We start from the raw sequence: 555,865 nt of genomic DNA on the forward strand, positions 1-555,865 counted from the left end.
AAGTGGCTCAGTTAGTGGACGTAGCTACACAATGGTGTGTCCAAGGATCCGTAAATGCACCTCCTAGGAAGATATTAGCGGGCATTAGGCTAAAAACTTTGGGTAAATGACCTCGTTTCGAGTCGAATATAAATGTCGGGGCTTGCGGACACTTGAATGACACCACACGAGCAGTATGGAGGCATGTTATGTTTTTTCTGTTTTATTACATCTAAAGTCTCAGTCACTAGTTACTTCAATTGTGTCGGATTCTGCTGCAACGCTGTTTACCCTTGAAACCCCAGAAGTATTTTGTGGACTCAAACACTTCACTCACCCCTCCATCTGCATAGTGGTGAGAAGATAATGGGTGAATTAAAATTTTTCGGTGAACTATCCCTTTAAAAACTAATTGTATAGTGGTTTAAAAAATGTTTAGTTGCATTCATTTGAACAACTTCTGAAACTTGAACTAAATTTTGAAATCAATTTCTTGGATGTAATAAAAAGTGACATTTGGTAACTGCTTTGGTTTCTGACTCTGTTGATTCCCAATTCATTTTATTATCTAAATTTCTTTTCATCATATAAATCTGATACGAGTAAAAAAAATGTACATACAAAAAAGTAGTGGCTTCTGCTGTTTAAATGTACTTATAGTGGAAGAAAATATGAAGTAACGAGTAACGTTGAGGAAGTTGTAGAAATAAAATGTTTAAACTGTTTATTAAGCCAAATCCTCCTACCTCAGTTAACCCACCTTAAAAGACAATAGAAAACATTCAAAGCTGTGCATATGAGGATGGTGCATTTGTTTTCCACTGTCTTTGGAGCTGCTACAGAGGTGGATGAACATGACGGCAAGGAGAGAAGATTCAAATGTATAGACATATTTCTAGATTTGTCCTCATTTCAAATAAAATAATGAAGTAAAAAAACATAAATATGGTCGTACTAAATCCCTTAACCGTGGGTGTCATATATATATTGTATTTTCGTATATACACACCGCAATAATGTTTTAAATGGTGATCTGCATCTGCAAGGTAGTTGACATTAAATCATTAGAATAGTGTGTGGGCTTTAATAAATTGTCTTTTTTTTCTCCCCTTTTCACTCTTTAATTACTGAATGAATCATTTTTTTCTCATGATTTCACTACTGTACCTGAAGGTAACCAATACTTTCTACAGATAATATTCATCTAAGCATATATTTCTCCTTCCCTATCATTTATGAACCATCAGGAAACCAGTGCGTATTTTTTATTGGTATCTGATTCATAAAACAAAATGGCACTCTAAACCATGGTCTGTATTTCAAAAAGTTACTCCAGCAGCTGTCATACATACATACACAGAACAAATGATAAGAAAATGGAGGCTTGATGAACACAGCACTCTCCCTTGAAAAAGCGTTGCAATGCTTATAAAACCATATCCCAAAATTCCATGTTCAAGAGAACAGAAGGATTTTAGATTTTAGCGCTCTTACCTCAGTGATTTAGAAATCTAGAAAGAATATTGCTCTGATATCTTGTGAGTATATAACAAAAGATTTGATATATAGCCTACCATTTTTCCTAAAATAGGATTGTGGCACAGAAGATGCTGTTGCCATATTATATGTAAACATTTAGATAAACCTAAAACCTATGCAATAGCTCTCTTTCTAGACTTTACATTCGCTTTCATCTCTGTCAAGTAACTTAGGCGACCCAACAGTGCATGAACAAGGTGGTATTGGAGTGATAAAAATGCCCTTGAATTAATACAAACAGAAGAGGTTTTGGTGGTATTTGCTTAAACCATTGACTTTCCTAAGGTTCCTGTTGATATACACACTGAAAAAGAAAAAAAAAAAAATTCATACAAATATTTTTGTGTAATACCAGATTGTGTGTTATCCTGGAAATCTCACTTAATAAAAGTCAAAGCTTTTCCACCAAAATAAGAATCTGTTCTAAGATTGTCCATTAATCAGATTTCATTATTACAACATGCTGAGACTTAACCAACAGCTTTTGTGGCTGAGGGGGTAGAGTGGTTGTCCATTAACCAGAAGGTCGGCAGTTTGATCCCAGTCTTTCCCAAGAAGACAAAGGCAAGATACTGAACTCTGAATGGCCCCTCATAGAAAAAGTGCTGCCCATAGATGCACTGTATGAATGTGTGCGTGAATGGCAATAACCTCTACTGTACACACACTGTACACTCTCTAACCGGAGATACAGGGTTCCTCTGTACACGGTGAGACTGAAGCACTCTTTAGTGACTTAAAATAGAAAATGGGATTTAAGTCAGATGTACAGTGCATCCGGAAAGTATTCACAGCGCTTCACTTTTTCCACATTTTGTTATGTTACAGCCTTATTCCAAAATGGATTCAATTCATTTTTTCCTCAAAATTCTACACACTATACCCCATAATGATAACGTGAAAAACGTTTTTTTGAAATTTTTGCAAATTTATTAAAAATAAAGAACGAAAATATAACATGTACATAAGTATTCACAGCCTTTGCTCAATACTTTGTTGAAGCACCTTTGGCAGCAATTACAGCCTCAAGTCTTTTTGAGTATGATGCTACAAGCTTGGCACACCTATTTTTGGGCAGTTTCTCCCATTCTTCTATGCAGGACCTCTCAAGCTCCATCAGGTTGGATGGGGAGCGTCGGTGCACAGCCATTTTTAGATCTCTCCAGAGATGTTCAATCGGGTTCAAGTCTGGGCTCTGGCTGGGCCACTCAAGAGTTGTCCCGGAGCCACTCCTTTTTTAAGATGAACCTTCGCCCCAGTCTGAGATCCAGAGCCCTCTGGAGCAGGTTTTCATCAAGGATGTCTCTGTACATTGCTGCACTCATCTTTCCCTCAATCCTGACTAGTCTCCCAGTTCCTGCTGCTGAAAAACATCCCAACAGCATGATTCTGCCACCACCATGCTTCACTGTAGGGATGGTATTGGCCAGGTGTTGAGCGGTGCCTGGTTTCCTCCAGACATGACGCTTGGCATTCAGGCCAAAGAGTTCAATCTTTGTTTCATCAGACCAGAGAATTTTGTTTCTGATGGTCTGAGAGTCTGAGGTGCCTTTTGGTGGACTCCAATCAAGTTGTAGAAACATCTCAAGGATGATCGGTGGATACAGGATGCACCTGAGCTAAATTTTGAGCGTCATGGCAAAGGCTGTGAATACATATGTACATGTGATTTTTTCGTTTTTTATTTTTACGTTATCATTATGGGGTATTGTGTGTAGAATTTTGGGGGAAAAATGAATTTAATCCATTTTGGAATAAGGCTGTAACATAACAAAATGTGGAAAAAGTGAAGCGCTGTGAATACTTTCCGGATGCACTGTATGTTGGAGGGAATTAATGTGATGTTGCAAATAGAGCTGGTGTGATGTGAAGACATTTTTTTACGATAGAAGATATAACCTCATGAAAAATACAAATAATGATACTAACACATCAAGACTCAAAACTGTCCCACAACATCAACACCCAGCAGAGTAAGCTTTGATCAGAATTCATAAAGGTGTAACTAGAGAGGGTTTAAAAAAGGCCACGTGTTTGGTATAATGAGGATCATTGTCATCTTATTTTTGATGATGTTCTGACGGAATCATTTAAAACTTGGATGTTTGTTGCTTGCATTTTCCAAGCAATGTCAGAGAAAAAATCGGAGAACAAATATAGTTCAATCAGGAGAGACTTGATTCACGATTTAACAATGTTTATTTGACAAGTGCACACAGTAATGTGAATGTTTTAGTCTTTGGCATTTTAGACCCCTCTGTGATGTCATCAGATTTAGAAAGGGGGTGAAGCAGAGCGCAGAACAGGAATACCCCCCCGGGATCTAGACACTGGTGGTGGTTCAATTAGTCATGCGAGATCCTCTGCCCTTAATCCTCAACAAGAGTAAGGAAAAACTACAAAAAAACATATTAACAGGGGAAAAACGTAGAAACCTCAGGAAGAGCCACATGTGAGGGATCCCTCTTCCAGGACGGACAGAAGTGCAATAGTTGCCGCGTATAATAGGTATATTGTGTCAGGCAGTCATTTAGTCAACGATCAGCCGCCACCATGATCAGATGCCGCCATAATCTACAATCCATCGTCATGATCCATGATCGGCTAACAACACGATACAGGATTATACATATGAACACGATCAGTTGATGTCGGGGATCCAGATGAGGTGATGATGATTCTGCTGAAGACTGGAGGAGATTGGGGTGGAGGTGGGTTATGCACGTCAATGAATGACGGCTGACTGCGGAAGAGAGGAGAGGGGATTTTAAAGTTTGACAGGTGCTGAATGATTGACTGAAAGAGACCGTGGCAGATCTGATTGGCCATTTAGGAACGCCCACAATCAGCTGATCAATAAGCAGGTTAAGTCTTCCTGACTGAATTTACGCTAAGCTTCATCACTAGGGTGTAGAATAAAAATCTGTATTTTTTTTTTATTGGTCAGATCATGTCAGGGTTAATATTAATGTATGTATATATTTTTACCTTAAGAGTTTCTAGATGTTAGTGCCAGGTATAATGCCAAAAGACAGGTATTAAAAAATAAAAAGGCAAATGTTTGTGTACATGAACATGTATGAGGAATCAAACGGATTCTCCCCTATGTCCTTAAAAAAAGGGTAAGGTACAAATGTATACCACGTTCAAATTCACGAAACAAAATAAGTTTGATTTCTGCTATTAGAATATTTTAGATGTAAAAACTGGGTTCACAAACCTGTAAACGTTGTAAAACCCTGCATTTGATAGATACATTGTACCATACCATTGTGAGACATTTTATGTTATAATCTGAGTTTTCTGTGTTGCATTAAACATGGGAAACACATTTAAAGCTCCTGCTAATTAACTGGGGATTCTAAATACCTGACACAAATGCTGCACACAAGTGTTCTGCAACTGCAAAATAACACTTGTACAGTGTTCATGGCTAATATGGATTAATGTGCCCTGTCTTGTTTCAGCTCCCACAGACACAGGCTCTTATAGACAAAGTAAGAGGAATTATCAGGATTTAAAGAGCCTTTGTTTGCATTGTTGCTAAATTCCAGGATAAGGATACAGTTTCTCTGCACTTTACATAAGTGTATGAGGCAATTTGCTATGTGAATGTTATTGTTCAAGGCTAACTAGCTGGTAAAACAATAGGCGTGATGTGTCATAGCAGTAAGTGCTGCTCCCAGAGCTAAATTCCCCACTACTAATGAATTCATTAATCTCTCTATTTATTCCTGACATGCAATTATCTTTTCTCACAGAGTGAGGGTCAGGCGGCAAGGTTGAGAGCTCGCGCATATTTGCAGAAGACAAGACATAAAACAGGATCCAATCACTGCTGTCCTCATAGACCTGGTACTACTTACGCTATTTTTAGTTTTCTATCAACACTTTGATACAAATCTTTAATGATCTTGGGCTGGACAAAGCATCTGCAAAGCACCCACACAAATGTTTATGGCTTGTATCAGCATTCATCTAACACAGTCTAAGATCAACTGTTATCAAGAGGGGACCTGAAAAGGCTGGTGAGAGAAAGAAGGAAACCATGTACCCCTTTACCTCCACTTCCTAGAGCGCTTTGCTTAACCTACTGAATGACACCATAACTAAGACATAAGAAAATATGTCTTAGTGCTGCTGTGCTGCTGTAACTCACAGTAATATTATGAATAAAAATATGGAAACTGGATCTGGCTCAACAATGGGAACACTTGGACATTTACAGAGGTTTGTATACCGAGTTGCATGTGTAGAGATGGAAATTGTCACTTCTGAACCTCTTTATGTGTTGATGTGGGTGAGGTCAGTCCCTACAAGATGAAAATCCTAATGGTTCTAATCATTAAATTTTCAATGGTGCAGACCGAGTTTTAATCAAGCACAAAACACAATTCAGTTGTGTTAAGGTGAACAATACAGCAACCTGCTCCACAACACCATTAGTTTACAATGCTCATTAATCATGTACCTCCAAAAAAACCTTATCCTACAAATGGGTTTTCAGGTGCTAAATTTCTATACCTGCATGAAGCTTCATGTGAAAATAATCAAACCAGATTTATCATGTCACACAGATTTATATTTGAACAAGTTAATATTTAGCTGGACCAGAACAGTAGCTCCAGTCCTATCCTTTTAAATGTCTGTTGCTGACTGACAGAGTGATGAAGTTATACAATTGGTTGGCTGTCTGAGTGCTGGACTTTCCCATTTGGCTGTTGCTCTTTAAAAATTGATTGGCACAAGTTTCTATTACACAATTAGGCCAGTGTTTCCAGACAGTGTTGCCACTTTGACACCTTTGTTGTTAAATAGACCAAATTAGACGCCTTTCTTTCAGATTGCCAATACTGCCTCTTTATTCTGTGTGTCTCATTCAATTGACTGCACGGCTGCTGACAATTATTGTTAGAGGATCATTTCAAATAAATTTAATTGAACCAATCACACCATCAGATGTCATCTTTAACTTGTGCCAATTCTGTCAGATAACGACAGGGTTCTACTATATAACGAGAAGACCTACGCACTTATTTAATATTTAATATCTTTTCACGCAGTTATTTGACCTTGCACCCGTGTGACTTGCACACAAAGCGGGGCACAATGACTGTAAAATGCTCACCGTAACAGCTGAGGACAGACCAAATATAATGAAATAGGTTTTCGCGAAGAACTAAAGTACTGCATTTCCAGCTCATGTCTGAGAAATGACCATCTAAACTAAAATAAAACCCTGTTAAATGGTGTCGCAACATGAATCACTGTGCCTTCAGACATCCATCACTGCTTAAAAGGTGACCACAAATGATCTGTGAACCACTAGATATTGATTACTCTTGTGCTGCGGGTGTCAGGTTTAATGTTGCAGTGGCTTGATAGTGTCGCCTCTGACAGCCATTGCCCTAACTCTCCTCTGATAGAATTTAATGGTGAAATATTGATTTCTTTCTGGCCAAGGTCTGCAAGCAAGGGCCAGATCATTTGTTGGGGTAAGGCAGGATCCTCTGTGCCCTGGTCCCAATCAATCATTTTGACAGGGTGCACCAAAAAGAAGATGAAGAAGGAAAGAAAATCAAACCTGGTGAAGCTACAACGGATACATCCACAATCAGGCTTTACAGGCCTGCAAAGCAGACAGAGCGAGAGAGAGGGGGAGAGAGCAGTTATCTCCAACAATGGCTCCAGTTAATATGAATACTAATGATATGTTTATTGAGTGGGAATGCTCAGCAAATCACAGCTGATGGAATAACAGTGCCTTGAGCAGGGAATCAGGATCTTGGTGAGAGGGTCTATATTTTATTTAAGCAGCTCTCAGCTTGGGCTGGAAAAAAAAATCAGGTAATGTGTTGTGTTACAACTCAGTGGTTGTTCCCGCCAGCCAGAGCGATAACAGACTTGCTAATGGGAAGCCATCAATCACAATCAGCCTCCTATTCCACCAGTGTCTCCACTCTCTGCAGCTCTGTAGAGGGAGTTGGAATAGAGGTAATAATGGAGTTCTGTGGCAAAGCAGCTGCAGCGGCAGCAGCAGCATGTCCCAGAGTCATATTTCCAGCCAGAGCAATAGATGCTTTGCCGTGTCAGCATGTCTTTTGAGGGGCCACAAAATGGCCAATGCGAAGCAGTTAAATCCTGGATGAGGCCTTGGGCCGCTAGGGGAGAGGAGAATGAATGCGAAGCCGGTCTCAGGTGGCACAATTGTGTTGGGTGTTTTGTGCCAAAATCTGCTAATTGGTTTTTCATTACACTCTGCTAAGTCCATTGTTATACTGATAGAGCAGAGACTGCCTACACAGGACAAATATGGTTAAATTATCGGGAAGGTGTGTAGTTGTCTACAAGGGCATACATATGCAAAGACGTACTGAAATTTGTTGGTAATTTACAGTGTATCCTATCAGTGGACGGCTTTAGGTTGCATCACAGAATAACAGCACAAGCAGGACCAAGGAGATGGAATATTGGCTGTAGAATTTTAACTGTACATCAAGCAGGCCAGAAAAAGACAGGTTTGTCACTGTGTGACATCTGTCTTGTCCGTAGCTGACTATCTCTTGTCCAACATGTTTTTAAATTGAGAATACAACACTAACAGCTGATTGGCCAATTAGCCAGCACCTTTAAATGCATTACAGCTTTTTTAATACAATGGCTAACTACATTTTTCTTCTGTGTTTGTCTCCTAACAAGATTTTTTTTTTCAAGATTACAAATTGAAAGTAGCATAGAACAAAATTATACAATGGTCCAAATCAATCCTGCAAATCACCATAGGTTCTTTCCATTTCAAATCATATATTTTTAGCACCTTCTGCATATGTTCCGAAAGAACTGCTACTATGCAGATTGATTTTTGAAAAAGTAAACTCAGTATTATTCAGAGAAATGTAAGTGGAAGTAAGTGGAAGTGGGTAATTGAAAAAAGAAACAACCCAAAAACATGTTTATATGTTTATTTCCTACCCTCTATTCCAAGCTTCTTCTCATGGGAGGCACAGAGAAATGATAGACTATCTCCAAATTTATCATTTATGTATGTCAAAGCATTTTCTGTCACAATTCTGTAGTCTGTTTAATTTGTTGAATTAAAGTTATATAATGAGAAATGCAATTATTAATTTACAATTTTGTCTAAAAGTTATATAGCTCCAATATGGCTACATATACCATTTAAATACAGGATGCCAGGGTTTATGATACAATCTACAACAGTAAAGTTGTTTTATTCTCATTGCCATAGCAGCTTCGATGACATTATATAGTCTGTCCTAAAATCACATGCATTCTCTAAATATTAAAAGTTAATAATAGGAACAGTGTGGTTTAACTGAATGTGTTATTATTATAATAATAATGTTTTAGCTGTAGTTTGTGGGGAAATGCTCCATTCCATGGAATGCATGAATACACAAGCACAGAGTGCTAGTGTCCAGTAGGGGGCACAACACTACATGTCTCCTCAGACTCACTGATGTGTCAACTCCCTCTAGCATTATCAACAACCTGACTGCAACGGTTGGCCCAGAGGGTAGAGTGGGCCATCCTCTAACCAGAGGGTCTTTGGTACAATCCCAGTCTTCCTCTTCCACATGCCGAGTGAAGTAAAGTGCTGAAGACACCAAACCCCAAATTGTATATATACACACATATATATATATATATATATATATATTAGCTGTATAGCAACAAATTTAGTATATTTTGCTATACAAAAATAGTTGACTATTACTATATTATTATGATTATTAACCTATTGAGGGGGTATAGAAACAAAACACTTTTCTTTTTACACACCATGTCATTTGTATTCTTTCATTGGTCATTGATTTCCAAAGAGTGCAAATCAAACAGGGGAGCACTGCTGCACAGATAGGTCAAGACCGATGTCAACAGAGTGGGATAAAGCTTCACACAGAAATATAATGTCTTGGCAGTAATGTTTGGGGGTTAAAAGATCAGTGTTGTGTTTTTTGATATTAATAAAACTGCAACATCTACTAAAGACAACAACTACCACCTGAATCTCAACAATTTCCAACATGTAAGGGAACCAGTGAAGGTCTTTCATTAGGATGCTCATCCTCACAGCAATGAAAACCCTCCTTGTTGTTGGCCTCAAGAGCACAAAAGCGGAAACTCCTGCTCAGGCAGAGAGCGACTTTTGTCTATATAATCACATATGGCATCGTCGTCATGCAGTGATTTCCTGCCCTGACACAAAGTCCACAGCCACTTGGTCATGGAGGTCAAGCTAAATTTTCTCAGAGAGGGTACAAAGATTCAAAACCACTGTCATGGTCTGTGGAGTCCCCCCAGCCCAACACCACCAGCACCACCATCCTATCCACCAACCCAACCCACCCCTGATTGGAAGGTTTATTCAAATTAATATTAAGGTCGTCACTGTTAGGGTATCTGTGTGACAGCAGTTCGAGAAGTGGTTTGCAGGTCAAAGGGTCAACGTTTTTGGAGATTGTGTGGTTGTCTTTGGATCTCTGCCTGAGATGTTTACTTCTCAACTTTCTTCACTGTCTTTTCTTTTTGATGTTCTCTTAGAAGCATTTCCAGAAGTATATTTTAAGCCCCCATTTCACTGAGAGTTCCTGAATTTTGAATTGCTTAAACCAGCATTTAGTTTCCCTCATTGTGGCTGCGAACCACTATTTTGAGCATGTTGGGATAAAATACAAAAACTGATTTTTTTAATAAAAGACAATCAATAAGATTTTTAGGAATTTGGTTTCTGGTCACATTGTTGGGGGGATAGAAGGTGATCTTGGGTCTATCTAAAATCATTTGTTTAACACTGGCAGTTTTAGCCCAGAAGTCTTGATATCATTTGACCCAAAATTCACCACATCAGCGACTGGAGAGTTGCTCGTAGACTAAGTGGCTTGACTATAGCCAATATATTTTTATAGTTTAAATGTTATTATGGTTTAATTTACCAAAATATTAGAGGTTTACATATCCACTGTTTTATTGTCAGAGTTGAAACAGCAAAGACTCAGGAAAGCAGCCTACTGAAACTCTTTCACAGCATCAGACAGGATTGTCCATCACACCATGGAATGGATTAATATGGAAAATCCTTGTCATCAGGCTGCTTTTAAGTAGGAACCTGTATGATAACAATGGTGAACACCATGTCCGACAACAATAAAAGGCCCAATACTAGTGTGTCTTTGCATCTTGTGTCAATGTGAACTAGAGATCCAGAGCCTATTTTAGGGAGACAACTCTGTCCTTCTATTTATCCAGTTGCTTTCCTCCTATACAGTCTGCCCAGGACCTCCATCCCATCCTGTTAGCTTTTATGCTGACAAACACATGTGACATGCTAAATCACTGACGCCATTAGACATGCTCGCTAACCAATTGGATGACATGCTAGTGTCCTAATCCTTGGTTGGAATTGCTGTGTGCTCCATGACTAAATGCTTTTGGTCAAACACAAATCATCAGTGTGTAATCCACTTAGTTTTGTGTGTGTGTGTGTGTGTGTGTGTGTGTGTGTGTGTGTGTGTGTGTGTGTGTGTGTGTGTGTGTGTGTGTGTGTGTGTGTGTGTGTGTGTGTGTGTGTGTGTGTGTGTGTGTGTGTGTGTGTGTGTGTGTGTGTGAGAAACAGACAGTTAGAGACAGAGACAAAGATGGTGTATGTGTGTGGTCTGAAATAGTTAACTGTAACATAAAGCCTTTTAAGGTGTAAGTGGCCTGCAGGTCATGAAGGAGCAAGGGGAGTCAAGCTAGCAGGGAACATATACTAGAATGGCTTGAGGTTGTAGGTACTGTTTGTCTTTTCTAACAGTTTTCATCTGATCACATTCACCCCATGGTTAAACTGCCAAAAAAGACAAAATATTTGGTAGCCTTAGAAAGCATGGAATGGCTAAACCAGAAGAATTTATATATATATATATATATATATTATATAACATATATAAAACCGTTTCACGATATACCAAGTATACAAAGATACTTCTGCAGCACTTATATACTCATTCATAGAGCAATAAATACATACTTAATAAACTAGAAATTAAGTAATAATTACATTTACAAGATAAAACTGTGGAAGGCAAAAAAACAACAATACACCATAAAATGTATAATTTAGCAACAACATCCAAATCACATTTTTCTCTATAGTTTTTCCCCCAGTAAAACACAAGATAAAACAAAACATTGCACCCATATAATGTGATATTTTGTTTGCATATTCCCGACCTCAGTGCTATGTGATCAACTTTCCTGAATATCAAGGTATTCAGGGTCACTTCAAGGGTTTAAGAATCTGTGTAAACCCTGGTCCCAAAAAAAAACAATTTAGATGCCATAAAAGGGTCGCTTCTTCCCAGGTTTCCGCGCCTCATCCTGTATCCCAAAGATGGAGATTAGGCTTATTAAGAGGGTTTATTGTCTGTGGTGTCATGGATACCCAGTGATTACACACTCTGTGGCTGCTCCTCCTTCGTTCCACCTCAAACCTCGCAGGGATTTGCTAATGCCAAAGTCAAATCAATTATCCCCCCTTCCACACTCCACCTCCTCTCATTCACCTCTGATATCATTTCAGACAGGCTGCGCACATCATTGTCAACAAGCTTTGATGGTAAAGGCCGGGAATATTTATAAAGAGGATTTGATTGTGATTGCGAAGTGTGAATTTCACAAGGTGGCTCATCTCTTCATTCAGGATTTAAAAAATCCTCCTTGTTTTGCTGCTACTGGTTTATTCCTACCAAAGTACTTACACATTCGCAACTGTGAAGAGGAAGAAATGTGAAATGTTCATAAATGTAATATTTCATTTAATATGTAAATATTTAAATATAAACTTTTATCAAATACACAAAGATTAACCCTTCTTTATAAAAATTTTGTATTATTGTTGCTGTTATTTCTTTTCACATTTTGCATGACTGCATATGAATAAAGAAGATACTTCCTGAATTGGAAGTGATTTCACCTCTGACCTTTTAGTAAACCCCAATGGTTATGAGTCAGTGATTTATGTTATTCAGGAACCCCCTGCTGCTGCTGTGTGCCCACTGTCTGGATGTTAAACCATGGGAGGAGATGTGTTCCTATATGGATCTCCAGCAGCTCTGGCCTAAAGAGGGGTGAGAGGGCTGATGGGTTTAAATGCTCCCCTGCTACCACAGCACTTGACCCAAGCTACACCGTTGAAAGTCTTATTCTTGGTTGATGTCATCCACACTTTTAGTGGCAAGAGGATTTCAAGTTTTTTTTGGGAAGCAGCAATATGCTGAGCCTGGGTTTACTCCACCTGTACACATTCTATACTTGTACATCATAAATAATAAGAAAATGATTGCACAGGGCCAAAATAGCCACCTATTCACTCTCCCCCGGGAATGTTTTTGAACGTACCTGTTTGCTGGGTCTCAACCACTGTGGCTTTGGATTTAAGAGGTGTTCTGAGGTCTAACACTAATTGTATCCAAGTCAGACCTTTAATCCCTTACAGAGCCATGTCTAGATCCCCAGTGCACCAAGAAGTCACCATTAGATTGGCTGTAAAACTGTTGAAATGTCTCATGATAGCTTGTTGACCAAGAGTGTGAACAGCTGGGATAAGCAATAGGGCAGGGGTTGGAAACCCGCGGCTCTTCAGCCCCCCTGCAGTGGCTCCCCATATAGTGTTGTTGATGTTCATTGAACACGTTCATATTTTTCGTGAACGGTGAACTGAACGAATCAGTTTTTAAATCATCATCGTATCAGGCCATCATGTGAAATACCAGGAGTGAGAGAAAATGTGTGTGTGTGCTCCAGGACAGCGCACACACACACACACACACACACACACACACACACACACACACACACACACACACAGAGTTTCTTTGGTCACAGCTGCTCAGTGATCAGCACCGCTGCGTCATGATCTGAGCAGAAGCTGCAGTTGGTTTGTACCGAGCTGGAGTTTCTGTGTCCTCCTCCACTCTGACCTGCTCTCACTTGAACTAATAAACACTCGTCACTAGTTATCAGGACCTGATCAGTACATGAAGTAACTTAGTGTTGGTTTGATTCCCTCCAGAGTTTATGAGGCTGCATTTAAACATCATGAAAAATGACTCGTCAACATTTTGTGCTCAGTACAACACGAGACATGATGCTCACAGTCAGGACTGTTAAAATGACCGGAGTGACTCGCATCCATGATCTGACAACATCGATTAATGACTAAACACATAATCGTAAGTTTGTCATCTTAATCATCCCAATAAAAAAATGGAACAAATGAACGTGAAGTAGTTCATTTTTGGAACTGTGAAGTTAGTTAAAATTTTTTTTTAAAAGAACTATAAACGTGACCTAGTTCATTTTAATCTGCATGAACTGAACTTTGAACTAGACAACACGCAGTATAACGATATATAAAAGTTTATAAGCTGTGTTATCAAATATGTTTTGCGGCTCCAGAAGAATTTTATTTGGTGGAAGAGGGGGCAAAATGGCTCTTTGATAGTAAAGGACGCCGACCCCTGCAATAGGGGAAGGAGGTGTGGAAGGCAGAGACAAGGAAAAGGATAGATAAAAAAAAAAGAAAAGACAGAAAAAGAGACACAATATGTATAATTTATCTTGTGTTTATCTCTCGTCAAAAGACACTGACCACAAATGTTCACCTTTGTATATGAGGAAACCGAGGGAGGTTTGGCCCATATGGGACCAAGAGCAGTGTGTATGTATGTTTGCATATGTCCAGAGAGCAGAAAGGTCTGGATCTCAGGAGACCTAGGCCACTGTTTAGGCACTCATGAAGCCTCTTTGACAGGTTAGCGGTGACATAATTAAAAAGATAAACCTTATGAGGAGGGCACAGAGATAAGGGGTATAATGAGAGCGAGGAGGGAGAACATCCAATGAGAGGAGAAAGGGGGGGTTAGTAGGAGGTATCAAGGGAAATAAACCCCAACCCGTCAATCATCTCACAGAGATAAGTGTGGATATGGATGCCTGAGCTGATCTAGAGGAGCATGATCTGTAGCTTAATGCAGTCAGGGCTCTCAGTAGTCAGGGTTTTTAAAGTGAGCCGTATCACATGAGCCCTATGAGACAAATTGAGATTTGTGAATATGGGCTATACAAATAAATTATATTGATTGACATTACAACATACTGTCAGTAAGGATTGGTTATCTATACATTGTATTAGAGCCTAGTTAATGATTAGGATATGATGCATCTTTACTACATGTCACCCAGATCTGACTGAACTGGCGCAGCTTCCAGACGTGTGCGTGTGCGCTGTTGCCTATTGCTCATGAGTGAACAGGAAACTGATGAGTTGTATCCAACAATCAATCCATCCAATGATCAACATTTCACATTACACACAGTCATCTGATCCAATGTTATCACATATATATATATATATATATATATATATATATATTGATTATAGCTACTTTAAAGATAAGGAAACATTGTGGTTATGATTAATAAAAAAGCAACTGGTCTGTAACTGAACAGAAACTTTGGTCTCTTGTAAAAACCTTTTTATCCAATTTGGTCAGCACACATTGCCACTGACACTGCATTTCACTTAATATGAAGTGTGGAACCATCCAATCTTGACACAATCCCAGAGATCTGGACTGTTTAATAAAAAAGTGTTCAACAGCAAGATCTCTTCATCCCTAAACTATTGACTTGCTCCATTATTAAAACTTTGCATAAATATTACAATCATCCCTAAGCTTCATGTATAAAAGCAAGTCTTTGATGGCATTGCTCACTTCTGGTTTTTCTTGCAACACAACTGTACCCAGTTTTGAAGGGTCATTATCATTATCAAGCACAGCTGCAGTGGTCCAATGCTCTTTGCAGAAGCCCATACTTGTGTGTTATGGCCCAGAAAGATTCAATGCCTTCATAGTGTTAAGCTCTGCTGCTCCACAACAACAGCAGCACAGCCATTACATATCTAACAGATATGTATTCATATAGTGAATATTTCCCACCTTTCAAAACACATAACAATTTGTTCCAGCTGCAGATGTATGATTCTCCCACTCGGGTGTGTAAATGATCTAGGAGCACATTGTTATTTCCTGCATCAGCCCACATTGTGAGCTCTGCACAGACGGGTGCCTCTTGATTGACAGTTAACTTGTCTCTGTGACACAAGGCTTCTCGTATGTAGAGTTTAGAGCCGTGAACGCAGGCTTCCCCTGTGAAATGCTCCTGCTTTTTCCCTCCTCTCTCTCTCCCTCTTTCGTCTTTGACACCCCCGATTAGAAGGGAAACCTGTATGGAGCGAATGCATCTCTAACAGGAGTGTGTGGTGCTGTGAGGTGGAAAGTGAGCTCTTGTTATGGGGGCCTGCAGTAGAGGCTGTTAACATGAGAACCTTAGGAGAAATAGTGTGTAGCCTGATATCCAGTGTTGCTTCAGCTCCAAGATCTCCTATGAAAAAATGCCACAGAAGGCAGCCATTGTGCCTCCAAGTAGCCCTGTGGCCTGCCTTCAAGCACCAGAGGGGAGCAGGAGGAAGAGGAATAATTTCCCTTTACATGTTTGACAAGGGAACCCACCTTCTACTTTAGAGTTTGCATGTGAGAGAAATTTGAATACTAATTATTCCATTGATAATATAACTGACTGTAAAAAACAATGGCTGCGTTTTAGGGTGAATAGCTTTGGGAGAAGGTACTTGTCTTACCACATCTTCTCTGTCTAGAGTTTCAGCCTGCAGACTTCAGCACCTATATCAGTCAATGAACTCATGTAAATAAGCCAATGTGATGTTTATTTGCCTGACACAGCTAATAGGTGGGAAGAGTATAATTTGATCAAACAAATATTAAATCATTCAGTTGTGACTGCTTTTCACCCACAATCCAACACACACCTCCCACTATCTTTACAACCTGGGGGATCTCCTCCAAGACCTGGATCAGGGCATCAGTGAGCTTCTAGACAGTCTTTGGTGGCACTTGGAAAGCGACAGATACACCAATACATAATGTTCCAGACGTTCACAATTGGATTCATGTCTGGGGATTGTGAGGCTCAGTCAATGGCATCAATTCCTTCATCATCCAGGAACTGCCTACACACTCTGGCCACATAAGGCCAGGCATTATCCTGCAGCAGGAGGAACCCAGGGCCCACTACACCAGTATAAGGTGTCTCTAGACTATTTCACATCTATCACAGTGCTCAGTGAGAACCTGCTCTCATCTCTGAGGAGAGAGAGGCGCAAGTGGCGGACCTGCGAATTCCAGTGTTCTCTGGCGAATGATGCAGAGTGCAGATGCTAGAATAAATATGGAAAGGTTGTCACAGGATACTTTATGTACATGAAGTAGGTGGAATATATATATATGTAAAATTTAGAATATATATGTAGCATGAGGGAAAGCGGGGAAAATTGCAACAACGCCACCTGGGGAATTTCACCTCTGGGAACAGTGTTAAATCAATGCTGATGAAAACAAACCAAACATACAAAACAAAACAACTAAATAAACCAAATCCAAACCAATATAAACAACAATTTAAATGGGATTAGAATGTTAATAAAAATCAGGCGTCCCTCTGAGGTTGTTACTCCACGCTTCAACTCAAATGAGCGTGGAGAGCCACAGTGAAAAAGAAAGAGAGAGAGAGAGAGAGAGAGAGAGAGAGCACTTCCTTAAAAACAGAGCACTCCCTTAAAAGCGGAGCACTCCCTTAAAAGCCCGGACCGTTCTTTACAGCCAGAACAGTTTCTTTACAGCCAGAACCATGCCTTCAAAGCCAGAACAGTGCCTTATAAGCCAGAACAGCCGGGCCGTCCGAAACGTGGTGGCCAATGACGGCCGACGAAGGACCAGGGCCTCTAGAAAGGCGAATAAACAAATTTAGTAAATAAAATGACAAATACAGAATTTCAAGAGTAATGAGACCATACGTACCACCCTGTCAAGCTAAAGTACAGCCACACAGCAACCCAGAGGGTGAGAGTCTCCACGGCCATAGCTGAAGCAAGCTGTAGCACAACATGCACAACAATCAGCTGGGATAAAATAGGCGAGAGATAGGCAGATAACGTTACCTACCAAGCAGACCCACAACTCCGCCCCGAAGGTCCCTGGCGGAGCAATCCCACGCCAGCAGTCAGCCGCACTGTGTATAGGGGATGTCTGAGTTTTGCAATCGCTGTTGCGCCAAACGCCAACTCCGCCACAGCAATGAGACGACTTCGTCCACGCCAAACCAAAGACTCCGCCACAGGAGACGAGCGGAAACGGAAGGAGGGCGAGCTATGCACGGCCGCGTCCTTAAATATGGGGGTGCATGACGTCGCCTAGCAACCAGCACGCCATGAAAGAAGGTAAAGCGCCCTGCAGCGGCAGGGAGGGAGCGCGCCTCCGGCTACATATAGATACCGGATTATTGCTCACGGTTGTTCCTGACACTGTATGGTTGAATTAAGTGTTCATCAGAGTAATGGCCAGGGAGGGAGCGTGCCCCTGGCTACATCTATCCCCCCCTTTTGCATCGTCGGCCAGACGATGTACAGAAAGGTCTGATTAACACCAAGGCCTGAAAATGGCCAACTGGGAATTAGACACCGGGACTGGAGGTCTATTGGCCGCATGGTCCTTGTGATCAGCAGGCCGAGGAAGACGATGGACATTTGAATGGTGGCCCGCCGTGGAACGAGCAGATCTACGCAGAGCCAGCTGACTGGGACTTGGCTGTTCGGTTGGGGTCCATGAAGGAGCTGGCAGTGAGGAACCTCCAGAAGCAGGAGGTGTTGCCAGAATGGGCCTGGTCTGCAATGGGATCATGACAGGAGGACTTTCAAGATGCAAGGTACTTGGAACCACTGCAGGCACACCAATTGGCCTACTGGGAAAGGTACATCTCGGACCCACTGATCATGCCGCTCTTTCCTTTTGCTAGCAGCAGCCAACAACCGCTCACGAGCACCCTCAAAAGCAACTCTGAGTTGAGCTTGGTGTTCAACCACCCAGTCCTGCACCTTGCCAGGTACTGGATCCTGAACTCGACCCAGGAGGAAGTCCACAGGAACCCGAGGTTCCTGTCCAAACATTAAAAAAAAAGGGCGACTCACCAGTGCCCTGATGAGGTGTGGTGTTGTAACAAAACAGCACCTGGGACAGACAGGAGGCCCAATCCCATTTCCGTGATTCTGGCAGGGTATGAAGGAGGTTACGAAGAGTTCTATTAAACCGCTCGCATTGACCGTTACCCGCAGGGTGGTATGGGGTAGTACGGGATTTTGTGACACCGTACAAAGAGCAGGGCTCGTGAATCAAAGAACTCTCGAAGTTCCTTACTTAGGCCGAGTGAAGGAGGCCTGGAACACCAAATTTATAAAACCACTCATGAACCAAGACCTGAGCCACAGTGGAGGCTCGTTGATCCTGTGTAGGGACAGCTACGGTAAATTTACTAAACACGCCTGTCATTACCAGGACATTTTCGAACCCGTTCCGGGAAGGTTCCAACAGCGTGAAATCGATGGCCACGATCTCATTGGGTTGGGAGGCAAGCAGGTGGCCCATAAAGCTATGTGGCACGTGCCCCGAGTCCTTAGCGACCTGGCAGTGCTCACACTCTTTGACCCAATTCTTTATGTCTAAAGACATTCCGGGCCAACAGCAGCGCTGTCGGACCAATTCTGTAGTCCGCTCGATGCCCTGGTGGCCATGCTCTTGGTGAAGCTGGTTCAAGGTCTCCTGCTTGAGGACTGCAGGCAAAATCAACTGGAGAGACTCCTCTCCCCCGTCTGAATTGAATACTCGGCGGAGAAGAACCCTGTCTTTCTCCACTAGGCGGTCCCATTGGCGCAAAATCACCATGACTGGCTTGGACAATTGTTGCCTTTCAGCCGAGGTGGGCGAAGCTTTCTGTCGCCAAAACACAAAGACATCTTTTAGAAAGGGATCATCCTCCTGCAAGGAACGGAGATCAGATGCAGAGTGGGATGGAAGAGCTGAGACTAGGGACTGAGTTGAAGACACCACCGGATCTGGGTGTGGCCCTTGCTGAAAACCTAGGGGGACTGAAGTGCCAGGCAAGGAATGAGCAACTAAATGGGAGCCAGAAACATACTGCTGTGAGAGCGCATCAGCGTTCCTGTTGCTGCGACCTGAATGATACTTGATGGCAAAGTCACAGTCGGCCAACTGAGCAACCCATCGTTGCTCCGTGGCCCCCAATTTAGCAGACTGGAGATAGCTCAAAGGGTTGTTGTCGGTATAGACTAGGCACTTATGCCCCAACAAATACTCCCGGAACTTCTCCGTCATGGCCCACTTGAGTGCAAGGAATTCCAGCTTCATGGAACTATAGTAACTGGACACAAAGATGTTGGTTTCATATAACATACTCAGTTTTATTAGTATATTTTGACAACAGGTTAGCTGTTTGGAGTGCACACATTTAGTCAGCAAAAAACACCTTAGTCAATCCCCCTCTGTGTTTGAATGGCCTGAGCTGTTACCCCTGTTATCCAGCTGTCACTTTCTTGTAGTCTGATATTCTGGCACCACTATATGTTTCTGCCCTGTCTCAATTTGTGCTGTTAAGTTCTTTTCAGTTGCTGCTTAAGTTAAGTTCTGTCAGGTTGACCTCTTTTATTGGCCCAGAATAATTGCCAAGATTGTTATTGCCTTTTTTGAAAATTAAAAAAACTATCTCCAGTCCCTGACACTGGAATTCACCTTAATAAGTCTTACAATAACTATAACAAAACATTTATTGTCTCCACTGTCCCCTTTTGCAATTTGCTCTCAGTTTTAAAATAAGAAATTATACATTCACATTTCACAATACATCTAAGCTGTCATACAATGTAAGTATACACAAATCATTTTGTGAGTTTTACTTGAGTTATAGCAGCAGCTATGAATGTAGCGCATAGCTTAGTCTAGTCAAGCAGCTAACTCACCAGGATAATCCTCCAAGAAAACTCAATGGAGGTTCACCTGACGATAACTTGTCTTTTACAGCTAGTAGACAGTGTAACAGTTTCCTCGATCTGGCAACACTGCCAGTGCCAAGTTCATTATCTGATGCCATGAAAAGTTCATTAGTAATCTTTAAAAGTGCTGTTTCTGTGCTGTGATGGATTCTATCACAGCACAAGCAAAGCACGTCAAGCAGTTGATAACTGCTGTATGTCGATATCGCAAAATGCTGTGAAAACCTACCAGACGACGTTTTAATGCGATCAATTTCTATACATGTCTAAATAAGGTCGGAATACTCCACATGTCTTAGTTTGAATATTTTTTACTCTTGGGTAATTAGCAAATACTGTTTAAATGGCAGTGTCTCATTCAGATTATTGGCTGAAATCAGGTTAATATAATGGTGCATTAACCATTCTGAGTGCCCGGGGCAGACACCCATTTTTGGTCTTTTCATACATGTTTGGACCGTAAAAAATATATTTTTTACAGTTTTTATCGACTCTGTCAGTGATTTACTTCTGCCAACCAAATGGAGCCAAACCGAGCACGCCCCGCCATCTCCTCTGGCTCTCCATACTCTGCCTAAGTTTACAAATTCCATTGTTTTTACCCAGTCTGAGTTTAAATGTGTGTCATGAGAGAGAGAGAGAGAGAGAGAGAGAGGAAGAAAAAGTGCATGCAACTATGAAGAAAGATTTTTCTGCAGGAAAAACCCTGCATGTGTCTTGCTCAAATCCCTTGACAAACCCCTTTGTCAGCACAAATATGAACCCACAAGTCAAAAAAACTGCAGACTCCAATTGAATCAACTGAAAAACAAAAAATTATGACTAGAACAACAATAATGTTGACTGTGGCTTAGGGGATACAACGGGTCACCCTCCAACCAAAAGGTCAGCGGTCCAATTCTCCATTCTGCAGGCTGAAGTGTCCTTGGTTGTTCAGTTATATTTGGTTACATTTTAGCGTAAGCCTAAGTTATGTTCAGTTGAACTCTTTTATGGGCCCAGAACTTTGTATTTTATTCATTTTTGGGTAAATAAACCCTTTTATTTTTTACAAACACCTGTGACTCCTCTTTTCTGCCTGCTCGGTCCCTCACACACACCTAAATCACTTGTGTCTTCTTCACACTGCTCACCCATTTTTGTGACTAATTCAAGTATCTATTGTTGCTTTGCAGCCCTACATCAGCACCTGTGACAGTGGAGGACAAGACCCAGGATCAGTTGGAGCCTCACCTTCTATTTGGACTTGGATATTGTCGAATCAGTCTTTTTCTTCAAATAATCCTTTTAAACTTTCATATGACTCTATCCTCTGTGTTTGCAAAGTGGGTCCAGTCAGAACTACAAAGAGAAATCTTCCGTCTTATTTGTAGACATGTTTGGACAACACTAGATTTTAGATGATTTCTGGTTCTTGGTCAGAGGTATTCATTAAAAGGCATTTCACTCTGTATGCTCCCTCAATGAGCCATGCTACATCAGCTTATTGTCAGGTTGTTTTGCAGGAATGGATTTCTTCTGTACCCACCTTGAGATTAACCAAAACTGGACATTCATGTTGCATGGACATCAATAAAACACTGATGACACAATAACCTTTGACCCTGGACTTCTTCTCCACTACCTAGCTCATTAAGGCTGCGATGGTAAGGCTACGAGTGCAATGGTCTAATTGAGTGAATTGTCTAACAGCGGACAGTTTGTGTATGTGTTTGAGAGAGAGATGTGTGTGTGTGCATGCTATGCTGCTTCAGTACGTTCCTCTGCATCGTTGCTATGGCCCTGCCAGGGCCCTCAGTGCCTAGATAACGAGCTGTATGCCTGACAGGTGTGTCGAGATTAGGGGTGGGCTCTTCCCTAACATCCCGTCACCCACACACACACATACACCCATCATCCACCACCCCACCATCATCTCTTACAGTAAACATCCCCATCAGCCTGCCTGCCCACTCTGGGGAGCAAAAGGAGAGAGCATGTTTGACATAATTAATTGGCTCTTTCCATAAAGTGAGTCAAAAAAGATCAAAAGGGTTACCAGGCTGAAATAATTAATTTGGAACTAAATTTGCTGACAGTTGGGTTCTCTCAACAGTTCACCTTTTTTTTCTCATCAGTGCCTCTTGAATGATGAAGGGCCTGATACTGCCTGAGACCATTTTAATGAAATATGGCTAAATTGGATTTAATTAATTAGAACCTGCATGGAAGGTCTTGCTCTTATCCTTTTTTGTAGATTATTGCCTTTCATTATGTGGTTAATGTAGCAGGCATTTTATTCCAATTAATTTTAAATGAAAGAGGAAGTTATGTGGATTAATAATGGCAGGGGTGGTTACACACATCTCTTCAATTATGATAGTTTCCTATCCATATCTTATCATCACAGTAATTAATGGATTTCAGAATAACTATTATGCCAGTCAATGAAAAGAGTTTGCTATCGCTGCTCAGACAGAAAGACATTGCAAAGATTGGTTGCAGAATGAAAGGCCATGACTGGGATCTGTTAGGTGGCTGAATCTAATGAAAGAGGTTAATTTAGGAAACCTCTTTCACTGAGAGGACAACACTTGCAAATTGAATTGATGCAAGCTAACTCAAATATTCACATGCTAATTGTTGAAATCAGCCATCCTTCTGACTGCTGTATGTTGAACTGCGTAACAGCTGTTTAACATTTGCAGATAATTTAGTGTATGTTTTTGAGTGTTGAAAAAAAGAAAACATTAAAATCCATCCAGATGGATTTTGCATAGTGACGTATGCATTAAGAGTGTTTTTGAGTGTTTGTTAGTGGCTAGGTATGGGCCTTGCAATGTGTCCGATGTTGTGTGTGTCTGTGTGAGTTTGAGAACCTCTTCCCCCTTTATTATGTAAAAAATTGCAGTGTAGTCCTCACCACTACTTAGTTTGAAGTGGATTGGTTTTGATAATGGGGATCTAACCTTAACCATAACTGGCTAAACTCATCCTCAGCAGATTTTACCGATGGGTGATCTGATTCTTCATTTTTCTGTTCAGCTCTTTCGTGGCTGTAAAGGCTATTTGATAACCTGCCACACAGATAAGTGCTGAATAGCATTTTCTATTTTCCTCAAGCTTTAGAATATGAACTTCATAATTGTTGCTGAATCTCCCCTACTAAATCCACAAACGTCTGTCTGGAACAGATATCTGGGCTGCTGCGGCTCAGGGGGTAGAACCTCTAACCAGAAGGTTGGCGGTTTGATCCCAGTCTTCCCCACTTTTGCATGTGTGCTTGGGCAAGATACTAAACCCCAAATTGTCTATGTTCTCATAAAGATGCACAAAGATGCACTGTATGAATGTGTGTGTGAATGGGCAAATGGCAAAAAACTGTACTGTTAAGTAATTTGATTTGTAATCAAGACTAGAAAAGCGCTATATAAATACAGACCACTTTGGTTTGATTTGGACATGCAATACGTTCAATATTCATACAATTATGAATAAACAGACGACCAGTGCTCTTTAGCAGTCAGTTCAGTTGGAGCATGACCAGTGACGTTACAGCCACTTCCTCTTTGTTGGCGTTCCATCGAAATGCACACTGTTGCGGTTCGATGTAAAGGCTTACATGTCACAACAGGAGAGGGGGAGAAAGAGAAGAGACAGATCAGGAACACTTGTGCACCATCAGGTTTCAGCTCTGACTAGTTAATGGAAACAATAAGAGTGTAAAGATGTTATTTATGTTAGCAGCAACAATTCATAATAATAATAATAATACATTTATAATAATAATAATAATAATAATAATAATAATAATAATAATAATAATAATAATAATAATAATAATAATAAATAGACTTGCAAACAACTTACAATGCAGCCCCCGAGCCTCGCCACCTCAGGGAAATGACGCGACCGCGACCGCCATGCCAAGGATACTCCCCCTGATGAAAACTCACAAGTTTAATTCTATGGCATCAGCAACTCCTTTAAGCTCTCTTGTCCAAATTTCACATTAACATCCAAAATGGGCCACTTCCTGTTGGGTGTGGCGAAGAGTGTCAAGGGGATTTATTAAATTAATAGGAAGACCCTCATTGAAAATTTGTAGGGGGCTCTATGGAGCCATTTTTGGACGCACGTTCCCGAACACATTAAAATACGTAAATTTTCACCAGTCCTGACCCACTTTCACAGTTTGGTGAGTTTTCGAGTATGTTAAGGCACCCCAAATGGCATTTCTTTTGTCAGAAGAAACATTTAAATAAAAACTTTAGCGAAAAACTGGTCCTTGCACTGTCGTGCTCGGTACCTAATAACTGTTGTTATCCTGCAGCTCTGGAGTCAGAGATACCTGCAAAGAGAGAGAAAAAGAGAGAGAGACTATGGGAGGAAAAAGACACATAGTTAGTGACATGTAGTAAAATAAGTAAATAAATGAATTTGGGGGCAGAGAGACAGACATAAGGGGAGAAGTGCTCAGTGCATGATGGGAGCTCCCCTAGCAGTGTATACCTATAGCTGCATAACTAAGGAATGTTTCAAAACACTGCTTAATCTGCTTAACTGTTTTGTCTTACTATTTGGAAAATGTGTAATGTTGGGACCTAGTATTTGTGAACAATAGTTGGGCCTACATGTGTAGCCAAAGCCTGCAACCACGTTTCCTTTGTTCTGAAGACGAAGGAGAGCTTCCAGAACTCCCAGGGTGCTTCAACTTCATACCTAGGTGTTAAATCTGCCCCTGGACACAACTTTCAACCACTATTGGTCACTGTGGGCCCCATGACCCATGAGGTCACCAGGTCAATATAAGACCGTACCCTCTCTCTTCTTTCTCTTTTTACTCACTTCTCCTGGAGGAGAGTTGTAGCTCTCCTGCTCACCCAGCCAGGGAGAAACACTCCCTAACCAAACTCTTCCAACCTCGAAGCAGGCCTGACTGGAGCAGACTGCTAAAACCTTCCAAAAGGCACCGACGCGAGAGCCTGCATAAGAACTTCAGCACGAGAGCTGTATAGACAAAACGTCTTGCAAGCAGAACCACAACAACGGGAGCCACAAACCATCAAGACCACTTCACTGGACTTCAAATAGCACAACCCTTTTCCCCTTTTCATGGACTGGTAACACAAACGGGTTTAATAGTTACACTAGGCTAAGCAAAGACTGTTCAATTCTATTCATGTGATGTTTATAAGTTTGATTTCTTTCTTTGCATGCAACTAACTACTTTCTCTAACCTGGCACAAACACCTCAGACACATCTCCCCAAACTTAACACATACATGTGATCTCAGCCACATGGTGTAAACACTCCAGGGGGTCTTTTGTCTTCATTTTGAAAGCAATTTTTCTCACACACACACACACACACACACACACACACACACACACACACACACACACACACACACACACACACACACACGTATACTCACATATACATGTAGAGTATATAGTAAGTACACTTTTAGTAAGTTTGTGTTTTTACTTCTATTTTTATATAATAAATGATTTTCTTTAACACACATGTTGTCCTTATTAATGTTGCATAAGTGTGAATTTTGCCAACTTAGGGTGAATAAAATTGTATTTGTATAGTCCATATTCACAATCATCCCAATTTGCCTTATTGGGCTTTACAAGATGTGACATCTTTTGCCCTTAATCACCAACAAGAGTGAGGTAAAAACAACCCCAAAAAACTTTTGGCAGAGATTTTTAAATCAAAGTAACCTCAGCGAGAGCCATAAGTGTGGGATTCCTCTCCCTGGATGGACAGATGTGCAATAAGTGTTGCATTTAACAGTGCTTAATAACAAAATAACAATATTTACAACATTCATGACAGTGTCTAACAAAAATGGAAAGCTGTATCAAGGTTTAAAGTGTTCATACATAAGAAAATGTCTGACAGAGATGACGGGAGCAGCGCAGTCAATTGTAATGATGATGGAATTGCCAGTAATAGTACTATATGTGAGTAGGCATATTGTATATCTAAGCAATCTAGTTGTAATCATAATCCGTGATCAGATGCTACCACAATCCATGATGTGACCACAGCCCAAATCCTGGTTCTGCAATGATAAATCACAAGGGTTCAAGGAAGTCTAGTCGGTCAACATGTATGTGTGGTAAGCAACGTTGCAATCGGGGTCTCCCAACAACAGCTAGCGATGAACCATTCAGGTTTTAATCTTTATTTAGCTGCTAAATCAACCAACACAAATTTGAATATAGCAACTAATATCACCGGCAGCTCCATGGCTCTGTCTGTGACAGTCTTTCCATATGTCTGTCCCATGTCTTGTCGTGGCAGCTCTCATGCTGCCTTTATAATCCAGGGAGAGGAATTGGCCTAGACTCAGCTGTGCCACTTAACTCTCCCTGGTTCAGCTGGAGGTGCTCTCCAAACCCACAATGGGCAACGGTTTCACTGGAAGCAACGGAAAAGCCATCTAGAGTAGCTACGTCATTATATTATGCATTCTTGAACTGTTTAGGGCAGACTATTAGAACCTCTGTTTTATTTGAGTTTAACAGGAGAAAATTGCGAGCCATCCAGGTTTTTATGTCCTTTGACATTTCTGAAGTTTAGTTAATTGATTACATTGATCACAAAGTACTATTGTGTGTCGTCCACATAGCAGTGAAAATTTGTGTCCTGAGGGTTGTTTCTATTTCCCTTAAATAATGTGGAGTAGTAGTAGGATTGTGTACTGAACTTTATTACGTCACGTTAAATCAAATTTCAGTACCTGTGAGCGCATCTGGGTGAGACAGTATGTATACATGTGTGAGAGTGAAAGAGAGAGTAAACGTTAAATTAAGAGAGAGAGAGAGCAAGACCATGTGACTCATTCCTGGAAGGTGATCAAGCCATGGTCATTTCTGATCAGTGCACACAGTCAGAACAATAGTGATTCAATGGCGCAGACACCCAGGGAGCCACGCACGGCTCCAGGGCACGGACCAAAAGAGCAAGTAATTATTATTATAATTATAATAATAATTACTTCTGCACACGTCATCTACAAAACTATTCAAATATCAGAATGTTCAGCTCTTTACTGACACAGGTCTCTGAGAAAGGAGGTGCTGGGCACACTCAAGGTGACAGAGGATGGGTGAAGTGTGCAGTGTTAGATTACATTTTAAGCTATTGCATTTATCTTATGTATTTATGCATACAGATAGAATTGTGAGGTCAGCAGTAACCCAGAATCCTGACTTTATCTTGTGTTCATAATGTTGATTACGGTTTCTTCACTTGTCTTTCTGCTTAGCTCACCTTATATTTACCAGGCCAGATGTTAGGTTTCAGGCAGGTGAGGCTGAGGTGGTATATAACAGTTAGGGGAAAGAGAGGATTGGGCAGCTTGCTGTGAGGCTGCAGATTTGACTAGTTTTGTTATTTTCATTTTGTTGGATTTCAACCTTTTTCAACTGGGTTTATGTTACCTATTTTGGAGTACATTTTTGTAAATAAAGAGCACTGTTTTTCACCTACTCCTGCCTAAGCATATGCTACTACAGTAACCCTTTTTTCAGTGCCAAACAACATCCTCCATCCCTATATGGGGTTGTAATGCAACAAGTTTTCAAGTTTTTACTACTAGTTTTTTTAAGATTCAGCTTCTTCTCAAACATATTTCAACTACTGGAATGAATGGACAGAATTTTCAAAACTAACTTTCCTTTGAACATCTTCTGAATACTTTTAGCTAACATTAGACACAATTGAAACTTCAATTAGTCACAATACTTTGTTAAACTATTACGTTTTTATTCAGTGTTTTGGATATCATTTTTTAAGTTGTTGTTTTGATGCTCTCTTTTGTCCTATTCTGATTTCATAATTGTGGTCTAAGGAAGCAGATTTGAGTGTGTAACCTGTGATGTCAGCCTTGCTTTAAACAAATGTTTTCTTTACTTCAGCTGTTGTAGTTGCCACATCATTCACACACAGTTTATACATCAAATTGTAGATATATTTGTGTTGTTTACCAAATAGATATGACCCAACACTGAGACCATAGCAAAAAAGGAAAGGGTTTAACGAAAGGAAGGGAATTTTATTTAACAAAAATTTAGTTTTCAAATAAATGAGGGCTGAATACCTGAAGGCATGCCTATTCAGTCCTTTGTACCGAAGATGTGTGAAAGGCAGGTAAGTGCTGGCCTCTCAGCATGGTGCTGAGTGACTGACAGTGACTGACACCAAAATGAGAACAAGACAAGTTGGCTGCATCCACGGGCCTTTAGAAGGGCGTGTCCAACCTGAGCTCACGGCTGCAGTTGTGACATCTGGAGTTTGACGGGGCCTGAAGAATTCACATCCCTAAGTAATCTGTTAAGAGGAGAGAGGAAGCCTGCAGCGTCGCTGAAGAGCAGAATCTAAAAGCCCCTGGTTTAAACACTTGTGCAATTCCTGTCTTGCAAAAAAAAAAGGCGTGAATTCAAACACTCTGTCATCGTTGAGACCTTTCTTGCATAGTTGGTATTGCTGACTACACTTTGTCAAGTCTCTAAGAAAGGAGAACAGATTCACTACTGTGGGGACACAGCGGTTGTTTCACTAAGTGCAGGGTCATATACAGGTGTAACAGGCCAAATTAACCCCCGCCCAGATTAAACCTGGGTATACTTTGGCCCAGGCCAGAGTATACCCCGGGGATAAACTGTCCTAGGCCAAACTATACCCAGGGGTGTAAAATAGCCTAGGCCAGACTATACCCCTCCAGGCAGGGCCAGTCCTTCCTATAGGCAACAAAGGCAGTTTGTGGGGGCGCCAAAAACTGCGCCTAGCAAAAAAACTTTGAAGTTTCAGGACGTTATGACTTTTATTATATTATGTTACAATTGCATTATGTTTTGGGTATGTGCTTTTATTCTAATGTGTAACACTACTGAGAAGTGTTGTAGTAATCTTTGATCTTTGTGGATGTTTTGATGTTGTTATCAGTGTTTAACTTTGAACATTTATATTGTAGCGAGGATTTGCTAGTCTTAGAAGTTGAAGTTTCAGGACCTGGTAATCTTTGATCTTTGTGGAAGTCTAACATTTTTTCTGTTTTTCTGGTTGAAGTAATAAAATTCTATGTTTTAGAGTTTTAAGATTTAAGTCAGTTAGCTTTCTCACTTAACTTACCTGACAAAGCTGAACCCCCAATAAAATGTTGAAAAATTAAGTAATTCTTGTGTATATCACTCAACACTACTGATATCATGGGGGTATAATCTGGCCTGAGGGGTATGAATTGGCCTAGGCCATAATATACCCAGGGTATAATCTAGCCTAGGCCCCTTTAACCCCAGGTATAGTCCGGACTGGGGGTATACTATGGCCTGTTACACCTGATCTACTTTTTTCCACAATTTCCCTTCTTCTTATTAGGGTTTGAGCCTGAAGGGCCAGGATCCTATTGTTTTTGCGTTGGTTTGTTAGGGTTCGAGCCCAAAGTGCCAGAACCCTGTTGTTTTTGCTTCGGTTTGTTATTATTATTATTAGGTGTCTGCATCAACTTTCTCTGAAACATCGCAGACATCGCAAACATCATTATCGCTGTAATCAAGCTTTGAAAAAAAACTGTTCACAGGCCACGCCTTTCACACCACTAGTCCGATTGACTTGAAAATTGTCACACAAGTCCAAGACATTGGCCACAACTCTTGAACATTTGGTCCAATTACAATCAAACTTGGTAGATATGTTTGTATCGTGTCCGGAAACAGGCTATTACGTTTGACAGACCACGCCCCTTACATAATTGACTTGAAATCTCACACACAACTCCACCTCAATTAGTTCTACAAACACATCTACTTTTTCTTTTTCGTTTTTCAACCAATCATCACCAAATCAGTATAAAGCATTGTGAGCCTAAGCTGTACATTTCTCTAAAAAATTATCAGGATTGGACCAGAATTATGGCCGTTATTAACCCAAAACCTTTACCATGGGCATTTGTAAATTGGCCATAACTCTTTAAATATTCGTCCAATCATCGTGAAACTAATTAAATATGTTAATATCGTATTGTAGAATATGTGTTTTTAAGCATTTTGAGTTTTGCCCATAGGGATTGCCAAAAATACCAAAAATGTGTACTGCAGTAACCACTGGACAGATTTATACCAAATTTGGTCCTACTACTCTGGGTGCAAGTATTAACCAAAATCCCCAAAAAGTGCCTCCTTGATCTGATAAAGGGTGAACTAATGACATAACTCAATTATCGCACTGCTACTTCCATTGAAATGATGACACAAGTGACCTTTTTCTCTTATACTGAAGTAAACCGGCTGAAGTGACTTTGTGAAGCCTAAAACCTGCTTACTGCTTCTTTTCACTTGAACTTTGGCCTATTGAGCTGCTTCCTCTTATTTAGCTGCTTCCTCCTATGAGCGAATTAAGGCTCGAACCCGCTCATTGTCGCTTGCAGCTATATTTTTATTTTAGTTTTATTAACAGTTTTTTGCAAAGCACACAGAAAAACAAATTACTAACAACAACAAAAAACTGAAGCCAGACTCAACAAAAAAAACACAACAAAGAATATGCCAATCCTTTAGCCTTCATCAAGCTGCTGAGCAATGCTACTCCTACCCCAGAAATGTAGCCTCATTGTGGCTAAATGTCTGTGGCAACTTTCATGCCGTTAAAATTTTGAGAGATGTTTTTTGTCTCGCACCCCAGTCGTTGTCCACAGTTCCTCCGTTCAGACACTTTGAAACAGCAAACAGGGTAAGCAATAAAAGACATTACTTACACCACATCCAGTTATCGAACTCTGTTTCGCATAACAGGAGCGGGAGAAGCCCCAGGTGTAAGCTCATTCGGGTTCACTTGCCGGCTGATGAAACTGTAAATCGGGTCCTTTATCCTCTTTTTTTCTTGTGAAAGGGTGTTTTTTCTAAAGAAATTACCAGATTTGCCGCAGTTCCACTCGAAGTTGCCAGATCTTGCCAGTCAGCTCGCAACGGAAGTAAGTCAGTGACGGCGGATCTACTTGAGATGGCATCGAGGGTTTCTCCAATCACATTAGATTACAAAATATCAAAATAAATACCTATTCGCTGTAAATAATAGTGCAAGTGTCTGATGTGCAGAGAGCTGAGTCCCGTGGTAAATCTGCTCTTCCACGTCCTCTTCGGGTTCAGAGGATTGTTGCTGGGAGAACAGCTGTTGGAGAACCTGTTCTCTGGTGAAACGCGCTTGACGTGACATTGTGACCTGGTCAGGGAGAACGGCACACGGGGAAACACACCGGCCTCTCTGTGGGGTCAATTAGACCCACAGAGAAGCCGGTGTGCTTCTCCCGAGATTACAATTGGAATCAGTTGTGGGTCTAAATGACCCCCAGGAGAATTGGATAATGACAATCCGTGGGTCACCCTAACCCTAACCCTGACCGGCCAGGGCTTGCGGATGATCACACGCACGCACACACGAATGCATGCATGCACATACACTCTGGGTCAATCCGACCCAGGAACAACACGAGGGTTAAAAGGTTTTTTTAGTAGTTTTTCCTTACTCTTGTTGAGGGTTAAGGGCAGAGGATGTCACACCTTGTTAAAGCCCTATGAGACAAATTGTGATTTGTGAATATGGGCTATACAAATAAAATGTAACTGCTTGATTGATAGTCCTCCAACCAGAAGGTCGGCAGTTCTATCCACAGTCTTCCCCATCTGCATGGAGAAGTGTCCTTGTGCAAGATGCTGAACCCCAAATTCCTCATAGAACAAAAAAGTGCTGCTAATAGATGCACTGTATGAATGTGTGTGTGAATGGCTGAATGGCAAACTTTACTGTATAGCGCTTTGAGTGGTCATCAAGACTAGAAAAGAGCTATATAAATACAAACCATTTACCATCTTGCCTGCTACGCCTGCTGTTTTTTTTTTGCATGTGTTCCCTGTTTCATTTTAGCATGCTGTGTGGCTAATCCAGGGAACAACCAAAGAATGGAGCAATCCACGCCAAGCATATTTGTATTCCCATTTGTGCAACCTTTATTTGTATAGCCCATATTCACAAATCCCTATTTGTCTCATAGGGCTTTAACAAAGTGTGACATACTCTGCCCTTAACCCTCAACAAGAGTAAGGAAAAACTACTAAAAAAACCTTTTAACAGGGTAAAAAGAAGGTAGAAACCTCAGAGAGAGCTACATGTGAGGGATCCCTCTCCCAGGACGGACAGAAGTGCAATAGATGTCACATGTAAAGGAGAACATCAGAAAGATAATGGTATTTGCAGCATTGATTAGAATAAACACTTTGTAGCATAATGGAAGGTAAATGAATTGATAGATTATTGTCAGTAATGGTATAGAGTAAAAACTCAGGGAATTCCGTTAAATGTCATCACCTGTCGTGTTAGGAAGAGGTCCAGAGAAAACTACAGTGTCCGACATTGTTTTTGAAAAAAATCATGACAAAGTGTTCCTGACTGATCTATTATTATCGAAACAAATTATGTTTAACTTCTTTGTACAGGCTTTTTTGTCTCAGGATACCAGTCAGATCATCAGAAATGACAGAAGGGAAGACTTTTTTCTAACTGTAATGCCAGGACCTTTGGTAGGAGTTTCATGTCCAGATTCAAAACTGAAATCTGTCTGTATGAGGAACATTCCTTTTGGCAGTTAATTCTTTTTAAGTACCAGGGAGATGTTTGCCTCCCATTAACAATGGAGGCAAACTATGGCCTCAAATTAAGATTGAAACATTTCAAATAACGGGTTAATTAAAATGGTATATCATTTTTGGGGAAATTCTGCACTAAGACCACCTGGGCCTGGTGCCATATTTAAAAAGTGTCATTGATTTCTTTATAATTATAATTTAGGTGCTCTTCGGGCCTTTAATACACAAGATATTCTGGGTATAAGCCTTATTTCGCAGGAGATTGGCCAGATTGTGATTAGGTACATTATCATATTTATACATCCTTTGCCTCATAAAGAACAAAAATTCTTCAGGTTTTTTGTTAGTAAGGTCTCTAAGGCGGTTTTAACCATTGTGTTGTCCCTGCTTCCCCCGGCTGTTGGCCCCCTCACATAGCCCACCCCATATTAGGACGCACACGTAGCGCAATAGACAAGTGAGCAGCCCTTGCAGATGTATTTGTTACACCCGCGGCACATGGTGTGAGTTTTACAGTCCTTTTTCCTGGGGCATATCTGACACCTCTTCCTCTTACTCGCCCCGAGCGGGGCTGCTGCTAGGGCTATGGAGGAGGCCGGACACTCGGGTCGAGCGTCGTAGGCAACAGCTCTCTGTGCGGCGGCAGCGGCTTTTACAGCCTCCACAACCGCGGCGGACGCGTCCGTGCGGGGGATGCGCTCCCTTCGTGCGATGAACGGAGTCACGAGAGTCTTTTCCAGCTGCTCTAGGAACACCCTCCACTTGTTCCGCTTGCCCGGCATCCAGTCTGGGTTGATCTCTCTCCATATCACGAAGGCGTTGTAGGAAGAGACGTCGAGAATGTTGTGAAAGACGACCAGGGGCCAGCGCGCGGTCATCCTCCTGCAGCTGTATGTTCCGATCACCTTGTCAAGGTTGTCCACGCCACCTTTGTTGCGGTTGTAGTCCAGGACGATGACCGGTTTCCCGTCCTCGCGGTCGCTGATGTCGCCCTCAGGGTGCCGTGTGCTCAAGAGCACCACATTCCTGTTTTTCTTTGGGATGTAGGACACAAGAGTGGCAGTGGGCGTGAATGTGAACTTGGATGAGAACACCTCTCTTCCCTTGACCGCGAGCAGCCCGGTCGGGAGCTCGGGCTTGTTCTTCCGAACCGTGCCGACCACGGTGAGCTTCCTCTCCAGGAGCTGCCGCGCGAGTTCGTAGGAGGTGAAGTAATTGTCGCACGTGACGTTACGACCGTGCAGTCCCTCCGTTACATCGAGCACTACCCGCAACCCCTGGTTCCGTTCTGGGCGTCCGCCGCTCGGCTTTCCAGTGTACACTTGCATCTTCCAAGTGTAGCTTGATTTCGCATCGCAGGCCACCTACGACTTGATCCCGTATTTTGCCGGCTTGCTGGGCATGTACTGACGGAACGGACACCGGCCTAGGGAGAAAAACAGGAGGAGAAGAGATGAGAGGAGATGAGATGAGGACGAGGACTAGCAGCCGCTATCTACATAACATAACATAACATAACATAACTAACATAACATAACATAACATAATATATATATAAAAAAAAAAAGACTAACCTCTGAACGGAACCAGTTGCTCGTCCACGGTCACTTCGGGCCCCGGGTTGTAGAGGTGTGGTAGCTGCGACACCCACGCGTCCCAGACCTCTCGCACGGCCGCCAATTTGTCCGTGGCTCGTCTCGTGCGTCTCGTCTCGCGGTCGTCGAAGTGCAGCAGTCTGGAGTACATGTGGAAGAGTTTTAGGGGCATCGTGGCACGAAATATCGCCCGGCCGCTCTCGGCGTCCCACAGGCTGGCGCCGACCTCGCCCCGGGACCTGTACACGCCCGCTAAGATCAGCAGCCCTACGTAGGCGCGCAGGTCGGTCTCGTCCATCCCTTTCCATTCGTCACCGTATTTTCGACGACCCTCCCGATTCGTCATCTCCAGGATGATGTTCTCTACCGTCGGTGTGATGAACAGGTGGAACGTCGAGGCTAGGTCACCAGTGCGGGACGTCGCGTGGATCGTGGGGCCCAGGGGGACCCCGCTTTGAGCCGCAGCAGAGGAGGAGGAGGAGGAGGAGGAGGAGCAGTGGCCCTCCTCTCGGCCATACGCCCTCGAGGACCATGTTATTTCCCCGTTTCTTGAGGGGAAGGTCTCTCTTTCCACGAGTCCGGTGGTGGTGGTGGTGGTGTCGCCGTGGTCTTGTCCTCCTTCTTCTTCTTCTTCCAAGGATGAAGAATCTGCAGAAGCATCACCCACTGGGTCGTAGTCTTCGTCACCGTCATCGTCTTCGTAGTCACCGTCGTCGTCTTCGTCTTCGTCGCTATCACCATCGTCTCCGTCTCCGTCTCCGTCCTCTCTGTCTTCTTCTCAGTCTGCTTTTCTGTCCGCTTCTCGGTCTGGCTCTTTCGCGTCCTCTTCGGGTTCAGAGGATGGTTGCTGGGAGAATAGCTGTTGGAGAACCTGTTCTCTGGTGAAACGCTCCTGACCGACATCGTGCCATGGTCCGTGAGAGAGTGGCACACTGAGACTTATATGTGGGTCTAATGAACCCCCCTTGATTTCAATTGGAATCAGGTGTGGGTCTAAATGACCCCACAGAGCACCACAGCGCCCTCTCTGGGGGTCTAAATGACCCCTCCCATGACAATCGAGAATGACAATCCATTGGTCTCAATTACCCCAGGAGAATTGGATAATGACAATCCTTGGGTCACCCTAACCCTAACCCTGACCGGCCAGGGCTTGCGTATGATCACACGCACGCACTCACGCACACACACACACACTCTGGGTCAATTCGACCCAGGAACAACACGAGGGTTAATTGACTGAAAATCGGTTCTGAGTTTGTTGGAGGGGATGGAATTATATCTGATCTGGAGTTTGTGGAGTTCAAACTCCAGTTTTCTTTAATCCTTTTTACTGTTCTTATAAAGCCCAGCTGTATATGATATAATAAGATCCCAGGTGTAAGCCTTTGCACCGTCTCATAACAAACTGGGATGTACCCCAGGCATTCTATTTTCTACAAGGAAAGGATCCAGTATTTCTTTTATAAATCTTTCAAAATTGCTAAGGCGAAAAAAGATTGGGGCATGATCCAATATGATAATATCCTCAATATTACAGCACTTTATAATGAAAAAAGAGATTTTAGTGGTCAAAATGAAGTTGATTGTGATGCTTGTTTTATGCAGTGTTGACTACATTAGGATGTAAAACACGCCAGGCATCGACTAAGCTGAGTTAACCACAAGTGTCTGAAAGAGCTTTAGACTATGCGCTGGTGGGGATTTATCCATTAATGGAGCGATGCCGGCGAGCTAGTTCAGGCACCCAACTCGAGCTGCGCTGCGCCAATCATGTGACATACATCATGTGACATACCTCACTCTCCACAACCATCTCTAATACACACCCACCTTATCAGGTGGTCTATTTAAACAGAGAAATATTTCCCAACATCCCCTTTGCTCGCACTGCTGCTGCAGTATTGCTACCAGTTGCTTCAGCGTCGCAGCTGTTGACCACGTGATCGTTGTGCCTCCGTGGGTTGTTTGTCTTTCTCAATCCGAATGAGTCCTCCGATGAAGAAGTTCGCTTTATTCCCGAAATTTGGGCTCGGTCCTTCGAGATTCACTCAGTGTGAATCGGAAGTCCAGCGTCTGCACCGTGGCTCCCGCGGGCCTCTCGGCCGTGCACCCCATCCTGGAGGAGCTGTGCGCCCGCAGCGTTTAATTCATCGGTTCTGAGCCACGAGGACATTTTCAACTACTTCTTGACTGAGGGGAGGCTCTGTGAGGCCAAACACTGGCGGCAGCCTTGCAGACGGCCTCCTCCCGGGGCCTCGCTGCTCCACCAATTTCTCCCTCACCTCGGGATGTTGTCCCCCGGAGGCAGAGGAAGCATGCCTGGATCCGTGGGGCTTCCATCCTGTCTCCTCTGCTGAATGAAATCTGCACTGAACGTTATGAATGAAACAATTCAGTCTTGAATAATACGTCATCTTCCCTGCACGTGACGTAAACAACACTGGCGAGCCGGCTCATGTTTTAGTACTTCCTGGTACGTCACTCCCACAGGATTATGGGAGCTGTAGTCCCAGCTCCAGACATGGATTCAAGGCTCCTTTTCCCTGCGGCAACAATTCCTGATTCCCATGGGAATCAAATTCTAGCAGGTAATCTGTTTTGTTATTCTGGAAACATTCAATTATATGAATATAATATCTATATGTGGGTAGAGTGATCATCCTCCAACCAGAGGTTGGTGGTTCAATCCTCAGTCTTCCCATCTGCATGCCAAAGTGTCCTTGGGCAAGATACTGAACCCCTCAAATGGCCCCTCATAGATGTTAAATGCACTAATTGTAAATCGCTTTGGATAAAAGAGTTGCCAAATGACATGTAATGTAATGTAATATGTATACGTAGATATACATATAAGCAAATATGCATATATCAAAAGAATAAATCTATGACAGGCTATGAAGTCCGCTTAGAAAACCATAGTTGATTTCAGGTATTTTTCGTAGTTCCTAAAATCAATGATCCTATTTTGAAAGCTAGCCGCGGCCTAGTTCAGCGTCACCTCGGAACTTTAGACCAAGTTTATGTACCTGCACACAGGGAGAGCCTCAACACTTACTGGGCTATCATTTCTGAACTTGCCCTTTTATAAATCAATCAAATAAATAAATATATTAGGTAGTCAGGTTGGTAAAAGTTTTGTTGTTCATGTAGAGTCATTCTCTCTGCACAGAAGTAAGGAAATTCTGGGAAGGAGTCAAGAATTACTGAGTTCTATAATAAATGAAGATGTAGCGGTATCCCCAGAAGTAAGCTGGCTGGGAAATAAAATGGATGGTTTACAATCTGCAGTAACGCAGTTTGATAATGTTGGCATTCCTATCTGCAAAAAACACTGCACTGCAGGAGTATTACTGAGACAATGATTTACAAGAGCCATGGACACTTTTAAAAGAATATATACAATAGACATTTAGGTTAAGGCTCTGTTTTATTTAGATTATGAATATAATACATATAAACTCTGTTGGTAGAGCAATAAACACCGTTATGAAGGACTGATTGATGCAGTGTACCCCAAGCAAGGAACTGTACTTTATTTTATTGTATATAATTTGTCTTTAACCTCTCGCGTACTGTCTGGTGTTGTAGTCGTGATGTTGGTACATATAAATAAATGAAATGAATCAAAATTTAAATAAATAAATAAAATCTCTGCCCATTGAGAAGAAGTTTAGACCACAGCTGTTTTTGGGGATTGTTCATTAATGTCTGGCCAACCAAACCCGATGTTCTTCATCCGATTCCTACAGAGCAGTAAATCGATCAAGAACAAATTACTTTCTCATGCGTCAATGCTACTACAATAGAAATAATCTATAAAGCCTTAATGATTACAGTCTTACCCAACATATATAACTTGGCTTTCTATTTCCGTATTACTAAGTTATTGTTGTCAAGGTGAGTCAGAGCAGATACGATGATGGAAGCAGTCTTGCCAGAAATCTGCCAAGGACATTCTTATTTAATCCTCTACATGACCTTACCCTCTCTAATCTTAGAAGAACACATGTACACGACAAGTCTGATAGATCTTGTCGAGACTTCTGAATTATCATTGCTAATAATAATACTGCTTTCTGTTCTTTCTCCCCTATGATGAAACACTTGCATCGCTCTCCAACCCATCTGGCGACACCCTTGCTCACCAACAATGGTTGAAAACGCATGACGAGATCTCGTCAAAGCTTCGCAATCCCTGCCAGAGGCGAGGCCTAAGACCTGAATGCTATTCCCCGCACTCCCTAAGATGCGGCACAGCTACGACTGCAGCACCCTATCATCCATGCTACTCATGCTATGTCAGTCACCACAAGAAGGAATATTGACTCTCAAAACTCATCAGTTGCTGCACCCTTGATATTTTAATATGTACTCTCCGCTGCCTAATTCCATTGTTGCATGCCAGATCTCGGAGACCATCGCGTCTCCGCACTGGGGAAGTGCAGACGCTTTTGTGAAACCCATCTTCTGGTGCGGGTCCTTCTTCCCACCTCCTCACACCTCCACTCCTTCCACCCGGAAGGGGCGCCTCCTGTCAGGCCCTGCATGAGTCGGGCGCGGCTGCCGGTGGACAAACCTCTCTCTCCGCGCTACCCACGTGTCAGGCTCCGGCGCGGGGGATGAGCGTCGTGTAAGGGCTGCACGGGTCGAGGGGGCTCCGTTGCCAGGGGTGACGACACAAGGTGAATGAAGCCAAGAGATTCGCTGCACCCTTGTCGTGGCATATATCGCGCTCCTGTCCACCCTGGGAGAGGGATCCCTCACATGCGGCTCTCTCTGAGGTTTCTACGTTTTTTTCCCCTGTTAATGGGGTTTTGGTAGTTTTTCCTTACTCTTGATGAGGTTTAAGGACAGGATGTCGCACTCGTTAAGCCCTATGAAACGAATCGTGTTTTGTGAATATGGGCTATACAAGCAAAACATTTAAGTGAATAATATGTATGTGCTTTGTAGCCTGATTATATTGTTGCATTTCAGGTGGTTTGCTGGGCTTAAAGTGTTCCATTTTGATTTTGGTTTATATGTTGCCATGTGCCAAGTTCACTAGATATATATCATTAGGTAGTATTTGCTCATTACTCCCATCATTCCTGTGATTAGGTTAGGTTGGAGCCTAGAAACCAAACACTAAACCTGTTCTACTGCTGCAATAAATGTTTGAACCTGAGTTGTCTGACTGAACTGTGGACTGGACTGGCGGGAAATGTATATTCATGAATGACATTATCTGGCCGTGGAGACAGTCCAACATATTTATCAGAAAGGGTTTGGACAACAGACAAAGGCAGGTGTGTGGTGAAAATTCTTGGTGAGAAATACAATAAGAATTCTCACCTCAGGTCTTTTGTGAATTTATTCAAGTAGGAAATACAACAGAGAATATAAAAGAAAATACCAAACAATATATCTAAGAATATAACCGAGAATATATCAGTCTATATTCAGCTGAATAGGAAAGAGTTTTCAACACAACAATGTGATGCAGACGTCTGACAAAGAAGAGTTCACTCCTTTAGATATTTATAGTATTCTAGTCATACAACTATTGTCAGATACATAACACTTTGAACAATGGTTTTCCATTAGCGCAATCAGTACTTGATCAATAGCATTTCTTATGGTCCCATCTGCATTTGTTGCAAGGGTTAATGCACAAAGGTGAAGGAAAGTGTAATGATGGGCTCGCCGTTACTAAATACTTTAATTGTTTACCTTCATTAAAACATTTCTCTTGATATGCATACGTGGGACACCCCCCATTGTCATAGATAAATTGGTGAACAGTAAATTAAAACACACAGTATATTGGTAGAAGAGTGTTTATTTATTGTTTGTTTTGATGGTTTGGTTTGCGGGTCGAGGAGTCTGAGGACACAGCGGGAGACGATGACTGTGGCAACTCGTCGCTCGCCTGTAAAATACACAGAGCGCATTGATTATGTATTCAATGTGGCGAAATGTTGGTTAATTACTAAGTATAGGAGACTCTTTATAAAGTGACAAGTACTGGAAAACTGAGATGTATTGTCAGCTGTTAACTGACCTCTGTCTGCTCTCCTATCTCCCAGGGTGTTCGGTCAAAAGACCAGGGTGCATGAATACCTTTTTAATTGCTCCGGGAGGGTTAAACAAATAAGGAAGTGGGCAGGGGGAAGTTCATTGAAACTAGTAGGTTTTTTGTATGATATATAATAGTATTTATTCGCAATCGTCTGGTGGATAAATATTTATTAATTGTATATGTATATTTTGGTAATGGTTTTATGTAAATATTAATTGTATAATTATACTTGGGATTATGTGTGGGGGTTCTTGGAGATGGTATGTGCCAGCTGAATTAATTGACAGCCATCTGTATATAAAGGCAGCCAGTCTGAGGATGTGGGTGGATACGTGGATGCTGTATCACCTGTGCACCAGGGTGACTAAAATAGCTTCAAGCCTGAACTGAACCTGTATCGTGTGTTTTTCCTCTCTCGGCGGCTCGACCGCTCGGGCCTTCTAAGAGAGAGTTAATGGAGTAGAAAGACATTACATACATGGTTTCACAGACAGTTTAAATTTCCATTACAAGTTGCTTAATAATTAAAATGGCAACCCCTCTACTTTTGCTGGTAAATGATAAACTAAAAACCAGTCCTACCCACTCCCACGGTAGCTTAAGATGTTCATTAACAGACAGGTGAGTTTCTTGAAGTAGGGCTATGTGAACGTGCTCCTTTGTAAAAAACGTACAGTTTTTGTTGTGCAGCTGCAGATTTTTAGTGTAGGTTTACAACTAGCCATTGTGTACTGAGAAAAATGTCAAGACTACGTTTAAAAGTAGAGGACATCCAGAGCTCCCAAAAACAACAAACAAAACAAAAACATATAAAAAAGACATTAAGAGATACTGCTTGCCAACTTTAACAACATAACTATTTACAAGAAACAATAGTCAAAAACAACATGTAGCTATATGGGTCGGACTTTGGCCTTTAGCACCCAACAGGGGCATACGCTGACTTCCCTGCTTAGATTGGGGAAGGAGCTGGACCATTTTGAACACCGTAAAATTAGTGGGTAACACACCTCAACTGCCGGTCCGCAGCTCTATATGTACAAATACAAACATTTTTTAATAACCCAACCATTATGTCAACAGTAAGAGGACATTGTTGGGGTTGGCAGAAGAACCCAGACCTGTCTGATACCCGCAAACAGCTCAAACTATGAGTCCCAGAGCATAACATCTGTCTCTCCCCAGAAAGTATAAGAAGGATGAGGAGGATAGGGAGTCGGGACTATCAAAAAACAAAGTCAAAGTATAATTCTAAATGCTCACGGACTCTTGCATTCACCAAACCTTAACTGGTAGGATCGGCAGATGATCACATTTGTATCAATTTGTATGTAGAGATGAGGTGTTGTGAGGATTCCTCAGTCTGGGGAGGGCAACGCTTCAGGCTGGTAGACTTTTTCTAGGAAAGTAACCACATCCTTAGGTTGTTTGAAGAATCTCTCCTGCCCATTATGTCTAACTCTGAAGATGGCCAGATACATCATTGCATAAATGATTCCCCTCTCCCCTCTGCAGTTCAGTCAGGTTGAATTCTTGTCGCTTCTTGGCAACAGCTGCTGAGAAATACTAAAATATCATGATCTGGGCCCCTTTGTATGCAAGGCCCTGCGCTTTCCTTGCTGCCTGCATGATCTGGACTTTATCCTGGAAGTTGTGTAGCTTCATAATGACGGCGTGGGGTCGCTGCCCAGTGGCAGCTGTATAGCTTGAGTCCCTCCTTTAAAGCTACCTGCACTAGCTCAGGTAGCCAGGTTTTGAAAAAAGATAAAGGGTTACTGCCCTTGCTGCCTTCAGGTTACCCGATGATCCCAATACTACATCGCCTTCCCCTAATCTCCAGGTTATTAACTGCTTCGAGCTTGCCCTAGACTTCAGCAAGTTTAGCAATGTGGCCGAGACGCATCTCTGCTTCTTTAATGTGCGTATCCAATGAAGCGGTTTTGGATGAGCAAGCCTCTAGTTTCTCAAGACGCCTTTAAGCACCTCTGCAGTTATTCTCTTAACCAAACTGTCGGCCCCAACTTGGCTCAGTGGCGGCGACTTTTCCGCCATTTTAGCTTGATTGGGTTACTTAGTTTCTCCAGTTTTTGCAGACTTCACGGTGAGGGTAAGATTTCTCTGCGTGCTTGACATTCTCCAGCATCTGGTTAGGGATTACCGCTCCCTTTTATTGCTCAGTATTGGAGATAAAGACAAAAATCAGTAGTGAGCTGCTGCCACTTTCCCATCACCAAATGTTTGTTTGCCTGTCTCAGAGTTTGCGCACAAGTGCACACATTCTCCCATCTATTTTTCTTTTTATAGATTTGTCATCTTTGTGCCTTATAAGTTAGACCCCTGGTCTGTTTCTCTGCGACCTAATTTCAGTTCTTAAATACTATTTATTATGAGTATTTTAAGTTTTTTAAAGGTTTAGTGTGTAAGATTTAGGTGAAAAGGATCTATTGGCAGAAATAATATATTAAATAATCGTAGTGATGTTTTCACTAGTGTGTTTCATCTAAATTGTATGAATTGTTGTTTTCTTTACCCTAGAATGGGCCTTTTATATTTAGATACTTTATATTTACATCTGGAGGGGGTCCTCTCTATGGAGGCTGCCATGTTTTTTACAGTAGTTCAGACTGGACCAACTAAACAACTTTTTAGTTTTTATGACAACTGAAGGCTAATACAGGTTCTATTTCATGTTTGGAAGGGGAGGGTAAGGTGAGGGGTATTCAGCTGCAACATGCAACTTCCCCACTAGATGTCACTTAATTCTACACACGGAACCTTTAAACCCGTGGCAGTAAAATGCTTTGCATTTGTTCTAATCATTATTTTGTCTAATTTGGAGTTGGAGCTTGCAAGTTTTCCTGATTTTATTGTTTCAATCAATCAATCAAATTTTATTCGTATAGCCCATATTCACAAATCACAATTTGTCTCATAGGGCTTTAACAAGGTGTGACATCCTCTGCCCTTAACCCTCAACAAGAGTAAGGAAAAACTAAAACAACCTTTTAACAGAAAAAAAGAACGTAGAAACCTCAGAGAGAGCCACATGTGAGGGATCCCTCTCCCAGGACAGACAGAAGTGCAATAGATGCCAAGTGTAAAGGAGAACATCATCAAGATAAGGGTATTTGCAGCATTGATTAGAATAAACAGTTTGTAGCATGTTTATTTTCATCCCATAAATAGGCCAGGGGATAATTACATGTTTCAGCATCACTTCTTTTTTGAAGGTTTTGGATGCATTTATGTATCATAAAAATGTTGTAAATTAGAAATAATAATCTATTAAATCTTTAGTTATAAATGTCAGTAGGGACTTTATATATGAATTTGGTCTAGATGTCCTGCAGCCCTTTTCCAGAAGATAAGTGTTCATTGGAGGGTCTCCCTGATGAAGCAGTGGACAAAATGTTGATATTACATCTAACCATCCCACAAGAGCAAATTATTTTTGATAGCCATGGCCAAGATTAAGGCTAGTGAATTCCCCAGGTTTCTGTTACATTATCTGAAAAAATGTTGGAACTGTCCACAAGCTGATGAGCCAATAAAGATTTTAAAATAAAACAAGACTGGAAAAGGACTTCTGGTATGGCGTCGGGGTGAGTGACAGTGAAGTAGGCGAGCTCCCAGATCGGGTATCTTTATTCCCCTAACTTTACATGATTTTGGACGTTCTGAAGTGAACCACAAACATGGAAGGGAGAAACAGCGAAAGGCTAAATGCAAAGTGCCCCAAAGATCAGAGAAAGGTGAAAGACAGTCTCTGGAAAGATACAATGAGTACAACGCTGCTGAACACAAGGCCACAGATTGCCTGCAAGCTAGTATAAGCGCCATACATACTGAGATAAAGGCTATCCATTCAGATGTGAAAATGGAGCGTAACAATTTTCACAACACCGTTTCCAGGGACATGAAAAAACCTGGCGAATTTCAGAGAAGACATCAATGTCAAGCTAAATGAAATTGCCATTGATTTGAATAGACACAGTGGTCAGGTTGGAGGAAGTTGAACAAAGAGTGGCGGACATGGAAGAATGGAGCATCAAAGCTACTCCCATAACAGAGATGAGTCGGAGATAAGAGCACAGAGAATGCTTCACAAATCCCACTGTAACATTGGAAACAACGCCTGACTCTGTCTCAGAGTAAAATATAACTGAATGTTAACCGGAGACTCCCGTCGTAAGTCTACTCTTATTCACAAACTACTAATTATAAACTGAATCAAACTAGATATGCACAAAAAATCCAATTTTGATTGGAAAACCAATGCTATCAAATAACTAGGTGTTTTTATACCTAATAATCTATCTAACATTTATAATATGAATTATAATCTTATAGAATGTAAAAGTTTAAAATTTGAGAGACTAGCAAGATTTTTAAGATGGGTGGTGTATGATAAATATTTTAAACCGGCACAGCTGGATTAGTTGTTTAAACAATGGACCTGGAATCAAATTACATCATATTGCTGAATCTCATCCAATACAGGCATGTAAATCTGATTTCTACAGATACCTACGGTTTAGGCACCACTTTGACGAAACACCAAGGTGAGCAAAGACACTGAAATTAATCTCCTAAAAATATTCTGCAACATCTGAAAAAAAAAGGTATAGAGAAGATACTTATGTATACAATCTTCCAAGATCCACTCTACTCTATATGTTAAAGCCAAATGGGAGAAGGCAGCAAATATTACTCTTATTAATGAGTGGATAAACACATTATAGCGATCAGTGAGCTGATCGCTCAGATTGGACAGCATATTGCAAAGGCTCCTGACCTGTAAAGTGTTTTGGTGAAATAAAGCGGTTCTGGCTGCTATTTAGTTCATGTTCTGATTTAGTTCATGTGGTTTTTATGTCTGTGTATTTGTTAGTTAGTTAGTTAGTTAGTTTTAGGTTCATTTAAGTTCAATTGTGCAACCTGCGTGACAATGAGGTGTGATGTCTGTGATTGGGTCCAGTCAAGTCTTTACATGAATGTTTAATAAAGCATTTAGCTTGCTGTCAAGTGATGAATGGGACGCAAATTGCATATCTAAAGGACGTGCTTTTTATTCCCACATGAGTTCTCCACAATATGTAAAATACATGCTACCACATCCAATTCAGGCTATTGGGGAGAGTATTCTTGAAAGAATAATACTGGATTTTTCACAACTCCAAGGAATAAATAGTTGCAGAATGGTAAATTCCGACATACTGGCTACAGATAGTAACAGACATTAAATGAATGCCGAATTAAGATTTGGCCCTGAGATGGATTATGATTTTGGCACTATATACTTGGATAATATTTGAATTGAACTCAATATTCAAGACAAATATCTTCTCAAAATAATACTGATGGATAGCAAAAAAGCAACAACTAATAAATAGCTAAATAAAGATCCACCAACAAAAGGAGAGTGGATAGGGATTGTTAAGGACCTGTAAGGTGTGGAAAAATGTATCTTCATATAAAGACTTTGTATCAATAAATTTCACAAGTATTGGTCAAAGGTTATCATATATTTTCATGAATACTATATAGAAAGAAAGGAAATGTGTGGTATTAATTGAACAGTATTATCACCATTTTCACCTTCCTTCCTGGGAGTTATTTGCTTTGTACTGATAAGAATACAATTGTTACATAATCTGGATACCGCTGGATTTTTTTTTTTTGTGATGGATATATGATTGTATTGGTTGGATAAACAACAACTATTTCAGGATTCTTTCTCAGGTTTCTTTAAGGACTAGCTGGACTACTGGCATGAATTGGAGGATTTACTCACCTCGTGTCCTGTTGACGTTCTCTTTATAATCCTCTCTTTCCCCATGGGACTGGAAAGTAACCCTTTACAGAATTCTACCTCAAAATTATTGCCAAACCCAGACTGTAATGTGGAACCCAGATGTGACACAGTGCAGTCATGTTTCTGGCCATGTGCATGTATGTGGGTCTCCATGTGAATGCAAGATAGTTATTCAACTGAGTAGAAATAATTCTCCTTGATTCGTTCCCAGTCACACATCCAAATGAGTTTGGATGAGAAACACAGCAGGGGAGTCTGATAGCCTCCTGAAATCCAAGGCCCTATTTCTCTCCATGGAATTACCACCCACTCAATTGAATGTGAAATGAATGTATTCATTGTAGATGTGGAAGTTTAGATAAAAAAATCACATGACTGTTAATTAGAGTCAAAACAAAGGGAAAGGCGCGCAGGCTAATTTTAAGATTTGTCATGCTGCAGTGTATTTAGTTTGGCGTCTCATCAAATCTGAATGAGTCTAAATGTGGGTTTACAATATTTCCACACCTGACAATATTTTTTTACTGTGAACCTTTTCTGTACACAGTTGTGCCACTGCAACACAGCTACATAATGTCTGTATAGACAGTCTAGCATCTCTAATAATTGCGAAACTATCCATTTACCAGCACTTTAACAAATACAAACTTAAACCTGCTGTAATATATATTATCATGTTAACAAGTATATATACATTAACATGAAGAGGAGACAACAGCTGGCTGCTAAAATCCACAAACAACAACCCCACATAAAAGTTAACCTCTAATAAATTGCTTCTAAATAGCTCCTCATTTACTTTCACATTACATTGTGTATTCAGGGTAAAAACAACATAACTTGGTCTTCGTGAACAGAAATGATATCTGTTTGCTTGATCTGATCCAACCAAACCAATAAACTGTTGTGCATATGATACCTTATGCGTGACACCATTAAATGGTGTGCCTTTGGGCATTCAATAAATTTGGTTATCAGAGAAAACATTGAATATTAATAGTAAAAATATGAATATTAAATAATAACTTTAATTGATTAAAGTTACCTCAGGGCACCACCCTTCAAAGGAAGGGAATAGATAGCCAATTTATCGATTAAGTCTCATGAAAGTACTAACTACAAATTTGGAACTCTGATTAATAATTAAATTACTAACTATAACCAAAATTACCATATAGGTAGTCAGCCAGGTTGAAGGATATGGAGTTCTTGACAGTGTAGAGGTTGGCAAAATTCACACTTATGCAACATTAATAAGGACATGTGTGTATCACTCGCAGATCCAGGGCCGCGGCTGCGGCCACATCATGGATTAGGATCTGTGGATCGCGTATCAGAGATCGTAATGGTGGATCCAGTATGGTGGATTCTGCATCTTGCTGGCTGATCGTGATAATAATGGCGGATCCTTTATCGTGTTGGCATCTGATAATGGTGGTGGACCACGACTGAGGTGGCAGCTGATGATGGATCCTGATGGCGGCAGTGGACAATGACTGTGGACTATAGTGGCATCCGATCTTGATGGTGGATCATGATCTTGCTGGCTGCTGACCATGGACTATGATTGCAGCAGGACTGCTCGATACATAGTATTTCTCCTCAGATACTCGACCATTAATGACATTAATCCACCAATTCACTGACCTTCAGTTATACTTCAAAATGTTTACCCTAATCAATGCTGCTAAAACCTTTATCTTGATGTTCTCCTTTACACTTGACATCTATTGCACTTGTGTCCGTCCTGGGAGAGGGATCCCTCACATGTGGCTCTCTCTGAGGTTTCTACCTTCTTTTTACCCTGTTAAAAGGGTTTTTAGTAGTTTTTCCTTACTCTTGTTGAGGGTTAAGGGCAGAGGATGTCACACCATGTTAAAGCCCTATGAGACAAATTGTGATTTGTGAATATGGGCTATACAAATAAAATTTGATTGATTGATTGATTGATTGTTAAAGAAAATCATTTATTATATATATATGAGGTAACTTGGCCTGACCCGGTCCTGAGGGGCTTCCAGTTTGGCCATGGGTTCCGCTGGCACAGGTGGACACCCGGCTGTAGAGCCCAAGTCCTTGTCAGTCCCTGGGACTGTGATGGGGGTCAGTGTCACCTTTCGAAGCCGGCTTGCGTGCCACTGTGATCCATCGGCCGGGCGGAAGGTGGCTGGCCCCAGCTGATGGGTGATCTGTATTGGCGTGGACCAAAAGGAGAGCAGCTTGTGGTTCCGACTGGGTCTGCGAACCTGGACCCAGTCCAGCACTGCGAAGGGAGGTGGTGTCACCCTCCTGCTCTTGTCAAACTGGTGTTTCATGTGACGCTGACGTTCCGTGACCTTGCTGCTCTGTTGGGGCGCTGCTGCTGGTGCTGTAGCTGCAGGTGGCCGCAGCTGATCCAAGGGACGCTGCAGTTCGCGCGCCATTGTCAAAAGGGCCGGGGAGCTGCCCGTAGTGGAGAGTGGTGTTGCCCGGTAGTGCAGCAGGGTATGGAGCAGGGCGGCTGAGAAGGGAAGACCATCCACCAGGTGCACTCTGACCCCATTCTTTTCTGTCTGGTTGAACCTTTCTACCCCCCGTTGATGGTAGAAGGCTTTGTGGATGTGGTTAATGCCCTGGTCCATCACAAATGCTGCAAACTCGGCTGAGACAAACTGCGGGCCGTTATCTGTATTGATGGTGTCAGGGATGCCCCACCGAGCAAAAACAGAGGCGAGGAAGTCTGTGACCACCCCAGTTGTAACGGACCCCGTGGCGACCACCTCAAGCCACATGGAATGCAGGTTGTAGGCTACAATGAGGAAGCGCTGATGCTGTGGGACACCATGGAGCTCGCCGCAGATGTCCACCTGGATGTGTTCCCAAGGTGTGGGTGGCCACCGCAGAGGCTACAGAGGTGGCGGTGGCGGTGGGCCAGTCTTCCCACTGACGAGGCAGGCTGTGCGGTCTTTTACCATAATCTCTACATCTCTTTCGAGACCTGGCCATATAATATGGCTCCTTAGCCTGAGCTAACCAGGTAACGTTGAGCTCTGCGGGCGAGGCTCAGCTGTCAGTCTTCTCTCCTGGTTAGCCAGGAACTAGGAGGAGTCGGCACCGGGTGAACGCCCACTGCGAGCCTCATTTTCGCTCTTCAGAAACCAACAGGTGACGTCACGGACACTACGTCCATCTATATATACAGTCTATGGGATAGATACAATACACAAGGAGTCCATAATCAAAATGAGAGAGGCAAAGTCCAAAGAAATAAAGAGTCCTGCATAATGAGTAATGACAGTTGCAGTGGCTGTAATCTCCACAGTTGACTCTTGAGATCCTTGAGAAAAACACTGGTCGTGGGCAGCAGAGGAGCCCCAATAAGAATAACTGCACTGCAGTTGTATGCCTCCGCCAATCAGTGCAGTTTCAGTCTACATATTTTTTTCCAGATTCACATAAGGTCACTGTAACCTTTACCTTTGACCACTGAAATGTAATCACGTCATCTTTAAGTCCAACAAATATAAAAAATAACAAATTATAAAAAGTTGAAGAAATTCCCTTTAAGGCAGTTTTGAGATATTGCATTCAACAACATATTTTTTGAGGCAACCGTGACCTTGACCTTTGATCATAAAAATCGAATCACTTAATCAGTCCAAGTGAATTCTGCATCCCATTGACAACAGAGTGAAGTCACTGTTACCTTGACCTTTGGCTACCAAAATCGAATATAAATGAATGTTTGTGCTAAATGTGACCGTAGTACAATGGTTCTCAAACTTTTTCTTTCATGCCCCACTTTGGAGCTAGAATATTTTTCATGCCCCACCCGCTCCTCCCCTTCCCCAACAAAATTATGACAAAATGGGCCAAGTTTAACTTGTGTATTTACATAACATACACATGAACATTAAATTCACATTACTTTCAGGAATTTCTGATGTGCAAATAAAAACCCTTTTTCAAACAACTTTTTGTGACATTTGCCACTTTTTTCAAAGAATAGTGCAATAACTTTGCTTAAATTCAACTTAATTGAAGTACTTTTGGTGACAGTTATCACTACATTCCTCCATCAGTCTGTACTTTTTCAAAAATAGAGAAAATATTAATTAAATTATAATCACTTTGTTACAACGATGATAAAGCTCAACCAAAAAGAACACATGCATGTGACTGGGGTGTAATGTTTCTAAGTGTCTTCTTAATTTGTTGGGTCTCATACTGTCAGCTGCCAGAGTTTTCAGACCTAAAAGACACACTGGTCTCTCCTCATGTCCTCCTTCATTCACTGTGAACCCAAGAGCAAGATAGGCTTCATCGTATTTTCTTTTCAACTTGGTTTTTGAACACTGTGTCTTGTTTGTCAATGACCGGCTGCTTCACGTGAACGAGCTCTGATCTCACTGTGTGTCTCTCTGAGCGAATGAGTGGGGGCGGGGGGGGGGGGAGCCCCAGGGCCTGTGTGTGTGTGTGTGTGCGCTGTCTGGGGGCACACACACACACACACATTTCCCGCTCCTGGTATTTCATGCTGGCCTGATACGATGATGATTTAACAAATTAATGTGAACGTGAGTTCAATGTTCGCGAAAAATATGCGCGACATGCACAACACTGTACAGGGAGCCGCTGCAGAGCCGCGGGTCGCGACCCCTGGCTAGGGCGCGCCACACAGTTTGAGAATCACTGCCATAGTACATCCATCCGTCAGTTAGCCATATGTGTTTTTAAATCATGAACTTAATGACAGTTTTATGTTGTTTTAGCAAATAATTTAGTTTGTGCTATTTACAGATGGATTAATATCACAGTTGTAAATTTTGTTTTAAAAAATAGCTTTAAATATATTACAATAAAAAATCTCAAAATATTCTTTTTGTAATTTGGTTCTTTACATATGTATTTAAGCCAACTATTGTACAATAAATAATGAATTAATTTAAATTGCATTCCTCTGGCACTCTATAGACTTCAATCACTGTGCTATAAATAAGATAACTAATTTGCACATTACATTACATTTCATGTAGCTGACACTTTTATCCAAAGCGACTTACAATAAGTGCATTCAACCATGAGGGTACAAACCCAGAACAATAAGAATCAAGAAAGTACAATTTCTTCAAAAAAGCAAATCTACAAAGTGATTTAAGTGCTACTAAATTGTTAGTTTAAAATTCTATTCAAGGTATAGTCGGAAGAGTTGTGTTTTTAGTTTGCGGCGGAAGATGTATAGACTTTCTGCTGTCCTGATGAGCAAACAGTCGTGATTTGAGTGTTTAGCTCGCAGTGAGGGAGCAACAAGCCGATTGGCAGAAGCAGAGCGGAGTGAACGGGCTGGGGTGTAAGGTTTGACCATGGCCTGGATGTAGACTGGACCCGATCCGTTCGCAGCACGGTACGCAAGTACTAATGTTTTGAAACGGATGAGGGCGGCCACTGGTAACCAGTGAAGGGAGCAGAGGAGCACGTTTCTCATAAAACTATTACTACTTTTTTGCTTTAAGGCAAATTTCTTCAATACCCTAATATTTAAGGGTGTCTCTCGGATATTCATAAGATAGGGTAAATGCGCAATTTGTGCTTGACTAATTACTAGAGCATTCTCTCTAATTACACAAATTGAAATGGGATTAGCCAGTTTTCAATCCGTAAAGGCCATGGACTGACATAACCAACAGCATCAGGCCTTCAGCATTGACAGGAACGGAAGCCATCATTACATGCTGCACTAATAAAAGAATGTTGTTTAATTAAGGCTAATGTTTCCTCTCATAATAAAGCAGCACATTTGAAGACCGTGGCCGATGTATCAAGAGATTTGTTCTGAAACCCCCACATGTAATTAATTAGACAACAATATCACACATTGACTGTGGTTCCGAATTTGAATGGAAATGCTATCAAGCCAACAAAGCTGCTAATAAACAGTATGGAAATGCGATTCTCTGATGACTTCTGGAGGGTTTGAGAATTCACATGCAGTTAAAACCCTAGTTGATTAGTTAAACATTTATTTCAGTCCCCCAGCAGTGGGATATGGCCCCCCTCCATCATATACCCCATACAACAGAGACAGAAGGTTATTGCTGATATGGTATGGTCAGTTTTGAGAGCCATTATTAGACAGTACAAACAATTAAGGGTGCCAATAATCAGAGAAGAAGAGGGGTCTATTCTGGATAGCCTTTTGTGGCAGAGGCCCCTTTGGCTTAAAAAGACCAAGACACACTTTTGAACCTCCTCCTCACTGGTGTGGTGACATAGTCATTAGCAAGTGGTAATCTCAGGGAGAAAGAACTAAGAGAGTAACATTATGTGTGTTGTCCATTAAAAATATTCAGCCTACTCTCATCAGCTTTTTTCTTTACCACCGTCCTCCTCGCCTCTCTCCCATGATTGACACTTGCATCCGCCAGGCGTTGGAGAGCAGCCAGCCATTCTCTTGTGTTGTGGCTCTGCATGGTTGATCATTGGGATCCCGCCCTTGGACCCTGGCTGCTGGGGCCCAACAGGGAATCGTTTGGCCCCTGATGACACGTTTAGGAAGTAGTGCTGGCTGGTAATTGTCCTGTGTCAGCAGGGAAGGTGGTGGGACTCGGGAACAAAACAAAGAGAGTAGAGGATGAGTGTGAGGGACGAGGCCTCTGAGCCTTTCATGGCAGAGGAGCTGTCTAGACATCAATACTTCACAGGACAGCCTGAGCCTCTTTTAATTTGACTTTGAGAAGTTCTTGTTTCCTATTTTAGGATGGGAAAGGAATGCTGCTCTGTGTTTCAGGGGCAGGCAGGGAGGTCAGATCCATTGATCCAAAAACTAGAGCTTGATCTGACTGATACAACTTGATGTTATTAATCTAATGACAGTACCACGTACCAGGGTTTACATGTTGTCACAGCACCAGTCACATCCATTTAGATTCAGAACTACTGCAAAAATATTCAACTGCATTCTGTTCCACTGATACCTACAATATGAAATGACAAAGTTCTCAGGCATCATCCAAAATAATCAAAATTTCACCTTGTGTAGCATTTTAACAGCACCAAGCTCTATCTGATATTTGTACATTACAAAAGGCAAATTTAAAGAATCCTGTAAAAGAAATAGATTTGATTCATCTATTTAGAGGGTTTTCCCTTTTCCACATTTTTGTCATTTTGCAGAGGCACTGATTTTAAATTATTGAATTGAAAAGGATTTAAAACAATGCAGAGTTGGGTGCAAAGTTTTGTAGGCAAACCATTCTAAGTAATCAAGTAACATTTACACTAGAGATACATGGTCAATGAGAAGCTAATTTTTGTAACATAATTAATTTTTACTTATTTTACAAAACTGTTGAGATAGTTATCTAAAAAGTTGTTTGATTGGAAAAATGTGTGTAAACACATCAACTCAATATATCCACCATACTATATAAGGACATAATAAAAAAAAATATAGGCCTATATATTTCTTGAAATTCATTTGGCTTTAGCCAAATCTGAAGCTAGTTTACTGGTAAATCTGTATACGGAGAAGTGGCAGTGTCAGCTTCAATGCAGCATGAAAATATAACTAAAGTTTGTGCAGATATATATATTGTATTGCCATATTTAAGTCAATAATCTCACTGGTCAAAGTCAGTACAGCTCATGTTTATGTGGTCAACTTTTTGTCACCCTTTAAAACAGTTGAGTCGACTACATCGACACAATTAAACTTTTTAAGGGCTCTGGTGTTGGCAAGTGTGAATACATGTCATGGTTTTTTCTGTGGTACATGCTAAACATTTATAAGGTTGTATCCAGTCTCATTTTGTGCCACCAGCTGTTCACCCACTGCCCCCACCTCCCCCTACTCCTTGTTTCACCCACCCATAAAAAGCCAATTACATTCAGGACTACGAAGCTCATTGATACCTAATTAGATCATTGTTAAGTGTGCTGTTTCCTTCTGGGCAGAGGGGGTAATGTCACAGCATCTGAGAGACACTAGAAGTGAAAGTGGGTGTTTTTCCTGGTTGAACCCCTGACCCCAGCCTGCATTGGAAGGGTCATAGAGCCAAGCAAGACAGATTGAAAACACGCTGCGCCAGGGGAGATATGGTATCTTAACACCTAAAGAATACTTTCACATTCAAATGAGGAGGAGCACCCCGTCTGCTTCTGGTGCAAGTGCAGCACACCCTTCCTCCCACCCTAACCTAACAATACAAACGACAAAGATACATACATGTGCATATGAAATCTTGCAATTGTGCTGTCACATATTAACGGAGAATTAGCAAAAGGGCAACAACCGATACTCTTAACTGGCTATTATAAAAATGGATCACATCTGTAAATTAATTAAGACATTTTCAACTTAAATGTGTTATAAACAATTAGGTCCAGATTTCAGTGGTGGAACAAAACTAAGTGAATATACTTTACTGCTGTACTATTATACTATTTCATGCTACTCCACAAATATTGTACGTTTTAGTCACCATGCACTTTTTGTTGTAATAATGAGTTAAGATTTAAAAGTGCATAGCAATGGCAATGTGTTTTAAGGTACTGCAGTCACTAAACCCAATCCCAAAATAAAAATATGATATTAGATTAATAAATTGAAAATCATGAATGTTTTGCTGTTTGGTTGAAAACAATGACCTTTAATATATTGTTAAACCTCAGCTTAAAAACTCTATTTTTATATTTACTTTTCTAATAGGATCTTCTTAAATAAGCCTGCAGTGGAAAATGTGTAGACATTCTGCTGTCCTGGCTCCCAAATGGCGGAATGGGCCCCCCACGCAAATCGTTTTTCGAGGTCTTTTTGAGTGGCTAGCTGTCCCTTACAGTGAGGGAGCACCAAGCCAATTGGCTGATGCATCCTGAATGTAGACTGGGCCCGATCTGTTCGCAGCATGGTTCGCAAGTACTAATGTCTTGAAGCGGATGCGGGCAGCCCCTGGTAACCAGTGAAGGGAGCGGAGGAGCGGTGTAGTGTGAGAGAACTTAGGTAGGTTGAAAACCAGTCGAGCTGCTGTGTTCTGGATGAGCTGCAGAGGTCGGATGGCTCTAGCAGGCAGACCAGCCAGGAGGGAGTTGCCAAGAGCCTGGACTAGAACCTGTGCCGCCTTCGAGTGTCACACCCAGGTTCCTTGAGGTCTGGGTTGATGAGAGTTGTTGATGGTGATAGTAAGGTCATTGGTGGGAGAGCCTTTCCCTGGAAGGAAATGTAGCTCGGTCTTGTCAAGATTGATTTTCAGGTGGTGTGTGGATATCCACTGAGAGATGTCAAAGACAGGCAGAGATTTGCGCTGCTACCTGTGTTTCAGACTGGGAAAAAGAGAGAATAAGTTGCTGTGGTAGAAAAAAGCCATGTGAGTGAATGACAGAGCTGAGAGAGTTGGTGTACAGAGAGAAGAGGAGGGGACCCAAAAGGGACCCCAGTAGTAACTTGACAAGGTTCTGACACAGATCCTCTCCAACTTACCCGGTAGGTACAGTCTTTGAGGTAGTGCAGAGTGCAAAGTCTGAGACTCCCAGATCCTCAAGGGAGGAAATAAGGATCTGGTGGTTCACCGTGTCAAACGCAGCAGAAAGGTAAAAAAGGATGGCGACAGAGTAGAGAGAGGCTGCTCTAGTAGTCCAAAGTTGGTCAGGGACAGCAAGGAGGGCAGTCTCAGTTGAGTGGCCTGCCTTGAAACCAGACTGGTGAGTATCAAGAAGGTTGTTTTGGTGAAGATAGGAAGAGAGTTGATTAAAGATAGTGTTGAGGAATTTCTGACCATCCTCAAACATTACTGTATATGCCACTATATATTATGTATAAAGTGTATATTATATCTGTACAGGAGAAGAGTGCATGTCTAATTCCACACACTCCCTTCTCTCCAAGCAGTACCCAAGGTCAGGTTATAGATAAAGGGCCAAACAACAGTACATTGTAGTGTCTATGCTTAGGGACTTTCATATCTAACTCAGATGCACCAGACAGAGAGGCACCAACTCTCACTCTTTTGCGTATTTCCCCAGTGGCAAGATGTAAGGACTAGGGCTGTGCCATATCATACCGTTCATGATAATACCAGTATAAATTTGTATGTGATAAAAAACTGTCATATCGCTGATATTAATGATATAGCGACGCAATGACGTATGACACATTTATATTCCTTGGCGCCCACAACAACGTCTGAAAGCGAGAGCAGCGTATCAGCCTACGATAACAATTTCCCTAAAAAGGAGCTACTTCAATAGTGTGGGAAAAATATACACTATTGTGTAATAGTAATAAACTTTTACTGCTAAAGGTGGAAACACAACAAACGTGTTTCACCACTTCAACACACCATTGAGTACAACCAGTACGAGCAGGAGACACAAGCAGCTGTTAATGTGCGGCCCAAAAGTAAACAAACAACTCAACAGAGCATCGCTGGGGCATCGCTAGTATCTCTCGCTAGTGGCTCTCACAAGTTGCTCTCGCTAGTGGCTTTCCATATGACAAGAGCAAACAGTGGATGTAAAGTACTGATGCGGTTACATATCCTTGCCTGTGATGTATTAGGCAAGGCCACGACAAACTAGCAGCTACACTAACGTCGGTGGAGTTTTTTGCCTCAACCTCGGACCTGTGGTCGAGCAAACCACAAAACCATACATCAGCCTGACCGTGCACTACATCAACAACGACTGGAAGCTGCACAACTCCTGCCTCGTGACTAGTTTCTTTCCCGAGGATTACACGGGCAAAAATATTGCGAGTGGTGGAAAGAAGTTTATTAACTCGTGGAAGAGGACAAACAGTGTGTGACAACAGACAGCGGAGCCAATGTGGTTGAAGCTATTGCTCTCAATAACTGGACCAGACTGTCATTCTTTCTACATCGTCTGTACATTGCTAATGGTAAGTTTTATTTACCATTAAAAAATCTAAACTTGTAATTTATTTTTATGAGAAATGTCTCCAAAAATCAAGTAAGAACAAATCCAAAGATCTTATCCCTCTCTATTATAATCTCCATGTCTTTTCATAATAGCAGGCAGTCCCAAAACAATTATTGTCATGGCTCATATTTCCATGGGAAATAATTCCTGCCTTTAGTTAATAAAAATGTCCCTTTCATTTTTGTAAAATATGTGTGATTGATTGTATTGATGTGCTTTCATTTGTCTATTGCACAGATTAGGTTACCATAAATAATAGATTGTTGATTCAACCTGTTTTAAACCTGATAGTGCCGCCACCACTGTGGGAGGAATCTGTGATAAGAATATGTTTAAAATGTGTGCACCTATAGCTTTATGACAATCTGATCTGCTAAAAGATCTAAAAAGATCATCTGGTCACACTAGTTTGTGTGTGTGTGTGTGTGTGCGTGAAAGAGGGGGAGGGAGAGAGAGAGAGAGAGATAGTGTGTGTGTGTGTGTGTGTGTGTGTGAGAGAGAGAGGGAGAGGGGGTGTGTGTGTGTGTGTGAGAGAGAGAGACAGAGAGAGAGACTAACTATCTTTCTTTATCTTCAGAGAGGAGTGTGAAGGAAAAAAAGAGTGTGGCTGCCTTTGCTCATTGCTGGAAGCAGCAGCGGGCACCCTGGGATGCTCAGCACAAACTGGAGTAAGTACCCTAGTAAGGACACAATGTGATTTAGGAATGCATGCTTTAGGTTTAACTATCTGATAGGATGTGAATACTGTGGTATCATGAGAGGTTTTACCAATAAGCAGGGTGTAGGGCAGTGCGTCACAACAGGACAGAGCAGGCAAAAGTGCTTTCAAAACGAAGAATCCGGTTTATTCACCAACACAAAGTCTTTCAGGAAGCCAAAACATAAGAGTTCTTCAAAGGCAAAACATATGCTCCATAAAGTTGCTCCTCACTTGTATCCTACCAACTGTAGTTGCCAAATCAAAGTTCTCCAGACGCCGAGCTAAGTTTGTGCCATGTACGATGCCGCCTGCTTGGTGTGTGTGTGTCCACTCCTTTGTTCTCTCTCTCTCCCACACCTGAGCTCCAGCTTTAATCAGAGGGCTGAGGCATTTGCACCTGTCTGAGTAGTGCATTCTGGGCGATGTAGTTTTCCCGGCAGCCATCTTGTGGCATGGTAGCCACTCCCAGAGAGGAACATAACGCCCCTCTACCACACGTCCTCTCGTGATGCCACAATACCTACATGTAACATAGAGAGTGGCATTAATTCTATCCATTAATGGATGTGCTGTTAGAACGGGTGAGACAAGTAGAGGAAGATATACTGGGATGCTGTGGGAGACATCTTCAGACTTGTGTGTGAAAAATACTCATGTAACTCTGTTAGCTTTTGTACATTGTTCCACCTTCTGTTCTCCTTGATGCATCAAGTCTACATTAAAATCTTCTGCATAAGACATCAGCTGCTGCTTAAGTTCTCCTTTCACCAGCTTTCACATGCCCAACGAGTCGAATCCAAATTGATCTATCTGAATCAAAACTGAATTAGCCGAAATGAAAGGAAGTGAACTGAGCTGTAGTGAAAATTGGATTATTTATATTTATTATATCATAATGCACTGTACTAGTGTGCTTAGTCTATACTAAATGTGTTTACCAGTGGTTGGTTGGTTTCTGGGGAGACTTCGGGTCGTGCCCGACACAGGCAATAGCCGCCGCCTGGTTACACCCTGACCCGAGGAGCCTATGTCCGTCGGGAAAGATTAGAAAAAGACTGTGGTGTGTTAGTTAAACTCCACAGCCCCCAAAAGGAGGGGATGTTTTCCAGGGCAGCTTCGGGCTGCACTCAAGACAGAGGGACCCATCTGAGGTCTAAACTATAGAAAAGATGTTTTTGAAGTAGTGCGAAAAGGCCTATTTTGTTTAAATCAATAACGGGGATTATCTACTCTGTGTCCTTTAGGAAAAGTGAAGGCTCTGTGCGGATTTCTGATCCCAGAGTCGAGGTGCCAATAGTTTTAAGAGTGTGTAAACAAAGAAAAAAAAAGTTTTAGTTCAAAATCCTTTAAGTTTGCCACCACTGATGGAGCGACGCCTGCGAGCTAGTTCAGGCAGCCAACTCGAGCTGCGCTGCTCCAATCATGTGACATACATCATGTGACATACCTCACTCTCCACAACCATCTATAATACACACCCACCTTATCAGGTGGTCTATTTAAGCAGAGAGAAATGTCCCATCATCCCCTGCTGCAGTATTGCTACCAGTTGCTTCAGCCCCTCCACCACCCCAGCATCCACCTGTAGGCTCCGACGGGGGGGTTAAAAGTATTTGCTCATCACTCCCATCATTCCTGTGTAATCATATGGGGAAGTGATTAAGTTGGAGTCTAGACGCCAAACACTAAACCTGTTCTTCTGCTGCAATAGACATTTGAACGTGAGTTGTCTGACTGAAATGTAGTCAAGCAAAATATAACTGTGGAAGCTCTGATGCTGCAGCAGGGTTTAATGAATGTATAAGTGAATGTTATTTATTTTTCAAATTGATGTGAATATGCCAACAAGGAAAGTAATCTTTCCACAGCCGAGGTTAAAACTAAACTGTAAACAATTTTATAAAAATTAAGCAAAGCTAAGGTGTTAAGTATCAGTCCGCCAGTGATAAACAGGCAAAACAAGGTACCTGGTCAGAAGCAATGTTTTGCTCCAGAAGGCCAGCTGGAGTCATAGGCCGATACAAAGATAGACTTACAGAATGTTATGTCTTTAACGGTGCTCATGTGTGAGTTGGCTGATGGTGAATGGCCAGTTGCTGGGTCATTTGCCCCTGAAAGTTAAAAAAGTTATGACTGATCAAAATCAGAGGAGATTAAACAAGCTAGAGCAGATGAAGCCTTATGCTCCAATATCCACAAATATCAGTGATAAAATGTTCCTGATAAATGCTAATGAAGTAATGTGAAAAAGTTTCAAAAGAAAACATGATGATAATATTTTATCATCATGCAATGATTTTTTTACGAATACCTACAAGATTAATGTGCTAAATAGGAAGTAAGGTTTGATGTGTATGTGTTTGTGCTGACATCCCTGTATTTTGAGGAATTCACTACTGATAGCTGATGTGATCACTGTTTCCCTGAGACAGAGTTTAGTCTCTTGACCAAATGAATAAAACCATCAAGGTTTACAGATACATTAGATAATGTGTGATATGCTTGAGGGAATTAATGAAATATGCTATTAAGTGTTGAATTAAGTATTTAGAACCTTTAAATTATTAAAAGTACATAAGCATCAACAAAACATAAGTCCAAGTGTAAGTATATTCATTGTGTGAAATCTTTATTTTGATCTTAACAGCACAAGTGCTGTAAAATAAATGTAGTAGAATGAAAATGAAATAATGAAAATGGAAATACTGTAGAGCAACTGAACTCAACTACTTTACCATCCAGATAGTTAAGTTTCATTGTATCAAAACACTAAACTGCAAAAAAGATAGATGACCTTCGAGTTCAGATCCAAAGGAGAGCAGGGAGACACAGACAGTCTCTATACTCTCCTCTTCTGTTTGGGACATATGATGAAAATAGAGAATAATAATCACTACTGTTCGAAATCAGCAAAAGGTAAAACACACATTATGACAGAAATTTAAAAGAAATAAATCAGATTTATTTAAAGTAACAGAGATGAATGAGCACTCTCTGGGGTTGCTGTGCCTCATGTTCTATTGTATGTAAGATTTTAAGCCATAAACTAAGAAGTTATCTCACTGTGTTCTGTATGAAACTGATAAAACAGAAAGAAGGAGACCACTTCCAGTGGATGGTACTAAAGCTGAGTTTACACGTAGATTTATTCTTACTAATGCAGAACAATGGTGACACTATGGTTAAAATAATAATCGTCAGATGTTGACATCATGTCAGAGATAAGAGGAGTAGTTATTGAATGAAAATTTTTAACTGAGCCATGTTGTTGGTTTTTTAAAGCTGACTTTTCAGAATGAAACTAGATGAATGTTGTCAATGAGATGGAACAAAAAGAAAGAAAGAAGGCAATTTTCTTGCCAAAAATTTTATTAACTAAAAGAACAATACAAGTCAGTGGAAGATTTGCATCTGAGAAAAACAATTATATAACTTAAAACTTGTCTTGAGCTTATGGGTGATTTGGTTTACTGAATTTGAGAGTTTCAGACTTTAAGTCTGTGGATGGAACAGTTTGAAATATAATGCAGATAACTTTGCAGAAGAAAAAAAAAAAAAAATTTCAAACCAATCCCAAAATTTAATTTGTATGACTCAATCACTTAAGTTATCAACAACTAATCCTGAAGTTTGTTTTACATTCATCATTTAAAATAAAACAATTAATATATATATATAATCATTTTAAAACTGGTAGTTTCACTGTGCTTTCTACAAAATAGTTACTAATTCTACATTTATCTTACATAATTTACAGAAAATTGAGTATCAATACTATTTTAAATTGGAGATTACAAATTTGACCTTATCTCTCTTTACACTCAATTCAAATCGTTGTTTTCACTTTTAAAGTTTTCTTTAGCGTTTTATCCATCACCCCAACACAAACATTGCCAGCTTGAGTGGCATTGATGTTTGCATGAGACCTGTCTCCTGCACAGAAGTATTTAGTTCTACAGATAAATACAATCAGCTAATGCATTTTTGGATACAAAACACTTGATGGAATATGAAAAAATGTTGTTGGTCCGCAATGGTGAACCTTGCCAAATACAACAGGCAAAGTAATTTGTACAGATTAAGTGACACACATCCACATGTTGCTGTGATTGTGACATGCATTCAAACACATTGAAGAGATGGTGGCTACATGCCAGCCAAAGAGAGAAGCTGTATGCAGCTTCTGCATTCACACCAAACCAATAAGAAGTCTTTTAGCTAGATCTCTACATAATGCATCTTAATGTTGAATTTTCTCCCCTCACAAAGTGAAAGTTAAAGCTATTGCTAAGATAGTATCCCTTGCCTCACAGAGCGATAACAGGCATGATTCAATCTCTGCTGGACTGAGGTGTGTTGGTCTTGAAAGAAGACCAGAAGCTAGACTGAATCTCACAGCTACACACCACAGACGTCTACACACTGGAGCAGATTCAGTCCCACCAAGAACTTATGACCCAGAGGCAGCAAAGAGACATTTCAAGCTTCACCTGATTAGTTTTTCACTGGCTAGGCCAGTTGTGTTTTTACTGTATGTAAATAAAGCTTTGACTCAACATATACCTTGTAAATGTTTTTTTCCCTCTACAATATGTTCAACATATAACATCAAGCATCACATGAATGAATGTAAAGTCTTCAGTAACTGCAGTTCTTTTGGTAAAGGCGTACTAATAATTAATATTAATAAATAAATTATTAGTAATAATAACTATATATTAATTATTATTATTATTAATATCGTGTGGGAGGGGACTACCCACGTGTGTATTATAATGACCCAGGGTGACCAATAGCAACAAATCTACCAGCCAATCACAAGTGACTTTTCGTTTCTAAGGTCTGTCCAATGGTGAAGTGAGATAAGTTCTCACAAGCGATTTCAATCAATCAATCAATCAAATTTTATTTGTATAGCCCATATTCACAAATCACAATTTGTCTCATAGTGCTTTAACAAGGTGTGACATCCTCTGCCCTTAACCCTCAACAAGAGTCAGGAAAAACTACTAAAAAACCTTTTAACAGGGAAAAAAGAAGGTAGAAACCTCAGAGAGAGCCACATGTGAGGGATCCCTCTCCCAGGACGGACACAAGTGCAATAGATGTCAAGTGTAAAGGAGAACATCAGAAAGATAAGGGTATTTGCAGCATTGATTAGAATAAACACTTTGTAGCATAACTGAAGGTCAATGAATTGATGGATTATTGTCAGTAATGGTCGAGTATCTGAGGAGAAATATTATATATCAAGAAGTCTTGTTGTAATCATAGTCCATGGTCAGCAGCCACCACGATCAGGATCCACCATCAAGATCGGATGCCACTATAGTCCACAGTCACCATCAGGATCCACCATCAGCTGCCACCTCGATCGTGGTCCACCACCATTATCAGATGCCAGCACGATGCAGAATCCGCCATTACGATCTCTGATACGCGATCCACCATCATAATCCATGATATGGCCGCAGCCGTGGCCCTGGATCTGCGGATGATAAGACAAAGGGACTCCGGGGAAGAAGTCAAGTCAGTAACATGTATTGATGAGATATTAATTTCTTTGATGTGATAAGGATGGAGAAGAGGATGGAGAAGCTGGGAAGAGAAGCTCCGAGTGTCATGTGTCCCCCGACATTCTAGACCTATAGCAGCATAACTAAGAGCAGGTCTAAGACAAGCCTGGACCAGCTCTAACTATAGGCTTTATCGTAAAAGAAGGTTTTACAGATGGTGTCTGCCTCCCGAACTGAAAGTGGGAGATGATTCCACAGGAGAGGAGACAGAGTCTTTAACGACTTACTGCTGGAGCCTGATAATAAGGAATTACAATAATCCAGTCTGGATGTAACAAAGGCGTGGACTAGTTTTTGCATCTTTTTGAGAAAGGATTTTTGAAATGTTACGCAAGTGAAAGAAGGGGGTCCTAGAAATTTGTTTTAAGTGAGAATTAAAGGACAAATCAGCATCGAAGATCACTCCCAAGTTCCTGACTGTTTCATTGGAAGCAAGGGCAATGTCCTCTAGCGCAGCTATATCATTAGATAATGTATCTCTAAGGTGTTTTGGGCCAAGTATTAGAACCTCTGTTATATCTGAGTTTAACAAGAGAAAATTGCGGGTCATCCAGGTTTTTATGTCCTTGAGACATGCTTGGAGTTTAGTTAATATATAACATTGTTCAGGTTTTATTGACAAGTATAACTGGGTGTCATCCGCATAGCAGTGGAAATTTACAGAGTGTGTCCTGATAATGTTTTCTAGTGGAAGCATATATAATGAGAATAAAATTGGGCCGAGCACAGAGCCCTGTGGAACACCGTTGTTAACTTTGGTGCGCACAGATGACTCATCATTAATTTGCACGAATTGGAATCGATCTGAAAAATATGATTAAACCAGTTTAGGGTGGTTCCTTTAATGCTAATTAACTGTTCTAGTCTCTGTAATAAAATGTTATGGTCAATAGTGTTGAATGCTGCACTAAGATCTAACAGAACGAGGACAGACACAAATCCCTGATCTGGAGCTATTAGAAGGTCATTAGTGACTTTTGCCAAGGCTGTCTCCGTGCTGTGATTAGCTCTAAACCCCAACTGAAAGTCTTCATATATATTATTTTCCTGGAGAAACTCACACAGCTGATTGGCTACAACTTTTTCAATGATTTTAGACAGGAAGATATCGGTCGGTAATTGGCTAAAACCTCCGGGTCCAGGGTGGGTTTTTTGATAAGGGGTTTGATTACAGCTAGTTGAAAGGACTGTGGTACATATCCTGATGATAATGACAGATTGTGTTCAGTAACAAACTATCAATTAGGGGCAGAATTTCTTAAAGTAATTTTGTAGGAATGGGATCTAAGATACAAGTGGTTGGTTTAGAACATGAGATTATTTTGGTCAGCTGATCAAGGGTGATCAGAGAGAAGCTGTCTAAATAATTGATAAGATTCTCAGCAGTTTCTGAGATTTCTGTTCTTGGTAGGGTATTAGTGCCAACTGAGGGCAGGAGATGGTTGGTTTTATTTCTAATAGTTAGAATTTTATCATTAAAGAAGGTCATAAAGATATTGCTATTTAGGGATCGAGGAATACTGGGTCGGTGGAGGTGTGACTCTCTGTCAGCCTGGCTACAGTGCTGAAGAGAAACCTGGGGTTGTTTTTATTTTCTTCTATTAATGTGGTGTAGTAGGCAGCTCTTGCTTTGTGGAGGGCCTTCTTATAAACTTTAACACTACTCTTCCAGTCTAGGAGATTTTCAACACGGTTGCTGGAGTGTGTGAATGGGTGAATGTAAAACTGTACTGTAAAGAGCTTTGAGTGGTCATCAAGACTAGAAAAGCGCTATATAAATACAAAACCATTTACCATTTAAACTACAGCAAATATGATTGGCTGTTGGTGTTTCTTGGATGGGTGTGGAAGACTAAGAACAAGACAATCAAATGAGTTGTAGCTTAGTTTAGGTTTAGGATTAATTGATAGACTGAAGTTAAAAATAGCAGCAACTCCACCTCCTCGGCCGAATTCTCTGGGAATGTGTGAATGTATATGACTGGGGGGAGGAGATTCATTTAGACTGACATATTCATCGGGATGCAGCCAGGTCTCAGTGAGGGACAATAAATCTATTTTTTGATCTGAGACTAGTTCCTTTACTAAAATACCCTTTGATGATAGTGATCTTATGTTTAAAAGTCCACATTTAAAAGTCTTTGTTTGTTGAGTTGCTGCAGAGGTTGTGTTAATTTGTGTTAGATTTGTTTGTGGAATTCTCCCTCTGTTATTGCTTGATTTAAATAATTTAATGGGACGGTGGACAGAGACAGTCTCTATGGGTTTGTGGTTGTGTGACTGATCTAGAGGGAGTGCAGAGACGTGTTTAGCACTGCAGCTCTGCGTCCTGGTCCCAACTCTGGGTTGTCATTTAATAGACTGGGTAATATTCCTAGATAAGAGAGCTGCTCCATCCCAAGTGGGATGAAAGCCGTCTCTCCTAACAAGACCAGGTTTCCTCCAGAAAGTTTGCCAATTATCTACAAAGCCCACACCGTTTACAGGACACCACCTCGACAGCCAGCGGTTAAAAGACAACATGCGGCTAAACATGTCATCACCTGTTGTGTTATGGAGAGGGCCAGAGAAAACTAGTGTCCGACATCGTTTTTGCAAAAGCACACACCGACTCCACATTAACTTTAGTGACCTCCGACATGCGAAGCCGGGAGTCGTTGCTGCCGACGTGAATTACGATCTTACTGTATTTACGTTTAGTTTTAGCCAGCAGCGAACGCTGAATTTGCATCCTGTAAACGGGCACTAACTGCCAGGAATTAGGCGAGTTTGCAGGCGTTTGCAGTGGCGAAAATTCGGCTTTTCGTGCCGTGATCTGAACCCAGATACTCTTCTTCCTATGATGGATGAAAATAATGAACATGACTGTCTTGTGGTCATTTAACCAGAGACCAGATTTGTTGCAGACACCAATACCAGATTCTAATTTGATTCTGTACATGGAGGGGTCAGTTAGCAGACCATCTGACACAAAAAATAAATAAAACATATTGCTACGCTGTAATATCTGAATGAATAGTAGTGGAAGCACAAGCGTTACCTTCTGTTACCTCTACGGTCTTGTGCGCCCTTACAAGGACCTGAATTCTGGAAAAGAACAAAGTTGCAACCATTTACACTGATTCTAGATATGCTTTTGGTGTTGATTTAAATAAATTATGCATTGAAACGTTGTCCAGTCTGTCCGTGACCCCTTTTTGTTCCGTTGTCCACATCCCATCAGAGGTGGGAAAAGGGGGGATCAATGAGATGATAAGGTCACAATAGTTTGCAGGAGGGAAAAATTAATCACTTTTCAGCAAACTAGGAAAAAGTACAGCGCAGTGAAACATGATCATTTGTTACTTTCATCACGTCCTTGTATAAATATGGAAATAGATTTTGTAAATATGTGAAGCTATTAGAGCTACAAATACTTGCTAGTAATTGTAGACCAGTTTTTTAATTAGGTTGAAGCTTTCCAAAGTAGGAAACAGGATTAAAAGAATCATCGTTAAGTGCCCTTAAGTGGATGCCTTTAGCTATAACTAGCTAAGATCGGAGTGTGAGAATTAAATCCACAATAAAAGAAATAAAGACCAAAACAATGATGACCACAGGTTTCAGGTGACCACACACATTGCATATTGTGCTTTATTCCATTCAACACACCTAATGCAAGCCCACCTTTGACACCCCATAAAAAAACTCTGCTTTGGACTAATGGGTATATGTGAGAGTATGTTAATATAACTAACTAACTAACTAACTAAACTAAACCAGACCTTGTTTCATGTACAGGTATCAAGCAGACTGCCGAAACCCTTTCATGTAAGAGTGAGCAGAATGGATCCACGCTTCAAGATACATGCCAGCCCTTCCCCCAGACATCCATGAAGAGGTGACATAGAGGGAAACAAGGAGTGGTTTTATATCCTCCTCCTGAGTGGTCTCAAGAGGAGGAGCTTGTTCTGGTAACTTTGATGTTTTACACAAAATAAACACTATTCAAAGTGCACACAAATAGAATAAAAGACTAAAATGATCTGCTAAGCAGAATAACTGATGACAATCACACTGACATGGTTTAGAGGGGACGAGATGAACAAAGCAGACTTGACTAAAACCATGAATATTAAAATATGCTGAGTTTGATGCATTCTCCAATGTTTAATCCCATTTTTAATAATAAGGCTGATTACAGACCTCCAGATATAAGTGTGGCTGATGAGGTATCCTACCCAAAGCCTGACACTGATTGGACGTTTAATAGGTAAAGGTAAAGGTAATTTAATTGAATCTTTCTGAGAAGTTGATGGAGATATTCCAGCAGGACTTCATCCCTGTGGGTGGGGCCATCCGTGTTTGTTTCTACCTGAGACAAATTCCTAATGCTGTCCATGATTTCTGTTACAAAAGTGATTTCTAGTAATCGGACAGTGGATTTTTTGTCTAATAAGTGGGCCTCTGTCGCTAATTAAGACGTTATAAATTTTGTATATAATAATTTATATTCAATTCCAATATTTAATTCCCAGTTTAACTTTATGTTTGAGCTTGTCTTTTGTTTTAATTAATTTTAGTGTTCCTATTTGATGTAATTATTAGTGTTGTAATTGTACAACATGAATGTTTGGATTTTAACGATTCAATGAGCTGATAACATATCCCCTGTGTCAAATGTTTTACATATACTCAAGCAATTTTTGTTAACGGGGCTAGAGAGTCCATTTTATCTATTGTTTTAGTTCTGAGTGGTTTATTTTATTTATGTTTTTTTAAATCTTTTATTCATCAAGGATATTTTAATATTTCCAATTAAAATTCAACTGTCATAATGAATGTTCTTTACAATTAAGTTAATTTATGTTTGAGAAGGTGAACATTCATGATTATGCCATAATATTATTATTATATCAGTGTTTTTAAATGGTTTAATATTTTCCTCTGTGCACCAAGTTAGAGGTTTTCTTGCACAGTTACACATATCCAAGCAATCCACTGAGAACAAATTTGGAGTGACTAAGTAACAGAAATTCTTTGTAATATATATTTGGGAAACCCTCGAGTTAAGTTTACTTCCTAGTAAGAATTGGAAGATAAAGACTACTTAAGAATTTTACTGGAGATTTCCACCCTTAGGTATAAAATGTGCTAAGATTTTGCAAGTAAATTTTGTATCTTACTTACAAATATTGAAATTACCTTTCATTTACTTTATACCAAGACATTTGTGAGTAATATTTACATAATATTTGATCTACTTTACAGCACTATTTTACTATGGATTTGTTGCATTCTATAAAACATGAAATAACATGTTTTTATAGAACAGCACCTTTTATTCCCCCTCCAACACTGATGTAAGAGGTTGCTTCATACACATACAATCGGGTGGACATTACAAAATATCTAAGTCAGTGCTAGCAACAGTAGTTCAGACTTTTATTTTCAAATAGAACATTTGAACTTTCTGATACATTTTATCTCTTAAACAGGTAGATAACATTATTAAATGTGTAATTCAGCTGACCTGCAATGCTTATTTTGTCAGGAACATGCGATTTACACTTCTGTGTTTGTTTTGGTCTTTGGCTTATTTTGATGATTTCAGGTTTTCATTGTATAAACAGAGAAAAAAGCAAGAACATTGATCAAGTAGAGTGAGCGATTTTATAAATCGGTTAAGGTCTATGAGGATCGTATTCTCATAGGAATGATGTATAACCAGAGAAAATTAGTTTATGTTGATACTTTGTTTGTGTTGATTCCATATCGCCATGCATCGAATGTTCCAGTAACCTCTCTATTGTGGTGACCCTCTACATGCGTAATGCACATGGGTTGAAGACTCTACAAAATGTTAATTATGATGATGGTTAAATTAAGTTTTTGATTTTGATTGAAGTTGTTAAATCTAATATGTATATTCAATTGACACTGCAGCTGCCTGTTGTGTTTTGGGGAGTGCGAGAGCATGACCAAGGTCAAAGGTTTTCACTACCTAGACAACATAGATATGAGAAAAAAGTCCCCTCACTGAATTGGATATTTGGTGCTGTACAAATATAATTCTGACAATGATTTTGTGTAAATTGATTTCCTCCTACACCAGGGGCCTTTACTATCAAAAGAGCCATTTTGCCCCCTCTTCCACCAAATAAAATTCTTCTGGAGCCGCAAAACATATTTGATAACACAGCTTATAAAGTTTTATATATAGTAATACTCAGTGTTCTGTTCACACTTAAAATGAAGTTCAGTTCATGCAGATGAAAATGAACTAGTTCACGTTCATAGTTAATTTTTTTAAAGTTTTGAACTAAGTTCACGATTCCAAAAATGAACTAGTTCACGTTCATTTGTTCAATTTTTGTATTGGGATGATTAAGGTGACAAACTTACGATTATGTGTTTAGTTATTAATTGATGGTGTCGGATCATGTCATTTTAACACTGAGTCCTGACTGTGTGCGTCACGTCTCATGTTGTACTGAGCACATCATGTTGTCATTTTTCATGATGTTTAAATGCAGCCTCATAAACTCTGGAATCAAACCAACACTAAGTTACTTCATGTACTGATCAGGTCCTGATAACTAGCGATGAGTGTTTATTAGTTAAAGTGAGAGCAGGTCAGAGTGGAGGAGGACACAGAAACTCCAGCTCAGTACAAATTAACTGCAGCTTCTGCTCTGATCACTGAGCAGCTGTGACCAGAGAAACTGTGTTTTCACTGTTTGCACAGTTTTTCAACAAAGTCACTTACTGGATGCTTCATGTAAACGAGCTCTTATCTCACTGAATGTGTCACTCTCATAGTTTGTATACTCTGAGCGAGTGAGTTGGGGCTGGGGGGCAGAGCTCCGGTGTGTGTGTGTGTGTGTGTGTGTGTGTGTGTGTGTGTGTGTGTGTGTGTGTGTGTGTGTGTGTGTGTGTGCGCTGTATGAGCACACACACACACACACACACACATTTTCTCTCGCTCCTGGTATTTCACATAATGGCCTGATATGATGATGATTTAAAAATGTTACGTGAACGTGAGTGACGTTTACTCTCGCTTGAGTGAACGTCACTCATATGAACGTGTTCAATGAATGCCAACAACACTGTACAGGGAGCCACTGCAGAGGGGATGAAGAGCTGCATGCGGCTCCAGAGCCGCGGGTAGCCGACCCCTGTCCTACACCCTCCATGCTTGCTCTTTACTCACGAAAATGCCTTTCTTCCACAAAAACAGCAATTCATTTCTTATCACCATGTTAATGATGTCCTGGGAATGTTTCTTTGTCATTTCCTCTGCAGAATGCTCTTTGCATGCTGTATGATTGTCTGACCTTCCTTGCAATGAATAAAGTATACTTAAAAGACTATTATTCTCACACCTCTTTATTTCAGAAGCCTCACCAGGTCAAATTTCCACCACAATATATAACAAAGAGCAGCCCTGGCGGTTTAAAAACCCACTGGCTCGCTCCGATGATGGATCAAAGGGCAACCTCTGCGGTTTAAAAACTCACTAGTTGGCCCTGAAGAAGAAAACAGAGGAAGAAATATGTCTCATCTGTACTTGTTATGATTGTTATATTATAATGTATCCTTTGAATCAGGGGTGGCTCCTGGCATAGGCAGTTGCCTAGGGCGCAAAATTGCGAGAGGGCGGCACAAGAGGCTGATTTATCATGACGTGATACATACAATGTTAACCAACGCAGTAACGTCACACCATCATCCTCTAACGGTGGGTTCACACCGGAGGCAGAAGTGCCGGGAAGCGCCACGGCCAGCTCGCCGCGAGCGAATTGGGCCAGAAAACACACAGAAAATCGATATTAAACGATATATGTGATATATTATATATTATATATTATATATTATATATTATATAAATTATTAAATATGCATCCGATACTTTTGATTTCCCCGCTGTTCTCCTGGAGTTTCAATTTCCCAGATTTTTGTCCCCCCATGATGACATTTTCCCATCGTTAATTATATGCTTATTCCACACATTTGTCAGTTGTGTCTAAACAGACAGACACACACAAGCACACAATCTCTTGTGGGGGGCTGGTGGCTATAAGCTTGCGTAGGTCAGTCACCTGTGAAGACCATCATCAGTTACCCCTGAACTGGCGTGGAGAAATGCGCTTCCTGTGTGAACAGCCAGGCGGCTGCTCGCACCAGAATAGGCGCTTCTGCCTCCGGTGTGTGTCTGCAGGGTTACTGCAGTTACAGTCAAAGATTAATCAAAAAAGGATTATATTATCAGGTGCACAATTCAGAAAGCACCACAAAGTAAGAATCACCACGATTGAGCACATCATTAATGGTTATTTTTGTTGTCATGAATAGCTAGCTCTGACAGCTAGCTAGCTATTCATGAGCAGATTTCAGATTCTTTTTATATATTTTTATTATTTTTCATGGCCTACATTTTTTTCTGCATGTGTGTGCATCTGTACACAGTCCCAAAGTTATTGTGGATGCATAACAATTTGCGTGTGTATGTTGGGGGGAAATCTTGCCTAGGGCTCCAACATTGCCAGGGCCGGACCTGCTTTAAATAACATCTTGAAAATAAGCAGAGGGACTAATTGGTTGACGCAGAGCTTTTATTCAAATTGGCCAAGAGATGTTTGCCTGCAACAGCCCCCTCTTGTGCGTTTTTTTTGCGCGTCTGGTGTGAACAGCCAGGCGGCTGCTGAACCCGTATCGCTGGTCGGTTCGTACCCTCGTGGGGCTGCGCTCATGTGATTGGTTGAAAATGAGGGCGACATCTGATTGGCTACAGATAAGTCCCAAAAAAATGCATTTGTAAATCCAGCGACGTCAGGGAAGTCTCAAAAAACCCACACACAAATGTAGAGCGATCCACACACAAATACATACGAATCCACACCCAAATGCATACGTATCTGTTAAGGCTGAGTACATGAACTGAGGACCCAAAAGCACAACTCTTGATACAATGTCCAGTTTCCAAAAACAGTGGTCGTTTTATTCCAGTCAGGGTTCGGCAAAAGACAAGGCAGAGGTTTCCAAAAGACGTGAGGCTAAGGCTAGGTCGGTAATTACAAAAACGTGGTCAAAAGCACAAGACAAGACTCGACGTGGGTATATCGCTGGAACCCTACAAGACGAGACGAACTGGCACAGGATAGAGGGAGACGCAGACCATATACAGTGGATATAAAAAGTCTACACACCCCTGTTAAAATGCCAGGTTTTTGTGATGTAAAAAAATGAGACCAAGATAAATCATGTCAGAACTTTTTCCACCATTAATGTGACCTATAACGTGAACAATTCAATTGAAAAACAAACTGAAATATTTTAGGGGGAAATCTAAAAAATCTAAAAATAAAATAATGTGGTTGCATAAGTGTGCACACCCTCTTATAACTGGGGATGTGGCTGTGTTCAGAATTAACCAATCACATTCAAACTCATGTTAAATAGTAGTCAGTACACTCCCGCCATCATTTAAAGTGACTCTGATTAATCCCAAATAAAGTTCAGCTGTTCCAGTAGGATTTTCTGGACATTTTCTTAGTTGCATCTTACAGCAAAAGCCATGGTCCGCAGAGAGCTTGTGTAGCGTGGTGGGAAAGCGGGGATAGTGAAAGGTTGCCACAACGCCACCTGGGGAGTTCCACCTCCAGGAAATACTAAAATATGGTGAGTGCAACAGCACAGGTTTCGTTTGAATCACGGGGCAGGAGGAATGGGACGGTACGGTGGTGCGTGGGTTCGACCCAGCTACTGAATTAGCAAGGCGTCGAAACGAAGCCCGCTCACCATCACACTCCCGAGCAAAATGTCCAGGCTGCTGGCACCTTCTACAGATTAAAGGACCACCACGAAAAGTCTGACCTTGGGACCGAGGGGCCTGAGGCGGCGACCCAATTCCTGATGGCGGGGTTTTCTTCACAACCCGTTTTGTTGGTTTGCTGTGTCACGGGTGGCGAGTTTATTAATCCTTCCCCTTTTTCTTTGGTTGTCGTCGCCGTGGTAAGTCCCAGCCCTGTCCCTGGTTGCTCATGTCAAAAGTGTTTTATTTCTTATGTTAAATTGTTATTCTGTTTGTTTGTTTCATTGTGTTTTTGTTTGTATTTATTCCTGTTATATTAAAGGGGACATAGCATGCAAATTCCACTTTGTTAGTACTTCTACAGGTTAATGTGGGTATCTGGCATGTCTACCAACCCAAAAACTCTGGGAAAAAAACACTTGCGCGTTTTGTTATAGTTCCTCTAAGTCAGAAACGTCATGCTTGAGTGACTCGATTGAGCTTCCTGGGTTTTGTGTCGTAACAAGGCACTGGAAGTCTCCCTACATGGCCTTGGTCTGCTTGTGTGCTTGTAGTGGATGGGCAGAGGGGGACATTTAATTATGTGATTGGGAAAATTAAAACTCCAGGACAACAGAAGGGGAATGCAAAGTATGGGATGCATATTTGATAATTTATATCATATAAAATATGTAATTTATATCGTTTAAAATCATGGGGGGAGAGGGGGAGGGGGGAGCTGGCTCATTAGCATTTAAAGGAACAGGCACTCAAAACAGGTCACTCTGTGGAGGGCTGTTTTATACAGGGTAAAAAGGGTGCTGTTTTAAATGATCCTTGTGGTATTTTGACCAAAGTATGTTACAGACATTTCATTAAGACCCCAAGGAACCATATCAACTTGTGGTAAAATGGGCATACAATGTCCCCTTTAAAGTTCTTTCTTGTTAGTACAACACGTCTCCTGCCCCGTGATTCAAACAAAACCTGTGCTGTTGCACTCACCATATTTTAGTATTTCCTGGAGGTGGAACTCCCCAGATGGCGTTGTGGCAACCTTTCACTATCCCCGCTTTCCCACCACGCTACACTTGCAAAGCATCAGAGGGATCTCATTGTTGAAAGGTATCAGTCAGGAGAAGGGTACAAAATAATATACACCATTAGATATATTAGATATACCATGGAACACAGTGAAGACAGTCATCAAGTGGAGAAAATATGGCACAACAGTGACATTACCAAGAACTGGACGTCCCTCCAAAATTGATGAAAAGACGAGAAGAAAACTGGTCAGGGAGGCTTCCGAGAGGCCTACAGCAACATTAAAGGAGCTGCAGGAATTTCTGGCTAGTACTGGCTGTGTACTACATGTGACAACAATCTCCCGTATTCTTCATATGTTTGGGCTATGGGGTAGGGTGGCAAGACGGAAGCCTTTACTTACGAAGAAAAACATCCAATTTTGCAAAAACATACATGAAGTCTCCCAAAAGCATGTGGGGAAATGTGTTATGGTCTGATGAAACCAAGGTTGAACTTTTTGGCCATAATTCCAAAAGGTATGTTTGGCGCAAAAACAACACTGCACATCACCCAAAGAACACCGTACCCACAGTGAAGCATGGTGGTGGCAGCATCATGCTTTGGGGCTGTTTTACTTCAGCTGGAACCGGGGCCTTAGTCAAGGAATTATGAACAGTTACAAATACCAGTCAGTTTTGGCACAAAACCTTCAGGCTTCCGTTAGAAATGAAGAGGAATTTCACCTTTCAGCACGACAACGACCCAAAGCATACATCCAAATCAACAAAAGCATGGCTTCACCAGAAGAAGATTAATGTTTTGGAATGGCCAGGCCAGAGCCCAGACCTGAATCCAATTGAATATCTGTGGGGTGATCTGAAGAGGGCTGTTTACAGGAGATGCCCTCGCAAACTGACAGATTTGGAGCGCTTTTGCAAAGAAGAGTGGGCAAATATTGCCAAGTCAAGATGTGCCATGCTAATAGCCTCCTACCCAAAAAGACTGAGTGCTGTAATAAAATCAAAAGGTGCTTCAACAAAGTATTAGTTTAAGGGTGTGCAAACTTATGCAACCAGGATATTGTAAGATTTTTTTATTTTGTATTTTTCCCCCTAAAAGATTTCAGTTTGTTTTTCACTTGAATTGTTCACGTTATAGGTCACATTAAAGGTGGAAAAAGTTCGGAAATGATTTATCTTTGTTTCATTTTTTTACATCACAAAAACCTGGCATTTTAACAGGGGTGTGTAGACTTTTTATATCCACTGTATACTAAACAGAAATCAAGTTAACTACACACAGGTGAAACATGTTAGGGAGGGGAAGGTAATCCGTGAGGCACACAAGGGCAGCACTGAAGTTACCTAAAGGGAACAGAGACAAACGTATCAAAGTAAAACAGGAAGTGACATAAAACATGAAACAGGAAATGCTGAGTGTGTGTGTGTGGGTAACCATGACAGAATCCACACACAAATGCATAGAAATCCACACAGAAATAGAAAAACCCACACACAAATGCAGAAATATATTTGTGAAACTTTTTTTTATTTGTGAATTTTTTTTAAACATTTATATACATTGATAACTATTTGTGTGTGAATTGGAATATATTTGTGAATCCTTCTGTGCGCATTTGTGAATCCTCCTGTGTGCATATGTGAATATTGAGACCGATCTGACCCCATATATCTTCTTTAAATACAATTCCAATGTTTCCATGTCTTAAGTGTTTGTGATACTGCGGTTTAACTTATTGGCATATATTTATTGAATAGCTGCAACACAATGGATGAGTGGGAATATACTGTATATGTGCATGACATGTAAATGAACTGACAGTGACCACAATAACATTCAGAACAACAGCAAAACATTTTATAGACATCACAATCAAGTAATTGTGCACAGTATAACAATGATCCAAAGGCTGTGCTATGTGGGGCTCCATAAGAGAATTCATGTTCCAAAAATATGAGGAATATTTTGATTAGTCGGTTAAAAAAGGATCCCTTCAAAACCAGGGTATTGGAAACTTCCCTTGAAAAAAACAGTCTGGTATTATACCAAGTGAAAACTTGTCCGTAGATGAGGTTTTGTCCGTATTTTCTATAAAATTTTAAACCGTAATGCTATGAAAAGAACGCCTCGACCATGATTTTCTCTTAAGACGGGCTAAGACAGCCCCTCCAGCTGTGGGACATGACAAACCGAACATACCTCATCTTATATGGTGCATTATCTATTGAGAAAACTCCCCCCTGTGGGTGGCAGGGCGGCAGGCACAGTTGTTTGTGGATAAACAAATTCAAGGAGGGGGTCAATGTGTGTATATATATACACATTAGGGCTAGGCATTATGACTTCAAATCGTATGTCGCTGCTGCAAAATGAACATAGCGAAAACCGGACAGTTCGTGAATGCACGTATTGGGGAAAGTATTAACCTAATTGACTGACATGAGGAAGATTGAGTTGGTGAGAGGTTACAAAAGTTAGTTTCGATACATTTTTGGTTAATTGCCCAGCCCAAATACAAATATACATATATATACACATACACATATTTGTGTGTGTATATATGTGTGTATATGTGTATATATATGTATATATAGAGAGAGAGAGAGAGAGAGAGAGAGAGAGAGAGAGAGAGAGAGAGAGAGAGAGAGAGAGAGAGAGAGAGGAGAGAGTGTTCATTCCTGGTTACGTAGTGCCGATGCGCTACATTAGTTCAACATGAAAGAGCAGGGGAGTGCTAATGAGACATAGGCATGGGCTTTGCAGCTCGTTCATCATCCTGCTCCCTCGATTGGCAACACCCTTTTATTAGGCCCCCAGGGGCCCCATGTCATCTCCTCCTGCATTAATCAGCTGTCCAACAAGGCAGGGGCCCTTATAATGCCCTATTAGCTTTCAAGCCCTTGGATCATTACAGACCAATGAAAAGGCCAAGGTTTGCACTTCCACCGTTGGAACCTCCCACCTCCAACCCACAAGCGCTCACTTGGAGACTGTGAGAGAATCTTCTAGAATCAACAACAATTAACAATGAGGTAGAAATCAGTCTCAGGAAAGGGCTTTATTTACCCTCCCTCCCTTCCCCTTACAGTTATATCTCTGTAGTAGATGAATACATTTCTTCTGCATTCTAAAAGCTTATTGTCTTCACAAGATGGAAGGAGACATTCTGGTAAATAAATATAGGAAGCATAAATACATGTTTGTATGACCCAAGCCAGGCACACAATGGGGTAAAGATGGTCTCATAAAAACTTGACACCTGCTATCAGTCTTTAAGCCCTTTGCCATTACTCATTTGTTATCAGTACCAGGTTCTCCTCAGTGATCAATGATTATGAATGTCGTCAGGGAGTGAGTTGCAGAGAGCCAAATACCATCTCTAGTAATCGTAATTATGAGAAAGCTTTCACTTCTCTTTCGGATTGTCTGCATGAGTAAGCTGACATTAGATGTAGCAAAACATCCATCATGTGCAGACACAGGTAGATTAGTAGGGTTATCTTGGTGATTGACACCGATTAGCTCCTTCAGTATCTATGGAGCCTGGCTTGCTGGTGTCACACATTGCCCTCCACCAGCCAAGCAAAGTGGAGCAGATGACAGTCCATTTGTTTTCATTAGAGCAAGTAGTGAGCTTGGAGAAAGGTACTCCTCTTTCTTTCTTTAATGTCTTCATCTCTCTCTTTCTGTCTCGCGCACAAAATGTGCACAGCCTCGGCAAAAAAGAAATCAATTCTGTATCAAAACATTTGTACAAGGTGACACATAAACCATGTTTAACCACATAAACCATGCCATTAAGGTGCAGGTGCTCTCTTTCTACAGACCTGTCTTGCAAATGCAGCCTGCAAGTCTATACCTGCAGAGGCTGAAACACTGACTCTCTTTGAGTCCAGTGGAGTTGACAAGTTTGCTTGTCCTGCTCATCTCCTGGAAGAGAGACGGTACATCACAGGCACAAAGCAGACTCTGAGACCCACTGATATGGACGTTCCTTTGACCCAAGACAAAAAATTCTCCTGGTTCTGCTGATTGTAGGTCTGACTGTGACAGATGGTCAGTGTGTGTGTGTGAGAGTGAGAGAGAGAGTGGGAGATAAAAAGAAAAATGAGCCACAGTGTGTCGTGAATGATGTGTGCCAGGGAGGGAGTTAGAGAAGGTTAGAGCGAATAATATCCCCTGTGGGAAGGGGTGTGTTAGGAGAAACTGAGTAGTACGGAAAGCAGCAGTATGCGGAACAGAGCTTGGTGAATGTTATGGGGCAGAAGCCTAGCTGAGCTGAGAGAAGGGTGGGTGCTATTTACATACACATAGACCATCTGCCAACAGTGAAGATAGTCAGCGGGTTTTGAAGGCAGGGCTGAGGTAGATATAGCAGGAATTCTCCTGTCCTATCCCATCCTCTTCATCCGAGGACGACAACTCTTCCTCCAAGGTCTAGGGCGGATGGATGGGGAGGTATCTCTGGTCAGGCCCCTCAGTGGGTGCAGGCCTCCTACCAGGCTGGTCAGGATGCGAAGTGTGGAAGTCGGCAATGAGCTGAGGGTCGATGATGTGAAGAGCAGCGACCCAGGATCTCTCTGTTGGACTGTACCCCTCCCAGTCCACCAGGTACTGGAGGCCTCTTCCACGGTGGCAGGAGCAGACGAGAGGAGCAGAAGGCAAACCATGTAGGTGAGTCCTCCATCGAAGGAGGCCTTAGGTACCAATGCGCTTCAGGCTGTAAGGTATGACTACTTTAAGTGTAGCACTATCTAAATAGGTACATTAACTTTACTTATACTGAGTGAGAATTGATACACGTTGGTAAACTGTCAAATGCTAAATGTTGTAGTTAGCTGTGCTTGCTAGCTATTTATCTAGTAAAATAAAACAACTACTATCAATGATACCTATTTAACACATCACTACAACAAAAAATTTGCAATAAAACAAATTATTTACTAAGAAGAAGAATACTGTTATAATACTAATAGTTTGATTAGTCTTCAAATGCTCTGCATGCAGACGGGGAACAGCGTCTTTTGTAATTTTAAATGATAAATGGTCTGTATTTATATAGCGTTTTTTGCCATTGACCCATTCACACACACATTCATACAGGGTATCTATGGGTAGCACTTCTTCTATGAGGGGCCATACAGGGTTAAGTATCTTGCCCAAGGACACACATGCAGATGGGGAAGAATGGAATCAAACCTTTTGGTTTGAGGACGACCGCTCTACCCCTCAGCCACTGTCCAAGTAGGGCTGGGTATTGCCACTGATATCCCAAATTGATTTGACTTAGATTCAAAAGGTTTCGATTCCATTCAATTTCTGATTGGATTCAATATCGATTATGTCAAGGTTATTTTCATTGTACAATACCAATTTTGCTTGGCTATGAAAGAGATTCTCAGAGAATTAAAGCTGTAAACTGTGCAAGGAAACCTTTAACTTGGTGCATTATTGAAAATATTAAGGTAGGCCTTTAACAATAACAAATGGGCTGCAGAGAGGCCTCTTAAATAAATGCTCAGTTCACGGTGCAGATGAAAGAAGCTAGAGGAGTAACATACTGATGCTTCTGTTACATACATTACATTGGCCGTGGCATCATATTACAATGAATTGAAAGTCAGTCACAGCTATTATTTCATCACTCCCTGTCTCAGTGGTGATTGGTGGTGTCTAATTGTGAAATGCTGTCATAAATTGGGATCATCATGCATTCTTAGGCCCAATCCCATTTCACCCCTTGGGCCGTAGTGTCACATCATCACCTGCATAGAAGTCAGCTCACTGATAGAATTAGAATTCTGACAAAGCTGATTTTCACAGGGTGATTTATTTTAAACAGGAGATGTGACCTCAACTGCCTGCAGACAATATCAGGCATCTACTGCTGTCTGGATAGGAGGAGGATGAATACAAAACAGGTTGACCCAGTGGTTTATGCTGACTCTGTACTTCTGTCTTTGTACTTCTAACGTTACAGCAACTATTGAGTAAGAGATAATACAATATGTTGTGTTGAGTGTTTATATATAGGGAGAACTAACAAAACAGAGACGGAATGCTGCAACATGTGGTGTTTCCTCCAATGCATTCAGAATTTTCTACATAAGGGCTGCAGTGTATTATTGTGCTTATTCAATAGCTTATTCCCTGTCAGTGGCAATTGGCACAGTTTCCTTCTGACACAAATATACTAATTTTGAATTAATAAATGTTACTCAAACAGGATGGAATTTGTATCTACTCTGAACCATTATCCAGCAGAGTATTTGGAGGAAGCAGGTTTGTGGGATTTGCCATTCTACATATCTACAATGTATTCATGGTAATGAAGGAACATGTCACTCAGCCCAGCTCACTCAAGTGTTAGGAGAGGTTTTGGATAACAACAGACCTTTATAGCACAAAAGAATAACATGATATATGGTAAATAGTGGTTTTTTTCTTGTCTTGATGACCACTCAAAGTGCTTCACAGTACAGTTTATTGCCATTCACCCATTCACACACACATTCATACAGTGCATCCATGGGCAGCACTTTTTCAATGAGGGGCGATTCAGGATTCAGTATATTGTCCAAGGACACTTCAACATGCAGATGGGGAAGACTGACTCACAGAATACTCATTGTTGGTTTTGGTCCCTCATAGGAGTTTTTCACAATGTATAATTTAAAAAATGTACTGTGTTGATGGGGTGGCTGTAACTCAGAGGGTAGACCGGATCGTCCACTAACTAGAAGGTCGGTGGTTCTATCCCAGTCATCGCCATTCCACTTGCCAAAGTGCCCCTATTGTTCTCATATAGAAAGTGCTGCCCATAGGTGTACTGCATGAATGTGTGCCTGAATGGGTGAATGGTGAAAAAACTGTACTGTAAAGCGCTTTGAGTGGTCATTGAGACAAAAAAAAGCACTATATAAATACATACCATGTTCTACAATTTTAAGAGACACCTGCCAGCCAATCAGAAACCAGTAATGGCCTTGGTCATGCGGAAAAATACAAGACAGTTCTGCAGGGAGATATTTATCAACATATTTTCGTTCACATTCATCTGTCATAGTGATAAATGTTGTACCTGAACATACACCTCAGTGGTACCAAGCTGGTGTAGAGGAACATGACCTTTGGAGAAGAGCACTGTAAGGTCTTTTTAATTTAGTGTGTCATTTCATTGTTCCTGCTTTTTGGTAATAATCCATTTAAAACCAGTGTACTCCCTGCAGCCTGTCCTCATAGAGTTTTAGAGTTGCATACTGCTTCATGGCGTCTTTCTGCCTGCACAGTGTCAAGGTAGCTGATAGAAGGAATTAGTCATGACCTTTAAGGAGGAGGAGTGGGAGGCCTGTCATTAGCAAGGTACTAGGAAGACATTACCATGCTTAGGTGACCTACAGAGATACTGTTCAGATAAGGGATGAAGAATTACTGCTCTGTCCCTGAAAGCCCCTGGATGAAAAAGTGTCTTCTCTGACCTGCTGCTATTTTGTTCTTGTTGTCATTAATAAGAATTATCTTGCATTGACAGTCTGTCAGTAATTTACCCAGCTTTATGGAATAAATTCAGGATTAAATAAGAAGCAGCACCGAAATATCTGTAACAAACAGTGGAAACCCACTGGCAGCTCAAGGTTATCTAATGTAACATTATCAAGTTATTTAGATGGAACCGTTAACATTACTTTCAGTCAGCCATCTTTAGTGTTGCAATCAGAAGTAATAAGTAAGTTCCAGGATCAATGTCAAAGATCCTGGTAAATGCAAACCATTTAAAATGTCTTCTTAATGCTGACTGAAGAAATAGCACTACAATATGTGACATTTTATGTTCTCTTTTCACAGTGAACATAATACTAGTGAACAAGAGGGGGAAAAAATATTACATTATTATTATTATATGATTAAATATTAAGTAATTAGTATTTAATCATTACCTTGACTGATATTTTATTTACAATAAACTAATATAACGTTACTTATTTTCTTTTTGTTTTCTCCTGAACGCAACATCTATTGCACTTCTGTCCGTCCTGAGAGAGGGATCCCTCACATCTGGCTCTGTCTGAGGTTTCTACGTTTTTCTCATGGAAATTAATGAGAGTGCCATGTGGGAAGCAAATTATCAGTATTTTTCATGCAATTATAATTCATATAAAATTAGATATAATTGTATAGTAGTTTTCTCAGCAAAAGCAAACAGAAGACTAAAACTGACTCACAAACAATCCTGGCACATCTGATCTCAGATCATTGCATTGGCTTCCAGAATGCTGCACTGTCAATTATGTAATGCAGTTGCTTGTCTATGAAGCACTCAATATCTGGGGGTTAAATTCAATGTTTAAATTGATTTATATCAGGTTGCACATTATGTAGCCAGTATGTAACTTACAGAGGTAAAACAAAGCAAAATGTTAAAAGCCAAATTGGGACATGCCTTAGTGCTGAATATGAGTGTGCCTTGCCTGTTTGGCTCACTAGCTTATCTGTCAACCATACTTCACAGTTAAATGGGCCTGGAGTTGTTTCTTATGACATTGCATATACACTCACCAACCACATTTTAGGTACATAGCCATAATCCAATTAGTCAATCGTTTGGCAGCAGTGCACTGCATTCAACTCATCTAACCACGTTTAACAACTGTGGTGAGCAGTCAGATTAAACAGAATGTCCAACCTTGAGGGGGATGGTCCACAAAAGAAGAAGACCATGTCAGTTTCCATTCCTGCCAAGAACAGAAATCTGAGGCTGCAGTGACACAGACTCACAAACACTGAACAGTTGAAGACTGACAAATTTAGTTTCTTGTGATGAATCTACATTTCTGCTAAGCCTGCTGATGGTAGGCTCAGAATTTTCAACAGCATGAATCAACAGAGCCAACCTGCCTTATGTAAACAGTCCAGGTTGGTTTTGATGGTCTTATGAAAAGAGGAATTTTTTACTTCTTCACAATCAATCATTCAATACATTCTCTCCAGTTCCTGTTAGACTGGTTGGATGTTAGCAGCCCTTCATCTCTCCACCACCAGCTGTGGCTCGGGGGTTAGGGCGGGTCGTCCACTGAAGGCCGGCGGACGATGATAAAGGGCTGCACATTAATGATGCACTGAATGTGTGTGTGAATAGGTGAATGGCGAATGGTATAATGGTGAACTATACTGCAAAGCATTTTAAGTGGTCATCAAGACCAATAAAGCACTATATAAATACAGACCATTTACCATTTACATTTGTGACACAGAAACAAGGCACACACTGGGTGATTTTGTGGTGGCAAAGCAAATCAAAACTTGCAGGTTCTGTGGGTGGGTTGTGGTGCAGTCTTTGCTTATGGAGATGGAGGGGTTAGAGATCTGTTGATGGTGGGAGTGGAATGGTACAGTCCTTGTGAGGGGAAAGGGTTGACAGCCTGGTAAATGAAGCTGTTTTGCAGTCTGGTGGCTCCCGTTTCCCAGACAGAAGGAGACGGAAGAGGGGTTGTGAGGAGTAGGTGGGGTCGCTCACAATGCTGGTGGATTTGCGGGCAAGGCAGGTGTTGTAGATGGAGGGAGGGGAGTAAGGCACCGGTGATCCTCTGGTTAAATTTGGTTCTGCTGACGCGTTCCACAGTGGTCAAACTTTTATTTGTATAGCACATAATTACAAATCACAATTTGTCTCATAGGGCTTGACAAGCTTTGACATCTTCTGCCCTTAAACCTCAACAAGAGTAAGTAAATACTACCAAAGAAAAACTATTAACATAGGGAAAAAAACATAGAAACCTCAGAGAGAGACACATTTGAGGGATCCCCAGGATGGACAAAAGTGCAATAGATGCCAAGTGAATAGCAAATCAGCAAAATAAGAGTATTTACAAGATTGACTAGAATAAACAGTTTGTAACATAATGGAAAGTAGATGAATTGAGGAGTTGTCAGTAATGGAAGAGTATCTGAGTAGGCATATTGTATATGAAGAAGACTTGTTGAAAATAATAGTCCACCATCAGCTGCCACCTCGATCATGGTCCACCACTACTATCCACATCAGATGCCACCATAATCCACAATCAATCGTCATGATCCAATGCCGCCATCAGGATCCACCATCAGCTGCTACCTCGATCATGGTCCACCACCACTATCCATGATCAGCTGCCAACACAATACAGGATCCGCCAATAGGATCATGATCAGCCAATACAATACAGGATCCGCCAATACGATCATGATCGCTGATTCGCAATCCACTATTATGATCCACGATGTGGCTGTAGCTGCGGCCCTGGATCTGCAAACGATAAAGCACAAGGACTCCTGCGCAGAAGTCAAGTCAGTAACATGTATTGATGAGACATTAATGTCTTCAATGTGATAAAGAGGGAGAAGAAGAGAAGCTACATGTGTCATGTGTCCCTCGACATTCTAGACCTATAGCAGCATAACTAAGAGAAGTTTTATTTTCTTCTATTAATGTGTCGGAGTCGGTAGCTCTTGCTTTGTGGAGGGCCTTCTTATATGCTTTAACACTACATTTCCAGGATAGGTGATTATCAACACAGTTGTTGGAGCACGACCTCCTTTCTAGTTTTCTTGACGCTTGTTTTAATTCAGGTGTGTTGGAATTGTAGATTAATTTAGGCCAGTGGTAAGCAACCTTAGGATGGCACGCAGCGCCATAATCATTGGCACACAGGCGATTTCTTATTAAAGAAATGTTCAAAGGTTTTGCCTTCACACAGACTGTATTATTTAGCTTGATTGATGTTAACACCTCCCAGCCACTAGGTGCCAGTAATGCACCATAGGCTGGATTCCAATCGCCATTAAATAATAATAAGAAGAAGCCTCCCAGCAGGTGCTGCTCGCATTTTCCCACATAAATCTCTGTGAAGTGCAGTCGTTCAGGTTTATTGATGATGGCAACCCCGCTAGCTAAAAAACAGAAGGCACAGGCATTTCAGCCCTTATGGTCAGAAGACTGTGGCTTTGTTTTTCATAAGGACCGTGCTGTGTGCACGTTATGTTTTGAAAATGTTATGTGCCTAACGTCCAGTGTTAAGCCCCACTTTGAGACAAAGCACGAAAGAAATTTCAAAGATCAGGCAGACAGGGAGAATCAATCAAATGTGCAGTGTCCAGGTATGGGAAGCAAGCCAACTCTCTCAAAGTCTTTGCCTATGCCAAAAACCATGCGACTGAAGCAAGCTTTCGCAATTCTGAATATGAGTGTGGTTGGTGGGGTTAATGACAGACTTATTATTGCAATCATATTGAGATAAACATAAACAAGTGTTGTTCTATATAGCCAATATGGATGGAATAAAATGACATGTCTGTTGGAAATATTAATGTGGTTCAATAATAAAACTTAATGTTAAAAATAGGGCTGTCAAACGATTACAATTTTTAATCAGATTAATCACCATTTCTAAATGCCCGAAAAATCCCCATTTTCGATGTATATTGTTGTGGGAACGGAAAGATAAATGACAGAAGGCAGATATATACATTTAACATTAGCTAAAGTCCAAATGATAGATTTATTAAGATTGAAAAATAAAATAAAACATACCACACCATAATTAAATTTGTTTGTCTCTTTGCTATGCCTCTGAGCAAACATAGGATGTTATTTAGAACATGCTTTTTTTAATCAAACTCAAAGATAACCTTTATCCTAAACAATTGGGGCATCTTAGCCTTTGCTCTCTTTTTTTTTAGCAAATATAGGATGATTGAATAAAATATTTTTCTCTTCTTTTTTAAATCAAACAAACAACCAAACCTTTACACAATTAAATGTGAATTTTAAATCTGAATCTGAGCCCATCTGTAGAAGCAGCGTTGAGCCAGTTCACACTTAAAAAGAACGAGTTCCAAGTTCAGTTCATGCAGATGAAAATGAACTACTTCACATTCATAGGTCATTTTTATTGGGATGATTTAGGTGACAAACGTACGGTCATGTGTTTGGTTATGAATTGATGGTGCCGGATCATGTCTGCGTGTCGCTCCGCTCATTTTAACACTGAGTCCTGACTGTGAGCATCATGTCTCGTGTTGTACAGAGCACAAAATGTTGACGAGTCATTTTCATGATGTTTAAATGCAGCCTCATAAAGTCTGGAGCGAATCAAACCAACACTAAGTTACTTCATCAATCAATCAATCAATCAAATTTTATTTGTATAGCCCATATTCACAAATCACAATTTGTCTCATAGGGCTTTAACATGGTGTGACATCCTCTGCCCTTAACCCTCAACAAGAGTAAGGAAAAACTACTTAAAAACCCTTTTAACAGGGAAAAAAGAACGTAGAAACCTCAGAGAGAGCCACATGTGAGGGATCCCTCTCCCAGGACGGACACAAGTGCAATGGATGTCAAGTGTAAAGGAGAACATCAAGATAAAGGTTTTAGCAGCATTGATTAGGGTAAACATTTTGAAGTATAACTGAAGGTCAGTGAATTGGTGGATTAATGTCATTAATGGTCAAGTATCTGAGGAGAAATACTATGTATCGAGCAGTCCTGCTGCAATCATAGTCTATGGTCAGCAGCCAGCAAGATCATGATCCACCATCAAGATCGGATGCCACTATAGTCCACAGTTATTGTCCACTGCCGCCATTAGGATCCATCATCAGCTGCCACCTCGGTCGTGGTCCACTACCAGTATCTGATGCCAACACGATAAAGGATCTGCCTTTGTTATCACGATCAGCCAGCACGATGCAGAATCCGCCATACTGGATCCACCATTACGACCTCTGATACGTGATCCACAGATCCTAATCCATGATGTGGCCACAGCCGCGGCCCTGGGTCTGCGGACAATAAGGCAAAGGGACTCCGGGGAAGAAGTCAAGTCAGTAACATGTATTGATGGGATATGAATTACTTTGATGTGATAAAGATTGAGAAGAGGAAGGAGAAGCTGGAAAGAGAAGCTCCGTGTGTCATGTGTCCCCCGACCTTCTAGACCTATAGCAGCATAACTAAGAGCAGGTCTAGGACAAGCCTGGACCAGCTCTAACTATAAGTTTTATCAAAAAGGAAGGTTTTAAGCCGACTCTTAAACGTACAGATGGTGTCTGCCTCCCGAACTGAAAGTGGGAGATGATTCCACAGGAGAGGAGCTTGATAGCTGAAAGCTCTGGCTCCTACTCTACTTTTAGAGACTTTAGGGACGACAAGTAAGCCTGAATTCTGGGAGCGCAGTGCTCTAGTGGGTTGATAAGGTACTAACAGCTCTTTAAGATATAATGGTGCCATATTGTTAAGGGCCTTGAAGGTGAGGAGGAGAATTTTAAATTCTATTCTAGATTTAACCGGAAGCCAGTGTAGCGAAGCTAATACAGGAGAAATGTGCTCTCTTTTCTTGGTTCTTGTCAGGACACGTGCTGCGGCATTTTGGACAAGCTGCAGAGTCTTTAACGACTTACTGCTGGAGCCTGATAATAAGGAATTACAATAATCCAGTCTGGATGTAACAAAGGCGTGGATTAGTTTTTCTGCATCCTTTTGAGAAAGGACATGTCTGATTTTGGAGATATTACGCAAGTGAAAAAAGGCTGTCCTAGAAATTAGTTTTAAGTGAGAATTAAAGGATAAATCAGGATCGAAGATCACTCCCAAGTTCCTGACTGTTTCATTGGAAGCAAGGGCAATGTCGTCTAGCGCAGCTATATCGTTAGATAATGTATCTCTAAGGTGTTTAGGGCCAAGTATTAGAACCTCTGTTATATCTGAGTTTAATAAGAGAAAATTGCGGGTCATCCAGGTTTTTATGTCCTTGAGACATGCTTGGAGTTTAGTTATTTGATTACTTTGTTCAGGTTTTATTGACAAGTATAACTGGGTGTCATCCGCATAGCAGTGGAAATTTACCGAGTGTGTCCTGATAATGTTTCCAAGTGGAAGCATATATAATGAGAATAAAATTGGGCCGAGCACAGAGCCTTGTGGAACACCATGGTTAACTTTGGTGCGCACAGATGACTCATCATTAATTTGCACAAATTGGGAGCGGTCTGAAAAATAGGATTTAAACCATTTTAGGGCGGTTCCTTTAATGCTAATTAACTGTTCTAGTCTCTGTAATAAAATATTATGGTCAACTGTGTCAAATGCTGCACTAAGATCTAACAGAACGAGGACAGACACAAACCCCTGATCTGAAGCTATTAGAAGATCATTAGTGACTTTTGCCAAGGCTGTCTCTGTGCTGTGATTAGCTCTAAACCCTGACTGAAAGTCTTCATATATATTATTTTCCTGGAGAAACTCACACAGCTGATTGGCTACAACTTTTTCTAGGATTTTAGACAGGAAGGGGAGATTAGATATCGGACGATAATTGGCTAAAACCTCTGGGTCTAAGGTGGGTTTTTTGAGGAGGGGTTTGATTACAGCTATTTTAAAAGACTGTGGTACATATCCTGATGATAATGACAGATGTATTGTGTTCAGTAATGAACTGTCAATTAGGGGCAGAATTTCTTTAAGTAATTTTGTAGGAATGGGGTCTGAGATACAAGTTGTTGGTTTAGAAGATGAGATTATTTTGGTCAGCTGATCGAGGCTGATCAGAGAGAAGCTGTCTAAATAATTGGTAAGATTCTCAGCAGTTTCTGAGTTTTCTATTCTTGATGGGGTATTAGTGCCAATTGAGGGCAGGAGATGGTTGATTTGATTTCTAATGGTTAGAATTTTATCATTAAAGAAATTCATAAAGATATTGCTATTTAGGGATCGAGGAATACTGGGTCGGTGGAGGTGTGACTCTCAGTCAGCCTGGCTACAGTGCTGAAGAGAAACCTGGGGTTGTTTTTATTCTCTTCTATTAGTTTTGAATAGTAGGCAGCTCTTGCTTTGTGGAGGGCCTTCTTATATGCTTTAACACTATTCTTCCAGTCTAGGAGATTTTCAACACGGTTGCTGGAGCGCCACTTCCTTTCTAGTTTTCTTGATACTTGTTTTAACTCATGTGTCTTGGAATTATACCACGGAGCTAATTTACTATGTTTTATATGTTTCTTTTTTAGAGGCGCTATTGAGTCTAATGTTAATCGTAATGACCTTACAGAGCTATCGACGAGATGGTCAATCTCAGTGGAGCGAGGGTTTTTAATGAATTTGTTGTTTATATCGACGGATAGTACGGGTTTAAATGTAATCGGAATTATTTCCTTAAATTTAGCTACAGCACTATCAGGTAAACATCTTGAAAATGAGTTCATTATTAGTGGCATATATTCTGATAGTGAAAAAATCGAAGGTTATTAAATTATGGTCTGATAGAATTGGATTGCGCGGAAGTACTGTTAGATTTTCAATTTTGACACCGTATGATAATATAAGGTCAAGTGTGTGGTTACAACAATAAGTAGGTTGGTGTACACACTGACTGAAACCAATTGAGTCTAATTGCGAAATAAATGCTACGCTAAGGCTATCTTTATTATTGTCAACATGAATATTAAAGTCACCAACAATAATAATTTTATCGGTCTTTAGGACTAGGTTTGATAAAAACTCAGGGAATTCTGTTAAAAATTCAGTATAAGCACCAGGAGCACGGTAAACTACAGCAAATATGATTGGCTGTTGGTGTTTCTTGGATTGGCGTGGAAGACTAAGAACAAGACATTCAAATGAGTTGTAGCTTAGTTTAGGTTTAGGATTAATTAATAGACTGGAGTTAAAAATAGCAGCAACTCCACCTCCTCGACCAAATTCTCTGGGAACGTGTGTATTTACATGACTTGGGGGAGTAGATTCATTTAGACTGACATATTCATCAGGATGCAGCCAGGTCTCAGTGAGGGACAATAAATCTATTTTATGATCTGAGACTAGTTCATTAACTAAAATAGCCTTTGATGACAATGATCTTATGTTTAACAGACCACATTTAAAAGTCTTTATTTCCTGAGTTGTTGCAGAGGTTGTGTTAATTTGTATTAGATTTTTGTGTGGAATTCTCCCTCTGTTATTGTTTGATTTAAATAATGTAACGGGACGGTGGACAGACACAATCTCTATGGGTTTGTGGTTGTGTGACTGATCTAGAGGGAGTGCAGAGACGTGTTTAGCACTGCAGCTCTGCGTCCTGGTCCCAACTCTGGGTTGTCATTTAATAGACTGGGTAATATTCCTAGATAAGAGAGATGCTCCATCCCAAGTGGGATGAAAGCCGTCTCTCCTAACAAGACCAGGTTTCCTCCAAAAAGTTTGCCAATTATCTACAAAGCCCACACCGTTTACAGGACACCACCTCGACAGCCAGCGGTTAAAGACAACATGCGGCTAAACATGTCATCACCTGTTGTGTTATGGAGAGGGCCAGAGAAAATTACTGTGTCCGACATCGTTTTTGCAAAAGCACACACCGACTCCACATTAACTTTAGTGACCTCCGACATACGAAGCCGGGAGTCGTTGCTGCCGACGTGAATTACGATCTTACTGTATTTATTTCATGTACTGATCAGGTCCTGATAACTAGTGATGAGTGTTTATTAGTTCAAGTGAGAGCAGGTCAGAGTGGAGGAGGACACAGAAACTCCAGCTCGGTACAAACCAACTGCAGCTTCTGCTCAGATCATGACGCAGCGGTGCTGATCACTGAGCAGCTGTGACCAGAGAAACTCTGTATTTCACTGTTCTTCTACAAAGTCACTGACCGGCTGCTTAACGTGAACGAGCTCTGATCTCACTGCGAGTGTCTCTCTGAGCGAGTGAGTGGGGGTGGGTATGGGTACATGGAGCGGGTCATTCTGCGCATGCGTTAAAAAATCTACGCGTTAATTCCACAAATTAATCACCCCCCGTTAACACGTTAATTTTGACAGCCCTAGTTAAAAATAATCTTGATATGGCCCACTAATTAACAAGAAAATTTCACATTGGCACTTATTGTCAAAAAGGTTGCCGATCCCTGATTTAAGCTGACATATTCTTCAGGATGCACCCCGGGACAATAAATCAATATTGTGATCTGAAATTAATTCATTTACTAAAACAGCCTTTGATGACAATGATCTTACGTTTAAGAGTCCACATTTAATTATCTTGCTTCGTTGCATTCTCATAGAGGTTGTGCGAATTTATCTTAGGTTTTTATGTGGAATTCTCCCTATGTAAATTTTCTATTTAAATAATTTAATGGGGCAGGGGGCAGACAAAGTCTCTATGGGGATGTGGTTGTGTGACAGATCTAGAGGGAGCGCAGAGAAGTGTGTAGGACCGCAGCTCTGCCTCCTGGTCCCAACTCTGGGTTGTCAATTTGGGTAACACTGGATCGTCAAAATAACTGGTAAAGAAACAGAACATATTTTAGCTAGTCAGCTAGTGTTCACATGGATCAGTACAGTCCCTCCAAATATGGGAGTTTAGACTTAATTGGAGCAGTTCTGATTCTAAACATATAGTATATTTAAGTGTATGTCTAAATGAAATTGTTACTCTTAATCAAGCTGAAATTAAGAGACACAAAGAGAGATATATTTTCAAATGTTATATTTGTAGAGAATTTTACTCATCTGTGCATGGTCATTGCCTCAAGCATCTACTTCTGTAAGATTAGATATTAGTTGGTGTTTTTTTTTAACAGTGGCTGGATTGAGATGGAGCGGAGTTCCTACCTCACAGTGACTGTTCAGGAATGTTCAATCCATTCAGGTGAAGTCAGAGTTGAACCTGGGCAGGATCCTCTTTACCAGCTGTACATCAGTGGCCACAAAACTGTTAGATAGCATGTTGGTGTATGCTGTGTGTGTATTTTACAAGCCACAGTTTTTCTGTGAGGCTTTATATGTATTGTTTTCATGTCCATGTCTTGAGTATATACTGTACATCCTTTGTTTTGTCAACTTTAATATACTGTATATGTGTATGTTTGTGTTTATATGTTGAAATGTCTTTAATAGCTGTGATTTGTTATATGCTGTGAGTTTCCTAAATTACACAATGGGGAATTTTCCTCTTGATGGGAAGAAAAAGCAAGTCCCCATCACATAAATCATTGTAGGATAAGATGAAGACATGTTTTAAAGTTAGGGTAAGGTTCAGGTCAGGTAGTAGTTATGATTAAGTTGAGAGTAAGTCTCCAGGAATTGTAATGTAAATACATTGTAGTAGACACAATTTGTGTGTGTGTGTGTGTTTGTGTTTGTGTAATGTATGGTGTCTGCTGGTGTTTAAGGTGGGGAGGAGAAGGATGGTTTCTCATCCTCTGTGTGCACTGGCAAGCCAGACATGTAAAGGCCATTGCCCCTGGCTGGAACAATATTAGACATGGTCAGACATGCCTTGACTCTAAAGCCAAAAACTCATTCCTTCTCTGCATGACCTTTGCCACTATCGCAACACAGCAGAAGGTTAAGGTTGATTATTAAGGTTGAGGTGGACAGACTTATGAAGCTGTCTTTCTTTCAGTGTTTGCAAAATAAGTCTTACATTCACTGCAAAAGGTTAAACTATAATAAAAATGTAAGAATCCTACTAATTAATGCAGGATTGGTGCTCAAACTATCATAGATTCACCAGTTGAAGCTGAGAACTCTGAGCTGTATGTTTCCATCAGGTTGTTACAGCAGCTCTAACAGCATGGCAGCATATAAGGAGCGTGTGTTTGGCAGGTGACATATGACTAATATACTTTACAGCAACTGACTGGGTGATAACATTTCTTCCTGTGAGAATTAATAGATTATTTATGAAAAGCTTAACTTTTTCTACCTTTTGGATACCGGAGACTAAATTATATCATAGAGATCATTCTTATGTCTTTCCTACTTCTTATTTTTAAGTCAGTTGTTTCCCTATGATTAAATGCTGTTTCATTCAATTTGTACATTGCTTCGAAGAAGCATTTACAGGCATGGTGATTCTGGGGAACAACTGTTAATACACCCCTCCCTCACAACTCCTTTAGAACCTCCAGCCCCACATTTGTCATGGTTACACTCACACACCATTTCCTGTGGCATGTTCTGTGTCACTTCCTGTTTTATTTTGATACTCACGCTTGTCTCTGTTTCCTCTAGGTAGCTTCACTCCTACCGCTGTGCGTCTCACAGATTGGCTTCCCCTCCCTAATGTGTTTCACCTGTGTGTAGTTCAGATGATGTCTGTCTGTATATAAGGTCTGTGTCTTCCCTTTGTCCAGTGCCAGTTCGTCTTGTATTGCACGCAGCGTTCCAGCAATAGCACCAAGTCTTGTCTCGTCTCGTCGCATGTTTTCTCGACCACATTTGCCTGGATTGTTTGACCTCGTTTTTGCCTCACGTTTCGGATACCTTTGCCTGATGATTTTGACTCCCTGTGTACTAGACCACTTCTTTTTGAAAACTGAACTCTGTCTGCGAGTTGTGCTATTGGGTCCCAGTTCTAGTACGAAACCTTGCACCACTGATCTTAAAAAGTTGTACTTAGCCACCACAAACATTATATACAGCTTTAATTGTCGACAGAATACACCCTCTTTATTTACAGAAACTACAACTTCAATGACCATAATCAGCCGTGACAGTAAGTGTCCTTCTGCCCCTGAAGATTTGCCATTATCGCTGCACCACAGGTGTTAGTGACTGGCTGCTGCCCACTCGGAGGACGTTATGTACCATTTTATGGTCACTGCAGCTCAGTCCAGAGGCAACTCCCAGTGGGCTCTCGTTGAAAATCCTCACAGATGTTCAGGCAGGTCTTGGCCCTTTCATTATTTCGATATCTTATTTGGGTTAGCTGTAGTCTGTGGTATTTCAGCACTTGGTGTTTGGAGCTTTACTGTGAACATTTCAAAACATTTTAAACATTCTACAGTGTGATCACTTCCCTTTAAATAATGCTGCATGTGCCAATAAATAATATTCTGCCTCCTCAGCTCTGCTGTCGCCCTCTGGATCTGACACCCACAACACAGAGGAAGGCAGAACTCAATAGTGAACAGAATAGCTCGCGGATACACACAGTATGGACAAAATTATTACATTCCTTAGCTTTGAAGATTGGGAGCGTTGACACAGCAGAGGTCTGGAAGCCAGCTTCACAGAAACACTGAGATCAGGTAAGGTCCGGTCCACAGCAGCGTGATCATCCCTGTTCTCTCTCTCTCTGCCCCCCCCATAAAAAATCTGGCGTCTTCCTTATTAGGAGTGGAGCCACAACTGGTGAATCAGATCGCTGATGTAGTTTGGGGTTCAGCTGGTGCATCAGTCAGTAGCATGTGCTCTTGTTGACGGGTAAGGTACTAGTCTTATTCTTTTTGAAAGTAACAACATTGTTGTACGAGAATGTAAATGTGGTGCATAGGAAAAACAATATTTACAATATGCATGTTGTTTCTTGTACTTGTTTTCAGTGGTAAGTAGGTAAATATAAATTAAGTCAAGCTTAACTCAACTGTCTCCTACCAGTTTAATTGTTAGCAAGCTTGAGTTATTTTTCGTATCATGTAATTTATCAAAATCTACCTCTAATTTCAAAAAGCCTATTTGTAAAGATCCACAAATAAACACTTTTGAATAAAAACAATAATTTAAATTTTTCAAAAAGAGGAAAGGAGAATAAATCTCAGGACAAACAATGGCAGGGATTAATGAACGTTTAAGATAGAGATAGTGTGACATGTACAAAAGCCCCTCTGCACACTCCGAAACGAGTGGTACATGAGCAGTGCACAGACACGTGCATTTCAATCAGCTTCAGGGCAGTGATTGACAGAAAACAAAGGACAGTAAACCTCCTTTAAGTCTTCCTTTGTAATTTGTGTGTGTGAGTTACTAAGGTAAGAATCATGTTTCAAGTTTGTTGTCTCTTATCATCAGTGGCCAGCCATCAGGGGAAGCAAGTTAAGCAATGCTTGACTTATTAATCAATTGAAGCAATATCTCTCCTTGAATCTGATTCCAGAACAGCACTGTCTCATAAAAGATCTGTTCAATCAATCAATTAATCAAATTTTATTTGTATAGCCCATATTCACAAATCACAATTTGTCTCATAGGGCTTTAACATGGTGTGACATCCTTTGCCCTTAACCCTCAACAAGAGTAAGGAAAAACTACTTAAAAACCCTTTTAACAGGGTAAAAAGAAGGTAGAAACCTCAGAGAGCCACATGTGAGGGATCCCTCTCCCAGGACGGACAGAAGTGCAATAGATGTCAAGTGTAAAGGAGAACATCAAGATAAAGGTTTTAGCAGCATTGATTAGGGTAAACATTTTGAAGTATAACTGAAGGTCAGTGAATTGATGGATTATTGTCAGTAATGGTCGAGTATCTGAGGAGAAATACTATATATCAAGCAGTCCTGCTGCAATCATAGTTCATGGTCAGCAGCCACCACGATCATGATCCACCATCAAGATCGGATGCCACTATAGTCCACAGTCATTGTCCACTGCCGCCATGAAGATCCACCATCAGCTGCCACCTTGATCGTGGTCCACCACCATTATCAGATACCAACACGATAAAGGATCCGCCATTATTATCACGATCAGCCAGCACGATACAGGATCCGCCATATTGGATCCACCATTACGATCTCTGATACGCAGTCCACAGATCATAATCCACGATGTGGCCACAGCCGCGGCCCTGGATCTGCGGACGATAAGGCAAAGGGACTCCGGGGAAGAAGTCAAGTCAGTAACATGTATTGACGAGATATGAATTACTTTGATGTGATAACGATTGAGAAGAGGAAGGAGAAGCTGGAAAGAGAAGCTCCGTGTGTCATGTGTCCCCCGACCTTCTAAACCTATAGCAGTAACTAAGAGCAGGTCTAGGACAAGCCTGTACCAGCTCTAACTATAAGCTTTATCAAAAAGGAAGGTTTTAAGCCTACTCTTAAACGTACAGATGTTGTCTGCCTCCCGAACTGAAAGTGGGAGATGATTCCACAGGAGAGGAGCTTGATAGCTGAAAGCTCTGGCTCCTACTCTACTTTTAGAGACTTTAGGGATGACAAGTAAGCCTGAATTCTGGGAGCGCAGTGCTCTAGTGGGTTGATTTGGTACTATCAGCTCTTCAAGGTATAATGGTGCCATATTATTAAGGGCCTTGAAGGTGAGGAGGAGAATTTTAAATTCTATTCTAGATTTAACCGGAAGCTAGTGTAGTGAAGCTAATACAGGAGAAATGTGGTCTCTTTTCTTGGTTCTTGTCAGGACACGTGCTGCAGCATTTTGGACAAGCTGCAGAGTCTTTAACGACTTACTGCTGGAGCCTGATAATAAGGAATTACAATAATCAAGTCTGGATGTAACAACAGCGTGGATTAGTTTTTCTGCATCTTTTTGAGAAAGGACATGTCTGATTTTTGAGATATTACGCAAGTGGAAGAAGGCAGTCCTAGAAATTTGTTTTAAATGAGAATTAAAGGACAAATCAGGATCGAAAATCACACCCAAGTTCCTGACTGTTTTATTGGAAGCAAGGGCAATGTCGTCTAGCACAGCTATATCGTTAGATAATGTATCTCTAAGGCGTTTAGGGCCAAGTATTAGAACCTCTGTTTTATCTGAGTTTAATAAGAGAAAATTGCGGGTCATCCAGCTTTTTATGTCCTTGGGACATGCTTGGAGTTTAGTTAATTGATTACATTGTTCAGGTTTTATTGACAAGTATAACTGGGTGTCATCCGCATAGCAGTGGAAATTTACCGAGTGTGTCCTGATAATGTTTCCTAGTGGAAGCATATATAGTGAGAATAAAATTGGGCCAAGCACAGAGCCCTGTGGAACACCGTGGTTAACTTTGGTGCGCACAGATGACTCATCATTAATTTGCACAAATTGGAATCGATCTGAAAAATATGGTCAATTTTGTCGAATGCTGCACTAAGATCTAACAGGATGAGGACAGACACAAATCCCTGATCTGAAGCTATTAGAAGGTCATTAGTGACTTTTGCTAAGGCTGTCTCCGAGATCAGATGCAGAGTGGGATTGAAGAGCTGAGACTAGGAACTGAGTTGCAGACACCACCGGATCTCGGTGTGGCCCTTGCTGAAAGCCTAGGGGGACTGAAGTGCCAGGCAAGGAATGAGCAACTCAATGGGAGCCAGAAACATACTGCCGTAAGAGCGCATCAGCGTTCCTGATGCTGCGACCTGAACGATACTTGATGGCAAAGTCGGCCAACTGAGCAGCTCATCATTGCTCCGTGGCCCCCAATTTAGCAGACTGGAGATAGCTCAACGGATTGTTGTCGGTATAGACTAGGCACTTATGCCCCAACAAATACTCCCGGAACATCTCCGTCATGGCCCACTTGAGTGCAAGAAATTCCAGCTTCATGGAACTATAGTTCGACATGTTGGGCTCGGTGGGCCGAAGGCCTCTGCTAGCATATGCCACAGTCTCACACCATTGTCAGTCTCCTGTGAGAGGACAGCCCCAAGACCACTATAGCTGGCGTCAATTTCTAAAATGAAAGGCCGCGAAAAGTTGGCATATACTAGCACTGGGGACGAGACCAACTTTGACTTCAAGGCCTCAAAGCTCGCCTCACACTGAGGTGTCCACCCAGCACTCAAAGCCTGGCCCGGCCTCTTCTTGGACTTGGTACCTGCCAGCTCAGCCACCAGCTTATGCAGAGGGCCAGCTAGCTTTGCAAAACCCTCTACAAAGCGACGGTAGTAGCTGGCGAAGCCCAAAAAGGAGCGCAGTTCCGATATGTGACGGGGGCGCTGCCAATTAGCCACATTTCCTTGCGGTCTGTGGAGACTCCCTGGCTTGTGATGACATGCCCCAAGTAACCAACCTCCCGTTGAAAGAACGCACACTTTTCGATCTTCGCTTTTAGGCCTTCCTTTTGGAGCCGACCAAGCACTATTTCCAGCCTCTGCACATGTTGTTCAACAGAGGAGGAGAAGACAATATTATCATCAAGATAAAGTAGCAAGGACTGACCCTGCTCGTTACCAAACATCTTCTGCATCAGACGCTGGAAAGTGCTTGGGCATTACACAAGCCAAAAGGCATGCGATTGAACTCGAAAAGGCCAAATGGTGTACAGAATGCAGTTTTGGGTCAGTCCTGTTCTGCCATAGGAACCTGGTTGTAACCACTGGCCAGATCGATGGTGGAAAACCAGCAAGCCCCAGAGAGTGCATCCAAGCTCTCCTCGATGCGAGGCAGAGGAAATGCATCCTTTCTGGTCTTATTGTTAAGGAGGTGATAGTCCAAGCGCAGGTTCCCATCCTTTTTCCTTACCAATACTATGGGTGATGCATATGGACTACTGCTCTCCCTAATGACCCAGGACTCCAGCAGCTGATTAATGTGAACCTTCACTGCTTCGTACTCTGAGGGAGGGATACGCCGGTACCTCTGCCGGACAGGAACCTCATCGAGCAGAGGTATGTCATGGGAGAGGAGGTTGGTGCAGCCCAAGTCACCTTCATGGGTTGAAAAGACTGATTGATACTTGCGTAGTAGAGAGTTTACACTGGCTTGCTCAGTCAATTCAGACAGATCCAGTGACTCTACCCTATCTGGCACTGAGGGGGCAACTGTATGGGAGGAGACAGTTGCCAAGGTTGACCACTCCTCAGTTACACCTGCAGGCAGGCTGACAACCTGGGCAGCATTCAAGACGCCCAGACTAGTCCGTGGGTAAAGGAGAACCTCGGTCGTCCCATCATTGACCCTCTGGGACGTACACTGTACCCCGGACAACCTGTATAAGGCATGGTGAAACTAGCAACCCAGCTGGTAAACCTGACTCAGAGGGCTCAAACAGAGCACTTTGTCTAGAGAACTGTTCTGGACAGGTACTAGCAACCAGTTTCATCACCCCTCCAGGTATGCACACCGCTTGCTTGCCTCGGACCCTCACAATGCCAGTGTGGCCCCCTGGAGCCTGGGCGGCAGACTGATGGTACTGCTGCAAGGCCGCAATAACGGGACCAGGCGCCTGTGACACCGAGGGTGAATCAAAAAGAGAGGGCCCGAATGCGCCGAAGAGCTCTCGATAGCATTTGCGTATCACAATCATCCCCAAGATGCCAGGGACAGAAAACACAAAACCAGGGGGGTTTTTGACAACAAGAATCCCACAACGGGGCATCACCTTGCCACATAGTTCAACATCAAGCTCCAAGTAGCTGTGGCTCTGCAGCTCAGTGGGCTTCAGTTTCCCGGTTGGTGGGAGGAATGGGACGGTACGGTGGTGTGTGGGTTCGACCCAGCTACTGAATTAGCAAGGCGTTGAAACGGAGCCCGCTCACCATCACACTCCCGAGCAAAATCTCCAGGCTGCTGGCACCTTCTACAGATTAAAGGACCACCACGAAAAGTCTGCCCCTACCGTCTGGGTGAGCTGGTTAAGCTGCTCCTGTTGACACTTCATAAGGTCCATCAACTCACTCAAACCTGGCCCCGGTGGAGTAACATGAGGGGCGAGTTGAAAGCGACCCTGCACTCCATATTAAAGACCATAAGCTGATGGCAAGGAGGAGCTACGCTCCCTAGCACCCCCTGGAAGACCTTCCCTCTCCCCCCTAATTGCCTCTACGCGAAGCTCCAACAAGGTGACAATGGGCTGGCGTCTGACTAGTTGCTTGAGTTCCCGGCGAAGAGAGCTGTCAAGAACATGCTCCATGAACTGATCCCGGAGGAGAACATCTGCATTAGGCATCCCATCAGGTGCACACTGCTTAACCCGTGCCATTACAGCCATGAGCGCTAAGGAAAACTCTTGCAATATCTCTCCTTCGAGTTAGCAAGAAAAGAAAGCCTGCTGTAAGGTCACATATGACTGAGCACAACCATATAGCTCCTTTAAGATGGCAAAAAAATGGCGAGCACGCACACATGCCTGTATCTCCTCTATCCACTCAGCTATTCCTATGCCTGCCCTGCCATTAAACATGGGACACTTACGGTCTCTGGGAACAACAACCAGTCGCTCTGTGACAGCAGCGGCTACACTTGCAGTCGGGGCCTGACTAGCTGCACCAGAGGGAAAGAAAACAGCGCCACCGGGGTCCAACGGAGATGCAGCAAGCGCCTGCCGAAGTTGTTCGTTATCTGCCTTAAGCTGTAACACAAGCTCCCTGAGCTGCTGAATCTCATCCTCCATGCCGACGAGGGAAAACGGCACCAAAGTTCGACAAAATGGTACGTAGAGTTAAACCGGACTAAACACTGCTGTTCTGGCTTTACCACTGTACATTCACAACACTCAAACCACAGAGAAGACGCCCATCAATAAATAGTTCTACGAAATAGCGGAAATAACTAAAACACGTCTCCCTTTAAATGTGAAATCCTGCCAACAACGCCAGAATGTAGCGTGAGGGAAAGCGGGGATAATGAGGGATTGCAACAACGCCGCCTGGGGAATTTCACCTCCAGGAACTAACTAAACTATTTTGTGTGCAACAGCACAGGTTCGTTTATATCACTGGGCAAGAGACGTGTTTTACTCGTAGAAAAGAACTTTAATTTAACTCAAATAAATTCAATCAACAAAAAGCACAATGAAACAAACAATCAACAGAACACAAATTAACATATGAAATTAAACACTTTAGACAAGAGCAAAAAGGACAGGGCTGGGACTTACCACAGCGACGAGAACCAAAGGAAAAAGGGAAGGATTAATAAACTAACCACCCGTGACACTCCAAACTAACAAAACGTGTCGTGAAGAAAACGCCACCACCAGGGATTGGGTCGCCACCTCAGGCCCACAGCACCTGACCAAGAATAAAAAGATAATTAAAACCTGTCACAGTGCTGATGAAAACAAAATAAAAATACAAAACAAAACAACAAAATAAACCAAATCCAAACCAATATACACAACAATTTAAATGGGATTAGAAAGTTAATAAAAGTCAGGCGTCCCTCTGAGGTGGTCACTCCACGCTTCAACTCAAATGAGCGTGGAGAGCCACAGTGAAAGAGAGAGATAGAGAGCACTTCCTTAAAAATGGAGCACTCCCGTAAAAGCGTAGCACTTCCTTAAAAGCCCGGACCGTTCTTTACAGCCAGAACAGTTTCTTTAGAGCCAGAACCGTGCCTTCAAAGCCAGAACAGTGCCTTATAAGCCAGAACAGCAGGGCCGTCTGAAGCATGGTGGCCAATGACGGCCGACGAAGGAGCAGGGCCTCACCTTGTCAAGCCAAGGTACAGCCACACAGCAACCCGGAGGGTGAGAGTCTCCACAGCCATAGCTGAATCAAGCAAGCAGATCCGCAACTGCGCCCTGAAGGTCCCTGGTGGATCAATCCCACGCCAGCGGTCAGCCGCACTGTGTATAGGGGATGTTTGACTTTTGCACTGGCTGTTGCGCCAAACGGCAACGAGACGACTTCGTCCACGCCAAACCAAAGACTCCGCCACAGGAGACGAGCGGAAAAGGAAGGAAGGAGAGCTATGCACGGCAGCTTCCTTAAATATGGGGGCGCATGACGTCGCCTAGCAACCAGCGCGCCATGAAAGCAGGTAAAGCGCCCCGCAGCGGCCGGTAGTTTCTTGTTTGCGGGAGACAGACGCTTCATTCGCGAGGCTGTGATTTGACGAGCCCTCTAACGTGGTGATGTTAACGACTGACGTGGCATCTTCAGGAATGGACATATTCACGAGCTGAGTGTAACGTTTTCAGAGTAAAACCTGACCTTTTCACTTTTGAAGCAGCGGTTATAACAGTTTTTAAATTGTACTTTACATTTATATAGGATGAGTAGGTGACTGAGGACCAGTTTATTCTTTCTGGTGTTAATGTACTTACATGATTATTGCTGTTCTGGGTTTGTACCCTCATAGTTGAATTGCACTTATTGTAAGAGTGTTTTAATGGATTACTGGGAAAGTTTAAGAACAACAAAAGGACAATTGAAGTCCAAATTATTGGAGTCAACAGCTTAGTATGCCATGGACATGTGAATATGAGTTTTTCCTGTAATTTGGGAGGACAAATATTTGGGACTTTGTCACGCGATGATACAGCTGATGTGCTTTATGTGAAGCACAGTGTTTTGGTGTCAGCAGAAAGACTTCTCTTAGAAAACTGTACAGTGGTACCACTCTCTCCATTCCAACAGATTTTCTTGGATGAGCTTGACAGACATGCAATGTTAACAATGTATCATCAGATGTAGCCTGGAAATTGTATCACTGATTACACTCATTATAGCATACTTACTTATATCTATTCAAGCTACAATTTATGATTCTATAATTATACTAAGCCTGATGTATTTATACGAGAGATTTTCTTAAAAGGGAGTTTTTAAAAGGTGTAACCTCTGAAAGCCCCCCCCCCCCCCCCCCCCCCCCCCCCCCCCCCCAATCTTAGCATGGTAAAAGATACAGGCTATATCTAAACATTAGCCTTAACATTTGACTAAATAAATAGGCACATAAATGACAAGTTGTAGCATATGAGCTGGGGTACACACCTGCCCATTCACTCATTACAGGACCTCCTGGGCAACGCTAATAGCCTGCTAATTATCACACGAGCTTCTAAAACAAAATATAATATCGACAACCAGTGTCATTGTACAATGAAACATAACATCAGGTATAGGTGATTATAACTTACAGTACATTGTCACAAACGCACTCAAACAAGGATATTTAACACTATTGCCGAACGGATCAGCCAGGCGAGGGAGTTAACTACTCTCTAGGTAAGTTCGCTACTGAACACAAGCTGTGTGCATGCCCACATGGTCTCTATAGCAGATCACAAGTAATGTGCTGTAACATCGACCATGCTCCAGCAGAGACTTTTATACAGGCATATTGTCTGCAGGTGTGGTAGAGGATAGTGGAGCAGCAGAGTGCTTTACTTTTGGATGTCATGTACAGCATTGGCAGAATTTTCTTCAGTCAGGAGGGAATTGAAAACATCCTTGTGGTTAAGGCCTTATGGAACTGAATGTTCAGTTCTTCCAGGATGCAGTGCATGGGCCACCCAGCCAGGATGGAGCTTCGGCACAGACACTGGACTTCTGATTCATACTTGGCTTGGAGTGAACCTTGATGGACTGGGGCTGCATTTTGGTATTTTGGTGGACTTCTTCCCCTGAGGACTCGGACTCACTCTGATTGCTAGAGACACTGTGATCCGCAGAGCCAGGAGGTAGATAACGATCACATGAGCAACAATGCTGAGATGCTGAATCAAAGGGCAGCAATTCTGGTGCAGCAGCAGCAGGGGGCAAGCAAAGGAAGTAATGGGAAATTTTTGTGTCTTAAATGGACAGTTCAATTAAATTACAGAAGTGGTATTTTGGGAAATATTATTAAATTTGGAATTTCTATGCCATAATTGTGATTGAAACAGTGATGTGACAGTTACCAATTAAGTTTATTAATGAATTAAAGGCTGTCATTAGCAACAACATCAATGTTGAAATCACCTACTATAATGACTATCTGTGCTAAACACTAACTCTGATAAAAAAAAGTCTGAGAAATCCTCTAAAAATTAGGAGTAAATGTTTATTTTTTTGGTTAATAGTTAAATTATTCCATTCATAACTAATTTGGAGGACACCTGTAAACAACATCATATAAATCTTTTTTTCATATGGCACTTACCTTGTTATTATTCATAATTGTTTTCCTCTAAGGACAATGCTAACATGTTTTCACCTTGCAAAGTTGTTGTAGTGGCATATTTGATTGGTTGTTTGTCAGCAGGATTGAAATGCTGAACAGATTTCCACAAAACTTGGTGGAAGAATGGGACATTGGCCAAGAAATAACTCTTTACTCTTTATCCAGAAAAAGTAGGATCCAGGAATTTTGCATTACTTTTCTTTAACATTGCAAGATTTTTCATTAATTCAATTCAAGTCAAGAAATCTTTATTATCCCCAAGCAATAAATACAATGTTAATAAATACAATATCAAATTACACAGACTTATTTAAAAGGCCAATGACAGCAGGGGAAAATTCTGAATTTTAAATTAAATCTGTTCATCCTGCATTTAGGTCGATTGAATCTACGGCCAGAGGGAAGCAACACAAACTGTCAAAACAGTGGATGGCTTGAATTGAACAAGACTGATTGGGTCTTATTCAAAGACCTAATCTTATAAAGATCACCCAAACCAACAGTCAAAGGTAAAAGTGAACACTAACTCATAAAACAAGAATAAAAACATTTTCATAAAACTAAAATCAACATTGGTTGGTTGCTGGGTGGCTTTTTTGCGCACATCTGGTTGGCTTTTTTGCACTCAGCACATCCACATGGAACTCAAAAGTCTGTCTATTATCAATTATTGTGCCAAGATGCTGCACAACCTCAACAGCCTGGTGATTAAGCACCACAGGACAGATGACCGTATGATTCTTTTTAAAATCTATTGTCAGTTCTTTGGTGTTGGACACACACACACTGGGCCATGATCAGGGTCGTCAATGCTGAGAAGGAACAGGGTGACGGAATCCTTGGCAACCTAATTATGTGACGCTGTGCATGTTGGCTTTGACAGTCATTGGTGTATAAAAAAAATAAAATAGGCGAGAGCACACACCCCTGGGTCAATCCAGGGGAGGAGAAGAGAGCATCAGATAAACTCCATTGACCTTTACAAACTGTGACCTTACAGTTAAAAAATCCATCAGCCAACATATAAGACCAGGATTTATGTTGTCAGAATTCTGTAACCTTTCTGCTAAAATGTGGGGGTGAATGCACTTAAAAGCAGAGGAAAAATCAATAAAAAATTGTCTTTGTAGCCTCAAGATTTGCTCAAACCATGTTTAAAAGGGTGTATGTAACATCGTCCACGCCCCTGCCTGACCTGTATGCAAACTGGAGCGGGTCCAAATTTTCTTGGACTGTATTCAGGAGTCATCCTTGACAATCTTGTAAGATTACATGACGAGAGATGTAAGTGTGACAGTCCTGTATTAAGTGAATGCGCACCTTTAATTGTTGGAATGCTTCAAGAGACAAGGAACCCTGCAATGCTTGAGTGACCAATTAAAAATGAAACAGAAAATGTCCACCAACTGTACAGTACAATTCCCCAATAACATCAGGGCCGGGACATTTTCTTTCCTTTATGCTCTGTAAGAGTCCCAAGACCATGATGCTATCAACATGAACAGCATTGTGCTCAGGAACCATATTTTTTAAAATCCTCACTATAATCACTGACATTAAAACAATTATTAAAAAAATTCTGTTCATTGCCATTAAAAGAAATTGGACTGCATCCTGATCATGGAATCCACACCCTTCTCTGCAGGGTTATTGTCACTAAGCATGCTTTCCACTTTGTCCTTGTAGTTACATTCAGCAAGCTTAAGATCCCTTTTGACTTGTTTCTGTAGTTTCTTTGTAAATGTCTCTCCAAATCATTCCCTCTGGGTTAAAACTGATATTATGCTGGTTAGTTGTGTTTTTGACAGATTTGGAGACCCAAGGTTTATTATTGAATAAACAAAAATATATTTCCTGGTAATGACCAAGTCCTCACAAAAGAAATGTATGCTGTCATAGTCTGTGAGTTCATCCAGGTAATCACAGACATATTTGATCAAAGCCCAATATGTGCAGCATGGGCAGTCCAGAAGGGACTGGATAGACCAGACCGGAACTAATACTTGTTCTGGCTTGAGTTGCTTCAGGACCGATTTGTAGGATGGCACCAAATAAATAATGTGTGGTCAGACAAACTGAGTGGAGCTCTACACAGGGATTTACATCCTTACATTATTGTACAATAACAGAGATCGTGACACTTGGTGTGTGTCACATACTAAAGACTTTCCTAGTTTGCAGTGGTTAAGGTCACCCATAACCAAGTTTAGTGCATACAGCGCAATCTCTTGGAGCACTGCACTGTTTTCACCACAGTGTAATAAATAATAGGAATTCCTCTTGTAAAGAAAGAAGAAGTAGGGATATAGACAGGAGTTAAATGTCGTGTACACAGTGTTTGCCTGATGACTGCCGTTTTACACACCACTTTTTGTTAAAGGCCCCATATTTGACACCTTTCTGTGATTTAATTTGAGGTATTGGTACCCCTAGGATGATATATCAGTGGTTTAAAGTCGAAAAAACTGCTGCAATCTGTTTTTCTATGTCCTCTCTTCTGCCGAACAGTAACGTTGTTAGGAGGAATGTGCGCGGACACATTCTTCTCCTTGCATCCCTCCACGCTGCAGTGTTTCTGCAGTGTTGTTTGTTGTGGTTAGCCTGTGGTAGCTAACAAGCTGCTAGCTCAGCAACAAGTCTGCTTGGTGTCGCGTTCGGTGTGGAGGGGTGGTGGTGGTGGTGGGGAGCGGGGGTGGTGGGTTCGGAGGCTGGACTGGTACCGGCTGGGTGGGGGAGGAAGTACGAAACGAGACGTTTAAATAACATATTTCTTAGAATGGACTGAGTGAAAAAGGCCGCGAAGTGACTGTTTTCATACTTTGAGGGTCCCTACTGACCTCTTAAAGTAATTACGGATAGTAAAAGCCCAGAAAATGTATTTTACACAATATGGGCCCTTTAAAACATCGACACAAGCCTTGACTTACCGGTCACTGTGGGGTCTCAGTCAAGGTGAAAGAGTTTACTAAACCCCTCAATTTCCAGATCGGACTGTGAGTCTTGCCTGAAGCTCATCGATATTGTTGAAAAATGACTGAACATTGGCAACAGTGACTGTGGGAAGAGGTATCCGCTGATAACCCTTCCACTTAAATCTCTGTCGCACACCACCATGTCTCTATTTCTTCCTTACACCCGATGACTTGGCTCCCCAGCATCAGTTCCCCATAGAGGGCTCTGGCCAGATGATCTTCATGGGAAGAGCTGCTGAAGGATACCAAAGTGATACAGCAGCAGGAAAAACTTACTGCCACACTGGAAAGGCTCCTGGGGCACACAAAGTGCACCAAAAAAGTGACATAAAAGTGTCAAATCAATTAATAAGCCCATCACACTAAAGTGAGTCACTGCTATTGCTTCTTTCACACGTAGATCAATTAAAAAATAGGTGAGTGATGATGATCAGATAAGTCAGACAGGTTACAAACCACAACACACACTGTACAACTACTGCTGCGTGTCACCACTAACAGCTTCATTCATTCATCCTCGATACCTTTCCAAGGAATAATGTGTGGCAAAATCATTGACATATATAGGGAACAACAATAATGTTTTAGGAAGTAAACTCAAATCAATGAGCTAAAAAATGTTTTAAAAACTCTCCAAAGCAGAGGGGACTGCAGAATGTCTGATGGGTGTGTCACTGTAAGTTTAATTACAGTGACAGTAAAATTACCTTGTTGCTATCTGTGTGTAAGTCAAGTACATTATTATTAAAGTCTGAATTTTTCACACACCTCAATATTCTGGACATATTTTATTCCTCTGCCATTTTCTTGTATGATTTTAAGTAACACTAGTAAGGCCCTGCTAGGATATTGAAATGTGGAGCATATGACGAAACATACAAAAGAACCTGAAACACATTTGCAGACCTAATGCATTATAATCTAAGCTAACTGCTGTATTTTGATATATATATATATATATATTTCTTTTTATATATATACTACATCTCATCTTTCATGGTCACCTAATGAGGTGTGTGCGTGTGCGTGCGTGCGTGCGTGCGTGCGTGTGTGTGTGTGTGTGTGTGTGTGTGTGTGTGTGTGTGTGTGTGTGTGTGTGTGTTTATTCCTGTACTTTGTGAGGACCATTTTAAGCATAGACCCTACAGAGTGAGGGCCTTTTTGGAAAGTGAGGACATTTTGACCGTTCCTCCCTTTTTCAATGGGCTGTTGTTTAAGACTTGGTGTTAGGGTTAGGGTTAGAATTAAGTTAAGGTTAGGGTTAGGGATTTAAAGGTTAGGGTAAGGGGCTATGGAATGTATTATGTCAATAAGTGTCCTAACTAAGATTGAAGTACAAACATGAGTGTGTGTGGGATTGTGTTTGTCCTGATAAGAAGTGATTTTACACTGACACCTTGTGTGTGTGTGTGTGTGTGTGTGTGTGTGTGTGTGTGTGAGAGAGAGAGAAAGAAACATTACAATTTACATGCTGGTGCTGTGTTGTGTCTGTTGTTGCTCAGTAATTATAACAGTATCAGTGCTACTGTCCATCTCACCTTTAGTGTAAACACTATGTAGCCTTATAAACGGCAAGAATATGATAAGATTCAACATCACAACATGGTGCAAGTCTATTATTGCCCAGAGGAGGTGAGCATTTGTTCCTGCAACAGTATTTTCATTTCATGCAGATCAAAGCCCTAGCCTTGATTTGCAGTCTCTGACACTCTATGGAAATCTGCTCTGCTGTGGTGATGTGATGATACAGAAGCACAGGGCTTTCAAACAATTAAAAAATTATGCATGTGATAACAAAAATAATCATATAATATTAAACATATAATTTACATAAAAGGCAAAGGAGATTATATTTTTTATCTCAGATTTCAGATTGTTTTAAGAGCTTATTTACATGCTGCAGCTGGGGTTTAAATGTACCTTTTAAATGGATTCAGTTTCCTTTATTTAGCTGTATAAATTTGGAAATGTGAATATAAATGTGCTTTCTTTTAGAAATAAAAGAAACACAAAAACGTATAACAATTTATTACCCTAACCCACTGTTTCAGGCAAAAAAATTTAAAAATCAAGAACAGATAAATGTAAACCAATAAATATAGAGAGACTGATTGCACATAAAAGGAATTTAACATTTTTAGTAAGGCCTCTGAGGGAATAAAAAGAGACTATGGCTCCTTTCTTAATCATATTATTTTTACCATAACTTTTGCTACAATAATAATATTTTCTACCAGTTTTATCAAAGCACCAAATTCAATTCTAACATAGTGTATTTGACTGGTGCCGAAACAATTTTCATTCAGCCACATGACTACTGATGCTTTTGTTTAACAATCTTGGGGCTTTGCAAACAGATAATTTGGGGAAATGCCAGTAACTTCTTTTATTTCTTTAATCTTTGATGCTCTGAATATTGCTTATACTGCGTTGTGTGGCATGTATCCTTTCTCATCAGCATGATAAATTCAACTTTGTTGATTAATTTGCAGTCAGCATTACCTCAGACTCTTGAGGAAGTGCATTTGTGTAAAAATTTGCATCCAAGTGAGAGCCATCTGTGGACTTTCTCCGCCTGGTCCCAAAATCAGGGGATCCCTCGCTGGATTCAGCGATCAACGGGGTTTGATGACGCTCCTAACACGCGACAGACGCAAAATGAAAAGAAAAAAAAACGCTGCGTTGTGCATGTGTGAAAAGCAAACTGCGGGTAAAGTTCGGACCAAATTTGCCTGACTTTTCAACTATCCACAGTTCATGTTTGAAAACGGCTTTTGTGGGGGATTCCCTGCTCAGCGCTTTAAATGGTGGTTCTGTTGTTGAGCAGCAGAATTGAGCCGCATGATGTGGTGCTTCTTGAAACACTCCTGTTTTAGGATGAGCTATGGTCTGTCCAGGGGGAAAAGGGGGTCTGAGACAAGGTTGGCCTCACAGTGGAGTGAAGTGTCTCTCCACTGGGGTTCAACCAGTGCGTATCTTTGGAGATTTCAACAGTTACAATAGCTGTAGCCCGAAGCTGTTTTTAGCATGAATAATGCATATCTTTAACTTTGGTAATTTTCTGCTAGTGAGCCAGTGAAGACACCATTATTGGGCATTAAAACCCAGATGATATTTAAAACACACACACAAACATTCTACTGGTTAATCCATGTGATTTACACAGTTAAGTGACACACATGCAACCCTCCATGTTTAGCAGCAGCATGGGAGGTTGCTTAGGACAGATGTGCAAGGGCAAGGGTGTGAACATTGGGGTTTTTTGTTTCTTGCTTTGGACTCCCTCGACATGACACCTAACTTCAAAAATGGTTGATGTGAACTGAACACTGGCTTCAGTCAGGTCGGACTTGAGTCCATCTGCAGAAACCAGTGTGATCCACTCATGATGTAAAATATTCTCTGCACTGCTGTTTGATTAATCATATTCATCCTGCTGTGATCAGTGCTACAAAAAATAAAAAATATTTTAGTGGTCTAAATAAAAGTAAATTGTCTGGCTAAAATTGTATTTCACATCTAGATTTCTTGACATCATTTAGATCTAAGTGGATCCTTTAAATTTCTCATGGATATATCAGTGGGTTATCACTTTACATAGCCAGGTCTTCATCAGCAGGGAGAACAGCAGCAATTAATCTGTGTTGCCTCTCTGTTTATTACCTTCATTTGCATGTAAATAAAAGCTGCTTTATAGTCACAGGGCCGGCTGTGTGGCCACTGTCTGTACACACACAACCACAAACACACACACAGACACCCACACACACATACACATTGTCCGGCTTAATTGGTATTTGGATTTATCTAATTGCTTTGAAATTTGCATCACACACTGGTTTGACAGAAATACACGCTATGTTTTTCTCACGCAATTATGTATGAATGGAGTGAAAAAGCAGGGCTGGTTTGAATAAATTATATCATCCTTTCAATTTGTTTCTATTTGAAAATCACAGAGGCTCTCCATATGAAAGTAAACCTCCCGTTCTCCCTACTGATCTAAGGCCAGCAGCAGAATCGAAGAAAACAGGTAGAGGCAAAGACCCAGTCTGTCTGTCAGAACATTTACTTTTGAATTTGACAAATTGATCTCAGCCTACTGTTATCTTCTGTTTTTTTTGTTTTTTTTGGGGGGGGGGGGGGGGGGGGGGGGGGGGGGGGGGGGGGTTCGAAAGAGGGGGGGATACTTTCTTTGAACAGACTCCAGAGCGATTATAGAAGAGACAAAGTATTTCTATAAGGGGAGCATGAAGTTATGGCTGACAGATGACCTGCAGGCTAGAGGAAATAGCTGGGTTTCATCAGGAAGATGCTCACTCGATAAGTAATTTGGCCTGAAATAATTACACAGTGGACTACTGTCAGAAGCAGCAACATGGCTCTCAGTTAACCATCCATCTATATCTTTCTATCTATCTATCTGACTGTTTGACTGTCTGTCCATCTATTACAATTGTAAACAGTTATATTTTTCAAACAATTTTGCTGCAGAATAAATTCTTTGTACAAAACCAGCTTCTCATCACTTAAGTTCCACAGTTCCATGACATAAACGTGATAGGCAAACAGTTGGAGGAAGTTGAAGTGGTGATTAATTTCAGTTCTCAAACTAACTAGAGGGTTTTTCAGTATTCCACATATCTTTTCCTTATTGGCAGTTTAAAATCACATCTTTTCATCTCACTAAATAATGATCGACTACGTAAGGATATGTGCTAAAGCCTCCACCCTGTAGAATTAGAGAACAATAGCTCTACATTTATTTGGATTACAACAGCTGAGAAATGGAGGATTATTTTATTTGAAGACTGCTGCTATAGTTTTTATTAATACAAATCCATGTGCCGTTTTTTTTAAGATATTGACATTGTCAGAACCTCACAGTAAACAAATGTAGTTGTCAAATACAATTTAGTTGGATAATTTATTATTTAGACCACTAAAGTTATTTTTGATTTATATATTGAAAGAAATATGAATAAAACATCATATTTATTCTGAATGTTAAAATGAGAACGATGGCTACAATTCATTTATGTAAAATCTAACCAAATACCAAAAATAGGAGTTAATGTCATGCTGAATCTGTATTGAAGGATTTAAAATCACTGCAGAATCATTTATTTTATATATTACGGTAATAATTTGCTATAGAACGTTTTTAAGATAGAAGCTTATATCTAAGAAGGCAGGTTTACGTAAATGGAAATGTGGAAAGAAATTAATAAAAAATACACAAAGAAAATCGAAATGACAATTTTTGTTTATATTTGTTTGTTTTATAACAACCTTATTTTTTAGAATATAGGCCGACATTTAGGCTGCTTCATCAATTGTATTGTTCATGATCTCCTATGAAATGTTGTTTTTTACGCCTCTATGGGGACGAGGGTGCAGACCGAGGACATGGCCTTAACCCAGCTGGGTATGACTGTGTTAAAAAAAGGGAAATTCCCTCTCCTGTAGATCCAGCACTTTTATCCGTGTGTTTCTATTGCTCAGGAAATGACTGAACACAGAGACGGAGAGGCAATTTCATGCTCTGCAACGCTTTGAACAGCACTGAAAGCAGCGCGTCTCGCGGTGTAAATCCATCTCCTTTCCAAAGACCTATGAATATAGATTCAGTTGTCCCAGTCACTCGAACAAATGCACTGCGCGCGCGCGCACACACACATACACACACACACTCACACACACGACCATTTCTCCATTTATTAATTGAATATTCGGTCTAACCCGCTAGCGAATATGGGTCTGTCTGATTCTTGATGATTTATTTTTCTTTTTCCGTTATAAAAGTATCAATTCGGAAACGTAGTTTAAATGTACATATCCGAATCCATACACACGTTCTCATGGGAGCAGCTCACATATGTCTCACATAGTCTAATGCTGTGTGATGTGTCTGCAGATCTGTACACCTCTGTAGCTCTACCTGCCAAGATAAAGGCAACACAAGAGGATATGCGTTCCAGGGGCCAAATACTCCTCCATTTGCGATTCTGTGGTGTAATTATTTTTTCGCGCTACTAGGAGGAGGATTCCAGGAGAAAATGGACTCGTGAATTCATTTACTTATTTCCTTTAACCTATTTAGATAGGTCTGAAATTGTTCCGACTAAAATATTGTTTGGCATCTTAAACTATAACGGTACAATGTCTGGTTACTAAATTTGAATTGTAAATCCTAAATAATTATAATTATTTTAATTATAATAATGTGAACTAATGTGTTTAACTAAGGCCTTAACTTTGCAGTATTCCTATGATATTCCTGAAGGGATTATGATTCTCCTGCTAAGAAATGATTTTTAACTGACACTGTGTGTGTGTGTGTGTGTGTGTGTGTGTGTGTGTGTGTGTGTGTGTGTGTGTGTGTGTGTGTGTGTGTGTGTGTGTGTGTGTGTGTACTCAGGAGGGAGAAAATATGCGAGGAGGATGAGGTATTTTTCTTTAAAGTTTATGAAAATGTCCAATAAATGTTTAAAATAAAAATCTTTGGTTTTTGCGGAGACAGGTTCCAGGAATAGTGTTTCTGTTCGCTCTTGTCCGCAGAAGAGGAGGAGAAGAAATGGAGCCACAGACAAAGCCTGCAGTGAAGAAAACCCTTTCCGTACCCCCCATCTTCATCATTAAATAAGATACTATGTATTTACAATGTACAGAGTGTGTGAAAGAGAGCGGTGAGGACCGGACATCTCAGTCGCTGTCCTCCTTGTCTTCCTGTACGGTGGTGGTGGAATGGTTGTACAGTCCCTGCGCCATCAGCTGCAGCGCAAGCCCGTTCTTGAAGCCGCTGGCCTTTTTAATCTTGGCCCGCTTGTTCTGAAACCATATTTTGATTTGGGACTCGTTGAGGTTGAGCTCCTGGGCCAAAGACTGCCGACGTTGCTCTGTAATGTAGCGGTTCACCTGGAACTCCGTCTTCAGTCTCTGGAGCTGCTCGGCCGTGAAGGCCGTGCGCGGCCGCTTGTCCTCTTTGCCGCTTTTCGACTTTTTCAGTTTCCGTGTCCTTGGGCCTGCAGTAAGGGCGAAAGGACGGGAGAGCGGAAATAAATATTCAACGCATATTGATAATTAGATATGAAAAATAAAACAACCAAATTTTTCCCCCATCGGCTTGTGTGTATGTCCTTGTAGGCCTTTTATACACTGTAGGCCTATACAGAAAAATATAATATTTTATCCATTGTAACATTGTAATATTATCATTATTATTATTATTATTATTATTATTATTATTATTAGTAGTAGTAGTAGTAGTAGTAGTAGTAGTAGTAGAAGAAGATGAAATGATGAAATGAAACGTTGTACAGTGTGAATCAGTGAGCAGATAGAGACTGTGACCCGGCTGAGGCTGAAGCCCTGCTCTATTTTATTTGTGTGGTACAGTCACGTAAATCATGATGCTAACATTCACACACATTTAACGGGCTTGTTTATAAAGAATACAAATCTCGGACTCTTCATAATAATGAAACCAAGTTAAAGATAATCCAGACCGGACGAGGTTTAATTAAAAAACACGCCATCGCTCAGACCTCTTCAGAGTAGTAAATGAACTACTAAAATAAATGCTTGTGTTCTGTATGTGTGCACGTGAGAGCAAAATTCTGATGACACGTGAGAAATTCAGTAATAAAAAGGGACAATTAGAATGCCACTCAGAGACATCTGGATTCTATGCAGGCTCTTTGTTAAGACATCTGTTCTTAATGAACAAAGCAGGGCGAACAATGTATAACAATTATTATTACTATATGATTTTCATCAGTAGCAATAGGCTGTAACAAAATATGATATTATATATAAATCACAATTGTTTTTATTCCTAAACGTTTTGCTGCTTAGCAAGTGTTTGTCATTATCTGCCTATAAAGGAGAGTTTCAAACCACAGCCTTCACTAAGGGGTCAAAATCTGCTTTAAAACTTGAAAGAAATATGGAGTGATATGAACATTTTTATCATATCACCTAATTATATATATATTTAACAAATTAACTCGATAAGGTTCAGTGCGTGTCTATTTCACAAATCTATGTTTATATTTTGGTGAAATTAAAAGCTGGACCCAAATCAAGAAGAGCTCGATTAATTCTACATATTTCCTGTTGCGAGACATGGATCATTTACCTTTAATTCCATAGTCTTTTGTTCCGCCGTGCATCACTGGCAGCGGCTCTGCTCCACCTCAGCCGCCTCTGGGAGAGGACAACAGAGGTGGAAAAGACAAGAGCCCATCTCCCAGCGATTACAGGGGGAAAGCCTTTATAGCAATAGAAAAGGTTTACTGTCGATTCGCACATCAAGACTGAACCAAAACATGTGTCACACAAAAGCTCCGCTGTCATCTGTACAAACTTAATCCTAAAGGATCAATGCTGCCAGCTGTATGTTTAAAATGACCTACTGTGTTTACGAGATAGGTACGTGTCTCAAATAATTTGTGTCAAGCTGCAGGGTCATGCCATGTCATTCACTCAGAAGTTGTTGTTTACAAGTTCTAACTTAAATTGATATATACGGAAATCTGAGCTGTTTATTTTACTTGGCATCTATTGCACTTCTGTCCGTCCTGGGAGAGGGATCCCTCACATGTGGCTCTCTCTGAGGTTTCTACTTTCTTTTTACCCTGTTAAAAGGGTTTTTAGTAGTTTTTCCTGACTCTTGTTGAGGGTTAAGGGCAGAGGATGTCACACCTTGTTAAAGCCCTATGAGACAAATTGTGATTTGTGAATATGGGCTATACAAATGGATTGATTGACTTGCAACGTAAAACACAAACATCTGCAGCAGCTAGTTTATATTTTTTGTTATTTTGCAAATGCAATTAAAATAATTTGTGAGAAAACCCCAACAGAAAAGCACTAATTATAGGTTTTAAACAGAGTTTTTTTTACATGCTGTTCATTATTTACAATAATGTGTTACAGATGTTTCATTGATTCCCCGTTGAAACGTGTCGTGGCTTGCTTGCGTCCAGGGTAAGCTCAAAACTAACTTAAAGTAAATTGTTATTCACATTTATTTTAGGTTATATTTTTCTCGTTGACGGGAGATTACATGCAGTGTATTATCTAATAGGTTTGATTAAATATTTTCTTTAGGAATCTAAATACTAGAGGATTCAGTAAAAAACTGTAAGGAATCAAAAGGAAGGTTAACTTTGAGCTGGCAACACAAATGAATGTGTTTACACATTTTCATTAAACGACACCAAATCATCACCGTCGTATTTGATCGTAGGATTAAAATGAACGTTTTTTAATTCGCTTCTGTGTGTATTAGAGAAGTTAAATAACAATAACAAAAACATTTTACGAAATGTGTTGGATGCAGTTTATGCTCGTGTTTTTTGACAGAAAACGAAACATTTGAAGCTTGTGTATACCAAACTGAAGTGAGATCAACGTGGTATTATTATCCCTCCGTTTTCACAGGAACTGGACGCTCACGTTTGTTTTCTTCATTAAACTATTGCCTTACCAGATGAGGGCCTATCCGAGTACCGGGTGCAGTAGACCCAGGCAGGCCACAGCAGCGGCTGGGTCTCAGGTGTGGGCGCCCCGGTACCATTCAGCACCACAAGCGAGGAGGAGGTGTTCTCTCCGTCCCCTCCGCCATTCCTCTCCTCGGCTTTCACACTGCTGTTCCCAGTGGAGGCGGCAGCGTCTCCTTCGTCACTGCCAATGTTCTTTTGGGGACTCACCAAAGAAGTCGAGGAGGTGGAAGACGAAGTGCTGTCAGTACTGCAGTTAGAGTCCTGACATGGTATGCTTGGTCTGCTGCGGTCCCGGCCGGAGGTGTGCGCCCTCTCCCGTGAGACAAGGCCGTGCTCCTTCTTACTGCCGAAGTCCGGTCGTAGAATGGTGTCGATGAAAAAGTTGGTTGTTCTGTGGGCCTGCTGGGCGACCTGCAGAGGCAGTATGGGCGGCGAGGGCAGGCTGGGAGAAGGGGAGACGCATTCTCCCTCGCTGCTATCCGTACTGTTCAGATCCCGCTGCTCCTCCATCGCTGCTTCTCTGAGGAACGTGGTTTCTGTTTTCTCAGTCCTCTTCCACTTTGTGGAACTGTGCTTGTATCCAAAATGTTACTGCAAACACCATAACATACTAATTTTCTCTCCGTAATGTTGCTGATAAGTGCAATTATTCGCAAATTGTAGACATCCTCGGTGCTCGGGGTATTGTTTGTATTGTGCATTGCTCTCACACACCCACAGTGCTTCACCGCTTTATGACAGTCGAATCTTCACGAAGTCCTCATATCGCATCACCATGCAGGCATACTGGCACACACGCACTAACTGGAGACGCATGTTTAATATCCAAAGTTGACTGGGCCAATCACCGACCGGGACACTTTTGGTCATGGGGTGACGACGTCCAATAATCTTATGCGTTTCTGAACAGAGGAGATATTTGGAGCAGTGGGCAGGCTTCACGAAAAAAAAGATTATAACTGGCTCGCACCTTCAGCATTGTTGTTGTGTATCTGTTACAACCTTATACAGCTTAAAGAGAGGAGAACACACACACACACACACACACACACACACACACACACTAACGTCCTACAGCTGCGTGAAAGCCTACGTCACAAACCAGCTCCCATTTCTCATGTTCAATACAAACTCAGATGTACACCTGCATTTTCATATGCGATCACTCAAAACGGGCACAACTGCAGTTTGATGCACAATCCACCTCTATCGTTTTATTCTCCACTGTCAGGCTGCGTGGTTTTCCCGGCCGATCTCTGAAAAAGCGCACTCTTATCTCTTCGCTCCGTAATAGAGGACTGCCGGCGGATAATTTATATGTTTTAATTACTCCTTATTCACCACCTGGCTGCGGGAGAAAAGATATTCAAAGCTTGTCACCGCCACTGCGCCAACACTTCATCACAATGAGTGAAAAGTGGACCGATGGAATAATATAATGCACAATAAAGGTGCATAAAGAAAAAAAGCTGATGAGCAGCCCGTCCAGGAGAACAGAGACTGCACGAGGAGACAACTTGATTGGTGTAATCCATATTAAGGCCTTAAGTCATATCTGTTTTTTGGTGTATGTAAGAAGGCCCAAGAGCGGTTCTTACAATTAAGGAAGCGCTTTTTTCTTTTGTGCTAACCATGGCAAATATGTCACTACCACTTTACTGTGTATGTGTACATTGTTGTCTGTAAAAATGCAGTACAGCCTAAATCACACAAACACACACACCGAGAGAGAGGGGGAGAAATATCCTTTCACTTTACCCTTCAATTTATATTTAAGAAGAAGATTCAATGTGAAATCACCTGTGCTTTCAACTACAGGGAAGATGTACATAAATAAGAGGATACCAGCGAAACACAACATATAAGACCATTTTTTACAATGTCTTGTTTAATTTTCAAGTATTGTTACTATTGTAAAATAAACACATCATACAAGCCAAATAAACTCTGGATAAATTAATGTACCATTATTCTCCTAATGGCAATAATAGTAACACACTGCTATTGCACTTTTCAAAACAACAAGCGATTATTTAACTAAATTAACCCTTATTTATGAGATGTGACCCTCGAGAAGCTCTAACATTCTGCAGTTACTAACATGGCGAAACACTTATACACAGATATACTGAAGCTGCTGATATGCTGATTGTCTAACTCAGCAGTATGTTTTAGGGAAAGTGTCCTAAAAACTTTATTTAACTAGAATTTATAATCACGTAGGTACCTCACAGTACATTTCCACAACCTACACAAAGACCAAAGCAGCCCAATACTTGAATGAGCAAACAGTGAGAGAAAATTATATCAGGGTAGCATCTAGTGGTCAACAAGAGTAGCGCAACATGTATAATGGCCACATCGACTCAGATAGAATCTCATCACATTGTCTGTCATACAGCAAAACAAAGATATCAAGCTATCCTCAAGTCTGGCCTGTATATATATGATTGATATACAAGAAAATAAAAAAGGGAAACAGATCCAAATGTAGTTTGAGATACTGTGACAATGAAATAAGAATTTGCAATTTGAAACAAAAATTGATTAAACTTTTAATTACAAAACCCACTCTGCCAAAGCTGTTCATGCAGTTAAAGCAGCTTTTTGAGAATTTTTTGAAAGGTTTTGTTTTTCATGATTATCACTGTCTTCTACATGTATCTGGTAGAAGCTCAACAAGTCCAATTACTAGTCCAATTACCTTCAATGCTAAAATCAATAGTGATCAAAAAGTTATTCCGAGTGTGGAAACACAATGTGGCAAGTTGTAAAAGAAAATAACAACAGAAACAATGTAGAACAGCAATAAGAATAATGTACAATCACTCACAAAAGGAGACTTGCCTGGTGTAACTGATCAGAGTTTTAACACTCTACAGAGTTTTCCTTTATTTCAAATTACTGTTAGTGCACAATTTTATAAGGATAGGTTTATCAGGATTAACATGTTATTCTGCATTTACAAAATATTAAGGATTGAGTTAATATTTGCTAAATCACATGTGCGTAATAGAGCCCCTTGGGATATAAACCCGCAAAGCCTGCAAGTCATTGTTATTTAAATAGTTTTTACATGCAGTGTTGCATCCTGTTTTGTTTTGGTGTTTCATGTTGATCCCTCTAAGTGGGCTGAGTCTATATAGGCAGGCCTTCTTCTTCAGTTCTCTTTCCATCCTGCTGCAGCAACACCTGGTTGATACAATGTATTTGGTTTTGAGTTGAGTTTATTCTATTGTTACAGTTATTATTACAGTAAACTTCTCTGCTGGTGTTATTTACATAACTATGTTCATTGTTTGAGCCAGCCTTAACATAAGTGGGGCTTTTCTGGGATCCAAACTTAGTCCTTAAGTGTAGGAGGTCATCTATGTGTAGCTACATGAGGTAATTGTTGAACTTTGCAGTTGAGTAAGTCGGCGGTGCTGAAGAGAGCAGCATCACTTTATTATTTTGTGTGATAGCCTCGGCCTGCCCCTGGCATACCTTGGTGCATCACATAAAATATACAGGTAAAGTTAAACAGTAAATCTGCAGGTAGAAGGGAACTTGGTTACTTCCAGAGTAGGAGTTTAGACATGTCAAAATACTGTTTTAGAAATAACATGTGACTGCCCATTACACCTTGAGAGCTCGGCCAGGGATGCCATCAGGTCCAGGTGCCTTGCATGTGTTAATCCGGTGGAGATCACTTAACCGAGCTCTCAAGGTGTGTGCAGATCAGCTGGCAGATGTCTTCACAGACACTTTCAACCTGTCACTCCACAGAAACCCTCTGCTTGAACGATTACCGCCCAGTAGCACTCACCTCCACCATCATGAAGTGTTTTGAGCGGTTAGTCAAACCCTTCACACCTTGTTAAAGCCCTATGAGACAAATTGTGATTTGTGAATATGGGCTATACAAATAAAATTCGATTGATTGATTGATTCATCACCTCCTCCCTCCCTGACTCACTGGACCCTCTTCAGTTTGCCTACAGGCCAAATAGGTCGACTGCAGATGCCATCTCCCGACAATGAGACGGCCTACAGAGAGGAGGTCAGAGCCCTGACATCTTGGTGCAGGAAAACAACCTCCAACTCAACGTCAGCAAAACGAAGGAGCTGATCGTGGACTACAGGAAGAGACAAGGAGTAGAACACGCCCCCTCTCCATCAACGGGACTACGGTGGAGCGAGTCAGCAGCTTCAGGTTCCTCGGGGTCCACATCAGTGATGACCTGACCTGGACCCACCACACAGACTCCATCAGGAAGACGGCCAGACAGCGGCTCTTCCTTATTCCGCAGGCTGCGGAGGCTCAACATGGATGCCAGGATTCTTAGCAATTTCTACAGGTGCACCATAGAGAGTATCCTGACTGGCTGCATCACCGCCTGGTATGGCAGCTGCACCGCCCTGAACCGTAAGGCTTTACAGAGGGTGGTGAAGTCTGCTCAGCACATCACCAGGACGGAGCTGCCATCCATGGAGGACCTCTACACCCAGCGGTGTAGGAAGAAGGCCAACCGGATAATTAAAGACCTCTATCACCCCAGCCATAAATTGTTCCGCCTGCTGCCATCTGGCCGACGGTACTGCAGCATCCGGGCCCGCACCACCAGGCTCAGAGACAGTTTCATCCCCCAGGCCATAAGACTTTTAAACTCCTCCAATCTGCCATAATTCCACTAACTCTGCACCTTAGCATATTCACACTATTTTTTTCTTTAGGTGTATATATATATATATATATTTTATATATATATATATATATATATATTATTTTTAATGATTTTTTTTTTATATTCTATTTTATATTTATTTTATTCTATATTTTTTTGCTTGTAATATTCTGAGCATTGCTTGAAGAGAGCCTGTGACCCAAGCATTTCATTGCCAGCGACTGCTAAATGTAATTGTTGTGCATATGACAATAAACTCTTGAATCTTGAATCTTGAATCTTATGGCCTGTGTGAGGCCTGCTTTTTGTGAATTAGCTGTAGTTAAGATATTACAATTCAATTCAATTTCATTTGTATAGCGCCAAATCACAACATACATTATGTCAGGGCACTGAGACTCAGGAGATAGAGCTATATAGGAGATACTGAACCCTAAAAATGCCCCTGACAGCTGTGCCGACAGTAGGTGACTGATGTGTAATGGAGAAAGGGCTGCACATAGATACACTGTATGAATGTGTGTATGAATGGGTGAATGGCAAAAACTATACTGTGAAGCGCTCTGAGTGGTCATCAAGACTAGAATAGTGCTATATAAATACTGAAAAATTACCTTACAAAAAACAACACTGAATATTGATCAGGGCCTCTCTGTCACTGTGATCTAACTCTGACAGTATTTCAACAAATTGAATCTTACTGTAAATTCCAGCAAGGAATGTACAGAGGTAAATATGTCAGAAGGGGGCACTATATACATTTGTAAAATTCATTCACACCTGCCAACATTTTTCAGTCTGAATAATGGCATTAACATATGATTACGCAACATAACAAAGTGTCTCTTGGGATCTGCTGGATTCCTGCTCAACGAATGTGTTGTCGTTTTACCTTTAAGCACACCGGTGGGAAGCCGGTGTAATAATAAATTGGAAAGCTGGAGTGCATGAACCTGTTCAAGTAACCACCTGTATGATCTCCACCTCTCCTCCAGTCTCTCTCTGTGTCCCCAGCCCCCTTGTCTCTCTGTCTGTGTGTGTGTGTGTCCTTCCAGTCTTCACCAGATCGTTCCGTCCACTACAGTGGTAGCTACGTCTGACATTAGCTCTATGTTACCTTGCCTGTGTTCGTACCTACCTTCTTGTTTTCTTGTGTTCAGAACCATCCCAGCCTGCCTCCTGATCAACACCACCTGCTAACCTGTCCGCCGCCAGCCGTCTTCACTATTCCTCTCTCTCGCCTGCTGAAGTCACTGGATCCCTCACTGCCACTCACCGCTGTTCTGCATCCCTTTGACCACCATTATTCTCCATTTCAATAAACTTTTAAACTGCATCCTCGAGTCTGTCCTGCATTCTGGGTCCAAACTCCATTGAACATAACAGAACGATCTGGCCACACAATGGACCCAGCAGAGACAGACTCCCTCCAGCATGAGATATCCAGTCAAGGCAACCTGCTGGGACACCACCACCAGCTTCTGCAGGGTTTTAATGGAGACCCAGAGACCCAGAGATGCCCAGGTAACCCAGATCAATAATCTAGTCGAGTCCCTCACTAATCAGTTTTCCCATTCACAAACTACATCTCCGCCCTCGCCACCTCCGCCACCAGGACACCTACCCAGGGAATCACCCGTTCCGCCGCCAGAGCCGTATGCCTGGGATGTCGAAGGTTGTGGTGGATTCCTCCTCCAGTACTTGCTGGTATTTTGCAGACAACTGTTCATCAACGCCAAGCCAACTTATACTATGTGGTGGGTTTGTTAAGAGGAAGAGCTTTGGAGTGGACTAAGGCTAAGCTGGGTGGTTCAGGAATAAACTCCATAGCCATGGACTGAATTGTTTGAAAGGAACTTTTTTTTTTGACCAGTGAACTTTTGTATATAGACTATTTAGTTTTTTCTTATTTTGCTAGTTAGGTCCTAAGCACAACAGTGCAAGGACCTATTGTTTTTTCTAGAGTTTTTGTTTTTAGGTCCCTAGAACCACCTATTTTATATGTTAGGATTAATATTAGGGTCCCGAGCATGACAGTGCAAGGACCCTATTGAATCTGTGTTGATTATTAGTTGTTGTTGTTTTTCTGCTAAATGAATTGCCTTTTTTGGGGACTTATCATACTCGAAAACTCAACAAATTGTGCAATTGGGTCAGGTCTGGGGAAAATGTATGTATTTAATGTGATTGGGAATGTGCGTCCATAAATGGCTCGATAGCGCCCCCTACAAATATTTCAATGAGGGTCTTCCTATTCATTTACTTTCACTTAGACTTATGAAAATCGGCACACCCTCTTGGAGCGATTTGATAGGCCAAACAGGAAGTCGGTTATTTTGATTTAAGTGGGCATTTTTGACCATTTACATGTGTTATGAACGATCTCCTCCTAGAGCTTTCATCAGATCAACTGTAAATTCAGTGAATGTCATCTCAACTTCATGGAGATTAAAAGTTGTCAAAAGTTTTACTTTACGTCACACGGTGGTCAAATTTTTATGATTCGCCAAAAAAGAGGGATTTACAACCCCAACTCAGAAAAAGTTGGGACGGTATGGAAAATGCAAATAAAAAAAGGCAGCAGTGATTTCTAAATTTAATTTGACTTGGATTTTATTGCAGACAGTATGAACACAAGATATTTTATGTTTTGTCTGGTCAACTTCATTTTATTTGTAAATATACATCCATTCCTGCCATTCAGACCTGCAACACTTTCCAGAAAAAGTTGGGACAGAGGCAATTTAGGGCTAATAATCAGGTAGAATGATTAAAAAATGAAGTGATTTGAAATAGGTGATGTCAACAGATGATTTTAATCATGATTTGGTACAAAAGCAGCATCCAGGAAAAGCTCTATAGGAGCAAAGATGGGCCGAGGATCGCCAGTTTGCCAACAAATGTGTGAGAGAATTATGGAAATGTTTAAAAACAGTGTTCCTCAAAGAAGGATAGGAAGAGATTTGGATATTTCATCCTCTATGGCGCATAACATCATTAAAAGATTCAAGGGATCTGGAGGAACTTCAGTGCATAAAGAGCAAGGGCGCAAGCCTAAGCTGACTAACCGTGCTCTCCGATCCCTCAGACGACACTGCATCAAGAACCGTCATTTATTTATAAGCAATATAACCACATGGGCTCAGGATTACATTGGCAAACCTTTGTCAAACACTACAATACATAGTTACATCCACAAATGCCAGTTAAAACTCTACTTTGCCAAAAGGAAGCCTTATGTTAATCGTGTCCAGAAGCGCCGTCGACTTCTCTGGGCTCGAAGGCATCTGGGATGGACCATAACACAGTGGAAATGTGTATTGTGGTCAGACGAGTCAGTATTTCAGGCCTTTTTTGGAAGAAATGGACGCTGTGTACTCCAGACCAAAGATGAAAATGACCATCCAGACTGTTACCAGCAACAAGTCCAAAAGCCAGGGTCTGTCATGGTATGGGGTTGTATCAGTGCCCTTGTTAAAGGTAACTTACACTTCTGTGATGGCACCATTAATGCCAAAAAGTACATAGAGATTTTGGAGCAGCATCTGCTGCCTTCAAGATGACATCTTTTCCAGAGACATGCATGCATATTGCAACAAGACAATGTAGAACCACATTACAAAGGCATGGCTGCGGAAGAAGAGGGTGGGGGTGCTGGACTGTGTGCAGTCCCAACTTGGCCACCAAAGAGAATATGTGGCACATTTTGAAACGCAAAATGCGACAACGGAGACCCTGTACTGTTGCACACCTTAAGACTTGTTTGCAGGAAGGATGGGAAAAAATGACCCCTGAAATGTTTCATCACTTGGTGTCTTGAGTCCCTAAATGTCTTTAAAGTGTTGTGAAAAGTAATGACAACATTACAAAGTGGTAAATGCTTTACCGTCCAAATTGTTTTGAAATATGTTGCAAGAATCAAAATTGAAAAAAGTGTTTATTTTGAAAAAACAATACAATTCATGAGGTCAAACATCAAATAATGTGCTTCTGTATTGTTTTTATTGTAATACAGGTCTAAGATCATTTATAAATCACTGTTCTCAGTTATAATTTTAAATGTAACCTACTGTCCCAACATTTTCTGATTTGGAGTTGTATTATAAATCCTCTCTGCATTGTCCAATCAGCCTCAAACCCTTTTACACCATCACAGTCACGCCCTGAACAGAGCCATATGCTAATATTGACCCATGATCACAGCGCCACCTGCTGGCGACAGGAAGTGACATGTTTTATACTTTGAAGCACTGCTGCTGGCTGGTTTACAATATACAGCTCAAATGTGCTCAGAATACTCAATAGAGGTTCATCATACTTCATGGTCAGAATTGTGACTTTTCAGCAAACAGATTAGCCACAGTGTCGGGCAAAGTTTGCTGCTTAATGATGTCAAATCAAGATGATTGAGCTGTATTTACAAACGTTCGTCAATAGAGGGCAGTGTAAGACCAAGGTTTTCCAAAGGGACAAAGCTTCCTCCTCAGTTAAAAACTCTATTAAACTTACTGATGTGTGTCAATTAAGGTTGAGAGGCAACTTTAGCTCATGTTTAAGAGTAATATGAACTGAACTGAATTGTCCAACTTTTATTCGATTTACATATATATTTCCCCCATGTTTTTGGTATTTTTGTGGATCGTTCTATCTGTTTGCACCTTGGGAGACCGGTTAATAATCATCCTTTTTTATTGCCGACTTTGCCTGTGCTTTTTCTCTGTTTGAGGAGGAGACATTTTTAATTCTATTCTAAATTTAACAGGAAGCCAGTGTAATGAGGCTAATACAGGAGAAATGTGATCTCTTTTTCTGGTTCTTGTCAAAACATATGCTGCAGCATTTTTGGACTAGCTACAGAGTCTTAAAAGACTTAGTGGTGGAGCCTGATACAAGGAATTACAGTAATTAAGTCTGGACGTAACGAAGGCATGGACTAATTTGTCTGCATCCTTTTGAGACAGGAAGTGCCTGATTTTTGAAATGTTACGTAAGTGAAAAAAGATAGTCCTTGAAATTTGTTTTAAATGAGAATCAAAGGACAAATTTGGATCAAAGATAACTCCCAAATTCCTGACGGTTTCACTGGAAGCAAGGCCAATGCCATCCAGAGAAGCTATTGCATTAGATAATGCATCTCTGAGGTGTTTAGGGCCAAGTATTACAACTTCTGTTTTATCTGACTTCAACAGAAGAAAATTGTGGGTCATTCAGGTTTTTATGTCCTTGAAACATGCTTGAAGTTTAGTTAATTGATTACATTGTTCTGGTTTTATTGTAAAGTATAACTGGGTGTCGTCCGCATAGCAGTGAACATTTAGAGTGTGTTCTCATAATGTTTCCTAATGGAAGCATATATAAGGTTAATAAAATTGGGCCAAGCAAACCTGAGGAACCCTGTACTTAGATAGTAATGGTTTGTTGGAAAACTTTCAGTCAGGATTTAGAATCCATCACAGCACAGAAACAGCACTGTTAAAAGTTACTAATTACCTTTTCATGGCTTCAGATAATGGACTTGTCTCTATACTCTTACTGTTGGATCTTAGTGCAGCATTTGACACCATAGATCATAAGATTCTGTTACAGGGACTGGAACAACATGTAGGGATTAAAGGAATTAGGCACTAGACAGGTTTAAATCATATTCATCAGATAGGTTTCAATTTGTTAATGTTAACAATGACTCCTCCATGCACACACAAGTTTCATGGACAATTCATGGAGTTCCACAAGGTTCTGTCTTCACCTTATATATGCTCCCTTTAGGCAACATAGTAGCACTTAGTAGCACTTAAATGGCACTTACTTAAAGCACTTGGTAGTTTTGCTTTCTTGAAGAAAATTGGACTTTCTTGATTCTTGTTGTTCTGGGTTTGTACCCTCATGGTTGAATGCACTTATTGTAAGTTGATTTGGATGAAAGCGTCAGCTAAATGAAATGTAATCTAATGTAACATCATCAGAAAGCACCACATACACTTCCATTGTTACGCAGACGACACCCAGCTATACATGCCTATGAAGCCTGACAAATCTAATCACTTAGTTCAACTTCAGGAATGTCTCAAGAACATCAAGGCCTGGATGACCCAAAACTTATTACTTCTAAATTCAGACAAAACTGAGGTCATTGTACTTGGCCCTAAAATCTCAGAGAAACACTGTCTGACCAGATAGTCACCTTGGATGGTGTTAGTTTGGCCCCTAGCTCCACTGTGAGGAACCTTGGAGTTATAATTGACCAGGACATGTCATTTGACTCTAGGACAGCTTTTTTCCACCTGCACAATATTGTGAAAATTAGGAACATCCTGTCTCAGACGGATGCTGAGAAACGAGTCCATGCATTTGTTACCTCTAGACTGGATTACTGTAATTCTTTATTATCAGGATGTCACAGTAAGTCTGTGAAAAGCCTCCAGTTGGTCCAAAATGCTGCAGCACGAGTGCTGAAAGGAACTAGAAGGAGAGATCATATTACTCCTGTCTTAGCTTGTCTGCATTAGCTCCCTGTAAAATTCATAATATAATTCAAGATCCTGCTCCTCACATATATAAAGCCCTTAACAATCAAGCCCCTTCATATATCAAAGAGCTCATAACATCATATCATCCAAATAGATCACTTCACTCCTAAAATACAGATTATCTTGTGGTTCCTAGAGTCTGTAAGAGTAGAATGGGAGGTAGAGCCTTCAGCTACCAGGCTCATCTCCTGTGGAACCAGCTCCCACTCTGGGTTCAGGAGGCAGACACCATCTCTACATTTAAGGTTAAACTGAAAACGTTCCTATTTGATAAAGCCTATAGTTAGGGCTGGATCAGGTGAGTCCTTAACCATCCCTGAGTTATGCTGCTAAGGGTCTAGACTGCTGGAGGAACTCCCATCATCCACCGAACACTTCTCTCCTTCACTCTGTCTCTCTGACCCCACATTCATTCATTTATTTCTATTAATACATGTCACTAACTACGTGTCTTTTTCCTCCCATAGTCTCTCTCTCTCTTTTTCTCTCTCTTTGCAGGTATCTCTGACTCCAGAGCTGCAGGATAACAACTATTATTATTACTATTATTATTATTGTTGTTGTTATTAACAATAATACTTATTATTAATTAATTATATAAATTCTTGCTGATATCATTATTTATCAATTACATATTAACACTGTTATTGTTTTAATTATAACTAGTCAGAGCTGATACCTGATGGTGCACAAGTGTTCCTGGTCTCTCTTTTCTCTCTCTCTCTCTCTCTCTCTCTCTCTCTCTCTCTCTCTCTCTCTCCCTCTCTCCTCCCCCTCCCCCATATCTCTCTCTCTCTCTCTTCTCTCCCCTCTTTTCCACCCATCTCTCCTCTCCTCCTCATTTTTCCCTGCTCACCCCAACCGGTCGAGGCAGATGGCTGTCCACACTGAGTCTGGTTCTGCTAGAGGTTTCTTCCAGTTAATGAAGGAGTTTTTTCTCTCCACAGTCACCAAAGTGCTTGCTCATTGTGGGAACTGTTGGGTTTCTCTATAAAAAATTCTTAAGGTTTTGACCTTCTATGTAAAGTGCCTTGAGATTATGTATATTATGATTTGGCACTTTACTAATAAAATTGAATTGAATTGACTTTGTTGCGCACAGATGGCTCATCATTAGTTTGCACAATTCTGTCCCAATATTAAGCTACCCAAAATTTTGGTGTGATACATGAATCTGAACAGTTTTTTTTACCTGCAAATCATCAATATAATACAATGTTTTGTCCAATTAAGGAATATTGCCAAAGTAAAACATTTCTTATTTCAAATTGACCTTGAAACAGTTATCCCTGCCTTCATTACATTGCATCTGGACAACTGCTATGCACTGTATTCAGGTCTCAGCAAAAAGGCTGTCTCTTGTCGCCAGCTTGTGCAAAACTGCCAGACTTCTCACGGCTTGATCAGACAATGGAACTCCCACTCCCATCCTTTCCCGGCTACAGCTAACTGTTGAGTTCAGGATCGATCCTTATCTTTTTCCTATTACCTTTAAGTCCATACATAGACCGCACACGCACTGTATGAGCATAGCAGCTGCCTACGTTTCACAGACAGGACTCTCCTAACTGCTCCCATAGTCCACCTTGTTACAAAGGTATTTACCTGTGTTTATTCCTGATACGTATTTTTAAAATTTGATTCGATAAAATCAGTGAATATTTGGAACAGCAAACAGCCATATTTTTGTAAGGACTACCGGCAATGAGGAAAACATCACGAAGGTATGGCCGTTCCAAATTTCAGATTTTACTACTAGCCAATTTGCAGTGTATGTTATACTAGAAGCATTACCATTTAGACAAAAACTGTCCTACCTGGGTCAAAATGGAGACTCAACTTAGTGGCTGTTTCCCTGCCAGCTTTGTTGGGCACATCAATGCCTTTATCAGAGAACGTGTTCAAAACGTACCCAGTAGTCAGTAGCTCACTTACAATTTATTCGTAATTTAGGAATCATTTAACCATAAAGATATGTGTCTTTCTAGCCCAGTGGCACTCAACCACTATTTCCATCCCTCAATACAGGACACAGCGTTCAATGTGTGGCATTAGAGGGGAGTGAAATGCTGGAATTATCTCTTTATAAACAACAAATTTGCCTGCTTCCAACAGTTTTCAAATAAATGTAATTTACCCAGTTCCCACTTTTGTTTTTAGAGATTTACAGATCAGGCATTATATTATGGGTGTTATTCCGCATTTTCCTAACAAACCAGCTACTAAAGTAACTGATATTTTCATGTCCTCTAATCCAACAGACAAGTTTTATTTATACTTATTTATACCCCCCCCCCCAAGGACTAGAATAAGAACTGAATGGGAACAAGAATTGATGAGGGAATTTGGACAAAGATCTTGGAAAGAGTACATTCGTCTTCCATGTGTGCTCAACATTCTTTTATTAAATTTAAATTGGTACATCGGGCGTATTTCTGCAAATCTAAATTAGCTAAGATATTGTAGCTATCGGTGAGCCGGTCGCTCTGATTGGACAGCATGTTTCAAAGGCTCATGGGACTGTTATGTGTTTTGGCGATGTTTAGCCATTTTGACTGATATTTGGTTGATGTTCAGACTTTGTTCATGTAGTGTTAAATGAATAAGCCAGTTTGCTGTCGTGCGGTGTATGGGAAGCAAGTTATGTGTTAAAAGAAAGTTCTTTGTGCAAACCTCGTTATTGCTCGTCAGTGCTCGCCACAATATATTCACAACTTAGCCCTTGATGTGACAGATGTAAGTCTGCGGACACAACATTGATCCACATGTTTTGGCTCTGTCCCAACCTGGAGGAGTTCTGGAAGGCTCTTTTGGTAGCTCATTTTACACTTCTAACCACAAAATTTGACCCAAACCCTCTTATGGCACTGTTTGGAATTATTCCTGAATGGATGCAGCTGCCCTTAGGGGGCCATAAAGTTGTTGCTTTTGCTACTCTCCTATCTGCCTTATACTCTTGATGTGGAGGGAGGCTGTCCCACCCTCAGTCTCCCACTGGATATGGGATGTGCTGTCTAACCTGCAGCTTGAAAAAATTATATACACATTACGGGGCTCCAAAAACTAATTTGTGTGGAAACCTTTTCCAACATTTTTTGCCCGGATGTTAACATGCTCCGCCCACTTTACCGGGAAGCATCAGAGGGTGACTTGTGTGGACATCGGCAGCTACGTAACCATTTTGGTTCAAGTAGTACAACAGCCATGACAGAGGAGAACAAAACTGTAAGTTATTATTTTTGAAAATATACTGCGATTGTGTCACGAATAGTAGTTTTAAAATGTTTTGAGGTGAAAATATTGTTGTCTACACCTCAAATGTATTGTGTAATTATCAAGAAAAGACCGTCAAGTTTTCGTCAGTTTAACTCTCATTCAACCCACAACAACAGAAAACAAACGCAGCTAGCTTACAGGCTACATGCTACTAGCACTGTGTATCTGCCACGTTAAACCGCATTAATGCCCCATTCATTCACACTGATCCCCTCCAGGTGAAAACTGCCATGGTCTTTATTGGAGACAGGGACAGGGGGGTCTGAACCCCCCCCCCCCCCCCATCCATAGAGTTTTCCCCCTCAATATCATTGCAACCATAAGCAATGATAATGTTAAATAGTGATACAATATGTACTGAAAGCATGTTAGCTAATTATAAACACAAAATATAGCATTCTTAAACTTTGACAGATTGCATCACCCCTCCCCTTGCCTCACAGTGGTTTGGTCCAGTCTGGTTCAGTGTCACATGTGCCCTCTTTCTCTCTCTTCCTCTCTCTCTCTCTCTCTCTCTCTCTCTCTCTCTCAGACCTATGCGATCTCAGAGTTTACTGACTTCCTGTTGCAGCTTTACAACAGTTAACTAAAAACAAAGGATGTGTCAGACACATTGCTTAGTTCTACCACTCAAAAGAATAAAGCACATTTACATTTAATCAGACAGGATATTGTTTGTTTAGCATCACAGTTGAATCTTGAATCTAACCCGGGCTACTTTGGTACATGCAGCTGCATCTTCTAATGAAAATGTGAGACAGGAGGTGTATCCACAATTAAAATGTTCATACCTCTTTGAATTTGCTCTGTTAAAATTGCCAGATGAACATTAATGTTAAAGAACACTTGGTTACATTATAAATGAAACAATTGGGTTCTAAGTGCATTATTTTTTCAGCTTTTTTTTTTTGTCGTGGTCCCATTTTGTGTCCCCTCCAGGAATTGCTCTTGAGAAATGTCTCTGTTTATCATAACCCCCCAACAGTAAGATGAAAGATCTGGTGGGTGGCAAACGACAGGCAAAGCGGAATGGGAGTGAGTATTGATTTGAGGGCTTGTATAATGTCTGTATATTTAGTGAATGGTTGTAACCAGATTTGGACAATCAACATTCCTAGTAATTAACATATCACTTTGTTTTGCACAGGGGCTGTCATCTGGGCCCAGACCTTCCACCTCTTCTTCCAAGAAGTTGCCTGCTGCCACACAGATCGCACAAATCACCTTTGGGGCAAACGGGCCCTCAAGAAGATGGACAGATACACACATACATGGACACACTTGATGTACACATCAAGAAAAGTTCCCTTGGCATTACAGATGCCCTGCACTATTACAGAAGGTTACAAAAGCTTTCTGTTAGTGTAACATCTCTTCTGTGGCTCTGCAGGGGAAAAAATCTTTATGCACCCATCAATGGCACCTGCAGGAAAGCAGAATGCCTGATTTAAAATTAAATTTTTTGGTACAGCGCCAAATCATAATATACATTATCTCAAGGCACTTCACATAGAAGGTCAGGACCTTAAAAATGATTGAGACGACAACCAGTTCCCACAATGAGCAAGCACTTTGGTGACTGTGGAGAGAAAAAAAACTCCCTCATTAACTGAAAGAAAGCAGAACCAGACTCAATGTGGGCCGGCCATGACCAGCGAGCTGGTTTGGGGGAAAGTTATGACCCCGGAGGATGGTGATCATTTCCTCCACAATGTTGCACAAGAATGGTCACATGTTCATTTAGGTTAGCATATGTTTGTGAGGGGCTTTGGTCCTGAAAGTTTATTTATGTTTTGACTTTTTATTATTTACCAAGCTGTCTTTTAATTATCAATTGTCTGTTACAAGCACACATATCTTTCCAGGTTCTGAGTCAAACTGCAGCCTACATGTTTAGTTTCATATTTATGGAATATCCTTTTCTTTTGAAAACTGTCCTGGTAAATAACTAATGATGAGGTACAGGTACTTATACCATTAATGTAAAGTTATGTTTGCGTTTCTAACTCTACAATCCTCTGTAATCCTCTTGATGTTTGACTACCAAGAAGACAAAAAGCAGGTATGTGGAATGTAGCTGATGTCCTAATGTAGGTAAATTCGGTAAACCTAAAGTATAGTATATAATATAGTATAGTAATGTAATAGCGCTAAAGTAACTGCTAACCTTAGAAACGTTACATGGTAAACCTGTTTTTATGTAAATCAATTTTTACTAATCATTTTTGAGAATTGTTTATTAATTCCATATGTATGAGGATAGAGCAAATATTACACACACTGTCGAATTTAAACAGCACTAGACACTGCATGCTGAAAAATAATAAATCAAATTGTTTTAAATATTAAATATAGATTTTATACAATATAGAACAACAGTTATTTGTTATTTAGGTGTAGAAGGTGTAGGGTCGTGTTTAACAGGTATTTTGTTTTATTATAAATAAATATTCCAGTGAAAATAACCAAAGTACTCTCAAGAGGAGCAGAGACGATGACATCATCAAGTCCGCCGCTGCCGTTCCAATTGCAGAATGACTATACTGCTTCCTCCCGTCCCTGGGAGTTAGTACTTCTGAGTCAAACTTGCAGAGTCCAAACTTTCCAAGTAAGCCAGTCTGTACTTAACATACTTGATATTGAGAAACGGCCATTCACAGATTACTTGCACCTTTGTTGAAGAGTGGGTTATGTAAGTAATTCATTTCATTGACTTTGTTTGATTAAGAAAGATTATGATTTGATTACTTAGAAATGTTTGACTCTGAGATATATATTTCACTGATTCTTGAGACGTGACAAAACACATCCAGCAGTTGAAACTGCTATTAAGTGTAAAAATGGAAATATTTTCAAATGTAGATGTAATGTGGGATTAATATTAGAATATATTCAACACAATTATCCCCTTCAATTTTATTTTAATAATAATATATTATCTATGACACTGTCTTCCCACTACATCTAAAACAGCATGTCCACAGAGAAGGGTTCAACCATTCATGTGTAATAAAATGGATGCAAATATTTTTAATGATTAAAAAGAGCTTGTTTCATAAAAAGTAACAACCTCAATACCATCTTTCAAAGGCTCACGGGAAGGTGTAACAGCTGACTTAATTGCTGCTTGTCCAAACATTAATGTCTTGATCGGAGGAGTCACTGCTCTATGCTTGGTGGACACTGTTACTGAAAGCTTCTTTCTGGAGCAGTTTGCACCTTGGGGCCACGATCGCCTTCGGCCTTGTCACTGGCTACAGCTGCGAGCAGCGAATGGTCTAGCAATTCCATATATAGGCTACTTGGAGCTTGATGTGGAACTATGTGGCAAGGTGATGCCCCGTTGTGGGATTCTTGTTGTCAAAAACCCCCCTGGTTTTGTGTCTTCTGTCCCTGGCATCTTGGGGATGAATGTGATACGCAAATGCTATCGAGAGCTCTTCGGTGCATTCGGGCCCTCCCTTTTTGATTCACCCCCGGTGTCACAGGCGCCTGGTCCCGTTATTGCGGCCTTGCAGCAGTACCATCAGTCTGCCGCCCAGGCTCCAGGGGGCCACACTGGCATTGTGAGGGTCCGATGCAAGCAAGTGGTGCGCATACCTGGAGGGGTGATGAAACTGGTTGCTAGTACCTGTCCAGAACAGTTCTCTAGACAAAGTGCTCTGTTTGAGCCCTCTGAGTCAGGTTTACCAGCTGGGTTGCTAGTTTCACCATGCCTTATACAGGTTGTCCGGGGTACAGTGTACGTCCCAGTGGTCAATGTTGGGACGACCGAGGTTCTCCTTTACCCACGGACTAGTCTGGGCATCTTGAATGCTGCCCAGGTTGTCAGCCTGCCTGCAGGTGTAACTGAGGAGAGGTCAACCTTGGCAACTGTCTCCTCCCATACAGTTGCCCCCTCAGTGCCAGATAGGGTAGAGTCACTGGATCTGTCTGAATTGACTGAGCAAGCCAGTGTAAACTCTCTACTATGCAAGTATCAATCCGTCTTTTCAACCCATGAAGGTGACTTGGGCTGCACCAACCTCCTCTCCCATGACATACCTCTGCTCGATGAGGTCCCTGTCCGGCAGAGGTACCGGCGTATCCCTCCCTCAGAATACGAAGCAGTGAAGGTTCACATTAATCAGCTGCTGGAGTCCCGGGCCATTAGGGAGAGCAGTAGTCCATATGCATCACCCATAGTATTGGTAAGGAAAAAGGATGGGAACCTGCGCTTGTGCGTGGACTATCACCTCCTTAACAGTAAGACCAGAAAGGATGCATTTCCTCTGCCTCGCATCGAGGAGAGCTTGGATGCACTCTCTGGGGCTTGCTGGTTTTCCACCATCGATCTGGCCAGTGGTTACAACCAGGTTCCTATGGCAGAACAGGACTGACCCAAAACTGCATTCTGTACACCATTTGGCCTTTTCGAGTTCAATTGCATGCCTTTTGGCTTGTGTAATGCCCCAAGCACTTTCCAGCGTCTGATGCAGAAGATGTTTGGTAACGAGCAGGGTCAGTCCTTGCTACTTTATCTTGATGATAATATTGTCTTCTCCTCCTCTGTTGAACAACATCTGCAGAGGCTGGAAATAGTGCTTGGTCGGCTCCAAAAGGAAGGCCTAAAAGCAAAGCTCGAAAAGTGTGCATTCTTTCAATGGGAGGTTGGTTACTTGGGGCATGTCATCACAAGCCAGGGAGTCTCCACAGACCGCAAGAAAATCGAGGCTGTGGCTAATTGGCAGCGCCCCGTCACATATCGGAACTGCGCTCCTTTTTGGGTTTCGCCAGCTACTATCGTCGCTTTGTAGAGGGTTTTGCAAAGCTGGCTGGCCCTCTGCATAAGCTGGTGGCTGAGCTAGCAGGTACCAAGTCCAAGAAGGGGCCAGGCCAAATTTTGGGTGCTGGGTGGACACCTCAGTGTGAGGCGAGCTTTGAGGCCTTGAAGTCAAAGTTGGTCTCGTCCCCAGTGCTAGTATATGCCAACTTTTCGCGGCCTTTCATTTTAGAAATTGACGCCAGCTATAGTGGTCTTGGGGCTGTCCTCTCACAGGAGACTGACAATGGCGTGAAACCTGTGGCCTTTTGCAAGCAGAGGCCTTCGGCCCACCGAGCGCAATATGTCGAACTATAGTTCCATGAAGCTGAACAGGGACAGGCTGGCCGATCTCAGGTCATGACCGGGATTATAGGGAGTCATAGCTGCGAAATGTATGTGGGGGCCAGCCCATGTTGAGCTTTAAAAGTTAATAAAAGAATCTTAAAATCAATCCTGAGATTGTCAACTCTGTCAGATTTTCTGTCTGACAGTGGTGACAGGCGAATTACGGAGTTGACATTCAATGTGAAGGCATCATTTTTTGTGTTTTTTTTGTCGTTTGAGTCAAATATAGAAATACATTATTGGTTTGTCTAATAATATATAAATGTGCTAAATATGGAGCATCAGCATTTCCCGCTTTTTTATTGCTTTTGTGAATTGATAGTCATCAACTCTATCAGAGTTTAGTTGAGGGAACATAGGGCTTACACACACATAATGGTGAAGGTAGATAGACGCACTCTCTCTCTAGTACAGGAAAATATGGTTAATAATATTGAGTGTTCTTTTTGTGTGTTTTAGTCCAGCAGGGTTAGGCAACATCTGTCACGGGAGGAATGTAGAAGGAGGAACAGAGAGTATCAAAAAAGCGGAGAGAGAAAATCAGTACACAGCCAGAATTAAAAGAAGAATTTCTAAGACCGGAGAGACAGAGATTGAGAAAGCGAGTTCAGGAAGGAAAAATAACGCAAATAAAGGATTTGACTGAAAGAGAAAAGAGGAAGCATTGGAAGCATAGCCAAAGAGAATCATGAAAGCGAGGAAAAGAGAGAGGGTCAAAACAAGGCAGTGTGATGGAAATCGTAAAATTTGTCTTTGTGTATTTTATAGGGGCTTTCTGCAGAAAGGATCAACACAGAAAGAGAGAATGCTGTCTGGTAGAAATATCAGCTCTCCTTCAGTTAAGATAACAGTTCTGTTCCACAATGTTCTAATGAAAGAATTCAGTGAAGGAAAACAAAGAGCAGAGCCACTTCACAGATTTTGTGCAAAATCAAAGAACCTTCTATTGTCAGAGAAGATTCTTAAAACATACCAGCTGCTGAAAACAATGAGGCAATTTGGTCTGTCATACAAAACGCTGAGGCCAAAGGAATCCAAAGTCAAAAGGCCCACCTGAAAACAGTCCAAAACATCTTTTGTAATTCTACACGTATAACCACTGAAATTCTCAGAGAACTAAAGCTGTAAACTGTGCAAGAAAACCTCTAACTTGGTGCATTGTTAAAAATATTAAGATAGAGCTGTCATGATATGTTGTCCCAGAAATTATTGTGATAAATTATATTATTGTCATCATTTTGAAACCATTTCATACCACTGATATAATGATAATATCATAGCATGATAATAATAATAACCCTTACAAAGAGCAATGAACTTTAAATTCTTAAACATACACAGTCTAACATTTGAATTAGAATTAAAAATATTAAATAGGGGTGCAGCCTGCCACGCACAGACTAGTGCCACCAAACATTTTTACACCTGCGCCGAAGCACACATGCAGGTAATGACTTCCAGTAAGGAAGCTTTGAACAGACGATGCTGAAATCATTTATTTAAAATATGTAAAAAACATCAACAGCCAGTTTGCATTACTAAATGGACAAACTGTGAACACATAGAGACTTTGGCTTGGTTGTCCTCTGAGTAGTGTTTTGGTTTTTCGACTCTGAAGGGAGCACCAAAAATAAACATATTTCCTGTGTGTGTGTGTGTGTACTTGGCCTCGCTCCAGGAGAAGAGATGTAACACGACCATAGACTGTATATGGACACGACTCGCTAAAACTCAGCCTATGTCTAATCAGCAATTCAGGAATCAGGAAATTCTGACAGATAATAAACTTGATTGGCAGATTCAAACGGAACAGAATAAAGTTGACCAATTGGGCTCCTGCCCACTTCTAGATCCGGGCCTGCATCAGATATGGGTCAACTCCGTAGGTCTATGTCACCTCCGTCAGATGAATATTTTGACAATATTTCATATTTTCTGAGGAATTGTTGGTCATATGGGAAAATGTAGTCCGTCACCTAACATGAGAATGTGTTTTTAAATCTTAAAAATGTTTTTGATAGCTGTTTAAGGTAAAGCTAAAATTACATTATACAGACCAATAAAAAAATACATGAGAATCTTTATAATATAAAAATATATAAATATTGAATGTAATTTTTCCTGAGCCTTGGTGAACTTTTTTTTATTATAGTTTTTATAGGCCTACCATAATGTTAGTGAAAATGTATTTGTGTTCTTGGTTTCTGATGGAGTTGACACAAAATAAGTGATGGCAAAGCAAAAAGCACATTTTGTTAAAAAACTGAAAAGTTGAGAGGTTGTATCGAAGCATAGCTCAGTAGCTTAGTACATGGCAGATGCATATACAGTATGTAGTTTAATTTGTCTGAGCTTAAGGTTTTATTTTTAATAATAATATTGGATCCTCTTTTGTCCTTCTTCTCAAGAATCAGTGATTGATTTCTATATTTCGGGAAATCTAGATTCAGATCACTAGATTTATTCGCCACTTCACCACCATGACAAAAATAAAGCTTTAAAATAGATCTGAAATCTCCTCCTCCTCTTTGATGCACATATCATCACAGTCTAAACCAGTGAATTACCATCCAACAGGAATATAAGATAATACAAATAATTATCATGGTTCAGATCTGGGCTTTCACTTGGTTACGGCTCTCAACATTCTGGATAGGTTCATACTGATTTTGCCCTACACCCCATGATAAAGTGCATTTTTAAAATTATTTTCTTGATTTGATTTACCTACATCTTTTATTTCATTATTGTTATTGTTATTATACGTTCATTTATTTAAATATTTTCTATTTCACCTCTCATCACTAAGTGCCTGGTATGGACCATGGCCTTAAATGTATACACTTTTATATATGTACACACTATGTCACATGAGACAAGTTAAACTTTCTGAGTAACAGCAGGGGGAAATTCATTGGACTCAAAGATGAAATGATAAGAATATTGGTGGTCAAAGGCCAAGGTCACTGTGGCCTCACAAAGTATGTTTAAGTTTTTCTTGAACATGATATCTTAAAATAAGTTTAAGGGAATATCTGCAAATTTGGTAAAATCATTTACTTGGACAAAAGGTCAAGGTCAGTTGACCTGACGTTGTGAAGGCAATATATCAGGAATGTCCAAAGGGAATTCCATTGCATCAAGGACTCAAGGACTGGGACTCACTTGGACTCAAGGATGACCTGATTACAATTTGGTGGTCAAAGTTCAATGTCACTGTGACCAAAGTTTTGGTCTCTTTAATGCAGCATCACGGGTCAAATGTCTAGGTCGTGGTGTGCCAGTGATACCCAGTGGCCTGAGGCATTTTGGTTTAGATTTGTTAGTCCATCCCTCTGTCCCATTGTTGTTAACATGATATCTCAAGAACGCCTTGAGGTAATGTCTTTAAATGTGGTATAAACCTAACGTTCAACTCAATAATGAACTGGTTAAACTTTGGTGGCTAAAGATCAACGTTTTTGGTCCTGTGAATGCAACATCTTAGGAACAGCTTAATTAAATTTTTATCAAATTTTGGTACAAATGTACAAACACCATCAATGTCCCCATACTCACAAAAACTATTTTTGCTGCGTGAATTCCTTATCGGAGTTTACATTTGTGCCATATTAGAAAGGTTTAACTGATTAGATTTGGGTTGTCAAGGTCATGGTTGCCTCATAAAACATTTTTGGCCTTTTTAATATGATATTTCAAGTCATCCTTAGGTTTTTATTTTTTATTTTGACCAGTGGCTCTTGGACTCAAAGATTAAATGATTAAATGACTTTGAATTTGCTCTGTTAAAATTGCCAGATGAACATTAATGTTAAAGAACACTTGGTTACATTATAAATGAAACAATTGGGTTCTAAGTGCATTATTTTTTCAGCTTTTTTTTTTGTCGTGGTCCCATTTTGTGTCCCCTCCAGGAATTGCTCTTGAGAAATGTCTCTGTTTATCATAACCCCCCAACAGTAAGATGAAAGATCTGGTGGGTGGCAAACGACAGGCAAAGCGGAATGGGAGTGAGTATTTATTTGAGGGCTTGTATAATGTCTGTATATTTAGTGAATGGTTGTAACCAGATTTGGACAATCAACATTCCTAGTAATTAACATATCACTTTGTTTTGCACAGGGGCTGTCATCTGGGCCCAGACCTTCCACCTCTTCTTCCAAGAAGTCGCCTGCTGCCACACAGATCGCACAAATCACCTTTGGGGCAAACGGGCCCTCAAGAAGATGGACAGATACACACATACATGGACACACTTGATGTACACATCAAGAAAAGTTCCCTTCCCTTTAATATGATATTTCAAGTCATCCTTAGGTTTTTATTTTTTATTTTGACCAGTGGCTCTTGGACTCAAAGATTAAATGATTAGATTTCAAGGGGTCAAAGATAAAGGTCATGCGTCATACGTCGTATGTAAAAAAAAATGATGTGGACTGAAACTGGAGTGATTGGCTTAGGCATACAACTGCAGGGTGGTTATTCTAGATACATATTTTTGATCTTGACTGTATGTTCTATTTATTTGCTTTGTTGTTTTTATAATGACTGTGTGCTCTGTTTGATTTTCTTCTGTTAAAAAACTTTCTAAGTCTGTTCAAAAGTCTTCAAAACTAATATACAACTAAAGTTATTATAAGGTTATCATCATTACTAACCACTACACTGTAGGGTGTTTTGCTGCTGAATTTTGGCCACCTCAGCTAAAAATCCTCAACAGTTCCTTCCCCTACAGCAATCTGTGTCCATGTCTGTTCTTTTGTGGGGACTCTCTGTTGCAATCTGGTGAGAATTGTGTTTTCCTGTGTACAGTGTTGTAAGGGCTCCTGAACTGGAAAGTGAAGGTAACTCTTGAGTCAGAGAGAGAGACATCAGCAGACAAGACAATGGATCGAGTTTCATACACTCAGAATAACCCGCTGTTTGACATGACACTCAGCAGAAGTGATCTCTCCAGTTTCCAGCCAGTCGGTGAGTACTGAGGCAGAAAGTAATCAAGGTATATAGATTGAGTTTACTCAGACTTATGGGAGAAACTTGACAACCACAATATTATTACATCCAGTTACTGCTGTTACTATGTGTATATAACAATTCTCATTTTACTTCTGTGAAGTGCAGTTATGATTCATCATATAGGCTGGGAGAGGTTGTAACTTATGAACATTTTCAGTTGAGCTACAGCATTTACAGGAGGAGAATGAATCATTTTATCTTGTTGGGGGGAAAAAATCATGTATTAATTAATAATAACATGTATTTATTATATTATATATTTATAATATATATTAATAACATGGCATTAAATGAAATCTCAAATCCTTGAATACAATCTCAATAGAACAATCTGTGGCTCAAATTATATTAAAAATAGAATATCATTTTTTTTATAAAAGATATAAAATAAATAAAACTAAAGTATTAAAATAAAAATATACATCTAAAAAAGTAGTGCAAATATTGTAAGGTGCAGAGTTTGGAGGAATTATTGCAGATTGGACTCGTTTAAAAGTCTTATGGCCTGGGGGATGAAACTGTCTCTGAGCCTGGTGGTGCGGGCCCAGATGCTGCAGTACAGTCGGCCAGATGGCAGCAGGCTGAACAGTTTATGGCTGGGGTGATAGAGGTCTTTGATGATCCAGTTGGCCTTCTTCCTACACCGCTGGGTGTAGAGGTCCTCCATGGATGGCAGCTCCTTCCTGGTGATGTGTTGGGCAGACTTCACCACCCTCTGTAAAGCCTTACGGTTCAGGGCGGTGCAGCTGCCATACCAGGTATTGGTGACGAGCTTCAGGGGCATGATGGTATTGAATGCTGAACTGTAGTCAATGAACAGCATTCTCACATATGTGTCCCTCAGGTCCAGGTGGGAGAGGGTAGTGTGTAGGGTGAGATCAAAGTGTCCTTGAGCAAGATACTCAGCCCCGAATTGCCCCTGACGACTGTGATGTTCTCATAGAAAAAGTGCCCATAGATGCATTGTATGAATGTGTGTGTGTGTGACTGGGTGAATGGCTAAAACTGTACTGTAATGCGCTTTGAGTGGTCATCGACACTAAGCGCTATTAAAATACAGATGATCAAACAGATTATCTAAACCGTCTAAATCCCTTTTGGGCCATTGGGGTGAGAGGCAGGCTACACCCTGAACAGGTCACCAGTGTATCGCAGGGCCAACATACAGAGACAAACAACCATTCTCTTTCACATTCACACCAATCTGCATGTTTTTGACTGTGGGAAGAGAAAAGACAGAAAGACAGAAAGACCCCGGCCAATGGCAAAACCGGGACCAAATGAAATAATAGACAAATAAAAAATAAGGCTAAAAGCTGAGTTTGAATGCTGCCACCAAGAAATATGATTTCTTACAGTGTTAAATATGAATCTGTGAATAAGATGACCAATTTGAAAAATTATTGAAAAATTTAATTTCAATTTAACCATTCCAAAACTCATAATAAATAAAAAGACAAAAACAGATTTACAGCCAATAAATAATTGTAATGCATTACTGTTTTTCATCATCATATGAATAAATATACTATTCATGATACTATTCACAAGGAATTGCAAAAAGGCTTTTCGATTCAATATTTCTATATTTGTGTAATATAATATTCAATTTCAAAAATAATTTGTTTCCTGTAACTGTAAACTTAAAACTAAAACTTAACTACTAAGTCCAACCCAGAGCAGGACAACTAGACTTTGAGTGGAAACTTGGTTTATGTTGCCATGCAGGGCACTGGCCAATAAGAACTTCTATTATTGCTCTTTGGTATTTTGACAGCGATGAGCTCCATATGATTTTCTATAGATAATATTCTGTCAAGGAAAGAATTTTAACTTTATTTTTCTCAATTATTTGACTAATTATTCATAGAGAGGGAGTTAAAGAAGGCCAAATGTGGTGTAATTATCAATGCTATTTAAGTTAAAGGTTTAATACTACACGTAAATTAAGTTTATTTAAGCTGCTTTTAGACATACACTGGACTTCCTTTGTATTTTCTCCCGATCTTACAGCGTTTACAGTAAGCGCATATCTAGTTATTGTTGTGATCAAATGCAATTGCATGTTTTAAATAGGAATAATTAAAGAAGCAAAAAATATTAAAGTAAGAAGACACTAAGATGCACTCATATGTTGCTGAAGGCATCGTGTAATAAAGTTACTTTGGGACTTAAACTAAGCCTCATCCTTCTAAACAGGAACATAACATGGTAACTGGAGAAAACTAAGAAAAACTACATTGAATTAAAGCCAGCGACAGTTTGAAACTAATGGGGAATATCGACCAGAACTGGCGCACCTTCAAACCGCAAATCTACCATTACATTGCAGCCTTGGGACTGGAGACAAAGCTAGATGCTAGGAAGGTAGCATTGCTGCTAACAATAGCAGGGCCACAGGCTGCAGAAGTTTATAACACGTTCGTGTTCATGGGGCTGGTCAACTTCATAGGTAAATTCATTCCCAACCTGACTACAAAAACAGCATGCATCCCTAGGCTCCTACACAATGACTGTGAGTTTAAATGGACAGCCAAACATGAGTGTGAGTGGCAAAAACTCAAGATCACACTGACCACTGCACCCGTGTTGACATTTTATGACCACACAAGGAGGATAAAATTGTCCACTGACGCCTCAAAAGATCGTATTGGTGCAGTTCACCTACAGGCTGAGGGGGGACACTGAAAACCAGTGGCCTATGCATCCTGGGCCATGACAAACCATCACTGACCACTAGTCTCTATAATCCAAAAGAATCTCAACGAGATGTCTCCACGGATTCAACTTCTGATGATTAAGATGCAGAAGTATGACTTTGAACTGATTTACACTCCAGGAAAGCAGTGGTACTAGCTGACACCCTCTCCAGACACAGAACTGCAACAGGTTATTCAAAACATTCATGAGGAATGGCCAGCAGGTTCATGTCCACAGTTCGGCCATGTCAGAGGTGAATTCAGTGTTGTGGATGGAATTAAGATTAAGAAGTCCTTTATTAGTCCCACAATGGGTTGATTTGCAGTGTTATAGCAGCAAGAGTAAAAAAACATCAGAAATATAGAAACATATCAATGTACTTAAACTAGTATATACAGTGTAAAGACAGGAAGAAATATATGCAGTGTGAGGATATTTACAGTGAATATATTGTACATGAGCCTTTATATTGTACAGACAGATGAAAATTGCACAGTTGAGACTTAAAAATGTATATTGAAGGCCCATATTGGAAATAGATTTTTCTTATTTCCAATGAGTTTTTGCCCAGTTTCTTGAGTTCTCATGCATGTTTAGCCTCCCAAAAATGCAAGCAACTGTAAAAAAAATAAACATCAACATGCGTTGTGTGGCCATGGCAACAGCATTCAACGAAAACAGAAAGCATTCACATTCTTTGTACGAAATTTCAGCTGGATCTGGAAGTTTGGTGCAGATTGGAAAATATATAGTTGCAAGAACTTCCCGTTTTAAGATGAAACATCAAACTTTGTCACGCCACCGACACGCCATTCAAGGAAACCTCACAAATTGAACAACTTTTCATCTTGAAGGTGATTAGATTACACTGACCTAATATGAAGCTGATCCCATTAATCCTCTAGGTCGAGACAACAGACTTTTGGCAACGAAGATGGGATCTTCCTTAGAGTGAATAGAGTTAAAACTGGCAGCAGCATTCGTAAACAGTGAAGATTTGTACTTCGACAAAAATTAAGAAGTATTTGAAACCTATTTGGAAGGTTAGAACAGTTCTTCATGGCAAATGGGCTGACTTAAAGTGATAAAAACTCAAAAGCTGTTTTCTGCAGAGGCAGGAAGTGAAGTATTAACTCGGCTGCGGCAATCACATGACGTTCTTTACAACACACAGATGCATCAGCTTTTATCACCACAAACATCTTTGTCGGTGTCTTCTATCTGTATGACACAGCTTTTTCAGTCCATGTCTGTACAGCTATGTACTTACTTTCACACACAGGGACCTCTGAACCCTTCAGAGTGGACAGTAGTTTACCATTCAGTCAAAGGCAGTTTGGTCTAATGCCAACAGAAAGAAATGTAGGTCCTTATAGACCCAGCTCTTTATTGTAAATGAGAGCTGCCATTTTCCACTGCTTGTCCAAACGTTTCATGCCCAGAGCTTTTCAAATTTATAAAAGCATTTGTATCATCTGGGTGAACCAGGCTATTTTCTGTTTCCTGAATTCACTTTACCAAGATGCAGGTTTTCTGCAGGACACTGATCTAATTCTATTGTTTCAAATGTTCAATGTTTGTGTTTCAGATCTGAAGCCAGCTAGGCCCAGAAGACAGTGGTGTTTTAATGTGGTTGTTGTTTACCTGATCTTGCAGACTGCCCTCAATGCCTTTCTCCTTTATAAAGGTACGACTGTATTCAAATAATATTCATTAGGATATACTTCTATACCAGTTTCTGTAGTACACTTCATATTTATATGCTCTATACAGGTGAACTGAATGTTACTGACAACACCTGCCTATTTGTTCTCTCTCTGTCCCAGTTTTCACATTGGAGTCTTCACTGTCTGGGGCTAGGATGGAGAAGTTGACAGACAATCGCATTGCTCCGGATGGGGATCAGCATGAAGACTTTAAAACTCTCATCCACAACAACAGTCAAGAAACCAAGACCCTAAGAGGCCACCTATGGGCCCTGCAAAACCAGGTCCTGTGAGCATAAAATGCTGATTAAAGAATAATGTTCGGTTTGTGATACATCTGCTTGTTCAAATGATAAGTTAGCCTGTGTACCTTTGTTGAACAGTGGCCAGTGTTGCCTCAATTGACATTCACTGGATAATTACATGCACAAGTAAAAAATAAGGACCATAAAATGGCATTCTTGCAATCACAATAATTGACACAAATTCACCAAACTCGATATTATAAAATGTTTCTGTATTAAACCATTAAACGCTACTCCGACTGACCAGAGGTAATCATACTTCAGGCGTGACTTGACTAGTCATCACATGATGGCTTTACAGTATGGAGAACCGCGCTCATTTGCCTACAAAAATAACTGCAAAACACCATGCTAAACAATTCCCTAACATTATACATGACCTTGCAAAATTGTGGTGGAACTGGACAGCCACTTCTCCACTGCGAGGCATCTCAAAATGGTTTCAATGCCCCAGCATGGACAATGACAAATCACCGTCACCGAAGCGACAACATCAAATACGGTAGCAAGTGCTGAAAGAATTGAGGTAAGTTGCCTATTATATTTAAGTTATTGAGATTATGAAATAATGAATAGTTTAATAAAATGGAGAAAGCCACAGAAGTGTGTGTGCACTGGCGGGGGCGGGGGGTTACTGCCAAAGAAGGTAGGCACAGAACCAAATCATTGTGGGAGCGCAAGACTAATGACATTGCTATCTACATATGCTTCATGCCTGTGTTTGCAGAGCATGGTATGTCGTTCACGTCTACGCTGCAATGCTAAATACAACGGCATATTTTAACCAAGCTTTTTGCTGCCCTGACATTTCTTCGATGCGACACTTCTATCTGATATGGGAATATTTTACGAAAGACAAAGCCATAGTCTTCTGCCCATCAGGCCTGGAATGCCTGAACTTTTACCTTCATTTTTTTTAGCTAGGGGGGTTACCATCCTCACTGCACCTGAACTGCTGCACTGTGGTTTTATGTGGGAAAATGAGAGGAGGGAGGCTTCTTCTTCTTGTTTAATGGTAGTTGTTATCCAGCATTATCAACATTATATCATGCTAATAATAAAGCCTTATCTATGTTTTTCCTTTCTTGTCTTCAGAGACTTAAAAGATTGAGTCTGAAGGAGCACAGGGTGCTGACCGCCGCAGGCATGCCGACCGCCGGCATGCCGACCCACCTTTTGCTGGAGTGCCAGGGGTACAATGATGTACTTCTGGCAACTGGAGGAACATACTTACGGATCGGGAGAGGATATGTTGTGGCCAGGATCCTGAGTTTACCACTGCACTTCTCTCAGTACAGCCTTGAAGTTGTTGTTTTAAAAAAATCCACATGCAGTACTGGGAGGACATTACGGTATTAGGCCATGTTTAAAATGCTAATGCAGCATATTAGATATTTAATAATTGGCAACATGGTTTTTAGGTCAGGGAAACTGTCTTGTCATTTTTAGCTGCTGTGTTTGGAGGATCAGAGACGAGTTCACTGATCCACAGGCTTCATACCTGGCCTCTGAGTTTCCTTTCCAGGCCCTCTGGAATCTTCTTATAATACCACAACTATTCCCACTATGGTGGGGTGTTAGGTCAGGCAATTATTATTATTGTTATTAGAATATTTCTGTTGCATCTTTATTTTGTATTTTTACTACTCTTTTTATAAATCTGCTTTGCAATTATTTATAAATATTAGGGATGTTAAAATTAACGTGTTAGCGCGGGATGATTCATTTGTGGAATTAGAGCGTACATTTTTTTAACGCATGCGCAGAATGACCCGCTCCATGTACCCATACCCTCCTCCACTCACTCGCTCAGAGAGACACTTGCAGTGAGATCAGAGCTCGTTCACGTTAAGCAGCCGATAAATGACTTTGTAGAAAAACAGTGAAATACAGAGTTTCTCCGGTCTCAGCTGCTCAGTGATCAGCGCCGCTGCGTCATGATCAGAGCAGAAGCTGCAGTTGGTTTGTACCGAGCTGGAGTTTCTGTGTCCTCCTCCACTCTGACCTGCTCTCACTTGAACTAATAAACACTCATCACTAGTTATCAGGACCTGATCAGTACATGAAGTAACTTAGTGTTGGTTTGATTCCCTCCAGAGTTTATGAGGCTGCATTTAAACATCATGAAAATGACTCGTCAACATTTTGTGCTCAGTACAACACGAGACGTGATGCTCACAGTCAGGACTCAGTGACGGAGTGACACCATCGATTCATAAACAAACACATGGCCGTACGTTTGTCACATAAATCATCCCAACAAAAAATGAACTATGAACGTGAACTAGTTCATTTTCATCTGCATGAACTGAATTTGGAACTCGTTCTTTTTAAGTGTGAACTGGCTCAACACTGCTTCTACAGATGGGCTCAGATTCAGATTTCACATTCAAATTAATTGTGTAAAGGTTTGGTTGTTTGTTTGATTTAAAAAAGAAAGGAAAAAGTTTTATTCAACCATCCTATATTTGCAACAAAAGAAAAGAGCAAAGGCTAAGATGCCTCAATTGTTTAGGATAAAGGTTATCTTTGAGTTTGATAAAAAAAAAAAATCTAAATAACATCATCCTATGTTTGAGAAAGCCAAATTTAATTATGGTGTGGTATGTTTTAGTTTGATTTTATTTTATATTTCAATTTTAATAACTATCCTTTGGACATGTCATCAATAAAAAAACAAATGTTAATTGTATATATCCGCCTTCTGTCATTTATCTTTCTGTTCCCACAACAATATACATATAATATACAAAATGGGGATTTTTCAGGCATTTAGAAATACCCTGTGATTAATCTGATAAAAAAATGTAATGGTTTGACAGCCACGAATTGGAGGTTACCAAGTTCTTACCTTGGTAACCTCCGCCCGCCCAACCACTTGCCCCCTTGACCCCATCCCATTTCACATTCTTCAGTCTATTGCTCCTGACGACCTTCCTTTTCTCACCCATCTTATCAACACTTCCCTGTCAACTGGCTGTTTTCCTAACCCCCCGAATGAGACAAGAGTTCTCCTGAAGAAACTCACCCTCAATCCGTCTGAAGTAAACAACTACAGACCTGTCTCTCTTCTTCCCTTTCTTTCCAAAACTCTCGAGCGAGCTATCTTTAATCAATTCTCCTCCTATTTTCACCATAACAACCTTCTTGATCCTCACCGGTCTGGTTTCAAGGCAGGCCACTCAACTGAGACTGCCATCCTTGCTGTCTCTGAGCAACTTCACACTGCTAGAGCATCCTCTCTCTCCTCTGTCCTTATCCTTCTAGACCTTTCTGACATTTCCTCCCTTCAGGACCTGGGTGTCTCAGGCTCTGCTCTCTCCCTGCTCTCATCCTACCTCAACGACGGCATTTACCGGGTAACTTGGAGAGGATCTGTGTCTGAACCTTGTCCTCTCACTACTGGGGCCCCTCAAGGTTCCGTCCTGGGTCCCCTCCTCTTCTCTCTGTACACCAACTCTCTCGGCTCTGTCATTCACTCACATGGCGTTTCCTACCACAGCTATGCTGATGACAACTAATCCTCTCTTTTCCGCAATCTGAAACACAGGTAGCAGCACAAATCTCTGCCTGTCTGACTGACATCTCTCAGTGGATGTCCGCACACCACCTGAAAATTAACCTTGATAAGACTAAAATACTTTTTCTTCCAGGGAAGGGCTCTCCCACCCACAACCTGACTATTACCTTTGACAACTCCATGTTAGCCCCCACCCAGACTGCTAGGAACCTGGGTGTGACACTCAACAGTCAACTCTCCCTTACTGCCAACATTACTGCAACAACACGTTCCTGTAGATTCATGCTGCACAACATCAGGAGAATACGTTCCCTTCTCACTCAGAAGGCGGCGCAGGTTCTGGTCCAGGCCCTGGTCATCTCACGCCTAGACTATTGTAACTCCCTCCTCAGCTCATCAAGAATGCAGCCGCTCGACTGGTCTTTAACCTACCTAAATTCACTCACACTACTCTGCTCTTCCGCTCCCTTCACTGGTTACCAGTGGCTGCCTGCATCCGTTTCAAAACATTAGTACTTGCGTACCGTGCTGTGAACGGATCGGGTCCAGTCTACATCCAGGACATGGTCAAACCTTCCACTCCGCTCTGCATCTGCCAATCGGCTTGTTGCTCCCTCACTGCGAGCTAAACACTCAACAAAATCACAACTGTTTGCTGTCCTGGCTCCTAAATGGTGGAACGAGCTCCCCAATCGGGACAGCAGAAAGTCTACACGTCTTCCGCCGCAAACTAAAAACACATCTCTTCCGACTATACCTTGAATTAAAAAATAAAAATAAAAAAGTAGCGATTTAGTAGCACTTATATGGCACTTACCTATAGCCCTTTGTAGTTTGGCCTTCTTGAATAAAATTGTACTTTCTTGATTCTTGTTGTTCTGGGTTTGTACCCTCATGGTTGAATGCACTTATTGTAAGACGCTTTGGATAAAAGCGTCAGCTAAATGTAATGTAATGTAATGTAATGTATGACTATATGAGAGTTTATATGCCACAAGTAAAAACTAATTTGTCTAGATGTCTCCTGACTTGTGTCTGCACTAATTCTGATGTGGATTGTGCATTACATTACATGTCATTTTGCAGACACTTTTATCCAAGCAACTTACAATTAGTGCATCCACATCTATGTGCATGTATTGGGGGTACCAAACTCTCTTCCTTTGAGGCAACCCAACTTCACTTGTGATTCTGGGTTTCAGAACAGAGAAAGCTCTTAGATGTATGTGTAGATTTAGAATGTGTGTACAATGTGTGTTAATGGGGGAGTGGCAATAAACTGTAAATAGAAAGCAATTTGAGTGGTCATCAACACTAGAAAAGCGCTATATAAATACAGACCTTTTATCCGACCATTTACATGCTTTATAATCTGGCATTCTTTTTGTATAGCCTTCTGAAGCGAAAAGTTTTCAACAATTTAATATCTTATATACATATAAGACACAGAACACCTGTTACCAATCAGACTCCCTCCCTGGCACCGTTCTCCAAACCAAATCCTCAATCTCTCACTCATGCAGCCGGCGCTGATCACACCCCACTACCACAGTAACAAAGAAAGTACTTTTTGTTTCAAGAAAACATAAAAAAACAACATTACATATTTTCAAATGCAATAACTTGCCTTTTCGTTCCACAGGAAACTGCAATCCAGATCCAAAGTTAGATCTTAAAAAGGTTGGAGTTGATGTAGCAGGACCTTTCTTATAGCTGGAAAAGAAAAGTAAAAAAGTGTATTGGTTAACATTGCATGTATCACATCATGATAATTCAGCCTCTTGTGGCGCTCTCTCGACCTTTTGCGCCCTAGGCAACCGCCTATGTTGCCAATGCCAGGGGCCACCCCTGTTGGACACTCGGAGCAGGGCAGAGCAGTGGAGCAAGAGGGAGGTAGAGAAGCCATCGCTTATAGACTAGCCTGTTAGCCTGCGAGGGTGGGCTCAAACAGAAATGTCTGGTGAAACGCAGAGGAAAAATCAGTCAGTAGATCACCAGAGAGTATGGAGTGATATACTTAATGGCTGCTCTGCTTATTGACTTAGTTTGTGTTGTTTTGTTAGTGTAGGCTGAATTTAAAGCTGCTGTGGATGAGCGTTAGTTGGTGAAATGAGTTTGTGATTTTTTAGTCCAAGGCAGCTGTTAGATTAAATGGGACTAGATGAGATGAGAACCACCAACAGAAGCCGCTGTCCGTGGTGTCTGTGTGTGAATGTGCACGCGTACAAGCATGCACTTGTTATGGAGGGGAGTGCCCAAATAAACTATTTGCAGGGGCCAATCACGGTTATTTTAAACTGCTGGTAAATTACCTGTCCTACTGAAAACTGGAGACTTCTGAAACCCTTTTTCTCTCATCAGAGATTTCCATTTGGGAAGCAACACAAGTATTTATCCTTGTTACTGTAACATGTCCTGTTCTGTTTCAGTTTACGCTTCCTTGTTTTTTCAAGGTATTACTATGATTCTCCTTTTGACGTAATTTCTGTGAACAAACTTTCAACAAACTTTTAATAAAAACCTCCCAGTCTGAATTCTTCTGATGATGATGATGCTGATGATACTTCTATTGTCAGAACCCATCTGAAATTAGTTTTGCGTCATATAGCAGCTCCATTTCCAACATCACTAGTAACAAAAATTAGGACAGGAGGCAAAAATACATAAATTTAACATAACATTGAAATCACAAAATGTATACAAAAGGCAACAAATTAAGTTCCATATTTCAGATTGACTGTTGCACAAAGGAATTTTTCAGTTTCACATTATTAAATCGTGGAACCCTGTTGTATAGTAACAATGCACTCTATATTCACTGTTCAGGACAAGATTGGGATCAGAATGAATTCCAGGTTATTTTAGGGGCACGGTTGTTCTTTGTCTGTTGAATTCATACAGTGCTGCTGCATCAATATACAAACCCGAAACGCTGTCTCTAACCAGTTTGCCCTTTTTGGGCAACTATAGCAACATGGCAGTCTTTGCCCATTCTAACATAATAAAAACACTACGGTTTTTGATTTAGATATGAGAATTATATCCCAGTTTTTCAGAAAGATCCTGAGAAATTCTACACACTTTTCCTTTCAATCTTCGATGCTTAATGTTGGGTAAATAATTAACTCTCTGTTATTCCCAGGATAAGGGCGTCCGCCCCCTGTACCACCATGATAAGCGCCCCTGTGTATAACTAATTTTCATTCATTCATTGTGATCATGATTTATAGCAATGATTTAGCATTTAGGTCATATTTCTGTTGTTGCTTTGACAACAGTTGAACAGTCTGTGTGGAGAAGATGGTCAGCTGGACATGCTAAGGGCTGACCTGAGTCTGCTCAACATAAGCACCCGCAACTTGGAGGCCAAAATGACAACCATCAGTCTCAAACCAGGTATGCCAGTATATAATTGAAGTCATCACAATGTCATCAACATTAACTATGCTGCTCATAAATAACACCAATAGAACATTTTCTAGTTGGTGCCCTCTGTGGATTTTTGCCGGAAGGATTGGTTTCAAATATGAAATACTTTCATGATTGAATCAACCCTAACAATATATTGTTTGTTATCCTCAGGGCCTCCAGGTTCTCCAGGAACAGATGGACTGCCAGGACATCCAGGGGGACCTGGAGAAATGGGCCTCAAAGGTGAGTCCACCTTATGAAACTCCATAGCAAAGGTAAAGGCTTGAGTTAAAATTATAAAAAAATGAGAAGGTGGTTGTGCCTGGTGCTGTTATCACTGAGTAACTGGGAGAACACTGATTAATTAAAAGGAACACCCTGTGAGAGTAAAGTTATAGATGTGGCTATGTTTCTCTTAAATGCACCCTATTATTGATCAATTTAAGATATCTGTTATGGCTTGTTCCAACCTTTGATCTGAAAACAACACTAGACTAAGTTTCTCTTTGTACAAACTTACAACTGATTTTGTTGTCCAAAACCACCTTTAGTGGTATGTCCCATCAGGACTTGGGTACCTGTAATCCATACCCAGCACAGATATTCCTCTACACTATCCAAGCCACTTGGTAATGCCTCTCAGTGTGTGCTGTCCCAGTCTCTATCTTACACTCTGCTACTATGTGCTGGACTGTTTCAGGGGCATCACCGCATTGCCTGCACTTTGGGGTTTTTTTATGCTGAAAGACACTGACCTCTATGTGCTTAGGGCCTGTTCTTGTGCTGCCATGATTAGTACCTCTATGCTGTCTGTCAGACCAGCCTTTTCCAGCCACTAGTAGGATATCTTGATATCAGCCACTTCCTCTATGTGTTGGTGGTACATGCTGTGCAGGGGCTTGTCCTTCCAGCATGATGATGGTTCCTTGTTCTCATCATAATTATTGGGTGTCTGCTGTCTGAGGGATTCACTTAGCAGCTCGTCACTTGGGGCCATTTTCCTGATGTAATCCTGAATTTTCATTGTTTCATCCTGGATAGTGGCTCTGACGCTCACTAGTCCTCAGCCCCCTTTTTTCACTCAGTGTACAGCCTCAGGGTACTGGACTTGTGGTGAAACCTTACATGCATTGTAAGGAGCTTCCTTGTCTTGGCATCAGTGGCCTCAATCTCTGCCTTTGGCCAGGTTATTACACCCGCTGGGCATCTGATGACTGGCAGGGTGCATGTGTTGATGGCTCTGACCTTGTTCTTTCCGTTCAGCTGACTTTTCAGGACTTGTCTTACTCTGTGTAGGTATTTGTCTGCGGCTGACTTACTTGCAACCTCTTCATGGTTTCCATTTGCCTGTGGGGATCCCAAGGTTTCCTTGACCGGGATTCGAACCCCTGGCCAAAGTCAGTTATCTTAGGCCATCCATATATATGTATACACACATATAGCAGTCAATGAGGTTGGTGCAGTTTTCCTTCAGTCTGCAGGCCAAGATTAATCTTCTTCTACGTCCTCAGATAGACAGCAGCAGTGGTCGCCAACTGCTCGCCAACTGGCAGCCTGCGGCTTGGCCAATACTATCTGACCTGCCAGATAATTTTGATGATTTAATTCTTTTTATTTCATCATATTGGACTAACATAGACATTCAAGGGTACAGGTGCTAATCTCCGTCATGGCAGCAACATTCATCGAATCCCTGTCTCCTTAACAAGTTGTCTTCAAAGTAAAAACACGTTTGTTTGTTACTGTTATGCTTTATATGAAGCTAAATTAAAGAGCTCTTTTGAAAAGTTGAGAACTTGGGTCTGAAGGTTGTTTCAATTGCTTAACAGACCTCTGAAATTGTTGACATTGAATGGATGAAAGCACAACAGCAGTTCAGTAAATCATTCAAACCTATATATAAGCCACAGACACGAAGACTAATGACGCAAACAGTTTCATTTCATTTCATTGACTGAAAAACCAGGTAGGATGAACACAAAGTTTTCTTACTTCACTCGTCTGCACCATAGACTGCACACAATGCCCAGCACCACTTTAAAAGTAACAGTATATTTTAGGCCTATTGAAGGAGGACTAACTAATGGCTTGAGAGCACATCAAAGGAGCAGTGATTCTTAAATTTATAATACACATCTATTATTCACCTATCGTGAAAGGTGAGATAACACAGATATTGCTAATAGCTTTTCATCTGACTATTATTTTAGACATCTCTGTATGTCTGTCTGTCTGTCTGTCTTTCTGGCATGTGTAGAAGGGACACTGCTTTAGTACAGGAATAATTTGCTGAACTCACTTGATTCGATTACTTCTTTTAATATCTACAAGACATCTTTGCTTGTTGACCTTAAATCTACCTTGTTCTTGTTTTTGATTATACTTACATTCTGTTTTAGCTTAGAAGTAGATTTGGTATTTCTGACATTTTTGTTTGTTCACCTGGTTTATATTATATTTTGGCTTTATTTATTTACTTCTGATTGCAATTGAATTGATGCAGTTGATATAGTTTCATATAGGGGGAGCCCTAGTGTGTATGTACTGTTGATGTTATTGTGTTGATTTTCCTGTGCCACTGATTGTTTAAGTCTTTCTAATTATTATTCATGTATTTTTTTAATAAAACTTTGTATGTGTTATTTTGTATGCTTGCTAAATTCCATGTTTTGTGTATGAGGACCCACTATACTTGATTTACAGCGACCTGTGATTGAAATATATGTATTATTCACATGCGTCCTCAAATCAACTTACTAAGTCTGTTGACTTGTATGTAGGCTGACTTCTTACTGGTATAGAGCATACATTACTCCTGTCTGTGTGCATAAGTCTTCATACTTCCCTGATAGTACTGAGTAGCAGAAGCTGGAGTCCATCAATAACTTACATAACTGAATGATTCTGTCCAGGTGATATTGGTGTTGCTGGCCCTCCAGGACCAAAAGGTGTCAGTGGACCTAATGGACAACCTGGAGAGACAGGAGTCGCTGGGCAAACTGGTGGGTTTCATGAGGACCATTTGTGTAATAATGTGTGTTTGTTATTCTTAAAGCTGTACAAAGTATGATTCACAAAAAAAAGGAGGTTAAATCAAACTTTTGCTGCAGCATAAAAAGTGCCCCATTCACACCAGTCAAAATGCTGATGGGGACTTTAGTGCTCACCAGAGCTGACAAAAATAAATGGCAGACCAAGTTTGACATCTGGAAAAAGTTGGACTCACGGATGTAGGAACCCTGTAAATATCTGTCTACTTTGGGAAAAGAATGGCAGCTTTGTTTATTGTATTCAAATCTCGTAGCTCCAACTCAAAACCACTTCACTGTTTCAGGGCCACGTGGACTCACTGGACCTCCTGGACCCACTGGTAAGCTTCCCCTTCTATTAAGCTGTCATGGTATCGGAAGCCATTATTAGCCAGGATTACAGCATAGCTGTAGGGCAGGGTTCGGCAACCTTTGTTACATGAAGTGCAATTTGAAATTTTCTTGTTAATTAGTGTGCCATATCAACATTATTTGGGTGGGGGGGGCTAGCTGTTGCTAAATGCTTCACTTTCTGCCCCATTCCCGCAGAGAAATTAACTAGTTTTGAGGCCACTATGTTCAAAATTTCCCTGTTCCACGTTGCCCCAAAAAACATCAAAACCACTAAAAGCTCACGTATTTTAAATGAACATAGTGCCTCAAAATTCTCATCTAACTTTTCCACAGGTCTTCTTGACCATAACCCTTACGAGTCATCTGATCCAAATGTTTTACTCGATGGCTTGAATCTGGTTCTGCCAGAGGTTTCTCCCAGTTAATAAGGGAGTTTTTTCTCTCCACAGTCGCCAAAGTGCTTGCTCATTGTGGGAACTGTTGGGTTTCTCTATAAACTTAAGGTCTCGACCTTATTATGTTATGATTTGGCTCTTAAATTAGACTGAACGGAATATCTTTTATGACAATCGAATCTTAATTTTGCCATGGACCTTTGTGTGAAGCACTTTGTAACCTCGTTTAGATAAGTACGACAAAAACAAATAATATTATTATGATTATTATTATTATTATTATTATGATTATTATTATATTACAAAGCTGTCACATAATAATTTAGCTATTAGTATCAAATGTCATGAATTCCATTCCTTCCCGTGTGTCAATATACAGCACAGCTGCTGTCATTAATCCATTGTTTTGTTCATGTAAGATTTATTATAAGCATAGTAAGTACAGGTGTGAACGCACCGAAATGCGTCCTCAATGTGGCTTGAGCTCTAATCACTCAGACCGCATTCGGAAGTGGTCTGGAATGCATGTCACCACATTCCTTTCGCTGTGTCAACACAAATGCATCATATACACATTACAAACACACTGCCAACCAACACATCGACATACTCAGAATGGCCTTTGCGATGTATAACATTATCTGCATATAGAGCAGGGAAGACACATTCAGGACACAATTTAATGCCAAGTATGAACAGACAAACTTGAAGCTGTCTACTTGTAATCAGATTTCTCAGTACGAATGTTAATACCAGTCCTGAACTGGTTCAATGACTTGCTTACAGACACACAGTAATACCAAATGATCTTTACTGTGAGAGGACCATGACCTTCCCTGGTTTCACATCATGTTGCAGGTTTGTTGAAAGTGGAACATAAAGCAATATAACGCTTCCTGGATGGAAAAAATGGATCAGCAAATTTAAGTTGTGAAACAGTTCAGTGTCTCTTCCTCATTTTCCTCATGATGCTCATCACTAATATTATATTGCACATACACTGCTATTTCATGTGAAAAACATCATTTGCACAGCTAGTATTGTTCATAATCATCACTGTGTGTGTGTGTGTGTGTGTGTGTGTGTGTGTGTGTGTGTGTGTGTGTGTGTGTGTGTGTGTGTGTGTGTGTGTGTGTGTGTGTGTGTGTGTGTGTAAACCTGGGCTCCAAGGGGCCCCAGGAAATCAAGGTCCAGGTACAAAGGGAGAACCTGGGACCCCAGGTAAGGGATTAGATATAAGTTGTGGTTCATAGCACAACTATTAAGTTTTATTCAACTAGACCTGACAACAAAGAACATCTTAAGAAACAGTTTTTATTTCTCATAGCCTATTAATTTGTTTCCTTGTCAGTGAAAAAAACAGTATAGGGTCTCCATTCATAGAGTACCAAGAGTTGTTGTTATTGAAAGAAAATTTAACCTTTTAGTATTTTGTGACTTTTCTATTTTAGAGACCTTTCTATCTTAGGAAGTAGTAGTAATTTCTAATTATATTAAGATGTGACATATAGTTTAGTAACTGTTGTCCTCTCATACTCTTTCAGGCCATCATGGAGACAAAGGTGACAGAGGGAACACTGGCCAAAAAGGTACACATTTTTTTTTCAATTCAGTTCAATTTAATTCAAATCAATTTAGTTAAAAGAAGATTGGAAATTGGAGTAATTCAACAGCTCCTACAATAAACAAACACTTGGTAATTGTGGAGTGAAAAAACTCTTAACAGGAAGAAACTACAAACAGAATTTTTGGAGGAGGGCTGTTATCTATCGAAAGATGTTACATGCCCAAAGTGTACACCAAAATGTGTGTTTATTTGTGCCCATAGAAGTATGCTTGTGTGTGAGATACCAAAATCATTTATGCTGATTTGTTTTGTACCTACAGGATCTTCGGGTGTTTCTGGTGTTCCTGGGCAAAAAGGAAATCTTGGACTTGTTGGTCCACCAGGACCTCAAGGTCAGGTGCATAGTGTATAACATCTATAATGCTTATACAGACTATTACAGGTCATTATGTCCTCATAAAATATGTAAACTAGTCATGTCATTTTAAATGGCATAAATCATTTTTGAATCCAGGCTTGATTTTTTTATATGTAAATGTTATCAATTATTTGTTCAGTATTAAGTGTTTTTTTCTGTCATACTTCTATTAATAATCTTATTTGAATGCATACATTATAATTAGATTAAGGTACATTTCTTTGTTTTAATAATCTTGTGGGCTTTAAAATCCTGATTGGTACCTATAATTGTAAAGCAGAGTGCATGTTTTTCAAGTCTGACAGAAAAAGGAAAATTTTCCCAGGAAATTTAAATTAACTTTAAATCAACTGAAATCAAATTACAGTTCCAGCAGGAGGAAAGAGAACACATCACATGTTCCACATAGAGATTTATGATAATGATGAGACCAATATAAATAATAATAATACAATTAATAATACTGTGTTTTCAAACTGTAGATTTATTCAATTCATGATTATCTATTGGACATGCAAGGTTTAGCAGCTCACATCAATGATGTCCAGCAATGTTTCATTCATAGCAGAGGAACTAGTGGTCTAAATGGAGCTCAAGGAAAGTTAAAGTTCTGAAAAATGCTACAGTTAGGGTTAAAAGAGATAAAGATAAAAGTAATAATAAAATAAAAAATAGCACAGGGGTATTTTCACGAGTTGTACAAGTATAAATAAGAAACTGGACAAACAAGTCCAACTCCTGTACAACTTCTGAAGATACAATGAACTTGATGACTAAGCATTTTCATAGATAAAGAATACGTGTGGCTTACAAATACAATATTTCTCAATGGTAGCTTGTTGATACAGGGCACTGGGGCGCTGCCCCTCCAACATCCTGAGACAAAAAAGCCTTTATAAAAATGTTTATATTTATAATTTAACTAGATAATAATAGTTTACTCGTACAATGTGCCTGTGAGCATTCAATATAAATTGTTTTCAAATTGTATTTGGTCAAATGAAAGTGAATGTGGGACCTAAAAGTTTTGGCAACCACGGGACCTGAGGCTGCTCTTTAATTGGTTGTTGCGCAGCTCTCTGTGCCCCAGACTATCCCACTTTTATTTACAGTGAATAGGTATTGCTTTATGTTTTTTTTTAACTAATGGGATTTGTCGACCCTTGCACAAGAAAAAAAGAGGAAACTATTGCAGCAAACTGCACACACTTATAGAAATCCGTCCCCTAAATATGCCAGATTTTTTGCATCAGAATCCATGAATTATTCCTTTGGAAATAAGTATAAATGTAAAACAACAACAATAAAAAAAAAGTAAAAAAATCCCTGGATCTTCACAAAAATTCAATGGGTTCTTCCCTGACCCATATCACACCCTTTCACCATGTTTCAAGGTAATCCATCCTGTCTTTGCATAATCTTGCTAATAACAAACGAGCAAGCCAACAAAAGGACAGGGCTAATGAAAAATTTCATTTAAAAATGATGCAATCAGTATGACACACAATCACTATCAAGTGCATTTTCCTTTACAGGTCCTTCCGGACCACCAGGGACCAAAGGAGACAAGGGAGAGCAAGGAAACCCACTAGAGTGTAAGTCTGCACAGTACTGACATGGGAACAGCAGAGACAACAGGAGCAGCAATCAGCATAGATATGAATACAACTAATAACTAAACTCACTGAATATGACTTTGAAGGTATGTTAAATAAGTCTCCAATGTCTCCAAATGTGTGTCTGATGGTGATATATGGAAGGTCTCACGGAAATTTTTTTTACATCACGAGTTAATGTTAAATGTCTGTCCGTGCAAATATCACATGGGCATGGTGGTGGCCCACCTGTACCAGAGGACTAATCAGCACAGCTGAGGGCTGTTAGCTGAATGATCCTCTTGTACAAAAGGCAGCAGCAGAGCTGCCAGAGGGAGAGACACTCAGGAGGGACACATGGGAAGAGACTCACGGAGAGAGACTTAAAGAGTCTGACCTGAGGTGAGCTGTAAAGCCGAGGCCTCAGGATAAATAGCTGGCAACTTTAGGTTGATTTTAATTTATGTTTGGTCAGTTTGAGGAAGAAATAAAATGCCGGAAAGCAACTCCTTTGTCTCTGGCTGTGTGTGGGAAACGCCGGAGGCATCGTCATTTGCCACAATCACCTTTAGAAAACAATACGATCGACAACGTTCATGTTGTTAGGGTTCTTACATTTTTAAGGCAAGTTTTAACCACAGGCGACTTGCATCAACATCTGGAATTTAAAATGTACAAATATTACCAGTTAACATAATCACCAGTTAAACTGAAACACTGGCTTTAACTGAGTTATGGACTAAAACAAGGTTCATTCAAAATCAGAGGGAAGACATAATGCACGATCCTCTGGTACAAAAGGCAGCAGCAGAGCTGCCAGCTGTTGGTTACATTGCAGCCTTAGTTGACTTCGGTTGCGGTACTTCCTTTTGGTTCAAATGCATCTTGCAACACTCACACATCATGTTGACTCACCCACGGCTACACTCCACTTGTTTTTTTGTTACTTTTTATGTATGTCTTTAGTCATGGCTTAATAAATATACTGTTGTTGACATTTAACAGTGGTGTGTCGGCCGTTTTGTCATGGCCTTAAGAGCCGTGTGACACTTTGTTTTGGTAAATGAAAGCTAAGAAATATACTGTTAGAATCTGAGGAGTCTGGGCTTTCATATGATAATCAATCAATCAATCAAATTTTATTTGTATAGCCCATATTCACAAATCACAATTTGTCTTATAGGGATATGCAGCTTGTGTTGTTAGCATGAAGTAGCATGATCGTCAGTGGATATGTACACAGGGTTTAGTTGCTTGTTGTTGGAATTGTGTTTGGTTTAAGTGAAAATGGTCGTCATGGGCATTTAGCCACAGTCTACCCATTCTAACGAGGTATAGCATGTCCATTTTCACAAAAAAAATATTTTGGATATGTGAATGCATTGTTCTTTGTCAGTGTGTGTAATGTCCAAGTTTTAGACAGGTTAAAGGGATAGTTCACCGAAAAATGAAAATTCACAAATTATCTACTCACCACGATGCAGATGGAGGGGTGGTTGAAGTGTTTGAGTCCACAAAAGTTTCAAGGGTAAACAGCATTGCAAAGGAGTTCAATACAATTGATGTCAATGGTGACCTAGACTGCAGACGTAATAAAACAACAGAAATACATAACATGCCTCCATACTGATCATGTTGTGTCCGCAAGCCCCGACCTTCATATATAACTCGAAACGAGGTCAAATACACCATGTTTTTAGCTTAACTATCCCTTTAAGATGTAAGGGAGTTACTCAGTGCCAAGCACAACCCACTTTTAGCGTTACCTCTGCATCCTCCACACACATATATAAAAACAAATGACAGATTTTCACTATTGTTTATAGGGCTGGGTGTCGCCACTGATTCTCCAAATCGATTTGATTCCGATTCACAAGGTCTAGATTTGTTTCGATTCAGTTAGGGATATTTCAGTGTACCATACCATCTTTGCTTGGATATGAAAGGGAAAAAAAACTAATGCTGTAAACTGTGCAAGGAAACCTCTAACAAGGTGCATTATTAAAGTTATAAAGGTAGGCCTGTCATGATACCAAATTTTATTAGATATATCTTCCCAGAAATGATTGTGATAAATTATATTTGATTCATAATTTTGAAACCATACCAGGGCCAGTATGAGTAAGTGTAAGCTCTGTCTCGCTCCATCTCCAGACACAGATATGAGATGAGAGAAGCGACTCGCTAACTCGCTAAAATGTTGCTGCTGTTGTATATGTAAAATTAATCAGAGAATCGATTCTTTTAAACCCAGCCCTTACTGCTTGTATATAGTGTTTGGCTTTCTTGTTTCATTGTAGAGCTGTACCTTGCTCTCTCTCGCTCTCTCTGGTCACATTCAGAAAGACCACCGGCAGCACCAGGAGAAATCCTGCCTGTGTCTGTGATCAGTTAAATCATCCATAAAATGTTATCATCCTCAGCAGGCAGGCGCTTTCACTGTTCACGTTCATGCGACAAGCATACAGCTCATAAAGACCTCAGCCTGACACTGACCCTGCTCTGCCCCCCCCCAAATCAGCACCTAAAGTTAACCTGCTTTCAGACATGCACTGAACTCCATAGATCCTCAAATATTTCTCCGTAGGGCTGTATATGAATGCAAATGTACGAGTAAGAGCCTCAGGAATTTCTGCAGGCTTTCATTGCTTGTCCCCCGCAGAGACTCCGGAGCCTATCTGAGAACACAGCAGGAGATCCTCTGCAGGATTCAACATGAGCAAGTGGTTGTGGTTATGACGCTTCTAATATGCGACAGACACAAAAATTCTAAATATAGAAAGAATACAAATATCTCAGGATATAAAACCAGTGCCATTAAAGTTATATACTGCCTCTAACTGCAGCACTTTCCCTTCATCCTCCATAGGATTTGTTGCTGTTGTGAATGTGTCTGAGTGGAGAATCTCACTTGTTCGTGTGTGAAAAGAAACCTCTGGAGAAAGTCCGGACCCAATTCTCTAGAGTTCATGTTTATACTAATCTAGAGATATTCTTCAAAGTAATATTGTCCCCCGTGTTTTGAAAAATTTTGTACAAATACACAGACAGATGGGGATTTTAAGCCTGCTGCAGGCTTCGCTGGTGCACATATATCAAAAACCACCTTCTACCCTCCAAATGGAAGCGAGGTGATGGGGGAGCAGTGGCTCATTAGCTCTTCACAGGGCTCTTCACACAGGGTCAAGAAGGGGATTGTGGAGCTTCATCTTCTTGGTATTTTGAATATTTTGACCACATGATATTAGAGTTTTTCATACCTTAAAATAAATTGTTGAAAGGGGTGTAATATGTCTCTTAAAATATCATAAAATTGACTTTGATGTCACCATAATATTGGAAATGAAAGAAAAAGCCAAATATGCTCCAAAGAAGAAATTGCAAAAGCAAATTGACCCCATCGCACTATTAAATCCTTCACATCTGGAGCTTTTTGCTGTTGCAGTGAATGTGCGTCTTGTGCCCGGGAGATCCCGAGGGCGAGTGGAGGTGAGGAACAATGGGCTCTGGGGAACCGTGTGTGACGACAGCTTTGACACAGAGGATGGCAGGGTGATCTGTAAGATGCTGGGCTTCCAATCTGCCATTTCCACCTACACTGCCAGCCCAGGTAAGGTCTGCTGCTACAAACGCGTCATGTCCTCTGTTCCATATAAGAGGAACAGAGGACATCCTTATCTAAACCATCAACCCTTAAATTTGTCTGCATACATGTGGTTCTATGTCTATGTGTGTGTCATATTAACTACTATTTCTCCCTTTCATTGTGTTGAATTTGCTGTTGAACATGATGTTGAATGAAACCACTGTGCAAGAAATAAGAAATGGTAATGAAGGGTATTTGCTACTAAAACCTCTATTACTTGGAAAAATACCTACTTGGCTTGTAAAAACACAAATTGCTGAAGTGTCAAAATATCTTCAGTCAAATTTGAAAATTAATCTTTACAGAGAACATGTATTGCGAACAGCGAACAAACACCTATCCATGAAGACTGGTGGCTTGTTTATCCACATACAGAAAATGTAAAGAGCATAAGGAGTTATGGGCCTGAAATATTTCTTGTTGAACAGCGTGTCTGTGTTTCTAGACTAGTCCAGTTTATTGTCTATGTGGACACCAGGTACTCCTCGATGATAACGACGATAACTAGGCTCAGATAGGTCCTTCACTTTCTAAAGTCCACCACCAAATCCTTATTGTTTGTATGTGTGGGGTTTCATCCAAAAACCTGTTCACCAAACTCCTCTGCTCAGCCTCCCGTTCCCTGGGAGAAAGGGCCCCTGAGGCCATTAATGAAGCATCCACCTGCACACCCAGTAGCTTGTGGCTGAGAAAGGCAGTCCGAATAGAGCCAGAAGAGTTTTAAAAAAAAGACTCACAGTGCTCCCAGCACTTTCTGGTTGAGCATAAGCTCAGTGAAGCAGAGATATGATGGCGTCTTTCACTCCAATATGGGGCTGGTAGGTGAACTGCAGAGGGTCCAGTGATGGCTTGACTTCTGAACAGATCCTCTCCTGTGTTGAGGTAAATGGTGTTGAGAGGAAGAGATGTGAGGAGGGTTGGGGTAGGGGTGTGGGGAGCAGGGAATGGATATAGATGTTTGAGGAGAGGTCACTGAGGGGGGTGATTCATAAAAGGGTCTGGAGGGAGGGTGAAGTGATATCGACAAACCTGTTAAAGAAAACATTTCACTCATTGGTGAGGTGCAGGTCTCCTTCTAAGCCCGTCATTCTTTTTTTACTCACCCAGGGTCTATTGTTAGGGAATAGCATACAGAGTATTAAAGGGCCCATATTGTACACCTTTCTGGGATTTAATTTCAGGTGTTGGTACCCCTAAAATGATATATCAGTGGTTTAAAGTCGAAAAAACAGCTTTTTTCAAAGAATGCTTCGTTTCTCTGTTTGATTTATTCAGTGTGATTTCTGTTGTCATTGATGGCCACTCTGTTCTGTTCCCTTTGGGGCTCTTGCTGCTGTTCTCCCTGGCATACGCTTTCCATGTATGCACGTGGAAGGGCAGGGAGAGCCAAGAACAGATTCCATACCGCCAAATGTAACTTATGCAAATGAAGATTTCTTTGAAGAGAGCGGTCCTGACTGAACTGTTGTTCAGGTTCCCTGAAAAAATGAAAATGTTTGTTAACTTCACAGGTAGACCTGAAGAGGTGATTTGTAATCACATGAACAGGGATTACAAACCTGAAACAGTATAAAAAGTCCTGGTTGTAGAAAGTGTCTCAGTGTCCTCTGGTCCCTCGTCCCCATGATCTGAGTGCTCATAGCTTAGTGTTGGTGTAGTGGCTCATATTAGAAACAAAACACCTTGATCTCCAGCAACCAATTGTTGAGACAATGAAAACCATGTAGAACCATATTTCCAAAAATAGTTGTCCTTTATATTCTATTAATGGGATGGGGGGTTGGCAAGCATCCCCTTTTTAAACAAGTTTAATAAAGACATGTAGTAGAGCTTAGTTCCTTTATTATCCAAAACGTTATTATTTCACACAAAAATAATCATTAGAATTGTTTATTGCTCTCATTCTGTAGGGTCTGGTAAGATCTGGTTGGACGAGCTACGATGCCTAGGAACAGAGTCTGATATCTTTGACTGCCCACACAGTGGAATTGGTGTTAACAACTGCCAACACAGCGAAGATGCTGGTGTGCACTGCCTCTAGAATGATACAGTACATATACATGTAGACAGTACAGGATATATATGTGTGTCTATACATCTCATGCTACGTTTCTCTTTATTACACTATTTGATTCAATTACAGTGTACTGTCAAAATAAGATTGAGCAAATAAATAATAATCTCTACTCTGTTGTCTGCCTTTTTTTATTAATTTTTTTATGTTTCCAATCAGTACCTGTCTTCCTTCACTTCACATCTCTTGCCCTAAGCTTCATGCATGCCATCACCTTTTCATCCATCACACAGATGACTTTGCAGAGGTCAGCAAAGATAAAGTTGCATAAGTAATGCTGAGGAATGGTTTCTGCCTCAGGTATACTGTAAAATACACATATTGAGTTCACTTATATTGGCATCACAGTCATTAAACTTAAATTGGTAATCACAACCACAAAAAACAATACAAACAAACAATTGAGTAAAATAAAAAAACATCCCGCTTAAACCCTACCCCCACCCTCAGTCCAGGCCACAGCTCCTCATAAAATGTTCCTACTAAATTACTTCACTAATATCAGACCTAAACCTCCAGGATGGCACATCCATACGTGCAGTCGCAAGAAGGTATGCCAAGTCTCTCTGCAGAGTCTCAGAAGCATGGAGGAGATACTAGCAGACCACAGACTTTTCAGGAGCTAACTGATTCCCTGATCCAGGTCTGGGAGGAAATCCCCCAGGACACCATTCACCGACTCATTAACCACCATCAACAATCCATTCAGTAGTTATAGGGCAGACATACTTCACAAAAATACTGGTACAATACATGTGACTTACATGATGGGAGACTGATGACATCTCATGGGAACACAAGAACACACATGCAAGAACCCACGATGAGGCAGGCCTATTATGTCTCCTTTCTCTTATGTTGGAACCTCAGTTCTGCTAACTTTAAATTCATGGTCTGGCCAGTTGCCTTCTCGTGGCGCTTCATGACAGCATCTGCAAAACAAGACAATTTTTTAAGAGAACATTTGGATTAGTTAGAGGTGACTCAAGGTGGTTCTTGTTAAATTATTTTGTACCTACAGAAAATGTCTTTAAACAAATGTAATTACTGTTAAAATAATGGGGTTTATGTGACAGACTCAGGAAGTTTGGGAAAATTGAACCTTGATATTATAGCAGTAAATATTTTAAAAGTAAAAGTTTAACTCCTTTCCAGCTAAGTACGTTTGACTACATAAGGCATGAAATGAAATGGGAACAACTCACTGTGTGAGAGATGGAGCAAGTGCATATATCTGTGTATAAGTGATTAGAGTGTGTCTGGAGAACATAGATTCCCATTACCTATTGTACATTTTTCCTGAAGAAAAATTTGTGGCCATGTATATGTAACCAACCTTTTTGCATGTATACGTATGTGTATTGCTGTGATATCAGTGCAGAGGTATGAGAAGAAAAGAACTGCATCCTTATTTTAAATAATTTTAATCTGACTAACACTGGATCTAGGGCAGGGAAATATAAATATTGTTAACACTTAAATAGAAATATAATATATTACATTAAAATTCAATAAACCTTGATATACTGTTGACTGACAGCATACTTACATCCTTATAAAACACTTAAACATAGCTACTTCTTGTCATATATTGAAACAGACACCCCACAGTTTAGGAAACTAGGAAGCTTTGACCTTCCCTGGATCCAGCACATCTCCTGCCTCTTCTCCATGTGTTCTTGGATTTTTCGACCTAAATATTGAAATGCCGTCGTCGTGGTCAAGAGCTCTCCGTGCGGCGGCGGCTTTTACAGCCTTCACAACCGCGGCGGACGCTTCCATGCGGAGGATGCGCTCCCTTCGTGCGATGAACGGAGTCACGAGAGCCTTTCCCAGCTGCTCTAGGAACACCCTCCGCTTGTTCCGCTTGCCCCGCATCCAGTCTGGGTTGATCTCTCTGATTATCACGAAGGCGTTGTAGGAAGAGACGTCGAGAATGTTGTGGAAGACGAGCAGGGGCCAGCGCGCGGTCATCCTCCTGCAGCTGTACGTTCCGATCACCTTGTCTAGGTTGTCCACGCCACCTTTGTTGCGGTTGTAGTCCAGGACGATGACCGGTTTCCCGTCCTCGCGGTCGCTGACGTTGGCCCCGGCGTGCCGCGTGCTCAGGAGCACCACGTTCCTGTTTCTCTTTGGGATGTAGGACACCAGAGTGGTGGGGGGCGTGAATGCGAACTTGGATGAGAACACCTCTCTTCCCTTGACCGCGAGCAGCCCGGTCGGGAGCTCGGGCTTGTTCTTCCGAACCGTGCCGACCACGTGATCTTCCTCTCCAGGAGCTGCCGCGCGAGTTCGTAGGAGGTGAAGTAATTGTCGCACGTGACGTTACGACCGTGCAGTCCCTCCGTTACATTGAGCACTACCCGCAACCCCTGGTTCTGTTCTGGGCGTCCGCCGCTCGGCTTTCCGGTGTACACTTGCATCTTCCAAGCGTAGCTGGATTTTGCATCGCAGGCCACCCACGACTTGATCCCGTATTTCGCCGGCTTGCTGAGCATGTACTGTCGGAAAGGACACCGGCCTAGGGAGAAGAAGAGGAGGAGAAGAGATGAGAGGAGATGAGGACGAGGACTAGCAGCCGCTATCTAGCTATAGCTACATAACATAATAACATAACATAATAATAATATTTTAAAAAATGAAAAAAAAGACTAACCTCTGAACGGAACCAGTTGCTCGTCCACGGTCACTTCGGGCCCCCGGGTTGTAGAGGCCTCGTCTTCGCCGTCGTCGTCCTCGTCTCTGTCTTCTTCTCGGTCTGCTTCTCCATCTGCTTGCCCATCCGCTTCTTGGTCTGGCTCTTTCGCGGCCTCTTCGGGTTCAGAGGATGGTTGCTGGGAGAATAGCTGTTGGAGAACCTGTTCTCTGGTGAAACGCGCCTGACGTGACATTGTGACATGGTCAGGGAGGGTGGCACACGGAGAATGGCACACCGGCTTCTCTGTGGGTCTAATGTACCCCCCTAGATTATGGAATCAGGTGTGGGTCTAGATGACCCCACAGAGCACCACAGCGCCCTCTCTGGGGGTCTAAATGACCCCCCAGGAGAATCGAGAATGACAATCCATTGGTCTCAATTACCCCAGGAGAATTGGATAATGACAATCCTTGGGTCACCCTAACCCTAACCCTGACCAGCCAGGGCTTGCGGATGATCGCACGCACGCATGGCCCACACACACACACTCTGGGTCAATCCGACCCAGGAACAACACGAGGGTTAACCCTCAACAAGAGTAAGGAAAAACTACTAAAAAAACCTTTTAACAGGGTAAAAAGAAGGTAGAAACCTCAGATAGAGCTACATGTGAGGGATCCCTCTCCCAGGACGGACAGAAGTGCAATAGATGTCAAGTGTAAAGGAGAACATCAGAAAGATAAGGGTTTTATCAGCATTGATAAGAATAAACATTTTGAAGCATAACTGAAGGTCAATGAATTGATGGATTATTGTCAGTAATGGTCGAGTATCTGAGGAGAAATACTATATATCGAGCAGTCCTGCTGCAATCATAGTCTATGGTCAGCAGCCACCACGATCATGATCCACCATCAAGATCGGATGCCACTATAGTCCACAGTCATTGTCCACTGCCGCCATTAGGATCCACCATCAGCTGCCACCTCGATCGTGGTCCACCACCATTATCAGATGCCAACACGATAAAGGATCCGCCATTATTATCACGATCAGCCAGCACGATACAGAATCCGCCGTACTGGATCCACCATTACGATCTCTGATACGCGATCCACCATCATAATCCACGATGTGGCCGCAGCCGCGGCCCTGGATCTGCGGACGATAAGGCAAAGGGACTCCGGGAAGAAGTCAAGTCAGTAACATGTATTGATGAGATATTAATTTCTTTGATGTGATAAGGATTGAGAAGAGGAAGGAGAAGCTGGAAAGAGAAGCTCTGTGTGTCATGTGTCCCCCGACATTCTAGACCTATAGCAGCACAACTGGGAGCAGGTCTAAGACAAGCCTGGACCGGCTCTAACTATAAGCTTTATCAAAAAGGAAAGTTTTAAGTCTACTCTTAAACGTACAGATGGTGTCTGCCTCCCGAACTGAAAGTGGGAGATGATTCCGTAGGAGAGGAGCTTGATAGCTGAAGCTCTGGATCCTACTCTACTTTTAGAGACTTTAGGGACGACAAGTAAGCCTGAATTCTGGGAGCGCAGTGCTCTAGTCTAATGGGTTGATATGGTACTATCAGCTCTTTGAGGCATAATGGTGCCATATTATGATGAGGAGGAGAATTTTAAATTATATTCTAGATTTAACCGGAAGCCAGTGTAGCGATGCTAATACTGGAGAAATGTGGTCTCTTTTCTTAGTTCTTGTCAGGACACGTGCTGCAGCTATGATGGTATATTACCGTAAGTACTTAAAAATGTACCTCTGAAGTTACTCCGAAGAAGAGTCTCCATGTCAAAGACACCCAGGAGGAGACAATGATTATAACAGTGGCTGTATTAGCGTATGATGCTGCCCTCCATCCATCCCAGATCAAGAATGGATTTCAATCTAACACAGCAGTACAAATTAGTAACTCTACTACTCAGATCTCTAAATTCGAAATATTTTCCATTTAATTTCAGGAATTAACAGCCAAAAACAGAACCTCACCGCAATCATAAGTGTATGGTTTGTTTGTTTGTTTAGTCTAGCCCCTATATTGACACGATGCCATTTATAGAGAACATTGGTTTAAGTTTAGGTCCAAAAGGTAGCATTTATGTGTCTAGGGCAATCCCATTCCTGTGAAAATTCAGCATCGTGTGTCAGAGATTTATTATTGTGCTTTATCTTATCTTTTGGACATGACTAGTTTTAAAAAACATTAAAGCTCTTTTTGTTAGTAAGCTGGGAAGGGCAGGGTATGATAATGCTTTGAATTATGAAAATCAAGTAATTTGGGGGGGAGAATTAGAATGTAAGTTACATGGATAGAAACTTAGAAAGAAACTTATACTAGTATTGTGTGGGTTTTCCTGGGATGGTAGTGGGTGTTGCCCAGGTGTCACCATTTATTTGAGCTCCTCAAGAGAGTGGTATATAGCGTTAACAGTATATAAGATGAATATTGTGCAGATCTTACTCTCAATTATAAAATCTTGTTGCTCCTGTATGTCTTAATTGCTGCTCTTTTTCTGGTCTGGTGCATCTTCTGCATGAGGGCAATGTCTTTACCTTGGTGTATATATAAACAAATAAATGTTTGAACAACAAGTATCTCTCAGAGCAATACATACACCTTCAACAATCTACTGCCATTACACGCTTTTCATTAATGGGAAAAGCCTAATTCCACCACTAAACTGCTACCAAAATTCCTGATTATCAGACTGCAGGTCACGTATATGTAGAGATACACACTATATGCTGCCTTGTTAATTATTGGCCGTTGTTCTCGGTTGAATTGAAAAGTCCCTAACATGACATATAGCAAATGTGAAGTAGATAGGATGAAATCTGTAGGAGTAGGATTTTGTAGCACGTGTGAAAAAGCCCAAAATCACGGCAAATTTGCACGTTCAATCCAAAATGTCCGACTTCCTGTTGGGTGTGGTGAAGAGTGGCAAGAGGATTTTTTGTGTGTTTAGGCATGATACATAAGTGTGCCAAATTTAATTTCTCTAGACAAAAGTAAATGAATAGGAGGACCCTAGTTGAAAATTCATAGGGGGCGCTATTGAGCCATTTTTGGACGCCTGTTCCCGAGCACTTTAAAATACATAAATGTACACAAGACCTGATACTACTGATCACTGAACAGTGTTCAATACAGTTCCACAGATGAAGTGATTAGTTCACTGTTTAATCATGGAAGACCGAACGCAGTTAGCCTTTCTGGCCAGGTGGCTGTTTATCAGGCAAACACAACTTCAACCTCTCAGGAGCCCCCCCAAGACAGCCCCCATCTATAATCTTTGCCCAATCACATGAAAGGATCCAAGACCCAAGAGGTGAGAATGGAAATATAATGCATCTGAATTGCACATGGGAAAAGTTATAAATGTTACGAACTAGCAAAATAGAGAAACAGCAGATGTTGAACATATGTTAGATAGATAGATAGATAGATGTACTTTATTGATCCCAATTTGAATGCATTCTTTTTGCAGACCAGACCAGAGACCAATGCTGTTTAACTATAATTCTAATGTATCTCAACTCATACATGGTCGCATAGTTGAGTAATTTATGCTAAACAACGTTTGCGCTGCCTTTTTGCTACTTTTTATGAAAATAAAGTGGTAACCAGACATCTCCTTCATGAAAATATCGAGCAAGTGTATTTACTACATACAGCCTGGTGTTTATAGTTTTCTGTATGGTTATAGTGGTGTAGCCAAGGGGCCTGTACTACAAAGCAGGATTCACAGTTATCTGGGTAACTTCAGGTTTACCTCAGGGTTTTCAGTTCTACGAGGCTCATTTACTTCATAAATCACTATGGTTACTTATCCTGAACCACTAACCTGCTCCAGAGTAAGTTAAGTTGGAAATAAGAGATCAAGCCGTAGGAAAGCATCGCCCAATGACCAATCAATTCTTTGAAACATGACAGCACCATTCTTAGAGGATCCTGTGGAGAGAAAAAAAGAAGAAAAAAGAAAGGATCCCATTGAACTATTAGAGTGTTAGGTCTCTGAGGAGGACAAGGTTCCTCAGTGACCGAAAAAAATCCTTTTGCCTAATCTGATAAGTGTCTTTATGAAAGACATATCATAACCAACCTGACACGTAGGAGCAATGTGCTCACAGAAACACAGACTGTGTCTGCATCGCTCTACATTTCTTTACTTGTGGGAGTTACTCATATTTGTGTACTTGGTGTATTAACAGCAGGATGACTGTGGATATTTTTATACTTGTAGCCTTGCTTTTAAGTAGGTTTATCCTACGAAATTAAATTGTTATTTGGAATGGGGGATAGTTAGTTTACAGATTTACCTTGTGACAGAAAGAACGTCAGTTTGTTTGCCTCCTGTTTTCAGACACATCACTCACAATGTTTGTGGCAGCTGTTCTTAAATTCAGCTTTGCTAAACGGAAACCTCTTTTCAACATCGGCCGAGCCATCCTCAATAAACTTAAATATATCCCCCAGCCCATAAACATAGTGTACTTGATCCAATAAACCTAGGTAATTCACCCAATGCTTGATTTATATAGTATGCCTCTACAATCATCCTGTGTGTACATATAATTTTTTTCCAATTTAGAAATTATGCCTCGCTGGTCTGAAGTGTGGTTTGACAATTACTTTCCCGTATGCAAATGGTTTATGCTGGTTCTGATAATTTTATTATAATTTCATAGAGATCTCTATGTTATTAATGATCAACTTGGAGAGAAAATGTAGTGTGGCTTGTCCTATGTCAGAGTGGGCATACGTCGGATCTCCTCGTAAACATTTTTACATCGGAGGAGCGGCACAGCTGTAACCCACTAATTGCAGATCCACAATGTCACTATACACAAATATATTGTAGCTTCCTCCTTGGATGTCAGCAGGGTAGGGGGCCGCATACTGTTTCCTAAAATTGGGGGTAGGGGGTACCTAAAAAGGCACCCCTGGTTTGAAACCCAGTATTTCTGCTAGTTTACTATTAAATGGTAATGGTAAATGTGGCAATGGACGATGCCACCGGGGTCTCCCAAACACAGCCAAAGACAATCCAGTTCCTTTTCAGCATACTTTTATTACTTAATACACGTGAGCAAAGAAATTGAGTAATGACCCTTTCATTAGCATGGGCCTTTCAATGCTGACTGTTTTCCAGTAGCTATTTGCAGTGTTGTGCCAGTTCACACTTAAAAATAACTAGTTCAAAGTTCAGTTCATGCAGATGAAAATGAACTAGTTCACATTCAAAGTTAATTTTTGAGTTATTTATTGGGATGATTTAGGTGACAAGTCCTGACTGTGAGCATCACGTCTCGCTGTACGGAGCACAAAATGTTGACGAGTCATTTTTCATGATGTTTAAATGCAGTCTCAAACTCTGGAGCGAATCAAACAAACACTAAATTACTTTATGTGCTGATCAGGTCCCGATAACTAGTGAGCGAGTGTTTATTAGTTAAAGTGAGAGCAGGTCAGAGTGGAGGAGGAAACAGAAACTCCAGCTTGGTACAAACCAACTGCAGCTTCTGCTCTGATCACTGAGACTAGAGAAACTCTGTTTTCATTGTTTCCAAAATCACTGACCTGCTGCTTGACGTGAACAAGGTCTGATCTCACTGTGTGTGTGTCTCTCTGAGCGAGTGAGTGGGGGCGGCGGGCGTAGACTGTGTGTGTGCGCTGTCTGGGAGCACGCACGCACATAAATTTAAGACATTGATTAATTTATTTCTGTATTTATTTATTTTATTCAACACTGCTCACAGCTACTGGTCAAGTCAGCATTGAAAGGCAGAAGTAGTAGAACTGGATCATCACACTCCTGTGACCAATCCTGCATGACACTGAGGTCAGGACCACCTTTCTCATTAGCATACAGACACAGAATTAAATAATGAGGTAATAAATAAATGTGGAAATAAATTTAAGACATTTCATTTATTTACTTATGTATACATTTATTTATACTTAAGTCATGTTTCGTCCTCGATACGGAGCAGACAACAGAACAAAACACTTTCCAATCTCTTACAGACAAACGGATGCTCCACGTCTCACCATCCACAAAACCATTGTGCGCAATAGTACTCACAGAGTGTAACTCTTCCAGAGTAAACATATCCATTGACCCCCTTGTGTTCTAACTTTAATTCAGAAGGTATTGCGGTACTACGATATCATGTCTGCTTTTGCAGACATGATATCTGCTTTTGCGAGGGGCTGCCTTCAAAGGTGTAACACCTGATCCTGCTTCAGTAGACATACAGTACCTGCAAAATCGACGGCATTGTCAAACATCCGAGGTTTGCCATGGCTGGTAGAAGTCTCTATAGTTGCTCTGGAGAAGATGGGAAATTAAAGCACTCCGCTGCTGCTTACATCTGCGTATTACACACCCTCCACCACATCATAGGGGAGGGTCCATGGGCATAGTGGAGGGAAGGTGAGTGTGGCTTAAGTTTTGGTGCAAGCGCATTTGCACATTCATGTGAAAAACAAAAATTCCTATTACTACTCTCGTTGATCCATCTCTGCCTTCGCTTTTACCTCAGCTAAACGAGAGAGATAAAAGCTAAGTTTTGTAAAGTTTTCTGACTGTATCTTGCACACACACACACACACACACACACACACACACACACACACACACACACACACACACACACACACACACACACACACACACACACACACACACACACACACACACACACACACACACACACACACACACACACACACACACACACACACACACACACACCATTATAAAGCAACATTTAAAGTAGCTGTAGCTATCAGAAAACTTTATTCAGCATAAAAGCAAAAAATACTTTTTGTGGTAACAATTACAATAAGAGAATGAATAGAAATAAAAAGGTATGCCAGTGTGGTACATAAGCTTCAATGTTAAAAACAACTCCACAAGGTAAAACTCTCAAAGAATTAACAGGATGGCATTATTTTGTTCTCCTTTTGGTCCTGGCATGCTCGACCTTTTGACTTCTGTCCTTAAATAATGTCCTCACCGAATGAGTAAAATACTGTGTTCACCAAGCAATTCGGGGATTTGTTTTATAGAGACCGTAGTCTTCTTTCTTGAAAAAGGCCACTTCTGTTTCATTTGCTGAAATGACAAATGGAACAAATACAATCCTTAATTTTATAAAATTGAATTAAACTATACAATCTTCTCAATGAAAATAGCAAAATCTTACCAACATCAGCAGCTCTAAGGGTTTGGCCATCTTGCAGAATGAGATTGTCATCGTCATCTAAACTCATCACCAGTTCATTAGTCTGCCAAAAGAAAACAACATTTTATTTCCACTTAAATGGCAACTTTGGAATTCTCTAACTTTAGACATTTGGCTTGCCCAATCACAACAATTGTGACAGCAGCTCCATCAACAGTATGTATGAACTCGGGATACATGCATAATATAGATGGCTGATGTATTATTGGCTGGTAAGTAAGAAATGGAAATAATTTGTGTTCATCTTCGGTTTTAGATATTATAACATTTTCTGCTGAGACACTCACTAAAGGGATTTGCAGAAACTTTTCTTTACGCAGGGCTCCAGACTAACTTTTTCATTTAGGTGAACCAGTGCATAATTTAGGTGCACCCAAAAAATGTCACTGCGCCTTTTGAAATTATAGGAATAAATGATATTATTGTGATCATTTTAAACAACTGATATAATGATATTAGAGCATAATCATGCAAGTTCAACCTGTCAAAGAGCAATGAACTTGAAAAAGAATATTCAGTCTGACATTTGAATAACAAATACAAATTACAAATTAAATAAAACATTAATAAAATAAACCACATACAACCAAAGCAGTAAATGAAATGGACTCTCTGGCTCTGTTAACAAAAATGCTCTAAAATAAATATACAACATTTGGCACAGGATATATGTTCCCAGCTCTGTAAACAGGATGATTATGATTTAGATGAGCATTTAACTTTGTATTGTATTAGGTTAGTATTCCAGCCTTTTACCTAGGATTGTATGTGTGCCTGTCTCTGTCAGGTTGTGTGTGAAGAGCAACAATGACATATATTTTGTTATTAATCGATGGTGTTGCATTATGAATCTGGATCGTTCCAGTCACTTAAACCCTGATGTCCCAGCTGTGCGCTTCTTGTGTTGTATGTAGCAGAGAGTGCGCAACAAAATGTTTGACTATTTTTTCAAATGCGTGTCTCATAAACTCCGGAGTGAATCAAACAATCACAAGTATACGTCAGTACTGTTCAGATCGTGATGAGTGTTGATGTTTATGGTTTAAGTGTAAAGTGAGCACAGGTCAGCAGGAGTGTGGATGGAGAACACTCAGACAGAGATTCTGACACGGTACAAACCAACTGCGGATTCGGCTCTGATCCGTGTGTGTAAACTCCGCAGAGATGAGAAGAGGAAGCGACATGATTCAATGAAATACAGAGACACACTAGCTAAATGTTTGGTGCAAGGTCAGATCAAAGACATTTTTTAGTCATAGATTTTAAACGGTCGTACTCTGGAGCCCTGTTTACGACTGTGTTGGACAAGTTACTGAAAACTAGTAATTATCTTCCAACAGTGTCAAAACCTCACGATAACACCTCACGTCATCCTCCCCTTCCAAACATGGAAGAGAACCTTTGGTAGTCTTCAGTTTTCATAAAAACTCAAAGGGTGTTTAGTTTGTCCAGTCTGGGCTACTACAAGAAACATGGCGGCCTCCATAGAGAGGACCCCCCCTGATGTAAATATAAAGTATATCAATATAAAGGGCCCATTCTAGGGTAAATAAAACCACAATTTGTATAATTTAGATGAAACACACACGTGAAAATTGATCTCAATAGATCCCTTTCACCTAAACCTTACACACTGGTCCTGTAAGTTACTCAACATATAATTTTGTGCAGGTGAAGGGGCTGGCGGGAGTTGCCCGGCGTAAACAAACATGGAAGACAGCTGCGAAAAAGGTAGTCAGTCGAAGGACAGTGAGGTTTAAACTGACCTCCTCCGTGAAAAGGTCTGTACAAGCAAAACTTGAAGGGTTGTATCGTAACCGGTCTGTGTTTGAAAGCAGATCAAGAGAAAAATGTAACCGTAAACGCTCACATCTGTGGCCTCAATGTTTATTACCAACTTCTTCTCCTTGGTTACCTCCCTAAACAGCGTGCTGCGTGTGAGGTCTAGTTGTACTTCTGCGCATGCGAGTCACATCACTGCCATCACCAGTTCACATTTGAGTCTGATCCTGGCCACATTTCAAAGATAATGTGAACAGCTACATAAAAAAATTGGATCTAGAAAAAAAATCTGAATTGAGAAGCAAGGCTTGCAGTGTTAACTTAGTGGGCCTTATTGAGGTCCAATGGAGTGATGGATAGATACCTTTGCTCCATGTGCTTGGTGGATTATCTTCATCGTGTCTGAAAATACAGTAAAAGACAATCAAATGAAAAGCATGACTTTGCACAATGCATAAAGTAAAAATATAATATTACAGCTATATCAGATTTAGAGGATAAAAAACAATTATCTCTGGTACACAACGTGTCCTCATTTATTTGCCTCTCTGATCACTCCAATACCTTTTGGTTGTTAGTTAATGTAAATCAAGGAAACAATTTATTAATTCAAGTTTTATTATTTCTTCTGATATGCAACTGTTTGTTTGTTTGTTTTTTACTTTGATTGCTACAACATCTACCTCTCAGAATAACAAGGACAGCCTGCAACTGACAGGCCCCCCTGATTTTCAGTTCACCTCAGTCACTCTAAGCAGACCTCACAATATGTTGCTTCGACAAACGGTCTTAAAAACTGCATAACAAGTTCAGAGAAAATATGGAATATTATTAGATAAAGTCACATACCATAGGCATAGCTCCGGAAAGGCGGAGGAATTCCTGGTCTTGTCACAATATCTGGAAGAGGTTTGGGATGTAATATTACATAAATATTGTATGTTATGATATGATGCATCCTGCTCCATTTAACTCACCGTCTCTGACCAGCTGTATGAAGTCCTGCACCGTCTGGTCCAAGCTGACCCCGTGAAAAACTACTGGTTTGAAGTTTCTGTGCTCGAATGACCTGACCAGACGAACTGTGACCACGGCTTCATTGGCCATGTCCTGCTGCAGAACACCACGCGACCGTGCTTTTACTGCAATTTCAAACAGTTACGTGCAAGGATGTGTTTAGCATGTGTTTTAAGGCTGATTTCCGGGTATGTCCTAAGGCCAGACTAGTCGAGAATGTTCAGGAATGAAGACTCGAAGAGTCGATAACCGAGCGCTCTTTGGATTGCCTCTGCAGAGCCGGAGAGCCCCTGACCCGTTTTAGAACTACGCATGCGCGAGCCACCGCTTTAGACATACGCATGCGCGAGTTCCAGACCCACTCAAGGAAGGAAATTGAACATCTAGCATTTGTATTAACATAATCTAGGCTGAAAATTACAACACTAGTAGTGTGTGTGTGTGAGAGAGTGTGATGGTACATGTAAGAGAGTATAGTAGTGTGTGTGTGTGTGTGTGTGTGAGAGAGAGAGTATGATGGTACATGTGTAATGGGGTTCATTCTTAATAAAAGCTTTAGTTAAAACAGGATAATTTTAGCAGTGTTACTTTCCCAGTTATGTTTATATGTCATTGTAGATATAAGATCACAGCTCTAATTTACCTGACAGAACGGCGATGCCTATAGGACGCGGGGAGTCGGCGAAGTTTATTTAGGGACACCGTAGGAGCTCTCTCCCTCTTTCTCTCTCTCCACTGCTGGTCCTGTAAGGAAATTTAGCGGGGGCGCAGAAGGTGTGGACGCCAATTGTTTGTTGTGGTAAGTTGTATTAATTGAAGGTATGGCATAATGATGTGTTTTATGTTTGTTAATATTTTGAAACATTTTAATAACCTTTTTTAATGATTGTGTGACCTAATACGACAGGTCTGTTTCATAGGGCTGCCTTCAGGCAGGATATTTACGGTCACTGTTTTTTCCCACATTAAGATTTCATTTAGATTATTTGGCCTTGTTTAGAATTAGTTTTCTTTCTGATTAGTTTGTTTGATTTCTGGTTTCTTTGTTTTATTTTATTTTGTTCTTTGTTCTATGGGCAACGTGCAATATGGTTGACAGGTACTGTGCAATCCTGGTGTAATGGCTTGAATATTGGTGAGTTATTGGCTCCGTAAACTAGAGACCCTCTTCTGTTATTTCATTGTATAATATCGCTTGCAGTGATAATCCACTGGTGCAATCACACCAGTGTTAGGATTCTTAAAGTGTGCTGTGCTTGTTTTACACTTGATAATTTAGCTTTGTTAAATTGGGTCTTGAGCCTTTAACTTCTCTCTTTTTAATCTGTTATTTATATCAAGTATAGGCCAGTACTCCATACTTTGCACATGATCCTGTGCTGTTTGATCAGTCTTTTTAAATCATTTGTCAGACTTGAATAAATTGTCTATTTATGGAATCATCAGCCTCCCGTCTCGTTTATTCTGGATATATGTGGTGAACCCGATTGGCATTCAACTGTCACCCCAAACTTTTGACCACTACACATGTAAGAGTAGTGTGTGTGAGAGTGATAGTGTCCCTTGACCTGTTGATCTGACCCCATATACCTGGCAGAACAACAACCTAACAGAGCAACGTAACAAAATAAACACAGACTTGCTGTAAAATAATACAACATAGAGATAGGCCCAGTGAAAAAGGGGGAGAAAGCACCCTTTTCACAATCACATAGGCCAGAATGAGGATAAATCCATCAAAATCAAAGAGCATCTCAATAAACAAAAGTAGGAGATCAGATCATTGGTTCTATATTAATGGAGAACACATTCCATTGCTGTCTGAGAAACCTAAAATAAGCCTTGTACGATGCTAAAATGCAAGCCTTAAACCTGGCAAATTAAAGCTGTGGTGCCCACACTTTGGCCTGTTATCCTAACTGATGTGTCCACTTACAGTAGTCGATGTTCCCCTCACAAGAGTTGAGAACATGAATAGAATGATCAACTCCTATGTGAGAATGTGGTTAGGAGTACCAAGATGTATGAGCAACATCGGCCTGTATGGACACAGCATACTCGAGCTGCCTATCTCAAGTCTTGTGGAGGAGTTTAAATGCACCAAGACAAAGCTGGAGTGATGACCCTCTCACACATCTATAAGGGCTGTTGGACCAGATTCAAGAGTTTATTGTCATGTGCACAACAATTACATTCAGCAGTCGCCTGGCAATGAAATGCTTGGGTCACAGGCTCTCTTCTAGCAATGCTCAAAATATTACACAAGCAAAAAAATATAGAATTAAAAATAAATATAGAAAAGAATATTGAAAGAAAAAAAATATATATATATATATATATATATATATATATATATACACCTAAAGAAAAAAATTCTGCAAATATGGTAAGGTGCAGAGTTAGAGGAATTATGGCAGATTGGAGGAGTTTAAAAGTCTTATGGCCTGGGGGATGAAACTGTCTCTGAGCCTGGTGGTGCGGGCCCAGATGCTGCGGTACCGTCGGCCAGACGGCAGCAGGCAGAACAGTTTATGGCTGGGGTGATAGGGGTCTTTAATGATCCAGTTGAACTTCTTCCTACACCGCTGGGTGTAGAGGTCCTCCATGGATGGTAGCTCCTTCCTGGTGATGTGCTGAGCAGACTTCACCACCCTCTGTAAAGCCTTACGGTTCAGGGCGGTGCAGCTGCCATACCAGGCGGTGATGCAGCCAGTCAGGATACTCTCTATGGTGCACCTGTAGAAATTGTGGAGAATCCTGGCATCCATGTTGAGCCTGCGGAGGAAGAAGAGCCGCTGTCTGGCCGTCTTCCTGTGTGGTGGGTCCAGGTCAGGTCATCACTGATGTGGACCCCGAGGAACCTGAAGCTGCTGACTCGCTCCACTGTAGTCCCGTTGATGGAGAGGGGGCGTGTTCTACTCCTTGTCTCTTCCTGTAGTCCACGATCAGCTCCTTCGTTTTGCTGACGTTGAGTTGGAGGTTGTTTTCCTGCACCAAGATGTCAGGGCTCTGACCTCCTCTCTGTAGGCCTACTCATTGTCGCCGGTGATCAGGCCTATGACAGTCGTGTCATCAGCAAACTTTATGATGGCGTTGGAGCGCTGGGTGGCCACACAGTCATCCGTGAACAGGGAGTACAGGAGAGGACTGAGCACGCAGCCCTGGGGGGCACCGGTGTTTAGAGTCAGGGTGGAGGATGTGGTGCTGCCTATCCGCACAGCCTGTGGTCTGCCCTCCAGGAAGTTCAGGATCCATCAGAGGGTGATGTTGAGCCCAAGGTCTCTGAGCTTGGTGACGAGCTTCAGGGGCACGATGGTATTGAACGCTGAACTGTGGTCAATGAACAGCATTCTCACATATGTGTCCCTCTGGTCCAGGTGGGAGAGGGCAGTGTGAAGGGTGAGGGAGATGGCATCTGCAGTTGCCTGTAGTCAGGGAGGGAGGAGGTGATGAAGGATTTGACTAACCACTCAAAACACTTCACGATGGTGGAGGTGAGTGCTACTGGGCGGAAGTCATTCAGGCAGAGGGTTTTTGTATTCTTCGGAACAGGGTCAATGATGGTCTCCTTGAAGTATGCGGGGACTACAGACTGGAGCAGTGACGGGTTGAAAACGTCTGTGAACACATCTGCCAGCTGATCTGCATTGACCATTTATGGTTAAATGTGGGCGTGTAGAGGGCGGAATATGAGGCAGATCCACGTTCGAACGTTTCCAGGTGGACTGTGATTTATAAAGGGAACATTGCGTTTAGGTGTGCATGCACAAGGTTTTATAAACCAGATTTTTTCTTTGCATACGCCATTTTCAGCTTTTGTGCGCACGTACACTTTTAGTATGAATCATACGTACCGTTTTATAAATGAGGCCCCAGGAGTGGTCAGATAGAGCAAGCCCGAGATTGGTAGATGTTGGTGGACGTTGGCTAGCGGCTTACAGTCCCATCACATATCGTCGCTTCCACCCTGAGAACAGACCTGATACTCTGGTCCAACACCCGGCGGATATACTTCGTACTTCGAAACAGACTGAAAAATGATTTTAAACGATATAAATGACATATTTTATATGATATCAATTATCAAATATGCATCCCATACTTTGTATTCCCCTTCTGTTGTCCTGGAGTTTTAATTTTCCCAATTTTTCCAATCGCATAATTAAATGTACCCCTCTGCCCATCCACTACAAGCACACAAGCAGATAGACAGAGAGAGAAAGGGTGGGGGGGGGGGCTATGAAGACCATCATTTACCCCCGAACCCCTACATTCAACGGGTACAACAACAAGCGGAGAAAGCAGAATCGCGGGCTGACCGGCGCGGAGAAATGCATGTCCCAGTTAGCTTTGTTAGTGAATGGTTTCCCCCAGATAGGAGGTGACCCTTATTCCATATCGGGGATGATTTACACCATATGCTTTTAACCTTTAGGAACTTTTCTGCTACTTTGAGTTGAAATTTGGTCATAATATAAACCACATGTCCTTTAACCTTATTGGAGCTATTATCTCCTGTTCCACATTTTCCATGATAAAACTATCTCCTTCTGTCCAATAGCTGAGGTTTTTTAAAATCAATGCCCAATGATAGAATTTCTAATTTGGACATGCCCATCTCCCACCTGACGTTTTGAATTGACGAGCTACCCACTTTATACTGGGTTGTTTACCGTTCCAAACATAATATCATAATAAAGAATGCAGCTTTTTCCAATATCCTTCTGAGGAAGCAAGTGGGATCATTGAACTAATAAATTTGGGGTAAAATGTTCATTCTGATGACTGATGGGACTGACGCTGGAAGATGTCTCCATCTTTTGATATATTCTTCTATTTAAAAAATAATAACGCTATTTAGTGAGATGTGGCACCTACTGTAATAGGGGAAATCTGAGGACATTTCCGAATTAATTGTGCAAGTGGTTCAATGGAAATATTAAAGATCAGAGGAGATTGGGCATCTCCCTGCCGTGTGCCCTGCTGAATATCAAATAAATCGGAGAAGCCTCCTCCCACACATATCCGAGCTGAAGGATTAGCATATTGTGTTTGAATCATTTTAATAGATTTATCTCCAAAGTTAAATTATTTTAGCAGTGACGGGCGACAGTGGCTGACAGGTAGAGTGGTCGTCTGCCAACCAGGTCGGCAGTTTAATCCCTGTCTTCCCCATCTGCATGCCGAAGTGTCCTTGGATAATGGCAAACTGTACTGTAAAGCGTTTTGAGTGGTCATCAAGACTAAAAATACAAACCATTTACCATTTTACAACCCTACAAAGATAAAGTATATATAGGAGGCGGCAAATGTTATCAGAGGCAAGACAACGTCCCCTGATGAATCCTGTTTAGTCTGGGCTAATTATTATCCCAACCATTGTCTCAATTCCACCTGGTAGGAACCTGGAAAATATCTTCAGATCTCCTATTAACAGAGAAATTGGACGATGATTAGCACATTCCAAGGGTTCTTTACCGGGTTTGGCTATGACCGTGATCAGGGCTGTATTTACGTAGGTCTCTGTGAAAACTGCCATTTTCAGGACTTCACACAAACGACCGCCAAACCCAAATGGAACAGCAGATGCTGTTGAAGTGCCAGAGGTCAAAGCAAGAAATCAGTGCTGCCTTGTTGCAACAGCAAATAAAGTCTAACCAACTGAAAGAGCAGGAGCTTCAACAGTTACCAAAGTCGAAACCCAAGGCAGCTTATTTCATCCCTGAACTGGGATTTTACATTTTTGCAAGAAATCCCACATTACAACAGTTAAACAAATGTAGGAAAGTGGATTTAATTCTTGTCACTAATGTTTTTGATGTGCAAGTGCCGGTAAATACAAATAAGAGGAGCTGAGACAGCTCTTGATTGAGAAGCTGGTGGAGAAGAGGTTGTTTGCTGGTCCATCCACTGCAGACGGAGAGAGGAAAGCTGACGTGGGTCTCAGGGATGTCGGCAGAGGAGCTCCGGCTGAAATCAGGAATTACAAGTGCAGGCTATGGAACGCCAGTCTGGAGTCGCTCCCCATTCACCTGTCACACAGCAACACGCACCCACCCCCACGAGAAAGCTTTGACATGAGCAGGCACATTGCACTGGTGTCACCTTTCAGAGAGTCTGAGGTGGATTCGTATTTTAATGCATTTGAGAACATTGCAGCCACTTTAAACTGGCCAAAGGCTGTTTGGTCATTATTGCTTCAATGTATCTTAGTAGGGAAAGCTCAGGAGGTGTGTGCCACCCTCACAGTGGAACAGAGTCTGAAGTATGATATTGTAAAGGCTACTGTGTTACGTGCGTATGAATTAGTGCCTGAAGCATATCAACAAAAGTTTAGTTGTGGAAAAAATGTCAACCAGACCTATGTGGAGTTTGCTCGTGAAAAAGGGGTTGTCTTTGATAAATGGTGTCAGGCCAGTAAAGCCAAGGATTTTGCGCAGCTGCGAGAGCTTATGTTGTTAGAAGAAGTGTGTGCCAGAGTGGATCGTAGTTTACCTGAACAGACAAAAGGTTGGTCTCTTGCCAAAGCTGCTGTTCTTGCGGATGAGTTTGGTCTAACTCATAAAAGTGTTTTTTGTCTCCCATGCGTTACCAGACCCCTGTGTCTGCTGAAAATTTAAATCCCCGGTCTCCTTAAGTCTATCGGGACGCTCTGAAGTATAGCGAACGCGCCGGCAACGAGGCAGGGATCATTTCACTCATTTGATTGGTTGACCAGTGGTCAACACTACACCTGGCATTCTATTGGTTGGGTAATTCTGACAGGGTTGTTGCAATCAAAAAAAAAACCAAGAATAGAGGAGAAATCTAAGAGCAGACGATTCACAAGTGCACAGAAAGCAGCTCAAGTGCAAACACAGGAAATCCGTGCGAGCACACAGTTTGAGCAGAAGCAAAGCAAATTTAAGTGCAAACAGGGGCTATTTGAGTGCATTACATTTCATTTAGCTGACGCCTTTATCCAAATCAACTTACAATAAGTGCATTCTACGATGAGGGTACAAACCCAGAACAACAAGAATCAAGAAAGTACTATTTATTCAAGAAAGCCAAACTACAGTGCTATAAGTAAGTGCCATTTAAGTGCTACTAAATTGTTAGTTTAAACTTTTATTCAAGGTATAGTCGGAAGAGGTGTGTTTTTAGTTTGCGGTGGAAGATATGTAGACTTTCTGCTGTCCTGATGTCATCGGAGAGCTCATTCCACCATTACGGAGCCAGGACAGCAAACAGTCGTGAGTTTGTTGAGTGTTTAGCTCGCAGTGAGGGAGCAACAAGCCGATTGGCAGATGCAGAGTGGAGTGAACGGGCTGGGGTGTAACGTTTGACCATGTCCTGGATGTAGACTGGACCTGATCCGTCCGTTCGTACTAATGTTTTAAAATGGATACGGGCAGACACTGGTAACCAGTGAAGGGAGCGGAGTAGTGTGGGTGAATTTAGGTATGTTAAAGACCAGTCGAGCTGGTGCATTCTGGATGAGCTGCAGAGGTCGGATGGCACTAGCAGGTAGACCAACCAGGAGGGAGTTACAATAGTCTAGGCGTGAGATGACCAGAGCCTGGACCAGAACCTGTGCTGCCTTCTGAGTGAGAAGGGGACGTATTCTCCTTATGTTGTGCAGCATGAATCTACAGGAACATGTTGTTGCAGTAATGTTGGCAGTAAGGGAGTTGTCAAAGGTAATAGTCATGTCATGGATGGGAGAGCCTTTCCCTGGAAGGAAAAGTAGTTCAGTCTTGTCAAGGTTAATTTTCAGGTGGTGTGCGGACATCCACTGAGAGATGTCAGTCAGACAGGCAGAGATTTGTGCTGCTACCTGTGTTTCAGATTGGGGAAAAGAGAGGATTAGTTGGGTGTCATCAGCATAGCAATGGTAGGAAAAGCCATGTGAGTGAATGACAGAGCCCAGAGAGTTGGTGTACAGAGAGAAGAGGAGGGGACCCAGGACGGAACCTTGAGGGACCCCAGTAGTGAGAGGACAAGGTTCAGAAACAGATCCTTTCAAAGTTACCCGGTAAGTCCGGTCGTTGAGGTAGGATGAGAGCAGGGAGAGAGCAGAGCCTGTGACACCCAGGTCCTGAAGGGAGGAAATAAGGTTCCTAGCAAGGGCAGGGTTTTGATGAAAAGTAATACACAATCTGAACATAAATTCAACAAGTCATGCTTTCAAACTGAAAGAAGGAAAAAAACTCCATATTGCAGGGGTTGATCTCATTATCAGAAATTATTTGGCTGCAGAAAAAGGGTTTCCTGCGACTCCAGAGGTGACTGAAAATCAGACTGCTGATGTGCGTGTTGCTCCCGCTCTGCTCGACTTGCCTCTCGTTTCACGACGCACACCGAGAGTTCTAAGTTTGGTGATTTAGCGGAACTTTTGGATAATTTTTGGAAGTCATCTGATGAATCGGTCAGCCCCTCCTCTGAAAATAAAAGTGTACCTGACCTGTTACTGTTGATGTGTTACCAGATGAGAAAGAGTTGTGTTTAGCTGTAGAGAAAGATCAGCTCATCAGAGCGCAGAAGTCTGATTGTACGCGTTAACTACCTGTCTGTCTGCTGCCCAGAATCAGAAAAATATTATCCAGCCTTCTGCATTTGCTGCGAGAGAGGTGGCTTGCAGACGGACCCATAGTCTAAAGCAGGGGTCGGCAACCTTTTGTTGTGCCAATGTGAACATTTCTTGTTACTTAGTCTGCCATATCAAAATTATTTTTAATATTATGTTTTATTATTGAACTGCATTAATATTTCCAACAGACATGTCATTTTATTCCATCCATATTGGCTATATATAGAACAACACTCTAAAGAAGCATGTTTATCTCATTATGATTGCAATAATAAGTCATTATCCCCACCAACCACACTCATATTCAGATTTGCGAAAGCTTGCTTCAATCGCATGGTTTTTGGCAGTGGCAAAGACTTTGAGAGAGTTGACCTGCTTCCCATACCTGGACACTGCACGTTTGATTCTCCCTTGTCTGACTCATCTTTGAAACTTCTTTCGTGCTTTGTCTCAAAGTGGGGCTTAAAGGGGACATAGCATGCCAATTTTACCACAAGTTGATATGGTTCCTTGGGGTCTTAATGAAATGTCTGTAACATACTTTGGTCAAAATACCACAAGGATCATTTAAAACAGCACCCTTTTTACCCTGTATAAAACAGCCCTCCACAGAGTGACCTGTTTTGAGTGCCTGTTCCTTTAAATGCTAATGAGCCAGCTCCCCCCTCCCCCCTCATGATTTTAAACGATATAAATTACATATTTTATATGATATAAATTATCAAATATGCATCCCATACTTTGTATTCCCCTTCTGTTGTCCTGGAGTTTTAATTTTCCCAATCACATTGTTAGGGTTGCCATCGTTAAGGGTTGAATAACCGGGCACCGATATCCTTGATTCTCGGAGGAATAACACACGCAGCCGTCATCTGTGTTTTACTTGAACCGGAAGTGATTCACTTTATTGCGCACTCTCCAGTTATATCATAATAAAGCATAGACTTCAGTATAAGGGCACATATTAACAGAAAACTTAACACCCCCACTTGCTCTTATACTGTACAAGTTACATTCAACACAAATTAATAAACAATGGTGTTCTTCACATTCCAAAAATGTAACTCCTAAACTTTTCCCCTTTGACCTTTGTTGCAGGCTTAGTCAAAATGTCAGCAACCATATCAACTGTTGGACAATACTCAATGGTTATCTTATTATCACTCAATGCAGATCTAATGAAATGGTACTTGATGTCAACATGTTTACATCTCTGATGACAAACTGGGTTCTTTGATAGTGCAATTGCACCCTGGTTATCTTCGAAGATTTTTTACCGGTGCATATTTACACTCACCATCCATACCTTGCATTAGCTGTACCAAATACAAACTTTCTTGAGTAGTTGCAGCTAGTGCCATGTATTCTGCTTCACATGTGGACAAAGCTACAGTTTGTTGCTTCTTGGACTTCCATGAAATAACAGGTCCATCATTAGTCAGACTAAAACAATACCCTGTAAAACTACGTCTGTCACTTTGATCTGCTGCCCAATCAGCATCACTGTATGCTACAAGTTATAACTTTTGTTCATGACTTTTGTAACATAACTCCTGGTTAATTGTACCTTTTAAGTACCTTAAGACATGCTTGGTAGTGGTCCAGTGTTGTTCTTTTGGCTCTGATAGATACTGTGACAGTTTGGTGACTACCCAACTCAGATCTGGTCGAGTACATGTCATTAAATATATCAAGCTGCCTACCACTTCACGATATCTTTTTGAATCAACAAGTTCACCTTCACCATCAAAATCTTGTCTCTGCTCACATGGAGTCGATCTTGGTTTACAGTCAGACATGTTAAACTTATCCAGTATCTTTGTTATGTATCTCTTTTGATTCATCCTTACTTCTCCTTTCGTTTGTGTAAAGTCAATCCCTAGAAAATGATTAAGTTTTCCAAGATCCTTCATCTTGAATTTGGTACATAACATTTCTTTCACTCCATTGATCAAGTCATTATCACTCGCAGCAATAATTAGATCGTCGACCCAAATTATTAGTATTATCCTCTCATATCCAGTTTGTTTACTGTAGACGCAATGATCAGCTGGATTCTGTATAAAACCATTCTCACTGAGGTGATCATGTAGCATCTTATTCCAGTTTCTCCCAGATTGTTTCAGACCATACAATGATTTGTTCAACCTGCAAACTAGTCTTTCACCTGTGTCTGATTTGACTTGAAATCCTTCAGGCTGCTCCATGTATATCTCACAATCAATTGGAGCATGTAAATAAGCAGTCTTAACATCCATCTGATGTACGTCAAGGTCATACTGAGCCGCCAGTTGCATCAAGCTCCGTTCTGATGTCATATTTGCAGTTGGCGAAAAAGTCTCCCTGTAGTCTATCCCTACCACTTGACTATACCCCTTTGCAACATATCTGGCTTTATATGTCTCAGTCTTATCTGTGTTTTCTTTGATTGCATAGACCCACCTACCCCCCACTGCATTTTTGTCCTCTGGTAGTGTGGTCAAAGTGAATGTATCATTTTCCTTAAGAGAACTCATTTCCTCCTTCATCGCATCAATCCAAAGTTCAGACTTTGATGAGTTCATGGCTTCTTTAAAGGTTTTTGGTACATTACACAACATTCTGTAACAATAATCAATAGTTAATGGTACATGGTCATCACACTCTACTTTATACTCATAGTCTTTTAAGTACTGAGGGCTTCTCCTCTCTCTGTCGGGATAGCGTGTACTATGACTATCTCCTCCCTTTCCTGTCTGAGTTTGTGTAGTTTCAGTGTGGGCTTCCTGTGTCCCGTTTGAACTTAGGTCTGTCACTGTATCTTTTGGCATGGGGGATACAAATCTCTTCCCAGAAAGATCTTCATCGCTTGTCTCCAGATTTGTCTGAGTCTGTCGATCTACTACACCTTTTAAAACAAATTTCACCAGCCTGTGTTTCAGAACTCTCCCTGTATTTGGATTATAGACTAGGTATGATGGACTGTTCTTGTCATAACCCACAAAAATCCCCTTGTCACACCGTGAGTCTAACTTTTTCTTGTTCTGTTTGTATGTATAACACACAGATCCAAATATCTTCATCTTTGACAAGTTAGGTTTTCTCTTTGTCAGCACGTAATATGGAGTCTGTCCTACACGTCTATTGTAACATCTGTTGCGTATGACAGCAGCAGTCATTACAGCATAAGTCCACAGTGGCTTTGGAAGATTGCTCTCCAGTAACATGCATCTGGCCATTTCAAAAAGTGTTCTCCAGTTCCTCTCAGCTGTCCCATTTTGATGGGGTGAGTAAGGTGCTGAAGTTTCATGTTTGATCACATTCTTACTCAGTAGCGACTGGAAGTCTGTTGCCGTAAACTCTGTGCCATTGTCTGATCTAATACGCTTGATATTTCCATACGGTGCCATATCAGCAATGAATTTCTCTGTGGCTTTAGTAGTATCACTCTTTACCTTTAGGAAATAGACAAATACTGCCCCTGAATAGTCATCAGTGAATGCTAATGTGTATCTAAATCCATCTTTTGCCACTGGTTCAATCGGGCCAGCTAAATCAGTGTGCACAAGCTCAAGTGCTGCTTTAGCTCTTTCATCCGGTTCTCTGTTCCTACTCTGCACAAATTTTCCTTGTATACAGATTTCACAATTCAGGTTCGATTTATCAACCTTGCCCTTGATTGTCATTCCCTCTGTTACCTTCTCAAGTTTTGACACATCATCATAGTTACAGTGAGTATTTCGTGCCATGTTTGAATATCATAACACCCATAACATACATCATCATCATCAGTCACATCATCTTCAGTGTTTAAATAGTAAAGTCTGTTATACTCTTTAATGGCAAATGTTGTACCGTTCTTGTGTATGAGCTGGTTACACCCATGGCGAAAGTTCACTTCAGCTCCGTTGACTGTCGCTGCTTTGACAGAGAAAATGTCCTGTGGATAGGACGGTATGTAGAGCGCACCCTTCAGCGTTGCAGTCACACGATGGCCCTCTGTGTCCGTCAGGTAGATCTCTGCCTCACCTTTCCTCAAAGCGACACCGCTTGTTCTTGTTCCGTCAGCTAACTCTACAAAGTGGTTTTTCGGCTGGAAAGTCTCATCAAACTTCTTAAACTTTACAATATTCGTGATTATGTGTGACATTGCTCCAGTATCCACCATCAGTCCTTTATGAGTTACTCCACGTGCCGGACAGTCATTTATACTGAATGCAAATGAGTGGTCTTCCACGTCAGTTGCTTGTTTTACATCGTCCCTTCTTTTTCGTCTGCAGTTCGTGTCTTTATGAGTGGAGCTCTTGCAAAAACTGCACCACTGTCTCTGGTCTTTACTGCTGCCCACGATGGTACACTTCCTGGCCATATGCCCTTTCTGGCCGCAGTTGTAGCAGGTGATCTTGGAGTTATCTCTCCCCTTCACCCAATTACTTGCCTTCATCACATTGTCTTCACTCAAGTTGGCATTATATTTTTCCGTGCTCTCGTAGCTTCTCAACTTGGTTTTAAACTCACCAAAAGTTAACTTCTCATCCCCTTGTGTAATGTGGATGGAAAATGGCTTAAATGAATCAGGCAACCCCTTTAGAATCATAGCAATCAACAGTCCGTCGCTCAGAGTTTCCTCAGCATTTCTCAGTGCTGTGATGGCCGTTTCTGCGCGGATAATATAGTCCGTGACACTCTCGTTGGACATCTTCACTAGAGACGTTAACTCTGTGTAGAGGCTAATCACGTGAGGTTTCCCTTTTCCTGCGTAATGCTCTCTCAGCATCTGTAGCGCCTTTTTCCCATTGTCCGCTGCCTCTCTCATTATCAATGAAAGACTCTTGTCATCCAGAAACTGAATCAATTCAGCGTAAGCTTCTTAATTTTTCTCACCATCAATGCTGCCGTCGTCTTCCTCACCTGGCTCATCCAAGATGGTCGCTCTCAGTCTGATAAGTCGCATGTGGCCCAAAAACTTTGTTTCCCACAGCTCGTAATTCTTCTCATCTCCGTCAAAACATAAACGGTTCCATCGGTTTCCACCTTCCCTCCTGGACCCATAACCTGTTAGGGTTGCCATCGTTAAGGGTTGAATAACCGGGCACCGATATCCTTGATTCTCGGAGGAATAACACACGCAGCCGTCATCGGTGTTTTACTTGAACCGGAAGTGATTCACTTTATTGCGCACTCTCCAGTTATATCATAATAAAGCATAGACTTCAGTATAAGGGCACATATTAACAGAAAACTTAACACACATAATTAAATGTCCCCCTCTGCCCATCCACTCCAAGCACACAAGCAGACAGAGAGAGAAAGAGAGGGGTGGGGGGGGGGCTATGAAGACCATCATTTACCCCCGAACCCCGACATTCAACGGGTACAACAACAAGCGGAGAAAGCAGAATCGCGGGCTGACCTTATATATACAGTCTATGGGGCTGAGAAATGCACGTCCCGTGTGAACAGCCAGGCGGCTGCGCGCTGGAGAACGGCGCCAAGGCCATGTAGGGAGACTTCCAGTGCCTTGTTACGACACAAAACCCAGGAAGCTCAATCGAGTCGCTCAAGCATGACGTTTCTGACTTAGAGGAACCATAACAAAACGCGCAAGTGTTTTTTTCCCAGAGTTTTTGGGTTGGTAGACATGCCAGATACCCACATTAACGTGTAGAAGCACTAACAAAGTGGAATTTGCATGCTATGTCCCCTTTAACACTGGACGTTCGGCACACAACATTTTCAAAACATAACGTGCACACAGACATAGTCTTCTGCTCATGAGGGCTGAAATGCCTGTACCTTCGTTTTTTTAGCATGCCATCACCAATACACCTAAACGGCTGCACTTCACGGAGATATATGTGGAAAAATGCAAGCAGCGCCGGCTGGGAGGCTTCTTCGTATTATTATTTAATGGCGATTGGCATCCAGCCTGTTACTGGCACCTAGTGGCTGGGAGGTGTTAACATCAATCAAGCTAAATAATACAGGCTGTGTGACGGCAAAACCTTTGAACATTTCTTTAATAAGAAATCGCCTGTGTGCCAATGATTATGGCGCTGCGTGCCAATAGTGGCGATGACGACGGATTGCGTGAGCAGCCTTTTTAAGTTCTGTGTGTGCACTCAGAATTTTCCAAAATCTTGGAAAAACAGGATTGACATTTCTCTTGTTCTTAATTATCAAACATTTCTTGGGGGGAAGAAATGTTTGATCTTAGGAGGGGTGTTATGACTGAGTCATAATGTGTATATGTGTGTGATTTATGGTGTTTATGCTCTCCCTGATGCCTATTTGACCAGATTGATAAAAAAAATCATATTTGTTTGGACTGCAATCTACTGTGGCATTGGTCATCCTTGGGAGTGGGGTGGAGGGGAGCATGGCTCAATGTTTACATAGCTGGACTTTCCAAAATGGGGTAACTGCCCATTCCACAATGCACAAATTGATACGATTGACAAAAAAGTGGCTAGAACCCAACAAGAACAGCTCCGCAGACATTATAAAGACCCTATTTATGGATCGTTATGAAAGATCTCTGCCTTGCTAGTTTCTTACCAGAAATTTACTCCGGCCACAGACTTGGAAGAAGCAGGAGAGCAGTACCAGGTGGACTCAGACATGCTCCGCCAAACCCGTAAAGAGCCTATTGCTTCTGGCCCAGCCCGGCCAAGTGTGTTTTGCCAAAAAGGTCCTTAGCCAGCCAACCGTCACTCTGTCCCACCCAATATAATCTTTTATCTTTTATCAAACCTCTGAATGGTAATTTTCTTTAAAAACAACAGTTGTCACATAAACCTGTTTACGGTCATTTTCTTTAATGGTAAACTACTGTGAACCAAATTACAGTCTCTGTGATAAACACAGTACAACTGTAGGATAATAATAGTATTTTATTTAAATGTTAAATTTTACGGTAAAATACTGGCAGCTGTGGTTGCCAGAAATTCACCGTAAAAAATACAGTACAAATTGCATTACAAATAGAGCGCCACTGTAAACCAAGGGACAGACACTATTAGTGCATTTAAATATTCTCTGTGAAAAATAGATTTAACTGATTCAATAACTTGTTCATTAAACTCTCAAGGCAGTGTTGATGTTTTTGCTGATCTTGAAAAAACGTGTGTGCCCAAGGACAATCTATGGTGGACTGAATAAACATTATGAAAAAATTGTCACTTGCCCTTGGTTAATCAAGAGTAATGATTCACTGAGTCCAGACCTGACTGAAGAGGGGGCTCAACATGGGATAGAGTGTCACACGGACACGATGTCCAAGATATTGGAACTTGAAGTATGTGTTGTCACCAGTTCTGCTTGATGATTGACATGTTGTCCATCAGGTGTTCATTGTAGACTAGGGCTGCAACTAACGACTATTCTGATAGTCGATTAATCTATCGATTATTGAAACGATTAATCGACTAATCTGATTATGAATCACACAAATACTCAATAGCTCTTATTTAGCCATCAGCTTTTAAATTTAGCTTGAGGTTGTTCGCGGCATGTGATGACTGACAATAAAGATCGATACTTCTTTCAAATATGTCTTTTAATAAACTTTGCTGCATATTAGGCTACTATTGGTACAAAAATAAAGAAAACAAGTTTTTGTCCATTTAAAACCAAGGACAGGTAAAGTGCTAATATAAAAAAAATTATTTAAATTCAAGTTTCCCTTTGAACAAAGAACAGGCAAAGTGATATTCATTATTCATTCGGGATAACATTACACTTTTAAACTCGTTAAAAAAAAGTTTTAAAAATCTGCATTCAAACCATATTTTTGTAATGGATTCTAGAATCCTGCACACAGGTATTGAGGGAGTTGCCAAGACAACTCCGTATATATATATATATATATATATAGCAAGCTAGAGGCGAGTCTGCATCGTCTACGTTACGATGTCCAACGTGCCGCCTCTTCAAATGCTCGTGCATAACGGACATGCTCCCATAGAAAGCAAGGTCCGCCTTATAAATATTGCAGGTAGTTTTTTTTCGGGCTATGTTAAGGGTGAAGTTCTCCCATACTTTTGACTTTCTGGTACGAGATGGTGTTGCAACGGACACCGCCATTGGTCTATGTTTTGTCGCTATTGCACATGCGCGACTTTCAGAGATAGGAAGGGAGCGAGATGGCTCGCTCCTCAGCTACTTCCATCAGCACCTCCGGTAAAACAACGTTTAGTTCAGCTGCACGACACGAAAAACAAGCGCTATGACGTAACCAACGAATCATCGACTATTAAATTCGTCGGCGACTATTTTTGTCATTGATTTTTGTCGACTACGCCGATTAATCGTTGCACCCCTACTGTAGACTGGCACTATCCTCTCTGCCGCCACAAAACAAACAAAGCCAAAGTTAGATTGATTCAGTGCTTAAGCATGATGCTTACATATAGACAAACTCACAGCCTTCTGTTGTTAATTGAGTTCCTTAAACGTAATTAGGGCCCGAGCACCTCCGGTGGGAGGCTCTATTGTATTTCGAAGGATTTTTATTTCCCTTTTGGGGCGTTTTCAGGGCCTAGACATGCTCAAATTCTCACCAAAGTTTGCAGGAAATTGAAAACCCTAAAAAGTATTTGAATTCTGGAGTAATTTGAAATGGGCATGGCAAAATGGCTGAACAGCGCCATCTAAGGAAAAGCCCCTCAGTTAGCTTTCACCGATCTTCACAAAAATCAGGACACCTGTGTATCATGACCAGACGCACAAAAAAGTGCACAAAAAACAGGAAGCCCGCCATTTTGGATTTAGTGGCCATTTTCCACATTTTTACTTTGACGAACTTTTCCCAGGGCTTTCTTCAGATCAACTTCATATTGAGGTGAGTGTCATCTAAACAAGATGGAGATATAAACTACCTTGAATTTCCCTTTTGTCACACGCTGTGACCGTGGCGTGGCGTCAAAGTTTGATAACACGCCATCAAAACACAAGGTTGTGTATCTCGGACATATTTGGTCCAATCGACTCCAAACTAGACATGTAAGACAAGAGTCGCGACCTGATGACATCTACACAGAAATCATGACTTAAAATCCCAGCGCCCCTGGTGGTAACAGGAAATGTCTTGATTTTTGCATGTCTAACACTTGGATGTATTCCTCCTCATCCACTGACCGCAACCATGTCAAACTGTGTCAAAAGGGTGTCAAGATATTGATATTGTAGGCATAAGATTACTGTGACTTTTCGTCAAACGCCATATTAATGGCGTGGCGTCAAAGTTCATCAACTCGCTGTGAAACACGATATTGCTGTAACTTCGGTGTTCATGCTTCAGTCTCCCTCAAACTACATTTGTGTAACAACAGCCCCCCCCCCCCTGAAGATATTTATATGGTTTTCAGGAATGGGCGTGGCAAAATAACTGAATAGCGCCCCCTAAAGTGCACCACGATTGGCCTACATGTACAGAAATCGGTAGGGCCATGTGTCTTTACATAACAAACAAAAAAGTCTCTTGGATAGATATGCTAGACAAAACAGGAAGCCCGCCATTTTGACTTTAGTGGCCATTTTGGCCATTTTAGACATTTTTACTTTGATGAACTTGTCCTAGGGCTTTCATCAGATCAACTTCATATTGAGATGAGTGTCATCTCAACAAGATGAAGATAAAACTACCTCGGTATATTTGATTTCATCACACGGTGTGACCGTGGCGTAGAATCTTGATGATTCGCCAAGAAAGAGGGATTTATTATAACTCCTCTGTGCATTGTTCTATCAGCCTCAAACCTCATTCACACATTCAAAGTCCCGCCCTGATCAGATCCATGTGTCAATATTGACTGATCATTACAGCGCCACCTGCTGGCGACAGGAAGTGACATGTTTTATACTTTGATGCACTGCTCCTGGCTGCTTTACAATATACAGCTCAAAAGAGCTCAGTCAAGTCAAAGGACCATGGTCAGAATTGTGACATTTCCTCAAACCGTGTAAACATTGAGGTGCGGCGAAGATTCATCCTTCGCCAAAGGAGAAGATGTTGTCATAAGTCCAGTGTGCATTGTCCTATCACCACCAAACTTCTGTCACATGATCAGAGTCCAAGCCTGAACAGCTCTACACTGTGTGCACAATTATTAGGCAAGTTGTATTTTTGAGGATTCATTTTATTATTGAACAACTACAGTGCTCTCGGTCAATCCAAAATGTTAATAAACCTCAAACCTGAATATTTAAGAAAGTAAAAGCGAGGTTTTGGCTTTCTTAGGAGAATATCTATGTGTGCACAATTATTGGGCAACTATTAGTGTGCAGAATTATGATGCAACTAAATGAAAAACTAAATTTTTCCCATCTCACTTGTTTATTTTCATCTGTTAAAGTGAGAATAATAAACAAACAACTCAAAATTTACAAATTAACAATTCTGACATTTAAAAAAAAAATCTGTGACCAATATAGACACCCTTCTTTTCAATAACAGTAATAAGCCTTCCATTCATGGATTCCGTCAGTTTCTTGATCTGTTGACAATCAACTTTTTGTGCAGCAGCAACCACAGCCTCCCAGACACTGTTCAGAGAGGTGTACTGTTTTCCTTCACCGTAAATCTCCCATTTAAGAAAGGCCCACAAGTTCTCAATAGGGTTTAGGTCAGGTGAGGAAGGGGGCCATGTCATTATTCTTTCATCTTTAAGGCCTTTACTGGCTAGCCACGCAGTGGAGTACTATGATGCATGCGATGGAGCATTGTCCTGCATACAAATCATGGTCTTCTTGAAAGATGCAGACTTTTTCCTGTACCACTGCTTGAAGAAAATGTCTTCTAAAAACTGGCAGTAGGTTTGGGAATTGATTTTGAGTCCATCTTCAACCCGAAAAGGTCCAACTAGCTCATCTTTAATAATACCAGCCCATACCAGTACCCCACCTCCACCTTGCTGGCGTCTGAGTCGAAGTGGAGCTCTGTGCCCGTTACTGATCCAGCCACGGGCCCATCCATCTGGTCCGTCAAGAGTCACTCTCATCTCATCAGTCCATAAAAGCTTTGAAAAATCTGTCTTCAGATATTTCTTGGCTCAGTCTTGACGCTTCAACTTATGTGTCTTGTTCAGTGGTGGTCGGGTTTCAGCCTTCCTTACCTTGGCCATGTCTCTGAGCACTGAACACCTTGTACTTCTGGGCACTCCAGGTAGGTTGCAGTTCTGGAATATGACAGCACTGGAGGATAATGGGTTCCTGGTAACTTCACGTTTGATTCTTCTCAAATCTTTGGCAGTTAATTTGCGTCTTTTTCTCAACACGTTTCTTGCGACCCATTTGCAACAAAACGTTTGATGGTTCTGTGATCACGCCCCAATATCTTAGCAATTTCAAGAGTGCTGCATCCCTCTGAAAGACTTTTTACAATTTTTGACTTTTCAGAGTCAATTAAATCTCTTTTTTGGCCAATTTTGCCTGAGGAAAAGAAGCTGCCTAATAATTATGCACACCTTGATATAGGGTGTTGATCTCCTTGGGCCACACCCTCCCTCATTACACAAATACACATCACCTGATATGCTTAAATCCAATAGGCATTCAAGTTTATACAGCTTGGAGTTGGAAAATATGCATAAAAATGATGAAATGGTCAAAATACTCACTTGCCTAATAATTGTGCACACAGTGTATGTGTCAATATTTCCTCAGTGTCATAGCGCCACCTACTGATCCGCCATGAAACAGGAAGTACTTTGTAAATCCACTCTGATTTATCCAACCAGCCCCTTATTCAGACCTATGATCACAATCCTGACCTGAACAGCTCAATATATTAATATTAGTGCAGGGTCATAGCGCCACCTACTGATCAGTTGGAAAATTAAGTTGTAACATTGTCCAATTGACCCAAAATTCCTCACGCTACATCAGAGCCCCTACTTGAACAGATCTATTAGTCTGTATGTAATAATAGTGATGGCGCCACCTACTGGCAACAGGAACTAAGCTTTGTTTTACAACTATCATTCGATTTACATAACATTTTCACCGTGTTATCTGCAATTGATAGCGTGGACCGTATTGCGCAATTAGCAGGCAAGGATCGACGTCTCGTGACTGACGTAGGAAGTGAAGCATTTATCCTTCCCGCAGTGCGCAATACGCATGCAACGCGGAGCCGTGTGCCAGGTCGCCGATCGCTCTCTCCACCAACCGCGACAGGTCCTGAGTTGCGTGTGCTCGGGCCCGTTCAGTGCTACAACGTAGCCCTAGTTTAATAAGTGTTTTACAGCAGTTACGTTCTAAAGCAAAAAAACTATCCACTGGAAGATGTTGCATTGTTAAGATTTGTGTAAACACACACAGAATTATGACTACTCAGATTTAAACAGTAGACAACTGGAAATATAGTTATAATTAACATGCAGCCATACACTATACAACTGCTTACCTCTAATTAGCCTCGACAAGACTGGTGTCCTAGTCATTGGGTCCAGACTTGACAGCAGGTTGGACAGTCACATACAGACATGGTATGATGTTCAGGAAACTTTTTACTAGGTCTTTTCATCATCGCTGTGGATTGACAAAAAAAAACGATAATAGTTATATCAACACTAATAATACAACAATTTGCATAGTATTTAAACAGTGGCTAAGTTTGTCTCACAACAAATATGAAAAAAAAATTATACGAAACATTAAAGTTAACAAAGAAGGCCATAAATGTTCAAATCTACTGAGAAATCCAGCAGTAAAAGCAACAGAACCAAGGTGGTTTAACTAACCTGTGAACATGAAATGGCAACACTGTGCTTACAAAAAGAGATAAACTTAAGGTCTTCTTTTGTTAAAAGTTCAGTGTGTAAAATGTAGTGACATCTAGTGGTAAAGTTGCATGTTGTAGCGGAATACCCTTCACCTCACCCTCCCCTTCCAAACATGAAAGAGAACCTGTGGTAAACTTCACTTTTCACAAAAACTCAAAGGGTGTTTAGTTTGTCCAGTCCGGGCTATTGTAAAAAACATGGCTGCCTCTGTATAGAGTACCCACTCCTGATGTAAATATAAAGTATTTCAATTCTAGAGTAAAGAAAACAACAATTCGTACAATTTAGATGAAACACACGAGTGAAAAAACTACTATTATTTTATATTAAATTTCTGCGAATAGATCCCTTTCACCTAAATCTTACACACTGAATCTTTAAATGAACATACACTTAACTGTACAACCACTTACCACTGTTTATCCTTGACAAGACTGGTATCTGATCAGAGGCGTAGACTGGTGGGACAGCTCAGATGTTGCTTAGGTCCACATGAAGTAGAACCACTGGTAGAACTAATAAGACCTGAAAGAAAGTAAGGACATATAGTAGTATAGTAGTCATATATGGAGGAACACATACTAACTTGGGTCGTTTGCTGCACATCATCCCCAATGTTCATTTCAGATCAGAAACTCACCATTTCCTTGGTGTCCCAAAAGCCAGCATGTTGTTCCCTTCACCTACTGTGAAGTGTCTCAAAAGCATTCAAATAAAGGCTTAGATGTTCTTCACAAAGTTTTATTAACTTGACTGCATGGATAGCCATGCAGTTGCTGTCAACCTAATCAGCAACTGTAATTGAGTGGCTGGGTGAGGGGGAAGGAGAGAGTGAGGAGCGTGATGAGGAAGCTGGAGAGGTCAACACTGGCTCGTTGCAGAATTCAGTGCTCTGTCCTGTAAAACAAAAATAATGACATTAACAACGTGTACAGAGTGATCTTTTCTCTACTAAAATAAATTTTGGCAAAATGTATTTACTTGTCTGATTCCAGGCTGCCACCTATTTTCTGGCTTGAATTGGTCTTAGTACTGAAAGAAGATCAGCTTCCTGGATAAAGGAAAAATCCTCAGTGGTCTCCAACCCCAACGATTGCAGTCTCCTCCAGAATTTCTAGACTTGAGCCTGGGAGGTCTGGCAAAACCTTAGTAATGGCACTGCTGAGGATGTTTTGCTCTGCATCATCCATTTCTGATTTCTAAGAAAGAGTCAAGTGAGCTCAATTAACACCAGAATGACAGCCCAAGACATTCATTAGTGTGACAACACACTGTGCTTCAATGGAACCATTTGATATCCATCCTTCATATAAGATGGCAATGGATAGAAATCAATCAAGTCATTGATGTTCAGACACTGCATCTTTTCATTGTCTTTTAGAACTGTGTAAAGATGGTACTGGGGAAGGAATTCTGCTACGTGCTTTGACACCAAAAAATGAACAGTGTCATTTTTTATCAAAATAAGCACTAGTTCACCAAACTCCACAGAGTCCATGCTACCTGTGACAAGGAATTGTCCTTTCTTCTAGGACAGGGGTCACTAACAGGCGGACCGCGGTCCGAGTCCGGACCTAGAAGCCGTCCCGTACGGACCCAGACCTACAGCCAAAACAGAAGGTTATGATTTAAAACCTGACGGGGCGCTTATATTTGTAACCGGCGCAGCTTTTGTAGTCTTTACGGTAGTGGTTTAGCGGATGAGGAAACGCACAGATTTGCACAATTGCATGTGAGTTAAGCCATCCCACGTGATACCACTCAGCCAATCAAGTCTGTGCATTCCAGGCGGTAAACATTGTAACTCTACAGTGCAGACAGATGAGAGAGTTAGAGGCAAGTTACACATGAAAAGACGGTAGAAAGAAAAAGAAAGATAGAGATACAGGTAGAGAAAACAAAGGGAGAGAAACAGAGGAGTGAGACGGAGAAAGTTGAGAAACAGAGGAGTGAGCCGGAGAAAGGGAGAGAAACAGGAGTGAGACGGAGAAAGTGAGAGAAACAGAGGAGTGAGACGGAGAAAGGGAGAGAAACAGAGGAGTGAGACGGAGAAAGGGAGAGAAACAGGAGTGAGACGGAGAAAGGGAGAGAAACAGAGGAGTGAGAGGGAGAAAGGGAGAGAAACAGAGGAGTGAGACGGAGAAAGGGAGAGAAACAGAAGAGTGAGACGGAGAAAGGGAGAGAAACAGAGGAGTGAGACGGAGAAAGGGAGAGAAACAGGAGTGAGACGGAGAAAGGGAGAGAAACAGAGGAGTGAGACGGAGAAAGGGAGAGAAACAGGAGTGAGACGGAGAAAGGGAGAGAAACAGAGGAGTGAGCCGGAGAAAGGGAGAGAAACAGAGGAGTGAGACGGAGAAAGGGAGAGAAACAGAGGAGTGAGACGGAGAAAGGGAGAGAAACAGATGAACAAAGTGGGGGAGTGGGATATAAGAGGGGAAGAAAGTGATTCTAAAACTGTTCAATTGTTAAGATGTGTTGAGATTTATTATCTGTAAAATTGGTTGAGACTTTTGAGTCAAGATGTGAAACAGAAAAAGGGAAATTCAAGCTTTTGCTCCCTTTATTTTATTTTTCTGAAGTTAAGCCCTTTATTTGAACATGCACAATTTTCACATTTTATTTATTTTCTCTTATTTTGAAATGCAGCCCTACTTTTATTTAGTTAATGAGAGAACATTATACATATCTGCAATCATACATATATGTTCAGTTCTTTGTTACGTGACAATAAATATTGTCCAAAAGTTTTTGAATCGTACTGAATTCATTTGATTTGACAGTCAGGTATTTAGTACATGCAGATGTTGATACAACTACTAGGCTACTTAAATATATATCACACTAAATAGTTAGACATTATGATCTTCCGAACCTTTGCTTCAAGAAATTTTCTCTAACTGGACCTCTTTACATTTTAGTTGAATACCCCTGTTCTAGGTGGTTGTGTGGGGTGAGCCCACCTGCAGGTGTTAGAATTGAACTTTCCGAGAGACAATGTATAATTGTGTATGATTAAATAGAAATTGCCACCACAGATCACATAAACTAAGCCTCATCCTTCCAAACACGAACATAACAGCTATGGGCGCTTGTACTGTGAAAAGTTTAAGTCCCAACGTAACTTTATTACACAATGCCCTAAGCCACTGCTTTTCACCCCCACCAGGGGGCGTCAGGGGGCGCGCGGAAACTGTAAGGGAAAAGGGGGGACAATGTGGCAATAAAAATAAAATTATTAAATTAAATATGTGTTTTAGATGTTATTAATCATTGCATATCGAAATCTATGTGTCCTTGGATGCCAATCTTTTTTTTCTTTTCATAAAAAAAAAACCACACACCGCTCAAGCCAATCAGAATCGAGCAGCCGCTGCATCAGAAAGTTGGTCCAATTAAGCAAAAATGGACACATTTTTAAAACGAAAAAGATCCGACATCCAGACTGAAGATGACTCAGCTGCAAAACTGCCACAACCACGGAATACCACCTTGGCATCTAAAACTTGGAGGTATGAAATCTCTTCTTCCATTTGCCACCACATACCTCTGCGAGTCTGGCTTTTCTACATCGAAGGTATTTAAAACAAAGCACAGAGCATGTCTGCAAGTGGAGAATGACATTCGTCTGGCACTGACAGCCATAAAACCTCGGATAGATAAACTGTGTAGGAGCCACCAAGCCCACCCCTCCCACTAGTGAGGGACCAGGTATACACACAGAGACAAACATACTTAAATGACGAGCACTGTTTATAACGGAAGAGGGACACTGAATGTAATGAATATTAACAAAATAGAAAAAACAGAATATATATATATATATGTTTACGGTTAATATTACTGTACAGAAATGACAAGGAATGTTTGTAACAGATATAAGACAGATTATTAGTTATTACAAAAAATAAGGGAAATATATTAAGAAGCTATTTGTTTGATTTGAGAAATTTGCCATTATATTGCACAAAAAAGTTTGCAACTGGGGGGTCCCCGCCAGAGCCTTATGCTATATGGGGGTCCTTGGCATGGAAAAGTTTGGGAACGCCTGCACTGAGCAACATATATGTGCATCTTAGTGTCTTCTTACTCTAATCTTTTCTGCTTCTTTAATTACTCATATTTAACAACTGCTGCCACCTAGTGGATATAACATGCAGTAGCATCTGATCACAACAATAACTAACAGGGAAATGTCTACTTAAAAGATTCTCTGTAGTGAATTAGATGGATAATATAAGTTTTTCAAGATTTTATCGAATGCAGTTATCCAAAGTCAGCAATTCTGCTCTGTTAGACAGGATCCACCAGTTTTAGAACAAATAAATGATTTCAGTAAATAGTCAAGTACCATTTGTGGCAATGGGTAGTTAAACTTAACTGCAGTAAAGACACAATTAGTTTGAACACAAATGTACAAAACAAGAGAGCAACCAGTGCTTTTTATTAATAAAAAGTAGGATGCTTTTGAGGTACTCTCTAATAGTATATTAGAACAGATTCACAAACACTACCAGTAATAACAGCTGAAATGAGCTACAGGCTCCAATTCAATTATGATTTCTCAGTAAAAAATGCAACTGTGTGAGAACCATGTCCAAAAAGATTCTACTCTAACTGATAACAGACAACGTAAATAAAAGTAAATTGGAAATAGATGTTTCAGAATCACAGTGTTCAACAGCTGCTCTGTAAAGTGTCAGCAATACCACAGTAAAATAAATGAAAAGCTTTTTTAATTTTTTAACGGCTCCATTTCGTAGCTCTCACCAATAAATTCATTTTACCGATAGGACTTATAGTTTTTGAGTAACAAGCATTTGTTTGCGGAGAGCGCTAGAGTGTAGAAATATCTCCTCCCCATTGGGTCCCATGTTAATTTTCGGATGACATTTTTGGAATAACCACTACGTTTCTAAATTGCTCGCACGGCCTCATTTTTTGACTCTAACAAATAATATAGATATCTGCTTGTTCATCAAAGTCTTGTGATTCTCACGGTGTTTTCATCTCACATATAGGAGTTATAGATTTTGAATTAGAGCATTTTGTTCGTGACGTACTCCCAAGGTCCAAACTGTCACTCGCTCTCTGTCACAGGTGCAGAAATTAGTGAAGTTACACACGCAGAGAGAGGGGCAGGGGGCGGGGCCAAAGGGTGAAAGTGGGTCAGTGGGAGAAAGGAATCTTTATATTTACTACTTCAAAAGTGTTGGTCAACACTATATGTAGTGTGGTGGGTAGAGCAGAGGGACAGAGACTCAGAGGTTGTGAGCTCAAGTCCAGGTGAGAGCAGACATTGAATTTTCTTTGTCTTTCAGAGGGGGTCTCAATGTTGACTAATTGTTACAGCGCCACCTAGTGGTCAGTGTGAAAGTGAAGTTTGAGCAATCGACCCCAAAATTCTGTCATGATCAGAGCCCTGACCTGAAGAGACCTATGAAGCTCATACGTCTCTATGAGCTGTGTCTGCAGTGTTAGTGATAGAGCCACCTACTGATCAAGTCTCTCTCTCTCTCTCTCTCTCTCTCTCTTCCCAAAAAAAGGGTTAGGGTCTGTCTGGATCCGGCAGCAAGCATGGCACCCATTCGAAATTTCTCGGCACGAGGAATTTTCTAGTTCGTATTCTTATTCTTATTAGGGCCCGAGCACCGAACAGTGGGAGGCCCTATTGTAATTGAAAAGATTATTATTATTATTAGGGCCCGAGCACCTCCGGTGGGAGGCCCTATTGAAATTGAAAAGATTATTATTATGGGTTAGGGTTAGATTATTATTATCGACAGGGACATGTGTCTTTTCATAACAAACAAATAAGTCTCTTGGCTAGATATGCTAGACCAAACAGGAAGCCCATCATTTTGACTTTAGTGGCTATTTTGGCCATATTCCACATTTTTACTGTGATGTACTTGTCCCAGGGCTTTTATCTGATCAACTTCAAATTGAGATGAGTGTCATCACAACAAGACGGAGATAAAAAATAACCCAAAGATCGATTTTTCGTCACACGGTGTGACCGTGGCATGTCGTCAAAGTTTGATTACACGCCATTAAAACACGAGGTTCTGTATCTCGGACATTTTTGTTTCCAATCGAGTCCAAACTAGACATGTAAGACAAGAGTCCCGACTTGATGACATCTACACAGAAATCATGACTTAAAATCACAGCACCCCCTGGTGGCAACAGGAAATGTCTTGTTTTTTGCATGTCTTCCACTTGGATGTATTCCTCCTCATCCACTTACTGCAACCATATCAAACTGTGGCAAATGGGTCTCAAGACATTGATAATGTAGGCATAAGATTACTGTGACTTTTCGTCAAACGCCATAATAGTGGCGTGGCATCAAAGTGAATCAACTCGCCGTGAAACATGACATTGCTGTAACTTCAGTGTTCATACTTCAGTCTCCCTCAAACTACATGTGTGTATCAACACCCCCCCCCCCCTGAAAATATTCATATGGTTTTAAGGAATGGGCGTGGCAAAATAACTGACTAGCGCCCCCTAAAGGGCAGCCCCGACACCACGATTGGCCGACATCTACAAAAATCGATGGGGACATGTGTCTTTTCATAACAAACAAATAAGTCTCTTGGATAGATATGCTAGACCAAACAGGAAGCCCGCCATTTTGCATTTAGTGGCCATTTTGGCCATATTCCACATTTTTACTTTGACGAACTTGTCATAGAGCTTTCATCAGATCAACTTCAAATTGAGATGAGTGTCATCACAACAAGATGGAGATAAAAAACTAACTCAAAGATCGATTTTTTTCGTCACACGGTGTGACCGTGGCGTGGGGTCAAAGTTTGATTACACGCCATCAAAACATGAGGTTCTGTATCTCAGACATATTTGGTCCAATCGAGTCCAAACTAGACATGTAAGACAAGAGTCGTGACCTGATGACATCTACACAGAAATCATGACTTAAAATCACAGCGCCACCTGCTGGCTAAAGAAAGTGACATGTTTTATACTTTGATGCACTGCTCCTGGCTGCTTTACAATATACAGCTCAAATGAGCTCAGTCAAGTCATTGGACCATGGTCAGAATTGTGACATTTCCTCAAACCGTGTAAACATTGAGGTGCGGCGAAGGTTCATCCTTCGCCAAAGGACACGATGTTGTCATAAGTCCAGTGTGCATTGTCCTATCACTGCCAAACTTCTGTCTCATGATCAGAGTCCAAGCCTGAACAGCTCTGTGTCAATATTTCCTCAGTGTCATAGTGCCACCTAATGATTCGCCATGAAACAGGAAGTACTTTGTGAATCCACTCTGCATTATCCTACCGGCCCCCAAATGCTGACCTATAATCACAATCCTGACCTGAACAGCTCCATATATTAATATTAGTGCAGGGTCATAGCGCCACCTACTGATCAGTGTGATAATTAAGTTGTTGTAACATTGTCCAATTGACACAAAATTGCTCATGCTACATCAGAGCCCCTTCTTGAACAGATATATTAGTCTGTAGGTAATAATAGTGATGGCGCCACCTACTGGCAACAGGAATTATGCTTTGTTTTACAACTATCATTCGATTTACATAAAATTTTCACAGTGTGATCTGCAATTGATAGCGTGGACCGTAATGAGCAAATAGCAGGCAAGGATCGACATCACATGACGGACGCAGGAAGTGAAGCGTTTGTCCTTGCCGCAGTGCGCAAAACGCATGCAACGTGGAGACGTGCGCTTGTTCAATGATCGCTCTCTCCACCGACCGCAACAGGCTTCAAAATGCGTGTGCTCGGGCCCGTCAGTGCTACAACGTAGCCCTAGTTTTATTTATGTTTTATTCACCAAGGATATTTTAATATTTCTCATTCCAATTTAAATGTCAAATTGAACGTTCTTTACAATTAGGATCATTGCTCTCTGAAAAGGTGAACTTGCATGATTATGCTATAGTATTATTTTTTCAGTGGTTTAAAATGGTTTAAAAGTTATGACAGTAAATATAAAAAATATATATATATCTGGATCATATTTTCATAGAAATGTTGAATCATGAAGAAAACTAAATTGTAGTTGATAATTTGTGAAAGTTGGAATGATAATCCTGCTAGTATGGAATCCATATCGCCATGCATCATATATGCTAGTAATCTCTCCATGGTGGTGACCCTCTACTGTGCGTGAAGTACATGGGTTGAAGACTCTACAATGTGTTAATTATGATGATGGTTAATGTGATAAAATTTTAGATTTTCATTGAAGTTGTTAAAACTAGTTTGTTTATTCAATTGTTTTATTGTTCTGATGTATTCAGGTATGTTCATGTTATCACCCCCTTTACTTGATAGGGTTTCATCTAATATGAGAATGGGCAAAAATAGGTATTTCTCGTCCCCATCATTGAGGTTTGACCTTTGCTCCTGCCTGAAAAATTTAATAATTAGGGGAATGGTAATAAAAGGGGATGTTATGGAAGTTTCCGAGACACTGTCTCCTCTCCTTGAGACGTAGTGCAGCTGTCTGTCGTGTTTGTGGAAGTGCGAGAGCATGGCTAAGGTCAAAGCGTTCACTCCTTAGACACCACAGATATGAGAAAAGGGTCCTAACCCGGAATTAGAGGGAAGTTTTGGTGCTATACAAATAGAACTGAAGTGAATAATAATGGTTTCACTGTAATTTGGGGTTTGAAATTACTTGTTTGTTGATTTATATTGTGTTTTTCAATACGCAGTAGTTCTTTTTATTTATCACTGGCCCTTGATATATAATGAATACTTATCATTAATGATCATTTTGGAGCTGAGAAGAAAAAAGGATATATAACAGATGGAAACCTTACAATTTTCCTGATTAACATTTAGGTTTATCTAATCGGACTGTTTTGACTCAAGAATTGTTCTATTACATTTAAGAAACATGTCTCATTTGACCTTGTTACGATAGTTATATTATCATGTATTCTTTGATAATAAGCAGAAGGACTAATTGGTTGCCGCAGAGCTTTTACTGAAATTGGCTGAGAGGTTTGCGGTTCAAATTAATGCTTGATGTGTGAGACCTATTAAGTTGAATTTACACTGTGTTTTATCTATTGTACTGTACAGAGAGGCACCAACTTCTTAAACTCTTTACATATTTCACCAGTGGCAAGACGTAAGGACACAATGTGATTTAGGAATGCATATTACGCCTACATGTAAACACCTACATGTAACTTAGAGAGTGACAGCAATTCTAGCCATTCATGGGTGTGCTGTTGGAATGGGTGATGCAAGTAGAGGAAGATATATGGGGATGCTGTGGGAGACATCTTCAGACACCATTTAGGAGCCAGGACAGCAAAGAGTCTTGATTTTGTTGAGTGGTTAGCTCCCAGTGAGGGAGCAGCAAGCCAATTGCTCATGTTACTCTGTTAGCGTTTGTATATTGTTCCACCTTCTGGTCTCCTTGATGCATCAAGTCTATATTAAAATCTTCTGCACAAGACATCAGCTGCTGCCTGAGTTCTCCTTTCACCAGCTTCCAGAAAACATCCGCACAAACAATCGCAATACCTAAAAATGTTACTGGAGACTTTACAGGGATTTCCTAAAATACTGTAGTATCATTAGTCACCTGACTCTATAATAGGTCTGCCAACAAGGTAAATTCCTTGAACATTCTGCTACTTTCATGAATGAATGTAAAGAGGAGTCAGACAATTAAAAACAAATTATAGAGACCAGACAGCGGTGATGAACACAGGTGAGGTGCCATGCTTGAGTATATAATGTCTGAAGAATTTCTAACTGAGCAAAGTATTTTGAAAGAATTATTGTAAAATGAAAGACAGATCAAATAAAGATCAAATTGGACAAAATTGGGTTCAAGGTCTTAAAGTTTAAAAAATAAAATGTGTTTCATAAATTAATTCTGAATAATAAAATAAACCAGAAGCAATCTGATGTTATTTGCAGGATGTTTTACATAAAGCACATACCGCCTGAACCGTGTAAACTGATGACGTCAGACAAGCGCAGAGGAGCCGCACAGCTGTGTGAGTGGCTTTGTGGTGACGGTCGCTTGTTTTCACACAAGGAAGTGGAGGACGTGTCGCGCAGCTGAGAGCAGGAACTAACACGAATCGTCGAGTTTTTCCGTTCGAGGTAAGCCCCCCAGGAGGACCCGTGTGTTTGTGCTGAGTTGTGTACGATACGAGACCGACGGTCTCTCAGCCGCAGCGTGCTCTGCCTACCTGTCATTACATTTGAAAGGTAGAGATTGGCTGTAACCTGCGATTTAACAACCGTATTGTTTCCGCCATCGGGGCAAATGTGAATTTTAAAACGTTCACGGAAAAGAAAGTCATTAAGCTTATCGACTTTCTTTGTCGGTACACTGCTGATATTTGGACGTCCTCTTAAGTTACTATTCGACATGCGATACACAAGAGGAAAACACTGTCACTTAATGGGTCGAACAGTCCACGCTGTGAACCCGGACACTGTCCACGTCTGTAGTTTGAGATGCTCACCCTCAGTAAACATCAGAGACCTGAGTCTTTGTGTCCATGGCTGGGTTGTATGAGATTTGGCTGGAGACTAGAAGCTTTGACCACGGTATGTTGATATTATCACCATAGAGCTGTGATATTAGCCTCCATAAGATGAAGCTTTATGAAACCATTATGTCACATGAGGTACACAACTGGATAGTATGGTAGATGCATGTAAACGTTTCAGCTTCACTGGCTGTAACGTGGCCGCGCTCCCCAGTGTCTATTGGAACACACGTATTTATCCATGCTTTTTATATACAGCCTATGACAGCATGTGATTTTCCGGCCTGCGGTAAAGCAGCCCTCATGTTGTTCTGCGTGTACTCGGCATTATGGTGAGAACTAGTAAAGGATTTCAAAGTAAAAGCGTTTTCATTCAGCCAGCCTATCAATGGATGAATGAACTTGTAAACAAACAAATTAATAAAAATACACAAATAGGTAAAAATGCTAAAAACACATTCCAGAGAAAAACGAGCTTTAACATTTGTCTCATGGGTATTTATTGAAACCTAATGATAATTAAAGACCAGGCTGATTTTAGAGAATGAAAAAAATGACAGGGTGTTTGCACAGACCAATTTAACTTTAATTGACACTGAGATGTTGTAATGTCATTCTACACAGTATTAGGACAGTCTAATGTCACAAATGAGCTATTTTGTTAGAATGAAAAGGACTAAACAACAACAAAAATTATACACCTAATTTGTGTGCTTGTTTTTTGAAAAGCTCATAGTGAGAGTCTTTTCTGTGTTTCGCTGTGATTTATGGTGGTGTTTCCTCTCCTCTGCACTCGGTTTCACCTTTGTGACATTATTCACACCAGGACTGATGTTACTACCAGCTGAGAACAGGACCTCTTTCTTTTCTGCTAAACCTTTTTTTCTCATTTCCCAGCAACTTCTTCTGGAATGGAGATTAATGGATGCATAACCACCATGTCAGCATGTAACACATCAATCTCTTCAGCGTGAGCTCACATAAGCCAATTGTCAAAACGTCAGTCCAAATATGGCCCCTGTTCCTCCTGGGATCCGCCTGTTGGTGTCCTTTGACAGGAACCAGTGGTGAGTGTGTGTGTGTGTGTGTGTGTGTGTGTGTGTGTGTAAATTGGAGTCTCTTTACATGTCTTTCCTTTGAATTTCAGCTTACTGTTGAATCATTAATTCTCTTGGATATTTAGTAGGATTTTTCATCATTAACTGCCAATTTGCTACTGATGTTACAATGATGTGAAAATGTGAATTATTTGCCAACTTGACTTATTTGTTGAATCTTTCTCCATCCAAAACTATCAAGTTGTAATAGCTTGTTAATAATCTTTATTTATATATATTTGTGCAATAACAATGTTATGGTGTAACGCAGCCATTCCCAAACTTAAAAATGCCGTGGCCCAATTTGAAAAAGGGTCAAATTTGTGTGCCCCACCCCAAATTTAAATAATCACAACTTTATGATCCACACACAAGACTAGATATACATATGCAGTGCAAATCCAATAACGGGACAAACCAAAGCGCTGTCTCAAAAGTCCCAACATTTTCCGTAATAATCCATCCATGTTTAAGCAAAACAATTTGCAAAGCAACAAATGTAAAACATTAAGTGCAAATAGTGGATTGTTAAACATATATTCTTGCTGTTTGTATAACAGAGCACAACACGTTACATTTCACAACAATAATATCAGTAAGAAGAAAAACACATTTGCGGCGTAACCAAATATACTTGAGGCCCCCCGAAGAAAAAAACTGCTCGCTCTCACAAGTCCATAAACTGACATTAACACTGGATTTCCTCCAGTCTGAAACCTCAAGTAGTTTATCTCGATATACTGGATATTAAATCACATCGCGTAAAGTAACCTGTAACTCACCTAATGAGAGGGGTGATGTTGCTGCATAGCTGGCTCAGATACTCTCAGGTTATTTTCAAAAAAATCTCAAGGCTTGGATAAATAATGTTCATGTTTAGATTCTAAATGGTGGCGCACTTTACATGGTTTCAGGGCCTCGTTAGCTAGCATCTCAGCACAGCACACACACAGGCTTGGGGGTTGGCCTCTGAGCCCGCACTCATTAATCCCAGAGACAGCTTTTTTGTTTTCAATGATTCAGTATGATTTTCTGATTCACCTTCATCATAAACAGCTTGCCTCTTTCGCCCTGACAGCTACTGCTCCATCTTGCTCGACCCAGTACATAACAAAGTTTTCCCTCATCTATGATTCCCACGCTAATGATGCGTGATGCGTTCAGGTGTTAATATGACTGTCAGCAAATACAATGACATCTGATATATAGGTCAGATAAAATAAGAATAACGTGGAATTTTAATCTTATGGCTTTGTTTCATTACCTGTGATGATTCCTTTTTTTTTTTTTAAATCAATCATAAATTTTCCGCGGTAATTTATTGCTTACTTACAAATCTGAAACATATTTTATTTATGCATTTTCTGATGACCTCTCACGGACCACCTGCAGTGGCTTCATGGCCCACACTATGGGAATGACTGGTGTAACGCATACAGAGTTTTTTGTCCATGTAGGTTGACCACCATGGTCATGCAAAGCATACAAAGATATTTACAAATGTGTATGGTGAATAATGGACAAATTTGAGTACCTCTAATACGGAGGGTGCATTTTAACACCCAAAACGTCTCTGGAGCTAATACTATCCACTTTTGTGAATAAGTCCTAACTTAACCATATAAGTGCTACTAAATATAGTGTTTTTTTTCTTTTTTTTATCCGAGGTATAGTCGGAAGAGATGTCTTTAGTCTGCGGCGGAAGATGTGTAGACTTTCTGCTGTCCTGATGTCATTGGGGAACTTGTTCCACCATTTAGGAGCCAGGACAGCAAAGAGTCGTGATTTTGTTGAGTGGTTAGCTAGCAGTGAGGGAGCAACAAGCCGATTGGCAGATGCAGAGTGGAGTGGACAACTGGGGTGTAAGGTTTGACCATGTCCTGGATGTAGGCTGGGCCCGATCTGTTCGCAGCATGGTACGCAAGTACTAGTGTTCTGATATGGATGCGGGCAGCCACTGGTAACCAGTGAAGGGAGCGGACGAGCGGAGTAGTGTGAGTGAATTTAGGTAGGTTAAAGACCAGTCAAGCTCCTGCATTCTAGATGAGCTGCAGAGGTCGGATGGCACTAGCAGGTAGACCAGCCAGGAGGGAGTTACAATAGTCTAGGCGTGAGATGACCAGAGCCTGGACCAGAACATGCGCTGCCTTCTGAGTGAGAAGGGGACATATTCTCCTTATGTTGTGCAGCATGTATCCACAGGAGCGGGTTGTTACAGTAATGTTGGCAGTAAGGTAGAGTTAACGATCGAGTGTCACACCCAGGTTCCTAGCAGTCTGAGTGGGGGTTACCACAGACTTGTCAAAGGTAATAGTCATGTCATGGGTGGGAGAGCCCTTCCCTGGAAGGTAAAGTAGTTCGGTCTTGTCAAGGTGGATTTTCAGGTGGTGTGCAGACATCCACTTAGAGATGTCAGTCAGACAGGCAGAGATTTGTGCGGTTACCTGTGTTTCAGATTGGGGAAAAGAGAGGATTAGTTGGGTGTCATCAGCGTAGCTGTGGAAGGAAAAGCCCTGTGAGTGAATGACAGAGCCGAGAGAGTTGGTGTACAGAGAGAACAGGAGGGACCCCAGTAGTGAGAGGACAAGGTTTGGACACAGATCCTCTCCAAGTTTCCCGGTAAGTGCGGTCGTTGAGGTAGGATGAGAGCAGGGAGAGAGCAGAGCCTGAGACACCTAGATCCTGAAGGGAGGAAATAAGGATCTGGTGGTTCACTGTGTCAAATGCAGCAGAAAGGTCTAGATTCTAGACTCCCAGTCGTCATCCCTTTTATTGACCGCATTGCTGCCAGCTCCTCCGTAATCTCAAAGTCTTTCGTCATCCCACGTACAAAGATGAGTAACTGGGCTGTGTCGCGGACATCACAGCTCTCATCCAGAGCCAAGGAGAAAAAGTCAAAATTGTCTACTTTCTTTTGCAGCTGAAGCTCGAGATTTCCCGCGATGTCCTCGATCCTTCTCGTTACGGTTCGTCTGGAGAGGGGCACATTCTCAAATGCTTCTTTCTTCTCAGGGCATATTAGTGCAGCAGAGTCCACCAAACACTCTTTGATCAAATCCCCATCAGAGAATGGCTTACTTTTTTTGGCGATTTTGTGAGTTATCACAAAGCTGGTCTTGACAGCTCCATCCCTGGAAAGCTTGGTAAAAAAACCTTGTTGCTTCTGCAGCTTAGCTAGCAAAGCGTCCGATGTCCGTCTACGTTCTTCATCGGTCAAGTTTTTGTAATTTTCTCCATGTTTTCGTCTCGTAATGGCGATTCAAATTGTAATCCTTAAACACAGCGATCTTTTCTCCACAAACTAAGCACACGGCCTTCCCTTTGACTTCAGTAAATAACTACTTAGAAGTCCATGTCTCGTTAAAAACTCTACATTCTGTATCAATCTTTCTTTTTTTAACGTGAGCTGACATTTTTGAGGACTAACAGCTAACTAACATCTCTCCTAAACTCCGTTCGCCAACACATCATACGCTCGCGTGTATTCAGAACGTATGTGAGGTAAAAATGTTTTTTTTAAAAAGGCGCCTTCAAAATAAAAGAAATGTAGTTGTATTCTGTGCATGATGTACACTTATTTACGTTTGATTCCTAATATTCCATTGACCTCACGCGGGCCGGTCATGGACAGCCAAAGGGCCGGATGTGGCCCGGGGGCTGTAAAATGCCCAGGTCTGGTCTAGAAGGATGAGGACAGAGGAGAGAGAGGCTGCTCTAGCAGTGTGAAGTTGCTCAGAGACAGCAAGGAGGCTCAAGAGCTTTGGAAAGAAAGGGAAGAAGACAGACAAGTCTGTAGTTGTTTACTTCAGACAGGTTGAGGGTGGATTTCTTCAGGAGAGGGGTTACTCTTGCCTCCTTGGGGGGTTAGGGAAACAGCCAGTTGACAGGGAAGTTTTGATAAGATGAGTGAGAAAAGAAAGAAGGTCGGGAGCAATAGACTGGAGAATGTGAGATGGGATGGGGTCAAGGGGGCAGGTGGAGGTTACCAAGGTAAGAACTTGATTGGGAGACGGGGGTGAAAGAGGAAAGCGAAGGGGATGAAGTTGATGGAAATTTAATTACAAAAGGTGGATTTGAAAATGAGGAGCGTATGTCATCTATCCTTTTTGTAAAGTAGTTGACAAAGTGGCTTGGTGGAAGGAGGAGGGGGACTGGGGGGGTCAAGGAGTTTGGAAAAGATGGAGAACAGCTTTTTGGGGTTCGAAAATGAGAATTGAATTCTAGTTTGGTAAAAAGAGCTTTTGGCTGCAGAAATAGTGGTAGAGAAAGAGGAGAGAAGAGATTGATAAGAGCAGGGTGTTTAGATTTTCGCCAATTCTTTTCTGATGCTCGCATAGTGGCTCTGTCGGCGCACAGCGAGTCAAACAACCACAGAGCTGGGGAGTACTTGTGCTCCTGTTGTGAAGTAAGAGGACAGAGAGAGTCAAGAGAGGACAGAGTAGAAAGGAGAGTGTCTGTGGCAGATTTAGGATGCATGAGTGAGAAAGAGTCAGATTACTTGAATGATGGCGCCTCGAACGGCCGCCTCGGTGTGTTGGTGCGCACTTCTGTGTTTGTTTTTAGTCTTTAACTCAGTTAATTGTGACTCAACTCGGATTATTTTCACGATGGACGAGCTACTTAACATCAGGGACACAACACCATCTGATTTATTTCCCAACTTTCTCGCCTCTTCCGTGGATTTAGTGGATTTACTTATCAAAGGTGCCGTGGTCCTCGGTCACGCAGCGAGACTGAGGCGGAGACGGAGAGGAAAGCGCGCTGGGGCCCTGGTGCGCTTCAGGGAGAGAGGATTACGCTCGCCTCTCCCGAGTGTACTCCTCTCCAATGTCCGCTTACTGTGCAATAAGATGGACGAACTGCGCCTTCTCATCAGGACAAATAGAGACTTTTCCCTTTCTTCTGTTTTGTGTTTTACGGAATCGTGGCTGACCGAATCTACACCGGACTCTGCCGCACAGCTGACTGGCTTTCAGCTGTTACGCGCGGACCGCGACCCGATCCTCTCACGCAAAGCAAAAGGCGGAGGGATTTGTTTCTATATAAACCATGGCTGGTGCAGCGACGTGAAAGTGATTTTACAATCCTGTTCTCCTGACCTGGAATCTTTTTTCATCACCTGCAGACCGTTTTACTCTCCCCGTGAATTCACTTCTTTTATCCTGGCCGGAGTTTACATCCCACCGCAAGCTGACGTGCGCGAGGCTCAGCGCCAACTCGCTGATCAGATACTAGGAGTGGAGAGAAGGAGAGAGAACACGTATTCCCCTGTTATTGTCATTGGGGACTTTAATAAGGGCAACTTAACTCACGAACTCCCCAAATACAAACAGTTTGTTAAATGCCCGACCAGGGGGGAGAATACTCTGGACCACTGCTACAGTACCATCAGCAGGGCTTATCATGCAGTTTCCCGCGCTGCTCTGGGTCTATCCGTCCACGCTCTTATTCATCTGATCCCGGCCTACAGACAGAAACTCAAACTTTCTAAACCTGCTGTGCTGAGATCTAAGAACTGGAGCAGCAGTGAAGCTGTGGAGGAGCTGCGTGATTGCCTGGACAACACAGACTGGGACATTTTTAGAACTTCTTCCAACAGCCTGGACGAATTTACAGATGCTGTGACGTCATACATCAGCTTCTGTGAGGACAGATGTATTCCAACACGCACCAGGGTGAGTTACAACAACGACAAGCCCTGGTTCACAGCAAAACTCAAACAGCTTCGTTTGGAGAAAGAGGTGGCCTTCAAGACTGGGGACAAGGATAGGTTCAGACTGGCTAAATACTTGTTTGGCAAGGAGATTAAGGAGGCCAAACGACAGTATTCAAAGAAGCTGGAACAACAATTTGCAGCCAACGACTCCTCGTCAGTCTGGAAAGGCCTTCGGGTGATCACCGGCTGCAAAACCAAATCCCCCCACTCTGTGGAAGACCTTCAACTTGCAAATGACCTGAATGACTTCTACTGCAGATTTGACAGACAATGGACCAGTTCTAACCCTACCCCACATTCTGAACCCCCCCCCCCCCCCCCCACAGCTATCACACCTCTTCTTCCCAGCCTGGACAAAGACACTACCCCCCCCCCCTCCCACAAAATGGTCCCAGACTGCCCCCTCCCCCCCATCACACCTCTCTCCATTCAGGAGAGAGATGTCAACAAACTACTGAAGAGACTGAACCCCCGCAAGGCAGCTGGACCAGACGCTGTCTCCCCCTCCACACTCAGGTACTGTGCGGACCAGCTGTCTCCAGTGTTCACGGACATCTTCAACACCTCACTGGCTGAATGCGTGGTACCAGCCTGCCTCAAAACATCCACCATCATCCCCGTTCCCAAAAAGCAGAGGATCACAGACCTTAATGACTACAGACCAGTCGCCCTGACCTCTGTAGTAATGAAGACCTTTGAGCGCCTTGTGCTGACCCACCTCAAGGCCATAACCAACCACCTCCTCGACCCACTGCAGTTTGCCTACAGAGCCAACAGGTCTGTAGACGACGCAGTCAACATGGGACTCCACTTCATCCTCCAGCACCTTGACTCCCCCGGCACCTACGCCAGGATCCTGTTTGTGGACTTCAGCTCCGCATTCAACACTATCGCCCCAGCTCTTCTCCGAGACAAGTTGACACAGCTGAGCATGCCTGAGCCCACCTGCAGGTGGATCACTGACTTCCTGACAGACAGGAAGCAGCGCGTGAGGCTGGGCAAGCTTGTCTCTGAGCCCCGGACCATCAGCACTGGAGCCCCACAAGGTTGTGTGCTCTCCCCTCTTCTCTTCTCCCTCTACACCAACAACTGCATCTCCAGCCACCCCTCTGTCAAACTCCTGAAGTTTGCAGACGACACAACCCTAATTGGATTAATCTCCAATGGGGACGAGGCCGCCTACAGAGAGGAAGTAGACAGCCTGGCTTCCTGGTGCAGCCAGAACTTCCTGGAGCTGAACGCTTCGAAAACTGTAGAGATGATAGCAGACTTCAGGAGGAGCCCAGCCCAAACCGCCCCCCTCACCATGTGCGACTCCCCAGTTAAAACAGTGGAGTGTTTCAGATTCCTGGGGACTATAATTGCACAGGACCTGAGGTGGGCTGAGAACATCACCACCATCATCAAGAAGGCCCAGCAGAGGATGTTCTTCCTGCGGCAACTGAAGAAATTCAACATGCCGCAGAAAGTGATGGTCGAGTTCTACACGGCCATCATTGAGTCCATCCTCACTGCATCAATCACCGTCTGGTTCGCTGCCTCCACTGCCAAGGACAAGGGCAGACTGCAGCGGATCATTCGGTCAGCTGAGAAGGTCATCGGCTGTGACCTGCCGGCTCTCCTACACCTGTTCCACTCCAGGACCAGGAAGAGAGCAGGCAAGATCATTGCTGATCCTTCCCATCCCGGCCACCACCTATTCCAGAGACTCCCATCTGGAAAAAGGTTCCGGGCCATCAAGACCAAAACCTCGCGCCACCTGAACAGTTTTTTCCCCATGGCAGTGGGGCTCACAAACAAGCCCCCTGCATCACACTGACCCCCCCCCCCCCCCCCGCACATAACTTATAACTTATACAGTGGGGCAAAAAAGTATTTAGTCAGCCACCAATTGTGCAAGTTCTCCCACTTAAAAAGATGAGAGATGCCTGTAATTTTCATCATAGGTACACTTCAACTATGAGAGACAGAATGGGGGGAAAGAATCCAGGAAATCACATTGTAGGATTTTTAATGAATTAATTGGTAAATTCCTCAGTAAAATAAGTATTTGGTCACCTACAAACAAGCAAGATTTGTGGCTCTCACAGACCTGTAACTTCTTCAAGAGGCTCCTCTGTCCTCCACTCGTTACCTGTATTAATGGCACCTGTTTGAACTCGTTATCAGTATAAAAGACACCTGTCCACAACCTCAAACAGTCACAATCCAAACTCCACTATGGCCAAGACCAAAGAGCTGTCAAAGGACACCAGAAACAAAATTGTAGACCTGCACCAGGCTGGGAAGACTGAATCTGCAATAGGTAAGCAGCTTGGTGTGAAGAAATCAACTGTGGGAGCAATTATTAGAAAATGGAAGACATACAAGACCACTGATAATCTCCCTCGATCTGGGGCTCCACGCAAGATCTCACCCCGTGTGGTCAAAATGATCACAAGAACGGTGAACAAAAATCCCAGAACCACACGGGGGGACCTAGTGAATGACCTGCAGAGAGCTGGGACCAAAGTAACAAAGGCTACCATCAGTAACACACTACGCCGCCAGGGACTCAAATCCTGCAGTGCCAAACGTGTCCCCCTGCTTAAGCCAGTACATGTCCAGGCCCGTCTGAAGTTTGCTAGAGAGCATTTGGATGATCCAGAAGAGGATTGGGATAATGTCATATGGTCAGATGAAACCAAAATAGAACTTTTTGGTAAAAACTCAACTCGTCGTGTTTGGAGGAGAAAGAATGCCGAGTTGCATCCAAAGAACACCATACCTACTGTGAAGCATGGGGGTGGAAACATCATGCTTTGGGGCTGCTTTTCTGCAAGGGGACCAGGACGACTGATCCGTGTAAAGGAAAGAATGAATGGGGCCATGTATCGTGAGATTTTGAGTGAAAACCTCCTTCCATCAGCAAGGGCATTGAAGATGAAACGTGGCTGGGTCTTTCAGCATGACAATGATCCCAAACACACCGCCCGGGCAACGAAGGAGTGGCATTTCAAGGTCCTGGAGTGGCCTAGCCAGTCTCCAGATCTCAACCCCATAGAAAATCTGTGGAGGGAGTTGAAAGTCCGTGTTGCCCAGCGACAGCCCCAAAACATCACTGCTCTAGAGGAGATCTGCATGGAGGAATGGGCCAAAATACCAGCAACAGTGTGTGAAAAGCTTGTGAAGACTTACAGAAAACGTTTGACCTCTGTCATTGCCAACAAAGGGTATATAACAAAGTATTGAGATGAACTTTTGTTATTGACCAAATACTTACTTTCCACCATAATTTGCAAATAAAATCTTTAAAAATCCTACAATGTGATTTCCTGGATTTTTTTTTCTCATTTTGTCTCTCATAGTTGGAGTGTACCTATGATGAAAATTACAGGCCTCTCATCTTTTTAAGTGGGAGAACTTGCACAATTGGTGGCTGACTAAATACTTTTTTGCCCCACTGTATATTATTGGCACTATCCCGGAACCAATCACTGCACCTTAGCACCGCACGTGCCCATAACATATCCTATTGTTTTTTCTGTATATATTGTTGTTTTATGTCCGATTGTTGTTTTTATGTCCAAAGGCACCAACCACACCAAGGCAATTTCCTGTATGTGTAAATATACTTGGCAATAAAAAGAATTCTGATTCTGATGAAGGGAGGCCTGATAAAACACAGGAGAGGGAGCAAATGTTGCGACGGACAGGTACAGAGTCTATTGATGTGGTAGGGTTGTCAGTTTGTGAGAGTGGGAGAGAGTAAGATATGAAGAAGTGGTCAGAGACATGAAGTGGGGTTACAGTGAGGTTAGATGTAGAGCAGTTTCTGGTGAAAACATAGTCAAGGTGGTTACCAGCTTTGTGAGTAGGAGGGGAAGGACTGAGTGAGAGAGCAAAGGAAGAAAGTAAAAGTAGTAGGTCAGATGACTTCTCTGTCTGGATGTTGAAGTTACCCAGAAGGACAAGTGGAGGGCCATTTTGGGATGGGATGTTCGATAGGAGGACATCTAATTCTTCCAAGAAATCTCCAAAGGACCTGGTGGGTAACTGTTACAGCATGAAATTCAAAAGACAATAGGGTAAAATGCGGCAGCGGGTAGAGAGAAAAACTCCATTTAGGGGTGATGAGTAAACCTGTACCACCACCCCTACCAGTGGTTCTGGGTGTGTGGGTGAAAGAGAAGGCAGAGGAGAGCGCAGCAGGGGTGGATGTGTTGGCCGGTCTGATCCAAGTCTCAGTGAGAGCAAGGAAGTCAAGCGATTTGCTGGGTAGCAAAGCCAGAGATGAAGTCTGTCTTGCGTGTAGCTGACTGGCAGTTCCCCTGTGACAAGGTGTTGGGTATGTGGGGAACGGGTGGGATAGATGAGAGGAAAGGTTACGGTAATGTTGTAAACGAGTGCGAGGCCTATAGTATCTATGAGTAGATATGCGAACAGGGACGGAAAGTATACACATATTCAAAAAGAAGGAAACAGAGCAGCGTTACACTCAGCCTCCCCCGAAGACTCCTACGAAAGACTCATTTGTCTATATCCTCCAACGAAAGACTCATTTGTCTATATCCTCCAACGAAAGACTCATTTGTCTATATCCTCCAACGAAAGACTCATTTGTCTATATCCTCCAACGAAAGACTCATTTGTCTATATCCTCCAACGAAAGACTCATTTGTCTTTATCCTCCGAGTCTTCACTGACACTGTAGCTGACGCTTCAAACAATTCCTGGTTTTTAACACCAGAGTCGACGAAGATTGGCTACAGCTGCGCTGACCACACCCCCTGCTAATGAGTCAAATCAGGCACCAGGTGGTAATGGCCCAGCAATAGAAACTCAGCAGAGCTCAACAGCAAGAGACACTTCTCACCTTAATCAGTGAAGAGGTGAGTTTAACAAAATCTCCTAATTTACCAAAAACTGATTAAGGACAAAGTCTATTTACCTCACAGGTAGAAAGTAAAATAGAACTTAGCCCTTGAAAAAAAGTGAAATAAAATTCAAGCACTTTAACTCTTACTGCTTCTCTTTAACTCTCAAACACTTGAGTGAAACAAAATCCTAGCCCATACAATTCAAGGTAAGACAAAACAGTACAAACTAGCAATCTAGTTAACCTAAGACAGCAGATAAAATTGTATTCTAGCTGAGAAGCTTATTTACAGAATATACTTATTCAAGTAAATCCAAGTAGTCCAGTAGTATGGCGTGATGCTCAGTTTGAGAGCAATAAAAAGATTTAGAAAACGTTCCACAAAGGTTGGAATGTTTCTGAGGGGCATTCCAGAAATGTGGTTAGCCTAACCTAACATGGATTTGGGCTGTTGCAATTTACCTCAATTTTTGGGATAAGTGATCTCAGATGGTTCAATCAGTTGTTTAGTATTTTCTCTCGGTGAGTTACGCTTATGTGTGGTCAGTGAAAGCTCCATCAATGGAGCTTTGATCTACAATTCATTATGGCAACCGATAAAAGAGAATCTATGCTAAAGATGTGAAAGCAGTTTTGTTGTTGAATTTCAACCTGAGGTGAGTTAGAGAAAATACCACCTCCAATTTCCAAAGTCATCCATTATCTATATCCTTTATTCTTAGAAGGCTGCGGGGGGAGCTGGAGCCAATCCCCGCTGACATAGGGCGACAGGTGTGGTACACCCTGGACAGATTGACAGCGTATCTCAGGACCAATACACAGAGACAAACGACCATCCATACTCACTTTCGCACCTGCTGTCAAATTAGAGTCTCCAACTAACTTAATCCCATGTTTTTGGACTACAAAAAATAATGTAGAAATCTCAGATAGAGCCACATGTGAGGGATCCCTCTCCCAGGATGGACAGAAGTGCAATAGATGCCGCGTGTAATGGAGAACTTCAGAAAAAGTACAAGTATTTACAGCATTGATTAAAATATACAGTTTGTAGCATAATGGAAGGGAAATGAATTGTGAAGTGAGGAGGAGAATTTTAAATTCTATTCTAGATTTAACCGGAAGCCAGTGTAGTGAAGCTAATACAGGAGAAATGCAATCTCTTTTCCTGGTTCTAGTCAGGACATGTGCTGCAGCCTTTTGTACAAGCTGCAGAGTCTGTGACAACTTACTGCTGGAGCCTGATAATAATGAATTACCATAATCAAGTCTGGATGTAACAAAGGCGTGGACAAAATTTTCTGCATCTTTTTGAGAGAGGACATGTCTGATTTTTGAGATGTTACATAAGTGAAAGAAGGCTGTCCTAGAAATTTGTTTTAAGTGAGAATCTGGATCATCCTGACTGTTTCATTGGAAGCAAGGGCAATATCATCTAGCGCAGCTATATCATTAGATAATGTATCTCTAAGGTGTTTAGGGCCAAGTATTAGAACCTCTGTTTTATCTGAGTTTAATAAGAGAAAATTGCGGGTCATCCAGGTTTTTATGTCCTCGAAACATGCTTGAAGTTTAGTTAATTGATTACACTGTTCTGGTTTTATTGATAGGTATAACTTGGTGTCATTCGCATACCAGTGGAAATTTATAGAGTGTGTCCTGATAATGTTTCCTAGTGGAAGCATATATAATGAGAATAAAATTGTGCCGACCACAGAACCCTGAGGAACACCGTGGTTAACTTTGGTGCGCACAGATGTCTCATCATTAATTTGCACAAATTGGATTCGATCTGAAAAATAAGATGAAACCAGTTTAGGGCGGATCCTTTAATGCCAATTAACTGTTCTAGTCTCTGTAATAAAATTTGATGATCAATAGTGTTGAATGCTGCACTAAGATCTAACAGAACGAGGACAGACACAAATCCCTGATCTGGAGCTATTAGAAGGTCATTAGTGACTTTTGCCAAGGCTGTCTCCGTGCTATGATTAGCTCTAAACCCCGACTTTATTTGTAATAGTTAAAATGATATCATTAAAGAAGGTCATAAAGATATTGCTATTCAGGGATGGAGGAATACTTGGTTCGGTGGAGGTGTGACTCTCAGCCTGGTTAGAGTGCTGAAGAGAAACCTGGGGTTGTTTTTATTTTCTTTTATGAATGTGTCAGAGTAGGCAGCTCTTGCTTTGTGGAGGGCCTTCTTATATGCTTTAACACTATCTTTGAACACTTTAAATGTAATTGGAATTATTTCCTTCAATTTAGCTACAGCACTATCAGGTAGACATCTAGAATGGAGTTTTTCATTAATGGCATGTAGTCTGATAATGATTAATTGAAAGTTATTAAATTATGGTCTGATAGATCCGGATTATGTGGAAGTACTATTAGATGTTCAATTTTGACACCGTATGTTAGTACAAGGTAGAGTGTGTGGTTATAACAATGAGTAGGTGGGGGAACACACTGACTGAAACCAATTGAGTCTAATACTGAAATGAATACACTAAGGCTATCATTATTATTGTCAACATGAATATTAAAGTCACCGACAATAATAACTTTATCTGTTTTTAGGACTAGGTTTGATAAAAACTCTGGGAATTTGGTTAAAATTTCAGAATAAGCCCCCGGAGCACGGTTAACCACAGCAAATATGATTGGCTGTTTTGATTACATGGATAGGCGTTGAAGACTAAGAACAATACTTTCAAATGAGTTGTAGCTTAGTTTAGATTTCAGTGAGGGACTATAAATAAATTTTGTGATTTAGACTAGTTCATTTACTAAAATAGCCTTTGATGACAGTGATCTTATGTTTAAGAGTCCACATTTAATTGTCTTTGTTTGTTTTGTTGTTGCAGAGGTTTTTGTGGATTCTCCCTCTGTTAATGTTTGATTTTAATAATGTGGGAGGGGGGACAGAAACAGTCTCTATGGGGTTGTGGTTGTGTGACTGATCCAGAGGGAGTGCAGAGAAGTGTGTAGCACTGCAGCTCTGCGTCCTGGCCCCAACTCTGGGTTGTCATTTTGTGTTTATAGACCGAGTTATATTCCTCTATAAGTGAGCTGCTCCATCCAAAGTGGGATGAACGCCGTCTCTCCTAACAAGACCAGGTTTCCTCCAAAAAGTTTGCCAATTGTCTACAAAGCCCACACCGTTTACAGGACACCACCTCGACAGCCAGCGGTTGAACGACAACATGCAAAAACATTTAATCACCGGTCGTATTAGGAATTATAGGAATTATTAGCATTAGTTTATGGTTTGGATATAGAAACCTCTTTGTAATGTAGATCATTATGCTCATCAAGACCAATATGCTTTTGTGATTAATTGTAAAACACACTACATGTTATACGATGACATGGTATTAAAGGAGACAGAGCTCAGCTCCAGTGGCTCTGACCTGCCAGTGGCAATTATTAGTCAGAATCTGTCTATTGCCAAGTATGTTTACATAGATACAAGATATTTGCTGTGGTGTGTTTGTGCAAGTATAAATATAAAATATAAAAAAATATTAAAATAGGAAACAAAATTGAATATAGAAATATTATAAGCACCAGGGATGAGATTGTGCAATATGTTGTAAATAAACACAAGAGAATGGATTGTGCAAAGTATAGTAAGTCCGCTATTGTCCACGAGAAGTTAAAGTGTCACAGTCACAGACGGGGACATCAGTGCAGTCCAGGGATATATACAACCTATAAGGAGGGATGCGAACAATAGTCAACACTTGCTAGAGGCATGGAGTTCCTGTGTCCGTTAGATTCCTGATCCATTGTCTTAACCTGTTGTTCAGGTTTTCTATGACAGAAATACTCCAGAGTGGACAGCGTCGTCACTTGAGCTAAACAAGGCACAGGATTGGCCTCTCCCCCCACCCCAGGAGATGTTGTCAGAGTATGTGCTGTGTATTATAGCAGACCCGACTAATCGATTACTAAATTAGTTGCCAACTATTTTTATAATGGATAATAATTGATTAAAATGATTAGTTGTTGTAGCCCTAATGAGATTGTAATAATTTTTTAAAAAAAATTTCAATTGTACAGGGCCTAATCTGCACATATAGTATCTTAAGGCCCTTCACACAGTAAGGTTGAGTCAATTGCCAATAAAAAAATAATTATTAACCAACTATTTTGATGGTTAAAAAACACCATCACTACCTCAAGTAGTTGGGGTGAGAAGAGACAAATTGGTAAAGTGGTGAGGTGGAGGAGAGCTAGTTCTTATTTTGATTCAGATTCAACCCTGATCAGATCTCCTTGTCCTGTTGTTGTGTGTCTATGTTTTTAATGAAAATCAGTTTTCCATTCAAATGTAACACACATTTTAACTGAATTTCAAGAAAATATGTGATGTGAAAAGTGGAAGATAGTTTGTCGAGATGAACAGTTGGTGAATCAATTTTTTTAGTTAAGTGTCATTAAACCATTAATGAAGAAGATGTTCCAGCAAAATGTCATTATTTAAACAGCACCAGTCAAACCATAAACGGAAAAATATAGATATACTATTAAAGAAATATGGGATTGCTGTTTGTTTCATGTATGAAAAATCTCACAGATCTTAGTTTTCATCTCACCAGTGGATGTATAAGTCACATTATTCATGAATGTCATGAATACATTTATTAAGTCTGTTTTCATTACACTTTGTCTAATTGTGCTATACCAAGTTTTCTATTTCCGCTAAACCTTTCTGTCATTATTTCAGTTTAAAGGCCTTATTAACACCTACAGTATGGTACAACCACACAGGATTTCACTTATTTCACTTATGCTAACCAAACGTTTTTCTCTGTTTGACTTACAACTCACAGTTACACTTGTTAGACTGGAACAAAGTCCATATTTACTATTCCAATAGACATAGCAAACACTTAACTTGTCATAAGAGGAAATGCAAAGTTGTGATAACATCAACAGTGGCTCCATGTCATTAAGTGCCAGGAATCCCTATTGCTACACAACTTCCCATTTTATTTATTTATTGGTTTAAAAGTCAGTTGAATCCATCATCCAGGAGTCCTGATATACATGACTGATATGATGTATATTCTGAATTTAAAACATTAAGTGAAGTGTAAGTTTGATATCTAACTATTGTTTAGTATCAACCAGCTGAATATGATGCAGTATTAACTTATTTACCAGATGATAAACAACTTTTGTTACACTAGTAATTAACATAAACCTTTTTACACCTTAGATAAATTTATGGCAGAAGTGCATATGAAAAGTAGTTGTTCAGTCAGTCACTAACTCAATTCTTACAGCTTGTTAAAATAATGTCATTCAGATTGTGGCTTTTTTAATTTGGAAATTGTACTCCTTGAAATACCGGTTTAAATATAAGAAAATAATTCGGCCTATTCAGCTCTTGTTATCATGCATCTTCTCATGGCCGTTTACTTTAACTCTTGAGAGGCTCTTCGCTTGAGGCGTCCTGTTATACCTTTTTAGGCCTGGAATCTCAGATTATATCATTAATTTGACTGTCTTATCAGACCATGTAAATCTCTCTTTAATAAAATTACTAGGCAGTAGGCTATATTGTGAGATGGCTTTTCATCTGTATCTGTAAGAGCCTGGTAACATTATGTTTTTAGGACATTCTGTTGAACACTGGTGAATGCTCTGAGAAAATGTCTTCAAAATGAACAGACATCTTCACTTGGAATCAAAACATCGAAGTGACTAGGTTTTTGTGGTCAAAGTTCAAGAACACTGTTCTGACTGTTCAAACCACATTTGTAGCCATGATTCAAGAATTGTAACACCAATTGAGACAAAAGCTAATTTTTCAACTTCACCGACCGGTGAGATTGTGACTGCATTTCACATTTGGTCAGATATTGAATTTGGTACACTCATTTTGGGTTCCCAACTTTAAACTGTGTTGGTTGTATAGATCTTCTGTGCTTCTGGTGTGTGTGAAGTGCCCATATTTTTTAATTAGTAGCTTCTTTGCAGCAATATGAACTTCAGGTGATTGTCACTGTAGCTCAGTGTTGACTACAGTGTCTCTTAAGTACGTATTTATCACTAAAAACTATTCACTGGTATCGTACATGCTAGTAATAATGTCCTTCTTGCTAAAAGTGACACTTAATAACATCTATTAAATTCATTTAAAATCTACACTACATTTACTATACAAGTCGGTGTAGCACACAGCATGGTGATTGTAATCAGAATATTCTCTAAAAAAAACACAAAGATCAGTATATATTAAGTGATTGTAGAGATCTACTTACCAATCAAAATGGTGGCTTTACCAGAAATTCTGTGTCTGTTAAAGTTACACAGATATACCCAATTACCATCTTCTTTATTTGACTGCCAATGTCATTGTATCAGTTGCTACTTTTGAGATGGGGAGTAATCTGTGTGCAGTGTTCTTGGATATGTTTGCTGTGGTTTCAGCATGTCCTGCTGACAATGATGAGAATAAGCAAGCTTGTAAAAAATGACCAGTGTATTGCTGGTTTAATTTAGTTGGGTGGTGGTGTTTGAATTTTTTTCTGTTGTACCTCAATTCTCATCACTTTCTTCTTGTGCTTCCTGTCTGCAGGTACAGAGCCCTCACCTTTATCCTCACCTTTCTGCTCTATACCAGCTTCCACCTCTCCAGGAAACCCATTAGCATCATCAAGGTAACAAACTGGTTGTTGTAGTATACAGCATTCTTCTACAGATACACCAAGTTTTCCAGACAGTGATAGACCCCAGTCTAAGACTGACGACAAAACTAAATTGAGATTTCTACTGATAATGTTACTGAGGGAAAGTAGTTATTTGTTTAAGTAACTGATGCTCAGGGCAGCTCAGCAATGTTAGAAAGATAATAGCTGTACACTACATAGGAGGTGGAGGTGCAGGTATGTCTGCCCTCAGTACACTAAGAGGTTTGTCTACACTGAACTTTATTATTTGAAGTTATTATGAAACACAAGCAAAACATGAAAGTATACATTGCTATTGTGTTTTTCGGATTTGTTTTGCTACATCAGTCAATAAATCGGTCAAATGAACTGCACTCACACACACAGTCAGGTTGTGGACCTCCAAACTCAGTTAGTACAGTTGCCTCACTTGTTTAAATAGTAAATGGAATGCACTTGTATAACCCATTCACTCACACACATTTGTACTGTGCTTCATATTTAGTGCACACATCCCATCAACAAACTAATGGAATAACTATCAGGAGCAATTTTTTGGGTCTTGCCCAGGGATACTGACGTGCAGACGGGAGTAGCTGATGACAGACTATCTCCTGAGCCACTACCACTAACTTACCCCTTTTCCACCAAGGCAGTTGCAGCTTTTTGTGTTTCAATGGCCAAAGAACTGGCTCTTGGCCAGAAAAACTGGTTCCAGGGTAGCACCAACTCGTTGATGAAGGTGCTGTGTGTCTGTCTGCGTGTCAGTGCAAGTGAGGGAGGAAGAGAGCGAGGAAGAGAGCGAGCAGAGTCGGGGGTGGTGGGCTGAGTAAAAGAATGAATGCACGCAGCTATGAAGAAAGATTTTACTCATTGAAAAAAGTATTTATCAATAATTGTTGATCAGTGTTGTTAATGTGGCGGTAGTTACAAAGGAATCAATGTTTAAACTGTAGCGGGTCAGCTGAGTCTTTGTGTGTGTCTGCGTGTCAGCACAAGCGAGAGAGAGCGGAGTAAGGTTGGACTGAATGAATATATGAATGAATTAATATACACTGTTAAAAAAAATAAGGGAACACTTAATCATCTCAGTATAACACCAAGTCAGTTAAACTTCAGGAATATCAATCTTTCCATTTAGGAAGCACAAGTGATTGTGAATCAATTTCACCTGCATTGGTGCAAATGAAAGTGACAACAGGTGCAATAGAAAGGCAAAAGCAAGACAACCCCCAAAAAGGGAATGGTTCTGCATGTGGTGGCCACAGACAATTGCTCTCTTCTTATCCTTCCTGAATGATTCTTCTCTAGTTTTGTGTTCCGCTAGTGTCTTTGTCACTACTGGTAGCATGTGGCGGTACCTGCAGCCCAAACAGGTTGCTGAGGTAGTCCAGCTCTTCCAGGATGGCACATCTATACGTGCAGTCGCAAGAAGGTTTGCTGTCTCCCAGCACAGTCTCAAGAGCATGGAAGAGATACCAGGAGACCAGCCATTACACAAGGAGAGCTGGACAGGGCTGTAGAAGGACATCAACTCAGCAGCAGCATTCTCTTCATACATGAGAGCAGGTTCACACTGAGCACATAGGACAGGCATGAAAGTGTCTAGAGATGCCGTGGTGAATGTTATGCTGCCTGTAACATCATCCAGCATGACTGGTTTGGTGGTGGGTCAGTGATGGTCTGGGGAGGCATAGCCTTGGAGGGTCGTACAGGACTCCATATCAAAGCCAACGGTACCCTGACTGCTGTTAGGTACCGGGATGAAATTCTCAGAGCGATTGTCAGACCTTACGCTGGTGCAGTGGGCCGTAGGTTACTCCTGGTGCAGGACAATGCAGGACTCTGGCCTCATGTGGCCAGAGTGTGTAGGCAGTTCATGGATGACGAAGGCATTGATGCCATTGACTGGCTCTCATGTGAGGTATTTTGGGGTCTTGTTGCCACTCTCCCCGTCTTCGAGGTCTTTCAATGTATGCACGTGGGGCCGCAGGGAGGTCCCAGAACAGAGCCATACCACCAAATGTAAATGATGCATAGGGAAATAGTTTTCTTTGACTAAAGTGTTCCTAACTGAAATTTGGTTATTGCAACCAAAAATGCAATCAAAACTTTGAAGGTTTACTTTGAAATAGGAAGTTCTCATTTGAGTGTACATGCTTAAATCAAATGTCGTATGTAGTTGGGGTTTAGATCATTACATTAATGTTTCATTGGTAAAAGTAATTTGAATTGTACGTTTTCCTTCAACAGCACGCCCATGGCCATATCGCCAGGAAGTTCCACTAATTTATCTATACATTGTCTAATCTGTGCAAGACATGTCTGATGACCTGGCGTGACCATATCTATATGCCAAAATTCAACATATTCATAGCACCACCTACTAGCAACAGGATACACGCCTCAACAGGATGTGACATTTAATGTAACTTCTTCATTAACTGTGCAAATGAATAATGAAATACCAACCTAAAACCAACCTCCAGTAACTACACGGAAAAAGCAGCACACGGACTGCGAGGGACCGGCCATCGCTGCTTGCAGCTTTAATTACAGGATTGATTTTAAAATGATTTTAAAGTCAGGCAAGGGCTGGCCCCTCCCTATATTTCAGACCTTTTATCTCCCTACAGCCAGGACGCATTGCTTGCCATTCTGAAGTCTAGGCTAAAAACCAAAGGAGATAGAGCCTTTGCCGTGAGGGCCCCTACTTGAGGACAATCTGCTAGAAGAGATTAGACTTGTAGAATCGGTTACCTGTTTTATCTCACTTCTGAAGACACAGTTTTATAAAAATGCTGTCTATGGCTTTTATTATCTGTATCTTTATTTATAATTATTTAATATTGTTTGTTGTAAAGCACTTTGTCTACTTTGTCATCTTCATCTTCTTCTTTGTTCGGTTTATTGGCAGATGGCAAGCAACATCAAGGTGCATTACCGCCATCTACTGTATATTACTACTCCTTCTTTGTTCAGTTTGTTGGCAGGTGGCAACCAACATCAAGGTGCATTACCGCCATCAACTGTCTTCTTCTTAGACAAGTTCTGTTATGCTGTTATGCTCTGCCCACCAGTGGTTGGCAACCAGCGCCAAGGCGCATCACCGCCGTCAATAATCGTTACTCACCATCATCTTCTTCTCTTTCTTTGTTTGTTTTATTTGCAGGTGGGAACCAATGTCAAAGTTTATTACCACCGTCTACAGTGTTGGTGCACTATTCCACGCCATATTCTGTTTCTTTTTCTTCTATGTTTGGTTTGTTAGCGGGTGGCAACCAACATCAAGATGCATTACCTCTGTCTACTGTGCACCACTTGGTGCACCATTCCCGGAGGTACTGCAGTACAAGGTCAATGCATGGTTACATCAAACCCCCAAGGTGGGTGGGGCTCTGATTAAAAAAACAAAAACATTATTTTTCATTGTTTGGTTTATTGGTGGGTGGCATTCAACGTCAAGATCCATTACCACCATTTACCGTGTTGGTGAACCATTCCTAGAGGTACTGCAATACCAGGTAGATACGTGAAGTGCACAGAGCAAGGCCCTATTCCATCTCCCTCCCCATCTTCTTCTTTGTTTGGTTTATTGGTGAGTGGCAACCAACATCAAGATGCATTATCGCCATCTACTGTGTTCAACTGCTCAGCCCTAACTCTTCTTCCTCTTCTCTGTTCGGTCCACTGGCAGGTTGCAATCTTTGTTTGGGGGCATGATTAGTAGCATGAGGGGAATCAGAAGGGAATGGCAGTATCCAGTACTAAAGATGGGGGAGGATGCAGCAGTCTCTGTTGAAGAGAAGGCAGAGATGATACCAAAAGCACTTATTCCATTCATAACTGACTGAGGATGGCAAGGATGAGTTTAGCTCATCCTGAAAATCTTTAGAGAGGGGACAGTACTAACAGTTAAATGGATGCATCATTGAATTTGGAAGAAATGAGGAGAGCAATAGAAAGATCTGGGCTAACATCTCCAGGGAATGATGAAATCAGTTATGCAATGCTAATGGTGATGAGTGGTCATCAAGACTCCAAAAGCACTATATAAATACAAACCATTTACCATTTAAAGCATCACTGAAGTTGTTAGTTTTGTATAATAAGTTATACAAGTTGCCATTTGGTTGGAAAGAGGCGTTGATTGTTCCTATCAGGAAACCAGGGAAGGATTCATCAAATCCAATGAACTATAGGCCAATAGCACTGACATCACATATGGGAAAAGTAATGGAAAAAATTATTACGGGAAGATAAGCATTTTATATGGAAAGCAGAGGAATCTTATTTTGCCATCAAAGTGGATTTAGGAATTTTGGAAAAGAGGGGACTTTAGAAAGAGAGACCATGCAACTGGTCATATGCTAGGAAACAGAGGTTAATAAAGAGTCTGTAATGCCAAAAAAGCATATGATATGGTTTGGAAGGAGGGATTAATGATTAAATTAAACATGATAAGGATAGCAGGTAGGACATATACTTGGATCAGAGACTTTTAATTTGATATGTTTATTCAAGTAAGAGTTGGGATAGCTTTATCAGGAAGGTATATGGTGGAAAATGGTACTCCTCAGGGTAGTGTCATTAGTTGTTTTTTTTTATGCTTCCCTAAACAACACCGTAAGAGCTTGTGCATCTTCGGAGGGTCGCTAAAACATCAAACTTTCCCTTTGTGAAGTTACAGATTCATAACAGGAAGTCCGCGTCTCTACCGGAACTTCACTTTCAAAATAAAAGCATCTAATACAAAAACGGAAATGAGAATGTCTGACGCTAAAGCGAGCTAATATTTCACAATAAAATAACACAAAGACACTTCAACAATATTAACAATAACATAAATTTGGTTATTTACAAGAGGTAATTAATGTTGTAGCAAAATGCTTCAAGTTCTCAGTGGAAAAAACTAAAGCATTAATGTAATTGAGGGGTTCAGTATCTTGCCCAGGGACACTAAGGCATGCAGATGGGGAAGACTGAGGATCGAACCGCCAAACTTCTGGTTGGAGGACAACCACTCTCAAGTCTTCAGGTTTTTGGGTGTGTGGTTGGATGCTCAGCTCACATGGAATGAAGATATAATATATACAAGGTATTCTCCAAATGTAAAAATATTATTAATGTGATGAGATGTCAAACAGGGTCAGGATGGGGAGCGAGCAGGTCTTCAATGAAAAATATTTATGCAGCCCTCGTTGGATTTGTGCTAGACTACGGTTGTATCGCTTATGGTTCAGCAGCTAAAACATTGTTAAAGAAGTTGGAGGTTGTGCAAGCTCAAGCTTTGAGACTCTGCTGTGATGCTTTCAGATCAACTTATTTGTCTTTTCTTCAAGTTGAGGTCGGTGTTGTGCAATAATGCATTAAACGTGACACCATTAAATGGTGTGCCTTTCAGCATTCAATAAATTTGGTTATCAAAATAAAATATTGAATATTAATATTAAAAATATTAAATAATAACTTTAATTGATTAAAGTTACCTCGGGCACCACCCTTCAAAGGAAGGGAAAAGATAGCCAATTTATTGATTAAGTCTCATAAAAGTACTAACTACAAATGTGGAACTCTGATTAACAATTAAATTAATAACTATAACCAAAATTACCATATAGATAGTTAGCTAAGTTGAAGGATATAGAGTTCTTGACAGTGTAGAGGTTGGCAAGATTCACACTTATGCAACATTAATTAAAAAAACATTTGTGAAAGAAAAACATTTATTATGAAGATAATAAAGTATAAAAACACAAATTACTAACGGTGTACTTACTATATATAGATGTGTATGTGAGTAAGCTTGTGTGTCTGTGAGTGAGCGTGCTTCCAAAATGGCGGCTGGCCACTCCAAAGATAACGCCGCCCCCCCCCCCTTGGAATGTTTACGACATGTAGCGGGGGTCAGAGAGATGGGTGCTGAGATATGCGTGTGTGTGTGTGTTGGTGCCAAGTTAGAGAAAGAGCGTAGAGTGAAGAGCATACATAACTAACATTAACTTTCAAATAACTTGTAACCAAAATATCACAGCAACACAAATCAAGCTTATAAACATCACAAGGAATCGAATAAACAGTCTTTGCTTAGCCTAGTATAATTATTAAGCCCAGTTGTGTTACCCGTCCATGGAAAGGGAAAAAAAGTTGATGTGCTGTTCGAAGTCCAATGATGTCGTCTTGCTGGGTTGCGGCTCCTGTTTTTGTAGTTCTTCTGTGCGAGCAGCTGTTTTGCTGTTCGTTGTTAGGCAGGACCTCGTGTCGCTGCCTTTTGGAAGGTTTCGCAGTCGGCTCCAGTCAGGCCTGCTTGAAGGTTGTTAGAGCTTGGATTTGGAGGAGGTTTCCCTCGCTCGGTGAAAAGCTGCACCTCTCCTCCATTGTAGTTGAGCAGAAAGAGAGGTGACCTCCTCTCGGAGGGTTGCGTGGAGAGAGGAATCGAAAAGAGACTGAAGAGAGGGGGGACTTGGCTTATATTGGCCTGGTGACCTCATGGGTTATGGGGCCCAGAGTGACCAATAATGGTTGAAACTTGTGTCTTCGGTCGGTTTTCACACCTCTGTGTGATGTTTCAAGCACCCTGGGAGACTGAGTTCTGGAGGCTCTGGTTTGTCTCCGGAACAAAGGACATGCGGCCATGCTTTGGCTACACATGTAGGCCGAACTGTAGTTCACAATTACCAGGTCCCAACATGGGTGATATGCCTTTGTCTCTTAGGCGGAAACAGTTGATGATGAATTACTGGGCAAATCTTAAGGGGCATTCTGAAGATAAACATCCAACAACAATCAGTAACACCAACATGGCTGAAAAGTTGAAAAGTAAAGATTGTGGCAATATAGTAGTTTCGGTGGAAGATGTATTGCATACATTATACAAAACATTTATTCCAGTATATACAGATGGATCCAAAGATCCTATTACAGGAAAAAAAATGGTTTTGGTTTCATTATACCAGACTTAAAAGTTTCAGTGAACAGGAGAACCTTGGATCATTTGTCAATTTACACGGAGCATGGCAGCATTACAGTGGGTAGAATAGTTACTAGTGGTGCACCGATGTATCGGCCGTATATCGGTAGCGGACGATATTCGCCTCGTTTACTGCCATTGGCGTATCGGTAATAAACTTGACTTTCACCGATAACATTGGCCGATGTTCATTGGTATGTTTTCTGCAGCCTGCCAATCTGGCATCCAGATTATGGTACACTGACGCCGGGTTTACACCGGGCGCTGAAGCGCCGCGCAGCGCAACGCCAAGGAAAGCCAGGCGCCTCCCATCCACCCCCCTGTTAAACCTTTGTGCGGTTCACATGGGCTGCGATGCGCCGCGCCAGCGCCCTTCACCGATGGTTTCGGCGTGCAAGCGAGCGTATTGCGCCAGGAAACAGACTGAAAAATGATTTTAAACGATATAAATGACATATTTTATATGATACAAATGATCAAATATGCATCCCATACTTTGTATTCCCCTTCTGTTGTCCTGGAGTTTTAATTTTCCCAATCAAGTAATTAAATGTCCCCCTCTGCCCATACACTACAGCCACACAAGCAGTCATAGATAAAAAGAGAGGGGGGGGGCTAAAGGCTTGCTTGGAGAATACGTCATTTACCCCCGACACCCGACATTGAACGGGTTACATACAACAACAAGCGGAGAATCGCGGGCTGACCGGCGCGGAGAAATGCGCGCTTGAGAATGACGCGGGGCGGCGCGTCAGCGCCCGGTGTAAACCTGGCGTTACACACCAAGAAGGTGTTGCTTTTCTAGTCACTTTTAAATTATTTAATTTAATTTGTTTAACAAAATATTTTTATTGGGCTGTTATTTAATTTAACAAATATAATATTTGTATTGGTCTACTCTATGTTACTGTAAGTACAGAAAGTAACATTTTTGTCATTGAGTAGGTAGTTGTATGGCAGGCAGTTTTCATCGAAAAATATTTTTATTTTATTTGTTGTAATCAGAGCCTCCTATTGTGTTGTGTTGCACAGCAGTCTAGTAGTAGCACTGCATCTTGACTTGAATTTATATGGCATTCCCTAAGGGTTTATGCTAGTGTTTTGTAAGGCTGCATTGCAAGCATCTGTTTACAGTTGAGATGATGTCTTGAGTAGGCCTGGTGATACTGTTAAATGTTTGGCTGAATAGGTGTCTATGTCCATCCATGGCATCTAAAGTTACACTTGTCACTTTTTTTGTTTTTCATATTATTCAAGTAATAAACAAATATCGGTATCGGCCAAGAATTTCCATATCGGTGCATCCCTAATAGTTACAAATCAGGAAAGTTGTTTTCTGTACAAATTTGTGGTCAGCATTAATGTTGTTAAAGTAATTTTCATCTAATAATAGCCAGTTTTAGTTATTGAGATATTTGAGACTGTCTGGATTTCAAAATATGAATATTGTGAGTACTTTTATGTGGATACTGGCACACAGAGGAATAAAGGGCAATGAAGGAGTGGATTTATTGGCTAAGCAAGCACTAAATTATGAAGAAGTCATGGAAATTTCACTTAGTAAATCGGAAGCAAAAACAATAATCAAAATAAACATTGGGATGTAGCTCACACAGGGAGATACCGCAGGAGGTGAGCACCAAAGAGGAGAACATCTTTAGTAGGCTGAGGATAGGACATACTAGACCCAACAATACACTTCATTTAATAACAGACATCCAACAAGATTATGTGATTACTGTCAAATAAAGTTGTCAGTGGAGCATGTAATGCTTCATAATAATAAGTATGTTAGAGAACGAATCTAAGGGAGACAGAATTGGACAAAAGAATTTAATATGGCATAGATAACTCTGATTTATGCTAAAACACAGAAGAGCTGCTTTCAGAAATGCACTGGGCTCCTTGGATCCTCCGTATTTTCTCCGGAGGAGGTGCATGTGTGAACCCAAATGTCTAAGTGAGACACTCCGCAATTTCACTTACTGTATCTGCCTGACCTTCTAGTATGAAGTCTGTAGAAATTCAGGAGAAGTCGATGTGTGAACACAGCAGGGTATCCCGGCTGGATTCACTGCAAGCGAGTAGGGGGGGTTGTTGATGACTCTTCTGACACTGAAAAAAGAGAAAACTAACACAGACTTAGATTAAATGTTTATATCCCATTAATATATTTGTATTCCTCACAGTCTGTGCCTGATACACTTCCTGTTTTCTTGTTAACTGATTGGTGCACATGTTTTGAATTGACAGAGTGAACTCCATAAGAACTGCTCATCTGTCAGTGAGATGTCCACAGCTGCCTCCAGCAGCAGCCAGCAGGCCTCTCTGCCATCTCTACACAACGACATGGACTGTAGCTGGAAGCCTTTTGGTATGTATCTTGACATTTCAGGCTTTTTGGTTGACTTTATAAAGTTTGAGTTAGAGGTTTGGGTGCACTAGATGTACTGAAGTCATTTTAGTACTGTTGAAGTAAATTATACTTTTGATCAGCTACTGGAATACTATCCCTTTTCGCATTTACAAGTCTGATAAGAAATGTAACAATTTGATATTGAGATATTGGCACTGATAGGAATTACATAACTAATTACTTTTAAAAAATTGCAGCTTTTACAGTTTATGTTTGGGTTTTTTTATCATGGAAAACCCTGGCAGCATAAACAGCTGTAGGTAAAGTATCCTGAATATACAGTTTTACTTGATATTCTCAGATAAAAGCAACTACAAACAGCTGCTGGGAGCCATGGACTACTCTTTCCTCTGTGCCTATGCTGTTGGAATGTACCTCAGGTGAGATGAAGTGGACAGTTTTATTTAAAGCAGAGTGAATTGAGTCAGTCTAAGTAAAAGAGTAAAAATCAGTTAACAGATAAACATTTCACATTCAACCCTAATATTCTTTATTTATTTATTTTTTTTCAACAAATTTTCCCCAAGCTGAAAATAGTCTTGCAGTCAGGTAATACAAAACACATTCAAAAAACATAATCAATTGATAATATAAAACCTAGCCTAAATGATTCATCACAATTAATGCTAACTATCAGATGGTAAACAACAACCACTGCTCAGGTTGAAAGGATGGGTGAGGGAGGAGTTACGCCCGGGCCACACAGGCTGCTCCTAGTCTTGATGACCACTCAAAGTGCTTTACAGTTTTTGCCATTCACCCATTCACACACACAGTCATGCAGTGCATCTATTGGAAGCACTTTTTTCTATGCGTTCAGCATCTTGCCCAATGATACTTTGGCATGCAAATGGGGAAGACTGGGATTGAGCCGCTGACCTTCTGGTTGGACAACAGACAACCTGCGAGATCATCAGCCCCTCATATGTTCCTGCTGCAATTGCAGAGGATCAAGTGAATCCTCTACAGCCCTCCTCACCTTTTTCTTGATAATCTTTTCAAAACTATCAAGAACCAGTGAGTTCAGAGCCACAGTTGTAAAATCAAATGTCCTGGGAGGCCTCAGTTGATTTTTTTTTTGTGTGCAATAAGGTGATACAAACAGGTCAGGGCAAATACAGTGGGTTACTATAATACAAAGGAACTTTTTTTAAATCTTAATTATTTATTTAATTAAGGCAAATGTAGGCAAAACCCCTACTTAGGGTCTGGGGGTTGCTCTCCAGGGGACTTGGTTGATAATGAATAGTAAATAACTAAGAGTAAGCTGTTTTTAATATAACCACTGTGTGCCCATGCAGTGGCATCATCGGAGAGCGTTTGCCCATTCGACTTTACCTGACTGTGGGAATGCTGGCCAGTGGCCTGTTCACCTGCCTGTTTGGACTGGGTTATGTATACAACATCCACAGCCTGGGCTTCTATGTTTCTATCCAGGTAAGATTAGTAAATCATGAGTTGATCAGGAAACACCTGTTTTACTAAAAAAGTTGAAGCAGAGACCATAAGCCAACTTAGAGCACTACTCAGCCATTGTGTGTGTGTGTGTGTGTGTGTGTGTGTGTGTGTGTGTGTGTGTGTGTGTGTGTGTGTGTGTGTGTGTGTGTGTGTGTGTGTGTGTGTGTGTGTGTGTGTGTGTGTGTGTGTGTGTGTGTGTGTGGTGTTGCATCGTGTGAAAGAGAGCTGCCCCAATGCATGCTGAGATGAAGAGGGTGTTTTCACAAATAGTTATTTTTAAATTAACCAAACTATATTTATACCTTAAACGTGAAACCATTAAATGGTGTGCCTTTGGGCATTCAATAAATCTGGCTATCAGTAAAATATTTAATATTTATATTAAAAATATAAATAACTTTAATTGACACTAAAGCTACCTCAGGGCACCACCCTTCAAAGGAAAAGCCATTTTATTAAGTCTCATGAAAGTACTAAGTACAAAATTGGAAACTCTGATTAATAATTAAATTAATAATTATAACCAAAATTACCACTTCAGTAGTTAGCAAAGTTGAAGGATATGGAGTTCTTGACAGTGTAGAGGTTGGCAAAATTCACACTTATGCACATTTGTTAAAGAAAAACATTTATTAGGAAAATAATAAAAGTATACATGTGAGCGTGAGTGAGTGAATGAGTTTCAAAATGGGAATGGTTGAGAATGGTTACACCATGTGGTTGAGGTCACATGTATGTCTTAAGTTTGGGGAGATGTGTGTGTGAGGTGTTGGTGCCAGGTTGGAGAAAGTAGTTAGTTGCATGCAAAGAAAGACTGTGAGGAGCATAACATAACTAACATTCGCTTTCAAATAACTTATTACCAAAATATCACAGCAACACAAATCAAACTTATAAACATCACATGAAATAGAATTAAACGGTCCTTTGCTTAGCCTAGTGTAATTATTAAGCCCAGTTGTGTTACCAATTCATGAAAAGGGGAAAAAGGTCCCTTTTGATGTGCTGTTTGAAATCCAGTGAAGTGATCTTGCTGGTTTGTGGCTCCTGTTTTTGTGGTTCTTCTGGCAAGACATTGTGTCGAAGCAGCTTGTGCTGAAGTTCTGCCTGCTTGGGTAGGTAGAGTTTCTCCCTGGCTGGGTGAGCAGGAGAGGTACCTACTTCTCCTCCAGGAGAAGTGAGTAGAAAGAGATACAAGAGGGGGCAACTGGACTTTTATTTGACTGATGACCTCATGGGTCATGGGGCACACAGTGACCAATCGTGGTTAAAAGTTGTGTCCAGGGGTAGATTAACACCTAGGTGTGAAGTTGAAGCACCCTGGGAGACTGAGTTCTGGAAGCTCTCCTTTGTCTCCACAACAAAGAAGACATGTGGTTGCAGGCTTTGGCTACACATGTACGCCCATCTATTGCTCACAAATACTAGGTCCCAACAGCAGCACTTGGCACAATCCATGCCTCCAGGCAGCGTGCACGAAACAGCTCACCCTGATGCTGCATTCATTGTCGCGGGAGACTTCAACCACTGCAACCTATGGACTGTGCTCCCGAAATACTTCCATCATGTAAACCTTCCCACATAAGATCGGAATACACTGGATCATGTTTACAGCAACATCCGTGATGCATACAAAGCTGCCCCCCGCCCCCACTTTGAACTCTCAGACCACAACTCCCTGTTCCTGTACCCAGCCTACAAAGACTTAAATGAACAAACCCATTGATTAGACAACTTAAACTCTTCAGAAACTGAGACCATCATGCAGGACTGTTTCTCAAAGACAGACTGGGATGTGCCTAAAGCTGCAGCCACACTGGAGGATTTTTCCATCAACATACCGGAGTATGCTGAATATGTCAATAGGTACATTAGCACCTGTGTTGACAACATTGTGCCCACCATACAAGTTTGGAAGTTTCCTAACCAGAGGCCCTGGATGAACAGTCAGGTACGTCACATGCTTCGTGCTCGATCTCTTGCATTTCGATCAGGGAACGAGAGACTACAAAACAGCAAAGTACAGACTGAGGAAAACCATCAAAGAGGCTAAAAAGCAGTACAGGGAGAAACTGGATGGCTTCTACTTTACTGCTGATACAGTGTGGATGCGGCTGGGCCTGCAACACATCACAGATTATAAGGGCACAACTACAGAGATCACCAACTCCACCATCACCCTGCCAGAACAGCTCAACCAATTCTACGCCCACTTTGAGACCTCCAGCAGAAACACACAGGGGAGGCACGCACACACCCAGATCACACAACCCCCCCATTGACTGTCTCACCAGCTGATGTACACAAAGCCCTGAGGAGAATTACCCCCCACAAGGCAGCAGGCCCAGATAACATCCCTGGGCAGGCCCTCAAGGCATGTGCTACAGAGCTGGCTGATGTTCTCCCCTTCATCTTCAACCTGTCCCTCTCACAGGCCACTGTCCCCACCTGTTTCATAACCACCACCATCATCCCAGTTCCCAAAAAGAGCACAGTGACTTGTCTGAATGACTACAGGTCAGTTGCACCCACTCCAATCAACACAAAGTGTTTTGAGAGAGTGTTTCTGGCCCACATTCATAGCAGTATACCTGAGACGCTGGACTTCTTGCAGTACACCTATCGCCCTAATAGAAGTACCTCGGACACCATCTCTTCAGCCCTTCACATAGCCCTCTCCCACCTGGAAAACAAAGATGCCTACATCCGGTTCTAATTCTCATCTCTGTTAAGAGTTGAACATGAACAGTATCGATTAAACATAACAATGGCTGCATCGTGGGCATTGCTGGTCTAGCAGTTTTACCAGGTGTCTGATCAACCTTCTCTCGCTTCACTGTGATGCAGATGACATGTTTGTGCTCTCGTTTAAGCAGCAGATGTTTCTGTTCTGCTCGTGCACTTTTAAGAGTTTTTGATTAAAGAGAAACTTTATAAACTTTGTGAAACGCTGTCTGTCAATTCTTAATTATTTGAGAATTCTTTTAAATTCGGCAAACGTTATACATGAAGTTCTTTCTTCTTTGTGTGCATTTGTCCCAGTGTTGTGGCTGAGTAGTGTTGCAGTCGGTCAAGACGCAACACATTTGATGATCATCGTAGACTTCAATCATGCAAATCTCAAACAGGTCAGACGCAAACCTTGTTAAAATAACGATAACAATCACACAGCGACAAAAAGATACATGACCTCATTGCTATGCATCCTGCAATCAGCTGTCTTTTTCACTCCTTCCAAAACAAATGCACATGCTAGCTAGACTAGATTTTTCCAACAGGAGAAGTAGTAATGGAAACACTACTGCTTTTGTCCACAGAGGCCCCAAAATCAACGAAAATGAAAAGGTCCTTGTAGGAGCTTTAATGCATCTTGGGATCATTCAAACCTTTACGAAGAGCTGGCCACTTGTGATCAGGTCTGCCCAGGTCCTTTAAAATACCGAAGTATCTAATTAGCACTTTCAGTGTAATTCCCTACACAATCTCCTACATTTTCTTTTATTGAACAGATTTAGCACTTACTACTTACTTCAAGCTGTTCTGTCTGTGTGTTGTCAAGAAAATCAAATTTTTTTTGTTACCTGCTCTGTCTGCCTGCTGCACCCGGCTGCACCTCTCACCTGAATAATTTGGAAGGCTTGTTGCTGTTGTGAACGCGTCTGTGCAGAGAACCTCCAGCTTCGTTGTGCATGTGTGAAAGGCAAACTACGGGTAAAGTCCGTACCCAATTCTCCGGACTTAACCCGCACGTAATGTCTGAAAATGGCTCTACTGTACTTATGCTTTAGTGTTATCTCTAACTTGTAAGTAACTTTGAATAAAACATTTGCCAAATAAGTAAATTTAATGGAAAATTAATGTTGTCTTCATTTGTCCTGATTTTAGGTGGCTAACGGATTGGTCCAAACCACTGGCTGGCCTAGTGTGGTGACCTGCATTGGCAACTGGTTTGGAAAGGGAAGGTAGGATCTAACTGTATGGAAGTTTTCTAGAAGCTGGTGAAAGGAGAACTCAGGCAGCAGCTGATGTCTTATGCAGAAGATTTTAATGTAGACTTGATGCATAAAGGAGACCAGAAGGTGGAACAATATACAAACGCTAATGCCGGGGATACACCGGAGGCATAAGTGCAGCGAAGTGCCACGAAACGCTTCCTTTCAGCACCCGTGTTAATCAATTGGGCTGTACACACTGGCAACAAGTAATGTGTGAGGATGGTCAAAAATTCCTCAACACAAACTATTCTTATTTTTATTCTTAGTGATACTGCAACCCCATCCTGCTGCTACCACTACTGTAGGTCTCATTAATTTTCCGATGTAAGAAAAGCTTACTTTTCATTTCACTATTAACAAAAAAACACATCTATCATGAGATTATTCTATTTCAAGTAAATTTTGTAAATAATACACATTACACTAAATTTTCTTCCAATTGAATGTTTTACTTGGCTTTTTTGATCCGATCACGACTGAGTGACCACATATATGGTTAAAGTTAGGTTAGTTTAACTAGCTCAATATAGATAACAACCCTGAGATATCAGATTCCCTATAGTATATTTAAGTCAGCAGTGTGGAGACATTTTGGTTAACAGGGTAATTACTTCTCAGAGCAGAGACACAGTAGTTTCATGCAGTGACATTATACGATGTAAATTTACCACGGATTTATCATTAACTACATATATGTTTGATGTGAAGCATTTTATCTTAACTGCACACCTTTCAGCCTATAATTACCTCTTGCACCCCCTGGATTTCACATGGGGGGGGACAGTAACAATGAGTGTTCCCCCTTAATATCATTGTAAATTTAGCTATAGAAGTTTAAGTTTACTTAGTATTGTTGTGCCATAATGCATCAAACGTGATACCATGAAATGGTGTGCCTTTCGGCATTCAATAAATTTAGTTATCAAAATAAAAATATTAAATATTAATATTTTATTATTAATATTAAATAATAACTTTAATTGATTAAAGTTACCTCGGGGCACCACCCTTCAAAGGAAGGGAAAAGATAGCCAATTTATTGATTAAGTCTCATAAAAGTACTAACTACAAATGTGGAACTCTGATTAACAATTAAATTAATAACTATAACCAAAATTACCATATAGATAGTTAGCTAAGTTGAAAGATATGGGGTTCTTGACAGTGTAGAGGTTGGCAAAATTCACTTATGCAACATTAATGAAAAAACATTTGTGAAAGAAAAACATTTATTATGAATATAATAAAGTATAAAAACACAAATTACTAACGGTGTACTTACTAAACAAAGATAGGTATGTGAGTATACATGTGTGTGTGTCTGTGTGTCTGTGTGCTTCCAAAATGGCGGCTGGCCAAAGAGATAACACCCTTCCCCACCCTGTTGGAATGTTTACGACCTGTAGAGCTAAGTAGGTGGAGAGTTATGCGTGTGTCTGTGTGTGTGTGCCAAATTAGAGAAAGTTGCTAGATGTATGCAAGGAAGGACTGAAGAGCATAACTAGCATTAACCTTCTCAACAACTTGTTACCACAATATCACAACACAAATCAAACTTATAGACATCACACAGAATCGAATACACAGTCTTGCTTAGCCTAGTATAATTATTAAGCCCAGTTGTGTTACCCGTCCTTTGGAAAGGGGAAAAAGGAAGTTGCTGTGCAGTTCGAGGTCCTGTGAAGTCTTCTGGCTCGTTGTGGCTTCCGCCTTAGTAGTTCTGTTGAGTTGTGTAGCTCAGTTGCTGGCTGAAGGTTTTCACACCTCTGATGCTCCCTGGGAGACTGAGTTCCTTGCCCTGGTTTTTGATGGCCCCTGGGAGACTGAGTCTTGGAGGAACATGCGGCTTCAGGCTTTGACTGAACATGTAGGCCGAAGTGTGGTTTCACAAAGAACCCAACAGTATAATAACATTAATTGAAAGTGTGCTAATTATAGATGCAACTTAAAGAGTTTTTAAGTTTTGAACGACTGAACCTCCCTTTCATTTGCCTCACAGTGTACACAGTACAGGTGTGAACGCACCCAGATCGGATAGCGATCCGATCACACAAGACCACATTCCGAGGTGGTCTGGGCCACATGTATCCACATCTTTTTAGCAGTGTGAACACGATTGTGGTCCTGACCACATTGAAGGACTGCCTACTCATCTGACGTGCTCTGTGTAAGCGGAAATGCACTGGTGTATCGGACCAGGCATCCCTGAAGCCTACAAGACTAACGCATCCCCTCATCTTGGACAATCTGATCATCTGTCCATTTTTCAGACTCCAGTCTACGAACCCTAAGCAGAAACCCTGATTTAACAACAGTGTGTGAGTACTGCTCAAAGCCAAGGCTGCAGCACTCAGATCAGGAAATAGGGAGGTCAGTGCAAACAGCACATTGAGGATAACTTTAATGACAACAACCATCGAAACATGTGGCAAGGGATTTGAACAAGCAGAGCCACAGCAGCTCCCCCTCAATGGACACCTCCTTCCCAGACCAGGCCTAAATGATGAAACCGGTCCGTTGCTCTTACCCTAGTAATCATGAAATGTTTAGACTGGTGCTGTCCCACATCAAGGCCTGCATCCCCCTGAATCTTGACCAACATCAGATCAGACCAGATCATGCCATCTCCCTAGCACTTTACACTGCTCTCACTCACCTGGAGAATCTCATCACCTGCATCAAGATGCTTTTTGTTGACTTTAGTTCAGTATTTAATACCATCAACCCAAATAAACTGGTCAACAAACTGCAGACACTAGGTCTACCTTGCAGATGACACCACCATAGTGGCCCTGATATCCAACAATAGAGAGAGAGAGAGAGAGATATTTTAATGCCAGATGTGCACGCACTCAGAGCTGTCACTTGTGATCGGATCACAAAAAACATATGTTAACGGTGCTTCTTTCAGAGCGATATGGTCTCAGTGGTTACTGCCCTCTAGTAAGTAGCTCTGCAATGTTGCCTAAAAACAAAAGATGTGTCCGAAAGGTTGTTTAATTCTACCGCTCAATAGAATAAAATGCAGAGGGCTTCCGGTTTGATGAGGTAGTGAGCAGACGTGCGAGTGGGGTCTCCGGTTAAACTTTTCCAAATCTAACAAACTATCAGCACTCTTTTGACCGACTTACCTTTATTTTTGCACTTGTGTATATATACATAAGAGTGCTATAGTGCAATGAGCAACTCAAAGCAGAAACAGTCGGTAACAACAACCCAGGCTTCGAGCATTACGGCGAAGCTAGCCACCATGGCTGCAGCTGTCCCAGTCACCAAGACAGAACTTGAGGCTTTGCTCAGTAAACAGCGTGATTGCTTCAAAGATGACATGGCTATCCTGATACAACAATCAACAGAATCCCGGAAGCTGTCGGTTGACTCACTGGGACAACAAGTGACATCGTTCAACAACCGTCTCACTCAAGCTGACGTTTTGGTGGGTGGAAACTTCGAAAAACTCACTTGATGGTAGCCGTTTTTAAGTCTCTACCGTCACAGACCACGGTACTCCTGGAACAGGTCCAGGCATACTAATTTGAGGATAATTAACATACCTGAGGTAAGCGAGAAGTATCAGGACCCAATAAAGTTTGTGTCCAATTTGCTAATGGCGGTGATGGGTCCCGGTATTCTCAATAACCCTCCAGAGATAGAGCGAGCCCACCGCTCCCTCGGGCCCAGACCAGGCGTGGTGAAACCGAGAGCTTTTATCGTTAAGTTCCTCCATTTCCAGGAGAAAGTGAAAGTCTTAAAATGGGCCAGGCAACACAAACTGTATTATCACGGCTCCAAGTTGAGAGTATACCCGGACATCAGCGCCACTCTGACTAAAAATGAGCCGCATTCAATGCCTTTAACAGCTCTCTTTACCTAAAAGGTATACATTTCCGCCTGCTGCATCCTTCCCATCTCCAGGTTTCGTTCCGAAATGACAGCTACTACTTTGACTGTCTGCAAAAAGCCCAGGACTTCTACGACCAGCACGTCGCTCCCACAGGCTAATGGATGTTGAGCCTGTTAAAGGGACGCCAGCCTCATCTGGACTTATTGCGCTCTAAAGCCAGCTGACATTCATAAATGGACAGTTCTGGGAAAGGTTAACCTGAAAGAAAATGCTCCTTAACGTTTCTCAAAGGTTGTATGCAACCAAACAACCTGGTGTGGAACCAATGTGAGGTATGGACATATTTGACAATCAGCAAAATTCTTTTTCGTCGAAGTTACTACTGTAACACATTTTTGTTTCATTTTCACTTTCTTATTTTATTTGTCTGTTTGGTATGGTCTAGGCATGGTTGTCAGGGGCTACTACTTTTTTTAACAACCCAGATGTTGCTTTGAATGAGTGTTGCTGTCTTGCAAATCCCCTTCAATAAGTTGCACTGTTTATCTTACATTAGAAATATTAACAGATTCGGGAGCCCTACCAGCTCGGGAAAGATAGAAAGGTTCCAGGTTTATGTCATTCGGAAGTGTCACGGTTATGGGGTCCTGCTGCTAGCTCTAGTTCTTAGAACAAGGTTAGGAATGTTTAGATGTGTTTGTGTGCTGTCTGTTCTGAGAGCTTTCTGTTTCTGAATTTGGGTGTTAGGTCCTACAGGCTTGTTTTTTCTATTTATTTGTCCCTTCCCTTTCTTCATCAAGGCACTATATTACCACTCCATATACTCTAAAGTCTGATTATGGCTAACGTAACAAAAAATGGAGGAGAAAGTCTGAGATTTGTCTCTTGGAATGTAAAGGGATCTATGGCCTGGTCAAGGGAGGTAGAATATTTTCTCACTTAAAACATCTTAAAACTGAAAATGCCTTCTTACAAGAGACTCACCTGACCACCAAGGATCATCATAGGTTAAAGGCGTCATGGGTTGGCCAATCCTTTCATTCTAATTTTAGTGGCAAAGCAAGGGGTATAGCTATTTTGAACATAAAAAAATACAGTTTAGCCCAACTAATGTTGTAGCTGACCCCCAAGGCCGTTTTGTAATAGTTTCAGGTTCCCTCAATAATGTCACTGTTGTTCTTGTCAATCTTTATGCACCTAACTGGGATGATGAAGCATTCATTGGAAAAGTAATTTCACTTCTACCTGATTTAAACTCTCACCATTTAATTTTGGGAGGCGACCTTAATTGTGCAATTGTGCACATTGTCTTGTCCAAAACATGATTCACCCACTAAAACATCAAAAGCAATTTCATCATTTACGAACCAAATAGGAAGTATGGAACCATGGCGTTTTCTTAATCCTGATAAAAAGCAGTTTTCTTACCCTCCCGTTCATAAAACCTTTTCAAGAATCGATTACTTTTTTGTTGATAGTTATTTCCTCTCTGCTGTCAAAAGCACTGAATATTCACCTATTGTGATATCTGATCATGCTCCATTGTTACTTGGCATCTCGTTTAAACTCTTACAAAAAACACGCCCTTCCTGGAGGTTGAATTGCACACTGTTAAATGATGATAGATTCTGTGAAACAATTTCTGTGATGATTTCCTTATAACTAATTATTCCGACCTCATATCCCCATCTCTACTTTGGGAGACCTTAAAGGTTGTAGTCCGAGGAGAGATTTTATCTTATTCTGCAAGGCACATCTTATGGAGAGTATAATAGAACTGGACAGCAAGTTATCAGTGTCTCCATCCCCTGAATTAGAGAAAGAACGACAAAATCTTCAGATGAATTACAATTTACTCTCCACACTAGAGACTGCAAAGTTACTCTTACGATCGCGCGGATTTATGAGAATGGTGAGAAGGCAGGACTTCTTTTATCACACCGAATGAAGAACCAATTGGCATCCCAGCACATTAAACAAATAAGGACCCCCTCAGGTGAATTTACAGTAATCCCATCTGTCATTAATGAAACCTTTAAAACATTCTACTCTGAGCTTTACGCCGGGTTCACACAGGACGCGGAAGCGCAGCGCCACGGCGCGCTGCGCCAAGGAAAGCCAGGCGCCTCCTTTCCGCCCCCCTGTTACTCAATTGTGCCGTTCACATAGGCTGCGATGCGCCGCGCAGCGCCAAGGGCGCCTCGCGCCCTGCACCGATGGTTTCGGCGTCGAGTCTATTTTTTCCGCTTGCCGCGAGCGTATAGCGCCAGGAAGCACACTGAAAAATGATTTTAAACGATATAAATGACATATTTTATATGACATAAATTATCAAATATGCATTCCCATACTTTGTATTCCCCTTCTGTTGTCCTGGAGTTTTAATTTTCACAATTTTCACAATCACATAATTAAATGTCCCCCTCTGCCCATCCACTACAAGCACACAAGCAGACAGACAGAGAGAGAAAGAGAGGGGGTGGGGGGGGGGTCTATGAAGACCATCATCATTTACCCCCGAACCCCGACATTCAACGGGTACAACAACAAGCGGAGAAAGCAGAATCGCGGGCTGACCGGCGCGGAGAAATGCGCGTCCTGTGTGAACCGCCAGGCGGCTGCGCGCTTGAGAATGGCGCAGCGCGCCGTGGCGCTGCGCTTCCGCGTCCTGTGTGAACCCGGCGTTATACCTCACAATCCCCTGCTGATGATACAGACATAAGGTTTCTTGACAAGCTGGAATTTCAATACATAACTCCTACCCACGTGAGTGAGATTAATCAGCCCCTAAAACTTAATGAAATTGCAGAGTCGATTAAACTAATGCAAAGTGGCAAGGCCCCTGGTCCAGATGGCTATTCAATAGAATTCTATAACAAATTCATTGATAAAATGTTCAGTGACTCTCTGGACCGGGGAGCCCTGCCTCAAACTTTTAATGAGGCTTCAATAACCTTACTATTAAAACCAGGTAAAGAAAATTCTGATTGCAGTTCCTATCGCCTCATCTCTCTTTTAAATGTGGACTATAAAATCCTAACTAAAGCATTAGCCTTACGGCTTGAATCGGCCATACCAAACATTATATCACCAGACCAAACTGGATTTATGAAAAACCGGCACTCCTCTAATGTCCGCTGTCTTCTCAATATCCTTCTCTCTCCAGCATCCACTGAGACTTCAGAAGTGGTGGTCTCTTTGGATGTGGGGAAAGCATTTGATCGGGTGGAGTTGGGGGTATCTGTTTGAGGTCCGTAAGAGGAATTTTCAACCGATTTCCAAGCCATTTGCTTTTAGATGGCTATTTATGATACCAAATGCTTGGTTACATTGAAAGAGCCTGTTTTCATATAAAAATATATGATCTTATTTAGATGATAATATTGTTGTAAGTAAGTTGTTACTATATGTAAAATGCCTGCCATGGTGTAATTTCCCATATAATTTTGAAAATACATGAAGTTCATTCATAAAGAACTTCAGTTGTTCTTACTTAAATATGAGTTTATTATGACATGGATCTGTCGACAAAGAAGATTCTTGGTCTAACTTACATTCAGATAGTCAAACCAAATAGCTTAGAGTACAGCAGATGCTTCACAGTATTATACCCTCTAGAAGGGAAAAATATATAAGCCTGCGTCACCTCGGTCCCCCCACAAACTCTCAATGTTTGACACACAGTCACAGACAGGCTGGCATACAGGCATCATAAATCCTACGGAGGATCTCATAACTTCAGGTCAACCACTGATACAAATAGTTGGGTTAAGGCCTAGTGTAAGTCACAACAACTCCTAAAGATCCTTATGATGTACAGGAACCATACAGTAAATGTAAAATTCCTCACAGTCTGTGGAAAGAACCAGGCATCACCTGATGGTTGTAAATCCTCTAACAGAGAGAGAGAGAGAGAGAGAGAGAGAGAGAGACACATTAGTGAAGGATACAATTAAATCTAATGGATGAATTGCAAAACTGTACTGTAAAGCGCTTTGAGTGTTCATCAAGACAAGAAAAGCGCTATATAAATATAGACCCTTTTCCATTTATAGTCTACTGGACATATAAAGAACATTGGTATAACTATTAAAGTTATTACTCTAATAATATAAGTAATATATATTTCTGTCCCCCTCAGGAATTGCGCTCGACAAATTTCTCTGTTTATTGTTCTTCCCAACAATGAGATGAAATATCCACCCCTGGTTGCAGTGTTGGGCAGTATTATCTCTTGCACCCACTGAAAGAGTTAATGAGTGTCCTGTCTTCCTGTCAGGCGTGGACTTATCATGGGCTTGTGGAACTCCCACACCTCAGTGGGCAACATCCTGGGCTCTCTGATTGCTGGCTATTGGGTCTCCTCCAACTGGGGCCTGTCGTTCATTGTACCAGGGATAATTATTGCAACCATGGGTGTTGTCTGCTTCTTCTTTCTCATTGAGCGTGAGTGCTGCCTCCTCATTGTCAAGTTGGCTAAAATATCATGATATATTTTGCTTGATTTATTTATTTTAATTTTATTTATTTATTTTAATTTAATGTGTTAATTTAATGTGTTAATTTTAAAGTGCAAAGTAAATCTCTGTCAAATTAGACTTGCTGAATGAGGCTGAAATATTAGAGGAAATGTAATTTGATGTGAGGAGTCAGCTGAGGCTGCGTTACCACTAATATATTTTCATTTTAAAGTTATGTTTTAAAATGAATATGCATGAGTGTGTATGTAGCCTGAACTGTCTGCTTTTTGCGGCTTTTATTTCCGCTTACTGGGTCACTGACAAAATATAATAGTATAGAAATAATAGAGTACATATTAACCTCAAGGCATCTTTTCCCATCTTCAGACCCAAATGACCTAAAAAGCGTGTATGCTCAAAATTCTCCCCCTGGCAAGAGTGTGAGTACAGAGAGATTTTTGTTTGTCATTTTTGTAAATAGAAACACATTCTCATTTTCTCTGTCTAGATCTAATCATTCTTGTGTATGCTTGTATTGTATGTATTCTTAATTGGTATTCATTAGAGGAATAGTTCACCCAAAAATGAAAATTCACTCATCTACTTACCCCTACGCAGATGGAGGGGTGAGTAGATGAGTGAATGACCACTTCTTCAAAGATAAAAAAACATAAAATGCCTCCATACTGCTCCTGTGGAGTCTTCCACAAGTGTCCATAAGCCCCAACATTCAAACTCGACTTAAAACAAGATAATTTACACTGTTTTTAGCCTAAATGTCAGCTGTTGTCCTGAGCCCAGAGCCGCGCACACACAGCACAAGTTCGCGCCTCTATGCTCTCGCCCCAAGGGGCACGTGATGACATCAGGAAGAACTCGCGATAGCTGCAGTTACTAGAGATGCTACCAGTACTTATCATGAGTTCTCACTGATCTTGTTGCGTTCACCCTTGGGCGAGAGCTTGTGTGCGGTGTGTGTGCACAAACGTGAAAGTGGCTCCAGGCAGGAGGATAGCAGCAGACCTTTAGGCTAAAAACTTGGTGTAAATGATGCAGTTTTGAGTCGAATATGAATGTCTGGGCTTACGGACACTTGAATGACACCACAAGTGCAGTATGAAGGCATTTTTTGTTTGTTTGAAGAAGTTGTCCCCCACATACTTACTTGATTTGGCTGCAACGCTGTTAACCCCTGAAACTCCAAAAAGTGTTTTGTGGACTAAAACACTTCACCCACCCCTCCATCGGCATAGGGGTGAGTAGATAATGAGTGAATTTTCATTTTTGGGTGAACTATCCCTTTAGTGCCCTAGTGTGTATTTCAGCTCATGTTGTGTTATTTTGTTGTTACTCGTATTGAAAGAGCTACATTTATAGTATTGGGCTGTTGTGCAGCCCCTCATTTGAGCTTCTGACCTAAACAGACAATATATTGAAAGACATGTGAATATGAATGTAATTTATTGTCCTTTCAAGCAGCTTGGAGTAAATGGACACAGTGAGGTGTATCGGCAACACATGAACAACAAATCCCAGGTGTGTGTCACTAAGTAGCCTATATATAGCCTGAGGAGTAGAGTGAATGTCCTCCTCCAACCAGAAGGTCAGCGGCTTGAATCCCTGCCCATGCCGAAGTGTTGAATAGATGTTGAATGCACTAATTGGAAGTCGCTTTGGATAAAAGTGTCAGCTAAAAGACATTTAATGTAATAGAGCTTAAACAAGTGTGACATCCTCTGCCCTTAACCCTCAACAATAGTAAGGAAAAAAAATAAGAAATTAACTATTTAAATACAAACTATTAACCATTCAGACCATTTAGTCCAGTAACGGAATGGTTTAGATTGTAAACGTTTGCCTGATTAAGTGGCAAGTCTGTAACCCAGTTCAGACATTGAACAGTGTGAGAATATCATTGTTTGTTTTTACCAAATACTGTTGTAAATGTTACTAAGCATGTCATTGTAATTCAGGCAGACATACTACTATTGCCAGGAGAGTGTTAAAAACAGGAAGGTCAGTTCCCTCAGTGATTCAAGGCCTTTAATGGTCATTTCAGCAGGAGTCACATCTTTCAGGTTGTGTGGGATTCTGGATGAACACTGAAATATCATTGTTTTGGTGATTGCAAATGTTGACACACTGGGCCTTTTATGGACATCTGGTAAACAGACCATGACATGCTTACCATCATCATAGCATGTCAATGGGGGCATGTGGATTCTCACAAAAAGAGCACTTACATCCCCTTGCAGACTTGGCTTAGGTTGGCCCCAGGATGTCAGAACATTAGGATTCAGCCTCTGGGTTTCTTGAAACTTTTTTTGATGATAATATTAACAGAGTTGGGTTTATTATATGCAGGTGTTCTTTACAAACCACCCATATATTACAACAAATGGGTTGAACATTCAGTGTGCAGGAGTTAGTGGCATCTAGTGGGGAGGATGCAGATTGCATTTGACTCAGTACCCCTCCCCCACCATGAACTGAACTGATCAGAACAACTGAAACATAAAAGAACATGTAGAAATACTGTCATTTATTGGCTCTTTCCTTCCATTCAGTGTTGGTTTATTAATTGGACTGGATGGATGTGGCTGAAATCCAGCTGCTCCTGTAGCCCCTGATAATTTCCATTTGTCCTCTCTTCTCCTCCCTCTCTTTTAGAGCTACGACACAGAACTGCTGTTGCCCAGGGACAGAGTGTGTGTCCCTGTGCAACCAGTCGTAGTGGTTAAGAGCGAATCAGAACCATCTGCCATCAGCTTCATGGGAGCCCTACAAATACCGGTCGGCTACACACAGACACACTATGCCATCATCTAAACCACTTTTTATTAAAAAACATTGGAGCATTACAGGCATGGATGATGATGACGAATGATCACAGTCAAATCAATAACTGAAATTTAATCTGTCACATGATATTTAAGACGGCTTCAATGAGTCGATCCACATAAGTTGTTCCACATAAGACCTATTCAGACCTAGAATAGAACATCCATCCTGAGAGATCCAATCACAAGTGGACTGCGTTAAGTCTATCTGATCACACATGGCATTAAAATGCCTCCTGAATGTACAGTCCCCACTCTATATTCAAATTATCACATACATCATTTGTGCTTGCAAAGAACAAATAATGTTTTTACCCAGTCTGACTTGTGTCTGTTGTCAAAAGATTTGTGAGTGTGTCAATGCAAGAGATTAATTAATTAATCAATGAGATTTAAATCTACTATGAAGAAAGATTGTATCCTTTTGAAAACAAATTAAAATCATAATGTGTTCACATCGTTGATATTGTGATGGTGGCCTCAAACAAATCAGCGTATTGGCAATGAGAAACATAAAAATACATTTAATTCATTGTGAAACTGTAGCGGCTCAGAGAACATCAGCTGACACCACCTCTGAATGTGGTCAGTCACAGAAAAGCTATTATAATAATAAATTTGTATTATGTGTATGTCTGTCTTGCTAGGGGGTGATCGATTTCTCTCTGTGTCTGCTTTTTGCCAAACTGGTCAGTTACACCTTCCTCTTCTGGCTGCCGCTCTACATCACGAAAGCAGGTGAGGACGAACTTGGAAATTTTACTTAATCAAAGGATTTAGCCCGATGGGCTTTAGATTGAAACATGGCGCCATATCCTTGTGCGCCACGGCACACCGTGCAAAAGGCAGTTAAATGTCCAGTGCGCAGGGAGCCTGACTGTATGGAGCCCCTGAAGTCCCAAAAGATTTAAATTCAGTGGCTTTGTAGAAACAGACAATTGACTGTCAAAATAATGCAATTTATGCCGACATGTTTAGTTTCAATCATAATACATAATATATCGGCCAGTGGTGTCTTTACTACACAGATATTAATTCTGTTTGCCAGTGCGCCTACACCTTAATACTACCATATGCGCTCACTGCGCATGTCCTCAATCAGAGTCAGTGCCTACAGTGTGTGCCAACTTACGGCACAGTTCTTTGCTATATATATATATATATATATATATATATATAAAAGATGGGGCAAACTAAACATTAAATCAATTTAATACTAGGCCCTAATAATTCAAAATGGGAATGGGAAAACAAGCTAAATATCATCTTGATATTGGCTAAGCCATCAGCCGATGTTAGAGCGATCAGCGATCCCAGGTTCCATCTATGGGGCTGTGGTACAGTCGGTAGGTAGACCGGCCTGGGGTCTCATTTATAACCGTTGCATACGCACAAAACGGGACCTGAAATGTACAAAAGCCACTTCTCACGCAAACGTTGGGATTTCTAAAAACAAACTTGCGGGAAAATTTGCGCATTTCCACGCAAATTCTGATCCATGCGTACAAACGTTTTGGAGACGGGAAAGTGGCGATGCAGACGTGAGGTGGTGAACTGAAGCCAGATTATTGATCCACTTCATCAAAACCAACAGCTTTAGTTGTGCTCGCGCGACATATCTGTTCCACACAAACCTTTTAATTGAAAAATATATCAAACAACTTACAGGAAATTACGTTCAGATTCCATTAAACCGCGGAGTTACAGAGCCGAGTCATTAACAGTTTTTAATAATATCTTCTAACACTGTGCATGTATCATCAAATTACTGCAGTGAACGTGACTGTGCCATCAGACGCATAGAGAGCGCACTGGAGATCACTTACAAGAAATGATGAAAAACTATTCACTTTCCAAATAATATCCCAGAGGAGGTTAGGATCCACTGATGTGAGGTAATCGCTCCGATTGCTCTAAATAAATAAATACCGTGGTGACACTGCTGCATGATGCTGCGTCATGGATGAACGCGAATGGAAAGATGAGGAGGAATTCAGCTGATATAGATTCTATTGATCTGTGATCTGTGATCTTTGTGCTGAACTGAGTGCAGTATCACACGGATCGACCGCCAGAACCGAACCATCCCAGTACAAACACGACCATATAATAATAATTCAGTTAAATTCTATAGATTGAGGACATCACAGCTGTCTCTGAATTTAATAATCATGCTTCTTTTTTTTTTTTTGCCTCCACCTTTGAATTGGATCTTTTTTTTAATTTCAGGCTCCGTTCTTTCTATCTTACTCACTCTCACTCACTGTATTATCCACAGCAGCAGCAAAGTATCAGTGTATTTTCTTTATTTTCTATCCCATAAAATCGTGCATCACCTCCACCTTACTAACAAACACCTCGATGTCAGTGTCAGTAAGTTTTGCTTCCTCTTCTCATCGCTTGATGCCGTGACTCTTTCATGACTCACGGTGGAAACCCATTGGTCAGCAGCATAATTTAATATTCATGACGTGCTTTGCATTAATCATTCATGGTTGAAAGTGGGCGTGTGGAGGGCGGACTTGGAGGCAGATCCACGTACGCACATTTCCAGGTGGACTGTGACCCCTGTTCAGTTTTATCATCACCTCATTAGTCAGACGAAAGTCTTTGCGACAAAAGAAACCGAACTACAGCAATATATTGTACACTCACTGGCCACTTTATTAGGCACACCTGTTCAATTGCTTGTTAACACAAGTAGCTAATCAGCCAATCACATGGCAGCAACTCAATGCATTTGGGCATCTAGACGTGGTGAAGACGACTTGCTGAAGTTCAAACCGAGCATCAGAATGGGGAAGAAAGGGGATTTAAGTGACTTTGAACGTGGCATGGTTGTCGGTGCCAGACGGGCTGGTCTGAGTATTTCAAAAACTGCTGATCTACTGGGATTTTCACACACAACCATCTCTAGGGTTTACAGAGAATGGTCCGAAAAAGAGAAAATATCCAGTGAGCGGCAGTTGTGTGGACGAAAATGCCTTGTTGATGTCAGAGGTCAGAGGAGAATGGGCAGAGTGGTTCGAGATGATAGAAAGGCAACAGTAACTCAAATAACCACTCGTTACAACCAAGGTATGCAGAATACCATCTCTGAATGCACAACACGTCGAACCTTGAAGCAGATGGGCTACAGCAGCAGAAGACCACACCGGGTGCCACTCCTGTCAGCTAAGAACAGGAAACTGAGGCTACAATTCGCACAGGCTCACCAAAATTGGACAATAGCAGATTGGAAAAACGTTGCCTGGTCTGATGAGTCTCGATTTCAGCTGCGACTTTCAGATGATAGGGTCAGAATTTGGCGTAAACAACATGAAAGCATGGATCCATCCTGCCTTGTATCAACGGTTCAGGCTGGTGGTGGTGGTGTAATGGTGCGGGGTTATTGTCTTGGCACACTTTGGGCCCCTTAGTACCAATTGAGCATCGTTTATACGCCACACCTTGTTGAATCTATGCTACGAAGAATTAAGGCAGTTCTGAAGGCAAAAGGGGGTCCAACCCGGTACTAGCAAGGTGTACCTAATAAAGTGGCCGGTGAGTGTATATAAAAATATATATTATAAAAATGTGTTTGTTTGTTTGTTGTTTGTTTCAGCTCACCTGGATGCCAAGGAGGCTGGAGATCTCTCCACCTTGTTTGATGTGGGAGGAATTGTGGGTAGGTGCTTTTGTTTAAATGTTGCTCTCATTTTGTTCTTATCTTGAGACTGTGTGTTGGTGTGTGTGTAGAGTGTGTCTTATGTAACTATTTACTTAACACTGATATCATGATATCATGTGTACATGTTTGCTCAGGGGGAATCTTGGCGGGAGTCATCTCTGATAAACTGGGGAAGAGAGCCACCACTTGTGCAGTAATGTTGTTGCTGGCAGCTCCCACTGTAAGTTTCTATTGCACTGTTTCTTATCCACATTATTAAGTTAGGTCCAAAAGTTGGTATCTGGCATTGTATTTTGGAGTGTACCAGACGTCAGTGGATATTCCATAAAGTCAGAGTCATAACATCAAGCGTAGTCACTTCAAATAATGTTGGATTTATATGTTTGAATCTGCTCTGTGTCTTTAGGACTGTGAAAAAAAATGTAGGCACTGAAATTAAAGTGACATTGCTTTCAAAAGTAACACCATGAATAGCTTTTCTAAGTTAACTTCATACAAAGTGCAAACAGAAAAAGACTTGATCAAATCAGTATTTATTCTGGCAACCCTTTACTAGATCTCCTACTAATCCTCTTTGGACAGTTTTACACTGGGAAGATAGATTGTTCAGAGCATAATACTGTAGATAAGATGCTACTGGTCTGTGGATTGAGTCTTTTTCAGTGTTTTCTGTGAACCCAGACTGACTCCAGACTGATTAACAAGAAAAAAACAAGCCCACCATTCCCTGCCCCTGGGCAGTGCATTGGGGGTCCCTAGTGGGGGCGGTTCGTGGCAGGGCCTGGCGGGACCAACCTCCTAAAGGGTGGAGGGATGTACGCAAAAGAAAATTTAGATATATAAAACCGTGCACACGCACACCTGAACGCAATGTTCACTGTATAAATCACAGTCCACCTGGAAATGTGCGTACGTGGATCTGCCTCCAAGTCTGCCCTCCACATGCCCACTTTCAACCATGAATGATTAATGCAAAGCACATCATGAATATTAAATTATGCTGCTGACCAATGGGTTTCCACCGTGAGTCATTAAAGAGTCACGGCATCAAGCGACGAGAAGAGGAAGCATAAACATGATGAATGCCACCTGTGCGTATTTGCATGAACATGCACAAGAATAGCAAATTAGCATGATAATTGCCCCAATAATAGTATATAAAGCCATCTTTCCTGCCACATTGTGTTTAATCCTGATAATGGCATCAAAGAGCAAAACGAAGACAAATTTGAAGTCCTGCTTCCAGAGATATAAAGTATCATTATCAGCAATAAAGTCTATCATTATCTCCATGTTTCTCTCTTCGTGTGCCTCTCCCCTGTGTGACAGCTCTGCTGCTGCCTTTTGAATCCAGGGAGAGTTAAATTGGCCAACTAATCTCAGCTGTGCCAATCAACTCTCCCTGGTCCACCTGGAGGTGCTCTCTGAGCCACCTCCACATACCCCCATTGCCGAAACTTAGGCCAGGGGCTGTCCGGCCTGACCTACCCCCCCAGGTGACAGAATCCACCTGCACTGGCAAGTTTTCTGCTGGTGCTGAATCAGACTTTCACTCACTGAAAGTTGAGTTGTTTAATAACATTTAAATTATCAGAATATGGTTTTATTTTAAGAATAGACTGACAAGTTTCAATGCGTCTTCTTTTTTTTCTTTTATTTTAACGCATGGAAATGTTTCAGAGAAAAACACAGAATATTTGGTCTATACTGAAAAAGCTAATGTTAAAATTTTTTATGTGAATTAAGCACCTAGATAACACTTTTTAAACACATGAACATGTTGATGGGGAGAATACTTATTCACAAAAATAGACTCCCATCTTTTGGTTTTACACACACATACACACGGGTGTCTGCATATAAAATGTGACACATGCTCCATGGTTTTACTGTTACCGCTGTGCTCATGTTGGGTATCCACAGAAGGTCAGCTGAGGGTTGACTTGCAGTGCTGTGTTACCAATGATACACTGCTCCAGCTCAGATAACGCTGTCAACCTTCCTTTCCTTTTTCCCTTCCCCTTCTCTTTTCAATTTTTTGAGATTTAACTTAAAATTTTACTTAAAGTTTACTCTCACCCGATACAGCTTTCCCTGAATGTATAACTGCATCCCATCCCATGGCATCCACTGCTGACACTACAAAATATAACAACTTTTTTAGGGTTTGAGTCCGGTGCTGCACTGTCTTCAGAGGTTTGTTTTAACATTCTTGACTGAATACATTTTCTTTTCAGTTTCTGAAATTTCTACCCAGTCCTGCCCTTTTATGGGCATTGGTGGGCGTTTACCTATGCTGATTAGGAAGAACTGGCACGCGCTTTCAACTTCGGAAGACATGACATTCATCAATACAAGAACACATTTGCGTACAATTCTGCAGTTTTCTTAGGGAAATTTCTGAAGAACAAATTTAAGAAAAATATGAACAAGATATTGGTAATCGAGGTCCAGTCGCCTGCTGAAAATTGTGAATTATAGGTACGATCCAAAAATTGCTTCCATAGCGACAATTGACAAGTCAAGCCAGCCATCTTGAAGCACGCCTTGTGCAAGAAGCAACGTCATTTAGCAGCAACATGAATAAATTTAGAATTATTTTATGATTTGAATTTCAGAGTTAAAACAGTATGTCAACATAACAACATTTTTGTATATAATTGCTTGAAACTAATGAAAGATACTATCCATTAGTAAAGAAATTATTTAAATAACAGCAGACTACTACAGTACTTTCATGGTAAAGTGTTGACAAATAAAATCAGATTTTTCCCTTTGATTTGAGGTGAATGTAACAAGTTGCTGCTAATTAACCCATTAGATATGATATATTCACAATTACATGGGGGGACCACATAGGAGACAGCCTGGGCAGACCATTAAAGATAAAATCTCTCTCTCTCTCCTTTTTAATTCTTATTTATGTAATAATTTTATCCATACATTTTTATATACGGTTTTTTCCCCTGCTCTTTTTTACCAATGAAGGGTTTTACTTTGTATGGGTGTTTTATTTTGGGCTTCAACTTTATTTGTTGTGTTCTTACCCAGCTCGGCCTGGGGGGAGCTTGCAACAGCGGCATAAAACACATTTTATTTAACTGATAAAAGCTATTTATGGTGTTACTTTTGAAAGCAATGTCACTTTAATTTCAGTGCCTGCATTTTTTTCAGTCATAAAGCCACAGTAGTGAGTAATGAATGGTGAATGAAAATGTGAGTGCTTTCATTGTTTTGCTTTGTCTTTGTTTTGCAGCTGTATGGCTTCTCCATGATAAGTGAGTTTGGTCTGGGGCCAACCATCGGTAAGAGCCAGATCTCACTTTTCAACTTAGTCAGAGTTGGTGCCACATGGTTAGCTGCTTAAGAAGCAGTTTACAGAAACATGCATCATTCAATTTCTCCTCATCTTGCGTTTATCCGGGTTCAGGTCGCATAGGTAGCCATCAAAGTAGGACATTCCAGACGTCCCTCTCCCCAGCCATGCTTTCCAGCTTTTCCTGGGGGATTCTGAGGTGTCCCAGGCCAGGGATATGTAAATCCCTCCAGCGACTTCTGGGTCTACCCCGGGGTCTCCTCCTGGTTGGGTGTGCCAAGTAAACTTCCAAAGGGAGGCACCCAGGAGGCATCCTGACTACATACTCAAACCACCTCGACTGTCTCCTTTCAAGAATGAAGGAGCAGAGGTTCTACTCTGAGCTACCTACAGATGCCTGAACTCCTCACTATTTATTATGGCTGAGCCCAGCCACCCTAGGGAAAAAACGAATTACTTTTATTCATGATCTTGTTCCTTCGGTTACTACCCAGAGTTCATGAACATAGGTGAGGGTCAGAATATAAATTAGGTGGTAAACTGAAAGCTTTGACTTGTAACTCAGCTCCTTCTTCAACACAATGGTCCGGTACATCGCCCACATTACTGATGACACCATACTGACCCACCTGTCCATCTTGCACTCCATCGTCCCCTCACTCGTGAACAAGACCCCAAGATACTTGAACTCCTTCACATGGGGGAGCAACTCACCCCAACCTGAAGAGAGCAATTCACCATTTTCCAGCAGATTTGCAGGTGATGACTAAATCCTGACCATGTTGCACTCGACAAGTTAGGCCTGATGAAGCCAACAGAACAACATTGTCTGCAAAAAGCAAGAATGCACATCTAAGCGCTCTCCTCTCCATGGATGAGCTTTGAAATGATGTCCATGAAAATCACAAACTAAATTGGTGACAAAAGGGCAACCCTGGCTTGCAGAGTCCAACAGCCAATGAGAATGTGTTCAACTTTGTACTGAAGGATGCAGCTCTCACTTTGCTTTGCTTCTTAACTACCATAGCAACCTCTGGCAGGGATATAGACAAGCTGTCCCCCAAGTCTTCAGACTCTGCCTGATCAACAATAGACATATGGGACAGTTTCAGGTGCTCCTCTAAGTCCTCTTTCCACCACCCAACCATGTTTCCTTCTCGGAAACAGAGACCTCTCGGCCAAGCAAGCCTGGAAGTCCTCCTTCAGCCTGATGGACCCATCAGCAGCCTCTTAGGTTGCTGCCACTGACAACAACCATCAGACTACAGCTCCCACTTTCCTCCTCTGCAATAGAGGCCCTGAACATGGCCAACAACCATGACCTCCTCTGGGATGCATAATAAATTCTTCTTTTGTTGACCTCTTTTAGGTCACAGAAGAGTAATTTCAAGAAATAATTTACAGAGCATGTGTTCTGGTGTTCATTCATCATATATTCTGTGGAAACCTGACTGATTTAGATTTGAAGTTCATTTTATTTGTGAGACATCTACAATATCTAATACTGTTACTTTTGTCAGATACCTTGAGTCTGTGTCCTGAGATTCGGCATATTAGTGTGTCATATTTATTCATTTTACTTTTGGCAAATTTGCGGTTGACTAAAATATGGACATTCCACTCTTGTCAGAAACAAATAGGAATATTTTAGTCAAGACCAAAAATATGCATTATCATTATTGGAAAAAAACAAACATTGACAACCATATTTAGTTGAAGCTTTTGTCAACAAAATGAACACAAGTGTCAACTAAATTGTATGTGTGTCTCCAACCATAAAAAGTGGATGAAATATAGGGAAATTGGTTGAAATAGAAAAGACTATCTAAACACAATGCAAGTGTGAAAGGAAGTCCACATCAAAGAAAACGTAGTCAAATAAATTATGATCTACAGAAGGTTAATTGTCTGTATTTATGTCGCACTTTTCTAGTCTTGATGACCACTTAAAGCTCTTTACAGTATAATTTTCCATTCACACACACTTTCATACAGACCATTATATGCATCACTTTCTTTATTAGAAGGGGCAATATTGGGGTTCAGTTTCTTGCCTAAGGACACCTAAACATTTCCAAACTTAGAATGTGCTCACTCACACTACTGTGTCTGTATTTTAAGCAGTAGGCAACACGCTACACTAGCTCTTGTTTGATGTGATGCAGTTCTGATATGCCACCTTTGGTGGTCTGCTTATGGGCAGCTGTGGCATCGGGAGATAGAGAGGGTCTTCCATTAACTAGAGTGTTTGTGGTTCGATACCCTGGCTCCTTGAAGCTACATTACCTGGGCAAAATACTGAACCCCAAATTGCCCCTGATGGCTATGACAATGTATGAATGGTCTGCCAGAAAACAGCGCTGTGTATGAACTTTGCACTTTGAGTGGTCGATAAAATCTCTGCTTCTTTAAACAAAGGTCTAAAATTGTACTTATTGAAAGACTTTGATTCATTTTTATTTGATCCATTTAAGACCATTTTATAGAGGTTTGATACATCTCTGCTCAGATGGAAGCTTCTGAGACAAAACCTTTCTCAAATATGTGTGTGCAAATGCCTTTGTTAGTGCAATCTGAAGTGTATTGATTGCCTTATTTGCAAGCATATTGCATTAATGAAGATATAAATACCAACACCATTCAAACTTTCTGCTTTTCATGTATGAGGTTCAGATTAATGAGGTCACATGACCTCATCATTTGAGCTTTGGTGATCATCAGTGGCTGACATTGTGGCACGACTGATGACTCATGTCATGATGGTCACAGGTGCCGATCATTATCCTCATAATATGCTGAAGGAAAATTGTAAGTGTCATTATATGATACATTGTAATGCAGCAGAAGATCATGTGGAGCCCCGATTTAATAATTTTCACAACAAATGTCATCAAAAGAAGTGTGCTTAATAGATATTACATTATCGACAGTTTATTTCGCCTCAAAGTTGTCTTAAATTTATCCAAGTACCATAGAGGTATGCATAGGTTTTCAGAGTATAGTGGACTTGTGTGGCTGCAGACTGAAATACTGAAAACATGAATAGGACATGTCCGTGTATGTCCTAGGCATGCTGCTAGTGTGTGGAGGTCTAGTCAATGGACCATACGCCCTCATCACAACTGCAGTATCTGCTGATTTGGTAAGCGTGTTCTACTATAGTCACATTCCATTTTAACTATGAAACTAAGGAACAGGTCCACTCTTTTATATTTCTCTCACTCTCTCTCTCTCTCTCTCTCTCTGTTTTACTCTTCATCCTAGGGGACCCATAAGAGCCTGAAAGGCAACGCCAGAGCACTGTCGACTGTCACTGCCATCATTGATGGCACAGGATCTGTAGGTCAGTGCCACTGATAAGCAGACACTGTGTTCATTTATATATATATATATATATATATATATATATATATATATATACACTACCGTTCAAAAGTTTGGGGTCACCCAGACAATTTCGTGTTTTCCATGAAAACTCACACTTTTATTTATCAAATGAGTTGCAAAATGAATAGAAAATATAGTCAAGACATTGACAAGGTTAGAAATAATGATTTTTATTTGAAATATTAATTTTGTTCTTCAAACTTTGCTTTCGTCAAAGAATGCTCCATTTGCAGCAATTACAGCATTGCAGACCTTTGGCATTCTAGCTGTTAATTTGTTGAGGTAATCTGTAGAGATTTCACCCCACGCTTCCTGAAGCACCTCCCACAAGTTGGATTGGCTTGATGGGCACTTCTTGCATACCATACGGTCAAGCTGCTCCCACAACAGCTCAATGGGGTTGAGATCTGGTGACTGCGCTGGCCACTCCATTACAGACAGCATACCAGCTGCCTGCTTCTTCCCTAAATAGTTCTTGCATAATTTCGAGGTGTGCTTTGAAAGGTCATTGTCCTGTTGTAGGAGGAAATTGGCTCCAATCAAGCGCTGTCCACAGGGTATGGCATGGCGTTGCAAAATGGAGTGATAGCCTTCCTTATTTAAAATCCCTTTTACCTTGTACAAATCTCCCACTTTACCAGCACCAAAGCAGCCCCAGACCATCACATTACCTCCACCATGCTTGACAGATGGCGTCAGGCACTCTTCCAGCATCTTTTCACCTGTTCTGCGTCTCACAAATGTTCTTCTGTGTGATCCAAACACCTCAAACTTTGATTCATCTGTCCATAACACTTTTTTCCAATCTTCCTCTGTCCAATGTCTGTGTTCTTTTGCCCATATCAATATTTTCTTTTTATTGGCCAGTCTCAGATATGGCTTTTTCTTTGCCACTCTGCCTAGAAGGCCAGCATCCCGGAGTCGCCTCTTCACTGTAGACGTTGACACTGGCGTTTTGCGGGTACCATTTAAAGAAGCTGCCAGTTGAGGACCTGTGAGGCGTCTATTTCTCAAACTAGAGACTCTAATATACTTGTCTTCTTGCTGAGTTGTGCACCGGGGCCTCCCTCTTCTCTTTCTACTCTGGTTAGAGCCCGTTTGTGCTGTTCTCTGAAGGGAGTAGTACACACCGTTGTAGGAAATTTTCAGTTTCTTTGCAATTTCTCGCATGGAATAGCCTTCATTTCTAAGAACAAGAATAGACTGGCGAGTTTCACATGAAAGTTCTCTTTTTCTGGCCATTTTGAGAGTATAATCGAACCCACAAATGTGATGCTCCAGATACTCAACTAGCTCAAAGGAAGGCCAGTTTTATAGCTTCTCTCACCAGCAAAACAGTTTTCAGCTGTGCTAACATAATTGCACAAGGGTTTTCAAGGGTTTTCTAATCATCCATTAGTCTTCTAAGGCGATTAGCAAACACAATGTACCATTAGAACACTGGAGTGATAGTTGCTGGAAATGGGCCTCGATACACCTATGTAGATATTTCATTAAAAACCAGACGTTTCCACCTAGAATAGTCATTTACCACATTAACAATGTATAGAGTGTATTTCTGATTAATTTAATGTTATCTTCATTGAAAAAAACAGTGCTTTTCTTTGAAAAATAAGGAAATTTCTAAGGGACCCCAAACTTTTGAACGGTAGTGTGTGTATATATATATACACACACACACACACACACACACACACACACACACACACACACACACACACACACATACACACATACACTGTTAAAATAAATCTCTGTTATCCTCTTCTGGAGCCATATTCGCACATGATTCACAGCGGACATTTGAAAACAGGGCGCCAGTGGCGGACCTGCCAATTTGGGTGTTCTCTGGCTATTGCCAATCGGACTGCGAGCACAGCTCCCACTAGAGGACGTAGGGGCCTCATGCCGTCATGGAGTCTGTTTCTGAAAGTTTGGTCAGAAACATGCACACCAGTAGCCTGCTGAAGGTCATTTTGTAGGGCTCTCGTAGTGCTCCTCCTCTTCCTCCTCGCACAAAGGAGCAGATATTATTATTAGATAGATGTTATACTGTGACGATTAATTGTTTCCCTAATTTCTTTGAACGTGTGTATATATATATATGATTGTCACTGTCTTGTCATGGCCACATTTTCTTTACTGCATACAGAATTACTTACAGGCATTTACTGGTGTAATTACTCAAATGTAAAATTATATTTGTAGCAAGTTTTTGGGGGATATTTCTACTTCAATGTTTGCCTTAAAGGGGACATAGCATGCCCATTTTACCACAAGTTGATATGGTTCCTTGGGGTCTTAATGAAATGTCTGTAACATACTTTGGTCAAAATACCACAAGGATCATTTCAAACAGCACCCTTTTTACCCTGTATAAAACAGCCCTCCACAGAGTGACCTGTTTTGAGTGCCTGTTCCTTTAAATGCTAATGAGCCAGCTCCCCCCTCCCTCCTCTCCCCCCATGATTTTAAACGATATAAATTACATATTTTATATGATATAAATTATCAAATATGCATCCCATACTTTGTATTCCCCTTCTGTTGTCCTGGAGTTTTAATTTTCCCAATCACATAATTAAATGTCCCCCTCTGCCCATCCACTACAAGCACACAAGCAGACAGACAGAGAGAGAAAGAGAGGTGGGGGGGGCTATGAAGACCATCATTTACCCCCGAACCCCGACATTCAACGGGTACAACAACAAGCGGAGAAAGCAGAATCGCGGGCTGACCTTACATATACAGTCTATGGGGCTGACCAGCGCGGAGAAATGCTCGTCCCGTGTGAACAGCCAGGCGGCTGCGTGCTTGAGAACGGCGCTGCGCTGCCTCGCAGCGGTGCTTCCGCGTCCGGTGTACCCCGGCGTAACTACTGTAACCCGGCGTAACTACTGTACCCCGGCGTACAGTAGCGCTGAACACTGCGGAAGTCTTCCACACAGCTGGCAGTGTGGAAGACCGCTGCGAGGCAGCGCAGCGCCGTTCTCCAGCGCGCAGCCGCCTGGCTGTTCACACGGGACGAGCATTTCTCCGCGCTGGTCAGCCCCATAGACTGTATATATAAGGTCAGCCCGCGATTCTGCTTTCTCCGCTTGTTGTTGTACCCGTTGAATGTCGGGGTTCGGGGGTTACAGTAGCGCTGAACACTGCGGAAGTCTTCCACACTGCCGGCTGTGTGGCGCTGACACAAATTCCAGCTCACGCACGGGAGAGCGAGCGGTCGCTCCCGAGCAGCTGCTGCAGCCTCCCAGTCCCAACGATCCAGACAAATGCCACATGTGAGTGAATCGCGGGCTGACCAGCGGAGAAATGCTCGTCCCGTGTGAACAGCCAGGCGGCTGCGCGCTTGGGAACGGCGCTGCGCTGCCTCGCAGTCTCCCTGCCTCCGGTGTAAACCCGGCGTAGCGAGTGTGGGGGGACAGGGGGGGGGGGACGGGGGGGATGAGGTGGGGGGTGGGCCAAGACCATGTAGGGAGACTTCCAGTTCCTTGTTACGACACAATACACAGGAAGCGCAATCGAGTCGCTCAAGCATGACGTTTCTGACTTAGAGGAACTATAACAAAACGCGCGAGTGTTTTTTCCCAGAGTTTTTGGGTTGGTAGACATGCCAGATACCCACATTAACCTGTAGAAGCACTAACAAAGTGGAAGTTGCATGCTATGTCCCCTTTAATGCAAAAATGGCATAAAGACCATTTCTTCTGGTATTTATTTCACAGAAGGAATCATTTCAGGAATGACCGGTTACACATGGTAGGGACGTTAGGTTGATAACCTTAAAATAAAGAAAAGAGAAAAAAAAATGTTCCCTATCATTATTCTATTTGCATGATAAATTAAATCATATTACTTAAACTTAACTTAAAATCACCATTTCCTTCATACAGCAAACCAACAAAAATATATTCATAGGTTAACTAACAATTATTAATAAACCTAATAAATTCATATCTAAGTCTTAAATGCATGAAATGAACATTATGAACACAATATTCTATTGTGTACTAACTTTGTTAAATCATATGCAAATATTAATCATTAAACCTATAATAATGCAAATGACAGACAGTATCCTGATAAATGCATCTCAACTACCACATTGTCACTCAACGCTGAATAAAATTAAAATGATATAACAAACATCAAAGAGCATTAAAAACATTATGTGGAAACGGAGCACAATTTTTAAGTGCAAACATTTCCAAATAAAATAATGCGGGTCGTCTTTTCATGATTTCTCTGAGGTCCTTTTCTGCACATCGAAGCTCTCCCTTTTGTTCTTTTTTCCTCTTTATTCTACAAGCCAAATTTTGCTGCCCTGAATCAGTTCATACAGACTCTTCCCACCTGCATGAGCAGGAGGCAATCAGTTACTGATAATAATAATAATAATAATAATAATAATAATAATACATTTTATTTATATGCGCCTTTCAGAGCACTCAAGATCACCTTACATGAAGGTAAAAAAACACAACATAAGAAACAATGTATCAAAAACATCAATAAAATGAAATGAACAGTGAATAAAAAATGGAAGACAATCAAACTGAAAATGCCTGTTTAAATGGATGAGTTTTTACATGTGATTTCAAAATGGAGAGAGAGTTAGTGTTGCGAATGTCTTGTGGGAGGGAGTTCCAGAGGCGGGGGGCAGAGCGGCTGAAGGCTCTAGATCCCATGGTGGACAAATGGGCAGGTGGTACAGTGAGGGGAATGGAAGAAGAAGATCTGAGGTTGCGGGAGGGTGTGTCGACATGCAGGAGTTCAGAAAGGTATGGTGGATGGTCTTAAAGGTGAGGAGCAGAATTTTAAAAATAATGCGGTATTTGATCGGGAGCCAATGAAGCTGCTGAAGGACAGGAGTGATGTGATTAATGGAGGGGGTTCTGGAAATGATGCGAGCAGCAGAGTTCTGGAGTAATTGAAGTTTATGATGGAGTATATGAGGGAGACCAAAAAGAAGGGAATTACAGTAATCAATGCGGGATGTAACCAGGGTGTGGACAAGAATGGCGGCAGTGTTGATTGTGAGGGATGGGCGGAGATGATTAATGTTGCGTAGATGAAAGTATGCGGACCGGGTGACATTATTGATGTGGGCTTGGAAAGATAGAATGCACCCCAAGGATGACACCCAGACTCTTAACCTGAGGGGAGGGAGAAACTAAAGAGTGGTCAATATTGAAGGAAAGATTGTCTGATTTTGATAAGGTGAATTTAGTGCCAATAAGGAGAACTTTGGTTTTATCGCTATTGAGTTTTAGGAAATTGCAGGAGAACCAGAATTTGATTTCCTGTAGGCAGTCAGAGAGGGAGGTAGGTGGGAGGATGGAAGTTGGTTTGGTTGAAAGGTAGAGCTGGGTGTCATCCGCATAGCAATGGAAATTAATGTTAAATTTACGGAAGATATGGCCAAGATGAAGTAAGTAGATGATAAACAGAAGGGGCCCAAGGACAGATCCCTGTGGAACACCAGTAGCGACTGGAAATGGCTCTGATTTGAAAGGTTTTAGATGGATGAACTGAGTGCGGCCAGACAGGTAAGATTTGAACCAATCCAAGGGTGTGTTGGTGATGCCTATGGAGGCTAGTCTGTCGAGGAGTATATGGTGAGAGATGGTTAACAGTCCGCAGTCAGCTGCCATGAGGAGGTCATTAGTGATTTTTACCAGGGCTGTTTCTGTACTATGGAGGGGGTGGACACCAGACTGGAATTGTACAAAGAGGTTATTGTCAGATAAATGGTCCTGGAGTTGAGATGAAACTGTTTTTTCCAGGATTTTGGAGAGAAAAGGTAAGTTAGAAATAGGACGAAAGTTATTGAAGTTGTTGGGGTCTGAACCAGGTTTCTTCAGTGTAGGAGTTATTGCAGCTGATTTGAAAGATGAGGGAACCAGATCAGAGGTGAGGGAGGAATGTATGATGACAGTTATTAGGGAGGCTAGACAGGGTAGGCAGGCTTTTACTAGGGCAGTCGGAAGAGGGTCTATCTGACAGGTTGATGGCTTCGATTTCTGAATGAGGTCAGAAAACAGAGGGAAGATTGAAAGTGAACAAGAGAGAGGGGCTGAGAGAACCAGAGGGGATGGACTATGGGATGAGTTAGGAGTCAGTTACTGGTGAATTTGGTCAACTTTTGAGATAAAAAAGGACATTAAGGAGTGACAGTAAGAGGTTGAGTACAGGTGAGGTGCAAGAGAGTCCGGTGGTCGTAATATGTTGTTTACCAAGGAGAACAGGGCTCTTGTGTTCCCTCCACTTGAACTGATTAAACCTGAGTAATAGGTGGATTTTGCTGAAGAGAGAGCATCCTTGTAATGAAGAATATGATCGTTGTACATTTCTTTGTGCACAACAAGTCCAGTTTTTCTTTGTAGAGGCGTTCCAAGCGGCAGCCATTCGCTTGGAGTTGGCGTAGTGAAGGTGTAAACCATGGGGCAGATCGGGAGAAGGAGACAGACCGGGTTTTTAGAGGAGGCAGAGTGTTTAAAAGGCAATGAAGACCATCGTTGTAATGAGAAACTAATTCATCAGTGGTGGATAAACAGTTTATGCTGGGGAGGCTGACAATGCCACTGAAGAGAACATTTAAATGTCCTTAATGTTGCGAAATGAGTTTTCACGAGACGGATTTGTTTTGGATAGCCGTAGGTTGACTTTAAAAGATATCAACTTATGATATGATTACAGACACTTTGATAACTGTTCTACCTGGTTAGATGGAAAACCAACAATTAGTGAGCAATAAATAGTAGTACATAAATGTAATTCCATGCCATGAAATAAAATAATGAACCTGCCTAAACAGTAACTGCCCAAGAGGGACATTGAAAGAAATAAAGTTTTGCAATGAGGTGGTGAGGATTTTACTAGTCAACATCATTCCTGGAATTCTGTATGTAATGTAAGGTTCAGTTATGTGTCAACCTGTCCGAGCTCCCCTTAGGTTCTTCAGTAAACTGTTACAATGATGATCCTGCTCATGTTTATGTAATCAGGTGCAGCACTGGGCCCCCTGCTGGCTGGCCTATTGTCTTCAGGGGGGTGGGATCAGGTCTTCTACATGCTGATGACAGCTGACTTCCTTGCTCTGTTGGTGAGTGCTTTGAAAACCAGCAACAGATGTGTCAATATCAATAACTGATTTGTCCCTAAAGCTGCATGAATGAATATATATATATATATATATATACTCACTGCTCTTTACAACTGTTTCCAGGTCAGTAACAACCTAAAACCTTTTCAGAAACAGAAAACATAGAACATCCACATTAACATTGGTTTCATGGTTGCAGTTTTTTTTTAAATGATGTTAAAGGGTGTCAGTCAGCAGTTTGATGGGGCTGTCTATGGACTGAGTTTTTCCCTTGTGTTATACAGTAGGCCTCTGACACTTGTTTCCAGTGTTTAGTGTTTAAATGGAGAATATGTACCTGTTGTTTCTCTGTGAATTCAATGAGGAAAACCATCTTTTTGATTGATTTTTATCCTATTTATATTTGTGCAGAATATCTGTTCATAACAGTGACCACTGAGAAGAGGTTTAGAGAGAAGTTTGCAGAACTAGCTGTAAGAACTGAGGACATGGATTATAGTAACAAGATATAAAACATGCAATGCAGGACATTGTGACCACACAGTGGTTTTACAACATTTCTGGCTGTGTGCCACATAAGAGGGCTGACTGACCACTTAAACACCCACCCTCATCCCCAGAGATTTAACGTCAGTGTAATTGTTTTTCTAGCTTTGCTTCCTTACATTCAGATTGGTATGCTACTGGTGTTCTGACTCACAAGAGAGAGCTTACATACAGTGATTATTGAACCTTAATGCATATGGCAGACACAAACAATTTCAAATAAATGTTAGTCACCATAATAACTTGAGTTTATAACGTATCAGATGTTTTTTCAGTTTGCTTCCCCCCCAAGAGTCCAAAAATAAAGCTCTAAATGCATGTTTTATACCAGCGCCACTAATATATGAATATGTATTTATATGAATATATGAAATCCTGTAATAATTGACTTTGTGAATGTATGTACAGCTTTTGCTACGGCTTGTGAAAAAGGAGCTTCACTCAACTAAATCCCGTCCCATTTCCATTGTACAGTAAGTCAGATTTTTGTACTATTCATGATTTTACTCAATGTCCTGTTTCCATTGGTTGTTGCACAATTTGAATTCTATGTCTCATATGATCATTGTAAATGAGTTTGATTTTATATACAAATATTAGTTTGGGATGTCAAATTTTATCGAGTTAAATTCAGCAGCAATGACTACAACCAAAATCTATGTTCATTGAAAATTAGTACCCATTGTTTTGTTTTTTTAACCTTTTATTTTTAATAGGTAATACCATTTTTTTTTATTATATCTTTCTCACACACACACACACACACACACACACACACACTCACTCACTCACTCACTCACTCACTCACTCACTCACTCACACACTAACACTCTGACTGGCCCCCTAGTATCAAGTCAGAAGAAGGTCTGCAGAATCCGATGAGAACGCACAGCAGGGGATTCCCTGCTGGATTTACCGTGAACGAGTAAGGGGGTTTGATGATGCTACTAACGCACGACAGACTAAAAAATTAAAAGCAAACAGTCCTCCCCGGATGAAAAAGCAGTGTCACACACGTAGAAGACACAAACGAAGATGGTAAAGAGAGTGGTGATAAGACAGTGGTGTTGATGTGCTGTAAACAACATCAAGTGATCTCCACTCTATCTGCTGCACCACCCCTCACCTGAATCCTGCTGAGAATTTGCTGTTGTGAGCGCGTCTGAGCAGAGAACCCCCTGCTGCATTATGCATGTGAAAAGAGAACTCAGGAGAAACTCCGGGCCCAATTCTGTGGACATCCTTCAAAGAACATGTCTGAAGACGGCTTAACTTGACACCTAAACTAGAAGATGTGAATCAAAAAAACATGTTTAATAGTTTGATTTACTTGCTAAATGGAATGAACATTGTTCCTTATGAACAGTGTTCATTTTTCATAGAGCTAAGTGGTCTTAAGGGTAAAACGTAATGACACCCAATTATCAATAATTTCTGTGTTGGTGTTTGTCTTTCACAGGTTGAAGGAGCATTGAGCAACCAACATGAATGTATGTGTACATACATTCACAAAACTGTGTGAACCTACAGAGGTTTGCTGTAAACAAGAGGGTCCTTGTGTCCACGAGGAAGAGCTGAAGCAGAAGTTCTGCCAGATGAACCAGACAGAAATGCACACTTATTCAACTTCCTTGTCTTTTTTTTTTTTTTTTTACCTCTTTCTCTTTTGACCTGTTGCTATGGTAGCCAATATGAACTTGAGCACACCAGTTGTTCAATCTAAACAAATGATTGGCAGATTCTGGATGTAAAAGTAGCCTTACGTTCAAATGTCTATTAGAACTACAGAGAAACTAAAAGTGACATTTATTTTGGTAGCAGTCATTTATACAGCAAATTCCATTACTTTATTCTAATAAATCCTACTATACTTATTGACAGACGCTTCCTATTCTTGTACTTATGAGTCCCCCAAGCCCTGACCTAATTATAACATCTGTAACTAACCAGTCTATTTCATATCAAAGCTATTATTTCCAAGGGACCATATATCACCTAAACACAGCCTCACAGTGGCATCTACCGCAGGGTCAGATCAGCCACATATCTGATTTTTGAAGAACTCAAACAGGTCTGGTGTTGTCACTGACACCTTGAAATATAAGGCAAGCAAAACAGAACTGGCAAGGGGGTTGCGAATGAGCTTCAGTTGAGATTCAGTTTGGTTTTCCACACCCCAAAAAATGGTAACAGAAAAATATCCACAAATTGGCATGACTGCAGGTTGTTATACTACTAAGAACAAAAAGCAACTTAAAAAATAATGTATCTCTTCAGTTGTTATTTATTCATCATTTTAACTCCTATAGCCTCTTCCGTGCTGCTAAACTTTAGTGGGACAGATGCACTCTCACTAGTGATTAATTGGATAATGAAGACAAACTAAAATGCCATGTTGTGATACACCTGCTTGAATTTTTGGGGAAACCCTGCAGCTTAACTCCTGTAATTAGCTGCTACAGACCAAGAGCCATCTACAAAGATAGTTTCTGTTATATCAGTGAGGTGCGACAGTGACACCAAATGAAACCGTGACTAATTGGAAGACTAAAAAGTTAGCCACCTTACCTCTAGGCTAACTAAGGAATACATCTTGTGTTTCCAGGGTAACCGTTAGTGACACCTGTTGACTAGTGGTGCCAGTAAATGATAACAATGCTCATGATCACAGGTTTGTTTACAGTGTTTTGGAGCAAGTGGTGAGATTGGAAGTGCAGTAACATGTTGGAAATATACAACAGTAAAGTAAACTGTCCTGAGCCTGGAAGATGGGTCCTGCCACAGCAAGACTGAACTGCACTAAGATTTGATGCTACTTGAAGTTTTTTTGTTTTTGTATTGTCCTTGTAACTTTTGAATTCTTCCAGAAGGTAAATGTTTTCTGCGGATTGAACTTTGTAAGGTTGGTGTGTTGGTCACTCTTGTTTTCTTATGAATTTAGATAAATGTCTGAAAAGTAACTGTTGGTTTGATCTTATTTAAGTATCTTTTGTCACAATGTGACCCAGAACCCCTGTGGACTATTGCAGCCCATTTGTTCCCGATATTATTTGTAAAAGTTGTCAGATATGGTCTGTCAAAATCATGCCCAGCCAAGTCCAGCCAAAGTGAAAATTATAATTTTTTTCAGTCCCTATCACAAAAGAAATACAATAGCCCTTAAAGGGTCAGTCCACCCAAATTGTGAACATTTTATATATAGTTGTATATATCCATTCAGGTAGATTTAGTTTTATTTGTCCCGGTTTTGAGATCTATCTGAAAGCTCTGTCTCTCTGCTACTACAAGTGAGGTGAATGTAAATCATTTCCATTGCACAAGGATGACAAATAACCAAAAAGACAGTTAAATAGAAAAATTGTAAGTCCTCAACTTACACAAATACTCTCTGTGGACAAATATGGTTGTCAGGGTGGAGTACCTGTGTGATGCTCTATGAGGGCACATAGTCTTGCTTAAGTCACCTTGTCTTACTTAACCAAAGATTTTATGGGATCAAGTTGTAATTTATTCTAGAAACTACTTTAAACAGTCATTTAACTTATTTCTGTCAGTTTTGTGGATTCAATATTTTTCCCCCATTATTTGTTCTGAACTTAAGGCACCAAAGTTGTATTTTTACAATTACATTGTGCTGGTGAGGGGATCTGAAATACTATGAATGAAAGTTATCAAATCTTGTGGATATATTTTGCAGTGTAGATAAGTAAGGTTATTATTTGAAATACTTCCTCATAGTTACTGAATTTAATTTCAGACTATGAAATAGGACTATCAGTGAAGTTGGCACCTCTTATTAAAACCTCATTAAAAAAGTGGTAGCACTGTGGAAAAAAGAAAACATTTTGAAAATAGTTATTGTCTCTTAGTTTTACCATTTGTTAATATAACTACATTCTGGTGATTTATTGTTTGTTTATTGTATTATAATAAAATCCACAAAATACAAACTTGTCAATGTTATATACATTTATATCTTAAACTCTGGGATCATTTTGTTTTGTGGCAGTAGTATTGAGATTATTATGCCTTCCTGAAAAAAACATGCTGTGTATATTTATTATGTCTCTGGTTGGCCTAGGACGTGTGCCTTGTTTGTTGTTAATCTTTTTGCTAGACAGTTGATTTTGTAAACAAAATTGTCATCACTCTTAATGATCTTGGTTTGGGGTGCGTTGATTTCCAAAGCATTCTGGGAAACAAAATAAAGCGTTTTTTTCACTTAACTTTGGAGGTTATGTTTTTGATGGCTCTTTTTCAAGCATAAAACTACAGGCTGGCTTAATCTGTCTAATTCATGGCATGGAGTGGCCTTAAGTCTCAGCTGGAGTTGGCAGGTGTCACCTGAAATGGTAAGCTCCTGACAGACTGAAACCCACTCACTGACACAGGCAGAAACTAGAAAGAAAGAAAAAAAGAAAAAATTACAATGCACAATTGCACATACAATGAAGGAACCACCTACCTTCTGTGCCACAGACAACCACGATTGGGTAACAGTTTGTGGAATACATAATTTGTAGAGTATTGTATGATAAAAATATTGATATCACCCTCATCTCTGTGCATTAAATTATTAGCCCAGTTTTTATTTCCAAGTCTGTTTTTTTAAATAGCCATATCAATCAATCAATCAAATTTTATTTGTATAGCCCATATTCACTTATTTGTATATTGAAGTGTCAAGTTCCTTCAACGGATATGATGGGGGACAAAACCATAGTCCTCACTTGATGTAAAACATGCATAGAAGTTTAGCCGAATCTATTATGAGGCTCATCTGATTCAGCCAAATAATGTTTTGTCTTTTTAGTTCAAATTCCTTTTTTATTTTTACCGTAATAGTATTTCTTTGCTTATCTGCATTAAAAGAATAACAGAAAGGACAATTTCATACTATAGCAAATTTTAAGAATTAAAAGGATTGTAGACTCTTCCATAACAGTTTGTTGGGGAAGCCAGTGAGGATTGCGTTAGGTATAGATACTGAAGGCTGAAGACATTGTTGGGCTGTCTTGGCTAAAAAATATCCCAGCTTTGGGAGATCAATAGAACACTCCCTAACTCCACCAACCCATACAATCACACTACAACAGACACCTCTTCCTGACTGAACTTTCCATCACACAACCATGCAATCATGTAGAGCTAGTTTTCCTATGTTGCTGATAATTTATTGTTTACTGTCAACTGAATTATGCCTTATCTTTATGTGTGCATATAATTCCTTTTGAACCTTTTACATTTCTACTTTACATTTGTATATTTGTATAGTGTTCTCTTTTGATTATTTTTCTATGTGCATGCTGAAGTGTCCTTGGGCAACATACTGAACCCGTAATTACTCCTGATGGCTGTACCAACAATCATCAGGTCTGTAAGTAATGCATGAAGAGATGCACTGTATGAATGTGTTTGTGAATAAGTAAATGGCAAAACTGGACTGTCAAGCACTTTGAGTGGTCATCAAGACTAGAAAAGTGTTTTATAAATACAGACCCTGAACCATTTATGTCTGATTGATTTTTTTTAACTTTTTATTTACTTTTCAGTTGCAGTTACACTGAGTAATGTCACAATAATACAACAACAATGACCTTACAATTACAAATAACAAAAGTAAAAACAAATGGGGAGGTGGATACCACTCTCCTTTTTACAGCTTTTGATCCATTCTTTTCAGACTAGCTGAGAACATGATGCATTCTTCTGTTTGTATGCCGATTTTTCCCACCGTTGTTTATGGAGCCCTGCTTTAATCCTTAAATGATGAGTAGATTTCCTGTACAATGTCCAACCACTGTCCTGTTCGAGGAGGGTCACAGTTTAACCAGCTCCTTGTATGCCTTTTTACACGCAAGTGTCAGGATTTTCAAGATATGTATCCTTCTTTTAAATTAATTTCATAGTTGTCAATCCCAGGTACACAATCCGAGGGTCCTTAGGAATCTTGTAGCATAAAATCTCCTCAAGAATCTGAATAACCCTGTCCCAGAATATTTGAATTTTTATACATGACCAGAAAACATGTGAGTGAGTGGCATTCACCTGTCCACACTGTCTCCAGCATTTCTTTTGCTTACCCAATTGTTTAGTTTTTAAGTGAGGTGTAGTAAAGAAGTGTATCAAATTATTCCTGCAAAATTCCTTCCATCTTTTGGATCCGATGGATGTTTGCTGTGTTCTACACATGGAATGCCACTCACTTTCTGAGAGTATATGTTAATTTCTAGTTCCCATTTTGGTTTTACATACAGAGAATTTCTTCCACTTTGCTTTTGCAAACCACTGTACAATTTAGATACTCTGAGGGGGTTTGTTTGTATGCACCTGTCAACACTTCAATTACTTCATTACCTTCTGCTGAGATTCCTTTTTTTAATTTCTGTATCGTAGAAATGCCTTAACTGTAAATATCTGAACAGATCCTCATTAACTTTAATTCACTTGATTTTGTCAAAGGTTTTAAAGGATTTTCCCTCTATGATTGTACATATAGCTGTTATTCCTTTTTCTCTCCATATTATGTATTATGTATCTCTCCAGGTCTAAACTTGGGGGACTGAGAAGGCCAGTGGCGGCTCCTGCCAAATTTCTCAGGGGGTGCAATTGTTGCGATGATGGCTAACGCCGGGTTCACACCGGACGCGGAAGCGCCACGCAGTGATGTGCTGCGCCAACAAAAGCTGTCTGCCTCCTTTCCGCCCCCATGTTAATCAATTGGGCTGTTCACATCGGCTGCAAAGCGCCGCGCAGTGCCGAGGACGGCTTGCACTCTGCAGCGATGGTTTCGGCATCTGGTCTATTTTTTTCGCTCGCCGCAAGCATATCACGCCAGTTTTAAATGCATCCCATACTTTTGATTTTTCTGCTGTTCTCCTGGATTTTCAAGTTTCCCGAATTTTTCCCCCACATGATGAAATTTCCCCATCTGCCCATCCACTTCAAGCACAGAAGCAGACAGACAGAGAGAGAAAGAGAGGGGTAAATGATGAAGACAATCATCATGTACCCCCGAACCCTTACATTGAACGGAGCATACAACAACCAGCGGGTTGAACGGCGCAGAGAATTACGCGTCCGGTGTGAACAGCCAGGCGGCTGCGCGCGAGAATTAAAGCTGCAAGGCGCTTCGGGGCGCTTCCGCGTCCGGTGTCCGGTGTTACGTCCGGTGTGTTTTTTTTCTGGTCACCTCACATAGCAACACCACCAGTAACCACAAGACAAGGATTGTTCCTTGGGCTACATACTGTGCAGTCATTTTGGAGACAGGTCTTCATTAACATTAATTTGGCTTTAAAATGACTGAATACTTCATTGATTTCTGGCCATTTATTGGTTCAGCCTCAAGACAACATTGGATGTAAAGACAACTACTTAACAGAGCAGAATAAAGAGCAGTGGAACTGGGGCTGACGATGTGGAATGAATAAAACTATTTACAATTCAACTAATGGAAAGATATGAGTGCAGTCACATCACACACAATCACCAACCATATGCATCTTTGATGTCTCGTGCTTTTTGACCTTCTCTGAGAGATGATGCATGTCAGTGACACCCGTAGTTGTCCACGCTGCCATCGGGGTGAAATAGAATACAGGGGTAGCAAAACAAGGCGTTAGCTAGTTTGCATCCTGTTAACCATGTTTTCCGGTCATAACAGCTCTGTGAAAATCACCGCTTATAGCATTTCCCTCCTTGTGTAGATGCTTGCTTGATGTTTAAATTCGGTCTGTGTGGTCCTAATTCTTTGGTTGCCAATATATCGCCATTGCTACGACGACTGAAAGGCATTTCTTTTAGCGACACGATGGAGTTGCTCCCGTTAGCCATGACTGTGACAATGCCATGCCGCGTAATCATAGGTACGGCTTGATTGGACCGCCCAAGTGCACGTGTAACAGCTTACGTATGACGAATTCACGTTAGTGCGAGCCCTCCCGGAAGTCATAGGGAATGCATTAAAGTCCCTGCAGTTTGAAAAAAAACCTTTTACAAAGAAAGTCTATGAGAGCCATATGGCTGAAAATCGCCCCATAGCCTATTAAACAGGGCTCGGCGCTGCAGCTGATTGGACGATGATATTCAGAGGGAGCAGGCAGGACAAACTGTCTTGATAATTGTATAATTTAATACATTTTAAAAATAATAATGACGATTATAATGATAATTAACATTTATCACTATCACTTTTTTCGTTTTTTTCTTTGGGAGGGCGGTTCCCTATCGCCACCTATTGACCAGCCGTCCCTGGAGAAGGCCAATTTAGAAGTTTACTGCCTCCTTCTAGTTTGTATTTTTTGAGAGTTACAAAGTTTTCTCCCATTCAGACTGAGTATTCTTTTTCACCTAGCCTGGCATAAGGTAGATTTTGTCCCATATTTAGCTCTATATGTTCCATCTAGCCTGATACTCAGTAGAGCACCAATAGACAATATATCTCAGTTGAGCTGCATAATAGTACACTCTGAGGTTTGGCAGTGCCACGCCTCTGTTTTCCTTTGTAGTGTCTTAAATTTTACCCGTGGCCTTGCTCCTGCCCAGATGAACCGGGAGTCTGATTGATTCTATGAAGATGGTTCAGTAGTTTTTGCGTAAACCTGCTAACAGAAAGACTTACTGACAAATGGCAATAAAAAACATAACCTCCCAAAATCGTCCCACCTCCAGCAACAATCATGCTGCACTTTCCTAGTTTTAAGCATCTTAGCACCTGTCAAAATAATTTCTCTACCCATGGTGTTGATTATATCCTAATGCTTGTGAAGAGATTATCCCCCCTGTTGTCATTTTATTATTGTAACCATAGATTCAACCCTTACTGAACTCAAAAGGTTGTACTGATCCCCTACTTCTCAACAATTACAGGTTATTTAACTATTTATCTCCATTCACATGTGCACACACCTGCTCCTGATCAGTAATCGAGCCTGTATTTAAGCCCTGGTCACACACTCACTCACTGCCAGAATTCACCTGTCAACGCTTCATCAGGAGTGTTTCAGTCAGGGTGCACCTCAGAGGAGCATGAACATGCAAAAGCAAATGCCCAGCAAAAGGCACGGCTCACTGCTTAGACAATCTGGGTCTGAATGACATCACTGTAAAGAACCAGTACCCATTTCCGCCCTTCTCCTCAGCCTTTGAATTGCAACAGGCAATCATCTTCACCAAGCTTGACCTTTGTAATGCCTATCACCTGGTCCGTATCCGAGAGGGCGACAAGTGGAGGGCCGCCTTTAACACTCAGGTCATTACGAATACTTTGTAGCAGTGTTCCAGGCTTTGGTCAATGACATGCTCAGACATGCTAAACAAGTTTGTATTTGTTAACCTGGATGACTTCCTGATTTTATCCAAGTCCTGTAAGAAGCACTATCAGACTGTCCTGCAGCGCCTTCTTGAGGTCTCACTGTTCGTAATGGCAAAAGATTGAGTTTCACACCACGTTTGTGTCTTTCCTGGGCTTCATCATAGTGCAAGGGAGCATACAGTGGCATGAGAGAACATTGGGAAAAACAGACTGAAAGGAAAGGATGAGTAGTGAAGAAAGCTTGTACCTAGAAGAGTCTGACAGTGAGATTGAAACAAGCTCAGAGCAGGAGGGGCCATGAGACACGGCCCCAGTAATATCGCCACCCACAGAGAATGTGAACAAGCAACTGGCTAATAAATTGACTGAGCAGTAGCTGGGAGAGCTGTCTAAAACACACACAACAAAAAGTCATCACACAAGTTCCAGTGGTGGCTAACAAAGGCCCAAACTCCACCTGCAGTGACAGTGGTCCCCTGCAGCATCCAGTCCAAACACAAATCCCTCAAGGGATTGAACACTAGCCACATCTAACTCTGCACCCAGAGTTTTCACCGATTCATGTGCAAGTCAACCAAGCAAGTGGTAACTATCGTCCAACTCAGTAGCCAGGGGCGAGTCTATAGGCTTGAAGTGGAGGGGCCCATCTGCCCGACAATATGGACTGTCTCAATCCCAGCCTCAGCTGAACAATCAGTCGCCTGACAATGATCAGTGTTGGGATTGTGGACAGCCAGGTCATCAGAGTAGAGACCGGTACAGGCCCTGCAATAAGGAGGCCCAGAGAAGCCTGAGGGGGAGACCATGACACCAATCATCTCATCACAACCACACAATGAGCCCACCATACAGGTTTTAATCCAAGACCAAGAATATTCTTTCATGGTGGATACAGGTTCAACACTGGGGAGAATGTCTCCAAGCTCACCCTCTCAAGCGCGTCGAAAACATTCTATTCGACAAATACATCTACAAAAAGGGAGAGATATTTTGTGTCCTCTTGCAGCTAACATCACCTGCACACAAAATAGCATCCACAAGGACCTCCCTGAAGATCCGCCCACAACAATGAAGCCTGAGGTTATGAAACAAGAAAACATTTATGGGCTGGCCACAAGAGTCAAGGTTGAAACAGGAATGGAAGACGTGGGAGCCATCTGTGAGATTTCAGATGGGAAAAGCAGATCAGCCCAAATTGCCATTGCACTCTCATGCAGGGGCGGCTGGCCAATAGAGGGTGATTAGGTGCCGCCCTCCAAAAGAAAAAAAGGAAAAAAGATGATAGTGATAAATTTCGTGAGATATCATTATAATCGTCATATTATTTTTTATATGTAATAAATTATACAAATTCTCAAGAAAGTTTTTCCTGCCTGCTGCCTATGAATACCATAGTCTAATCAGCTGCAGCGTCAAGCCCTGTTCAACAGAGTAGGGGTGATTTCAGCCTGGTTGAAAATCGCTCTGATAGACTTTCTGTCTCACACACACACACACACACGGACCCCTCTCACTCACTCAGAGCGACACAGTGAGATGAGAGAAGCATTCACGTGAAGCAGCCGGTAAGTGAATTTGTTGAAGAACAGTAGAAACAGTGCAATACAGACTTCTCAGCTGCTCAATGATCAGAGCAGAAACTGCAGTTGGTTTGTATCGTGCTGGATTTTCTGTGTCCTCCTCCAATCTCCTGCTCTCACTGTAACTGATAAACACTCATCAGTTATTAGGACCTGATCAGTACATGAAGTTTACTTAGTTTATGAGGCTGCATTTTAACATCACGAAAATTGATTCTTCAACATTTTGTGCTCAGTACAACACGAGATGTGACGTGAACAGCAGCACTCAGTGTTAAAGTGACCGGGGGATCGGTATTCATGATCCGACACCATCGAGTAATAATTAAATACATGGTCGATGTCATCTAAATAATCCCAACAAAAAACCCAACAAATGAACGTGAACTAGTTCATTTAAGGAACCACGAACTTAGTAAAAAATATATATATATGAACGTGAACTAGTCCATTTTCATCTGTTTGAACTGAACCTTTAACGTGTTCTTTTTAAGTGTGAACTGGCACAACAATGATTGTAAGGTTGTCATCTAAATCATAACCATCCCACCCTGTTTACCAAGCTGGTTACATTCACCCTGAGCCAAATGTTTAAAGGGGACATAGCATGCAAATTCCACTTTGTTAGTGCTTCTACAGATTAATGTGGGTATCTGGCATGTCTACCAACCCAAAAACTCTGGGGAAAAAACACTCGCGCGTTTTGTTATGGTTCCTCTAAGTCAGAAACGTCATGCTTGAGTGACTCGATTGAGCTTCCTGTGTATTGTGTCGTAACAATACACTGGAAGTCTCCCTACATGGCCTTGGCCCACTCCCCACCTCATCCCCCCCACCCCCCCACACTCGTTACACCGGGTTTACACCGGACGCGGAAGCGCCGCAGCGAGGCTGCGAGGCAGCGCAGCGCCGTTCTCAAGCGCGCAGCCGCCTGGCTGTTCACACGGGACGTGCATTTCTCCGCTGGTCAGCCCCATAGACTGTATATATAAGGTCAGCCCGCGATTCTGCTTTCTCCGCTTGTTGTTGTACCCGTTGAATGTCGGGGTTCGGGGGTAAATGATGGTCTTCATAGCCCCCCCCCCCCCACCCCTCTCTTTCTCTCTCTCTCTGTCTGTCTGCTTGTGTGCTTGTAGTGGATGGGCAGAGGGGGACATTTAATTATGTGATTGGGAAAATTAAAACTCCAGGACAACAGAAGGGGAATACAAAGTATGGGATGCATATTTGATAATTTATATCATATAAAATATGTAATTTATATCGTTTAAAATCATGGGGGGAGAGGGGGGAGGGGGGAGCTGGCTCATTAGCATTTAAAGGAACAGGCACTCAAAACAGGTCACTCTGTGGAGGGCTGTTTTAGACAGGGTAAAAAGGGTGCTGTTTTAAATGATCCTTGTGGTATTTTGACCAAAGTATGTTACAGACATTTCATTAAGACCCCAAGGAACCATATCAACTTGTGGTAAAATGGGCATACAATGTCCCTTAATATTTATTCAGAGCAATTTTTGTTAACAGAGCCAGAGTCCATTTTATTTATTGTTTTGGTTGTGTATGTGATTTATTTTATTTATTAAGGATATTTTTTATTCTAATTCAAATGTCAGACTGAATATTCTTAAGAATTGAAAGTTCATTGCTCTTTGAAAGGGTGTACTCGCAGGATTATGTTCTAATATAAGTTTTAAAATTATGATATAATATATTTATCACAATATTTTCTGGGATAATATATCATCCAACAACATGTTATCATGACAGGCCTACCTTAATATTTTTAATAATGTACCAAGTTAGAGATTTCCTTTCACAGCTTTGAATCGAATCAAGATTTTCTGAATCGTAATCAAATCGGTTTGGGAAATCAGTGGCGATACCCAGCCCTAATCAGCATGTACTTAAAGTAAAAGTGCAGAATAGCCAATTTTAGAATAATATTTGACAGGATTCTCCGCACAGAAGAGGATTAAATCTGATGTCAGAGGGTCCCTGCATGTGGACACAGTGGAGGACCTGATTAGAATAACTCTTGAGGGAACTAGCTTGGAGGAGATTGATGCCAAGGAGGCTGTACAGATGAGGTTCAGTCAGGGCAAAAGAGCTAAAGTCCCAAATACAAGGGTTGGCCTTTAGAAGTGCCAGACCCTAGTGGTCCTCAGGGGGATGTGCTTTAAAGGGAGGGGAAGGAGAGGCTTTTTGTAAAAGGAAGTTCCTTGTTTACTTGTTTTGTTGTGGTTGTTACTTCGTAAATGTTCTATTTATTACTAGAACATTTATCAGTTAAACAGTTAAGATGGGAAAACATATGAAAGTGGTAGTTGCTAATTATCCACAAATAAGACTGTGTTGTTTGGTTAATTTAAACACCAGTATTTTCAAGGCAAAATAGTTTAAACATTGCCTCTATCTCAGTTACTACTAATTGACACAGTTGGGTTAAAGACATTGAGCATGTCTGATAAGGCTTTGAGATGAGTTTTTTTCCCCGTAATGTTGCCTGTTGTGGAAGTGAGGGGGCTGGGAGAGCACCTTCACCTGTACCAGAGGATCAATGAGCACAGGTGAGAGCTGTTAGGTGCTTCCGCATCCGGTGTGAACCCGGCGTTACGCCGGCATCAGGTCTATTTTTTCGCGTATCGCGCCAGGAAACACACTGAAAAACTATTTTAAAAAACATATTATATATGATATAAATGATCTAATATGCATCCCATACGCCCGCAACAAGGCAGGGATCATATCATTCATTTCATTGGTTGACCAGTGGTCAACACCTTACCTGGCATTCTATGGGTTGGGGAATTTTGAAAGGGGTTATTCCACAAAAAAATAAGAGCAGAGGAGAAATCTGAGATCAGACGATTCACGAGGGCACAGAAAGCAGAGAAGGGATGAAGCTGGGAGCACAGGAAATCCGTGGGAGCAACAGTAAATCTGAGTCCAAGCACACAGTTAAAGCAGAAACAGAGCAAATTTAAGTGCAAACAGGGCCTATTTGAGTGCAAGGGCAGGGTTTTGATGGAAAGTCATACACAATCTGAACATATATTCAACAAGTCATGCGCTCAAACTGAAAGACCACGCTCTTGAATAAAGATAGGAAAAAAGCTTCATAGCCGCAGCGCGCTGAAGGAGGCGGTGGGCGCTGCCCCGATTCCGCATCCTCATGCGGCGCTGAAGGCGACAGCGCGGTCGGCTCTGATTCCGCGTCCCCGCACAGCTCTGGAGAAGCAGGCGGCGGGCGTGTTGCCGATTCCGCGCTGATGCTGGTGGAAGGCGCAGCTCCAGTTCTGGGTACGTTGGCTGTGACATCTGCAAATGCGTCCGTCTCCACACTTGGTCCAGTCTCAACGACCATTCCTGCTCCAAGATCTGCAGTGAAACCGGCGGTCCCTGTCTCCACACCCCCTGCTCCAGTTCCTACCCCAAGGTCGGCGGTGAGACCAACACCTGCAGCCCCTGTTCCTGGTCCCTTGTTGGCGGAGAGGCCGACGCCTGCAGCCCCTGTTCCTGGTCCCTCGTCGGCAGAGAGACGCGCCCAACGATGCCCACCTGCTCGACCTCCGGAGAGCCTGATTAGGTGGGCTGGCTTCCTCTCCTGGTCTGTGGGGAAGGGGAGGATGGCTCCCTGGCCCATGGTCAACTGCCACACCTGTCTACCACAAGGCGTTACCACTGCTGCCCCGGTGTAACATGAAGCACAGCTACTTTGCATCGGTCCAGTCCAATAAAGATATTTTTGTTATCTAAACATTGTACCTCTTTTTTTTTTTACCATTTTGGAATCGAAATGGGGAATCGATAATTACTGGAATCGCAATCGCCATCGATATTTAAATGATACCCAAACCTACTGCTAACTGTCGTTCGCTCCCATGTACTACAGTGGGCTCATACCTCACGTTTTGTCTGCCATCTAGGGGTCAACCGTACCATTTCTCTACTGAAGAGACATTTCTGGTGGCCCACCATGGAGGCTGACACCAAGGAGTTTGTAGCAGCATGCTCTGTTTGTGCTAGAGGGAAGGCCTCTCATCAGCCCCCAGCTGGTCTGCTTTGCCTGCTACCTGTCCTTGTAAGGTCCTGATCCTACATAGCCCTGGATTTGTATTACTGGCCTCCCTATTTCTAAAGGTAACACAGTAATACTTACCAGTGTTGACAGGTTCTCCAAGGCATTTTCAGTACTGTCATAAAACTTCTCTCTGCGTTTGAAACTGCTGAACTGTTGATCAATCACGTTATCAAGATTCATGGTATCCCAGTGACATAGTTTCTGACCAAGGCCCACAATTCATATCTCAAGTTTGGCATGCTTTCTGCAAAGCTATGGGTACATCTTCAAGTTTATCTTCAGGTTTCCACCCTCAAATCAATGGCAAGGCAGAAAGGACCCACCAGGACCTGGAATCCACCATACGCTGCATGGCTGATGCGAACCCTACCTCTTGGAGCACACATCATTCAAAATATATTCCACCATGCACTGAATCCAGGAAGCTCTCACCCCGCTTCCTCTGGCCCTTTTGTCTTTGACAAGGTCATAAATCCCACTGCAGTCATGCCTAAACTTCACAGCAACATGAAGATTCATCCCACTTTCCATGTCTCCCAGCTTAAAACTGTTATTTCCAGTGATCTGTTTTAAAAAATATATATATTTAATAAACAAGCACTAAACGTCCGTGTAACACTTGCAATGGAAAAAAGGAAAAAGTGAGATAAGTTCAGTTGTGTGAATGCTTTGCTTTGCCCTTAGAGCAGGTGGCTATGAAGTCCCAAACTAATAAAGTAACATTTCTAAAATCGTATTAAATTTGTACTTTAAGGAGGATCAGCATCTCAGTTGGAATGATTACAGGGTCTGATGTGGACCAAAGTACTAAAAGGAAGATAAATCTTTCTTGGATTAATGTATCATTTGTCTTGGTTATAATTAGTTGTTTGTTTCCCATTATTCTGATCCTTATTAAGAGGTCATTGAAGCTGGTCACTGGTCAGTATTCTGTCACCATAGTGCAGGATGTTCAAGATTTGTATGAAGATTACCTAGAAGAACTACCTGATTTGCATCACCTCAAACAGCTGAGCTGGGGAAACACATTGACAGCACCTGTGTCTGACTATTGTTGTTTATATTACCAGCATGCCCATTGTCGTTTTTACATACTGAGTGCATTATGTTGCATTCCTGATGATGATAAAAGTTCAATTATACGAATGTAGGGCTGCACGATATTAGGAAAACATGTGATAACCTTGTTTGAATATCAACATAACGATATGACTTGTGATAAATAAACATAAACGCTCCCTGGCTACAGATGCAGGGAACTTGGACAGCTCCAAAGTACAAGGGAGAAGGTGCACAGCTTGGCCACAGTGTCACCAAGACCGGGGCAGACACAAGGGAGCCATGCAAAGCTCCATTAAGTCTGCTTAAAGTGTTAATTTTGGGTCTTTTCATACATCGTGAAAAGTATTTTTTTTTTACAGTTTATAGTGTCTCCGTCAGTAATTTACTGCTCCTTTCTGTGTCTGTATCATCCGTGCTGTGCACTGTGCCAACCGCGTCAAGCCAAACCAAGCTGCCATCTCCTCCAGATCTATACATTGACTTAGTTTACAGGTTCTGTTGTTTTTACACAATCTGAGTTTACACGTGTCCAATCAGACTGTTTGTGTGTGTGTGTGAGAAAGAGAGAGAAAGAGAGAGAGGAAAAGAATGCGCGGGACGGCAGATGAATGCGCTGCTCTGAAGAATGATTTAACTCATTTGAGAAAAGTATAATTATGTTATGATCAGTGTTGATATTGTGGCTTAAACTGTAGCAAGATGTCAGCTGAGTGTGAGAGAGAGATATCTGATTGGCCAAATATATTGACATGTACATATATTGACATGTAGAGTGTGAATGCATAGCACATGGAACACCATTTATAGCAGTTCAAGCTGTCCTTTGTGATACATATGTTGATATCACAATGACGATCAATTTCCGATATATCGTTCAGCCCTATGAACTAGTTAATATTGTAGTATCCTTACAAAAAATAAGGGCACACAACAAAATACGGGCTGACAACACGGGAGACAATTGGAGAGGCAATTCCCTAGCAATGCATCTGCATTCCTTGCAACGGACATCTACTAGAGGCTTCCAGTATATCCAGTATACAATAACCATCGTGAACTGTATAGTTATATATAGAAATTCAGTTTAGTTGCACTTATATATGGCATTTACATGTACTTTGGCTTTTTTTTAAGCAAGTTGTACTTACATGATTCTTGTTGTTCTGGGTTTGCACCCTCATGGTTGAGTGCACTTATTGTAAGACGCTTTGGATAAAAGCATCAGCAAAATGATATGTAATGTATCGTCTGGACGGATGTATTAGTTCATTGGCTCATGACATTTTATTTTGATTTACTTCAAACTGTAGTAATGGTGTAATTTGATGTTACACTGCCATTTGATTTGATGAGGCACATCATGTGAAGTTACATCACAATTAACATTATGTTTGATGTAATGTTCAACATTCTATTTGAAGACTAGAACCAATATGTGTCTTTATTTTGTTGTACTTTGGGAATACCAGAAGTTGTGAAGTTGGAAATGTTGTGATAATTTTTGTATCATCATCCCTTCACATCGATTCGAGTCCATTAATTAATTATCATTATTTACTATGTTTCATTGAATACCATTTTCAATGTCATTAATTACTTATTATTCATTATGTGTCAATGTGTCATTAGTTACTTGTTATCATTGACTGTCATTATTAGGGTTGGGTATCATTTAAATTTTATCGATTCCGATTCCGCTTATCGATACAGTTTTTTATCGGTTCCCCATTTTGATTCCAAAAGGGTAAAAAGAAAAGAGGTCAAATGTTGAGATAACAAAAATATCTTTATTGGACTGGACCGATGCACAGTAGCTGTGCTTCATGTTACACTGGGGCAGCAGTGGTAATGCCTTGTGGTAGACAGGCAACATTACAAAAGAAAACCCACACAACTCATCTCAGAGCCTCATCAGACATGCTCAATGTTTTTAACCCAACTGTGTAAATTAGTAGTAACTGAGATAGAGGCAATGTTGAAACTTTTTGCCTTAAAAGTGTTTAAATTAACCATTAACAACACATAAGTCGTATTTGTGGATAATTAGTAGAAGAAAATGTTCTAATTGTCCCTGTAAATTAATGTTACATCAATAACTGTCAACTTTAAGATCTCTGATAAATATTAATCTCTCATATGTTCTATAACAACACAGTGGAAATTCAACAGTTCAACCATTTGTGGATAATAACTCTGAGCTGCTTGTAGTATATCTTATTTATATGAAACCTACTGACATAAATCATACAAGTCATGTTAGTCAGGTTTCCCTTGAATACCATGGAGCCATCACGGCTCGCTCTCCCTGGAGGTGCTAGCGAGGTGCTACAGTACTAGGGCTAGCTGAAGATGACACACTCAGGCTCGGGACCGCAGGACATTAAACGCTGAACAGTCTTTCAGATCGATGTCGTGCTGCCTTAAATGTTTGGTGAGCTTCCCGCATGCATTGCACGTTGCCTTGTTGTTGTTGTCTTTTTTTAAAGCGAAGCCACACTTCTGACCGTTTATCGCGGCTCATCTTAGCCACGTTAGCCATGCATGCTAGGTCGAGTCGAGACAAATGGACAGGCTGTTGCGTAGTCCGTGACGTAGTCACGTAGGCAGGTCCTAGCAGATACATACTCCCTTTACCGAGTCCAAATGGTGCAGAATGCTGCTGCACAGAAGTTAAGTACAATCAAGAAATATGAGAACATTCCTCCAGTATTTTAAAATTTACAGTGGCTGCCTCTTTCTGCACTGAAAAATAATCTAATTTATGAAGCAATCAAGGATTCGTTATTAACCCCATAGGTGCCATATGAGCTTTGATTGTTGAACGGATGGTTACTTTAACTATACTAATTACCAATTGCTTTTGTCTTGAAAATAACTATAACTCATACCTCATACCTCATTTGCACCTGGCATTAAAATTCATTGTAAAACAGGTGGTTACTACCGAGGGTTGAGGCAGCACGGAGCACATGGGACACAGCTCCGTTTGAAATATTTATTAAGATGAATTCACACACTTTAACACTTCGCACCACTGTGTGTGTGTGTGTGTGTGCGCGTGCGCGCGCGTGTGTGTGTGTATTTTTTAAGTGACTGAAGTAGGCGGGACCCGCGTGCACAGGCTTTAACAGATGCAGCCCGATAGCGAGGTGACAGAGAAGGCTCAGACCCTTTAGAAAGAGATACTGCATGTCTTTGTGTTTGAGAGACAGACTGGCGGGCTAAATGTCGGACCGCTGACTCACTTTTCACCTCCTGATTTTTTTTTGAACGACGGTGGGCGTAGGACTGGAGCGGCGGCACGGAGCCCGGAGCAGGAACCTCACAGTCAGAGGCTGACGCCGTGCAGAGGGTGGACTATGGGCTCTGCTTCCTCCTCTTATCGGGTCATCTACCTGGACGTGGATGGCAGGATCCAGAAGGTACAAAACATACAGAGTGGAGGTTGGATGTCACTGTCATAGAATAAATGAAATTTATCTTAGTCATCCGGTAGGCACCCAATCATCTAGAGAATTTTAAAAATGTGATATCTTATCTAACTTTAGAAAGTAGGCATTTCGAAACAACGAAATATTTAATACATATCTATAAAACGTCATTATTTAGAATAGAAATATTAATGTTGTCAATATTGAATAAATTAAATGTGATTGGAAATGGTTTAGTTTTTTGATATATTTTGGTTGTGTTATTAGGCTATTAATTTCATAATCTACAAGTAATGGTTATTGTTTTTAAAGTTCTTAGTAAATATATAGGGTTATCTCACTTTTGTTGCCCTGCAAACAATATCTCTCAAATGTAGCAGCCTGGTCGGTAAAATTACCAAAAATATATAGGTAAAACCTTGATAGACACCCTGAACAGCAGTCATATGAAGTCACCTAAATTGTACTTTTAAGTAGACCATAAACTATTTAAGGGCTACTGTGTGTCTGAGGGTTGAACAAATGAAACGAATAAAATATCACAGAGTTGCTTAAAGGGGACATAGCATGCCCATTTTACCACAAGTTGATATGGTTCCTTGGGGTCTTAATGAAATGTCTGTAACATACTTTGGTCAAAATACCACAAGGATCATTTAAAACAGCACCCTTTTTACCCTGTATAAAACAGCCCTCCACAGAGTGACCTGTTTTGAGTGCCTGTTCCTTTAAATGCTAATGAGCCAGCTCCCCCCTCCCCCCTCTCCCCCCATGATTTTAAACGATATAAATTACATATTTTATATGATATAAATTATCAAATATGCATCCCATACTTTGTATTCCCCTTCTGTTGTCCTGGAGTTTTAATTTTCCCAATCACATAATTAAATGTCCCCCTCTGCCCATCCACTACAAGCACACAAGCAGACAGACAGAGAGAGAAAGAGGGGTGGGGGGGGGGGCTATGAAGACCATCATTTACCCCCGAACCCCGACATTCAACAGGTACAACAACAAGCGGAGAAAGCAGAATCGCGGGCTGACCTTATATATACAGTCTATGGGGCTGACCAGCGCGGAGAAATGCACGTCCCGTGTGAACAGCCAGGCGGCTGCGCGCTTGAGAACGGCGCTGCGCTGCCTCGCAGCCTTGCTGCGTCCGGTGTAAACCCGGCGTAACGAGTGTGGGGGGGCGGGGGGGGATGAGGTGGGGGGGGGCCAAGACCATGTAGGGAGACTTCCAGTACCTTGTTACGACACAAAACCCAGGAAGCTCAATCGAGTCACTCAAGCATGACGTTTCTGACTTAGAGGAACCATAACAAAACGCGCGAGTGTTTTTTTCCCAGAGTTTTTGGGTTGGTAGACATGCCAGATACCCACATTAATCTGTAGAAGCACTAACAAAGTGGAATTTGCATGCTATGTCCCCTTTAAAATCCACAGCATGCACAGTGGAAATCTTGCAACTCCCATTTGAATTGCATAAAAATCGAAATGCTCAACATTTCAGTTCTTATGAGATCAACGTCTGTAAAGATTGAAGTGTTCAAAACAATAACATAGAATTTTAGGATTTTGACAGAGTGGGTCAAATTAATTGTTGGAAAAGCAACAGCTGTCAACATTTTATCTTAGATTGAACTTTATTCATCCCTTTTCTTAACCTTTTTATTTTGTTCAATATCAAAGAATTGCCAACTTCAATCTGAAATCAAAAAAAGATTGTAATGCCTTCACAGCCCCCCCCACCACCGCTGTGGAGTTATTATTACTCATTGACAGTGAAGGGCAGTAAATGGTCTTTATTTATATAGTGCTTTTCTATTCTTGATGACAACTCAAAGTGCTTTACAGTACAGTTTTACGCACTTTTCTCTATGAGAAGGCTGGGATTGAACCACCAACCTTCTGGTTAGAGGAAGACTGCTCTAACTCCTGAGCCACAACCACCCTGAAGTGAAAACATTGAAATGCTAAGAGTTTTCACTGTCCCTCTCCAGACTGGAGTTTGTGAGACAGAGAATGTCAGAGCTCTGTTGACACTGACAAACCAATGGAGGAGGGACAGCAGCTCATAAAAGGCCATATAATGAGGTTTATACCTCACCAGCACTTTGCATTTATTGCGTTGTGGCTTCTTTATGGAGTTCACAGAGTGTGTAGCTGTCCGCTTCACAAAATACATGTAATTTCCTCATGCACACAATTTCACAATTTGTAAAAAAAAAAATCCAGCAGGGTGAGAGGATTAACATTTGTATAAGGGTCATATGGCTTTATGTGTATCAAGCAAGGACGTTTTTTTTTAACTGTCTGGAAACTGGAAAATGATACTAGCCAACATTTTATGCACAGTATAGTTCAGTGCTGAGGCTACATTTTGGTTTTTTCATTTCTCTTTATTTTATTTAAATCTTCTGGTCGGGTGTGTGTTTTTCCAGGAATGAGTGATTGCATTTGATGCCTCACCACCAGCTAAACCTGCTGTGTTGACTGTTAATAATATTGAGTTTTGTGTCTCATTGGTTCAGTAGTCACTTGTTGTAAGGCTGCTTAGATCAGCTCCTGTCTATGCTGTGTAACAGACTTGGTTTTGGGTTTTAACATACTACTTTTAGGTCAGAGTTACACACTGAAGGTCAAATGCAGCAATATGTCTATGTAATGATGAAGAATCTGAACAAAAATCAAGGGAAAGGCTGTTATTGAAATCAGTCCCAGCATTTTAAAACTAGAGCATGGATTTGTTTAGCAATGGTTATTAATGTGGAGAATGTAATTAAATAAACACTGTGATTTAAATCCTACCAAGGACTTAAACTGCCGTATAACCAAAAAGTTATACAACGCATGTTTTTTCATCAGTAAAAGTGCACTTAAGTGTTCTAGGGATGTTATCATTTTCTAAAAGACATATTTCTTTCAATATAGAAATATAAATATGATTTTATCTTTTTATATCATGTTCATCATCATCATTTTTTTTGTCTTAAAATTACTTATATTCAATTAGATTTAATTTGTATAGCACCAAATAACAATAAAGATTTTATCTCAATGAACTTTACTAAGCAAGGTCGAGACCATCTTGGGTCTTAGGAAATTGTGATTTTTTTCTATCTCCAGACTTGTTTATACACCAAATGATTATTTACCTAAATCTAGTCTATCTAAATGTATTCAATTTATCTGTTAATTGATTTAGCAGATCATGAGAAACATGTTAGTTGAGTCTTAGTCCTTATGCTTTTCCATGCACTTATAATTGTAACACCAGCAGAATGTGTTGTAAATTTCATGCTTAGGGAATTTACAGAAATTAGAATCAGCTCAACTTTCCTGACTACATAAAACTCAAACCTTGTAGGATATATAAATCGATGTCGGTGTTTCTAAAGCACTGACCTCCATCAGTTCCTGTCTCTTCCACATGTGATGGCTGCCAGTGTCAGACTGCTGAAGTGCTATTTGACCTCTCACCTCCTCCACAATCATCTCTCCTTTTGCCTCCTGACAGCCCTCATTAAACCCGCCCCCACCCCTGCCTCTGGTTACACTGATAAATCTTGTCATGCCATCTCTCCCTGCACCTTGGCTGTTTGGGGTGTTCTATGCCATCACATTCAAATGTCAGGTTTATCTATTTGGGTCATCTTCTTTCTGTACTACACAAAACATTTGTTATATCCAATTACAGTCTTGAACATTATTTCATCAGTAAAGAGCTCTTGGGAATCTTGCATATTCAGATTCAAGAGTTTCTCTCCAGTGGCACATTGCTCCACTTTCAAATTCTGTAGTTTGAGAAGGAGGGAGAATCAAAATACCCTACTGCAATCTAATTAGAAGCACAAGATAAGCAGAAGAAGCTGACAAATGTCTTAGATTATTTGGAAATTAGTGTGTTTTGCACATAAGAATAAGCAAGACTGAAGACTAGAGCCTACCAAAAAACAGTTTTTTAAAATTAGATTTATTACAAGTAGAGGGGCAAAACAAATTAAATTAGGATTGGGGGTGGTGCTATGGTCGTCTTCACAATTTAGGACATTTCAGATTCTCATCAGACGTCTTCTTTACAATGCAATATATAAGCTCTAATACTACCCAATAACTGTTAGGAACATACCAGTGAGCCACAATGTCCCTTCTTGTTGCCAGAAACACTAACAGTACATTTTTCATTAATCTGCTGCTGAAAATAGTAATCAGTAAGGGTGTTCCGATCGCCGTTTGAAGTAGTATTGGCCGATACCGATTCTGATCACGGAGTCCATGGCTCTGTTTACACCTGATTAACATGCGTCTTGGGTGATCCAAGTGACCACTTATATTCTGATTTCTCTTCCCCGATCTATATGCAAATAAACACTACAGGGCTGAATCCTACAGGAGCGCCACATGAACTCCTGTATCAGTCTGTGTCTGTGTCAGATGTTTCACCTGCGCTGTCAGCAGCTGCAGGAGTGACACTGTGCAGGATTTTATAACTGAACTATATGAGCAGGACACACACTTTAACTTTCTCTGACTGTGTGGAATTCTGATGTTTTCACATCAACGATAGCTAGAAAGGCAGTAATACCAGCGAAAGGAGAAATATGTGTCTGTCCTGCCGGGCTGTGACTGGCTCTCACCCGGGAGTCACACACAGAGGACCGCAGTAGAGGAGGTTATACAACCCGATCAGATAGACCACTCGGGAAAGAATCCCCCGCCATATATGCAGATAAACACGTACATCACATCAGATGAAATGTTTAAAAAAATTTACTTATATAGTTATATAAATTACTTATATTTCAGAAACCAATAGCAGTGGTCGGCTAGTAAGTTTAGTTTCGGGCCAATTTTTTTACCAAGGCATTAGATAGCGGGCTTAGTGAACTGCTTCACTGTCATCAAATTGTGTTGTGCAGCCATATATGTTTAAAAATATTAGAAATAAAACTAAGGATTATTTGACAGAAATTATTATTTGATTTCTGAATTATTCCAAACACCCAGGCCATACTGGGTGCGTGTGCAGCACGTGACGGCAGCCTTGCTGATCTGCTGTGTCTGTTGTTTACACAGGGAGCATGTCTGCTGCGTGCCTGCTGCGGAACTGCTACATGAAGTTTATGGTATGACTACTTTGTTTCCTTGATTAAAAGTAGCCCTATGTACTCAAATAAATGCCTTGACTCCATGATATGAAGCCGTGCGTCTGAATGGATATAGTCAACGGAAACATTAAAGTGTTGCATATATGAATAGTATTATTTGACATGTTCGACAGATAGACATTGAAACTGTGGTGAAAGATAATTTTCACCGTCCATTTTTAGGCATGCGGAGAAAAAAGGCAAGACTCTGAGTCTCCAGAAGAGCAGTGCATCTTATACACCTGAGACCCACATGCCTCTAACTTGATAACGTGGGCACTGAAACAAAAAGCAAGACGTTCCACAACGCACACAAACTGTTCATGCACTCAGTGTAGCCTGGGCGTTAGGCTCAGCTAAAAATTGAGCTTAGTGATGACATTAGTACGTAACTAGGGATGCACTGATATGGAAATTCTTGGCCGATACCGATATTTAAAACAACAATCTAGCCGATAGCCGATACCGATATTTGTTTATTACTTGAATAATATGAAAAACAGAAAAAGTGACAAGTGTAACTTTAGATGCCATGTTGAAATCCTTGGTGGTATTACCCCCTCTTGAAATGTCGGCTGAACATGTCTTGCAAATTGCTAAACGGCGATCTTTCTCTGAGACAGTGAAGAAATCCCACACAGCCGACGCTGCCGACATTGTCTCTGCTGTTTGTATGTAGTACATGTTGCGCATGTGCACACCGGACCCGCATTTCTCCGCGCCGGTCAGCCCGCGATTCTCCGCTTGTTGTTGTATGTAACCCGTTCAATGTCGGGTGTCGGGGGTAAATGACGTATTCTCCAAGCAAGCCTTTAGCCCCCCCCCCCTCTCTCTTTTTATCTATATGACTGCTTGTGTGGCTGTAGTGTATGGGCAGAGGGGGACATTTAATTATGTGATTGGGAAAATTGGGAAAATTAAAACTCCAGGACAACAGAAGGGGAATACAAAGTATGGGATGCATATTTGATCATTTATATCATATAAAATATGTAATTTATATCGTTTAAAATCATTTTTCAGTCTGTTTCCTGGCGCAATATGCTCGCTCGCACGCCGAAACCATCGGTGAAGGGCGCTGGCGCGGCGCATCGCAGCCCATGTGAACCGCACAAAGGTTTAACAGGGGGGTGGATGGGAGAACATCGGCCAATGTTATCGGTGAAAGTCAAGTTTATTACCGATACGCCAATGGCAGTAAACGAGGCGAATATCGGCCGCTACCGATATACGGCCGGTACATCGGTGCACCACTATACGTAACATAATAACACTTATACTGTTGCTGCTTTTTTCAGTATTAGCTGTGCAACTAACTGGCAAGCTCAAGTACAGGCAAGAGAAGAAAATGCTAACCCACTCAGTTATTTTCTAATGACTGTTGCTATTTTTTAATACAATACAATGGTACAAGCCATGGGTTCAAGCCATGACCTCATAGCTCCTAGCGCAGGAGTAGGCAACCTTTACTATCAAAAGAGCCATTTTGCCCCCTCTTCCCCCAAATAAAATTTGTCTGGAGCCGCAAAACATATTTGATAACACAGCTTATAAAGTTTTATATATAGTTGGTTGCATTTATGAAATTATAGAACGACAATAAAGCAAACTGTTGACATTTTATTGCTATTTTTAACTCTTACAACAAAGGAAAACACTAAACTCTTATGAAGAGGAGAACAAAATACACTGGCATGTGTAGGCCTACTTTGAAATAAATTAAACACAGAACTATGCAGGCCTATTTGAGTCCTCCCCATATTTGTGGGAAATGTATAAAATAAGAGGTAGCCCACTTTGAAATAAATAAAAACATATAGCTGCAGATATATTATTTAGAGCAACCGGACCGATTACCTCACATCAGTGGATCATATCCTCCACTCTGGGATATTATTTGGAAAGTGAATAGTTTTTCTTCATTTCTTGGAAGTGATCTCCAGTGCGCTCTGTGCGCCTGATGGCACAGTCACGTTCACTGCAGTGATTTGATGATACATGCACAGTGTTAGAAGATATTGTTAAAAACTGTTAATGACTCGGCTCTGTAACTCTGCTGTTTAATGGAATCTGAAAGTAATTTGTTGTAAGTTGTTTTATATATTTTTCAATTAAAAGGTTTGTGTCGAACAGATATGTCGCTCGAGCACAACTAAAGCTGTTGGTTTTAATGTAAATGATGAAGTGGATCAATAATCTGGCTTCAGTTCACTGCCTCACGTCTGCACCACCACTTTCCCGTCTCCAAAATGTTCGTAAGCATGGGTCCGAGTTTGCGTGGAAATGCGCAAATTTTCCCGTCAAGTTTGTTTTTATAAATCCCAACGTTTGCGTGAGAAGTGGCATACGTACGTTTCAGGCCACGTTTTGTGCGTATGCAACGGTTATAAATGAGACCCCTGGTATTTCATGATGGCCTGATACGAACAAACATTTTGTAAGATCAGCAGTACCAAAGACTCTTTTTCCACATTTAAAACAATCATCAATCTCCAACTCTTTCAGTAGACACTAACCTCTTAGCTGTTATCTTTGTTTCCTTTACTAAATAGGTGGTCATTAGTAGCCAATTCTCTCAACCACTCAAGTGGCATCCAATCTCACCTTGCCAAGGACACATTACCCTCCATGGTCAAGGCTTTCGAAGAGGGCAGTTCACTTGCAAGCCAAAATGTGTAGCAATATTGCTCTGCTCACATTCACTTTTCTGCCACCTCTGGTGAATAGCATTGCCGACGCTGAGGGAGCGTCAGCTGGCCCGGTCGGGACCCGCTCCTGCTCCAGCCTGCCACACCGCGCTGAAGGAGGTGGTGAGCGCGGCCCAGATTTTGCGTCCGCGTGCGGCGCTGGAGGTGACGGCGAGCAGGGCTCCGACTCCGCGTCCCCGCACAGCTCCGGAAAGGCGTGTCGCAGATTCTGGTGGAGGGTGCGTCGGCTGTGATGCCGACGGATGCTCCGGTCTCCACGCCTGGTCCTGTCTCCAAGCCCCTTCCTGTTCATGCACCAAGGCTGGCGGTGAAGCCAGCATCCCCTGCTCCTGTTCCCACGCCCCCTGCTCCAGTTCCTACCCCAAGGTCGGTGGTGAGGCCAACACCTGCAGCCCCTGTCCCATGTCCCTCGTTGGCGGAGAGGCCGACACCTGCAGCCCGTGTCCCTCGTCGGCGGAGAGGCCGACACCTGCAGCCCCGTTCTGTGTCCCTCGTCGGCGGAGAGGCCGACACCTGCAGCCCCGTTCTGTGTCCCTCGTCGGCGGACAGGCCGATACCTGCAGCCCCTGTCCCGTGTCCCTCGTGGGCGGAGAGGCCGACACCTGCAGCCTGTGTCCCTCGTCGGCCGAGAGGCCAACACCTGCAGCCCCTGTCCCGTGTCCCTCGTCTGCGGAGAGGTCGACGCCTTCAGGCCCTGTACCTGTTGCCAGGGCGCCTGTGGGGCGTCGCCCACTTGCCCGTCCTCCGGAGAGACGCTGCTCACGACCACGCCCATCTGCTCGACCTCTGGAGAGATTCGGTGGGTAGGCTGGCTTCCTCTCCTGGTCCAAGGGGAGGGGGGGGGAGTAGGTCAGGCCGGATGGCTCCCTGGCCTGAAGTTGGTGATGGGGGTATGTGGAGGTGAGGGGGCTGGGAGAGCACGCTCACCTGCACCACAGAGGATCAATCAGCACAGGTGAGAGATGTTAGCGGATTGGTCCTCACGCTTAAAAGGCAGCGTCTGCGTTGCCTCGGGAGTGATCACTCTGGAACTCAGACACACGGAGGACTGAAACTCTTGAAAGGACTGAGCTGTAAAGCTAGTTGCTTTAAGTTGAAGTTTATTTATGTTTGTTGAAGTGTGTCTGGATTAAATAAAAATGTTAAAACCCGAATGGTTTGTCTCTGGCTGCTGTGGTGAGAGCCCTGTGGTATGGTCTACTGTTACAGTGCGTTTTACATAGTGTGGAAACACTTTAGGAAGCCAGCGGAAGAGAGGAGACAGGGACTACTGGCTGAAGTAACTGCTGTGGTATATGTGTTATGGAAACTCCGGAGAAGCCAGCGCTGTTGTTTGTGGGTCCACAAGGCCATCCGGAAGAGCACACAGCTCGGGGACTTTCACTTGCTTCTCCAGGTGCTGTGTCTCTCGCTATGCAATAGACATGAATTTTGAGTCTAATGCTCCTGCAAGTTGCATCATGCATGTTGCCAGGGGTGAGAGATGCAGAATTTGTGTCTATTCGCATCTTTTCTCTTATTTGCCTTGACTTAATATGTAAACTTGTCTCGCAACAATCATCACAGCCAAACAATGTCTCCAGCACAATATCAGCATCAAAATGACCTCTTCAGCTCTCTAGATGAGCAGGGTACTCATCCCCAAAATAAAACATTCGACATCGATCCATGCAAGATTTTAGCTGCATCTGATGGCAATATGGATGTTGCCATCAAGAGGCTACACGTCCGAAATATAGGATTCTTAGCACACAAATTTAAGTGTGTGGTGCAGAAAATTGGCCACATTACCTACATTACATTACACATAAATTGATAAATGGGCAGGCTGCATCAGAGCAGTCTTTATGTGGTTCAGGAAATCAAAACCATCTTGAAGGCAAAGCAGCAGGTCAAAGGCCAGTTCAACCCATAAGGTTTTATTTTGGAATTCCTAGATTTAACTATTTAATTCGATATTCATGTGTGTGGTAATTGAATTTGGGTTTTTTGTTGATGTTTGTTGGTTTTGATGTCACCCCCGCACGTGCCCTTGGGCGAGAGTGTGTGCAATTTTCCGGTGGTGTAAATGAGTTTCGAGTTGATGAATTTCGGGGCTTCCGGACACTTGAATCACCACACTTTTTATATATTTCAGTGAACTGTCCCTTTAATTTGTTTGTTATCATTTCTTTAAAAAATATATATTTTGAGATTACAATAAACATACCCAATGGATTAGGCAGTATCTGAGTTGTTGTATTGTTAAAAGTTTAATGATACTCATCTGTAAATCCCTGATAACCCATTGTAAATGAAATTCCAAATATACCTTATTTGAATAAACATCAACTTCTTTTTATGTTTTACTTTCTCTGCCTTTCAGTGTGCCACCATGTTGTAGATATTTTAATTGTATCCACTGCAAGTCAACTATTGGGTCATCAATTATAAATTAAGTCCTTGTCTTTTATGAATATGTGTGTTGTTCTCCCTCAGGTGGTCTTCAGTAGATTCTGCAGCCCGTATGACATTAAGGAACTGTTCTGTACAGCACTGGGTGTGCCAAGGTAAAACACACGCACGCACGTTTATCTATGCTTTATTTCTCACAAAGCATAGATAAAACTGAACAATATTGTCGACCAGATTTGGGCATTACACATTAAACATTACAAATCGGTTACCATTATCTACTCAAAACCCAGCAACCCAGCATCTATTCCCCTTTTATAACAAATGTTATTTTACCTTATTTACCTTACCCCCCTTACAAATACCCTTACTGGTCCTTCTAAAGTGTAGTTTATGCTTGCTGTTCCCGGATGAAGATTGCAGAGACTGTTGGTAAGGTATTCTGCAGGAAACTATGGAAAGGCAAAGAAGTATGCACAAGCCCGAGGCAGTATTTAACAAGCCTTTTATTTCCCAAGAAAAATGTCAATGATTTATAAAAATTTCAATGTTTTGCAGCAAAACAGGAAGTTGTTTTAACTTTCACACATTTGGAGGGCTAAACATGCGCGAAAAGTCGCAAAACTCATCACACATATCGGAAGTGACAAACATTTACTTCCAATATGGGTCTTGCATATATGTGTGGCAAAAATGGCTAGATAGCGCCCCCTATAAAATTTCTATGAAGCATCCCTGTAGGTAGGTATATGTACCATGTCCAGACTTAAAAAAAAAAAGCCCTAGACCCTGCAGGAAGTCGGACATTTTGAATGTAATGTACAATATTTGCTTGTTTTTTACCAGTTCCTTGCATTGTACTTTAACAAACTCCTCCTACAGGATTAATCGGTTGGCTTCATATTGGGTCAGTGTAATCTAAACACCTTCAAAACGAAAAGTTTGTTCTGTTCTGTTTCTTCCCCTTTTTTGCCTTTTTTATTGTAGCTGTACTTCTCTCAGTGGTGACACCTATTGTTTAGGAGAACACTGCACTGAGTCACTGCACATCAAGCGGGCATATGAAATGGAAAGGAGCTGTGTCATCATCACAGTTGGCTAGAGACTATTGTAGACACACATCCACGATATCTTAAATTCAACATCCAGTAACACAACATTCATTTTTGTCTTCATGCAGGAACACTAATCTTTCCTTGCTGGATGCCTCTGGAGCCATGGTGTCCATCGACCCCACCATGCCACACAACACAGAGAGGTATTGAAAACTTATTGATTCATTGATTGACAGAACATCTGTTCAGTCCACCGGATGGCCGATGGACTCTTTTGCCAATTGACCAGTGTTTTAGATGACATTACTTTGCACTTTATAGATCACCCTTAGAGTTTACCTGAAGCTTTTTAATTACCAAGTAATCCTAATAACAACCAAGGCCCAATCCCATTTCACCCCTTGGCCCTACCCCTTAGCCCTTCCCCTTCGTTTTGCGCGTTCACGTTCAGGGGTAGGCTGTCCCAATACCTGTTGGGACGGAGGGGTAGGGCTGAGGGTAGGGCTCTATACCCCTCCAAACGGAGATTTTTCAGCCCCTCACTTCAAATGGAGGAGTACCCAGAATGCTTTTCGAATCACCGGCAAGCTGCGAGAGAGACCCAAAAATGTAGTATTTTCTCCATTAATAAGGATTAAAAATTTACGATAACGATTGTAATATCTTAGTTTTATATCATTTAAATGTATTATGGTCACTTTTTTCACAGCAACATAAAAAAAAAGATTGCGAGCCCGCTAGCATTAGCATACCTGCATTAGCATGCTAGCTTTCTTTTTTTGCATAATAATCCCGTATTTTCACATCGACGACTACTGATGATGTAACGGCTTCTTGAAAGGCTGTCCCAATTCTTAGGGGGAGGCTTCAACCACTACTCCTTGTGACTCCGTTTCAAGGGGCAAGATAACCCTAAAAAACAAGGGGTAGGGCCAAGGGGTGAAATGGGATTAGGTCTAATACCCATTTTTAACACTTTTTTTCCCTTCTATTAACATTGTTTACTTTTAGTGTAGGGGGATCATCCTGCGCACGGCTTATCTTGGTTTCCTATTGACGGTGCAAACATCTGACAAACAAGCAATGTTTACAAGCAATGGAGGGAAAATTTCCATTCAAACATTACACATTTTTTCCGATGTTATATGATTCAATAATAGCTTTCCTCCTTTCATGTCCTAAAGGAGATACTATCTGATCGCTGAACACATTTATCAGGCAGTGTTTAAGAATAGCACTGGTGTTTGACATTTTCTGTTGTAAAACATGTCTTTGGGGATCGGGATCACAATGCTGTGCTAAAGATCATAATGTCTGTCAGCCATCAGCCCAACCCGACAATATTGACTTTCATAAAGAGACAGTTACCACTGTCCAGGGTTCTCATTTATAACTGTTGCGTACGCAAAAAACGGGGCCTGAAACATACGCATGCCACTTCTAAAGCAAACGTTGGGATTTATAAAAACAAACTTGACGGGAAAATGTACACATTTCCACGCAAACTCTGACCCATGCGTACGAACATTTTGGAGACGGGAAAGTGGCGATGCCGACGTGAGGTGGTGAACTGAAGCCAGATTATTGATCCACTTCATCATTTACATTAAAACCAACAGCTTTAGTTGTGCTCGCGCAACGTATCTCTTCCACACAAACCTTTTAATTGAAAAATATATAAAACAACTTACAGCAAATTACGTTCAGATTCCATTGAACAGCAGAGTTACAGAGCCGAGTCATAAATAGTTTTTAATAATATCTTCTAACACTGTGCATGTATAATCAGATCGCTGCAGTGAACGTGACTTTGCCATCAGGCGAACAGAGCACACAGAGCGCACTGGAGATCACTTCCAAGAAATGAAGAAAAACTATTCACTTTCCAAATAATATCCCAGAGCGGAGGTTAGGATCCACTGATGTGAGGTAATCGGTCTGGTTGCTCTAAATATATAAATAATGCCGTGACACTGGTGCGTGATTCTGCGTGATTGATGCATGCGAATGGAAGGATGAGGAGGAAACGAGGGTTCAGCGATGTCTGATCAGCTAATATATATTCTTTTGATCTGTGATCTGTGATCTTTGTGCTGAACTGAGTCCAGTATCACACAGATCGACCGATGGAACCGAACCATCCCAGTACAAACACGAGCATATAATTATAATTCTGTTAAATTCTATAGATTGAGGACATCACAGCTGTCTCTGAATTTAATAATCCTGCAGTTTTGGATGATTAAAATAGGAACAGACAATACAACAAGTTCCCTCAAATTCTGAGAGGGGTTTTCTTTTTGCCTCCACCTTTGAATGGGATCTGTTTTTATTTTAGGCTCCGTTCTTTCTATCGTACTCACTCTCACACATTGTATTATCCACAGCAGCAGCAGAGTATCAGCAGTGTATTTTCTTTATTAGTGACATCACTGCTGTCCCTTCACCTCCACCTCCACCTCACTAACAAACACCTCGATGTCAGTGTCAGAAAGTTTTGCTTCCCCTTTTAATCGCTTGATGCCGTGACTCTTTCATGACTCATGGTGGAAACCCATGGGTCAGCATCATAATTTAATATTCATGAAGTGCTTTGCATTGACCATTTATGGTTGAAAGGGGGCGTGTGGAGGGCAGACTTGGAGGCAAATCCACGTACGAACGTTCCCAGATGGACTTTGATTTATAAAGTGAACATTGCATTCAGGTGTGCGTGCGCACGGTTTTATAGATCGGAATATTCTTTTGCGTACGCCATTTCCGGCTTTTGTGCGCACATACACTTTTAGTATGAATCCCACGCACTGATTTATAAATGAGACCCCAGGACATTCTCATTTACGGTGGTCCTGTATAAGCATTCTTTAACGCCATTACCCATTGGTTGGTAAGGTGTGGTGTGTGACTTCCGCACCCCCGCCATCTCCAAAAGTTCCCTTAGAAGCCTGCTCTCAAAGTTGGCCCCTTGATCCGAATGGATCCTCAGTAACCCATATACACAGAAGAAGTCATCCCACAATTGGCGGGCAAAGTATTTTGCAGATTGACTTCGACAGGGGAAAGCATGTGCCATTTTGGAGAACGGTCGGTAATGACCAAGACATCAACTGTTTACTTGTCACTCAGTCTAGCAGGGTCCAAAAGTCAATCCACACCGGTTCCATTGGTTCAGAATGTTTTTGAAGGGTTCACGGGCTTCAAGTTCAAGGGTCTTACCAACAATACATCTCTCACATCTTTGTATAATGATATCTCTTTCCATGCCAGTCCAGAAAAACATCTCCCTGGCAAGGGAAAGGGTTCATGCACGGCCCTGATGACCAGCATTGTCGTGGAGGCCAAGGAGAATCTGAGGCTTAAGGACGTCTGACACAATGAAGTGGGACAGCTTCTTGTAGAGCCAGTGGTCTTTTTTTACCCTGAATGACGTATTGTACTATTAGCTTTTTTACAGTGTCTGAGGAGCTTACTGACGCTGTCCGGTTCAAATGCTGCCTCACGTCGCACATAGAACAGGATCCTGCTTATTGTTCGGTCTTGCTCCTGAAGACTCAAAAGCTGGCTCTGAGGAATGCAGTGGAAGTGTCTCCCTCAGGCAGCTGTGGCAGTGGTAGGTTAGCACCTAGCAGACCACAACCAGCATGAGTGCTCAGCGCAGCGGCACCTCGTCTGAGCTGATGGAACTTCCCACAGGTTGAGGATCAGGTTCAGCACCGGAGTCTGGTGACTTTGAGCTTGCGCCTTGGACCACCTGACAGTTGTTTGTCAGCCGAAAAGCCTCTTGCACTCTACACCTGACAACACCATTTTTTTTCAGCAAGCGGTAACCAACACATGACTGGACAAATGGTTCGTGGCTCAAAGCATCTGCGACAGTGTTTTTTTTTTTACTCCTTGGATGAACTTAAGATCGAAGTTGTACACTGCCAGCTTGGCCACCCACCTTTTTTCACATGTATCTAAGCGTGGTTTTGTCAGAATGTATGACAGGGGGTTGTTATGTGTCCAGGCGGTGAAGTGTTTCCCTTTCAACCAATGGTTAAACTTGTCGCGTGTGGCCCATTTCAGCGCCAAAAATTCCAGTCTGTGCGCCGGATAGTTCATCTTAGACCGGGTCAGCGTCTTGCTGTCAAAGGCGACAGGCCGCGCAACGGTCTCACCAGGTGCAACTTGTGACAAGACAGCTTGAAAGCCATCAAAAGAAGCATCAACAGCAAGGATGAAAGGCTCGTCGAAGTTAGGGTGAGCCAAGGTGACACCATGAATAAGTTCTCTTTTCAGGGTTTGGAAGGATTTGCGACACACAGCTGTCCAGTCACTTGGTGTAAGATTTGGTGGGGGAAAGAGGATTTCTTCTTGGGCTACCTGCCTTTCTTGGCCAGAGATTGAACTTGCCATCCAGAAAGGAGCCTGAACAGAGGTTTGGCTCTTGCAGAGCAGTCAGCGATGAAATGCTGAGAGTAAAAGACCATCCCCAAAAAGGACCTGATCTTTTTCCGGGAAGGCGTGACACCATCACTCTCCATTAACTTTTCCTCTCCTACATCAGCAATGGCCTTCACCTTGTCAGAGTCTGTTCTCACCCCATCTGCACAGATGACATGTCCCAAAAACTTAACTAAGCTCTTCAGGAGATGGCATTTCTTTGGTGCCAGCTTAAGTTTGTGATTTTTCAGAAGGGAGAACACCATCTCCAGACGCCAGCTGCTCATTGGGGTTGGAGCAGCCAGAAGTCTCCAATAGTCTTCAGACTTTTTCATCCAGTGTATGAGCATCTTGATAGCATTGCTACCAACAATTATGTAATTCGCTTGTCCAGGGATGACCAGTGTTAGGGATGAGCAACTTGAAACCAAAGATAACCACCTCCAAATCATAAACTGCTTTCGGGTAGACGTGATGACCTCCAGCACCAATAACAACAATGTCATCAGCAGGAGAACTCTTTAAATCAGGGCAGTGTTGCAAGAGACGTGAAGCAGCAGCTCCACTTAGGGAGCAAGACATAGAGCCACTATCAATCATGGCTTTCAGTTGAACACCACCTGCTGCACGAACATCAGTGTAGAATAAGCTGTCAGATTTCTAAAGTGTCTTTCAGGACAGTGCAAAGGAAGAAAGAGATTCATACAAAGATTCCAAGTCAACACTGTCACAGCTGGAAGGGTCACTAACATAATCCACACTGTCCTCTACAAAGTGTGGACCCATTAGTTTTACGGCTGCTGATGAGTGGTTGACGACGTGCGGCCAGGACAAGCACGCATACAGTGATCCGGTGAGTGGCACAGAAAACAGAGCTTATGGTCACGACAGTGAGTGAAGGTGGAGTGAGCTGCATCATTACAGACAGAACAAGGCATCTCATGTAACCCTTTAATCCTGGGACGCCATGAGCCAGACTGTCTGGTTGGACCTGAATGAACAGGTCTCTGCAGAAGCAACTTCTCAAGCATGCTGATAAGGCGTACCAAGGTAGCACAGTCTGTGGCCTGCGACTGCGATGAGCCCTGCCCCCCAGTAGGTGGCGGAGTGGCAGTGAACTGTGTGTACATTGTAACCCTCTCCTTAGTTACCTTACTCACCGTGGATGTCACCCCTGAATGATACTCATACTCATACTCAAAATGTCCTGAACTTCATGAGCAGTCCACTTGTCCATTGTCTTCGACCGAAAGGTCATAGAAAGTTCAGGAGAGGGACAGTTTCTTATGAACATGCGTGTTACCTCAGTGCCAGGACAGTCAAGCGACTTGCCCTACTCTTTCAGACGTTCAATGGCAAGGTCTACGGCATGGTGCAGCCTGAGCCAGTAGTGAAATGCATCCTCACCTTTCTCAGGCAGAGTGGTATAAAAGTCTGCTAATGGGAGGAGTGAGCATGGGGCAGAGTCAAAGTGCCTCAGTAGGAGACCATAAATAGTCTCAGGGTCATGGGTGATGTCTATGTCACTGTTCCTGGTACCAAACCTGACGACATCTCTGGCTTTGCCTCTAAGATGAACAAGGATCTTCTTGGCTTGTTCCTCAGGGTCTCAGGTTACCTTTCTTAATAAAAGCCCTAATGAGGCCCTCCCACTCTCTCACAGAAACAAGGTCAGAGCTGTCCCCTCTGAAGCATGGGGGATCTTTCAGTTTTCTGTGGGACACAAGCTGCACATGAGAGGAGTCAAGCATGTTTGAAGTTGACATGTCAGCATTGGATGGAGAAGTGGCACCATTGGTTAGAGGGGTACTAACAGATGGGCTAAGTTGGGCAATAATGTTCTGTACTACCTTCTGACTAACCTGCTGAATCGCATCTCCCATCTGATTGAAAATCTCAGTGGCAAGGGCATCAGTGCTAGGAATAGTAGAACTATTGTGTCGAGACTCATGTGAAATGCATACAGGGCGACTTAGGGGAGAGGCTACATCCCTATTGATTGAAGGGAACCCTGGTGTAACCTGACTATCCCCCGTAACAATGCCACGTCGTGAACAGGATTTTCCAACTGCAAGAACATAGAAGAACTCAACATTCCTCTACCCCTGCCAAAACCACGGGGTGTGCTAATATCCTCCTTGATAACACTTATCATGAAAAATCGAATGAAAAATGTATAATATCAGAAATATAGATGAAACACTCAAAATGCAAAAAGGTAAGTACAGATGATCAGCAAACAAATCTAATCAATGTGCACTCAGCTCCACCTGATTACACACAGAAGATCAGCAGCAATAGAAACCATCCCCAGATTGGCGGTAAAGTAACCACCATCCAGCAAGAGAACCGAGGTTCACAGCACCAATGTTACGTTCTCTATATTGCTCTGCTGCTATTTGAATGCACTTCACAGGAGTCAGCATTGTATGGAGAAGTTGGACCGATTTATTCTGCAACACATGGGACAAACACACAAACACAGTTGTGCAGAATTAATGGCAAGTTGGTCAAAAGTCTGTCCCCGCTCGAACCACAGCGTGTGATCGTTTGCTACTGAGAGATAAGCAAAATGCACCGAATTTAGTACGACACAAACTTCCGCTGTGGATTTTCAAAATAAAACACTTACAATAAAACTATGGTTATAGTCCCACGTTTAACAGGAATTTAACAATAAACAAGTTCATTATTTACACTCTTACGCTCCTAGCTGGTTTAAAATATATACCTCAAATGTGCTCAGAAAAGCAATACGAACTTGATGATATTTCACATTCAAATTGTTAGTTTTCAGTCATAGTGCCACCTACTGGTAACAGGAAGTAAGTCTCGTATGACAACTTTAATTCTGATTTGTGTGCGTGGTCTAGCGCCGCATGATGGACACAGGAAGTGATGCGCTTAGCTTTTCTGTAGTGCCCAAAATGCACTGAGCTGTTTTCCTAAGTCTGGTTCCCGTTGCTGTGTCCGGCCTTGGCTGGTCCCGACACGTGCGAGGTGCGAGGGCCTGTAAGTGCTGCTTGCAGCCCTAGTTATTACTATTATTATTATTATTATTATAATTACATTCAAGTCCAGAGGCCTGTAGTATGAAGCTAATTCAACATACCCAGGATATTTTTCAGTTATCCTGGTGTATTTAACAAACGCAGTCAGGCTAAGCGGTCACAAGCTGGTTATCAACTTTTGTAAGTCAAACCAGGTTTTCCTGCTCAGCGTCTCATATTTGGTGGCATCTGATCATGATGGTGAATCCTGATCGTGGTGGCTGCTGACCGTGGACTATGATTAGACTTGATATACAATATGTCTACTCAGATACCATTACTGACAATAATCCATCAATTAATTTACCTTCCATTATGCTACAAACTGTTTATTCTAATCAATGCTGTAAATACCCTTTATCTTTCTGTTGTTCTCCATTACACGTGGCATCTATTGCACTTCTGTCCGTCCTGGGAGAGGGATCCCTCACATGTGGCTCTCTCTGAGGTTTCTATGTTCTTTTTACCCTGTTAAAAGTTTTTATCACTTACTCTTGTTGAGGGTTAAGGGCAGAGGATGTCACACCTTGTTAAAGCTCTATGAGACAAATTGTGATTTGTGAATATAGGCTTTACAAATTAAATTTGATTGATTGATTGATATTTAGGAGTGATTGGACCGGTCACTTTGCTGTGAATTTATTGCTGCTAAAATGTTATCTAAGTGTGCCATCAAACTATCGTATTATGCATGTTCTGCTTGGTACAGTGGTTTGTCAACCAAACTTTGAAAGAAACTGCAGATTTTACAAAATAATGTTATTTTCTTTTCGTGAAATCTTGCATCCCCTCATACTCATATTGGCAATGAGGAATTCAAAACAGTAGGACTGTAGCTGAGGGTGTAGAGCGGTCATCCTCCAACCAGAAGGTCGGCGTCCCGATCCCAGTTTTCCCCATCTGCCTGCCGAAATGTCCTTGGGCAAGATATTGAACCCCCAATGGCCCTTTATAGAAAACAGTGCTGCCCATAGATGCACTGTATGAATGTGTGTGTCAATGGTTGAATGGCAAAACTGTAATGTAAAGTGCTTTGAGTGGTCATCAACACTAGAGAAGTGCTATATAAATACAGACCATTTACCATTTACCAGTACAGCTCAGAGTAGAACAACAGAAGCTGAATCATATGTTCAATATTATTAATGGTTATGCTCCTAAGTACTTGTGCTTTAAGATTACAGGGGATAATTCTCAGCACAGCCATAATACCACGGCCAGTGCACGCTCATGTCTAGTGCCTAGAGTAAATCATGTAGCCAGACGCTCCTTTTCTTGCACGGGAGAAGGCGCACAGCCCGGTCACAGCACCACCAAGTCCGGGGCAGACATCAGGGAGCCATGCACAGCTCCACTAAGTCCACTTACAGTGTTAATGTGGGTCTTTTCTTACATGTTTGGACCGTGAAAAGTTATTTCTTTACAGTCTTTAGTGTCTCTGCTCCTTTACTGCTCCTCTGTGTCTCTATCATTCACGCTGTGCGCAGCGCCGACTGCGTCAAACCAAACGGAGCGCTTCCCGCCACCTCCTGCTCCACATACATTTACTAAGTTTATAAAGTCGGTTGTTTTTACCCAGACTGAGTTTACACATGTGCCCGATCACACTGTGTGTGTGTGTGTGTGTGTGTGTGTGTGTGTGTGTGAGAGTGTGTGAGAGACACTCTCACTCATTAATAAAAGAATCGATCATTATGTGATGATCAGTGTTGATATTGTGACGACAAACAAATCAACTTTTGAACTGTAGCGAGTCAGAGATGTCAGCTTAGAGACAGAGAGAGAGAGACAGAGTCTGTGTGTGCGCTGTTACTTCCCTCAGGTACTGGGATCATGAATAAGCTTCATAATTATTTTATATAATCAACAGCTCATATTGATGAATCTGACCTTGGACAAGCGTGATCACTAGAATTTTCCACAGTAAAATTTTGTCGGAGGAGGCAGAGCGAGATTTGACGGAGCCATGCTATCATCTAAAGCGGCCAAATGTATTGACATGCAGAGCGTGCTGAGCTTGCACATCGTTAAAACAACAATTACGATATTATCGTAGATGATATATATCGCACACCCTTAAGGGCAATGCAGACATTGCCCTTACATGTTGGGTTGATTACATATAAGGCCCCAGCAGCTGACAAAGGTTTGTCATTCTCTCTCATGAGAATCTATATCTATGATGGTGCCATATTATTAAGGACTATTCTAAATTTAACAGGAAGCCAGTGTAGAGAGGCTATTATAGGATAATTGTGATCTCTTTTCCTGGTTCTTTTCAGTAGTCTGAAGGCCTGTGGGAAAAAGCTCTTGGTGAGTCTGGGCAGAAGGTTAAACGGGGCGGGGTGGGTGGAATCTCTGACTATCTTGGCGGCTCTGCTAAGGCAGCGTGTCCGGTGTAGATCCTGTATAGATGGGAGGAAGGTTCTGATGATTTTCTCTGTCGTCCTCACCACTCTCTGGAGGGACTCCGAGGCAGTGCACCTGCCATACCAGACTGAGAGGCTGCTGGTCAGGATGCTCTATAGTGCCTCTGTAGAAATTAGACAGGAGAGGGGAGGTTTGCTCTCTTCATCCGCCGCAGGAATTGAAGATGCTGCTGTGCCCTCTTGACAAGGGAAATGGTGTTTGTAGTCCCAGGAACTTGGTGCTTGTCACTGATTCCACAGCGTTACCATGGATTGTATGTGGAGTATGTACAGTGTGCTTCCTCCTGAAGTCAACAGTGTTCTCTTTTGTCTTGTTGACATTCAGTGACAGGTTGTTGTCACACCAGACACCGAGTTGGTGCACTTCCTCTCTAAAGGCTGAGTCATTGTCGCTGAGGCCCACTACCACTATTGTGTCATCTGCGAACCTGATTATGTGGTTCGAGTCCTACTTGGCACATTATATTACATTACATGTCATTGAATGTTGATGTTGAGTGCACTAAGTGTATTGGATAAAAGCGACTTCCACTAAATGCAATCAACATCTATGAGAGGCCATTCTGGGTTCAGCATCTTTCCCAAGGACACTTCAGCATGGGCTGGGATTCGAGTCGCTGACCTTCTGGTTGGAGGACTACCACTCTACCCCCTCAGCCACAGCTGACCACAGCACCAGTCGTGGGTCATCAGTGGAGCGGTTAGGTTGGTATGCAAACTGGAGTGGGTCGAGTGTTGCAGGGAGTCTTGATGTTATGTGGTCCTTGACCAGCCAAGTAGTATGGTCTTCATTTTAGCGGTGGAACTCTATATCTTCTGAACAGTAGCTTGAGACAATTTCAGTGTTGGAGCACCAGTTGTTGTTACTGTAAATACATACACCTCTTCCCTGAGATTTACCGCTGAGAGCGTGGCTCTTGTCGGCATGGAATGTTGTTAACCCATCGATACGAATGGCGTCATCTGGAACAGTGGAGTTTAACCATATCTCACTAAAGATGATGGTAGGAGAGTCCGCTGCTGTGTAGGACTCTGGGTCTTGCCAGTGTAAAATCCCCAGTTCGCTGAGTGTTTTGGGTTCCAAAGCCAGTAAACTGCTGGAGAAGCTACTGGATAAGTTGGATGCAGGAAGTCCGAGCAAAGTACAGCGATTGTAAACTAGTCTGGTATCTGACTGTGTCGGAATAGAGGGCACATTAAACGTAAACCGCACATTGCTAACGGGAGCCGGAGTATCCACTGCCATATAGGGCATGCAAAATGACATGTAATGTAATGTAATAATAATAATAATAATAACTAGGGCTACGTTGTAGCACTAACGGGCCCGAGCACAGGCATTTTGAAGCCTGTTGCGGTTAGTGGAGAGAGCGTTCAATGACCAAGAGCACGTCTCCGCGTTGCATGCGTTTTGCGCACTGCGGGAAGGATAAATGCTTCACTTCCTGCGTCCGTCACGCAACGTTGATCCTTGCCTGCTACTTGCTCATTACGGTCCACGCTATCAATTGCAGATCACATGGGGACATTTTTATGTAAATCGAATGATAGTTGTAAAATAAAGCTTACTTCCTGTCGCCATCACTATTATTACCTACAGACTAATAGACCTGTTTGAGTAGGGGCTCTGATGTGGCTTGAGCAATTTTGTGTCAATTGGACAATGTAACAACAACTTGATTTTCACACTGATCAGTAGGTGGCGCTATGACCCTGCACTAATATTAATATATGGAGCTGTTCAGGTCAGGATTGTGATCATAGGTCAGTAGTTCGGGGCCGGTTGGATAATGCAGAGTGGATTCACAATGGACACGCATCTCCATATGAAGTTGATCTGATGAAAGCCCTGGGACAAGTACATCAAAGTAAAAATGTGGAAAATGGCCAATATGGCCACTAAAGTCAAAATGGCGGGCTTCCTGTTGCTTTTTTCCAATTGCACCTCCGACCTTTTTTGTTTGTCTGGTCATGATACACCTGGGCTACGATTTTTGTGAAGATCGGTGAAAGCTAACTGAGGGGCTTTTCCTTAGATGGCGCTGTTGAGCCATTTTTCCACGCCCATTTCAAATTACTCCAGAATACAATTACTTTTTGGGGTTTTGAATTCCCTGCAAACTTTGGTAACAATTTGAGCATGTCTAGGCCCTGAAAAAGCCCCAAAAGGAAAATACAAATCTTTTCAATTTCAATAGGGCCTCCCACCGGAGGTGCTCGGGCCCTAATAATAATTGTTGTTATCCTGCAGCTCTGGAGTCAGAGATACCTGCAAAGAGAGAGAGAAAGTGAGAGAGAGACTATGGGAGGAATACATACATATATGTTTGTATATATATGTCTGTGGGCGTGTGTATAGATGTGTATGCATATATGTAGAGGGGTGTATGTATATTATGTTCTTCCATGTGTTACATTTTGACATGGTGAAAAATAATAAACACAGTCTTAAAAAAATAAAGACTCACACCATCTCCGGTATCAACTAATCTGTGCCTGTATGTGTTTCCTGTTGTGTTGTAGGTCACCGTACCGAGTTTTGCCTATGACTGGAGGACAGTTTGCCGGTGAGTTGTAGAACACACTTAAGCAAGGCCTTTATATGACACGTTTAATTGTTTTCATGTTTATTGCACACAGTCAGTGCGTTTAACAGCCATGAGTTCACTCAAGTTCTAACACAAAAATGCTAAAACAGCAGGATTCGTAACAGGATTTGTGCACTAATGAATAATTTGAAGAGGTGTAACTGTCGTGTTGTATTTATGGGAGGGAAACTCCTAAAGCTTTTTTCTCTGTGACTTCAAATTTGTTGATACACGTGACTATTTTGTACAGCTACAATTTCTTTTTGACAAGTACAAATTCCATTGTCACAGTGGCTCAGTTGTTTTGGACCAAAAAACCTTCATAAATACTGCAGTAACTTTAATTGGACAGAGCTGGACGTGACCAGTTATATGTATCAAAAAAGACGGGATTAGACAAAAAGGCCTTCTCCAGTGGAGCTAAATTAAGGTCCCATTACAATTTAAGGAAATACAGTATATAAATATTTGCATATATATGGATGATGATTGAAAGAGTAAATCTACTGCCATGTCAAACAATAGGCAGGTAATGAACAGGCCCCCTTTATTGCAGGACTGACTGGTATGCGTTGGAAGCTTCAACCAAAACGCTGCTTATTTACTTTGCATGGGGTAATGACATGCCTTACTTAACTGCATTTTGTTTTCCTTGTGTCACGTTGCATATAGCAGAAGTTGAGCAGAGCACACATTTTCATGTAGCAACAGAGGCACCAGCCAATTAAATTATGTTTAAACAAAGACTCAAGAGCAAGCACTTGCCAATCAAATCCCGTTATTGCAAAAGAGGAGGCAGTGTTAACTGGTGAGCCTGGTGTGTTAATATGGTCTTGGATTTTATTTATTGTGTTCTTCTCTTTAGTATTGTATTGATAGCTAGCATGGAACATAAGCACGAAAGAGGGCTATGTTGTGTGTCCAAAGCATGGAACTCTAATTGTTGTCATGATGATTACACATGTAACAAGCACCGTCAAGCGTTAAGGAAAAGCATAGGTATGAGTCCAGCGTACTACTCTTGTCTTGAAAGCAAACCATTTCAGTGCAGATGGAGAGATACCCGAATCTGAAACAGAGATCAACTTTTTCAAGTGTCTTTTTGTTAATCAATTAAAATATTTCACATACTTTCCTTTAATTATCCGTCCTCTTATATAGTCTGTTAGGTAGGCATATATGTGTTGAATTAGTTTTTCTAAAACCTAAGTCTTGCCAGCTTACTTTCAATTTTGTCCTCTGAAACAGGTTTAAAAGACGATATAACACCATGAATCAAATTAAAGTCTAACCTTAATGATTTGCTACCTAGTGTTTCAATATACTTTCCCTGCTATTAAGTTTAAAAATACACATTTAATATTGTGGGTTTAACTTAAAGACAGGACTGGAAGGTTAGATTTAGTTAGTTTTGCAAACAAATAACTTTTAAAATCGCATTATAATTCCAGGAATCGGGCCTTTACTTAATCCAATTACAGAATACCGTTATATCACTAACATGAGATGGACCTGCTGAATGTTTAAATTTACTCCAAGCAAATCAACATCTTTAACATTTAAGACTGGGGATCAGTCCAAACCTTGGATTATCTCCTTATGGTTATCAGCTGAGTTGCACAAGCAAAGCAATTTACAGGAAGTAAAGGAGGTTTTATGAGCACTAAAGATAAACATCTCTGGTGGTCACTTATACCGTCAACTCAAACTCAACTCTTCATGTATGATCTATCTGTGTCAAATCAGTTGTGCTCTAAACTATGCCATGAATACAAGTAGAAGTGTTATGGATTGTTTTTCGTTGGACCCCAAAGCAGAGACTGGCAAACAGATCGGAACTAAGACAGAGTTTATTGCACAAGTAGGCAGAGAAAGCAGGCTGTGGAGGCAGGGTGCTGGCTGGCTGGAATCCACGAGAAGACACGAACACAGAAACAGGAACGGGGAGGACATGGCACGGGAAAACAAAGACGAGGAGGAGCTGCAAGGCACATAGGAGGAAAATACAGATTAGTAATTAACAAACACAAGGACTAGAGAGCTGAGGGAAATACATGCAGGTGCGCTACCGAACAAGACGGAATTATCTGGCAGCGTAGTGGAGTCAAGACCAGGCTTTTATTGAGAGGTGATGATGAATGAGAGCAGGTGTGCCTTGTCAGCAGCAGCGGGGAAGCCAGCCACACCCCCTGCCACACACATGACCTGCAGGGGAAGAGCAGAAAGGGGAGGGGGAGAGAGAGAACACAAAAACCACCAAACACAGAATCATCACAAGAACCTTGTACTTATTGTGTGAAACCAACATTTAACAAAGCCTCTATGTGGAGCAGGATTGTTTTTGAACTACATTAGCATGAAAATCAACCATTGAATTATCTCTCTGTCCTACTTGAGAGATTTCAGTATACTACATTCTCCAAACTTTGATGGAAAGTGTTATAATGTGCAGGATGATTACATCAGCCGACAAGATGGTAGACATCCCTTATTTCCAGTTTTTGGAGTAATTTTACAACTTTTTTTGCTGGAAGTGTTACAAGTAACTTTCAAATTGAGCTATGCAATTACAATCACTGAAATTTTTTGACAACAAGAAATAGACAACTGCAGACTATATCAGTAAAATGCAGTTGTCATTTGAGAAGAATGAAAAGCTCTATTCTGATTTTCTATAGAATGCTTACTACTGTTGTGCACATAAACAGTCAGATTTTGATTATTGGCTCATTATTAATAATCATTAAAGATGGATATTTATATTTTAAAAGCTAATCAATCGGAATTAATAATTATAAGGCACCACCCTGGCAATAATAACAATCAATATAATGAATAAGTTTAAATTTAAATGTTCACCTAAAACATCAATATATATTACAACCCCAAATCAGAAAAGTTTGGGACGGTATGTTACTTTTGAAATTAAAACTTTTTTTTAAAAAGATTTTGAGAATGATGATTATTTGACCTGTACTACAAAAAAAACGATACAAAAGCACATTATTTGATGTTTGACCTCATGAATTGTATTGTTTTTTCAAAATAAACACTTTTTTCAAGTTTGATTCTTGCAACATATCTCAAAAAAAGTTGGGATGGTAAATCATTTACCACTTTGTAATGTTGCTATTCCTTTTCACAACACTTTAAAGACGTTTAGGGACTCAAGACACCAAGTGATGAAGCATTTCAGGGGTCATTTTGTCCCAGTATGGGGTCTCCGTTGTTGCATTTTGCGTTTTCAAAATGCGCCACATATTCTCTATTGGGGACAAGTCGGGACTGCACGCAGGCCAGTCCAGCTCCCCCTGCCTCTTCTTCTGCAGCCATGCCTTTGTAATGTGTGCACAATGTGGTTTTGCATTGTCTTTTTGCAATATGCATGGATGTCTCTGGAAAAGATGTTGTCTTGAAGGCAGCAGATGCTGCTCCAAAATCACATAAGTGTAAGTTACCTTTAACAAGGGCACTGATACAACCCCATACCATGACAGAACCTGGCTTTGGGACTTGTTGCTGGTAACAGTCTGGATGGTCCTTTTCATCTTTGGTCTGGAGTACACAGCGTCCATTTCTTCCAAAAAATACCTGAAATACTGACTCTTCTGACCACAATACACGTTTCCACTGTGTTATGGTCCATCCCAGATGCCTTCGAGCCCAGAGAAGTCGACGGCGCTTCTGGACACAGTTAACATAAGGCTTCCTTTTGGCACAGTAAAGTTTTAACTGGTATTTGTGGATGTAACTACGTGGTGTGTGTATGAGCAGCCTATGTAAATCTACACTTGCTCTCTCAACACAGATAAAGAGGAACTCTTTCAGAATGTACTGACGCAAGTAGCTGAACAGTTTTCAAGGTAAGCAAATGGCTGAACAGGTTTCACACAGCAGCAGCTCTATTAACTCTTTGTACTGTAGTAACTGTTGTATATGAACATATTATATGTGCATATTTTCTCTGTTAATTGTAAATAATTTCTTAAGTCCCTCTTACTTTCTTTTAGATTTTTTCTCCTTTTATATCAAGATTTTAATTCTTGTGAGTCTTTTATAGTGTATCTCCCAAACCAAAGACAGGCTTAAGCAAAGCAACTTGTTTCGTATCTGATAACAATACTCCTTTTTTCGTTTATGAAGCTGATTTTAAGTAGGCTATTGCACCACAATTACAAGATCCTGGAGAATGGTCTCAACTCATACAGGAGTTTGCAATCCTTCTTCGTAATCGCTAAAGGGTTTTCATGCAGTTGCAACATGTGAATGTAACAATTTGTGATGTTGCATTTTCTCCATATCACTTATTTCATACAGTATCTGCCTCTTGCCTTTGTCTTTGCACATTTAATACATTTTTCAGGGGGACATGATTTCACTCGTATACCCTGCTTCAGCTCTCCTATCATACTTTTTTCTCTGTGAAGACTCTGAAGTGCATAGGAGTACAAAAGCACACAAGAGTAGATGTACAAAGGGTAGGACAGGAGTACACTGGTGCAATGTTAACAAAGCAAAATGGCATCACATACAGTGCAGTCACTGATCTGACTGCAGAGTCACAGTTTGAATCAATAGATACGATACGAAGTCATATGCTACAGTCTGACAAAATGTCTTTAAAGAGCAAGGGATGAATCAACATTTTAGTTGTAATTCCAGTTGCTTATTTTGTCTGGTTAATGGCCTGTCCCAATTCCTCTCCATTAGCCCTACCCCTACATCTGAAGTACCCCACAACAACAGGACTCGCAACATCATAAGCAGCCAACCAACTTTATTGCAGTGACAAACAATATCAACTATTAATATATTAACAACCGTTACAACCAAAATTATAATAGTGACAGTGACACATCTGTACAATTTGCAGGACAGACGGACAGATTGATCCATCAATCAATACACAGTCAATCACCACGTGCTATTTCAATATTACGTAAGTCCTGTCCATAGAAACTGAGTACTGAAAATGTAATAAAATGCGCGTTGGAATTTTGCAAACATTTTTTAAAACTGCATATAATCGGAGTAACGAATGTTACTCATAACTCTTAATCAGACCGGTTATAATCTTGTTTCTAAGTTTATCTTGTAAATTCACTTTACAGCAATTAAATTACATTTCATTTGTTACTGGATTAAACTAAGATATTTCGGTGGATTCTAAAACATTTCCATGGTAATTTTGCAAGATTTCATTCTTAAATTTTTGAACATTTTTGCCACACTGGTCACCATGTTGATTCGCTTTGTCCCTTTGTGAAGCATTTGGGAATTTCCATCTACCCCTTTGTTTTTAAGGTGGTCCTGAATATACTATGGTTGAAGGGTTGATGAAAGGCTAGATGGCCGATACCCCTAGATCACATGGAGAAACACGAAAGGGTAGGGCTAAGTGGTAGGGCTAAGGGGAGAATTGGGACAGGCCCTAAGTATTGCATCTGTTAAATTCACACAGATACCAAGTCTGGTTTGGTACAAAACAGTTTACACATTATTAAATGCTACCTGCAGCAGAAAAGTGTAAATACAAAAGATGTATTGTTATCATAGAGACAAAGTCTCAGATGGCAGTAACTTCTCTTTCTTAAGTAATTTCTACCTGTCTTTCTCCCACCTGTGTCAATCTCTCCAAAGGGCGTTCAAGATCAATGAGCTGAAAACTGAGGTCACCAACCGTCTTGCCATGTTGGAGAAGAGAGTAGAATGTAAGTTTGTTCCCATCACCCCATGTACAAGTATGTTGGCATTTATTTGACAGTTTAAAGACTGGAAACATTGGTGGAGAGACATGCAACAAGCTCCCAGGTTGGAATTGAACTGGTTGGTTACATCCCCATATTTTCATGGCCCATAGTAATGTATTTATGATACACAGATTACACACAGTAATGCAAAAAGATGCAGACAATCAGTTATACATTACGAATAATCAGAGACTTGCTTAGCTTTGACTTTCATCTCAGCACTGAATATCACATGGTGCATTGTGGCAATTATCCAGTGCTTGCTAAGGCCTTAAGCAGAGAGTGGTCGTACTGTCCTGATTTATCAGTGGCCATAATTATGAAAAAAGAGTCAAAAGCATCCAGGAATTTTGAAATAGACAGCATAGTAGAGCAGTGCTAGGGTCAAAGACATTATCACTAAAAGCCAGTTGGACTATCAATAACAATATCTGCACTTAAATTAGAAAGAGTAAAGTCCAATACTGCACGAGTTTGAAACACAAAAGAAATGTTTTATGCAAGTCCACACACCCTCAGCAGTTATATTTCACCCTGACTCAGGAATACACCACTGATGTATAACATTTTAGGTTCTTCATATACAAAAGATAAATGGTAAATAGTCTGTATATATATAGCGCTTTTCTAGTCTTGATTACCACTCAAAGCGCTTTACAGTATAATTTTACATACACCCATTTACGTACACATTCATACAGTGCACCTAAGTGTAGCAGTTTTCTCTATGGGAAAGAGCAATGTGGGGTTCAGTATCTTGCCCAAGGACACTTCGACATGTGGAATGGGGAAGACTTGGATCGAACCGCCGACCTTCTGGACTCACAGTCGTCATTTATTATACAAGTATTTGATTATAATCCAAATGAAACTGATCTGTTGACTGGTGTTTAAGGTAAATCATTTAAGTTTAGCAATTTTGTGTCTCATTTGATTTTATTGTGAAAGAAAAAACAACATAATATCACCATCATATATCAACATTTGACCACGTTCCTCTCTAAATATTGGCACCGGTTGTTAATGGTCTTTACCTGCTAGTCTGATGGCATCCTGGCACCTGGTGGGAATGTGTCAATTCTCCCATGATTAAAAACTAGCTAGAACATATCATCAATAAAGGTGTTGTGATTGGCAGGTTGGCGGCACTGCCCTGCACCATCAGAGTTTTTTTTCTTTTTTTCCTTTTATTACATAGGTTTTGGTGTTCTTGATGGGCTAGCTATTATAAGAATTACCCACAGGAATATTTAATCAGTGAATATTTTGCAATCATTACATCTTTCCTGGAAAAGCTGTGATTAAAGATGAAAGTCAAAATTAATATATGTGTACTTCAAGTCACTGTTTTTATGGCTCAGTGGCCAATGGCATTATGTTTTCGGGTTGTACGTCCGTCCATCCCATTCTCATGCACACGATATCTAAAGAATGCCTTGAGGGTAACTGAATAGATTTTGGTGGTCAAAGGTCACGCTGACATCGCAAATCAATTTTTTGTATTATGAAGGTGAATTGGATCTGAGGACAGCTGAGAACAATGACAGGATGTTACACTTTTTAGAATGTATAGTGCTCTATTTAATAACAATTATCTTGTCACGTATTATCAATTTTTATAAATTTATAAGGAACTCATAATAATTCTCATATCTATGTTATAGTAACTGTGTAATGACCCTAAATTTAAAACCGCAGTGTATTTGTTTTATTAGAATAGGCCTAAAATGTTTACATAGACTGCAGGTCGTGTTCCCATGGAAATGATACTTCAGTCGCCCAGAAAGGGCAAACTTGTTAGAAACAGGGTTCCGCTTTTTATTTTATTGCAAGGCAGAGAGGACGAAACATCAACAACAACAATGATACAAGGCAGACAAAAACAGTGGATAAATGACCATCACAATAACAAATCAAAATTGTGTGTATAGATATGCGTGTGTGTGGGGGTGTCTGTGCTACAGCCTATAAGTTTTGGATCCGTGGAAAATAAAGAACTTAAATTCAAAATAAGTTAATAAATTAAGAATAGAAGAACTATATCAATAAATAAACTAGGGCTACGTTGTAGCACTAACGGGCCCGAGCACACGCATTTCGAAGCCTTTTACAGTCGGTGGAGAGAACGATCAATGACCAAGCGCACGTCTCCGTGTTGCATGCGTTTTGCGCACTGCGGCAAGGATAAACGCTTCACTTCCTGCGTCCGTCACGCGATGGACGCAGGAACAACTTATTTATCACACTGATCAGTAGGTGGCACTATGACCCTGCACTAATATTAATATATGGAGCTGTTCAGGTCAGGATTGTGATCATAGGTCAGTAGTTCGGAGCCGGTTGGATAGTGCAGAGTAGATTTACAAAGTACTTCCTGTTTCATGGCGAATCAGTAGATGGCGCTATGACACTGAGGAAATATTGACACATAGAGCTGTTCAGGCTTGGACTCTGATCATGAGACAGAAGTTTGGCGGTGATAGGACAATGCACACTGGAGTTATGACAACATCGTCTCCTTTGGCGAAGGATGAACCTTCGCCGCACCTCAATGTTTACACGGTTTGAGGAAATGTCACAATTCTGACCATGGTCCTTTGACTTGACTGAGCTCATTTGAGCTGTTTATTGTAAAGCAGCCAGGAGCAGTGCATCAAAGTATAAAACATGTCACTTTCTTTAGCCACCAGGGGGCGCTGTGATTTTAAGTCATGATTTCTGTGTAGATGTCATCAGGCCCGGACTCTTGTCTTACATGTCTAGTTTGGACTCGATTGGACCATGTATGTCCGAGATACAGAACCTCGTGTTTTGATGGCGTGTAATCAAACTTTGACCCCACGCCACGGTCACACCGTGTGATGAAAAATCGATCTTTGAGTTAGTTTTTATCTCCGTCTTGTTGTGATGACACTCATCTCAATTTGAAGTTGATCTGATGAAAGCCCTGGGACAAGTTCGTCAAAGTAAAAATGTGGAATATGGCCAAAATGGCCACTAAATGCAAAATGGCGGGCTTCCTGTTGCGTTTTTTAATAATGCTCCTTGAGACTTTTTTATATGACTGGTCACGATACACCTGGGCTACGATTTTTGTGAAGATTGGTCGAAGGGAAACCTAGGGGCTGCGTTCCAGGGGGCGCTGTTGAGCCATTTTTCCACGCCCATTTCAAATTACTCCAGAATACAATTACTTTTTGGGGTTTTGAATTCCCTGCAAACTTTGGTAACAATTTGAGCATGTCTAAGCCCTGAAAAAGCTCTAAAAGGGAAATACAAATCCTTCGAAATACAATAGGGCCTCTCACCTTCGGTGCTCGGGCCCTAATTAAAAAAGGAGAGTGGTTGGTGGAATTGACTGAAATCAGAGCTAAGAGCAGAGCCAAGACGATGTCAGGGTGCTCCAGAATGGGTCAACAGGATCCTCTTGGGTCAAGAGGATTATGTTTTATGTGTTCATTTTTGTATTATTAGGGCCTGAGCACCGAACGGTGGGAGGCCCTATTGAAATTGTAAGGATTCTTCTTCTTATTATTATTCTCTGCCAAATGAATTGGCTTTTTGAGGGCTTTAACATGCTCAACTTCTTACCAAACTTTGCAGGAAATTCAAAAGTCGGAGAAATTTACGTATTCTGGAGTAATTTGAAATGGGCGTGGCAAAATGGCTCAACAGCGCCACCTATACACAGCCCCTGAGTTCACTTTGACCGATCTTCCCGAAAAATTGATACACAGGTGTATCATGTTCAGACGCACAAAAAAGTCTCAAGGAGCATTATGAAAAACGCAACAGGAAGACCGCCATTTGGCATTTAGTGGCCATTTTGGCCATATTCCACATTTTTACTTTTATGTACTTGTCCCAGGGCTTTCATCTGATCAACTTCAAATTGAGATGAGTGTCATCACAACAAGACGGAGATAAAAACTAACTCAAAGATCGATTTTTCGTCACACCGTGTGACCGTGGCGTGGCGTCAAAGTTTGATTACACGCCATCAAAACACGAGGTTCTGTATCTTGGACATACATGGTCCAATTGAGTCCAAACTAGACATGTAAGACAAGAGTCCCGGCCTGATGACATCTACACAGAAATCATGACTTAAAATCACAGCGCCCCCTGGTGGCAACAGGAAATGTCGTGTTTTTGGAACGTCTTACACTTGGAGGTATTCCTCCTCACCCACTGCCCGCAGCCATGTCAAACTGTATCAAGTGTGTCTCAAGACATTGTTAATGAAGGCATAAGATTACTGTGACCTTTCGTCAAACGCCATAATAGTGGCGTGGCGTCAAAGTTCATCAACTCGCTGTGACACATGAAATTGCTATAACTTCGGTGTTCGAGGTTCAACCTCCCTCAAACTACATTTGTGTAACAACAGCCCCCCCCCTGCAGACATTCAGATGGTTTTAAGGAATGGGCGTGGCAAAATAACTGACTAGCGCCCCCTAAAGTGCAGCCCCGGCACTACGATTGGCCGACATATACAAAAATCGATAGGGACATGTGTCTTTTCATAATAAACAAATAAGTCACTTGGATAGATATGCTAGACCAAACAGGAAGCCCGCCATTTTGACTTTAGTGGCTATTTTGGCCATTTTTCACATTTTTACTTTGACGAGCTTGTCCCAGGGCTTTCATCAGATCAACTTCAAATTGAGATGAGTGTCATCACAACAAGACGGAGATAAAAACTAACTCAAAGATCGATTTTTCATCACACGGTGTGACCGTGGCGTGGGGTCAAAGTTTGATTACACGCCATCAAAACACGAGGTTCTGTATCTCAGACATATTTGGTCCAATCGAGTCCAAACTAGACATGTAAGACAAGAGTCGCGACCTGATGACATCTACACAGAAATCATGACTTAAAATCACAGCGCCACCTGCTGGCAACAGGAAGTGACATGTTTTATACTTTGATGCACTGGTCTTGGCTGCTTTACAATACACAGCTCAACAGAGCTCAGTCAGGTCAAAGGACCATGGTCAGAATTGTGACATTTCCTCAAACCGTGTAAACATTGAGGTGCGGCGAAGGTTCATCCTTCGCCAAAGGAGACGATGTTGTCATAACTCCAGTGTGCATTGTCCTATCACCGCCAAACTTCTGTCTCATGATCAGAGTCCAAGCCTGAACAGCTCTATGTGTCAATATTTCCTCAGGGTCATAGCGCCACCTACTGATTCGCCATGAAACAGGAAGTACTTTGTAAATCCACTCTGCATTATCCAACCGGCCCCGAACTACTGACCTATGATCACAATCCTGACCTGAACAGCTCCATATATTAATATTAGTGCAGGGTCATAGCGCCACCTACTGATCAGTGTGAAAATGAAGTTGTTGTAACATTGTCCAATTGACACAAAATTGCTCACGCTACATCAGAGCCCCTACTTGAACAGATCTATTAGTCTGTATGTAATAATACTGATGGCGCCACCTACTGGCAACAGGAAATAAGCTTTGTTTTACAACTATCATTTAATTTCCATAAAATGTTCACAGTGTGATGTGCAATTGATAGCGTGGACCGTAATGAGCAATTAGCAGGCAAGGATCGACATCGCGTGACGGACGCAGGAAGTGAAGCGTTTGTCCTTGCCACAGTGCGCAAAACGCATGCAACGCGGAGACGTGCGCTTGGTCATTGATCGCTCTCTCCACCGACCGCAACAGGCTTCGAAATGCGCGTGCTCGGGCCCGTCAGTGCTACAACGTAGCCCTAGTTATTATTATTATTATTATTAGTAGTAGTATCTCTTTCTTTTTCCTTTTCCCTTTCCAAAACTTGGTCTACAGCAGCCAAAATAACACAAAACCACCAAATAAAAAAGCTCAAAAGGACAAAAAAATGGCAGCAGCATGAATTTGTCAGACAAAGTTGAAGTGCGCCCCTAAAATAGCATAGAAAAATTATTCAGACCGGGAGGTTGTTATTAAAAGTTTGTTGGGAGTTTCTTTACAGAAATTACACAAAATGGAGGATCATACTTACACATTAACAACAGAAAAAAATGATGAAGCGTAGACCAACGTTGTCTAAGACAGCTAAAATACTACAAGGTGAAACAAAACAGGACATGTGACCGAAACAGGTCTTATACATGTGTTGCTTCCAAGATGGAAATCTCTGATGACAGAAAAAGGGTTTCAGACTGACGCAGAAGTCTCCAGTTTTATACAGGACAGGTATTTCACCACACAAATATAAATTAAGTTTTGTATCTGTTTTACAACAATGCGCAAGACCAGAACTAATGTTTTTGTAAGTTGAACCCAGGTGATGTATCAGAGACAGTTAGACATAAACTACATCAACGTTACATTTTAAACAAGACAGCTACCACACAAATTGTATAGTAACATTTACATTGTAACAGACAGTTGGCATCAGTTTTCCGTATTGTCATCTATTCATGCCCAAGATCAATGTTGAGCCTTCCTAGATTTATGTATTTTTAGTAATTTTAGATTGTTTGTGCAAGTAAACTTCCCACCACCTTAGGATGTAAAATAGTATATGAGAGGAGTAGCCCACTGTGTCATGTAGCACTTATTTTCTTACTGTTCTTTTTCAGCTATCAGAAAGACCAGACTGCCCGTAGGGAATTTCATTCAATCTGGACCTTATATGAATCTGAAAAAAAGTATGTCGAAATATTTACATAGAAACTGCAATGGGTCGTGGAGACATACAACCGCAATGCGGTAAAAAAAAATTGTGTTGTATTGGTCTTGTTAATATCATGCAGACCACGTTGGATTATAATAAAAAATTGTTTTATTAAAACCAACCTGCGTAGCTTCAGTGTTACAGTTGTTGTGATACTCTGCCTTACACAGACCAGACAATATTAAATGTTGTGCCTTTGGGCATCCAATAACTTTAGCTATCAGAAAATATCTAAGATTAATATTAAAATATACTCCATAACATAAATGAAATGGAGTTCTTGACATTGTAGAGGTTGGCAAAATTCACACTTATGTTACTATGTGACTATAAGACCGATTCTTGAGAAACGGGAAAAAACACGTCCAGCAGTTGAAAATGCTCTTGGGTTTAAAAATAAAAAATATTTTTAATTGTAGATGTTATGAGGGATTAATAATAGAATGCATTCAATACAATTATTCCCTTTAATTTAATAATTATGATATCAAATCTATGACACTTAATATCTTCCTACTACATCTATAACATGTGCAAATTAAATGGATTAAATTATTTTTATTGATTAATAAGCTTGTTTCATCAAAAGAAAAACTTAATTATATCTCATAACAGAGCAAAGTTGATTTTGAATGTCAAATGCTTATTTCATAAGGTTTCAAAGTTGTGTCCCCACTTTTTGCCAACACCTGAAAATGCTTGCTACATGAACTCCATTTGTTTGGTGAACAAAATGCCTATTATGTCAACTCCGTCAAATCTGTCGGTGGTGACAGGCTTATTACGGAATTGACATTTAATGGGAAGAATAATTTTTTTAGTTTTTTGAGTCATTTGAGTCAAATATAGATAATTAGTTTGTCTAATAATATACAAATATACTAAATATGTGGCATCAGCATTTTCTGCTTTTTTTATTGCTTTTGTGAATCATCAACTCTTTTAGGGTTTAGTTGAGGGAACAAAGGGTGTACACACACATACTAGTGAAGGTACACAGACACACTCCCTCTCTAGTACAGAAAAATATGGTTAATCATATTGATAGTGTTCTTTTTGGGTTGTGATTGAAATTTGACTTGGTGAGACGAAGAGCATTCTGCAGAGGGAATGACAAAGAAACATTCCAAGGCATGTGCTTCTATGCAGATTTAGTGAAGGGGTGAGATGTGTGTGTGAACCGAGTGAAAAATAAAATCCCAGGAGATAAGACAGGCTGAAGACCTCTTCGAGGTCTTGGTGGGGGTGACGAGCAAAGTCTCAGATTTGTGGCTCTGATGTCATCTTGGCAGTTACACAAACAGAAATGCTATACATGAACAGAGATAATATATAATATAGTATAGTGGTACAATTTTCCATTACAGGGTGTTTTTGTCTCCACCGCCAGATATCGGTCAACTCCGTCAGGTCTATGTCACCTCCATCAGATGCATATTTTGATAATATTTCAGTGATATTTTATATTTTTTTAAGAATTGTTGGTCATATGTGAAATAGTAATCTGTCTCCTAACATGATAACGTGTAGTATAGCAGTTATGCCTAGCATAGCAGAACACAGTTCACGTGTTTTAAATCTAAATAACCTTTTGATTGCTTTTTAAGGTAAATCTAAAATTCCATTATACAGTACAATAAAAAAAACACAGATGAAAATCTTTATAATGTGAAAATATATACATATTGAAAGTACTTTTCTTGAGGGCTCTGTCAGCCTTGGTGAAAATTGTTTTTGCTATAGTTTTTATAGATCTAGCATTATGTGAGTGAAAATACATTTTAGGTTTTGGTGTTTAGTACATGGTAGATGCATACATTTAGTTTAATTTGTCTGAGCTTATGGTTACATTTTTTCACTATTGGATCCAGTTTTGTCTCAGTTCTCAGTTCATTAGCTGCACTACAAACAAGATAGCGGTTAACAAAGAAAACTACAATGATGGCGTCTCAACCACATGGCTGCTGTGTTTCTTATGCCACGTCCCATAATATCTTGGAGCTTGGCCCTCGAAATTCCGACTGGAGGGGGTATTTCAGTTGCAAATTGTGACTCGTGGGTTGGCAATTCTAAGCATGAAGAGAAAATATATACGTTCGATTCTTAGTGAAACTGCAGCGGGTCAGAGGACGTCAGCTGAGTAGGAGGTCCTTCATATGTATATATATATAATGCTGTTTTGCTCCGCGCTCCGGAGTGGTCGTGCACAGATGAGGACATTTTTACAAAACTAAAAGAAGAGGGACTATCTTCGGAAAACTGTATTGGTGTGTGTACGGACAGGGCTGGAGCGATGCTGGGGAAAAAGGCAGGACTGAAAGCGAGTGTCTTACAAGTGGCGCCGCACGTAAATCCCACACACTGTATTATTCACAGAGAATCTCTTGCAAGCAAAACACTTGAACCAGAGCTTAAACATATTCTTGACATTGCGATAAAAATGGTCAACTACATAAAAACACGTCCACTCAATATCAGACTTGCTCTTGCGGGGAAATGTGCTGAGCCGCCTGCGTGAGCTGCGGGACGAGGTGCGCATATTTCTGATGGAGCATGGATCCCAGCTCGCTGACCACCTCACTGACCCTGACTGGTTAACAAGGCTGGCGTACTTGTGCGAAAAGACTTTCTCAGCCCTGACATACATAAAGAATAAATAGAGAGTGCAGCTAAACGTGGAGAATGATCTCCGAGTCGCCATCTCCACAATAAAGCCGAGAATGGACTTGCTCTGCTCCATGCATATTGCCCACCTATCTCATTAGTGAGTTTAGAGATGAAAGTAATGTTTAGGCTAAAATAAATAACCCTAAAGTTTTTGCACATGCCAGTAATAAGGTGTCTGCTGCTCGTTATGCTTACAGACGCGCACAGACATCACCTGCGCACTTTTTTATACTTACAGTATAGGCTCACTCAGCCCTGCTGTTTATACAGGGAGTTTCCCTGTATTCTGGTTATATCCTATTTCTTAAATTGCTATAAAATAATATCATGGCTGTAAGGCTGTTCTTTTGAGTTGTATTAATGCCTGTGTTTGCATAGGCCTAATAGTGCATATGCGTGGCTGTGCGCAACATTATATACCACATCCAGGGTCGGTGGGGGTCGCCAGCCTCTGGCACCGTTATTTTGGTGGTTGCGGGCTGAAAAGTTTGAGAACCCCTGGTGTATGGGGCCAAAGATGACATGTGGTCAGGATTTGGGTACACATGTAGGCCTGTCTATTGTTCACCAAAAGTGGATCCCAACACAGTGTTTCCAGGCTCTCCTCCCTGCAGCAGCTGCTCCGGGAGCACACCCTTGTCTCGCCCTGACAGATCCTCCGCCCCTAACTGACTCTCCGAGGGCTATCAAATTGGTTTCTTCTTCACCACTTTCATATGTGGTTCTAAATCAGATACAGATCATATTTTTTTAAATGCGACCTCAGTCTGAACATTGACCCGTATCGGAGTTCAGATTTAGATTCGGGCCACTTGGGCCCACTGTGTGAATGTAATGCTACGCAACTGATGTCCTATTACCCAGTTTCATTAGTTTCATATGCTTCACATACAGATTTATTTGTGGTCCCCGCATCCCAATATAAGCACTGTTCACCACATGTTTGTGTTGTGATTATTATACCGTAAGCGTGACACCATTAAATGGTGTGCCTTTGGGCATTCAATAAATTCAGAAAAATATTGAAGATTAATATATTAAAAATATTAATATTATATAATTAATTATAATTGATTAAAGTTACCTCGGGGGCCCCACCCTTCAAAAGAATGGAAAAGATAGCCAATTTATTGATTAAGTCTCATGAAAGTACTAACTACAAATTAAAAAGATTAAGAATGAAATTAATACCTATAACCAAAATTACCACATAATCAATCAATCAATCAATCAATCAAACTATTTGTATAGCCCATATTCACAAATCACAATTTGTCTCATAGGGCTTTAACAAGGTGTGACATCCTCTGCCCTTAACCCTCAACAAGAGTAAGGAAAAAAAAAAAAAAAAAAAAAACCCTTTTAACAGGGTAAAAAGAAGGTAGAAACCTCAGAGAGAGCCACATGTGAGGGATCCCTCTCCCAGGACGGACAGAAGTGCAATAGATGCCACGTGTAATGGAGGACATCAGCAAGATAAGGGTATTTGCAGCATTGATTAGAATAAACAATTTGTAGCATAATTGAAGGTCAATGAATTGATGGATTATTGTCAGTAATGGTCGAGTATCTGAGGAGAAATATTATATATCAAGAAGTCTTGTTGTAATCATAGACCATGGTCAGCAGCCACCACGATCATGATCCACCATCCAGATCGGATGCCACCATAATCCACAATCATGATCCACTGCCGCCATCAGGATCCATCATCAGATGCCACCTCGATCGTGGTCCACCACCATTATCAGATGCCAACACAATACAGGATCCACCATTACGATCACGATCTCTGATACGCGATCCACAGATCATAATCCACGATGTGGCTGCAGCTGCGGCCCTGGATCTGCGGACAATAAGGCAAAGGGACTCCGGGGAAGAAGTCAAGTCAGTAACATGTATTGATATAAAGATATTTATTTCTTTGATATGATAAGGACGGAGAAGAGGAAGGAGAAGCTCCGAGTGTCATGTGTCCCCCGATATTCTAGACCTCTTGCAGCATAACTAAGAGCAGGTCTAAGACAAGCCTGGACCGGCTCTAACTATAAGCTTTATCGTAAAGGAAGGGTTTAAGCCTACTACATAAGTAGTTAGCAATGTTGAAAGATATGGAGTTCTTGACAGTGTAGAGGTCGGCAAAATTCACACTTACGCAACATTAATGAAGACATTTGTCAAAGAAAAACATTATTATGAAGATAATAAAAGTATAAAAACACAAACTACTAAAGGTGTACTTACTATATAAAGATGTGCAGATGTGTATTGGAGTATGCGTGTGAGTGTGTGTGTGTCTTTGTATGTGTGATTGAGTGAGTGAGAAAGTGTGCTTTCAAAATGGCGGCTGGCCACTATGAAGACAAAAGACCCTCTGGAGTGTTGGGATCATGTGGCTGAGATCACATGTATGTTTTAAGTTTGGGCAGATGTGTCTGAAGTGTTGGTGCCAGGTTATAGAAAGTAGTTAGTTGCCTGCAAAGAAAGACTGTAAAGAGCATAACAGAACTGACATTAATTTTCAAATAACTTATTACCAAATATCACAACAACCCAAATCAAACTCATAAACATCACATGAATACAATTTAACAGTCTTTGCTTAGCCTAGTGTAATTATTAAGCCCAGTTGTGTTACCCGTCCATGAAAAGAGGAAAAGATCCCTTTTGATTTGCTGTTTGAAGTCCAGTGAAGTGGTCTTGCTGGTTTCTGGCTCCTGTTATTGTGGTTCTGCTGTGCAATGCAGCTCTCGTGCTGAAGTTCTTAGGCAGGCTCTCGTGTTGCTGCCTTTTGGAAGGCTTGAGCATTCTGCTCCAGGCAGGCCTGCTTGAAGGTTGGTAGGGCTTGGGTAGGGAGGAAGTTTCCCTGGCGAGGTGAGCTGAAGAGCTACACCTCGCCTCCAGGAGAAGTGAGTAGAAAAAAGAAAGAAGAGAGAGGGAACTGGGCTTATATTGGCCTGGTTACCTCATGGGTCATGCGGGCCACAGTGAGTAATAGTGGTTGAAAGTTGTGTCCAGGGGCAGTTTTAACACCTAGATGTGAAGTTGAAGTACCCTGGGGGGATTGAGTTCTGGAGGCTCTCCTTTGTCACCAGAACAAAGAAACATGTGGTGCAGGCTTTGGCTACACATGTATGCCAAACTATTGTTCACAAATAGTAGGTCCCAACATTTGTTGAATTTTTTCATTTGGCTGTTTATGAAGCCATTGTAATACAAGTGATCCTTTCCTATTGTGAATACACTCACAAATTGGAGATCAAATTGGGGATGGAAATTGAGAACGGAGTCCTGTTAATATGGTCTGAACCATTGAAAACATAAGTCTCCAAGCTTATCAACTCCTTTCATCAATGCTCTCTGACAATTATGCACTGCACAATAGTGGTTCAAACTCACGTGTCTACTTTGTGGAAACTAGCAACAAGAAGGAATCATGTAGGAGAGAGAAAAGATAATAATGGTGCTAATTGTAATACATAGGTTTGCATATGCTGCAGTAACTATGGGAGTCCTATGGGAGTCTTATCTGTTTGCATCCACCAAGCTAGCATCTACTGATCACCTGCATAGATGTTTGAGGGACATCTGCAAAAGCTACCAAAGCTACAAGAATAACCTACGTTACACTCATCTAAACTGCATGAGTCTCTTTGCACATCGGCCATACACCAACCACCCACGACTACGTATGAATTCTCAACCTGTGAGAAACCCTGCAGTGCTGCCTGTATTGTGTGAAAAAATAGCTGATTCAAGAAAGGGTGAAAACATCAGCGGTATTCTGATCTTCCCATGTAATATGGCTTAAATTCAATGAATGCCATATATTAGAGACAGCGTTTGCATGAGTGCCATTGCTTGCTTTTTAGGGTAAAGAATTTAGGGTAAATTTAAAAGTAATTCATAGTTTTTTGTATCAGAGCTCCATACTAACGTTTAACATTGGTTGCACTGGTGTGCCTAACTTTTTCATTTAGGTGCACCCAAAATGTTTCACTGGACCTTTTTGTACTGCAGTAATATACCTTTTGTACCTTTTCTTTACAGTTCCCATATGCATTGGTAATGTCTTTACTTAGTTCGATTCATGTATAAGGATATTTCAGTGTACAATAATTTTGCCTTGATATAAAAGAAATTCTCAGTGAACGAAAGCTGTAAACTAGGCAAGGAATCCTCTAACTTGGTGCATTCTCAAAAATATTAAGGTAGGCCTGTCAGAATAATCAGTGTGGGTGTGTGTGTCTGCTCGTCACATTTTCAAAATGTTTAAATACGTGTCTCATAAACTCTTGAGCAAATCAAACAAATACAAAGCAAACGTCAGTACTGTTCAGGTTCTAATAACCTGCGATGAGCGTCTGTGTTTATATTTAAAGTGTAAAGTGAGCGCAGGTGAGCAGGAGTGTGGAGGGAGGACACTCAGACTCTGACACAGTACAAATCAACCACTGCTTCTGCTGTGATCCTGAAGCAGCTGCAAAGTGGAATCTCTGTATTCACACTTTCTGTTTCAGTGTTCAACAGACATCGCCTCGTTCACCTCCTCCTCTCCCTCATCTCTGCTTCACATGTAGTCAGCAGGGCCGTGGGAAAAGGCTTTAAGTTGTGAGCGCGGCAGTGAGAGTGGAATTTTTCAGGTCAGCCTCGCGTTAAGAATAGGCTATAGGCATCAAATACCCTTATCTTGATGATGTTCTCCTTTACACTTGGCATCTATTGCACTTCTGTCCGTCCTGGGAGAGGGATCCCTCACATGTGGCTCTCTCTGAGGTTTCTACGTTCTTTTTACCCTGTTAAAATGTTTTTTTTTGTAGTTCTTGTTGAGGGTTAAGGGCAGAGGATGTCACACCTTGTTAAAGTCCTATGAGACAAATTGTGATTTGTCAATATGGGCTATCTTCATATTTCCATACACATAATTTGTATTTAACGAGTTTTGGTGAAAACAACAGGCTACTATGATATTAATCAAATGTTTGCCAGTCTCACAACTGCCAGACCCCAGCCAAAACATGGTTAAAGAAGTCCAAAAGGCTGTCGCACGCAGCGGACAAGAACACATACGTGCAATATTTTAACAGCACTTATAAATTACATTAAATCATTTAAACCTTTGTCCCTTTAACATGGCGCAGACATCGGGCACACAAACACACATAACATACAAATAGCCTTTGCATATTGAACAGGTCCATGAGCCCATTGCGCACAGCGAACAAGAACATATCCAAATATGTGCAATACTTTAACCGGTCCAACCGCCACATTTGCACACCACACGACAAATTATCGGTGAATTTACTGGTTAATGATAAAGTGAAACTGCTCGGCGGCAGCTCGTAATAAACCAAACACTTTACCTTGAGCTGGCGCTCCGTGTTTGCGGAGATGAAGTCCCTCATTAGGGCACTAATGTCTAAAGAGCTCAAAATGTCTGTGTGACATTCATCAAGGACAGGTGAGTGAGTCTCTTCTGCGTCATGGTGGACCGTAACCATGTTTTTAATCGCCGCAAGTTGGAGAAGGAACGCTCTGATGAAGCAACTGATATTGGTAAAAATATACATAATTGGATGAGTTTTTCCGCGTCCGTAAACAGAGCTCTTGTTTGAGGATGGAGCTTTGATAGACATGATGCTGCATCTCTCACTGTGCTACATCGGGTGTTAGCCGCAACCTCTTTGCAACCAAAAAGCGACTCAAACAGCTGTTTGCGCTTTGGCGATTCCCCAATCACAGTAGCAACATTCCGTACAAAGTTCAAAGTATTGGCCACAAGGCTCACTTCACAAGCGACTTCTTGGACAACCAAATCCAGCGCGTGGTTATTACAATGCACATACATTGACTGTGGGCATAATTCTTGAAGGCGAGCCTGGACTCCTGAAAAGCACCCAGACATATCACTGGCTCCATCAAAGCAATATGCTATAAGGCGTTCGACGGCAATGTTCAGCCTAAAAAAACATCCTTTATACAGGAGAAAAGAGTTCGTCCAGTGCTGTCCTGTGCATTATAAAATCCCCAAAATAAAGAGTGAGACTCCAGGCTGCTGTCAACACATTGCAAACTACAGGAAAACTGCTCCATGGCGCTCGCGTCAGTAATGCCATCCGCTGTTAATCCATAAAATCTGGATTCCAATGAACGGGCGACAATGTCAGTCTTAATAGCGTGAGCAAACTGTTGGGTAAATTCATTTTGTATAGTGCTGGACATCCAATTGTCTCTTCTGGTCACCTTGACTTCCTGTAGACCATGATGCATTGCATTATTTATATATAATTATTATTCGGTATTTAATTATTTCTAAAAACTTCCCCAGTTGATCATTTCTTTGTAAGTAAATAAGAACAGACTTTTTTTTATTTAAAAGTTTAAATACTATTATATTTATCTTTAAACATCTGTTTTTATGCATCTTATGGGATGTCTGCCTTTTCCAACAGGGGGTTCTGCAGCACCCCCAGCACCCCTACTTCCCACAGCGTGTGTCAGTGTGTGAGTGAGTGGCCAGCCGGTGCCTTTGTGTGAGAGTGTAAACTCCGCAGAGGAGATGAGAAGAGGAAGTGGCAAGATGCGTTAAAATACATCCAGACCAGCTAAATGTTGTTTTGTTTTGTTGAACTTTACAGATTTCAAAAGTCGCACTTTGGAGCCCTGTAGTAGAACAGTACTATTGCAAATAATGTACATTTCTCTCAAAATCCCAAGGCACACCTGGACTTGCCTCATGGCACCCCAGTGTGCATTTGGGAACCACTGGTCTAAAGTAACATAAGCACCACACAAGTTTCTATCAGTAAGAAAACCTAAATTTAAACAAATGCTGTAGCATATTATTTTCTTATTTAATACAATTTAGATGATGATGACAGACTGCTACGGTAGAGACAACAATACATCTTCCTTGACACTGAAAACCTATAACATTTAGCTGAAGCTAAATGTTACAATGTTAAATGTTAGCAGCTTGAGTCTGAGCAGTCCAAGCAAGTCAAGTGAGTTGGTATATTTGTCATTGTTTTGGTCTATTTTCAAACAATTCTAGCAGAATATAGAAATGATATCTGAAGTCAGATAATCATAGAACTATTACACCTTAAGTCACTTCCCCATGTTCAAGGCGTAAAAAAACAAATCGGCCTGATGGAGCTAGGGATTTGACATGACATAACATCATGGGAGTTTCCTGTAAAACCTTGCTTTGTGTTGGTGTTCAGCATGGTGTGCAAGAAGCAGATACATACGTGCTTGTTGGTGTTTCTATTTTGTATACGTGTATGTGCTGTGTTAAATACATAATTTCCCCTTCTTTCTCCTTTTCCAACGTATTAACAAACACCAGATTGTATGCTGTCAAACACACATTGACATGCTACCACTCCACTTTAGCAGACAGCCTTTTTAGCTAATTCCTTTGGCTCTACTGTCTTGCCACGTGATGTGGCTGCGGTTTCATAATAGCCCACTGTGCACTGACCCTTTCAGTCACCATGACAACATGACCTGAGTTTGCTTTGGTCACCATGGTAATTCCATCATCTCTCTTGAAGCAAAGTGATGGTAGACAGTTTTATTTTTTGCTTGTTTCTGTGTATTATCCAAGGACTGTATATACCCATACACTGCCCTGACTCAATCACATGATTTCACAGTACCATTTTATAGCATCAAATAACTAATTAAAACCAAACCAAAAATGAACAGTTGAACATACATCAGCATAAAAGAAACTATCTAAATCAACAGAAACCATCTAAGGAAAAAGATTATTGGGTCTGTACTTATACAGATATTCTTAATTTGGCTCATATTCCATCTGCCAACATGAAGGGAGTGGGATATATGACTTATTCTGGATTCATCACTATTAACAGTCATTGGTATTAATCAAAAATATTGTCCACCAACACATATCAGTCACTTGTCAACCTGTCAGGGTTGATGTAATGAGTAAGTTAATTCATGAATCATGTCATCCTTAGGAAAAGGATCAACCCTGCTTCTTCTCATTAGTTTCCTTCATTTGATAGTGAAAGTTTTGTGAATAGATCTTTTTATTCAATTCAATTTTATGTGTAAAGCACCAAATCACAACATACAATATCTCAAGACCCTTTACATAGTAAGAACTACTGTTAAAACTGGCTTAACAAACAGGACTCAATAGCAAGACTCAGACAAGAAATGATCTTAAAAGTCCTTTATTCTCCAGGCCCGTACACACCTGGTATTGAAATGTGTTTTTTGTGATCCGATCAGGAGTGGACAGCAGTACAGGTGTGAACACACTCAGATTGGATAGAGAACCGATCACGCCAAACCACATTCGGAGATGGTCTGGGCCACATGTGGTCACATTGTTTTAGCAGTGTGAATGCAAATGCGTCAGGGACCACATATGAAGGACCTTGCTCCTTCTTAGCTGAGGTCCTCTGACCCGCTGCAGTTTGTAACAATTCGCCTTGTTTCGGAAGAAGGGGAAAGTTACTACGCTATTTTAAAAGGAGCACGGGCGGACCTGTCCCGCTGTGTACGGGCGCCACCGCCTGACCAATTTACAATAAACGAATACTATTCTATAAGGCCGATAACCTTGTCATCGGCCCCACCACATATGAAATAATATATATATAAACAAAATAAACCCAGATATGTTGCATACAATTGTCTGTATTGACACCAAACCCAATCATACACACGTACCCCCTGGACGTGCGCCCGCAAACAAAGCCGAAAACGTGAACATAACCACACAATTTACACCAATCCCATACATCAATATTTCCCCAACCCCAAATTCATACAGTCCCCGAATCCCTAGACAACGTCCCAAAGCAAAAATGTATGCAGGTGTGGCGTGGCGAGATGCCGCAAACAATACCAAAAATGGGTCCACGCTATCCTCACCACCTCTGAGCGCCCAGAAAAATAGTTCAGTCCTCGCGGTAATCCTTGCAAGTGTCACCCAGGCAAATAATCCCGTTTTTGGAAGTAATCCCATGTAGGTCTTCAGGACCGCAGTCGACTCGAGCGTGGCTGGTCCTCTGCCGGCCCGCATACACAAAAACAACTCCCCTGCCGAGCCGTCACTTCCCCTCATTTATCACCTTTTGATGTTAAAGAAACAAATACATACACTAACACATTCAATAAACAAATATATACGGAGATCCCTTCCCTTATCCTTATACTTTAAGGCCTCTGACAGTTTGGCTATGTACAGAACTTATAAAACATGTAGACAAGAAGGCACAGATTTATCTCTCCTCCCTAACACATTTCCTGTACATCAAGTGAACTTAGGTGACCTTTACAAGTTTCACCATGAATCAAACGTATTTTTCCTCTTCTTGTTGATTTGTTTGTGACTGCTGGCAGAATATCAACACTGATAACCACATAATGATAGATACTTTCCTTTAATAAGTAAAATCTTTTTTCACAGCGCAGCTTCACGAGATTCATACAGACTGTACTGACTCGTCTCTCTACCTCTTTTTCACTTGCTCGTTCCGACACACACGTGAACTCAGCCTGGGAAAAAACAACAGAACTTGGTCTTCAAGAACAGAAATGACGTACATGTTTGTAAGTATAGAGTGGCAAGATTCGATCACGAGCCACATGTGGAGCAACATTTTAAAGCTAGGTATGAACACACGCAATAAAAAATAAAAAAAACATGTTAATACCAGGTGTGTTCGGAGCCTCAGAGCCACAGGGCTAATAATGTTGGAGATTAGGAAAGGGCCCACAAAATTAGCAGCCAACTTTCAAGATTCCATGTGAAGAGAAATGTTCCGCTTGGACTGCCAAACTTTCTGGCCTGTCTGATAAGAGGGGGCTGGAATCCGATGGTGATCTGACACCTCCTTTGCCATTTTGATCACCTCCCTCTCCCGTCTCTAAGTGCAACAACACAGATGAACCATAGACAATGCTGAGATTCTCTTTCCAAAGCTGGGAACAGTAGGCTAAACCAGTGGCAGAGCAGGGTATGGTGTTATTATTCCACCCAGAAGCAGTGTTGCCAACTTGGCGACTTTCTCGCTAAATCTGGCGACTTTCCAAATCCTCTTGGCGACTTTTTTTGTCAAAAGCGACTAGCGACAAATCTAGTGACTTTTTCTGGTGTTATTGGAGACTTTCCTGGTGTTTTGGAGACTCTGACGTGAAAGCACGTATTGTTCTAAAAATGAATCACGCGTGCGCAAAGCTGCCGCTGATCCCGCCCTGGCTTACAGAGCGGGATGTCAATGTTTCTTCACTGTCACACGAAAATAAATCACTGCATTTGACTCACGTTAATGTTGTCAAGTTATAACCGTCTATACAAAACATTTTTATGAATGTTATATTTATGTCAAAAAAATTAAAATTTTTTACTGTGACTTGTTGTAGGCTCCTAGTTGGAGCATAAGGTTAGAAACTAAACCAAACTTAACAAAACCCCCCAAAAACTTTTTAAAAAAAACCTAAGTAACTGTGCCAGATGTCTCTTTTTGGTCACTTTGCCGGTCCCAAGCCCAGATAAAGGAGGAGGGTTGGACGTAGAGCTAGCAATTCCACCCCACATAACAGCCTTTTGATTAAATTTGATATTCTAACATTTAACAATACAGGACAAAATTGATTTATGTAACGTGGCTCTAGACACAGCATTAAAGTCATGAAGTTATTTTGAGAAGTGATGGCCTATTTCAATGGCAAGATAAAAAAAAAAAAAAAACAAGAATCAACTGAAGAAAGCTCATTTGTAGTTCTACACATATTTAGGGTGTTTTTTCTCACTTTTTGTCTGTCCTACAGCGTCCATTATAATTATGCAAATTAGGCGATGACGTCATTTAGCGACTTCTAGCGACTTTTAGGACAGCCAATTTCTACTTTCCTTACTGAGGAGTTGGCAACACTGCCCAGAAGAGAGTCTCCAGCTCCTGATTCAGCCACTCTGTCTGCCCATTGGAATGAGGGTGATAACTTGAAAACAGGCTGACAGTGATGGGATGAGAATAAAGTGCATCATCTTAGAAAATCTATCCACTACAGTGACCTCTAGAGGGGTCACTGAGTAGACCCATTAAAATTCCAATTAGATGTCTGACCATGGGTAGTGCGGCAGTGGGAGCAGACACAAGGGACTCCCACCCCTTTTCCCATTGAGGGCCACCAGAAATGCGGCTTGATGATGAACACAATCCTCTTGCTTCCTGGGTGACAAGAGTGCCCAATCAATTACCTGGGAATGGAAGAGAGAACGCACAAACAAACGGTTTGGGGGCAGTGTGTTAGCAATAGCCTGATGGACTCTCTGCTCAATGCCCTAGGTTACAGCTCCCACTATGGACGAAGGTGGCAGAATGTAAGCAAGGGAATCGGAAGCAGTGTAAGAACCAAGCTGATATGAGAGAGCACTAGGCCTGGCATTTTTGGAACCAGGGAGATAAGAGATGATAAAATTGAAATGATTAAAGAATAGGGCCCACCTTGCCTGTGGCAGATTGAGTCTTTTTGCAGTGCGGATTTACTCCAGTTTTTTTGGGTCAGTCCTTGAGGGAGTGGAAGGTGCAGGGATGCATCTTGTTGTACTTCGAGCATTGTGAGATCACTGCTCCAATGCCAACGTCAGAAGCATCCACTTCAACATCAAACTGTAAATGTGAATTAGAGAGAATTAGAACAGGGGCAGAGGGTGCAATAACCTCTGCACCCTCCTGACCAAGTGGTAGGCATTTCTGAGATCCAACTCGGTGGAAATCTTGGCTCCATGCAATCGTTCAAATGCTGATAATAAAAAAGGAAGGGGGAATCTTTTATTTATATGACGTCATTGGGCCCTATTTACCAATATCTTCTTAAGAATTTTCTTAAATCTATTCTTAAGAAGTTTTCTAAGAAAACCCTACGTCAGATGCACAATTGTTTGCATCTGAGTTCTTATATTGATGAATTTCATGTCTTCGTAAGTTGAAAGCGCATGTCAATGCCCATAAATAGGTAAGAGACTGCAGTGCCGTAGGCACAAAGTAGTTTTATTTTGTAGTGTCAGCAGTGGACATAATACAATACCGCAAAAAATATTCAGATTTGAAGTCAAAATAAATATTGTCAAACACAGATTAGAGAGGGGGACGGGAAAAGAAAAAGAAGGTGCACATAGTTATCTGAGCTGGAGCAGCCCATAATTGGAAACACAGCACTGCAGGTTAGGGCTGGGTGATGTGGAAGAAAATCTCATCACGATAATTTTTTTCACATCAGTCGATATGGATATTTATCGCGATATAAATCGAACAACCAGAACATTTGCACATTTGTGTTTATGCACAATGTTCCTCTTACATTTTATCTTATGCAAAAAACTGATTTTTACTTGCTTGGACAATCATCCTGTGCCACTGCACTTTACATATATCATTTCATAAAAACCAGTAGAGTGAAAAGGTGTATATAATGTACACACTCAGAATTTTTTCATTTCTTTATTCTCTTGTCTACTTTATTCTGACTTGCCTGCTGCTGTAACAATTGAGTTTCCCCTGTGTGTGGATCTTATCTTATCTTAAGCGCCACTGCACTGAGGTGTATTACTCCGCTGGTCAACAAGTGACTCTGCTCCTATGAAACCTGCTGAATTCATATTTATGTTCCTGGATAAATGGGGCATCCCTTCTTCTGCAACAATGAAGTTAAGACACTACGTTACGTCATTGTGGCAATTTACGATGCCACCGGGGTCTCACCACAACAGCCAGAGACAAACCATTCGGGCATTGAAAGGTACATTAAAAGGTATCATATAAAACACAATATAGCACATATCAGACAATAACTTAGTGTGGTAAATAATAAACAGTTAAGAAAAAAGGAGAAAGAAAGAAAAAAATAAGCATTATACTAATATTCTTGCTCAGAACATATTAAAAAAATTATACTATGATATTAGCACACATAACATCTGAGAGGACATCAACACATCATGGCAAATAATCCACTTGGGAGCATTACTCATGTGTACAGATTTGCTTAGATTTTAAATAATATTTAATTTTAAAAGGGTAGTAAATGGTACAGTTTCTGATAACTATAGGGAGTCTAATTATCCACAACGGTTATGTGTTTCCCATTAATAGTCACATCTGGGCGTATGGTACTATTGGACCTCTAAGAAAAATACATGCAAACCGTTTTATTAGTGTTGAGGTCAGCCAGCCACACAGAAACACTACTCATAGCTGTTGTTAATTTCTGAGCAATTTCTGACTTACTTTTGCCATGATCAAATAATACTGTATCATCTGCATACATTTGAGCATCCACTTGTGGAAAAAAAAATAAGCGGTAGATCATAAATGTAAACACTGAACAAAAGAGGTCCCAGTATTGATCCTTGGGGAATTCCACAATAATTATAGAGAAAGTCGGACTGGCTATGTCCCATATGAACTTTATGACCTCTATGAGTTAAATAGGATTGTATCCAATTAATCGCTTCACTAGAATTATATGAGGACAGGTTAGTTAGAAGCACATTATGGTTTACAGTATCAAAGGATTTTTTTATATCTAGAAATACTGCACCAACTGCACCATATAAGTCTAGTTGTGATTTAATACGCTCAATGAATCGTCAGAAAGGAAGTGTCTAGACCAGTGGTCTCCAACCTTTTCGAGCCCAAGATCACTTTTTAAATCCAAACACAAACTGAGATCTACCCCCCTGTTATCTTCCAAGGAACCCATTTAGGAGGGTCATTTTTTTTTTTTTTGCATTTTCTGTTAAAGGCTGAATGTACGAGCATAAATATACACAGAGAAAGGCAGTTATGCAACTTTATCTATTCAATGAACAATATTCACATTAATATTCATTCATATTTACAGCATCTGTTCAGTGCACAATATTTAGCTTCAGTTCAACACTGCAGCACAATGTTTTTTTTACATGGCCTTTGACTTGAATATGGCCATAAATGTGACTATTTCCTTGTGTGAAAGTAGTCCCTTGTACTCAAATAAATACAAATACTATACAGTTTGAACCTGTGCATATTCTGCTCCTGCAAATATTTCGCAATAAAATCTCCTAGTTAAACAAAAGAATGGATTCCGTCAACAGAAACGCTGGGGTCCTTTTATTTTGAAACGCTTACAGAAAATTTGCAACCACTTATGTTTGTAACATAATTTCAACAGATAAACATTAAAACTCAGCTGAAAGATAATTTTTTCAGTTTATTCTTCTGTAAAACGCAATGTTTATCTGTCTATGACACAAACGTAACACTTCCCAAACCCGTTTCAAAGTAAAAGCACTCCAGCGTTTCACTTTCTGAATCCATTCATCTGTTCTAAGGTTCTAACGGGGCTTTGATTATTATCGACAGACCGGAAGATGTGCGTCTTCTTTCCTTAGTATACTAGTATTTACTTGAGTACATAAACCGACCTGTTTTGAAGGCAATGCAGTAGATAAACCAGCAGCTCCGCCGCCAGCAGCGGACACGCTGCCATGTAAACAACTGACACACAGCTGATCTGCGGCGAAACCGCAGCCAGTGAGTCCAGAGAGTTCGGGGATCGACAGTGAAGACTGCGAGATCGACCGGTAGATCGCGATCGACGGGTTGGCGACCACTGGTCTAGACCATCTACATCTTTAGCTTTTGAGTTATTTAAAGAGTTAATGAAATGGTTAACTTTGGATAATGATATTTCTGGAATGCAAAATATGTGTTTGGTAGCATCAATTGGAATAATATAAATGGTTTTATTTACATTTTGTAAAGTCATTTTTTTAATAGATCAAAAAAGTTATTGAATATGTTAGATAATAACTGCCAGTCTTTGATTCAAATTCCATTTACATTCAGTTCAATATTGATGTATGTCACATGATTGGAGCAGCACAGCTCGAGTTGGCTGCCTGAACTAGCTCGCAGGCGTTGCTCCATTTCAGTCAGACAACTCACGTTCAAACGTTTATTCAAAAGTAGAGCAGGTTTAGTGTTTTGCGTCTAGACTCCGACTTAATCACTCCCCCATATGATTACACAGGAATGATGGGAGTGATGAGCAAATACTTGTAACCCCCAAAAACTGCACAAATTCGGAGCCTGACATATGGATCGGTATCTGCTATGTGCGAGCCATTCACTGCTGCGGTGAGGCCATTCTCTGTAGGCACATCTGTCCGTCGATGGTGAACAGAGGTGCCAATCGATGGGTTGGGAAGCGGTGATGCAGACATTTTGTAACGGAAGATAAGGGGCTGAAAGAAGTATTATTCTTAGCAATGTAAATTAGAGTGCCTTGACAAGATCTATCAGTTTTGGAGTGTTTTAAATATAATGAGTACATGTGCTCTTCTAGTGTTACATCAGAGAGGGTGAGGTCATGCTGGGGATCAAAGGCAAGAGACCTTGTAGTGTATTCACCACACCTGAGAGTGGTGAACAGGACAGCTTCCAGCATAGAATCGATGTATGGTGAGAAACAACCCTGCCTTAGCCTTAACATCAACTTGTGCACCAGTGAAATAGTGACAGGCAGTCTCTGGTCATTGCCTGGAGGACGTGCCTTTTTAAGGCCGTTGAGGATCAGCTGGATGGAGGGATTCTTGAGGAGACTTTGGGAGGCTGGATCTTGACATCTCATATGAAACTGAATGCCTGCTACCATAGCTTTAACACTTTGTGCTTTAAGATTACGGGATTTGAATGAATATACGTTAAAAGCACAAACTATAGACATTTTTGTTGGTAGACTGATGAGGAGGCTGGCACAAAAGGAGGAGTAGAAAAACCAAGCTGAGTCATATGCTTTAATAGTGCTTTTGGCTAAAACAAGTCTCATGTAGCTCGAGGCTGAGTGCAACAGATCCTGCAGGGGCTTGGACGTGTTTAAATGATGATCATCTGATTGAATGGAGGGCATGGAATACTGGAGGGCTTGGCCTGGGGACACATGGCTTTGAACTCCTGAAATTTGAAACGAGAAGGAGCGTCAGTTACACGATTTTGGTGCCCGGAAATATAGATAGCTCGCAAGATAAAATTATTGAGAACGCTCAACCAGGTTAAACGTTGCATGAGATAGTTTATTGTCGATGTTTTTGAGCGGCCCTTAATGATGATTTGATTGACAACCTTCATCTATCGTTTAGGTTTTGGACAGAATAAGCCACTTCTAGTAAGCGATATACGAACGAGCGACCATGTGGAATTATGCGCATTGCAAAATTGAGGTGGCCTAACAGGGATAAAAGATCTCTTTTTATGATAATGGAAGTAGTCGACCGGAATTTGATAGGTGCTCTAATGCGAGACAATTTGTCTTGTGGCAGAGATGCTTGCTTGAGTAAGCCGTCAAGGGTTATGCCGAGAAATTCCAGGCGGGTGGACGGGCCTATGGTTTTCTCTTCTGAGAGAGGAACGCCTAACTCGCTGAAAAGATTCCTAATTGCAGAGATGTTGCGAGCTGGTGGTGATGAGGGAGAGTGTTAAAAATGGAAGGGCTACTTCCCTAAAAATGGAAGGGCTACTGCGGCAACCAAATGTCAATTTAACAGAATAATAAAACTTTGAATGCCATTTAATACAAAAAAGATGCCATTGAGAGGGGTGAAGTGGAAGGACTTTGAAAGCATCTGTAATGTTGGCCTTTCCCAGCCATGCACAGACCCCTGCTAACTTAATCATCTGCATTGAATTGTCTACGGAAGTATAGACTAAAGAAAAGGGTTCTTGGGGAATTAGGCTGTTTATACCAGGAATTGTAGAATTCTGAGGAGCTGAGAGGTCGATGATGAGACGTTTTTTATTTGAATATTTTCTGGTGGCGACGCCTATGGGGCTTACTCCGAAGATGGGAAAGGGGAGTTTTGACAGTGGACCTATCATATATCCTTTTTTAACCTCTTTTGATAGGAGTTCATCTACCACTTCTGGCTCTTTGCATGCAGACTGCAGGTTTTTACAGACATGGGTCACTTTGGGGAGCCAGCATAAACCTGCTAAGAATCTTTGGACTAAGCCGGTGATTAGGTAATTAACAAAACCTCTACTCTGGTGTTTTGACAGAGCCTTAGAGAGAGGGACGTTCACAGGAGTTGATGGATGCTTCACGTTTATTCCCCCGATTTTGCAGGCCGGAGCCTCCTGGGACACACAGAACGTGGGTGACTGTCTGCACACCAACTACAGACATGCATGAATTTACAGTTGGGATATGTACAAACGTTCTCATTGAAGTTGTTGCAAATTGATGACTTATAGCCTGAGAATTGTACCTGTCGCTTTAAAGCAGTGGTCACCAACCTTTTCGAGCCCAAGATCACTTTTTAATTCCAAACGTAAGCCGAGATCTACCACCCTGATATCTTAAAAAAAAAAACACTTAGGAGAGTCATATTTATTATTTTTTGCAATTTGTGTTAAAGGCTGAATGTACAATAAATAAATATACACAAAGAGAGGCAGTTGTGCAACTTTTTCTATTCAATGCACAATATTCAAATTAATATCAATTCATATTTACAATGCACAATATGTAGCTTCTCAGTTCCACAACATGTTCTGCAGAGGAGCTGCTACTGCAGCACAATGTTTTACATATAGGCTTTGATTTGAATATGGCCACAAATACGATTACTGCCTAGTATGAAAGAAGTCCCTTCTACTAAAATAAATACCAGTACTACACAGTATGAAGCCGTGCATCTTCCGCTCCTGCAAATATTTCACAATAAAAAACCCTTTTTAAACAAGGGAATGGATTCCATTAACAGAAACGCTGGAGTGCTTTTATTTTGAAAAGGCATACAGAAATGTTGCAACCATTTGTTTGTGACATAAATTCATCAGAAAAACATTAAAACTCAGGTAAGATCATTTTCTCTGTTTATTCTGCTGTGAACCACAATGTTTATCTGTTTATGACACGTTTCAAAGTGAAAGCACTCCAGCGTTTCACTTTCGGGAATCCACTCATTTGTTCTAACGGGGCTTTGTTATCGACAGACCGAAAGATGCGCATCTTCATACCGTAGAGTCCTGACATTTAGTTTCGTACATAAACCAACTTGTTCTTGAAGGAAATCCAGGAGATAAACAGACAAATGACACACAGCTGATCTGCGGCGCGACTACAGCCAGTGAGTCCAGAGAGTTGGGGGATCGACAGTGAAGACTGGGAGATCGACCGGTAGATCGCGATTGACGGGTTGGTGACCACTGCTTTAAAGGATGGATTAAAGAATTGGATGCTGGATGTTTGACCTGAGGGTGAGATCTTGAGGAAGACATGTCTTGTAGTGCAGTTCTTGGACAGAGTGAGGTGGTGTGGGAGGGATAACCGCAGATGGAGCAGGCTAGGGTTTTCTGGCCAGTAAAATGACGGCTGATTAGGGCCAGGTCGACTACAGACCAATTTAATGTCTGATTAAATTTCTGGATGTACATGGCGGCTTTTGCACAGCAAGATTTATGGTATTCGTAGAAGAGTGATCCACCATATGAGAGTGTGAGGTCTGAAATAATGGCTAAATAAGTGTCAAGTTCCTCTCTGCGTTGTGGATAAACCTCACATATAGTGTCTCTGAAGACATCAAAGGCAATGTTGAATTCAGCCACGGTTCGTGTTTTCTGGGGTCGCTGTCTTTCAGGACAACGGAAAAGTCCCCGCAATCCACGAATCTTTTATCAGCAGTTTCACGAACCAGATAATATAATCTTCACGAGGTTAGCATCATGGCCTGCTAGAATGTGGTTCCTGAGGGAATCAGGAATAGCTGCTGCTGGAGGGAAGAACCTGGAGCCAAGGTTGGGGCTGGGACTGCAGTTCCCAGTGTCCTTTGAGGTGTGACGTCACCTGGAAGTAGGGTTAGGGGGGTAGCAGAGGATGGCCCGGGATTATTGACATTGCACGTGGGAAAGGCTAAGGTTTGAATTCTTGTATTTATAACATTTAGAGATGATTTCATTTCAAGTAGAGTGGACAGGATGGATGCTTCGGCGGATGAACCGTGTTCTGGTGTCTTCTGCTTTTTTGATGGAATATTGTCTGCAGTTCTAAGAGAGGATGGTGGAGCACAGCTCTTCTTTGCTAGAGCTTTGCCTTTACCTTTTGGAGGAGCGCTGACTGGATTGTCGGTGTTTGAGCTGCGGTGTGATTCGTCATTCGGGTTATCTTGAATCAGAAGGTAGTCGAAGAGTTCCTCATGGTTGAGGCCAGCTGGAACTGAAATCTTACGAGCATACAACTCTTCCAAGATGCGATGGATGGGCCACCCGACAAGATGTTTGCGGGTGATGCGGGAGCTTCGCCGCTGACGTTGGGTTTCAGAATTGTTCTTGGATTGGACCTCGACGGAGTGAGCCTGGGTTTCTGGGCTGAATCCGACGTCTTCCTCTGAGGACCGAGCCTCATTCTCTGAATCAGAGATGGCAAAAGACATGGTGATCGACAGAGCCAGGAGGTAGGATAACAATCGCATGAGTAGCTATGCTGAGACGCTAGGCAATTGGCCGCGATACTGCAAATGAGCTAGGAAGCATAGAGAGTGATGGGAATTTCCCTCTGCTTAAATAGACCGCCTAATAAGGTGGGTGTGTACTATAGATGATTGTGGAGAGTGAGGTATGTCACATGATTGGAGCAGCGCAGCTCGAGTTGGCTGCCTGAACTAGCTTGCAGGCATCGCTCCATGTATGATCCTTATCATTTGCTCTGACACCATGATTTGAATCACTAGTGTTCTTTGATGAAATTATGGAAAATATTGCACTAGACACATTCATCTTTACTTGTTGTTCTGTGAGCTAATACATTATTGGATGGTTAATCCACAATTAGATATTTGATGGCCACACCACTGATGTGTGTGACTCCAACTTAAACTTGCCGTTTCTGCTGGCGTCCAGCTTGCAGTTCAGTCTCAGCTCGGCTCTGCCTCTCATAAGTCTCTTTGTCTCTCCCATGTGCCTTACATGAGGAAAGTGGCATCAAACAAATAGAAGAAACAAACAAAGTTGTCAAGAGAGTTTGTGGTCTGGGAGCTGTAAACAAAATCACCTGATCTAAGCAGCAGAGGTAATACTTTCCTTTGTCTGCAGCACCCGGCTGCACCACCTCTCACCTTAATTAAGCAGAGGATTTGTTGCTGTTGTGAACACATCTGCTGTATGTGTGAAAGGCAAACTGCGAATAAAGTAAGTAGCAAATTCTCCGGATTTTACCCGGATGTCATGTCTGAAAACAGCTTTAGGAACTTTTGGCACCATTGAGGATGAGTCCTAGTGGTAGGACCCTTTATTAATATGACCTGAGATGGACAAGTATTGTCAACTCCAAACATCACACTGATCAAAAGTCTGCAGATCGTCATTTGTTCCACAAATGGTCTTGACCAGTCTGAAGCTGGCAGCTATTCACCTCAGCCAGGGTGTTTTACACAAGAAGAGACCATTTACAGAAGTGCACTTAAGATACAGAAAACACAAGTAAATACCAAAATATTGCACATCTCACTATGGCTGCTCGATTGTAGCAAAAATCATAATCAAGATTATTTTGGTCAATATTGTAATCATGATTATTTAACATGATTACTCATTGATAGAATGACTATACTGTGTGAGCAGGAAAGAACTTCTCTCCTGTCTGTATGTGTGTCTACATGTCTCAGTCAGTCCTCACACAAACAGATGATTTATTTAGTTATTAATTGATGGAGTCGGATCATTAAACCTGATCGCTCCAGTTACTTTAACCCTGATATCCTGGCTGTGCGCATCACGTTACGTCTCGTGTTGTGTGTGGCAGGTGAACTGCTTGCATGCAAAATGTTGGACATTTTTTCGATGTGTCAAAATAACGTGTTTTATAAACTAGAGCGAATCAAACAAGCACAAAGTAAATTTCAAGTACTGTACAAATCACTTCTGATTAGTCTTGTGTTGTTAGTGTTAGTGTAAAGTGAGCACAGGTCAGTGGGAGGAGGGAGGACATGGGGCATGGTAATACAGTAAGGTATAAGGATACCTGGCCTAAATTAACAGCAGTGACAATAATTTTGCAGTGGTGGGTCGCTCTACTTTCCAGGAATTTAGTTGAGCCCAACTTTTATATGACGGAATTCAGTCATTATACCAGAAACCTCACATTGCAGTGCCGCTGTAGGCACACAGCAGACTGTGTGAACAGACGACCACGACACGCAGCAAAACCGGCTGTGCCTCTCAAGCAGGCAGTGTGACCCTGGCGTCATTTGGCAAGACAAAAGGAGAGCCTCATTGCAAATAGAAACGGGGGATAATACTTGTTTTATGTCGATTACTTTGTTTTCATAATTGTTAGAAGCCGTACTCGTAATTGAGATAAAATTAATTGCCCAGCCCGACATCTGACAACGTCAAATATCTATGTAATAACACAATGGAACCATGAACATCACGGTTCTGAGATAATTAAAATATTGGCTACACAAATAGAATTTCCCTTTATCTAATTATTAGCATGTTTGTTTCTAAACATGACTAAAAGTGTATAGCTGCTCTGTACTTGACAACTCTAGGAGTATAAGGTTTACCATGTTAACCATATTACCTTAGCCTGTTATTATGCTAATATTTACTAAAGCAATAATGTGTGCATAAGTTTTGTAGGTATTTGTTCATCAACCAAAGATTTAGGAAAGTAATTTACCATATATGACGGCACTAGATTTTCCTTTTTTACATTTCTCTCAAAATCACAAAAGGTGGTGCTAGAAGGAGAGTCACATGATAATCAAGTCAATAGGGGACTATGAATGTTTACACAAATCTATCAGTGTCAGTCTAATTTGTGGACCAAGTCACAAATATTAACATGCCTAGAACTGTGTTAATAGTGTGGATAATGACATTTCTATATTTGATTGTTTAATAGGTTGTAAGCCTTTAACAAAGGGTGTATTTCATTTGTTCACTTGAACAATACTTAAAGGGGACATTGTATGCCCATTTTACCACAAGTTGATATGGTTCCTTGGGGTCTTAATGAAATGTCTGTAACATACTTTGGTCAAAAATACCACAAGGATCATTTAAAACAGCACCCTTTTTACCCTGTATAAAACAGCCCTCCACAGAGTGACCTGTTTTGAGTGCCTGTTCCTTTAAATGCTAATGAGCCAGCTCCCCCCTCCCCCCTCTCCCCCCATGATTTTAAACGATATAAATTACATATTTTATATGATATAAATTATCAAATATGCATCCCATACTTTGTATTCCCCTTCTGTTGTCCTGGAGTTTTAATTTTCCCAATCACATAATTAAATGTCCCCCTCTGCCCATCCACTACAAGCACACAAGCAGACAGACAGAGAGAGAAAGAGAGGGGTGGGGGGGGGGGGCTATGAAGACCATCATTTACCCCCGAACCCCGACATTCAACGGGTACAACAACAAGCGGAGAAAGCAGAATCGCGGGCTGACCAGCGCGGAGAAATGCTCGTCCCGTGTGAACAGCCAGGCGGCTGCGCGCTTGGGAACGGCGCTGCGCTGCCTCGCAGCCTCGCTGCGTCCGGTGTAAACCCGGCGTAACGAGTGTGGGGGGGCGGGAGGGATGAGGTGGGTGGTGGGCCAAGGCCATGTAGGGAGACTTCCAGTGTATTGTTACGACACAATACACAGGAAGCTCAATCGAGTCACTCAAGCATGACGTTTCTGACTTAGAGGAACCATAACAAAACGCGCAAGTGTTTTTTTTCCAGAGTTTTTGGGTTGGTAGACATGCCAGATACCCAAATTAACGTGTAGAAGCACTAACAAAGTGGAATTTGCATGATATGTCCTCTGTAAGTGTATCAAAAAGGACACTACTGAAATATTACCAATGCAATTTGTATTATGAATATTTTTTTAATAAAATAAATACAAAATTAGCACTGCATTGACAACATTTTATTAGAAGTTACTTGAGATTACTTGTAACTTGAATTAGTTTGGGATATCTTCAAATATTTTGACTTGAGATGAATCCTGCAGGAAATTCTTTTTTTTTCTTATTCTAATTTCAAGTACAGCAAATCAGAATGCATCATTATATCCTCACTATGATATTTCACAAATTCACTTGACAACATATCTTTCATAAGTAAGACTGAGGATGATATTTTTCAGAACCCACTCTCCCTGACTGGCTGTACCATAGTAGCAGTTTCAGATCTGACGCGCATAGTCACTTTACACAAGCATGCCATTTGCCTGGATACCTGGTTGCTACAGCAACATCATGGAACCCACATGCATCTCCATCTTCTCTTTGCTTTTGTCGCCATGGTCACAGATTCTAATGGGAGCTGGAGTGTTGAGCTGACTCTTTCTGATTCAGAGAGGGGTGGATTATGAAAGAGAGGAGGATAGGACCTAAATGGTCTGTATTGTTTCTATTTTTATAGTGCTTTTCTAGTTCTAATGAATACTCAAAGTGCTTAACAGCACAATTATACATTTACCCATTCCCACACACATTCATACAGTCCATCTATGTGCGCACTGTCTCTATGAGAAGGGGGAAATTTGGGGTTCAGTATCTTGCCCAAGGACACTCCGGCATGCGGAAAGGGGAAAACTGGGACCCAACCACCGATCTCGATAGATGAGGATATATTATCAGTTAAAACATGTGAAAGTCCAAAAGCTTCTGATAGCAGCTGCAGGTCAGCACAGATATACTTGTATTTTACTATTAGCCAGTGTAGCTGGTTTTGTTCTTCATCTGGTAAATTTGTAATTTTTAAATGTTGAAATCTCATTTTAGTGCTTTCCTTCAACTTCTAAAGACACAGAGAGATGAAGGAGGTGTATGTGAAGGTTAAAAGCTAACCTTTTGCAGCTCCCTAACTCTATATTTCTGAAGCCCAGCTCATCTAAAGAATTTGATTCCAATCCCTTCTGTAACTTAACTCTGCCCAAATATTCCAACTCTTATTGAACTACTTTTTACCGTAAGTTTAACAAATATCCTGGGAAGGACTTCCATTCAGCGCTCCCGCCTACTTCCCCGTTTCTAGCCTGATCTGCAAAGATATGTATACTGGGGCAAGGAAAGGTTAATTAAACCCTTGAGGAATCTTCTTTGTCTAATTTATGAGTCATTCCACAGCTTCTTTGTTTGGTCAAGGCCTGGGCTCCAAAAGGTGGATTTTCTTAATTTGAAGTCATGTAGTAGATTTACTATCGTGTTTCGGGTCATTGACCTGCTACATCACCACCTTCTACTTCATCGTCAGCTAGTGCAGGGGTTCCCAAAGTGGGGGTCGCGAGACCCAGAGGGGGGGGTCGCGAGATGCCATCCAAAAAACAAATACAATTTTTAAATAATTTTAAATGGAATATTTAACCCACTATTGTATAAATATATATCAGTTTTTTCCTTTTTCTTTGTTGACCCATGAGGTTATTACGACACGGATTAGCGGAATGAGCGAGAGGTACAAAGCAAAAAGAAAGTCCTTACTAAACAGACAATCCCAGCCGAAGCTCAAAGGGCATCATATTAGGTGGCATATTTAATTGCACAGGCAAAAAAGCCACACATAATCGGCGAAACATTAATTAAACCCGCTGCTGTAGCTATAAATCTGGCCATGCATGGGGATAAATTAGCCCGTGATCTGGAATCAGTGCCGCTGTCTAACGGGACTATTGCCCGGTGCATCACCGACATGGCCCAGGACATAAAGTGCCAGCTGGTGGATAGAGTTAAGAAAGGGAAATATGCTTTACAGTTAGATGAATCCACAGATATATTAAACTCTGCCCAGCTGCTTGTTTTCATCAGATACAGTTTTGACGGAAAACGTAATGCTGTTTTGCTTCCCGCTGGAGGGGACGTGCACAGGTGTGGACATTTTTACAAAACTAAAAGAAGAGGGACTATCTTCGGAAAACTGTATTGGTGTGTGTACGGACAGGGCTGGAGCGATGCTGGGGAAAAAGGCAGGACTGAAAGCGAGTGTCTTACAAGTGGCGCCGCACGTAAATCCCACACACTGTATTATTCACAGAGAATCTCTTGCAAGCAAAACACTTGAACCAGAGCTTAAACATATTCTTGACATTGCGATAAAAATGGTCAACTACATAAAAACACGTCCACTCAATATCAGACTTGCTCTTGCGGGGAAATGTGCTGAGCCGCCTGCGTGAGCTGCGGGACGAGGTGCGCATATTTCTGATCGAGCATGGATCCCAGCTCGCTGACCACCTCACTGACCCTGACTGGTTAACAAGGCTGTGCGAAAAGACTTTCTCAGCCCTGACATACATAAAGAATAAATAGAGAGTGCAGCTAAACGTGGAGAATGATCTCCGAGTCGCCGTCTCCAAAATAAAGCAGAGAATGGACTTGCTCTGCTCCATGCATATTGCCCACCTATCTCATTTGTGAGTTTAAGAAATGAAAGTAATGTGTAGGCTAAAATAAATAACCCTAAGGTTTTTGCACATGGCAGCAATAAGGTGTCTGCTGCTCGTTATGCATACAGACGCACACAGACAAACACAGACATCACCTGCGCACTTTTTTCATGAAAAGGGGAAAAAGGGTCCTCTTTGAGGTGCTGTTTGAAGTCCAGTGAAGCGGTCTTGCTGGTTGTGGCTCCTGTGGTTGTGCATCTACTGGTCAGACTTTGTGTCGTGGCCAATTGCTCGTGCTGAAGTTCTTAGGCAGGCTCTCGTGTTGCTGCCTTTTGGAAGGTTTTAGCAGTCTGCTTCAGGCCGGCCTACATGTAGGTGGAAAGAGGTTGGGTAGGGAGAGGGGTCCCTGGCTGGTTGAGCAGAGCTGAGAAGTCAGAAGAAAAGAGAGACACCCACCTCTCCTCCAGGAGAGTAGAAAGAGAGAGAAAAGAGGGGGAACTGGGCTTTTAGGTTGAAAGTTGTGTCCTGGGGCAGGTTTAACACCTAGGTGTGAAGATGAAGCACTCTGGGAGACTGAGTTCTGGAAGCTCTACTTTGTCTCCAGAACAAAGAAGACAGGTGGGCAGGCTTTGGCTACACATGTAGGCCAAACTACTGTTCACAAATAGTAGGTTCCAACACCAATTTTTGTACATGTTGGTCAATCCTGGTGCTAGGGCTGCTCTTTAGGGGCGCTGTTCAGCTATTTGGCCACACCAATTCCTTAAAACCATATGAATGTCTTCGGGGGGCTGTTGTTATACACATGTAGTTTGAGAGATTGAACAATGTACACTGAAGTTACAGCAATTTCCTCTGTCACAAGAAGCCAAAAAGTAGTTATTGCAAGTTTAAATCCATTTTTCCCCTCTTACTTGTTAAATTACTTTTATTTACTTTATATATATACTTTTATGCGGTGATGGGTACAGACATGTGCTTCTTGATTTTTTTATTGATTACATTTCTGACCAACAAAATGACTCTACATTAAATGTCACAAAAATTAAAAATCTGTTAGAGGCCAGTAGCTATATATGAGACCAACCCATCTATCAATAAGATCAGTTTAATAAATACAATAATTAAATGCCCCATTACTTTAAACAAAGACTAAAACATTTTTGTTTGAAACAATAGGTCTAATAAGGTTTTAACATTTAACATCATTTAACATGACATTGTATTTGCCTACAGTGGAGGGCATGAAGGTGGTGGAGATTGAGAAATGTCGCAAAGACATCAAGAAACTCCGTGAAGAGATGGCATCAAGACACAACAGGTGACAGCTACAACAGTAACAATTGGTAAATGGTCTGTATTTATATCGTGCTTTTCTTGTCTTGACCACTCAAATCACTTTACAGTACATTTAGCCATTCACCCATTCATAAACACAGTCATACAAAATGGGGTGTCAGGGGCTTGCCTAAGGACACATAAGTATAATGAATGGAGGAACCAGGGATCGAGCCGCCAACCTTCTGGTCACCTGGATTACCCGGTCTACTTCCTGTGCCACCCTCTGTGGCTAGTCTCGGCCCAATAATGCCTAGATCCTCACTTTTATTGCAGCTCATGCTTCTATTGAGCAGCAGAGTGTTGTCAGGACATCTGCATTACATTGAGCATCACCCTACTCTAAATGCCAACATGCACAGTGGTTAGTAATTCATTAGAATGTAATTTCCATGTTACTGCAGTAGTAGCAGAAATAGTAGTAGCTACTGTATTATTGGCATGGGTTCAAAGACAGAAAATTTGATAATTACAAAATTATTTAAGTAATTTATTAAGGTAGCATTTCAAAGGTTATTTCTTTAAATCAGTGATGTCCCATGTGGAAATACAGTATATCACAATGTTATGATAATAAAGATAATTCAGTAATTGACAGATAAAAATGACAACAATCAGTAGTTAGGTGTCACTTGTAGTTCTAGCATTAAACCTTAATAGCAGCTGTTGTTACAATGGGAATAGTAACAGACTGCTGAAAGATCATTGTTAGAAGATCTATTTTGGAAATGAAGGTCATTTAACAGACTTTGGATCTTATACAGTATATACACAGTATGAAATGTTATTATTTACTCTTGTTTTTTTTCCTAATATGAAGCTGTTTTCTCTTAATAGTAACTTCCTGGAAGACAATAAGAAGCTGACTCCTCGTAGAGATGTGCCCTCCTATCCCAAGGTAAGGCTTTCCTAGAAAGTCTCCACTGCACAATAAGCCTCATGCAAGACCATTTTTCCGTTCTTATCTAAAAAATGTCTTAAAATGTTTTGTAAAGCTACTTTGAAGGAACATGACAACAGTTCTAACTTCAGAAAAGTCTGTAAATGCATAAACATGAACAATGCGACCTTTGTGTATTTGAGCAAACATACACAAGAATAGCACATAGAATAGTGTAAAATAAAGTTTCTGGGCTTTTACTATCCGTAATTACTTGAAGGAGGTCAGTAGGGACCCTCAAAGTATGAAAACAGTCACTCCGCTGACTTTTTCGCTCCATTCTAACAAATATGTTATCGAAACGTCTCGTTTCGTACTTCCTCCTCCGTATGAGTCATACGGGATCGCACTCCTCTCTCAGCCCCACAGCCGGTACCAGTCCAGCATCTGAACCCACCACCACCCCTCCACACCGAACGCGACACCAAGGAGACTTGTTGCTGAGCTAGCAGCTTGTTAGCTACCATAGACTAACCACAAAAGACTAATCAACACTGAAGAAACACTGCAGCGTGGAGGGATGCAAGGAAGAGAATGTGTTTCCGTGCACTTTCCTCCTAAGACGAATGCTGTTCGAGGCCAGCGGCTACGCTTTATTTCTTCTGACGTGCCGTGGCGCTGTGCTCAGTACGGAGTAACATAGACATTACTCTGTATTGAAACTCCATTGTGAAACTCCGTACTGTAACTCGGGACGATACTTCTACATTGGCCGACTGTCCTGCTAAAACTTGAACAAACATGAGGACGGTGTAACTTACCGTTCAGAAACATCCTGTCGTAACCGACTGTAAATATGTGGCTGGTCTGCTATAGCGGTATCCAAACTTAGCGTGACTTTCAGCTGTGTTTACAGCCAGAGATCGTTAAATGCGCCAGAATGAGACCGGTGATAGGCCTGGTCGCGTGTCACTCAAAGTGCAGTCAGCCAATCAGAGGAGGGACTCAAGAGGCAGGCGAAAACAGCCTGTTCTGTCTGCAGCTCCAGAGAGAAGCAGAAGAGAGGACATGGAAATACACATTGCAGCAGTTTTTGCGACTTTAAACCAGTGATATATCATCTTAAAGGTACGAATACCTCAAATTAAATCCCAGAAAGGTGTAAAATATGGGGCCTTTAAGGCCTCAATGTTACAGTGTTACCTTTAGTTTTTATCAGCATCAGTAGTGGAATTAAGGGACCTGCTTAAGCAGTGTTGTCATTTGCCACCAGCTATGTTAAGGAACATCCAGAACACCGATTTTGCGCTTCACCATGGTACGAGTGCACATATGATTCTCATTGTATGAGCACTTCTATCTTGTATGTGACTTAACAAGGGGTATCATGAGCCAAAGAGCTTCAGTCTGCGCTATTACACAGAATAATGTCAACATAATTATGAGGTATAATTTATATGGAATAAACAATCCATTAGTGACATTTTTTGTTAGAATAACAGCAGATTAATTTCATGTCACTCCTAGGACAGGACTACAATATATGTAAATTGTGTTGGTACTTGAAAGAAAGTTAAAAATACGAGAAACTTAAGCCGTTTTCAGACATGACCTGTCGGGTCAAAATTATGGTGGTTTCAATCTAGTTAAGCTAGCCTCCCTAAGTGTTTGTAGAAATATTTACAAGAAAATAAAAAATATATATTTAAATAAAAAAAACACACATCAGCTCTAACGTTACCTCCTCTATAACCAAAGTCAGACTCAGATGGTTGTAGTTCTGGCCAAACACACCAATGAATTCATAAACAATTTACACACAAAGACAAGCTGTATTTTAGACATTTACATTTGCCTGTTAAAAGCTAGTGTTTCCTACAGTATGACTTCCAATGGATATTTGTTAAACTGCAAGCTCTGTTGCCTGCAGTACATGCTGTCACAACAGACCATAGACGCCCTCAAAAAACCCTACTTTGACGTCTGGCTGTGGGAGGCCAATGAGGTAAGACTCACAATTCACAGCTAAACCTGTCTCACCCATAATTCCTCCCTTTCCTCTCTCCCTGTGTCCCATGTCTTCCTGTCTATCCAGCTGCCTGCTCTGTGTGTGTGTTTGTTTGTGTGTAGTACCATCTGTCTAAGGAGACAGTAGAAGCTCTTAGATTTCCTACATTTGATGCTTGGCAGTGGGAACCTAATGAGGTGAGACTTGCTCTGTGATTAATCAATTTATTAATTTTGCATTAAGGACAGGCTAATAATGTTTAATTTTGTTTTATATTTTGTTTTCATTGCTGATTTATCAACTAATTGAGTTATAAAATATCAATTGATGAATATGCTTTTAATAAGTTCTAAATCAGTCAATATTATTTCCTAAGTCAAAAGTCTTTGGTTGAAGTAGGATGTGTTTTTAATTGGAAACTCACATTCTCTGGTTTAAACTTACTGAACAAAAACTGTCTAATGGCAGACATTTTGATTTGTAAATAATGTTAAGAGTGTTTCACCGATTTAGCATCACACTTGTAAAGAACCTGGTGGACTCATAATGGAAGACTTAAAAGGATCAAAATCGATACAGCTGAACTGCCTATATTCACTTTTATTGCACACATTGTTCTTCCTCATAATCTAGTACCTATATTACCCAAAATGCAACTACAATGGGGACAGTTTAGTTAAAAATGCAAGTGTGTTATTCTAGTAGCATAGTAGCGTATGTTTCACTTGTAAATGTATCTTTTAGTATCAGATTTAACAATATTCAATTATTTGTAGTTATTAGTATTTAGTAAATAACAACTTCACTCTCTTTGTTTCAAAATGAAATTGAATATGTGCTACTATAAAAATCTATATTCTGTCTATTTTCTTTTACAGCAAAATCAAACCACACCATATAGACAGGATGTAATATTACATTCTGTATAAAACTAAGGTGTTCACTTCTAATGCGGCCTGATAAAGTGCAGCACTTTATCAGTAACTGATTGATCTATTGCACTTCTGTCTGTCCATCTGGCTCTTTCTGTTTTGTCCCTGTTAATATATATATATATTTTATTATTATTATTTAATTTTTTTCTTACTCTTGTTAAGCCCTATGATACTTACTTGTGATTTGTGGATATGGGCTATACAAATACAATTTGACACATCTGTTTTTTGTGGGAAAAGTTGTTAAAAGTGTCTCCAAAGAGAATGGCATGTGATAAATATTCTCTCTGGCTGACATAAGACTCTGAGAAATGAGCTTACTAGACCACTGCTCATTTCTGCCTGAAGCAAACGTTAACTGCTACTAAGATAACAAAACAAATTTTGTTATCTCCATTACCAACCACTGTCAATTGTCAATTGTACATGAGTTATGTAGGCGCCATAATTTGACAAGGAAGAGGAATGTTTGGAATATACTGTCAGCAATAATGGAGTATCTGAGTAGACATATTGTATATCAAGCAGTCTTGTTGTAATCATAGTCCATGATCAGCAGCCACCACGATCCACCATCATGATCAGATGCCACCATAGTCAATAATCCATCGTCATGATCCACTGCGGCCATCAGGATCCACCATCAACTGCCACCTCGATCATGGTCCACCACCACTATCCACAATCAGCTGCCAACACGATACAGGATCCGCCATTACTATCACGATTAGCCAGCACGATACAGGATGCGCCATTAGGATCACGATCTCTGATTCACGATCCACCATCATAATTCACGATGTGGCTGCAGCTGTGGCCCTGGATCTGCAAACGATAAGGCATAAGGACTCCTGGGAAGAAGTCAAGTCAGGAACATGTATTGATGAGACATTCATTTCTTTAATGTGATAAGGAGGGAGAAGAAGAGAAGCTCCCATGTGTCATGTGTCCCCTGACATTCTAGACCAGGGCTCGGCAACTCGCTGCTCTAGCCCCTCATGTCGCTCTTAACCCCCTCTACAGTGGTTCCGTGTATAGTGTTGTGCATGAACACGTTCATATTTTTCGTGAATGATGAACTGAACGAATCAGTTGAATGAACGTGAGTGAAGGTCACTCACGTTCATTCATCGTCGTATCAGGTCATCATGTGAAATACCAGGAGCGAGCGTGTGTGTGTGCTCCCAGACAGCACAAACACACACAGGCCCCGGGGCTCCGCCCTGCCCACCCCCACTCACTCGCTCAGAGAGACACGCAGTGAGATCAGAGCTCGTTCATGTGAAGCAGCCGGTAAGTGACTTTGTTGAATAACAGTGGAAACAGTGAAAACAAAGAATTTCTCTGGTCACAGCTGCTCAGTGATCATAGTAGAAGTTGCATTTGGTTTGTACCGTGCGGGAGTTTCTCTGTACTCCTCCACTCTGCTCTCACTTTAACTAATAAACACTCATCACTAGTTATCAGGACCGGATCAGTACATTAAGTAACTTAGTGTTGGCTCCAGAGTTTATGAGACTGCATTTAAACATCATGAAAAAGGACTCGTCAACATTTTGTGTTGACGAGACGTGACGACTCAGTGTTAAAATGACCCAAGCAACTATATATAAATATAATGAGAATAAAATTGGGCCTAGCACAGAACCCCGAGGAACACCGAAGTTAACTTTGGTGCGCACATATGACTCTTCATTAATTTGCACAAATTGGAATCGATCTGAAAAATAGGATATAACCCAGGTGAGGCCAGTTCCTTTAATGCCAATTAACTGTTCTAGTAGTCTCTATGATAAAATTTGAAGATCAATAGTGTCGAATGCTGCACTAAGATCTAACAGGACGAGGACAGACGCAAACCCTTGATCTGAAGCTATTAGAAGGTCATTAGTGACTTTTGCCAAGGCTGTCTCCTTGCGATGATGAGCTCTTAACGCTGACTGAAAGTCTTCATATATATTACTTTCCTTGAGAAACTCGCACAGCTGATTGGCTACAACCTTATCAAGGATTTTAGACAGGAAGGGGAGGTTGGATATCGGTCTGTAGTTGGCTAAAACCTCCGGGTCCAGGGTGGTTTTTTTTTTAGAAGGGGTTTGATTACAGCTAGTTTAAAGGACTGTGGTACATATCCTGATGATAATGATAGATTTATTATATTCAGTCAGGTACTATTAATTAGGGGTAGAATTTCTTTAGGTAACTTTGTGGGAATGGGATCTAAGATACAACTTGTGGGTTTAGATGATGAGATTATTGTGGTCAGCCGATCAAGGGTGATCAGAGAGAAGCTGTCTAAATAATTGGTAGAATTCTCAGCTGTTACTGAGATTTCTGTGCTTGATGGTGTATTAGTGCCAATTGAGGGCAGGAGATGGTAGATGTTATTTCTAATAGTTAGAATTTTATCATTAAAGAAGGTCATAAAGATATTGCTATTCAGGGATCGAGGAATACTGGTTCGGTGGAGGTGTGACACTGTCAGCCTGGCTACAGTGCTGAAGAGAAACCTGGCGTAGTTTTATTTTCTTCTATTAGTGTGGAGTAGTAGGCAGCTCTTGCTTTGTGGAGGGCCTTCTTATATGCTTTAACACTATCTTTCCAGGCTAGGAGATTTTCAACACAGTTGTTGGAGCGCCACTTCCTTTCTAGTTTTCTTGACGCTTGTTTTAATTCATGTGTGTTGGAATTATACCAGGGAGCTAATTTACTATGTTTCACACGCTTCTTTTTTAGAGGCGCTATTGAGTCTAATGTTAATCGTAATCAGTTTACAGAGCTATCGACAAGATGGTCAATCTCAATGGAGCGAGGGTTTTTAAAGAATTCGTTGGTTATATCGACGGATAATCCGGGTTTAAATGTAATTGAAATTATTTCTTTAAATTTAGCTACAGCACTATCAGGTAGACATCTAGAAAATGAGTTTTTCATTAATGGTATGTAGTCTGATAATGAAAAATTGAAGGTTATTAAATTATGGTCTCATAGAATTGGATTATGTGGAAGTACTATTAGATGTTCACTTTTGACACCGTATGATAATACAAGGTCAAGTGTGTGGTTACAACAATGAGTGGGTTGGTGTACACACTGACTGAAACCGTATGAGTCTAATACTGACATGAATCATCATTATTGTCAACATGAATATTAAAGTCACCGACAATAATAACTTTAACTATCTGTTTTTATGACTAGGCATGATAAAAACTACAGCAAATATGATTGGCTGTTGGTGTTTCTTGGATTGGTGTGGAAGACTAAGAACAAGACTTTCAAATGAGTTGTAGCTTAGTTTAGGTTTAGGATTAATTGATAGACTGGAGTTCAAAATAGCAGCAACTCCACCTCCTCGGCCAAATTCTCTGGGAATGTGTGAATTTATATGACTGGGGGGAGGAGATTCATTTAGACTGACATATTCATCAGGATGCAGCCAGGTCTCAGTGAGGGACAATAAACCAATATTGTGATCTGAGACTAGTTCATTTACTAAAATAGCCTTTGATGACAGTGATCTTATGTTTAAGAGTCCACATTAAATTATCTTTGTTTGTTGTGTTGTTGCAGAGGTTGTGTTCATTTTCATTTGTTTTTTTGTTTGGAATTCTCACTCTGTTAATGTTTGATTTAAATAATTTAATGTGACGGTGGACAATTAAATTGTGGGGTTGTGGTTGTGTGACTGATCCAAAGGGAGTGCAGAGAAGTGTGTAGGACTGCAGCTCTATATTAATGTATATAACGACTATTGTATATAAGCAATACTTACTTGTCCTATAAATAATTACAACAAAAACAAAGAGAAACTATTGATTTAAAAAAATCATGCCATAGAATTAAAGATACAAAGAAAAAATAGGTATATAAACAAACACATTACATATAACATTTATATAACACATATATTAAAGCTTTTAGAATTGGACAGTTCAATGTTCCATAATAATTTTTAATCCGGAAAGCAGCTCATAGACTGTGGAAGTGCGTCAATAATGGTGAGCAACATAGTGTAGCGACCCTGTCCAGGTTGGTCTGTCAAGCTCCCATGATCTAAGCCAATCAGTGTGTGTAAGGTAGTCACTATGCACACTGCATTAGTGGAGTAAGTGAGCTGGATGGAAGTGTGGGGTTCTCAGTGAGTTTTATTTTGTCTGTGTGTTATGCCTGATAGAGTTTTACCTTACTGCTTAGATATTGTATCAGATCCTCTGTAAAAGTTAGCACTAAATGACCAGCCAGTGCCCTACTATATGCACCTGCGCTACAATATACACTTTTGTTTTTTGTTCATAGCTTTGTATATGGTACCGGAAGATCCCTCACTGCATACAGACACATCACAACTGCTTTCCTTTGTTCTTCCAGATGCTGAGCTGTCTGGAACATATGTACCATGACCTTGGCTTGGTTAAAGACTTCAATATTAACCCCATCACACTCAAGAGATGGCTGGTGAGACCTGGACCACGAAAATTCAAATAGATTTACAGAAACAAAGCAAGAACTTCCAGATTCCTGACCAAAGTTATAATTGCACAACTTCAATGTTTACAATTTTTTGGGATTTATGTGAAAAAACACAGAAAGAAATAATAACCTGTCTCTATTTCTTTCTCTCTCTGTGTAGTTATGCATTCATGACAACTATAGGAATAACGCCTTCCACAATTTCCGTCACTGTTTCTGTGTCACCCAGATGATGTACAGCATGATCTGCCTCTGCAGCTTACAGGTAATCAGCTTCATACAGATGTGACTGCTGTGAGACTTGAGGCTTCACCCAATAATGACTTGAAACTCTACACTTAAAAGCAAAACCTTTAACATGCTAAAATTGGAGGACATAAAAAAAGAAATAAGGCCTTGCATAGCTACACATATATTTAAGTCAAAACACTAATCCCTGTTTAGTACTGTAAAAAGCACGGTTAACACAGTATTGAAACATTAAGATGTTGAAATATTTTAATATAAAGTATGTATGTCAAGACTTTCATGGTCAATGTACTCATCATGAGAATTTCAAAATTATTAACAATGTTGTCAGTCGGGGAGCTTTTTCAGAGTCTGACAAAAATACACCTCTATCTATATATATTTCTGTGTGAGGTTTTGTTTTTAACTGGACCCGAAAGCAGACGCAGAGAGGGATTGGTTGTGAATGAAAAGAGTCTTTTAATGGAGAGCTGCGGCAGGCAGATATCAGGCTGGTGGCTGGCTGAAAGTGAGTAGACGATCCTGTGAGCAGGAGAAGAGGCAGGCGGGTTGGCTCTGGCGAACCTGAGGCACAGGAGAAAATAGCATTAGAATATTCACTAGAAGCATACAATAATAGATTCCACTAGAAGTCAGCGCGGACGAAAGTGTATACCACTGAGGTGACTGACAATATGGCGATGAGTGGAGAGAAGACCGGGGTTATTGTAGAGCTGCTGATTATGTGTTTGAGACCAGGTGTGGAACTCACGCCAGGTGCCAGGAGTGGAGACTGCGCCCACGAACACACACACACATGCACACACAGGAAAGGAGGAGAAAAGGAGGGGAGCATAGAGAACAGGGAAAACACAAGAGTAATGGCCTGAGCCATGACACTGCTTCTTTGAACCAACCTTTTTGTTATCCCCCCGGCATATAATGCGGTGCAATATAGTGATCAGTATACAGTGCTGTCAATCTGTCTATCTGCAATCATTTAGTTTCTAGAGCAGAACTCATAAACCACCAGGAATGATTTTCATGAAACTTCACAGTTATGTGGATCAGGTATTAAATTTGAGTCTTATTGTCTTTTAGTCTCTATATTTGGAGTTTAATGTTTTTTTCCCCCTGTATTTCCATGGCAATACGTTTTACTTGGCTAAGTTGAGAATAGGCACTTAATGCAGAACTCTTTACCAATGATCAGCGGAGAGACATACCATGTTCACAGGGTGTGGATATCACTCAATACCCTAGACCTGCACAGTAATTAAAGACTATATAAGACAAGGATCAGGCTGTTCAGCAGATGGCAGAGGAGTCTTTTCTACATTTGGTGAATTTCCCATTTATTTCTATATATTTCTGTCTGCATGCGAGGCCAAAGAAATTTAGAGACATTTTCATTTCAAAATACCAAATATCAGATATTTTATTTATTATTTATTTTATCTATCAGATGAAAGAAGCTTTTTACCATCCTTCATGTTTAAATCTCTTGTGTAATGGGGGTGTCGTTTGCAGGAGATGCCATATGGGCTCTTTGCCCTATCCTCATATGTCAAGCTTATCAAGTTTTTTAGGCTTAAATGCTCACTCTCAATTGGAAAGTGATTCTGACATTTAAGTCTGTTACCTACTGTATTTCCAGTACTACTTTTATTTTAATTTTTTTTTATCAGAATGACATAAAAAACATCTGTGTGTAGAAATTAACTGGTTTAATTTATATTAATAAACTAACCCTATAATAAATATCTAAACTTTCAATATAATTTTGCCTGGAAAATATATTTCTCTCTCCTCTCTGATCGAGTAATCATATAATACTTGCCTCTCCTCAAATGCTTTTTTGTTTTGGCAAAGTCTTTCAGTTCACCATCAAGTAACATTTTAATTAATATGATGTAACAATGATAATGCAGTCATGCTGTAAAAGTCATTGGAGGGTTGGAATGGAAAGCTATGCTGTGAAAAAAAGACATGTCAGCTTATTGTAAATGCTGAAGGTACAAAGGAAAAGAGGATCAGGAGGAGGATTGGGTGTGATAAGAGGAAGATAAAGGTCAGAAAAGGGAAAGAGAGAATAACAGGGAAGGAGGAGCTTCTTCTCAGGAACTCTCCCTCTCATCTCTTCTACCTCTGATATTTGAGACGACTATTCACAAGAGGCTTAATTATCATAGGCCTAATGAATGATTATGAAGCATCTGCACCAGTGATGTGCTAACAAGATCTCACACACACACACGTGGTTAAACACTTGATTGCTGCATTGTGTAATATAATTTTATATATGTAATATATGTATATGTTTATTTTTAGGAGAAGTTCACACAGGTGGATATTTTGATTCTCATGACAGCTGCTGTGTGTCATGACCTCGATCACCCTGGATTCAACAACACGTAAGACAAACTAACACAAACACATGCATACTCAGAAATCTCACCCTACATGGTAACTATTTATTTTCTTTGTGTCAAATCATTTGTTCCTGCTTTGCATCATTCCTTCCTTCCTCCTCACTCCACCTTCTCTTTCTCCCTCTCTTACTCTTTTCGTTTTTTTCACATACTCTTCCAGTCCTTCCATTCCTTTCTTACTGCTCCTGCCTTGGTCTTTCTGTGCCTATCCATCTTTCTCTTTCTTTCGTCGTTCTTTCGCTTATGTTTTCATCTTTCCATCCCCCTTTGTCCCATCTCCTCCCATTACTGTTACCTACTCGTAGCATTCCCTGTGTCTTCTATCTTAGAATTTATTAAACATTAACAAACAAGTCACACTTACCCTGGCAGTTAATTTAGTGCTGCAATGGCAAAAGGTACTGAATCGAGGCCCTAGAGATCACTGTTCTCTCCTTTCTTTTTGTATTTGAAGCTTAATTCTTGTTTTGCTCTATCCATCTCATCCTACTATTTGTTCCAGGTACCAGATCAATGCCAGAACAGAGTTAGCAGTTCGCTACAATGACATCTCCCCTCTGGAAAATCACCACTGTGCTGTAGCTTTCCAGATCTTCACTCAGTTTGATTGCAACATCTTTTCCAACTTCGACTCAGAGGCATTCAAACAGATACGACAGGTAAGTCTGTGTGCTTCTGTGTGTTTGTGTATGTGTGTGCATGATGAGCTGTTTCACCTTGTGCTTTGTTTCAGGGAACCATCACACTGATCCTGGCCACAGACATGGCGCGTCATGGTGAGATCCTTGATTCCTTCAAGCAGAAAGTCGACAACTTTGACTACTCAGATGAGGAGCACGTCACCTGTGTAAGGACACTTTGATTTACAAACAACTCGCAGGCTGCTGTGTTGTCACCGACAGTTTTTAAAGATGTTATATTGCACCAGCATCATCACAACATGGACACACTATAATTAATGACATATAGATTATTGTTAATAACAGTCTGCATGAGAAGGTCCTATAGCTGATAAAATAATATTAAACAGCTTCATTTATTTGTGTTGCACAAATATTTGTGTGGCCAACAATGACATCAGCTGATTTTGATGTTTTTCTCCCTGTTCTTCTAATGAGTAGGTTATATCTCATTATATGTTGAAGTTTTTACGAGTGTACAATTTGAAGGAATTGTATTGTGTTCTTTTACGTGAACATGCTCTTTTATACGTGAATACTTAAATTACTGCCCATTGTTTGCTTTTCTGGTATTCCCCGTTCCTTTTGTGTGTATAGCTTTTTATGTGGGTCAGGGACAGCCAGTGGCCAGAGGCAGTACGTTTTTGTCCGTCCATACGTACAGACGGATCTGTTAATCCTATTTTTGTGAACACAATATCGCATCAACACCTTCAGGGAATGTCTTGGAATTTTGTAAAATGTTCAGTTGGACTGAACTGATTAGAATTTGGTCATGGTCATAGGGACCTCACAAAACCCTTTTTTAATGTTGAACGTGTAATCTTTAGAACGCCTTGAGAGAATACTTAGTTTTGGGAAGTGTGATGGAAATTCATCTTGAGATTTGAAATAATGAAATTCTCAGACTGGAGTTGCCTTTGAGTCTTTATAATAGTAAGCTCTGCAGAGGTTACACAACAAGCACGGGTGCTCAAAATGGAACTGGCCGCAAGTTCACAAAAGCCAGAACTTATACAAAGAGGCGTTTCATAAAACATAATATGAAAAAAGACATGAAAGACATGAGATCATCTGTGTCTGTCCGTCCGCTGTAGCAGTTGGAAGAAAAACATCACCAAATAAGGGCATGCACCCTGTTGATCAAGGTCATAGCAGTGAGACACCACCAAATAAGGGTTCCATCCTGTCAGGTAGACAGTATCACAGCAGTTAGACACCTGGTCAGGGGGATTTCCAATACCTTAGACACTGGTCAGTTGAATTTTCCACTACAGAAGTCAAAGTTTATAGTCAAGATTATGGTGTCTTTGGCCTCACAAAACATGTTATTGGCCTCTTGAACATATTTCAAATCTGCTTTAAATCAATTTCTTTAGATTTTGACCAGTTGTCACTTTGACTCCATGAGCAACTGATTTGATTTCAGTGGTCAAAGGTAAAGATCACTGTAACCTAATTTGACTTAGAAAATAATCAGAACTAGAATTTGAATCTTACACTTTAATTAATTCCTTTGAAACTGTGAGTTTTCATCAAATGCCATGTTAGTGGCATGGCATTGAATTTTAACAAGTCGCCATGACACACAAAATTGCTGTAACTTCAGTGTACATCGTTCAATCTCCTTCAAACTACATTTGTGTAACAACAGCCCCCTGAAGACATTCCTATGAGAGCAGCCCTAGTACCACGATTGATCGACATGTACAAAAATCGGTAGGGACATAAGTCATTTCATTATGAACAAAAAACTCTCTTGGATCAATATGCTAGACCAGTGGTTCTCAAAGTAGGGGGCGCGCCAGGGGGGGCGCGATGTCACAGACGGAGAAAAAAAACACCGCCGACTTGTCACTGGTTCGTGAAAGCTCGCTCAGTGGCGAAATGCAAAGGGCTGGACTGACACAAACAAATCAAATACTGTTTCGTTCCTGATCCACCAATCAAAAGAGGAGTGTTATCATTTGAACGCGAGTTGCACGTACGCTTCCGAGTATAAAAGTAACCGCAGGCATGGTCAGCGCTCACCCTCACTGAGACAACACCCTGCAGAGTTTGTGCGATTGCTCTTGTTTCCTCTATCATTCAGATATTCATTGCTTTATAAACTTTTTAAAGACTCACTCCTTCCTTAGTAATACCTTCCTGCACTTGCCGTAGGCCTATTCGTAGCCTAATCTAAGGAGTAATTTGCTCCACAGTCTTTTTAGAAAGCTCGTAGCCCCAAGAGCCAGCCTTCTAGCTAGCTAACTTCTTCCAACTGCAGCTAGCCCTTTCCTCCTTAACACCTACCTTTACATCTTCAATCATCCACCGTGTTGCAACAAATAAAACACCAGCACTTGAATACTATTCTGTGCTGTCCCTGTCTACATTGTGTACTGTTCGTTTTGTTAGGAACCATTGCCTAGCACAGCCTTATTCATTATTCGTGTGCAAGTCGCTCACAGCCACACATACAAACACACTCACAAGACCACAACGTTGCAATTAGAACTTTATTAACTTCACACACACTGTATCAGCAAACAAACACAACTATGGACAAGTTTCTGATTCGTAAAAGTCAGGCAACCGATGCGCCAGTTGCGAAGAAGCCAAAGCTTCGCAAATATGACGAGAGCTATTTGCAGTTTGGTTTCACCGTCACGACTGAGCAACGTCCTCAGTGTGTTTTGTGTGCCGAGGTGTTGGCAAATGACAGCATGAAGCCATGCAAATTAAAAAGGCACCTCGACACCAAACACCCTGACTTGAAAGAGAAGCCTGTGGACTTCTTTAAACGTAAACGTGATGGCCTCCAGCAACAACAAACCACCATCTCCAAGCATAGCACTGTCTCCAAGCAGTGTCTGGAAGCATCGTATGTAGTTGCTCATAGAATTGCTAAGCTTGGCAAACCCCATACAATTGCCGAAACACTGATTTTGCCGGCCGCGCAAGACATGTGTAGAATAATGATAGGAGAGAGTGCAGCTGCTAAACTCAGCGCAATACCTATGTCAAATGACACTGTGTCACGCCGAATATCAGAAATGTCTAGTGATATCAAAGAGCAACTAATACACTACATTCAAATCAGTCCTTACTATGCACTGCAGCTGGATGAATCCACTGACATCGCTGGACAGGCCCAGCTTCTCACTTACGTCAGGTATGTGCGGGAAAAGGAAATTGAGAAGGACATCCTGTTTTGCCGGCCTCTTCAGACCCGTACAACAGGGGAGGCAATCTTTAATGTCCTTGACTCGTTCATCCAAGACAGTGGTTTGGGCTGGGGAAAGTGTATTGGCCTCTGCACAGATGGAGCGCGGTCGATGACAGGGCGTGAGCGTGGCCTCGTAGCTCGCGTCCAGCAAGTTGCTCCACTTGTGCAATGGACACACTGCATGGTCCATCGCGAGGCACTTGCTGCAAAGAAAATGCCACCGCTCTTCGAGTCAGTGCTTCACCAGGCCGTGAAAATAATTAACCATATTAAAGCTCGTCCACTTAACTCCCGTTTGTTTGGGGTCCTCTGCCAGGAGATGGGGTCAGGGCACGAACAGCTGTTGCTGCACACTGAAGTTCGCTGGCTCTCCAGGGGGCGGGTGTTACAACGGCTGTATGAGCTGCGAGAGGAGGTAAAGTTGTTTTTGACTGAAAGTCAAACAGATCTGGCGAAGCACCTGGATGATGCCATGTGGTTTGCCTCTCTCTCCTATTTGCTGAATGGCCTTAACCTGTCTTTGCAAGGCCGCGAATCTAACGTTCTGCTCCTCGCTGATAGAGTGAATGCCTTCACGCAAAAAAATTGCTCTCTGGCATGGTCGCATCAGTTCTGGAAACTGCGACATGTTTCCCAGCCTTGCAGACTTCATTGCCGATGCACATGGCACTGATTTCTCCTCTCTCCTCCAATCAGCTGCTGATCACCTTTCAGCGCTGAAGAATCAGTTTGGGTCCTATTTCAAAGAGGACTACCGTTCATTCGCCTGGGTTCGGGATCCATTTCTCTGCTCAGCAGACGAGCTGTCAATAGACATGCAAGAGCAGCTTATTGAGCTGAAGAGTGACAGTAGACTAAAGCATCTGTTTACCACCTCCCCTCTTTCGTCATTCTGGGTAGCAATGATGCCGGAATACCCTCAGCTTTGCGACATAGCCTTAAAAATGATCCTCCTTTTCGCGTCGACTTATTTGTGCGAGGCAGGCTTTTCAAGACTGACTGCGCTCAAAACTAAATATCGCAACCGCGCACAGATCGAGGATGACCTGAGGATATGTTTGTCAAACATTGCCCCAAGATTTGAGGACCTTTGCAAGGCAAAGCAGGCTCATGTCTCACATTGACAGACCTGCAAGATTTTTTTTTAAAGATCACAAGAGGCCCATAATAATAACAGTATCTCCAGCTCACTCCTCCGTTTCTCTCCCTTTCTCCATCTCACTCCTCTGTTTCTCAACTTTCTCCGGCTCACTCCTCTGTTTCTCTCCCTTTGTTTTCTCTACCTGTATCGCTATCTTTCTTTTTCTTTCTACCGTCTTTTCATGTGTAACTTGCCTCTAACTCTCTCATCTGTCTGCACTGTAGAGTCGCAATGTTTACCGCCTGGAATGCACAGACTTGATTGGCTGAGTAGTATCACATGGGATGGCTTAACTCGCATGCAATTGGTCTGTGCGTTTCCTCATCCGCTAAACCACTACCGTAAAGACTACAAAAGCTGCGCCGGTTACAAATAGAAGCGCCCCGTCAGGTTTTAAATATAACCTTCTGTTTTGGCTGTAGATCCGGGTCCGTATGGGACGGCTTCTGGGTCCGGACTCGGACCGCGGCCCGCCTGTTAGTGACCTATGCACTAGAGGAAAGGGAAATACGTAAAAAGAATAATATGTCTCTTTAATCACTGCTGTCAGAGAATATTTCATCATTAAGTTTCATGCTCGATGAGACTCAACAAAATGCTGGACCTGTGGTACGGTTCTGTCAGAGCATACAAAGCCCTCCCCCCACACCTCTTGGGTGTCTGACAATAACTGTGTCCAGCTCATCCCCTCTTATCGCAAAGCAAACGCATACGCCTGCAAACGCCCCTAATTCCTGGTAGTTAGTGCCTGTTTACAGCCTGTGAAGTCTGCGTTCGCCCGTGAGTGCTGCCGGGGAGACGCGGAGCGAAGGGGTGATCTAATTAGCATATGAATTGCAGTGAAACCGCTGGTGAGGACTTCACCATTGGATGAAACCACAGACCTTTGAAACTCTTGATTGGCTGGTAGATCTGTTGCTATTGGTCACCCTTGATCATTATAATACACACGTGGACAAAACCCTCCCACACAATAATAATAATAAATAAAATAGTTATTACTAATAATTTATATATAAATATACATTTTTAGTAAGCCTATACCAAAAGCACTGCAGTTACTGAAGACTATACATATATTCACGAGTATTTTTAATGAAAAAGGTCTTTAACAGAAAAGATAACAAACGCAGTAACAACAAAAGTCAAAACTGAAAAAACTAAAGTACACGGGAGAAAACACAGGAAGCTTACACAGGAGATGCAGAGGTGCAAAGGCTCAGGAGACACAGGAGATCAGGACAGGCATGACAGGACATAACGACGGTTAGACAAGAGATCACAACTAACATACGACAACGATCCGACAAGGACAAAGGGGAGCACAGAGACTTATATACAGACACACAGGGAAGGCAGGGGCAATTGGACACAGGTGTAACACATGGGGACTGGTGCAGACAATCACAAACAGGAAGTGAAGAAAGAAAACCCACAAGGAACAGAGACTACAAAATAAAACAGGAAACAGAACACGGAGTGTGAAAACATGAAACACAGAAACAACTCAAACAAACATAAACACAGGGAAGTACAAGAAACATGAGGCAATAACCAAACAGAAAACACTCTTAACAAAGAGGCGGCAAAACACTGACAAATACCAAACCATGACATCAGGTGAAGCTTGAAATGTCTCTTTGCCGCCTCTGGGTCATAAGTTCTTGGTGGCATTCTGTCTGAATCTGCTCCAGTGTATAGACGTCTATGATGTGTAGCTGTGAGATTCAGTGTAGCTTCTAGTCTTATTTGAAGTGTGGCACACAGGTCAGTGATCTCCTGGCTGTGGAAGGATGGATCCATGTCATCCGTCCCGCTTCAATCAGCTGTTAACACAAGCAGTACAATTAGCACAGTTCAATGACAACATACACCTATACATGTAACTGAAATATGATCTAATGAATCTAATCTTACCCTCTTTCTTCTCTGTCGACTCCTGAACTTTTCAATGCTGCTGCAAGAGCTGCAAGGTCCGGTTGGATGTACGGGAAGTTCCTTCATTCTGGCTCATAGTACGTCTTAATACGTCATAGTACGTCTTACAGGCAGCTGGAAAACAACATAGGTAACATGAGCATATTATTAATAAACGGAAATAGCCTAATTCACCGTTGGAAGAGCCACAGCAGAAAACACAATTAATACAGTTACTTACATACAATGGCGTCATTTTCCACACTGCAAATCCGGACTTGCAGCTAGAGTCTCGGCCAAATGTGCAGTGACTGCCTCGTTGTGTGTGTGGGGGGGCTCAGGCTGTGAAAACACAATGATGAAATGGATCAGATAAAGTAAACTTAGAGAATGTATTTTATACAGCACAGCGCGTATCTTGTTTAATCTTACCCTTGGTGGCGCCTGCCATTTGCCTCACAGGTGTGAAGACGACGGACAGTTTCCTATAAAATATAATAGGACAAAAAGTCTGGTTTATGAAAAAACTTAACAAGAACAAACTTTTTAAGTTTAAGCAGATCGTACATATTTAAACACTAGTTCTACTCAAGCACTCGATGCTCTCTTTTTCTTTTAGCAACTTTCTCGCTAATCCCACAGTTGTTTACACGCTATTCAGATCTAAGAGTTACTTAGCTTAGCAGTTAGCAATGGCGTCTCTCTGTACCTTAGCTCTTACCGTAATTTGGGGATTGTGCGCCCCGTCTTTTCCGCTTCAACTCCTCCACACTGGGCCCGTGGCTTTGCTTTCCAACGCAGTCATCCTCTCCTCCAGGGGAAACAGTGTGGTGTTGACTTCAGCAAGTTTTTTACACCAAAAACAGTCATTTATCAAACCACGCAAAACAACAGCCAGGAGTTTCTTGTTTGCGGGAGACAGACGCTTCATTCCTGAGGCTGTGATTGGACAAGCCCTCTAACGTGAAGAGTTAACGACGGACGTGGCCTCTTCAGGAATGGACGTATTCACGAGTGTGATGTTTTCAGAGTAAAACTTCTCATATGACCTTTTCACTTTTGAAGCAGCGGTTATAACAGTTTTTTTAATTGTACTTAACATTTATATAGGATGAGTATGTGACTGAGGACCAGTTTATTATTTCTGGTGTTAAATTAATGTAATTACATGATTCTTGCTGTTCTGGGTTTGTACCCTCATAGTTGAATGCACTTATTATAAGTCGCTTTGGTTAAAAGAGTTTTTAATGGAATACTGAGAAAGTTGAATAACAACATAAGGACAATTGAAGTCCAAATTATTCGAGGCAACACCTTAGTATGCCATGGATATGTGAATACGGAGCTGAGATTTTTCAAGTAATTTGAGAGGACAAATATTTGGGACTTTGTCACGCGGTGACACAGCTGATATGCTTTATGTGAAGCACAGTGTTTTGGTCATTGTAATGTTAACAATGTATCATCAGATGTACCCTCAAAATTGTATCACTGATTACACTCATTATAGCATACTTACGTATATAAGGTAAATCTATTCAAGCTACAATTTATGATTCTATAATTATACTTAGCCTGATGTATTTATAGGAGAGATTTTCTTAAAAGGGAGTTAGTACCTTTTTTAATACAGAGTTCACTACTATACAGAGTTGTGTAACCTCTGCACCATCGAGTGAAACTATCCTGATTTGCATTTGTAAAGATCACAGTTTTGACATTTACATGTGAAAGCCTCCCCTAGACCTAGGAGCAGGGTGGCCAACTGCCAAGCTTCTCAGGCTTGTAAAACTGCCTGAAACTGGAACCCCACATCAACTGCCTGCAGATTCCTGTGAACAGTCGTTAACCTGAACTTCCACAGAAATTTACAGGGGCATTAACTGACAAAAAAATCTTCTTTTCATGCATTGGGAGGGAGCAAGCAGGACAAATAATCTCCTGTTCAGAGCAACCAGGAGTTATTACATTTTCCAGCCATCCCTCAGCCAAGAGAAGGTTGCCCAAAATGTGGAAGCAATCTATTGCCATTCGTGTGGAAAAATACAATCACCCCAAGGTGCTTAATGACTAGACGAGTAGCCCTGACTTCATTAGTCATGCAGTGCTTTGAAAAATTGATGAAAAAAGAGCTTCCACTCAATAACGGAGAAACTCCTCGACCCTCTTCAGTTTGCTTAGAGGGCTAAGTTAAGGGTCGCAGATGCTACTGCTACCCTATTAAATCTGCCTTTAAAAATACCTACAAATGGGCAAAACCCATGCCAGAAATTGTATTATTGATTTTTCATTTGCTGGGGCTGGTGACAGGATGCCGCACCTTTTACTAAACACAGCTTATCAGCCAAAGGTCTTGGCTAGGAATTTTATCTCCAGGCCTCTGGTGCTGGAGGGCCTTTTATCCTCTGCCACATGTTAAAATATGGACCTATAAATGGCCATGGTGCACTTTAAGTATATAGTGTTAATACTAATATTCCACTCATATTGGTGATATTCGGCATTTTGCTTCTATATCATAAATGCAATTTAATATTAACATTTCTGTACCTTTAGCCAGCATTTAAATTCTCAATGCAGGAGTTTTATTTGTAACAGTACTTTCACACTGTGTTAATAATATTTTTACATAACCTAAGGATCTGAGTACCCCCCTCCTCTCTATGTACTGCTGACACTTTTACTGCCAGGTACAGGAATTCTCTTTTACTGCTCATCCTCTGGCAAACCTGCCCATAAAGTATTCAAAATCACAAATACAGAAATTTACAGAAATAAAATGTTATTATTTATCGACACATGCAGAGTTTAGTTTCATCATTAAATGAATTCTTTCATATTAGCCCAGCAGCAATGGTATTCATTTTCTAGGGTAGCAAGTCAGTGCACTTAAACTTAAAAGGCATTCCTTCTCACTATACCAGGTTATGAACTATGCTTTTCGGTGTTTAATTTTTGTTTACAGTGGGGTCAAAGAGTGTACTCTCTCAGACCCATTGTAATAACTCTATTCATGGTGACCTATGTCCTCTTACACTGTGCTCTATTCAGCTGAAGATGGTGCTTATCAAATGCTGCGACATCTCCAATGAGGTGCGGCCCATGGAGGTGGCTGAGCCATGGGTTGACTGCCTGTTGGAGGAGTACTTCATGCAGGTGAGTCCACTAAAATGGGCAAATATTTTCAAATTGTGCCATTTTTATGCAAACAGCAATCCCATTAGTTTTCATTGTTTCTTATTTTTTCTTTAGTTTTCATTGTAAAAAGTATGGAACCCCATTTCTGCCACTGAAAGAAATGGGGTTACATCAAAAATGTAATGTCATAATTATGAGATAAATATTCGAAATGATTAGAGAAAGTCTTATTTATGAGATAAAGTCATATATGAGATAAAAAGTCAAAATTATTAGATAAAAAGTCAAATTTTCCTTACTGTTGTTAAGGGCAGAGGATTGTTCAGCCCTATGATACAAATTGTGATTTGTGAATATGGTGGATACAAACAGAATTTGATTGATCAATTGATTGGGTCATAATTATAAGATGTAAAGTCAGAATTATGAGATAAAGCCAGAATTATGAGATAAAAGTCAGAATTATGAGATACAAAGTAGAAATTATAACATACAGAGTGGAAATTATGTGATATTAAGTCATAATTATGAGAGAGAAAGTCATAATTGTGAGAGAGAAAGTCATAACTATGAGAGAAAAAGTTACAAATTATGAGACAAAGTCTTATAAGATAAAAGGTTTATGAAATACTTTTATACAACAGTCGAAGGAGCCGCCCTTTTGCTGGAATTATCCTCTTCAGTTTAACATGAAAATGGACTACAAGTACATTGAGGACTACTTTAAACGTGACTTTACAACAGATGAAATACATATTCCATAAAATGGGTAAGGGGGCCATAATCGCTCTCACTGGAGGATCTAGCAACTATTGTTTACAATATGTTGATTGAACCTGGATGTTCAATGTGTTGGGATTATTCTACATTAAGTGTAGCACCATTAATTGGTGTGCCTTTGGGCATTCAATAAATTCGGCTGTCAGAAAAATAATAATATTAAATAATAACTTCAATTGACATTAAAGCTACCTCGGGGCACCACCCTTCAAAGGAAGTGGAAAAGATGAAGTGTCATGAAATTACTAACTACAAATTTGGAAATCTGATTAATAATTAAATTAACAACTTTAACCAAAATTACCAAGTCAGCAAAGTTGAAGGATATGGAGTCCTTGACACTGTAGAGGTAGGCCAAATTCACACAATTTACTGACAAAAGCATGTGTGTTAAAGAGTGTGTTTAAAAATGGCAGCTGGCCACTAAGAAGACAAAGGCCACATGGAAAAGTGGGACCATGTGGCTGAGGTGTGATGTTACATGTGTATGTTAAGTTTAGGGAGATGTGTGTGAGGTTTTGGTGCCAAGTTAAAGAAAGTTGTTATTTGCATGCAAAGAAAGACCCTGAGTCTGTGAATAGCATTATTCTAACATAACTAACATTAGCTTTAATTACTTATTACCAAATATCACAACAACACAAATCAAACTTGTAAAACATCACATGAATATAATTCAACAGTCCTTTGCATAGCCTACTGTAAAAATCGCAGTTGTGTTACCAGTTCATGAAAAAGGGGGAAAAGGTCATTTTTGATGTGCTGTTGGAGTCCAGTGGCTCCCGTTGCTGTTTTTCTGTTGGCAAGACTTTTTGTCGATGCCGCTCTTGTGCTGAAGTCCTTAGGCAGGCTCTTGCGCTGCTGCCTTTTGGAAGGTTTTAGCAGTCTGCTTTAGGCAGGCCTGCTTGGAGGTCAGAAGAGCTTTTGTAGGGAGAATGTTTCCCTGGCTGGTTGAGCAGGAGAGGTACCCCTCTCCTCCAGGAGAAGTCAAGTAAGAGTGAGAGATACCCATTTCTCCTGGAGGAGAGTGAAGAGAGAGGGAGCTGGGGATTTATTAGCCTGGTGACCTCATGGGTCTTGGGGCACACAGTGACCAATAGTGGTTGAAAGTTGTGTCCAGGGGCAGGTTTAACACCTAGGTGTGAAGATGAAGGACCATGGGAGAATGAGTTGTGTAAGCTCACCTTTGTCTTAAGAACAAAGGAGACATGTGGTCGTAGGCGTGGCTACACATTAGTAAAAAGAAAGTAAAAATAATCCAAAACAAAGAGGTGTGCTCTATTTGACCAGTGTAATAATACAATTTGACATTGATTTAGAGTCACTAGGTCAGATGACATCAGGGGTGTGGGAGAAGGCTTTAAGTTGGGGGTGTTGTAGTGGAAGGGGGATTTTTTGGTTTGTTTTGCCTGGGGTTAAGAATAGCCTTTAGAAATCTTTTTTTGTGAAAATTCCATTCAGGTCCTATTCTAAAACAACAGACTACTATAATATGAATGAAAATTATGTCAGACCCCAGCCAAAACATAGTTAAACAGGTTCAAAAGGCTGTCGCACGCAGCGGACAAGAACACATCCACATACGCAAAATATTTTAACAGCAAGGGCAGAACAAGAGCAGAACATACGAATACTGGACATACAGTCCTCTTATTGAAGCAACACCCCCTGATTTTACACACCTCCATCAACCCCGACTGTCAGACAGGGGAGGGGGAGTTGCTGTCATTTATAGACATAAAATGTAATCCCATTTTTCAGAATTGTTTTTATACTGTAAATAACTGCAAAAACCCAGCACTCATTTTCATAATATAAAGACCGCCCAACCCTAATAGTATTTTTATTGAAGAGTTTGCTGACTTTTATCACATTTTGTACCAAAATTTTATAAAATCCTAATCTTGGGTGATTTTAACATAAATTTCTGCTGTTCTACTTTTTTTAATTAAGTTTTATTACAGATTAGAGACACTGTAATTATTTAATCTCACAAGGCAATACATGAACCAACTCACTCAAAGGGTCACACTCTTGATCTCAACCTTTGTAACGGTCTTAGTCCTAACAACATTGAAACTAAGGATATCTGTCTGTCTGACCACAAAGCATGTTTATTTAATGTGGTTTTATCCCAACTACCTTTCAACCTTGATGCACCTGTTACCCGCCATGTTTTTAATCCTACGTCTGTTAGCAAGTTTTCTGAACTATTTACTTCTGCCTCTTTAACTGCTTTTAATCCAAATTTTAACACAGAGGATCTGGTGTCCCTTATTAATCACACCTGTCACACGGTCCTGAACTCTCTAGCCCCCTACAGTAACCAAAAAATCCAAGATGGCAGCCCAGCCCTGGCTAAATGAAACCACCCATGCATTTAAAAGAGACTGTAGGAGAAAGGAATGAAAATGGAAAAAAAACTGGTTTACATGTATCCTGTGACATCTGGAAAGCTGCAATGATAGTCCACCAAACAGCAATTAAAGACGCAAAAGCATCATTCTTTTCTAACTGGATTTTAAGCAATTACTCTAATACAAGAATTTGATGTTTGGTAATAGATTCTATCATCACCCCCTCCCCCTTTCATTTTACAGATGCTTTACAAGAGATGTGTGAGAGTTTTTTTAATGCTTTTACAGGCAGAGTGAGTTTCATTAGGCAACAAATCATTTTTGCAAATTTAAACCCGTCTCACTGTCGTTTTTAACTAAAATCCTAGCCCACATGAAACCAACTACATGCAGCCTTGATATCATTCCCACCAAATTTCTTAAAGAAGTTATTGACATAGTTGGGCACAGTTTTTTAATAATTCTTAATAGATCCGGTTGTCCAACCTCTTTTAAAGAAACCTTAATCCCTCTGTTCCTAAAAATTTTTGGCCGATCTTACAGCGGACAAAAACATATCCAAATATGCACAATATTTTAGCCGGTCCAACCACCCCATTTGCACACCACACAACAACATCAACAACATAATTCTACTTTCTATCTCATAATAATGATTTTCTGTTTCATAATGTTGACTTTTTTATCTCATATCTTTGATCTCACAATTATGACATTTCTATCTCATAGTTATGATTTTTTTATCTCATAGTTATGATTTTCTATCTCAAAATCTTGTACAATTTTTTTTTATTATTATCAAGGCTGAGTTTCTCTTTTATTTTATTTTTCAGTGGCGGAAATGGGCTCCATAGAAAAGGACTCAGCATATTGACCAAAAACTTTTATGATTTCAGGATTTGCAGTTCTTTTAGGCAGGGTCAATTTTCTTTTACTTATATAAGATAAATGTACATCAGATTATTATTCTTGTTACATTATTGAATGAGCAGAAAGATAATTTCTCCATCCTATCACTGTTATGTGAGATGTAACCTTCTAATCTTTGTGTCTGTTCTGTGCAGAGTGACAGGGAGAAGGCTGAAGGGCTTCCTGTTGCTCCATTCATGGACAGAGAAAAGGTCACCAAACCAACAGCTCAGATTGGATTCATCAAGTTTGTCCTCCTCCCCATGTTTGAGACTGTTATGAAGGTGAGTATTCAGGATAAAGTCAGGTTAGATTTATGGCTGTTATGGAAGTTTTCTGGAAGCTGGGGAAAGGAAAACTCAGGCAGTAGCTGATGTCTTATGCTGAAGAATTTAATGTAGACTTAATGCATCAAGGAGACCAGAAGGTGGAACAATATACAAAGGCCACCAGAGTACCATGAGCAATGGTCACCCACAAGTCTGAAGATGTCTCCCACAGCAGCCCAGTATATCTCCCTCTACTTGCATCACACATTCCAACAGCACATCCATGAATGGCTAGAATTGCTGTCACTCTCTATGTTACATGTAGGTGTTCGCATCCTATTGGATAGTTAAGCCTAAAGTATGCATAACTAAATTACATTGTGTCCTTACATCTTGCCACTTATGAAATATGCAAAAGAGAGGAAGTTGGTGCCTCTCTGTCTAGCACAACCGAGTTAGATATGAAAGTCCATGAGCGTAGACACTACAATTTACTGTTTGTTGGCCCTTTATCAATAACCTGACCTTGGGTACTGCTTAGAGAGAAGGGAGTATCTGTGGAATGAGGCAGGCCCCACTCTCCCAATGGTGTACAGAAGTAATATACACTATATACATTATATATAGTGGCATATACAGTAATGTGTGAGGATGGTCAAAAATTCCTCAATAATGGCAACTTATTGACAGCATCTGTCTGTGGTCCTGAAGATGTGGCTGGAGTAATTTGGCATTTTTAACTGTCTGAAAGCTGTTCACATTAAAAAAGCACCACATAGAAAGAGTGTTTTTAAATGACATGAAAAGTTTTATATTCATGTTCCTGATAATCTCACATCAAACCTATAATTAAGCCTAAAAACTCAACTTTGTGACTGACAATTCCTTTTTATTTAACATGTATTGCACCTTTTCACTGTCCATTTCATTGTGTATATATGGTGTCTTCAAATGGAACAGAAATAAGTTCCCTACAAATTTTAACAATGTCACAATGCGAAGTGATGTTTCATAATGATGACGATCAATATGTGACTAAATAAAATAGAGTAAACTAATTTTAACTCTATTCTGAGATAGTGTTGAGTTATTTGTACTCTACTCTACACACACACATTTTTTTATATCTACCGACTGATTGTCATGTTTTAAGCTCAGGGGACTGTGGGTGAATTTGAAAAGCTTCATGATTTTTTTAACTAGTTCATGGTTGGTTGAGGTTCTGCTTTGGAATATTGTACCTGTTGTAGAAACAGTCTTTCTTGATATCCTGAAGAATACTTGTCATTTTTCAGGTTCATGAAATAAAAAGTAACAGTGCATTACTCTACTGGATTGCTGGAGTTACCTCCCTTCACCTCATAAATTAACAAAATATGGAATATCTTTTACAAACAACATTTTACAAACAAAATTATATAAATCACAAACTTATTGCAGTGATGATACTGACAGTGTGTGTGTGTGTGTGTGTGTCAGCTGTTCCCACAGATCGAGGAGGCAATGGTGCAGCCACTCAGAGAGTCTAGGGACCGATATGAAGAACTCAAACAGATTGATGATGCCATGAATGAGGTTGGAGGATTTCTATAAGTGTACATATCATCTGTCCTTGATGCAGATTGTGGCTGATAACAATTAATGTTCTCTTCAGGTGCAGAAAAAAAAAAGTGAGAACTTGACCATGGGAGGGAAGAAGAAGTAAACATTTTTGAAAGGGTAGGAAAGAACTCTGGCCGTACTTCCTCCATCCATCTATCCATCAATCGAACTATGCATACATCTATCTTGGGCCATAGATGGATGCATAGTTGGATTCACCTACCCAGCCTACTATCTCCCTACATCCCACCTATCCATCAATCCACTTCACTTCCTCATGATGTCACATAGTTTTGTCAGTGTTGGGATCAGAGAGGCTAACTTAAAGGAACACGTTATGGGGAGATTTCTTGATGAATCCAATCTGTGTTTCAGAACCAGTGAGACTAGAGCATGGGAATGAAGCAATGTGACATAAAGTGGAGTCATCAGACACATTGGTTCATTATGGCCCATCACTCTGTCCTGTCCTCACTTGAGCCAGCTGAAGAGCAGTGGACCACCAGGATGTAATCTGGGAAAATTGGGTAGATTTCAATGAGTCACAGTAAAACTGAATTGAGTAGATCTGTGAGAGCAGCTCTTAGACAGCGTTACAAGCTAGTGATGAATTTAAGTGCAAGATGGACAATCCAAAGCCTTTTTCAGGGAGTCAACATTTGTACAGCACAGACTATTTCAGTGAAAAATATTTAGATATGTATCTTGCATTGTTTTCTTTATTTGAAATTACTTGTTTTGTAAAGATTGTACAGATTTTCAAGGCTATTTGTTCTTTGCTACAAAAAATAAAGGTATTACTTTAATTACAAACTCCTGTCTGAACCGTTGATGTTGCTGCTTATTATTGTTGAACTCCACTATCACACAATCATTATCCAAACCTCCTCTTTACTTAATACAAAATATATCTATAAAACAAATATGTTATATGAAGAGTGTTACACATTGGCTCTGTTGTGTCACAAGTAAGGAAGAAGTTCACAAAATGCAGCAGTTGAAATATTTATTTACAATGAAAATCTAACTTAAAGTAAACATGGTAATCAGTTCTGTCAGTGGTGTCTGTAGTGTGTGGGTGAGTGTATCCAAATCCAAAGATCAAACAATTATCAAGATGGTGCCCCTTCCATGTCCATGTGGCGGTGGACCTGGTGAAGGAGAGCAGAGAGAGACAAGAGCCTACTCTGCAGTCTTCTTAAATACTGGTCCGCACAGGTGTGCCACATCCCTGCTGATTACTATGGTCTGACTCCGCCTAGAGGAACCTCATATAAACACACAAGCACAACACCACAGCAGAACAACTCCAGGGTTGTCACAAGAGAAAAGCAGTAAAATGTGTAATATTCTCCTTTATGTAAGTAAGTAAATAAGTACGGACATGTTACATTTGTATGTCATAATAGGTAGGCAAGAGGGTAAATGCCCTGGGTTGCTGACAAAATTTCAGTCAGTTGCTTCGAATGTGTAGCAAACTACATTTTCATATTACAAAATGTAATTTCAATTTCATGTTCTTATTTTGCGCACCATGAAGTTATAAAAACATGACACATCAGATTCAGCAAAAACTTCTAACATCACAAAAGTTTGAGAATGCAAGCGTAAACATAATGAATGTTGCTTGTGCATATTGGAACAAACTTGCACAAGACAGCAAAATAGCACAATTAACACCCAAAATAGCATAAACAACACTCTTATAATACTATATAAGGCTTCGTACCCGTTATGCCAGGACGTGTAGTAAGAAGAATGGTAAATAGACTATTTATATCACACTGAAGCAGTGCATGCTAAAAATAACAGCAGCATTTCACCATATTTAGCTACAAAACGTTTAAAAATTGGTGTATTTTTTAAAGTCACTTCTTACCAGATTTACAGCAATATTTGTGATCTTTGTCACATTTAAATTAATGCAATGTTAAATATAATTAAATTTAAACCTAAATGTTAAATACTAAACCTAAATGTTACATCTAGATATTAAATCCGAATTTAAATGCTAAATCTAAATATCTCAAAATATTTAGCTAATATGCAAATTCACACTGGCCGTACGACAGCTCTCTGTAAGTTTCTTTTACAACTCGCTAATGCTAATATAGAGGTGGGTATGCTACATGAGTTAGAAAAGAAACTTACCGAGTGCTGTGGTAGCTTTGTAGTACATCCTGTCACTACCGCTGAAGATGCATTGCTGAAATTCTGAATTTAGATTAAACATTCAAGATTTAGATATATATTTAACATTTTGATTTAGATTTGATATTTAGAGTTATATGTAACATTTATATTTAAGATTTAGGTTAAACATTTAACATTATATTTAATACATATTTTAAAGAAAAATGAAAGCAAACAAAAGTTCACAAATATTGCTGTAACTCTTAAAAAGTAACTCTAAAAAATGCAAACCACTTTTTTAACCATTTTGTGGCTAAATATGGTTAAATGTTGCTGTTACTATTAGAATGTGCCGCTTTACAATCTGTACTCCATACTTATCAACCACTCAAAGTGCTTTACAGTACAAGTTGCATTCAATAAGCTTCTCTGCTAGAATACTATTGTATTTACTGTCTTAGGTAAACTAGATCTGTTTGTTTGTAATGTTTTATCTTACCTTGAATTGTATGAGCATGGATTTTGTTTCTCTCAAGTGTTTCAGAGTTAAAGAGAACCAATTAGAGTTAAAGTGCTTACATTTTATTCCAATTCTGTCAAGGGCTAAATTCTATTTTACTTTCTACCTGTGAGGTAAATAGACGTTGTCCTGAATCAGTTTTTGGTAAATTAAGAGATTTTGTTAAACTCACCTCTTCACTAATTAAAGTGACAAGTGTCTCTTGCTGTTGAGCTCTGCTGTGTTTCTATTGCTGGGCCATTACCACCTGGTGCCTGATTTGACTCATTAGCAGGGGGTCAGCTCAGCTGTAGCCAATCATCATCAACTGAATGCTGCTCTGTTTCCTTTTATTTGAATATGTGTATACTTTCCGTCCCTGTTCACATATCTACTCATAGATACTATAGGCCTCGCACTCGTTCACAACATTACCATAACCTTTCCTCTCTTATCTATCCGACCCGCTCCACACATACCCAACACCTTGTCACAGGGGAACTGCCAGTCAGCTACACGGGTGTGACACTCAACAGTCAACTCTCCCTTACTGCCAACATTACTGCAACAACCCGCTCGTGTAGATTCATGCTGCACAACATCAGGAGAATACTTCCCCTTCTCACTCAGGAGGCAGCCTGTACCAGGTTCTGGTCCAGGCTTTTGTCATCTCACGCCTAGACTACTGCAACTCCCTCCTGGCTGGTCAACCTGCTAGTGCCATCCAACCTCTGCAGCTCATCTAGAATGCAAAGGCTTGACTGGTCTTTAACCTACCTAAGTGCACTCACACTACTCAGCTCCTCCGCTCCCTTCACTGGTTACCAGTAGCTGCCCGCATCCGTTTCGAAAAAACTAGTTATTGCGTACCTTGCTGTGAACGGATCAGGTCCAGTCTACATCCAGAACATGGTCAAACGTTACACCCCAGCCCGTCCACTCCGGTCCGCATCTCACTGTGAGCTAGCCAAATCACAACTGTTTGCTGTCCTGGCTCCTAAATGGTGGAACGAGCTCCCCATTGGTTGAATGCACTTATTGTAAGTCGCTTTGGATAAAGCGTCAGCTAAATGAATTGTGATGTAATGCAATATTGAATAATAGTTTATTAATAAGTCATTATTAATAAAGACCAGTTTAAGTCCTCATGGTGTTACGCTAAGAGTTTGCTATCGTTGCTAATAACTCCAGTTGAATATTCTTTGCTGAAATTTTAAGAATTTCTTTTAACATTTGAATATCACATATTCAATGTTAACTGGTCAAGCTGTCAAATTTCCTGTAACTGTTAAGTGCTGTTTAATTAAGACAAAGCGTGCCACCGGCCCTATGTAACAGAGCTTGTACCTGGCTGTTACTGCCAAGCATTTCAGACTAAGTTGGATAAGAGAGCCTGAGAAAGAGCCACACCAAGCTGCCAGCCCTGTGAATTTATAGAACCCCTATACCCACCATAGTTTTGGTTAGGCTAGTGTACGACTAAAACTACACTACAAGGTTTCTGCCAGTGCAACACCATAGCCAATCACAAACTTGTGATTGGCTATGGTGTTGCACCATTTGGTCTGGAATCCTTCTATTCCAGACCAAACAATGGAGAACCCTTGTGTAGAACAGTTTATTTCTTCATTAGCACAGATCCTGACCCCTGGCCATCCTGAATTCATCAGCAAGCTGAACTTCAGTGAGTGTAGGAAAGAACTAGACTCAATACTTAATGACAGGTTTGATGCACAGACAGCATCCAAGGTTCCATTCTTGAGATGTTTTCTTTTAAATTTCCACAGGCAAACCAACCTTGCTTGTCAGTCCAAAGCAGCCCTAGAACAGGAGGTAAAAGCCCTTAGAGCGCAAAATGCTCTTCTCCTCCAGGAGGCTCAAACGGCTAATAAGAAAGCTGTGCGCTACTTAGAAGACCTGCACTCAGGGGAGTCAGATCTTTGTTTGTCGGAATATGCTAAATCAGTTAATTAAAATCAGAGTGTCTTTCCCTATATCAGTCGTTCAGCCGATGTGATTCAGGTTATTCCTATTCACACTCCAGTAGTGAAAGGTTAACTTCCTGTCATGATTATGAACTCTGGACTCTTATTTTCTGGACTTTGCCTACTGATTAAGGAGAGTTTTGGTTTTTATTATCAATTCTTTGTTTTTATTTGACCTTTACCTGTGTTTCCTTGGTCCCACTCTGTGTCCCACTCTGTTGAGATTTGTTTCATTCTGTGTTTAGATTTGTGTTCCACTCTGTTTCCTTTTTTATTTTGAAAGTTTATGTTGTGTTTCTGTTCAATTTACTTCCTGCCTTGATTTGTTTCACCTGTTTGTTCTGTGCCACCTCTCTCTAGTTTGTCATCGGTTCAGTTTGTATTCAAGTCAAGTCCTCAGTTCTGTCTTTGTCAGTTTGCTGTCTTCATGCTGCCTCACATCACCCACCTAGATCCTGCACTTTTGTGTGAGTTGTTTGTGTTTCCCTGGTTTTTGATGCGTCTTTCAGTTTAGCCCTTTTTAATGTTTTCTAGTTTTCAGTGGCACGCATTGCAGTTTTGCCTTGGGTTGGAGCCATGGCTTCATTCTGTATAGTACCAGCATTTATTTGAGTATACAGGACTTCTTTTATACAAGGGAATACAGTAGTCATATCAGAAACTTCACAAAGGCTATAATAAAAGACACAGACCCACACCGACACACATGCACACTTAACAAAAAACAGCAGGTAAAAAAACCTTCCCAATTCGGATGACTGGTCTACTCAACATCAATATTGCTGAGGATCCAGCAGAAAATAAATGTAAAACGTATTATCTCCACGACATAGAATGACAAAACTATATGTCTCATATGCCAACAGACAGTAGCCTTGCCAAAGTGTGGCAACTTAGAGCAACATCATGCTACCACCCATGTGTAGCATGAGGGAAAGCGGGGAAAATGAGGGATCGCAACAACACCACCTGGGGATTTTCACCTCCAGGAAATAACTAAACTCTTTTGTGCAACAGCACAGGTTCGTTTATATCACGGGGCAAGAGACGTGTTTTACTCGTAGAAAAGAACTTTAATTTAAAGGGGACATAGCATGCCCATTTTACCACAAGTTGATATGGTTCCTTGGGGTCTTAATGAAATGTCTGTAACATACTTTGGTCAAAATACCACAAGGATCATTTAAAACAGCACCCTTTTTACCCTGTATAAAACAGCCCTCCACAGAGTGACCTGTTTTGAGCCAGCTCCCCCCTCCCTCCTCTCCCCCATGATTTTAAATGATATAAATTACATATTTTATATGATGTAAATTATCAAATATGCATCCCATACTTTGTATTCCCCTTCTGTTGTCCTGGATCTTTAATTTTCCCAATCACATAATTAAATGTCCCCCTCTGCCCATCCACTACAAGCACACAAGCAGATAGGCAGAGAGAGAAAGAGAGGGGTGGGGGGGGGCTATGAAGACCATCATTTACCCCCGAACCCCGACATTCAACGGGTACAACAACAAGCGGAGAAAGCAGAATCGCGGGCTGACCTTATATATACAGTCTATGGGGCTGACCAGCGGAGAAATGCACGTCCCGTGTGAACAGCCAGGCGGCTGCGCGCTTGAGAACAGCGCTGCGCTGCCTCGCTGCGTCCGGTGTAAACCCGGCGTAACGAGTGGGGGGGCTCTGTGTGTTTGTGCCAGTGTTACAGTAGTGCTGAACACTGCGGAAGTCTTCCACACTGCTGGCTGTGTGGCGTTGACACAAATTCCAGCTCACGCATGGGAGAGCGAGCGGTCGCGCCCGAGCAGCTGCTGCAGCCTCCCAGTCCCAACGATCCAGACAAATGCCACAAGTGAGTGAATCGCGGCTGACCAGCGCGGAAAAATGCTCGTCCCGTGTGAACAGCCAGGCGTCTGCGCGCTTGAGAACGGCGCTGCGCTGCCTCGCAGCCTCGCAGCCTCGCAGCATCCGGTGTAAACCCGGCGTAACGAGTGTGGGGGGGCGGGGGGGATGAGGTGGGGGGTGGGCCAAGGCCATGTAGGGAGACTTCCAGTTCCTTGTTACGACACAATACACAGGAAGCTCATTCGAGTCACTCAAGCATGACGTTTCTGACTTAGAGGAACCATAACAAAACACGCGAGTGTTTTTTTTTCCAGAGTTTTTGGGTTGGTAGACATGCCAGATACCCACATTAATCTGTAGAAGCACTAACAAAGTGGAATTTGCATGCTATGTCCCCTTTAATGTAAGTATGTATGGTAGACTCCTAATTTCCGATTTGCATCATGGCAAAGAAGTGATACAAATACACATTGGCTATGGTCTGCTCAGCTCTAAAATTAATTCAGGCTAAGAATTACTTGTTTACACATTACACAATTAATTAGTCATGTTGCCAGAATAGCACACAAAACCAGGAAAATTTGATATGGAAGCATTAGAATATTGTCAATACATTCTAATTAAGAGTAATTTTGTTAAATATGCAGTTTTAGACCTGTAGGTCATCGTTTTGTCGACTTTTCATTTGTCCAGTCCGGTTTTAAAACAGAGCTTCTACAAACTGAGGGAGAGTTTGTATATAAATACATCACAACTATTATAGCTTAATTTAAATTTGAACATGACATAATACCTGACAGTGTTGATTTGTTAACTGTTTTATTCTATCACTGCAGATCAGAATAACATGAGAAGAAATAAAAACTAAAGCCTATGATGTCTTTTATTAAAAAATTATCCACACTGTTCAATATTTCTATGATTATAAATGAACATGAACAGACTGAGCTCATCACACATTAACATCTTCTCTTCTCTCTGCTTTGGCAGACATAACTTTAAAAAAATTTTCCCATCATTGATTATAGTTTGTTCATCATCAGACAAAAATCTAAAATACTCCGTAATAACCTAAATAAACCCCCCCTGTTTATTTATAGTTTATATTTAGCCTTATACTTTAAGGTCAAAATGTACACTACCGTTTGGGGTCACCCAGACAATTTCGTGTTTTCCATGAAAACTCACACTTTTATTTATCAAATGAGTTGCAAAATGAATAGAAAATATTTTTTTTTTTCAGATTTTTATTTGAAATATTAATTTTGTTCTTCAAACTTTGCTTTCGTCAAAGAATGCTCCATTTGCAGCAATTACAGCATTGCAGACCTTTGGCCTTCTAGCTGTTAATTTGTTGAGGTAATCTGTAGAAATGTCACCCCCCGCTTCCTGAAGCACCTCCCACAAGTTGGATTGGCTTGATGGGCACTTCTTGCGTACCGTACGGTCAAGCTGCTCCCACAACAGCTCAATGGGGTTGAGATCTGGTGACTGCGCTGGCTGCTCCATTACAGACAGCATACCAGCTGCCTGCTTCTTCCCTAAATAGTTCTTGTATAATTTGGAGGTGTGCTTTGGGTCATTGTCCTGTTGTAGGAGGAAACTGGCTCCAATCAAGCGCTGTCCACAGGGTATGGCATGGCGTTGCAAAATGGAGTGATAGCCTTCCTTATTTAAAATCCCTTTTACCTTGTACAAATCTCCCACTTTACCAGCACCAAAGCAGCCCCAGACCATCACATTACCTCCACCATGCTTGACAGATGGCGTCAGGCACTCTTCTAGCATCTTTTCACCTGTTCTGCGTCTCACAAATGTTCTTCTGTGTGATCCAAACACCTCAAACTTTGATTCGTCTGTCCATAACACTTTTTTCCAATATTCCTCTGTCCAATGTCTGTGTTCTTTTGCCCATATCAATATTTTCTTTTTATTGGCCAGTCTCAGATATGGCTTTTTCTTTGCCACTCTGCCTAGAAGGCCAGCATCCCGGAGTCGCCTCTTCACTGTAGACGTTGACACTGGCGTTTTGCGGGTACCATTTAAAGAAGCTGCCAGTTGAGGACCTGTGAGGCGTCTATTTCTCAAACTAGAGACTCTAATATACTTGTCTTCTTGCTGAGTTGTGCACCGGGGCCTCCCTCTTCTCTTTCTACTCTGGTTAGAGCCCGTTTGTGCTGTTCTCTGAAGGGAGTAGTACACACCGTTGTAGGAAATTTTCAGTTTCTTTGCAATTTCTCGCATGGAATAGCCTTCATTTCGAAGAACAAGAATAGACTGGCGAGTTTCACATGAAAGTTCTCTTTTTCTGGCCATTTTGAGAGTATAATCGAACCCACAAATGTGATGCTCCAGATACTCAACTAGCTCAAAGGAAGGCCAGTTCTATAGCTTCTCTCACCAGCAAAACAGTTTTCAGCTGTGCTAACATAATTGCACAAGGGTTTTCAAGGGTTTTCTAATCATCCATTAGTCTTCTAAGGCGATTAGCAAACACAATGTACCATTAGAACACTGGAGTGATAGTTGCTGGAAATGGGCCTCGATACACCTATGTAGATATTTCATTAAAAACCAGACGTTTCCACCTAGAATAGTCATTTACCACATTAACAATGTATAGAGTGTATTTCTGATTAATTTAATGTTATCTTCATTGAAAAAAACAGTGCTTTTCTTTGAAAAATAAGGAAATTTCTAAGTGACCCCAAACTTTTGAACGGTAGTGTATATCAGTTTTCTCTTTTCTACATATGTGATCATTTACGATGTTTCTTTTGTATGTTGCTTTTACCAACCTGACCGGCAAATTTCAGCATTTCTTCACATATCCAATTAGGAGCTTCATTCATAGTTGTGCAGATGTCGCTTATAATTAACGACTCCACCTCGATCACATGAATGCGCTCGTAGCTTGATATTTGAGGGTTGGATATCTAAAATTTTGAACACTCTTTTGCACTGAAAATAGATTTTGAAATTGTTGAAAAAGACATTGCAAGACAGGAGGCCTTCATGCTCATGTTCACTGAGAAAGACAATGTCATGTCTTTGGACGATTATACTATAATAACAAGGTTTCAGAATGGTGTTCATTTATAATGAGACAACAAACACCAAATATAGTAACAAAGTATATACTCAGTGGGCTAGACTGAGGCATGAAACTCCCGGGCTGAAAATGAGTCCCACTCTGGCCCTGCCATAACTACTGCCCATGCCAGACTCTTAAGCCAGATGCTTTATGAGTTGCTGGATAAATCGACTGTTATTTCTCATAGGATTGATAATATTGTATATACTGTATTTACTCTGGCTGGCAGCCTTTATATGATCACCTCTTTAAGATAAGGGACAACAATTTTGTGAATGGTTTATCTGAATCTCTGTGTGACAATGCACTACAACCACCCAGACCAGAACAATCTCAGCCTATGGTTATCTCCTCATAGATTATAAAGCTAAGACACAAGATAATTTGAGACTCAGAACAGCCTTGCTGTCCGATCGATCATGCCTAAAAGAAAAAGGAAAAATGCTGAATATATATATCTGAAACATGGAAACCACTCCAAAAATGTTGTATCTTGGATGTGTCAGAGTGAAATTATTGTTAACAATCATACAGTCAGTGGCTAACACTTGGCCAACACTGATTTGTTCAAATGTGTCACTACACCTGGGGATGTTATTATTTTTTTTTTATTATTCTGTATCGTTTAAAAAATTTGATTTCTAAACTCTAATGTTAAATACGTTTTAAAAATGCATATTCATCTTCCCATAGTGATTTATTTGAAATTATTACATAACATTCATCAACTTCATTATACATTGTAACCCATATTGTACACATATAAAAATGATATCCGCTGCATACATTAGGTTGTATTTTGTTAACAAATGGACAAACCATAGCACTATTACAAACACGATTTCCGTACATCTTTAACAACTGTGTGTAAGGCACACCTCTTTGTATATGGCATAGAAAAAACACACAATGCTGGCCGCATGTGACAGCGTAATCATTCTGAACCTTTCTTTTTGAATAAGACAAATACGCAGGTGGAAACTTGTCAGGAGGGTTGCCAAAGCTGTCAAAAAAAATCTTTGTATTTAGTAGTGGTGCACCGATGTATCAGCCGTATATCGGTAGCGGCCGATATTCGCCTCGTTTACTGCCATCGGCGTATCGGTAATAAACTTGACTTTCACCGATAACATTGGCCGATATTCATTGGTATGTTTTCTGCAGCCTGCCAATCTGGCATCCAGATTATGGTACACTGACTCCGGGTTTACACCGGGCGCTGAAGCGCCGCGCAGCGCCAAGGAAAGCCAGGCGCCTCCCATCCACCCCCCTTAAACCTTTGTGCGGTTCACATGGGCTGCGATGCGCCGCGCCAGCGCCCTTCACCGATGGTTTCGGCGTGCGAGCGAGCGTATCGCGCCAGGAAACAGACTGAAAAATGATTTTAAATGATTACAAATTACATATTTTATATGATATAAATGATCAAATATGCATCCCATACTTTGTATTCCCCTTCTGTTGTCCTGGAGTTTTAATTTTCCCAATTTTCCCAATCACATAATTAAATGTCCCCCTCTGCCCATCCACTACAGCCACACAAGCAGTCATATAGATAAAAAGAGAGAGAGGGGGGGGGCTAAAGGCTTGCTTGGAGAATACGTCATTTACCCCCGACACCCGACATTGAACGGGTTACATACAACAACAAGAAGAGAATCGCGGGCTGACCGGCGCGGAGAAATGCGGGTCCGGTGTGAACAGCCAGGCGGCTGCGCGCTTGAGAATGACGCTGCACGGCGCGGGGCGGCGCTTCAGCGCCCGGTGTAAACCCGGCGTTACACACCAAGAAGGCCACATGCCAATGCAACAAGGAAGTGCACATGCGCAACATGTACTACATACAAACAGCAGAGACAATGTCGGCAGCGTCGGCTGTGTGGGATTTCTTCACTGTCTCAGAGAAAGATCGCCGTTTAGCAATTTGCAAGACATGTTCAGCCGACATTTCAAGAGGGGGTAATACCACCAAGGATTTCAACACCACAAATCTGAAGGCTCATTTGAAAAGCAGACACATTGATGAATACAAGTAATTATTCAAGTAATAAACAAATATCGGTATCGGCTATCGGCTAGATTGTTGTTTTAAATATCGGTATCGGCCAAGAATTTCCATATCAGTGCATCCCTAGTATTTAGTAATATAAATAGCCAGCCAATTCTCCCCGGGCATGTAAGACAAATTTTTATTTACAATCAACATTGCAGGGAGTTTACAAACTCGTTTGTTGCATGCTCGAACCCCAAGAAATTTGTTCTGTTAAGTTCACCTGGATATCAGAAAGATATCCTGGTTATGTTGAACTCGCTTCGTAGTACAGGCCCCGCCCCTGTACTACTAACTTATTCACTGCTAACACAAATGTGTGTCTATAAACAGAAAAGATAAGTGAATGTACAATGCAGTGGCGGCTGCTTATAAAGATTTTGGGGGGGGGCAACCAAACTGGAGCCAGACTCAACAAACACAACACACAATATGACAATCCTGTAGCCTTCATCGCGCTGCTGAACAATGCTAAGCCTCCCGCAAAATGTAGCCTCATTGTGTTGGCTAAATGACTGTGGCAACTTTCATGCAATTTGCATTTTTCATGGAGACGTTTTAGGTCTCGCACCTCCGTTATTGTCCACAGTACCTCCAGGCCGACACTTTGAAACAGCAAACAGGGGAAGCTATAAAAGACATTACTTACACCACATCCAGTTAGCCACCTCTGTTTCTCAAGAGCGGGAGAAGCCCAGAGTGTGAGCTCGTCCTGTAAGCTCGTCCTTATAACTTGCCGGCTACTGAATCTTTAAATCGGGTCGGTCAGGACCAAGCTCCTTTATCCTGTTTTTTTCTTGTTGGGGTGTTTTTGTAAAGAAATCACCGGATTTGCCTCTTTGTCTCTCTCTCTTTGTCTTGTAGGAATGGCTTCCAGTATGAAGCCAGGGGGTAGATGCTCCTCTCAAGAGAGTTATGCTTGGGCCTGGAAGCAGCATATACTAGAGCCAAATAGGCAGGCCTTAGTATTGGTTGTATTCATTGTGTATTTTACACTGCATTTGCACATCTGCACTTGCACTTGACTAGTGACAACAATAATCACCAGGTGAAGACTTTTAGTCATGTGTCCTTCTTCCACCAATGGGCCCAATACTACAGACCTTACATCGTCAGAAAATAACAGGGTTAACGATACATTTTTTCTTAGAGATAGTTTTGAGTATTGTCCAGTTCTAAGAGCATTTCTCTGATATTGTTGTTGATTCTGTCCTACGTCCTTGTCTTTATTGTCTATCAATGCCAGGGTCTTGAAAATGACGTGAAATGTAAGGCTTTATCTTTGTATCTTAAGAAGTACAAGTCAGATTTTTTTCAAGAGTGTCATTCAACATCTGATGTGTCTAACTTCTGGAGGTCACAATGGGGAGACGATATATGGTTAGCACATGGATCAGAACACTCATCTGGGGTAAGAACCTTTAAACATAGATTTGATGGGAATACTCTAGAGACCAATATTAATCCCTCAGCTCACTTTATTATATTGATAATAGCCATAAATAACCTTAGAATAATTATTGTTAACATCTATGGTGTTGTGAATATTATACCTTAAGTGCGACACCATTAAATGGTGTGCCTTTGGGCATTCAATATAACATTGGTTATCCAAAAAAATATTGAATATTAACATTAAAAATATTAATTAAATAATAACTTTAGTTCATTAAAGTTACCTCGGGGCACCACCCTTCGAAGGAAGGGAAAAGATAGTGTAGTGGACACGTGATAAGACAGAATTCACCAAAGACTGTTACATTGGTTTACACTAATTGATTGCACTATGTGGTTTGCACGCTTACACACCCTGTAAGGAGCTGTGGGGTTACCAGGGTAACAAGGGCACTGGGAGTGGTTAAAAGCGGATGTTTTGGTGACAACCGGAAGTTCTCTGTAGCGGTAAAATGTTTGTGAAATAAAACGCACACCAAGAGGTGCACAAAACAAGAGATCTCCTGACTACTTCATCCCATCGACTCCTACATTGGTGACCTTGATTTTCTCTGGACGTATCCAGAGACGGACATGGTGACGAACGCAGTCTCGCTTAAGCTCCCGGAGTTTTGGGAATCGCAAGCATCAGCATGGTTTGCTCAGACAGAGGCGCAGTTTGCGCTGAGAGACATTACAGCAGATACCACGAAGTATTATTATGTCGTTGCAGCTCTCAATAGCGCAACAGCGGGCAGAGTGGTGAGAATACTGGAGAATCCTCCGGAGCACGATAAATATGGTGCGTTGAAGGCTCACCTGTTGAAGGCTTTTGGGCTTTCCGACTCCGAGCGTGCACGCCGGCTTCTTTCGCTAAACGGTCTCGGCGACTGCAAGCTGAATTAATGGATAAGATGCTGTCTCTCCTGGGAAGCCACAAGCCGGATCTTCTGTTCACGGAGCTGTTCCTGCAGCAGCTGCCGACTCAGGTGCGGTCTGCTTTGGCCAACACTATCATCACGGATTGCCGGGCGTTGGCTGAGGAAGCCGATAAGTTTTTCCTGGCGGGGCAACAGAGCTGCGCGGCTGCGTGGGACTCATCCTGTGACTGTCCATGGCGGCAGGGGGAGACAGCCGTTGTCAGCGCCGCAGCGGTTAAGCGGCAACAAAGCTCCCACCTGTGTTTATACCATGCACGATTTGGTTCCAAAGCTAAAAGGTGTTGTTCCCCATGCAGTTTCAACAGGACGGGAAACAGCTTGGCCGGCACCCACTAGCTGCCATGGGCGCCGGCCGGACATGCAGTTTATTCCAGATACAATATCTGGGCGGTGCTTTCTGTGCGACACAGGGGAGCAGAAGAGCATTTTGCCTGCATCACGAGTGGACATGCTGACTGACAGGCATGGGCCCCTGCAGGAAGCTGCCAACGGCAGCCCCATCCGCACTTACGCAATAAGGTACGTGGAGCTGTGTTTTGGGGACCAACTTTTCAGCTGGGACATTATAACGGCAAAGGTTACTGTTCCCCTGCTAGGGGCAGATTTCCTGTGTGCTTATGGGTTGTTAGTGGATATCAAGGGCCACAGCCTAATTGATGCAGTGACTTTTTGTTCATATGCCTGCTCACTCGGAGTATCAGACTTTGTGGGACTGTCCAGCATTGTACCGGCCACGGACGAGTTCCACCGCCTCCTGGTACAGTTTCCAAGTTTAACAAAGCCCACTTTCTCATCCAACACCACCAAACATGGCGTGGAACATCATATGTCTACAGCAGGCCCACCAGTTCACAATCGGAGCCGGCGCCTAGACCCAGTAAAGCTGGTTATTGCTAAGGCTGAGTTTGAGAGAAGGATACCCGATCGTTATCCTGTCCCGCACATCCAGGACTTGTCTGCCCGTCTGGCTGGTAAAGTCATATTTTCCAAGGTGGACCTAGTCCGTGGCTATCACCAGGTGCCTGTGCACCCACTGGACGTACCCAAGACAGCGGTTATCACACCATTTGGCCTTTTCGAATTCCTTCGGATGCCATTCGGTCTTAAAAATGCAGCACAGACTTTCCAGCGACTGATGGATACAGTACTGAGGGACCTACCTTTTTTATTTGTTTATCTGGATGATATACTGGTGGCTAGTACTTCTAAGACAGAACACACGTCTCACCTATTGACACTCTTTGAGCGACTCAATCAACATGGCCTGATTATAAACCCAGCCAAGTGTCAGTTTGGGCTGATGGCTATTGACTTCTTGGGACACCGCATTACTAAGGACGGTGCAGTTCCTCTCCCTTCAAAGGTGGATGCTGTCACAAATTTCCCACGCCCACTCTCAGTGAAGTCTCTGCAGGAGTTTTTGGGCATGGTGAACTTTTACCACCGCTTTCTTCCGCAGGCAGCACAGCTAATGCGACCCCTTTATGAGGCCCTGAAGGGTAAAGCGGCCAGGCACGCAGTGATTTGGACTGATGAAAGGAATAAAGCGTTTGATGATGCCAAGGCAGCTTTGGCTAATGCGACGATGCTGGCACACCCGCACCCAATGTTCCGATATCCATCACGAGTGATGCTTCTGACTATGCAGTTGGAGCGGTGCATGAGCAGTGGGTCAATGGGGCCTGGCAGCCGCTTGCCTTTTTCAGCAGACAGCTGCGCCCCAATGAGCGGATTTACAGTACCTTCGATAGGGAGCTGCTAGGCCTCTATCTCACCATCCGACACTTTGGTTTCCTGCTAGAGGGCCGAAGTTTCACAGCGTATGTGGACCACAAGCCGTTGACTTTCGCCATGGTTAAAGTGGCAGAGCCGTGGTCTGCTCACCAGCAGCGCCAGCTTTCCTTCATATCGGAGTTATCCACAGATATACAACATGTGGCAGGCAAGCACAACCCAGTGGCTGACTGCCTCTCCCGAGCGGTTACTGGAGACGTCCAATTTGGTGTGGACTATGATTGCATGGCAGCAGATCAAATTTCTGATCCAGATCAGGCGCTGAGGACGGCTGAGACAGGACTGAGGTTGGAGGATGTTGCTTTTGGTACTGCTGGCACTACACTCCTGTGTGATGTTTCCACAGGCCACACACGACCAGTCGTTCCCACAGGATGGAGACGACAGATTTTTGACGCTTTCCATGGCCTGTCACACCCAGGAAAAAGGTCATCCCAGAAGTTGGTAGCAGCAAAGTTTGTCTGGCATGGTCTTAAAAAGGATGTGCGGAAGTGGGCTGAAACATGTGTGGTGTGCCAGCGCTCTAAAGTCCACCGCCACACTAAGGCCCCCCTGGCACAATTCTTAGTACCCGAAAGAAGGTTCAACCATGTTAACCTGGACCTGGTTGGGTCCCTGCCCACCTCTCAGGGGTTCACACACCTTCTCACCATGGTGGACAGAACCATTCATGGCCGGAAGCTGTCCTGTTGGTTTCAACAGCAGCAGCTGATGTGGCTCGGGCATTTATCATCACCTGTGTCGCTCGGTTCGGCGTTCCATCTGACATTTCTTCTGACCGGGGCCCGCAGTTTACATCTGGGCTCTGGAACACTGTGGCAGAGAGCCTGGGGACGAAGCACCACCGCACCACAGCATACCACCTGCAGGCTAACGGGCTGTGCGAGCGGTTCCACCGTTCTATGAAAGCTGCTCTACGCGCCAGCCTCAAGGACAGTAACTGGGTCGACAGGCTTCCATGGGTCATGTTGGGGCTTAGGACCGCCCCTAAGGAAGACCTACAAGCTTCATCTGACGAGTTGGTTTATGGCCAGCCATTGAGAGTCCCTGGGGACTTTGTTCCTGACACTACAAGTTTCTTGGTCAGCAGCACAACAACGAGGTACGCTCCTGGACAATGCCAAGGTTTTCGCACCAGTTCCCACATCGCAACACAGCATCCCTCGTTCTCATATCCCTGTCAAACTTCATGTGTTCATTCGTCAGGATGCTCATCGCGGGCCCTTTCAACATCCCTATGATGGTCCATTTCGTGTCATTGAGGCTGGGACCAAAACTTTTATCGTGGACATTGGCGGTAAACCAGAACAGGTATCGGTGGACCGGCTGAAACCTGCCCACTTGGACCTAACTCAACCTACTGAGGTAGCTAAGCCTCCACGGCGGGGGCGCCCTCCTGCTCACCCCCCGGGCCACCGCACAGCCCTTTGTGTTCCTCCAGTTAAACCCCCGACTTCATCCCCTGCTCATGTTTTACGGAGCCGTGCAGGTCGGGTGATTCGAGCCCCAACGCGTTAACTTTGTGTGTGAATTCTGGGGGGACGTATGTAGTGGACACGTGATAAGACAGAATTCACCAAAGACTGTTACATTGGTTTACACTAATTGATTGCACTATGTGGTTTGTACGCTTACACACCCTGTAAGGAGCTGTGGGGTTACCAGGGTAACAAGGGCACTGGGAGTGGTTAAAAGCGGATGTTTTGGTGACTCCCGGATGCTCTCTGTAGCGGTAAAATGTTTGTGAAATAAAATGCACAAAACGAGAGATCTCCTGACTACTTCATCCCATCAACTCCTACAATAGCCAATTTATCGATTAAGTCTCATGAAAGTAATAACTACAAATTTGGAACTCTGATTATAATTAAATTAATAACAACCAAAATTACCATATAGTCAATCAATCAATCAATCAATCAAATTTTCTTTGTATAGCCCATATTCACAAATCACAATTTGACTCATAGGGCTTTAACAAGGTGTGACATCCTCTGCCCTTAACCCTCAACAAGAGTCAGGAAAAAGTACTTTTAAAAAAACCCTTTTAACAGGGTAAAAAGAAGGTAGAAACCTCAGAGAGAGCCACATGTGAGGGATCCCTCTCCCAGGACGGACAGAAGTGCAATAGATGCCACGTGTAACTGAGAACATCAGAAAGATAAGGGTGTTTGCAGCATTGATTAGAATAAACACTTTGTAGCATAATGGAAGGTCAATTAATTTATGGATTATTGTCAGTAATGGTCGAGTATCTGAGGAGAAATATTGTATATCAAGAAGTCTTGTTGTAATCATAGTCCATGGTCAGCAGCCACCACGATCATGATCCACCATCAAGATCGGATGCCACCATAGTCCACAGTCATTGTCCACTGAGGTGGCAATGACTCAGTGGCAATGACGATTGAGGTGGCAGGATCCACCATCAGCTGCAACCTCAATCGTGGTCCACCGCCACTATCAGATGCCAACACGATACAGGGTCCGCCATTATTATCACGATCAGCCAGCACGATACAGAATCCACCATACAGGATCCACCATTACAATCATGATCTCTGATACGCGATCCACCATCATAATCCACGATGCAGCCGTGGCCCTGGATCTGCGGACGATAAGGCAAAGGGACTCCGGGGAAGAAGTCAAGTCAGTAACATGTATTGATGAGATATTCATTTCTTTGATGTGATAAGGATGGAGAAGAGGAAGGACAAGCTGGGAAGAGAAGCTCTGTGTGTCATGTGTCCCCCGATATTCTAGACATATAGCAGCATAACTAAGAGCAGGTCTAAGACAAGCCTGAACCGGCTCTAACTATAAGCTTTATCATAAAGGAAGGTTTTAAGCTACTCTTAAACGTACAGATGGTGTCTGCCTCCCGAACTGAAAGTGGGAGATGATTCCACAGGAGAGGAGCTTGATAGCTGAAAGCTCTGGCTCCTACTCTACTTTTAGAGACTTTCGGGACGACAAGTTATCCTGAATTCTGGGAGCGCAGTGCTCTAGTGGGTTGATATGACCAGAATCACATTGGCTGAACAACTGATGTAAGGCGGTGCCTTCTAATCTAAGTTTTAACAATCCCTCCTTGTGTCAATAGAGATCTGACTCTGCTGAGGGCAGGTCTTCTAGATAGTGCAGGGCTTTCTTATTACCCGTTTGAACCTCCTGGAGGAGTAGAGGATTTTTCACTCCTGGGGCATTTACCTCTTGTTCCACGGCTGCTTTGCTCTGACAGGCAAGGTTGGTTTGCCTGTGGAAATTTAGAATCAAACATCTCAACAATGGACCCTTTGATGCTGTTTGTGCATCACACCTGTCATTAAGTAGAGAATCTATTTCTTTCCTACACTCACTGAAGTTCAACTTGCTGATGAATACAGGATGGCCAGGGGTCAGGCTCTGTGCTAGGGAAGAAACAAACTGTTCTATACAGGGGTTCTCCATTGTTGGGTCTGTAATAGGAGGGTTAGATTTACAAGTTTTATAAATCAACAAAGCAGTGTGGTTGGCTTTGGTGTTGCACTGGCAGACACCTTGTAGTGTAGGTTTGGTTGTACACTAGCCTAACCAAAAGAAATATGGTGTAAATCAGTTCACCAAATTTTTAGGTACGCTAACTGATATGCAGGGCAGTGACAGTTAGGGGTTCTATAAATTCACAGAGCTGGAAGCACACTGTGGCTCTTTCTCAGGCTCTCTCACTGCATGAAAACAAGAATTTGTGTCAGTTAATGCCCATGTAAACTTCTGTGGAAGTTCAGGTTAACGACTGTTCACAGGAATCTGCAGGCAGCACAGAAACCTTCCAGGAACTGCCGGGAATTGATGTGGGGTTCCAGTTTCGGGCAGTTTTACAAGCCTGAGAAGCTTGGCAGTTGACTCCCCTGCTCCTCGGTCTATGGGGGCGCTTTCACATGTAAATGACAAAACTGTGATCTTTACAAATGCAAATCAGGATAGTTTCACTCAGTGGTGCAGAGGTTACACCTTTTTCTAACAGGTACTGACTCCCTTTTAAGAAAATTTCTCGTATAAATACATCAGGCTTAGTATAATTATAGAATCATAAATTGTAGCTTGGATTTGCCTTATATAAGTAAGTATGCTATAATGAGTGTAATCAGTGATACAATTTCCAGGCTACATCTGATGATACATTGTTAACATTGCATGTCTGTCAAGCTCATCCAAGAAAATCTGTTGGAATGGAGAGAGTGGCACCACTGAACAGTTTTCTAAGAGAAGTCTTTCTGCTGACACCAAAACACTGTGCTTCACATAAAGCATATCAGCTGTGTCACCGCGTGACAAGGCCCCAACATTTGTCCTCCCAAACATTTGTCCTCCCAAATTACTGGAAAAAACTCAGCACCATATTCACATGTCCATGGCATACTAAGCTGTTGACGCCAATAATTTGGACTTCAATTGTTCTATTGTTGTTATAAAACTTTCTCAGTATTCCATTAAAACACTCTGACAATAAGTACAATTCAACTATGAGGGTACAAGCCCAGAACAGCAAGAATCATGTAATTAAATTAACTTAACACCAGAAATAATAAACTGGTCCTCAGTCACCTGCTCATCCTATATAAATGTAAAGTACAATTTAAAAACCGTTATAACCGCTGCTTCAAAAGTGAAAAGGTCAGGTTTTACTCTGAAAACATCACACTCAGCTTGTGAATACGTCCATTCCTGAAGATGCCACGTCAGTCGTTAACGTCACCACGTTAGAGGGCTCGTCCAATCACAGCCTTGTGAATGAAGCGTCTGTCTCCCGCAGACAAGAAACTACCGGCTCGTGTTTTACGTGGTTCGATGAATGACTCTGTTTTCGGTGTAAAAAACTTGCTGAAGTCAACACGACACTGTTTCCCTGGAGGAGAGGATGAGTGTGTTGGAAAGTAAAGCGGAGAAGACGGACGCACAAAGTACGGTAAGAGCTAAGCTACAGAGAGAAGCAATTGCTAACTGCTTAGCTAAGTAACACGATCTGAATAGCATGTAAACAACTGTGGGATTAGCGAGAAGGTTGCTGAAAGAAGAAGAGCGCATCGAGTGCTTGAGCAGAACTAGTGCATGTTGAAATATGTACGAACTGCTTAAATTCAAGAGTTTGTTCTCGTTAAGTTTTTTCATAAACGTGACTTTTTGTCCTGTTGTATTTTATAGGAAACTGTCCGTCGTCTTCACACCTCTGAGGTAAACGGCCGGCCCCAGGAACCGGAGCGAGGGTAAGATTAAAGAAGAGACGCGTTGTGCTGTATAAAATACATTCTCTAAGTTTACTCTATCTGATCCATTTCATCATTGTGTTTTCACAGCCTGAGCCCCCCCCCCCCCCCTCCCCCACAACGAGGCAGTCACTGCACATTTGGCCAAAGCTCTCGCCGCAAGTCCGGATTTGCAGTGTGGAAAATGACGGCATTGTATGTAAGTAACTGTGTAGTAATTGTGTTTTTTGCTGTGGATCTTCCAACGGTGAATTAGCGAGGCTATTTCCGTTTATTAATAATATACTCCTGTTGTTTTCCAGCTGCCTGTACTATGACGTACTAAGACATGCTATGAGCCAGTTTGAAGGAACCTCCGGTACATCCAACCGGACCTTGCAGCTCTTGCACCAGCATTGAGAATTTAAGGAGTCTATAGAGAAGAAAGAGGGTAAGATTAGATTCATTAGATCATTTTTCATGTATAGTTGTATATTGTCATTGAATTGTGCTGATTGTACTGATTGTGTTTACAGCTGATAGAAGCGGGACAGATGACATGGATCCATCCTTCCACAGCCAGGAGCTCACCAACCTGTGTGCCACACTTCAAATAAGACTAGAAGCTACACTGAAGTACACAGCTACACACCATAGGCGTCTACACACTGGAGCAGATCCAGAAAGAGTCCCACCAAGAACTTATGACCCAGAGGCATTTCAAGCATCACCTGATTATTTTTTCACTGACTAGGCCAGTTGTGTTTTTACAATATTTGTGCTGTATGTAAATAAAGCTTTGACTCAACATGTACCTTGTAAATGTTTTTTTCCCTCTACAATTTGTTCAACATATAACATCAAGCATCACGTGAATATATGTATAGTCTTTAGTAACTGCAGTGCTTTTAGTATAGGCTTATTAATAATTTATATTTATAAATAAATAATTTGTAATAATAACTATATATTAATTATTTATTACTATTATTATTATTATCGTGTGGGAGGGGATTATCCACGTGTGTATTATAATGACCCAGGGTGACCAATAGCAACAGATCTACCAGCCAATAACGAGTGACTTTTCATTTCAAAAGTCTGTGGTTTCAACCAATGGTGAAGTGAGATAAGTTCTCACCAGCGGTTTCACTGCGATTCATATGCTAATTAGATCACACCTTCGCTCCGCGACTCACCGGCGGCACTCCCCCCTGCGCTACCAGGAGTAGGTTTCTGTCAATTTTTGTCAGGGGCGAACGCAGATTCCACATCCTGTAAACAGCCACTAACTGCCAGGAATTAGGGGAGTTTGCAGGGGCGAAAATTTGGCTTTTCGTGCAGGGTCTTATCCAACTTAGGCTCAAATGCTTGGCAGTAGATTTCCAGCTTGACCAATTAACATTGAATATGTGATATTGAAATGTTAAGAGAAATTCTTAAAATGTCAACAAAGAATATTCAACTTTAGTTATTAGCAACAATAGCAAGCTCTTATCGTAACACTATGAGGACTTGGTAGTTATTATATACCATATATAAAGTGGTAGTTATTATTAATTCATTATTAATAAACAGTTAATTTATGAATAAATTAAATTTCAACACAATGCACTTCTTTGTAAGTATGGTTGAATGTCTACTCAGGTGGCAGACTAGTGGAATTTAATTCAAACCTTTGGCCAGACTGACAAGTTTAAGATTCTACTTCTGGCGTTGGCCAAAAAGGAAAAAAATTATATTGCATATTTATGAGTTATTGCCAACTGTACTCCGCCTCACACGGGGCACCATTAAATTTGGTTATCAAATGAATATATTGAATATTAATATGAAAAAGTTATAATATTAAATAATAACTTTAATTGTTTGAAGTTACCTCGGTGCACCACCCTTCAAAGGAAGGGAAAAGTTATCCACTTTATCGATTAAGTCTCATGAAAGTACTAACTACAAATTTGGAACTCTGATTAATAATTAAATTAATAACTATAACTGAAATTACCATATAGGTAGTTAGCAAAGTTGAAGGATATGGAGTTCTTGACAGTGTAGAGGTTGGCAAAATTCACACTTGTGCAACATTAATGAAGACAACATTTGTAAAGAAAACATTTATTATGAAGATAATAAAAGTATGAAAACACAAACTACTAAAGGTGTACTTACTATATACAGATGTATGGAACTCAGAATAAGAGACTGCAAACCAAAGGATAAGAGCAAATAGAGACAAAGGAGAAATGGAGAAAAAGAGCAAGAAATCATAACACTATTCAAAATGTTGGAGGTATTAACAGAAAATTGGTGAAAAGACAAACCCCACCAGAATATTCCTTGGCAAACACTTGACCTTGAGGGGCTGATCTCCAGACTGCATAACCTTCATGAGGGGGCTAGTAACTGGATAAAAGAATTTTAGGAGGAGACAGTGGGAAAAAATCTTGGCGCTTGGTGACATCAAAGCTCTGAGGGCCAAAGTTGTTTAACGCCATTCTGCACATTAGTGGAAATGCGTAGATGACGAACCCAAAGGTAGAAGGGATTGAGTTTAACCCGTACAAGTCCAGCCTGTGGACGTCCCTGAGAAGGGATTATCCAGTTGTAATTGATCCCAAAGCCCTGAAGGCTGAGCCAATCTCTGACACTGAGAATCCAGCAGCATATATCAGTCGTCAGCTGAAAAGGTGGAAGCAAGAGGTGGAAGAAGATGCAGAAAGCAGTCCTCTGCTGACTACGGTCTTCAGAACATCGATAATAGAGAATATGCCCGTCCCTGTAAAAAACAGGCTTGAAGATGCGGTGGGGCTGACATAAAAAACACATGGTGAGTTCTGTGATCATGTTGTTCACACTATTGAAAAATATAGAAGAGATGAACTGAGACAAAGAGAGCAGGATCGAGACATACAGAGAAAAGTCTCCCAACTGCAACTGAATGAGCTGGCTCACAGAAATAAGAAAAAGCTTCAAGCTCCTGTAATGGACCTCAGGACACAAGGAGAAGCATTTGTTACTCAGCTCAGTGCTCCTCCCGCCAAATTTACAGCTCCACCTCCCCAAGCACCACCCATTGTTAATGTCCAAACCAACAGCCAAAAACACAACAGGCTCTGACACAGAGGAGGCCACCTTCAATGTCAAATAGGATCAAGGGAGAAGACCCATGGGGCGCGGGTCTCAGGGAAGCAGGTGGGGATGTGGTGACCTGGGACACCACATCCAGTGCGAGCAAAAGGGATGATTGGAAATGTCTCTCTGCTTAAATAGACCACCTGATAAGGTGGGTGTGTATTATAGATGAGAGTGAGGTATGTCACATGATGTATGTCACTGGATTGGCGCAAAACGCAGCTCAAGTTGTCTGCCTGAACTAGCTCGCCGGCGTCGGTCCGTTTCAGTCAGATAACTCACGTTCAAACATTAATTGCAGCATTAGAACAGGTTTAGTGTTTGGCGTCTACGCTCCAACTTAATCACTCCCCTATATGATTACACAGGAATGATGGGAGTGATGAGCAAATACTTGTAACCACCCAAAACTGCACGAATTCGGAGCCTGACGTATGGATCGGTATCGGTGGCCATTCTCCGTAGGCGCATTGGCCTGCGAGAGAATATACTACCTAATGAAACTGTTATGTGCGCCATTCACCGCCACGGTGTGGCCATTCTCCGTTAGAACATTGCCTTGCAGGAGAACATACTACCTTATGAGACTGGTATGTGTGCCATTCACCGCCGTGGTGTGGCCATTCTCCATAGGCACATTGGCCTGCAGGAGAATATACTACCTAGTGAGACTGGTATGTGTGCGCCATTCACCACCGCGGTGTGGCCATTCTCCGTAGGCACGTTAGCCTGCAGGAGAAACTACTTCCTACTGAGATTGCTATGTGCGCACCATTCACCGCCGCGGTGTGGTCATTCGCTGTAGGCACATTGGCCTGCGGGAGAATATACTACCTAGTAAGGTTCCCCCAAATGCGCCCTGTAGGAGAATATACCTAGTGAACTTGGCACATGGCAACATAGAAACCAAAATTGAACACTTTAAGCCCAGCAAACCACCTGAAATGCAACAATATAATCAGGCTGCAAAGCACATACATATTATTCACTCAAATGTTTTACTTGTATAGCCCATATTCACAAAACACGATTTGTTTCATAGGGCTTAACGAGTGCGACATCCTGTCCTTAATCCTCAACAGAGTAAGGAAAAAACTACCAAATATCCATTAACAGGAGGGAAAAGGTAGAAACCTCAGAGAGAGCCACATGAGGAGCGCGATATATGCCCGAGTGCGATATATGCCCGACAAGGGTGCGAATCTCTGGGCTTCGTTCGCCTTGTGTCGTCACCCCTGGCCAGACATTAATGAAGAATCCCCCAAAACGGCTATGGTCTAAACTTACTCTCTATCGGTAGAGATTATATTTATTTATTTGTATTGTGATTCGTGGCTCAGACCCGATGAATGAACGCTGCGGGCGCACAGCTCCTCCAGGATGGGGTGCACGCCGAGAGGCCCGCGGGAGCCACGGCGCAGACGCTGGACACCCGATTCACACTGAGTGAATCTCGAAGGACCGAGCCCAAATTTTGGGAATAAAGCGGACTTCTTCCCCGGAGGACTCATTTGGATTGAGAGAGACAAACGACCCAAGGAGGCACAATGATCACGAGGTCAACATCTGAGACGCTGAAGCAACTGGTAGCAATACTGCAGCAGCAGTGCGAGCAAAGGGGATTATGGGAAATGTCTCTCTGCTTAAATAGACCACCTGATAAGGTGGGTGTGTATTATAGATGGTTGTGGAGCTCGAGTTGGGTGCCTGAACTAGCTCGCCGGCGACGCTCCATTTTTGATGCAAGAAACATGTAGCGGTCATAGGAAACAACCAATTGCGTATTATAGCACAAAGCTGGACAGCATGGTCAGGGGTGGGTCACCATGCTATCAGGGGCCTGGCTGCTGTCCATTACGCATATAAAAAAGCATTTACTATCACTATGGGGTATCCAGTTACTTTATTCACACATCACAAAATCTCTGCATTGATTGATCAGAGCAAGCTTTTTGTGACTCAAGCAAGATGCTTGCAATACATGCCGTTGCTAACTTATCCTGATGTAACTATAAAGAAATGTTTGAATATAAATCCTGCAGATGCAGTCCCACGCAGAATTGGCTGTTTTGGCGCCGCTGGTGTCATTAGAGCCTGTTACAACACCAGAAGACATCATCTAAATACAACATATGAAGTGTGTGCAAGTGAACACGCTGTCTCGCAGCAGAGGAGGGCAACAAAGGATGAGAAGGGCCTGTGGGGATCCCAGCAGGGTCTGGTGGTTGCACCTGTGGCGTTGTTGACCTTGTTGTTGTCTGAATCGCACAATGTTAGACACTGCGTGAGGAGAGGTGATAAGGAAAATAAGACAACTGGGATATTGGTCACCATATTTGCAGCCGATTGTTGATGAGGTGTTAAGACATTGTGAAATTTGTGCACAAAACAACGTAATAAAAGGAGTAAAGACAACAGTATTTCATATTCCAGTGCCAGAGGGACTATTCAAACACCTTGTAATGAATTATGTTGACATGATAAAATTAGTTCATGGAAAAAGTGATAATTGATCGTTTCAGCCGCTGGGTTGAAGCTGTACCATCAAAAGACCAAAGCCCAGAAACCGCCGAAATTCCTAATAAGTGAAGTGATTCCACGATTCGGCATACCAACAGAGATAAGCTCAGATAATGGAGCAGCGTTCATACAAAAAGTAGGTTAAGGAATCCTGCAACAACTAAGGGTTAAACAAAGGTTGGGGTGTGTCTACCATCCTCAATCACAAGGGATGGTAGAAAGAGTTAATGGAACCCTTAAAGCTAAGCTAAATAAGATCTGTGCTAGCACAAAGCTAAACTGGGTAGATGCTCTACCACTTGCACAAATGAGCTATCGCATGCAAACTAATAGAATCACAACTACATGAAATGCTTAAGGGTCGACCTATGCCAGCGCCGCATTTAAGGGGCCCATACAAAGGACCCCTGTTTGAACAATTGCAGATGGAGCTGAAAGAATGTATGAAGCAATTAACTGCCATACACAAAGCTATCTATCTGCAGGAGAGGAACAGGGTCCAAGGATCCAGCCGGTGACGGAGAGCCCGGTGGTGCCAGGGGACGAGGTCTACATTAATGCTTTTCAAAGGAAGTGGCACCAGCCAAGACGGGAAGGTCCATATTATGTGGTCCGAGCAACGCCCACGGCTTTCCAAGTGGAAGGAAGCACCATGTGGTACCACCTGAACCACTGCACAAAAGCCAGGCCGGTGCAAACGGAGGAGAAGGACAAACAGGATGTCATTGATTCACCTGCTAATGGTGATGGGCTTTCTGGTGTTCATGCTGCCAGGACAAGCCCAGGAGAGACAAGCAAACCAAGACGAGAGACATGAATCAAATAGGTATGATGCAATTAGAGACCAGACAAACATGCCAACAGATCTAGAGTGATTAAGACCAATATGGCATTAAATGCTATATTGAGGTTGGGTATAACATAATCGGAGAGATACCTACCGTGGATCCAGCACTACTTACTACTTTAGGTCCTGCAGAAGTGCTCACCACTCTGAAACCTGTAGAAGTGCTCACCACTGTGAAACCTGTAGAAGTGCTCACCACTCTGAATCATGTAGAAGTAACTACCACCATGAAACCTGCAGATGTGATTACCACACTGAATTCTGTAAATGTGGCTATTGCTCCAAAACCCGATTCAATCACTCCATTAAAATCTGGGGAAGTAGTCACTGCTGTAAAATCTGTGAGTGCACTAAACCAAGCATTAGAACCTGATGACATAGAGATAGCTACTGTAAACCCCAAGCATGTGACACTTCCAAGAGTTATTGATGCTGGGCCCATGCCAACAATGCCCTCAAGAAATGTTGAACCAGAAGGTGGAAAGGTAGGAAAGTATATTCCATCTCAAAATGAAGAAGATGGTGAGATCCGCCATGTCATTCTCCTTAAAGATAAAACAGCTGACAACCCCTGGGAGTCCCTGCAGTGTGACTGGAGAAGGCATCAAGAGGTGTCTGCGACATTGAAATGCCTAATATTGACAAAGTTACCTCCAATGATCCAACAGGTTAAGCAGAACTAAAATAAACGATATGCCTGATCCACGTGTTCATTGGATGCAATTGGCCAGCCCAGGGTAATCCCTGAAGAATTTAAATCAAGGAGAGGCATGGGATTGGCTAACCCTGAAACTTGGGGGTTGGGGAGCTAACTTAGAATGAATAGGAATAGTTACACTGGTGGTCTTGAGTGTGATCTGTCTATTGGTTTGTTTCATCATACCGATTCTGAGAAAAGTATTCACAAAATCTCTATTTAAACAGATGACCATGATGGCGACTACACAAGAGACGGAGGCTCAGCTGGCACAGTCGGTGGACGAGATTCCAGATCTGTTTCCCATTCCCTCATATCTGACAGACTCAGATACTGACACTATGGACTCAGAGAAGTGATCTATGACAGTATTGGCAGTAGTGGTAAAGTGACCTAACGTGATATTCTGTGATTTTATTAATTTAGGATTACCAACCTGGTGGGTCCGGTGGTCCTGGTTTCGGATTCGATTTCTATTTTAGCAGGTGGCGACGGCCATTTTGGGGTTGGGCTGGTGTATCTTCCCATCTTTTGTTTCTTTTTGCCGACCCATGAAACTTAGTTAGGTTTGTCTTTGCTTTTGTTTTATTTTTATGGTCACTTTCTCTGTTTCCCTAGGAATAGGAGCATTGGACTGAACTCTGGAATATGGAACTGCTAAACATCATATTGTGCCTCGACTGGGACCTCCTGATGCCTATGATTAAAAATGTTTCTGATTGGGTGAATCATATATGCACAATAAGCACATTTAAACTGATTGAATTGATGTTTTTATTGTTGAAGTGAAAATTGTTGTTGTTGTTATTGTAGAATGATTTGCTAAACAGATAGTTAGGGGTCTAGGGACCCCAAAAGGGGGGATTATATTGGGGTCAGTTTGATCTCTGAATAAACAATGTTGTGTAACTGTGGAGTGGAGCGGGCTGGGAGAGCACCTTCACCTGCACCACAGAGGATCAAACACCACAGGTGAGAGCTGTTAGCTGATTGATCCTCACGTTTAAAAGGTAGCAGCGGAGCTGCCTGAGCAGAACACTCAGAGACTCAGAGACACTGAGAGAGTCACGAAGAGGCACAGGAGGACCCAGAGACACTCTCAGAGACACTGAGCTGGAAAGCTAGTCCCTTTAAGTCAGTTTATTTATGTTTGTTCATGTGTGTGTTTTGATTTAATAGAACGTGCTGAAAAGCAGCACCATTGTCTCTGGCTGTTTGTGGGAGAGCCCTGTGGCATGGTCAACTGCCAAAGTAACTTGTTGACTTGGCTTTAATATCTAGCCAAACATTCATCAATGTCTAGCCAAAAGAACATGTCTAATTATACACACGACTTCCAGGAAACACACACACACACAGACACACAATATGAGGATGTGAGAAAACCCCCCATAAGAACAAACATGCTCACACACGTCAGCATTGGTAACTAGAGGTGTTTGTCTAGGGTTATAAATACGGACAGGGATGCTGTAATAAACCAGATTCCCCTTGCACTGATAGTCTGCCTCCGGGTGTTCTTCACAAATAAATAGTCTTCAACATTAATGTTAATCCTCTTACAATGGAATGCTAGAAGCTTGCTGGCCAATGGCCAGGAATTCAAACATTTCATTAAAGATACGGTTGTGAAACCAGATGTAGTGTGTGTTCAGGAAACATGGTTATAACCAACAAATTTTGATTTTGTATTACATGGATATATGATTGTGGTGGGGACGTCTCCTCAGTGTAAGTAAGAATAGGGGCAGTAGTGTTAAACGCAGCCTCAGCCTTGACTCCTCCTCCAGGGAAACCTCTATTCAGAGACTATATAATGCACCTGTATGTGGCTGAAGTGACTACTCTACCCTACCGGGGTCTTTTTCTGCGGCATGCGCTCTAAATTGACTGCCTCCACAACAGCCTGCATGTGCCCTGTTGCCTGGCCGTGAGTGACACGTGCTAAGGGCCCATACTGGAGGTGGTTCACCTGCTACTGTTTTGTCTTGCTGCTAGGTTTCTTTTTTGTTAATTAGGGTTTGAGGCCTGAAGGGCCAGAACCCTATTGTTTTTGCTGCGGTTTGTTATTAGTGCCCGAGCACGACAGTGCAAGGACCTATTGTTTTTTGCTAGAATTCTTCTTCTTTTTCTTCTGCATATTGAAATGCCTTTTTGGGTGCCTTAACATACTCGAAAACTCACCAAATTGTGCAGGTGGGTCATATCTGATGAAGATTTATATATTTTAATGTGGTCGTGAACGTACATCCAAAAATGGCTCTATAGTGCCCCCTAAAAGTTTTCAATGAGGGTCTTTCGATTAATTTACTTTCGCCTAGAGTAATGAAAATCGGCGTACATGTGTATCATGCCCAGACGTACAAAAAATCCTCTTGACACACTTCGCCACACCGAAAAAGTAAGTCTGCCATTTTGGATTGAAAATGATATTTGGCGTTTTCATAGTTATTTCAAATTCGTACTTCTACAGATTTCATGCGATCGACTTCACATTTGGTTTATGTCATGTTAGACACTTTCTGATTAAACGTTATATAAACTGTGAGTTTTCATCAGGGGGTGTAGCCATGGCGTGGGATCCATATGATAATACTCAATAATAGGCATAGTGCCCCCTAGCTGTAACAGGCAATGTCATGTTTTACATTTCAAAAGTCCTTAATAGGTCCATGTGTATTGTCCAATCTGCCTCAAACTGAGTATGTAGGACAAAGGTCTCGCCCTGAAAAGTTCCATATGATAATATTTGATAATAGTCATAGCTCCCCCTACCTGTAACAGGAAATACCATGTTCTACATGTTGGTGTCCTGCAGCTAGCCCGTTCACACTATTTATGTGAAATTTGGTCAGGAGAGCCTAAAGGGGTTGCTGATGCCATAGAATCAAACTTGTGAGTTTTCATCACGGGGCTTGTCCTTGGCATGGTAGCGAAACTCGATGTCTCACCAAGAGCCCTCAAGTAGCTTTAACTTCCATTTTTTTGCTCCAATTACTGTCACACTGTATTTGTGTGATAATGAACCCCCCCCGAAGAGTTCTTTATGCAAATATACTTTAATAGTCACAGGGCCCCCTAGCTGTGACAGGAAGTACCATGTTTTATACTTTAACATTCAAAGCCTACATTTTTCATTTGATCCACCTCAAAATTGGTCAGGAAAGGTTTGAGAGGTTGATGAGGCATATTTTGAAACTTAAGCCTCTACGTTGAATGACGATGGCGTGCACTTTTAAGGAACGCTGACAAACAGGAAGTGGTTAAAACATTACTGCACATGCTTCAAAACTCACCAATTTATGCAGGAGCGTCAGGTCTGGTGAACACTTACATATTTTAATGTTTACAGCAACATAAGTCCAAAAATGGCTCAATAGCACCTATTGCCTAGAGTAATGAAATTTAGCACATATGTGTATCATGCCCAGACGCACAAAAAATCCTTCAGCTACCCTTGGCCACACCCAACAGGAAGGCCGCCATTTTGGATTAAACATGCAAATTTGCCTTGATTTTTTGTATTTTCTCATGTTTTACAAAATCGTACTTCTCCTACAGATTTCATGCGATCGACTTCACATTTGGTTTATGTCATGTTAGAGACTTTGTAATTTAAAGTTATATAAACTATGAGTTTATATAATTACTGTCAATCTGTATTTGTGGGATAATGAACCCGCCCTGAAGATTTCCATATGCAAATATACTTAAATATTAACAGCGCCCCCTAGCTGTGACAGGAAGTACCATGTTTTATACTTTGACATACTACGCCTAGCTTTTTCATTTGATCCACCTGAAAATTGGTCAGGGAATCCTTGAGAAGCTGGTCTCGTCATGTTGTGACACTTAAGCCTTTACATTAAACCGCAACGGCTTGCATTTCGATGGAACGCCAACAAACAGGAAGTGGCTGTAACGTCACTTCACATGCTTCAATCTGCTTCAAAATAGACATGTACAATAACAGTCACAATATTTGTCAGCTGAGGCAGAATGGCTCAACAGCGCCACCTACTGGAAACTGCAAGTAGTTTCTCTGGATCAAACTTCATTGGAATGACCAAAATTTTTCCCATCCAACTAGAGACCTCATAGCTGAATCGTGGGACAGGATCATCAAGCATATTGCAGAGCCACCTGATGGATGTAGGGACATGCTCTGACATCCTTGTCATTGAGTCCAATGCTAATGTCTGTTTGTTTGGGAGACGGGGGGAGGCGAAATATAGAAAACAGAACAGTTGTTTTATTGTCATGACATGATCCAGAGCTGAATCCTCAAACAATCGTCTGATTTCTTCTATGTCACATCTGTCCAGTCAGGAGTCACATCCTGACTTTCTCACACTGTGAGAAACTTACAGTTCACAACATCATCATCACAACTAAGGGTGGGCCCCTGCGGTACACAACCAGGTGAAAACTGCCCTTCCAACTGCCACTGCCGAACTCAAGCATGACTCAAGCGGTCAAGCTTGCAGAGCGGGCCACCTGGATCCACTGCTCCCACTGCAAACGCATTCCTGAACCCTACGACGACTTTTCACTGAACATCCATCACCCTCTTCCTGGAGATAAAACCTCAGGTGACACAAACACCTGAGCTGCAGTGAGGACACGCGGAAAGGTGAGGTCAACGGACCGCCGTTGTAACACAACCTAAGATGCCTTTCTGTGCTACGGTGGAATACATTCATTCACATACAGAGAGAGAAAAAACACATCTCACGCGTAACCTGTAGTTGCCAACGCTGGACGACGATGGAACGCCGACCTCCGTGGCATCCCTTCGGACAGCCAGGCCTGTGTGGCCTTGAGGGAACTGTTCTTTTCCTCCTATCGATGACTGTAAAATTTGTTTCCCCTCCCTGACTGGTTCCCTCCTAACCCTTTTGACAGTGATGACGAATATGAGGATGTTGACTCTTCTGTTGCTATGGATTAAAATAGTGTGGAGGTGAGGGGGCGGGAGAGCACCCTTCACCTGCACCACAGAGGATCAATCAGCACAGGTGAGAGCTGTTAGCTGATTGATCCTCACGTTTAAAACGGCAGCAACTGAGCTGCCTCAGGGAGAGGACTCAGAACACACGGAGGCTGGAGAACTTGCACAGACTCTCATGACACTGAGACACTGAGCTGGAAAGCTCAGGAAATTTAAGTTTGCCTTTTGAATTTATGTTGTGATTTAATAAAATATGCTCAAATCCGAATGGTTTGTCTCTGGCGGCTGTGGTGAGAGCCCCATGGCATGGTCTACTGCCACACTGGCGCCCAACGTGGGGCTCCACGCAGCCAGAGACGCGGACCGGCAGGCGGAGCTGGCACTGGTACGGATGGTGGAGGACCTTGTGGCCGCGTACCAGGAGCAGAGAGCGGAGAACAGACGGGGGCTGGAGGCGCTCCTGAGGCAGGTGGAGAGGAAGACGACGCTGATGGAGTGTCAGCTGGTCCCGCTCCTGCTCCTGCCTGCCGCATCCCGCTGAAGAAGGCGGTGAACGCGGCCCTGATTCCATGTCTGCGTGCGGTGCTGAAGGTGGCGGCGAGCGCGGCCCCGAGTCCACGTCACCGCATCAGCGTGTCGCCAATTCCGCGCCCTCGCGCAGCGCTGAGGCTCAACGTTCTCAGACGTTGCTGCATTTTTTGTCTGTGCTGGTTCTGAATGTATATTTTGTTTGGCAAAAGATGCTCGCAAATAAGAAACACCTTTACAAATAGCATCTCAGAGATGCAGTTTCTTTTTTGGAACACAATCAAGGTGTGTAGTAAAGCTGGATTATAGACTGGTGTATATGATGTGATTTGCTTGTTTTAATCTCGTGATTGTAATGCATTTCGACACTTCCTTGAATTCAGAGAAATTTGGGGTGGCCTGCTTCTGCAAGGACAGATCACAACTCACCTGGGGTCTCATTTATAACCGTTGCGTACGCACAAAACGGGGCCTGAAACGCGCGTATGCCACTTTTCACGCAAACGTTGGGATTTATAAAAACAAACTTGACGGGAAAATTTGCGTATTTCCACGCAAACTCTGACCCATGCATACGACATTTTGGAGACAGGAAAGTGGCGGTGCAGACGTGAGGTGGTGAACTGAAGCCAGATTATTGATCCACTTCATCATTACCATTAAAATAAATAAGTTATTTGTGCTGGCGCAACATAAGCACCCTTTAATCTTAAAAGATATAAAATATATTTAAAATTTATAGTTTCATGGTTTAGTAGGACTGTAGTTTACAATTTTTATTATTATATATTTTTGTGTATAAAATCGCTGAAGTGAACATGACTGTGCTCCCAGGCGCACGGAGCATACGGAGTGCAGGGAGTGCACAGACGAACTTGGCAAGGTGTGATCAATTTGTCAGATTGTTGTAAACCTATAAATACTGCAGTCACCGTCATGCGTGATGATGGATGATGGATGCACTGGCTCTATTGGAGGACTATGCTAACAGGCGAATTAGGAGGGAACGTGTGTTTAAGGACCACACAGATCTCTTGGCCCATGATGATGACTGGCTAATCAGCCGATTTAGATTCCTGAGAGCTGTGCTCTTGGATCTATGTGCTGAGCTGGGTCCAGTATTAGAGAGACCGACCCGACGTAACCGTGCCATCCCGGTGCCAACGCAACTATTAACCACTCTGGGGTTTCTGGCAACCGGCTCTTATCAGAGGGAATTAGCCGACAGGTATGTGTTTGATATGATCGAAAATATATAATATTTACCCCCCCAAAGTGTGCAACATAATCAGGGCATGTGCAGTTCTGCACAACATATCCCAAATAGTTGGTCCTCCCCTTAATCCTGACCTCAACCCCCCCCCCCCCCACCAAATGATGACCCTGTCCCACTGCCCCCTCCCCGACAGGAAGCCTACCACTTGGGAGCGAGGATAGGAGAGGATGTGATGCGGCGTTTGTGAAAATACAAACAAATGCAAAGCTTCACTTTTTTACAAGTTCTTTTAATGACGTTGAAATGTCACACTACACCATTCTGATCTCTTTCAGCTCGTCTGTTACACAATTAATGGCACAAATTTCTCTCTGTGTCTGCAGCACAGCATCGGTCAGCACGCGCCCAGAGGTGCCAAGGCGCACGAGACGCACTGTGGCCGGGGACTGGCTGCCGCCCTGCAGCTGCCTCCTCCCTGGGGGCTTCCAAGCCGGGGGCATCCTCTCCACCTACTGCCCCCATCGACTCTGGAGGAACAAACATAATTATCGTACTTTAACACAAGTGTAATTCCGAATTTAATAAAACAAATCTAATTGTGCGTTACCTGTGTTGTCTGGTATCTCTGCCATGTCGGTGTCACCCTCCTTTTCAGACACAATGCCACTGAGACTGGTTTCCCTGAGAATCGAGGCCATCCTAAGCCCCCACCAGTAGCAGTCACACTCAGGCGGTGTGAAGCAATTCTCCGCTCTGTCTCAACTTTTTTTTAATTTCAGCCACAAATCCATCGATCAGCAGGTTAATTTATATGCTTCAGCATTCATGCCGTGCTTTGCATTGACCATTTATGGTTGAAAGTGGGCGTGTGGAGGGCGGATTTGGAGGCAGATCCACGTACGAACGTTTCCAGGTGGACTGTGATTTATAAAGCAAACATTGCGTTCAGGTGTGCGTGCGCACGGTTTTATAAATCGGAATTTCCTTTGGTATACGCCATTTCCGGCTTTTGTGCGTACATACACTTTTAGTATGAATCCTACGCACTGTTTTATAAATGAGACCCCAGAAGTCATTACCCCTGCCATTTCTGTAAATTTGTCACCTTTACACGTCCATGCAACTTCATAAAGCATTTGAATGGCAGACATGGTTGTGTACTGGCTTTGTCTCACAACATCAACAAGTTGTAATAAAATGCACATTGGACTTGACAGTCTGTAAATGAGCACTCACCAATTGGATGGACAAGCAACACACATAAACAGCAACAAACCAATCATCCTGTGAAATAAACAGTAAATTAAAAGTAGTTAATACTTACATGATCAACAAATTTACCTCTCAATAAATACATTTATGAAAAGAATAGTGATTGCACACTGGTCTTTAAAAAATTTACATTTAGATAGTGTTACTTGTAAAATTATATAATCACATTTTTTGTGCATTTTGTCTCCTGCAGGTATTGAATCCCACAAAAGGAGAGGTAATGCGTGGCTTTGTCATTTTAGTTTTTATTTAATTTATTCATCTGAAACATGCAAAAAGTAAACATTGTTTTTAGTAAGTGATACTACTGTAGCTTTCACAACATTTAAAATATATGGTACACATTACCATAGCATTATTAATGTCCATTATTAATGTCCAAGAAAGATGCGCAGTGACAATTTAGCGATGAAAGGGATTGCCAGTTATTTTTGTGGCTGGCCTTCATGCATATGCATTCAGGCGTTTGCATGAAAACGTTGTTTTCCAAAAGGGACAGTAAGGTTTGAGGTACTGCAAATTTCTCCATTATCTAACACCAAAAAGTTTGCACAGTACTTTTATGCATGCTGTGTGTTTCATAACATTGCTGTGCAGAGTGTGATGCCAGTAAGGCAGTTGCAGAGGTGAGTGATAGAGATCCAGACTTTAGACCAAACCCTGAATACTGCAGGCAATTTGGTAATCTTTTTAATTTGCGCACCTTTAGTACATCACAAGAAGAACTTTCTAATACCATTTGCACTTTTATTGGATTGCGGCCTCACGCTAGTTTACCCTGCTTAGTAACTTTGGCCCCTGAACTCTGTTCACTGTATTAATGTGTTACATTAACAGCAGTCATAAGAACATTTTTTTTGTCATTGTTTTTGTTCTTGCAGCGAACGAACCTGGCATGTTAAAAAGAAAACCTGACAGTGGCAGAGATGACAGCACAAAGAAGTTGGACTTAAAGCCTGACCATTTTGCTTGCCCACACTGTACATCTGTGGTAAGCGCACCAAAGACTTTGAGAAGGCACATCAGAGATGTACATAACCTGGACACTACACCCATGATTTGTGTTGACATAAAAAAGTGTTTGTCACTCTAAAATATGAACATAGTCCCATTAGGGTTAACCCTAACCCTAACCCCTAACCCTAACCCCCCAGGATAAAGGAATTTTCTCACCTTCATAGAACAAAAACGCCAAACCATACACTAAGCCAGCAGTTCTTAAATAAACATCTTTGCAGGACATGTTAAGCAAACTTAACAGTTGGTGCAGGTTTGGCAGGAAGAGAGTCACGTTTGATTCAGTGTCAGGACAGTGGAACTGTCAGTGCCAGGGAAGTCGAAGATCACATCGCTGTATTCATCGCATGATGGAAATGTGGTCCAGGAGTCACCAGGGACCATAATGACCACTTCAGATATTCAAGTAGATGACATTGATGACCTGGAAAGTCACATCCTTGAAAGCAACATCATTGTGAGCCACCAAATGTGAACATTCAAAAAATCTGTTTAATGGTTGAACATCTTGATTTGAAAAAGCGCATCCCATGCCTGCAGGACTTGCCTGCGAAGCTAAGGAGTCAAGAGGAGCAACCACCACCCCCTTCGAAAACACCTGCCCCTACTGTCCTGGGCCCACTCCTCCAGCACTCAATCCTGCTAAAGTAGTAACCACCCAAGCAATGGTGTATGGGATAAAGTACTGTATGTCAACAAAGGTAAGTCAATAAAAGAAAGGCTCCTGTGTTATCTCCTTTCCTTTCATAAAGGATGTTCCAGTAATCGTACACTAAAGGAGATAATAAACAATGCATTGAACCAACTTTCCTTATTATTTTGAGAATTCAAAAAGTTCTTATCATGGCCGTCATTTATATACTTCCAGGTCATTTTTGACTCATTTAGGAACCTCCCTAAGCAAAAATTCCTATTCTAATGCACCCCTTTGTCAGTTGTCTGTCCTTCTTGTCTTCTTATATAACACTGTTTTATCCAAGTGTTTGTTTAAAGATAAAAAATAACTTAAATTTTTATTAATAGGTGTCTCAGTTGCTGTCAAAGAGTGTCCAACCTGTGATAATGTTGTGAGGTTCCAGGAATATTCTTCTGGATATCATAACTTTAATATCCATGTCATCCTAACACTGCCACTGTGTGTGCTTCTGCTGTCTGGTTTGGCAGTAAGGAAGCCATAAATACTTTGTATCATGAATTCAAGATAGTTGTTATATATCAGAAAAGGTTTTAATCTATCCAATTTAGTAAAATAAATTTGGTTATTCTGTGTTTAAAATGGGCATCACTGTTATTTAATAACAGAACAAGACAACCAGTGGACGCATGCTGGAGACTCTGTCATTCTTTAATGACAACCGTTATCACCACCAAATAGTGAGGAAAGCATTCCACCACCTTTTGGCATTGATGGATTTTAAATTTGACTCCTTATGCTTTCAATGTGGCCACCACCCAGCTGAGGTTGTGGCAGATGCCAATTGGAAACTGTCCTTCAATGTCTCACTGTTACGACCCGGCTCAAGGGAAGCAACATAGAGGAGTCAAACAACAACTAACTTATGCAAAAACTAGTTTATTGTATTTTAAAGTTAACAACAAGCATAGAGTGGTGCCTGATAGCAATGCTGCTGATCCTGGTTGCACAGAGAGAGAGGGAGAGCCGGAAGCTTCTCAGGCTTTTCAGTCAGCAGGTGCCAGGTAACGAGGGCAGACGAGGGAAGGAGGAGCTCCAGGTTGGCTGGAAAACATGGCACAGAACAAGTTTTGGGACATAACACCCACGTAAGAATGTTATTCCTATCTGTAAATTCATCCACTTTAAAATTCTAGTTATGATGACGATTCTGTTAACAGAGGCACATATACAAAAGTGTTTCTGTATCAATGATAATAAGTCGACAATAATAACATACTTTATAACTTCTTTTCGGAATATTATTATGGAAAAAAACACTTGAGACACACCTTTTTAAAAAAATGTTAATTTGCAGTTGGGACATTTAAAAGGTCTGATCCTGAGTCCATAACTGACAAGAACCTTGAAGTGGACATTGTAAAGGCATGGTCAGATCTGGACAGGTCACTAAAAGGACAGGCGATAAAGGAACCGCCCTGAACTGGTTTAAATCCTATTTTTCAGATCGTTTCCAATTTGTGCAAAGTAATGATGAGTCATCTATGTGCACCAAAGTTAACCACGGTGTTACCCAGGGCTCTGTGCTTGGCCCAATTTTATTCTCATTATATATGCTTCCACTAGGAAACATTATCAGGACACACTCTGCAAATTTCCACTGCTATGCAGATGACACCCAGTTATACCAGAACAGTGTAATCAATTAACTAAACTCCAAGCATGTCTCAAAGACATAAAAACCTGGATGACCGACAATTTTCTCTTATTAAACTCAGATAAAACAGAGTTTCAAATACTTCGATGTTGCATCTGTTACGCGAGATAAACTCGCGTAACATCGAACCTGCCAGACTTCATTCTGAGGGACTTTAAGTCACAAAACGGCACGAGGAAGAAGAGGAAGAGAGGGAAACAAGGTGGCGTAAGACTTCGCATGTGGAAACAGCGGCTCACCAGGATTCCACTGCCTTCTGTCATAATGGGGAACGTCCAGTCCCTGAGGAATAAAGTGGACGAACTCCAGGGAAACGTCCATTTCCAGAAGGATTTTATGGACTGTTGCATCATGGCCTTCACCGTGACGTGGGTCACCGAGCGAGACCAGGACATTGACCTGCTCATCGATGGTTTTGGGGCCCCCTTTGGCCTCAATCGCAAGGCTGATGTAACAGGGAAAACGCAAGGAGGCGGGGTATGTTTGTATATTAACAAACGCTACTGTAGCTCTGTGACTGTCAGAGAGAACATCTGCACACCAGATGTTGAAGTTTTATCTGTGTCATTGCGGCCTTTTTACCTGCCCCGCGAGTTTCCTTAACTTTTTGTCAATATTGTGAACATTCACCCGTAGGCAAGTGCAGCCTCTGCCTCCAATACAATGTTTAATGTCGTGCAAAATCTCTTGGCTCTGCGGACCATAACTGTGTTCATCTTCTGCCCATCTACAAATAAGTTCTGAAGAGGGAAAAACTGCAGACTAGGGAGATGAAAGACTGGGCCGAGGAATCTGTGATGTCTTTACAGGATTGTTATGAGTGCACTGACTGGGAGATGTTTCAGCAGTCCTGTGATGATCTGGATGAACTAGTGGATGTTACATGTTCCTATGTTGCTTTCTGCAGGGACATGATCATCCCAAACAAGAGAGTTAAAATTTACCCTAATAATAAACCATGGGTCAACAAAGCGGTAAAATCTGCATTACAAAGAGAGAAACTTGCTTTTAAAATGGGGGACACGTCTGACCTGCACATCGCTACCAAAGAGCTTAAAATAGGAATTTTAAGAGCAAAACAAAATTTTAAATCAGATACGGAGAGGAAAATGGCTGCAAACAACCTTAGCTCAGCATGGTCGTGCATGAAAACAATTGCAGGCCTCCAGAATAAAACAAAAATCACACAAGTCATTTTAGATGGTTTTAATTCAGACACTACTTTTGCTAATGCTCTTAATTGCTTTTATAATCATTTGACATGTTTGATTTTAGAAATGAAATTCAAGAACTGAGTCTTAAACCTCAAGAAAATCAACATTTCATTATAAACCCAAACCATGTTGAACAGGCTTTCCGTTCTACAAAGGTGAACAAGAGCCATGGGCCAGACAATATTTCTGCAAAAGAGCTGAGCCCAGTTTTTAATTATATTTTTAATATATCTTTAGAAACACAGCATGTTCCCATGGTCTGGAAAGATGCCATCGTGGTTCCTGTACCTGAAATAAACACTCCAAGCACCCTTAATGATTTCAGACCTGTGGCCTTAACTTCTATTTTAATGAAAATTTTTGAAAAAACTTGTGCGGTCTGAAATTTTAAGACACACGGAGCATGCCCTTGACCTGCTGCAGTTTGCCTACAGGCCTCACAGAGGAGTGGAAGATGCCTCACTCACTCTGCTCAATTAGCTTTTTAAACACTTAGAGGGAAAGGGCTGTCATGCTCAGCTTTTATTTATTGATTTGTCATCTGCTTTTAACCCAATTCAACCTAACATTTTAACCCGTAAGCTTTTAGAAGATTTTAACCTAAGTTTTAATCTTGTGGGCTGGATTTTAGATTTTCTAACGAACAGGTCACAAAGAGTGAGAGTGAATGGATTTTTATCAGATAAAGTTTGCTCTTCCACTGGCTCACCACAAAGGTGTGTGCTCTCTCCTTTGTTTATTATCCTTTATACAAATGTGTCAGAGCTCTTTTAAAGATAGGATCATTTTAAAGTACGCAGATGACTCTGTGATTGTGAGTCTGCTTCAGGCGAATTAAAACAGTCATGGACCTGTTGTTGAGCACTTTGTCAAGTGGTGCGAGGAGTCATTCCTCCAACTTAACATTTGAAAAACCAAGGATATGGTCATTGATTTCAGAAGACCTGCCCACACACACAAAGACACTTTTATCAAAGGTCAAACTGTGGAATGTGTGGAATCATATAAATACCTTGGGACTATTGTTGAGTCCAAACTGATCTTTGAAGCAAACAGTGAAGCTTTGTGCAAAAAGGGTCACCAGCATTTGTACTGTTTAAGGAAAATGTCCTATTTTAATATTGACAAAACCATGCTGACACTTTTTTATCATGCTTTTATTGAGTCTGTTTTATCTTTTTCTTTGGTGTCATGGTTTGGTACCCTGTCCTTAAAGGACAGAAACAGACTGATTTAGATAGTGAAATGGTCCAGTCGGCTGATTGGTGAGCCTCAGATGAGCCTGGAGTCCCTGTACACCAGACAGCTACAGAGGATAGCCAGCTCCATTACCAATGATGACTCGCATCCTCGACATGGGGAATTTCAACTTCTACCCTCTGGTCGAAGGTTTACAGCCCCAAGGGGTAAAACAAAACGCTACAGAAATAGTTTTGTTCCATCTGCAATTGTTCACTTGAACAGGTTATAGCCAAATTTGCACTTTTGTCCCCATCCAGTTTTCTATTGATAGCAATGCATTTGAGCACTTTTCGTCATTGTTTTTGTGGTCTTGTCTTCCGTCTGTGTGTTTATAATTTTGTACTGTTTTGGATGGATGCCTTCTCTTTTTATTGCTGCAAAACAAATCTATCTATGGGTACAAATAAAGTAACCTTGACCTTAACCTTAACCTTATTCGTTATTATCAGGCTACAGCAGTAAGTCGTTAAAGACTGCAGCTTGTCCAAAATGCTGCAGCACGTGTCCTGACAAGAACCGGGAAAAGAGAGCACATTTCTCCTATATTAGCTTCACTACACTGGTTACTGTTACTGACTTGACTTCTTCCTCAGAGTCCCTATGCCTATCGTCCGCAGCTCCACGGCCGCAGCTGCGGCCACATCATGGATTATGATGGTGGATCGCGAATCAGAGATCGTGATCGTAATGGCGGATCCTGTATGGCGGATTCTGTATCGTGCTGGCTGATCGTGATAATAATGGCGGATCCTGTACCGTGCTGGCTGATCGTGATAATAATGGTGGATTCTGTATCGTGTTGGCATCTGATAGTGGTGGTGGACCAAGATTGAGCTGGCAGCTGATGGTGGATCCTGATGGCGGCAGTGGATCATGATTACGACTATGATAACGACAACACTGCTTGATATACAGTATTTCTACTCAGATACTCCATTACACGTGGCATCTATTGCACTTTGGTCCATCCTGGGAGAGGGATCCCTCACATGGGGCTGAGGTTTCTACCTTCTTTTTAACCTGTTAAAAGGTTTTTTTTAGTAGTTTTCCTTAATCTTGTTGAGGGTTAAGGGCAGATGATGTCACACCTTTTTAAAGCCCTATGAGACAAATTGTGATTTGTGAATATGGGCTATACAAATAAAATTGTATTGATTTTATTCACATCAGGTTTGGATTACATTTTGACAACATGATAAAACAAATTTAATAGTGTAAGAAGTTAGGCATAATTTTATAAATTACTAATTATACTTATGTTATACTTACAAAATTCCCCAAAATGTAATTACTGAATCCAGTACTTCCGTTCACCACTCCACTTTGGCTCAATGGATGGGAGAGACAACCAGAGTAGGAAATACTCTACTGAAAAAAAGGAAAGATAAATGAGGACATTATATTAGAACTCATTGTGTCAAAGAAGGTATAAATTGACATTGTCCTACACTGAATTTGGTCAGTCTTCATACATTAATTTAAGTAAAATAACTTATATGATGCAGTGCTTCATCATTGCTGGGCATTGGACTTCTGGGGTTTCATACTACTGGACTACTTGATTCTTTAATTAACTATTCTTTAAACAAGCTTCTCTGCTAGAATACTATTGTATCTGCTGTCTTAGGTTAACTAGATAGCTAGTTTGTACTATTTTGTAGCCAACCATCATCGACTCTGGTGTTTAAAAAACAGGATTTGTTTGAAGCGTCAGATGAAGACAGATGAAAACGCGGAGGATAAAGACAAAGGAGTCTTTCGTTGGAGTCTTTCGGGGGAGGCTGAGTATAACGCTGCTCTGTTTCCTTTTATTTGAATATGTGTATACTTTCCGTCCCTGTTCACATATCTACTCGTAGATACTATAGGCCTGGCACTTGTTCACACCATTACCGTAACCTTTCCTCTCTTATCTATCCCACCTGTTCCACACATACCAAACACCTTGTCACAGGGGGCTCTGAAACTGCCAGTCAGCTACCCGCAAGACGGACTTCAACTCTGGCTTTGCTACCCAGCAATCGCTTGACTTCCTTGCTCTCATTGAGACTTGGATCACACTGGCCAACACATCCACCCCTGCTGCTCTCTCACTGTCTCTCTTTCACCAACACACAGACCAACTGGTAGGGCTGGTGGCACAGGTAAGGTACTAATCACCCCCAAATAGAGTTTTTCTCTCTACCCATATTTTACCCCGCTGTCTTTTGAATTTCATGCTGTGACAGTTACTTACATTACATTACATTTCATTTAGCTGACGCTTTTATCTAAAGCGACTTACAATAAGTGCATTCAACCATGAGGGTACAAACCCAGAACAACAAGAATCAACGAAGTACCATTTTGTTCAAGAAAGCCAAACTTCAAAGTGCCATGTAAGTGCTACTAAATCGCTATTTTATTTTTGCAGATGGGAAACTTATCCTGTTTTGCAAGTCTGCGACTCAGTTGGCCAAGGCTGTTTCACTGGAAGCAATAGGAAAGAAGCGAGTGGAAGGATTTGTTCCAGGTAGTAAGGATGCTATGAAAGGTGTGATTTATGGGGTCTCACTTGAAATCTCTATGGATGAGCTGGTTAGTGGCCTGGACGATGCAGAGATCTCTGAAGCAACTTGGATAAAAGTTTTTCGCGACGGAGCTAAGCGTGACTCAACAGTAGTGGTGTTAACTTTTCGGGAAAAAGCTCTCCCAGAACGAGTGTTTCTGGGATGTTTGTCCTTTAAAGTTCACCCATATAGGAAGCCCCTGCAATGTTTTAAATGCCAGAGGTACGGTCATGTTGTAGCTTCATGTCGAGGAATTAGAAAATGTGGTAAATGTGGGGGTGAACATGAGATTTTTGATTGTAAGGAAATAGTGCTCAAGTGTGGCAGTTGTGGTGGAGGACATATTGCTGGGAATCGTGAATGCGAGCAGTATAAGCATGCAATGAGGGTGCAGCAGTACAGAGAAATTAATAAAGGGACTACATATGCTGAGGCTGTTAAAAAAGTTACTAAATGTGGTGAAGTAGAGGAAATGAGGAGGAATGAAGGGGGAGGCTCCCCTCCAGTAACACGTGTAACAGAAGACTCAATGGTAGTAAACAAGTTTAATTTCCTGACCTTTATTGTTGAGGTATTGTGTGACATGAGGCAGACAAAAAATAATTCAGATGTGGTTAGAAATGTGATGAAAACTGCTGAGAGGGTCCTTGGAATTGAAGGGGTTGAGCCATGAAGACTTTACAGACAAGTGTTTTCAAGAGAAGGAAAGGTTAAAACAAGTGGAGGTCGAACAGAGGAAGATGATGATACTTGACTGATTATGTTTTATATCCTCCAGTTGAATGCCAGGAGTCTGGTGGCCAATGGGCAAGAGTTTAAAAATGTTGTAGATGCCTTTAAAGAAAAAACATGGTTAATATGTGTACAAGAGATGTGGCTGAAATCTACTTCAGGGGGAGGATGTGCAGTATTTGTAAGGGAGGGAATTCAATACAGGAGGGTAAATGTGCTATCAGAGCTTGAGTGTGTTGTGATAGAAATATGGAGCTCAACAGGAAGTTTTTCAGTAATACATTATTACAACCCTTGTCTCCAGTTGGATATGGAAAAATTTGATGAAATAATGGCTCAAGTGCGGTCCCCAGTGGTGTGGTCAGGAGATTTTAATGCTCATAATCCTTTATGGGGCAGCAAATGTAAAGACATGAATGGATCATTTTTGGAAGATTACTTAGATAAGCATGTACTTGTCAGGCTGAATGATGGAAGGCCGACGAGATTTCATGTTGTAAATGGTAATGTATCATGCATAGATTTTACTTTTGCCTCAGCTGAATTAGCTAGATGTGGGAAATGGGACGTTATGGATGGGTACACAATGGGGAGTGATCATTTTGTCATGTCATAAGAAGAGCGGCTGAAAAACACATTCAAATGAAAGGAAATAGGAAAGAAAGGAAGATAGTGCCATGGTGGAATAAGGATTGTAATGAGGCAGTGCAGGCTTGAAACAGAGCGTATAGGCAGCTGAGAAAGAGTCCAGTTGAGAGACAAGTAATTGAATATAAAAGGCTTCAAGCAGAGGCCAGGAAAGTAATAAAAGGGTTAAGAAAGAAAGTTGGCGTAATTTCTGCAGCTCAATGAGCACCTCCACGGCTGTTAGGCAATTTTGGAGTATGATCCACAGAATGGCTGGAATTAATAGGGGGTTGTCTATTCCTGTTTTGATGGAAGGAGATCAAGAAATCGTAAATTGGTCAGAACCTTTCAAAAAATACATGGTGCCAGTAATGTGGGGAGAGAGGGGATTCTGAGGAGAGGAATTGCTTGACAATGGGGGACATAAACTAGAAGCAAATAATGATAATAGTGATGGGATAAATGTATTCTTTTCCATACAAGACCTGCAATGTGCAATAAGGCGAGGGCACAATACCACCCCTGGGAGAGATGGGTTTGGGTATGAGGTGTTCAAAAACATGGACGTTTTAGCATTAGAAGAGATGTTATCTCTGATAAATACACTGTGGGAACAAGGTTCAATCCCAGGAGAGTGGAAACATGCAGTGGTTGTGCCAATCTTGAAACCTGGCAAATAAGCTGACAATCCTGAATCATATAGGCCAATTGCCCTCACAGCAGTAGATTTAGGCCAGGTAGGGCAACAATGGATTCAGTCCTGGTTTTAGATAGAGACATTAAGAGAGCTCTAGTAAACAAGGAAGTGATGATTGGTGTCTTCCTAGATATAGAGAGGGCCTATGATATGCTGTGGAAAGAGGGATTGGTAATCAAACTGTATAATGCTGGTATTCGGTGTTGTGCAATAGTAGGTAGATTTGATGTTGACTAATTATTAATAATCATAAAATATGATTATTAAATAAATACAATTATTTATCAAAATAATAAACTTATTAATTAAAAACAATAAAGTTATCAATTAAGAATAATGAAATATTAATGAGAAACAATAAAATTATCAATTAAGAATAATACAATTTGTAATTACAAATTTATCAAAGACGGGGCACCACCCTGAATACACTATTATCCTAACAAGAATCCACTATATCAAAGATCACAACACTAGCACTTAACACGATTTATAACACACATGTAATACCTATGTGTAGGTCTGTGTGTGTGTGTGTGTGTGTGAGAGAGAGAGAGAAGGGGGAGTCAAGATGGCGTACGAAGTCACGGGGGATGACGTCGTATTACTGAATTTAAGATGGCGGTCTAACCGCGTGGTGTCGTAGGATCGAATCCAAGATGGCGGTCTAACCGCGTTGTTTGACCAACAGGAAATGGAGAACAAAGGGATGCTTTTGTCTATTTCGTGGTTCAAAGCGCCGAATGGCGTCGAGATGCAATCGCACTATCTAAGTCCCCGGACGGGTATAACACTTGAATTATGTGGATGCAGGTCGGAACGTGTGTGCAGGCGGGTTTAGGAGAAAAGAGAGAGAGAGAGAAAAGGAAAACATGCAAAGAGTGATCAGAGGAGATCTCAAACACCGCCAGAAACAACTTTGCGGGGACTCTACCACTCAGTACTCAAGGCGGACGGAATTAAGATCCGTCCAGCTGTGTACCGATCTTTTAATGGGTTAAAATCTCCGCAAAATGAGTCTGACGATCACACAGTGCGGAGCTACAGCCGGAAACGCAGATTCGTCACGGCGCGCTGGCACAAAACAAAGGGACTCGGCGGTCCTACAGAAATATACACTCAAATAATAACACGCTAATGTTTAAACTAGTCTCTGCCCAGACATAAGCCTCTTACTTCATGCTGGTCCGCGGTTCGTTGACGCGCGAGCGGCGCGTTCCGGGAAGACAAGTGAATTTGTGTTCGTGGCCTCTAGAGTAGTGTGGTGGAAGTTTCTGTAGAATAATGATACTCTATTGTATAATAATACACACATAACATTGTCTCTCGGAAAGTTCAACCAAAACACCTGCAGGTGGGCTCACCCCACACAGCCACCTAGTGTGACGTGTATAGAATGAGCACAGAGCACAGGAGAATCACTTCACTTATACAATCAGAAGCCCCTCCCCGCGAGGAGCCAAAAGGTATTCTTCAGTCTCTTGATGTCTGACCAGGTTGGGCAGAGTTCCTGTCTCAGATCTCCGTCTCAGACCCCTGGTGTGCCTTTCTGGTGTGAGACAATCTGTCTCCGAGATCCCCTATCTAGATTTACAACATCAAAAGACTCCAGTCCTGTATACAATGCAGAGTTCCCCTCACCCATCTCTATCAGACACACTAAGTAACACCCCTGCAGTGAAGCATTTGCTAAGACACACATGTGGGGGCCATAAACACTTATAGTCCCCTCTGCAACTTTTGTAAGTCACAGAAACACATTTGTTATCTACTTCTTCTAAATACATATCTGTTCTTCTATTATACATTACACAAATGCAAAATCTGCCATTACAATTCCCCCTTTGAGCCTAAAAGGCTCAATATCCTTTATACATCTTTATACCATCTCATCATCCTGGAAGGGAAACATCCCGGATAGATGAGTTTCAGGAAGTTGAACATATCGTCCAATCATAGACTTGATTAAGGAAATAACCATAGTCTTAAACTCAAAAGACAATACAACAGTTCAACAACACTAGTACACACATGAAAATCCAAATAGGTTTCAACAAACTTCAATAACATATTTTGCAATCATTCAAAAGTAGGCGTGACCATCAATTCCGCCCTTCAGGAATCTGAGTGTCCGTGTTCTTTCTCTGGACAATAGGTCATTTAAAATTTGAAACGATATGCATCATATTGTCAAAAATGTTCACTGTGTATGTGCCACAATTCGTCCTGATTATGTGACAAACACCTTCTTGGCTAGCATCTTTTCTCAAAGCCTTTCTGTGATGCAGAGTCATTCCTGACCCTAGATAGTGGGAGAAAGAGTTGAAAACCCAGCCCCCCTCTAAAGATGTTAATCTTCCATCTCCAGAGCAAACTCATCTGTTTGTGTGTGTTCTTCACAGTGCTCCCCCCTGGGGCAAGTCCTCCAAAACCTTTCATCTGGAGACACTCACACTGTGGAACTCTCATCTCTTGATTACACACAATGAGTTGAATCTGTAAATGAGCTTGGGTCTCTGATATTTTCATGGTCTCAAACCATGCATTCTCCAGGCTTTGTCAGTTCATCAGGGAAGTCGAACATGAGTTCTCCTTTTGTCCTGACTTTGATGCTCAGGTTATATTTCGTGGTTTTCTTCCTGCCAAGGTTTCACATGCCATATTATTGGTGGCAGGACGACGATGACGGTGTTCATGAACAGGGAAACCATCTTTTCCCTCGAACTGCATCCCAGTCGTCCCATCAGGTGTCGTTGTTTTCCCCCTTCGGCGCTATTGTATCAGCAGTGCCCCTCGCCAACCCCCTCTTCAAAGTGTTGCCTCTTCTTGAGATTAGAGACGTGTGGCCCTAATCATTTCCACACCTCTCCTTGCTTGCAAACACGAAACAATTGAAGGCTGAAGGCTCGCACACTGACACAACGCACGCTCCGTCCTGTAGAATCCACTCGTGGCTCCGGAAATCCTCCTTCAATGGCTTGCATGTCTCCAGGTTGACCTTCACTTCCGTCTGTGTGGTGAGAGGCACTTGGTTTGCACTCGTTCCATCGACGTGCTCTCCTGGTTTCCTCCTCACGTCCTTCACCACAATCCAGTCTCCTGGTCTCAGATCATGCAGTTTCCCTTTCTATGGATTTCGGTAGGGAGTCCATCACCTGCCTGTGGATTTTACAGGGGACAGGTTTACACAATATCTACCAGTTCGTTTTTCAATGTGCTGTTGTCTCCTTCCACTGTTTGTTTCTTTCCACTGCCCCGCCACTGGCGGGATGATAGGCACGATGTTGCCTCGTGTCGATACCCATACTCACCAGCATCCTTAAAGCTGTGCTTACAAATGGGGTACCATTATCAGTGGACATCTTTTTGGAATTTCCCAATGTGGAATGAATTCTCCGAGCAGTGTCTGCGCCACTGCTGAAGAATCCTGTCTAGATGTGGGGAAAGCTTCTACTTGCATAGCATACATGTCAACAAGAACAAGACAGTATTTATTTATTTATCTAACTTACTTAATTCAATTTAATCTTTATCAAATTCCTCTATAAATGATCAAACTGTTTGTTTGGTGGTGGATTGTTTACTTTGTGGAATCTGGATTTCTTTACCTATTTTCATTGTAATTCAATTACGCGACTCAGATAAAAAAAATTTTATTGAGTATTTGTTTAGAGTGTTGTTTTGTACACCCAATACATCTATATCTATATTCCTCCCTTTTGACACACTGACTACAGTCATGTGTCAATTCAAACTAATGAAGAAAACATACATAGGTTAAACAATATCATCCCACATGACCCACATCAAAAGTCTGTCAACCACCAAACAAAATTGTTATCCACCAACCAGTTTATTCCTTAAACGTAGTAAATTAAATCTGTATTCTTAAAAAAGTATTTAATTGCGATTGACCCTTGTTTATAGCTCCTATAACCTACATTAAGTTAATTATTTAAAAATCTTTAATACGCACTCCTCATTTGCAGACTGCATACAGTTTGCATAATAACACAGCATCTATCAGCACACAGATGAAAGTGTGAAGTGAAATAGGTTCATGAATCTCCTATTCAATCAACTCAGCCAAAATCACATGCCACCCCCATGCAAACCTGCTATTAGTGTTGATCTTAACACTCTTGTCACTAGCGTATTTGCATTCTTCAGTCAATGCACAATAGTGTGATGGGAGTGGTTTAGCCTCTATTGTATCACACAGTCGTAAACCCACTTGGTTATCTCAGTTGCTGCATCCTTTGATGCTGAACTTATCACCAAACAACTATCACTTCTGCATAATTAGCTGGTTATCTCTAAAATCTAAATCTAAACTAGGAGAAAAAACTTTTTTCTCTTTAGTTAAGAAAAAACTGCTACGCAATCATTTGGCTATCCCTACTGATGTAGGGAAGAGAGTCGCATAGTTAAAAACATTGCATCTCTAAATAGTGATGTCTATCATCTAAGGCAATACTGTTCCATATCTGAGCCACCTGGTTGTTAAAAGGTGGGAGGTATTTTGCTCAAGCAAAATCATCCTATCAGCATATTGGCACCAGTAAAGTCATATATCACAGCGTCACATATCACACATCAAATATCACAGCTCTCTCAGCAGTTGTCGTCAAGTGGTCTTATCCCTTGATCAGACCCAAAACATATTTGTGCCCGGTCCACAAACATGATGGTACCTGTTTCAACTCAGGAATATCATTAATGTTTACACCAAAACTAAAAATCGTAATACATTTTATTAAAAGATTTACCACATTCAGGAATGAGTTCAACATTCCTAATTTCATTTATCACTATGGAAAATCGTTTGCGATTAACCTTTAACCCTCTTTAAAAATATCTTATTGGTATTAAATGTCTTTTCCTCTCCAGTAGTATTATAATCAAAAGTTGATATTTTAACAAATCTTTTAGCCAATGAGTCTATCAAAACTACTAAGACAACACAGTGTTTACTATCTCAATACAACCAACTTACTTTATCCTTTCTTTAATTCACATCCTCTATAACCTTCTTAAACTTAATTTGCTCTTACTTAAAAGTCCGCTTCTCTGAGTAAATAACATCTATGTTCACATTTGTCTGAAGTCTCTCTGCCTCTCGCAAAAGGGTGTTACTTCCATAGAGTAGAAAAGAGTCTAGACATCTCATTGATATGCTAGTGTCAAATCCCCCTTTCTCTATCTAACAAATGCAGATGTTATTTAGACTCCAGTTACCTCTAATGCCCTGCGGTGTTTAAAATTTAACATACCACTCAATGAACACATCAAATCTTTACCCATAAGATTTATCAGGCAGTGTGGTGACAACAAAATGAATCTTAAACAATCCCCTTCAACCACATCATGAAAAATAGCAATTGTACAGTGCATCTCTCTATCACTGTTGTACCTGTTGCTCCAATCATGAGATATCCAACATTCATTTTAGGAGTAATATCACTCTTCACATCTATTAACTGATTCCGGTTCCTGAATCTACAAATATATGTGATGTCTCTACCACTCACTGTGATTTGTGTGTTCGGGCATTAGTTTATACACATCATGTGAAAATATTTAGCATAAAGCACAATAGGCCTCTCTCTACTGATCTTCTGATCAAGCTCACAATGGTCAATAGCAATCTTAATCATCTGTTCTATGTCTAACATTAATTCACATGGTGTGTGTGTAACCGTGTTCTTACTTTAGTGACGTGCTTGAAACTCTCTCTCTCCATCTCAGTGTCCTCACCAGATGAATTCCTTCACTGTCCCCAGCTCACCGCTAATCAATCGCACTGTGTGCGCTGCTTCCCAGGGCATTCTCTTGCCCACCTCTTGGTGGAGCTGAGTCCAGATCAGAATCTAGTCGGAAACACTGAGACTGGAGATTATTTCAGTTCCTGCATATTCACTTCAGTTAAACCACATCCATACACTCTTCAATCCAGCACAAATATCCCTACTTTCATTTTCCTTTTTCTTTGTCCTCTCTACTTCGTTCTTATTCTTTTTATTTCTCTCTTTTCACGCGCAGTTTAGTTTTGAATTACCAAAGATAATTCAACCTCAAACTTCCCATGCTCGGAAAAGACACAGTCATCCTCTCTATTTTAAAACCTATTTTCTCAAATAGGTTGTCTCAGCAATTGTGAACCCGACTCTTATTTTATAAATTTAAACTCTGGTTTGTTCAGCAGAATACGAATTGGAAATAAAGTTCTGCTTATATGGGAAAAGAACTTAAAAGTCTCTTAATTTAATTTTTTAACCAAATCGTTTCTATCTCTTAAAAATGTATTTTAAGATTTATTATGAGGTTGTTTATTTTTCCTTTTACTATTAGCTTTTAAAACGCAATTATACCCCAAATATATTTAAACATATACTCACCTTTTTCTCCAGTTTCGAGGATTCTCAGATTCCTCTCTTTTTCTTTTCTCCTCTGCTTTCTCAGCTGAAATCCTCAGCTTAAATACTCAGTTTAGTTTCATCAAATTCTACATGTTTCTTCTTTCACAGTCACACATATCATCAACAAAATTTGTTAAGTTTTAGTTTATTAGTGTTTTAGTGTTAGTAACCTTAAACCTTCAACCAACACCAAAATGCTTTTAACCTTCAACCAAACTCCAAAAATGCTTTTGTAAGGACAATAAAACCCATCTCCAATATAATGTTGTCAATTGTAATTACCTCTTGTAATTCCTGATCACTTGGCAAATTTCTCCATTATTGTTCCTACGTTTTTGATTCCTTAATACATTTTAAATACTCTGCCTGATATAATGCCTTAGAGAAATCTCATATTCACACTTCTCTTTAGCACCTCGCATGCAGGTATAAAATGTACTGGAATTATCAGATTTTCAACAGATTGCTGTACTGAGACGATCCGGACCTGGCCTTGGTCCTTCCGTCCCAGCTACACCTCTATTGCAAAATAATAATAATATTACTATATATTAATAATAACTACTAGTCATGAGCCCGACATCAGAGCCCAATCTTATTTATAATATTTTTGACCTTCTCCTAAAGATCGAAACGAAGCTTCCTGGATCCTACACCGATTTCCAAAACCTAGCCATGCAGACACGTCTGTCCCTCAATACAATGAATGAGTGAATCTCTTTTTCCTGGACCTTTTCCTAAAGGTCATAACAAATGTGGATCTTTTCCTAATAGATCACAACATTGGACCTTTTCCTAAAGATCGAAACATTTTAATTTTACTTACCCGAGAGACAATGCTTGTTTGCCAAACCAGGTCCGTTGGATCACCTCAGTGAGTGCACTCCTGGCTCTCAAGCATTCGGCCCTCATTTTGTTGAGGTATGAGTCCCAGACTTTCCTCAGCGTTGAGATCCAGAGTGTCTGCTCACACGAGTGATCCTGCCAACAACGCCAAAATTGTGGTGGCAGTTTCTGTAGAATAATGATACTCTATTGTATAATAATACACACTCTAGGAAATTTAAACTCTGGTTTGTTCAGCAGAATACGAAATTTGGAAAATAAAGTTCTGCTTATATGGGAAAAGAACTTAAAAGTTTAAATTTGTCTCTAGGAAAGTTCAACCAAAACACCTGCAGGTGGGCTCACCCCACACAGCCACCTAGTGTGACGTGTATAGAATGAGCACAGAGCACAGGAGAATCACTTCACTTATACAATCAGAAGCCCCTCCCCGCGAGGAGCCAAAAGGTATTCTTCAGCCTCTTGATGTCTGACCAGGTTGGGCAGAGTTCCTGTCTCAGATCTCCGTCTCAGACCCCTGGTGTGCCCTTCTGGTGTGAGACAATCTGTCTCCGAGATCCCCTATCTAGATCTACAACATCAAAAGACTCCAGTCCTGTATACAATGCAGAGTTCCCCTCACCCATCTCTATCAGACACACTAAGTAACCCCCTGCAGTGAAGCATTTGCTAAGACACACATGTGGGGGCCATAACCACTTATAGTCCCCTCTGCAACTCTTGTAAGTCACAGAAACACATTTGTTATCTACTTCTTCTAAATACATATCTGTTCTTCTATTATACATTACACAAATGCAAAATCTGCCATTACAGTAGCTGATTCGCGCGGTGGCAGCGGGAAACGAGCTGGGCCGGATAGGAGAGAATTCGTCTCGTTCTCCTAGGCGAATGTGTCCTGCCCTTCGTGCGAATGTTCTTGCTCTTCTGGCGAATGGTCTTGCTCTTTGGAGCGAATGGTTCTTGCTCCTGGGGCGAATGGTTCTTGCTCCTGGGGCGAATGGTTCTTGCTCCTTGTGGCGAATTTTACGTGCCCTTCTGCAGGTATGAACAGCTGAGGAGCAGCTGTAGTTGTGGATCCGGAAAAAGTCTGGGGAACTCGGCCTGCGAGTGAAAGACTTTGCCACGGTTGTTTCAAAATAAAGCTCAGGTAAAAAAAGGGAAGTTCACAAAAATAAAAGGGAATGAACTTAAGTTAAAAATAAAAATACAAACGTTTGGTGGTTGCTCCCTTAGGTGTCTGGATCATCTGGAGGAACCGGGAGAGGTTCTGGTCCTATCTTCAGTGCACGGGAAAAAGCAATGAATTGAGGGGGTTCTCTGTATTTATTACCTGAGAAATGTCCGGCCTCCCTCCAGGGGGGGCCGTGGGGTCTGTTGGCTCTCAGCCAATGGAAGGCCCGAGTTTAAACTCGGGCGGCGGTCAAAAAAACATGGAGGCCCCAAAAGCATTCTGGGGGTTTTGGCCTCATGTTAGAGACGAACTCTAGTCAGGCTTCTCAAATGTGTTGTAGGCCTGTCCTTTGTCCTGGGCTCGATCCCAACATCGGGGAAGGATGTTGAACTGGATTAAAGATTTCTTGAGATCCCGTTCCATACAGGTAAGAGTGGGCGACAGTCTGTCCGACAAAGTAAGTGTAGATAATGGAACCCCACAAGGTAGTGTTATCAGCCCTATCTTGTTTAAAGGGGACATAGCATGCCCATTTTACCACAAGTTGATATGGTTCCTTGGGGTCTTAATGAAATGTCTGTAACATACTTTGGTCAAAATACCACAAGGATCATTTAAAACAGCACCCTTTTTACCCTGTCTAAAACAGCCCTCCATAGAGTGACCTGTTTTGAGTGCCTGTTCCTTTAAATGCTAATGAGCCAGCTCCCCCCTCCCCCCTCTCCCCCCATGATTTTAAACGATATAAATTACATATTTTATATGATATAAATTATCAAATATGCATCCCATACTTTGTATTCCCCTTCTGTTGTCCTGGAGTTTTAATTTTCCCAATCACATAATTAAATGTCCCCCTCTGCCCATCCACTACAAGCACACAAGCAGACAGACAGAGAGAGAAAGAGAGGGGTGGGGGGGGGGGCTATGAAGACCATCATTTACCCCCGAACCCCGACATTCAACGGGTACAACAACAAGCGGAGAAAGCAGAATCGCGGGCTGACCTTATATATACAGTCTATGGGGCTGACCAGCGGAGAAATGCACGTCCCGTGTGAACAGCCAGGCGGCTGCGTGCTGGAGAACGGCGCTGCGCTGCCTCGCAGCGGCGCTTCCGCGTCCGGTGTTAACCCAGCGTACAGTAGTGCTGAACACTGCGGAAGTCTTCCACACTGCTGGCTGTGTGGCGCTGACACAAATTCCAGCTCACGCATGGGAGAGCGAGCGGTCGCTCCCGAGCAGCTGCTGCAGCCTCCCAGTCCCAACGATCCAGACAAATGCCACATGTGAGTGAATCGTGGGCTGACCAGCGGAGAAATGCTCGTCCCGTGTGAACAGCCAGGCGGCTGCGTGCTTGGGAACGGCGCTGCGCTGCCTCGCTGACTCCGGTGTAAACCCGGCGTGACGGGGTGGGCCAAGACCATGTAGGGAGACTTCCAGTACCTTGTTATGACACAAAACCCAGGAAGCTCAATCGAGTCGCTCAAGCATGACGTTTCTGACTTAGAGGAACTATAACAAAACGCGCGAGTGTTTTTTTCCCAGAGTTTTTGGGTTGGTAGACATGCCAGATACCCACATTAACCTGTAGAAGCACTAACAAAGTGGAATTTGCATGCTATGTCCCCTTTAAAATAATGGTGATGAAGTGGGAGATGGATTTGGTATATCCCTGTTTGCGGATGACGGAGCCATATGGAAGAGAGGTCGCAATGTTAGATATTTGATGAAACAGATGCAGGGTGCTATGGATAATGTGCAGGCCTGGGCTGATAAGTGGAGTATTGTATGGAGAACCCCTTGAAAGAAAATACCCATGCCTCGAATAGATGAAATCAAATTGACAAGGTTAAGGCTCAGACACTGTGGACTAGCAAATGGGTTGGTGCTTGTGGGAAAACACAGAGATGGAAACTGTGACAACTGTGGAGTCCTGGAGTCTGTACAACATATTCTGATGTATTATCCACTCTATGCCAAAGAAAGGAGGGAGCTTTTTATAGGATTAGGCAAACTGGGTACTGAAACTTTTTCAGTAAAATCACAGCTTGGTGATGGGATGTATAAGAAGGGGAGAGCTGGAGAAGTTTTGCACTTCCTTAAAACTACAAATTCATAACGCAAGATATAAACTGAGGGCATAATCTGCAGTGATAATTCCCTACCGGTGGGAGGCAGCAATGCACTAAATCAGTGATTCTCAACTGGTGGGTCGCGGACCCGTTTTCAGTGGTTCGCGGGCCTTTGCCTGGGCAAAAAGAAATGTTAAGAAAAAAATCCTGTGCTTTTATTTTGAAGGGGATTTTTTTATGCAGCGGAGTGCCGTCTATTCACACTACTTAACAGTATTTGTTAAGGAGTGTGAATAGGATCAGTTGTGTTTGTTGTCATAGATTCAGTGAGTGAGTATTCTCAGCTAAAGCTACATAATTTGGGTCTTTTTGAAACTACTTCTCAGTAGATGGACTTTTTTATTTCAAGTTTGTGCATGAAAGCACTGTTGAGTCTGTTAAAAAAGGCTGAAGTTACTGAATTGTTATGTAAGTTGTATTACCTTGTGTCCTTAAGATGCACTTTTTGGTTTTTAATTAAAATGCAGCTAATTGAGTGTAAAAGGGAATATTTCCCTCTCTAGCATCGCCACCTGCTGGTCGTTTTGGTTTATCATTAAACTTGTTTTTTTTGTGTTGGCATACAGTGATATTCTGTACTATCTCAGGTTCAAACTGCACCATCTTTTTATTAAATAAATTTGAGAAGTTGAAAATGTTCCTCGATTTGGGTCGCGGCTTGTCATTAAGGGGTGATGGTGGGTCCCGAAGCCAGACCAGTTGAGAACCACTGCACTAAATAGTGCCTAGTCTGCCGGAAAGAAGAAGAAGAAGATTGTGTCTATTTTCTGATCCACACTCCGGAGCAGAAGGTGGCGGTAATGCACATATAGCTGGATGCCAACCGCCTTAAATCAAGAAGAAGAATATGAAGACGTCATCAGTCCGCGCCGCATGGAGAAACGTGGGATTAGCGTGCAAGAGACGAGTTTACCACGTGAAGCTGTGTGAACATGGCGTCGGTTCAGGACCCAGAAATCCAGTTCGCACAGAAACTAGCCTCCAACGAAAAGCCGGTCCGGACCAAGGCTATAAAGAAACTGAAGAAATACATAAATGTTAGGTCACAGAAAGAGACAGGTAAGCTAATCTGTGCGTGTTATCCAGCGGACTCTGACTTGCTAACGACAGCTCAAATACAGAGCAAACACTAAACTAACCTTAACCCTGATTTTAAAATGGATGTGGAGATGATATGCATGTTTTAACTGACCGTTTGACGTCTGGTGGTCATCCGGTTGTTTTAAAATAATTGGTAGCTAGTTAATATTCATGTGTCCTGGTAAATCAGATTTAGATTATAGACTGGCTGTAATGTAGCAAGAATAGCTGGATCGTTCACCCCTTTACTTGTTGCAACATAAAGTGACAGAGGATCGTATCTAGTACCAAAAATACATTCAATGTTCATGTCATCAGTTTCCACACAGCTAACTTGCATCCTGAACTCAAGAAGCATGTTACAATTAAAGCCTTACTTCCGTTGTACAGATGGATTCACTGATGATGAGCTGCTCAAGCTATGGAAGGGTCTTTTCTACTGCCTGTGGATGCAGGACAAACCACTGCTCCAGGTTCGTGCTACCTGTTTTCTTTTGTTATCAAGGTATCTTCAGAAGTTGTACAAATGTAACTGGACTTGCTTGTTTCTATAAGACGTTTCACCGCGAATCCAAGAGGCTTCTTTGGTTCATATTAAACATGGCACAAGTAAATGGTTTGTATTTATATAGCGCTTTTCTAGTCTTGATGACCACTCAAAGCTCTTTACAATACAGTTTTACATTCATACAGTGCATCTATTAGCAACACGTCTGTTTAGATGACTGTTATATTAAAGATACATTTTCAGACTTTCATCATTCTTTAATCTTTGAATTTTCATAAGAATATCAAAGAATATTTCATTACATGTCATTTAGCTGACGATTTTATCCAAAACAACTTCCAATTAGTGCATTCAACATCTAAGAGGGGCCATTTGGGATTCTGGTTTGAGGATGACCGCTCTTCCCCTCAGCCCCAAGGTTCATGTCTGAGGAAGTGGAACTAGAGCTTAGTTTTTTTTATCAGAACAAATATATTCTAAATGATTGCAGATCTGCCATTTGCCTCTTTTGATGTGTGCTCTTGACAACATCTTTAAGGGGAATGAAAACCTGCTCAAAGCCCAAATCAAATCTGTACCTGTCATAAAATTGAATTATAAATGTGTTGAGTCAACTACTTTCCCTCTTGGTTTAATATTTATTCTTAATATTGCAATCTCCACTTTTATTCTTATAGGAGGACCTATCAAACCAGATCTCCAACCTGATCCACAGTTTCCATCATATAGATGGCCGTAAGTTTCTTCATATAATTTCATCATGTTATGTGATTTCATTACAGGAAGTAAAATCAAGTCACATTACATGTCATCTGTACATTTTATGACAATGTGCTGTTTCCTGCAGAGTTTTTATACCTTGAGAGCTTCCTGCAGACCTTCAAAAGAGAGTGGACTGGTATTGATAGGTTGCGGATGGACAAGTTCTTCCAGGTCAGTGGTAACCGAACACTGCTTTAATAAGCACATTTTTCTGTATGACAACCAGACAGTCTGCTGATTTATCTGCCTGAATTTGACTTAAAGGGATAGTTCATTGAAACATTTTAATTCACTCCTTATCTACTCACAACTATGCCGGTGGAGGGGTGGGTGAAGTGTTTAGTCCACAAAACACTTTAGGAGCTTCAGGGGGAAAGAGTGTTTCAGCCATGGTGACCTCTTCTTCAGATGTAATAAAACAGAAAAAAACACAACATGCCTCTGTACTGCTTGTGGGTGTCTTGGTGTCTGACATTCATATTCAACTCAAAATGGTGCAATTCACACCATGTTTTAAGCCTCAAAGTCCACTACCGGAAGTGGCGATGCTAGCGGACATAGCCAAGAGAACGCGCATCCGCGCATACCCTTTCACGAGTGTGTGTGGTTTTCCGGTGTGGGTATGTGAACGTGCCACAGAGGAGCCTATTCGAGTACATTTAGGCTAAAAACACAGTGTAAATGATATCGTTTCGAGTCGAATATGAATGTCAGGGCTTGTGGACACTTTAATGACACCACACGAGCAGTATGGAGGCATGTTGTGTTTTTTCTCTTTGATTACATCTGAAGAAGTGGTCACCAGTTACTTCAGTTGATTTGGATGCAACACTTTTTACCCCCGAGACTCCTAAAGTGTTTTGTCGACTCAAACACTTCACTTTTGGCATAGTGGTGAGTAGATAATGAGTGAATTTAATTTTTTCGATGAACAATTCTTTACACTGAGACCAGTGGCAGAAAATTCCCTATCAGATTGTACAAATTTCCCAGGAATGCAGAGATAGTGCCTCACTAGAGTGGCCAGCTTTGGAATGAACATCTCATGAAAAAATAGTAGAAGTGTTGAAATGATCTGTCAAAATTAAACAGTTAATCGTGTACAGCTCCAACTGGAATGTTGAAATGTCACACAGATACTTAAAGCTAGTGATGGCGAGATGAAGCTTCATGAAGCATTGACGCTTTCATCCAATTGGTTCACTCATGGGCCGAAGCTTCATGGTGCTTCATTTGCTCTACTGTGCCATCAAGTGGACAATAAATGTGAAACAGGCAGTGATTATAATGACACCATGGCTTTGGTGTGTGAAGCTTTGAATTGAATAAATGAATGAATGATGTTTGTGATTCCAGTACATAAATTATGAACTTATTAATAGGGTGTCTGTCTTTATGATACAATGGCGGGGTCAAAAGGGAAAGTGGAAACAAATTGGGCAGAGGGATGTGATGTGAATGTGCTTGTTACTTGTAACATGTAAAATAGGGACATTTTAGTCATTTTTATTTAAAAATAACTTTTCCACAGTGCTGGGTTTCAGGCGGTTTCTTTTTTTTGCAAACAAACGTGCAATAAAGTCCCAAGTCCACAAAATGTGAGGGGGGGGGGGGATCCATTGCGTTTCGCTGCCCCTTTTATATTTCGATTAGCACGCCAAACCCGCGAACCATTTCCTGACTCAGTCACATGGTACGGCTGGGTTTGAACGTCACCACATACGTCAACACAAGCCTCGATACGCGCTTCAAAAAAAATCTTCCTGGATTACTCGACACACGCTTCGAAGCCTCGACACGGAAGGACACATCACTACTTAAAGCTTTACATCACTTTTTCATATATCCATGTGGTTAGGAGTGGGCGCTATATCGAATATACTCGATGTATCGCGGCTTGTACCACGTGCGATGTATAAAATTACTATTGCGACGAACGAGTATAAATTGTCACGTGAATGTTTTAAGCCGTCAGCATGAAATCCTTTTCAAGATTCGCTTCTCTCGCTCTCTTCTCATGCCCCTCTCACAGCAGACTGCTCACTCCCCTGCCCATCCAGAAAACTCTCCTGTGCACATGCATATTTTTGTATCAGGAGGAGGGAAGAGACTCAGAGCACGGAGAGGGAGCTCTGAGTCCCAGCGAGTTTACGAGAGTTCAGAGACGGTTATTGACAGTTTGTTCAGAGTCTTTCTGAATGCTGGACCGAACGAATCAGTTTATAAATGGTGAACGTGAGTGGCGTTCACTCCAGCGTGAAGCACCCAGTCAGTGACTTTGTTGAAGAACAAACGGTGAAAACACAGTTTCCTGATGATCCACAGCTGCTCAATGATCAGAAGGCAAGCCCCGACATATGTATTAGACTGGAAAAAAGGTCATTAACACCGTGTTTTAAGCCTAAATGTCCGCTGATATCTTCCGACGAGGAGCATTTAGGGACCGTCGGAAATGCTAACGTCCACTAGCTTAGCCACTTCCTGTTGACCTTTATGAATTTAACATTTGAACAGTGATTTAGAGGAGATTTCCAAATATCGAGATATATATTGTGTATCGCGATATAGCCTTAAATATCGCAATGTTTGTTTTAGGCCATATCGCCCAGCCCTTCATGCGTTTGTTAATTTCAAGCTATGCAAAGACGAAGACCCAAAAAATGCTTATTTTTTTCTCTGACAGCTGGTTCGCTTAATGTTCAAACAAACTTTTGAGATGCTGAAGAGGAAAAACTGGGAGAGCAGGTAATAACATATTTCTTGTGGTAATGTTTGTGTCATATCATGTTGAGGTGAATAACTAATGACTGTCTTCTTAGTGTGGTAGCCAGGTTTCTTGAGTTGCTGACAGCACAGCTCCTGCGGGGTGGCAGTGCAGCGCCCAGCGGGTTGCAGTTCCACATCCTGGATCTATACATGACTGAACTGGCAGCTGTGGGTTCTTCAGAGGTACAGCACCACTACTGACATTGGTCCTTATGTAACAACATTTTTGTATTCTTATGCTTTAGTCTCTCTTATATTAGTTTGTACGGTGAGTTCATACAAACATGCCACATCAGATTAAACAAACTTTTGTAACTCTGTTAGTGGAACACATCTCACTGTCATTCATTCCATAGGTTTCACACTTGGCTTATCCATTGTAAATGGCACAAGGAAGTGTTAAAGTTGCAGTGTGTAGAATTTAGTGACATAAAGTAATTCAATATAAAGGGCCCATTCTAGGGTAAATAAAACAATTTGTATAATTTAGATGAAACACACTCGTGGATTATTATATTACACTAGGATTATTTTATATTCAATTTCTGTCAATAGATCCCTTTCATCTAAATCTTACACACAGGACCTTTTTTAGGGGGTTTTGAACATGCAATACGTTCAACATCATATTCTACATCCTCAGATAATCTACACCAGTGGCTGACAGTAAGCAGCCTGCAGGAAGTTAAATACATCTTCAAATTTGTATATAAGCCACACACCTGAAACACATAAACAGTTTCATTTAAGAATATAAGACAAGATGGTGAATATCCCTTGTATGTTTGAAGGTCTTCTGCAGAATTTAAGTTTCCAACTTCCAGTAGATGTAAGCAGGTGTCAACCTGATGGAGGATGTTGCAAGGAAACCCCTGCAGCCAACCTCCACAGGGAAAACTATTGCTTTCCAGCCACGTTGCTCTGCCTCAAATGCCATGTCTGCATACTGCAGCCTTTTCGTCATTTGCTTAATCAACAGCGTCCTCCCAGGGTACTGGGAGGACGTCAACTCTTCGAAGTAGACGACGTGCAGGGTGTTTGACCCGAGTATCAGGTCTGGTCTCAGGGTGGTAGTGACAGTATGTGATGGGACTGTAAGCCGCTGGTCCATGTCCATCAACATTTCCCACTCTCGGGCTTGCTCCAACTGACCACTCCTGTCAGTGGAGGAGGCCCTCTTTTTCCCTGTTCCCCCTCGCGGACAAATGTTAATAAGTCCTGAGCTTTTAAAATCCTGTTTTCAGAGGTCCGAAGAGTGTTTTGTTAGCTGCATCTGTAGTGGGAAAGAAGTACTCAATTTACTACCTACTTACTAAATACAATAACATATAACCAATAACTTTAAAAATTGTTGTTATATTATATCACCAATCAATTAATAGCAAGTTGTTGCTGCATGCCATTGTAAAGAAATGCATTAATGCTTCAATTATCCTGATGTGGTCTTTTTTTTTTACAGCTCACTGCTAATCAGAACTTGATGTTCATTGAGCCGTTCTGCAAAACAGCTGCCAAAACCAAAGAGTAAGTCCACATCTCCTCTGACTTTTTTTGTTTTAATGCAGTCACTTATATACACATAAGTAATTAAATGGTAAATGGTTTGTATTTATACAGTGCTTTTCTAGTCTTGATGACCACTCAAAGCACTTTATATTAGTTTGCCCATCACCCATTCACACACATTCATACAGTGCATCTATTAGCAGCACTTGTTTTCTATGAGGGGCAATTTGGGGTTCAGCATCTTGCCAAAGGACACTTCAGCATGCAGATGGGTAAGACTGGGATCGAACTACCAACCCTCTGGTTGGAGGATGACCGCTCTACCCCTCAGCCACAGCCGCCCATAATTACCAACTAAGAATAAAATGGTAACTGCTATGTAGAACAGGTTAGATGGAAGCTGTATCCTAAGTAAGACCCTGTTCAAACCTGGTACAGTGGAAACCAGATAGTCATCAAGACGTCTGCTTACAGTGTTCATTTTGGGTCTTTACATACATGTTTACGTTAGTTTTATAACAGTTATCACAGGCTCCGTCAGTAATTCGCTGTTCCTGTGTATCATTTGCGTTGTGCACTTCCAACCGACTCGAGCCAAACCAAAAAGTTGTTTTTACCTAGTCTGAGTTTACACGTGTCCGTTGATACTGTGTGAGAGTGCGTGTGTCGGTGTGTATGTGATTCAGTGCAAAAAAGAGGAAGAAAGCGAGCCAGGATGAGCCAGATTAATGACTGCGCAGCTATGAAGAAAGATTTTATTCCTTTTAAGAACCGTATCAATCATTATGAAGTAAACAGTGTTGATATTGTGGCCGTCATTTCAAACAAATCGACGTGAGTTATGTGTTTCTGCGAGTCAGTACCTAACCTTGTCCAATCGTGATTGGATATCAACACAGTTCTAGATACCAGGGCTGAGCAGGGCCTAAAGGTTTTAGGTTTTTGTATCTCCCTACTAATTTCTCCAACGTATGTCTGTCTTTCTGTTTGTATGTAGAAAGCATGTCTTGCAAACCCATTATCTTGCAGTGCAGAGTTTGGTGCAATTTGGACATGAGATGCTTTCAATGTTAGTAAAAATGGGAATAAACAGACGACCAGCGCTCTATAGCTGTGTGTGTGTGTGGAGGTCATGCCTTAACGGTCACTTTGTGGACAGAGTTGAAGCTGTCTTCTTCTACATCCTCAGTCAAACTACAGCAGTGGTGGTGGTACAATCTCCATCAGATCATTTTAAAGCAGACATGCTGTATTACTGCTGCACCAGCTGCAACCCCTCAAATGCCAGCTTCAGCTCGTGCCCAGTCTGCCCTGATTGGCAGGCACGTCCAGTCTCATGACTGTTAAACTGTGTTTCGGTAGTGTTTATTATGCTTAATGTTCCCATTAAGCATATGTGGAGGTCGGTTATAGATCGGTGCTGGCTGAGCTGTCGAGCGAATTTCAAATCGTACCAGTTTGAGTGCGACAGAGGAGCCAGTAGTCCTGAAATACAACCAAGACTGGAGCAGGATGTTTCAGAGTGGTAAGTAACTAACTACTACGAGGATGTTTACTATATTTATGCATTAGTATCGGGAGATATTGAAATAAACGTATACATCATACATACTGTATTAGACTGTCATAAATATATAGGCCGGTACGATAAACAAAATGAATATAAAGGCTATGTGCTATTATCTACACAAAAATTAAGGGAACACTCATAGTATCGTCACAATATAACACCAAGTCAGTTAAACTTCAGCCATATAAATGTCCATTTAGGCAGCACAAGTGATTGTGAATCAATTTAATTTGCTTTGGTGCAAATGAAAGTGACAACAGGTGGAATAGAGAAGCAAAAGCAAGACCATCTCCAAAAAGGGAATGGTTTTGCATGTGGTGGCCACAGACAATTGCTCTCCTTATCCTTCCTGACATTCTTTTCTAGTTTAAGAAGTCACTACTGGTAGCATGAGATGCTACCTGCAGCTCAATCAGGTTGCACAGGTAGTCCAGTTGTTCGCTAGACAACACTGGAATTGGCAGGTCCGCCATTGGCTCCCCGTTCTCTTCACAGATGAGAGCAGGTTCTCACTGAGCACTTGTGATAGACATGAAAGAGTCTGGAAATTCCGTGGCGAACGTAATGCTGCCTGTAACATCATCCAGCATGACTGGTTCGGCGGTGGGTCAGTGATGGTCTGGAGAGGCATATCCTTGGAGGGTCGCACAGACCTCACTATCACTGAGGATTTTATCCCTGCAACGTTATGACAGTCTGACCTTATGCTTGTGCAGTGGGCCCTGGGTTCTTCTTGGTGCAGGACAATGCCTGGCCTTATGTGACCAGAGTGTGTAGGCAGTTCCTGGATGATGAAGAATTTGATGCTATTGACTGGTCCTCATGTTCCCCAGGCCTGAATCCGATTGAGAACCTCTGGGACATTATGTATCGTGTATCTGTTGCCACCACAGACTGTCCAGGAGCCTTTTCATACATACTACTTACAAGTTTTGTGAGGAAAATTCACACAAGTTTGATCTGCCTGTGAGACTTTGATTTTGGTGTGATTTTGAATCCAGTCCTCAAGGAGTTAATGATTTTGATTTCCATTGACCCTCCTTACGTTATTTTGGTTGTCAATGAATAACACAAATGTCAGTATAGATTTTCAACATTAATATTTTGTCCATTGAGGTCTTATGTTTGGTGCAAGTGTATATAAGCACATAGCCCTTTATGGTGTATAAAAGTATATGTGGTCTATATACACTGCTCATAAAATTAAGTTAACACATGTATCAAAAATCAGATCTTGATGAACAAATTATTCAAGTTGAAAATCTTTACTGATGTACATTGAATAATTTGTTGAACAGAATTACGTAACAAGGGAAACCAAAATCCCAACCCATTGAGTGCTGGATTCAAAACCACACCAAAGAGTAAAACATTTAAATCAGACTGATCCAACTTGAAAGTCATCATGGCAACTGTATGGCCTCCGCGTGCCTGTATGGACTCGGGACAATGTCTGGGCATGAGGTCTGTGCAACCCTCCAAGGATATGCCTCCCCAGACCATCACTGACCCTGATCATGCTGGATGATGTTCAGGCAGCATAACGTTCACCACGGTGTCTCCAGACTCTTTCACACCTGTCACATGTGCTGAGTGTGAACCTGCTCATCTGTTTAGAGAACGGGTCGATAAATGGCAGACCTGCCCATTTTGGTGTTCTCTGGCGAATGCCAATTTAACTCCGCTGGGCTGTAAGCACAGGTCCCACTAGAGGACGTCCGACCTTCATGCCACCCTCATGCAGTCTGTTTCTGACAGTTTTGTCAGAAACATTCACACCAATAGCCTGCTGCAGGTCATTTTGTTGGGCTTTGACAGTTCTCCTGTTGTCTTGCGTTTGCCTCTCCATTGCACCTGTTGTCACTTTTATTTGCACCATAGCAGGGGAAATTCATTCAAAATCACTTGTGCTTCCCTAAATGGACAGATTGATATCCCTGAAGTTTAACTGACTTGGTGTTATACTAGGACGATACTATGAGTGTTCCCTTAATTTTCTCTTTTTCCTAGCAGTGTATATATCGCTACCCTATGCCTTACACTTACTAGGGCTGTGCTCAAAAAATCGATATGGCAATATATATCGTGACGTCCTCCTTGCTAATGCTGTATCGATACGGCATCAAATGCTGTGACGGCAGTCTTGAAAACGAAACATCACCTATGGTGCAGTGCACAATAATGCCAATAGGTGGCAGCATAAGCAAAAACAGCTCATGTCTCAATTCAAAACAAACATGGAAGGAAACAGTGAAAAACTGGCGGAGTTATTGCACGTGAAATGCTTTGCCCGCAGTCTGAATTTGGCCCCTCAACGTGCACTCAAGACGCCCACTGTTTCCCGTCAACTGGGAAGAACTCGCAGCATCGTGGCTTTTTTTTAGGAAAAGCACAATTGCAAGCCATGCTCTGAATGAAAATCAGAAGCTACTTAATCTCCCCGAGCACAAGCTCATGACAGATGTAGCTACGAGATGGAACAGCGCCTGTGATATGTTGGAGCGCTTCTTAGAGCAGCAGCCCGCAATGAGCTGGCCTGTGCTGAAGATGAGGCTAAAGCCCTGAAGCCGCTAAAAGTTGCAACACTCGTAATGTCAGAAGAAAAGACCCCTACGCTGTCTGTTATAGCACCGCTGCATGCCCAGCTGTGCAACTACGCTCATGTCCAAGCAACAGACTCGGCACTTCCGAGGGACATTAAAAACACCGTATCTGGGGATCTTGGCAAGAGATATGTGAGCGACAGATCCTTTCTGTGCATCGCCTTTTTTTTTTTCTTTTTTTAATCGGGATTAGGCAGATAATTATTTTATTTTACTTTTAAGATCTTTGATGGCCAGAATTTTAAGTGTTTTGAGTAGTGCGATCCTTAAGGCTTTGCCTTTTGTTATATTGAATAATAAAAAACAGCTGTTGTAGTAAATTCTGTGCAGGACATGGTCATTATTCAAAAGCAACGTGTATCGTGATACGTATCATATCTTGGCCTCTGTATCATGATACGTATCATGAGGTTGTAGGCAATGCCCAACACTTAACCCCCAATAAACCAAACAAAGACATATAGCACAAACTCTTTTATACTCATTCATTTTGTACACCATACCTGCCTTTTTACATATGACGTACAGATGTATGTTTCAATTTTATTTGTACAGCGCCTACATTATCTCAAGGCAATTAACAGTCGGGTTGAGACCGTAAAATTATAGAGAAACAGTTTCCCACAATGAGAAAGCAAATTTCTCTACAGACAATATTTCAAAAGTTAAAGGTGTATATTATTAGAATAAAAAAGGTGTCACCTTTTTTATAAATAAAATAAAAAAGGTGTCACCTTTTTTATTCTCGTCTACCTCGGTCTCACTATCTGCTGCTGTAACAAGTGGTTTTCTCCAACCTGGCATCAATAGAATCTTCTCTGAATATTATGTATTGAGATACAACTGCATAAAATATAAACAGCTTTTGAATTTTACCACTGGATGAGTACAGCGAATGAAGAAATGAGAATTTAGAATTTTCCTTTAATGTATTTATTTTTGCAAATGTAGGAACATGCAGACATGTATATACAAAAACAATAGAAGGCAAGTTATTATTTGCAACTCAAATAATTTCTCGATCTGTCATGGGTTGTCCTCCGGATAAGCCAGGAGTTTCCTGAAACAACTGGCCAGTATGGTAGCTTCCAACTGACTCTTGACTGAAGCACGACTTGTGGCGAGCAACCACTTCCTCCTTTGAGGGTCTGTCACATTGGGATACCAGATTCATGGGGATGGGGACAAACACCAGCCTCATTCACTCAAGTAATCTGTAAAATATTTAATTTTAAAAATCTCTTGTTTTCTTGAGTCCACCATTGTTTACTGTTAACTTGATGTAAGGCTCCAAATCATTTATTTGAATTAGTTTTCATGTATGTAAAAGTAATTAAAACATTAAAGCAGCAATAAAACGTGTACAACTTACTGTCTGCAGGGTCTGTTTGTCTACTTGTGGAACACAACTCTGTAGACTGGTTGTCCTGTGGATGTTGTAGCTTGCTTGTAGTCTGCATTTTCATTGTAATGCATGTCAGCAACCTACAATAATAGAATAGCGACACAAGTTAATTATGTTAGTAGATTTATTATCTGCCAATCAGTGACTTTGTTATAAGATGGTAGAGTAACTATTTACTTATAAGTAGTATAAAATACATAAAGTATATTACCTGCACAATATTCCCATGAAAGGATAACTACATTCTTTGGTGTGAAGCATAGAATCGGGCTGTGGGACCCCTCCAGCGAGGAGGTTGTTTGATGGTGATAGCTCAGCTTCTCTACACCCTTGAGGACTCTATTCATTTTCAGGATGTTCCCCACTCTGCAAAGTGCCTCTGAACCTTGAATAATATTACAAATAAAAGGATTCCATTATAAAAAATCTATCAAAATGATATTTTTATAGAACCTTTCAAACAAATCAATTGCAGTTCAAAGTGCTTTACAAGCGATTGACAAAATGTTTAAAAAGGATTAAGTTCAGAGACAATGCATACATTGTAAAAGATTACAAAGTAAATAGAACAATAAAATGTTAATAAAAGAAAGTAATAATAAGAAATGGATTATAAAATAACAGAATAACTAAATATATAATAAATAAATCCAGTGTAAATTCTAAAACATAAAACATACAAATTATTTAACACTACATGAAAGCCAGGTTGAAAAGATTGGTTTTAAATCTACGTTTAAAAATATCTACATTTTCAGCTGCTCTCAGATCCTCTGGAAGGTTTTACCATTGTCTTGGAGGGTAATGGCTGAACTCAGCATCACCAAATGTTTTTGTTATGATTTGGGGAACTGCTAAAAGAAGAACCAGAGGACCTGAGGGGCCTCCCTGGTTCTTAAACCAAAAGCATCTCTGACAGTCTGGTGCAAGGCCATGTAGGGATTTTTAAACTTATTAAAGGATTTAAAAATGAATATAAAAATGAACAGGCAACCAGTGTAGGGACTAGTAGGCATGATGTGTACTCTCCTTTTAGTTCTCCTTAGCACTCGTGCTGTAGAGTTCTGAATCAACTGTAGCTAATTTGTTGTGTAACCTCAGTGTGGGGAGGAGTGGTTATCTATAATTACACAAAGATTTTGATTGCAAAGGTATGAGGTGAACCAATTTAAAAACAATACCAGACAGGCTAACATGGTCACTCAGTCTATGTTCAAGAATCTGATTCTCAATCACCATATTTCTACACAGTTTTAGGGTAAAGTGGCACCACAGCTATTAGAAGTGTGCAAACACTCCACAGTAATGTTAGCAAGAAAGCTACATCAAACAACTCTGCTCTCTATACTAGTCACCTTGTCTGTTTCAAGCCTAACAAACCCACAGCTAATAAAGCATACTCTTACACAGATGTCCAGTTCGGCCTAAGTTGGAACTGGATCATCGTTAACAAAAGTTTGGAAAAGCCAGCAGTAAACTAGGATCTATTCAGGAAGCAGTCCTCTGAAATGAGGTGAACACATACAAAAGGATGTCTTCTAACTAAAAGACTAACATTGGTTTTGTTGCTGCAATGAGCTTTTATTTTGAAAAGTTGCGAACTTGGGTCTGAAGATTGTGTTGGTTGCTCAACAGACCTCTGAAATAGCCAACATGTATGTATGAAAAAACAGTATAGTCAATAATTCAAACTTGCATGTAAATCACATGTAAACAGCAATAAAGAGAACTTTCATTAAATGAAAAAAATGTACTATAAAAGCTTCATCACAGATATACTAACTATGATAAACACTAAGTTTTATAACTTCCCCCTGCACACAACATCCAGCACATAAACAAATAAAAGTGTGTATATATAGAAATGTTTGAGGAGCACTCACTAATGAAAAGGAATAATTCTGAGAACTCTTACCACAAGCCAAACAAACTGGTTTAGAATGGCACTAGTAGGTAGAATTTATTTGATATATGTTTGATATTAGAGCAGGTGTAGTGCTTGGGATGGTTGAAACAATCTTAAAAACTTGACACATTTCTTTGAGTGTTTTACAAAACACCTATGGGTAAACCTTTTTGGATTTGCATTTGAAAGTCTTTTTTTTTTTTTTTTTTTTTTAAACGCATGTGTGTCATGAATTTTCTGTTTTTCCTATAGGATGTTTTTAGCAGGGGGGTTCATCCTTTTTCCCCCTGATTCTCTCTAAAACTAATTTTACCCTTTACTGTATCGGGATGGCCCTGGTGCGTTTCTCTGCATCGGTCAAGCAATTTGCTCCTTTTCTAATCACTCGCACGTCAAGCTGATCATTGTGATAACCTTGTGAAATGATGTGTATGTATGTGTTCTTGGATAAGCAGGGCATCGCTTCTTCTGCAACAATGAAGTTAACTTCTACCGGAAGAATTTCTCTCCTGTATGTTTGTGTCTGATTGTCTCTCTCGCTCTTCAGACGCAAACTGACAATTACATTTTAGTTATTAATCAATGGTGTCGGATTGTGGATCGGTCCGGTCACTTAAACCCTGATGTGCTCATTGTGCTCGTCTCATGTTGTGTGGCAGGCTGGTGCACAAAATGTTGGACTTTTTGTGTTTTAAAGGTACAGTGTGTAGAATTCAGTGACATCTAGTGAAGTTACCTATTGCAGCTGAATAACCCTCACCCTCACCTTCCAAACATGAAAGAGAACCTGTGGTAGCCTTCTGTTGTCATAAAAACTCAAAAGGTGTTTAATTTGTCCAGTCTGGGCTACTGTAAAAAACATGGTGTCCACCGTAGAGAGGACCCGCTCCAGATGTAAATATAAAGAAAATTGTACTTTCTTGTTGTTCTGGGTTTGTACCCTCATGGTTGAATGCACTTATTGTAAGTCGCTTTGGATAAAAGCATCAGCTAAATGTAATGTAATAAAGGGCCAATTCTAGGGTCAGGGAAACAACAATTCGTACAATTTAGATGATTACACACTAGTGACAACAGGATTATTTTATATTCAATTTCTGCCAATAGATCACTTTCACCTAAATTTTACACACTGATCCTTTTTAATGGGAAAATACGTGCCTCATAAATTATAGCACGATACAAACTAACACAAAGTCAATCCTTCAGTACCGGACACGACCGAAAACGTGTGGTTCGTGTTGATTGTATCGTTAAAGTGCAATGTCAGAACAGGCCAGTAGGGGCTTGGGGAGGAAGGACACTCTGGCAGGATACTTTGGCACGGTACAGGCACACAGGGCCAAATTCGCTTCTGCCTAAATCCTGAAGCAGTGGTGGTAATGCCACCACCGCCACCACTGCAATATGTGCATAGCGGAGACTCTGGTTTTGATACTGCTGACACTACAGCTTGCCTGAATACTTCATCCACTGAGTCTGTCATCTTTTCTTTTGATTGCTTTCTCACCAGTCGGACTCTTTTCAGAGCCATCTGCAATAGCATCTTCAGCTCTATTATTGACCAGGCTCCCTTCGCCATTGAAGAATTGATGCAGGAGGTGAACGCAGCTGAGGATTCTGACTCGGGACAGGCTTCTGAAGGGGATGACAAAGACCAAATAAAAGGAAAAATAAGCAAACCACTCTGCAAGAAATGGACAAGGATGAAAATCAACGGTACATATATATATATATTTTTTTACTAAATTATAGCAGTTATGTTAATATAAGTATAGTATATGGAAAACTTGAGGTTGACAAGTGCCATGGAAAAACTAAATTGTGTTCAGAAATAAATGTACAAAAAATATGAACAAATGGATAATTCTTATCTGAAATCTTGTATCTTTGTTCACAGGTAGTAAATCAAATCAAGAGGAGGATGATGAGCTTCTTTACTCAGAAGACTCAGACACAGAGCTGCCATGTGATGGTGACATCGGACCAGTTCTACAGGTAAAGCTTCCTCCTCTTTTCAAGACCCAATTCTTTCTTTTTTCCTTTTTTGTCCATTTCAATATCAAACTGTTTAAAAAGCTAACGTGAGTTAAGATTTTTAAAGCATAGTAAGACTTCAATTGGGAAACTGAGGTATCATATTGTCCTTCAACACACCAAGTGAAAACTATCTTCTATTGGTTCTATGACATAATGTTAATTAGCCTTTTTGAAAATATAAAGCTGAAGAATCCCCAGTTACAAGTCTCTGCGAGGTGATAACCTAGGGCTGGGTGATATGGAAACAAAATCTTCAATCACTTGATAGCGATATATATAGCCATCTAAATCAAATCAGTGCCACTGCACGGCTTAATTCGAACAATATTATCGGCAAAACCAGTGCTTGGAAACAAATAACAGGTTACAATGACGTCTTTACATGTCACAAAATATATCCTCTTTAAACAAATCAAATGACTTTTGTGAAAAAAAAGGTATCACCTATAAACAGTACAACTCTAACTAATTATCATTGGAAAAAAAACACAACAGGAAATTATTTAAACTGACAGGAAGTTATGCCCCTGTTTAATCCCTTGAACTTCTACACTGACAGCGAGACGAATGAGCAGTGTCCCCAAACCGCTGGTGCGTGCGTGTGTGTGTGACCAAAATGCGGAGCTGACGAGTGTGCACCCTCGTTCGCCCCACAGCTAAATAGAGTAAATGACGGTTAAATAATGATGAACTAGGCACTGAAACAGGAAGCGTGAAAATGTTTGTCTGTGTGTGAGTGCGTGGACTGCTGGCGGTCAGTGACGGAGCAGCTCCATCACAGGCGGTTATAATTATTCAGCGTTGGAAACCCGCTAAAACAATGAATTTAGCCGAATACATGAATCGATTATCTTAAGTCACTGCATCGATGCAGAGTTGTCCACCTCTATGCAGGAGCCCAAACATTAGCACGCGTGTTGCTGCTTCTCCTACACTTGATGCTGTGTGTGTCAACCTAAACTAATGTGGCTGTATCTCTATTCCAGCCACATGATTTATGCGGCGCTATTCTCATTATATATTATTTTGTGTTGTCTGTCAAGGCATGGATGGAATGGGTTCCATCTATGTTATATCAACCATGTCTTATATTTCTATCAAGGAAAAGTTATATCGCGATAATTATCTCTATCGTTTTATCGCCCAGCCCTATGATAACCCACAAACAAAATCCACTTGAAAACTGATTGCATGTTCCTTCAGATCGCTTGCAGTAACGCAAAGTATTAGTTTTACACGAAAAGGTTTTAGGAAATAGCTTTAAAGCCTTTCAACTGAATGAGAGTTGATTCCCATGGTCAGATTTTCTGTCTTTTTGATCGCAATAGTTTCTTTCTATTGTAGAACAAATGTTAAATTTGTATTCATCATTTTGTTTGACTCAGATTGTGTATATATGTGATGGGATGTTGATTAACTGTTATGTAGTTTGACTATACGGCGCTGGCAGAAAAGCTGTTCGAGTTAGCCAGCCGGAGCAGCACACCGAGCCAGAACAGACAGAGACTCTACAAAATCATAAAAGTGTAAGTAGAGGCCCACACATTACAGTGTGATTGTATGTGTTAATATTCAACTGCTATGAGGGAGTATCATCAACACTGTAAAGCCATTAAACACAACATTACTGAAGTTTTTTCTACTGTGAATTTTAGCAGGAATCTAAACAACCACATTTCTCCTCGGGATATATATTTGCCTTTGTGATCTAAGATGTGATTAATTTAATTTATAGTTTTGGTTTATTAGTGTGAATACTGATCTATCTACTCTTTCCTTTTTAAACTGTTAAGTAATTTCAAACTTTAGCTATTACTGGATACAGTTTGTCTGTGACATTAATGCAAAACTTATTTTTTCTGACCCTGATCTATAGCAAAGTCCTGTAATATTGGATTCTGCAAATCACAGGGTATGTGTGGTATTTCACAACCATTCTTGGTGTGAAACACCACACTGCAAATACTGATGGAGAAAACCAACCTGCACAGAGCAAATAAGGCTGAACGGCCTTAAAAACAAAAGTTAAAGTCAAATGTGTTTGCAGCAGAAGTTTTGTGTTTTATACACTGCTCAAAAAAATTAAGGGAACACTTAATCATCACAGTATAACAGCAAGTCTGTTAAATTTCAGGTACTTCAATCTGTCCATTTAGGAAGCACAAGTGATAATGAATCAGTTTCACCTGCTTTGGGGAAAATTAAAGTGACAACAGGTGCAGCAACCCCCAAAAAGGAATGGTTATGCAAGTGCTGGCCCCAGACAGCTGCTCTCGCTTTATCCTTCCTGACTAATTCTTATTTAGTTTTGAGTTATGCTAGTGTCCTTGTCACTACTGGTAGCATGAAGCGGTATCTGCAGCCCGATCAGGTTGTCCAGCTCCTCCAGGAAGGCACGTCCATACATGCGGTCGCAAGAAAGTTTGCTTTGTCTCCGAGCACAATCTCAAGAGCTTGGAGGAGACACCAGGAGAAGGAGAGCTGGAGAGGGCCGTAGAAGGGCATCAACCCAGCAGCAGGACCGGTATCTGCTTTTTTGTGTGAGGAGGAACAGAAGGTGCACTGCCAGAGCCCTACAAAATGACCTCCAGCAGGCTACAGGTGTGCATGTTTCTGACCAAACTGTCAGAAACAGACTCCATGAGGGTGGCATGAGGGCCCCACGACCTCTAGTGGGACCTGTGTTCACAGCCCAGCAACGTGCATCTCAATTGGTCTTTGCCAGAGAACACCAGAATTGTCAGGTCCGCCATTGTCTCCCCGTTCTCTTCACAGATGAGAGCTGGTTCACACTGAGCACATGTGACGGGCATGAAAGAGTCTGGAGAAGCTGTGGTGAACGTTATGCTGCCTGTAACATTATCCAGCATGACCGGTTTGGCGGTTGGTCAGTGATGGTCTGGGGAGGCATATCCTTGGAGTGTCGCACAGACCTCCATGGCATAGCCAACGGTACCTTGACTGCTGTTAGGTACCGGGATGAAATCCTCAGAGATTGCAAGACCTTACGCTGGTGCAGTGGGCCCTGGGTTCCTCCTGAGGCAGGACAATGCCCGGCCTAATGTGGCCAGAGTGTCTAGGTAGTTCCTTGATGACGAATGCATTGATGCCATTGACTGGCCCTCTTGTTCCCCTGACCTAAATCCAATTAATCACCTATGGGACATTATGTATCGGTGCATCCAACAACGCCAAGTACCGCCACAGACTGTGCATGAGCTCACTGATGCCCTGATCCAGGTCTGGGAGGAGATCCCCCAGGACATCATCCGCCAACTCATCAGGAGCATGCCCGGACGTTGTCCGGTGTGCATACAGGCACATTGGGGCCATACACAGTACTCAGTAACACGAGTTGCTGTGATAAAAGTCACGCAAGTTGGATCACCCTTTTGATTTGATCATTTTGTTTACAACAAATTATAGTTAGAAAATAGAAATTATCAGTAAAGATTTTCAAATTGAATAATGCGTTCATCAAGATCTGATGTGATTTAAGGGGTTCCCTTAATTTTGAGCAGTTGTATGAAGGTTAGTATTTATAGATCAAAGTGAAGCTGGAAGAAGTCTTGAGTTCTCAAAGCTGAATTATCACATCACCAGAATGAAGCAATTGCAAGTGCTGCTTCGCCCCTCCATTGATGAACCTTTTCTCCAACTAATGCAGCCTAAGAAAGTTATAGATTTTCTTTCTCCATGGGCTAAATCATGTAATGTTGTAATATATTAATGACTGATCACCTCAATCTAAACTAATGTATCCTGTTTCTCTCTCATCATGTGTTCAATCTCAGACTGCAGGACCTCGGTGAAGGTAGGAGCTGGTGATCACACCTTAATTCTTATTTTAGCTTTTTACAATTGGTGACATGCATTTTTCAATACTCGGATACATTTTTAGATACTCTTCACACAGTCATCAGCTAAACCCTAATAACCAGCTTATAATTGAATGGAAAATTATTTTTTTGCTAAATAAATGGAAAAATAAAAGATGATGGTGATCATCTTGTAACGCTGCTGCTGGTGTTTCTTCAGGTCCACTGACACTGATTGACAGGTTTTCTTGTTGAGAGACAAAGTTTTAATACAAAAGTGAATCCTGTTGGTAAAGAACTAGTGGTGTGAAGAATAAGGAAAAAAAGAACCATGTACAGAGAAATGTCTTACAGATTGTAAATATTAGGGCTGGGACGATACATTTCTAATTGTATTTGATACTATCACAATACTTTAGTGGCGATCCAATATGATTTGTGTGATTTGTGCGGACAAAAACAGAGCACAGTGGTGTCATCATGTTGTATCTGAAAGATCCCTAAATTTCGTCGACGCGTTCTTTCTCGCGTAAGTTTGTTATGAGAGTCATAGACATTTTTTATGCTGACCTCAACAGACTCTAAGCATTAAGCTCCATCTAGTGGACTTAACAAATTTTATTATTCCAATACCAAAAAGTTGAGTTTGTATTTGTAATATTTATTAAGAATTTATATGAAAACGGAATAATCATAATTTTTTTTTAACCTTATTTAAATCTGGAATCTTTCCTCAGGCATCTTTCCTCAGGATGTGTATCCAGAAGAGGTCTCTACTGATGAGGATGATGAAATGTTTGGCAGCAGGAAGAGGATGAAGAGAGGATGTCGTCCTATGGATGAGGATCAGAAGGGGACCCCAGCAGCTAAGAAAAGTAAAGGCAACTCGGGTTGGCAGATTTGTCCAATTTACAAAAGTGTAAAACTCCATCCATTATCTATACCGTGTCATCATTAAGCAAGAAAATATTGAATATGCAAGAAAGCATCTGATCATAGTTTTGAGAATGTGACCATAGTCTTGAGAATAATATATCATTGATGCATCTGTGACCTGAGCTACATGCACTTGCTTTTATGCTCAATATCAGAGTCCTGCATGGGTCCAGTTTTGCAAACCCACCCGCATACACAAAGCTCGAGCAGAACTGACCCGTTACCTCCAACAAAAATTTGGACCCGCCCTGACTCATTGATACGTGACCAGCGACTCACCAGTGATTAAACACAGTCTAAACAGTCAATTAAAAATTATAATTAAAAGCAGCCAATGTGGAAGAATCAATAAACAACTTTGTTTCTATTCAGTATTCTAATGCTGACGTGTCATTTCCCTTGAGCCTGAGGTTGCTGTGCAAAAACAGAATATCGTCAACAGTCCCTGGTTTAAGATGGGTTCTGCATTCTTGAATCACAAATCCAGCTGAGGAAACGTTTCTTTCGCTGGCTGTGATCGAAGCCGGGATGACGAGCATATTCCATGCGATCCCTGCCAGGTCAGGAAACATTGTAGAGTGCTCGTTCAACCAACACAAAACATCCAAAGGATCCTCCCTGGGTGTTTTGAATTCAATGTAGGTTTCCATCTCATGCGGCGGCAGGAAACTTTCATCACTAGAGTCTTCCACGTCAGGTTAAGTAATCACCTGTTGAAAGAGGACGGGGTCTCTTCTCTGGTGGTACGCTCGGGCCCGTGGTACATTGCAGGATGCTTCCAAGTTTCACTTTGAGTTCTTGAGAATAGTAAAAACAAAACGAAAGATCAATGCTAACTTAAGAGGAAAGTTGGGTTTTAAAATAAGAGTATAGAACGAGAGGAGGGCGGAAACATAACGGGTTATAGTTTAGAGCACAAAGCACAAACTCACGAGTATGCACACTGCAGGAAAGAAATAGACCAATTTAATAAAATTTGGCCAATTAATGGCACTTTTAATAAGTCATTCCGATAAGGCATCAATTGCATTGCTGAAACTACTGATTTGGCACTTAATTTACGAGACTGACAAATGTTATTATTAACCTCTTAACATTCCGGTGAAATTTGCCTGAAACGCCTGTCTAAGGCATACTCAAAGTAAATTGAAAGCTGTTCTTGAACCATTTGGAGTACATGCATGGTTGAGTAATAGAAGTTGGAACACACTGAAGTAGAAGGTTTTTATTTCCGCCTGAATATTCTTTGGTAAACAGATGCCTGCAGATGACTCTAGCTGGGACTTATGAGCTGGAAAACACAATGGGACCACAGCATGAAGCCTTACCTAGCCCAAGTTCAAATTTGATAACAATACCACATAAAATGAATATTTTACACATGTTTTTCTAAGGGTATGTCTAGGCGTTTTCCAAAAAAGGCCATTTGGAGACTCCAAAGGCCCTTGGTAACCATGGGCCTTTACGCAGTGATTTCCTCGCTGTGGCTTTAAATTTACCCCCTGAAGCGGCATATCTGCGTGTTCGAAATTTCATTGGCTATACGAAGCGCCTGTCATCAGAACAATCGGTTGCAATTGGCTCAGTCTCTACACGACAGAAGAGAGGCAGGCACTGTCCTTCAACGAGGTCTCTCGTTGGCTATTGTAGGCTGTGGACAAGACATGCCAGCTCCTATTGGGCCAAGTAAGCTGTCAATCTAAAGTTCAGAGTGCAGCCTCCATTTTGAAATCAAGATATCGGCTGTGTTTACATGCAAACGGGAGTTACGAGGGAAAATACATCAAAGGTTACACATAGCTGCTGGCTAGTTTGAAATGATGCAACAGCAGTCTGTGGGTATTCTTTGATGTAATAACGTGTTTTGGACTAAATATGTTACTGGATTGGATCGTCTGGACCTTTGGCAATGTAACAAGACCGTTTTTGTTGGAATGTTATCGATCTGTGGATTACGATGAGGCTTCTTAGGTGAGTGACCTCGATTTTGTTATTGTTTTTTTTTTTGTTGGTGGTCTGACTGAGGCGTTGATTGTACCTGCTGTGGTGATCGTATCTTGAAATGGTTTGCATCAATCGAATCACAAGAATCTTAGCTTTCCAAAGATATGTTGGATCAGTACCTAGCTCTGCGAAGCATTTTTGTGAATAACATCGTTTGACGCTTAACAGTCACGGGCCGTCGGATCGCTAAGAGGTTAATGGGCTATATTATACAGTATAATGTAATACCTTCAACAAGACGTCTTGCTTCACTGTAAACACTCATAACCTCACTGGTCTCGAAGCACCTTGAGGCTTTTCAAGGAGATGCAGCTCAAACTTTTCAGTCAAGACGTTGTCAAGCTGTCATTGGCTGATTGTTGCAGGTGACTGCACGAATGTCCTCACTGGCTGCTGATAGAGTCAAGCATTGGATGTAGCGAGTTCCAGCGTGTCTCCACGGATGCTTTCAGTGTTTGTTTGTTCTATTTTTTAGGTGATTCTGTAGGTTGGTCTGCTTAAAGAAAGTCACGAGCAACTTGGCAGAGTCGATAAGGGCAGATACTTCCTTGCCAAAGACATCATCTTCTGGGGGCTTCCCAAGCGTCGTATGATGCACTGTTTTCAGAACGTGTGCGACGCAACTAAGCCTAGTAATAGAGCGTAGGGCCACCACTATGTTTGCACCTGTGTCAGGCACATAGACTAGTCTGGAGAAGAACTCAAAGTTTGTATTTACGCAGTGCTTGTGTTTTAGCTGATCTGAGGTTACCGGCCTTTTTGCGTAATGCACTGTCACACTCTGAAGTGCAAAGCACTCGCTCAGTCAGCTCCCACTTGTTAACGTCATGCAGAGTGACGCAAAGATACCTATTTTACGGAAATCATCTGTCCACATATCCAAAGTGACCTGTTGCCTTCAGTCAGCTGCATCCTACGCTCTGGAATGATGTTTTGTTGAACGTCCTCTGCATGTTTTGTCAGTCTGCGCGACAGGATCAGGCAGAAGCTACTGAGCGTCCACACGGCCAGCTCCGGCACTGATGTCAATCAAGCCTTGTGCTCCAGGGTCTTCATCAGGTGGGATGTTAGTGCCACCGGCCTGTAGCTGCTGAGGTCCTTTGGGTGTGGAGTCTTTGGGTGCCTGATCAAACCTGTTGAAGAATGTGTTCAGGTAATTTGCCCACTTCTGGTCCCCCTGCAGCCTGGGACTCAGCTTTCTTGTGGCCAGAAATGGTTTTCAGGCCTCTACAGACACCGCTGATGTTGTTCTGCTGCAGCTGGTCCTCCATCTTCCTCCTGTAGCTGTTCTTACTCTCCCTGATCCTCCTCCTCAGCTCCTTCTGAACAGCACTCATCTCCTTGCCTCCTGACCTAAAAGCCCTCTTTCTCTCCTTGAGGAGGGCCTTTATGTCCAGATTAATCCATGGCTTGTTGGGTACAGTGTTCTCCACACAGAAAGGGATGTAATCCGTGATGCAGGTAGTGAGTATGTCGATATCCTCCCCATGACCCTCGCAGAGTTCTTCCCACACAGTTGATTCAAAATAGTCCCTCAGAGCCTCATCCGTCTCGTCGGACCACCTCTTCACTGTGCGGGTCACAGCTGGTTGCCTGTGCACCAGAGGTTTGTACACAGGCAGGTGTGTACAAACTTGGTGTTGGCATTGAAAAGGTCCAGTGTTTTATTGTCTCTGGTGTGGCATGTGACGTACTGGGTGAAGGTGGGCAGAGTGGAGAATAGAGAGGCATGATTAAAGTACCCAGAGTTGAGGAGGAGAGCCTGTGGGTGCTGTGTCTGCAGCCTGCTCACCACAGAGTGCAGGACATCACAGGCTGCATCAGCGTTAGCAGAGGGGGGGGGAACATAAGCAGCTATCGCGGGAGGCGTATGGTGTCTCCTCGGGCAGCAGCGCTGTGTTACAGAGCGCTACCAGCTGATCCCTACTGTAAACAATAGGGCCATGGCTCCACACAGGATCTCCAGACATGGTTGAAATTGTGAAAAACAGGAGAATGAACACCCCAAGCGTGATGCATTTGTTGTCCATGGTGCACTAATGTCAGTAGAATAAAAACAAACGAAAGAGTAGAAAAGAACCAAATAGGACAAAGTTGGAGAGAAAAAAAATGCACGGAGTGAGCAAGAGCTGCTGCAACAGGCGGCCACTAGGGAGGTCATGAAAAATGGGAGCGAAAACAAAAGTGTTGCGTTTGTTTGTTCAGTGTAAATGTTGGTGAAATCTTTTCCTCTGTTTGATTGTGGAGAACAGAAAGTATGCTTCAGTTTCCATATGGAAGCAGTTGGAAAGGGAGATACATCTTTGCCTTGAGTTTACTGCTGAAAAAGATTTTGGGGATGTTAAGACAGGGGAGTATTTTTTTCAATATTCCAGTAGTCATTTGCATAAAATTGAGCTCAGTCCATCTAATTACAGTTTTCAATGAGGGTTTGTGGAATGATGTTTGAGTCTTTTCACTGAGACAGATATTACGTTTGTACTCAATGTGAGAAATACTTACCAGTGTATCAGTGATAAAATGTTAACATGAATGGCATTCTTTCTCTTCAATAAGAATTAAAAATAACTTTAATTAAAAATTTATCTTAACATTAATAATTATCATCAAATGCACAACATTTTTCAAGTTGGTTCATGCACATCGTTCCTTGATGCATTTATTGATGTTTAATATAATGTCGCTTATTATCATGATGTCCCCATTCTTACACTCCTGCAGTGCTACATTTTCTCCAATAAATATCCATATGTGGAAACAGCAGTCACTGAGCACAACACCAGACTTGCTGAATCACTGAAAGAATCTTAAATGTGGTAAACAATTCACACATCTGGAACCCGTCTTTTTATTTATTTATTTTATTTGAAAAGAACCATGTACAGTTAAAAACAAATGAAGCCATTTGATGCATTGCACCAGATTATAGCTTTAAACTAGTTTATATCTGCAGTCGCTTGGCAGGTAAGATTAAAAGGAATGCACAGCAACATAGCGCCAGACTATACAAAGGTCAAGGTAAACTTTATTATCCCACAAGGGGAAATTCATGTGGTCATACATATCAGGTCAGTGAGAACATAGCTCAGCAGCTTTCGATACTCTTGTTTTTAAAACTACAGTATAGAGCTGCAACTCTTCAAATTGGCAGGCAGTGTTCCACTGATTTTCGGCGTTTACAGAAGAAAATGCGGATTTCCCAAATGCAGTTAAGCGAAATGTATCACAATCTTGTACAGAGGATAATCTTGAAGGTCGACTAGAATTTACTGAGCGAGTATAGACAGTCACTTAATGAAGGAGGGGCCAAACCATTCAAACATATTTATAAACTAGACACAAATAAGCTCTCAAAGCTCAGTAAATTGTAACCCAAGACTCAGTCAACACTTGGCTACATTTTGAACTACATATAAGTTTCTCGATTAAATAAATATTTTGTGGATGACAGATGCTGCTTCAGTGTGTGAAGAGTAATTGATCCATCTCTCTTGCAATTTCAGGGAAGAAAAAGGAGGCATCCACACTAGGCAAGCAAAACAAGGACTTGGTAAAACATGACAGTGAAAGAGTAGACCAAACCAATAATGATGGCGGGAAAAAGAAAAAAGGGAAGAAGAAGAAAGCGGAACAGGGAGGAAGTGTTCAAAGTGAGGAAAATACAGAGCGGTCAAAACAGGGACAGACCATGGATCAATCTCAAACTCCAATTAAAGAGATTGAAGAAGCTGAAGGAATTCCACAGTGCGCACAAGCAGAAGATTTAGAAAAGGAAGCAGAGGTGAAAATCCACATCTTGACTGCAAAAGTCACAGAGGCAACTACTGCACAGGATCAATCAGAAACTCTGCTCATCTCTGAGGTAAACAAGCAGCCCTCCGTTACAGTTACAGAAGAGGCTGCACAACCACGGTCCTGCACTAACGACAAGGACCAAACTGAAAGCTTTTCGAAGAAGAAGAAAAGGGACACTTCTGAGTCCAAACCTGGGATAGTGGCAGTCGAGGATAAAGAGACCTTTCCCACAACAGAGCCAGAAATGTCCTCTCAAGCAGATGCTTCCGTCTCAGGAAAGAGGAATAAAAAGAAGAGTCTAAAAGCTCAGGAGCAAACAGATGGGATTAAGACTCTGTCACAGGTCAGTGCAGAGACAGAGATCACATCAGTAAGTTGTGAAACAGCAGCAGAAGAAACTGTGACAAAAATGACAACACTGCAGACTGATGCTGGATTCCCTACCAAGAAGAGGATGGGCATGAAGGCTGAATTCAAACCTGAGGGTGAATCACAGATTCACAATGGGAGCTCAGAAGCCAAAACCAAATTCAAAGAGCCAAGTGATGCTACAACTGCTGCAAAGAGTAAGAAAAAGATCCTCAAGGTTAATGCACAGGTTGAGGTAGAGGACAAACCTCAACTTGCATCTGAAGCTACTCAACATACCACTTCAGTGCCAATTGAAAGAAAGAAAAAGGGCAAGCAGAAAATTGAACAGAAACTGCTCACCACATTAGCAAAAAAGAAAGACACTCCTAAGATGGCGACAATGCAGCTCAAAGATGAAACCCAACTGCAGATGGTTGGTAGTCTGGATTCAGAGCTTCCCCTGAAAGAAACTGAAGCAATTTTCTCCAAAAGGAAACTGACCAAAAAGAAGAAGAGGAAGATCCCTGTGGTGTTTGAGTTTGAGACTGATCAGCTGGTGGCGACTGCACGGGAGGTTGCAATGATCAATGCAGAAGAGGAAACTTGTGCCAAGAAGAAAAAACTTGGAAATGTGAGTATGTGATGATGTTAAATGGTTCAGATGGGTTGAAGTGACTGAAGTACCTGAAATAATTGGTTCCCTCCTTAGGATGTTAAAAAGCCATCCACACATCTGAGCGCTAAAACCTCACAAAAGAAATTGATGACTGCCGCATGGTTGGCGTCTGACTTCATTACCTTTCAGAGCAACACTGTAGCCCCTGTACCACTCTTCTGCAAGTCAAAGGGAAACCTCAGCAACCCACTGTACAGCAAAAAGGTAAAAGTGGTTGCAGCGTTAAGATTAATTTGCACTCGTTATGAATAAGGGGCACCAGCTCCTATCAGAAAAAAATTATACTATTTAATTTATAATCATCCTCAAATCATGAATTCTCGTTTGAATGGATCTCTATTTTAGAATATAGGACTAGATGGTGAATATCCCTTGTACTTTTGAAGGTCTTCTGCAAAATTTAAGTTACCAACCAACAATAGATGTTAGCAGGTGTTAGTGGCCGCCAGCGGATGTTAGCGTCATCAATTGTTTTGGCCTTGTAATCAACGATACAGGCCAAACTTGAGGATACGCTGAGCCTAAAGGTAAATTTGACTGGCTACTTGCTTGTATGGTCTACTATGCCATGTTTCCCCCTCAGTAGATTAGACATTACCTCCATGTCTTTTTAAACTAAACACTGAATATCCCTTGTATGTTCTACTGCACTAATTAATGCCTACTACCAGTTGATGTTATAAGATGTTAGTGACCAACAGCGGATTTGATGTTAGGGTCATGTCTTCAGTTGTGTACCTTAGCGTCAGGTGTTTCAGACTTTTAATTACAAGAGGCCCACCATAGGTTGGTCAGACCTGGTTTAATGTCCCTAGCATCTTGGGGCACAGTTGGTATCTTTCCTCCTGATCCAGAGCCATTGGCTGAAGCGTTCTGCAGTGTGCAATGTTTCTTTTATGGTCTGGTGCAGGGCTTGTGCATGGATCCCCACATCTTTGAGCTACCTGATGGTGGATGTTGCACCTAACCACCACAGAGCAAGCTATTGCTTTCCAACCACGTTGCTCTGACTCAAATGCCATGTCTCATTCGCTTCATCAACACAATCCTCCCAGGGATTCTACGAAGTAGAAGAGAAAGCAGGGTGTTGGACTAGAGTATCAGGTCTTGTTTTAGGGTGGTAATGACAATATGTGATGGGACTGTAAGCCGCTGGCCCACATCCACCATCATCTCCCTGGCTCGAGCTTGCTACAACTGACCACGCCTGGTCAGTGGAGGAGGCCCCCTCTGTCCCTATTCCCTCTCGCAGACAAATGTTGTCCTTTGAACTGCGCGCAATGTTTTGGATGGCAAGACATTAATAGCAGTTCGCTTTGTTTCACTTGTTGCTGCAAGGCATTTGAGTACCTGTTTGCGTCTCCATGTATACCTACCTTGGGAGGGACTTATTTTACAACCAGCGAGGATGTGGGGGTCTACTCAGACCTATGCCCAAACCTCCTATTCTCTTCCCTGCTGAACGTGGCCTACAATGTCAGCATGCTGGAGTGTTACTTTTGTCTGTTGGGTTTCTTCTCTTGGTGTCCATTTCCGTCCTGTTGTCAATGATGGTCATATAGATGTGTCTTCGGACTCAGAGGGTGATCTCTGGTCTTGTCTTGGTGAATTTTAACTCCTCTACAAGACTTGAGATCTGCAGCTTGAGGATGCCATGTCCATACAGACCGATGTTGCTTAGACCTCTTGAGACTCTTAACCACCATGGTTCTTTGGCTGGTAACCTCACATCCGGGCCAGCAGGGTTCTCCTTGAGACAAGTTCAGTTGCTCATCAGGTAGTTCTGCCAGTGGCAGCTGCTGTGAGGCCTCTTCTCCAGGTTATTTTCTTAGGCACTGGGTCTCTGAATGAAACTGTGTCGGAACCGGTGCTGATTATGTTGTCTGCTTAACTTTGTTATAAACGTTCTAGTTAAAATTGCTGCCAGTCTTACGATGCGAAATCTCCAAAAAATATTTCAACAAAGTCATAGTGAAGTTATTTAAAAAGAGTAAAAAAAAGCTGGCTGTTGATTAGGCTTAAAGAATATATAGATATCATACAAGAAAGTTACTCCACCATGACCAAAGAAACATTTACTGTATGGAAAATCAAACAATAAGGCAGAAGGTGATTTAGACAAATGTAGATTGTAGGGAATCATTGATGGAACGATATACTATTATATCCACCACAGTGTAATCAACTATCAATCTCGCTTTCCTTCGGTTTTTGAACATTGTAGGAACTTAGTCAAATTACCTTAAATCAATTAGAAAACAATATTGGTGTGTGGCATGGCTCACATCGCTGTTTCGTTCTCCTCTCTCACCCCAAAACCAAAAGCAAACTAGGCCCACTTCCCTGCTCTTGCCCATGTAGCACGCAAGTATCTCAGCACAAGTGTTGACAGTAAACGGGTGTTCAGCACTGTCTCCCATGTCATAGGCTAGAAGAGAAATCACATTGAATGCAAAAAGGCAGAGATGCTCATTTTCATACAAAAAAATCTACCTCATACTTGACTAATAGAATATAGGCTTATGATGGGACATAATCGATTCATGTTTTCCGTTACGTTGATTGTCTTAGCCGTTGTCCACGCCTAAATAATTATAACCACCGCTACTTCAGGATCAGGACAGACGCACATTAAAGATCCGGTCGTCCTGTATGTATCAGTCTCCTGTCGGAGTCTGCTTCCTCCTCACTCCCGCTGACCTGTGCTCACTTTACACTTTAAGAATAAACACCATCACTGATCACAAGTTATTAGGACACGAACAGTACTGACGTTTACTTTGTTTGTTTGATTCGCTCTAGAGTATGAGACAAACGCTTAAAGGGGACATAGCATGCCCATTTTACCACAAGTTGATATGGTTCCTTGGGGTCTTAATGAAATGTCTGTAACATACTTTGGTCAAAATACCACAAGGATCATATAAAACAGCACCCTTTTTACCCTGTATAAAACAGCCCTCCACAGAGTGACCTGTTTTGAGTGCCTGTTCCTTTAAATGCTAATGAGCCAGCTCCCCCCTCCCCCCTCTCCCCCATGATTTTAAACGATATAAATTACATATTTTATATGATATAAATTATCAAATATGCATCCCATACTTTGTATTCCCCTTCTGTTGTCCTGGAGTTTTAATTTTCCCAATCACATAATTAAATGTCCCCCTCTGCCCATCCACTACAAGCACACAAGCAGACAGACAGAGAGAGAAAGAGAGGGGTGGGGGGCTATGAAGACCATCATTTACCCCCGAACCCCGACATTCAACGGGTACAACAACAAGCGGAGAAAGCAGAATCGCGGGCTGACCTTATATATACAGTCTATGGGGCTGACCAGCGCGGAGAAATGCTCGTCCCGTGTGAACAGCCAGGCGGCTGCGTGCTTGAGAACGGCGCTGCGCTGCCTCGCAGCGGTGCTTCCGCGTCCGGTGTACCCCGGCGTAACTACTGTAACCCGGCGTACAGTAGAGCTGAACACTGCGGAGGTCTTCCACACAGCTGGCAGTGTGGAAGACCGCTGCGAGGCAGCGCAGCGCCGTTCTCAAGCACGCAGCCGCCTGGCTGTTCACACGGGACGAGCATTTCTCCGCGCTGGTCAGCCCCATAGACTGTATATATAAGGTCAGCCCGCGATTCTGCTTTCTCCGCTTGTTGTTGTACCCGTTGAATGTCGGGGTTCGGGGGTTACAGTAGCGCTGAACACTGCGGAAGTCTTCCACACTGCTGGCTGTGTGGCGCTGACACAAATTCCAGCTCACGCACGGGAGAGCGAGCGGTCGCTCCCGAGGCAGGCTGCTGCAGCCTCCCAGTCCCAACGATCCAGACAAATGCCACATGTGAGTGAATCGCGGGCTGACCAGCGGAGAAATGCTCGTCCCGTGTGAACAGCCCGGCTGCGTGCTTGGGAACGGCGCTGCGCTGCCTCGCAGCATCCAGTGTAAACACGGCGTAGCGAGTGTGGGGGGACGGGGGCCAAGACCATGTAGGGAGACTTCCAGTTCCTTGTTACGACACAAAACCCAGGAAGCGCAATCGAGTCGCTCAAGCATGACGTTTCTGACTTAGAGGAACTATAACAAAACGCGCGAGTGTTTTTTCCCCAGAGTTTTTGGGTTGGTAGACATGCCAGATACCCACATTAATCTGTAGAAGCACTAACAAAGTGGAATTTGCATGCTATGTCCCCTTTAAACCTGCTCCACGAGACGTAACGTGACGTGCACAGCCAGGACATCGGCTGATTTGATTATATTGCAATATCTATCGATGGATATGAAAAATTTGTGATAAGATTTTCTTCTATATCACCCAGCCCTAGCTTATGAGTCTTTTGGCCTCATTTATTGAACTGACGGAGGGCTATGTTTTCACTAAGGACTAAAGCTGTTAAAATTTTGTGCACTTTTGATTGTTTTTTTGCATTTCACCTGGCAGTTACAAAGTTCTTTGAAGCTCTTTGTGCTGCACAAATTGAACCTCTTTTGAAGTTTACAGTTTTAAGGATTGTGTAACCCCATAATGGGCCCCTATGTTTGCACTAATTCAGTTAATATATTATTGAGTTTAAGCAAGTCTGTAAAGCATATGTAGCCTGCTAATTTATTCAACAGTGTGAAATAGAGTATTGATGTTCTTTCAGTTGGCTTTAATTGCTGTACAGTTGTACAATGCACTTACTTTCACATGATCACTGTGAACAGTTTGTTTACCGATTTTATTTTCAACTTGTCAAAGAGGTCAAATCTGCCCTTGTTTTGGCTATTGTTAGGATTGCCTCAGGGAGAGCATCATCCTAGTCTGTTATAGTTAGGGGTGTGGAATATATATCGTCTACAATAATATCTTGTTTTAACGATGTGCAAGCTCACGTTATCGAGATAATGATGATCCATGTGCCACACATTCACGCTCTGCATGTCAATATATTTGGCCAATCAGATGGAGCCCTGCTGCTCTGTATGTCTCTCACTCACTCACCTACACACACACATACTCACAAACAAACTGTGATCGGGCACATGTATAAACTCAGTCTGGGTAAAAACAACACTTTATAAACTTAGTAAATGTATGGAGCTGGAGGAGGTGATGGGGAGCACTCCGTTTGGTTTGACGCAGTCAGCGCAGCGCACAGCGTGAATGATGGACACAGAGGAGCAGTAAATTACTGACAGACGCTAAAGACTGTAAAGAAATAGCTTTTCACGGTCAAAACATGTACATCTTTAAAAGCAGACATTTTATGTCTGCATTGGCATTTGGGCCTTCAAGACACGAGGTGGCAGTAGTTATAATCCCACTACAGGAGACACTTAATGTTCTCTGGAATTACCTGGAAAACGTGTGCATATATCAGCATTGGAAATTGGCTGAAAGTAGTTCAGTAATCCAATATCGTGCATCCCTAATTAAACTCATTGTGTAGAGGTCATCTGGATCAATAGGTTCTTGGGAGTGAATGAAAGAGATTGGTTTGCCTACTGACTAGATTCAAGAAATTTTGGTATCTCCTTGGATAAATGGAAACTACTTCTTCATTGATCAGCTCTGCCATTCTCTGATGGTAATGTTATTTGAATTATGTTGTACAATATTTAACTGTGCTTGATTTATATATACATTTTTTTGTGTTTTTATTTCCCAGAAGAGTCAAACTCCCGAATCCAAGAAGGTGACATTTGGTCTCAAGAATAATAAAACGGCTGGTAAGATATTTATAGTAAATATTTGAAATTGACATAGTGTTACGAGATTGAACTGGCTCACAACTATTAAATGCTAGACCCATTTTCATTGTTAGCTCCTTCACATTCACCTGGTAACGTTCAGTCCCTTCGGTGTATGCAGTTCACTTGAATTGTGTGTCTCACTGTCCCTATCTGGCTAGGGAGGTTATGGATCACTTAGGTTATGGCAACCTTTACCATCAAAAGAGCCATTTTGCCCCCTCTTCCACCAAATAAAATTCGTATGGAGCCGCAAAACATATTTGATAACACAGCTTATAAAGTTTTATATATAGTTATACTCAGTGTTCGCACGTCCAAGTTCACACTTAAAATGAACTAGTTCAAAGTTTAGTTCATGCAGATGAAAATTAACTAGTTCACGTTCATTTGTTCCATTTTTTTGGGGGGGAAGATTTAGGTGACAAACTTACGATCGTGTTTAGTTATAAATCGATGATGTTGGATCATGTCTGCCTGTCGATCCGGTCATTTTAACAGAGTCCTGACTGTGCCACATCTTGTGTTGTACTGACCACAAAATGTTGACAAGTCATTTTTCATGAATTTTAAATGCAGTCTCATAAACTCTGGAGCGAATCAAACAAACACTAAGTTACTTCATGTGCTGATAACTAGTGATGAGCGTTTATTAGTTAAAGTGAGAGCAGGTCAGATTGGAGGACACAGAAACTCCAGCTCAGTACAAACCAACTGCAGCTTCTGCTCTGATCACTAGAGAAACTGTGTTTTCACTGTTTCCACTGTTCTTCAACAAAGTCAGTGACCGGCTGCTTCACGTGAACGAACTCTGATCTCACTGCGAGTGTCTCTCTAAGCGAGTGAGTAGGGGCGGAGCCCCTGGTGGGGGGGTGTGCGCGTGCGCTGTCTGGGAGCACACGCACTAACATTTTCTTTAACTCCTGGTATTTCACATGATGGCCTGATACAATGATGATTCATTCAGTTTATCGTTCAAGAAAAATATGAATTCATGCACGACACTGTACAAGGAGCGACTGCATACGGCTCCAGAGCCGTGGGTTGCTGACCCCTGACTTAGGCTTTTCAACCTAACTTCCCGACGTCTTTAGACTGCAGAGCTGTAAACCCTACGGCACAGCCTCTCGGACGCTGTCGTATGGTTTCAGTTCAGAAATGATGGAAGTGTAGTAAAAAGGGTCTGTGCTCTGGTTTACTGTCTCCAGAGTTTTGTCTTGAACAGTGGTATGTTGGGTCGCCACCCGCCATCAGCTACCATTGCGCTCCTCTGTGTCTCAGGGAATGAGGATAGGGATTTTTTTTCAATTCCTCTACTAATGGTAAATGGTCTGTATTTATATAGCACTTTTCTAGTCTTGATGACCACTCGAAGCGCTTTACAGTACAGTTCATTGTCATTCAGCCATCCACATTCCTACAGTGCTTTACAGGCAGATCTTTTTCTATGAGGGTCAATTCTGGGTTCAGTATCTTGCCCAAGGACACACCTTTACTAATGGCGCTGGGTCCTCAAACGCCTCAAGTCACCCACCAATCTGTAAAATACTATTTAGTGTGTTACTGAATCCACCCTTGTTTAATTTTTACTTTAGATTCTGCGCAAACTTTTTTTTGAATGTTTTCATTTGGTATGTAAAGATAAAAGAAAAACAGTAAAATCAACAATAAAAGATGTTTAGAACTTACTGTATGTGGGATCTGTTTTTCTACTTGTGGAACACAACTCCGTAGACTGGTTGTCCTGTGGATGTTGAAGCTTGCTTGCAGTCTGCATTTTCATTGTAATGCCAGACCGCAAGATACAACCTACAATAATAGAACAGCAAAACACCAGACACAGATTTATTATCCGTTAATCTGTAACTTTGCTATTATATGTTATATTAACCAGTAACTAACTTTTAAGATGGTGTGAAATGCATTATAAAGTATTTTACCTGCAGAACATTCCAGTAAATAACACCCATTTATTGACCATATGACACCTTTACTGCTCACATGTGCTTTCAGTGTTCCATGCTACAATTGTGTGTCCACAGATTTGGTAGATGATGAGAAGGACATCTGTGCCAACATGTACCATGTGATGGCTGAACTGTGTTGCCACAGAGGCCCTGTACACATCTGTTATTAACATGTGGTTTTTGTGATCCGATCGCAAGCGGACACTTTTAACCGGTACCGGTGTGAATGCACTCAGATCGGATAGCGATCCGATGTGGTCTGGGCCACGTGTCCACATTCTTTTAGCAGTGTGAATGCAAATCCGTCCTGGGCCACATATGAAGGACCTTCTACTCAGCTGACGTCATCTGAGCCGCTGCAGTTTTACTATGAATTGAACACATTTTTTCTCGATTTGTTTGCAGACACCGCCCCACAATATCAACACTGATCACCACATAATGATCAATACTTTATTTATATTGGTAAAAATCTTTCTTTACAGCTGCACGAGATTCATTCAGCCTCTCCTGACTCATCTCTCTAACTCTCTTTTTCTTACTTGTGCCGACAGTCACACACAAACTGCGACATCGGGCACATCTGTAAACTCAGACTGGGTCAAAACATTATTTAGTCTTAACAAACATAAATTACGTACTTTGCATGTAAAGCGGGAAAGTGAGATCCCATCACAAGTGGTCACTGGAGACACATTCAGGACGCATTTTAATGACAGGTGCTAACACGTACGAATGTAAATACCAGGTGTGTACGGGGCCAGAGGCTGTGGGTCCAGGGTCAGTCTGGCATCCTGTGTCATGGGTCTGTTGTGATGTGCTCTAATTGGGAAAAGACGATACCAACAGAAATAATTAGGTTCGCTATGATTAACTTAATGGTACACCTTAAACAAAAATAAGATGGGGAAAAAATGTTAGTACTGTCTTTTAGCTGCAGCATGTTTGACTAAAGAGTAGGGTGAATCCTTTTCCACATTAACTCCAGACATGAGTGAAAATATTTCTCTTGACAGAGACGCGTTCTCACATGCTGGAAATACTTTTTGTTTAGGTGAGGGGGAACGGGTGGTCTGAGCGAGGATTCCTCTGTCTAAAAGCAAATTAACATGCATTTAACCAATTATTGGAAACCCTTTCCAACATTGTAACATATTTACCTTTAGTAATTGAGTTTTTGGTTGTATCACATAATCTTCATCAGTAGATGACAATTCCCTGTGTGAAAGGTGCATTATAAATAAAATTGCCTTGCCTTTATCCCAAGTCTGTCACAGATTGAACTTGAAACCCCAGCTTTTCATTTAAATCCATGTTTTTCCACTTTTGAAAATTCTAGAGCAGCAATTAAATACAACATATGAAGAGTCTATATCCTCATTGGCTGTTTCCAAGGTCAAGACTGCATTGTTTAATTTGTGATTCTTTTAAGATTTATAACTTTAGAATGAGAGTGAAAGATGTTCTAGGTAAATTGAGTAACCCCTTGTCTACTTTTTTTTAATTTTCTTTATGCCATTATGCAGAGTTTAGAAAAACGGATCGCAGCCTGCTGGTGAGTCCAGACGGGTCGTCACGAGTGCCCTTTGACCCAAAGCAGAAACCCAAGTTTGGGGTCTTAAAGTCTCCGCCCACACCAGGCTCAACCAACCTGAAAACAACCCCCAAGGTCAACAGGAAGAAGAGTTTGAATAGTCTAACAACCACACCAAAACGACGGCCTTCGGCGGCAGACTTCTTCTAAATTCACACACTGACACAGTGTAAAGATGTAATACTCAAAACGTTTTAATAATAGACTGACTGAACCAATCAGTTTTGAATATAGAGAAGTATTTTTTTTGTTTAGTGTTTAATTTTGCCGTTTTGGGTGACTTGATGTTTGAATAAAGTTGCTCATTCCAGCTTCCAGCTCAATTTGATCAAATGTTCAGCTTTTGTGTGGTGGTAGTACAATATTTCTGTCTTTTGAATGTACAACATTCTAGTTAGTCAAAAATTCTTGACCTGAAGACAATCGATGAATGAGTGTACTATTATGTGCGTATCACAGCTCAAACAATACCCTGCTAGCTGTTATGCTGGTGTACAGGGTAATAAACAGGGCTTTACTTATTCTGACTTTTAATCAACACCAAATTCTTTAAACAGTATTCGGGGACTGATATACATGTTTCGATAAATGAGAAAAGATTATAGATAAATGTTTCGATAAATGAGAAAAGATTATAGATAATTTTTAACTGCTAGAATATTTTCTACTAATTTTCATTTTATAGAAAATGATAGAAATAAATACTATATTCATATTTTGTGTTTTTATTCGTTTGATATCGTTTTTTGGGGAAGTCAGAAACAAACAATTACAATAATACAACCAAAAATTATATAATCGATAATGGGGATAAGATGATGTAGTTGGTATTCTGTTTCTATTGCATTGTAATTCAGTGCACAGTTTTTTTTATTCATATTCCACCCATTCTCTATTGACTACATGTATTAGTGTGAAAACAGAAATGATCAGTATATTACAGTACCTGCCTAATTGAAGGACAAAATGGACTTCCATTTGTTTTGGAGAACATCCATTCCATCACTGGACTTCTCTGTATTGGTTACTCTTTGATGGCTCAGCTAATGATACACTTACAATGAAGCTAGTGCTTTTGCTAACTGGCACCACACCTGATGAAACATGCACAGACAACCAAAGATGGTTGAGGGCTTTGTGGCGTGATATGACTAGGAAAATGGAAATGGAGAGGTGGAAGCAAACGTGCACAGGGTATCGAGTATTTATAGAAATTCAACAAGCTAAAATAAAAATAATGCAATGGGATTATGAAGACATGGTTATAGAGGTTAAATTTACTCAGCCTTTGTAACTGTTGCCGATTACAATATATATCCAGCAATTTAGTGGTTATATAAAACAATGATTCTCTGCCTATGGATATTTAAAAACCTTATGTTAAGTGCATTTCACTGTTTATTCCAAGCCACACCTGGTCTTCATCGGCGTGCTCCCCAACATCTGATATTAGTGATGTTCTCGATCGTGTCAGTTTTAACAAGTAAAGTGTTTGCGCTTTAGTGAGATTAGAGCAGGAATCACAGCGTGTTCTTTCTGTATGTCGGCCATAATTACCCTCTACTACGACTGAATTCTCTGGTTTTAATGAATCTCAGTAAAATGTGCATTAAGCAGATATGGTGGAACGGTTGCGTGTTTGTTCGTGCACATTTTTAATGCATTTGTGTTGAATTTGTGCATTTGGTCCCCAGCCACTACTCTCCTTGTCTCTCTGGCTTTCCCAGCTGTGTGCTGAGTATACCATTCAGTAATAATGTAATTGGACATGGTCAGCCCTCCACCGTCCCTCTATCTTTCCAAGACCATGTTCCTGTCCCAAATGTACAAAGAGGTAATTTCTAAAAAACAACTTGGCAATAAATATTGTAATGATTTGCGAAGCATGATCGTCATTTAACCAACTCACTCATAGATATGTAAGTTTGTCTCTGAATATATCCTGATCATTTTCCAAATTCTTTGATGATTTTTAGAACTTTTGGAATGGAGTTATAGGGTCTGATAAAAACAGGAGGATGTTGTTTGCATGTAATGAAAGTTTGTGGATTTGTCAAGCTCTTGTAAAACCTTTTATGCCAACGTCATTTCTTAGGGTGCATGCAAGGGGCTCAATGGCGACATCAAAAAGTAGGTGGGGGGTAGAGGGCAGCCCTGTCTTGTCCCTCTGAATAGAGGGAAATATGTAGACACAGTATTGTTGTTCCGGACTATGGTTTGAGGGTCTTTATATATTAAGAGTGAAAAGCAAATATTTATTTACAATCCTACTGCTGCTGGGGAAATAAATCATATTTAACACAAGGCGGAGATTGTTTTAAAGTTGTGTACCCCTGAGAAACCCTTTTTGGTATGCATGGATGATTCTGTATAGTACTCTTCCTAATCTGTCGGCTAGTTAGAGGACCCTAATCAAATTGCTCTGATGATTATTTGGGCCAGAGCAGTGACTGCTGTGAGGACACTATTGAATTTCCTATTTTTTGCATATTGCATATTTGGTGGCCTAAACATGCTTAACTTTAACTGAAACTTTGCACAAAATTCAGATGTACGAGAAATTTGCATGTCTAATGGTTTTCTCGCATGGGCGTGCCCAATTGACTCGATAGCGCCCCTCAAAGTGTAGCCCCTGCGGCATGTTTTACGATTCTTGATGATTCACACCAATGTACTAGAGGATTAATCAGATCGACTTCAAATTTGGTGAGTGCAATCAAAACACCTTGATGATGAAAAGTTGTGCTCTGTGTAAGATTTTGTTGAAGGGACGTATCTGTGGCGTGGCGTTGAATTTGAAAGTTTTTCTGTGAAACAGGAAGTTGTGACTTAAGTGTGCATTATCCAATCTGCACCAAACTTCACATTGATTTGATAAGAGTCCCACCCTGAAAACATCTACATGCAAATATACAGTCATAATCCCTACTGGTATCAAGAAATGACATGTTTTATACTATTATATACTCATCCTAGCTGGTTAACCACATACAGCTGAAATTTGGTTGGAAGACCCTTTAGACGTGGTTGATGATAGTTATGATTCTTGTGCGTTTTCGTTTAACGCTGTTGCCCTGTTAAAATGCCAAATGATGTTTAGTTTTGCAATTTTAGGAGGCTAAACATGCTTGAAGTCACAAAACACACCACACGTCGGAAATGTCAAACATTTACTCCCAATATGGGTCGATAGCACCTTCAAAATTTCAACGAAGCAGTCCCGGTGGCATGTTTTACCAACATGTATGAAAATGGTAGGTATATGTACCATGTCCAGACTTTTAAAATGGCCTCTTCGACCCACACCCTAAACCCAACAAGAAGTCAGCCATTTTGGATGTAATGTTCAGTTTTTGCTTGTTTTTTGCCATTTCCAAGCATTTTACTTAAACAAATTTCTCCTAGAGGATTAATCGGCTTCATATTGGGTCATTGTAATATAAACACCTTCAAGATGAAAAGTTGCACGCCGTCAAAGTTTGACATTTCGCCTTGAAACAGGAAGTTCTTCCAACTCGACTTTATATTGTCCAATCTGCACCAATGATTAATACATATTTAACTCTTTAATTGGGGATCTGATTGAGTATCGAATGTATCTTGGTTCAAGTGCCAATACCATGCTAAATAGGTTTTTCAAGTTTAAACAGCATGAGGTTAATTTAGGAGTAGGCTACAGGTGATGTGTGAAAAGAAACAATGCCCCCATGAAATGTATTTTTCTTTATATTGCTGTTGCTGTTCTCCACATAATTTTAGCTTTAAGTTTGTTAATCTGATTGTTCACAGATTCTTTCTAACGTTAGTAGATAGGTGCCTATGTGTGTTCTTCAGGAATTCAAAATGGTTGATGCACCTGCAGTTGACTCCGTTTGGCGGAGTGGACAGGGAAATTGTAAGGGGGTGGGCCATGGAGCTCCTTTCTTTTTTTCTTTTCTGTGTGTGTGGGTCGCTACTCTAAATGTCACAGTTACACAATTGTGTATGATATGGATCACAGTACTGTAAACTTGGATATGGGACATGCAGTGAGAATGATTTCCTGGAACGTGGGGAGAGTTAATTGTTCTGTAAACAAAAAAATGTCTAACCTAAAATATCGTAAATCAGACATTATTTTCCTACAAGAGATTCATTTACGCAATATTGATCATCAACGACTGAACCGACCCTGGATAAGTTCAGTCTTTCACTCTAAATTTGATATTAAAACACGGGGAATAGCTATATTGATAAAGAAAATTTCCCTTTTAATCATACCGAAGCAGTTCATGACGATAATGGGCGCTGTGTAATTGTGGCAAGCACTTAAATAACATGGGAAGTTGGCAATTGTATATGCCCCTAACCACCACAACAAGCATTTCATGAAGAAGCTCCTGTCCTCAATAGCCAAGCTACATTCTTGCTACTTGATAATTGGGGGGATATAATCACTCTAATAGACCCCATTTTTAGACAAAGCAAACCCGAAAGTCGTAAACCCAGTCCAAAATGGCACCGACTATCACAATTCATGGCTCAGTATGGCTATATCGACCCCTGGCGATCTCTCACATGTAAACAAGCATCACTCTCTCATAGATTATTTTATCATAGACAAAACACTTCTTCGATCAGTGACCTCTGTTTTGGTAAGGGTAAATTCAGTCCATTTTCCTTTAGCTTTGGACCTTGATTTCTAATCCCAGCCTAAAGAATTCCGTTCCTGGAAATTTGATCCTACGCTGGTATCAGACTCTCAATTTTGCATTTGTATCACTCAATCTATAGATTTGTTTCTAGAAAACAACCAAACTAGCGATACCAGCCCCAGTTTACTCTGGGAGACTCAAGGCAGTCCCCAGAGGCAAGATAATTTCATATTCTGCACATATTAACAGGATGAGCCGAGACAAGGAAAAAGGTCTATTAAATTCATTATCAGATCTTGATAAACGATAACAAATACTGTTAAGGAGTGTGAATAGACGGCACTCCGCTGCATAAAAAAATCCCCTTCAAAATAAAAGCACAGGATTTTTTTCTTAACTCCAGTTAAAGAACTGGTTAGATCTGGCTTTTAGTCATAGGGCATATGACCTATGTACAGACTTCTTTTTGAACTCTAGTTGCCCTTACTCACAATGGGCCCCCTCCCTTTCTTATGCTGCTGCAGCTGTAGTTTTACATTTTATTTATTTTTGTATGGGAAACCCCTGCAATCCGTTTCATTAGGTATAATATAAAGCATTGTTTGATAGCATCATCTGTTGTTGAGTTTTCTGTGGCAAGACACCAAGCACCAACGCATAGTTTTTCTTCAAAAAGAGGACACCGCTACGCCCCCAAGGTAAGTTCCAGCACATTTACACCATGGCAACATAACTGACGACCTTAGGGCACACACCTCATCTTAGGGTAGAGAAGTGCTGCAGGGACCTCTTCCCCCGATGTCGATCCAGGTGGTTCGGGCCTGGTTTGTATAGGCCTTTTTATAGCTGTTGAGAGGGTTTTTTAGGCAAGGGTTTTCTGTACAGTCTTCTTCTAGTCGGAGATTACCAGGGACAGGCTGTGAGTCATTCTGACGCCCGCATCGGAGACAGCCCTGTGAACCGGTGTCACAGGGTGCCTCCTAAGGGGATCTGAGTGGACTCACAGAGGCCAGTGAAGAGTATCACAGAAGAGGGACGTCTACGCCCCTCTTCCCTTCCTGCGTCCGTACGCCTCGTTGCTCATACGTTGCCTCATGTCGATGACGAGGCCAGTGAGCGAGGACGGGTGCACAGGGGTCCACGGTAGCAACCGGACAGGACAGAGAAAATTAGCCGACCAAGAGGTAGATTTTCTCCTCTCCTCCTCAAGGGCTACGGGCCTGCTAAACATAGTCCAAGAAGTCTGTGAGTGCCACAGGCGGCAGATTAATGAACGTGCCGTCGCCGGCGGGATAGCCTCAGCTCTGAGGGCAGCCCGTCTTGTTATATTCCTGAAAGCGACACCACTCGCGAAAGACTCGGTTTGTGCCAAAATCCAGGCTCCGCTGGATGACAGCTTCTCGTATGGCCTTCTGTCCGTCCGACGGAGTCCAGATCACGCGTCCAATCCCATCCTCGTCGCCAAGTTTGTGGAGGGAATTTGCTTTCCTAAGTTTACAAGCCCTGCGTATTTGATCAAACAGTTCATTGGTTCATCCAACTCACAGCACACAAACATTTCCCCGGTATTACACCCAAGCAAATATTCGTAGTAGAGCTTAATCCTGATTCAGGCTATTTTAACTGAACTCACTGAGTATACAGTATATCCAGGTCAAACAGTTAGATCTAAAAAATGTCATTACAGGACGTGCAAAGACATTTTGGGGCCAGGGGCTCAAGTGAGAAAAAGTGCACTTCTCATAATTATAAAAAAAAATGTTTTTAAACAAAAAGATAAATATAGTAGCACATCTCTGACTTACTTACTAATTTATATTGATACCCTCACACAATTGTTAAATAGTCAACAGTTCACACAGAGACAATGGTGTTGTGCAATAATGCATTAAACGTGATACCATAAAATGGTGTGCCTTTCGGCATTCAATAAATTTCGTTATCAAAATAAAATATTGAATATTAATATTAAAAATATTAATATTAAATAATAACTTTAATTGATGAAAGTTACCTCGGGGCACCACCCTTCAAAGGAAGGGAAAAGATAGCCAATTTATTGATTAAGTCTCATAAAAGTACTAACTACAAATTTGGAACTCTGATTAACAATTAAATTAATAACTATAACCAAAATTACCATATAGATAGCTAGCTAAGTTGAAGGATATAGAGTTCTTGACAGTGTAGAGGTTGGCAAAATTCAATTATGCAACATTAATGAAAAAACATTTCTGAAAGAAAAACATTTATTATGAAGGTAATAAAGTATAAAAACACAAATTACTAACGGTGTACTTACTAAATAAAGATATGTATGTGAGTATGCGTGTGTGTGTGTCTGTGTGAGTCAGCGTGCTTCCAAAATGGCGGCTGGCCACTCTAAAGATAACGGACTCCCCCCCTTTGGAATGTTTATGACATGTAGAGAGATGGGTGCTGAGTTATGCGTGTGTCTGTGTGTGTGTTGGTGCCAAATTAGAGAAAGTTACTAGATGCATGCAAGGAAAGACTGAAGAGCATAACTAACATTAACTTTCAAATAACTTGTAACCAAAATATCACAGCAACACAAATCAAGCTTATAAACATCACAAGGAATCGAATAAACAGTCTTTGATTAGCCTAGTGTAATTATTAAGCCCAGTTGTGTTACCCGTCCAAGGAAAGGGAAAAAAGGTTGATGTGCTGTTCGAAGTTCTGTGAAGTCGTCTTGCTGGTTTTGTGGCTCCTGCCTTTGTAGTTCTGCTGTGCGGTACAGCTCAGTTGCTGTTTGAAGTTCTCCGTCAGGACATCGCGTCGCTGCTTGAAGGTTGGTAGAGCTTGGATTGGAGGAGGTTTCCTTGTTGAGGTGAGTGGAAGCTGCACCTCTCCTCCATTGAGGGTTTCGTGAAAAGATGAGTCGAAAAGAGGCTGGACACCCTTCTCCTCTCGTGGGGTGCAGAAAGAAGCTGGACACCCTTCTCCTGTTGAGGGTGGCGTAGAAAGAGATAGAAGAGGGGGAGAACAGGGCTTATATTGGCCCGGCGACCTCATAGGTCATGGGGCCCAGAGTGACCAATAGTGGTTGACTCTTGTGTCTCCGGTCGGTTTTCACACCTCTGTGTGACGTTGAGGCACCCTGGGAGACTGAGTTCTGGAGGGTCTGGTTTTCTCCAGAACAAAGGACATGCAGCCATAGGCTTTTGACTACACATGTAGGCCGAACTGTAGTTCACAAATACCAGGTCCCAACAATGGTCTTCTTTAGTATTCACTAGGTTTATTACAGGCAACAACAAAGAAAACTATGCCACAATGTGCATGTTTTCTATGCTACTAAAATAATTTGTCTTTTTTTGGTGGTATTGAAATACATTACATAACACTTCAAAATCAAAGTCAAAGATTTTCACATAACACTGAGGCTGTTCCCTACTAAAATAAGCGAACCAACCTACCCTCCAAACTACAAAGTAGGCCTATGTTTAGTTGCAAGAATTAGGCTTAATGAATTCTGCTCTCCTCTCCGACTCAATTTGTTAATTTTACTCGAAAAAACACTGCATTGAGAAAATGCAAAAATACAGCAACTTTATTGTTTATTGTTAAATAACTTTTTGTATAGTAGACTATAGAGACTAAGCCCCAATCCCATTTCACCCCTTCTCCCTACCCCTTGTTTTCGAGGGTTATCCTGCCCCTTGAAACGGAGTGGCAGTGGTTGAAATCTTCCCTTACGAATTGGGAAAGCCCTTTTTAAGAAGTCGTTGCAAGGAACTGTTACGTCATCAGTAGTCGTCGCGAGAACCTGATATGTCATCAATAGTCTTAGATGTAAATAGACACGACAAAAAGTTTTGCCAGGGATGTCATTGTAATAACATTGCTGAGATCTTAAATAAACCATCACTATTGCTTGCAGATACTAAAGTGACAAACCTATAATAGCTCAATAACATCTGTGCTAATGCAGGTGAATCAAATTACCAGGTGAATCAAATTACCAGGTAAATGCTCAGGACATGTCTTTTCTGCTTTCCCTCCATACTGTGGCAATAATGGTATATAGCACAATGGCATTTGCCAATTCATCAAATGGAAATTAAAAAGCTTGGATGCCCTGCATTATTTCACGTATAAATAAAAGGCACACTGCATCAGGCTACTAGCAGTGGTCTGTAGGAAACCCTGCCAGGATGCATTATTAGAGGAGCAATTAACTTTCAGAATTCTGATTCTGAAAGTTCATTAACCTTGCTGCTATACGCTAGTTAAATTAATTACATCATATATCTTCAGAGAGGGGAGATGCGACATGGAATTATGTCAAAATACGGGATTATCGTGCATAAATCAGCAATAATGATGTAACGTTAGCATGCTAGCTACCGAGAGATCGGCAGGTGTAATGGTAGCAATTTATTGTAAGGTTGTTGTGAAAAAAATCACTATAATACATTGAAACGATATTAAACTAAGATATTGCAATTATTATAATAATTTTCAAATCCTTATTAATGGAGAAAATGCTGCATTTGTGGGTCTCTCAGGTCGCTTTTGTAGCTTTTTGCCGGTGATATGCAAGGCATTCTGGGAAATTTTGACAGCCCTTCACTGCACGAAAAGCCAAATTTTCGCCTGAATTTGCATTTGTAAAGATCACAGTTTTGTCACAGGAGCAGGGGGGTCAACTGCCAAGCTCCTCAGGCTTGTAAAACTCCCCGAAACTGGAACCCCACGTCAATTCCCGGCAGTTCCTGGCAGTTTTCTGTGCTGCCTGTAGATTCCTGTGAACAGTCGTTAACCTGAAATTCCACTGACACAAATTCTTCTTTTCATGCAGTGCTTGGTTTGAAGTGTTGGTCTGAAAAATCTCAGTTTCGAGGGCTGTACAGCCCTGACACTTGCTCCTACCCCTCCATCCCAACAAGAGTCAGGACACCCTACTCCTAAACGCGAACGCACAAAACAGAGGGGTACGGCTAAAGGGTAGGGAGAAGGGATCAAATGGGATTGGGCCTAAATCTAATCTCCCGACCTGATATTTATATTTCTTATTCAATCAATATATTTGTTTGACAGGGAGGCTGTGCACAAACAGGAATATAATATTAATTTATGGTAAAAAAAAAAAGCACCCCAGGAGGGCACTTTCTCTCGAGGAAGAAATAGGGCCGGGGCTTGTCTATGTGTGCAAATGCCTGACTGCCTAACGAGAATCTAACTAAAGCAACCCTCTAGTCTTCAGGTGCTATTGTGGTGGGTATTTACGCACTAAATCCCCCAAGCCCACACTACTGAGCCCCAGCCTAACAGGGACACTCACCTGACCTAAATGCCACCATAAATCACTTGCATAGAACAGCACCACAGAGACTCGCCCTCATTGCGAGGGACACACGCTTTACTGAAACAAGTCAACTCATAATAGTGTATAACAGCCTACTTACCGGACTCATAACCTCTCCCAAACAACCAAATTATGCCGTTCATTCACAATTTGTGTCTGCTGTGTAATTAAATTGATTTAGTCTTAAAATAATTATATTCCTTTGAAGTTGTGTAATTGTATTACTTTGAAGTAATTTTATGATCATTGTATTGCTTTGAATTGTGCTGTCTAACAAAACTGCATTACTCTGAAGTTGTGGTATGTATTACTTAGAAACGTGTATCATCCTGTCTTCATTGTATTACTTGTTGTCATTTTAATGTGGCGTGCTTACATCTCCATTCAATCTGATCAAACGGCCATTCTGCATCTTGCAAAATAACTACAGGCTACAGATGTATTAGAGAGGATATATGCCTGCCCAGCTTAGTGGCCAGCATTTTTGCTACCACTTTCTGATCATAGTCTAGTAGACTGAGGGGTCTACTAGACTAGTAGACCCCTCAGAATATTCAGATCCATGCCAATGGATCTGAATATTCATTCGGTTTCTTAAGTAGTAGACAAATATTGGCCTCATAAAAGGACTGTGGAAATATCTCATGGGCTATTGAATGTTTAATCATTCTAAATAGCAGGGGGGCAATGAAGTCACTGTATATTCTGCACCAAACCTATCTGGCCCTGCAGCCTTACCGCTTGGAATTGATTTTATTGCCTCTTTAATTTCACAAACTGTAAAAGTAGAATAAAGATCAAGCTTAGCAGAGTCACTTATTTTAGGTAATTCAAAAGAATCCAGGAATTTCTCGATAGCCTCATCAGATGCATTACAGCTTGAAGTGTATAACTTTGTATGTAGCTCTCTAAAATAGTCATCTATATCACGAGGATTAGTTAAAGTTTCCCCAGTGGAAGACTTAAAGTCAGTTAATAAATTGTAAACCTTCTGAAAAAAGTCAGGCTCATCAATATTAGGTCCATAAATATTAAGACAAGTGATATAGGAATATTATTAATGCTTCCTGAGACAATCAGATATCGACCAGAAGGGTCGGTATTTAGGAGACATAATTGAAACGGCACCAATTTCTTAAACAAAATAGCTTCAATAATCTTGACGAGCAGCTTCCAACATATTCCTTTTTTTATTTATTTTGGATGGAATTTGAGGCAATGTTCTTTTTCCTGCCTAGCTCCACCCAGCTTATGCTCGGGCCCAGTCCTGTGGCTGTTCAGGTGGCCAAGCGGAGTAAAGAAGAAGCCAGCCAGCCCGTCACCACCAAGATAGCAAGGCCCACATCACAGCCAGGGGAGAGAACCCTGCAGACCGGCGACACATCCAAAGGTAGATGGAGGTGGAGCTTGAAGCAGGGCACAGGAGACCGAGCGTCTCAATAAGCTGCCGAAGGTGTTCATGTTCACCACAGACAGCATAATCATCCCAAGCCTGGACCAGGAGCGCACAAGGTACATCTGGAGCACACAGATGACACACATGTCCTGTATCCAGGTACATCTGCTTCACCTCTGACAGTTTGAAGTTGGATTTTAAAGTTTCATCTCGTAAGAGAACTAAACTCTAACGTCCTGTCATCACCACATCCGGGATCCACCTGACGTCCCACTCTACACCAGGACAGGCCAGGTGACCAAGGGTGAGGCACCTCTCTCTGTTGCAGCAGGACAGTGAGGGTTGTCCGGCACACGAGCTGGTCCCTGGTTTTAAGGGCACTCTCTTTGGTGAGACTCTTCTGTATTCACAGTTTATTCACTGATTCAGACCTTTATCATCCTCACAAGCTGCTGATGCATCATTATCATGTCTAATGTTTAAAAATATTTTTTTTCTGTTCACTCTCCAGGAACAAAAGTTTCACAACCAGGCAGGAATTCACCACACTGGTGGGTGGCATCCCCACAATACGTCCCCCTGCTCAGGCTGCGTCACTGTCCTGTCTCTAATTGGTCGAGATTTCATGGGTCCAACTTAAAACTTCACATTGTTGTTTCTAGTTGATGTGGAGGACAGGTAAAAAGTTTCACTTTTCAGTTGAAAAAGGCGCTTGTTTGTAAGCCGGGAAAGGGCTCGAGACTAGACTAAAAGACTAGAAAAGATCTACATAAACACAGACCATTTACCATTTCATTTTATTCAAATAGAGCAGTGTCATGTGTGTTGTCTTGTATTTACAATCACTTTACAATTATGAAAGACTATTATTAGGTCCCGAGCAGGACAGTGGAAGGACCATAATTGTTTTTGCTGTGATTCTTCTTCTTCTTACAAATGAATAACCTTTTTGGGGGGCTTAACATACTCGAAAACTCACCAAATATCGCGGGCGGGTCAGGTCTGGTGAAAATGTACGTATTTTAATGTAACGTGCTTGAGAAAGTGCATCCAAAAATGGCTCAATAGCGCCCCCTACAATTTACAATTGTAGGGCCCCCCCACAAGAGATTATGTGTTTGTGTGTGTCTGTTTGTTTAGACACAACTGGATTAAGTACATAATTAAAGATGGGGAAATTTCATCATGTGGGGAGAACAGCGGGGAAATCGAAAGTATGGGATGCATATTTAAATATTTATATAATATATAATATATCACTTATATCGATTTTCAGTGTGTTTTCCGGCCCGATTTGCTCGCGGCGAGCGAAAAAAATAGAACAGACCCCGAAACCATCCCTGCAGATCCCGAGCCGGCCACGGCGCTTCCCAGTGCTTCCCGGCCCTACGCTGCCGGTGCGAACAGCCCAATTATTTAACATGGGCGCGGAAAGGAGGCGGACAGCTTTTCGTGGCGCTTCGCGGTGCTTCTACCTCCGGTGCGTCCCGGGGTTAGAGGATGATGGTGTGACGTTAATGCATTGGTTTACATTGCATGTGTCACGTCATGATAAATCAGTCTCTTGTGCCGCCCTCTCAGCATTTTGCGCCCTAGGCAACCGCCTATGTCGCCTATGCCAGGAGCCGCCCCTGCTCCCTGTACAGTGTTATCCATGAACAATTATATTTTTCATGAACAATGAACTGAACGAATCAGTTTTCATATGATGAACGTGAACGTGAGTGACGTTCACTTTCGCTGGAGTGAACGTGGTGAACTCCTGACATTTTTTAAATCATCATCGTATCAGGCCATAATGTGAAATACCAGGAGCGATAGAATATGTGTGTGTGGGTGCTCCCAGACAGCGCACACACACACAGGCCCCGAGGCTCCGCCCCCAGTCACTCGCTCAGAGTAACACACACGCAGTGAGATCAGAGCTTGTTCACGTGAAGCAGACGGTCAGTGATTTTTGTAGAAGAACAGTGGTTAACTTCACTGGTTTAAATCATAGACTGTACATAAAGATGGATGTAGTGTCCGTTACGTCACCCGTTGGTTTTCTGAAGACTCTCAGTGGGCGTTTCACGCAGCGCCATCTTGCCTGACTCCTCCAAGTTCCTGGCTAACCCATAAATAGGCAAAGAGGAGGAGCGTGAGTGGAGCTGAGGTGGGCTGGGTGACGACTGACAACTGAGCCACGCCCACAGAGCTCAACGTTACCTAGTTAGCTCAGGCTAAGGAGCTAGGCTACATGCTACCCGCTGCTGCTAACTGGCTAGTGCAGCGGTGTTGTTGCTTCAGGATGGCCGCGGCCGTCACAACGAACTTAGCAAGAGGTTAGTTACCCTGAAACTATACAACAACAAAACCTATTGATTTATCTATTATCATGATCATGCTGCATATGCTTACATGCCTCAAGTCGTTTTTAATATGTAATTGTGTTAATTTACCGTTTATTTAACACGTCTAGTGAACAAATTGAAGCCAGTTAACTACCTCAGTCTAAGTTTTCACATCACTTTAGTATAGAGTTGTGTGTTTAGTTGTCACTTGATTGTAATTATAAGTTAATATTTATAAGCTACACATGTAAGTTGCATGTGATAGTAACTATGTGTCACAAATGTTCTGATACAGGCTCGTATAACCACCATTACTATTACCACCTCGTTTATTTAGCCTGTTATGGAATTTACAGTGAATTATACAGTTTAGATATGATTATAATCTCTACACACTACTGTTGTAAACAGTTCTCATATTTATTATATATGTATCTGTTTTCACACTGAGGGAAGTCAAGGGATTAGATGTGGACTGCTATCTACAGCACTGTGAGAGATTATTATGTTGAATATTACAGATGAGGTACAAAGACATTTTATATATTTGTACAATGTTTATTTCTTTCAGTACATCAGTTCTGGCCGAAATATGTGGTGCTGCCACCTGCTGACCACAGAATAAACTGTAAGTACCAGTCTTGGCTGCTTAACACAGCTGAAATTACATGTGTCAAAAGTATTGTAATTATTATTAATTGTATTGTATTGTACAAGTATTTACATTTATTTTCATTACATGAAGCACTGCAGCACCTGATTTCCTCAGCATCCACTGTGGCAGCAGCAACATGGTGGACATCGGGAGCTTCAGGCTGGTCAACATGACGATCTGCACCAGCTTCATCTGCACAACACTTCATGTTAACTAAAGATGGCCTGCAACTGTTTAGAGTTGGCAGTCATTGCTAGGTGTCATAGATAATATTGAACACTGTTATCAAAACAGTGTTCATCTTTTACTTTCTGATTTGATACACTTTAGATAAAAACAGTGTTTTTTTCCCCTCTTCTTTGCCAAAAGAGACAGAACACGGTCAGCACAGCTGTGTCCTTCAGGCTCGTCCGTCCCTAATAAAATGACAGGAAACATAAAAGTATGGCATTATTGCAGAGGAAGTGTTACTTATAAACAAAGTTTGTGTCCTTATCTTCTGTGGATTTTCAACTATGTTTTTGAATATGGTTTTGGATTAAACAGTGAATGTGCAGTATGGAGTTCTTACACATTAAAATTGTATTATATTAGTGCAGTGGTCACCAACCTTTTCGAGCCCAAGATCACTTTTTAATTTCAAACGTAAGCCGAGATCTACCACCCTGATATCTTCAAAGAAACCCACTTAGGAGGGTGAAATTTATTAGTTTTTGCAATTTCTGTTAAAGGCTGAATGTACGAGCATAAATATACACAAAGAAAGGCAGTTATGCAACTTTATCTATTCAATGAACAATATTCACATTAATATCAATTCATATTTACAGCATCTGTTCAGTGCACAATATTTAGCTTCAGTTCAACAATACGTACTGCAGAGGAGCTGCTACTGCAGCACAATGTTTTTTTACATGGGCTTTGACTTGAATATGACCATAAATGTGACTATTTCCTTGTATTAAAGTAGTCCCTTGTATGAAGTCTTGCATATTCTGCTCCTGCAAATATTTAACAATAAAATCTTTTTAAACAAAAGAATGGATTCCGTCTACAGAAACGCTGGAGTGCTTTTATTTTGAAACACCTACACAAAGTGTTGCAACCATTTATGTTTGTGACATTATTTCAACAGATAAACATAAAACTCAACTGAAAGATAATTTTCTCTGGCGCTGCGTTTGTTCTTCTGTGAAACCAAATGTTTATCTGTATCCATATTAAACAATTTAAATTCAACGTTACTCTACCGTACAGCCGCAATAATAAGGTCCAGCTCAACGAGTTTCACACTGCAGCAGCTGCACTAACATTATTTCTGAAACAATAATCTAATATGACATTAATACTGAAGTTACTCACATTAACGTAGTCAAGCCAAATAGGTTGGCGAGCAAAACAACTTTACATAACGTTAGACAACTTACTTGGGGGAGCTTATTCTCCAGACACACACAGTCGTGTCGGTTTAACAGCTCCCGTTAGCATCGCCATTACTGCTGGTATCTTGCCTGGAGGCTAGCGGAGCTAAGCTAACAAGCCAGGTACAGAGACACCGATACCTGCTCATCACTACTATTGTCGCGTTCTTTTTTCCTTAGGTAGAGAGGGTAGAGTCGGTCTGGTTCAAAAAAGTATTTATTTAGAAGCAATGAACAGCTACTACATAGCTATGGGCACTCAACGTACAGCCCCAAGCCGCCTAATACCGCCGGGGAAGTCAAGAGTCGCCCCGAGCGGACGGTGGGTGCAATATTTATAATAATAGGTAGAACTTCAGCAGGAGGGGGAGTCACGTGGCTAGTGCACAGGCTGGTCCCAGCCTCAAGGCACTGGAATTCGCCAATGATGAGGAGCCGCTCCCAGTTTCGTCCCTCCTTTGACAGTAGCTGGGACAAATCTTCACATTCTGACAGTGTTTGGTTTGGTGTTTTAAAACAAGCCTTGAATCGGCTGACAGCTTGTGAGCTTTCAGTATGGCATGCACATTTTCCTATCTGTCCTTCAGACCCTAGTGGCCGCTGCTTGAATTCTTCCTAAGGGTATGTCACAGTTTTTTAAGAAAACAGTGCATTCATGTATGTGTGATGTTTGAAATAAAGCTAATGGAGTTTATGCTGTAATATAGTAAGTTAGGTATGAGAACAAGTTAAAGTACAGTGTATTGTCTGCCACAGATGTACAGTCTTCTCAAACAGGCATTATCAGACAGGTGCAAGACTGAACTGCGATGTGACGCACACACACACACAACAATCAACTTCAAGATTAAAACCAGCCAGCAACGGCTACTATCAGTCACTATGTGAAGGCCACACATTATCCCACATATTCAGCCCAAACTGCCCCTGCCCCCACCCCTGTCCAACATACTGCACTTGTTTAGAGTTCAGTTTCATTGCCATCTTCACAGACACATATTCAAAGAAAAACATAGATTTTAGTCTTAACAAATATTCAAAGGAAAACATAGATTTTAGTCTGAACAAATATTCAAAGGAAAACCTAGATTTTAGTCTTAACACTATCCATAGACTGTATATAAAACACACAAATAAAATACTGCATTTTACATACCACAGAAACTGGACAACACACGTCTTCGACTTCTCCGTCAGGACAACCAACAAACCGTATTATTCATCCGATATGTGACTGAAAACCTCTCCACAGACTCAGGCCGTGTTCAGTGACGGGGATTAGCCTGTGAGCTCAGGTGAAGCCGAGCAGGCAACTGGCTAGAAGCTGGAGTGCTCAATGGGAATTGACTCCTTCTTGGAGCCAGCCTCAAGTGGCCACTCAGTGAACTGCAGCTTTTTCCACTTTTCCACCCATTGGCCTCACCGCTCAGCCCGGGTTGTTGCCGCTTGAGATAAAACAGCAGTAGCGGACAGGCTGCACGTGTGAACAACAGACAACCAACACACAGCTGATCTGCGGCAACCGCAGTCAGTGAGTCCAGAGAGTAGGTTCCTCATTTACTTACCGAACAGTGTGAAGTTAAATCCGTGGTCCAAGGCAGTTTTCACAAGTCAAGGATGCTCTCTGTCTCTGCTTCGCTCTGTGTGTACCTGTGTCCGATGATGGGGGGGCTAATTTACCGAAATTCACTCCTGAGGTGTCACAGCAGGTTCAAAGTTTAGAGTGGAAAGTAAAGAGTTATTACATTTACACTTAGAGATTTTATTTAAAGACACTTCCTTTGACACTCCGTTTTGACACCAACTATTTACCAACTGAGATTTAAATATAAGAGTTTTGCCACTGTCCTAATTAACTCAAATTTGATCAACACCGAAAATGTAACTCTTAGGAATTCACTGTGTATTCTCGGATCACAATATTGATTTATTGTCTCTAACTGAGACCTGGCTGCATCCTGAAGAATATGTCAGCCGAAATTAATCTAGTCCCCCAGTCATATTAATACACACACTCCCCGAAACACCGGCCGAGGAGGTGAAGTTGCTACTATTTTTAACTCCAGTCTATCAATTAATATTTGCTGTAGTTTACCGTGCTCCTGGGTCTTATTCTGAATTTTTAATGAAATTCCCTGAGTTTTATCAAACCTAGTCCTAAAAACAGATAAAGTTATTATTGTCGGTGACTTTAATATTCGTGTTGACAATAATAATGATAGCCTTAGTGTTGCATTTATTTCAGTACTAGACTCAATTGGTTTCAGTCAGTGTGTACACCAACCTACTCATTGTTGTAACCACACACTCTACCTTGTACTAACATACGGTGTCAAAATTGAACATCTAATAGTACTTCCACATAATCCGGATCTATCAGACCATAATTTAATAACCTTCGATTTATCATTATCAGACTACATGCCATTAATGAAAAACTCCTTTTCTAGATGTCTACCTGATAGTGCTGTAGCTAAATTTAAGGAAATAATTAATTTAACTCCATATTGTCCGTCAAAATATAACCAACAAATTTTTTAAAAACCCTCGCTCCACTGAGATTGACCATCTTGTTAGCAGCTCTGTAAACTCATTATGATTAGACCCTCTAAAAAAGAAGTGTATAAAACATAGTAAATCAGCTCCCTGGTACAATTCCAATACACATGAATTAAAACAAGCGTCAAGAAAACTAGAAAGGAAGTGGCGCTCCAACAACTGTGTTGAAAATCACCTAGCCTGGAAAGATAGTGTTAAAGCATATAAGAAGCACTAGACGAAAAGACGAATTTTCGTCACTGCAAACGCCTGCAAACTTGCCTAATTCCTGGCAGTTATTACCCGTTTACAGGAGGCGAATTCCGCGTTGGCACGTGACACAAACGGGCAGAAACATACCCCCGCTTTCGCAGTGGTAAGGGCTGGGGTAGGGGGAGTGCCGCCGTGGAGTCGCGGAGCGAAGGTGTGATCTAATTAGCATATGAATCGCAGCGAAATCGCTTGTTAGAACTTATCTCACTTCACCATTGGATGAAACCACAGACCTTTGAAACGAAAAGTCACTTGTGATTGGCTGGTAGATCTGTTGCTATTGGTCACCCTGGGTCATTATAATACACACGTGGGTAAACCCCTCCCACACAATATTAATAATAATAATAATGGATATATAGTTATTATTACTAATAATTTATATATGAATATATATTATATATTTATTATTAATTAATATATATTATTAATTATTAGTAAGCCTTTACCAAAAGAACTGCAGTTACTGAAGACTATACATTCATTCATGTGATGCTTGATGTTATATGTTGAACATATTGTAGAGGGAAAAAAACATTAACAAGGTATATGTTGAGTCAAAGCTTTATTTACATACAGCACAAATAATGTAAAAACACAACTGGCCTAGCCAGTGAAAAACTAATCAGGTGAAGCTTGAAATGTCTCTTTGCTGCCTCTGGGTCATAAGTTCTTGGTGGGACTCTGTCCGAATCTGCTCCAGTGTATAGACGTCTATGATGTGTAGCTGTGAGATTCAGTGTAGCTTCCAGTCTTATTTGAAGTGTGGCACACAGGTCGGTGAGCTCCTGGCTGTGGAAGGATGGATCCATGTCATCTGTCCCGCTTCAATCAGCTGTTAACACAAGCAGTACAATTAGCACAGTTCAATGACAACATACACCTATACATGTAACTGAAATATGATCTAATGAATCTAATCTTACCCTCTTTCTTCTCTGTCGACTCCTGAACTTCTCAATGCTGCTGCAAGAGCTGCAAGGTCCGGTTGGATGTACCGGAGGTTCCTTCATACTGGCTCATAGTACGTCTTAGTACATCATAGTACAGGCAGCTGGAAAACAACATGAGTAACATGAGTATATTATTAATAAACGGAAATAGCCTCGCTACATCACTGTTGGAAGATCCACAGTAAAAAAACACATTTACTAAACAGTTACTTACAGACAATGGCGTCATTTTCCACACTGCAAATCCGGACTTGCGTCTCGAGTCTTGCGACTCTAGTCTTTGGCCGAGACTAGAGTCTCGGCCAAATGTGCAGTGACTGCCTCGTTGTGTGTGTGGGGGGGCTCAGGCTGTGAAAACACAATGATGAAATGGATCAGATAAAGTAAACTTAGAGAATGTATTTTATACAGCACAGCGCGTATCTTCTTTAATCTTACCCTCGCTCCGCTTCGTGGCGCCGGCCATTTGCCTCAGAGGTGTGAAGAGACGGGCAGTTTCCTGTAAAATACAACAGGACAAAAAGTCACGTTTATGAAAAAACTTAACGAGAACAAACTCTTAAGTTTAAGCAGTTCGTACATATTTAAACATGCACTCTTCTTCTTTTAGCAACTTTCTCGCTAATCCCACAGTTGTTAACACGCTATTCAGATCTAAGAGTTAGCTTAGCAGTTAGCAATGGCTTCTCTCTGTAGCTTAGCTCTTACCGTAATTTTGGGATTGTGAGCCCGTCTTCTCCGCCTCGACTCGTCCACACTGGGCCCGCGGCTTTACTTTCCAACACACTCATCCTCTCCTCCGGGGAAACAGTGTCGTGTCGACTTCAGCAAGTGTTTTACCCCGAAAACAGAGTCACTCGTCGGACCACGCAAAACACAAGCCGGTAGTTTCTTGTCTGCGGGAGACAGACGCTTCATTCACGAGGCTGGATTGGACCAGCCCTCCCACGTTGACGTTAACGACTGACGTGGCATGAAGCTGAGTGTGACGTTTTCAGAGTAAAACTTCACAAATGACCTTTTCACTTTTGAAGCAGCGGTTATAACAGTTTTTAAATTGTACTTTACATTTATATGGGATGAGTATGTGACTGAGGACCAGTTTATTCTTTCTGGTGTTAAGTTAATGTACTTACATGATTCTTGCTGTTCTGTGTTTGTACCCTCATAGTTGAATGCACTTATTGTAAGACGCTTTGGATAAAAGTGTTGAGTGTTTTAATGGAATACTGAGAAAGTTTAATAACAACAATAGGACAATTGAAGTTCCAATTATGAGGCAATTTCAGCAGAGTCAACAGCTTAGTATGCCATGGACATGTGAATATGGTGCTGAGTTTGCCAGTATTTTGGGAGGACAAATGGTTGGAACTTTGACATGCGATGACACAGCTGATGTGCTTTAAGTGAAGCACAGTGTTTTGGTGTCAGCAGAAAGACTTCTCTTAGAAAACTGTACAGTGGTGCCACTCTCTCCATTCCAACATATTATCTTGGATGAGCTTGACAGGCAAATGTTGAAATAAATTGCACTGTTTCTAATTTTTTTCATAGCATTGACCTTTGCTCATGGTATACAATGTAATTCATTATAGCACACTTACTTACATAAGGGAAATCTATATAAGCTACAATTTCAGATTTTATATTTATTTTAAGCCTGGTGTACTTATGCCAGATATTTTAGTTGGTACCTTAGTTAGTACCTTTTAGAAAAAGGTGTTACCGCTGCACCACTGAGTGAAACTATCCTGATTTGCATTTGTAAAGCTCACAGCATTGTCATTTATATGTGGAAAGCCTCCCCTAGGCCTAGGAGAAGGGGGGTCACTTGCCAACATTCTCAGGCTTGTAAAACTGCCAGAAACTGGAACCCTGCGTCAATTCCCGGCAGTTACTGGCAGTTTTCTGTGCTGCCTGTAGATTCCTGTGAACATTCCTGAAATTCCACCAAAATTTGCAGCGACACTAACTGACCCAAATTCTTCTTTTCATGCAGTGAAGGCCCTCCACCAAGCGAGATCTGCCTGCTACTCCACATTAATAGAAGAAAATAAAAACAACCCCAGGTTGCTCTTCAGCACTGTAGCCAGGCTGACAGAGAGTCACACCTCCATCAAACCCAGTATTCCTCCATCCTTGAAAAGCAATATCTCTGATCACCCTTGATCAGCTGACCAAAATAAACTCATCTAAACTCACAACTTGTATCTTAGATCCCATTCCTACAAAGTTACTTAAATAAATTCTACCCCTAGTTAATAGTACTTTACTGAATACAATCAAGCTATCATTATCATCAGGATATGTACCACAGTCCTTTAACCTAGCTGTAATCAAACCCCTTCTTAAAAAACCCACCCTGAACCCGGAGGTTTTAGCCAACTACAGACCGATATCCAACCTCCCCTTCCTGTCTAAAATCCTTGAGAAGGTTGGAGCCATCAGCTGTGTGAGTTTCTCCAGGAAAGTAAAGTATATGAAGACTTTCAGTCAGGGTTTAGAGCTTATCATAGCACTGAGAAAGCTTTGGCAAAAGTCACTTATGACCTTCTAATAGCTTCAGATCAGGGATTTGTGTCTCTCCTCGTTCTGTTAGATCTTAGTGCAGCATTCAACACTATTGATCATCAAATTTTATTACAGAGAATGGAACAGTTAAGTGCCATTAAAGGAACTGCCCTCACCTGGGTTAAATCCTATTTTTAGATCAATTACAATTTGTGCAAATTAAAGATTAATGATCAACTCTCCCTTACTGCCAACATTACTGCAACAACCCGTTCCTGTAGATACATGCTGCACAACATCAGGAGAATACGTCCCCTTCTCACTCTGAAGGTTCTAGTCCAGGTACTTGTCATCTCATGCATAGATAATTACAACTCTCTCCTGGCAGGTCTACCTGCTAGTGCTATCCAACCTCTGCAGCTCATCCAGAATGCAGCAGCTCGACTGGTCTTTAACCTACCTAAATTTATTCACACTACTCAGCTCCTTCACTGGTTACCAGTAGCTGCCCGCATCCGTTTCAAAACACTAGTACTTGCGTACCGTGCTGCGAACGGATCGGTCCAGTCTACATCCAGGACATGGTCAAACCTTACACCCCAGCCCGTTCACTCCGCTCTGCATCTGCCAATCGGCTTGTTGCTCCCTCACTGCGAGCTAACCACTCAACAAAATCACAACTGTTTGCTGTCCTGGCTCCTAAATGGGGGAACGAGCTCCCCAATGACATCAGGACAGCAGAAAGTCTACACATCATCCGCTGCGGACTAAAAACACATCTCTTCCGACTATACCTTGAATAAAAAATAAATAAATAGTAGCACTTACTTATAGCACTTTGTAGTTTGGCTTCCTTGAAGAAAATTGTACTTTCTTGATTCTTGTTGTTCTGGGTTTGTACCCTCATGGTTGAATGCACTTATTGTAAGTCGATTTGGATAAAAGCATCAGCTAAATGAAATGTAATGTAATAATAATAATAATGATTAGTCATCTGTGCGCACCAAAGTTAACCATGAAGTTTCCTCAGGGTTCTGTGCTCAGCCCAATTTTATTCTCATTATATATGCTTCCACTAGGAAACATTATCAGAACACACTCTGTAAATTTCCACTGCTATGCGGATGACGCCCAGTTATACCTATCAATAAAACCAGAACAGAGTAATCAATTAACTGAACTTCAAGCATGTTTCAAGGACATAAAAACCTTGATGACCCACAATTTTCTCTTATCAAACTTAGATAAAACAGAAGTTATAATACTTGGCCCTAAACACCTTAGAGATACATTATGTAACGATATAGCTGTGCTAGATGACATTGCCCTTGCTTCCAATAAACAGTCAGGAATTTGGGAGTCATCTTTGATCCCGATTTGTCCTTTGATTCTCACTTAAAACTAATTTCTAGGACCGCCTTCTTTCACTTACGTAACCTCTTAAAAATCAGACGTGTCCTGTCTCAAAAAGATGCAGAAAAACTTTGCCTTTGTTACATCCAGACTTGATTATTGTAGTTCCTTATTATCAGGCTCCAGTAGTAAGTTGTTAAAGACTCTGCAGCTTGTCCAAAATGCTGCAGCACGTGTCCTGACAAGAACCAGGAAAAGAGACCACATTTCTCCTGTATTAGCTTCACTACACTAGCTTCCGGTTAAATCTAGAATTTAAAATTCTCCTCCTCACCTTCAAGGCCCTTAATAATATGGCACCATCATACCTTAAAGAGCTCATAGTACCATGTCACCCCACTAGAACAACTCCCAGAATTCAGGCTTACTTGTCGTCCCTAAAGTCTCTAAAAATAGTAGTAGTAGGAGCCAGAGCTTTCGGCTATCAAGCTCCTCTCCTATGGAATCATCTCCCACTTTCAGTTCGGGAGGCACACACTATCTGTACGTTTAAGAGTAGGCTTAAAACCTTCCTTTTTGATAAAGCCTATAGTTAGAGCCGGTCCAGGCTTGTCTTAGACCTGCTCTTAGTTACTGCTATAGGTCTAGAATGTCGGGGGACACATGACACACGGAGCTTCTCTTCCCAGCTTCTCCTTCCTCTTCTCAATCCTTATCACATGAAAGAAATTAATATCTCATCAATTCATGTTAGTGACTTGACTTCTTCCCCGGAGTCCCTTTGTCTTATCATCCGCAGATCCAGGGCCGCAGCTGCGGCCACATCGTGGATTATGATCTGTGGATCGCGTATCAGAGATCGTAATGGTGGATCCAGTATGGCGGATTCTGTATCATGCTGGCTGATCGTGATAATAATGGTGGATCCTGTATCGTGTTGGCATCTGATAATGGTGGTGGACCACGATCGAGGTGGCAGTTGATGGAAGATCCTCATGGCGGCAGTAGACAATGACTGTAGACTATAGTGGCATCCGATCTTGATGGTGGATCATGATCGTGGTAGCTGCTGACCATAGACTATGATTGCAGCAGGACTGCTCGATACATAGTATTTCTCCTCAGATACTCGACCATTACTGACAATAATCCGTCAATTCATTGACCAACAGTTATGCTTCAAAATTGTTATTCTTATCAATGCTGCAAATACCCTTATCTTGATGATGTTCTCCTTTACACTTGGCATCTATTGCACTTCTGTCCGTCCTGGGAGAGGGATCCCTCACATGTGGCTCTCTCTGAGGTTTCTACGTTCTTTTTTCCCTGTTAAAAGGGTTTTTAGTAGTTTTTCCTTACTCTTGTTGAGGGTTAAGGGCAGAGGATGTCACACCTTGTTAAAGCCCTATGAGACAAATTGTGATTTGTGAATATGGGCTATACAAATAAAATTTGATTGATTGAAGTCTGTGGTTACAACAATGAGTAGATTGGTGTACATGTAGTGTCTTTACTTCTGCGTTGTGAATGCTTTTTCAGACACACTTCAAATACAATGTCTTTACAATTGTTTTTATTATTACTGGGATTTTCAGACCTTGTACTCCACACTGACCGCCAGCATATATCTGCAGTTGTGGAAACAAAACAGTGTCTGCATGAAGTTGCTGCGTGCTCATCGCCTGTACAATATACATAGCATTACTTAACTTTCGGCTAACAACACAATGTTCGCTACACATGCTAACAGTACCTACACGACAACCCCGCTACGCAGCAGACACACCTCTTCATCACATGCAAGTTTACACAAATACAATATTTGGCAACACAACAAACTAACAGGAAATCATTAAAACAACATTATATAACATGTACACTAACTTCTGATGTTATTTACAACTTAAAACTAATAAAAGTCAGAAGAGCGACGAAAGTGCGTACCTTTCCAAGGGAATCCAAGGCAAAGAGGAAGCCCCACCCATGGAAGCGCGGGTAATGTCATTGTCAAAGTAGAACTCCCACTCCACTTCCGCCAGTACTTCCCGACTCCCCCCCCAAGGAGTCTTGCACACTTAACATGGTGTTCAACATACTTATATAGAACTATGACAAAACATAATGCTGAAAACTCAACAAGAAATAAACAAAAATAACCTTAACACAAAAGTGACGATCCCCCCTTCAAAATAAAAGTGTCTACTTTAGTAGCTGTGGGAATTTCCTGTCATTCAATACATATAGCGCAACAACAAAATACTACTACTACATACACACTGACTGAAACCAATTGAGTCTAGTACTGAAATAAATGCTACGCTAAGGCTAACATTATTATTGTCAACATGAATATTAAAATCACTGACAATAATATTTTTATCGGTTTTTAGGACTAGGTTTGATAAAAACAGGGAAGGGTTAGGGTTAGGGGTTAACCCTAACTCGTAAAAAATTCAGAATAAGCCCCAGGAGCACGGTAAACTACAGCAAATATGATTGGCTGTTGGTGTTTCTTTGATTGGTGCGGAAGACTAAGAACAAGACATTCAAATGAGTTGTAGCTTAGTTTAGGTTTAGGATTAATTGATAGACTGGAGTTAAAAATAGCAGCAACTCCACCTCCTCGGCCAAATTCTCTGGGAACGTGTGAATTTATATAACTGGGGGGAGTAGATTCATTTAGACTGACATATTCATCAGGATGCAGCCAGGTCTCAGTGAGGGACAATAAATCAATGTTGTGAACTGAGACTAGTTCATTAACTAAAATAGCCTTTGATGATAATGATCATATGTTTAAAAGTCCACATTTAAAAGTCTTTGTTTCTTGAGTTGTTGCAGAGGTTGTGTTAATTTGTATTAGTTTTCTGTGTAGAATTCTTCCTCTGTTATTGTTTGATTTACATCAGAGACACAATCTCTATGGGTTTGTGGTTGTGTGACTGATCCAGAGGGAGTGCAGAGAAGTGTGTAGCACTGCAGCTCTGCGTCCTGGTCCCAACTCTGGGTTGTCATTTAATAGACTGAGTAATATTCCTAGATAAGAGAGCTGCCCCATCCCAAGTGGGATGAACGCCATCTCTCCTAATAAGACCAGGTTTCCTCCAAAAAGTTTGCCAATTATCTACAAAGCCCACACCGTTTACAGGACACCACCTCGACAGCCAGCGGTTAAAAGACAACATGCGGCTAAACATGTCATCACCTGTCGTGTTAGGAAGAGGTCCAGAGAAAACTAGTGTCCGACATCGTTTTTTGCAAAAGCACACACCGACTCAACATTAACTTTAATGACCTGCGACATTCGAAGCCGGGAGTCGTTGCTGCCGACGTGAATTTCGATCTTACTGTATTACTTGCTGCACGGTGAGCTAGGTGGCTCCGCGGCGGCTAGCAAGGGCTGGCTAACTACAGCTAACGGAGATTCTAAGCTGCGGAGCTGAGCTAAGTCGCTAAACCTTGCCTCCATCTTTACCAATACACTACATTTGTTACATGTACCACTACTGTTAAAGGAGGCAGAGGAGTAAGTGAACATTAGACACTCAGAGCAGGAGAGAGCAGTGGAGCAAGAGGGAGGGAGAGAAGCCATCGCTGATATATTAGCCTGTTAGCCTACGAGGGTTAGCTCAAACAGAAAAATCCGGTGACACGCAGATGGAAAGACACAGAATCGCTAAAGCACCAAAGAGTAGGGGTTGGTATGTGTGGATGTTTAACTATAGACAGCGATTTAACCGTAGTAATATAGAGAAATATCGGTGTTAGTAGAGGAGCTAGTTCAGAGAGAGTGGCCACCACCAGCGGCAGGTAAACAGGAAGTGACGCAATTCGCTTACCGTAGTACGTCAGTGTGATCAAAGGCACGATCAGGTTGTTGTTACTGATAAATTTGTTTACATTCCAATTTTGAAAACATTACAGTTTATTTGCAAACATCCTAATATACAAGAGATGATGCAGACTAATTCCAGTTCTAAACAAAATCTTCTTTATGATTTGTGTGATGGAGATCTTTTAACACAAGTATGCATTTCAAATTCAGCTTTTCTATGATGATTTAGAAACTGCAAATCCTCTGGGATCAAAATGGGGAATACATAAGTTAGGAGCAATTTATTTCACCTAGCGTAATTTTTCTCCAAAGTACAACTCAACTTTGCTTAATATTCATTTTGTCGCTTTATTTCATGCCCAAGACATCAAAACGTATGGCTTTTCAAAAAGAATTGATCCACTTGTGCAGGTTATTAAAATACTGGAGAGAGACGGAATTAGATTCCCCTTATATGATCAGCCAGTGTTTGGAACTATAGTCCAAGTGACAGGATACAACCTTGGTCTTCATTGTTTATTGGGATTTGTAGAATCATTCAGTGCCAGATATTGTTGCCGCTTTTGTCTTGCTGAGAAAGAGGACTTTCAGACCCAATTTAATGAAGATTCACCAATCATAGTTATGCGAACTCAAGCACTACATGCAGAACACTGCCAAAAAATGGAAACAAATCCTACTCTTCCATATGTGATGGGTGTTAAACGCTCTTGTCCAAATGATATGTCAAAGGGTATTAATACTTTTTTTAAACACTTGATTGCAGAACACCATTTGTTTCAAAACAAGAAGCTGCTTCCAAAGCATCATTTTATGGTGCATTACCCTAAATGTGTTCTTAAAATTGGACCACTTTTGCATAGCTGGTGCATGCGCTATGCGCCATAATTTCTTTAAAAAACAATTAAAAAGCCTAAAAAATGTCACTAAAACATTGGCAACGAAACACCAAAGCCAAATAGCGTACGATTGGCAGACATTTGACCCAACAGAGTGATGATAGGTCCAGTTAAAATGTTATCTTTAAATTTGATTAACTGGGGCTGTGAGATAGCTGAGACTCTTCAGGTACCAATTGACACCAAGGTTTTAAATGTTAGATGGGCCAAACCCCATGAATCGTCCAGGTTTAGTTGTCTGTCATAAAGTGTGAGATGCCAGTTTTTCACAAAATCCATCTTGTTGTTGTTAAAGATGAGAGATTACTGTTGGTTATGTTTGCACTACAAACAATGTCTTGATGAGCATTTTCATGCCTTTAAAGTTGTGTGTACATCAGACGGACCTCATGTAGTTGATGTCAAAGAACTTTTCTGTTACAAAGCATTTGATATACATATATCATACAGTTGTGATGATTCATGTTTGTTGATTGTCCCATACTGTTTCCTTTGAATTAAAAACACTAAATGGTATTTTCTTACTATCAAAGTAAGTACTATCAAAGAATGATCAGAGGCAAAACATGTTTCTTTGAGGCCACAATTGTATTTTTCTTAAAGTATCTGCTTTATAAAAACAATAAAACATCAGAGTTTTGATGTATTGCAATTTTCATTTTTGCACTTTTTGAATAAAGTGTGCTTAGTTAAATATTTATTGCTGATTTATTGACCATGTTGGATTTAAAAATAGCCTTCCAGAGTATGTTATAGTAATTTAGTAGTCATTGTAATACAATTGTACATGTTGGGCCATGGTTCTTCGTGAAACCACACTTCGGCCTACATGTTCAGTCAAAGCCTGAAGCCGCATGTTCCTCCAAGACTCAGTCACCCAGGGGCCATCAAAAACCAGAGCAAGGAACTCAGTCTCCCAGAGGGCATCAGAGGTGTGAAAACCCCCCCAGGGACACAGGTTTCAACTCCCATTGGTCACTCTGGACCCCATGACCTGTGAGGTCACCGGGCCAATATAAAGTCAGGTTCTCCCTCTCTTCTTCCTCTTTCTAAACTCCCTCAACGGAGAGAAGGCTGTCGAGCCTCTTCTGTCTCTTCCTACAATCCTTCTACAGGAGGGAAGGCTGTCGAGCCTCTTCTCCAGCTCACATCTTCTCTTCCCATCCAACTCTTCGAGAGGAGCACAAAGGTGCAGCTTCCAGCTCATCTCACCAAGGAATCCTCTTCGCACTCCAAGCTCTACCAACCCTTCAAGCAGCGACTCGATGTCCTGCTTGCAAACTTCAGCCAGCAACTGAGCTACACAACTCAACAGAACTACTAAGGCGGAAGCCACAACGAGCCAGAAGACTTCACAGGACTTCGAACTGCACAGCAACTTCCTTTTTCCCCTTTCCAAAGGACGGGTAACACAACTGGGCTTAATAATTATACTAGGCTAAGCAAGACTGTTTATTCGATTCTGTGTGAGGTTATTTTGGGTACAAGTTATTGAGAAAGTAATGTTAGTCTGGTATGCTCTTCACAGTCTTTCGTTGCATCCAATCTAGTAACTTTCTCTAATTTGGCACACACACAGACACACGCATAACTCTTCACCTCATTATCTCTACAGGTCGTAAACATTCCAATAGGTAGGGAAAGGGTGTTATCTCTTTGGCCAGCCACCATCTTGAAAGTACGCTGACTCACACAGACACACACACATACCTATCTTTGTTTAGCAATTAGACCGTTAGTAATTTGTGTTTTTATACTTTATTATATTCATAATAAATGTTTTTCTTTCACAAATGTTTTTTCATTAATGTTGCATAAGTGAATTTTGCCAACCTCTACACTGTCAAGAACTCCATGTCCTTCAACTTAGCTAACTATCTATATGGTAATTTTGGTTATAGTTATTAATTTAATTGTTAATCAGAGTTCCAAATTTGGAGTTAGAACCTTTATGAGACTTTATTCAATAAATTGGCTATCTTTTCCCTTCCTTTGAAGGGTGGTGCCCCGAGGTAACTTTAATCAATTAAAGTTATTATTTAATATTAATAATACAAATATTAATATTTAATATTTTATTTTGATAACCAAATTTATTGAATGCCGAAAGGCACACCATTTTATGGTATCACGTTTAATGCATTATGGCACAACATACACATAATGCACAATATTCTATATTGAGTAAAGTAAAACTCCATATTAAGTTAATTTCAATTCTATATTGAGTGAAACAAAACTCTACATTGAGTGAAAAGTACTCTATATTGAGTGAAATGGCAGTAGAGTTGTTTTCATTTTACACTACATAGAGTAAACTGGCTGCATCTACTCTGTGCATAGCTGCCTTCATTCTGCTCCACTGTATCCTGTGGCCTAAGGACCTCAGTCTTCCCATGACTTGTAGCAGAAAGGAGAAAACTAAAAGGACAGAATGGCCCTTTACTCCTCAACAGGAAAAGGAGGGGCGAGGGAGATGATAAGTTGGACACACCTGTCAGCCAGAGAGAAGAGGGAAAATCAAACAAAGGCAGCATGGAGTGGAAGCATGTGAGAGTAACTGTAGGAAGGAGATCACAAAAAAGATAAACTAGTTTCTGGAAAGTTGATCCAAGAACTGGCTGGATTTATTTCACAATCGTCCTGGACCATGAGGCAAAAAAGCTGATCCCTGGAGCCTGAAGTGGATTTTAAAAACCCATCTAACCTGCTCGGATTGGAACGTGATTCCCTCTTTCCTGGATGAACCAAACAAGCTAAGTCTCCCTATTGAAACTCTCCTGGCTTCACCGAATTCCCTTGGCCTCTAGAAACTTCACCCCTCATCTTCCCTCTACCTGGAGATTAATGGACCACCAAAAAGAACACACATTTCCTTCACTTTACCTTTTCATTGGACCCTAACTCCCCTCTCCAACAAACACACACACACATCCTTCTTTACCAATCGAATTATGAACTGAATGGCATATTATATACAAACTGTTTTTCTCCTGAACACTCTCCCCACACACACAATCTCACACTTGATCTGAACTCGACCTATACTCATCATGAACTCTTAATGGAAGCTTCTTTCATATGTTTATTTAATGGACGGTTAATTGTTCTTATTTGGAAATGAATTTGTTTGCATCGATTACTGGATATTTTGGTCAAAATTAGTTATTTGTCTGTTTATCAATCATACCTATTTGATTTGATTGTTAACTTGATTGAATAATTCAATTGAATATATATTGATTAACCAAATTGATCGTTTTTGAGTTATTTTTCTTTGATGCCTTTTGTAGTTAGGTAAATAAGCTATCCGGGTTAACTCTCTTACCAGAGATATTACAATTTTTGGCAGGTGAAGAAGCCCTGTCTGGCGCCCAACTCTTTCATTTTTTCAATTTAGAAAAACCTACGCTACAGAAATGGCGCCCAACGTGGGGCCTAGAACCTAAAATTACATTAAATTTAATCAACATTAAGAGAATTAAAGCTGCAATTTTGTTTTTTCCTTGTATATATTCTGTTGGCTGTTTTGCAGGTTTTGAGGTCAAAACGCTTTGCATATGCTCTGCAATATTCTAATGTTTTGTTTTGGACTGCTATTGTTGTTAAATGTACTGATTTCTGAAAATGACTGGTAACCCTACATTTTGTGAGATATAACATCCACACTCGTGACAGTATGGCTAAACTACAGCCTTTGTCAGTGTCCCCCTCAGTTTCTCTTGAAATAGAACCTCCTGATGTAAATAGCCCTACAAACAATTATGGTGCAAACAGTGCATTTAGTGCACATTTACAGACTTACTTCCCAACTCCATATCATCCTCAAGTACAGACATCTAATGTCTATGGCCGACCCATATCCTCTGCTCACATGGATAATGTGCATTCTGACAATCAGTCCCTTGCTTGGGAAGCTGAGGCTGTGCATTCTTCACCTGAAGGAAGTCTTTTGAAGAGCTTCCTCGCCATCTCAATGTGAACTTCCAAGAGTAATCTCTACTCCTGCTCGGGACCTCACTCAAATAGCAATAAAGACCCAAGAGGGTTGGGACAAAATGCATGAAGAAATGGAAGGACAAAGTCTAGCCATCAAAGAGCTGACAGTGTGCCTGGAAAGACATAAAAACTCATCAAATGAACAAGTTAAAGATCTGGTAGCTCAAATAAGTGCAAATCATCGCCAGAGTTTTGAAAAAATTACATCCAACAAAGAAGTTATGGAAACTGAAATGGATAAGATAGTGAAGGGGGTCAAACTGATGCTGGAAGAGGAACTGACAAATTCTGAAACCTCCATTCTGTCAGGGATCCATTTTATGATAGAACAACTTCAAGTGGAGATTCAACAAGATCTCAAAAAGTTTCACACTGCTACTGAAGAAAGACTCTGCAAGTTATCAGAAAAGATTCAAGCAAGTAACAGTGAGCAAATTAACTTGACTACAAACCTTGGGAAAGTGGAGGTGGAAAGCAAAGAACGGTTACAAAGTCTTGAACAGAAAACTTCCTTTCTGAAAGAAAAGCTTGACTCTCTAATGGTAGAAGCCAAATCTACCCCATCTCCTTCAAGCTCTAGTGCTTATCCTTTGGATAAACAATCATCAGCTGCAGCCACAACCTCAGCTATGATAAAAAGTGATCATATCAGGTTGACCTTTCCTACTTATCGTCACCCTCTTAAACTAATGGCCTAAGTCATTTTTTGACAAAAATGATTTTTTTGCCTAAATCATCTCCCCATGATGCTTGCCACCTCTGGTAAAATCGCCTCCATCCTCAGTTGAACAGATCATGCAATTCTACCCCTGTTGTATAATGGCCTATGTCAAGAGTGTGACTTAGGCCGTTTTATTTTGCCTAAGTCAAAAGACAATGTGACTTAGGCAATTTTACAAGCTTTTCAAGATGGCGGCTGCATCAAGAAGAATGAAAATCTACCTAGCCGCTGAAGTTATTTCCATGATTCAGGGCTCGTCCCCTATTGGTAAGTGATGAGGTTTACTATAATATAGTCTAGGCTATAAATTTTGCATAGTTATTTAGTCTTTTAGTCAGCATTTTAGTCAGCAAAATAGCTAAGTCCATGAAGCTAGCATCCAAGGAGAAACGTCTCAAAGGAATGTCATACAAGAGCAAAGGAAATAAGTTTAAAGGCTATGGGTCCTCCCTGCAACTCGAAGTTATGTCAGCGAGTCTCAACTCGAGACTGCCAAGTCATTACAGAAGAGCAGCGGCAGTGGATATTTCAGAAGATTTGGGCAATGAACACCTGGGAAGAACGTCGGTTATACGTCACCACTTTGGCCACCAAGGTTAAAATAAAGCAAAAGAAAGTTGCTGAGGGATCCCGACGCAATTCATCATTGTCCTACTAACTGAAGCTTCAAGATGGAACAAGTCTCAAAGTGTGCAAGGCACTTTTTTCCTCTACACTTGGTCTCCCTGAAAGAACCATTACACACTGGCTGAACAAAGTCACCATCGACCATGACGAACAAGCAGCAGCGCCGCCGTCTACATCTGGACCTAAGAGTGGCAATCATGCAAAGCTTGAAACCGATGTCAAGGATTTCCTTAAGGACTGGTTGAGGGACCTGCCCACTGTTGATTCACACTACTGCAGAAGCACAGAGACCTACAAAGACAAGAGGTTCCTTCAACCAGGCACAACCATCTCCCAACTACATCGGGAATATCAACAGGCAGCTAATAACACAGAAATACCTTGTTGCAGGGCACACACAAATGGAGTGTGACAGCATGCATAGTACTATTGAACGCAAAATAGTTACGGATATCTTCACCCCGAGAGACTATGTCATCATACTCCAGACTGCAAGAATCAGGCCATCACCTTACCATGTGAAGGTGCTCAAGCATGATGAGTTCCTGAAAATGAATGGATCTTACTTCATTAGCATCAGACCAGGCAAAAAAGCTGGAGATCTGACTGTGCATCACTTGCGGGCTCTTCAGTTTAGCAGTGAAGGCAAGGTCCATTTCAAGCTGTCCTTCTCGGAGGACTCTGCGTGGGAAGCACTGCCACAAAGGGTACAGGTGCCAAATGAGCCGATAGCATGGATAAGAATGTTTCCATGTGCTCTGCCAATCAAGGAGAGAAAGTTCCAGGACCTCCAGTCAATGAAACACGTCATGCCCGTTGAGTGTCATCACTTCTTTGACAATTTACCACATTAATAGGCATCAGTCAAGAACCCAGCAAAGAAGAGCTGGAGGGAGAAGTGAGGAGATGCACATGCCTCCTCAGCATTATGTTTAGTTAGTTTGTTAGTTATGCTTTATTGTTGACAGAGTTGAAGGTTTAAAATTGCTTAAGTCACAAAGGCATGTTCAAAAATTTGCCTAAGTCATTTATTCCTCTTACTGTACATAATTGACAGACATTGTTATTAGTGTGGCAATAGTCATCTATTGTCATAACCTTTTGGAGTGAAATTATTAATAAATATCATATATTCAATATTTGGTAAACATTTTTGTGTTTTCTGAAAAACCTGAAAAAATGACTTGGGCCATTAGTTTAAGAGGGTGACGTTATGAAACATCTAAGGATGACCCTGATCCCCTCACTTATTTGTCAAAATGCCATGACTTTCTTGCTCTGCATCCATTATCTAATGCTGAGATTCTGGCCACCTTCAGAACTGTACTCCATGGGACTGCTCGTGACTGGTGGGAAATTGCCCGATCAACGGTAACCACCTGGAGCCAGTTTGAAACTGTTTTTCTAGCAGCTTTCCTATCAGAAGATTATGAGGACGAGCTAGCTGAACGTGTCAGAAGCAGAAGACAAGAGAAAGAAACCATCAGAGACTTTGCTTTCTCTTATAGAGCTCTCTGTAAAAGATGGAACCCCACTCTCACAGAGGCTAGTGTGATGGAAATCATCTTGAGATTTGAAATAATGAAATTCTCAGACTGGAGTTGCCTTTAAGTCTTTATAATAGTAAGCTCTGCAGAGGTTACACAACAAGCACGGGTGCTCAAAATGGAACTGGCCGCAAGTTCACAAAAGCCAGAACTTATACAAAGAGGCGTTTCATAAAACATAATATGAAAAAAGACATGAGATCATCATCTGTGTCTGTCCGTCCGCTGTAGCAGTTGGAAGAAAACATCACCAAATAAGGGCATGCACCCTGTTTATCAAGGTCATAGCAGTGAGACACCACCAAATAAGGGTTCCATCCTGTCAGGTAGACAGTATCACAGCAGTTAGACACCTGGTCAGGGGGATTTCCAATACCTTAGACACTGGTCAGTGCAATTTTCCACTACACTTCCCCCTTTGATCATCAATAAAAATATGATCACTAACGAAAAAAATAATCAAGAAACATCATAATCAACATCATAATCATTGAAGAATATCGACGAGTCTTCAACCCACGCACTTTGCGTACGTACACCATGGAGAGGTTCTAGAACATCGATGCATGGCGGGGAGGTGCAATAGGTAGCCGCTGCTGTTTTTGTGGAAAGAAAAAAGTTATTTTCCTGTAATTGAGCAAGCATTTAAAATGAAAATGGAAGGAAATCAGGTCAAACAACATCATCATCTCATTAACCATTATCAAAATTTAACATACTGTATTGATTGGCAAAAGTAACTCATATTAAAATGTAATAAAACGTTAAATGTCAACATACAGTATATCTAAGGTTGAAAATATACAGTAAAAACTTTTTTAATTCTTACTTGGAAGTAAAATTGATTCAGTATGTACAAACTTCATAAAGTTACTCACATCAACCTTAAAAATTCACAGAGCTTCAAATTAAGGCATCATAAAATATGAAGTTGAAAGGATAATTGCAGTAGCTGTTTTTGTCTCGTGAAATCACTCAGAAACACATAAGCAAGCTGGGGGGGGGAAATAACATAAATTGAGTATCGTCATCAGAACCATCTGTGCTGTCAGTGTCCAGGTAGGGAGGGATGGGGAATAAGTTACGGATCAAGGGGACCTGAATCACTTCTCTTGTGTCTAGTCAAATTTGCATGTGCTGGATGGTTCTGAGAGGACACCGTAGGAAAAGACAGTTCGTTAGATCATCAGAGACTTTTACAGGAGTGCATCTAGACAGAATAATGTGCAAAACAATAATAGAGGAGATCATGAGTAACACGTATAGCGAGCCTCTCAGGCCACACAACCCTGGATGTCGAAATGGCCATGGCCGTGGCCTGTCCATGGTCTCAGTTGTCAGGCAGATTTCTTCTGTGTTGTGGCAGAACGCTCGTGTGGTTAATCATACAACACTCTCGGTGCTTCTCAACCTGTGGAAGTATCAGTGTGTGTGCTTTGAGTTGAAGGCGTCAGCTGGTCAGATGGAGCTGGTACTCATTTGCAGTGGCTGGCGTGGATCCAGGTGGCTCTTTCAGCAACTTTCACTGCTGTGTGGGTTGTGAGCAGTACCTGGTAGGGCCCTTGCCACCTGTTTCCTGATGTCTGAAAGAGAAGAAGTCAGGTTAGAGCAGTAGGACAACATATCATGATCACACAAGTCTGTGGATGGAAGCGGAGAAGACGGAGGATCCACACTAATGTGGGGTTCGTTTTCTCATCCTCATGTACATCAGCACCAGAGGCAGGACTTTTGTCGATGCAAGACCTGTGCCTTCACAGCATTTTGCAAGTTTAGTTTTGAGTGTGCCATTCTCTCGTTCCACAGTTCCACCACTGGCTGGATGATATGCACAGTGTGTTCGCACATCCATAGTTAGATGAGAACCGAGTTGTTTGACAGCTTCGTTTACGAAGTGTCTGCCATTGTCACTGGAAATTCTGCTCGGAATTCCCCATCGTGGAATAATGTCTCTTAACAATGCAAAATGGCAGACAGAAGATCTGTGATGAGACCGTGGTGTGCTATCTTTTTACCAGAAGATGTGAGGAAGTTTCTGTGTTGCCAAAGGGCGCCAAAATCATGAGTTACACCGAACGCATATTTGGAGTCAGTGTAGACTGTGAGTGTTTTACCAGTAGCCAATTTGCATGCTTCCATGAGTGCAATGAGCTCTGCTGCCTGTGCTGAGAGGTGATGAGGAAGAGAACTCGAGAGGAGAACTTCGTTATCTGAACAAACAGAAAAACCAACACAGTACCAGAGACAGGGTCATGTGAGGCGGACCCATCGACATACAGAATCAAGTCAGAGTTAGAAAGAGGTTCGTCAGAGAGGTCAGGTCGTGGGAACACTGGACTTGAAGTTCAGCCACACAGTTGTGTTCTTCCCCGTCATCCGGAAGCGGAAGAAGCGTGGCTGGGTTCAAAGTTGAACAGCGTTTCACTGTGATGTTGGGCATGTCAAGAAGAACAGTGTGATACCGCAACCAGCGAGCATCAGAGAGATTTGAGGTCTTCTGTTCTGTAAGAATGAGAGACACAGTATGAGGAACAAGGAGTGTCAAGTCAGAGTAACCTACTATGTCTCGTGAAGCAAGGACGGCTTTTTTCACAGGCGGCCACTGCACGCAAACAACGTGGAAGGCCAGCTGCCACCGGATCAAGTTCGGCGGAGAAGTAGGCGACAGGGCAATATTTGTCACCATGAGACTGAAGGAAGACGGAAGTCATGCAGCGGTCTCTCTCATCCACAGCCTGAACAAAAGGTTTGTCAGGGTTAGGGAGAGCAAGAGTGGGAGATTGCTGCAGCGTCTTCTTCAGTGTGACAAATGCCTCATCTGCCTCTGGAGTCCAAATGACACGTTCGTGAGGAGTGAGTGATTTGCCATGGTACAGAGCACCTAAAGGGGCTTCAAGAAGAGCAAAGTCAGGAATGAACGTTCTACGATGAATGACATGAGTTGTTTCTTCGTCAAGGGTTTAGGCATGTTAACAATAGCTTCTACTCTCTGATCAGACAGGGATTTGCCATCTTTGGTGACGACATGGCCCAGAAACGTGACAGTTTGTTGAAAAAAAAAAACTAGTTTGCTGAGGCTGACTTTATGGCCCTCACGAGCCAGATGTCTCAGCAAAGCGATCGTATTTGTTTCACATTGCTCCTGTGTGGGACTGGCAACTAGTAGATCATCAACATACTGCAAGAGAACTGAACCCGGAATGAGGATGAGGGGGTCAAGACTGTTCCTGAGAGCCTGATTGTATAATGATGGAGACTCACAGTAGCCTTGACATAGGCGTGTGAACGTGTAGGCCTTGTTTTCAAAATTAAAAGCTAACCAGTACTGGCTGTCCCTGTGGACAGGAACACTAACAAAAAAGCATTGGATAAGTCTACAACCGAAAACCACCCTGCATTAGACGTAATTTGGGAAAGCAGCATGTATGGGTCGGGAACAATATGCGATCGAGCAATTACAGCATCATTCACAGCCTTCAGATCCTGCACAAACCGCCACTCAGTAGGTTGACCTTTGTCTCTGATCTTCTTAACTGGGAACAGTGGAGTGCGGACCGATGAATCAGGGCAGGGGACAATTACACCAGCCTGCAAAAAGGATTCAAAAACAGGACATATCCCCTCCACTGCTTTCTGTCTGAGTGGATATTGTTGTTTACATGGCCTATAATCAGATTTTGGAGTGATTTTGCCCACATTATATTTGTCCTTTGCCCACAGTGTTTCAGGCCAACCCAGTCTCATCAGAAAACGTACACCACCTACGTTGGTCCACTTGGAAAAAACGTAGTATTCTCACAATTTGGCCTCTCAGATTGTGAGATACCTACGTTTTTGTCTGCCCATTGTTTTGCATTGGCCTGTGCCCACGTCACGTGACTCTCAAGATCCCGTCTGCAAAAACGAAAACATGGCGGACATTCCTTGTATTTTCCGATAAAAATGTCATTTTATAATATAGTTTGGGCATTAAAATACATTCTGACACCATTTCTAGCGAGAAATATGCTCTTTGCTTCCACAATCTTCAGCCAGTTCATGCTTACGATCTATATTTTATTAGTTATCACGAATATTTTTCAGATCTCGCCAGAAAAATCGTAGTAATGTAACGTTTTTATCGTTGCTATGGTGGTTGCTGTGAACGCTGCCATGCCGTAAACCACGTCGTAGCGTGCTGTTTGAATCATCGTCCGTGCGTTGCGTCGTTCAGTGAGCGTGAACGTTATTCACGTTATTTGATATTAATATTTGATGATAGATTACACCTCTAATTCGAAGGATCTAAGAAGTCCCCGCAACTACATTCATACCGAGGCGGGCCCGAGTGCGCATGCGTGAGCGGACCTGTCATCTTGGACGGCTTAGTATAGCGAGTGCACATTTTTACAGTATATATGCCTATTGTGTATTTGATAAATTTGATATGGACTGATGATGAACATTAAGATTCTTTTTCGTATATCATTAATACATTTTTTATCTTTACTTTTTTCTTATAACTTTGTATTTGTATTTCTGCTATGTAAAGAGTTGTTTGTACATACTGTTAATCTTCATGTGCTCTGTATAGCGATGAATAATAACAAATCTGCTGTCTACTTGAATTTTAATTTTTTTATTTTGTATTACTGTATAGAGATGATAGACATACTGTATAAGGCAAGGGCTAAATCAATTATATAATTTATATATAAAATTCAGCAAACAATTCCAGCAGCAAATGGTTTCAGCAGTTCACACAAGGCGTTGGGGTTTGAAGGGTTTTTAATGTACCATACATACAAAACAAATTTGACTACATTCCTAAAATATAAATTAACAGTAAGCTAAAGAAACAGCAAGATAGTCTTTTCAATTAAACAAATACAAATAATAGTAATATTACATTATTAATATATACTGTATATACAGTATATATTGTATATACAGTATATATACTGTATATATATTGACATGCTCTGTTGTAATACATCTATATATCTATCTATATATGTGTATATATATATATATGTGTATATATATATGTATATGTGTATATATATATATATAAGTAATATTAACAAAAACTTCTTGAAAAATAAACACTTAACATTGAACCTTTTATGTCACATTTGTGTGTGTGTATGCGTTTTGTGTATATTCATGTTGTGTGTATGTATGTCAACTCCCGGTGTTCTCCTTTGGCACACACTGCAAGCGCCACGTCTTCCCACTGTAATTAACCAAGAATTTTTTTTACATTAGCATTGAATGGAATTCAAAACTTGACAAGGAAGAAGGGCAACGAAACACAGCGAGCTATAAATGCCATATGCATTTAACATGCACACAGTAAGCTGATTAGTGTAAATGACCTGATTATTGTAATAGTCAATTGTCAAGACAATAGTTTATACTTGTCTTTTTAAAAATATTTTTCAAATAAATAAATAGCACCACATTAGCAGCAACAATTTACATAAAAGTAAAGAAATGCATAATGTTATATAAGAAAAACTAACGATATATAATACTAATTTCTTAATTGTAATATTGCAGTAAACATTAAGTAATTTTAGGGACAATCAAATCCAATTAAGAGACATTGTACATACCACATGGAACAGGGCTCCCGCTCCACCAGTTCCATTACGTTCCCCTGAAACACATTAAAACATGTTTACCATTAAAAGCAAACCTATGGTCAGATGACTTTACAGTTTGAAGTTGTGGTGATTGTAAATCCAGTTAGTATCTCTGTAGTACAACATTTTTTTGTATATTACAACTACATTTTTTGACCTCAAATTACAACAAATAAAACCTTCAACCTTTTGCTTTTCAGTACCTTCTTCACCGGGTAATACTTCTCTCCTCCAGTGATTGAATGGTTGCTTCTGAAAGAGCAAAACAAGAGTACACTTACTCTCAATCTGACCTCATATATTTTAATATTAGCATTGTTGCACAATTTGATAATCAATTGTCAGTGAACATCCTAATACTCCTACCTAAGCTATGCATTTAGCACATGCATCATGGAGATCATGGGAACCTACTGGAAATGCTAAAAAACTGGGTGTGTCAATCTAGGGCTGCAACAACTAATCGATTAACAGTCGACTTCCACTCCAACAAAAAACAATAGTGTTTGGGGTTCCACAGGGTTCCTTCCTGTGCACTTTTAACTTGACATGATTCCCCTTGGCTTTATCATCAGCAAAAATAACATGATTACGTTGACCAGCAACATTTCATCTCATTATCCGCTGATGACTTCAAACCCATTAACTATTCAGCTGGTTGGAAAGAAATAACCACTAGATGGCAGCAAACCTTATTTGGCTTTAGAACAGGGAAAAAAACAGATCATGCTTATGGGTTTTAAATCATAGACACTAGGGCTGTACAAGATATCTAAAAATTACGGTCATCGCAATATCAACATGGGCGATGTACATATCACAAAAGACTGCTTGGACTGCGATAAATGGTGTTCAATGTGCCATGTATTCACGCTCTGCATGTCAATATATTTGGCCAATTAGATGGAGCCCTGCTGCCCTAGATAATAAATTAAAGATATTCAGTTCATTGTGCGCCGGCTCTGTCAAATTTCGTACTGCCTCCTTAAAAAATTGTTAGTAATCACGCTTGTCCCGGGCCAAATTGATGTCTATAAATGGATGATTATATAAAAGAATTGCACAGCTTCTTTAATATAGTCCCAGAATCTGAGGGAAAGGTAACGGCGCACAAACACAGACTCCGCTGCTCACTTTTCTCACTTTAGTCGCCCTACGACATATGTTTGTGAGTCCAAATCCACAAAAAATATGTGAAAAGATAAAAAATCTAAAGAGTAAACATGAATGATGAGCTCAGTTTTAGGGATCATATCCATTCACACACTCAGATATATATATATGAATATAATACTCCAATTTATTACCACAATATCACAACTCTAGCAAAACAAATTCACATTTACATAATGTGATGTAGTGTCATGACAATTGTAGAAACAAAGTTCACAAACATCAGTCATCTTTAGGAAGATTTCAAAGGTTAGTTACTCTGACCTACATGTATGTATTATTTACTTGTGTAACACCTTAATAAAAATACAACGTTATTGTGTTCGTTTTCTAAAAATGTCACCACAACATACCCTGATTCAACATGGCACTGGGAGGCTGCATGTCAGGACTGGTGGAGGGTTGGTTGAGAGGACAAGCCGCCAGTTGGCTGATGGGTGGCTGGTTGGCAGGGATGATGGAGGGTTGGTGAGTGGAGGGATGCTGGTTACTCCAACCTCAATGGAACAAAAACACAATAACAGAGTAATGTTTTGTGGTGCATACTAGCATATTCATTATTTTCAATACATATAAATAAAATACATCCATACAACTTAATTTGATCTATGCTTTAAATGTGGTGTTTATGACTTTTGCAGTAGACTGAGCTATATGTTGAGATTTCACATTCAAGTTAGTATACACATACACACTACACTATACTATACATTCCTAACGTTTCACACCAAACTGAAACGTTAGGAACCAATATAAACTCTGCTCCATGGTAATTATTAACAAATGCCTAATACTTTTCAATACTGAAATATTAAAATTCATAATTTCTCGTCCCATACCTGTCCAGGAGCATCAGCTGTTGTGGAGAGTGTCAGGATTCCTGCGATGATGACAATGCCCGCCCCCTACTCTGGTTCTGATTGGCTAACCCCTGACCCTAACTCTGACGGTCCTCATTCCTAAACACCAATACATAGCTCTGGCGCCAATCAGGATTACTAGCCAATCAGAGGGAGAGTAGGGCGGGTGATGACTTTGTCATCCCACAGGCCCCCCCCCACCACCACCACCATCCCTAACTTGCAGCCACCCCTCCCCCACACACACTGTGTACATACTCTCTGGACTACTTATGTATTCTCTCACAACAATATTTATACTTGTGTCCATATATTATGTCCATATACTTACACCAATACTCTTCTGCATGATATATTTTGAATACTTCTGAACATTTTTTATGTGTTCATACTGTATGTATCTTAGTGTATTCATTTTCTACTTTCACTACCAATGACATTGACTCTGTATAAATCTATGGTATCCATCTGACTTGATACATATATCTGCATTCAATTTGGGCAAGTGTAGACCTAATTTTCCTTGTGAAACACTTTTCATATCACAGTCTTCCCTTTGATTTTTAACATTGCTACTCCCTTCCCCTAGACCCCAATGCAGCATGGTCCCTGGTTTTCAGGATTACAGTATAGAGTACCTAGTGGGTGCATGTTTTAAGAGGACCCAAATATGAACTACTAAGACGTCACATTGTTTCTCTTGAGCTCATGGAAATGACCTTCACCTTCCACCTACTGTCACCTGAACCATACCGTACTGGGTGTGATTTGAGGTTTTGACTGTTCATACCTGGACTATATCTTCACTCCAAGTGGTGGGACAGCCTCACACTTGGATGTAAACCAATTTTAGAACATATTTGCTTATACTGGAGATCTTTTAAAGTAATGTCCCAGAAATGATTTCTGATAGAAACCCCTGCCTCATTACCGCTTACCAGCTACTGATTTAAAGTGAAACATCTATTGCTGTACTGCTGTGTTCATTTCTTTGATGTTAAGAATGTTTCTCATATGACCTTATCAGATTGCATTGTGAAACATCTGGGTCACCTAATTTTAGTGTAAACAAGAGGGTGGACTCTGACTTATGACTGGATGTATTTAGCACTGATACACAAGCTTGATGTTACACATCTTAAACAATATGATATGGGCGCCACTTAGACAACCAGACCTGTGCTTTGCTGTGACTATAAATGACTGAAACCTCAGATAAAGAAAGTAATTTTCTGACTTCAGTAGCTGAGGTACTCTCTACAGAATGTAATGTGCCCATTCTACTTCAAATCCATTTGATCCTTTTGTGTTTATTTTGCTTAAAGCAGAGCATTCACTGCTTTAACTCAATCAGCATCTTATCTGCCAATAACATGGTGTAGAAGTGCAAGGAAATCCCAATATGTTATGATCAATGTCATTTATTATGCACAAAAATTACATTAAGGCAGTTGCTGGAAATGATATGATCAACAATTCTCATGCAAAAAAATACAAAAATAGTGTTTGGGAGAGGGGGTTTCAGAGGGAGGGGGCAGCTATGGAGAAAGTTCTGTCACTCCAGGTTTGCTGCTTGGTGTGATGGAGACAGGAAGTTAACATCAGGAGCGGAGGCTGCAGGAGGGAGTGTGGAGCTGGAGCACAGTGGTACAGCTTCACTTGAGAAGAACTGAAGGACACAAACAAACCATAGTGTTAAATTCTGAAGATGGTTCCCTCTGATTGTTTTTTTTTTTAAAGATAAACATCAGACAGGCCACGAAACACTAAATATGCTAAAGCTAACAGCTACCCAACACAAAGCTAAGGCCTTCCTAAGGCTGCCAGGGAGTAGCAACAGTAGCAGTGCAGCAACAGAGTTATTCACACGTTTACCTAATCACAGCACTCGCAGTTCTTGAGCAGCGAAGAAGTAACTCTCCATGTTTTCCTCTTCAGAGGAGGAGTCATCCAAAGACATTGTTGCCGTTCCAGAATATGTCGGACCCACTGCAGCCTGCTGAGCTTGAACTTTGTGCAATCTTCTCTTGAGCACGCAGAGTAGACCCTCATCTCCCGTCTCCGTAAATGCCTCAGTACTGCCTGAGAATATATGATAAAAAACAAAACGTTTTAATAGTGCGTTTGTGTGTATGTATATATACACACATACAAGGCTTTCTTTTCTACAGAAATCTTTTTCCTGAGTTGATGTCTCTGCTTATTGCCATCTAGAATGTGAAACCAAACACTAACATTTGAATGCCTCTGCAATAGCCAGTTGCCGGAGGCATAACTGTATGTTTTCGGGTTGTCCATCTGACTATTTGCCTTAAAGTCAAAAGGTCAAGGCCACAATGACCTCATCTTACGGTTTCAGTTGTCGAGGTTACAGTGACATTTATATGAGAAAAGGTATGTAGAGATATGTACACAGAAACTGCAATGGTTAGCGGAGTCATACAACCGCAGTGCGGTAATTCTAGTTTTTTTTTTTTTATAAATGAGTTAGCTATTTTTACAATCTACAAATAGTAATCAATACATTTTGTCACAGTATGTTACACAAAGAAATTGGCATTAAAGTTGGCATCTTGTTGTCTCACCAGCCTGACGATACAGCTGAAATCTTTGCTGCTTAATGCTCAAATAGAGTCCTCAATGGCGTTCTGTAAGTCATTTTGATTGGTTGGTCCTTGTGAAGAGGAGAATAAAATGAATTAGTGCCAATATCAGTTTACAATCAAACCTTTTTGTGTAGACCTTGTGTAAACAGAGTCAAAGGACATTGTGCAACAATGACATACATTTTTTCCACAGTACCTGTCGTCCACTGCTGAACATCTGACACCCATTACTGGACTGTGTCTTCCTGTAGAGTGGTGATGTTCTCAAGGTCCTTTGCACAGTCTGTCAAAACAAAATCAGAGTTACAAAATGTTAATGCTGCACAACCCTTTGCAGATACGGCTAGTATTTGCACACCACATCGGAGCAAAACAAAACTGCAGTCTGTGAAGCAAGCAGTTTTTGTAGATATAAGGGAAGTGCAAATATTTCTGCACGGAACATATTCAGTCCCTTAAGCAAAAAAACAATGGCCGACAGCAACCTCAACGCCTTCGTCTACTTACAGACTAGTGAGTCTCGTGCTGCCGCCCACTGACCGATACATCGCTCTTTTCTAAAACTAATGAAGGCAAATTCACACATGTAGACAGAAATAAACAGTATAAATTAAAAAGGTGTAAATATTGCTAACATGATGTTTGATGGGGTCATCATTATACATAACAGAGGAAAACTTTGCACATCTATTTCGTGAGACAGGCGACAGGTGCGTAGGAGAAGGATAAATTCAGAAGGTGGTGGGGTTTTTGTTTTCTACTTTCCAAACATCATTATTCATAAATAAAATTGGTAGGGTACAAGAAAACGTTGCGTCGTAAAATAAGGGACAATGTAATATAACTTTACGTGTTTTGTCGTCTCATGGATGTAGTCAACCAAGGAAGACACCTCAGAATCCTTGGCCAGAACAACAAAAAATCAATCAAGTCTCAAACATATAAAAATATATACATATTTACAAATGTACTGTTTATGGCACTCTAAATTTTTTACCCTGGTTGGCTCTTAAAGCCGTATAGTTTACGGATCCCATCCACTGCAAAAGCCAACATGGAGGGTGTGCACGCAGGGCACTGAATGCTGCACCTGAGACAGCCTCTCAACTTCAAATTTGTCATAGGTCTATTCCAGTAATGCATTCTGCATGGTATCCCCACATATCTTAATCTGCTAGAAAAAGACAAAAATCCAACACTATATTATAGTAAATATATGGGAAACATATTGCAAGCAGTGGGTAATTAGTTCCATTTTATACTCACCGACCTAAGACTTTTGTGCGATGTTCAGGCATGCTAACAAAAGCTTGCCGTGACATTCCCAGAGCCGCAATCTTGAGATCCTCATATTTAGTGAACCAATCCACTGCATACAAGGTTTTAAAATTGACAGTTGCTGGCCAGTACCCACTTTCAACTAGATCAGCAATGTCCACTGAAAAAGTCTTTGAGTGTATCGCCCTGAAATTCAAAGACAAAAAGCAATTATTTCAATGCACAAGCAATCTTAAATGACATTACTGCATACATTTTTTTCCCCAAAAAACATTTAGATTCCTTCCAATCAAATTGACTTGCCTTCCTGTGGAAAAAGTTGTTTTCCCAGTTGAACAATCACAGCAGGGAAGCATGCTTGGTCAAAAATCAACCATTCTAGGAAGCAAGGGAAAAATAATTTGATGTACTAAATTCCAGTAACATCAACGTTAGTCAGCGGAGGTATTCTTTCAGTGTGATATTAACTTATATTTCACCCAGCGTACTTTGGGGATTTAATACAAAATATATATTTAGTATATTATATAAAATGGTGTTTGTGGTATGTAACTTAAAAGTACCTCTTTAAGGGTAGGAGAATTTCTCTCCCTCATCTTCCTCGATGTATGTGGATGGTGGCAGTGGCTTAAACCCGGCTTCTGTTTCTCTCCAGGTCTCCTTCTCTTTGGGAGAGGCTGCCCTTCCTGTTCCTCATCAAGCCAAACAAACTGTTCGGTCCCAGTTTTTGACGTTGCTGAAACTCCTGTAGCTTCACTTGGATCCTCCTTGATTAAAAAACAGAACATACCAATTGTTACTTAAATTGTATCGCAACGCCCGAACATCTTGTTTTGAAAACATTATTGTCATATTGCATACTATATATTAAACCAAATTGATCTGATATTGTGGAGTAATGGTAGACAAATACATCCCTTGTTAATCTAAAGCATTCATAAATCAAAGTTCAATCATAAACCATCCTTAATTTGAAAGACGAAATCAAACTATCACACTCCAAAAATAGGGAAGCTCTCAAAACTTAGAATGAATGTATAGTGAAGGCCCCACAATGGGCCTTTCACCCTGCACCCTACACTGTATCGTGTAGAACTATTTTATGGGCTGATTCGTGGTTTCTGTTACTTTCCTTATACCATTACATGATCTGTTTATGTTTATATTTATATTGTAGCGTCCCTCAATGATGAGCTATGCGTCTGGAACTGGTCTCACCAACCATGTATTCACATCCCAGGTAACACAGGCTACAATGGGCCGTAGCCTGAGTACAAACAATAGAATATTAGCAAATGAATAGCATCCATTGTCTGTATCGACAGACTCCACATTCGCTGTGTCAGCACTCGGACTGTAAACCCAGATCGTTACAATATTTAAAAACAAAACAAAATAAACTACTTACCTGACAGAAGGATTATAACATCGTCGTCTTCCAAGCGCTCCATGTTTATGACGTAGCTTTGTGTTAAATGGACCGTAAAAACTTATTTACGACAGTCACACGACAGGTCCGCTCACGCATGCGCACTCGGGCCCGCCTCGGTATGAATGTAGTTGCGGGGACTTCTTAGATCCTTCGAATTAGAGGTGTAATCTGTCATCAAATATTAATATCAAATAACGTGAATAACGTTCACGCTCACTGAACGACGCAACGCACAGACGATGATTCAAACAGCACGCTACGACGTGGTTTACGGCATGGCAGCGTTCACAGCAACCACCATAGCAACGATAAAAACGTTACATTACTACGATTTTTCTGGCGAGATCTGAAAAATATTCGTGATAACTAATAAAATATAGATCGTAAGCATGAACTGGCTGAAGATTGTGGAAGCAAAGAGCATATTTCTCGCTAGAAATGGTGTCAGAATGTATTTTAATGCCCAAACTATATTATAAAATGACATTTTTATCTGAAAATACAAGGAATGTCCGCCATGTTTTCGTTTTCGCAGACGGGATCTTGAGAGTCACGTGACGTGGGCACAGGCCAATGCAAAACAATGGGCAGACAAAAACGTAGGTATCTCACAATCTGAGAGGCCAAATTGTGAGAATACTACGTTTTTCCAAGTGGACCAACGTAGGTGGTGTACGTTTTCTGATGAGACTGGGTTGTTCAGGCAGATCTGAAAGTAAAGGAGAAACATCAGAGGGGCTGGACAACATTGCATAAGAATGAAGGTGATTTTCAGTCACAACAAATGAGCGTGTGGCTGGAGAACAGAAGGTTGGAGACATTTTTAGATCAAATGCACTCAGACTGGGTGAATACATTACATCAGGCGTGGTTGTGGGTTGCCAATCAACGGCAGCCTGGCATGATCTGACAAATGGGCCTAAGTCTTGCCACTGGTCATCATGGGACTTGGAGAGCGAGATGTGAGGGCTGGAATTCGAGACGCGAAACAGTGCCATCTGCTGGTCAGTGAGTGAGACAGAAGCTGCACTTCTGGAACCAGACCAAAAAATATTGGACACTTTCAGAGAATCATCAGGAAAAGGCAAAAACAGAGATTCATAAACGTGATCTGCTGTGTCTGTCACATGTGAAGTGCAATGCAGTGAATTAGTGTGCATAAAATCTGAAAAAGGGTGTCGAGAGACCCTGACCTGGAGAGCAGATCAGTGGAGGCATTTATAGGAAGTTGCCACTGATATACAAGCAGCTGCTCATGTGTGGTCTGTGACATTGTGAAGAAGAATTGTGCGTAACTGTCACTCCATCAGGGGAGGATACTAAATTGAGGCCTAACACAATCATCACATCTCTTCCTAATAGATTAATTGGGCAACAGGGAGACAACAGAAAATCATGTTCAAACCTTATGGGATGTTTGTCAAACCGAGCGGCACATTTGAGAGGTTTTGTGAAATTTTCTTTTACAGTGGCACTGCTGGCACCTTGAGAGAATATAAAGTGACCACTCATCTCGGGAGATGTGGGCAAATCTGACATCCTAACCACAGAATAACCTGCACCAGAGTCGACCATGAAATTAAGTTTGTGACCGTTAACACACAGTTCGAGTTGAGGAATTTTCTTAAAAGCATCACTATTGTACTTAACATAAGAACCACAAAGTTGTGTTTGCTCTGGTGTGTGTGTGTGTGTGCGGTTAGTTTAGCAAGCGATTTCTTCATTGCTTTAGCTTCTGTGTGTGTGTGTGTGTGTGGTTCACTTCCCTTTCTCTGATCCTCGGCGGGTAGATGGGTCATCTCCCCCCCGTCTGCCCCCTCCTCACTTTCTGTAGTTCAGTCAGCAGTGAAAGTTCTTGTCTCCCCCTCCTCTCGCTGCTGGGGGCAGTCCCTTGCCCAGTGTACAGAGAAGCCTCGCCCACGGCCACGTCCGCGCCCCTCTCTTCCTGGTACAGTGAAGTTGGCTCCGCTCTCAGCGTTATCTTGTCTGCGTGGCCTTGACAGGGCTGACACAGCCTGCATCATGGTTAGCTGTGCTTTCTGGAGTTGTTGATTCTTTTTCTGCTGAGTTTTGTCTTTGGTTTCTTTGTGTTGACGTTCAGCATGTTCAGCATGACATCTGACCTCTGTCAAGCGAGCATCCTCAAGCCCAATGCAGGTGTGGCCTGCATCTGCCCATAGTGGGGGGAGCAGACCATTCAGGAAGGCCTGTTTCAGATGTGTTTCATAAGCCCCTGGCTTGTTGCCAAGGGTGTCAGGTATGGGGATGCCTCTGTGTTGATTAAACAGGACGGTCAGACGTGTGAGGAAATCGCCTACGGTTTCGCCTGGTTGTTGTTTGCACCCTGTTATTTTGGACATGTCAATTTTATTGGGGAAGGCGGTCCTCAGGGCGTTGAGGAGTGTGTTGAGAACGTTGACGTATGGTGCATTAACCGCATCATCCCAGTCTGGTGAAGTCAGACGGAGGTCTCCCCCACAGTGCGGACATATCTTTGCAAAGTCAGTGGGGCCTAAAGATGAGGAAGAGGTGGCGTCATCATTCAGTCCTCCCGCTGCCCCGTCTCCATAGACTGGGAGAGTGGTGGGTGGAGTCTGAGATGGGCCTGATCGTTGATTGGTGGAGTCTGGTCTCTGCACATCATATGGAGGAGGGTTTTGTCGTAGGTGAGGAGGAAGGCAGGTGTCGAGGCGAGGACTGCCACACCCTGTAATGGAGAATACAGAGATCTATGATTTCTTTTCAACTTTCTCAGTTTCCTTCTTATCAACCTTAGCCATCTGTTTAAATGTTTGTTTTCTGTCCCTACACTCTGCCTCTTTTTCCCACTTTTCAAGACACTTTCTTATTCACTTCTGTCTTTCCACATTGCAACCTTGATTTATTTATTTTTTCTCTTTTTTAAAAAAAATTTTTTTTATTGCTTTTTAATTCTTCCTCTTTCTCGAGGAGTTTCTCTCTTAAAAGTTAAATTTTTTGACAATGAATGACCTGTTATGAGGAAAAGCAAAGTCTCTGGACCATATTGGAAGAAAATGTCACACTTTCCCGTCCTCACTCTTGCAACCATAAAGCCCACCATTTGGACTTTCTGGGTTTTGAAGTCCCTTACTTCCCTTGTTACCCATCCTTATCAATTAAGTGTATGAAATCGTGCACACCTACAATTTCCCTTGAACACTCAATTTAAGACGTGGACGTCTCCACGAATCCTTGTTTCTTTCTCCGGCAAAACAGGAAAAATGCCATCAACTAGGATGATTGCCACAAGGACGAGTCAGATTAACATCATTAATCCACAATAATCCAGAGAGAATGACTAATACACCCGTTCCAAATAAAACCCTTTAAAGGTATTATTTCTTATGTTTGATTTTGTATTTGAGAAATCATCTAAACAGTCATGAAAATCAGAATTTCAACATCTCACCAGATATAAGATGACCAAAGAGAGGTCTTTGGATCCCTGTGAAGAAGGTCCGGAACCCAAGTTATTTCGGCCCTCTCTTCTCTTCACTGTTGGAGGTAGAGGCAGAAGATTTTCTCTCCCGGGTCACCAACTAGAAAGAGATTATGAACAACATCTTGGATACAATCAGAGAATGGGTGTTAGAAATCCTTACCCTTTTCCCAAAAATATCACCTCAGTTCAACCTGAAAATCAAACCAGACACTTAGTTTTGTGCTGGAGATGTCAAGGAAACCACCCTCCTGGTTCCTGTCCACATTACCACTCACCTGGCAATTTCACTAATTATCACCAGCAGCAGGTGCCTAAGCACCCTCCCCGACCTCCAAAACCAAAAGGTCTGCCTGGCAATGGCTCTGTGTCAGTTGTGAAATCCAAAAAACCTGTCCAACCGATATTTCAACGAGTGCATGAAACCTCAACTGTGGCAAATTCAGAGACAACATGCGAACCTCTTGATACCTCATCCAGTCCCCATCAACTCCTTGTGCCGATTTCCATTGATACTTGGCGTGGAAAAGCCATAGTTGACACCGGAGCCAGTTACACTCTCATTCATGAGTACCTCTGGGTGGAATTAAAGGGGTCAAAGGCTGACCTCCAGCCATGGGTAGAAGGTCCCTTGTATCTGGCCAATGGCGAAGCCGCCACTCCTATTGGATGGGAAAACCTCTCTGTGGAACTTCAAGGACAAGTGTCCACTCTACCTACAGTTGTACTTGGGTCAGAAGCTCTAGCCTATGGTATGGTTCGTGGTCTTGATTTCATTTGTAGTGTCGGTATGATAATCAATGTGGCTGACAATGTATACAGTTTCAAGTCCAACCCCCCTGTTACTTATCCCTTTCAACCAGGCAGTGCCCATCCCCCAGGAAAAAGAGCTCATGAAAATCAATCAAACATCCGAACGTCAAAGACCAGTCCAGTATGGAATCTTTCATTGATAAGCTCTGTTCCACCTCCCATTCTCTCTCTGGAACCGGTGCGACTGGAAGCCAAAGATTACATCAACCTTGCTGTGTCACATGCTCACTTGCAAGATGGAGAAAAGAAACAGTTACGACAGCTCCTTGAGTCTAACCCACAGGTCTGCACCAATCAGCCTGGAAAAACTGATATTCTTCAGCACACCATCTATACTACCAACTGTGTACCCAACAAACAAAGGCCTAACCGGATGAATCCTGGTAAGCAAGCCATTGTAAAAGAACAATTAAGAGATATGATTACTGCTGGAGTTGTTGAACCTTCCTATTCTGCATGGGCGTCCCCTGTAGTCCTACCACCGAAAAAAGATGGAGGGACATCGATTTTGTGTAGATTTTCGGAAAGTCAATGCTGTCACTGAAACAGACGCATATCCTCTCCCAAACATAAATGAAATACTGGAGTCCCTTTCTGGAGCCTCCCTTTTCTCCACAATTGATTTAAATAGTGGATACTGGCAGTAAAGCAAAAACTGCCTTTGTCACTCATTCTGGCTTGTATCATTTCAATGTCATGCCTTTCGGTCTCAAGAATGCCCCAGCCACCTTTCAACGAGTAATGGAGAAAGTCCTGGAGGGCCTACAGGGAGAAATCTGTTTAGTATATCTAGACGACATAATTATTTATTCATCATCTGTGACTCAGCGTTTTGAACGTCTGCGAACTGTAATAGATTGACTCCAAAAAGCTAATCTGACCATAAATCTCAAGAAGTCTAGATTCTGCCTGCAAGAACTCAGATTCCTGGGACATTATGTCTCTGGTCAAGGAGTCAGTGCTGATCCTGACAAAGTCGAGGCAATTAGGTCCTATCCAGCACCGAACACCCTCAAGGAGGTTCAGAGTTTCTTGGGGCTTGCCGGATGGTATCATAAATTTGTACCAGACTTCTCAAAAATTGCTGAGCCCTTAAATGATCTCAAGAAAAAAGGAAGATCTTTCTTCTGGAGTCAAGCATGCCAGAATTCCTTTGACAAACTAAAGACCAGTTTGATCTCACCACCTATCTTAGGCCACCCAAATCTTAACTTTCCTTTCTTTGTCTGTACTGATGCAAGTAATACAGGTCTTGGAGCTGTGTTGACGCAGAGAGCAGACACTGGAAGCGAAGTCGTTCTTGCTTATGCCAGTCGAACTTTAAACCGAGCTGAGAGAAATTACTCTAACAGAAAAAGAGTGCCTTGCAATAATTTGGGCTCTAGAAAGATGGCAACACTATCTGGAGCCAAATCTCTTTACTGTCATTACAGACCATTCTGCCTTGAAATGGGTCCTCTCATCAACAAAAACCACAAGTCGTTTGATCAGATGGGCACTAAGATTGCAACGGTTCGACTTTATTGTGGAATACAGGAAAGGAAAACTAAATGTTGCTCCTGATGCTCTTTCGAGGATCCCCCCTTTCAGCCAGTGCTGCCTGTACTCTAATCAAAAAGATGGGAATATCCCTATTTCCCTGGAAAAAGTTTGGGAAGAGCAACATAAAGAACCTAATGTGGAGAAAATCATGAAGCAGCTAGCTGACAACCAAAAACTGAAACAGGATTTTGTTGTCCTGGAAGATAAACTATATCACAAAAAACAGATGGCAGAAAATCAGATCCACTATAGGCTCTACATTCCCCAGAGTCTGGTTCAGGAGATACTTGAAAACTATCACGAGAATCTATTAAATGGACATGCAGGTATCTTCAAAACCTATAAAAGGCTTTATGAAGTAGTGTATTGGCCGGGAATGTGGACAGATGTGAAGAACTTCTTAAAAAACTATGTTATTTGCCAAAGTATCAAAGCAGGTAATCAGAAACCTGCTGGAAAGATGCAACAAACCTCTGTCAAAGGCCCTAATGTGATGTTAGGCATTGACCTTATGGGTCCACTACCAAGAAGTTCAGAAAGAAAGGAATACCTATTAGTAGTAGTAGATTACTTTACCCGCTGGGTTGAGTTTTCTCCTCTGCAAACTGCTACAGCAAGGACAGTGGCTAAATTCCTAAGGAAGGAAATCTTTACAAGATGGGGCATACCTGATTACATCTTGTCTGATCGTGGTCCCCAGTTTGTGTCCTCTGTGTTCCGTGAACTCTGTGAACAATGGACTGTGACTCCCAAGCTTACCACAGCATATCATCCACAGACTAATATGACTGAGAGAGTGAATCGTACTCTTAAATGTATGATAGCATGTTATGTAAATGACAATCATGGTAAATGGGATCAGTACCTCTCAGAGTTCCGATTTGCAATAAACTCTGCTGTTCAAGAAACTACAGGGGTAACACCGGCAGAACTTCAAATTGGTAGGAAGCTCAATAGTCCAATGGATAAAGTTCTGAAGGGAAAGATTTACCCACCTGATGCACCTGTTTATGATGTAGTCCATTAACTAAAACAACTCAAAGCAGATGTTGAGGAAAATATAAGGAAATCAAAAGAAAGGCAACTGAGGAACTACAACAAAAACCGCCGTGATGTTGGATTCAAACCTAAACAAAGAGTCTGGGTTAGAAATTTCCCTCAGTCCCATGCTGAGAAGAAATTCACCTCTAAGCTGGCAAAAAAGTGGAAAGGACCCTACCGTGTAGTTCGACAACTTGGACCCCTAAACTATCAAGTTGTTTTGGAGGATTCCGGTCAGGATGTAAGAACGGTGCATGTCTGTAACCTTAAACCTTTCTACCCTAGTGCTGAAGACTTGGAGAAAATGGAAAAACAAAGAGTACTAGACATCCTTCAGGAAAGCTCAGAGGAGGAAGATTTCCTAGGTTTCTAGATTGAGCCTGAAAAATGGATCCAGAACTCTGAGCCGCCACTAAGCGTGGTCTTGTCAAGAGGGGGAGAAGTGTAGCAGAAAAGGAGAAAACTAAAAAGACAGAATGGCCCTTTACTCCTCAACAGGAAAAGGAGGGGCGAGGGAGATGATAAATGGGACACACCTGTGAGCCAGAGAGAAGAGGGAAATTCAAACAAAGGCAGCATGGAGTGGAAGCATGTGAAGTGAGAGCAAATGTAGGAAGGAGATCATAAAAAAGATAAACTAGTTTCTGGAAAGCATGATCCCAGAACCGGCTGGATTTATTTCACAATCGTCCTGGACCATGAGGTAAGAAAGCTGATCCCTGGAGCCTGAAGTGGATTTAAAAAAACCATCTAACCTGCTCGGATTGGAACGTGAATATCTTTGTATTAGTTTACTGTTTTGTGTATTTAAGTGTTTGATTCTCAAAGAAACAGAAATAATCAGGAAAAGAGTTTGGAGAAGCACAATGAGGAGAAAAATCTACTGATGGCGCTGGATCTTTATGGTGGTGTCACAAGCAGATCTTTGAAGACAGAGACAATATATTTGTCCAGTGTTGGGTCTTCCATTTCCAATTCAAACAGCACACTTACAACACCGTGCCACTTTTTGCAGATTTTTTTGAAAACGGCTTTGTCAAGGTGTTTCATAATTTTTGGGGTGATCTCAAAATCTTCATCCTTGATTTCGACCCATATGTTTTCGAGTAGATGCTCGATGATGGTGTTTGGTGATCTGAGAGTGTTCGACAACTTTGCTTTAGCAAAGATCCTCGAAACCAGCTTCAGAACAATTATCCTGATGGGTAATATCCTTCCTTCCACTGTTGGTTCTTGCTCTTCTCTGTATTCTTCATTGAATTCAGGAGTGGTCACCTTGCTTTCTGAGCCAGACCCTTTACCAGGTGCCGAAGGCAGACTAGCCCCACCGATCGGGCCCTCTGACACAGGTTTTTCTAAAGTATGTGTTATCACCCTGGAAGTGAGAGTTTCTGACTGTGTGTGAAGCCACCACCTCATTACTCCAAGGAAACACCACACAATGGCAAGGATGTCAGCTGATATGATAGCACGTGACGGACAAACCGTTATGCTTGTGCACTGTGGTTGTGAGGCTTTTGGTCGTGAGGTAATCTTAAATCTCATCCTATCTATGTGATTGTTTAGGATATTATTCAGCTTGTTGGTTAACTCGAGGGTTTCACCACTGAAAATATCATCCATCCATTGAGACCCATTCTGCCCCTGCTTTATCTCACCAACTGCTGTTGGAAGCAGAGTGTCAATATCACTCATGACAGATTGCATTGACTGCCTACTTAAAACCTTGTCAAAGGCTGGGTTGTAAAGGCTGTCAAAGTACTTGTTATTCAGTCTGCCCACAATATGACAAATGGACGCTTGGGCAAACTGCTTTGCAGCGCATGTCTTAATCCTTTCAGACACTTTCTTCAGAGAGGGTGTGCTCTGGGCTGTTTCTAGATCATCTTTCTTTTGCGACATGATTTCATCAACAATCACCTCAGCAACGTCATCTGCAACATTCTTAATCTCCAGAGTGGAGCCAGATTCCAACTGATCATAATCATAGTCGGATATTTCATCGTAAGTAGATTCTGTGTATTGAGAGACCTCCTCCTTAATGATCTCCTGGACAGTTTTGGATGTTGCAGACAGAATACTTTCCCTGTCTTCTGAGATTGTTTTCTGGGATGAGGATGATGACTGACTGTCATCTTCATTGACCAGTTGTTGGTAGACCTTCTTTTTGCTCTTAGAAGGTGCACACATACGTTTCAGATTCCTCATGAGTCCTTTGATAATTTTTGCCGGCCTGTTGAATCATACCTTGTAGTCTTTTTGGAGGTGTGACACGAGGAGTAGTTGCCTTCACACTGTCCACGCTCATGGAAAGGACAGAGTTGAAACACTCTGCAATCTCTTTAGCAGTCAACTGGGTCAAATTCTCTGAACTTACAAGATTGATCTCATCTGGAACATCAAGAGCCAGTGCAAAAACCTGAGGAAGTGTGTTGCCCAAAGAGCAAATCACACTCTTCTCAGACACAGGCACAGCTGTGCTCTCAAGACCCTTCATGATGGATTGTGTCATCAAAATGACAATTTCCAGCAGTTTCTCTCCGAGTATGGTCATTGTGGCCACATCAGGTTTGCCTGCTTTCGAAAGATTCCATTGTTCTGATGTCATGCCTTTGAAAAAGGACGTCACAATGGGCAGAATGCTGTCGATGTCCATCTTCATGTTTCTGATATTGTTTGGCTTAGTTTTTAAAAATCGGGTTGAAAATCGTACTATTCCTGTCGGAAGTGCTCTCTCTGTTCTCTGTGTACTACACCTACCATACACTGATCAACTAGGACAAAGGAGATATCAGAGATGAGATTATAGCACACACCAAAGAGAACACACACATCAAAGATAACTAAGCAGCTAGTCTGACATCATAGCACCAGGCTTTCCAACAAGCCACGCCCCCAAATATTGACTGTTGCTGTAGCAGCGGTAGCTACCATGGGTTCTTTTGACTTCATGTGACTCTGCACCGCACTGATTTAACGTGATGCATGCTGGTTAGAAATTTTGTCTGACTTTTACCAGCGCTGCAAAACATCACCATGTCACATGACCTTAAAATATTGTGGGAGCGAGTCAGCTGTAATCAGACCGTGCAGTTGTTCTCCTTCAGCTGCAGAACCTGGGAACCCAGTCTATGGAACCAGCCCTGTGACAACATAACTTTGTCCTGATTGGCTGAACACATGAAGAATCTTACGTTATATTCTAACACATTCAGAACAATTACCTGCTGCCTATTTTTCTCCAAAGAGGATGAGATGTCTTTGATCTCTACCTGACAGTTTTCTATTTACACTTTACAGTTTGAATTTTCAGTCGTTAAAACAGTTTTGTTCAGGAGATTGTTCGTGTGAAGTTAGTAATGATCATGTAGGTTGTGTTTTTGTCCTTTAGATTTATTTTGCCGACTTGTTTTTTTCGAAATATAAACTAGAACATAAATAAATGACCTTGTAGCAGAAAAGGAGAAAACTAAAAAGACAGAATGGCCCTTTACTCCTCAACAGGAAAAGGAGGGGCGAGGGAGATGATAAATGGGACACACCTGTGAGCCAGAGAGAAGAGGGAAATTCAAACAAAGGCAGCATGGAGTGGAAGCATGTGAAGTGAGAGCAAATGTAGGAAGGAGATCATAAAAAAGATAAACTAGTTTCTGGAAAGCATGATCCCAGAACCGGCTGGATTTATTTCACAATCGTCCTGGACCATGAGGCAAGAAACCTGATCCCTGGAGCCTGAAGTGGATTTAAAAAAACCATCTAACCTGCTCGGATTGGAACGTGATTCCCTCTTTCCTGGATGAACCAAACAAGCTAAGTCTCCCTATTGAAACTCTCCTGGCTTCACCGAATTCCCTTGGCCTCTAGAAACTTCACCCCTCATCTTCCCTCTACCTGGAGATTAAAGGACCGCCATAAAGAACACACATTTCCCTCACTTTACCTTTTCATTGGACCCTAACTCCCCTCTCCAACAACCACACACCCACACACATATCCCTCTTTACAAATCGAATTATGAACTGAATGGCATATTATATACAAACGGTTTTGTTCCTGAACACTCTCCCCACACACACACAATCTCACACTTGATCTGAACTCGACCTATACTCATCATGAACTCTTAATGGAAGCTTCTTTCATATGTTTATTTGATGGACGGTTAATTGTTCTTATTTGGAAATGAATTTGTTTGCATTGATTACTGGATATTTTGGTCAATATGAGTTCTGTCTGTTTATCAATTATACCTTTTTGATTTGATTGTTAACTTGATTGAATAATTCAATGGAATATATATTGATTAACCGAATTGATTGTTTGTGGTTTCTTTTTCTTTGATGCCTTTTGTAGTTGGGTAAATAAGCTATCCGGGTTAACTCTCTTACTGGGAGATATTAACATTTTTGACAGGTGAAGAAGCCCTGTCTGGCGCCCAACTCTTTCATTTTTTCAATTTAGAAAAACCTACTCTACAACCTTGTTGAGAATGTCAGCAAACTATACAAGGAAACATTGTCATGTGGAAAAGAGATGCATATGGGGTTATATGACAGACAATTTATGGATATTTATATATGTATATTCCTAAATCTTTTGTAATAGACAAGAGACCATTTCTTTTAAAGGAGTAAGGGCTTAAGAGGCATAAATAAAAACACCAAGAAATGAGGATATATTGAATATCTTTTCATTAGTTTACTGTTTTGTGTATTTAAGTGTTTGATTCTCAAAGAAACAGAAATAATCAGGAAAAGAGTTTGGAGAAGCACAATGAGGAGAAAAATCTACTGATGGCGCTGGATCTTTATGGTGGTGTCACAAGCAGATCTTTGAAGACAGAGACAATATATTTGTCCAGTGTTGGGTCTTCCATTTCCAATTCAAACAGCACACTTACAACACCGTGCCACTTTTTGCAGATTTTTTTGAAAACGAATTTGTCAAGGTGTTTCATCATTTTTGGGGTGATCTCAAAATCTTCATCCTTGATTTCGACCCATATGTTTTCGAGCAGACGCTCGATGATGGTGTTTGGTGATCTGAGATTGTTCGACAACTTTCCTTTGGTACTTGTGGTTGAGCTAGAGCCACCACATTTTGCATGCACCTCCTGGGGGCCGAGCTGAAGCAATGCTGCGATTTTGGGGCCCCTGGGTGCCTAGGGGCCTGAACTTCCCCTGGGTGTGTTGTCAGCAAAACCGGCACAGGCTCTGTCTCTCTGACATGTAACTCACAGAGCTTTCAAAACACAAGTGGGTCATCACTTTTGAAGCTGTATACAAGATCCCAGCCCTCTAGCTACTCAGGGGCCCAGACAGGGGCCCAAAAGACACACTCTGACACTTGGAGGCATTTTTACATTGGGGACCATTACCACCAGCTTGAGGGCCTTTCCCGACGTGCTCGCGGCCTTTCAGGCTGCGTTTCTAATTTCAGTAAAAAGTACTCAGGGGCCAACGTGACCTTTTGTGACCTTTGTATCAATTAATCAATTTTAGGAGGGTTCCTTTTAGATTTTCATAGGAGTACATTGCTTCTTTCAGGAGTTAGCCGTACAGAGTAGATACAGGTCTGATGTGCTAGAATGTGTATACTTGGTATCATGTGAGTGCATCAGAGTAAGTTTCCAACATTTTATTGCTATTTAGGCTGAAACTTGGCCCCGGACACTTGTAGGCATTTAACATGTGGATATTCATTCCCATGCATTGTGAATTGCAAATGACCCGCCTCCCGCAAGGGCCACGAAATACATAGAGCTTTGAAAACACCACATGCACCTTCCAGACGCATAGCTTGTTAACATATGTTGGCCTCGTGTCCGCAGACCTTGTAGAAAAAAAGTTGCCCTGTCCAGTTTGGGGAAAAATACAGGCTCTTGGACTTAGGGAGTCTGACACCCTTTGTAGCTTCTGATATGGAAACAAGTGGGGAAATTATTTCTGGTTGAGCTAGGATCACGAAAATAAAGGTGCCCGACCTGGGGCCCCAGATGAAAATGTGGGGTTTCTGGGTGCTTCGGGGCCCAAGCAGCGGCCGGTTGATCTATAACCCCCCGGTGGCTGAAACGGGCGCCGTCTATAACTTTGGACCCGTAGAAGGCAGAGCTTTGAAATCCAGGCTGAGCCATCGTGGGCCCCAGTGGAGAGCGTGTGCCAAATTTCAGACCTCTAGCCGGTCGGGGTCCCGTTCTAGGGGCCCCTTTGAACTGCTTTTTAACAGGCCTGCTTTGCATTGAGCGGCTGCGAGTGAAAGATGGAGGTGTGTTTATACTTGCGGTTGAGCTAGAGCCACCAAAGTTTACGTGCACCATTTGGGTGCCTGACTGAAGGTTTGCTGCAAGTTTGGGACCGCTGGGTGCTTCGAGACCTGAGCTGTGGCCCCCGGGAGCAAAAGGGGGCGTTGCCTATATCTCCGGCCCTGTAACGGTCAGAGCTTTGAAAACCGGGCTGAGCCATCGGGGTACCCAGGGGAGAGAGTGTGCCAAATTTCAGACCTCTAGCTGGTCGGGGGCCCCCGGGGGAGCCCGGAGATGAAGCTCGGGACAGTGGCAGGCGTTTAGACAGCGCTGCCTCACAGGTGCCCTCTGGCAGCGGGTGCCCGAACAGCTGTGTTTTCATGTTTTTGGGCGGAGGGGCCACGAAATATTTGGGGCCTGGGGCCCGGCCCTCAGGACAGGGGGAGACCCGGGGAGCGCGGCGGTCCTGAGACCGCGTCCCTGGGGGCCGAGAAAGGGTTGGATTGCCGTCTCTTTGCCTCGGGGTGTCCCGCAGTTCCCTGAGGGGGGTTATGTATCCCAGAATATGTACTTTATATTCAGATTCTGATGGTATCAAAATAACCAGAGTCAGAACAGTGCTTAATTAATGTCATTGATTTTCTCTCAGGCCATATATACCAATAGCGCAGAATTTCTCCATCCAGTAGAAATTCAACTTTTAATGACCCGGTCCTCTATTCCAAATAGGAATTTTCTGTTTATCTCTTACAGAGAAAAAATAATATTCTTTCACCTGTCTCCGCATTAGCTGGCATGGGTTTGTAAATAATCCAGTGGGTATTCCATCTGACATACTGGACAGGCAGCCTAAATGAAAATGCAGTAAACCACTTAAATTAATTAAATAATTGATATTGGTTGCATGATAATTTTATCTTTATAGCACTGGTATTAAATGTTTTAGTAATACCAAGTTTGGTCTCATGGTTGTGCTTCGTGTGGTATTACTAGTCCCTGGTGTAGATTCTGCTGGAATGAACTCGGCAACAATTGTAAATAGTATTTTCTTAAAATCCAGATGTATTTGATTGCAATGTTGGCTTCTTCATTTACAAGTACTATCAAAGAATGAACAGAGGCAAAACATGTTTCTTTGAGGCCAGAATTGTATTTTTCTTAAAGTATCTGCTATATAAAAACAATAAAACATCAGTTTTGATGTATTGCAATTTGAATTTTTGCACTTTTTGAATAAAGTGTGCTTAGTTAAATATTTATTGCTGATTTATTATGGAGGACGATACATGACTCAAGTATAAATAAATAAATAAATGTATAAATAAATACAGAAATGGATAAATTAATACAGAAATAAATACAGAAATGGATAAATAAATGTCTTAAATATATTTCCACATTTATTTATTTCCACATTTATTTATTTATGTATTTCTGTGTCCGTATGCTAATGAGAAAGGCGGTTAAAACCTCAGCCTCATGCAGGATTGGTCACAGGAGAGTGATGATCCAGTTCTACTACTTCTGCCTTTCAATGCTGACCTTTGACCAGTAGCTGTTTGATATTAGCCCGTTTAACCAGCTACATTTTAAGTATGTATTTTATCCACCAGTGGTTTATAAATGTCGTCTTTTTTACAAGGCATTGCAAACGGTTTAAGGTCATTAGCGAACGATGTAGAGAACCATGCACCCAAGGACTATATTCAATTTCGTCTGGATGGATTGGTGAACGATTTAGCTCAGCTCAACGCTGAAATGGAAGTGGAAGTTGACCCAGCAGTGTGGACCAGTCTTCAAGAAGTTGCCCGGCAACTCTGCATCCTCTCAGAGACAGAAGACGAAGACGCAACCTTTGGACATCCGTCATACTTTTTGCCCCCCGATATTATCGAAGCTCACCTCCATTTGGGGCACACAGCTGGGGACATAGCACACCTGTTCAGCGTGAGCGAGAGAACCATTCGTCGGAAGATGGCACAGTATGGGATAAGGTAATTGTACTGCGTTTAGTATTAACTTAATTGTTCCATCGTACATTATACCCCTACAATAATAACTCTTTATATTAGGAATGGTATAACATTTCCTCTCTGAAGAATATATATATATGCATATATAGTTTTTGATGAATGAAGTAGTGTCCTAATTGCCTATAATGCAGATAGAAGCTGCTTCTTAGGCTGCTATTCCAGATTTTGGCTGTTCAGGAATCCATGAGGCGCGTGGATCCTAATGGAGTTTTGATGCGCACACTTCAGCTGAACCCACGAAGGCGCAGGAATTACTTTGTACCAGCACTGAACAGTTTATGGCATATCGACGGAAATCACAAACTGATAAGGTATCTTAAAAACATGAATCATCTATAGTATTGCTCAAATTTACTAGATAAACATCCACTTCACTATAGATTTTATTACTGTAAGATACTTGCTCCCCAGTATACTGTATATCCAGAGCAGTTACAAAAGATGGGCCCATCTACAGTTTTAAATAAACAATCAGCATCATTGCAAGTCAAACTTGGATTTATTCATGGTGGATGAAATAAATAATTTGTTCCATCAAAATGTTTGTATGCAAATCACAGTTTTACCTGGCTTATATTACCAGCATCGAAACTAAGAGTTCAATCAGGAGAGACTTGATTCATAATTTAACAATGTTTATTTGACAAATGCACAGAAGCAAAGTGAATGTTTACAGTCTTTGGCATTTTAGACCCCTGTGAGATGTCATCAGGATTAGAAGGGGGTGGAGCAGAGCATCGAACAGGAATACCCCCAAAAGAAAGTAAGACAAAGAAGGTAGATCAGGAGAAGTGAGATAATGATGAGTCTTACCTCGTGTTGTAGTATTCTAGGCAAAATAATACATGCTTTGGTAAAACAGACAATCGTTATAACATTTATCGGATAGAATTATAGAGATGACTCGTTAGAGTGCATCTGCAGCCCGAGTGAACATGTCATGAGATAAAGGTCTGGAGACCGACAAGTAAAAGATCATATGTGCAGGTATGATATGGGATCTGTAATGGCAGATTTTGCATTTGTGTAATGTTTAATAGAAGAACAGATATGTATTTAGAAGAAGTAGATAACAAATGTGTTTCTGTGACTTACAAGAGTTGCAGAGGGGACTATAAGTGTTTATGGCCCTCACATGTGTGTCTTAGCAAATGCTTCACTGCAGGGGTTACTTAGTGTGTCTGATAGAGATGGGTGAGGGGAACTCTGCATTGTATACAGGACTTGAGTCTTTTGATGTTGTAGATCTAGATAGGGGATCTCGGAGACAGATTGTCTCACACCAGAAGGGCACACCAGGGGTCTGAGACGGAGATCTGAGACAGGAACTCTGCCCAACCTGGTCAGACATCAAGAGGCTGAAGAATACCTTTTGGCTCCTCGCGGGGAGGGGCTTCTGATTGTATAAGTGAAGTGATTCTCCTGTGCTCTGTGCTCATTCTATACACGTCACACTAGGTGGCTGTGTGGGGTGAGCCCACCTGCAGGTGTAAATTAAACTTACCAGAGAGACAACTGTATGATTTGTGCTTGACTTTACAGAAATTCCCATGACAATTTGGCGTTGTCGGCAGGATCACTCGTGTGAGAGGACGCTCTGGATCTCATTGCTGAAGGTGACAAATGCTCAAAGAGTCTAATACTCTGACCTCAACCTCCCTAAACAGTTTGGAGAAGTGGGGGGCTTGATGCTGGAGAACCGGGAGTACTCTCACTGAAGTGATCTGGCGAACCAAGTACGGCAGGCAGCAGTGTCTTTCTGGTAAGCGAAATTTTGTTAGGATCCTTAGGAAAAGGGCCAATGGTAAAAGATTCACTCATTCATTGTATTGAGGGACAGACGTGTCTGCATGGCAAGGTTTTGGAAATCGGTGTAGAATCAAGGAAGCTTCATGTTTCGATCTTTAGGAAAAGGTCAAAAAGTATACATTGTAGATATATAAGTATAAATATTGGAGTGTTTATTAATTTAAACACACTTTTAAGATTGGGCTCAGACGTCGGGCTCATGATAATTATAACTGTTATAATAAGTAATGGTATTTTCAAGTATTTAAAGACCTGCATGCGTAGGACTAAAGAGAAGTGTGTCTAGAGGGTTTGAATGATATTTCTCTGAAAGTATTATGATGCAGGCGGGGTATTTAAAAATGTATTAAGCAAGAGAAATAAAAACTTTTTTAAAAAAAAAAAAAAAAAAGAGGGGAAAGAGAGGAGTTTTCTAAAAACCTCCTATTAGGAAAAAGTAACTACGTAAGAGATAGAATTGGGTTTGTTAAAGCTAATAATAAAAGAAGATAATCTTAAAACAAAACTCAAATAAAAAAAAATATTATAAATAAGATTGGGCTCTGATGTCGGGCTCATGACTAGTAGTTATTATTAATATATAGTAATATTATTATTATTTTGCAATAGAGGTGTAGCTGGGACGGAAGGACCAAGGCCAGGTCCGGATCGTCTCAGTACAGCAATCTGTTGAAAATCTGATAATTCCAGTACATTTTGTACCTGCATGCGAGGTGCTAAAGAGAAGTGTGAATATGAGATTTCTCTAAGGCATTATATCAGGCAGAGTATTTTAAAATGTATTAAGGAATCAAAAACGTAGGAACAATAATGGAGAAATTTGCCAAGTGATCAGGAATTACAAGAGGTAATTACAATTGACAACATTATATTGGAGATGGTTTTTATTGTTCCTTACAAAAGCATTTTTTGGAGTTTGGTTGAAGGTTAAAAGCATTTTGGTGTTGGTTGAAGGTTTAAGGTTACTAACACTAAAACACTAATAAACTAAAAACTTAACAAATTTTGTTGATGGATATGTGTGACTGTGAAAGAAGAAACATGTAGAATTTGATGAAACTAAACTGAGTATTTAAGCTGAGGATTTCAGCTGAGAAAGCAGAGGAGAAAAGAAAAAGAGAGGAATCTGAGAATCCTCGAAACTGGAGAAAAAGGTGAGTATATGTTTAAATATATTTGGGGTATAATTGCGTTTTAAAAGCTAATAGTAAAAGGAAAAATAAACAACCTCATAATAAATCTTAAAATAATTTTTTAAGAGATAGAAACGATTTGGTTAAAAAATTAAATTAAGAGACTTTTAAGTTCTTTTCCCATATAAGCAGAACTTTATTTTCCAAATTTCGTATTCTGCTGAACAAACCAGAGTTTAAATTTATAAAATAAGAGTCGGGTTCACAATTGCTGAGACAACCTATTTGAGAAAATAGGTTTAAAAATAGAGAGGATGACTGTGTCTTTTCCGAGCATGGGAAGTTTGAGTTTGAATTATCTTTGGTAATTCAAAACTAAACTGCGTGTGAAAAGAGAGAAATAAAAAGAATAAGAATGAAGTAGAGAGGACAAAGAAAAAGGAAAATGAAAGTAGGGATATTTGTGCTGGATTGAAGAGTGTATGGATGTTGTTTAACTGAAGTGAATATGCAGGAACTGAAATAATCTCCAGTCTCAGTGTTTCCGACTAGATTCTGATCTGGACTCAGCTCCACCAAGAGGTGGGCAAGAGAATGCCCTGGGAAGCAGCGCACACAGTGCGATTGATTAGCGGTGAGCTGGGGACAGTGAAGGAATTCATCTGGTGAGGACACTGAGATGGAGAGAGAGAGTTTCAAGCACGTCACTATAGTAAGAACACGGTTACACACACACCATGTGAATTAATGTTAGACATAGAACAGATGATTAAGATTGCTATTGACCATTGTGAGCTTGATCAGAAGATCAGTAGAGAGAGGCCTATTGTGCCTTATGTTAAATATTTTCAAAATGATGTGTATAAACTAATGCCCGAACACACAAATCACAGTGAGTGGTAGAGACATCACATATATTTGTAGATTCAGGAACCGGAATCAGTTAATAGATGTGAAGAGTGATATTACTCCTAAAATGAATGTTGGATATCTCATAATGATTGGAGCAACAGGTCTATCAACAGTGATAGAGAGATGCACTGTAGAATTGCTATTTTTCATGATGTGGTTGAAGGAGATTGTTTAAGATTCATTTTTGTTGTTACCACACTGCCTGATAAATCTTATGGGTAAAGATTTGATGTGTTCATTGAGTGGTATGTTAAATTTAAACACCGCAGGGCATTAGAGGTAACTGGAGTCTAAATAACATCTGCATTTGTTAGATAGAGAAAGGGGGATTTGACACTAGCATATCAATGGGATGTCTAGACTCTTTTCTACTCTCTGGAAGTAACACCCTCTTGCGAAAGGCAGAGGCAGAGAGACTTCAGACAAATGTGAACATAGATGTTATTTACTCAGAGAAGCGGACTTTTAAGTAAGAGCAAATTAAGTTTAAGAAGGTTATAGAGGATGTGAATTAAAGAAAGGATAAAGTAAGTTGGTTGTATTGAGATAGTAAACACTGTGTTGTCTTAGTAGTTTTGATAGACTCATTGGCTAAAAGATTTGTTAAAATATCAACTTTTGATTATAATACTACTGGAGGGGAAAAGACATTTAATACCAATAAGATATTTTTAAAGAGGGTTAAAGGTTAATTGCAAACGATTTTCCATAGTGATAAATGAAATTAGGAATGTTGAACTCATTCCTGAATGTGGTAAATCTTTTGATAAAATGTATTACGATTTTTAGGTTTGGTGTAAACATTAATGATATTCCTGAGTTGAAACAGGTACCGTCATGTTTGTGGACCGGGCACAAATATGTTTTGGGTCTGATCAAGGGATAAGACTCAAATAGAAAAGAATATCTGAATCCTCGTATGGAATATGTAAAGATTGTCTGTTAACACACTACTTTTTTTCCTGTAAGGAAAAACAAAGGAAGCAGAGCTTCAAACAATGTTTTAGAGTTTCGACAACTGCTGAGAGAGCTGTGATATTTGATGTGTGATATGTGACGCTGTGATATATGACTTTACTGGTGCCAATATGCTGATAGGATGATTTTGCTTGAGCAAAATACCTCCCACCTTTTAACAACCAGGTGGCTCAGATATGGGACAGTATTGCCTTAGATGATAGACATCACTATTTAGAGATGCAATGTTTTTTTTACTATGCGACTCTTTTCCCTACATCGGTAGGGATAGCCAAATGATTGCGTAGCAGTTTTCTTAACTAAAGAGAAAAAAGGTTTTTTTTTCTCCTAGTTTAGAATTAGATTTAAAGGATAAACAGCTAATTATGCAGAAGTGATAGTTGTTTGGTGATAAGTTCAGCATCAAAGGATGCAGCAACTGAGATAACCAAGTGGGTTTACGACTGTGTGATACAATAGAGGCTAAACCACTCCCATCACACTATTGTGCATTGACTGAAGAATGCAAATATGCTAGGGACAAGAGTGTTAAGAGCAACACTAATAGCAGGTTTGCATGGGGGTGGCATGTGATTTTGGCCGAGTTGATTGAATAGGAGATTCATGAACCTATTTCACTTCACACTCATCTGTGTGCTGATAGATGCTGTGTTATTATGCAAACTGTATGCAGTCTGCAAATGAGGAGTGCGTATTAAAGATTTTTAATGATTGACTTAATGTAGGTTATAGGAGCTATAAACAAGGGTCAATCGCAATTAAATAATTTTTTAAGAATACAGATTGAATTTAATAAATTTAAGGAGTAAACTGGTTGATGGATATCAGTAATTTGTTTGGTGGTTGACAGACTTTTGATGTGGGTCGCATGGATGATATTGTTTAACTTATGTATGTTTCTTCATTAGTTTGAATTGACACATGACTATAGTCAGTGTGTCAAAAGGGAGGAATATAGATATAGATGTATTGGGTGTACAAAAACAACACTCTAAACAAAACTCAATAAAACTTTTTTTTATCTGAGTCGTGTAATTGAATTACAATTAAAGTAGGTAAAGAAATCCAGATTCCACAAAGTGAACAATCCACTACCAAACAAACAGTTTGATCATTTATAGAGGAATTTGATAAAGATTAAATTGAATTGAGTAAGTTAGAGAAATAAATAAATACTGTCTTGTTCTTGTTGACATGTATGCTATGCAAGTAGAAGCTTTCCCCACATCTAGACAGGATTCTTCAGCAGTGGCGCAGACACTGCTCGGAGAACTCATTCCACGTTGGGAAATTCCGAAAAGATGTCCACTGATAATGGTACACCATTTGTAAGCACAGCTTTAAGGATGCTGGTGAGTATGGGTATCGACACGAGGCAACATCGTGCCTATCATCCCGCCAGTGGCGGGCAGTGGAAAGAAACAAACAGTGGAAGGAGACAACAGCACATTGAAAAACGAATTGGTAGATATTGTGTAAACCTGTCCCCTGTACTCTTTAATATCCACAGGCAGGTGATGGACTCCCTACCGAAATCCATAGACAGGGAACTGCATGATCTGAAACCAGGAGACTGGATTGTGTTGAAGGACGTGAGAAGGAAACCAGGAGAGCACGTCGATGGAACGAGTGCAAACCAAGTGCCTCTCACCACACAGACGGAAGTGAAGGTCAACCTGGAGACATGCAAGCCATTGAAGGAGGATTTCCGGAGCCACGAGTGGATTCTACAGGACGGAGCGTGCGTTGTGTCAGTGTGCGAGCCTTCAGCCTTCAATTGTTTCGTGTTTGCAAGCAAGGAGGGGTGTGGAAATGATTAGGGCCACACGTCTCTAATCTCAAGAAGAGGCAACACTTTGAAGAGGGGGTTGGCGAGGGGCACTGCTGATACAATAGCGCAGAAGGGGGAAAACAACGACACCTGATGGGACGACTGGGATGCAGTTCGAGGGAAAAGATGGTTTCCCTGTTCATGAATACCGTCATCGTCGTCCTGCCACCAATAATATGGCATGTGAAACCTTGGCAGGAAGAAAACCACGAAATATAACCTGAGCATCAAAGTCAGAACAAAAGGAGAACTCATGTTCGACTTCCCTGATGAACTGACAAAGCCTGGAGAATGCATGGTTTGAGACCATGAAAATATCAGAGACCCAAGCTCATATACAGATTCAACTCATTGTGTGCAATCAAGAGATGAGAGTTCCACAGTGTGAGTGTCTCCAGATGAAAGGTTTTGGAGGACTTGCCCCGGGGGGGGGGAGCACTGTGAAGAACACACACAAACAGATGAGTTTGCTCTGGAGATGGAAGATTAACATCTTTAGAGGGGGGGCTGGGTTTCCAACTCTTTCTCCCACTATCTAGGGTCAGGAATGACTCTGCATCACAGGATGGCTTTGAGAAAAGATGCTAGCCAAGAAGGTGTTTGTCACATAATCAGGACGAATTGTGGCACATACACAGTGAACATTTTTGACAATATGATGCATATCGTTTCAAATTTTTAAATGACCTATTGTCCAGAGAAAGAACAAGGACACTCAGATTCCTGAAGGGCGGAATTGATGGTCACGCCTACTTTTGAATGATTGCAAAATATGTTATTGAAGTTTGTTGAAACCTATTTGAATTTTCATGTGTGTACTAGTGTTGTTGAACTGTTGTATTGTCTTTTGAGTTTAAGACTATGGTTATTTCCTTAATCAAGTCTATGATTGGACGATATGTTCAACTTCCTGAAACTCATCTATCCGGGATGTTTCCCTTCCAGGATGATGAGATGGTATAAAGATGTATAAAGGATATTGAGCCTTTTAGGCTCAAAGGGGGAATTGTAATGGCAGATTTTGCATTTGTGTAATGTTTAATAGAAGAACAGATATGTATTTAGAAGAAGTAGATAACAAATGTGTTTCTGTGACTTACAAGAGTTGCAGAGGGGACTATAAGTGTTTATGGCCCTCACATGTGTGTCTTAGCAAATGCTTCACTGCAGGGGTTACTTAGTGTGTCTGATAGAGATGGGTGAGGGGAACTCTGCATTGTATACAGGACTTGAGTCTTTTGATGTTGTAGATCTAGATAGGGGATCTCGGAGACAGATTGTCTCACACCAGAAGGGCACACCAGGGGTCTGAGACGGAGATCTGAGACAGGAACTCTGCCCAACCTGGTCAGACATCAAGAGGCTGAAGAATACCTTTTGGCTCCTCGCGGGGAGGGGCTTCTGATTGTATAAGTGAAGTGATTCTCCTATGCTCTGTGCTCATTCTGTACACGTCACACTAGGTGGCTGTGTGGGGTGAGCCCACCTGCAGGTGTAAATTAAACTTACCAGAGAGACAACTGTATGATTTGTGCTTGACTTTACAGAAATTCCCATGACAGATCTAAAATGTAGAACATAACTAAAGGTTATCAGACATAAATAAAGTTAGGTCTAAGACTAAATAATAAAATGCTAACGAAATTATATATATCGGTAAAGCAACCGCAACAAAATTTAGGTTGCTTGATACCCACAATTAAGGTCCGCTGGACCGAAAGTGAATGTCGTGGTGAGTGCAGGATCTAAATGTAGAACTTAATAAACGGTCAGCAAGGACTGAACTTAAATAAAAGGTAATTTGACCAAACTGAAATTAAGGTCCAAGACCAAATAAAATAAAAATGTCAACAGAAATGCAAATCGGTACAGCAACCGCAACAGAAATTAAGTCGCATGACAAACAGAAATTAAGGTCCGCTGGACCGAAAGTAAATACAGTGTGCACACATACGTCGCGAAGCACGTATGGGGTCCTTCAGACCAAGCAGGGTCACCAAGACCGCGTAGGCAATGAGTGAGGAGAGTGCCCAGGTGTGTGTTTAATGAGAAGTTATCTGTATAGCTAGCATGACTCAAAAGAGCGAGCAGATAATACAAAACCACCACCAGTTATATGCAAGATTTACCGACATCAGGTTTTTAAAACTTTGATTCGAAAGGAGTGCTTTTATATGAGGACGGATATAGGAAGTGAAGGCAGAAGAAGATCATCTTCCCAATTGTTGTACGGAACCAGAGGAAACACCTTGGTTGGCTGAAGAAGTAGCAGCTCCTATCCTGAATGCATGAGCTGAATAGAGTGCAGGCAAAAGTTTGCTTTAATTAGACTTGTTTATGCTGGTGAAAGAACCATGTTTTGTTTTTGATAGAGGAAGTTTCCGGGATGAGGAATACAGGACAATGGCTAGGAGAAGGTCCGTTTTGTAGAAGCCAGTTGCAACTTGGGAAGGAGGGGGCCAGCGCTTGCGGCCACTATCCTTGAAAATCCCCCAAAACTCACAGATGGAGTGCATTTGTGAATAACTGAAGAGAATTAGAGGGATGCACTAGCTATTTTTTGAAGAAAGTGATATCACTTCAGTGATCGTGCAGATGGGACCAGAATGCAGGTCAGATCTGCACTTTCATCAAGCATATTATATACACATTTTTTGCGCGAGATGCCGTGTCCCATAGATGGAATTTTAAGGGGCTTCATGAGGGATGATGCGCATCGCGAAGTGCTGAGGAAAGCAGCTGGTGCTGCTTTGTGATGTTTTAGCTGCAAGGGAGGATTTTGTGATGTCGCGAATATGCTGTACGATTTTATTTATTATTTCAAGTCAGACTGAGGGACACCGAGTGATTGAAGCGTTTAGTTGGAGAGGGACGCACCTGAACTCCGGGGAACTATCGGGGGGGAATCATCCAACAGATGAAAACAGCAGGACCTCTCAGGAACACGCGTCTGACAGTTTGAAAAATAGGTCAGCTGTTGCACTTACACCTTGGTCCAATCACGCCGTGCCTATTATCTCGCCTCTGGAGACCATTTGTATATTAACGCGTACGTGAATGCGTTCATTTATTTTTATTTATTTATTTTTGTGAACGATGCGTTGAACGAATCAATTTACATATGAAGAATGTGATTTTATTTATTAATTAAGATTGTTTTTAATTTATGATTTTAGTTTTATTATTATTTATATATATATTTATTTATTTATTATTTTAATATATTTTATAAATCATCGTAACAGACCATCAGTGAAATACTAGGAGCAACAAAAATGTGTTGTATGTGTTTGTGGGTTTCTCTGGTCACAGCTGCTCGGTGTTCAGAGCAGAAGCTGCACTTGGTTTGTACCGAGCTGGAGTTTCTGTTTCCTCCTCCTCTCTGCTCTCTCCTTGTGCTCAGTACAACACGAGACGTGACGCTCACATTCAGGACTACCGACACCTAAATCATCCCAATAAAAAATAACCTAAACTAACTAGTTAATTTTAAGTGTGAACTGGCTCAACACTGCAAACAGCTACTGGACACCAGTCAGCATTGAAAGGCAGAAGTAGTAGGACTGGATCACCACACTCCTGTGACCAATCCTGCATGAGACTGAGGTTAGGCCCGCCTTTCTCATTAGCATATGGACACAGAAATACAGAAATAAATAAATGTGGAAATATATTTAAGACATTTATTTATACATTTTTGTATTTATTTCTGTATTTCTGTATTTCTTTCCTTATTTATTTATTTATTTATTTATACATTTATTTATTTATACTTAAGTCATGTATTGTCCTGCATATCCAAGATGGTCGCTCTCAGTCCGGGAAGTCGCATGTGGCCCAAAAACTTTGTTTCCCACAGCTTGTAATTCTTTTCATCTCTGTCAAATCATAAACGGTTCCATCGGTTTCCACCTTCCCTCCTGGGCCTATAACCTGTTAGGGTTGCCATCATTAAGGGTTGAATAACCGGGCACCGATATCCTTGTTTCACGGAGGAATAACACACGCAGCCGTCATCGGTGTTTACTTGAACCGGAAGTGATTCCCTTTATTGCGCACGCTCCAGTCATTTCATAATAAAGCATAGACTTCAGTATAAGGGCACATATTAACAGAAACCTAACACTGTTAATAATAACTTTTAAGTGTGTGTATTTTCTTTTGCCTTTTGGAACTATGATCTTTTGTATTATTTTTGAGCGCAAAAACTAAAGTCACGACCAAGATGATTGAGCTATTGCGGCACCTCCCGGTCAGTAGGGGTCAGTGTGAGACCATGGCTGGCCCAAGGCACTGCTACTTTTTAGCGTGAGCTGAGCTGTTTCTCATAGCTGTGAGGAACTCAGCAGAGGCAAGCCACGTCTCCATGTCGCTCACTCTTGTCTCCTGTCTTTCAGGTTTGTCATGTCACGAAAACAGAGTGAATTTACAGCTGTGTGTTGGTTGAAAGTGAGAATTAACTTTGTTTTGTGTTTGTGTTGTGTTGATATGAGGTTGGTGCTCACCGAGTGTAGCCGAAATGGCCGAGTGACCTGGTGCACGTAGTTAGTTATGCTAGTTTAAGAAAGTTAGCTTGTTAGCTCGATATGAAAAGGCAGATTTTGTGTGTTTTTGTTCTTGTTGATTAAGTTCAGTATTTTTGCATTGTGTGTATAAAAGGTTTGAAGTGTACGCGTTTGGGCTGTTGTGCTGTCCTGGGGATACTGTGGTATCATTGAGCGTGCATTTATGATGCAAATATGTCACAATGACAGAGACAGTGATGAATGGTGTAAAGGGTTGAATTGTGTTTGTTTGTGTGTTCTGTGAACATGATAAAATGTGTCTGAAAAGACAATTATTGTACAGTAGTGCAACTGCTCTGAAAACCAAAAAGGGACAGTACATACAGTTATAAATGTACAAATTGTTAATAAAGAATAGCTGTTTATGGGTGCCACAGTCCGGTACCTGTAACAGTTACAACTGTGTTTTACTCTGAACGTAGGGGTTAATAACACTCAGTTAGTGGTCTGTTCTGTCGGTGCTAAACTTTTGTTACTCTGAACAGGATCATAGCGGCCAGTGCTACACGTGTGTTTGACTCTGAATAGAGCATGGCTGTGGGTTGACTGATAAATCTAGCTGGCCTTGACATTAGCACACGCCCACCCCATAAATGTAGAACAACAGCAGAGAGAGTTGACCGATAAATGACCAATAGCTGACACTTGTTATCAATCATAAGCATTTATTGTCAAGATGGAAATGTATAATTTTGATACATCTTTTATGGGGTTTGTTCAGTGTCCACACAGTGTAATATATGTGTTTGAAACCTCATTTATCCTATAATGAAGATACTGTATTTACCACAATGGAGGCATAGCATTACTCCATGCATCATATCCTAATTTTAATAGGTAAAATTACATACATATTTTGTACTGCCCATCTTAATCTGTAATTGCCCTCTTGTAATTTTTCTTGTCATCAAGAATGTAGGCTGTGCGGTTGAAATACAGAGATCATCAGAAGTACATCTGTTATGAGGCACAACTGACCTTTAAATCCTTTTTGGATTGTGGTAAGTAAAATAATGAGAGAGGCTTTCCTTGTATATGTGTTTATAAGAAGCTGTATTCCATTCTACAGATTATTCCATTATTTGGTCATGACGTAGCCTTCGCTAATTCGTCATGCTCCCCCTTCCGGAAGAAAACAACCAGCACATTTTCAAACTAAAGCACAGCAGTATAGATGTAGCCCAAGTGTGTCTCCACATTCTGTCTCACATAGTCGGACTGAGATGTGTCATGCTATTGTGGTAGGCAAGTTCCATTTTAAAATAGACACTGTTGGTTTTGTTTATCTTAAAAATTATCACAGACTTTGGCCACTGGGTCATATCCTCTGTCCTGTGTCTTCTCTTAGCCCCTAACGTAAATGCATTGTGTGACAGTAAGAATTATTTGAGCAAAACACAGTGTAATTAATAATAATTACTTGCTGTTCTATGTACTCATTGTCTGCTATGATGAAAGATGGTAACAGGGTTCAATGTTCAGGTAAAAATTACCTTGTTATTTCATTGTTGTTCTGGTTTTTCTCTACACATATACTATTTGAAACTTCAACAAAATATTAAATATTATAAACTTGTGCAAACTTGTTTTGTTTTTACAGTTGCCAGGAAATTTGACCTTCCAACCTTGGACTTAAAGGTTTATGATGAATCAAACACTGAAGTTGATGAGGAGGTGTTTGAGTTTCTTTTAAAGAAACAAGACATCGGTGTCCTAGAGATTTGTTTACCTCAAGGCCCAGATTCCAGTGGTGAGTCGCTTATTACTGGCTATCTCAACATGTTCTGAATATGTTGGTCAAGCAGATATATCACAATGTTGAACCAACATCATGATGGTTGTTAGCCATCGTCGATTGATGATGGTATTGTCCACCAGCCCAACCCTACTGCTTGTCGTAAACAAGTCCACATTAAAGTTTCGACTTAAATTGTGTCATAGTTGGTGTTAACCACAACTATTAAATGTCAACATGATTACTAGATTCGTGGAGCTTCTCTACAAACAGCTCCTTTGCAAGCTCCAATGGAGACAATGAGGTAGACTCTGATGACACCATCATGTTGGAGCATAGTCCGGCAACAAAAAATAGAGCTGCGGATACTCATCTAGCTCAAGTAAGCCCCACAGATTTCCCTGCACCCTTTCAGAAAGTTTAAACAAATGGCATACTTGAAGATTGAGTGATAATGACAGCTGAAAGAAAGTCATGGTGTTTTATATAATATTTGATATTTTATTAATT

General features: G+C 41.2%; 6 protein-coding genes and 11 long non-coding RNA genes across 34 annotated transcripts; 10 read left to right on the forward strand and 7 right to left on the reverse strand.

Annotated features, from left to right (window-relative positions):
- Positions 1-43,407: 43,407 nt before the first annotated feature.
- On the forward strand, positions 43,408-89,439 carry LOC117754527. 2 transcript variants are annotated; one of them, XR_004612451.1, is made up of 6 exons: positions 43,408-43,418; positions 48,478-48,480; positions 74,778-74,788; positions 75,731-75,891; positions 86,933-86,935; positions 89,427-89,439. It is a non-coding gene; the product is annotated as an uncharacterized LOC117754527 (long non-coding RNA). The 2 variants fall into 2 exon arrangements; XR_004612450.1 differs by lacking the exons at positions 43,408-43,418; positions 48,478-48,480; positions 74,778-74,788 and having other exon boundaries at positions 75,662-75,891.
- On the forward strand, positions 55,132-74,733 carry LOC117754529. The gene is made up of 6 exons (XR_004612452.1): positions 55,132-55,142; positions 57,986-57,994; positions 59,169-59,174; positions 72,962-73,380; positions 73,602-73,607; positions 74,678-74,733. It is a non-coding gene; the product is annotated as an uncharacterized LOC117754529 (long non-coding RNA).
- A 24,124-nt stretch (positions 89,440-113,563) lies between the features above and the next one.
- On the reverse strand, positions 113,564-117,470 carry LOC117754517 (homeobox protein engrailed-1-B-like). Of its 2 annotated transcripts, none has more exons than XM_034573417.1 (2): positions 116,680-117,470; positions 113,564-114,214 (listed from the first exon to the last, which is right to left on the reverse strand). In XM_034573417.1, exons 1-2 carry the CDS (start codon positions 117,203-117,205, stop codon positions 113,892-113,894), a joined length of 849 nt encoding a protein of 282 aa, XP_034429308.1. In that variant the 5' UTR covers positions 117,206-117,470; the 3' UTR covers positions 113,564-113,891. The 2 variants fall into 2 exon arrangements, with proteins under 2 accessions (XP_034429308.1, XP_034429309.1); XM_034573418.1 differs by having other exon boundaries at positions 113,564-114,211; positions 116,680-117,467.
- A 23,593-nt stretch (positions 117,471-141,063) lies between these two features.
- marco (macrophage receptor with collagenous structure) lies at positions 141,064-166,161 on the forward strand. Of its 3 annotated transcripts, none has more exons than XM_034573400.1 (13): positions 141,064-141,285; positions 145,619-145,717; positions 145,857-146,020; positions 152,840-152,957; positions 153,144-153,215; positions 155,885-155,974; positions 156,307-156,342; positions 157,903-157,971; positions 158,295-158,339; positions 158,638-158,709; positions 160,271-160,330; positions 163,776-163,940; positions 165,887-166,161. In XM_034573400.1, the coding sequence occupies exons 1-13, from the start codon at positions 141,201-141,203 to the stop codon at positions 166,015-166,017; spliced, it is 1,206 nt and encodes a 401-aa protein (XP_034429291.1). In that variant the 5' UTR covers positions 141,064-141,200; the 3' UTR covers positions 166,018-166,161. The 3 variants fall into 3 exon arrangements, with proteins under 3 accessions (XP_034429291.1, XP_034429292.1, XP_034429293.1); XM_034573401.1 differs by having other exon boundaries at positions 141,065-141,285; positions 157,921-157,971; XM_034573402.1 differs by lacking the exon at positions 158,295-158,339 and having other exon boundaries at positions 141,065-141,285; positions 157,921-157,971.
- Positions 166,162-175,481: 9,320 nt separating this feature from the next.
- c21h2orf76 (chromosome 21 C2orf76 homolog) lies at positions 175,482-178,998 on the reverse strand. The gene is made up of 5 exons (XM_034573421.1): positions 178,708-178,998; positions 178,580-178,630; positions 178,095-178,132; positions 175,910-175,991; positions 175,482-175,818 (listed from the first exon to the last, which is right to left on the reverse strand). The coding sequence occupies exons 1-5, from the start codon at positions 178,835-178,837 to the stop codon at positions 175,742-175,744; spliced, it is 378 nt and encodes a 125-aa protein (XP_034429312.1). The 5' UTR covers positions 178,838-178,998; the 3' UTR covers positions 175,482-175,741.
- Positions 178,999-195,620: 16,622 nt separating this feature from the next.
- Positions 195,621-200,744, reverse strand: LOC117754524. Of its 3 annotated transcripts, none has more exons than XR_004612447.1 (3): positions 200,497-200,631; positions 199,705-199,829; positions 195,621-195,643 (listed from the first exon to the last, which is right to left on the reverse strand). It is a non-coding gene; the product is annotated as an uncharacterized LOC117754524 (long non-coding RNA). The 3 variants fall into 3 exon arrangements; XR_004612445.1 differs by having other exon boundaries at positions 195,629-195,641; positions 199,698-199,829; XR_004612446.1 differs by lacking the exon at positions 195,621-195,643 and adding an exon at positions 200,724-200,744 and having other exon boundaries at positions 199,617-199,829; positions 200,497-200,608.
- A 9,311-nt stretch (positions 200,745-210,055) lies between these two features.
- Positions 210,056-274,646, forward strand: slc37a1 (solute carrier family 37 member 1). Of its 4 annotated transcripts, none has more exons than XM_034573379.1 (20): positions 210,056-210,206; positions 211,499-211,668; positions 228,865-228,946; positions 238,179-238,299; positions 238,643-238,721; positions 239,643-239,778; positions 243,685-243,761; positions 251,918-252,084; positions 252,486-252,538; positions 253,575-253,634; positions 254,769-254,891; positions 255,586-255,676; positions 258,543-258,605; positions 258,743-258,828; positions 261,865-261,913; positions 264,993-265,066; positions 265,189-265,267; positions 272,322-272,419; positions 273,374-273,438; positions 274,425-274,646. In XM_034573379.1, the coding sequence occupies exons 2-20, from the start codon at positions 211,613-211,615 to the stop codon at positions 274,438-274,440; spliced, it is 1,575 nt and encodes a 524-aa protein (XP_034429270.1). In that variant the 5' UTR covers positions 210,056-210,206; positions 211,499-211,612; the 3' UTR covers positions 274,441-274,646. The 4 variants fall into 4 exon arrangements, with proteins under 4 accessions (XP_034429270.1, XP_034429272.1, XP_034429273.1 ...); XM_034573381.1 differs by having other exon boundaries at positions 253,578-253,634; XM_034573380.1 differs by having other exon boundaries at positions 210,076-210,314.
- LOC117754526 lies at positions 214,454-215,210 on the forward strand. The gene is made up of 2 exons (XR_004612449.1): positions 214,454-214,664; positions 214,917-215,210. It is a non-coding gene; the product is annotated as an uncharacterized LOC117754526 (long non-coding RNA).
- LOC117754535 lies at positions 273,446-273,928 on the forward strand. The gene is made up of 2 exons (XR_004612458.1): positions 273,446-273,649; positions 273,861-273,928. It is a non-coding gene; the product is annotated as an uncharacterized LOC117754535 (long non-coding RNA).
- Positions 274,647-292,124: 17,478 nt separating the features above from the next.
- pde9a (phosphodiesterase 9A) lies at positions 292,125-385,469 on the forward strand. Of its 4 annotated transcripts, XM_034573383.1 has the most exons (18): positions 292,127-292,426; positions 302,775-302,845; positions 303,871-303,948; positions 316,173-316,216; positions 320,046-320,100; positions 321,878-321,948; positions 358,010-358,094; positions 358,949-359,009; positions 360,922-360,996; positions 366,306-366,392; positions 366,568-366,672; positions 368,967-369,049; positions 369,570-369,726; positions 369,801-369,914; positions 379,068-379,172; positions 383,356-383,484; positions 384,949-385,044; positions 385,124-385,469. In XM_034573383.1, exons 1-18 carry the CDS (start codon positions 292,364-292,366, stop codon positions 385,172-385,174), a joined length of 1,530 nt encoding a protein of 509 aa, XP_034429274.1. In that variant the 5' UTR covers positions 292,127-292,363; the 3' UTR covers positions 385,175-385,469. The 4 variants fall into 4 exon arrangements, with proteins under 4 accessions (XP_034429275.1, XP_034429276.1, XP_034429274.1 ...); XM_034573384.1 differs by lacking the exon at positions 379,068-379,172 and having other exon boundaries at positions 292,125-292,426; XM_034573385.1 differs by lacking the exons at positions 320,046-320,100; positions 321,878-321,948 and having other exon boundaries at positions 292,126-292,426.
- LOC117754525 lies at positions 332,175-342,283 on the reverse strand. Its single transcript, XR_004612448.1, has 3 exons — positions 342,105-342,283; positions 335,808-335,815; positions 332,175-332,186 (listed from the first exon to the last, which is right to left on the reverse strand). It is a non-coding gene; the product is annotated as an uncharacterized LOC117754525 (long non-coding RNA).
- LOC117754530 lies at positions 346,680-355,947 on the forward strand. The gene is made up of 3 exons (XR_004612453.1): positions 346,680-346,812; positions 352,722-352,726; positions 355,936-355,947. It is a non-coding gene; the product is annotated as an uncharacterized LOC117754530 (long non-coding RNA).
- LOC117754533 lies at positions 372,235-373,165 on the reverse strand. The gene is made up of 2 exons (XR_004612456.1): positions 373,133-373,165; positions 372,235-372,789 (listed from the first exon to the last, which is right to left on the reverse strand). It is a non-coding gene; the product is annotated as an uncharacterized LOC117754533 (long non-coding RNA).
- Positions 385,470-443,078: 57,609 nt separating the features above from the next.
- On the forward strand, positions 443,079-479,582 carry LOC117754496 (ribosomal RNA processing protein 1 homolog B-like). 5 transcript variants are annotated; one of them, XM_034573369.1, is made up of 16 exons: positions 443,079-443,302; positions 443,714-443,796; positions 444,509-444,566; positions 444,679-444,764; positions 447,277-447,338; positions 447,413-447,542; positions 448,819-448,883; positions 457,863-458,068; positions 458,250-458,347; positions 459,818-459,915; positions 462,184-462,203; positions 462,945-463,082; positions 468,651-469,924; positions 470,003-470,173; positions 475,620-475,677; positions 479,192-479,582. In XM_034573369.1, the coding sequence occupies exons 1-16, from the start codon at positions 443,176-443,178 to the stop codon at positions 479,407-479,409; spliced, it is 2,892 nt and encodes a 963-aa protein (XP_034429260.1). In that variant the 5' UTR covers positions 443,079-443,175; the 3' UTR covers positions 479,410-479,582. The 5 variants fall into 5 exon arrangements, with proteins under 5 accessions (XP_034429260.1, XP_034429261.1, XP_034429262.1 ...); XM_034573370.1 differs by having other exon boundaries at positions 470,099-470,173; positions 475,617-475,677; XM_034573368.1 differs by having other exon boundaries at positions 443,084-443,302; positions 475,617-475,677.
- Positions 477,994-499,731, reverse strand: LOC117754532. Its single transcript, XR_004612455.1, has 3 exons — positions 499,385-499,731; positions 490,935-490,940; positions 477,994-478,003 (listed from the first exon to the last, which is right to left on the reverse strand). It is a non-coding gene; the product is annotated as an uncharacterized LOC117754532 (long non-coding RNA).
- Positions 499,732-519,388: 19,657 nt separating this feature from the next.
- LOC117754523 lies at positions 519,389-522,056 on the reverse strand. Of its 2 annotated transcripts, XR_004612444.1 has the most exons (4): positions 521,926-522,056; positions 521,440-521,583; positions 519,884-519,927; positions 519,389-519,501 (listed from the first exon to the last, which is right to left on the reverse strand). It is a non-coding gene; the product is annotated as an uncharacterized LOC117754523 (long non-coding RNA). The 2 variants fall into 2 exon arrangements; XR_004612443.1 differs by lacking the exons at positions 519,389-519,501; positions 519,884-519,927 and adding an exon at positions 520,132-520,165.
- Positions 522,057-543,060: 21,004 nt separating this feature from the next.
- Positions 543,061-550,631, forward strand: LOC117754531. The gene is made up of 3 exons (XR_004612454.1): positions 543,061-543,298; positions 549,089-549,091; positions 550,618-550,631. It is a non-coding gene; the product is annotated as an uncharacterized LOC117754531 (long non-coding RNA).
- Positions 550,632-555,865: the final 5,234 nt, after the last annotated feature.

The sequence above is a fragment of the Hippoglossus hippoglossus genome, chromosome 21 (assembly GCF_009819705.1).
Source record: "Hippoglossus hippoglossus isolate fHipHip1 chromosome 21, fHipHip1.pri, whole genome shotgun sequence".
Classification (NCBI taxonomy): Eukaryota; Metazoa; Chordata; class Actinopteri; order Pleuronectiformes; family Pleuronectidae; genus Hippoglossus; species Hippoglossus hippoglossus.

Bases quoted from the DNA above. Each gene is read 5' to 3' on its own strand.
- slc37a1 (XM_034573379.1), top strand. From the start codon at position 211,613: ATGGCCCCTGTTCCTCCTGGGATCCGCCTGTTGGTGTCCTTTGACAGG. The intron at 253,635-254,768 runs GTGTGTGTCACT...CCTCTCTTTTAG, and splicing joins ACATGAACAACAAATCCCAG to AGCTACGACACAGAACTGCT. The intron at 265,268-272,321 runs GTCAGTGCCACT...TTATGTAATCAG, and splicing joins TGATGGCACAGGATCTGTAG to GTGCAGCACTGGGCCCCCTG.
- LOC117754517 (XM_034573417.1), bottom strand. From the start codon at position 117,205: ATGGAGGAGCAGCGGGATCTGAACAGTACGGATAGCAGCGAGGGAGAA. The intron at 114,215-116,679 runs GTAAGGCAATAG...TCGCCCTTACTG, and splicing joins CTCGGATAGGCCCTCATCTG to CAGGCCCAAGGACACGGAAA.
- c21h2orf76 (XM_034573421.1), bottom strand. From the start codon at position 178,837: ATGGCCAATGAAGCCGTGGTCACAGTTCGTCTGGTCAGGTCATTCGAG. The intron at 178,133-178,579 runs GTATGTGACTTT...CTGTATTTTCAG, and splicing joins TTTCCGGAGCTATGCCTATG to ACACGATGAAGATAATCCAC. The intron at 175,992-178,094 runs GTATCTATCCAT...TTCTTTTGGCAG, and splicing joins ACCAAGCACATGGAGCAAAG to ACTAATGAACTGGTGATGAG.
- LOC117754496 (XM_034573368.1), top strand. From the start codon at position 443,176: ATGGCGTCGGTTCAGGACCCAGAAATCCAGTTCGCACAGAAACTAGCC. The intron at 459,916-462,183 runs GTAAGTAGAGGC...GTTCAATCTCAG, and splicing joins CTCTACAAAATCATAAAAGT to ACTGCAGGACCTCGGTGAAG. The intron at 462,204-462,944 runs GTAGGAGCTGGT...ATCTTTCCTCAG, and splicing joins ACTGCAGGACCTCGGTGAAG to GCATCTTTCCTCAGGATGTG.
- pde9a (XM_034573383.1), top strand. From the start codon at position 292,364: ATGGGCTCTGCTTCCTCCTCTTATCGGGTCATCTACCTGGACGTGGAT. The intron at 303,949-316,172 runs GTATTGAAAACT...GTTGTGTTGTAG, and splicing joins ATGCCACACAACACAGAGAG to GTCACCGTACCGAGTTTTGC. The intron at 321,949-358,009 runs GTAAGTTTGTTC...ATTTGCCTACAG, and splicing joins GTTGGAGAAGAGAGTAGAAT to TGGAGGGCATGAAGGTGGTG.
- marco (XM_034573400.1), top strand. From the start codon at position 141,201: ATGGATCGAGTTTCATACACTCAGAATAACCCGCTGTTTGACATGACA. The intron at 145,718-145,856 runs GTACGACTGTAT...TCTCTGTCCCAG, and splicing joins TGCCTTTCTCCTTTATAAAG to TTTTCACATTGGAGTCTTCA. The intron at 152,958-153,143 runs GTATGCCAGTAT...TGTTATCCTCAG, and splicing joins AACCATCAGTCTCAAACCAG to GGCCTCCAGGTTCTCCAGGA.